Source organism: Anguilla anguilla, chromosome 1 (genome assembly GCF_013347855.1).
Source record: "Anguilla anguilla isolate fAngAng1 chromosome 1, fAngAng1.pri, whole genome shotgun sequence".
Lineage (NCBI taxonomy): Eukaryota > Metazoa > Chordata > Actinopteri > Anguilliformes > Anguillidae > Anguilla > Anguilla anguilla.
Genome location: NC_049201.1, coordinates 38,088,605 through 38,665,320, shown reverse-complemented (window position 1 = coordinate 38,665,320; position 576,716 = coordinate 38,088,605). Strand labels below are relative to the sequence as shown.

Below are 576,716 nucleotides of genomic sequence, written 5' to 3'. Positions count from 1 at the left end.
AATGGTGACCCGATGTCTATGGTGACCCGCATTGTCTAAATAAAAATTTTCTTATATTCTGTGCTTCAATGCAGTTAAACGCATATGACTGAATGAGTAATTGGACTCAATTAAGGCAGCATTAATTGGTTGGAATGAAAACCTGCATACACACGGCCCTCCATGGCAACGAGTTTGACACCACTGGTCTATAGGCTTCCAAGCCATGCCATGCTCTAGTTACTGGATGAGCTTGGAGATGATCTGGAGCCAACAACAAAATCAAGCCACACCATCCCTGCAGTGACAAAACTGCTTTCCATGCTGCATTTCCTGGCTCCTGGCTCATTTCAGTGCACAGGTGAAACATTTCGCTGGCCGTGTTTTGAAATGCGTTGTCACTGGTGCTGAAGGCCGCACTGTCAAATGCCCCTGTGGCAAACACGCCTGCCACAGGCCACCGAAGTGGCTTTCCTAGGGGCCCTCCAGCACAGAGACACAGGGAGAAGATGTTCAAATAGTCCACATTTATTTACGAGGGTTTGGCAAGATGGTACAGCCAAATGAGCAGATCTTAAACACTGTCATAACAGAGAAGCTTCCTTGTGTGGGTGGGGATGGCAGATTTAACCTGTGCGCAGTGATTACCCCCCCAACGCACAGGTGCAGCCACTCCTGTTCCTGGGTCCAATTAGCCTGGCCAATTATCTAATTCTTAACCAATTATCCAACTGGCCAGGTCTAATTAGCTTGACCCAGGGCAGGTGTAGCTGCTTAAACCAGCCATCCCCACACCACAGCCCCCTTACTTCACATTTCTGAACAAGACAAAGGCCCTTCTGGAAATGTTACTAGTATTTTACACCATCCCTAATTTCCCAAATGTGCTAGGTGAAATTGACTACACACATGTTCAGATGATATCCCCATCAACAAATGAGCATGTGTACAGAAACAGAAAGCACATGATTCTATCAATGTCCAAGTTGTGTGTGATTACCAAAATGTCATCACAAACGTGGTTGTAAAATTAATGTGCATTTGCAAGAAGCATCTTAAATACATCTTAAATTAACTTGCTGAGGCTGTGCTCATTCACATAACCATTCTTAGTAAATACCTTGCTAAATTTAAAACGTGCGGCAATGCAGAATTTTGCAGCACAGATGGTAATTTGCGGCACGCTTCGTAAATATTGCCCTTAGTATTGTAGCTAATGAGTTTCCTTAACTTTTCCTCTACAAATTAAATTATTATTATTTTTTTTAAACTTTTCACTACCATGGCAGTAATTCCACCATCTGAAGAAAAACATGTTTTCAAAGTACAAAAATGCCAAGTTACTCACATATACAAAGCACTGTAAGTCTTTAACACTTGAAAAATCTAGGTCTGCCATTAAAAGTACTGATATCAAAATTACACCAAGTTACAATAAACAATATTGACTATCGTATCTAACATAAATTAAACATGCTGTATTCCAAAGCAATGCTGCTACCCAATGTTTCCTAAATTATTTCAAGTAACTTGACCCTGTGTTTTTTCATTTTACCATGTGAAAAAGACAGAGATAGGAAAGGGCCTGTAACCATATACTTATGGGCTTGTAAGTGGGTGATGTAAGGACCAATACCAAAAAAGGTGGAGGGGGTTTATACACTGAGGAGAGAGAGAAACTCTGCACACAAGACTATAGAAAGGGTGGCACTCTTAAAACACACAAAAAAACGAGCACAAGTTAAAGTGCCTGACACTAATAGACTAATAATGTTAACACTTCAACCAGTAGTGCCACAGAAATCACTAGGGCGACATCAACGTTGCTATATCAAAGGATTCACTGCATTTCAGAATGGGATAACGGGCAGGGGCAGGGGCAGGGGGGTGGGCCTATGGACATAGGGTATATGCTGTCTTACTCTGGGGGAAGATGAGAAAAAGAAAGGGGAGCAAGGACTTGGTAGGAGAGGTCCACTTCCGCAAAACAGAAATAAACCAAAATAATAATTAAATTAATATAACTCAAGGAAGGTGAACCTGAAAGAAACAAACCAAATCCAAATCATAACAAATAATTCAATTAAAGGAAAAAACTAAACTAAACAAAGACAAGACCACCGCAGAGCGTAGCATATGCCCCCGACCATATGTTGTGCACCACATATTGCTGCCTAGTTAGCTCATTATAAAATAAAATACATACTATACACATACAATGTACAATACATACTCAACTATGGGCATATGTACAGTACTTGCACAAGGTAGGCATAAACTTGGCACATTCACTCTGATTGTACCTACCTAGCTAGTTATCGATAAGGTAAATCTCTATAACTCAATTGCATTGATGTCTGTGTTACTGGCACCAGATTTAGGGGAAATCTGGACCGACAGCAAGGGTTACACAGGCTAGGTAGCAGGCTAGGTTACACAGGCTAGGAAGCACTGTGTAGCCTCTATATAAGCAGTTTATAAAACTACTGTGTGAAACTGAAGTTCATGTAAAGAACTACTCAGCATGACGACGCTCGTTTGAACAATTAGCTACAAAACAAAGCTTGCTACACATAACACACATCTCAAATTCATGTTAAAACATTACAAAACAATTAATACTGCATTCACATTAGATCCTGAACCAAGCTAAAGGTAGAAAAATGAGTTTTGCAGTACCTGTGGATCGATAGAGAGAGGACTAAAGTTAGCGTCCTGCTCAAGCCAGAGCTTGTTTATTTTTGAGCTGCCCATGAGCTGAGCTTGTAGCTACGGTCTTCTAGTACAGTGGTGTCAAACTCGTTGCCATGGAGGGCCGTGTGTATGCAGGTTTTCATTCCAACCAATTAATGCTGCCTTAATTGAGTCCAATTACTCATTCAGCCATATGCGTTTAACTGCATTGAAGCACAGAATATAAGAAAATTTTTATTTAGACAATGCGGGTCACCATAGACGTCGGGTCACCATTGTGCACAAACCTGCATCCCTAATTCAGCAAATAATTTAACTAATTATATAATCAAGATCTGAGGCTGGAATGAAAACCTGCATACACACGGCCCTCCATGGCAACGAGTTTGAGACCACTGTTCTAGTGGATCCACAGCAGCACCAGACCACCATCTACTGACATGAAAGTGTATTACCTTGATGTAAAGACTGTGTACAGTGTTAGAATACGACTTTGTTCATATGCACGTTTTAATGCTTGATTAGGTTAAAATGTTTGAGTATAACATCAATGCATCTAATGTTGCAAGGTGAAATCATTCGTTAATGCGGTTGTTTATACGGTCATTTAAATATACAAGTAGGCTAGTTTCTTCATGGGCTATTTCAGTATATTATGGATTTGGTTTTATTATAATATCATACCACACAAATACACACATTTTTCTTCTATATTCTACATTTTTTGTGACAACTTGTAGGCTTTACTCACTTACGCAATCCGCCCATCGCTGCACTTAAATATAGCCTAAAACAATAGGACTAAAACACAATGGATGATTAAGCATAGTTATTTCGTGATTTTAGACATCCCCTTGTGAAACAAATGCGTTATTACAGTGATAGAATACATTTTTTAGCAATATCAATGCAAAATAGATGTGCAGGTAAATTCTACCCGTTGTTGGTTTTAGGTATACAACGAATCCTGGCGGTTCTAGTGTTAAGTAATATGTTTTTATTGTTAATATACTAAAATTTAACAGAAGAATCCGATGAGAGCAGACGAGAAAATATGTTTAACATTAATCACCGAGAAAAACTAGCCTTCGTGTGGTCAAGTCCAATTCAACATCAAATAATCTGCCTGATCAACAAAGGCGTTTTCTGTTAAATGAACAGACACCAAATTCAAGATGGCAGCAGTGGCGGCCATATTGAATGAGTGGTGGCATCACTGATCGAAACCAGCCTTTGTGTGGAAAAGTCCAGTTCACCACCAAAAAATCAGCCCGATCGACAAAGGCTAGAGCCGTATAAAACGAATCCAGGTAAGTGTCACGTTAAGGCTGCTCCATACTTTCCGTGTCCGCGGACAGCTGCGGACTTGTACCGGTCACACGGACGCGGACGCGCACCCGGTTCCATTCATATTACAATTGAGGGTCCGCGTCGGTCTGGTGTTCCACGCATGCACATTTCCCAATCTACACTCCATTCCAGTTCCATTACCACAGAGTGAATGCGTAAGTGAATGCGATGATAAAATTTTTTTCAGTTACGCTGACCTATAAAACGCTATTCCAAAAGCAAAATTAGACATGATATACATCGTATATCATTGATACATGTCAATCAAGCCAGACTGTACTGAAAAGGGTGACAATGGTGTAAACAACAGGTGTGGTATTACGCACAGCTATTATTGGAGGTAACCAGGCATCACAACTGTGCGTGTATTTCACAAACGGATTGTCCAAGACCACTCAGTCTAAAAAGGGACATCTTTTAATGGGAATGTTGTATATTTATTCAATATTTAGTCCCAGATATTGACTGTAGAATGACATTTTTTAAAACTTTGTCTCGTTTATTTCGTTATTCAGTCAGCAGCGTTTTCACTGCTGTATTGGCATATCTTAGGGCTATTGTCGGGTTTATCTTGTTGCTATGACGGAATACGATTTTTGAGCGGTGAAAGAATATTTTTATGAATTCCCAGCTAGACAATATAAATGTGGGTAATGGCGGATCTCCTCGCACAACTCTCTTCAAAACAAGCATCGGCGCGCTTGCTCTGCGTATAGTCCGCGCGGTCACAAGTTTTTGGCTGCGCGCGGATGTCCGCATAGGGGTCCGCGCGGACCCTCCGGACATGGGCAGATGACGACATTTCCGTCCTGAGGACCAAAGCGGACCCTCGCAGACACACGGACGTGGAAAGTATGAAGCAGCCTTTATTCTGCCATTAATGACTATAACTACAATTAATAGAACCGTATAAACTGAACCCACATAAGTGTCACGTTATTCTGTCATTAATTACAAGTAATAGAGCTGTATGGAAGGGATCCAAATAAATGTTGCATGATTCAGTCGTCAGTCACATTAACCCTTGGTACTATAGCCGCATAAAATCATGTTATTCTATCATCGATTAACCATAAATATATTCTAGTATTCTAGTGGCTAAACCTTGCGCTTCTTTTCGAAGCAACCTTCTGCCATAGTCCACGCACAAACCGGGCGCTTCAAGGTCCAACAATGCTGTGAGTAAAAGTATCTGTACAAGCATTGGTTTCTTTGGAACACAAGCATACGATAAAAAAAACACACCCCACCACCGCAGTAGATTAAATACCTTGTTCTTTTTTTTTTAGACAGTAGAGTCGGGTTAGTTACTTCTGGTGCGAGGGTGAATTTAAAATAATGGATGGTGTGTTATTTACGGTCTGTATGAGAGTGTCAGCAAAGGATTAAATCTTTAATATAGAATTCACTCAGTATCGCAGCGTACAATTACTTTCAGCGTCAGCATATCGTACTTCTGTTCTTCCAGCAACCTTACAATGGAGGTGAGACAAAGGAGCTGCTAAAACCAGGACTAGAAAGTATATAAGAAAAACAAGTGATGACAGCAAGTGATGCAGTGGATCAGCGACGGTGTCCCGTTGTGTATGAAATAAATATGTGCCAGTTGTTGTCGTCACTCCCCATTCTGTTTTGTTTTTGTTATGTTCTGTTTCGCTGGCTGACAATATGGACGAAGATACTGTGTATTTTGGTCTGTTTTTGGTTTTTCTTTTCAGCATATCCTCCACTGACCATGACACAGTTTGGGCATTTTTATTTATATTAGCTACTCTTCCGACCTAGCTTACGGAAGAGGATGTGAAGAGACCGGATGCGGAATCACAAAACTGACGTAATGTGAAACCAATCAGTGAATACCTACGTCATTAAGCCCGCCAACCCGAACGGTTCTGCTGCACTGAGCACGTTGTCTAACCATGCCGAGAAAATCGTGCAGGGCACCATTTGTAAGCGTTCCGCACCAAACCGTTTCCAGGTGGAAACACCATTGGAACCGTTCCTCTCTGTGCTCAGAACCGTTTGGCCCTACAGTGGAAAAGAGGCTAATGTAACCTGAAGCAAGAGTGCAAGAGGGAGCTATCAGTGATCTGCCAGGTCCTAGTGTTCTACCCGTTACACATATAAAACAATGGCTGTGACAAATGACATGGTGGCGCAATTCAAAGTATAACAGGCTGGCACCATTAGGAACGCAACACAAATCCCCCCAGTTTATGTACTCACTGATTTTATGGCCATCCAACGAGCCTTCATTGACAAAATTATCAGCAATCTCCTTCAATTTCAGCATTTTGTGTACACTTCTCTCCTGCTCCGTTTTCAGTTATTTCTTATGAGATCCACTTTTTGTGTTTATAAGGTTTATAAGGCATTTTGATACGCTTCGCTGTAGGTAGGACTCCTCTTTGCTCTCTTTTTTTTAGCTAGATCACTGACCTTACAGAAGCAGAACTAGATAACCATTCTGACAAATAGAACACTTGACATTGGACAATAGCATGCACAGACATATGTCCCAGCAATCTAAGCATATCAGAAAATAAGCAGTACCAAATCAGTAATACCACCGAAATGACCACAAATTATTTCATTTAATAGTTGAAGCAATATGTTTTCTGCAGAATGGGCATTTAGGTTAAGTTTGACATGATCAGACTATAATACAAAGAAAATATACTGACCATGACAAAGATGAGTTTCGTTATTGAATGGTATATAAAGCTGCGTTACCACCGCAGGAACTTTACCCCGGAACTAGGAACCTTTTGAGGAACTCAGTGCGTTTCGACCGCAGGAACTAGGGTCTAAATTTAGTTCTGGGGGCTTTATTTTACCCCCCTGCTCGGGGGGTAGTACTTTCCAAAAGTACCGGAACCTTTGGGGTGGGGCGCAAGCGCTGAAAATTTCTGATAGGTCGACTACTAGCAGTGTTTTATTTCTAACCGCCATGTTTACAAATCTGCAGCCGCAAACCTATTTATTTTCATAATAACTTCAAATCAAACTTGTATGTTATGCGGCGCAGTAGCCTAGTTTTGGTTATAGCCTGCCAACGTCTTGGAATTATAACCTGTGCTCTTCTGTTCTTTTCTTGCTTTAGTATTCCTTTTATAAAATGCTAAGCATTCGTGCTGGGACAGCATATTACGTACCAACACATTCAAATGGATTAATTCGGTTGCTGAATATTTTCTTCCGGATTTTCTTTGTTAGCCCGTTGTAATTGACTCAAAACGTTTGATACAGTTATGTGAGGTATGCGGTAGTTCTGCGTAATTCACATTGGTGATACAGTAAAAGCAAACTGGAAATCACCTTCCGCACTTTTTGTCAGGGTAAAATAAAAGGTAATTCTAGTAATCGTCCTTTTAGCTTTTTCAGACTGCCGTAATTTTACTCTGCCATTCTTCAATTCCACAAAAAGACCAGGAAGACGATGGACTAATTTATGGTGCATGGTTCGCATCTGGAGGGCACACTTCGCTGCTCGGCTAGCAGTAACTTCGAAGGAAGCAAACGGTGGCTGTACCACTGCTAATTTAAATTTTCACACAAGTCCAAGTTTTCGTTCTATTCTTGTCATTTTGCGATTAGCCTATATGGAATTGACGATGAGAAAGTAATCAAACAGCAAATTGTTTACAACGTGTGCATGTTTTCTGCTGTTGTTGCCAGTTATATTGGAAATGTGAATGCATTCTGTTGCCTCGGATGTCAAGACATGAAAGTGAATGTTCGCATAAAAACATAATGAATGTGTTTGAGAGGATATATAAAACAGTTACAATCTGACTATTGGCCTGTTATATCCTATTTGTTGCATAACAACGGTCCAAGTTCAACTACCAACAACAGTTTTGCTTGACAACGGTAAAATATGCCCAAACGGCTGCAGAAGAATATTTCAATTCCAGGTGATTAAATCGATAAAAATCAATAAATACAAAAGTAACCATATATAGTCATTGTTGGTAACCCGTGGTATATAAGTGGAATAAACCCCTCCGGGCTGTCCCGGTTATTAGAAAATAATGTAGGCTACTTCGGTGGTAGTATGGGGTTACAGAAGAAATCATAGGACAGATGGACCGACGACAACGTCCCTTTTTCATACGTCAGTGGGCTAATTTGCCTAATCTTCGCGGGACTTTAGACCGCGGTGGAAACGCAGACAACCATGGGCTGAAGGAACCTTTTAGTTTCTTGAAAAGTAGTTCCTGGGACTAAAAGTTCCGGGTACTTTTGGTGGAAACGCGGCTTAAGACAGACAATATTATCAAGTGATCATATATAGCCTACAATTGTTCAAGGAATGCATGAAATTGATGTGAAAAAGTGTTGTACAAATGTACTTCTTTCACGTAGACTACTAGTAGTTAAAATTATGAATGAGTCATGGTTTTAAATGGAATGTTTTAATGGGGAGTTGTACATACTACAGACATACTAATTGTTTGTATGTCAGTATAGAGAACAGGGTGTGGTAGCATTAATGTAGAAATGTGGAGTTTGCTGATAAGAACGTTTTCTTGTAGCCAGGTAAAAAAGTAGTTAGTAGAAACACCACAGTGGTCAGCTGTTGTAACCTTTTAAGAAAAGCAAGAAATTGGCCGTCATGAAATGCATATAGCTCCCCGTGCGTGACTTTTGCTAAACATATGCATTTAAGATTCTGATATTCTGACAGCTGCAAAAGCAATAGTTTAAAACAATAGACAATTATTAGTTAGCAAATAAGTGTGCATAACAAATTTAAGATTTGCCTGAGCCTTAGGTTGGATTTGATCCACTGACTTTGCAATTCCAAGGCAACAATGTTACCAGTGAGCCACCAACAAAGTAGCTATCCAAGGCATGAATTTTCTTGATGAAATATGTTAATTTTCCGTGTGAAATGTATGCTTTGAACATTCTGATATATTTGAATGCCAATATTGCGTAAGGGAATTAAGTTATAAACACCTATTTAGTTAAATGGGCATGAATGGCTTTGCAATAAGATGATGTTGTTTAATGCCGTCATGTGCTCATGGTTTTAAAGAAGGCAGACCAGGAAGCACAACTCAACTCTGGTCTTATTCCATACAGTCTGGCTATATTCTAGCCAGCTAGAAAACCTTCACACTGAAAGCAAATGTAACCGGTTAACTGAACGTGTAGATGATATGTCAAAATTCAGTCTATACGTTCATTGAAAGACCAGCTAGATTTGGTGCACAAGGATCCAGAAGTATTATATGGTTGCAAAAGCAATAGTTGAGAAATAATAGACAATTATTAGGGAGAATATAAGCCTGCATTAGAAATGAAAGATCTGCCCGAGCCTCAGGTGGGATTCAATCCTATGGCTCAGTGGTCCCAAGGCCACAATGTTACTAGCCACCAACTTACTAGCTGAACTGACTGGAAATCTTGGGGAAAATAAAATTTCCAATGGGGAGACATATTGTTTGTGGGCTTACAGCATTGTGATGATGTAATCTGGAGAAGAGGGAGAAAACGCAAAATTCCTTAAATTTGGGGCTTTATTGTGCGGACGTGTGAAGTTGTTTGTGAATTCTGTCTGTTGACATGAGGTCAGAAGGTACAGAAATTAATTATTTAAGGGCTCAGAGTCTGTGGTCATTGTGGTCATTTCTGTAGGAAACCCTTAAAAGTGCTCTTAGTGCTGTATAGTTATGGGGCACGCTGCCCTGCCAAGGTGTAACTTGGGGGCGGGGGGGGGGGGGGGGGGGTTGGCATACCTGCCATTCCAATATAAATCAGCTAAAATTGCAATTATACATGGATAAAATCAGTTTGCTAGCTATTTCTTTAGTCTGCAAACTAAACACAACAGCTTATTATGTTATACAGTTTGCTTACTGGATCACCAAATTCAGGTGGCATCATTAGCTAACAAGATAGTTTGATACAACTTATAATATACTGCAAAATGTCACATAACATCAAAGGCTTTCATTTTTAACTGAATAATCTCTCTTTCTGATAATCTGTATACCTTGCCTTCTACCATACGTAGTCTATTGTGCTCGTTCACTGGTAGTTGTCACATGTTGATGAATCTGTGCTGACCTACAGTATGGTGCCTGTGATATATTGCTATCCCAGCTTGAATATTAATATTGGATATATTGACTTTTTTCTAAAATCTTTGTATCTGAATTGCATGATTCTTCCGATTCTTCCTAAGTATTCAATCCGCAGGGGGACACAAAAAATAATTTAAAAATATAATTTGTTCAATTGCATATTAAGCTTATTATTTTCATGTTTCAAACCTTAAACCTTTTACCTTACCTTTTTACTTTGTTTAGCATCAATTTAACTACTAAAATCACAAAAAATTGCAATGCTTTTGCACCCATTAACTATCACAAGTAAAAAAATATGTATGATTCACAAAGCACCTACATTGGGTAGAAAGTGCAAGCAATTGCACAACCAGGGAAACAGCACCACAGAATGTTTTCTTAATCATGGATATTTAAAGTGTGTTGGCTACATAAATGTCAGCACCAAAATGAATAGTTTTATCAAAATGGAGTTCAATAAAGGGTGTATCCAGTTCCCAAAAATGATCACAAATTACTGCTCACATTGAACATGGATTTTTTAAGATGACCTGAAGCCTGGTGGTAATGCAGATACAAGGGTACTCTGGGCTAACACAGGCAGAAATTGTGTCAGTACAACCAGAGTAATGAAAATTTCTTGACAACAAAGTTGACACTGAACCTGCCCTCTGTCATTTTTATGCTATAAATAATGTAGTCTATTTCATTGTATGGAGACAAATATTTTGATAGAAGAACCATGTTACTTTCAGTCCTTAGACGTAAATGCTCCAATTCTATGAATAAAACAAGTTGTTTCAGGAAGTACCAAAGAGGTCCTCTGCTGGTCATTCAAACAATCTCATATGTGGCTCCTTTTTAGTCATCATTGTTTCTTTACCATTACTTGTCCACCAATTTAAAATTGAAAATGCTTGTAAATAGCAGGTAAGTGTCCAATTAATGCTACTGAATTAGTGCTTGCTCAACTTCTAAAACAGGTGAGAGCAAGATCAGCCTTTCACTTTGTGTGTTCATTAACAATATGTCAACAAGACTCTTTTTTGAATAAAAATAAGAAAAAGTGAAGTGCAGCCTCAAATATAAACTAATGCAGCAGAGAAGCTGAAACTTTGCACAACCCTTGCTCAAAATACAAACTTATGACAGAAGATCTGATGTACCAAAGTACAAATTCTAAATACAACTAGACTACATCCACAACACGCAATAAGAAGATAAACATAAAACTATGAAAATAACAAAACAACAAAACGAAACAAAAAAAAAAAATACTAAAACAAAATTAAAAAGCTGTGTGGAGGAAATGGTGAGGAAGGGTAAGTTTCTTTTTTTCAGATTTTTTGGAAGCTGTACAAAGAGAATCTGCATGTCAGACAAACTGCCACTTTATGAAGGTAGAAGGAGACCGGTACCGGTCCGTGGGTCATTTGGTACCGGGCCGCACACGAAATAATAAATAACTTACATTATTTCCGTTTTATTTATTATCTGAGTCTGAACGATGTTTCATTTTGAAAAATGACCGGATTCTCTCCGTTACATCTCGGTCACGTGATACGTTAACGCTAAAATTTAACCCACAAGCAAGCAAAATGAGTAAAAAACAGACGCAAATGACGGCGGCCTTAAAAGTATGTTCGAGACAACAACTCTGCTGGTGTTCTGGATTAAAGTCATGGCAGAATACCCTGAGATCACCACAACAGCACTGAAAACCCTGTTGCCATTTCCGACATCCTATCTGTGTGAAGCGGGGTTTTCTGCAGTGACAGCAACCAAAACAAAATTACAGAGTAGACTGGACATAAGCAACACGCTTCGGGTGTCATTGTCTCCCATTACCCCTAGATGGGACCGTCTCACTGCAGAGAAACAAGCTCAGGGCTCCCATTGATTTAGCGTTGTGGTGAGTTAAAATTTTCATGCACTTTATATTCGTTTTTGTGGTGTATCTGTATCTTATTTTTAAGGCATGTTTAAACATTACCATAGCGACCAGAGAGCGTTAGGGGGCAGAGAGGATGTTACTCATGTTATGTTGTTGGCGCGATGTTACGAGGACGCTGCTAATAAAGTTGCATACGAGTACACAGTGGATTACATTACATTACATTCATTTGGCAGATGCTTTTATCCAAAGCGACGTACAAAAAAGTGCATTTCATGATCGTAGACAACTGCTGAACACGGGTTCAGTAAGGTACAATTACTTATTTTGTACAGCTATTTCTAGCCGAGAACAATGAACACTATTCTGGTCTAACATCTGCAAAGCCAACTAGGCAGAAGAATAAGTACAGTATTAGGACAAATACAAATTACCACGGCTTTCGCAGCCGTGAGGGCAGATGTGAAAGTCGCCAGCACGGTATGGTATGCGGTCAGGTCATCAGAGGATCGGGATTCCTCCACTTCCTCTCTGCAGCCCGCAGTGATGTTCTGCTGGAGCGTAGTGACTCAGTCAGCCATGGGCAGGGGGGTGAGGAGTGTGCTGGTTTGGAGACAAGAGGACAAAGTGAGTCAAGGGACTGGGAGAGGCAGGAGTTGAGGGTAGAGGTGGCAAGATCAACTGGCAGGTTAGAGAAAGAGGCAGGAGGGGGAAGTGTAGACAGAGCAGTGGAGATGAGGGAGGATTGTGACAGAGTAGAGAGATTTCTCCTGAAAGTTACTGTGGGTGAGCTATTGGATGAATTGAGGGGGAGTAAATAGGAGAGGGAGAAAGAAAGAAAGAAGTGGTCCGAGACATGGAGGGGAGTCACTGTAAGTTGGGGAATGGAGCAGCTTCTGGTGAATACAAGGTCTAGTTGGTTACCAGCCTTGTGTGTGGGGGGGGAAGAGGACAGGGATAGGGCGAAAGACTGGAGGAGTGAGGCAACCCTGGACAATTGGGAGGTTTCTGGTGAGAGGTTGAAGTCTCCCAGTAGAATAGCAGGAGTGCCATCCTCAGGGAGGGAGCTCAGGAGAGTGTCCAGCTCGTCCAGAAATGAGCGGAGTGGACCTGGAGGGCGGTACAGAACAATAATGTGAAATTTTTAGGGATGAGTTACAGTAATCGCATGAAATTTAAAGGAGGAGGAAGTAGGGTTAGGACTGGGGAGGACACAGAACTTCCAGGACAAGGAAATTCACGTTTATTATATTTACAATATACCACAGTTTTTATGCCGGTCGTATCATTTTATTTTGTTGTATTTATCCGCCACCCCTTAAAGGCCGGTCCGTGAAAATATTGTCTGACATTAAACCGGTCCTTGGCTCTAAAAAGGTTGGGGACTGCTGATCTAGGGTTATCCCTAGGTTTCTTCTCTGAGTGAGCTCTTCTGTAGCATTTAGATTGAAGGAGACAGTGGAACTAAGTGAAACTAAGTGGAACTAAGTGCTTAAGACAGTGGTCTGCCATCCAGCATATGTTCTTCAGGCAGGCTGACCTGAGTGTTAGATGGAGGGAAAGAGGGGAAAAGCTGAGTGTTGACAAGATTTCTGATTACACTCCCATTCTGAATAAGAATATCTCCTAGAAATTCTGCTGTCTCAAATATAATGTCTCAAAGATTTTTAAAAATCAATAATAGTTTTGAGCTCTATCTTATAGATTTAGATATCGACATGTTTAGCTAGCTAGCAATATTCATTAGCTTGTCAGTACATACTATATATAGTATCACTTTTACAGACACATTCCACCTAAACAACTTTCTGTTTGTTTTCAAAAACCTTACCAATTAGCAGTTAACATTTCTTTACAAGCTGGCTACCTTGTGCAGTTGATTGTCAGGCAGGCTGGGCTTTGAACACTGGTCAATTAGCTGCATCTCTATCAAACTAGGCCATTAGGAAAATACATGTTGATTCATTTGAGTTGAGTTTTTATGCCCCTGGCCTCTGTAGGAGGCAGGAAGGGCATTATGTCGAGGCCCCGTCCGTCGTCCGTCAACAATTTGATTTCCACTCATTTAACAGAAAACGCCTTTGTCGATCGGGCTGATTTTTTGGTGGTGAATTGGACTTGTCCACACGAAGGCTGGTTTCGATCGGTGACGCCACCGCTCATTCAATATGGCCGCCACGGCAGCCATCTTGAATTTGGTTTCCGCTCATTCGATCAGGCAGATTTTTTGGTGATGAATTGGACTTGACCAAACAAAGGCTGGGTTCCATTTGGTGTCTGTTCATTTAAAAGAAAACGCCTTCGTCGATCAGGCAGATTTTTTGGTGGTGAATTGGACTTGACCACACAAAGGATAGGTTCCATCGGTGACGCCACCGCTCATCCAATATGGCTGCCTTCATGTGGTTGACCATGTACAGTCAGGGGCATATGCCATACTTTGCAGTTTCAAGTTCAGTTCTATGTTACAAGATGTAAGTAGTCCATTGCCTTGTGATTTATCAGTAAACAATGCACTATTTTTACAGCATATGTTTACTTTGTGATTTTGATGTGAAAATAAGATATTACACACTGTTGATGCGTCTCCAAGAGAGGAGACGATTCACCTCATATCAACTTGCGAGCCCCCTTTGCAATGTCAGTTTGAAGTTGGGCGTCACGTCCCTCATGGTCGAGAACAACAGAGACCATATGAAGATGATATTACTCCTCCAAGGTGTTGCCCATGTAAAATAGGGGGCTGGCATTAGAGGGCTTGTGATCTGATTAAAATGCACGCATCATGGTTTGAGCATGGTGTTAAAATGTTTTTGGCGATTTGTAGTGCAAAAATTCAGTTTGGAACCCAAAATACACATATTAACACTGAAAACTATTCTGAATGCTTAAAATAACTCTAGAAGACCCTACAGTTGGGGGCATATGCCATGCTCTGCGGTGGCCTTGTTATATATTTCTGCTATATTTTGTTGATTTTAATCAAGATCATGGAACAAATATATTCTGACGTATTGCAGATTTGTTTGCTTTATTTCTCTCGTTTCCCTCTGTTGCTTACTCCAGCTTCAATATGCAAAGGTTTCAGTTTTATTTCCATAATCAATCACTACACCAGGGGTCCCCAACTCTGGTCATATAGAGAGCCATGCGATTATTTAGAATTTGTACTTTAGTACAATAACATCAGATGTTATTGTTGCTTAGCCCATAAATGGATGGTTCATCCAGTTACAACAAACATTTAGAAATGTTCTTTTTATCTTTAAAGTTTCCTTTAGTCAAAGGAAACCCACAATTTTGTTTATTTTTGTCAGTAGAGCTCAACCTGGACATGTTAACCTAACAACTTGAGATTGAGTAAAACCCATTGTCTCCATTAGTAATTTAACATTTGGATAGCAAATTCATTTTCACAGGTAATCATAAGTGTATGAACAATGATTTCAAGGCTTATTTTCACTGGAACTTGGACCTTGTTTGGAAGAAAAATCTGCACTGTGACTCTAGTTAAATGCTTCTTCAGGGGCCATGTAGGATAGTAAGGGGGATGTGGGGGTGCACAGTGTGTGGTGCAATTTAATGTGATTAGATGCTCTCTCAGTAGCCATAATTCAGTTGTGATGTGCAAGGGTAGATATAAATTATAATCATATTAATAACAGTAATATGGAATACAGGAGAATGCTGTGCCCCTGACTGCTTGTGCCTATAAGTGGCTGTTTTTATTGCTTATGGCAACAGTTGGTTATGCCTCATTTGCTGTATTTTCTATATCGTTCAGTAAAATGCTTCTGTCGAACCATCTAGGCCTGAGGTGGTGGAGCAGAATGTAATTTTTTTTCACAGGGCCAGAAATACCTCCTGAGATAAAATCAGCTCAAATGTAATTCCAAAAGGATTAAGGAATGGTTCGAAAAAAAGATAACCGCAAACTACAAAGAGCAATGTAAATTTAATCACAATGATGAAATACTGATGAGAGATACTAATGCAGTATGAGGTACATATGATTTTTGAATTCCATGCCACGGAATCAACCAGAGCATTGCCAGCCTGAATAAGTGGCATAAATTCAATCAACAGTTGTCTTTAACTGTGATTCACAATGGAAATATTAATGTTTTTCTTCACAAACAGTTTGGCAAGTTCAACAATCAAAAACATGAAACTACCAAACTGTGTTTGCAAAAAAAATAATGTCAAAGAATACATTAATTAGTCAGTCTAACTCAAAGGACAAATGATAATTGAATGCAGTATCTTATGAACATATTTGTTTCTGTAATAAAAAATCAAAAGGAATTATGAGACTTCAGACTAGGCTCAACATTGGCTGCCAGGTAGAACAGAATACTGTATAGTATTATACCAGAAATAGGTTCTGTGAAGTTCTACAAGGGTTGGTGCTGGTACCTCTGCTCTCCCTTATTTACACAACTGTTTTTAACAGGGACATTAAAATTGTTAAAGACAAGAATATGTTATGGGCAAAGCTAAATTGGAGGCAAAATATTTGAAAAAGACTTTATTAGTGAAGCCTATCAGAATCTAGGCATTGTACTGCAGCACAACCGGATGCTGAAAATGTAAATCTGAAGAAAAACACGTTTTACGTACAAAAATGCCAAGTTACTCACATATACTAAGCACTGTCTATAAGTCATTAACACTCACAAAATCTAGGCCTGCTATTAAAAGTACTGGTATCAAAATTATGCCAAGTTACAATAAACAATATTGGCTATCTTAGCAAACCCAAATTAAACAAGCTATATTCCAAAGCAATGCTTCTACCCAATGCTTCCTAAATTATTTCAAATAACTTGGCCCTGTGTTTTTTCATCTTGCCATGTGAAGAGAATGTGGTCATTCAAAGCATATGTGTCATATTGAAGTGTGAAATGACAATAATTTATGGTGGGAATAATCTTGCTGAATAATTTCAGTTGTTTTACAGCAATGTATATATTTTTTAATGACTACACAATGTGTTTAAAGAACTGTGTACATATTGTGCTTTGGTTGCTTGGGAAGCAAATCGTGAAATGCATAAATGTGCATTTATGTTATTAAGATATGTTATTGTTTAACATTGCAGAAGAAATTATACTGTTGTACTTATTTAGCAAAACTTAATTTGAATATCAAGCCTATAGTACATCATTGGGGCAAACATATGTCTGGATAGGTTTGTCAGATTAAATATTTATTTATTAGGCCGAAATTTTTTAAATATTTATTTATATGTATTTTATATGTATAGCAGTAAATGTCTGAATTGAGCAATCTAGGCACGCCGGCGTGCCGACCACTAGGGGCATTGCGCGTGGTTAAAGGTTATCTCACCTAACTCTTTGAACCTTTGGGTATATGCCATCAGGGCCTACTGCCTTTGTCTTCAGTTTATGTAATTTATTTAGTAATTCTTTATCCCCTAACTCAATAACTGCTAAGGCATTCTGAGTGTTGAATATGCCATCTGGCCTATTAGTAACCTCTTCTCTGGTAAAACTCAACAAAGTTATTTAAGGCACTGGAAATATCCTAATTCTTATAAAGCAATGCTCCTTCTTTATTCTTTATGCACTTAACCTCCTTCCATTTACCTAAACCATTTTTGAAAGAAGTGTTTAGGATTCCTTTTTGCATCTTGGGCAATTTGTCTTTCAAAGATTCTATTAGCTATTAAGCTACCCTTACCAGGCATATTACAATATTTAGGATAAGACAAACGGGTGCCCGCCCTCAAAATAAAAAGATACATTAATATATCATAAATATTTTACGGAAATTGGAGACACGCATGTTTAGGCCTCAGCCGTCCTCACTGTCTTAATGCTCACGGCTAAACTTCTCATAAAATGTAAAAAATGTCTTAACATGCAGTTCTTAAGAATATAAGCTCTCCTAACTGAGATCCTGATATTGACTGGAGAGACAGCACCCCACTCTGAGCCTACACAAGAGACTTAAATCCCATAACTGCACTGCATTTTAAATCAATATGTCAATTTGTTTCCTGGACAGAAATAAGGTCTTTTTTTTTTTTTTTTTACATTGCTTGTTCAATTATTTAACTGCAGTGTACTTTAATTCCCATTATGAGCATTTAGATCAAATAAAAATAACAAATTTTCTAGCCTGTTAATCTCAGTAAGATTCAGTGTCTCTTTGGTGTGCTCCTGGTCAGATGTGTCCATTTTGTTAAGGTGTCCATATTGATGTCACTGTTCTCAGAAAGGTGAAAGGTTTACACACAAACTGGAGTTTTCAGCACGTTGAATCCAAGCATTTTGCATAATTTTGCCTTTACATTCAAACTTATGGACAGAACAGCCTCCTTTCAGAAGGTTGGGGCTATGGTATCACAAGGCCAGCTGTTGATATCCATTCAGCACAGCACCATCGGAGGGGTGGTGTAAAGTCTGGTTGACCTCTCACATCTGCTACACTGGCCACTCTCTCTCAAAATCTGTGGACCTCTTTGGATGGGAACAGATGTTGCTCTTATCTCTTATTAGCAATGCAGAGTGATGGACAGCTTGCTCCACTCAGACCAAGGCTGCTGTACCGCAACCTGGAAAATGAACATAATGAATAAATATGGCAAAGTGTTTCACTTTATTAGCCTCTCAGTTTCCTTGCTGGGAATGGCTGAGGGCCCCTTTTCAAAGAAGGGCAAACAAAGCCCAAATTCTCAAGTGCCAGACGGCCTCACGGGCCGCTGGGTAGGAAATGTCACACTGCGTGCAGAATGCTCATTATCAGAACAGTGGTTTTTTTCCCCCGTTCCCTGTCTTTTGTCCCCTCAGTACCATGCAGTCTGATATGGCATTGACAACTCAAGTCTTTTGTCTTTTGTCAGGGATAGAAAAAATAAAAAATGGTAAACTGCAAAGAGGCTGGCAGTTCTGTGGTTTTAACCTAATATAATTGTTTTCTTTATCAAGAATATCACTCAACTGCAATCCCCCTGCTTATTATTGGCATTGTTCCAATTTAAAAAGGTCTATACACCTCCCTAACAAACAATAATTAGACATTTCATTTGAGAAACTCCTTTTGGGCTGACCCAAACCTTCCTCATTTTCTGTGCATACTGGTCTACCTGGAACCACTGTCAGACACCAGGCATGGTGAGGTGCCTCCTGTTCACATCACAGAAGGCAGATGAATGCTTATGGTGTATAGCCAGTTGCTTTGGCCTCACATTATTTAACCTCTATTTGCATGGCTCAAGGGAGATGGACTACTTTTATACTACTTGTTACTGGTTCAGTATTTATGATAATTGTAACCACTCTAAGATTGTTCCTTTGAAATTGTTATTTTGTTAGATTTAATGATATACTTTGCTCTTAACATTAAATAAAAGAAAAAAATCTGGTCATCTGGTCATACTGGTCATAATTGCTAAGTTCAGTTTGGACTGATAGTTTGAAATCTGCCGAGTTTGACCACATAACACAGAATGAAACTATATATAGAAATATGGAATTAAACATGATCCTTTTTTATTTCTGACATTGCTGGTATTATTTAGATAATAAATCCAAATGATGATAATAAAACACAATCCATTTGTGTACACCATGTGCTTTATTTTTATTGATGCCTGTGGTTTAGGCATGCCAGTAAAAACTGACTGAAGTGAATTCATCATTTTAATAGGTTACACCATAATTGCCGCTGAGATATTATTTTTTAAATTAAGACATGTTTGGAGATTCTGAATAAAGAGATTCTGCATAGGCCTGAATGGCAATATAATGGCTCATGATTTATGCTGGATTACAACATGATAGTTGATTCATAGGAGAAAAGAGTGGAAAGGAAACAATATAAAGGGCCTGGTCCTGGTGCCTGCTGTGTTTAAATGCTCCTATTTTTGCATTGACGAGGTTATTCTTGTCTATATGGGTAGCATGTGAACAGTAGAGCAAGGCCAGAAAGAGACCAGACAGCACAGACTGGCTGGCGGGATACAAAAACCCCTCTGCCCCACCCGCACAAACCCCTTGTCAACCCAGGGCTAATACAATGTGACGCACCATGCTCCATCAGTGGCCTCTGCGTTGGCAGACCGTGAAGCAACATTTACAGTTGGCCCAACTGACAACTGATGCATGTAACAACACTAACACACAATCAGCACAGCGTACAGTAGCAGCCCAGGCCAGTCAACACTGACACAGCGGAAGATGAGGGGAGAGCCCATCTCCCCCCACAACCCCTCCCCCCTTTGCTGAGTATTTTCTGGATGGGAAGACTAAAAGGGGGGAGCAGACACAAGGAGGAAATATTGGGAATTAAATTTGTCTGTCAGACTATTTTTCATATACTGCATGTCAACGTGAATGCGTATCAGTAGCATAGCCTGTATGTTCCTTAGTTTAGATAGCACACAAATGACTTTTTATTTCAGCTTCACATCTCACTAATAAATAAACCCTTGCTTTACAGGACAATATTTACTTGAGTGCTACGTAGTCTTGCTCACTTGCTGTGGAAATGTGCAGTGTTTCTTTTACTGATCTTAGCCATCAATCAAACTATTCTTGGCAGAATATGGAACACACAAACAAGTACGCAGATGAATTAATACTCTGTGCTGACACATGTTGGGGAGGCTGTTAAGAGGTATAAATATCCCCCAAACTGTCAGATACTGATCCTGTCACTTTGTGCCCAGCAGTGACTAAAATAATGTTGTCCTGCATGAGAGGTGTCACAATTTCAATGTATCCTTTTTCTAAAAATCCCTCTGGGCTTAATGTGTTAAAAATGAGATCATGGCCGGCTGTTGGGCCTTATTAATAGTTATCCAAACAGGTGCAGTGATGCAGGCTCTCAGAGGCAAATATACTGTGTTCTGATCCAATCAGACACATGCACTCCATCAGGATGTGGAAGGCTAACCTGGCTGAGTGGTGTAGACATGGCATCCAGCTAACTGGCCAGTAACACACTATTTGTGGAAGAATTTAACAGACTGTCTTTTCTCTTGTGGAAAATTACAAAAATTACTTATTTAGAGTGAATCCCCATTATCATGGCCTGTAACCTAACCTGTTACCATACATTTCCTGTATTAAGTCAATTAGGAATTATATACTTCATTTCCATAAAAGGTAATTTCACATTAATAGCTAAGAGACAGATTTATTTCAGCTTTTATGTACTATATCTTATTTTCAGTGGGTCAAAAGTCTACATACACTTTAGCCCTATTCGAACGGGACTAGTATTACCTGGGGACCTCCTGATTTAGAAATTACCTCCCCACGTCTGTGTTTCGTGCGGCGCATTCACACGGGATAAGTGAAGTCTGTATTTTACTCGAATTTAGTTGAACCTTTTGGACCAAAGTTTGTTCAGTCCTGGGAGTTAATTTGTGCCACCTTCCTGAACGATGCAGTGCCTGTGTGGTCCCAAGATTTTTATATTTGCATGCAATTGTTTGTACAGATGCTCGTGGTACCTTCAGTTGTTTGGAAATAGCTCCTAAGGAGGAACCAGACTTGTGGAGGTCCACAAATTTTAGCTGCAACCGGCAGCTCTATAGCTCTGTCTGTCGGTCGGTTAGTTGGTCCACAAAAAGTGTCCCACCCCGTAGCGGCCACAGTTTTCGCCCCAGGAGGCTGTAATTTGGCATGGACGTTGGTCATGACCAGGAGGTACAGCTGAGTAACTTTCAGGCAGATTGACCAAGAGGGGGCATGGCGATGGGCGTGGCCTATCACAAAAAGGCACATAACTCCCGAATGGATTCACAGATTTGCACAAGATTTGTGGAAAGCTTGGTCATGAACCAAAGAAGGTGGTCACATGTTTGTGTGAGGGTGTGTGTGTGGATGCATGCACACATGGATGCATGTGCGTGTGCGATCGCAGCTATTGCGGATTCGCGCTTGTTTTATCTGAGGTCTTGGCTGAGTTACTTGGATTTTCCCATGGTATCAAGGGCAAAAAGGCAGTGGCTTTAAAGGTAGGCCCTTAAATACAACCACAGATGGAGCATCGCGTTAGTTCTGGCAGGCCACGAGAGTCAAGCCGCTCCGGCTGAATCAGCTGATGCTCAGATAATTGATGTTCGCCTATCACAGTACATTCACATAACAGGGCGGTCGACTTAAACAGCCCCCTTCCATTCATTCGGCTGCTCTTCCTGCGTGCAAATAGCTAGCTAAAACATTCATCAAATACTGCACAAATCTGCGATGAGAATACTGCTAGTAATCTCAATACTTTACATCCTTACCTAGCTTAAGTCCACAATGTCCATCTTCGACCAAAATGAACATCTCTCCACAGAAGACGACACCGCAGAAATGCAGCCGCAGCCCGACGGTATGAACAGACACGTCCAGGACGAAAACTCCACCTCCGTCCGTAGGAGCTCTCGCCTGGCAAGCCAAAGCCCTTCCAACCGATGCGTGCCTAACTGGCCGGTGGATAAAATCCTGGAAGTCCTATTCCGGCACGGATTGCATCCTCCCCTTGGTGCCAGCCACAAAGAACTTTTCAGTTTTCTAAACGAGAAGGTTCCCGATCTGGAAGCGGCCACAGCCACCGAAAGTCCCCCAGGAAAGCCCCAGCTAAAGCCCCCAGTTCCCTGCCGCAGCCGCCGCCCCCGCAAAAAGGGCTAGGACACGTTGATGACGTCAATTCGTCACGGCACCGCGGAGCACGCTGGCCGGGGTGCCCTTCATTCCTCCAGTGGCTGCCATATCTCCTCAGCTGCGAGCTTCCATTCTGGCAGGTAACAACATTAATTTAACTAAAATATTGCTGTGCGCAGAGCCTAGCGACAAACGTATAATAGACTGTAGTGACGTTTCTGTGCTCCTCAAGGATAGCGACCCAAGGCTTACCAAAAGCTTGACTATCGCTGAATTTAATACAGCCTTCGGAGTGTACAGGGACACGTTATGCGAAATCAATCCCGAATGCAGGAAGGAACTGGACACTTAACTAGCCATTATTTCAGATTTAGCTATGTCATATGGGGGGACTCTGTTTTACAAATATCATCTTTTCCGCTAAAGCAGCAATGTACATCCAGCGTTTTAACCAGAGACTTGATTGGTCCGTGGTCGATTTGTCCTTAACCCCCTCTCCTGCACGGTGTGCAGTTCATTCACCCACACTACCAGCTTCTGCCCCAAGGTGGTGTGCCCGCTCCAACCTGCTGGCCCTAACCATAAACACGAGCCTAGTGGGGAAACCAAGGTGACGACCGCCCTTCATACCCCACTGTGCTATAATTTCAATGAAAATTTCTGCGCATACCGTAACTGTAAATATATACATGCTTGCAGCTACTGTGGAGACGGGCATCCCAAGTCTGCGTACCCCAGGCTATTCGCCTTGTGACCAAGAAAAAACATTAAAGCCATCTACGCCTGTTAACATCCTAGAGCTGGGGAAAGCTCTGAAGCAGCATCCCAACCGTTGTTTTGTCCATTATTTGATAACCAGTTTAATTCACAGTTTTTTTGCTGGTTTGTCTTTTCTCCCCAAAGCGTCCTGTGTTTGCCCTAATCTTTGGTCTGCTCTAAACAAACTGGAAACAGTAGACGAACTGCTCTCACGAGAGTCTGAGAAAGGTTACATGATTGGCCCATTCGATAGTTCGCCATTTCCGCTTTTTCGTATTACTCCCATAGGCGTGGCCACACGCAAATACTCCGGAAAAAAACGCTTAATAATTGACTTGTCTGCCCCTCACAACAACGACGTCCCCTCTATTAATAGTCTCATTCTTTCACAGCAATTTTCACTATTTTATGCCACAGTAGATCACGCTATTGATTTTATTAAAAAAGCCGGTAAAGGCGCCTGGCTCGGTAAAGCCGACATAATGGATTTAAAATCATGCCTTTCCATCCTTCTCAGTGGCATTTATTCAGCATAATGTGGCGTCAAAAAATGTATTTCGCAGTTAGGCTCACCTTCGGTTGTCGCAGCAGCCCTAGAATATTTTGCTGGATACTCTTAAATAACTGTAAACTGCCTTTCGTTATACACCTACTAGACAATTTCCTAGTAGTAGATTTTCCCCATTCCCAGCCAGATCGCTGCATTACAGCATTAAAAAACACATTTGAGGAACTGGGCGTTCGTCTATCGGAGGAGAAAACTAAAGGCCCTTCAAAAGTCATTGAGTTCTTAGGTATTATCCTGGATAGCAACCTCATGCAGGCCTCCCTGCCATTGGAAAAACTGGTCCGCATTCGCGAAGCCATTAAATTTGCGGCATACACAGAATCTATTTCAAAAAAGGAGTTGCTCTCATTATTGGGGCATTTTAATTTTGCAATGCGAATAATCCCTCAGAGACGTTCCTTTATATCCAGACTCCTCGACCTCTCAAAAACCGCTAATAACTTGCACGATCATATCACTCTGGACACAGGTTGCAGATCCGACCTGCGATTTTGGTCAATGCTATGCGATAATTGGAACAGCATCTCGTTCTTCTATAACAATCAGGTAGAAACGTCTTTTTTACCGATGCAGCACCCTCCATTGGTTTTGGCGGTTTCTACAATAATCAATTGTTCACAGACGTATGGCCTAAAGAGCTGCAATCATTGACCTTAAATACCCACTCTACAGCACCGCTCTAATTATACCCCATCGTCGTGGCATGTATCCTTTGGGGAAGCCGCTGGCCAAAAAAACAAATTTTAGCTTATTACGATAATGAGGCAACGGTCAATATAATTAATAAAGGGCGTTCATTCGTTCCTTTTATCAATAGGCTAGTTAGACGCCTCACTTGGATCAGCATCGCAAATAATTTCACGCTCCGCGCCGTCCATATACCCGGCCTCGATAATAGAATCGCTGACTTTTTGTCCCGGTTTAAATTCCAGGAGTTCCGAATCCTGTGTCCAGATGCCGCACCGTCCAGCCTGCCTTGCCCAACCTTCAACCAAACGATGCTAGACTAAATGCTGTCTTGCAAACATACTTGTTGTCCGCTTCCCACTACATGAGATCGGGACTGGCTAAATCTACATTAAAAATGTATGACTCTGCATGGTATTACTTCTCCTCCTTCTGCGTTGCTTTTTCAGTAGCCGTCTCACCTATCAACACACCACTCATCTGCACCTTTGTAGTTCACTGTTTTGAATCGAGAAAAATGCAGCCTTCCTCCATTAAGACACTCGTCGCTGGAATCCAATTCCATTTAAGATGTATGGATCCCTCAGCCGGTAGCCTGCTTGGGGATCCATCCATTTGTCTGCTCTTCAATGGCCTGAAGAAGAGAAGTCCCGAAGGGAAAAATAAACGCCTCCCCCTCACTATATCTTTAGTTCACAAACTGGTGTTGCACTTAAAACAAGGGTGTTTTAATCCTTACGTCGATTCACATTTAGAGGCGGTATTTCTGACTGCCTTTTACGGCTTTCTTAGGTGTGGGGAATATACCACTCGCACTGAGGTTTTCGATCCGTCCCTCGATCTCACATCCTCAAATTTATCCATAAGTTCACGGTATTTTACTATTTACCTTAAACGCTCCAAAACCGATAAAAATGCTAAAGGAACTCCCATCATTATTGCGCAAACTGGCATGTTACATTCGACTGGACGTAGATGAAATAATTTCAATTCAAAAAGCCATGAGCTCAGCTGTGTAGGGCATGGCGTTCCGTCTTTGTCATACCTCTAATAAATGTCTGCAATTCTTGGCAACGAGTGAGGATTCATTTACACGAATGCAGTTAGTAGTATATTTCCCCCCGATTTATTTTAAATCTCGGCACTCGAGGGGAAATACCGACAAGCTCGTCGGTACACATAGCTTAACATTAGGCTATATCACACATAGTATGTTCCCCTGGTTTATTAATTAATAATTCATCTAATTATTGGCCTCAGGGGAAGGTCCACATGCTTGTTGGTACACATACCTACTGATCCACGTAATGCAAGACAGCCTCGAACTGACTGGATGAAGGGCTTCTTCCAGGTGGTCGTACACATAAGCCGTGCTTCCACCAAAAGTACCTGGAACTTTTAGTCCCAGGAACTACTTTTCAAGGAACTAAAAGGTTCCTTCAGCCCATTGTTGTCTGCGTTTCCACCGCGGTCTAAAGTCCCGCAAAGATTAGGCAAATTAGCCCACTGATGTATGAAAAAGCGACGTTGTCGTCGGTTCATCTGTCCTATGATTTCTTCTGTAACCCCATACTACCACCGAAGTAGCCTACATTATTTTCTAATAACCGGGACAGCCCGGAGGGGTTTATTCCACTTATATACAACGGGTTACGAACAATGACTATATATGGTTACTTTTGTATTTATTGATTTTTATCGATTTAATCACCTGAAATTGAAATATTCTTCTGCAGCCGTTTGGGCATATTTTACCGTTGTTAAGCAAAACTGTAGTTGAACTTGGACCATTGTTATGCAACAAATAGGATATAACAGGCTAATAGTCAGATTGTAACTGTTTTATATATCCTCTCAAACACATTCATTATGGTTTTATGTGAACATTCACTTTCATGTCTTGACATCCGAGGCGACAGAATGCATTCACATTCCACAAATAACTGGCAACAACAGCAGAAAACATGCACACGTTGTAAACAATTTGCTGTTGAATTGATTACTTTCTCATCGTCAATTCCATATAGGCTAATCGCAAAATGACAAGAATAGAACGAAAACTGGGACTTGAAAATTTAAATTAGCAGTGGTACAGCCACCGTTTGCTTTCCTTCAAAGTTATTGCTAGCCGAGCAGCGAAGTGTGCCCTCCAGATGTGAACCATGCACCATAAATTAGTCCATAGTCTTCCTGGTCTTTTTGTGGAATTGAAGAATGGCAGAGTAAAATTACTGCAGTCTGAAAAAGCAAAAGGGACGATTAATAGAATTAACCTGTTATTTTACCCTGACAAAAAGTGCGGAAGGTGATTTCCGGTTTGCTTTTACTGTATCACCAATGTAAATTACGCAGAACTACCGCATACCTCACATAACCGTATCAAACGTTTTGAGTCAATTACAACGGGCTAACAAAGAAAATCCGGAAGAAAATATTCAGCAACCAAATTAAACCATTTGAATGTTTTGGTACGTAATATGCTGTCCCAGCACGAATGCTTAGCATTTTATAAAACGAATACTAAAGCAAGAAAAGAACAGAAGAGCACAGGTTATAATTCCATTGGCAGGCTATAACCAAAAGTAGGCTAATGCGCCACATAACATACAAGTTTGCTTTCAAGTTATTATGAAAATAAATCGGTTTGTGGCTGCAGATTTTTAAAAATGGTGGTTGAAATAAAACACTGCAAGTAGTCGACCAATCAGAAATTTTCAGCGCTTGTGCCCCACCCCAAAGGTTCCTGTACTTTTGGAAAGTACTATCCCCCGAGCAGGGACTTTTTAGGGGGTAAAATAAAGTCCCCGGAACTTAATTTAGACCCTAGTCCTCAAAAGGTTCCTAGTTCGGCGTTAAAGTTCCTGCTGTGGAAACGCGACTATAGTCATCACAGCCGGAGACGCCCATTAATATCATGTCAGCATACGGTTGTTTGGGGTTTGGCTGCTGGCCTCCTGGCCATATCCACGTGGGCAGCGCGGTTGGCGGGAATTGCTCCCAGAACAGAGCCATACCACCAAAAATAACTTTATTGCCTTTATTGTTAATAAAGATCTTACTTTGATGACAGTGGTCCTGTGCCAATTAACTCCCAATTAAATCCTAATTATGACAATTGGCCAGTCAAAGAGACAGGCAATTTGATGTATTTAAACTTTTGACCCACTGGAATTCTGATATAGTGAAATAAAGCTGAAATAAATCTGTCTCTAATCGATTGTTTTAAAATTACTTATGATGTGAATAAATTAGATGCCCTAATTGACTTGCTAAAAGAAATGTATGGTAACGTGAAATGTGCAGAGTTGTGAAAAACTGAGTTTGAATATCTTTAGCCTACGTGTATGTAAACTTTTGGCCTCAACTGTATATCATGCAGTCAAAGAGCTGGGTTAAGTTGTAAGCCAATTGCTTTCAATTTTACACATGCAGGTGTTTGTTTGGGTGAGGGAGAGTGGTAGGGATCCAGCAACAGCGTAGCTAGCTCATTGCGGATCTGTTCCCTTTACGCGTTTGTTCTTCAACATTTTTCAGTTTAGGGACAGTTGCTTTTGATCACACAGCCAGAACGGGCTCAGAGAGCATGCCCCGCTCAAGCATACGCTGTCGTTGGATAATTGCTAGTACACTATTTAGGACTGAACTCGCCAAAATGACATAATTACACAAATAAATCTGAAATTCTATAAAATAAATGCATTGGTAAACAATTAAAGAAATACTTCATTTTATCTTGAAATAATTAAATAATTCACACCTCATGGCTGTTCTTTTCACAATAAAGTCATTTTATTTCATAATAACATATTTCCAAATGGCCTTTTTCATTTCATAATGGCACTTTTCCGAATGACTTATTTCCGAATGGAGTTTTTATTTCCAAACGCTCTTTTTCATGACACTTTTAAAAATGGTAAGACTTCCTGTCGATCAAAACCAGCGGGGCTAGACCAGCCCACTGATTGGGTAATCTTTTGTGATCGATTACTTGGTCTTGTTCTGAGCAGCGCCTGCAGGAATGGGTGGAATCTGTGGGCTGGTAGCTGTTTGCTACCTAGGCTCGTTTCAATGCTATAACTATAATATTCAGATAGGAGGGGCAAGGTAATGTATGATGTTGTATGATGTATATGTATGATATGTATGATGTTGTATGATACAGTTGTATGATGAAGATGTTTTCTATACACGACAAGCAATAACCACGCTTTCTAGTCACTAGGTAAAACTACCTTTCCAGCTTTGTCATTGTGCCAAAGAAATAACAATGAAGACCAAGTGATAACTGGGAACTACGAGTGGGGTGGCTAGCAACATTAGCTCCGCTAGCTTGGTAGCAAGAAATGGGTTCTTAATCAGCATTTTAAAAAAAAAACTTGCTAACATAAGATGAATAATGAATAAAAATTAGTTAAGGAAACATTAGAATACTGGATCTAAACAACGGCACTGGCATGTGCTAAGTAGCTAGTTAAAACTAGCTTTCTAGCTTCTGTCAGCATTCAAAGAGACAGTAATAAGGGACATCTTCTCATTTCAGTCTCCACTGACCAGGATTGAGCTGTGGCATGGCTGGGTAACAGAATGTCTCCACTGTCAATAGAACCACGTCTAGCAAACTATCTATCAAGTGTCACATCAGAAATAACAGTTTACATATTCTGGTCACATTCAGTGCCATCCCTAGCCTCTCACATGCTGAAAACCATTTTTTATTGTCTAAATGATGAACGTTACCTCACTTTCTCCCAGCCAAGTTCATGTTAGTCTTTTGTCTGACGTTTTCTAAATAATTCAGCTAGCTATATATTTAGCTAACGTTTTATTTTTCCAAAACTTTTCAAAACTGTTAACTAGCTAGCTATACTGTGCACGTTTTGATGCTCGCTTGCTGATACCCTTATCGGTCTAAATGATTGACGTTACCTAGCTTGTGCCCAGCCAAGTCAATGGGTCGACTTTTTTGCATCTATGGCACGCGGCGTGTATCGGTTGGGTTGAGTTTGCCATCAGTATCAAATCAATATAAAATAAGTCCCGGATGGCATGTATCAAATGCACATAATGTTACTCTATTGTCGTATGTAATAGCGATATCAAAAAAAGAGATAAAAGAGATATCAATCTCAATGCGACACACGGGTTAAATAAAGGGATAATATTATTTACCAAACCTATTTATGTAAAGCACTTTGAATTTGCTTGCCTGAAAAGTGCTATATAGCCAAGGCTCCAGAGTGCAACCATTTTGGTCGCACAAGGGACCAAAAGTCTGTCAAGCACAACTAAACATTTACATTGGTCGCACCGGTGCGCCTGACATTTAGCAGGTCTGTCTCTGTGTGTTACGACTGAGTGTCAGGGCCACATTGAGGGAAAAAAATTCTGATATTACGAGAATAAGGTTGTAATATTACGAGAATAAAGTCGTAATTTTAGGCTGTGTTATTTTAGAGGGGAAATATCAGAAGAGCAGCCTACCGCCAGCGTTAAAATGAGGAAGGTGGAGCATCTTGTGAAGTTATATTTTAGTACAGGTTACACAATCACAAATAACAAAATACTTAATCTTTTGGCACATCAGCACCACATTATCATAAGTATCAGGACATTGAAAAGATTGTGCAAGAAACTGTGTCTATTCTGAAGAAAGAACCACACAGACTTGGAGGAAATTGCAGGCTCAGGCTGCCATTAGACTGTCCTCTCACCCGTTTTGTTGGTTGCTGGTAATATATTTTCCTAAAAATTATGGGTTTTTTCTCGCAATTTTACAATTTTATTCTCGTAATATTATGATTTTTTTCTCGTAAAATTACGACTTTATTCTCGTAATATTATGACTTCTTTTTTCTCAATTACGACTTTATTCTCGTAATATTATGACCTTATTCTCGAAATCTCCGAATTTTTTCCCCCTCAATGTGGCCCTAATACTCCGTCGTAGTACAGTGTGTGTATGTGTGTAGCATTGTCATTTTTTCCCACCCGCATTCTACGAAGACCCGCCCCTACTCTGCCTCTGATTGACTCTGACCCTGATATTCTTCTTTGCTGAATGCGGGTGGGGGAAAAAAATAAGGCATGTGTGTGTGAAACCGCGGCCTGTATTCCTCCGGGAGCAGCGCACACTTTTGTTTATTGAGTTATTTGAGTTCGATTTATTTATTTGAGTTTGTCAAGCACTTTAAACATCAGCACGTTTTAAGTTTATTTTTTAAACAATTGAGGTTATTGTGATTTCTTGTTTGTGCTGTGATTTAAATAAAGAAAAAACATTTATCTGCATCTTTATTCCTGTTTACAATCATTTACATAATGTGTTAAGAAATTAGTAATTTCAAATTTGTGTATGGGAACTGACAAAAAAAGGTAACGCTTAAAATGTATTATTGCGGCGCCAAAAGGCGCGGTGAAAATTTTTGGGTGCACCTAAATTATGTGCTGGTGCAACTAAATGAAAAGGTTAGGTGCACCAGTGCAACCAATTTAAAAAGTTAGTCTGGAGCCCTGTATATTAAAAATAAAATAAAATAAATTTTGATTGATTGTAAAGGCAGAGTAATTACTTTTAGGATAGTTACAAGCATGGGATGTATGAAAAACAAAACCTTGCAGCATTGGAGGTATTTTAACACGGATCAATTTTCACAAATATTAAGTTCGCACATAGCGCACATTCATTACTGTGAAATGCAGTACATGCAAGTAAAAAGATGAGACAGGCTTTGGGGAGGGGGGCCGCGCTTTCGGCGTCTTGAGCAATATGCAAATTCTATCGTGCCGATGGGTGCGTCTAATCCAATCAGCAGTGCCAATAACAACAGCAGATTGCAGGCTGAAGTTCGTAATAAAAATCATGCTCTAAAAGATGAAGTGACAGAAAAATATGCTTTTATACTCCCTACGAAACTACGAAACACAACAGAAAAAGTGGGATTTCAAAACTGAATACAATACAATGTATCACGTGTAATTTGCTTGTAATTTGTTTATATCAAAACCACTAGCATACAGCACATTGTTAGGAAACTGAAACGATTTTGAAAAATATAACGTTAGCTAAATATATAGCTAGCAAGCTGATTATTATTTAGAATCGCCCCTCACCCCTCCCCCAGCCCCAGAATACAGAATTGTCTTTGTTCCTCTCCACGACACCAGTGAAGGCGATTGGCGACTTCATTTCAATAGGCCTTATTGGAATTTGCCACTGCGAACACAATACTTAGAAATTTCCATTCAATCTATGGGTAAGCTGTTATATGAAATCAATAAATTAAAAAATCCACATAAAACATTAGGAATAGAGCTGCTGGTAATGCGGTAACACCGTCAGCATTCAAGGCAGAACTTGGGTTGGGCAAGTCGCTTACATTTGTCACAAATGTTTCAAGTTTTGTTCCCTCCACATCTGGATACCTGGCAGTGTTTTCTTTTTAGTGACTGCTCTTGCTGCAGTGTGTTGGGGGCTTGTGGACTGCACAGTGGCCATAGGACATTACGCCGTGGAATTTGTAAGCCTAGAGCTGCCTTTGCCGTCATGTGACTTGCACACAACTCCTTGGCCAACTCAAGAATAAATCATCTTCGACTAATTGTTTTGTCCATGCACTACGTGTACAAAACATGGGCATTGATAGCAGCCAGATCCAAAAAACGGCAACTGGCCAACGATGACTGCCCCCCTTGTCCGAATACAACCGCGCCATCTGATCAAAAAAAAATCCACTCCCATTTTTGTGGCATTATAATAGGCGATTGTTTCTGGCAGTTTCTTTGGATTACTGTTTTGTGCATAGCGCTCAAGATGCACAGATTTTGCTTCGGCTTGCACTGATAAACCGTGAGTGTAGCATGCTCAGATCTCCAGATTGTGGTGGAAAATCGGGGGCACTTCCCTCCTCTTTTTGTTCATGGTACCAACCAATGTAGTTTTTTTGCATATTGATTGTTTGCCAGAGTTATCAAGGTGAAGAATTGTCTGAGGTTATATTTCTTCCTTTTCCGATGAAGGGTTCCACAAGGCGCGTTACCACATTGTCAGCTAATCATCCGCCGACAGGCCTCATCTAATCTTTCCCAAGGTATGGGACAGCGTTCAGCATATATTTGGTTTCAACATTGGCTGCTATCCAGAACTTTATTCCAAAATTGTCTGGTTTAGTAGCTATGTACTCCGTGAAGCAGTACCCCGCTTTAGTAGAGAACAACGGCTCATCAACAGCTATGTTTTCCCTTGGTGTGTAACTGTTACTTACAGATTGGTTCCAGATTTCGGAAATCATAGCAAATTTGTCTTTCTCAAGACGTGTTGCCCTTGTGTCCTTGTCAAATCTCAGATAGTCCATAATGTCCTGAAACCTTTGCCGCGACATACAGTGGCTTCAGAAAGTATTCAGACCCCTTCACTTTTTGCACACTTTATTGTGTTGTAGATTTAATTTTAAATTGTTAAAATTGTAATTTTTGCCCATAAATCTACACTTAATAACCCATAATGACAAAGTGAAAACATGTTTTTAGAATTTTTTGCAAATTTATTAAAAATCAAAAACTGAAATCTCTCATTTATATAAGTATTCAGACCCTTAATTCAGTACTTTGTAGAAGCCCCTTTGGCAGCAATCACAGCTTCTAGTCTTCTTGGGTAAGTCTCTACAAGCTTTGCACACCTGGATTTGGGCAGTTTATCCCATTCTTCCTGACAGATCCTCTCAAGCTCCGTCAAATTGGATGGGAAGCGTCTGTGAACTGCCATCTTCAGGTCTCTCCATAGATGTTCTATGGGGTTTAAGTCTGGGCTTTGGCTGGGCCACTCAAGGACAGTCAGAGACTTGTCCCAAAGCCACTCCAGCGTTGTCTTGGCTGTATGCTTCGGGTCATTGTCGTGCTGAAAGGTGAACCATCGCCCCAGTCTGAGGTCACGTGCACTCTGGAGCAGGTTTTCTTCAAGGACCTCTCTGTATTTGGCTGCATTCATCCTTCTCTCAATTCTGACCAGTCTCCCTGTCCCTGCCGCTGAGGAGCCACCCCCATAGCATGATGCTGCCACCACCATGCTTCACCGTAGGGATGGTATTAGCCAGGTGCTGAGCAGTGCCTGGTGTTTGCCAGACATAGTGCTTGGAGTTCTGCCCAAAGAGTTCAATTTTTGTCTCATCAGACCAGAGAATCTTTTTCCTTATGCTCTGAGTCCTTTAAATGCCGTTTAGCAAACTCCAAGTGGGCTATCATATGCCTTTTACTCAAGAGTGGCTTCCGTCTAGCCACTCTACCATAAAGGCTTGATTGATGGAGTGCTGTTCAGATGGTCGTCCTTCCGGCAGGTTCTCCCATCTTTGCAGAGGACTTCCAAACCTCTGTTAGAGTGACCGTTGGGTTCTTGGTCACCTCCCTGACCAAGGCTCTTCCTGCCCGGTTACTCAGTTTGGCTTGACGGCCAACTCTAGGAAGGGTCCTGGTGGTTCCAAACTTCTTCCATTTCACAATTATTGAGGCCAGTGTGCTCCTGGGAACACTCAAAGCTTTAGAAATGGTTTTATACCCTTGCCCTGCTCTATGATTCACCGCAATTTTATCGCGAAGGTCTACAGAGAGTTCCTTGGTTTGGTTTTTGTCCTGACATGCAGTGTGAATTGTGGGACCTTATATACACAGGTGTGTAACTTTCTAAACTATGTCCAATCAATTACATTTGCCACAGGTGGACTCCAATCCATTTCTAGACACATCTCAAGGATAATTAAAGCAAACAGGATGCACCTGACAACAATTTGGAGTGCCACAGCAAAGGGTCTGAATAATTATGTAAATGAGAGATTTCAGTTTTAGAAATTTGGAATGTCAACCAGACATAGCAGACTGCTCAGCAGACTTCCAATGTTCTCCTTGGTGCACCGTGTGGGCCCCACCTTTTCCTGTAAGACATTGCACGATGGTGCTCTGCCCAGAGCATTACCAGAAGTCTGTTCTACCCAAACTGCTCCATCGTTTGCCCTTTCCTCTCTCTGAGACAAGGTCCGTCTCAGCCTCAACTTCAGAACCTGAATCGTATTCAATATCAAGCTCCATCTCCTCATCGCCTGAATGCATTTCATTTGCATTCTGTATCAGGTCTAAAGCTTGTTTGGCAGTGCATCGCTGTGGTCGTTTGTACATCTTTGCAACCGATACCAAACCAAACTGGTCGCCAAAATAATCATGCTTCTCCTTTATAGCTCTGTTTTCGTAGCCCAATAGTAATTTGAAGAAAAATTATTACAACAGCACCGCCCATGCCATCATAGTTTCAGGTGTGAGGGGTGCAGTGTGATATGTGAAAAGCCAATTCCTTGATAGGGTGTAACATCCATAGCATGTTACATTGATAATCTTTTCGATTAGAACTTTGATAATGATTTAGCTTATATAGTCTCAAGTAGCCTAAATGTGAATACTCTGCATAAAAATAAAAATAACAAAGTCAATCAAGTTACAAAACATCTGCAACGTGTAGGATATTTTCTCCTTTGTGTGGTATTTTAACATGGATGCAGTTAATTTTAACCCTTATATAAATTTTTCTACTTTCATAATAACTATGTAAGACTATGATTTCAGAACATAAACAAAATGCATAGGCATAAACAAATGACGAAACGATCGCAATATTTCAAATATTTTTTGAAGGAATATAAATAATGATAGCATTTATTCCTGGTCCTTTGACATGGTTTTGCTTGGGCTGTCAATCCTATGATAGTGTAAGAAAACTGTTCATCACAATGGTGATGTGCCTAACAATACTAATGTGGTAATGACCTGTTTTTGTCCGATTGGTAACTGTACAAGTATTGCTGAAATTTGAATAGTAATTATGTGGGTAATTAGTTTTATAAATTCCATAAACTCTATCAATGGTTGCGCGGGCATGGTAAAGCACACAGACACCTATATTCCCACGAAACGCATTCCGATGGTTTATGCATGTGCTGTTGTGTCTACACAGACAGCGTGAACAGTCTTCTACCACAGTTCCTAATGTGCAAGGCTCTTATTTTTGAATGAGACCAGGTCCGGACCTATTATGACTAGAAATAACTTTTGTATCTTTGTTTTGGACATTTATTGTTTACTACTTAGCAAAAGGCCTACTTATGATAATAGCTTTAGCAAAACTATCAGCCATTCACGCATGATCGTGCAAGCTCATCCATTGAATCACCCCTCACCCAGCCCCAGAATACAGAATTCTTCAGCTGCCTTCAGCGAAACCAGAGCTGATTTTTTCTCTCTCTATGGCTCTGAGCCAAACTGTCAGCAGGTGTGAAGGTTGCACTTTGCAGAGGGGCATGACTTTGTTCCTCTCCACGACAACTGTGAAGGCGTTTGGAGACTTCACCTCAATAGGCCTAACTGACATTTTCAAAACCTACATTTTCAACTGTGAAAACAATATTTAGAAATATCCATTCAATCTATGGGTAAGCAGTTACATCAAATCAATGAATAAGAAAATCAATATAAAACATTAGTAAATGTTAATATTAGTAAACATTAGTCAATGTCAGTAAACATTAGTAAATGTTAATAGTAAATATAAAATATTAGTAAAAAACAAGTGCAAATCCGCAATAGCTGCGACTGCGTATGCACCCACGGGGGGACACTTTAGTGGACCGACCAACCAACTGACAGAGAGAGCTAGCCTAAAGAGCTGCTGGTCACTGCAATATCCTATGCAGAATTGTTGTTTTAGACTACGTGAATGTGTCGCATGCAGCCACTGTGCACAAGCATGGGAATGTAAAAAAACAAAAAACCTTGCAACATTGGAGGTATTTCAAGACGGTAAATAATAATATAATTTATTCTTCAAAAAAACAAACATTCCTAACAACAAAATGCAATAAATAAAATATATGTATAAATAAAAACGCAACAGAGCACATTGGCTCGATAGTTTGGTGGAGCTTCAAAAACAAGCCATCCGAAGATTGTGTGAATAATGAGGAAAATTGAAAAAACATGCAAACGACAAATCAGTGAGGCTGTGATAATAGCCATTTGTTTGCTTCTGTCGGAGGATATTCATCAGTGTCCTGGCCCAACTAGAACAACAGATGAAGCAAGCATCGCTGACAATTCCACCTGCAACTCTACCTCTACTCAGCTCCACGGAGGATCCAGCGGTTATCCAGCAGTGTCTTATCACGAACCTGACGCAGTCCAAGGAGGTCGATCCAGGTGGGCATCTACAACTGAACTTGCCGCGGGAAAACCGTCCTCACCACTGGAGTCCTCGCTCGGGGTCGTCGGCGCTGAACTCAACGTTACCTTCTCCCAGTACACTAATCCTGGCCATCCTCTACTCCCCCTGAGCACACCGGAGGACCCGTTAGCCGCCCAGGAACATCAACCAACTGACTTGGTGATTCTGACTGGCGGTCATCCACCGGTGGACTCACTGACGACAGAACCATCATCGCCGGGGAGTCTTGCTGCGACAACGAGAACATCTTCAACGGTTCCAACGAGCAACAACAGTGACTGTACGCTTGTGAGTCCACACAACATCCAACCAAGTGACAAAGACTGTAGGAAACACTGCACAAACACGTGTACAATAAAAACAAGCGTGGGGTAGTAAACACAGCAATCGGAAGTGGAAAGTCTTTCAAACGGTAAACAACTCGAGAATTATTTGGGATCTGAAAGCAAAGCCAAAGGGTATATTAGGTGGATACCTAAATATAAGAAGCTTGAAATCAAAAAGTGATCAGATAAATCATGTATTATTAGAGTCTAATTTAGATTTCCTTTGTTAATCGGAAACTTGGCTTCATGATAATTCTACATTCGCTGCTCTAAAAGTTCCGGGTTATGATAGTTACAGGAGGGACCGAACTGATGCGAAAGGGGGCGGTGTTATGATTTATGTGCGCGACACCATCCATTGCAATGAGATTCAATGGCAAAATCCAAATGATCTAGAATGTGTAGGCTTAAATATGATTCTATTGCCTCAGAGGTCCTCTACACTTATAGTCATTTATCGACCACCTTCTTCAAACATTAGATTTTATGATAAATTCAAGAAGGTATTATGTCAATGTGGTTTCAAGAAACAGGTCATTGTAATGGGTGACTTTAATTTAAACTGAGAAGACAAGTCTTCAAGGAAAAAGCTCAAGCAAATTACTGATGGTTTTAATTTGGCTCAAATGGTTAAAGGTCCAACACGAATAACAAACAGCACCAGTACCCAGATTGACCTAATATTTAGTAATAGACCCAAAAGGATTACAAAATCATACAATATGATAACTGGGCTGTCAGACCATAATATGGTGCTCATATCAAGAAAATGAACCTGCAGGCGGTTTACTACTCATGCTGGCAATAAGTAATTCTTTGAAATCCCGAAAAACAAGCAAGAGGACTTCAAAGCAGCCATAAAAAACATAAACTGGAACGATCTACTCCTTGAAAATGATTTAGAAATAACTAGTCAAAACTTTACAGAAAAATTACAATCTACAGTGAGCACCATAATTCATTGGACAGTGACACATTTTTTGTTATTTTGGTTCTGTACTCTAGCACTTTGAGTTTGAAAGGATACAATGACAATGAGGTTGAAGTGCAGACTGTCAGCTTTAATTTGTGGGTATTTTCATCCATATCGGTTGAACCGTTTAGAAATGACAGCACCTTTTGTACATGGTCCCCCCATTTTAAGGTACTGCAAGTATTTTTTGAAATGGCTTCACAGATGTATTTTTTTAGACAGGTGTATTCATTTGTGTCGTTAGTGAATGCCGAAGAGAGCTGTTGATGTCTAGTCTTCATTCTAGACTTTGCAATTGTCTTCGGAGATCGTTGTTGGGTGTGACAACAGGAGGAAGACGGCAGTGTTGATGCAAATTAAGCTGGCCATCATAAGGCTCAGAAATGAAAATCAATCAATCAGGAACATTGCAAAAACCCTGGGCATGCCCAAGTCAACAGTTTGGTTCATCATTAACAAGAAAAAAACAACTGGTGAACTCAATTATGTCAGAAGACCACTGTAGTGGATGACCAGAGAATACTCTCTATGGTGAAGAAAACCTCCCTGACAACAGCCCAACAGATCAAAAACAATCTCCTGGATGCAGGTGTAGATGTGTCAAAGTCTACCATACGTAGAAGACTACACCAGCAGGACTACAGAGGGTACACTACAAGATGCAAACCACTGATAAGCCTGAAGAACAGAAAGGCGAGATTACAGTTTGCTAAAAAGCACCTAAAAGAGCCCCAAGAGTTCTGGAACAAAGTCTTGTGGACAGATGAGACAAAGATTAACATGTACCAGAGTCATGGAAAGAGGAAAGTGTGGAGAAAAAAAGGAAATGCCCATGATCCAAAGCATACCACCTCATCCGTGAAACATGGTGGAGGGGGTGTTATGGCTTGAGCCTGTATGGCTGCCAGTGGAGCGGGCTCACTTGTCTTCATCGATGATGTGACTGCAGACAGAAGTAGAACAATGAATTCTGAAGTCTACAGAAATGTTTTATCTTCTCAGATAAAACCAAATGCCTCCAAACTCATTGGACGGCATTTCATCACGCAAAAAGACAATGACCCGAAACGCAACAAAGGGGTTTTTGATGGCCAAAAAGTGGAAAATCCTTGACTGGCCGAGTCAATCACCGGATCTGAATCCACTTGAACATGCATTTTTTACATTACATTACATTACATTATAGGCATTTAGCAGACGCTCTTATCCAGAGCGACGTACAACAAGTGCATAGGTTTCATGATGTAGAGGCGCAAAAGAAACACTAGAGTGAGCATTTTAGCATTTTAGCATTTTACATGCTGAAGAGGAGACTGAAGGCAAAAAGTCCCCGAAACTGTCATGGTTTGGGGTGTAGTGGCCATCTTTGCCTCTTTAATTAGTCAAATAAAGGTTAATTGACTTTCAGCCAGGGCTTCTGTGTAAACTCGCGTTTTCATAGAGCCGGTAAGGTATAGAAAAAACCTTCAAGAGAGTTTGTCTCAGTATTTAGACTTTGTTCAAAATATTCTACAACGGTCTCTTTATTAAGGTTTGTATTTTTAGGGCACCAAGTTGCCGGCAGACCACCTTAGGATTTCTGTTTGTGGTGGTGACTCTTTTCAGTCTTTTTGCCTTTTGGGATGTTTGTTTTTGAGAGTTCACCTCCCCGCTTTTGCACTGCTACATTATAGCCTTTTAGAGTACAGAACCAAAATAACAAAAAATGTGTCACTGTCCGAGCCCCAGTTGTGGCCTACCCCGATGCCCAACAGTCCTTCATCATGGACACCGATGCCAGCAACGTGGGGATCGGGGCTGTCCTCTACCAGCGAGGAGGACATGGGGAGCGTGCCGTGGTCTACTTCAGTCACGCTCTGAGTCAGGCGGAAAAGAACTACTGCATCGCCCGCTGCAAGCTGCTGGCAGTGGTCCTGCCATTACGGCACTTCCGGCCGTATTTGCACGGCAGCCACTTCCTCATCTGCACAGACCATGCCTCACTTAGCTGGCTCCTGAACTTTAAGCATCCTGAGGGCCAGGTGGCCCGATGGCTGAAGGCTTTTGAAATGACTTTGAAATCCAGTATCAGGCGGGGCGACACCATGGCAACGCCGACGCTCTCTCCCGGCGCCCCTGTGCGGCATTGGAGTGCCGCTACTGCCAGCGGCATGGGCCAGATGACGCCAATGGTGGCGGCCGTCCGGACCGCCAGCAATGAGGAGGGGTGGCTCCCGTTGACCACACAGCAACTGAGGCAGCAGCAGGAGCCAAACATGACCTTGGCGCTCGTGAGAGGCTGGCTGGAGCCGGGGCGGCACCCCGAATGGACAGGAGTGGACAGAGTTGTCAGCGCTGGGGCCCGAGGTAAAGGCCTACCACTCTCAATGGGGCAACTTCAAGCTCCATGACGGGTTGACGTACCAGAGGTGGCAGGCTCCCGGACGAGGGAACGACCTCCTGCAGCTGTTGGTGCCCCGTATGCTCCGTCCCCAGGTTCTCCAGATCGTCCATGGCTCGGTGGGGGCAGGGCACTACAGGAACGCCAAGACCCTCCACCACCTCAGGGGATTCTACTGGCCTGGCTGTCGACTAGACGTGGAGCTACACGTGCACTGCTGCGACTCCTGCACCGCCCAGAAGGGACCAACCCAGCACTCCCACGCACTACTGCAGCAGTACTTGGTGGGGGCCAGTGGTGTAGTCGGGGCCATACGCATGTATACGCCGTATACTTACCTTTTTTCCGGGGCTGTTTGCGTATACTGACTTCTAAGGATCAATATTTGCGTATACCCTTAGTATACCCCTGCTTAACAAGCCCGTAACCTACTGTCTTTTTAGCTTTCCATACCTCTCCCAGGTCACATAAAGGGTTAACCTTTGAGTAGAGCGTGGAACAGATGTAACTATGAGCGAATCGCAGCCTTTGAGTAGTATGGTTTCAGCCAATCAGTTGGTTGGACCCGCCTGCCGTTGAGATCTGTCTATAGCGCAGATCAGAGCGCCAGGCTCTGCATCGAGCAACTTCTCGTATCCGCGCTGTTCGTCGCTGCAGATACGAATGCTCGGATTGCCGTTTGGTGATTTTTCTAACCTTAAGTTAATATTAGCTAGCCACGATGTTAAATGATTGTGAGCAAGGCTAACATTGCTAGCCAACTCTAAAGTGGACTGTATGCTTAATTCCCTTAGTTTATGCAGTTTTTTGGCCGGTAAAAAATATTTTTGGCCGGTAATTTTTTTCAGTTTACCCGCCATTGGCAGATGAGCCAAAAAGTTAATTTTGGACCCTGGTTCTAGCTAATATTAAGCCAAAAAGCCAGCTAACTATACTCAGAATCTAGCCGGCTAGTTAAAGTTAGCTAGTTTGTTAGCTAGCTAGCTAATAACAGTAGCTAGTCCCATTGTAACTAGCTAGTTAGGTAGCTACTGTTATTCAACTGAAAGCTAACAAGCAAAGCAAGTAACAGATGTAGTTAACTTAATGTTACAGTTAGATGGATAGCCAGCTAAGTAATTGATATAATTTAACCAGCTAACATTAGCTGTTATCTTGACCGTGTCAGTTTACACATGGGTCTGCCCTTTTTTCTCATCTAGAAATGGCGAGAGGGGGAAGAGGGGAGAACAGGAAGAATATTGCTGACTATTTTGGAAGGTAAAAGGAAATTTCATAATATAAAATCGATGTGTGGAAAAAAGTTGGCAGTCTACCTGCTTTCATAGTCACTTGTTTTTAATCATCTAATTCTGATTTGAAATGAACTTTTCATGATGTAGTGTCCAGTCTAAGAGAAGCACCTTAAGCGTAGGCCAGTCCAGCACAGGGAAGAACAGCACCATTCAGAGTCAGACCAGCACAGGCCAGACCTCAGAGACCAGCACAGGGGAGAACAGCACCGTCCAGAGTCAGACCAGCACAGGCCAGACCTCAGAGACCAGCACAGGGGAGAAGAGCACCGTCCAGAGTCAGACCAGCACAGGCCAGACCTCAGAGACCAGCACAGGGGAGAACAGCACCGTCCAGAGTCAGACCAGCACAGGCCAGACCTCTATCTCAGGACAGTCCGAACTCATAACAGGTCAGCCAATCTGCTGCGACTTGTAGTGCCCAGAGACTTATGTGTTCATTTTTCATAATCATACAACTGTCTGATTGTTATTAAGCAAAAGCAAAAACATATAATTATAGTTAAGGTATAGCTCCAATAATTATCATGAGTCAAATTGACATGACTAATGCACCTTAGCACAGACTCAGAGAGAGGCAGCTACAAGGTGAAGTATTATATACACCAGCTGCCACAAGACCTCCCTGTAACTATTCAAGTGGTAGCTAAATCAAAATGAAATAGGTGTAAATACAGATATTAAATCTATAACTGATAAATGTAAATGTTGTCTATATTAGCCATGCACTTTAACAAATGGCAGAACAGGAGGAAATGAACCCCGCTCTCCTGCACTACTTTGGTAGCTTACTTCACACTATTCAAACATTTGTGTGTAACTAATACATCAAAGCGACATATTCATCTTTTTTTCTTTTTCTTTCATAAAATAATCAGAATTTACAGAAATGAAGACCTACACTTGTTCACGTTCATTTGGTTGTAACCACTAGTATTTGGAATTGTGCACATATAAAATCAGTCTCACAAAGTGGGCTTTACCTTGAGATTTGTGTACACTGAAATCATATTTTTATTTAGGCCCACCATGTACTGATGATTGGCCGGACGTTTGGAATAGAATCCAATGGGAAGCATTTAAATCAAAGAACCCTTGGTTAGGGTGCAAGAATAAGAAGCTTGGTATGTTTCTCTTCTATTTGACTTGCTTACGCATCATCTTTTATTGGGGGGTTTTCACCATTGGTAAAATGAAACCACTTGTACTGCTTGCAGCTTTCCATTAAAATTAATTCATTATTTTTTTCTGAAATTCATATTAACTATCGTTCAGTGAGACACAATATAGTACAATGTAGCTAAGTTCTATAGAAGTAAGATGTACATTTCTTTCCTTTATTTTTGTTGAAATTCAGGCTAACAGCGTGAAATGCTATAGATACAGCCTGACAAACCCTCTTGCTGTAAAGCTTGGTTTGTGGTATTCAGTGTGACTAATAATGAGCTAGGGACAATCTCAGAAATTAACATAGAACATGTAAAAAGGAGAACAGGAGGTGAAAGATAACAGTTTAAATTGTCACAGAAGAGTAATAAATAAAACAGCATTTTTTCTCCTTTACAGGATGCCTTGTCTGCTCCAATGCAGGATCAACAGGGGTGTTCAAAGAGTCCAAGTTTCCTTTGAGTGGTCCACATTTCAAATTGAAGGTACCAACAATGAGAACAGAGACAATGTTTTGTCTTCATTAAGGAACAAAATCAAGAGACATTTTTGCTCAAAAGCACATGCTCTTGCTGAAAAGATTGAGGGTATGAAAAAAACTGATGTGATGGGGAAAAATGTTGATGCAATGAATGTGTCCTTACAAAAAGAGACTAGCTCAGTGTTCAGAGCTGCATACTACCTGGCCAAAAAAAAGGCACTCGTAGAACTCCAGCAGCTGAATGGAGCCAAAATGGGACAAATTCTGCACTCCCGTTTCAGTGCTAACCAAATTGTCGAACACATTGCAAAGGAAATGCAATCATCAATTGTGAACAGCATTGTTAGCTCCTCAAGTAAACTTGCCTTGCTAATAGATGAGGCGTCCACCTTAAGTAGAAAAACCACCATGATAGTCAACATCAAAACCTCTGTGCTAGGTGAACCGCCAAAATTCATATTTCTCAATTTAGTGGAACTTCAGGACCAGACAGCTGAGGGAATAGTTGATGCTTTAATGAATTGCCTCACAAAAGCAGGATTCACAGAGGAGTGGCTAAAGGAAAACTGGGTGTCCTTTGTCTCAGATGGCGATAGTGTTATGGTAGGCAAGCACTCAGGTGTATCAACTAAGTTGAAAATGAGATTTCCAAAACTGATCAGTTGGCATTGCATGAATCATAGGCTTGAATTGGCCTTTTCTGATGCCATAGATAATGTCACTTCCATCAATCACTTCCGAACCTTTGTTGAAAAATTGCACAACATCTATAGCAAGTCAAACAAAAACCAGAGAGAGCTTTTTGAATCTGCGGCTGAGGTTGGATCTCAGGTTCTTAAAATTGGCCGAATCTTAGATGTTAGATGGGTTGCCAGCAGTTTTCGGACTGTTCGGGCTGTCTGGACATCTTTCACCTTTCATCTTTCATCTTTGCCCTTGTCAGACACTTTGAAAAAGCTTCCAATGATGAACATAGGACTAGCACAGAGAGACAGACATACAGAGGCTTGCGTGACCGACTGCAGAGTCCAGAATTTCTCTGTGACCTGGGTTTGATGTGTGATACTTTACATGAACTGTCCAGTCTCTCTGAGGAACTTCAAGCTCGAACCATGACTCTCCTCAGAGCAGAGCTTCTTGTCAAAAGAGCAATAAGGGTTTTAGCCTCATTCAAAACTCAACCAGGGGAGAAACGTGCAGATGCCTTGGAGGCTAAAGATCGTGTCACATTCAGAGATGTGCATTTGAAGTCAAACCCAAAGATTAAGTCCATTAACACTGAACAGTTCTTGCAAAGCCTAATCAAAAGTCTGGAGAAACGTCTTCCTTTTGAGGAAGAAATTCTTAAAGACTTGAGCATTCTAGACACAAGCAGGTGGCCATCTGAGCCCAGTATTCGTTATGGTGAAGCAGAGATTCGCAGGCTCTGTGTACGTTTCAATTTGTGCTCTGACCAGGCCATTAGGGGAATGCGAGACTTCGTTGAATCTCCCCATACTGAGTGCCAAGATTTGAAACCTCTCAAGAACTGTATGCAGACGTTTCCAGTTAGCACAGCGGAATGCAAGAGGGGCTTTAGTCTAATGAATAGCATTGTAACTGACAAGAGGTCTGCACTTTTAGTTCCAAACATTGCGAGTCTGATGGTGATCAGCATCAATGGCCCACCAATTTCACTATTCAACCCAGAGAAATATGTAATCTCATGGGCGAGACATCATCGTACTGAAAATGACCCACAATCACGGAAATGCAAATCTGTGTTGACTGTAGATAGGAAATTCATTTGGAACATACTGTAACTGAACAAAGCATAAGTGAACATTTTAGTATGTCTTCATATTTTAGCTGTTTGACTGAGCTGATATAGCATAAATGACTGTATAAATGACTGTATAAATGTAAACAAAAAATTGACTGAGCTCATTTAGCATGTGACTGTATAAATGACTTAATTGTATTATTATTTGTTTGGTTTTTTTTTGGAGAAAATGATACACTCAATGTTACTAGTAAACAAAACAAATTGACAATGAGCTGATGTAGTAAAAGTGACTATGTATAAATGACTTAATTCATTTAATTGTATCATTTGTTTTTTAGAGAAAATTATACACTGTCATGTAATGATTCTCATAACATTACTGGTAAACACAAAAAATCTACAATGAGCTGATGTAGTGACTAAATGACTTAATAAAATATAATTAAGTCATTTATACATAGTCACTTATGCTAAATCAGCTCATTGCTCATTTTTTTTGTTTGCTAATAATATTATGATAATCATCACATGAGTGTATCATTTTCTACAAAAATAGAAAATAAAATAAAATAATGAATTGTTTTTTGGAGACAATGATACACTGTCATGTAATGATTCTCATGTTTCTAGTAAACAAAAAAATGACAATGAGCTGATTTAGCATGTGACTATGTATAAATGACTTAATTAATTGTATTATTATTTGTTTTTTGGAGAAAATGATACTGTCATGTAATGATTATCATAATGTTACTCGTAAACAAAAAAATCAACAAAGCTAATGTAGTATAAGTGACTGTATAAATTACTTAATTAACTATTTTATTATTTGTTTTGTTTTTTTGGAGAAAATGATGCAGTCATGTAATGATTCTCATAACATTACTAGTAAACAAAACAAAAATTGACTTCTCTTGTGTCCATTTTTGGGCTAACAAAAATTGTCCTCGGCTACCAGGTTTGACCTGTTTATAAGTGTGATGTATTGTTATTATAAGTGATTATCGTTGCACTCAAAATATGTTAAATTGCATAGATTTATACTATAGTCTTCAAAAATTTCTCGGGGGGCATGCCCCCGAACTCCCCTAGTGGGGCTGGGACACATGACCCTGTAGTACACCACTTCTTTTTTTAGGACTACACCACTGGTGGGGGCCCCGATGGAGCGAGTAGGGGTGGACATCCTTTGGCCCTTCCCTGTCACCGACTGCTATGCAACTGCTATGTCCTCGTGGCTATGGACTACTTCACAAAGTGGCTCGAGGCATATGCGGTGCCGGATCAGAGCGCCACCACGGCAGTGAAGAGGCTGATGGAGGAGATGTTCGCCCGCTTTGGGGTCCCCGCCGAGCTCCACAGTGACCAGGAGCGGAACTTCGAGTCCCAGGTCTTCGGTGAGGTCTGCCGGCGGCTGGGGGTGAACAAGATGAGGACAACACCGCTCCATCCTCAAAGCGACGGGCTGGTTGAGCGGTTCAACTGCACCCTGGACACCCAGCTCGCCATCCTCACCAGCCAACACCAGTGGGACTGGGACCGCCACCTGCCCCCGGTCCTGTGGTCCTACTGGACTGCTGTCCAGGAGTCCAGCCAGTGCACGCCTGCTGCCCTCATGTTTGGGTGGGATATCGGGACACTGGTGGACTTGGTGTTCGGGGCCCCGCCTAAGCCTGAGATTGCTGGGAGAAAAGAAATGGACTACATTCATAGACTGAGGGATCGCCTACAGGTGGTCCATGACTACACCCGCCAGACCCAGACCAACTCCGGAGTGCGGTAGAAGAGGGCCTACGACACCCGCTGTCGGGGATGGGACTTTGCCCCAGGGGACCAGGTCTGGGTGTACACCCCGCGCCGCAAGAAAGGGAGTGTCGCCAAAGCTCACCAGCCACTGGGAGGGGCCGTGCCAGGTCCTGGACAAAGTGTCTGACGTGGTCTACCGGGTGCAGACAAAGGATTGTGGCCAGACCATAGTGCTGCATCGCGACCGGCTGGCCCCCTACCGGCCATTGGCGGAGACGGCGACCATGGGGGCTGAGGCACCCACTCCCTTGACCGATGGGCACCCCCTGACTCACCCCACGTGACCAGCTTTTCCGGACACCCAAGGCGGCGGCAGCGGTTGCCGCAGCACCTGGAGGACTGTGTCCTGCACTCAAGGCCTCTCGGGTGGGGGCAATGTAGCGTCTGGGGGATGTTCTGGCGGGATTGGCCAGCAGCTCCCAGCATGCACCATGCACGGGACACTTTATCGTACTGTTGCCTTGTAAATGTTGTAAATAGCGTAGTTATTGTCTTATAAATGTGTCTGTGTTGTATGACTTGTGTTTTGCTATCTTTGGTTGTGTTTGTTGTGTATCACCGTGGGTGAGACAGAGAGGAGTTTGAGGGGCTTCTCCCCTGTTCGCCATTGTAAAGCGAACTGAACAACTGTCTGATTTCCGTATTGCATGTTCCTTAATAAAGCTTGATTGAGTTTGAACTACTTTACGTGTCAGCTTTCATCATGGATCCTCGCCACGTTATGGCTTATGTCCCGGGTCTTACATGGCGCGTTGATGACGAAGTCTTCAATTTCTTCAATCGGCTTCATCCCCTCTTCTGGCAAAAAGCGATTAGCATAGCTAGCTAACATTAGCTCATTAGCTAGCTAGTTAGTAAGCTTAAGGTTAGCTTGTTAACTAGCTAATATTAGCACAATTCACATTGCCAACTTTTGATAGATAGGAATGCTAACTATGGATCTGGAGAAGAATTCACTAGGTTTTCCTATATCACATTAGCAACACGCTAGCTTAACTAACATTTAGCTAATGTTTGCTCATTAGCTAGCTAGTTAGTTAGCTATTGTTGCTTGTTAGCTAGCTAATATTAGCATAACTCACTTTGCCAACTTTTGATAGTGATTATATTAAGACAACACTTAACAGCTTGAAATGCAGGTCCAATGTATTAAGCATATAAAAATAACCTCAAAAATCGACTCAAAATTCATCAAAATCGGCCCACCGGGAGTTGAAATATGGCCACTTTTGGTTTAAATGGCCATTTTGAAAATGTCATAAATGGATTCAGCATCCTCAATAACCCCCAAAACCACTTCAATATTGTCCAAATCGGCCAAGCAGTTGCTGAAATTTTGTCCATATAGGTGATTATGCTAATTAATGCTAATTATGCTAATTGCCCAACATATGCAAGTTAGCATCCGGCAGTTTCTAAATGCTGGGGACCCATATTGTACATTTCTAACATAAAACTTTGGGGTACTCAACATTTCCGGGTTCACAATAGGGCTCTATAGGCTGGCAAATAGACTATATGGACTTACTGTAAGTCACTTCAGATAAAAGTGCCTGCCAAATAAATGTAATGTAATCTGTCCCAGATCAGCTGCGCTTCTGGTCAGTGAAACTATCACTATGCCCAGTGAGTAACCCGTATTAGGATGTTACCCCTAAACCGTATATGAGGCCAATACACTGACTGGTTCTCGTAAAGTAGGCTATATGCAAACTAGGCCTGGGCGATAAAACGTTAGCAATATGAACACACTTCATCAATAGTAATAAAAAAACTGTTTGACAGAATGTTCGATAGTTTCACTTAAATCCATTAAATGCAAACCGCCAGGAAAGCACATAACAGATATGCCAAGTTTGGTTGCATGAACAAACCCCAAGCGCGCTCCCTCCCTGGCTCATAAACAGCCTATCATATACCTTGATAATGGAGCGAGCTACGAGTGACACGCAAACAGCCAGTCATTTAACAGGTGTATTGTTCGGCTGCACCATTGACATGTGACACAACAACATAAACAGAGTGGAGTGAGAAAATGAGTGCAGATGGTGAGGAAATTGTTAATAAAAAAGGATAGGTCAGCTCGTCAGTATGGCAGTTTTTTGTTTTTTTTAAGTCTGACCGATATCAGAACACCGTTGTGTGTAAACTGTCCAGGAAAACCGTCCCAACCAAGAGTGGGAATACAACAAACTTATTTTATCACCTTAGCCGCTTCCACCCTTTGGAGTACGAACATGTTCTGTCACAACCTACATCTGCTACATCTCGAGAAACAACCCACAGGCAATCCACAATGGAGAGGTACAATACCGTATGACAAAACATCCAAATGGTACAAGGACATAACCCACGCAGTAGTGTACTACATTGCTAAGGATATGCTACCACTCAGCGTGGTTGAAAAGCCTGGCTTCAGAAAGCTTCTCAGCGTGGTTGACCCCCGCTATGTTGTCCCAGGCCGCAAGCACTTTTCAAAGACATCGCTTCCCCAGCTTTATTCGGAGTATAGGGAATCTGTAGAAAAAGAGCTGTTAGCAGTCTCCTACTTTGCCACAATCTCCGACATCTGGTTGAGTCGCACATGTGAGCCGTATATATTTAATATTAGCTTGACTGTTCATTTCATAGACGGCGAATGGGGGCTGAAGAGTAAATGCTTGGAAACAGCATATTTTCCAGAGGACCACATGGGGGAATTTATTGCACAAGACTTGACTGATGCACTGGTTTCATGGGGTCGGAATGAAAACGGGGCGACATAGCTCAGGAGGTAAGACCGATTGTCTGGCAGTCGGAGGGTTGCTGGTTCAAACCCCGCCCTGGGCATGTCGAAGTGTCCTTGAGCAAGACACCTAACCCCTAACCCCTAACTGCTCTGGCGAATGAGAGGCATCAATTGTAAAGCGCTTTGGATAAAAGCGCTATATAAATGCAGTCCATTTACCATTTACCAAAACAACCAGGTGTTCATCACCACTGACAGCGGGGCGAATATAGTGAAATCCACTTGACTTAACAACTGGACTCGGCTGCAGTGTTTTGGCCACCGCTTGCATTCAGCTATTGGTGAGGAGCGTTGGCATTTAGTAGTTTCATAGTCATCCACAGACAGTTTCTTGGGTTGTATTAGTAGCAATAATAATATGAATATTTTCAAAGTCAATTAGAAAAGCACAATTAAGACAAATAGACACACAACAAATTTGCAAAGTCCTTACACTCTTAATTTCAATAATAAAAATAACCTTTTAATCATAAAACTGAAATGCTAAAAGAATATTAATTTGTTTTTTTAGTGCAAGGTTTCACCCAAGTACATCATCTATTATTTTTATATAATATTAAATTATTTTGTTAAGCAGCTATTATTTCAGAATTACTTGTGTATTTTTATCACAATTATTTATAGTATTACCTTGCTGTATTTGTTTATAGTTGCTTATACTGCCAATTTTCTCTCTCTTTTTTCAGGTGCAGCAGGGAAGGACAAAAGAGTGGAAAGGGCCGTTGGAGTGTATAAGAAAGTGGTGGCAGAATTGTCATATTCGTGGAAAAAAGAGAGATCTGGCAGCAGCTCAGGAACAGTTCAATCTCCCCAAACACCAGCTTGTTACCCAGTCGCCAACCAGGTGGGGCTCATGCCAGAAGGTGGTGGCAAGAGTGCTGGAACAATAAAAGGCCATCGCTCAAGTCCTGGCTTCAGACAGAAATACCGGACACCTGGTGCCAACATGGCAGGACATTGATGTCCTAGAGTCCATGCATGAAGCATTAAGTCCTTAACTGGAGTTCACAGATTCCCTTTCTGGGGAGTCATACGTAACATATGTGAAGCCTGTGCTCCAGCTGTTCAGAACAAAATTACTGAATATTAGTGAATGGGACACTCCGCTCACAAAAGAGTTAAAGAGCAAAATCATGGCATACCTTGATGAAAAATACGCAGACCAGGTCACTGATGACCTGCTTGACATAGCTACCTTAGTCGATCCAAGATTCAAGGCTCAGTACATCAAGCCAGACAAGGTAGAAGCCATTAAAACAAGGGCATTGTCTGAAATGATGAATGATGACCAAGGCCAAACCCAGGCAGGGGCTTTAGTTGGAACAGAAGGAGCAGGTGCAGGAGGAGGAGCTGCTGCTGAACCACCTCTACCACTGTGTATGAAGCAACAAAAATCTTTGGGTAGTTTCTTCAAAAAGCAAAGCCCCAATGCAGATGGCTTGCCTCTCACTAAAAGGCAAAAAGTAGAGAGCGAGCTGGAGAGGTACCTGATGTCTCCTGATGCAGACAGTGAGTCTGAACCCCTGGAGTGGTGGAGGCTACATGAGCGCAACTTACCAAGAGTGAGCCAACTTGCAAAGAAATACTTGTGCATCCTGGCCACAAGCATCCCTTCTGAAATAATTTTTAGTACAGGGGGTAATGTCGTCACATGTACCAGGGCAGCATTAAAACCAGAGAGAGTGAATCAACTTGTCTTCCCTGCTCGCAATTTGAAATGAAGCCATGTATGATTTTGAGTAGTACTTGAGACTATGGATGAGCAAGTACACCATTATCTGTATCTGTATCTGTATCTGTTCAACCAACAAAATTATCTGTATCCGTATCCGTACTCGGAACGGGCAGGGCTTAAACTGGAAGTGGACGGGGCATAACCAGAAGTTCGTATTTTAACCTCTTAGCACAAAGCCCCTAGTGGCCGGCACGCCGGCCTGCCGAGATTACTGAACTCAGACATTCAGTGCAACAGCAACCAAAGTATGAGTTACAAACAGAAACGCTTTGTTTTAGTTCCATTAGTAGACGGTACATGACAACTATGCCGAATATGGAGTTTCGCCGCGCCATCATTGTCGCTCTTGTTGTTCATTTAACATGCACCCCCTCCCTGCAGTCTCATCTGCAGCTACACCCCCCACCCATGACATAATGGACAATATTGTCCATCTGGGCATTCATAAAAATATTCTTTCACGACTCAAAAATCGTATTCCGTCATAGCCACAAGAAAAACCTGACAATAGCCCAAAGATATGTCAATACAGCAGTGAAAACGCTGCTCACTGAATAACGAAATAAACGAGGCAAAGGCTTAAAAAATGATACCATGTCATTCTACAGTCAATATCTGGGACTAAATATTGAATAAATACACAACATTACCATTGGATTTACGCATAGAGATGTCCCTTTTGAGACTAAGTGGTCATATATTGTCTTGGACAATCCGTTTGTGAAATATACGCGCATTTGTGATGCTTGGGTACCTTCCAAAATAGCTGTGTGTAAGACCACATGTGTCGTTTACAGCGTTGTCGCCCTTTTTAGTACAGACTGGCTTGATTGACAATTCATTTATTCAGTAGGTGAGAGTATAAGCTTTCTAACGATGTATAACATGTCTAATTTTGCTTTTGGAATAACATTTTATAGGTCAGCGTAACCGAAAATTTTCTTATCGCATTCACTTACGCATTCACTCTGTGGTAGCAGTAAAAGACGCTGTTATCGTTACTCTGGTTTTATTATTTTTTAAATGAACTGATGGTGTGAAGACAGTAGTAGACAGAGCGCGCCAGGTTACAGTTGGCTAACCACAATGTACTGTATGTCTTGTGATTTCAGATGAGCGACGACCTCTAAATGTGCACAAAAGTGATATTGCATTAGTACAGTGGATGTATAAGAATGCTAGGATGTCAATGATGCTAGTAGAGTGTGTGTGTGAGATCGCTAAATGTTAGGAAATACAAGTACATGCTTATATCATATAGTTGCTAGCTAACTGGCTAGTTAGCCCTACTGTAGCAGCTATTTAACTGGCTAGTTAGCCCCACTGCAAGCTAGAAGCTAGAAATGTCCGTTTGTAATCAGTAATATGTGCTTACGTGTGAATGTCCAGTAAATGTGTGTTTAGCTATGGTGAGAATAATGTGTTGAGCCGAATCTGAGAATGACAACAGATAAGAGATCCCTGTTGGCAGAGTGGCTGTGACGATGGCAAGATTGTGTTGGGTGGCGCAGCAGCAGTGAACTTTGTAGAGGCTCTGTGTAGAGGAGGAGCTCTGTGTGTGGCTGGCCTATCACGGAACGATGTGGACACTGGACACAGCTACCCAATGAGGATTTTCCTTTATCACAAGTACGAATATTGACACATTTTACTAGGACAGTACTCGTGCTCGCAGGGGAATTTTTACATTAGGGGCATGTGGGGCACTGCCCCACCAAAGATGGCGCTGTGGTGCAAGATTATCGTAACATCTGAACGTTGTGGCATAATGTATTTTATATTTAATACAATATAGTGATTCAGTGGCGAAATTGGTGTGTATAAATATGATACACTTGACTCACAATCCTTATAGTGCTGTTTTGGAGTAATTTCCTTTGTGTGTATGTGTGTGATCGCGCTGCGGACTGCGCTCCCTGTCCTATCTCTCTGCTGTGGGGCAGCGGAGCACTCTGCCCCATCGTTGCTAGGAGAACAACGTGAGCGTGATCTGCATAAGCAGGGAAAACCTCTCGCAAATTATGTTGGGCGGAGGGGCAGAAATGTTTCTGCCCCTACGAATTCTGCCTAGCAACAGGTGGGCCACCTGAGGTGGCGAAAAAATAATAAACGTAACCGTTAATCGGTTGATGTGCGTCTATCGCTAATGCTAGAGTGAGAGCACCTATTAGCGACCACCTTAGTTCGACAGACAAGAAAACGTAAACAGATTTGCAACTATACATGAAATACGCGAAATATCGGTAACAACCTGTACCTAGTTATGTAGGAAAAAATGTCCTTGTTATTCTCCAGTGGTTATTTTTTCAGTATTTTCGCGATTTTTTTCTGTGCCGGCAAATAAGTCAGAGGTGGTCCAGCAGCACTAGCTTTTGGTTGCTAAGAGGACGTGTATCGACCACCCCATATAAATGAATGGAACTTGACATAAATTTGCTAGCATACTGTATAAGTGTCCTATCTTGCTTATTTGGGGTTAATATGAGAAAGGGTGGTCGCTATCAGCACGTCTAGGAATCCGTACATATTCACTGTTGTAATCCAAGTCACAGAACGCAAAATAGCCATTAGGAAAGCAGTTTGAAATTATGAAGCAACCTCTGCGCCATTGCATTATCGCGATGAGATAATTCCGAGCGTGTTGCTTATCAATACTTATTAATACAGCCTTATATTTGTAAATAAGGCTGTATTAATATTACTAAATGTATATGTATGAATTTTTTTTTAACAGTTTATTATTGTGGTGTGGGGATGGCTGGTTTAAGCAGCCACACCTGCCCTGGGTCAAGCTAATTAGACCTGGCTAGTTAGATAATTGGTTATGAATTAGATAATTGGCCAGGCTAATTGGGCCCAGGAACAGGGGTGGCTGCACCTGTGCGTAGTGAGGTAATCAGTGCGCACAGGTTAAATCTGCCATCCCCACCCACACAAGGGAGCCTCTCTGTCATGACAGTGTTTTTACATCTGCTCCTTGGCAGTAACATCTTGCCAAACCCTTGTAAATAAATGTGGACTATTTGAACATCTTTTCCCTGTGCTGGAGGGCCCCTAGGAAAGCCCCTTCGGTGGCCTGTGGCAGGCGTGTTTGCCACAATTATGTATATTTTTACAGGACTTACATTTTAATAGGGAACAATGTCCAGTTCTCTCTAATAAATACGAAGTAAATACTCTAGCGGTTAGGGTGGTTGATACACGTTCCCCCCCGGGTGGTCAATCATTCTAGCTAGCTAAAGTTTTCAATTTCAAGTCAAGTGTGATTTTAATTTAATTTTTGAAGTTTCTTAAGTTCAAGTTTGGACAAGTCTTTATTTTATTATTCAGTTTGGAAATCTTTCTGCTCCCTGACACTTACAGTGCAGCCCATATAATAGCATAGGCCTACCGTAGACTAATTGGCTACCTTTATTTTTGTGATGGTGACGTCATACAAAACTGCCCCACCAGAAATGCCATGCTAAAATCGCCACTGTGTGCTTGTAAAAAGTACATTATCCGTACCGGATACTCGTTTCATCCGAGTATTCGGCTCAACCCTACTTGAGAGTTATTTTTATAACATTTTTGTGTACTGGGTAGTTATTGTCTTTTAATATAGTTAGGTCGCATTGCCTCAAATTTGAATTTGATTTTGTAAGTTACATTACAGTTTACATTTTATCTCATTTTGTTTACTGAGTTTTAGAGGTTTTTATGTTTGTTACATCTTACAGATGTTAGGTTGACCTACCTCAAAGTTTACTTTGATTTTCTACATTTACAAAACACTTTTACAGTTTACCTCAAAGTTGATTTTACTTGCTTTCTTTATTTAATGTGTATCAAGGTGAGCTCATTCCTTTTTCCTTATTTATTTTCATTTATTTGTGTAAATTTATTTATTTGTGTGTGTTTTTCATTGTTGTGTTAACATTCAAATTATTACCTTAGGTGACAGTGACTATTCATTGCATCCATGGATCCTGACACCTGTCCAAAACCCGACTTCACCAGAGATGGAGTGGTACAACAATGTTCCTTTCCTGCCATACAAGACACATCTTAAGTACCAACAGTGCATTTAAATGAATTCGCTACGGCTGTGCTCATTTATATAACCAGTCTACATAGTCAGCATATACCTGGCTAAATTGAAACAAAGCGGAGGGGAATTCGTAAATATGGCCCAAAGTGAGCTGTTGTGATGAGGTCATCTGCTTTTGTATGAACAAATCTCCTGTGACAAAGTAGGAGTGGACTGATTCCTTCAGTACGATGCAGGGACTGAGAAAGTCCCTGTATTTCACCCTCCCACGGAGCTAGAATAGCGAGTTTCAGGAGAGGGACCACACCTCAAGCACTCCCCTTCCGCTTATTCCCTATAAGAAATGTTCTGGCCCATCACACCTATTCTTTTGTTTCCATTTATGTGCTGCTCGCTTTCACTCTAGTTTTATATGCGGTTCGTTTTCGCTCTTGTTTTATGTTCGTTCTTCACGTGCAAAACAGTAACACTGACGCTAACAGAATTTAGTTTGTCACCACAGCTTATTTGGCTACCTACAAAGTCACATCTATCAACAGATCTAATAAACTATTTTACTCACCTCAACTTTTCAAGATGGATAGCCAATCCCACAGTTTGTCAAATAACAATTTCTTCAATCCAGTCCATGTTGTCCGTGATCTTAACCTGATCGATTATACAGCCATCTCGGTCATACAAGAATTACCTTGCCACTAATTCCTGAAGTCAAACTTGTCGTTGCCTTAGACTCCTTTCAGTAATATCTATTCCCGTTATTTTATCGATCTGGTGGACTTATTTTATAAATCCACCAGATCTGCTCATCTCCCAGGATTTGTTGAAGACAAAGCGAGGGTCATTCTACATGTAGCTAGCTAGACAACTTGAAAGCTTTCTCAGAGTGCACCTCCACGGGTACACATCATTTCTCAGTTTTGTATTCTAGAGTTCTCAGAGTGTATTCTAGCGGGAATTGGATGTTAGGTGACCAAAAAAACACCATGTCCTTGTCTGTATGTACATGTAACAGCAGTTACAGTTATATCGCCTCTGAGTTACTGTAAAAACAATGTGTTTTTTTGCTGTTATATGTTTACAGAATGCCATCAAAATAGATAAACAGAGGGTTGGTACCTACAGAGGTTATGGAGAGGGCTTTAGATTTGGAGATTAAGAACACTAGATGATGTTGAAAACCATCATGTAGTGTCCTTTTGGGGAGACCTTAGGCATTTTAAATGGTGTTTAATATTTATTAAAGAAATTAATTTCACTCATCAACGTGTTTAACTTTTTAAGTTTGGTCAGTGTTTAATGTTAACTACTTCACGCAAACCTCCTAATGGCCAGCAATGCCATCGTGCGGAGATTGCTAAACTCAGACATTCAGTGCTCCTGCTATGGCGTCATTTTTGTGCCAAAAGTATTGTCCACTAGTGTTGTGTCATTCACAAACGATTCATTCAAAAGAACGAATCTTTTGGTTGAACGAAGTGTACTGAATCACTTTGTGAAACGATTAGTTCGCGAACGTGAACTGGTCGTTCACTGACTGACTATCGTTCGCAGTTCAGTGATTCGTTCACTGAACGTACTATGCCCGCCCTGAATCATTCACGAACGACAGTACACTTGCCCAAATCGTTCGCGAATGACACAACAGTATTTTTAACCCGAATCGTTCGCAAACGACAGTACAGTACACTTGCCCGAATCGTTCGCGAACGACACAAAAATAGTTTGTTCCTCTTGCTGTAGCAAATGGAGGAGTCTCTGGTGAGGAAAGTGGGTACGGTATGGTAATATGGATAATAAATGGATAATAATCGAACATCACTGTCAAGTGGGCTGTTTATTTTCAATGAAATTGCAGCAATAAATACAATTAAAGCCGCAAGCGGCGTTGGGAGGGGTCCAAGCATTGGCACCATCGCGCCCCCTATGGAGCAATTTTGAAATGGCTTTGTCCTCACGATCATATGCCTTCACCCAACATATCTACTGAATATCATGATGATCGTATAAAATATTGATGACTCATGGCCAATTTTGTGCAAAGAGATGCTGTCGGATGACTTAGTTGCCTCGCCATGGATGTGTCCTGGCCGCTTCCCGTCAAGGCCTTTACTATGTCGTAACGCTTAGATGGGATGTCGTAACACTTAGATGGTCCGGTGTGCATGCACAGCTGCAGTGTTTCTGCGCCGCAACTAAAAAAGGTGTCACACTAGTGTTGTCATGATACCGAAATTTTGACTTTGATACTGATACCAGGTTTAGTATTACAATACTCAATACTGAAATGATACTTGAAACTTAAACGGTGCTAATTCGATACTCGGTACCTAACGATACTGAAATTACCTTAATAGATCAGAAACGTAATGTCCACAAGGGTTGACCTCATTTTCGAATTCATGGTTTATTAACAACCTGGTTCATTAACAACCTGTAAGTTGAAGTCTCTTCAACATATTAATATGCATAGGCCTATAGTGTTACAACACTAAACAATAGAAAAATATGTTAAATATATTTAAAAAATTAAACAGTTGTAAAGTAAATACTCTTTAAAACAGGTCTTTCACCTTTAAATAGATTTAAAAACAGCATATTTTAATAACAATAAAGCATCTATCTATAATAAAATATTTCCAAATTGGAACACCTATTGCTACTGAAGTGAACTGAGTCAAAGCTTGCGCTGTATCAGGGAAGGGAATGCACAAGCGCAGGTCACCTCACTTGGCAACCTTAGTTGCTACTGCCATCTAGCGAAGATTCTGACAAACTACACTTTTCATCCTCTAAATCAGTAATGCGGGAGACACATTTCCCTGGCTTTTACATTTGACGCAGAACTACCGAACGTTGGAAAATTCAAATACAAAACCGTTTTTTTTTTTTTTTTTAAGTACCGAGAAAGTGCTTAAGTTTTGGTATACCGTGCAACACTACGCCAGACACATATTCCAATCCATTGCTCAGTTTAGCAGAGAATGCACATTTCAGAGCGCCTCAGAGACAGATAGAATGATAACACATAAATACACATTTCAAATAATAAATACGACATTGAGAAAAAACGAAACAAAAGACGAGTTATCAAGTCGGGACCTACGCGCAGAGCAGCCGACCGTTTTATTTATTTATTGGCAGATGAGAAGCAACAGGAATCACAAACGGATTGTCCAAGACAATATATGACCACTCAGTCGCAAAAGGGACATCTCTACGCGTAAAACCAATGGTAAGATTGTATATTTATTCAATGTTTAGTCCCAGATATTGACTGTGGAATGACATGGTATAATGTAAAAAACAAAATTGTCTCGTTTATTTCGTTATTCAGTGAGCAGCGTTTTCACTGCTGTACTGGCATATTTCAGGGGTAACGCCGGGTTTATCTTGTTGCTACGGAATATTACATTAGCCTACATTACAGGCATTTGGCAGACGCTCATATCCAGAGCGACGTACAACAAAGTGTATAACCATAACCAGGAATAAGTGTGCCGAAAACCCTAGAGAGAAATACCGCTCCAAGTGCAGGGAACAACCGCACAGTTCAACTTGGACCCAGTAGGTAAAACTGATTAACGCTAACACAAACAAGAACAGCAACAACGCAGTCTATGAAAACATTCAAGCAATAGTTAAGACGAGTTAAGACTAAGTCACCTACGGAACAACTACCTAGTTACAACCCTAAATTTACAGTCAATGTAGAGATTAAATTGAGATTACGATTTCTCTCAGCACAATGACGGATTTAAAGACTAAACGAACTCACCCGATATTGTCTTCAAATGGACCGTGTTATTTATTTAGACACTGGCAGACTACAGCATAAATTGCGTCTTTTGTTTACATTCAATATTAGTAATTGCAGCGAGAAACTGCAGCTGTAGGTCGTTATGTTATGGTAGCAACGGAACGAAGCGGACTATATGTATTGGACTACCATCATTGTTTCATTATACCAGCGTGTTTTCGCGCGTTTGCACAGAAACTCAGAACCTATCAATAAAATGGTTTAGCTACTTCTCAGCATAATGACTGATTTAAAAATTAAACGAACTCACCCGACACTGTCATCCAATGCTTCCCGACGGTCAGACGGTCCCCTCACTGATATAAACTAGACCCTACGGCAATAGTTAAGACGAGTTAAGTCACCTACGAAACAACTACCTAGTTACAACCCTAAGCTTACAGTCGATTTAGAGATTAAATTGAGGATACGATTTACAGCATAAATTGCGTCTTTTGTTTATATTCAATATTAGTAATTGCAGCGAGAAACTGCAGCTGTAGGTCGTTATGTTATGGTAGCAACGGAACGAAGCGGACTATATATGTATTAGGCTACCGTCATTGTTTCATTATACCAGCGTGTTTTCGCGCGTTTGCACAGAAACTCAGAACCTATCAATAAAATGGTTTAGCTATTTCTCAGCATTATGACAGATTTAAAGACTTAACGAACTCACCCGATACTGTCTTCAAATGGATCCATGCCAAAGAAAAGTAATTATTCATCCTCTCAGAAAGCTTTTACTAAGAAACTTTGGGTAACCTATCCTAGCATGCACGCTAGGTGGCAGTGTCAGACCGTCTCCTCACTGCTAAAAACTAGACCTACGGTGTCGGATTACTTGCGTCGCCATGGTTGTCGCTTGCCGTAAGGAAGTTTACTCGATGTCGTAACCGTTTAGATTTGGAGCTCCAGCTTTTCCGCACCCCACCTAATGAAAAAGTCCAAATGGTGTGCAAACCATATGACGGACATAGGTGCTCCCAAAAGGAAAGTTGTAGAGCACATTCAGATGCACCAGTCGATGAAGTATTGTGTTGATCTGACTTACGGTGTGGGAGTTATGACCTTTTAAAATATGATCCTTTGTTATAGCGCCACCATCTGGCCGACATAGGTGATTTTTAGTGCCTGAGTAGTGGGGGGCCATAGGAACCCACCTGCCAAATTTGGTTGGTCTACAACTTATGGTTGCTGAGCCTCAGACATTTTAGCGGAGAAAACTGCCACGCCCCAACTAAAAAGTCTAAATGGCGGGCAAACAATATGGTGGACATAGGTGGGGCCAATGGCAAAGTTGTAGAGCACGTTGAGATGCATAGGTCGATGAAGTTTTGTGTTGATCTAACTCATGGTGTGGGAGTTATGGGCTTTTACGCGTTACCCTTTGTTATAGCGCCACCATCTGGTTGACATACGTGATTTTTAGTGCCTGAGTAGTGGGGGGCCATAGGAACCCACCTGCCAAATTTTGTTGCTCCAGGACTTATGGTTGCTGAGCCTCAGACACTTTTAGCGGAAAAAAATAAGAATAATAATCCTAACAGATACAATAGGGTTCCACCAGCTTCGCTGCTTGGACCCCTAATGACAACTAAATATACATGTCAGCAGAATATATGCATGGCAACGAATATATGAATAGCAGAACACAATATGAATAGCAGAGCAAAAAATGGAAAAAACTGAAAAATAATACCAATCAAGTACAAAATAATTGTTCATAGTCCTCAGGCAGTGCAAAAAAAATTTTTTTTAAGCTTTTACTATATGGGCTGCTTGATCAAGTAGCCTACTGAACGAAATATTTTATATTAGGCAGCTTTGTTTTATTTCTGTACTGTACCTGAGAATTCATTGCAATGCAAATTGTATGGTTGGCTTACAATTAAATTGCACTTCTATATAACAACTTTTTGTTTTCTTGAGTGTTGTTTTCTTGAGTTTTGTTTTCTTCTGAAACTAGCTGTCACCTGGTCCTGGATAGGACTCAACCATTATTAGTGAGGTGTGACCACAGAGCACACACAAACACTTCCATTGACAGTTGTCCAAATCTGCAAACAGTCATCATAGTATGTCTCTCCAGTTGACCTAACTTTAACACAACCCCCCCCCCCTACTGATTCTACTGATTCAGTACACTGAAAAGAACTGTTTTTCTCATCACCATTGTCCGCGTAGGAAACAAAATCGCACACGTAGATGTGGAAATGTTTCTCGTGATCAAAACAAATAGGTATTTTCTTTTGAACTATAAACGGTCAGTAACAAAATCTAATTACGTGGCCTGCACAACATGTGCAACATGCTGCACAAATATAAATGATCTGCCCGTTTGCGAGTGCCGCACATAAAAAAGTGTGAAACAGCCTTAACAGCCTAGCTAATGTTAGCTAAGCTAGCTACCTACCTAATAATGAAGATAAAGGTATGATAGTCTAGAACTCCTTCGGTATTCACTTGACTAGACATTGTGAACAGCTGGATATATGACTGAGCTAAATATTTTAACTTTTAGTAAACTTAAAGTTAACTTATTTAAACTTTAGTAACTTAACCAGCAATCCATCACTTGGTACTTCATTATCCACAGTAACAAGTTTAATAGCTAGCTAAATACCTGAGAAGGATGTTGTTGCTCCGCCATGTTCCGGCGTAAATGATAATGTGCATGCCTTCAGTCAGGGGAGGTAAACACGGCGCATACCAATGACGCATTTGTTCGAGTGACCAATAAAGTCGCCTCCTTCTCTTCACCCCGCCTCCATGTCAAAATCATGCCAAAACCCCAAGCACAAGAAAAACAGAATCGTAATCTTAAAAAATGAAATCGTAATTTTATTTTTTTACATTTGTGAACATAACTTTTTATGTAACAATTCAGAAAAATGCGTTTGATTTTTTTTTGATCACGAGAAGCATTTCCACATCTATGCCTTTTTTTTTTTTTTTTACGCGACAATACTTTTGGCACAAAAATGACTCCATGTCCTGCAACCAAACTATGAGTAGAAACGACAAGCTGTGTTCTAGCTTTATTAGTAGACAATACATGAAGACTATGCCAAATACAGTTATTAAGTGCCATCACAGTTGCGTAGGTCATCCATTTAACAAGCACTCTCTTGTTGCAGTCTCATCTGCAATGACACACTGGATAATAGTGTCTGTCTGAGTTCATAAAATATTATTTCACCACCAAAAATTCAAGATAAAACAGAAAAAGATAAACCCAAAAATAGCCCGAAGGTATGCCATTAGTGTTGAACAATGCTGCTCACTGAATAGCGAAGTAAACAAGAGTTTTTGTGGATGTATACCATGTCATACTACTGTCATTGATACTATTATCAATATCTGTGACTAAATATGAAATCTTACCATTTACGAAGATGTCCCTTCCCAGATTCAGTGGTCATGTATTGTCTTGAACAATCCGTTTGAGAAATAAACACGCATGTAGAAAGCACTGGTAGGTATTTACAACGGCCATGTGCAAATCCACACTTGCTTTTATCCAAAGCGCTTTACAATTGATGCTTCCCATTCACCCATTCACACACACACTCATACACCAACGGTGAAACGCTGCCATGCAAGGTACCAATCAGCCCGTTGGGAGAAATTAGGGGTTAGGTGTCTTGCTCAGGGACACTTCGACACGCCCAGGGCAGGGGATTGAACCGGCAACCCTCCGACTACCAGACAAACTCTCTTACCTCCTGAGCTTGTATCCAGTAGACAACAGTAGAAGCTTTCCAACGGTGTATCGCAAGTATTATTTTAAATTCATTACGAGGACTGAGAATGGCGTGCAACAGCTTTAACTCTTGCTTCATCACAGCAGTGTACAGTAAACTGTAACATTACGCAGTAATATACAGTGATGTGAAAAGGAATCTGCCCCCTTCCTAATTTCCTCTATTATTGCATATTTATCACAATGAATGGTTTCAAATCTTTAGACAAAATCTCATTAGAAAAACACATTTTTTAAATTATTAGTTATTAAACACCCATATCACCCACGTTAAAAAGTAATTGCCCCCTTAAACTTAATAACTGGTTGCACCACCTTTAGAGGCAAGAACTGCAACCGAACACTTCCTATAATTTGATATCAGTCTTTCACATTGCTGTGGAGGGCTTTTAGTTTCTTCTTTGCAGAACTGATAATAAAGGAAAATTAATGAAAACAGGTTGAAATCGATTAGTTTAAAGGAAAGTTTTGCACCCCACCAATTTTCAGCTCTCCAGTAGTCGCTCTCTTGTCCGCAGTTACCGGCTCATGTTACAGAACTTTAAAGTCGGCGACTGGATGTTTCATGTCGAAGTGCACCATGGGAGTCGTAGTTAACCTAGAAATCTCCACACAGCACACACATTTGCAAATCGCCACATGCATTTGCAGATCTCTGCCACAGCAGAAAATGTAGCAAAAATCACGTGTAAAAATACAGCCAATTGAGTTGTAACTGATGATATAGGCATTTACAGATCTCTGTATGCATTTGCAGATCTGTGTACACATTTACAGATTTATGTACGCATTTACAGATCTGTGTACGCATTTAAAGATTTATGTATGCATTTACAGATCTGTGTACAAATCTGATTACACATTTGAAAATCTGATTATGCATTTGCAAATAATTCTGCTACAATAATAGCCCCATAGGTACCCAGGCATCACAAATGCGCACATATTTCACAAACAGATCGTCCAAAACAATATACAACCACTCAGTCTCAAAAGGGACATCTGTACACATAAAACCAATGGTAAGATTGTATATTTATTCAATATTTACTCCCAGATATTGACTGTAGGATGAGATGGTATCATTTTTTTAAAACTTCGTTATTCAGTGAGCAGTGTTTTCACTGCTATATTGGCATACCTTAGGGCTATTGTCAGGTTTATCTTGTTGCTATGACGGAATACGATTTTTGAGTGGTGAAAGAATATTTTTATGAATGCCCAGATAGACAATATTGTCCATTATGTCATGGGTGGGGGGTGTAGTTGTAGATGAGACTGCAGGGAGGGGGTGTGTGCTAAATGAACGACCAGAGTGACAATGGTGGTGCTGCGAAACTTCGTATTCAGCATAGTTGTCGTGTATCGTCTACTAATGAAACTAAAACAAAGCCTTTCTGTTTTAACTGTTTTATACTTTGGTTGCAGTAGCACTGAATGTCTGAGTTCAGTAATCTTGGCGTGTTGACCACTAGGGGTTTTGCGCTAAGAGGTTAATAATGTCCCGTACAGTTGATTTTGGTAAGCCTAAGTTTTGGCCTATGTCTCTGACTGTTTTTTAAACATTTTATTTCTCAGCCCCTTAATGGCCTCTTTGACTTTCATTGGCACAACTGTGGTCCTCATGTTGACAGATGGCAATAACAGTCTCCACAAGCAATTAAAAGGATGGACTCAAAGTTAGATACTGAAAGCTCTCTTATACGTGCACTAAGGGATCAACTGAACAAACCTGACAAATCAGAAACAGCACTGACACCATTTGTCGCAAACATTATGATGCTCTGAAATAGGGGGACTACTCATAAAAAGTACTATAATTTCTACACGGTGAAACCAAAATACATGAAATGCTCTTTAAAAAGCTGAGAATGTGTATTTTAACCACATGTGAATGGTTTGAAATCTAAAATTGTGGAGTACATAGCTAAATCAATGATAAAAAAAGTTTTTTTCCTAAACATTTTGGTACTCACTGTATACGGGAGGGAGAACCACCAGGAATCTTTTCTGCTGGAGCTTCTTTCTCTTAAGTGATCACACTTTATAAATAGAAAGGAAAGTTTTTTAAGAAAGAGGGTTAAGACACCATAATCCATCACAAGAATTCAAACACAGCTCCTCAGCTGTTGCTGAAGGCCAAGAACTCAATTATTAATGCTGGACAGAAGTCAAAAAGTCAAAGTTTGCATCTCTAGATCACTGAAGGTTTGGTGTCTGCTGCTATATGAACATCACCTCTGTCTTGTCCCATCCATGGCTGTATTATCTCATGTAAGAAGTGTGTTTATTGGACATTTCTATACTCGAATGGAGTTTGCATTATACCATGAAAACAAACTGCCACTGAAAGACCTGAGTTCTGCTGGCACACAAAGACCTCTTGCCGTGATGTGCTGATAAAAAAGAGGTTTGTTTCTAACACATGGCCAATATTGATTCAGATTAGGTGCATTAAAACAAAGGCTTATGCAACAAGTTTGTGGGCAGCAGTGTTGACTTTGACTTGTCATGATGCACTGGCTCTCGCCCACACTAATTAACGCAGTGTTTTTTAAACTGGGAACATTGAGAAGGCTTTATTGAGCGTACAGTGACCTCTGGAGACATAGTTGTCTGAGGATGAGGGGAGGGGTGGTGTTTGGTTCTTATTAGACATAACATGCTCATCCTCCCACACAGGCACATGTAGTTATCTCCCCGTTTGGCTGCAGTAAAACAACTGTACCTGTTTTTTTACATACTAAATCAAGAATGAAACTCCTGTAAGCAGGAGTTTCTCTCTTCATTTAGCAATGGATCCAAGCCATTCATCTTCTGAAGAGAATTATGTAAATATTAGGGCTAAGACCAATTTTGCTTTTACCTGTCCAGGGTGTATGCCAGCCTCTCACCAATGCATGCTGGGATAGGCTCCAGCACCCCTTGCGACCCTGAGCAGGATAAGTAGGTACCAATAATGCACGTTTCATTATGCAATTTGGAGAAATGTATCAATATACAGTAGCTATGCATCTGGTATCTCATGTTTATGTGTTCCCTTGATTCCCTACTCCACATTAATTCCATCACCTATTCCTGTCTACTGTCAAACCCCATGAAAATATCACAAAAATATCTATTTCTGGCTTACAATATACACAAAGAAGGACAATATGCAATATATATTGCAATGTGTATGCCATATATGCAATATAACACTTTTCTGTTTTATATATGTATGCAGAGTTAAAATTTCCACAGAAATATGTCATTTATGTATATTTATGTATGATGTATGTTATTAATGGCTGAACATCAAATTTTCATTGCAAATACAACAATCCATGAACTATTTTTATCACAGGGAAGAGGACATGTAATAATTCATATTGCGGAAGGCGTAAGGTGAATACAACTTTAAGACCTTCCAGTCAAACTATAGTTACTATGGTAACAAGACAGAAACTAAGAATACAGTGGGTCCTATTTTGATGGCAAACGTAGCACAAACAGCCTGAGCTGCGTTTCCCAGAGCCTCCTTAGCGCTATGTGCATAGTAAGGTCTACCTTAACCCCTTAGCGCACATGCCAAATCTGGCCAATCCTTGCCCATTTAGGGGGAACCCTATTTAAAGCTTTATAACTCCAGATGTGAACACCACAGAGACTTGAAAATGGCTTAAATGAAGCAAGACATTTTTACAATTTACAATACTACCGCAGATTTGTTTACATTCATTATTTAACTAAGCACTAAGGTACTAAGTGTACCCAGCATCTCCAAATCTATCCAAAATATCTAAATTATGCATTGCTGTAAATCACAACATATTCACGTATTTCACTACAAATCAACTGTTTTAACTCAAGAAACTCACTGTTGCATCATTTTCAAGTGGGAATTACAAGCATTCCGTCAGTACAGTGGTCTAAAATATCTAGGGGTCCAGAAACATATCCAAAATCTCCCCAAAAATGAATAAAATGCTTTTTGTCCATTATAAAGCAAAAATAATGCAAAAATATTGTCACACAATGCTGTACAGTACCTAAATGTGCAATAATGAACTCTTGTATGTATTTCTATACTCTGTACTCTCGTATTGTAAACACCTCACAGCTAGACCAATGAGGGTTTGTAGCTGGAGGGGAAGGCACCGCATGTTTTCCTTTGGCTGGTGTGAGTCAAAAAAACGGAGATGTTGGTTATTTTTCCTCTGTTCGTAAGAACAGGGCACAATTACACTTAAGAATGCACTGGTTCCGTCGCCGCGGGTCAGATATGAATGCACTGCTTCATATCCCGCTTAAGACTGGCCTGAAACGGACCAGTAGCATTCTGGTTACTCTCCGTTTGCAAACGGGGCTATGCTGTCATCAGAGATACATCTGATCTGTCGCCGGACTGTCAATATTCCAATGGGAGCATCAGAATATTCACAAATGAGCGGAAAAACACATAAAATATATCCGTGACCACAGCAAGTAAACGAACAGTTACTAGGGTTTACTCTCGTCCTGATCTGACTCCAAATGAAATTATAATTTAAAATTTGGTTTTAACTATACATGGAGCTTGGAGTGGTTACACTCGACTCTATCTTGTGCCATCATTCCTCAATATATGCTCCCGGGATTAGCACTATTGTTAAATCTCAGTTCGGTGAAGCCTACAGAGGCTGTCCACCATAATACATGCCTTCCTTTGTGCATAGATAGTTATGAGCCCAGGACAGTGTGCATCTATCGGGCTCCTTAAGGCGAATTTGACAAGAACTGGCGTATAACGCCCATGGGTCCTCTTAAGCCAAAACTCCAGAACCAATACAACACCAATCCCGTTAGCGGGCAGATTGTGGTCGCCTATCTAACTTGAGGACCTCACTAAAGACTTTCGCTGTACTAGACCCCTGATCAGTAGGTCCTAGTCATAATTGTCCCCCTGAGTATTTAATCGGAATTTCAGCTGAAAAGAATATAAAATGGATTAGAGTCATGAAGACCACGCAAGTTAAAAATAAGAAGAATTTATTAACAGGCAGGTAGGTCATTAGCTTCAAATTCACAGTCAATTTAAAATACGGAAGGTTTTAAAACATAAATATAGAGTAAAAAGTTCTTACCCAGCCTGTTTAGCTACACACAAAATCACAGAGTATGAGCAGTGTGTGAAGTCGATTGCGATCTTCCTTGTTCAGCTACGCACAGAACACAGTATGTGCCGTGTGGGAAGTCGATTATGATCTTCCTTGTCCAGCTACACCCAGAACGCAGTCTGTGCAGTGTGGGAAGTCGATTACGATCTTCCCTGTTCAGCTACGCACAGAACACAGACTATGTGCAGTGTGGGAAGTCGATTACGATCTTCCCAGATTGCTTTGTCTCCCTTCCTTTTAAGCCAAATCCCGCGTTTGATCTAGGCGGCATTGCCATAAATGAACCTGGACGAATTATAAAATCTGGAATTTAGGGCCCCACCGTTTGGGGCCTGTTGTCAAAACAATTAGTGGGGAAATTGGGAAAAGGAGATGATTACCAGAGAGGACATTCCATTGGGATAGTTTTTTCCTGAGTTTCTGAAACTATGTTTTATCAAATTCTATTTGGTATGAAACATATTTCATTCAATTTCTTGAATTTCCCTGAATACGTCCATGCCAAACATGTCAAGGGGATGTAATATTATGGTGCAGTAGTCATGAAAATACCCTTTTGTTGAACCATTTTACATGCAATCCATGTTATTACGACATAAGGCATAATGCAGCAATATAATGAAAACATGTGCATGGTTTGTAAGGTTTTACGGGGTTTGTGAATATGATAAACAGACGGTTTAGAGTCCAGATCCAGAAAAGAAATAAAAAGTGTAATGACAGAGGGGCCCACATAAGGGCACTGTGGTACTCTCAAGAATAGTTGCCCCACCATTTTGCCAGAGGCCTGATGATCTTTTCACCCTTAATGGCCCCAACACACACACCCACAACCATAGACAAAGAGACTAGTTCCCCTTATCTTAGTCTTGTCCAGATGGCAACATTCCAGAGAGCCAACGGCTTGCTCACACAACCATAAACAACCAGTCCAGTTCCCCACCTATTGTTTTATCACAAGGCTCTCGGGTCCTTTGAAGTACAGGATGAGTCCCAGCGTGCAGGCTCGTTCAAATGCTAGCCTTTTCTGGGACCCAGTTTGACTCCCCTCTTACAGAGCGAGTGGGGGTGGACGTCCTCGGCCCCTTCCCTGTCACTGAGGCCGGTAACCACTACATTCTTGTGGCTATGAACTACTTTACGAAATGGCCCGAGGCGTACGCGGTGCCGGACCAAAATGCTGCAACAACAGCGGGGAAGCTGGTCGAGGAGATGTTTGCCCGTTTCTGGGTCCCCGCCCAACTCCACAGTGACCAGGGGCGAAATTTTGAATCGCAGGTGCTGGCTGAGGTCTGCAGTCGGCTCGGAGTAACCAAGACCCGCACAACTCCACTCCACCCCCAGAGCGACGGACTGGTTGAACGTTTCAACAAGACCCTGACTGCACATCTCGCCATCCTCGCCAGCCAGCACCAACAAGACTGGGACCGCCACCTGCCCCTGGTCCTGTGGTCCTACGGAACTGCCGTAGAGGAGTCCAGCCTCTGCACGCCCGCTGCCCTGATGTTCGGGCGGGAGCTCCGGACACCTGTGGACTTGGTGTTCGGGGCCCCGCCCGAAAACAGGGAACCAGCCCGTACAGAGGCATGCTACTTCCGCCAGCTGCTGGAACGACTGCGAGTGGCACACAACTTCTCTCGCCAGGCCCAGGACACTGCGGGACTGCGACAGAAGCACGCCTATGACCAGCACTGCAAGGGGCAGGCCTTCAAGCCAGGTGATAAAGTGTGGGTCCACTGCCCAGTGCGCAAGAAGGGCCTGTCCCCTAAGCTGCAGTCGCATTGGCGCGGGCCTGGCGAGATCTTGGAGCGGCTGAGTGAGGTGACGTATCGCATGCGCATGCCAAATCGAGGGCGCCTGGTGGTGCTCCACCAAGACCGACTCGCACCTTACCAACCACTCGCCACCGAAGACGCAGCTGGCGGACAAGAAGGTAGCAGCCCTGTCCCCTCTACACCACCGGCAGCGGAGGAAACGGCACAGCCTACCACGGGCCGACCCACTCGGAAGCGACGGCTACCAAATTATTTAGTCGACTACGAGGTAAATCGCTTAGAAATTGTGGGTCGTCGGAGACTAGCGACCCTTTAGATGGGGGCTGTGTGGCGATCTTGCCTGTGTATAATGTAAATAATTGTGTTAACTTGTTAGCGGTTAACTTGTCCCGCGCCGCGATCGTGTAAAAAGTCGTTATGGCCGGTGTTATGTTAAATGTATTGTATTCCCTCCCCTGTTTTCCCTATTTTGTGTGTGTCTCGCGCTGCTGTATTCCCGCTGTTTGTTTCCCGCTGTATGCAAATTATCCGACCTTTGTGTGGTGTGACGTTAAGGCTGCGTGATTGGTTTGTCCTGCTGTGCCTTGGCAGCCAATCACGGCGAATGGGGTTTTTGACAAAATCAGGTTTCGCCCAGCTATCTTGGTCAGTCTACGAATTGCTGTTGAAGAGATGTCACAAATAAAGCGAAGCTCCCCGGGAGCGATTTGAAAGCAGCCAATCCTGTCTCCGTCTCTGCTTCCTCACGAAACCGCCACAATATATTTTAAAACATAACGGCAGCTAGCCTCAAGTTCGTTCTGCAATCGTTCGTTCGGGTTGATGGGCTTTTCCGCACCGGACTGTCAATCACATTGTAAATATTACAAGACCGCTTAACTCTATGGTTTTGGCTCCAAATCAACAACATGGCCGCGCCCGCCATTGAGCTTCAAAACGTGTTTTAGAGACCCACGGAGAGTCAATGGGTGACGTCACAGTAGCTTTGTCCATATTTTTTACAGTCTCTGTAGCTAACTAGCTAAATCATGCTAGCTAAATTTTAGAATCACAAATCACAATCACAGTCTTTTATATGTTTATACTGCGACGTAGCACCTTACCGTGCATGTCCACTGCAGCGTCAAACATTGCGTGTCGACGCGTCGCTTCACTTCGCCTGGCTGTTTGGGGGCGTGTCAAAAAAAAATGTGGTGGGTGCTGGTGGAGTCCTGCTGAAAATGTGTTCCCGTTCATGCAACATGTATAAATATAGGAGCATCACAATATACTTTGTCTAATTAGCTTGCAAAGGAGTGGAATAACCAGAATAAAATTAACATTACTCTCCAAGTATAACTGACTTAATTTTTTTAAATTAAGTTTTTGGGTTAGGGCTAGCGGAGTTGGTGCCAAGTTAACAAGCTAGCTATCTATGGTATATCAATCCCGATAATTCGCCGCCTATTTTAAATTCAGATAACATCCCAATATGTTACAAACCCGCCATGGACTGCAACAAGAAGCTAGTAATAGCTGCTCTCTACCTCGTATAACACCGGGAATGCAGCTACAGAAATTATAAGTTTTTCCTCCATCCTCAAAATGCGCGGAACATTTTTTTAACGAACAAGATTTTGACTAGCCCACTGAAGAAAAAGCAGCACAACCGTCACCTGATTGGCTGAATGGAACGCGCTCGACGGATTCATTTGCATAAAGTTGAGCTCTGCTCAATTTTCTTGTTGCGCTGCTAACCGTCGCTTCAGCAGAATACATTGCGGGTGTGATTGATGGTTGTCCCATAGGAAATGAATGGGAGGCGTCAAATCACGCTGCTTTCGATGCTGCAGTGGGCATGCACCGTTATACATAGCTAGTAAAATGTCTAATTTAAACAACCAGTAGATGGCACTGTATCCTTGTAGACCTTTGTACCATCTTGTATGCTAAGATCCTAACTATTCACCTAATCGATCTCGCTATTTTATCTAAATGTGAGAAAATGGCAATGCTGTAGTCACACAATTTCTCTGCGTGTCCTTAGGTCCTGCACTCAATGCGCTTCAGTGAAACCCCTCTGAAGCCATGGGTCATTGCCGGTACAGATGGGCACATTGAGAGCGCCCACTGCACCTGCATGGCAGGGTTGGCTGAGTCTTGTACTCACGTTGGTGCGCTGCTATTTAAGGCAGAAGCAGCTGTGCGGATACGGGGGACAAAAACTGTCACGGATGTTCCATCATACTGGATGATGCCCAGTAACCTACATAAGGTTTGTGTTTTTAGTTGTGAGTTTATTATTGTGTTTTGTGCAAGTGCATCCAGGCCTTTTGGGTTTATGAGATATAATTATTACTGTTTTCATAAAGCGCCAATACAGTTTTATCAAACTTAAAACACGCGCAACTGAAATACATTACTGGCCAAAAGTTTTAGAACACTTCCATGTTTCTGCTTTTTCTGATTTAGTATTTAATTTTCTCTGTTTGTAATCAAATAATTCACACGTGGTCAAAGCGCAGACTCAGAGCTTTTATTAAAGGTTATTCTTATGTGCGGCAGTGTAGCATAGTGGGTAAGGAACTGCGCTTGTAACCGAAAGGTCATAGGTTCGATTCCTGGGTAGGACACTGCCGTTGTACCCCTGAGCAAGGTACTTAACCTGAATTGCTTCAGTACACATCCAGCTGTATAAATGGATACAATGTAAAAATGCTATATAAAAGTGGTGTAAGTCGCTCTGGATAACAGCGTCTGCTAAATGCTTGTAATGTAATGCGCGCAGTGAAAAAGGTAGGCCTACAGAGATAATGACATAGTATATCTCGTGGGAACAAGGTATCATGATTTTATAAAGAGTGTATCATGTAGCCTATATAAAAACAAACTATCGTATATTAAACCAAACAAACAAACAGATTAGAGGAAGCAGGAGAAGTCCAGTTTTTCCTTTTTTGCAACTGAAATATAACAAACAACAAAACTATAAACACCTTTACTCCTTTCCTCTACAGGTTGGTGCAGAGGTGGGGTACAACATTGACTACACCACTGCTGCAGCTAAACAGAAGACACCAGATGGAGCCATCTATAGTGGTGATACAACCCCACTTCAGAAAAGAGTGTGGGCTACCACCAACTATACTCCACTGGCCTCCATGGGTGACATGGCACAGCTGCTCGAGGACATCCATCAGCACACAAAAGGTGTTTGTTTGACAGGGATGAAGGACTACTGGAGGCTTTACACGGACCCTGTGAAGCCCTGTGTAGTTCCGAAGTCCCTCCACCTGTGCCTTCGTGACCCCAAGATGGATGGCTCTGACCTGTCTGTGCTCCAGCAACACTGTTTGGGTCTGGAACACATTGCTGAGGTTACAGAGGAACAGGCAATCACAATAGCGGCACGCACAAAGCAACAACATAAGTCCCCTGCCTGGTTCGCATCACGGGCAGGCAGAGTAACAGCCTCCAACATCCATGCTGTATGTGCAACCAACATTGCCACACCAGCCCTGTCCATGGTCAATAGGGTGTGCTACCCAAACAAACTGCTGGTGACTCCAGATATCAGATGGGGACTCGCACACGAGGAGGAGGTCAGGAGAGTGTACATTGCCAGACAAGCGGAACATATCAACCTGACAGTGGAACAGTGCGGTTTTATCATCAACCCAAAATTTCCACAGGTTGGGGCTTCACCTGATGGCCTTGTCTCATGTGAATGCTGTTTGGAAATAAAGTGTCCGAGTAAATATAAAGACAGTGAGATCCATCAATCCTGTCACACATTTGACAGAGACTTTTGTCTCCACACTGTTGACGGCAACCTACAACTTAAAAAACACCACAGGTACTACAGTCAGGTCCAAGCACAGATTTTTGTGATCGGCACACAATTCTGTGACTTTGTTGTGTGGACAAAGAGGGACTGTGTTGTTGTACGTGTTTTGCCAGACCTGGAGTTCTGGACACCTTGTCTTGAGAAGGCCCAGGAGTTTTTCCAGAAGGTTTCCCTTCCTAAGCTTGTGGCACATCACTTCACCAAAGCAACCTCACCAGGGCCCGTGTCCATGGCACAGGCTGTGTCACAGCAACCTAAAGGCCAACCAGCTTACACAGGAAAAGTCTGAAGTGAAAGGCAGAACAAGGAACAAGAAGGGAGAGGAAAAAGAGGCATTGTTGTGCCTCTGTAATAGACCTGAGGAGCTGGAAGACATGGTGGCATGTGATAACCAGAACTGTGAAATCCAGTGGTTCCACTTAGGATGTGTAGGACTTAGACATCCCCCTGCTGAAGATGAGCAATGGTTTTATCCATCTTGCCTCCAATAGACTTTAAAAAAAAAAACATTTATGATTTTTCCCTTTTTCTTCCAATTTGGTGGCACCCTATTCTCTTTCAATTACCCCCCCCCCCCGGACTGTGAGTTTGCCACAGCATACTTGTTATTGTTGATAATTCTGTTATTTATTGCATTCACTGATAATCACTTATTGCCTGTTATTGTTGATACTTCTGTTATGTATTGCATTTACTGATAATCACTTATTGCCTGTTATTGTTGACAGTTCTGTTATTTCATTTACTGACTCACTTCTGTGGACAATACTAATTAAACAGTTGTGAAACAATGTATGTCTTGTGTAATGCATTACATAAAATACTAATTTAATTGATATACTGCCTGCCTGGAGAGACTTCTTTACTTGTTCTCACTTGATCTCTCTTGACTGCAACATGATTTAGAGAAGAAACAGACAGAAAAAAGGAAACTGTTTAAAAGTTAGACATTAACTATATTGTAACAACAGAAACCGTAAGCTGTTCTCAGTTACTACTATCTCAGTCAATAACAGAACTACATGGTGGCGGCATAACCACACTGGGGCACATGTTTGTGAAAGCACAGCACACTGTTACAATCTTGTCGAGTAATGTCACATCCTCGCCCTCACATGGAAATACCATACTAATTGGAACAGTGTCACTGAGTATTGTGTATTTATTTCGTATAGTGCCAACAACCCTCTCCACATGAATTCTCAAGTGTGCTATCTTGTGTGTTAGTTCAACATCCCGTGCATCTAACTGAGAACATCCTTTGGTGAAGGCAGGGATATGCACTTTCGCAAACATAAGCCCTGTCCCCAATGTCAAACCCACGATCAGCCAAAATTAAGTCGCCAGGAAGAAATTTGTTAAGAAGCCCGCTATTTTCTGTAATATTTTTGTCACTAGTACACCCTCCTCAACCCTTTGAAATGAAAGATATCGCGCCCTGTGGTGTAATGCCAATGAGATACTTTTTTGTGTGATGGTGTTTGTATTGTGAAAATGTCTGGGCTCTTGCTTTTAGATTAGATGGTCTTTCAATGAATATTTCAAAGCAATCTAAAATTACAGCCACATGATTCCCAAAGGCCTCCACAAACTGATGGGCCATAGTACCCTGCAAGTACTCTCTTTCTGGCCAGTACACTAAAGGGCTAAGACGGGAATACAAAACATTTACAGTTTCTGTGAATGTGGTGGAGACAGTTTTCCTGTCAACACGGAAGAGGTGAGCCAAATGTTGGACAGGAAGATTCAGCCTCAGACGCATGATGGTTAGCAACAGCATTTGAAAAGGTGACAATATTCTTTTTGTCTGAGAAAGGAATAGCAGGATATGGGTCAACACACTTATTAGGATTGCAAAACAGTCCTGTGTAGTATTTAACTTTTGTATTGTCATCTTGCAGGAACTGTTCATCCAGCTCCCTTTTTCCAAGCTCAGACCTCAGTTTCAAGTTGTCTTTCAACAGACGGTTGATTTCTGCTTGCCTAAGTTTGCAAAAGTCTCATTCAGCCTGCTGTCCATCCTGTGGATTGTCAGTCTCTGTGTGATGTGTGTCATACTCAAACAGCAGGGTCATGTCTGCAGTCGGTTGCTTTTTGCTTTCTCTGTGTGCCATTCTGTCCAAACGTCCAGTTGTTTATGGCTTGACTTCCATGTGCCCCAGCTGTACAGATGGAGCCCAGTCTGGATGGGTCTCTAGCTTTTCATACGATGGTTTACCTGTAAACACATTAGGAAGTCATACGATCTGTATAACTATGATTACATTACCTACAAAAGCAAACATTATCCCTTAAGTCCAGGATTGTCAACAAACTTTCGTTACTCACCGAAGACGGTTTTAGAATGATGAAAGACTGTTCTCCACGGCGGCTATGGTCTCCTTTCCCCAACTTTTTGTCTAAAAAGCACATTTTAGCACGAAATCTAACAGTCTTTCATCATTTGAAAACCGTCTTTACTTCGGTGAGTAACGAAAGATTGTTGACGTTACTGGGTGGCTAATGTTGACGTTGTCATAAAATTTTTCCCGACTGTGAAAACTGCCTGACTTGTTTACACTTTGGACAGATGTGGCTACTGAGTACTGTGGCAGCACTTTCGACACAAACAATATCGGAAGCGCTATCCTAAAATTTCTTCTTACCGTGAAGAGTGCCTGACCCTCAACCGTAGAGTTTTTTCCCAAAGATGGTATTTCTAGATATAATTGTGCCGCCGTGTTAACACATTACTACGGTTGCGGGTTGGCTATCAGAGGAGGGGGTGGGTGGCTAAAATCAGAGGAGGGGGCGAATCAAGGTTAGCATGCAGCATCAAGTTACTTAGCAAAATGATTAATAACTCACCAGAATGAAAATGAAGGGAGCAGACTCTGGTCCATGAGGGAATGTTTCTGAAAGTAACATTTGTTCGTCTCACAGCTGACACCCAAGCCATTCGACACCTCTTCATTATGTCCGCTACTTTGTCTCCCTCATTTAACTTCCATGTAGGAAACGCGTGAAATGTTAGTCCGTTGTCGAGTTTAAGTTTTGTTAGTTGGTCATGTGAATGACTGTTGCAGTCAATTACGCAGCAAGTTTTGCCAACCATGGTGTGAAGTTGAGAAACCGTTTTTTTTTTTCAACAAAAGACTAATGTTAGAAGGCTGGCTACGCACTGTATTCTCCAAAGATGGCGGACTTGCTGTTGATGACGTCACATTCCCATTCCCTATAGTTGGGTTTATCTTGTTGCTATGACGGAATACGATTTTTAAGTGATGAAAGAATATTTTTGAATGCCCAGATAGACAATATTGTCCATTATGCCATGGGTGGGGGGTGTAGTTGCAGATGAAACTGCAGGGAGGGGTGCTTGTTAAATGAACGACCAGAGCGACAGTGGTGGCGTTGCGAAACTCCGTATTCGGCATAGTTGTCGTGTATCGTCTACTAATGAAACTAAAACAAAGCGTTTCTGTTTTTAACTCATACTTTGGTTGCAGTAGCACTGAATGTCTGAGTTCAGTAATCTCGGCATGCCGGCGTGCCGACCACTAGGGGCTTTGCACTAAGAGGTTAAGGTCTTCCTTTAGTTGTTGAGCTGTTCCCCAGAGCCTCCTTAGCTAAGGTATACCTTCTGAAAGGTATACCTTTAGATGGGTGGTCTGAGGCACTCGTAGTTGTCCCTTAGCGATGCGCTCCGCTCATCCTGTCACAGTTTTAGCCTTATTAGGCCAACATTTTGCTTTTCAAATCGACAGTTGTACTACAGTGCGCATCTAGTAGCCTACATCTGCATGCACAGTTTAATAGTTTAATATTAACTTTATGAAAATGAATTATCCAAACAACGTTTCTGTTCATAGCACATCATGAGAATGTTGTCATTTCACCTGTCTATTCCCATCATTATGGTAATAAAGTATAGGGCCTATCCATAATACTAATCCAATTTGTGAAAAAAATAAGTTCATATTATTTTTACGTAGTGGAGCTAAATTAGTTTGTTTGTGTGTGAGTGAATGATCACACTGACTTGGAACAAACCGCCGGCTTATTAAGAATATAAAACCCATGTGAGCAAAGACATTGAGTGAGTCTACTTGCATGACCAAACTAGACACTAGAGCATGCTGATTGGTCTAGCCATAAACACACATACAGATACAGTGTCTCATAATGAACAAACAGGACAATCATTTAACCAAATGATCGACATCCCTTTCCTTTAGCTCACACCTCCTATATAAAACAAAATAGCACTGGGTAAATATCAAAAATCAAGGTGGATGAACATATCTCTTTAACAGGTAGGCCTATTCATAAGGCATACCCGGTATAGAATTCATCATTATCAATTTCCACAGACGCGCTTTTGCCTTTCATCTACGATGATTTTTGCACTGCAGAGAAAAGTCAGCAGGAATCAGTGGATATGCTGCTACAGTTGCCTATATATTGTGTGACAAAAACAAATTTACATTAGACCTTTGTTTCAATATGAACAAAATAATTCACCCATATGCAGCCTATATCCTTTTTCCTGGGCTTCCAAGAAGTCCAAGACTATGGCTTATATGTCCCGATTGATGCTCTTTATTTTATCTTTTGTAGCCTATATGTATTTATTGAAACTATCACAAGGTCTCGTCTTGACTCTTAAAGAGATTAGCAGATGATCTTTAGTAGGCATAGCTTCCTCCTGCAATATTAGATTGATGTAAAAAGATTATGACAACACTTGTTATATTAAAACGTCATTCATAAGCCTTTACAAGTGAGACAATCGATTTGTGTGGCATCGATTGATACACTTCTCAGCACCACAATGAAGGACAGCTCCAATTTATGACGTACCTTTGAAACTGTCCCTTAGGCAACTGCTAAGGTATAATCTGGGAAACACTTGCAGAGAAGCAAGCTCTTTTTGAAAGGTATACCTTAGAAACCTTCGTAGAATGTTAAGGTACATCGAAACTGGGAAACGCAGCCCTGGGTATTAGTGGAATTGCTAAATGGAATATTTGTCTCCTCCCCCAGATTTGTTACTGTTGTGGTCTGCAATAAGGGCATTTGCATGAACATGGGTTGGGTTGCAATAAATAGAGAGTGTGTCAGTATAAAAACATTTGGTGGCATTCAGATCTGGTGCCAGATTTGGTGCCATTGGGGCGACCTAGCTCAGGAGGTAAGGGCGGTTGTCTGGCAGTCGGAGGGTTGCTGGTTCGATCCCCCACCCTAGGCGTGTCGAAGTGTCCCTGAGCACGACACCTAACCCCTAATTGCTCCCAATGCGCTGATTGGTACCTTGCATGGTAGCCTTTCACCGTTGGGTTGTGAGTGTGAGTGTGTGTGAATGGGTGAATGAGAGGCATCAATTGTAAAGCACTATATAAATGCAGTCCATTTACCAGATAATTAGTTTGCATTTTCACTCATCCAGGTAACCTATTGACTCAAACATTGGTTCTCTGTGCTATTTTGGCAGCATTACCAATGCACAAAAATGAAAAAAATGAACATATACTGGACGCAAGCAATCACATGACAGTGATTTATTGTGAGATAATCCATATTTACACCTGTCAAATGACATAAATGTATATACACTGTAACTATGAAAAATGTACTGTACTTCTGTGGGTGAACAAATTACAATTGAACAAATCAGAATGTTTTTAAACACAGGATTTGCTGAAAATTCCAGGATTCTGGTGGATAACGTTCTGACCATAACCATCTTAATATTATTTAGACGCAGGTCTTCCTACAATACATGTAATAAAAGTTTGCCTACCTTCTGTTGCCAGCAGGCTCTGGTGGCAGCACACTGTCAGTACCAGCCTAGAAGTACAAGTTTATGACATTGCTGTTCGCCTTCTTGGTTTACCTGATATTTTAGGTACAAACATACCTAACCATCGGTGGAGAGGTGGGAGAGAGAATGTATAGCAAATGCGCTAGCTACCTAGATTGCCATATCACCAGTTATCCAAGTATACAGACTGTAAAGCTGGGTAGTAGGTAGAAATTTAGGTAACCTAGCAAACTAACTAATGTAAACAGATAACATTAACCAGCTAACGTGGCATTAGCATTCTCTAACAATGTTAGCTAGAGCAGTGGTACACAAACTTGGGTCGTGGCAAATATCTATTGGGTTGTGAAATCATTATGAGTTACCCCATATTTATACCAAACCTGGCATTATCATGGTGCCCTCGCCGAAAGTTATTTATTTCTAAGAGGGCAACTCACGTAAAACCTACTGCACTCTGCTATATAGTGTCAATTAACCAATCTGTTTATATAATAAATGTCCTTAATTATCTTGCTTGGCTAGTAAGTTCTTGTTTAGCCCAGCAGTGCGCATACTAAAAACCTACATCCCTTGGCTATTACACACCTGTAGGATATGTAGTGTTTAGATTTTGGCCCTAGAGAGGGAAACAGTGAATAAGAATGTGGCCTGGCCTCCCCGTCACAATCATCAAAGCAAATGTGATTGGGGCAATTTAAAATCCACTGATACCCTCATCTAGGCAGACAATCTATGGGTCTCACCTCCTCACCTCCTCAGAAGAGACAAACCAGATGACACAGGACACAAAATAAGGTGTCGGAGACCCTGCATGCCTATGTGCCTAACATTTCCCAATACTTTCCCAAGTTTGAATGCAATCTTTAGGTAGGCCAGTCCTTGTCATAAATTAGTCTGACCCCCCTTCCCTTCTTTCCTAAACCTTAACTCGGCATCACCCAATCAGGGCAAACATCCTCAAGCCATGCTGGGTAAGGTATTTAGGATTGCCACAGGAAAAAGTTGTGTGGTGTTGTGTTTGGTTTCGGAGCCTTGAAGAAGAGTTTTTCTCTTTTTATTTTGGTGGTGGTGCTTGTTTGGTTGTTTTTTTTAGCTGGTTTTCTTTTCATCCCGTGGCGCTTAAGCTGGGAATGAGTAACAATTTGGCAAGGTCTGGCTTAATAGTCTCTCTCTCTCTTTTCTGGTATTTCATAATCAATTGTTTAATGTTTTGTTGTATGTCTTCTGTTTTGTAATTTGGAAGTAGTGAGCCTGCATTCACTAAAGAATGTACTGTATGCTTTCAATTCATTAATCTAATTGATTGCTTTGTATTGAATTCAATTATTTAGTCTTGAAAACTTATATACAGTTTGTTTTGACTTGTTGGTTGATTCCACCTGTGCACTGTAGACTGATCTATCAATGAATTCAGCAATTTAATTGATAATTCTCATTTTCAATAATAATTATTAAATTAACCTACATAAAATATATTTTACATGTAGGTTTAGTGAGGGGTTCTAGCATGCAATATCGCTTGTGTTCAGTATTCAGAGTGCTGAACATTTTAACAAGGTCACTGACTGTTGGAACCGCTGGATTCAGAAAATTTACATTTTTAATTAATCCTTACTTGTCCCGCACACCACAATGAAATTTCTGGGACACACCATTCACTAGCACATTTAACTACAAAGTTGGGGTAAAAACTAAAACAGCGTGAGCTACACAGTCGTAATAGCTGTAAAAGTTAACACAAAGTAAGTCAATTCAATGCAATTCCATGTAATACGATACAAACATTATTTATTTATTTTTGTATTACATGTTTATATGTTTTTAATGGCCTACTGTCACGGATTCAGGGGGTTGAACCCAGGCACAGAGTGAAAAACTCAGGAGGCACAGAAGATTGAATACAAACAAAGACTTTACTTACAAAACAAACGGTGAACAAACAAAACGCCACGAGGAGCGATTCCAAAAAACTCACAAAAAATAACTGAAAAGGAAAAACAAGCAAACACGCAGAGGACTAGGAATAAGAAAACTCAGGAAAAACAAAACAAATCAATTGGTTAATTAACCTCTTAAGGCACAAGCCAAATTTTGCCAATCCTTGCCCATTTAGGGGGTACCCTATTTAAAGCTTTATAACTCCAGACGTGAACACCACAGAGACTTGAAAAATGGCTTAAATGAAGCAAGACATTTGTACAATTTACAATACTAACACAGATTAGTTTATATTCATAATTTTGGAAGAAATAAAGTGCCACAAATGCAATTGTTTTGACAAAAAATCCAAAATAAATGTGCACTTTTTAAGTTTGCAATGAAATACTGCGAGATTGCATATATGCAGGAGGTTAAACTATACATGTGCTAGGTCAAAAACTTCTTGACCACAAGTTCATAAAATATGTAGAACTACTATAGATGTATAAAGCAAAAACTAAGCAGTGTACCCAGCATCTCCAAATCTATCCAAAATGTCTAAATTATGCATTGCTGTAAATCATAACATATCTATGTATTTCACTACAAATCAACTGTTTTGACTCAAGAAAATCACTGTTGCATAATTTTCAAATGGGAATTACAAGCTTTCAGTCAGTACAGTGGTCTAAAATAGCTAGGTGTCCAGAAACATATCCAAAATCTCTCCAAAATTGAATAAAATTCTTTTTGTCCATTATAAAGCATATAGCCCCTTATGAGGGTTTAAGATGAAACATTGCTATCAGATTAAAAAAATAATGCAAAAATATTGTCACACAATGCGGTACAGTACCTAAATGTGTAATAATTAACTCGTGTGTATTTCTATACTCTGTACTCTCGTATGTTTTCTTGTATGGGGATGAGACAACATGAAAACAATTTTCACCCGTCCACCACGTTTTGGCAATGTTCCAGCTCTGACGTCATCACTGTTGCATGCTTCACAAAAACTATTACACTTCCATCTAACGCTTACATTACAGTGTGAAATATTTACATTATATAACACCACTAACCTATTTAAAGATACTCAATTTTAAAAAATAACGTATATAACCGAAATATTTTGAACGGTAATACTTACATAGCAATGATGAAATCTCCTCTATGTTCAGTAGATAGAGACAGAGACAGTATCAATGATATTGTTCTATTCGCTTCTGTTTTGCTCCAGAAAACGATGTCAGCTAGGTCTATCAGCAAACATATGGCTTAGCTATGTTCAGAAGTCCTCAATAATAATAGTATTTTCCAAGAAATTACGAAATATCCTTGAACACGTTTCGTTAGGTGCATCGTATTTGTCTGCTAACAGAGTGAATGCGTAAGTGAATGTGATGCTAAGAATATTTTCTGTTACGCTGACCTATAAAACGCTATTCCAAAAGTAAAATTAGACATATGGTACATTGTTAGAAAGCTTATACAGTCACCTACTGGATAAAGTATTTGTCAATCAAGTCAGGTTGCACTAAAAAGGGCGACAACACCGTAAACAATGTGTGGTCCAGACCTGGTCAGATACGTATTTGTTTTGGATTCAAATACTTTTCTACACTTTACTGATCTTGTCTGGTGTATTGGAACCAATGAAATACTCTCAAAAAGTGCAAACCCTGCCTTCTGGTCCTATTGGCAGGTTCAGTTACACCAGGCAAGATCAATAGAGCACAGAAAAGTATTTGAATCCAAAACAAATACATATTTGACCCAGGGCTGGTGTGGTATTATGCACAGCAATTTTGGAAGGTATCCAGGCATCACAAATCCCTCCTATTCTCCCTGTACACCCAATCTCTTGGTCCTGTAATCTCTGCCCATGGGTTGTCCTATCATTGTTATGCCGATGACACCCAACTCTTTCTCTCCTTCCCCCCCTCTGACACACAGGTCTCTGCTCGCATCTCTGCTTGCCTGAGGGACATCCAGAGCTGGATGGATAACCACCATCTTAGGCTGAACCCAGGTAAGACAGAGATGGTCTTCATCCCTGCTCCATCCTCTAACCTTCTTGACTTTTCCATTTCCCTAGGGGACACCGTGGTGTCATCATCACCCACCGCAAAAATCCTTGGAGTGGTGATAGACAACAGACTGTCCCTCTCCCAGAACATCACGGCGGTGAGTCGAACGTGCAGGTTCTTCCTGTACAACATCCGGAGAATCCGCCCCTTCCTCACCACCTACGCAACCCAGCTCCTGGTTCAAGCGATGGTCCTGTCCCGCCTGGACTACTGCAACTCACTACTGGCTGGTCTGCCAGCATCCGCCATCAGACCCCTGCAGCTCATCCAGAATGCTGCAGCACGTCTGGTCTACAACCTCCCCAGACATTCCCATGTCACCCCACTGCTCACTGACCTCCACTGGCTGCCTGTTATGGCTCGCATCAAATTTAAGACCTTGGTGCTTGCATACCAGGCAGCTAAGGGGTCAGCACCAGGGTACATCCAGAGGATCATCAGACCCTACACACCAGCCAGACCTCTCCGTTCTGCCACCTCTGGACGCTTGGCACCTCCCCCTCTTCGCGTCTGTACTTCCCGCTCCCGTCTGCTGTCTGTCCTGGCCCCTCGCTGGTGGAATGACCTCCCCATGGCGGTCAGAACAGCAGAGAATCTTACCACCTTCAAGCACAGACTGGAGACTCATCTCTTCAGGCTGCACCTCTCCCCACCCCTCCCTAGCCTATAGTTTAGCTCACTGTACCTAGTTAGGATAATATGATTACTTTAGTGTATTTGGCAGGATTGTTGTTTTTGTCTGATTAGGCAAATGTGATTCCAGTGCTAGTTTGTACTTGGTAGGATTCTTGTTTGCTGAACAGCTTACTCTACAGGGTTGGAGTCCTGATCGATGTGGTCACTTCTGGCACTACGATCCTTACTTCACTCTAGTGTTTCTTTTGCACCTCTACATCGTGAACCAATGCACTTGTTGTACGTCGCTCTGGATAAGAGCGTCTGCTAAATGCCTGTAATGTAATGTAATGTAATGTAAAAAGAATGTATATTTCACAAACGGATTGTTGAAGACAATAAATGACCACTGAACCTTGAAAAGAACATCTTTACATGTAAAACCAAAGGTAAGATTTTATATTTATTCCATTTTTAGTCACAGATATTGATAGTAGAATGCCATAATATAATTCTACTATAATTCCTCTTGTTTATTTTAATGTTCAGTAAGCAGCCTCAGAATCATCTACTAATAAACCTAGAACACAGAGTTTGTGTTTTGAACTTATAGTTTGGTTGCAGGAGCACTGAAAGTCTGAGTTGAACAATTTCTTGACACTACCATCATGGCCACTAGGGGATTGCACCAACAAGTTAAAGCAATCAACCATTATTTTCTGGTAAGTTAATGATTTATATGTTGTTATTTGATTATACTGTAGCATTTATGACATTATACACTAAAACTTTCAAAATATATTTTCTGTAAAATCGCCAAAACGGGTTTGACCCGTAGAGTTTTCTCCCTACTATAGGCTAAAACCTAGCTAGTGAGACAAAGTGAAAACGAAACTCACATATTGAATAAAGTTTATTCACATTGTAGGCTATTGTTCAAATCTGATAAATAGATTGAATAATTAGCATTTCAGTGAAATAAGTATTAATCATTACAAATTCCTAAATGCATTAGTTTATACCAACATAATTGAGCAGTCTAACATATCTTACTGGACATTTTAAAATCAGCTTGAAGCATGTATTGCCTTGTCCAGTATTTTTCTGCATAAAATAATAATTTTCGTGCAGGGTGTAATCTTGCCTCTTGCCCAATGCATGCTGGGATAGGCTCCAACACCCCCCACAACCCTGTCCAGGATAAGCAGGTATAGATAATGGATGGATGGTCCATCAAAAGATGGTCACAGAATTAATCATTAATGTCAAGAGAATATATTGGGGAGAACCAGCAGAATTGTAACGATTTTCATATTTTATTTAATTAGAAGTAATGAGCTGTGAAATTACACTACAAAGAGCACTTGTCTGCAACAATAAATCTCATGAAGTTTGAGGTTATCATGAATGGTTTGTTTACAATTTAAACGAATGTTAACAGAACAATGTTACAACTGCAAATAGGGGCAGTTATAACAGAATGAGCGAAAAGTAACTGCTTAACCACAGTTGGTTCTAAACGGAATACTGTGTCTGGATGTTTAAACCAGCAACCATTTATGAAGTGTTATTCTTCATTTATTGCCTAAAATGATACCTATGCAGGACTTAATCAGTTGTGGTTTAGGCATGTTTTAAATACACGTATCTTGTCTATGTAATCAGGAAGAATAAAGAAACCTTTTGCAAATGTATTAAAAATTGAAATATCACATTTACATAAGTATTCAGACCCTTTGTTCTAACACTCAAAATTGAGCTCAGGTACATCCTGTTTCCATTGATCATACTTGAGATGTTTCTACAACTTGACTGGAGTCCGCCTGTGGTAAATTCAATCTCATAAAAAACATGTTTTCAACGTACAAAAATGCCAAGTTACTCACACATACAAGACATACACCGTCTATAACTCATTCATTCAAACTACCAAAATCTAGGCCTGCCATTAAAAGTATTGGTATCAAAATGACGCCAAGTTACTGTACTACAAACAATATAGGCTATCTTGCCTCACCGAAATTAAATAAGCTGTATTCCAAACCAATGCTACCCAATGTTTCCTCAATTCTTTCAAGTCACTTGGCCCTGTTTTTTAATCTTACCATTTTAAATGGTAAACGGACTGCATTTATATAGCGCTTTTATCCAAAGCGCTTTACAATTGATGCCTCTCATTCACCAGAGCAATTAGGGGTTAAGTGTCTTGCTCAGGGACACTTCGACACGCCCAGGGCGGGGGATCAAACCGGCAACCCTCCGACTGCCAGACAACCACTCTTACCTCCTGAGCTATGTCGTGCCAAAATTTGTGTCAGATCAAAGTGTCAAATATTTCTAATTGCTTCATGGAACACATTTAAATTAATGTACAAAACTGCTGGTGAATAACTACAGGAAGCATATTCCTCCAGAAAACATATGTTTATACTTGCTTGTCAACTTCATTTTACTAAATGTACAAGTTCTTCTATTTTTGCTACTTACAATAAATACTGCATGTAAAATACATGTTGTACATGCATACATAGAAAACTTCTTTATCCCCATGGGGACATTTCCCTTGCAGCATGTTACAGTCACATTTACGAACAGACATTTATACCAAGAAACATACAATCATTCATGCAACAGAAAGCCTGGGCAGATAAATACATACATACCAATACAAATTAGACATATAGATACCTATTCAATCAATCTAGACTCTTACAAACCCATCCACACATATATTTGGCCTGTCCATGTACTGCATGCTTATACACACAGGGCCAAGTGACTTTAAACAATTGAGGAAACATTGGGTAGCACTGCTTTGGAATACAGCTTATTTAATTTCGATGAGGCAAGATAGCCTATATTGTTTGTAGTACAGTAACTTGGCGTCATTTTGATATCAATACTTTCAATAGCAGGCCTAGATTTTGGCAGTTTGAATGAATGAGTTATAGTGTATATCTTGTATGTGTGAGTAACTTGGCATTTTTGTACGTTGAAAATGTGTTTTTTATGAGATATCATTTCTTTTTACAAAGCGTTTTGTTATGAGCAAGTGAGAAATGCGAAGTGACCCTTTAAGAAACGGTTGTGGATTATGGCTATCCTTGTGTGAATTTGTACAGTCTGATGAGCGTGTACCGTTTACCACTTTCGCTTTGCTATAATTGTAAAACAGTGGCTGTGACAAAGGGTGTGGTGGCGTAAATGCATCAGAAACGCAGCTGAAATATGGCCAGTGTATGTACTCACGGATTTGACAGCCATCCAACGAGCCTTGATTGACAAAAGAATCAGCAAGCCCGTAGAATTAGAGCTCCCCAGGTCGCAACTTGTGTACTCTTCTGTCCTGCTCCGTTTTCTGTTATTTCGTGGAAATGCACTTTTAGTGTTTGTAATGTTTATAAGGCATTTTGATAGGCTTATCTGCAGGTAGGAGTCCTCTTCGCTGTTTTGCTAAACTAGGTCAGTCACCTTACGTGAGAATTGGAATTAGTAGAACTAGAAGACTTGATAGTGGAGAATAGTAGCAGACGCATATGTCTCAGCAAGCTTTGCATATGATAAAATAACAATAGTATGAGAGAAATGAGGAGAAATGATGAAACTGAGTAGTTGAAACAATATGTTTTTAGCAGAATGGGCATATAGGTGAAGGTTGACATCACTATTAGTGCAAAGTAAATGAAGTGACCCTGAGCAAGCTGAGTTTCCTTATGGAACGGTATATACAGTTAAGCCCAAAATTATTCATACCCATGCCAAATTTTGAGTTATAGTGAATTTTTCTTTGACGAATAGGTTTCTTCTGGCTGGAAATGACATAAGAAGGTGACAAAAGACGGTAAGACATTGTGTTAGAGATATTAATGAAAAATATTACCTATTTTAATGTTTTTTTTAAACATTTTGACAAAACATTCCATATCCAAAAATATTCATACCCTTTCTCAGTAATCAGTGGCAAAGCCTTTATTTGCCATCACAGCAGTCAAATGGTTTTTATAATTGCCAACAAGCTTTTTGCATGTCTCCACTGGGATTTTGGACCACTCCTCTTTTGCGAAGATCTCCAGGTCCTTGAGGTTGGAAGGCTTCCTCGCCATCACTCTGGTCTTTAGTTCCCTCCATAGATTCTCGATGGGATTCAGGTCTGGACTTTGGCTGGGCTACTCCAAAACGTTGATATTGTTTTCTGTTTCTACTTCTTGATCACTTTGGCTGTATGTTTCGGATCATTTTCTTGTTGGAAGGTCCAGTGCTGCCCAAGGCCAAGTTTTTTCTGCAGACTGCCTGATGTTTTCCTCCAGAATCTTAATGTAGTAATGTAGGTAATATAACCTCTTTTCTCATGATGCCGTTTACTTTGACAAGGTTGCCTGGCCCATTGGTTGAAACCCCCCCCCAAAGCATGACATTCCCACCACCATGCTTGACCGTGGGGATGGTTTTCTTGGAGTTGAATGCTTCTCCTTTCTTTCGCCAAACAAAAGCCACATCCCTGTGTCCAAACAACTCAATTTTCGTCTCGTCCGACCACAGAATTGATGACCAAAAGCTTTCTTCTTTGTCCAGGTGAGCTTTTGCGAAGGCTAGGTAAGCTTTTGTGTGCCTGTCTTGGAGAAGTGGAGTCCTCCTTGATCGGTGTCCATGGAGGCCAGCCTTGTGCAGTGTCCGCTGGAGTTTCTGCCTTGAGATGTTAGTACCAGAATTGCTCAGATTCTTCAGGATGGCCTTGGTGGTGATCCTGGGATTCTTCTTGGCCTCTCGCACTACCGTTACTGCCAGCACAGGGGTCACTTTTGGCTTCCTACCATGCCCTTTGAGATTTTTCATAGTGTGGAACTCCTTGTACTTTTTGATGATGCTTTGCACTGTAGCCACTGGCCCTTGAAAACACCTGGATATGGCTTTGTAGCCTTTCCCCTTCTTGTGATCAGCCACAATGTGCAACCGGAGGTCCTCACTAAGCTCTTTGGTTTTAGCCATGACTTGCAATTGACTAGAAACTGACTAGAAAACAACTGCATCAGCTGTTCTCAATTTATAGTTGATTAGAATGATCTAGAACATGGTAGAAAATTACCAGGACCATTTGGAATGGTATAGAAGCTTGCATTTCCTCAAAGATTTGCAACAATTTCAAGGGGTATGAATAATTTTGGACATGGCATTTTTTGTAAAAAAACAAAAAAAAGTAAAAAAACATAGAAATAGGTGACATTTTTTCATTCATATCTCTAACACAATGTCTTACCATCTTTTGTCACCTTATGATATTTCCAGCGAGAAGAAACCTATTCGTCAAAGAAAAATTCACTATAGCTCAAAATTTGGCATGGGTATGCGCATGGCAATGCGCATGGCAATGGGACAGTGGTCAACTGGTGTAACTTTTAAAGAAAATCAATACATTTGCCATCATGAAATGCATATGGGTGGCCGTGAGTGACTTTTGGTAAAGCAAATATAAGCGGAAGAAAACGATAGTGTAAAATGTGAAAATATCTACCTGAGGGCGAGGCGGGTTTCAATCCTTCAACCTCAGGCTTACCAGTCTGTGACTTTGTTAGTGCGCGACCAAGACATCGTTATGCAATGTGTGAAATTTCACTGGCAAACCTGTCCACGGTTTTAAAGAAGAACACAGGCAAGTGAGCACAGCTGAGCTCCGGTTGAATCCATATGGCCTTGCGATATTGTAGCAAGTTAAGTGAACGTGCAGATGGTATGTCATAATGCAGTGTATACGTTCGGTGAACGCCGGGTAGATGTGGTGCAAAGGCAAATTGTTGAGAAGTAATAGAGAATTATTAGTGAGCAAAAAAGCAGGTTAAAGAAAGCTGTTCCTGACTGGGCTTGAACCGGTGACTTCATGTTCCGTAGACAGTGAGAAGAACCAATAAGCCACAAACTAACAAGATGTTGAAACTAGGATATTTCTTGGGTGATAATAGAAGAGCTCCGGTTGAATCTATGTGGCTTTGCAATATTGTAGCCGGTTAACTGAATGTGTAGATGGTACGTCATAATGCAGTGTATATGTTCGGTGAACGGCGGGTAGATGTGGTGCAAAAGCAATAATTGAGAAGTAATAGACAATTATTAGTGAGGAAAAAAGCAGGTTAAAGAAACTTGTTCCTGGCTGGGTTTGAACCTCAAACTCTCTACCATCATTCCTGTGCCAAAGTCCTCAAAGATCACCTGCCTCAATGACTTCAGACCAGCTGCCCTAACATCTGTGGCCATGAAGCTTTTGAGCGCATCATTCTGTCATACTTGAAATCCTGCACCTCCCCACTGATGGACCCATATCAATTTGCCTACCAAGCCAACTGGTCTGTTGAGGATGCAGTCAGCACTCCACCATGCCCTGCAACACCTGGAATCACCAAACACCTGCACATGCATCCTGTTTATAGACTTTAGTTCCGCCTTTAACTCCATCAACCCACTCAAACTCATTACCATACTCTTGGACATGAATATTGACCCAGCCATATGCCACTGGATTTAGAGCTTCCTGTGGAACAGGCCACAGAGGGTGAAGGTTAATAACCTAACCTCACACCCTCTTTCCCTCAGTACAGGAGCTCCTTAGGGACTTGTTCTCTCCCCCTGGCTCTTCTCACTGTAGACCACCCACTTTATATCCAAGGACAGTTCTGTGAAAACAATCAAATACGCAGACGACACAACCATTGTAGTCCTCATCTCCAACAATGATGAAACCACATTGAGGTGGCACAAGCTGTCACTTGGTGCGCAAACAATGACCTCCTGCTTAATGCAGCCAAAATCCAGAAACTCATTATTGACTTCCAATGCATGCCGAATCCCAAAATACCCATACAAATAAATGGAGACCACATCACCACCACCGACTCTTTTAAATTCCTCGGAACATACATTACCAATATCCTGAAGTGGAAAACTAACACTGAGCACATCATTGCAAAAGCTCAACAACGACTTTACTTCCTTACACAGCTTAAAAAATACCGGATCAAGCATCAACTTCTCGTTCTGTTCTACTCAGCCATCATCGAGTCCATCATCACATCTTCTATTACAGTACAGTACGACAGTCAAACATGGAAAAAACTGCTGCGGATTGTCAACAAGGCATCCAAAATCATAGGCCACCCACTCCCCTCAGTTGAATCTCTACATACTCACCGAACTGTAAAGCGAGCAAAGAAGATCATCTCCGACCCCTCACATCCTGCTCACCACCTCTTCCAGCTCCTTCCCTCAGGGAGGCACTACAGGTCATTGTCCACTAGGACTAAACACTTCACAAACAGCTTTTTTCTCTTAGCTATCAGGACTCTGAACTCCTCCCTCTAGCCCCCTCCTCACATACTACTGACATGCATTACCATGCATATATGGTTGTTTGTACTATGTTTTTGTGATATGTTGACTGTACCCCTGTATTGTGTTGTGATAATACGTGGATCGTCTGCTGTTGTTCATTTATGTATTGTGCTGCAGAGTATAACATAACATACTGTACCGAAAACAAATTCCACCGACCTTGGTCGTGTGGCTAATAAACAATCTATCTATCTAGGACCCCATGTTCCATAGACTGTAACCTTGCCCACTAGGCCACAAACAGACTAGCTGTTTAGACTGGAAATGATTCAAACTAAAAGGGAATGGGTATTTTGTATGTGTATGCGAGATTTTGATTGACTCGTGTAGGTGAAGGATTAGCTGGTATCGGTAAAATGTCCATTACATTTACATTACATTTACATTACATTTATTTGGCAGACGCTTTTATCCAAAGCGACGTACAAAAATGCATTTCATGGTCATGGACAACTACAAAACACAATAAGATACAATACTTATTTTGTACAGCTATTTCTAGCCAAGAACACAGTGAACACTATTCTGACCTAACCTCTGCAAAGCCAACTAGGCAGAAGAACAAGCTACACTATTAGGACAAATACAAATTACAAAAAGGGCTGGGATGGGGGAACATGTAACAAGTGTCATGAAAAGGGGGGGGTGGATTTAGAATGAAATATACAGACTGGTGGTAGTTAGTCCAGGTATAGTCTGAAGAGATGAGTCTTCAGACCACGGCGGAAGATGGGCAGTGAGGGAGAGGTTCGAAGAGGGACAGGGAGTTCGTTCCACCACTGGGGAGCTAGGGTGGAGAAGCTCTGTGATCCCTTTGCTCGGGTGGGAGGGGGTACAAGGCACCCTGCTGCTGCTGCAGAGCGGAGTGGTCGGGCAGGCGTATAGGATCGAATCATCTCCTGCAAATAGATAGGGGCTGTCCTGTTGGCTGCAGTGTAGGCGAGGGTCAGGGCTTTGAATCGGTTCCTGGCAGCAACCGGTAGCCAGTGGAATGATCGCAGCAGAGGAGTGACTTTTGGGATTTGGGATGGTTGTAGATGAGTCGGGCAGCGGCATTTTGAATCATCTGTAGTGGCTGTATGGCACAAGCTGGCAGGCTTACAAGGACAGAGTTGCAGTAATCAAGGCGGGAGGTTACCGTAGCCTGGACGAGCAGCTGGGTAGAGTGTGTAGTCAGGTATGGTCGTATCCTTCTGATGTTGTACAGAAGGAATCTGCAGGACCGTGATGTTGCCTTGATGTGCTCCTTGAGGTCCAGTTGGTCATCCAGGACCACCCACAGGCTCTTAGCAGAGTGAGAGGCAGTCACTGTGGTGCCATCAACTGTGATTGAGAGCTCACGTAGTAAGTGGGTCTTGTATGGGAAAAAGAGCAGCTCACTTTTGTTGAGGTTGAGCTTCAGGTGGTGGCTGGCCATCCAGGTGGACATGTCAGCCAGGCAGGAAGATATCATCGACCTGTGTGGCCGAGGGGGGAAAGAAAAGAAGAGTTGCGCGTCATATGCACAACAATGATAGGAGAAGCCATGTGAATTAATAACTGAACCAAGAGATTTGGCGTATATGGAGAACAGCAGAGGACCCAGTACAGATCCCTGCGGCACTCCCGTAACAAGGGGATGAGAAGCAGAGGCAGACCCCATCCAGGTGACCTGGTAGGAACTATCTGCAAGATAGGAAGCGAACCAAGACAGGGCAGTCACAGAAATGCCCATCTCAGCCAAGGTGGAGAGGAGTATTTTGTGGTTGACCGTATCGAATGCTGCAGACAGGTCAAGAAGAATCAGGACAGAAGACAGGCGTGAGGCTCTTGCAGTGGCGAGTGCCTCCGTCACAGCCAGGAGCGCAGTCTCTGTTGAGTGCTCGGATCGGAAGCCAGACTGGTGAGGGTCTAGCAGGTTGTTCTGATGGAGAAAAGAGGTTAGTTGTTTAAGCACTGCTCGCTCAAGGGTTTTGGACAGAAAGGTAGAAGTGATACGGGTCGATAATTCATTACATCAGAGGGGTCTGAGGTGGGTTTCTTGAGGAGTGGGGTAACGTGAGCTATCTTAAAATCAGAGGGAACATGACTAGAGACAAGAGAGAAATTAACAATGGAGGACAGATAGGGAACCATCTCGCTGGAAATGGATTGGAGATGGGGAGACATTTTGTTTGTGGAATAGGCAGCAGGAAAAATAAGAATAAGGAGAAAACGCAAAATCCCCTTAGTTGTGGTTATTTCTGTGGGGAACCTTGAAAGTGCCAAACTCTTGGTGCTGTATAGGTATGGGACATGCCCCGCCAAGGCGTAACTTGGCGGGATGGCATACCTGCCATCCTAATTGATTGGACATGATTTGGAAAGACACACACCTGTCTATATAAGGTCCCACTGTCAGGATTTGGCTGTTTCTGTTTTTCCTTTTTGGGCCGCCAGATGGCAACACTTCAGTTTGCATTTCTGTTCGCTCCCTCTTTAGTTTCCCCAGTGTTAATTGGATCACTGTTTTCTATTATTCTATCATTGTTTTTCTCTGCGTCTCGTTATCCCTTCCCTGTCTGGTGTAATTGTGAATTGTGCTCACCTCTGTCTGATCAGTTTCCCTGTCTATTTAAGTTCTTTGCTTCCCTGACTTGGGTGCTGGTTCCTTGTGTTTCCGCTTGTGTTTTCTGCCTGTGTGTTTCTACCTATGTGTATTCTGCCTGACTATCTTTCTGCCCCACCAGAGTTCTGTTTCTGTGTGTTTTTGGGCTTTTGGATTTTTTGCCATTTTACCTTTTTGAGAAAGTTTTTGTTTTTTGTGAGTAGCCCACACAGGCCTTGCTTTGGTTTCCTGCTTTTTGTTACATTTCTGTGATTAAAGTCTTTGTTTGGATTTGCCTTTTGAAGTTTACACTCTGCGTTTGGGTCCTGCTCCCCATGCTTTGACACCCACAGTTGACAATGCATGCCAGAGACAAAAACCAAGCCATGAAGTCGAAGGAATTATCTGTAGACCTCCGAGACTGGATTATGTCGAGGTACAGATCTGGGGAAGGGTGCAAAAAAAAATTCTTTAGCATTGAAGGTCACGAAGAACACAGTGCCCTCCATCATTCTTAAACCGCAGAAGCTTGGAACCACCAGGACTCTTCCTAGAGCTTTCCAAAAGGCACCTAAAGGACTCTCAGACCATGAGAAACAAGATTCTCTGGTATGATGAAACCAAGATTGAACTCTTTGGCCTCAATGCCAAGTGTCACATTTGAAGGAAACCAGGCACTGCTCATCACCAGACCAATACCATCCCTACAGTGAAGCATGGTGGTGGCAGCATCATGCTGTGGGGATGTTTTTTAGTGGCAGGAACTGGGAAACTAGCCAGGATTGAGGGAAAGATGAACAGAGCAAAGTACAGAGAGATACTTAATGAAAACCTGCGGCAGAGTGTTCAGGACCTCAGACTAGGGCGAAGGTTTACCTTCCAACAGGACAACGACCTGAAGCACACAGCCAAGACAACGCAGGAGTGGCTTCGGGACAAGTCTGTGAATATCCTTGAGTGACGCAGCCAGAGCCCGGACTTGAAACCGATCAAACATCTCTGGAGAGACCTGAAAATACCTGTGCAGCAATGCTCCCCATCCAACCTGACAGTGCTTGAGAGGATCTGTGTTAAAGAATGGGGGAAATACTCCAAATACAGGTGTGCCAAGCTTGTGACATCATACCCAAGAAGACTCAAGGCTGTAATTGCTGTCAAAGGTTACTGAGTTAAGGGTCTGAATACTTATGTAAATGTGATATTTCAGTTTTTTATTTTTAACAAATTTGCTAAAATTTCCAAAAACCTGTTTTCACTTTGACATTATGGGGTATTGTGTGTAGATTTAAGAGAATAAAAAATAATTTAATCCATTTTATAATAAGGCTGTAATGTAACAAAATGTGGAAAAAGTGAAGGGGTCTGAATACAAAGGCACTGTAAATTGTTGCAATTAAGTATCAGAAACTGGATTTATGTTAAATCTGACTGCTTAGTGAAAAGGTACAATTCTCTGCTTTGATAAATGCTGTGAACCATATTTTCACCCTTTAAAGTTTTTGAGATATAGGGCTTGATTTTCCAGAATCAGTGTCACACAGCACATGGTGCACTGGGCATGGCCCGTGTTGGTATTTTTGGTGAGCAATGCAGAGTGGAAAGCACAGTGGCGCATCTACAGTGTGAGTATGTGCCATTTTTGGCAATTCGGTTTCCATGCTGGAAGGATATCTGTCATGGTCCTGTGTTCCTGTCTGTGTTTCCCTTGTTGGGCCGCCAGATGGCGGCACTTCTGTTTTGTGTCCTGCTCCCCCCCTGTTAATTGTATGATTGTTTCAATTGTCTCGTTATCCCATCATTGTTCCCACCTGTGTCTTGTTATCCCCTCCTTCTGGTTTGATTGTTTTTTGAGTTCACCTGTGTCTTGTTACCCCTTGTCTATTTAAGTTCTCTGTTCCCTTGACTCGGGTGCTGGTTCCTTGCGTTTGTTCTGCCTTGTGTTTGTTACCGATGTATGTTCAGTCCATTTATACCTGCCTGCGTTCTTTTACCTGTTTGTGTTTATTCCCTGACTTACATGTACCTGCCTGCTTGTGTTTGTTCCCTGACTTACATGTACCTGCCTGCTTGTGTTTGTTTCCTGACTAGTTTTGTTCCTGACTTGTTTTGTTCCTGACTTGTTTAGTTCCTGACTTGTTTAGTTCCTGACTTGTTTAGTTCCTGACTTGTTTAGTTCTTGACTTGTTTAGTTCCTGACTTGTTTAGTTCCTGACTTGTTTAGTTCCTGACTTGTTTAGTTCCTGACTTGTTTTGTTCCTGACTTGTTTAGTTCCTGACTTGTTTAGTTCCTGACTTGTTTAGTTCCTGACTTGTTTAGTTCCTGACTTGTTTAGTTCTTGACTTGTTTAGTTCTTGACTTGTTGATTTGCCCTTGTGTTCTGCCTGCCTGCGTTCTGCCCTGACTGTGTTCTGTCCTGCCCGTGTTTGAGTTCCTCTTGTTTTCTGTTTTATTTAGAGATTTTTTGAGTTCGTGTTTTTTTCCCTTTGTGGCCTTGTCTGTTCCCTGCTTGTTTGCCTGTCTATAGTAAAGTCTTTGTTCCCCTCCCATTTTGGATTTGTGTTTTCTTTTCCCTCTGCGTTTGGGTCCCCCCCTACCCGCGCCGTGACAGATATCAGTATGGTCCCGATCTTTAAGGAAACAGCACTTGGGTGATCTGTTTCAGGGTTTGGAATTTCTCCCGTTTAGCAGAGGATGTGTCATCATCCCTGTTTGATAGGTTAGTGTACCTAAAGCAGATCCATTCAGCGTCAAACCAAAAAATTATTACTTTGCATATTCATTAATATATTTAATCTAAATTCTTGTTGTCCTGACTGAAATATAGCAATGCCACAATTCCCACAAACAAACAATCTTGCCATGTTCTGGTTGTATCAAAAAAAGGTGTATGGAGCAATCCAGTTCAGTGGAATCCTGTGAGGTAAAGCCTGAACTTAAACAAGTACCTTGGTCTATGCACTCTCAAATTTCTCTCTCACAAGAAGCAAGAAACCCTTTAAGGTTGTGCGAATCAGTAGGCACGTCAGATGAATGAACATGCCGCATATATTTTTCACAATGTAATTGTTGCTCTGTGTAAAACTCTACAGCATACCCAAAACTGCAAGCGTATCCCTTTGGGAGATGTTCACTTCTGTGCTAAACCTACGCTATGGACAGATATGTTAGTCTCACCAATTGAACTAAGATGACATTAATCCCTCTGTGACAGAGTTATTTTTAGATGAATGCAATAGATTGTACTAGTGAGCTCTGATGTTTCTTTTTTCTTATTTTAATAGTTTCCTTCACATTATACTGTTAAAAATGGACATACAATATCAATACTTCCAAAATGAAGTGTCTGAAGGTGGGCTATACTTAAAGACCCTTTGCAGTCAAAATTATGATTTTAAAATGCTTATATTATGACCAAAGACTATAAGATTGCTTACACATTGATGTTAAAAGTATTTCATACATGTATGTAATGAATTTGATATTTTTTTCCTAAAAATTATACAATGCTCGACATTGCCGCCTGGTGGAGTATATGGTATTGGTGGTTTTGAGACCAAATTTGTGACATCACAAATGTTTCTGATTTGCATTGACCAATGTGCAGTGGCCAAAACACTCACCCAGTATGAATATTTATGTAGTGTGCACTCCCAAGTTCAAAGCCATGATCAAATTCTCAAATACATATTGCGTGGGTCTGCTGCTAACATTAACTATCCAGTTCAACAATGCCTTATTGTGTGATTAAAGATTGCAGAGATAGGAATGCATCTTTTCATGCCTTGCAAAAAGATCCAAGTCTCCGAAAGGTTTGGTGCAATTATATAGAAAAACAAGATGGTGCACAGTTAGAAATATCAAAGGTGACAAGATTGTGCAGTACACATTTTACCCCTGATTCATTCTACAATTATGAACAGAATAGGGTTTTGCCAAGACAACGTTTCTAGAGCCAGATGCTGTGCCAACTATCAATCAAGATCAAGATAAGGTCTGTTTGTCTTTTTACGGTAAATGGACTGCATTTATATAGCACTTTCATCCAAAGTGCTTTACAATTGATGCCTCTCATTCACCAGAGCAGTTAAGGGTTAGATGTCTTGCTTAGGGACACTTTGACATACCCAGGGCGGGGATTGAACCGGCAACCCTCAGACTGCCAAACAACCGCTCTTACCTCCTGAGCTATGTCGCTCCCCTGCATGCTACCTTATGTCGCTTATGCATGACCAGGCTGGTGACCAGCATGAGGAGGAGGTGCCAGGCTCTTGTGACTGTGTATGGTTCTTCCACCCGCTACTGAGGCTCCTGACTGTTTGTTCAATTAATAAAGCATAAAATTACCAATATGTCTTGTTTGTTCCTTGTTACTGATAGAGAGTTCAATCATCCAATCCCCTAAACAACTCAAAACAATAGAGTCAATACCAAGAGGAGAATACACTGTTTGACATTGACAGGGAAATTTGGTACATTTCACTTGGGACCCCACCCACATAATCAGCTGTGCTGCTCATCCCACAAATGCATGATCCTTACAAGTGGGACATCATTGTAAAGGGAAATGAACAGGCTTTCCAATGATATAACATACAATGCTAATAATACAGTAACAACAGAGATATGATCGACCAAACACAAATTTCCAAACTTTTTTTTGAGGAGTTTAGTGTTGTAGTCTGTATTAGTATCTGTTTGCTGTTAGTGTTTATTTTATGTTTCTGTAAGTTTATTATTTTTCACATCCTCCGTCCCAGTATTTTCATTCTCCCGGTCACTTGTCTCCCCAGTGCCGTCTCTGTGTCTGTGTTCCCTGAGCTACTTCACTCCCCTGTATTTGCGTGATTTCACTATTCGGGTGGTTCCGGGTTTTTGTGGTTTCCCCCCTTCTTTCCAGTCTCGTTTTACCTACTTCCTGCTTATATCTAGTTTTACTAATTTCTACTAATCCTTACTAATTTATAGATTGTAAAGTACTAACCTCATTAATATACTAACATGTTAATATTACTAATGGATTAACAAACACTAGTTTTGGGTTTTTGATAGTTTAAATCACTATACTAATACATTAACCATTCTCCCCTTTTTCATGCTGCGCTGTAGCTCCGCCCCTTTTCTTTCTAGTCTGCCCTAACGCTGAGTTCTGCAATTGCCTGCACCTGTCTCTTGCTCTAACTGCACCTCTCTCTCTCTGCAAGTGTTTTACCTGCTAAACCTAGGCCGTCTGTTATCATTGTTGTCTATGTGATTCCAGTCCGCGTTTTGTCAGTCCCCTGTCATTTAATTAGTTATCCTAATGTTCTTCACCTGGATGTTGTTTGTTACTCCGCCCTCACTCACGTAACCCCTCCCTGATTGTTACCTTCCCCAGTGTATAAATGTCAGTCTTTTCCACCAGCTCCCTGTCAGAACGTTGATCGTATTCCCTGTGCCGATGTTTTGTAAGCCTTTGTTTATCGAGATTCCTGAGATGCCTTTTCCGTACGACTTCGAGTTTGCCTGCCCCTTTTGTTTGATTGCTTTCTGGTTTGACCTTCGCTTTGTTTTGACTTCTCTTTTGCCTGTCCCTTTGTACCTTCGCCTATCTGATCTCCTGGTTTTTGATTTTTTGCCCGTTTACCACTATTCTTTTGGAAACTCGATTTTGTACCATCCTATCTCTGATTACCTGGCTTTGAACTTTGGACTGAATAAAGACGTTTTTTGGATTTCCCTGGTCTGCGTTTGGGTCCTTGCACAAAACACAACATTTAGATTATATTACAAATCATAATGTTAGCCGTCCTAACCTCACTTTACTTTGCCGTCGATAATGTTTAGCCTGAATGGACGCTTACCGGTTGAACGGACCGGATCCGGTAAGCATCCGTTTGGGCTAGATGATGTTCTGCTATTAATCGAATCAAGCCTATAAACTATGTTACGTTAACCTCATCTCCCCAATTTACTTGCTGTCTGGCTATCGATAATTTTGCTAATCTAGCAATGAGCTGTACTTATCTTGTGTAATATAGCTATATAACGTTAGCTGGCGAGTGTAACGTTATTTATTCTCCAGACTGTTATAACTTTACTGCAGCAAACAAACCAATCAATAATTTTATGTGCTAATGTAGGTTATCCTATAACGTTAGGGTCCTATATTGTAGGCTGTAAGCGATAGGCTCATACATATATAGCTCAATATTTCTAATGCTGTTATTGCTGTACTCGTTATCCATTATTACGGTCGTATGATAACTAGCTTTAACAACTGACGTTACGTGGAGTGAGCACTGATCCTGGTCAGTGGGAGTGAGCGGCCCGGGCTGTCGATCAAAAGTGAATGCATAAATAATTAGGACAGAACTGACATGCCCAGCCAGTCTTGAGTCTGCTATATTAAGAAATTCAGGTTTTACATCAAAGCAGGTTTTTTATCTTTTCCAAGTCTAATAAGTAGAGAAAATACACACACACACACACACATATATATATATATATATATATATATTGTAATTTAGTAACTAAAGGAACAATTTAAATGTAAGAAAAGGGAGGCTGCACAGAGACTTTAATGATTATATGACTAGAGTGGAATTATCTTTTTAGCCAGGTGAACTGAGATTTGTGACGAGCTCTGGTCAGATTGGGATGGCAGGTATGCCATCCCGCCAAGTTACGCCTTGGCGGGGGCATGCCCCATACCTGTACAGCACCGAGAGTTTGGCACTTTTCAGGGTTCCCCACAGAAATAACCACAACAGCCATAGACACTCAGCCCTTAAAAACATTAAATTCTGTACATTCTGACCCCATTTCAACAGACAGATTTCATAAACAACTTCACATGTCCACACAATAAAGCCCCAAACTAAGGGGATTTTGCGTTTCCTCCTCCTTCTTCTTTTCTTTCTTCTTCTTCTTCTTCTCATTCTTCGTCTCATTCTTATTTTTCCTGCCGCCTATCCCACTAATAACATGTCTCCCCATTGGACATTTTACCGACACCCGCCAAATCTTCACCTACACGACCCAATGAAAAACTCGCATACACACGCGAAATACCCATACCCTTTTACTCTGAAACATTTTCAGTACAAACAGCTAGTCTGCCTGTGGCCTAGTGGGTAAGGTTACAGTCTTGGGAACACAGGGTCCGAGGTTCAAGCCCAGCTAGGAACGCGTTTCTTTAACCTGCTTTTACCCTCACTAATAATTGTCTACTACTTCTCAATTATTGCTTTTGCACCATATCTACCCGCCGTTCACCGAACGTATACACTGAATTATGACGTACCGTCTGCACGTTCAGTTATTACCCGGCTACAATATTGCAAAGCCATACGGATTCAACGGTAGCTCTTCTGTGCTTACTGGCCTTCTTTAAAACCACGGACAGGTTTGCTAATGATAATTCACGCATTGCATAGCTATGTCATGGTGCTGCACTAACAAAGTCGCAGACTGGTAAACCTCCGGTTGAAGGATTGAATACCACCTCGCCCTCAGGCAGATAATTTACACTAACGTTTTCATACGCTTTTATATTTTCTTTACCAAAACTCACTCACGGCCACCCATATGCATTTCATGACAGCAAATGTATTCCTTTTATTAAAAAGTTACACCAGTTCACAGCTGTGCCATTTCTACTAACTACATTTCTTCACTTGGCTACTGTACAAAACCTTCTTATCAGCAAACGCCACGTTTCTACATTCATGTTACCTCGCCCTGTTCTCTATCTAGCCACATACAAACAATTACTATGTATGTACGTTCTGCAACTCCCCATTAAAACATTACATTTAAAAACATGATTCACTCATAATTATAATTACTAGTACTGAACATGAAAAAAACACAGCAGTGCAATAGATTTCACACGTTACTTAACCCTCCACTTTAACAGCTGGCGCTTTATAGCGACTGTTATATATACCGTTCGATAAGGAATATAAGCTCGCTCATGGTCACTCCATTTACTTCGCACTATACTCCCTGATCATGTCAACCTTCACCTACATGCCCATTCTGCTAAAAACATATTGTTTCAACTACGCAATTTCATAATTTCATCCTAATTTCTCTCACACTGTTGTTATTTTCTCATATGCAAAGCCTGCTGGGACATATGCGTCTGCTCCTATTCTCCACTATCATGTTTTCCGGTTCTAGTTTAGCAAAACAGCAAAGAGGATTCCTACCTGCAGATAAGCCTATCAAAATGCCTTACAAACCTTACAAACACTAAAAGTGCATCTCCACGAAATAACAGACAACGGAGCAGGACAGAAGGCTACACAAGTTGCGACCTAGGGAGTTATAATTCTACGGGCTTGCTGATTCTTTTGTCAGTCAAGGCTCATTGGATGGACGTCAAATCCGTGAGTACATACACTGGCCATATTTCATATGCGTTTCTGATACGTTTTTCACTTATACGCCACCGCACCCTTTGTCACAGCCACTGTTTTACATATATAGCAAACCGAAACTGCTAAACAGTACACGCTCATCAGACTGTACAAATTCACACAAGGATAGCCATAATCCACGACCGTTTCTTACAGGGTCACTTCGCATTTATCACTCTCATAATAAAACGCTTTGCAAAAATAAATGATATCTCATAAAAAACACGTTTTCAACGTACAAAAATGCCAAGTTACTCAAAAGTATTGATATCAAAATGACGCCAAGTTACGGTACTACAAACAATATAGGCTATCTTGCCTCACCGAAATGACATAAGATGTATTTCAAAGCAATGCTACCCAATATTTCCTCAATTCTTTCAAGTCACTTGGCCCTGTGTGTATAAGCATGCACTACATGGACAGGCCAAACATATGTGTGGATGGCTCTCTCACAGTCAAGATTGATTGAATAGGCGTGTATATGTCCAATTTGTATTGGTATGTATGTATTTCGCTGCCCAGCCTTTCTGTTGCGTGAATGATAGTATGTTTCTTGGTATAAAATGTGTTCGTAAATGTGAATGTAACATGCTGCGAGGGAAATGTCCCCATGGGGATAAAGAAGTTCTCTATGTATGTATGTACAATATGTATTTTACATGCAGTATTTATTGTACATAGCAAATATACAATAACTTGCACATGTACTCAAATTCAGTTCAGAAGCAAGTACAAACATGTTTTCTGGAGAAATATGCTTCCTGTAGTTACTCAGCAGCAGTTTTGTACATTAATTTCAATGTGTTTCATGAGGCAATTCGAAATATTTGACTCTTTGATCTGACCCAAAGTTTGCATGATATTGTTAAATGGTATGATTACAAAACACAGGGCCAAGTGACTTGAAAGAATTGAGGAAATATTGGGTAGCATTGCTTTGAAATACATCTTATGTCATTTCGGTGAGGCAAGATAGCCTATATTGTTTGTAGTACCGTAACTTGGCGTCATTTTGATATCAATACTTTTGAGTAACTTGGCATTTTCGTACGTTGAAAACGTGTTTTTTATGAGATCACATTTACACTGCTGTTCTTTGTTACCACTGATATCTCTATTTGCATGCCACTTAAAAAAGTTCAGTGATGCTCCAGTCTGTGTGACAACCTGGATTATCAAAGAAATCCTCATAAACAACCCTTCATAACATAGTACTGACTGGTCAAATTCATGACTGGTCAAATTGGGTTTTATGACAATGGGGTGCTAATGCATATGCAGAGTACAGAAACATAATCAGACACCTGGTTTTGGTTGAATGGGCTAAGCATCTCTGCCTTAGGTTTAGAGGCACCTGTATGCCAAATGCAAAATAATAAATAAGGATAACATTATTATTATTATTATTATTATGATAATAATAATAATAATAATAATAATCATAATTATTATTATTAGTAGTAGTAGTGGTGGTGGTGGTGGTGGTGGTGGTGGTATAGATACACACCCATTGTGGAGTGTCGTGGGTACACATTATCAGAATATGAATTTACTGTTTGTGTAGCCCTATTCAATATGGTTACAACCTTTAGTAAGGTAGGAAGCCAATTATTATTTTCTAGCCCCAGGAAGAAAAAGGCCTGAATGGGAAGCTGATAACATAGGGTATGCTGAATTAGGCTACTGTTATCACTTCACGACAGTAACAATGCTTCTGAGGTATCGATATTGAAAATAATAATAACAATAACAATAATAATAATTATAATAGTAATAATAATAATAAGCAAAGACCCCGGTAAGTGGCCTCCGCCGTGTTGTCTACTCCTTTAACTGATGCTGTCTTGATACGACTGCCCCGAAGATATAGGCTAGACAAATAAACTCGTGCCTGCCGCACCCCATGTCTGTCACACGACTTGCGCGTGTGATGTGGAAGGAGCTTTATCACTCTGTCACAACACTCTGTCCCGGACGGCAGAGCTTCGGTTCCATGCAGTGTGTAATGAAAATGCAGTGTTTACCCAGGAAATTCAACTTAACCTAGCCATATAATAGTAATATTTTTCGAAAAGTACACAACCTTTCCCCGTAAATTATTAAGCCACAGGCTTCAACGGAGAAGTTGTGTTTACGAATTCGAATGTAACATACACGCCTCTCTCCGATCCAGCAAGATCCCTATAACAAATTTCTAAATAAAATGATGTGACCGAGATTGGATTATTCTCTAAGTGTGTTTAAATGTGGTAGAGAGCGCCACTCAACGGTGGCATTACACGGGATATGCCATTAGAACACGCTTCTCTCCACTTATGTTTTTACACGTCATAAAATGGAATACAGTGAAATTTATTTAGCACTAGTTGTATTAATATATTTATTTATATGGTATTGTGTGTTAGAATTATAGTATCAAAAATTTGAAATCTACTGCCACGATTGGTATTCCCGACGTCTCTTTACAACGTTGCTCTTTTTTAAAACATGATGTCATGTTCTTTCCTGCTTACCTGCGGAATCTGATGTACGACTAACACTACTTTTGTAAGGATGTTTCTGTGCGAAAAGGGGTTACTTTTAGGAGAGTAGCCTATACTCCCTTTAGCCTACTGTCATACAAACAAGCACATTTGAGAAAACGTCTGTAGATGACGCTGTCGTACAAGTATTGAACAAAAGGACCTGACTGATACATGCTGTTCATCTCCAGGAGTTTGTATTTCGCAAACATGTTGCAATTTTTGTGAAAGAAAAAACCCACTTGCACATACATATTTTACTCAAAATTTTAATTCAATTTTTAAAAAATTAAATATGCATGCAATTGTTTTAGTAGGAGTATCGTGTGTTGAATGTATTAATCATATGGGCAAAATGTTATGACATATCTAACACGCAGATGCAATACCGATAGCAAATCCGTTAAAAGTGTTTGCATGAATCTGATTTTTTTGAAAACATGACACACGTTGCATATATCGAGGCATAGTTGTTGTTTGCTACATGAGTAAGTGTTGTGACCATGAAGTTCTACACTTCAGTCATGTTTTGAACATACGGAGGAAACTAGCCACTAACAACCGAATCTTACACTTGATTGGCTGACATTAATCACGTTAAACAGATGCTAAGACAACACGATGTGAAGATGACGACCGGAGTGGGGAACCACTACAGGCTTAGAAACGCACAAGGATAAAGGGAGGTAGATAGGAACCTCCTTAAGAATGCAGTTCCTAAATATTATATGTGAACAGGATTCATACAAATATCCATCACTGATTAGATACTCAATGCACATTAAATAATAGCTGTAGTACCACCAGAAATTCATGTTCATATTTAGTTTTAGTTTTATTAGTTTTTTAGTTTTATTATTTTTGCACAATTTAAAAAATACACAAACATGACAAAGATAACCAGTAATATACAGTGCAGGGAGAGGCAGAAAACCCAGAGGGCTTATTTGAAGCCTCCACCTAAATAATGTTAAAAATTCACAATGTTATAAAGAACATAAACTTCACATACAGAAAATAATATAACTACATAAAAGTGATGGCAAACTAATAGTAACAAAATATAAATAATAACAACAATAACAATATTAAAATAAAAGCAGAAAATGTGAATGTGTGCTGTGTATGAGTATGTATGTGTGTGTGTGTGTGCGTGTAAGTGCGTACGTATGTGTGCGCGTGTGTATTTTTGCGTGCGTGTAAGTACGTACGTATGTGTGCGCGTGAGTGTATTTTTGCATGCGTGTAAGTGTGTGTGTGGGCGCGCGCATGCGTATGTGAGCGCATGCCTGTGAGGGGTATATTGATTTATACACATGTATTGACTACTGAGCAATAGTAATGATACATGTCACTGTGAGTGAAACAAATAAAACATGGATACATATTTGGTAATTTAATGTGAAATTACCAAAAAGGCATTGGACTGAAGAGTTTCTTACACTTAGTATGTTCACTTCTGCTTTTTGTAGAATGGGGTGTGTGTGTGTGTGGTGGGGGGGTAAAATAAAGTGGTGTTCAAATCAACAATTGTACTTCGATCAGCACAAATGGTAATGGTCGTTCCTTACAATGCTGAACAGTATATAACATTCAAAAACATATAACCTAGCTGCAGAGGCATACGGCTTCACACACCCAGTGTAATTATATCAACACAAAATTAAACACACGAAAGGCTGAAATACTGGAGAGATAACATGGCATTTTTTGAATGTTCTTTATTGTGGCTCATCTACATAATGATGCTTTGACTGCTTTTTCTCTATACAACATCAGCAAAACCATTGTCATAGCAACACGGAAAGCTCTTCGGCTCTCTCTGTTGTAGGAGTGAGGTCGCTGCTTGGAGTGTCAGAGTGGATTCTATGTTTACAGGAAGTATGCTCATAAACATGCCTCCCCAGCGTTTGGTGTCTGTCCTTCTGCTGTCTCCCCTACCCCTCAGAGTATGTGCTTTACATGTATCTATCTATTTAGAAGTATCTATCTATTTATGCCTGTTTTGTCCTTATTATCTTATGACTGTTCAGGTCAGCCTGATCTGCATTACTGTGAAAGGCCTACCACAGCCCTGAAAATTGCTAGCAGTACTTATGATGTGAAGCACCCAAAAGAGGCGTCTGTCTATTTTTATAGAGATAGAACACGGTTCTGTTACACCCAAAAGATGTGGTTTCTATCCTCTGTGCCGCTGGGCTGATATGGGTGCATGGAGAAATCGATACAAATCAGATGACCAACGAGTGGTTTGCAGATTTAAGCACAGCAGAGGAATGGCTGCCTTCATTCCAGTGCTGGCAGTGGCGATAAGACTGGTCAATCCAAAAAGTACCCACTGCAGACTGGGAGTACAGTACACAATTAAACTGTGGCTGAGAGAAACACATCCCACGGGACATAGGCATGAACTGGAGGCCTTCCTTCCTCTTCCTCCTCTATAGCCGGAAACATCACCGTCCTGGTTCAACTTCAGACCCCAGACGATCTCATGATGGCCAGACCAAACCAGGGCCTCAAACCAGCCGCTTACCAGCTTCTCCGGTGCAGTGGCAGTAAAACCTGACTTCTCCTTCTGAGAATGACAAGGGAGTGAAGTTTGTAACCCTAAGGCTGCATACTCAGCTGTTTAATCCTATGCAAGGTGAAGTGTCTCCAGAGCCACTGGAGGAGATTCCCAGCTATGAACATAGTGCATATGAAGAACATGATGGCCATGTGTTAGCCTGCACATGAGTGGGCATCTGCTAAACAAATAAAAATGTTTCACTCAAAAGTGCCAGTCAACCAAAAACCACAGTCCACCGTCCAGTGCAAGTGTGAATTTTGGACACCCCCCCCATCTACCTAATTCTGTTCTTCTCCTCAACTAAATTTCAAATTCATTTTTTGTTGGTGTTTACTAGTCTGTTTTTAACAACTCATGCACCATCTGTTAACTCACCAGGGACTAGTGGGAAAAAGTTGTAAATTATTAAGTTTCCACATGTTACAGGTGAAGGTGGCACAATTTTTAATTACACCTGGACCATGCTAATTCCAAATACTTAATATAACAAATGGCGAATCTGCGCCTGCCTGTTCCCTAGATAATTGGGATGCTGTGCTCGCCTACAGTTTCTTAGCGTCTGCTACATTAATTAACGGCGCAATGAGCTCGACTACAATATGCACTTTATTTGTTCAAATTGATTCCCCAGACAGTTGTGGTGAAAGGTGGTGGGAAGCTGATGATGGTGAGTGCAAACTTGCACCTGGGAGCCGTTCATTAAACTCCTTCACAACACATCAGCGCTGATGCACTCTCCGCTCTACAGTCTGCGACAAGCATTGCACAACACCAGACATCACACCATTGGACGCGAGAGAGTGAAGGTCTTGCCTAACCACATTTTACCAAGCCTGTTGAATGGCTTGGTCCTGTTGGAATACTCCACCTGTGAAACGTCACAAAAAAAATGACAGGAGGTTCTGTCCTCTTCTGGCCTTATCCAACTGGTCCTGATATAAGTGAATTAGGAAAATGGGCAAAGTGTACTATAGCATTTCTATGATCGGCTGTGCCAGTATAGGTGTGAACAGTACCCTGAAGTGTTAGTTGCAATATGAGGTATGTTACTGAGTTATTATTGAGTGATTAGTGATTTTAATATTCACCTGCTGACAGATATGTTAACAGTAGGTAATGGCAGAGTCACCACTGTCCACAGTGGGGCACTATGGAGGGATACTGCAAATGATGAAAATACAATAATGGTGCAGCTCAAACAGCACAACCCTGTCTCTGTTTCCCTGGTGATGGAGAGAGTCTATATATCACTGCTAACACCTGCCTCTATTGTTCTGACCATGATGGACAGAGCGAATTCCAAGGACTTGTGCTGTATAACAACACAAATCTCAGCACCAATGCCATTTCCTTACAGAAACATCTGTGGAGAATATTATGTCCATCACAAGCCTTGTGAGAGACCAGACTAAAGTTGTCCTGCCATACACTGAAATCCCACTCTTAAGAGTAAGAGTGGTATATGTTTATAGCAAAGTTTGCTCATGAGATATATGTATTTTAATATAAGCCTGTCAATTTATCATGCCATCCGTGATACACATACACAATCACATCCACACAGAAACACCTGGAATAATTAACCTGGACTGTGGTAGAAAGTATAAGAGGTGTCCTTATCCCTGTCAATCATTGCCTAGCTAATGGCCCCTGCTTCCAGACTCAAGAGTCGGTGCCTTTTTTCTGTTTAATTTCAGCCCCTCTATTCTCTCCTGTTCCCTTTTAAAAGAGGATTTTCACAGAGAAGCCTGTTGTCCGCCCACACTAAATCTCTGCTTCCCTTTTATCCTTTACAATGGAAGATAATGACACTGAGGTAGGACTCTGAAATGAATGGCCTTGCATTCAGCAAACATTAAAATGAGCTGTGTCTCTTTGTTTATAGAAAGTGAGAGAGAGAGAGAAAAATGGGGGTGTATGTTTTTGTGTGTGCCTGTATATGTATATATGCATGTGTAAATGGCAGTATATGGGCATGTGTATATGTACAAGTTTGCATGTATGCGTGTTGTTTTGTGAGTGTGTGCATTCATGCGTGTATATGTACATGTGTGTTTGTGTCTGTGTGAGTGTGAGTACACATCCAGGCCTCCCTCTCTCCCAGATGAGAAGATGTGTAATGCTGGTTGCTGAGATGCTGGCTGATGCTGTGAGTCGCATGTTACCCACACGTTGTCAATGTTGCGCCATTTTATTGGTAAACAAGAAAACTGAGTTTGGTCAATAAATGATGAGTGGGCGTGCTGCTGTACTTAAGAAAGCTTGTGGAAGCTCTTCAGGAGTGCCCTGCTGTGGTTCCTTTTTTAAAAACAAATATTCTTTAATGAGCTGCCTCTCTGCACTGAGGCTTTTTTAGACATTAGCAGCCAAACGGCTTTTGTTATTTGCGGCAGCTATTTTGATGCGCGCCTGGCGCTGGAGTGGTAAAGAATCAGTAATTGCTGGATCGTTTGCAGGTTGTTTAGCTTGTGTGTACCGAGCCAGATGAGAGCAGTTAATGAGCACAGCTTCCAGCGGCAATTAGTGAAGCAGTCGTGTACATCACAGATGATTTGCAATTAGCCAACTACATGTATATTGGCTGGGCTGCCGGATGGGTGGGAGTGGAGGGGGTTGGGCGCAAAAAATCTGATGCTCAAACATCCAGCTGACAGGAGATCTAGGGGCTCTGTTTTTTCACTACAAATGTGCCAAGGAAAGGAGGGGGCACATGTGTGTTTTTGTGTTACAACTAAGTTTTTTGGCTCCTGACAGGATGTCACTGGCATTGGCCATCTCAACTTCCACTGTGGTCTAACCTTCCCTGATCACAGCAGGATACCTCACTCAGCTATGAGACAGAGATTGTTTGTCTTCAAGGTCATGACGCATCAATAGAGAAATGCAGCCTGGACCGCAAAGATAACATGACTAACTGACAATCGGCCATGTTAACACAACTAAAAGAACAGCCAAATGTGCTTGCCTCCCGCTCCTGAACTTTGAAATCTTTTTCGTTCAAGTAGTTATGTTTCAGCGCCAGGAGACTGTGCACATACTGCATATCTCAGGAAAGAAAGATGGCTTAGTAGTGCAGCATTAACCAACAGACCACACATAATGATACCTTTCAAATGTCATTATTCTTACAAAAATTTAAGAATAGCAACCTCTCTATGAATACCTCTTCCTGTCTCTGAAGAGACTGTAGATCAGTGGGTCAGCTGAATCCACCATGAATTCTGTGGGGAGAGGCTTTAGCAGCTCTAGCAGCAGCCTATATTGTCCCACTGTGTTCAGAAATCTCTGAATGATGACCACTTACTTATGTGTTCAGCCCAGCTCTTCAACTGCACCACTCCTTTGCTCTGTCCCTAGTCCCCCCAACCTTGCTCCCCTCCTGTCTCCCCAGCTCCACCCTGTGTCAGCACATATTTTTTTCTACTCCACCCCTTCCGCCTCTCTCCCACCTAATCCTATCCTCTCCTTCCTGGTTCACATCCTCCATATAGCCCTACCCCTTTCCTCTCTGTTTATAAACCTGCCTCTTCCCTCTACCCTCTTGCCTTTCACTGCAAACTTCCACCCCTTTCCAGTTTCCGTGTTAGAAATTTTATGTAATCCCTCTGTGGGTGGTTATGTATTGTGGATCAATGTCTTTTGGCTCCCTGTAGGGCTGTATGTCCATGGTTTTCACTAACAAGGGTAGCTGTGATTGGGGTGGTGAAATGCAACTTGTTATGGGGGTGTGAATGTGACAAAGAACAGGGTGTGAGATGCAGTTAGAGACTGCAAAGACTACTGCTACATCTAGCACAGTACAACCCCACTACACCTGATTTACACCTTAATTGTTCATTAGCAGACTGGAAGAAGGTGTAGTATTTGAGTGATCCTGAACATACTAGGATGCTGAGTATTGAATATGTCTCACATAAACATCAGCAAGTCCAGAAGGTCAGCAGTGCCTGGTGCTGCTGACAGCAGGCAACAATCCTGAAGAAGTAAATTTTCGCCTTCTCCAGTGGAGTCTTTCCGTTATAACTTGTTATTGTTTGTTTGTTTGCTGGATCAAGGCTGGTGGTGGGAAGTAAATATAGTTGCTTGTGTCCCTTGATAGCTCTGTGCGCGCCTTGTCTCTCTCAGCACACTGGCAAGCACTCAAAATCACTGGCAGAGATGTCTGGAACTGAGGCTCACATGAAATGTGTTTCAGGCTGTCGTTTCGGGTTTAATTGCCTGTTTAATTATATGCACCCAACAGGAGCAATGAAATAAAAACACTTCCACTGATTTCATAAGTTTTGAATATCTCGCCCAGGGGCTCATTGACTGCAGACAAGCGATTCCAATGTGGAGGCAATGGAAGAGGAGCAACAACAACAAAAATTCATGATAGGGTGGAACTGAACATATGCCGAGACTGGGGGCAAACCGACACTGTCGGGTGCCTCACATGTTTCTGCAACGCAGGAAGCGTACAGTGCATTTTCCTCCTGTGAACACTTCCTGGCACAACAGCAGAATACAGCATACACTGGGGTGATATAACAGTGTTCAAGTAAGATCTCCAGGGAATGCATCAGTTGCAACAAATATGACTGTAGAGTCATAGTTCCTCCCACAAAATCTCTATGACTGAACTGAACCTGCAAATAGAAAATGGCTGCTTTAACAAACAAATGCGTCAAATAAATGCAAACCTATATTACTGGATCTAAAAACCTGAAAACTTTGACATATTAAGCTATATAACTGTGAATGTGCCTATCATAGCATTGATTTGTATTACCTCTGTGTTTTACCATGCTAAAATAGTAATTTCAGGTGTTTAACCTGTTGCATAGCAAAATGATAAAAAACATTCCAGTGTTAATAACTATTTTTTCACAACTGTTAAAAATAAGACTTAATATGAAATCACAGTAGCTTAACATGATATATGTAGTTAAAAAGATGTGTAATACACAATGAGACCTTCAGGAGATAACAGCATGCATTACCGCTAGTTCTGGTGGCTTGCAAAGGATTACTGTGGAGACCTCCCGATGTCAATGTCTCCAATCAGGACTCTCACCCACAATCAGACGTGTTCACTAAAAAGGTAAGATAAGTAGCCCAGTTGTACAATTTTCCCAATGAGAGAATATTTGCATGCATTGATTTTATTTAACAAAATTGTCAAAACCTCTACAACACTAACACATTTGTTTTTGTAAATAATGTACTCCCTGGTTAATTCAGAGGAAATATTAAGTCTGACAAACACTTATTGGATTGAACATATTTTTGTACACTCTAAGGTAGGGACCAAAATCAAAGGCTTGAGGGGCTGATACTACTTCCACTTGCTTCATTGGGCTATATTCCTACCTGCCTTCCAGCTTTGCCGCTTAAGCCCTCAAGCACTTGGAAAGTGTTCTCCATTTGTGACATTGGAAAATATCACTAAGGAATCAAGCCAGGACCAAAAGGATAATGGCCATGAATTTACCTTAAGTGCATAATCAGCCAGACAGCGATACCCACAACTTTGCCAGAATAGGCAAAATTACAGCAAGTGACTCATAATATGTCTGGGAATTGCATTTTTGGAGATGTTAATTTAAGCAATAAATTAACAGATTTATGACTGTAACCCATTGACTTAATCATTATTTGGTAGCCAAGTAAAGATGATGTACATGTGTGGTCAGCAATGTATTAACACTTATGCATTGAAATGAGCCAGTTGGCAATAAGATTGTGTTGTTTGTTATTATTATGCATATCACTTTTCATCAATACTGCACTCATCAAAATTGAATTAAAAATAACCCAGACAACCCTTAATAATTCTTCAATGCACTCTCACTTACAATAATAATAATAATAATAATAATAAAATAATAAAATGTGTGTTATTGCTATGTTATAAGACTAGCATATAAAAATGGCCAAAGGATGGCACCACCGTGGAGGAGGGTAAACATAGCTTGGTGGTTTCTGGGATGTTTTCTTATTGCATTGTCTGGGATTTCAGTGACCATCATTTGACTTTATTTGACAGCTTAATCACCTGATCTTGATTGATTTGGTCTGGAACATCCGTTAACAGTACGGGTGTGCTATTTTTAACTCATTTCTACAGTTAGAGCTTTTGAGGTTAAGGGATCATCAAGGAATGGATTCATAGATTGAAAATATACTCATGATAATGAGAGTCTTACATCCAGGACTCATTTGGGATTACCCTAAGTGAACTGAATGAGGCCTTAGTAGTTACAACCATACTCATTTTTAAAAGAGTGTGTTGCAATTGTCTCATGGAGTGTCTTATTGTGAGTACCAGCCACAGTGAGTTGTTTGCTGGGTGGATAAAAAATTAAGCAAAAGCCTGTGAGACCGTTTCACCACAATAAATTAAAAATGCATTTCTATCAATCTCTTTATCTCTTTACATCTTCAGTTGAAACAGCAAAGCTCATTTTAGGATATTGTACTAAAAACAAAAACAAACACAACAAAAGTATAAATTAAGAGTGTCATTCACAGTGTAGATTTATTGAGCTAGTTTAATTTTGCTTCTGCATCAGGGCTTGCCTATGCTTTTCTCTGAAAGAAGCAGCAGGCTGTTATGCCATTAACTAATTTAATTCAACTCATTCAAAAGCCATTTATCTCAGATATTAAAATGTTAAAGCTACGTAAAGCTAATGCAATGTAAAGGCTTATTTCCACTGGGAACAACAACTAAGACCATGACAATATCAGCAGAATTATGACACAATCGACTATACTATGTGTTATTCTTGGAGAATATCCTTGCAAATAGAACATATTTAGTCTTTCACAAGGAGACCAAAAGTCCAGAAATGGCTCATTGTAATCTGAAAGCCTATTTTCAGCCTAAGTTCAGTACTGACACAAGTTAATCAAGTTGTTTACCAAGCAGGCAGATAATTTGAGCCTGGTAAAATGGTGATCAGTTGTGGTAAAAAAATAAATAAATAAACAGGAAAAGGTAAACAAAATCTATATCTGGGGGCTCAGTTGTCTGGGCTGAAACATTAGATTAACATTTCCGCTTGGGAGACCATTATCATGTCTGTTTGCCAATGCAACTTTGACCTGCGCCCACCGTGATGTGACCGCACCCTCCACCCAATTAAGCCATCACTAAGGACCGGCCTTTAAAACCTGCTGAGGCCTGCACTCCACTAACAAGAGGGGTGACAACTGGGTCATTAGCAGCAAGCAGCAGCGCAGTCACTGAACGGGCCCATTAGAGGACAGTATCATTCTTCCCTCTTTGCAAAATCCCCAGTGAACCCAGTCTCCATCCCTCTCGGCCTCCATAGCCCAATTAAAGTTGTTTGCGGGAGACACAAAATAATTAAAGGTTCACTTTGTTGTTTTTTATTTGGGGTGCGTGGAGCTGCCCCTGGCAGTGTTGCAATATGTTTTCTGATGTTTGCTATTCAATTTCCCAGGTTAAATATAAAAAGCAGGTGTTTGGTGCAGTAATGAAGAGCGCCTCATTATTTCTCAAACGAGGAAGGTGCAATCAGGTGTATTTACATTACACACACCACTGTGTTTTATCATGGCAAGTTTATACATGCACGTTTGAGGACAAATAAGTTCTATGTTTATAAATATCTGACTGACAATGGACTTTCCTTGTTTACATTTTCCTTCTGTAGACTGGAATATGAACTTATTGAGGGTTCAGTTGTACACCTACAATTACATAATAGGCAGGAATATTTACTATGGAAAAGTCTGTGTCACATAGACTTGGAAATGATGTTGGATACCATGGCCAAAAATAATGATATATTAATAATAATACCTTTTCTAGGATTTGTTTGTGAAACTTTACATACTGGTCCATGATGATGATATAGCAGCAGTGGAGCTTATGATCACACATGTAATTTGTTGATTTATAGTACCTCCCTTTTACAACAAAAATATATTAGCCATATATAGAGATCCAGTATACTGTTCAAATAATAGTTTCAGCATTTGCCTACCAATATAAATGAAATAAATGCAGAATACAGACTAATTGGTGTAATAAAAAAGATCAATTGAAATGTACAATTTATTATTTGTAAAGGGACATTTATTGGATGATAATACGTAAAAATGTATTTAAAGTATTTAAAATGTTGTCAGTTATCATTACATTGGCCTCAGTTGGATGTATCTGAATGTAACCAACAGAAAGTATTATTTAGCAAAAATGACAATTTATTGCTGTGTATTTTCGTGTATATATTCAAATAATCAATCGCTGTATTAAAGTATCTTTTAATACAAGGAAATACGTGTTACATACGAGCTAGTTATGTGTACCCGTTTATCAAATGAAAAATGATGTCCCATCAGTATAGTTTAGTATAGCTGTACAATGGAAGTTGTATGACATATTTTGTAATATATTTATTTAATGATTAACCATAGAACTTTCAACAAAAATCAGCCACTGATGTTATTATAAACATGTTAATATAGGCACATAATATCTGTTTTTCAGCTCCTTCATATTAACTGAAACATGCAACATATCACAGAATGGCCAAATTATTTCAGACAGTGCTGTTTTTCTACCAAGAGAAAAATATACATAGACAAAGCCTAGAGATGGTGTAAATATACATTTTTAAGTAATAGCTAAATCCAATAATTTCTGTTAAAATGTGAATATGCACAAAATCTTTGTTATTAATGTTCTGATTGTAATATTGCATACTTTTCTGGAGAAATGCTCTACTTGTAGACAAGACAATATTTTTTGTTATTGGTAATAATTATGTTTGTGGACAATCATATACAGTATACATTAATGACATATACCAGAGGATATGCTAAATAACCTGGGGATAATATCCTAATACAACTCTCACTGGCAGGCATGGTTATGGATTTGGTAGAGTCACCGCTCCAAACAAATTACACATGACAATGATCATCTTACACATTTTATGATGGGTGATATAGATTTATATAGAGAAAAAAAGTGCAAATCAAAATGTATTTATGTTATAGAATATAATTGCATCCCCACTTCTCATCAGACTGCATCCACACCACTCCACAAGGTATTTTGCAGAAAATAACATTCAAAATAGTATCTGACATGTAGGAAATGCATGTCTTCAGTTCACAAAACCACAGGATATCAAAAGCAAAGGTACTTTATTTGAATTACAGGACTCAGTGGAAGCAGATAATTGCGTCTGGATAAGAATATTTCAATGAGTAACGAAGTCTCTACAGGCAGAAGTGCCCAGCAGTGAGCCAAGTGCTGTAGACTGTGTATGCTTCTGCACCAAGCCTCAGTGACTAAATGGTGCAGTGAAAAACACTGAAGCGTCCTGTGTAGTCATAGTAACCCCTGCTAAAGATGGAACTGAACCAGGGCCAGTGGCTGTGCTGCCTTGGTTAGTAATTGCACATGCCAGAGACATCACATGATTGAAATTAACTGCTTGTAGCACACATGGCGCACACTGTATAAAATAAATGCAGACATTGTTTCTTGTTTGTTGATTTTAAAGAGCAAGTAGAAAGAACTAAATCAACCAGTGAAATACAAACCTGATACAGACCTGAAATTGGGTGAAGTCAGGTAATTCCCCCCCAAATATTGATTATATTGCTCCTTGGGAAAAGCTTGGTGCACCATGTTTAAAAGCACTATAAATTATTACTATTATTATTTTCAGATTATTTTCTGTGCTTCATGCTGTGGGGAGGTCAGAAGCAAAATTTCTTCCTCAGATAAGCACACCAGATAAGTTTTCTACTATTTACCTTCAATTACCCACTGTTGAAGCACAATATCAGAATGACACTCTACCATTCCTGTATAAGGGGCTGGCACAGAACATCTGGCCCTGCAGCACCCAGACCAGCCAAGCACTGCATTTACAGCTGCCATTATAACAATGATCTTTGGAGGGCTCCATGGTATTAAGTATGGAGCAGAAATTAATTGCAGGCTGGGTAAAGAGAAGGATTCCCAGTGCTGCAAATTAACTGCATGAGGAACCACACACAATAAGCAGTGCATGCTGAGAAACACCACTGGGTAATGAAGAGCTCTTATTCCAAACCACTGCAGAATTTATGCAGAGCTGCTTCAGCTGTGACTTTTTTACCCGTGTTTCCTTATTGTTGTGGCAACCCTGACCAAAGCAAAAAACACAGTCAGCCTGCATATGTTACTATGTTTGAAAATCCTAATATCTAGTTTCTTCTGTAGTGTGTATGGCTTGTTTTTGCTATGAAATATAAACTATAAAAACTTTAAAAATAAAAAATACAAACCGTTTACCTTAATCCTTTTCAAAAAGGTGCCTTTTTTGAAAAAACAAAACAAAACATGGTATTCTAAATAGAGCCTGATATGAGTGTCTAGATTTCTGGAGAAGATAAAAATAGACGTGCAATGCAATCTCCAAAGAAGCAAGTTATAAGAGTAAGTAATATATAACTGGATTTGATGATGTCATTTGCTGATGTCATCCCGCTTTAAAAGGGTCCACCATTCAATGGTCTCCAATATAGCTTATGGTAATTTGAGATTCACAGATATTTGTGGGAAAGCAACAGTGCCTTTTTAAGTAAGTATTAGTGGGGAGATCCCACCCAATGGTGGTAAGATTTAGCATCAGTGTGTTTTAACCTCATTTGATTCACCAATGCTGTAAGCGACACAGCTGTACTTCCTTGCCTGTGAAACCTATTTGCCATTTCTGGTTCAGATAAAACAGTTATGAATGCCACAGGGCTTCCATTCAGGGTCAAGCCTGATTACACTGTTTCTACAAAAATGTCACTGGGGATATAATGTCTTCCCCATGGCATAGGTCAGATAGTGCCAGCCGTTAACAATATCAGGAAACACAGCAACAGTCAAAAAATACTTCCTTTTTATTCAGGACAAATCAACAAGGGCCTGCACTGGAGATGTTTGATACATGCAAAAACGTATGAGTGTTCCCTGGTGACCCCATTTGCTTCCATCTGGGGAATGATTGGAACCCCATACTCCCAGTGAGGCTGAAGAAAATATGCTGCTCTGAGGTGTCTCCTGGTGGGATGTGAAAGAGGCAGAAAACAGTGGTTACCATGGTTACCATGGGCGCACCACTCGAAGGAGATCAGATTAAAATGGCAAGAATCAGCAGTCTGAATGTGGGCTGGAGGGGCTGTGCTGGAACACAGAGGAACTTCTGCTGATTCTTTGTCCTGCTCTTTACTGCTCAGGTAAAACCTGTTAGTTTGTGCTGGACTGGCTAATGACTAGACAATTGGCTAATGAATAAGTGAACATACTGTAGTTTAGAACGTACTGAAGGGAAGCTATGTTCAAAGCCATGTTCATAGGTATGGCTTTTAATAGGGTAATGGTGGATGCTCTCAAGCAAATGTACAAAGCCCACAAGTCCCTTTGTGCCAAACTGTAGTTCTCTTTTGTGTGAATTCACATGTAGTGAGAAGCTTGCTCAGTCATATTTATCTCTAAATGAACAGACAACAAAAGGCCACAGTTCATCTGAAATAAAGCAGGTCTCAGTTTACTTAAGCCAGCATATTATGATATGCTGGTCATCTCTCACCTCCACGGAAATTTGTTAAAACTGTGATCATGCAGATAAAGATGACGGCCTTCTCAAACACAGAGTGAGGCCCCAAACACTGTTCTGGAACCATCCGCTAAGCTCTTTATAGTTCCACACGGGTGATTAAAGCCATTAAGGAAGCCCGAGGCAACACCCACTTCCCCATTAACAACACAGACTTTCCTTGTCAGACTTGTCACTTCAGAAGATCATAAATGGAAGCTGAGTTAATTACTGGGTGAGAACTGGACTAACACAGCCCGAGCAAAAAAAGGAAGAGCTTAACTGAAGTCTGTCAGTTCTGACAAGCTATAATCTTTTCTTCTCCACATGGAATGTACCACCAGTTTCCAAAACTCTTTCCTGCTTATTACATAAATTGCAATTAGATAGAGTCATCATGACATGCAACAGGGGTCTCGACCTGCAAAATCATATATATAGAAAGGCCTTATTATTCTTCACAAGTGCTTTGACAAAATGTCAGTGATTGACTCACTTGCATTTCCCTTTCACATGACATGCACAGATAATCTTTTGACTTCCAGTCTACTGTAATTTGGACTGATTCAGAAAAGGTTATTTTACGGATTTATGACTGGAATAATTCTAGCTCCTTTTGTTGAGGGAGAAATTATATGTCATTACATGGACGCAATCGAACGTGCAGTGACACACTCGTTTCAGAGGTGACCCACCTGAAACAGAAGCAAGGTAGGTGGTGTTTACGCTACTGCAGCCATTTTTGTGCATGCTATTTCTACAACAAGTAAGCAAATATTTTAATCATATCTTCTCAAGAATAACATGAGGTGCTACCAGAAATGTAATTATAGTGTTGCTGAAGTAATCACAACAGGTATTCATGTCGGAATATAATATTTTTTATAAGCATGACACATCAACAGTGTCCGAGGAAACCCCTTGATCTCCCACACCTGTGACACACCTATAGCAGCTGTCTGTAATCATAACGTACTTACAGGGTGGGGAGGGGAGGGGGGTGACAATGGAAGCGTAACGGCTTTTTATAATAAAATAGTACACATACACAGCCCTACAAAGCAAGATAAGATATCTAAATACAGATTTTTATATTTTGGCTTTCGAACAAACAGTTAATGTTGATGTTCTAGTTAATGGTCTCTAATAGTGGCTACATTAAAGAGTGGTTTTAAGACAAATAAATGTCAAAAGAATGCTCATCAAATGATATGAAAAATAAAAAGATCACTCAACTTTTCTGGCATCGTTGCGTGAAAAAATCCATGAGGCTATTTCTGGTCAAATATTATCTAAAATGTTTGTTCATATCATCAACCTGGATTTGATGGTGGCAGTGCAGAACCTCTTGTAAAACGAAAGGCCATTGAAATTTGTTGTCCCTTTGGCAGGAGTGTTCTACATCAGGCACCTCTTTCCTGGGCCCAGTTCAGCAAATCATAGGAACATTTGACTGGGGCCACATCGACACCATGTGTCTTTCTTCCAGCAAATGCTTTGACTGCTGCAAATCACTTCAGCTCAACTGCATCCCCCTTGAGAGAGGTGAATCACATCTACTCGACTGCCTCCCTCCTCGGGAGAGGTGAATCACATCCAATTGACTGCATCCCCTCTCGGGAGAGGTGAATCACATCTACTCAACTGCATCCCCCCTCGGGAGAGGCGAATCACATCTACTCGACTGCATCCCCCCTTGGGAGAGGTGAATAATATCCAATTAACTGCATCTCCCATCTACTCAACTGCATCCCCCCTCGGGAGAGGTGAATCACATATACTTGACTACATCCCTCCTCGGGAGAGGTTAATCACATCTTGACTGCATCCCCCCTCGGGAGAGGTGAATCACATCTACACAACTGCCTCCCTCCTTGAGAGGTGAATCACATCTACTCAACTGCATCCCCCCTCGGGAGAGGCGAATCACATCTACTCGACTGCCTCCCTCCTCGGGAGAGGTGAATCACATCCAATTGACTGCATCCCCTCTCGGGAGAGGTGAATCACATCTACTCAACTGCATCCCCCCTCGGGAGAGGCGAATCACATCTACTCGACTGCATCCCCCCTTGGGAGAGGTGAATAATATCCAATTAACTGCATCTCCCATCTACTCAACTGCATCCCCCCTCGGGAGAGGTGAATCACATATACTTGACTACATCCCTCCTCGGGAGAGGTTAATCACATCTTGACTGCATCCCCCCTCGGGAGAGGTGAATCACATCTACACAACTGCCTCCCTCCTTGAGAGGTGAATCACATCTACTCAACTGCCTCCCTCCTCGGGGGACTCATTTATGGGGCAAGGACAGGCCTACTTAAAAACTGACAGTATACTTTTTGATTAATGTCACCTTATGTTGTTGAAAGCAGGGCTAAGCACCATGATATTATTATCAAAACATTCATGAATTTCCAGTCTCTATAATGAGACCAAACATAAATATGTTAGGAGGTAATGTAGCTCAGCTAAAACAAAAACATGGAGGTTTACTTCTGCTTATTAACAAACAAGATGCTATCTATAAACAACTATTTGTTAAATCCCACCAGTTTCAATCTTCACCACCAGTCAAAGTCTTTTCCATGTAACAAAACCAAATATCATTGCCTTGGTTTCCGCTTGAAACTAGAATTTCAGCTAGCAGGCCTCAACAACCATTTATCTATACAGACATTGAGATTTTCAATCAGCGATTTCAATTGAATGTCCAAGATTGCATTTGAACTCAAAAGGAATATAAATCTTTATGCAGCATGTAGCTATGCAGGGTCTGGGACCCCTAATATGGTGTCCTGTGTCTTCCAAAAGGTAATAAAGTCATAAAACCTTCAAAGGAGAGAAAGCACTCCAGGACACCCCAGGTCTGTTTAGAGATGATACCCGAGCCATAGCTTAATTGCCCAAGGATGTTTCCTGTCATCCTTTTGGAGCGCAGAGTAGGGAAAGGGGCAGAGAAAAATCAGATACTTTCCTTTGGTCTCAAAGAAAGGTGATAATCTAAAAACTAGATATCCGACACGTCATCATGGTCTGTACACATATAACCTTGATTATGAATGAATACCATAGTGAAACACATTTCACTTCCTTGGATTCAGTCAGCTGAAAACAGACCAAAGCCAAATATGGTTTTAAACCATGGTTTTATGAGTGTTGTGTAATGTGAGCAGTTTATTCCAACAAGTAGAAGTAGAGGTATATTTAGTCATTTCACACATTTATCAAGACCTACTTTTTATTTAACTTTTATTTAACCAGGTAGGTAAAGTTTTGTTTTGCAGTGATGTTCTTTGGAAAAAAGTAGAAAGGAAGTGCAAGGAACTGTGTAGCCAATCAGATGTAGTAGGTGATATGGTGATGAAATGTAAAGAGGCAGTGCCGGCTGGCATTAGATTTCTATTCAGTCCAGAGGGAAAAGTGCACACCAACACTTCTTCCAGCATCAACTTTTTTTCACATTCAAGTACTAACCCTGTCCACACCTACCTAGATTCCACATTTAGCCTCAAGGAATGTACAAGGTAGTATGGCTGTTGGCAAGTAAGCACAAATAACAAGGCTAGAAGAACAGAGTCATAGACAACTCAATAGAGGGTAGCATCCAAATTGCATTGTGCAAACAAGAATGGTCTTTTTCCCACGGTGCGCTGGAACTGGCGCCGTGGGCTATGTGTGGAAAATTGTGGTCACTCACTCAGTCAGTCAGTCACTCACGAACAACCTTTGCGGGAGGTTTGGTGGGACGCATGCGCAGGTGGTGCTTCATTTAGTAGGACGTATGCGTAGGTGGTACTGCACGACATTTTTAAGCACAGCTTTATAACCTAATGTTACTTTAGCTAACTCTAACATGTTTGTGTTTCGCCTACTTTGGCTAACCTAGTTAGCGTGTATGGATCACCTACTTTAGGTAACCTAGTTAGCGCGTACGGATGCTATCCTGCATGCGTGAGTAGGAGCTGAGGACACAGCTACAACCACCGGTGCAGATGTATGGACACGGAGGGCAACAAATAACATTACAGATGTGAGGACGTGCCATAGCTAGCTAGCTATATAGTATGGAGGGCAAAACGGAGCTTTAGAATGTTGCCAGCAGTACTATGCGCGTGAGCTCGACAACACATTTCTCATAGAAAAGGTAGTTTGTAGCCTTTTTTAAATTCATTACAGTGGTGGTACAAGTGACAAGAAGTAAGTGGTACTGTGCTGTTAGCCTTTATTGATCGCCGTACGAGGTCAATGTAAAGTAGCTAGCACAATCTGACAGCACTAACCCATAAAAATGTACTGTGAATGGTACTTGCTGAATTGAACGCTAAATGTGAAAAACATTAGATTACAGTCAGCGGCACCAAAATTTTCTGTCACACCCTCAATAAACGGCAAAACACCCAGTAGAAGATTGAATTAAATCTTTTAAAGTTATATATTTTCTGAAATGTTATCGATTCCGCTTGGCCACAGTGAGTGAAACTAGGCGATCTGAGCGTATAGTTTCTATTTAAATTACATCAAAAAAATTCAGCCTTGTTGTTTGCTACTTAAACTTCACAACACAGTCATTGCCGCTGTCATGATTGTAGCATGAAGTGTCTATTTTCAAAATCCATTTAAACCATTCACAATTGTTGGGACTTTGAAGTTATAAGGCGGTATCAAGTCTCCAGTGAAAATATTAATGTGGCTATATCAGTCAGAATTCTGATAGAACCAACTGCCATATATGAGCGTGTTAAATCAACCAAAAAATATAGTTTGCCAAATTGCGCCATGGGTCTGGACGGTATCGTGCTTGTAATGGTATGAGTTCCAATACAGCATTCAACGATGTCATGATGATGGTTTACTGATGGCTACATGGCATTCTCACCCCACACATTACACTTTACATTGAGCAAAATAAAGATTTGCGACTATACTTGATGACATCCTTTCTGGCAGGGACAGTCTGTGTGTGTGTGAAAGCATCGCCAGGGATGTGCTTGCACTGAATGAATAATAGACGACAACACCTGTATAAAAATGAAAATGTATGAATGCATCACAGCAATAGTCCTTTGTCACTAAATAAAATAAAATTACTAGATTTATTATTTATTTGGATTTAAAATACTTTCTCAAATAACAGAACCAAAACTAAACCAAAAACTAAACCAGAAATGCAGGAACAAAAACAGAACCAAAGTCAACGCTGTTTCTGAGAATAAACGTTAAATAAAAATTTAGGTAACTGCTAATAACATTTTTTTAAATTCCATGCAATTTAAGAAATGCATAGCGTAGATTTCCACTGGTCCGGCTGCCAAAATAAATTGTCTTTTATTTTTTTTTACAGACTGTCTGCATTCAAAGCTGTCAAAACACCGATCTACAGCACTGGTTAAAAAAGTAGTCCTTATTATCTCCGCCAGGTGAGAGCCTGGAGGGGATTATGCGTTTGGTTGTGTGTGTGTGTGTGTTTGTGCATATGTTTGTGTATCTGTCTGCAGCTAATCTCGCATACTACTGAGCCGATCAGCCTAATACTTGTTGTGCATGCTGGCAGCAGGCCAAGGACCTGAATTCTAGAAAATTTAATTTTTTTAGCTAATTGGTCAACAACAAGTATTTTATTTGAATTAATTTCCATCATTGTCCAATGAAATACATTGAGTTCTAACTCCTCACTCCACCTAACCAGCTGGTAGGGGCCGCAAGTGATCCACAACTGCTTCCATTTGGAATGAAAGACCAGCGATGTAAAATGTCAATTTCGACGTTAAAATGCCAACAAAATAATCCGCCAACTAACGGGATACGTTAATGTTTGAATCTGTGCCAATTATTTTGTTGCCATTTTCAAATTGATATTTTACATTGCTGGTCTTTTGTAATTGTTCACGTCCAGATTGTTCCTGTCCGGATTTGAAACAAAAGTGCCAGACGATAACGTCAAACCTCATTCACCAACCGTTCTTTAGAAGAATTTTTTTCTTAAAACCCACTTACGCAGTTTTCACGAAGATTCTGACATTCACCAATGTTTTCTTATTTGGGATTTGTTCTTAGGTAAGAACAGAATCTACACACACTCAAGAGCACACTTACGCACATTTGAGTGCTGACATGTTTGTGCAAAATAATTGGTTATTGCGTTTTCTTCAATTCTACAGTTGTATAATATTATAGGATTTAAATTACATTAATATTTTTTATCATTTATAATATTTTTTTATAATTATTTTTTATTATTTTACAAAGCATTAAGGTGTCAGGTTCCACCCCAGAGGGTGGTTGCCTCAGCGGGAGTTCTGTAAATAAATTATAAAAAAACAAACCATTGTAGTGACCTTTTATTTTTGGGGATTTCAGTTATGCAATGTTTGGTCTATACTGCAAAAGCAAATGTTTAAATTTTGAATACAAACTAAGCACTTAGGTAGCACTTTTTAAACACATGTTGAAGAAGAGAACACTTATTCAGAGACGTAACTAGGTGGTTGACACCAAAATGACTGGCAATACATTTTTTGTGCAATGTTTTGTGCAGCGACGGGTTTACTCCAATGCAGTTTACTGCCGGTTGATTTAATTAGCGGTACTAATGTGACGAGAAGTGCTTTGTCGTTTGAATGCATAACACGCAATTCCTTGCGGCCACTCCCACCAGCATTTTTTTTTTTTGCCTCAGATTTGACATCAAACCATTTTTTTTTTACTTCATCAGTTGTGCGCCCTTCTCCAGATACAGCATTCACTGAACGAGTAATAGCATCCCATGCATCTTTTTTGGTGTTATTTTATATCCACTACTGGTGCTACTAAATATGACAGGTCGTTTGCTGTTCACTTCCCGCAGCAATACCTCGACTTCAGAACTACTGAAGTTATTCTTACATTTGGAGTCCAGTGCTCCACCCTCTTTAGATTTTCGTTTGGGCATTATTGACTTTGTTCGCTCTCAACTTTTCTTTTCGATTTCTGTGTGCACACGGCCCTGCAGTCTCATGCCCTTTTATGGGGATTGGCGGGGCGTTTACCTATGATAATTAGAAACAACTGGCATGCGCTTTACATTTACGAGGACGATGGGATTCATCATTTTAAGAACACACGTGCGAACAATTCTGCGGTTTAAGAACACGTCGTGAATCTGACAGATTTTTCTTAGGACCTTTCTTAAGAACAAATTAAAGAAAAAACTTAGGAAGATATTGGTGAAGGATGCCCATTGTTAGCTGTGTCTAACACATCGTGGCTGATATGAATTAAATTAGCTAACATGTCACCACCTTTAGCGTTACTTCACTGAATCGGCCTTTTTGGGATTTTCTGTGGCACATGGTAAAATATTGTAATATTGTATTTGTCTGGTTGCATTGATTGTGTTGCCTCTATTGTTGCATTAGCAAAGCTAACACGCCTGGCGGAGATCTGCACTCTACTGAGTGCACTCTTCTAGTTAAATATAAAACACTGCTAATCGCTGCTGACAAATTATGGGCAAGCTTCATCTTTCTGAGCAATTTCAACAAATTGCAGATGTGAAATATTGATAATCATGAAATACTTTCTGTTGCCAGGGGATTTTGAATTTTCAGGTGACATGCTTGCAGTTTAACCGAGGATAAAACAATTATAGGAGTAAGAATATAGTCAGCTAATATATAGCCAAGTTAATTAATTCCCTTAGTCCGTTAGCTTGCCAGCAATAATACATGAATTGTAGATTAATTGGCTACCATTATCATTTTAAAGGTACTTTGTTACTATGTACTACTGTATAGGTGTTTTATCTACAAGTGGCTATGCCTACCTTATTGAGAAGTTAATCGGTAGGCTACGAATATTAATGAATAATCAAGCTGTAAGGCTGTTCGGTTTTGGTAACTTAAGCCAGCGTTGGAACAAAAATGAATGGATGATCAAGCTTTAACATTGGTTAATGATAAGCAAGCATTGATATGAAAATGTTGTACCGTTTTTTCCGAGATGGTAAAAACATTCTTTTCTGTTTGACCCGGATAAGACTTATTTAGGGTAGGCTAGTCTACATCAAGTTTCCCAGCGTAATGGTGCAAAATCTTGGGGGCAGCAGGCATTTTTAATTTCCCAAGTTAAACTTATAGTTTTCTAGACAGTTTTATTTCACAAGATGATTTCCTGGCTTGCTGGACACGATGGAGCAGTATCATTCAAGTTGGTCTGTAAAGCATAAATTGGCAGCAGTTCCGCAGAAAGTAACATAACCCTGCATCAGCTGTTTTAATTTTTAATTTAATTTTTGAGTTGCTACTGCTACATGCTAACACCAATACCAGCGATGCCACTTCTGCTGGCTTGCCAATTAGTAGGCCTACACAAACCACAATGGGACACCAATCGCCTTTAGGTTACTGATGGACGAGTCGGACCTTGTCAGGAAGCTGGAATTTGACGATCACGTGACCACTTTTGGTAGGTAGATTATGACCTTCGAGGGTAAGACACAATTTATTCATATAACAGTGGTGCTATTTTGAATGGTCTAATATATTATTGGTGATGCTTTGTCTATGTCTTTAGTTTTCTTACTGAAAATGAGTAGGCCAGTCAGTGCATGTTATTGCTGCCAGTATTTCAATTACCTCTGTGCTACCCTACACCTTGTAAATGCCTAGAGTTGATCATATTATTTGTTTGTCCTGCTGTGAGGGATTTGATAGTAATGTCTCTTCCAACGGGAATCCCCCCCATCTTTTCCCCCTATGAAAGCAATTCTAACATGGTTATTTTGTCATTAGCCATGCCAAGTTATTCAGTGCTAATGCTGTGTGATATTCTCTGCCCACTGTGTTTTTCATCATCATGGCTGCTTTTTCTAAACTCGGCGGGTGATGACTCCATGTTGGCAGTTGTGATTAATAGAGCAGTCAAAAGCCAAGTGCATCTCATAGAATGACTGCTGCACAACTGAAAAAATAACTCTTTACTTTACCTGTGTTTAATATTATTTTCAGAAACACGGTCACAGAGGTTTTGAGACAGACTACCTAGGTTGGCTTCAATGTTTGCAAGGTGGGAGATAAGATATTTAGTTCTCACTGGTTCAAGAACAAAAGAACAGAAATGTTAAAATTCCGATTCTGCTGAGAGTGAAAGGACTGAAAAGGTCCTGTTTCCAAGCCCTGTCCATATTCATTTTCTTTTTGTTTGCGATAGAAGCAGCATATGTTTTTTCTACATTTTTTGTAGTCATAAAATTGTGATTTAAAATACATTTTCCATTTCTAGTGTATATTCACACGTTTAACTCTCAGCAATAATTATTAAACTGAAAAATATCACATAAAATGTAACTGCATACAATAACCTAATCACCTACAAAAGACCCCTCATACCAGAAACTCATAATTCTAAGATCAAAACTATTCATGACACATTAACAAAGTCTTTGCATGTAGTGGAGGCATAGTGACAAATGTTAATTTGTTGTTAACCATGCTCGAGGTATGAAGCCCTCACATTGTGATAGCTTTAGACTGTGCCAGCTCGGCGACTAGATAATTGCTGAGTATCCCTATAGAGCACCACCTACGACTAGCGGGTACCCTCGGTATCTCGAGGCCGCTCTGTTCATGCCAACGAATGGAGAAAAGTCTAATCGTATTAAACATAATTAGCAAATACCATTCCAATATCCAACAGGGATTGCTAAATAATTATCAAACTAGATCAAAATTGAATAAATATGTACCAAAGTTATTGAACCCCCCCCCCCCCCCCCCAATGGGAAAGGCAGATGTGATATGAAGGTTAGCCCTCCAAACAGCCATTGACAGCTCAGACCGCTCTCTCACCCGGCCAGGTATTTTAAGTCAATGACCACAGAGTGTTCGCACCGCTTTGGAACCGTGTGTCTATGCCTTGAAGTACTGACAGGCTCGTGTTGGGAGTCCGGTGTCACCGATAAAACTGGCCTGTCCCAAGCTGCTTTTTCAGGCTTTGAACTTAGTGCGTGCTGCCTCAGCTGAGTCTCGGGTATCACTTTCTCCTCCCTCTTTCCTCTCTTCCTCTCCTCTCCACACTCTGACTCGTAAGTAACACCATAATTCGAAGTTTAACCTACCGATAGCCATTTAAGCGTGCATCCATACGAGGCCAGCAGTAGCAAGACAGCTGCCGGAGTGTAAACCTAATCGTATGGTCAAAGACCTTTCTGTTATAAGTAGAGTATAACTGATTGTTGTCTGTCTCATACTAATCATAGGCTACGTGCGTAGAATTGTATTAGTTCATAGTGAGTTTCTGTGTAGCGGTACCCAGCAACCTTGTTGAGATAGCGTATCACTTATGAACCATAATACTAATACAGTAACGTCTGACTCATCACTACATGCTACATTATATGTACAGAGTTATATTGTGCTATACTATGCCAGTATCCTATCCCATATTACAACCAAACTGCTTTTTCAGAATTATTTGTCATTAAAGCTTATATTTTTGTATGTGTGTGTTTGTGTTTCCTCTCTCATGCTGATGGAATGATCCACCAACAAAGTCAAATAGAGACATCTTAATTTAAGTGCCAAGGGTCAATTCCCTCTAAAGTGTTGAGGTTGATAAAGGGTGATCTTCAGTTATTCTGGGTTCAGTATTCAGAGTGAGGTGCCACTAACAGGGTAGCTGAGGGTGACCTCTTAAATGGTGATCCTTGAACACTGAACTGTAATTTAAAATAATCCAATGAATTCATTTAAATTGAATAACTCAACTCAATGTTTCAAAACATTAAACAATTTGAAAATACCAGAAAAGAGAGAGAGAGAGAGAGAGAGAGAGAGAGAAACCGATAGGCTAGACCTTGCGAAAATGTTCACCACTTCCAGTTTAAGTGCGACAGGATGAAAGGAAACAAGCTAAAAACACACAACCAAGGAATCACCACCAAAATAAAAAAAATAAAAACTCTTCTTCTCCAAGGCTCCTAAACCAACTGCAACACAACAACTTTTTCCTGTGGCCATCTTAACCCCTTCGCGCAATGCCGATAGTGGTCGGCATGCCGGCGTGCCTAGATTGTTCAACTCAGACATTCATTGCTCCTGCAACTAAAGTATGAGTTGAAAACAGAAATTCTTTGTTTTAGTTTCTTTAGTAGACAAAACACAACAACTATGCCGAATATGGAGTTTCGCAGCACCACTATTGTCGCTGTAGTCGTTCATTTAACAAGCACCCCCTCCCTGAAGTCTCATCTGCAACTACACCCCGCACCCATGACACACTGGACAATAGTGTCTACCTGGGCATTCATAAAAATATTCTTTCACCTCTGAAAATTTGCATTCTCTCATTGCAACACGATAAACCCAACAATAGCCCTAAGATATGTTAATACAGCAGTGAAAACGCTGCTCACTGAATAACAAAATAAATAAAAAATAAACAAAAATTATAGCATGTCATTCTACTGTCAATATCTGGGACTAAATATGGAATAAATATACAACCTTGCCATTGGTTTTATGCATAGAGATGTCCCTTTCGAGACTGAGTGGTCATATATTGTATTGGACATTCCGTTTGTGAAATATAAGCTCATTTGTGATGCCTGGGTACCTTCCAAAATAGCTGTACGTGATAGCACATGCAGTTTACAGTGTTGTCACCCTTTTTAGGACAATCTGGCTTGATTGACTATTAATTTATCCAGTGGCAGTATAATCTTTTTAATGATGCCTAATTTTACTTTTGGAATAGCATTTTATAGCTCAGCGTAACTGAAAGTTTGCTCTCATCATCACCTCCTTATGCATTCACTCTGTGGTAGCAGTAAAAGACACTGCACCTGGCAAAATTTTATTGATGAGTTTCATCATTTCTAGGAAAATATGATTATTCTTCAGAACCTCTGAGCATGGCTAAGGCATATGTTTGCTGATAGACCTAGCTGATAAACTGTTTTCTGGACTGTCAGATTTTCTGTGCCTGTCTCTATCTACTGAACACAGATAAGATTTGCTTGTCCATATGTAAGTGTTACTACTCCAAATATTTTGGTTATATATGTAATAGGTTAGTGGTATTTTATAATGAGGATATTTCACACTGTAAGTGTTCGTTGGTACCTAAGTCATTATCTGAATAGGGTTTCTGTTTCAAGCACCAGATGTGACCTGTGCTGGAGCATCGCCAAAACATGGTGGACAGCTGAATATTGTTTTAACGTCGTCCCATCCCCATACAAGAGAACATTGCATACTGTAGAGTACAGAAAAACACACAAGATAATGACATATTTAGGTACTGTACCACATTGTGTGACAATGTTTTTTCATTATTTTTTAATCTGATATCAATGTTTCATTAACATTCTTAAACATTCACAAGGGGCATATTTATATGCTTTATAATGGACAAAAAGCAAGTAGTAGAAGTGCATATTGCCAAAACAGAGCAAAGCAAGCCCTAAAAGTGATAGACAACTATGTTGAGCTCCGCTTATTTATACCGATACATTTTTGGCTGGACCGCAACAGCGGGGCCAGCCCTACAAACGCAAATGTCTGTGACTGAGTGAGTGATGAAGTTACACCATTGGTCGGCCGAGTTATGAAGTTACACCACTGGTCGGCCGGATCACGTGTGTTAGGTCCAGCCATATACTAGGTTTCCTAGTATTGTTATATGCTGTTTGCAATGGTGAAAATATAAGCCTAATAATAAACATTATGTCGGACAAGCAAGGATTATTTAAAAATATGTTTCTTTTCTGAATCCAGTGGTTCCAACAGTCAATGTCCTTGTTAAAATGTTCAGCACTCTGCATACTGAACCAAGTGATATTGCATGCTAGAACCCCTCACTTAACCTACATGTAAAATATATTTTATGTGATTTAATTTAATAATTATTTAAAATGAATTATCAATTAAATTGCCAAATTCATTGATAGATCAGTCTACAGTGCACTGGTGGAATCAATCAAACAAGCTCTATATCAGGTTTTCAAATTAAATAATTGAATTCAATAAGAAGCAGTCAATTATATTAATGAATTGAAGACATACATTCTTTATTGAAATCAGGCACACTACTTCTAAATTACACAATAGAAGACATACAGCAAAACGTTAAACAACTAATCTAGAAATACCAGAAAATAGAGAGAGAGAGACGGTTGAGAGAGAGAGAGAGAGAGAAACGGATCGGCCAGACCTTGCCAAAGTATCACCCACTTCCAGTATAAGCGCCACAAGGAAACCAGAAAAAGCACACAACCAAGGAACCACCACCAAAATAAAAAGAGGGAAACTTCTTCGTCAAGGCTCCGTCACCAACGCAACCCTTTTTCCGGTGGCAATCTTAAATACCTTACCCAGCATGGCTTGAGGATGTTTGCCTGATTAGGTGATGCTGGGTTAAGGTTTAGGAGAGAAGGGAAGGGGGGTCAGACTAATTTATGGAAAGGACTGCCCTACCTAAAGATTGCATTCCAACTAAAAGTAATGGGAAATGTTAGGCATGCAGGGTCTCCAATCCCCGATATGGTGTCCTGTGTCATCTGGTTTGTCTCTTCTGAGGAGGTGAGACCCATAGATTGTCAGCCTAGATTAGGGTATCAGTGGAATTTAAAATTGCCCCAGTCACATTTTCTTTGTGATGGGGAGGCCAGGCCACATTCTTATTCACTGTTTCCTTCTCTAAGGCCAAAATCTAAACACTACATATCCTACAATTATTTTGTTTCTTACGTCCTTGTGCCTTTTGTGCCTTGTGTTTTGTTGCTGCCGCATTTGTTTCCGTCTCCCCCACAGACGGAGATAATGACGTCACGGTCCCGTCGCAGAGATTTGAGTTCAAGGATGCGTCTGAGAGACGATGCACACCATCGCATGGAAATTGTGTTGCCCTTCTTTGAATGTTTTCCAGAGCCTCTGTCTTATTTGTAGTACGGTTCCCAGAACTGCACACAACCATTCCTCCTAAATAATTTTCAAATTTGAGCACATTCCAAGTTTGTTCCTCCCATAAATCCTGCCTTATGTTTTTATATCTCCCGCAAGTAGAACTTTAAATTTAGCAATATTTAATATAATTTTTCAGTTTTCGGCCCACTTCTGGGTTTTGTTGAAATCTTCTTGGACTACTTTAGTAGATTCTGTACTATTAGCTGTTTTGTTTCATCTGCAAATTTAACTAATGTACATTCGATGTCCCAGTCAAGGTCATTGATATAAATGAGGAAGCGCAGTGGTCCTAGCAATGATCCTTGTGGGACTCCTCTTCCCACAGTATCCTGCTCACATAAGATCCCTCCTTCTACTACTCTTTGTTCTACCCACTGAACTATACAAGTTCTAGAAAATAAAGTGCCTTCTCAAAACGGTGCTTTTTCCACTGCCCATTGTTTTTTCTCTGATTGGCCAATGTGACATGTCCCATGAATGTGGTCAGCTAGTCTCTTTTGCACAGTGTCATTGCTGCCAATGTAATTTGTAGCTAGCGACAGCTGCTAATTTGTAATAAATTATCTAGCTTGTTTAGCTAGCTCAGTCAGTTAACGCATAGCACAGTAGCATAGGGTAGAACATCAGTTAACACTGTGATGGTAGACTGGACTGCATTTATATAGCGCTTTTATCCAAAGCGCTTTACAATTGATGCCTCTCATTCGCCAGAGCAGTTTAGGGGTTAGGTGTCTTGCTCAAGGACACTTCGACACACCCAGGGCAGGGTTTGAACTGGCAACCCTCCGACTGCCAGACAATCGGTCTTACCTCCTGAGCTATGTCGCCCCCAGTCAGTCAATCACAGATGCACATAGATGTTTTTTGGCCCATAGAACTGCTGCTAGTAAGCTGTCCCTGTAGGTTTTTGCCAGAGTCAATTTAATGAGCCAACTCACCATCACCGTCTGTGTATAAGGCTAACCACAAACTTTAACGTTGTAGCTAACCTTTCACGGGTCACTTTAAACGTTTATAAATAAATAGTCCATTTGCAGACTACACATCCTTGTAGATTTTTCTTAGTTTTTCTCAGTTGCTTTGGTACATTTCTCAGATCACAATTGAAATTCTCAAAACTACTTGTTCAACCTCCACATCATCCAGTCACTTGTGCACATCATAAAAGCAATTTCTAATTCTTTTGAGCAAATTGCAAATGCTTTGGCACATTCATGCAAGTGCTTGTGCACAATTGTCTGCTGTTTCCTACATTATTAATTGCTTATGTCATGTTGATCAAAATGTATTTTACTGGTTCTCTGTTGAATAGTCTTACCCACCAAAACATCTAGGCATTAGTTCATTGCATATGTCAGTACATGCAAAATGGTTGAACCAGTTGTCATAATCTGTCAAGCATATTTAGGGGTCCAAGCAGCGAAGCTGGTGGAACCCTATTGTATCTGTTAGGATTATTATTAGGGGTCCAAGCAGTGAAGCTGGTGGAACCCTATTGTATCTGTTAGGATTATTATTAGGGGTCCAAGCAGTGAAGCTGGTGGAACCCTATTGTATCTGTTAGGATTATTATTATTATTATTATTAGGGGTCCAAGCAGTGAAGCTGGTGGAACCCTATTGTATCTGTTAGGATTATTATTATTATTATTATTATTATTAGGGGTCCAAGCAGTGAAGCTGGTGGAACCCTATTGTATCTGTTAGGATTATTATTATTATTATTATTATTATTAGGGGTCCAAGCAGCGAAGCTGGTGGAACCCTATTGTATCTGTTAGGATTATTATTATTATTATTATTAGGGGTCCAAGCAGCGAAGTTGGTGGAACCCTATTGTATCTGTTCGGATTATTATTAGGGGTCCAATCAGCGAAGCTGGTGGAACCCTATTGTATCTGTTAGGATTATTAGGGGTCCAAGCAGCGAAGCTGGTGGAACCCTATTGTATCTGTTCGGATTATTATTATTATTATTAGGGGTCCAAGCAGCGAAGCTGGTGGAACCCTATTGTATCTGTCCGGATTATTAGGGGTCCAAGCAGTGAAGCTGGTGGAACCCTATTGTATCTGTTAGGATTATTCTTTGGGGTCCAAGCAGCGAAGCTGGTGGAACCCTATTGTATCTGTTAGGATTATTAGGGGTCCAAGCAGCGAAGCTGGTAGAACCCTATTGTATCTGTTAGGATTATTATTATTATTATTAGGGGTCCAAGCAGCGAAGCTGGTGGAACCCTATTGTATCTGTCCGGATTATTAGGGGTCCAAGCAGTGAAGCTGGTGGAACCCTATTGTATCTGTTAGGATTATTCTTTGGGGTCCAAGCAGCGAAGCTGGTGGAACCCTATTGTATCTGTTAGGATTATTAGGGGTCCAAGCAGCGAAGCTGGTAGAACCCTATTGTATCTGTTAGGATTATTATTATTATTATTAGGGGTCCAAGCAGCGAACCAAATTTGGCAGGTGGGTTCCTATGGCCCCCCACTACTCAGGCACTAAAAATCACCTATGTCGGCCGGATGGTGGCGCTATAACAAAGGGTCATGCGTAAAAGGCCATAACTCCCACACCATAAGTTAGATCAACACTAAACTTCATCGACCTATCTGCATCTGAACGTGCTCTACAACTTTGCCATTGGCACCACCTATGTCCGCCATATTGTTTGCCCGCCATTTTGACTTTTTCATTGGGGCGTGGAAGTTTTCTCCGCTGAAATGTCTGAGGCTCAGCAACCATAAGTTGTAGACCAACCAAATTTGGTAGGTGGGTTCCTATGGTATTTGAGTTTCTGTGCACACACGCGAAAACACGCTGGTATAATAAAACAATGACGGTAATACATGTATAGTCCGCTTCATTCCGTTGCTACCATAGCATAACAGACTATCTTGTGTCTACAGCTGCAGTTTCTCGCTGCAATTTCTAATATTGAATATAAACAAAAGACGCAATTTATGCTGTACTCTGCTAATGTCTAAATAAATAATACGGTACTCTGAGCATAGGAAGAAGTTAGCATGGATGGCGAGTTGATATTTCGTTTTTTGCTACTAAAAGTTTGTTAGTAAAAGCTTTGAGAGGATGAATCGTTACTTTTCTTTGGCATGGATCGATTTGAAGACAATATCGGGTGAGTTAGTTTAGTCTTTAAATCCGTCATTATGCTGAGAGGAATCGTATTCTCAATTTAATCTCTAAATTGACTGTAAGCTTAGGGTTGTAACTAGGTAGCTGTTTCGTAGGTGACTTAGTTAATGCACTCGTCTTACCGATTGCTTGTATTTTTGGATAGACTGCGTTGTTGCTGTTCTTGCTTGTGTTAATCATTTTAACCTACAGGGTCCAAGTTGAACTATGCGGTTGTTCCCTGCACTTGGAACGGTACTTCTCTCTAGGGTTTTCGACACACTTGTTCCTGATTATGATTATACACTTTGTTGTATTTCGCTCTGGATAAGAGCGTCTGCCAAATGCCTGTAATGTAATGTAATGTAATATTCCATAGCAACAAGATAAACCCGACATTAGCCCTAAGATATGTCAATTCGGCAGTGAAAACGCTGCTCACTGAGTAACGAAATCAACGAGACAACGTTTTAAATAATGATACCATGTCATTCTACAGTCAATGTCTGGGACTAAACATTGAATAAATATACAATTTTACCACTGGTTTTACACGTAGAGATGTCCCTTTTGAGACTGAGTTGTCATATATTGTCTTGGACAATCTGTTCGTGAAATATACGCACATTTGTTATACCTGGGTAGGCTAACTTCAAAGATAGCTGTGCGTAATACCACACCTGTTGCTTACGGCGTTGTCGCCCTTTTTAGTGCAATTTGGCTTGATTGACAATTCATTTAGTCAGTAGGTGAGAGTATAAGCTTTCTAACGATGTATAACATGTCTGATTTTGCTTTTGAAATAGCGTTTTATCGGTCAGCGTAACAGAAAATTGTCTTATCATCGCATTCACTTGCGCATCTGGGGCAGTATTAAAAGACGCTGCACCTAACGAAACGTTGTCAACGATTTTCATAATTTCTTGGAGAGTACTATTATTATTGAGGACTTCGGGGCATAGCGAAGCCATATCTTTGCTTATAGACATATCTGACATCTTTTTCTGACGCAAAACAGAAGCGGATAGGACTTTGTCATTGATTTACTGTCTCTGTCTCTATACTACTGAACACAGATAAAATGTCATATTGCTATGTATGTTATTTTTGAAATAGAGTGTCTTTAAATAGGTTAGTGGTATTATATAATGTGGATATTGCACACTGCAGTGTTTTTGTGATGCAGCAGTGATGACGAGAGTGTTGGAACATTGCCAAAACATGGTTGACGGTTGAAAATAGTTTTCATATAGTCCCATCCCCATCCGCCATTATGTTGAGATACAGCTAAACCATTTTTATTGATAGTATTTGAGTTTCTCTACAAACGCGTAAAAACACGCTGGTATAATAAAACAATGACGGTCAATATAGCCTATATATATAGTCCGCTTCATTCCGTTGCTACCATAATATAACAAACTTTCTTGTGTAGCTGCAGTTTCTCGCTGGAACTCCTATTATTGAATATAAACAAAAGACGCAATTTATGCTGTAGTCTGCCAATGTCAAAATAAATGATAAGGCAGGCAACTCTGCGCGCAGCTCGCAGGGATGGCGAGTTGGTATTTCGTTTTTTTTTTCAATGTCGTATTTATTATTTGAAATATGTATTATTATTCTGTCTCTGAGGCGCTCTGAAGTGTGCATTCTCTGCTAAGCTGAGCAATGGATTGGAATATGTGTCTGACGTGCGTTGCACGGTATACCGAAACTTCAGCACTTTTTCGGTACTTAAAAAAAAAAGAAACTGTTCGGTATTAGAATTTTCCGACATTCGGTAGTTTTGTGTCAAATGTAAAAGCCAGGGAAATGTGTCTCATGCATTACTGATTGAGAGGATGAAAGGTGTAATTTGTCAGAATCTCCGCTAGATGGCAGTAGCAACTAAGGTTGTCAAGTGAGGTGACTTGCGCTTGTGCACTCAGCTTGTTGATACAGCGCAAGCTTCGACTCAGTTCACTTCAGTAGCAATAGGTGTTCCAACTAATAAAATATTTCCAAAAGATAGATGCTGTATTGTTATTAAAATATGCTGTTTTTAAATCTATTTAAAGGTGAAAGACCTGTTTTGCCATGGATGCAGCATGTGAAGACATTACAGCAAACGCCTGCAGAGGCTGGATACGACATTCCAAAAGATTCTTTCCGCACTGCATTGCCAGGGAAGATATCCGTTGTGATGTGGATGAGAATATGTGGCCCGCCAGACAGGAACGTCAGGAGGTATAGAAAGACTGCACTGTAATTCCCCATACAGCACTGCATGCACAGTTCTGCCTAAGTTTACATTTCTAATTTTCTATTTTTTCCTTTGTGTAATGCAGTGCTGTAAAACAGTCTTGTCTTTTTCTTCTCTGTATTGCAATGACATGGTCTGTCAACAAATTACAGTACAAACAGTAAAAGCGTAAATGTGAATCCTGTCCAATCTCCAACCACATACAGTAATGTGTAACTTTGTACTGTTGAAATTGATATATGCCATACAGAAGAAGTGCAGCCTTGCGTATTTTTAATCATTGTCATCAACACCTTAGCCATAGTTTACATCAGAAAATACTTAGAGGACACTGTTATATTAACAACATGGCTAAGCATTTTGACTATCTTGTTTGTAAACACTGACACAAGGACTTGTCATTCTGACGGCGCTGACATGTTCATTGACATAAATATTCGCTTTTGAGAGATAAACTAAGGATTTTGAGCAAGTTACGGGCTTTTGAAGGTAATCCATTGTGTGGTGCTGTTTGTACAAATTGTTTCAAGAAATGCACTTACTGTTTTGCAAATGTTAAGGATGAATCGAGAAATGTACCAAAGCGACTGAGAAAAACTAGTCCATCGGCTGTCTTTGGTAGTTCAGACAGGCTACCCCTAAGTCCCACCGCTGTCAGGCTACCCGTGGAGCAGGCTTTCATGGCTATCTAATAGGCCTAGCCTAAATAATGAGAAATCATGATGAAAATGCCCACGATAGAAAAAGAAGCCTATTTTTCAGCCTGGTGCTGTACTAGTATGGGGCATGCCACCCCGCCAGGGCGTAACTTTGTGGGATGGCATACCTGCCATCCTAATTATGTTACAGGTCAAGTTTAATTGCACGGTATAAATGTATTTGTCAAATGCCATGTGACACCCCTGGGATTGAACAGTTGGACACGTAGAGTTTGATACACAGGGATGTTGAAAGTGCATTCGTTAAATTTGCATATGATACAAAACTGGGAGGCCAAGCTAATAGTTTGGAAATGTAATGGGTGGGTGGGAACCTGGCAAATGAAATTAAATATAGCTAAATGCAATGTTCTATGTGTGGGAAATAAGAAGATAAGGCAGGATTACTTTAGATAGGTAGGTAGGTAGGTAGACAGATAGATAGATAGATAGATAGATCGATCCCTGGAGGGAAATTCAATTGTCATAGCAGCCAGATACATTAAATCACAAGACAACAGGTACATAAACACAAATATTCAACCACTCAAATATAACATAGAGGTTCAAAGAAGGGCAACCAAATTAATTCCTGATATGAAAGATAAAAGCTATGGGGAACATCTTAAAATGCTTCATCTCTTCAAGCTTAGTAAAAGAAGACTTAGAGGTGATTTGATTGAGAATTTTAACCAGCATTTTATTGTGTGAGAGAGAATGAGAGAGAGAGCATACTCAAACAAAAATCTTATCATTTCCCCCTCAGGTTTTAACTCAAACGCTGGAGCATTGTGCTATTTTGGTATGAATAGGCCACACATATGAATGCATGAACAGATGACACAGATGCACGAAATATTTTGTTTATTTAAATTTGACTATTTTAAATGCAAGAGTGTTCAGCTATGCGGTCCAATGCCTGTTATTTAGGCAGTGCGTCTGTATGGACTTAACAGTGTAAGCTACTTGAATGAAAGACACAAGTAATGTGGGAGACTGCCTCTACACCCATGAAATAGTTTAATATATGCATTAAAAAATGTGGTTACTTACTCCATACAATGAGCCCAGAACACACCAGCACCTTGCTTTTAATTGTGCATTTGGCAGGACTAGGTCAATCATTGGCATTAAAAATTCATTTCAGATGTTTGGACAAGTCAGGTGGTTAATTTACAATACAGCTCTCAGAAAGTTATGGCATTCTTTGTGATGTGCTGTGTTCTACATTGCATTGCAATATGCCTTGGATGTGACATAGACCTCACAGAGGACACATTACAGGACTTTCATACAGAGAGAGGCAGAGTTGTGCAGTATGTAATGACTGATGGAGATTACAGAGGCACAGCGTGTATGAGAGAGCAGGGACTGGTTAGCTGTCTAGCCGTTTCCCTAGTGGGTGTGCATTCATCTTATCAAGTGCATGTCTGAAATGAATGAAACTTGGTTTCAGTAGTGAAATATTTAGTTTATTTTGTAAGAGGGAAGTCAAACTGGGACCCAGAAAAGGCTGGCATTTGAATGAACCTGCAGGCTGAGACTCATCACTGGACTTCAAAGAACCCAGAGCTGTGTGCTAAAACAATAAGTTACTCGGACTTCCTCCGGATGAGCAGGCCATTGGGCCTCTGGAATGTTGCCATCTGGACACAACTAAAATAAGGGGAACTAGTCTCTTTGTCTAGGGTTGTGGGTGTGTGTGTGTTGGGACCTTTAAGGGTGAAAAGATCATCGGGCCTCTGGCCAAATGGTGGGGCAACTGCGTGGGACAGTACCACAGTGCCCTTATGTGGGCCCCTCTGTCATTACACTTTTTATTTCTTTTCTGGATCTGGACTCTAAACCGTCTGTTTATCATATTCACAAACCCCGTAAAACCTTACAAACCATGCACATGTTTTCATTATATTGCTGCATTATGCCTTATGTCGTAATAACATGGATTGCATGTAAAATGGTTCAACAAAAGGGTATTTTCATGACAGCTGCACCATAATATTACATCCCCTTGACATGTTTGGTATGGATGTATTCAAGATAATTCAAGCAATTGAATGAAATATGTTTCATACCAAATAGAATTTGAAAAAACATAGTTTTAGAAACTCAGGGAAAAACTACCACAATGGAATGTCCTCTCTGGTAATCATCTCCTTTTCCCAATTTCCCCACTAATTGTTTTAACAACCGCCTCCAAATGGTGGGGGCCGGAATTCCAGATTTGACTCGGCCAGGTTAATTTATGGCAATGCCGCCTAGACCAAACGCGGGATTTGGCTTAAAAGGAAGGGAGACAAAGCAATCGAGGAAGATCGTAAACGACTTCCCCACGTTGCACATACTCTGTGTTCTGTGTGTAGATAGACAAGGAAGATCGTAATCGACTTCCCACATTGCACATACTCTGTGCTCTGTGTGTAGCTAGACAAGGAAGATCGCAATCGACTTCCCACACTGCGCATACTCTGTGATTTTGTGTGTAGCTAAACAGGCTGGGTAAGAACTTTTTACTCTGTATTTATGTTTTTAAACCTTATAATTGATTTTGAATTTGAAGCTAATGACCTACCTGCCTGTTAAATAAATTCTTCTTATTTTTAACTTGCGTGATCTTCATGACTCTAATCCATTTTATCTTCTTTTCAGCCGAAATTCCGATTAAATACTCAGGGGAACAATTATGACTAGGACCTACTGATCAGGGGTCTAGTACAGCGAATGTCTTTAGTGAGGTCTTCAAGTTAGATAGGCGACCACGATCTGCCCGCTTACGGGATTGGTGGTATTGGTTCTGGTGTTTTGGCTTAAGAGGACCCATGGGCGTTATACGCCGGTTCTTGTCAAATTCGCCTGAAGGAGCCCGATAGATACACACCGTCCTGGGTTCATAACTATCTATGCACTATCCATGCAAGGAAGGCATGTATTATGGTGGTCAGCCTCCTACCCTCTGGATTCTTCACCGAACTGAGATTTAACAATAGTGCTAAACCCGGGAGCATATATTGAGGAATGATGGCACAAGATAGAGTCGAGTGTAACCACTCCCAAGTTCCATGTATAGTTAAACCCAAATTTTAAATTATCATTTAATATGGAGTCAGATTATCACGAGGGTAAAACCTAGTAACTGTTACGCTTTCCTGCTGTGGTCACGGATATATCTGTTGTGTTGTTCCGCGCATTTGTGAATATTCTGATGCTCTCATTGGAATATTGACAGTCCGGCGACAGATCAGATATATCTCTAATGACAGCATAGCCCCGTTTGCGAACGGAGGGTAACCAGAATGCTACTGGTCCGTTTCAGGCCAGTCTTAAGCGGGATATGAAGCAGCGCCTTCATATCTGACCCGCGGCGACGGAACCAGTGCATTCTTAAGTATAATTGTGCCCTGTTCTTATGAACAGAGGAAAAATAACTAACATCTCCGGTTTTGAATCACACCAGCCAAGGGAAAACACGCGGTGCCTTCCCCTCCAGCTACAAACCCTCATTGGTCTAGCTGTGAGGTGTTTACAATTTTAAGTAGTGATATTAAAAATTAACAGCGAAGAATGCAAAAGCTATAATATATTCAAACTAAACAAATTGTCTTTCCCCCCATTCTATGGTTTGGAAATGCTATGCCAAGTAGCAGTAGCAGCATGATTGAGGCCAACTGGAGGGGGCCTCTGCCAGCTGCCTCCTGCTCCTGCCCAGTCTGAGAATATTCACCCTGTGGAATTGTTCACAGGAACCATTTATTATAGCTTTTAGCACTGGCATATAAATGGAAAATATATTTTGTTTGAGGGGAGGAAATAAATATTAAAATGTCAATCTCACCTTTCTTTTCATATCATTAGTAATGGTTCATATAGACCAATGGCAACTGGTGACTCAAAGAATTGGAGAGGACAGGAAAATAAACACCCTACCGCGCCATGTTATTTTACACTAGTTGGCTACTTATTTCTACTTTCTCATGCTCAACAAAAAAGCAGGAACAAGATTACTTAAAAACTAAGAAACATATTTATTCAGTCCTGTTGTTCTTTCAAGATTTACCATGCAGGCCTATTGCAGAAGAATATTTATCAAAGTGCAAGATGTAACAAAAAGGTGTAATACAAATAAAGTTTATTTATTGATTGGTAAGGGAGGTCATCCTCCCTTGAAGCATTCATTTACATGCTTTGGCCAATCACAGATTATCAGTAAAAAAAATTAAACACATTAGATTGATATATGACACGCTGTTCATTGACGGCTGCGATTTTTCCTCCCTGCCCTCCCGACCACGGCACCACTTCACCTCCATTTCCCCTGAGGGTCTGCAGGTTTCACTGTTAAAGCTTTTAAATCAGAATTTCAATGGTGGATTTTTTTCCAAAGAGAGGAAAATTATATGACACTGAGATTTTGTAATGGTTTATCCATTTCAACAATTTACTTTTTCATATTTTAATCTCCATCTTGCCTCTCAGTAGAGGAGGAGCATCTTCCTCTGCTTCTATGGACCAGTATCCTCTGGTAGATACGCGTGTAACGGAATCTCTCGTAATGCACTTGCTCTTCAGTTATGACAAAATTAGCAGTTGGCTGTGGCGTTAATTCTTTTAAAGGGAAAGAATCTGATTGGGCAATCTGATTGGCAATAATGAAACCAAATCCCAACACATGATTTATTCTTACCAAACTAGCCTCTTTTACAAATGATCTGCAATTTTGCTTATGCCTGGAGTCACAAAGACCATAATTGAGTTGGACAGGCCAAATATAATTTGCCAGTGCCTTCAGTTACCCCTAGCATTTGGGAATTGTGATTTGCTTGTGAAAATAGGGCCCTCAGTGTCATTATACGGATGTCACCACATTAGGCTTCCGGCAAGCTAGGGCTGCAATTTTCACAATTATCTACAGTATATATATATATATATATATATATATATATATATATATATATACAGTTGAAGTCGAAAGTTTACATACACCTTAGCCAAATCCAATTAAACTCAGTTTTTCACAATTCCTGACATTTAATCCCAGTAAACAATCCCTGTCTTAGGTCAGTTAGGATCACAACTTTATTTTAAGAATGTCAGAATAGCTTTTATTTCTTTCATCACATTCCCAGTGGGTCAGAAGTTTACATACACTCTGTTAGTATTTGGTAGCATTGCCTTTAAATTTTTTAATGTGGGTCAAACGTTTCGGGTAGCCTTCCACAAGCTTCTCACAATAAGTTTCTGGAATTTTGGCCCATTCCTCCCGACAGAACTGGTGTAACTGAGTCAGGTTTGTAGGCCTCCTTGCTCGCACACGCTTTTTCAGTTCTGCCCACAAATTTTCGATTGGATTGAGGTCAGGACTTTGTGATGGCCACTCCAATACCTTGATTTTGTTGTCCTTAAGCCATTTTGCCGCAACTTTGGAAGTATGCTTTGGGTCATTGTCCATTTGGAAGAGCCATTTGCGACCAAGCTTTAACTTCCTGGCTGATGTCTTGAGATGTTGCTTCAATATATCCACATAATTTTCCTTCCTCATGATGCCATCTATTTTATGAAGTGCACCAGTCCCTCCTGCAGCAAAGCACCCCCACAACATGATGCTGCCACCCCCATGCTTCACGGTTGGGATGGTGTTCTTCGGCTTGCAAGCCTTACCCTTTTTCCTCCAAACATAATGATGGTCATTATGGCCAAACAGTTCAATTTTTGTTTCATCAAACCATTACATTACATTACAGGCATTTGGCAGACGCTCTTATCCAGAGCGACGTACAACAAAGTGTATAACCAAAACCAGGAACAAGTGTGTTGAAAACCCTAGAGGGAAGTACAGTTCCAAGTGCAGGGAATGACACGGAATGACGCGTAGTTTAACTTGGACCCTGTAGGTGAATCTGATTAACACAACAAAAACAGCAACAAAGCATTCTATGCAAATCAAACAAGCAATAGTTGAGTAGGTACAAGTGCAATAACTAAGTCAACTAAGATAAACAGCTTACCTAGCTTCAACCCTAAGATTACATAGTCAATTAGAGACTACAGGAAGGTAGGGAGGGATGGGGAGAGGTGCAACCTGAAGAGGTGAGTCTTCAGTTGTCGTTTGAAGGTGGTCAGGGTCTCAGCTGTTCTGACTTCCACGGGAAGGTCATTCCACCATCGTGGAGCCAAAACAGACAGGAGACGTGACCGGGAAGCGCAAGTGCGAAGAGGGGGAGGTGCCAGGCGACCAGAGGAGATTTCTCCAAAAAGTAAGATCTTTGTCCCCATGTGCAGTTGCACACTGTAGTCTGGCTTTTTTATGGCGGTTTTGGAGTAGGGGCTTCTTCCTTGCTGAGCAACCTTTCAGGTTATGTTGATATAGGACTCGTTTTACTGTGGATATAGATACTTTTGTACCTGTTCCCTCCAGCATCTTCACAAGGTCCTTTGCTGTTGTTTTGGGATTGATTTGCACTTTTCGCACCAAAGCACGTTCATCTCTAGGAGACAGAACGCGTCTCCTTCCTGAGCGGTATGACAGCTGCGTGGTCCCATGGTGTTTATACTTGCATACTATTGTTTGTACAGATGAACATGGTACCTTCAGGCATTAGGAAATTGCTCCCAATGATGAACCAGACTTGTGGAGGTCCACAGTTTTCTTTCTGAGGTCTTGGCTGATTTCTTTTGATTTTCCCATGATGTCAAGCAAACAGGCATTGAGTTTGAAGGTAGGCCTTAAATACATCCACAAGTACACCTCCAATTGACTCAAATAATGTCAATTAGCCTATAAGACGTTTTTAAAGCAGTGGCGGTTCATTAATGCGGGGCGCTGGGGCGCCGCCCCCCTAAATGCAAAATAATTACAAAATAAAAATTATTTACTCGTACAATGCACCTGGTAGTCTGTCAGCACCTGTCAGCATTCATTGGTTCCAAAATCAAACTGTATTTGGTTAATTTCTGTGTGAATACATATACTTCCTGGGTGAAGTGTGCCGGCCAAATGAGTGTTTGGCTGCGTCCAAATAGTCTTTTTTGTTTAGGAAGGTTCCTAACCGAGTGAAATGACCCGGAAGTACCTAAGTGGCAGCCATGATAAGAGCTGTTTGAATTCTCTAAATGCAAAAGAAAGGTGTTTCAGTGCTTCCTATCTTATTTCCTTTAGCATAGGGCACACTGGACTGTCCTTTACGAAATGAAAGGAGATAATGCCGTCCCACAATTCCTTACGGCAGCAACATTTAAAGCGAAGCACAATTCGGCCGTTCATGAAAACAAACGATCAACATGACTGCGTTGTGTGGTGGTTCTTAAGCTATTATATGCATAGGCTTATAATCAGATCATAATCAGCATATTAACCATAACACAGGAGTCTGTCATTCAAGAAAAAGGGATATCAGACATTTTTAGCCAGATTATGTTTTTAATTCAACATGTTTGAAACTTATGAATGATCTGTACAGTAGTACATGTGTAGGCCTAACATGTTATGCCTATCTTGCATTAAATTTAATGAATTATTTTCATACAATCATACTAATTGGGATTCATGTTGATAAATATGAGTGGACAGGAGGGTGAGCGTGAGCAACCATTCTCAATGTGACAACCATTTCGTTTCACTTTTGTGACTGGTAGCCTATATTCCTTTTTTATTTCAATTCCAACCTTGGTAATGAAGTAATATTTTTCACCGGGTTGTCCACGTTTATATAGCCTGCATGAAACAACACGGTAAGAACGCACGGGGCGAAGTATCTACGATGCGCTTTTAGTAGTCCATCTTCGGAACATTGTAGTTTTACCATGGCAGACCCATGTCTGATATGGCTGATATGGCGATATGGCTCAGGAGGTAAGAGCGATTATCTGGCAGTCGGAGGGTTGCCGGTTCAAACCCCGGCCTGGGCGTGTTGAAGTGTCCTTGAGCAAGACACCTAACCCCTAAACTGCTCTGGCGAATGAGAGGCATCAATTGTAAAGCGCTTTGGATAAAAGCGCTATATAAATGCAGTCCATTTACCATGTCAATAACATCCGCCGTTGCATAATCACGTAGCCTAGTGTAAGTGCAGTCGGATTCTCTTAGCACCCCGGTTGTCTTTTCGTAAGTCCTTTTGAATTCTCCTTCACATCTTTCCTTAACCTCATGATGCTTTCCATCAAGGTCAAGGAAAAGTGGTTAGGAAAAGACATAGGACGTAATTTTTTTGACTATTCGGACGAAGCCTTTATGTAAGTCCTTCAACTTTTGGCAAGCAGGTGACCTGAGGCTGCTCTCTAAATGGTTGCTTCAGATTTTCCATGCACTCCCACTTTTATTGGCAGCAAATTAGTATTGTTTTTAGGTTTTTTGATCTAATTTGATTGGACAATTCTCGATGCTATCTTTCATGTTCACACCCGCCATTAATATAACTACAGATGCGCGACTGTCACTCCTGCTCCTTAGCTAGCTGACCGGTACTTCCAGGAGATGGCAACTTCAAGTGGAACCGTGGAAATCAAAGAAAATTTGGTTGTTTCCTTACAAAAACACCCTTTCCCAATACGTTCACTGAAAGAAAAAAAGAGGATAAAGGAGCTTGGACCGGAGCGACCCGATTTACAAATTCAGTAGCAGGCAAGTGATCGAGGACGAGCCTACACCCAGGACTTCTCCCGCTCGTTATGACAAACGGAGTTGGCTATCTGGATGTGGTGTAAGTAATGCCTTTTATTGCTTTCCCAGTTTGCTATTTCAAAGTGTCGGGACCGAAGCGTTGTGGACAACGACGGGGGTACAAAACCTATAACATCTTTCTGAAAAATGCAAACGGCACGAAAGTAGCCACAGCCATCTAGACAATAGTATGAGACAAAATTTTTTTGGCAGGCTTAGCATTGCTGAACAGCTAGATGAAGGCTACAGGACTTGCATTAGAAGGCACAACAAAGAGGTGACAAAATCAACACATCCTGTCCAGAATAATACACTGTGTGAAATTTTGTGGAGCCTTTGAGTTGGCTTTGCGTGGCCATGATGAGAGTGAGAGCTCCGATAATCCCGGGATATTCCATGGGTTGGTGAATTTTGTTGCCTCGTTTAAACTTCTGCATTCACATATTCACATTTTGTCCAGCAGATGGCACAGAAGGCTCTATAAATGACCTTGGAGTTAGCTAATATTTTCCTACTCTTTTTATGACTTCATAGAATGAACAGTGGCAGTAAAAATGACTTTAGTAGTTCCATATTTAGAAATTGAGCTGTTGCCTGTTGGTAACTTTAGGTGATGTAGGTGAGATGGGCATTTTGTCATCTCTATATATTATTTTATATTATTAAGGAGGGCAAAATATGTTCAAGTAGTGCTACTGGCCAGTGTATAGGCAACATTACAGTGTGTTGTGTTGTTTTTAGATTTTTTTTTTTTTGCTGAGCTATGAAGTGTTGCTTCAGTTTGTCCCCCCGAAAACTGCACGGCCCCAAAAAATTTTTTATCACCAGATGCCACTGTTCTAAAGCCATAACATAATTTTCTGGAATTTTCCAAGCTGTTTAAAGGCACAGTCAACTTAGTGTATGTGAACTTCTGTCCCACTGGAATTGTGATATAGTGAATTAAAAGTGAAATAATCTGTCTACAAACAATTGTTGGAAAAATTACTTGTGTCATGCACGAAGGAGATGTCCTAACTGACTTGCCAACACTATAGTTTGCTAACATGAAATCTGTGGAGTGGTTAAAAATGAGTTTTAATGACTTCAACCTAAGTGTATGTAAACTTCCGACTTCAACTGTATATATACAGTATATATATATATATATATATCAGAAATTATGTATATATATCGGTTTTGATGTATAAATATCAAATATGATGTATATTTATCGTATTCAATTTATAAATATCAAAAACAATGTATATATATCGGTTTTGATGTGTATATATCAAGAAATGATGTATATATATCACAGTTCAATGTATATATATCAAGAAAAATGTATATATATCAGTTTCAATGTATATATCAAAAATTATGTATATATATCAGACTTCATTAAATATTTCCTGTTTGGCCCCTCATAAACTTCGATATATATATATATATATATATAACAAACTTATGTATATATAATGAACTTTGATGTATGTAACAAAATTAAATATATATTTATAACAAACTTTAATATATATAACAAACTTTGATATATTTATATAAAACTTACATAGATAAGAAAGTTTTTAATATATATTAAGTGTGTTATATAGATAGAAAAAAGGCCTACCTGTAAGATTGGCTGCTGTTTGCTTTATAAAAATCACATTCCACAGTTTGAGCACTGCTGGCAAAACTATTTAGTCTATACCTCCAAATATATATTGAATTTTGTTTCAATATATATTTGGACTGTTTATTTTTGTGTATAAATGTCATAAATGCTACAGTATAATCAAATATCAACATATAAATCACTAACTTGCCAGAAAATAACAACTGTTTGCTTTAATATGATGTTAAAAACGAGCAGCTTCCCTCTTTCGTGTATCTAGTCACTCTTGTTGGAGGGATACCTATGTATTATTGCACACTGGAAATAGGTTGGGAACTGGGAATCCAAAAGGCACATTTCTCCTTTTCACCATAATTGGGATGGCAGGTATGCCATCCCGCCAAGTTACGCCTTGGCAGGGGCATGCCCCATACCTATACAGCACCGAGAGTTTGGCACTTTTCAGGGTTCCCCACAGAAATAACCACAACAGCCACAGACACTCAGCCCTTAAAAACATTAAATTCTGTACATTCTGACCCCATTTCAACAGACAGATTTCATAAACAACTTCACATGTCCACACAATAAAGCCCCAAACTAAGGGGATTTTGCATTTTCTCTTTCTTCTTCTTCTCATTCTTATTTTTCCTGCCGCCTATCCCACTAGCAACATGTCTCCCCACTGGACATTTTACCAACACCAGCCAAATCTTCACCTACAACACCCAATCAAAAACGCGCATACACACGCAAAATACCCATACCTTTTTACTCTGAAACATTTCCAGTTTAAACAGCTAGTCTGCCTGTGGCCTAGTGGGCAAGGTTACAGTCTTGGGATCTAGGTTCAAGACCAGCTAGGAACACGTTTCTTCAACCTGCTTTTGCCCTCACTAATAATTGTCTACTACTTCTCAATTATTGCTTTTGCACCATATCTACCCGCCGTTCACCGAACGTATACACTGCATTATGACGTACCGTTCCAAAGCAATGCTACCCAATATTTCCTCAATTCTTTCAAGTCACTTGGCCCTGTGTTTTGTAATCTTACCATTTTACAACTTTGTGTCAGATCAAAGTGTCAAATATTTTGAATTGCCTCATGGAACACATTGAAATTCATGTGGAAAACTGCGGGTCAGTAACTACAGGAAGCACATTTCTCCAGAAAACATATGTTTATACTTGCTTCTGAACTGAATTTCAGTAAATGTACACGTGATTGTATATTTGCTATGTACAATAAATACTGCATGTAAAATACATATTGTACATACATACATAGACAACTTCTTTATCCCCATGGGGACATTTCCCTCGCAGCATGTTACATTCACATTTACGAACAGACATTTATACCAAGACACATACAATCATTCACGCAACAGAAAGGCTGGGCAGCGAAATACATACATACCAATACAAATTGGACATATAGACGCCTATTCAATCAATCTTGACTGTGAGAAACCCATCCACACATATGTTTGGCCTGTCCATGTACTGCATGCTTATACACACAGGGCCAATTGACTTGAAAGAATTGAGGAAATATTGGGTAGCATTGCTTTGGAATACATTTGATTTAATTTTGGCGAGGCAAGATAGCCTATATTGTTTGTAGTACCGTAACTTGGCATCATTTTGATATCAATACTTTTAATGGCAGGCTTGGATTTTGGCAGTCTGATTGAATGAGTTATAGACGGTGTATGTCTTGTATGTGTGAGTAACTTGGCATTTTTGTATGTTGAAAACATGTTTTTTATGAGATTTTAAACACCCATTTGTAAAACTAAAATGCTTTATAGCACACTGTAGGTTTTAAAATATATACGAAAGTATGAATAAATAATAACTGATTAACATTTAAAACATTTTGCAGATAGTTTTTCTTGTAATAAAATGCCTTTAACGCAATTGCATTTTTCATAATGACCCCATTGATTTTGGTGCAGCCTTAAGTTGAGCCACAAATGCTCGTAAACAGTCAAATTACAGTAATATTCTCTGACTTCAAAATTGAAAAAGTAACATCGTTGAACTGAAAGTGCACTTTTGAAACAATTTAGTAGTTTTGTCTACTATCATTTTATTTCATTGTTAAGTAGCCTGTTAAAGTGAGCCCAGATGACAATTTTGTTTTATGTTTGTGATTACATTATGGGCAAAATGTTCTTCTGCTAAATTGGGACTGAATTAAGCTAACCTTTTTTTAACCATTCATGGCAAAACATTGGTTAGCACCAATGTCTAGACATCTAGATTCAAACTATGTTGTGCTCACTGGGGAGAGAGATTGTGTAGCACGCCCCCTTGTCCAGTCAGCAGCTGACCTGACGCATCATGACAAAGTAGTAAACTTTTGAAATGGCAGAAGATCAAGTGTTGCACCTCTTTCTTGAACAAGGTGACTAATATTAATATATGCAATGATGCCAGTGGAGGTGTTTTACAAGAGTAGATTACCTATAACTTTGCTGGCAGTGGTCAAAACAAGAGTGCAAATTCAAGCAAAAACGGACATAGCGAGAGTGACAGTGACACCGATACTCCTGTCAGCAAGAAATTTCAAAAGCCACAGCTGTCTTAATTGGTGGTATGCTTTTGTTTGTGGGGCTATTGCTTTCAGTCTATTCTGTTCGATTTCTGCCCTACATCATTGAAATGATTTTTTTTTTTTTTGGAACACATATAGCCTCATCATAGGGCGGTACAGTGGTGCAGTGGGTAGCACTGTTGCCTCACAGAAAGAAGGCTTGAATCCTGGGCCTTTCTTCTGTGTGGAGTATGCATGTTCTCTCCAAAGCGCAAAAATGTGCATGACAAAACAAAATGGAAAAAACAAAATATTGCACAAATACAAAGTGCAATATTGTTTTTTAATACAGCAGTTCATAATCTAATATAGTGTTCCATTGTGTTTATTGATTATTGTGTAATGATTTTTGAATGTACTGGAGATCACAGTGTTCATTTTGCATATTGACATGGTTAAGTATTATTTTATATACTTATTATATTCTTATTCTTTTTTGGTCTTGTTTGTTATTTATCACTGTTGCCAATTCTAACAAGTTGTTGCCTTTGTTTTCAGCCATCGGATGTGTTGTACTTTAATTAAGCAGTTCATTATTTCACATACTGTGTCCACTGCAGCTGTGTTATATTTAAGTATATTTAAGTATATTTTATATTTATATATTTTTTTATATTAAAAAAGTTATGTCATTTACTTGTTGTTTTAGCACAATGTTGGCGATTTTTGTACATTTTAGAATTTAGCCTTCACAAGATGGGTTATTCTTTAAAACAATATTGAACGTACTATGCAGTTATAATATATATTATTACCATATTTTATGTAATATTGGTGATCAATCCTGCAACCAAAGTATGTGGTGATGTTTTCTTACTGAATAGAATTAGAATGGAATCTTTAAATGCTGTTTTCTCAGTTTTAAGTTTTGTTTGGCTGTTGTTCGCACAAAATACACATACAGTTGTATGCAAAAGTTTGGGCACCCCTTGACAAATAGCATATTTTGGTGATTTTTTAATTGAAAAGATGTAAACACGGTCTCTCTAAGATATGGGAAAAAAACAATATTTTCAGCAAACATTAATGCATAGTTACTTTTTATGTCATAAATTGAACAAAAATAAAAGCATCATTGTGGCATGTGCAAAATTTTGGGCACCCTACATAGTCAGTACTTAGTAACACCCCCTCTGGCAGATATCACAGCTTGCAAATGCTTTTTGTAGCCAGCTAAAAGTCTTTCAGTTCTTGTATTTGGGATTTTCTCCCATTCTTCCTTGCAAAAGGCTTCTAGTTCTGCAATATTCTTGGGCCGTCTTGCATGCACAGCTCTTTTAAGATCTACCCACAGATTTTCAATTATGTTTAAAGTAATAATTTCGAAGATTTTCATTAAAATAAATGTCTGTTAAGTCACTATCTATCGCCAAATTAGGTAAAACAATGGTGATTAAGTGTATTATTATATTAATTTATATCATTATCATTATAATAATTTATGATTAAAGAACTGGGTGTCTGTGGCGACATTCCCGGGAAAAAATCACAAGCGGCCCATAGTTAGTGACGTGCTTTCCATCACCCATCAGTGGTTGGTCCTCCAGAGAGGGTAGGCGGAGCTAACGCAACAGGCTCGCTTTTCAAGTCACTTGTGTGTGAGCGGCGTACTGTTTTTTCCAGTGTCTGCAGGGGGGGGGGGGGTTATGGAACCCTAAAAAGTTTTTGTGTAACATGAGAGGTCATATTATTTGTTCATGTAGATTTCGTATTACATTTGATGACGACGTAATGTTACTAAATTACATAGCTATTTGCACGGCTAACGCTAGCTACCGGACCATGTCAAGAAAGGCAACATTAGTTTAGACAACGTTGCGCACAGTATCCATCTCTCATATCAGGTAACGTTGCGTTAGCTAGATAGCTAATGTAAATAACACAATCTAATGTCAGCTAACAATTATAAAAAACGTTAGCTAACGCTACTGACCGATACCGACCTCGCAAATCGTCTCTCGAATGCAATGTTACCTTGTTGCAACGTTGCAGTGTACCTAACTAAAGCCCAGTTCAGATCAATTATTCGCAACGAGACTGGATGCAACTTGCAAAATTCCAAGACGTCTGATTGTAAACGTTCTAAAACTGCGCTTGGCGATTTGACAAGGTGGGTCTTTTGAGACCCCAGGCAACGGCTTCAGACACTCTGCAACTAACCAGTTCACACCGCTTGATTGATGTGAACTGGCCTTAACCTTACCGTTATTTACATTGCCATCAAGTTCATGATCGGAATAAAGCCGGGGTATAGGTGGAGCAGAGCCGGGTCTGATTTCTGTCTAAAGATGTCAAGCCAGAGAAAACTAAATAAAAGAATACGGCAATATGGATTAGCGTTGTTATTATTTTATTACGCTTCCTCATATGTTCATTCAGCCTTAATGCCCTTTTTTGATGAAATCTCCTTTGTTTTTGTTTTATTCTTCTTGTTCTGATTGCTAATTTAACACCCAGCTCAGCTTTATCCTCGAACAGTTTAGCTAGCAAAACCAGAAACACCAAGGGTAACATTTTGCAAGGCAGTTGTTTCAAAATATATCACGCAACAATCGTTCACGAAAAAGACTTTATTGTGCACAAGATACATAATTGCACGAGCCACAGCGAATCCCGCGAATTCTTCTCTGCAGTGTAAAGTCGTTCATACCGGGCAATAGGTGGATAAAGAACGTTTGTGGAAATTGATCATCACTAATTCTACCTCAGGTCTGCTACAGCATTTTAACCCGGCTCAGCAGTGTAAAGACAGCTTAAGTTAGCCTAATGTTAGACAATTAATGAGTATGTACATAACGTTACTTTTATAACAACCATTTTTTATTCAGTAAATAGTAAGTGTTATAGTTGGCATGGCCCAGGTGCCAACTGACTGACGTCACATAGGCGACACTGGTTGGATCCAGTTGGATCTATGGGAAGTGAGGTCCAAAAACACACCTGCAATTACCGCTTCTCGCCATTGGTACCGCCAAAGAGAACGAAACGGAAATCCTCAAGATTGTAACTAAGTCAGGGGAGTGTGACGGCCATTCCAAAACCTTCAGCTTGTGTCTTTTGAGGTAGTCCATGGTGGATTTCGAGGTATGTTTAGGATCATTATCCTGTTGTAGAAGCCATCCTCTTTTCAGCTTCAGCTTTTTTAGAGGGTGATGTTTGCTTCCAGAATTTGCTTGTATTTAGTGGAATCCATTCTTCCCTCCACCCGTGCAGTGTTTCCTGTGTCACTGGCTGCAACACAACCCCAAAGCATGGTAGATCCACCCCCATGCTTAACAGTTGGCAAGGTGTTCTTTTCATGAAATGCTGCTCCTTTTTTCTCTCCAAACATGCCTTTGCTGATTGTGGCCAAAGAGTTCTATTTTAACTTCATCAGTCCACAGTACTTGTTTCCAAAACGCATCAGGCTTCTGTAGATGTTCCGTTGCATACTTCTGACATTGGATTTTATGATGAGGATGCAGGTAAGGTGTTCTTTTACTGACTCTTCCATGAAGGTCTTGTTTGTGCAAGCATCGCTGCACAGTGGAACGGTGCACTACCACTACCACTCCTGAGTCTGCTAAATCTTCCTGCACATTTTTGCAGTCAAATGGGGGTTTCGATTGGCCTTTCTGACCAGCATATGAGCAGTTCTCTCCGAGAGTTTTCTTAGTCTTCCAGATCTCATCTTGACCTCCACAGTTCCCCTAAACTGCCATCTCTTAATTACATTTCACACTGTGGAAACTCCAAGCTGACAATGCTTTGCTATCTTCTTGTAGCCTTCCCCTGCATTGTGGGCATCAGTAATTTTCATTTTCCGAGACTTACATAGCTGCTTAGAGGAACCCATAGTTGCTGAGTGTTCGCACAACGTTTGAAGAGTCAGAGTATTTGTAAAGCTTTGAAATTGGCACCAGCTGACATTTCCTAATGACATTTATTGACATGCCTCAGGCCTAACGAGCTAATTGAGATCTGAGACCTTATAAAAAAGAATCTGAGGCTTCAGAACTCTTAGGGTGCCCAAACTTTTGCACATGCCACAATGATGTTTTTATTTTTGTTCAATTTATGACATAAAAAGTAACTATGCATTAATGTTTGCTGAAAATATTGTTTTTTTCCCCATATCCTAGAGAGACTGTGTTTACATCTTTTCAATTAAAAAATCACCAAAATATGTTATTTGTCAAGGGGTGCCCAAACTTTTGCATACAACTGTAAATGCAAGCGACAGGCGATGCACAAACGTGAACCAGCTATATTTATTTTTGGGGATCAGCTACATTTATTCGTGGACTCGGTTACATATATTTGTGAATCAGCTGCATTTATTTGTCGAACTGCTACACTTATTTGTGGATCAACTACATTTATTTGTTTACTTTTTGAGACAATAATACCCACATATTTTGGAGGCATTTGCTTGAACTTGAGCAGATATTATGTTTCTGTACACTTCAGAATTCATTCTGCTGCTGCTGTCATCAGATATATCATCAGGGAAGACAAGTGAGTCAGCACCTGTGGCAGCCAAATGTGAGCATTGAGCTTTTTGGCCTCCACACTTTGCTCTTGCCATCACTCTGATACAAGTGAATGTTGACCTTTTCCCAGAACTCTGCAGGCTCTTTTAGATGCTTCTTATTCAAACTGTAACCTGGCCATCCAGTTTTTGTGGCTAACTAGTGGTTTGCATCTTGCAGTGTACACTCTGTAGTTCTGTTCCTGAGGTCTTCTACAGAGAGTAGCCACTTACACATCCATGCCTGCCTCCTGAGGAGTGTTTCTGATCTGTCAGACAGGAGTTTGGGGAGTTCCAGTCATAAAATGTATAGGTAAACGTATTCTTGGCATGCTAAGCCCCTTGACTTTCATTGGCACAACTCTGGTCATCATGTTGACAAACATCAATAACAGCCCCCAAAGGCAACCAAAAGCCTAGAATCAAGACTAGATACTGAAACTCTCTTGTACCTGCACTAAAGAAGCAATTGTTGCTTCCACACACCTGATTTTTGTGATTGTCCCAAACATTATGAAGCATGCTGTATTTAAAAATATCAGCTAGAGTAATTTATGTAATCATTCCAATACATTATTCTAATTAAAATGGACACATTTTCACTTCAGAATTTATGAACATTTCAGAATTCTGAACAGGGGGGGTTTGTTTCACTGAGGTTCTACTGTATAAAGTATATAGTCATTTGTGTACATGAATGGTACTGGTATAATTACATCACATCTCAGGGAATTTGTCATGAATCAGGTGATTATATGCAGGGCCAAGTTAAGAGGTTCTGGAGCTAGAATATCATTCTTTTAATTCTGTTAAATGTGGTGAGATCACAGAGAGAGTTATTTGTGTGGAATTGCCCTGTAGCTCAGTAGTGCTGCCTGGTGATGTCTGCATTTATCCAACACCTCATCTGTAACCTTGGAAGACAAGCAGCATCTCACTCACACATACACACAAACACATTAAAATGCACACAGGCACACACAAACACAGTCACACAAGAACATGCATAAACACACACATACACATGAACACATACAGTGATGTACAAACACTTTCACAAGCACAAATGTTGGAGTGCATGTATGCACAAAAATATGTACACAAGGTATGAACATTTCTGATGCAGTTAATCGCAAACACAAACACAGTATGCACACACAAAGGCATGACCATGTAGACTTACACTCTTATAGAAAAAATGCACATGCACACAGAAGCGCATACATTCACAAACATGTACACATACTCTCATACAGAAGCACACATTTATTCACACTGAAAGCCTCTCTCTCTCTCTCCCACGCACGCACGCACGCACGCACACACACACACAGTAAGTTTATAGTCCTGCTATAGCATGGATGCCACGCACAATGATTGGAGCTATTTGCTACTGGTGCCTTTGGATTTCTCTAGATTTGCACAATGGTATCCTAGCAATCAATCTGTTTTCTTTCAGGCATTTCACCAAACTGTGCCGTCTCAGTCTCGCTAGGGCCTGAAAAGATGTGTGCACCATTCACTCCTTCTCTCTAATACTATTCTGTCTGAGAGCTCTCCCAAGTACAGAATGAACTTCCTTGACAAATCCTCCATTCGACAGCACTGCTTTTTGCTTTCTTTTCTCTCCGTGTATACCTCTTAGCTTTCTGTAAAAGCTGTATCTCCCTGTGACCAAATCTAAATCCTTACACGTTCAATACATTCAGCAAGTGACGTTTGTGATAGGCAATGAATTCTGCTCCATCTCTGAAAGAAGATCACTCACATTGAGAGAGGATGGGGACTGAAAAATGTGTTTGCAGGCTCTAAATGGATTTATTTACTTTTTATACATATTCCCATGAAAGGTGGGAAATGTGACCATGTCTGTCTTCCCCATGCATAATAGTTTCATTTTAAAACATGAAAGTAAAAAGATAAATAAAATTAATGAAAAAAATTATTGAACAGATAAATCAAATCCGATCATGCTCTTTGGAAATCCAGTGTTTTATGATCTAGATTTGTGTTTTCACAGTGCACTGCGTTCAGGAGATAAATGCAGACATTCCTGTCAGCAGATAATAGTCCCATCATTCCTTTTTCTCTTTTTACAACTTACTCTTGCCACTGTATGCAATTATGATGATATTTATTGATGATGATTATTGACACTGATTTTGTCATTTGATCATTAATGTACCATATTAATGTAACCCATTATTTTCACAGAGCTGATATATCACTGTGACTCCTTCCTTGGGTTATCTTGTCTGTGTATGGCTGCATAGGAAAATTCTTCTCAATCTATCTTAATGACCAACATTGCTTTTGTTGGAAATATTATAAGGTACTGAAGGTACTAAATCCAATTACTGTGATAAAATTAACAAGGCTGAAAAGACAAACACATTAAAATTATGTCACAAATAGCAATGTCAGCAATAATATTTTATGCTGTTTTTAATTAGCCATTTTAAATGTAGATCAAGAAATGTATACTTCCATCTATTAGAAGACTAATGTAAAAAGAAAGGGATAATGTAAATAATATATAAAGAATATATTCTCTTTAAACTCTTCAAATTCAAAATAATACAAAAGAGTGACCTTATACATATACAGTATAAACACATCCACCAGCAAACATCAACATAATACATGCTATATAAAAAAGAAAAAAATTACATAAATATGTATTGCAATATTTTGAGGGTTAGGCACAATCAAATTCAGCAGATGAGGCATGTCTTGGTCATAACAGATATCAGCACAGGAATGAAATTTGTTGCCTACATAATCCCATATGAGCTTCAAAATTGCTTAAATATTCAATTACTGGGGTTTTACATGTTTCCGTTACAAAAATATGATCGACTTGATACAAAGTCATTTCAACTTTGTGTTCCTGCCTATTTCCAGCTGGAGTTAATGATGACAACAAAGCATGGCATTAACACACCCCAGGGTTCAAACAGATAGATGTGCAGTTTAGAATAAAACAAGCAAACAAGCAACAATTAGTCAAACGGTACGGTGATAGCTGGCTCATGTACTGCATAACAGATTTGAACACTGCCATGAATATTGGCTTGTTATTGTGAGGAGCTTGGCTGTTTCTCAGCTCGGCAAATTCAGTACAGTGCCAGTGAGAAGAGCTGGGGACAAGGGCTAAATAGCCTTTCAAATGTATTTATTATGCTAATCTGCATAAAGGTTTTTGCTTGCCCTTTAAAGTTATTCCTGTTATCAAATGTATTCATGTATATAATCAACCTACATTTTGTATGATTTATTTCCCCACTTATTTTTTTATTTCCCCACATCTTCTTTATATTAAAGTAAGGGTCAATATTTGCATTTCCTGAAAAGCATTCATTCACAAGGGTGTGTTTGTTTCGAATCCACTTCAAATTCATTAAATATTGTTGCATGATTTAACCAAATTCATTTCTATAATTTTCCAAGAAGATGATCCGATTAATGAAGAAACATGCAGATTCATAAAGCTGTGCCATGGATGCCCAGGAAATACCATCTGCACCTTCCATAGTGTTCAACTTGGCACTGCTTTTTGTCTGTTCTTGGCAGCACAATAGGTGCAAAACTCACTGTTGCCTGACGCCATGCCGCCTGGCTGATCAGCAGCATACACGGTGCACTGAAACATGCCATTTTGAAATAATAGAATCAATTAATTTGACCTTTGTTTTCCAGCTAAGAGGCACAGTGATGGGCAAGAAGGAAATGCATTTGTTCATAGCACTGGAAACAAGAATGCTCTTAGCACAAGCATTGCTATTTTGGAGAGGCACAAACATAGAAAATCATGGTTGTGTTGAGGTTGCTATTTGCAGCTGTGTTTTTAGGGGATGTGGGGGCTGGATTAGTCCTTTAGCAGTGCTGTTTGGTACAGATGTTTTATGGTTTGAACGATTGCAAGCAGAAACCTGGTTTTAGAACAAACAAAGCATGCTGGCAATATCAGCATATTTGATATTGGGTGATTATGAGAAAAAAAAATTTAAAAAAAAATGTTTTAGACATAATGTAAAAAAAAATACGTAGGAACTGTCAGAGAAACATTCATAATCACGATACATGGGTTCTGGTACTCGTCATGTTGTACTATAATTGCAACAAAATTTAAAAAATATGAACATACGTTTTCAAATGAGAAATAGAATGATTATTAATCAAACGTCTGTTGTGTAATCAGCTCATTAATTTCCCACACCTCAGAGACTAATTATTACATTTTTTTTTTTCAAAATGGGCCAGGACATATGAAACAGACTAAATATAATGTAAATATACATTATTGTCAAGCCCTGTTTGTGCAGAGTCCTACCAGTGTTTTAAGGGCCAATTTTAGTGGCCCAATGTGCCAGTAAAAAATAAATAAATGAATAAATAAACAATATATATATATTGTTTTACCTGAAAAGAAATGAGTTTTGGGTTGGGTTGGCTTCTGCATCAGTCTGTTATTTATTTGACACGTGCTTCCAATGTCCTTGCACAGATTAGGGGGATAGGCTTGATGTGTAGTATTTTATCTGATTTAACCCCATTGCGCACATAGCCAATCTGGCCAATCCTTGCCCATTTAGGGGGCACCCTATTTAAAGCTTTATAACTCCAGATGTGTTACACATCACCAAGTCTTTACAAATGGCTTAAATGAAGCAAGACATTTGTACCATTTACAATACTAACTTAGATTAGTTTATATTCATAATTTAGGAAGAAATAAAGTGCCACAAATGTAATTGTTCAGGCAAAAAAGCAAAAATGAATTTGCTCTTTTTTAGTTTGCAATGAAATACTGAGAGATCTCATATACACAGCAGGTTAAACTATACATGTCATGGATCAAAAACTCCTTGACCACAAGTTCATAAAATCTAAGGGTGGATATGTAGAACTACTAAAGATATATGAAGCAAAAACTAAGCAGTGTACCCAGCATCTCCTTATCTATCCAAAATGTCAAAATGATGCAATGCTGTAAATCACAACATATTCACATATTTTAATACAAATCAACTGTTTTGACTCAAGAAACTCACTGTTGCCTTATTTTCAAGTGGGAATTACAAGCTTTGCGTCAGTACACTGGTCTAAAATATGGGTTCAGAAACATATCCAAAATCTCTAGAAAAAGGAATAAAATGATTTTTGTCCATTATAAGGCATATAAATGAGCCCCTTATGAAGGTTTAAGATGAAACAGTGATATCAGATTACAAAATAATTGTTAAAACATTGTTACACAATGCGGTACAGTACCTAAATATGTAATAATTAACTCTCGTATGTATTTCTGTACTCTACACCCAAGGCTGTACATCACTTAATACATGTGCTAGCCCATCACTAACGGTCAGATAGCCAATGAACTGACTATCTAGCAAGCTAGCTAAGAATAAATACCCATGGTTTCATGAAATCCCAAAAATTGTACAACAACAGTGAACTGAGAAGCAGTGATTAGTGGAGTTGGCAGCCACACATTGACATTTTTACTCACAAAAATAATTTAATGGCTTTTTTGGCCAATGTAATGATATGGAAAACATAGCTACTTAAATTGAATAAAGATACATGCTGTGCTCTCATGGAATCGGTAAAGCCTGCTGAATGGAGATTTTAGAAACAGATATAAATTTCCATGAAAATGGAAAATATAGCACAATTTAGTGTATGAGACTGGGGTAAATTGGGATGGCAGATATACGCCTTGGCGGAACATGCCCCATACCTATACAGCACTAAGAGTTTGGCACTTTTCTTATAGATAAATAAATATATAAATTCAAGAAAAGTGTAAAAAAAAAAAAAAAAAAGAATGTAGATAGAAATAAATACATAGATAAAAATCTGACATAAATGGGTATTTTGGAATTTCTTTATTTCCATGTTCATTTCATTTTTGTATATATTCATTTCCATATTTATTAATTTCTTGATTCATTTATTTATGTATATATTTATTTCTGTATTCATTTATTTCTGTGTATTTTTATTTCAGTATATATTCATTCATATATAATATTTCTGTATTTCTTTATCCATGTGATAATGAGGAGGCAGCCAGTCAAACTATGTCATGGTATCTCCAAGAAATAAATACAGTAAATATGGAGATAAATAATTGCAGATTTTATCTATTAATTCATTTCTGTTGACCCTCAGAAATCTTTTTTTATATTTGCATTTATTGTTTTATTTCTTCATTTATTTTTTCATTCAGTCATTTATTTTTTTTTGAATGTTGCATTTTTTCCAGGTATTTCCAGGGTTTTTTACAGAAATAACCACAATAAATACAGACTCTCAACCCTTAAGAACATTAATTTCTGTAACTTCTGACGTCATGTAAAGAGACAGAATTCAGATACAACTCCACACTTCCACACCATAAAGCCCTTTTTTCCTGCCGATTACATCATCACAAATGCTGCAGTACCACAGTTAGTAATTCTCCCCATTGGACATTTAGCTACATCTGCCAATAAGAACATCTCTTCATGAAAGTACCCAATTGCAGGACTCTTGATACACAGGCAAAAGAGCATTGTAACATCTTTGTGGTCGCCATCTTGGTTTTGTGTGAACACTAGCTTGCTGACTTATAATTGCCAATAAAATATATACATATATATATGCGTGTTACTTTTATAGTGGTATAATCTTTTTGGAAATTTGAAATTGAAATTCTTCTCTATCATTTCACATGCAAACCCCACATAATAGGGAGCGAAAGTATGACGTTAGTATTTTTCCCGCAAGTTCCACTCTTGAAATTCCACCATTCATTCTCCTATAGGGAATTTTATAATGTGCAATTATCAGGATTATGTTCCATTAACTATTTTTATATAGAACTAGTCCCCTTGTATCAGGATTGTACGGAAGAGGATTAGGGCCACGTGAAATTTTTTTTTGAGTTCTGAGATTAAAGTCAGAATTCTGACTTTATTCTCAGAATACTGACTTTAATCTCAGAATTCTGACTAAGGTAGTTTATGTTGTCCGTAGCTAAAAAACTACACTTACTGAGTGAGAACTCTCTGTTGTTGCCCAAGACTACGTCACGGGCCGTGCAGCAATTTCTTTCCACTAGTGTTTTGAATATACTTTAAGCCGGTCTTGTACAGATTCTTGTAAAGCTTACAGGATCTGTCAGGACCAACATGAGAGAGTGGGTCTAGTAAGTGTTGGTGAATGTAGGGAGAGAAGACAGCGATGTTCATCCATGTCACTTTACGGAATAGCTGGGTATCTAGCCAGAGAGCTAGTGATCAGAAATGAATTGACACAATATTGTGGCTGGTCTCTACACATCACACACTGGACCAACATTGCAGCTAATTCAATTAATTCAAGTTATTTTAATTTACATTTATCACACGTGTATCTAATTCATATCTTCAATAAACAATCAAAGAGGCTGAAGTGTGTCTATATATTTTTTCTCTTAGGAACACCTAGCTAGCTTGAGTGTAATGCAGGCTGACATGAAATGAATGATACATGTATATTGATAAAACATTATCAAATATAAGAATATATACTATTGTCTACCAATGTCTAGATTGTCAATCTAATAAATAAAGGATGAAGGTGGTAGCCTAATACATATAATGAACAAAAATATAAATGCAACACTTAACAATTTCGAAGATTTTTATTGAGTTCAAAGGTAATAAACGTAAATCAGTCAACTGAAATAGATTCATTAAGCACTTATCTATTGATTTCATGTGATTGGTGATACAGATATGCATTCGTTAGTCACAGATTCCCCCAAAAAAGAAGATACCATGAAATGAACAGAATACCAATCGGTATCTTGTGTGACCACCATTTGCCTCATGCAACGCAACACATCTCCTTCGTATTGAATTGATCAAATTGTTCATTGTAGCCTGTGGAATATTGTCCCACTCCTCTTCAATAGCTGTACAAAGTTGTTGGATATTGGTGGGAACTGGAACACGCTGTTGTATGCACTGGTCCAGAGCATCCCAAACATGCTCAATGGGCGACATGTCTGGTGAGTATGCAGGCCATAGAAGAACATGGAAGTGGCCATCGAAGGTGAGCTCTTGCCCACCCACGTCGATTGTGACGCCGAACTGCAGACAAATCAAGACCCCAGTGAGGACGTTGAGCACGCAGATGAGCTTCCCTGAGGCAATTTCTGACCGTTTGTGCAGAAATTCTATGGTTGTGTAAACCAACTGCTTCATCAGCTGTCCGTGTGGCTGGCCTCAGACGATCCCGCAGGTGAAGAAGTCGGATGTGGTGGTCCTGGGCTGGCGTTGTTACACATGGTCTGCAGTTGTGAGGCCTGTTGGACGAACTCCCAAAATCTCTGAAACAATGCTGGAGAGGCGGCTTATGGTGGAGAAATAAACACCCATTATTTATTTATTATTACAGGCATTTAGCAGACACTCTTATCCAGAGCGCGACTTACATTACTCTGGCAACAGCTCTACAGGACATTCCTGCAGTCAGCATGCCAATTTCATGATCACTTAACTCAGGAGGCATCTGTGAGATGGTGTTGAACAACAAAAAAACTCAACATTTTAGGGTGGCCTTTTATTGACCCCATCATAAGGAACACCTGTGTAGTGATCATGGCTTTTAATCAGCATCTTGATATGCCACACCTGTGCAGGAGATGGATTATCTTGACAAAGGAGAAATGCTAGCTAACAGTCATATAAACAAATTTGTGGGCAAAATTTTAAAGAAATAAGATCTTTGTGCGCATAGAACAAATCTTTGTGCGCATAGAACAAATCAGAATGAAGATAAACCTGCCGGTCACAGATTGCGTGTTATAGAGTGAAAACTGGCCGGTGCCGATCCACGGCCGATTGATAGGTGCGCCCCTAGTAAATACAGTTAAAAGCATGCATTTTATGACCATGATGCTTGTGCATTAGTGCGATATGTGAGGGAAAACAGAACAGCAAATCTTTCTCAGGTGACTGAGAATGTAAATGCAGGACGTGATCAGTGTCGGCAAGAACAGTGTGTCAATAAACACACAGAGAGGGCTATTATAGTAGGGTTGCAATGCACAAACCTCTCATCACAAAGGCAAATTCACATTTGAGAGTTCAAAAACCATAAGCACTGGTCTACAGAGATGTGGTCAAAAGTGATATAGTCAGATGAGTTATCCTTCACAATTTTCGACCGGCGGGCAAGTGCATGTGTGGCATACACCAAGAGAACGATACAGGCCTGAATGCTTGACCCCTACAGTGAGGGGGTCCAGTGGCTCTGTTATACTGTGGGGGGAATTTTCCTGGCATGGTTTGAGTGCTCTTGTCCCCTTAGAGGGAAGGATCACTGTAAATCAATACAAACTTATTTTGAGTGATCACCTTCATCCTATGATGAAACATTTCTAGTCTGATGGGAGTGATATTTTCCAGGATGACAATGCCCCCATCCACAGGGCACGAGGGGCCACTGAATGGATTCTTTTGGAAGAATGTTGTTCCATCCCTCCAGTGTTGTTCCAGAGACTTGCAGAATCTATGCCAATGTGCATTGAAGCGTGGTGGCTCGTGGTGGCCCAACACCTTACAAAGACACTTTATGTTGTTTTTTACTTAAATTTGTCATATATATATATATATATATATATATATTCCTTTTAGCCTTGCTGATTAAAAAATATAGGGCTGCTTTGTTGACAATCACATAACGATTTCCCACTTGAATATACATACATGTATCACCACTTTAAAAGGCACCCTGTAGTTAGTACACTCAGGAAGAAAACTGTTTAAAAATACACGCACATCACACACATACAAAAACCTATACATGTACAGAAAAAACACTTTTTTCTTCATTGGTCAGCATTTGTTACATTGGCATTCAGAACACCTCCTGCAAGTGTTCCTGGAGCAACTACAAATGTAGTCATGCAGCAGCTCTTTGGCCTCCACAATATCACCCAAATGGATGTCAAGTGTAAATGGAAAAAGCCTGGACCCTCCACGGGAACAAAGTCTGTGCAGGAGCTGTGTCTGCCACCAAAACAGTATGATCCGCTATCCAGTGAAATCACAGAGGGTAACTGCAAGTGGCTATCTGACAATCCTAAGGGACTTGGACAGTTTACAGGGCTGGGGTGGCTTCTCTCGCCAGAACCAGAAAAGCACTGTCTATCCATCCTGACTATCTCTGAAATAATAAGAAAACATAGCAGCCAAGGGCTCTCCAGCATACTCTCTGCAATGAAGCTAAGAGAGGAACAGCAGCAGGCTGTCTAGTCTGCCACTGTCAAATAGCAGGACAGTCTCTTTTGACATGAGCTCTGGAAAGGCAGACTAACAGCCAGTAATTTTGGCTCTGTCTTCACTTCCAAACGGGTTTCTCAACTTAGGTAAAGCAAGTGCTTGGCCAGTACTGTGTAGAGGGTGTTCAGGCCATCAACCGGGTCATTAAAAGGAGGGGGTCATTTCATCAGGGGGTGATGACTCAGCTGTAGGTAGAGAAGTCAGTGTTCTGGCTCACAAAGTCAGGTATCCTTGGAAAACCCCCATATGGGCTTGTGGGCACATCTGCTCTGGTGGAAGTGAAATGTCCTTTTAAACAAAAGGACATTGCTATGTGCATAAACAACTGTAAGCCTGGGGCAATAAAAGTATGTTATTAAAAAACCTTATATTATGATGTGATTTGTGATGCATTGTGGTCAAATTTTTACATGACACATTAATAAAATATTAAAGGCATACTATGCAGGATTTTTACCTTGAAAATATTATAAAATAACCATGCTAAGACGTATCTATGATGCACTGGAAATCCGTGACTTATGCACTTTAATCTGCATTTGTGCATGTTACCCTGTGTTTATTATTCTTGTTTATGTATTTGGGATATCTGTCAGACTGTCAGATATGTAGTCTTTAGATTATGTCTTCAAAGAGGGAAACAGTGAATTGTATATAATATTATATTGTTTCTAAGAATGTGGCTTGCCTTCCTCTCCAGAGGCATGAAAGCAAATATGAAGTCCGCTGATACCCTAATCTAGGCAGACGATATATGGGTCTCACCTCCAGCAGAGTTTGTCCAAGAATAGACAACTCAGAAGACACAGGATACCATATTGGGGGTCAGAGACCCTGAATGGCTACATGCCTATCATTTCCTTTTAAGTTTAAATGCAATCTTTAAGTTGGCCAGTCCTCATCATAAATTAGTCTGACCCCCCTTCCCTTCCTTCCTACACCTTAACTCGGCATCACCCAATCAGGGCAAATATCCTCAAGCCATACTGGATAAGGTATTTAACCCCTTTTGCGCACATTCTAAATCTGGCCAATCATTGCCCATTTAGGGGGTACCCTATTTAAAGCTTTATAACTCCAGATGAGAACATCACAGACTTGAAAAATGGCTTAAATGAAGCAAGACATTTGTACCATTTACAATACTGACTTAGATTGGTTTATATTCATAAATTTAGGAAGAAATAAAAATGCCACAAATGCAATTTTCTAGGCAAGAAATATAAAATGAATTTTATCGTTTTTAGTTTGCAATGAAATACTGAGAGATTGCATATATACAGCAGGTTGAAGTATGCATGTCCTGGATCATGTCCTCTTGACCACAAGTTCATAATATCTAAGGGTGGATATGTAGAACTACTAAAGATCTATGAAGCAAAAACTAAGCAGTGTTCCCAGCGTCTCCAAAATGTCTAAATTATGCATTGCTGTAAATCACAACAAATTCATGTATTTCACTGTTGCATCATTTTCAAGTGGTAATTACAAGCTTTCTGTCAGTACAGTGGTCTAAAATAGCTAGGGGTCCAGAACATATCCAAAATCTTTACAAAAAGGAATATAATGCTTTTGTCCATTGTAAAGCATATAAATGAGCCCCTTATGAAGGTTTAAGATGAAACATCGATATCAGATTTAAAAATAATGCAAAAATATTGTCACACAATGCTGTAGAGTACCTCTGTACTCTCATATGTTTTCTTGTATAGGGTTGGGACGATATGAAAACAATTTTCAACCGTCCACCACATTTTGGCAATGTTCCAACACTCTCGTCATCACTGTTGCATGCATCACATGTGAAATATCCACATTATATAATACCACTAACCTATTTAAAGACACTCAATTTCAAAAATCATGTATATAACCAAAATATTTTGAGCAGTAAAACCTACATAGAAATGATGAAATTTGATGTGTTCAGTAGATGGAGACAGAGACAGTATATAGTTCAATCCGCTTCTGTTTTGCCCCAGAAAAACGATGTCAGATAGGTCTATCAGCAAACATATGGCTTAACTATGCCCAGACGTCCTCAAAAATAATAGTATTTTCCAAGAAATAACGAAAAATTATTGACAATGTTTTGTTAGGTACAGCGTCTTTTACTGCTACCACAGAGTGAACTGGTAAGTGAATGCGATAAGAAAATTTTTGGTTACGCTGACCTATAAAACACTATTCCAAAAGCAAAACTAGATATGTTATAGCCTACATCGTTAGAAAGCTAAGCTTATACTCTCACCTAGTGAATAAATGAATTGTCAATCAAGCCAGACTGTACCAAAAAGGGCGACGCCATAAACGACATGTGTGGTATTACGCACAGCTATTTTTGAAGGTACCCAGGCATCACAAATGCACGTATATTTCAAAAACGGATTGTCCAAGACAATATATGACAACTCAGTCTCAAACGGGACATCTCTACATGTAAAACCAATGGTAAGGTTGTGTATTTAATCAATATTTTAGTCCCAGATATTGACTGTAGAATGACATGGTATCATTTTTTAAAACTTTGTCTCATTTATTTCGTTATTCAGTTAGCAGCGTTTTTACTGCTGTATTGGCATAACTTAGGGCTATTGTCGGGTTTATCTTGTTGCTATGACGGAATACGATTTTTGAGTGGTGAAAGAATATTTTTATGAATGCCCAGATAGACAATATTGTCCATTATGTCATGGGAGGGGGGTGTAGTTGCAGATGAGATTGCAGGGAGGGGGTGCGTGTTAAATGAACGACCAGAGCCACAATGGTGGCATTGCGAAACTCTGTATTTGGCATAGTTGTCGTGTATCGTCTACTAATGAAACGAAAACAAAGCATTTCTGTTTTTAACTCATACTTTGGTTGCAGTAGCACTGAATGTCTAAGTTTAGTATCTCGGCACACCGGCGTGCCGACCACTAGGGGCTTTGTGCTAAGAGGTTAATCATTAAATTTAATTTAATAATTAAAATTTCAATTTTACATGCATTTTTGTACATATGCATGCTGGTAATTGGGGCTTGTTGGCCTGTTGTGGCCCTTTGTCTGGCAACTTTACATAGAACTGGCCCACATGGAAAATATAAGTTGTGCACCCCTGGTCTACAGATATCATCCTGTTGTAGAAGCAGAGATACACTTCCATGCTTTTTATAGGTATTGAAGAGCTGAACTGAATTACCTCCTTACATGAATGAATGAATAAATTATCTTTATTGTCATTATACTCAGGTACAACAAAATTTTGCATGGCTTCTCTCTATATAATAAAAGCAATACCAGAAAACCAGCAGTAAATAAAAGCAGTACAAATAAATAAATAAAAGCAGTACAAATAAACATAAGCAGTACAATAAATAAAAGCAGTGCTAAGTTTTGTGTTTATAAATTGTGTCTGTGGTATCAGACTTTGAGGATGGAGGTGGGTGTGTGTGTGTGTGTTTGTGTGTCACAGTCCTTGATGTGTGTGTGTGTGCTCACAGTTCCTGTTATTTATTTCGTGGTTGGGCAGGGAGGGGTGTGATGTAGGTTACAGTTCTGGGAAAGAAGCTGTTCCTCAGCCTGTTGGTGCGGGATCTTATTGTCCTGAACCGTTTGCCAGACGACAGCGGTTCAAACAGGGAGTGGCCAGGGTGTGTGGTGTCCCTGATAATGCTGCTAGCCTTTTTCCTTAGTCGACTGGCATAGATAGTGTCGAGGTTTGGGAGCTCCATCCCGACAATGCGTTGCGCTGCCTTCACTGCCTAATGTAGGTCCTTTCGCTCAGCGGCTGTGCAGCCGGCATAACACACAGTGGCGCAGTTAGTCAGGATGCTCTCAATGGTGCTCCTGTAGAAGTTTAGCAGCAGTTTCTGTGGGAGCTGGGCCTGTTTCTGCTTCCTGAGAAAGAAGATTTTTTTATTGGGCCTTTTTAACCAAGCGTGAGGTGTTGGAGGTTCATGTCAGCTGTTTTGACATATTGACTCCAAGGAACCTCAGGTTCTCCACGCTTTCCACTGCTTCTCCATGTATGTGGAGGGGGAGGTGGACTCCTGACACCCTCCTGAAGTCAATAACCATCTCCTTTGTCTTAGAGGTGTTAAGGACCAAGTTGTTGTCCCTGCACCACTCAGCTAGATGTTCCACCTCAAGCCTGTAGGCCGTCTCCTCATTGTCTAAAATCAGCCCAACTATAGTGGTGTCATCTGCAAATTTGATTATGGAGTTGGAGGTGTGGATGGGGGTGCAGTCGTGGGTGAAGACTGTGAAGAGCATAAGGCTCAGCACACAGCCCAGTGGGGTTCCTGTGTTTAGGATGAGGGTGGAGGAGGTGTGGTTGCCAATCCTGACTTGCTGTGGTTAGTCTGTGAGGAAGTCCATGACCCATGAACACAGCGAGGAACCAAGGCCCAGGTTGTCCAGTTTACTGACCAGTTTGTGGGGGATGACAGTGTTAAATCTCAAGCTAAATTCCACAAGTAGCATCCTCACATAACTGTATGGTTCCTCTAATTGTGTCAGATCGGTGGCATCCGCTATGGAGCGGTTTGCCCGGTAGGAAAACTGGTGCTTATCCAGATCAGGTGGAATGATGGTTCTGATGTGTGAAAGCACGAGTTTCTCGAAACGCTTCATGACTATGGGTGTTAACGCCACTGGGCAATAGTCATTCAGACACTTCACAGATGATTTTTTGGGCACTGGAATGATGGTGGAGGATTTAAGGCATGTTGGAACAGCATCTTGTTGTAATGAGAGGTTGAATATTTTAGTAAACACCTCTGTAAGCTGATTGGCACATACTGTCAGTACCCGGCTTGGCACTCCATCTGGGCCTGCCGCCTTGCATGCATTAACTTTCTTCAGGGTGATCCTCACCTGGTGGTGCTGTAGAACCAGTATTGACTCACCGGCAGGTGGGCTGATGAGTGGAGCAGGCTCCCCTCTCTGAGTGTCGAAGTGGGCAAAGAACTGGTTCAGGACATCAGGCAGTTTGTCGTCATCACTGGACAGCAGATTGGTAGTTTTGTAGTCAGTCAGTGCCTTGATACCGTTTCACATGCTGCGGGGGTTGTTATTGTCAAATTGATTCTCAATACGCTGTTTGTATTTGCACTTTGTATCCCTGATGCCTCTCTTGAGTTTCCCCCGTGCTTCACTGTAGGCTTGTTTGTCACCTGACTTGAAAGCTGCATCCCGCTCCTTGAGTAATGTCCTCACATTGCTGTTTATCCACGGCTTTTTGGTCGGAAACACCTTTATTGTCCTTGGTGTTAACACATTTTCTGTGCAAAAGTTTATGTATCCTAGGACTGATTCAGCATTTTCCTCAAGGTCTGTTCCTTCTGCAAACAAATCCCTGTCTGTGTTATCAAAGCAGTCTTGCAGAATTGAGGTGGCTTCCTCAGACCACACTTGTACTGTCCTGATAGCTGGTTTTGTTCTACAGATCCGTGGTCTGTAAGCTGGGGTCAGTTACATGGTCTGATTGTCCTAGATGTGAAGATGGGGTTGCTTTAAATGCTCCTGGAATGTTCGTGTAGACTTGATCCAGGACGTTGTTCTCTCTTGTTGGGAAATTCACATTTTAATGAAATTTGGGCATGACCAGTTTGAGATCCACGCGATTGAAGTCCCCTGCTACAATGATCACCTCATCCGAGTGCGTCATAAGCTGTTTGTTAATGCCGTCGTGTACCTTTTCCAGATCAAGTAGAGGAAAAAATTATGGAATCATCGACAAAAAAAAATCACAATTAGTACTTTGTTGCTCCTCCTCGGGCTTTTACGACGGCCTGAATTCTTTGAGTCATGGACTTCACTAATGAAAAACAATATTCTCCATCAAGCTGGTTCCAACTTTCTCGAATAGCGGTTGACAGATCAGCTTTGCAGGACGGAGCCTTGTCATGGACTAATTTTTTTAATTTCCACCATAAATTTTCAATCAAATTGAGATCTGGACTGTTTGCTGACCATGTCATTGAGTTGATATGCCTTTCCTGAAGAAAATCTTTAACACTCTTTGCTCTGTGGCAAGATGCATTATCATCCTGAAAAATGACTTAATCATCAACAAACCTATTTTCTATCGATAGAATGAGAAAAGTGTCCAGAATTTCAATGTACACCTGTGCATTGACTGTTGAGGTAATGATTGCCATTTCCCCTGGTCGTTTACCTGACATTCAACCGCATATCATAAATGAGTGGGGAAATTTGATTGTTTTCTTCAGGCAGTCATCTTTATATGTTTCATTAGAACAGCACCAGACAAGAGTTCCAGCATCATCTCCTTGGCCAATGCAGATTCGTGATTCATCACAGAATATCACTTTCATCCAATCAGCCACACTCCATGATTGCTTCTCTTTAGCCCACTGTAACCTTGTTTTCTTCTGTTTAGGTGTTAGTGCTGGTTTTCGTTTGGCTTTTCTATATGTAAATCCCATTTCATTCAGCCAATTTCTTACAGTTCTGTCACAAAAATTGACTCCTGTTTCCGCCCATTTGTTTTGTTGTGCATTTTCTATTCTCAAGGCATATTGCTTTGAGTTTTCTATCCTGACGCTTTGATGTCTTCCTTAGTCTACCCATATTTTTTTCTTTCATAACCTTCCCATTTTGTTTAAACTTGCATCAAATTTTAGACACAGCTGACTGGGAACAACCAATATCTTCTGCCCCACTCCGTGTTGGATTTCCTTCTTAAAGGAGTTTTATAATCCTTTCCATTGTTTCAATTAACAACTCTCTTGTTGGGGCCATGTTTCCTTTCAGTTAGCCAAGTCCAACAGCTTATTGAGGTCTGTAAGCACTCTCTTTTAACTGCAGAGTAATTAGCATTTTTAAACTGGTGCAGTTTTGTTTTAGAAATGCAAATTACAAGGTGATTCCATAATTTTTTCCTCAAAATTGAGTGATTCCATAATTTTTTTCTTTACTTGATCTGGAAAAAAATGTGCCATTAATTAAAATAATTGAATTTAATTTGTTTGAGGTATGTTTCACGAAGCCAGAATGTTCAGCTATTAAACAAACATTGTTTTGTGTCATATCTGTGATTTGTTTATTTGCTACGAAGTCAAAGATTAAAGAAAAAAAAAATCTTCTGACTGAAAAATAAATTTTCAGGCCAAGTCATACTCCCCATCTACAATTTGTAAAACAAGTTACAGAGGATTTTGTCCTCTAAAGTTAAAATCATATTTTTAAAGAGGATTTATGATTTAATCATTCAAAATTTTCATTTTAAATGGGTTTTTTTTTTTTGTCAACAAAAAGGTTGACAAAATAATAAAAATGACAATAATATCAGTCGCTGTGCTGAACCGATGTCTGACCGTTGTCGCCCGGTCTAGCCACCGCTTTTTCCATATATATATAAAAATAAAACCGGACAGTGTGTACACGCCCTTAGCCTGCATGAATATTTGCATTTGGGTCATTAACTGTCTGTTTACCTTTCAAATGGCCTACATTCTACACCTCACGGTTTCATACAGCCGCCGGGCTCACGGTGTCCCGGACACCAATAGCCTATTTAACACTAGAACCACGGCGAAGTTAATCGGTGGATTACCATGGGAGTGCATCAAAGTGACGCTTTTATTTTTAAATGAAAAAAAAAGTCATGCATGTATATTTCATTTTGAAAATCGGTACGAGGTTAATTTAAGACAGGTCTTTAGAATCATAGGGATACTTGAACTTTGTGTTTTTGTTAGTATAATAATGCGTTTTCGTTAGTATAATAATGCGTTTTCAGCTTATTTTGCATGACATTGCCACGAATAGAGCCTTGCTTCAGAAAAGATTAATCACCGTCAGTAAATCCAAGGTGTGTCTTCACTGAAAAGACATGATACTAAGCTTTATCGACATTTAATCTGTGCTGACCTGACAGTGATTTATCTTGTCTGAAGCATTAAAATATTGTTGTCCGGGACATCGTCAGCCCGGCGGCTGTATAGCCTACGGGACACCGTGAGTTTGCACTACTGTCAGACACGCACCCATTCTCTCTCGCTCACACACACACATACAAAGCAGTAGCCTAACCTCACAAAATGTAGCCTACATACAACGACGTGACAAAACCCTTCAAAACCCTTATGTCCCACTATAATGGCCACCCATTAAAAGTCTATCTGCATGTTATTTTCTTTTAATAATAACATGTTATTCTCGTTCCATTACTCTTGAATTATGCTATGCATTGTGTGTGCTATCAGTTGATTAAATTGTATAATGAAGACGGATAGGACGTCCTCACAGGCCAAGTGCTAGGGATGAGGGGAAATTAGTGTGCGCATGCAGGTGAACATGGCGTTCAGGCTCATCTAATTGCAAACTGTCACGATTCTTAGCTGCTGGAATAAACTTTCCTTTTGGATTATTCTTGGTCGGAAGATGTGGGTGGTTGCAAAAGGATTGCTTTCTTCTCTTCTGTTTGTCGGAGCGGTGAGATTGCAGGTTGCTCCTTTTTTAACCACGGCTTCTCGCTCCTTCTTCGTCACGAACTTTGACTTTGTGTCGTGGTTCTGTGTTTCTGTCTCTGTTTTTCCTTTTTGGGCCGCCAGTTGGCGGCACTTCTCAGTTTTTGTATTTCTGTTCATTCCCTCATTGGTTTCCCGTGTTAATTGTATTATTGTTTTCTATTATTTGTCTTGTTATTTAATCATCGTCCCCACCTGCCTCTCGTTATCCCTTCCCTCTCATTTGATTATGTATTGAGTGCACCTGTGTCTTGTCTATTTAGGTTCTTTGTCCCCTTGACTCGGGTGCTGGTTCCTTGTGTTTGTTTCTGACTAAATGTACCTGCCTGCTTTTGTCCTGCTTCCATTTTGTGTGTGTGTTTCTGACTGTGTTCCTGCCTGTGTTTCTGAATGCATTTCATTTGTGTTTCACGTGTGTTTCTGCCCGCTTGTGTTTTGTTCTGTGTTTTTTTTTTTGTTCTTAAGAATTTTTGAGTTGTTGTTTTGCCCATTGTGGCCTTTTCTGTTCCCTGTTTGTGTTTGCCTTTTTTGTAGTAAAGTCTTTATTTTCCTTTACCTCTTGAGTTTCGTGTGTTTCACTTTGCGCCTGGGTCCAACCCCCTCGAAACCCTGACGGAAGGAACCAGCCAGTTCTGGACCCAGCTGAGTTTTTTTGTTTTTGTTTTTTTTTTGCGTGTAACATGCCACCGATGTGGGGTGACCCGGAGGACTCACCGCCTAGTGATTGGGATCTTGAGCCGGTGTTCAACCCCCTCGAAACCCTGACACTTTGATTGCAATCTTGATTAACTTTATTCGTATTTGAACTATTCCTATTGCTTGCTGGACATTAAGACTCTCGTAATTTGCGGGTTTTAGGGTATTTTGTCACGTTTATAAATGTATATTTTGGTGTTAAGCTAACGTCGGCTTGTGTGTAGACAAAAGTTGAATGTGCGCGCGTCCGCCGAGACGTGATTAATTGATTAGCCTGCTTCAATACACTGTGGGGCTATATTATCGTCTCTGATTGTTTTGTTATTATACATATTATAGTTATATTGTCAAGAAAGGAAGTGTATGATTTTCAGTTTGTGGCTTTAATTAGTAGTCTAAGAGAAGGCCCAGTCTTCAAGCAGCATCAGTAGGCGAGCCTATAGGGCTATTACCCGATCCGTCTCCATTACAACATAAGGAACTGATAGTAGACAATCGTATGGAAAAATTCATAAGTAGGCTAATTTAAATAAAATAACATTATTAAAAGAACATTATAACATTATAGCCTACAGTCATAGCCTATCTGAAATGGACATGGGGAGCCAAGCCTACGTTATTACCGACATCCGAGTAGATTGTATGCCTATACAAATCAGCTACCTATCACCTGGTAGCGCGATTCCGAACCCCCCTCCCCTCGCTTTTTTCCCCCTTCGGATCTACACTGATCTCATACATGGCCTCTCTGGAATCCAATTGATGGAAATCCGTCGTAGCGACGGAGAACTTTAATCCCTGCAAAGTAAAAAAGCTGGGTGAACATCCTCTAAGTGTGGTGATTCCATAATTTTTGCCAGGGGTTGTAGCTCGATAGCAGCGTCTGGCACGTTGTCATTCAGCCAGGTCTCTGTGATGATAGTCACACAGTAAGGTGCAGTTCTCACTCTGATCTCATCCATCTTGTTGGTGAGAGACCTGGAGTTGGCGAAGAACAGAGTCGGAAGTGCTGGTCTGTATGGGCTAGCCTTTTGCCTAGCACGTAGCCCGGCCCGCTTACCCCGCTTCTGTTTCCTCTCCCTCTGCCGCCTATGCACTCCTCTCCGTCAGTGAGTCACTCCATGCCGCACGAGCAGCCTCCCTCTCCTCTGTCCTGATTCTTCTAGACCTCTCTGCTGCATTCGACACTGTGGAGCACTCCATCCTCCTGTCCTCCCTGGCAGCAACAGGGATCTGCGGCACAGTCCTTGACTGGATTGAGTCTTATCTCTCCGACTATTCCTTCCAGGTTGCCTGGGCGGGTAAGGTATCGCCGCCTCGTTCCCTCGCCACCGGAGTTCCCCAGGGCTCAGTCCTCGGTTCCCTTCTCTTCTCCTTATACACCAGATCCCTTGGCCCTGTAATCTCTGCCCATGGCTTGTCCTATCACTGCTATGCTAATGACACACAACTCTTTCTCTCCTTCTCCCCATCGGACACACAGGTCCCTGCCCGCATCTCCGCTTGCCTGAGGGACATCCAGAGCTGGATGGACAATCACCACCTGAAGCTCAACCCGGGAAAGACGGAGCTAATCTTTATTCCTGCTCTAACCTCTCCCCTCCTCGATTTTTCCATTTCCCTAGGGGACACCTTAGTGACATCATCCTGTGCCAAGAATCTCGGAGTGGTGATGGACAACAGGTTGTCCCTCTCCAAGAACATCGCAGCAGTAAGCCGGGCGTGCAGGTTTTTCCTGTATAACATCCGGAGAATCCGCCCCTTTCTCACCACCTACTCAACCCAGCTCCTGGTCCAAGAAATGGTACTATCCCGCCTGGACTACTGCAACTCTCTTCTGGCTGGACTACCGGCATCTGCCATCAGACCCCTGCAACTCATTCAGAATGCTGCAGCTCGTCTGGTCTTCAACCTCCCCAGACACTCCCACGTCACTCCCCTGCTCACTACCCTCCACTGGCTGCCTGTTATAGCTCGCATCAAATTTAAAACATTGGTCCTAGCATACCAGGCAGTCAAGGGATCAGCCCCAGCATACCTCCACAAGATCTTCAAACCCTACATGCCAGCCAGACCCCTCAGTTCCGCTACCTCAGGACTCCTGGCACCTCCCTCTCTTCGCACTTGCGCTTCCCGATCACGTCTCTTGTCTGTTCTGGCCCCACGATGGTGGAATGACCTCCCCGTGGAGGTCAGAACAGCTGAGACACTGACCCATTTCAAGCGACGACTGAAGACTCACCTCTTCAGGCTGCACATCTCCCCATCCCTCCCTACCTCCCTGTAATCTCTTAAATGACTGTAAGCTTAGGGTTGTAACTAGGTAGCTGTTTCGTAGGTGACTTACTTAATGCACCAGTCTTAACTATTGCTTGTATTGTTGCATAGACCGCGTTGTTGCTGTTCTCGTTTGTGTTAGTGTTAATCAGTTTAACCTTCAGGGTCCAAGTTGAACTATGCGGTTGTTCCCTGTGCTTGGACCGGTACTTCTCTCTAGGGTTTTCGACATACTTGTTCCTGGTTATGGCTATACACTTTGTTGTACGTCGCTCTGGATAAGAGAGTCTGCCAAATGCCTGTAATGTAATGTAATGTCTATGCTGTATCGCCGGTGGGATGACAATTCCGATGGGCTCCGGGGGGATGTCATTTACGTCAAATCTGAAAGCTGTGCGGAGATCTCTGATGAAAAATAACTGGGATCGATCGTATGTGTTAAAGGCTACTGCTTTACTGATTCACTTTACATGTTCATGTTTGATCTTCTTAGAAAGCGAGTTAATTCAGGATTATTTTGATAATAAGAGCGTAGTGCTTAGCCCTGCTTCCAACAACATAAATTTACATTGACTAATAAGTACACAGTCTGCTTTTAGGTAGGCCAATCCTTGTCATAAATGAGTCTGACCCTCTTCTCTTCCCTCCTAGTGGTTCCTTGGTTGTGTGTTTTTAGCTGGTTTCCTATCATCCTGTGGTGCTTAAACTGGAAGTGGGTAACATTTTCACAAGGTCTGGCTCTCTTTCTTTTTCTGGTATTTCTAAATTTATGGTTTAATGTTTTGTATAATGTCTGCTGTAATTTAGAATTAGTGTGCCTGCATTCAATAAAGAATGTATGATTTCAATTAAATGAATTGACTGCTTCATATTAAATTCAATTATTTAATCTTAAAACCTTGTTTAGAGCTTGTTTTGACTTGTTGGTTGATTCCACCAGTTTACTGTAGACTGACCTATCAATGAATTTGCCAATTTAATGGATAATTCTCATTTTCAACAATAATTATTAAATCACATTCAATATATTTTATATGTAGGTTAAGTGAGGGGTTCTAGCATGCAATATTGCTTGTGTCCAGTATTCAAGGTTCTGGACATTTTAACAAGGACACTGACTTTTGGAACCGCTGGATTCAGAAAATAAACATTTTAAATGAATCCTTGCTTGTCCCACAGGATAAAGATATTTGTGGATAGTGAAACACATTTGTGTCTCTTATTCATGGATCATGATACACACATTTGTCAATAATATCGAGACTAATCTGTCCATACTTTTTGTGCCATTTTCTTCACAAAAATCCCCCTTCGGACAATAGGCAGCAGGTTTTTAAAACCCTTTTTCTCAAATATAGCCTATTGGATTGTGTGGATTTATCCCCACAGTAGTATAATAGCCGGCAGCCTACAATGTGAAAATAGTTTATTTTGCTAAAAATGTTTGATGCTCAGAGAATAATAAGAATCAGAGAACATTCGGTTGCTAACTAGTAGGCCAGAGGAGAGATGGACACATTCGCACTTCAACATCTGACTATTGTCTGCCAGTAGGGTGTCGAAAAAATGGCGCAAACGGCCTGTATTTATTTACTGAGCCTTTATTTTTTGGCAAGTTAGTGATGTGTCATTATTTGATTATAGTGTAGCATTTATAACATTACACATGAAAAATAAACTGTTTTGTTTTCAGAAAAATCGCCAAAATGGGTTTGACTTCCCTATAGGGTCTGTGACGGTGCCGGTTCTCCCGGTTGCCGTTTGCCGGATTCCGCTCCTGGTTTTCTTTTTTCATCTCCTTCCCAGGAGTGGGTAGGTGGGCGGAGCTGTGGAGAGTTGGCACCAATTCCCTGATTGAACACACCTGGAGGCTCTGCTGGAGGCCTATTTCAGAAGAGCCTGCACTCCTTTGTTTTCCTCTCTCTTCCCTCCCAAAAAGACGCTCTGTTTGATTTTGAATTTTACTTTTGCTCATACACACATACACGCACCACACACAGTTCACACCCATGCACATACACCTGCTGTGACACATTGCCTAACATACCCCATACCATGTTTTCATTTGTTGTATTAGGTTTGTTTGTTAAACTTAAAATTAATTATTTTGTTATTACTTCAAACTGGTTGTGGTTTCCCCTTTTATGTCGTGGTCATACAAGCTGACCATGACAGGTCTTGCACAAGTTTTACATTGCAGACATTAAAATATGATGAGACTTCCATGGCTACACTGTCCACTATCCTAAAGTATGCCAGTTGATTCCAGCCCAGTATTAGCTGGGACTTTATTTTTTTCCCAAAAATAAATATTACAGTATCTCCAAAGTACAGAGCTAAGCAATCCTCTAAAGATGGCGAGTCATCCCGAAATTCAACATGGCATGACATCAGTGAGGCGACATAACTCAGGTGGTAATAGCGGTTGTCTGGCAGTCGGAAGGTTGTCAGTTCGATCACCCATCCTGGGCGTGTCAGTGTCCCTGAGCAAGACACCTAACCCCTAATTGCTCCCAACGAGCTGATTGGTACCTTGCATGGCAGCCTTTCACCGTTGGCGTGTGAGTGTGTGTGTGAATGAGTGAATGAGAGGCACCAATTGTAAAGCGCTTTGGATAAAAGCTCTATAAATGCAGTCCATTTACCATTTACATCAACTACTATTTCTCAAAGCTGAATTATGGAAGCAATCCTTATGAGGAAAAATTACACACTGCTACCCCCTACTGTTGGAACCTAACAAGTATTTCCCTCTGGCCAGCAGAACCTCTGCTGCAGGATCAAATGAAACCCTAAACCACTTTGTGATTGCTAGCGTGCTACAAGTGGTTACTAGGGTTTTACAAGGTGTTTGCTAGGGTGTAGTATGATTGCTAGGGTGTTATTGGGTGGTTGCTAGAGTGCTACTAGGTGGTTGTTAGGGTGTTACTAGGTGTTTGCTAGGGGGTGTTGTATGATTGCTAAGGTGTTACTGGGTGGTTGCTAGGCTGTGATTAGGTGGTGGCTAGGTTTTTACTAAGTGGTTGCTAAGGTGTTATTCGGTGGTTGCTAGGGCATTATTACATGGTTGCTAGGCATTCATAACAGCCAATCAGAGAGGTGAGTTGAGGTGCTATTTTCATAATTCAAGGCAATTGGTGCACTGAAAGTATATGAATCTGCAATGAGTGTTTTTGAATACAAAGAACGTCAAATCCGGACTTGCGTCTTGTGAGGTACGTTCGTGGGAGATCGAATTCCAAAAACAAAAGGACAGAGAACGCTGTTATACACATTTGAGATACGATGCATGCTTGTGACATGCGATTACACTACCACTACAAATGTCAGCAATGTTCGAAGCCTTTTCTGACAGTCCTCCAGCCAAGTGTAGTCTTGTTTCCTTTAAAGGCTGCTTTACAATGGTTTAGGGTATAGTTTAGTTTCAATTGTAGACTAACTGTAGACTACTTAAAATATGAAAGTGAACAAAATGTCTCTTTCATCTGCTGTTCTATAGCTAGCTAATACATTTAGCTAGTTAATACATTAAAAAATTGCTCTGTTCCATTTAAGATCTAGCCAGCGTTCGCTACAGCACATGACTCTTGCTTCAGTTGATACCTCAGAGGCTAGTACTGGCTACAAATTAGTCAAGCTGATTAACTTTTAAAGTTATACACAGTAGCTATTTTTTAAATTAGCAAAAATTCAGCTGTTTTAACACATATTTCTCACCTCATTTTTGCTCTTAGAACATTTTAGTAACATTTATTGGTGAAATGAGAAAAAAATTTATTACGACTCTGCTTGGCTTACACGTAATACTAGCCTCGGGCTACGAGTTAGTCTCTAAGGTAACCGGCTCAATCGGGTAACTCTGCAAGTAAGCCAAGCTAATCATTTTTGTTATACGCTGTATGGTTAAAAGGAGCTGAATTTCAGCAATTATAACACATTACTTGCCTCATTTTAATTCTTTGAAACACTTTCGTAACATTTATTGGTGAAATGAGGGAACTAAAAAATGTTGTTGTGAGCATGGTCCATCTCATCTGCCATTGTGCAATGAATGGTGGGATATTACGTCTGTTCTTGTAAGGCAAGGATGCATCATCGATATTTGAGGGGAATCAAGACCACCCGGGATGTTTAACCGTTCTTGCTTCTTCGTGTTCTTCGTTTAGCAACAGGACATGGGTCATACAAGTTCACAGGACCGCTAGAATGCACATATACAGACAATGAGAAACACCCAGAGTGTGTTGGGACATCAGCTGCAGGGGCTTGAACACCGCTGCTAGCGGGCTAGAGGGCATTGTGACATCACATAGGTAAAAATTCCCCCATACAAATTCAATGGGATTTTCTCCCCCCAAAAAACTGGAATATCTTAAAAAGTATAAATAGTATGAATATCGAAAGTCATAGGAACATAAACCTCAAAAAGCCATACATTTTGATATGTGATATTTATAAGTAGTATGAAAAATATAGGAGGCATACAGTAAGTGTTCAAGGTAATAATAATAATATGTCCGAGGGATAACAATAGTGTGCTTTTGCATGAATGCAAGCATACTACTACTACTACTAATAATAATAATTAGTATTTTTGCAGATATGACTTTGAGTGTACATCCAATGGGAGACTGACACAAAGACATACCCTGCAAAGTTTCAACTTGAGTGGTCAAGCAATTGAGGAGGCATTTTTATGTATTTTCTCCTTACAGAGCCACCTCTTGGCAAAGGTGTCACAATTTAACAGGACCTTACGACCATGGGAGAGGAAGGCACAGTCAAAAAATAAAAAGGAAAAAAAAAAACAGATGGATTTATTTAAAGCCATGCATAATTCATGCAAGATGATATTTACATTCGATTTGGAAACAACAAAATAAAGGAGAAAATAACTTTTTTGGGGGAAAAAACTATATGCAAAGATAAACCAAGAAAAATAAACTGCCACAATAATCAGGGCTTCTGACTTGCACTCACACAACTGAGCCTCTCAATCTCCTCCTCTGGTTGATTTTTCAGAAAAAAACCATGAGCCTTCTGCTACCTGATTTATAAAGGTAATGCTCCTCCCCTGAACCTAAATGGGAGAGAACCATACCCGCTCACACTTGGGTAGGCAAAAAAAAAAGACATTCCTTATCTGACAATAGTAAGAGCATTTCATACTGAAAAGTAAAAAAATAAAACAGCAATATTACTTATCGCGAGTGTGCTCATATTAGCACAAGACAAACGTTCCCCTGCACTAATAGCAGTTATTGCATGAAACCCGTACATCATGCACGAGAGTCTTTCACAATAGAAATGAATGTGCACTTTTCCATTTATAAAAGTGAAAGATGGGAAAAGAAAAAACAGCCTGAAAAAAAGGCAAAATATTTGATACAAACATAAGGTGACTATTACAACAATGATATGAAATGAATTTACCTAAAATGACTCCCGTTTAATTGTAGCCGAAAACAAGACAAACAAAAGTATGCACGGTTCAGAATGTTATATGCTAAATTCGGTAAAAGTAGTTACGTGCAACGTGGTAATGTTACCACATTGTGACAAAAAGTTAACACAATTAGTTCTGACGGAGACTCCCCTTGGTTCGAGAGCTCCGTGCTTCCCCAGCTAACATATGGCACAATTACATTGCATATGTTAGCTGGGGAAGCACGGAGCTCTCGAACCAAGGGGAGTCTCCGTCAGAACTGCCGTCGGACCACGGGGAGGTGCAACTGACACTTGAATTTGGTACGCTCAGTGTGGCCCTGATAAAATGAAACAAACTGGGATTAAGTCATTTATCTAGGCCTAGCTCCTGGTAGATCCCTCCAACACAGTGGTGAATGCCTAAGCATCTACTCACTGTTGCTAGCCCTCTGCAACTGGACACCAGAAGACGATGTGGTTTGACAGCAGGGTTAAGTACGCCCTAAGCAGCTCCCGGCAGACATGCACACATGATCTTTATCATAATTTAAAACGGAAAGATCTCCTGCAGGTCACTAGGCCTACTTAATGAGTCAATAGTCATATGCTCCAACAACTAAAGTCATGACATGATTATATATTTACAAATCATTAGCTAATTCGTAATTATGTGAGCTTATATTACAAATTAATATACATCGACTTAAAAACAAGTTAATAGTCATGCACCTCAACAAGAAAGTCATGACATGATTCTAAACTTACAAATCAATAGCTAATCTGTGGTTGGTTGGAAGAATAGTTGCTCATTAATTAAGCTTAAAATAGTATTAAGATTGAATTTCAGCATAGTATAGCCAACATCTCAGCATAACACTACTTGCTAATGAGTTAACAGCAGTACATCCAACCAAATCATGACACGAAAAAATTCACAAATAATTTAAGTGATTGATTTGCATTATTTCATAAGATTTTTAAAAGTAATTTATTGAAAAAAAGTTGCCCTACCATAACAAGTTGCCCACATTGCCATAATACCAAACACTCCTATGAAAATTATAGTTCAGTAGAGTCTGTGTTTACAGTACAGTATACATTTGCTGGAAAACAAAGAAACAAAAAGGTCAAAGTCTAACCCATGCTCTTAAAAAATAATAAAAAAGACAAAACCGGAATGAGCTAATATCAAAATTTACAGCCTCTGGGAAAAATATTTATGATGAGCAGCTCACATGCCATGAACCAAATTAACTATTGTGGTGTGGAAAATGGACAAATTTCAAATGTCCTTCAATTTCAGCAATGTCAAGCAGGTCATTGGCTTCTTTCATGGCACTAATTAGGCCAGTGTTTGGCTCCAAAATACACTGTGGGATACATTTGCAAATTTCTTCATACTACCTTTTTGAAAATGAGCCCTGAGAGACTTGTACATCTCTGGTTGTCAGTTGCCATCTCTGCAATTAGTCCTTGAATGACGGTAGTGTTTCTGTCGGTGTTTATGCTGTTGTATGCATCTGCCTATGTAAAACCACTTTTACCAAGCTTTGGTGTATGGCATGATAGACTCTTCAGGGGTTCTTACTGAAAACATAGAACAGGCAAAGAAGAGATATCTTTCAGAACCACACACACACATCAAACAAATTAGCTCATTTCAATATAGCCAATATTTCAATAATGTTACAAATTTTTTGATGTCAAAACCACAAAAACAGGATCATGATGATTAGCTAAAGCCGTTAACTATCTTACATCGTATGGCCAATAAACAAGTTACAAAGGTAGGATCGGTGCACCAGCCAACATTGATAATATAAAATGCAAATCCACTGTCAAATGCAATCAATGAATATGCGCTTTAACTATTTTAAAATATGCATTTTATTTTTTCTATTTCACATTTATTGGTACAAACACACAATAACATTAATGAATACAAACACTTTTTTCATACATACCTAATTAACATAACATAATGACGAGAACTGGCCATTCAGCCCAACAATGCTCGCCTAAACAAAATTAGTGCTCTGATTACCTACAGACTAGATAGTATCTAACACTTTATCAAGTTTCTTCCTCTACTACGTGACCTGGCAGGCTATTCCACACATTGACAACTCTCTGCGTGAAAAAACTCTTCCTAATGTCTGAATGGAATTTACCTTTTGCTAATTTCCATTTTTGTCCCCTCGTTCTATTAACAGAACTCAACCTGAAGAATCTCTGTTAGTTCACTATGTTCGTCACCTTAATGGATTTAAAAGCCTCATTCAAATCACCCTGAGTCTCCTTTTACTAAGCTTGAAGAGGTTAAGCATCTTAGGTATTTCCTCATAGCTTTTTTTTTTCTTCTTTGAACTTTTTCCAGAGCCTCTATATCTTTCTTGTAGCCCGGTCCCCAGGACTACACGCAATACTCTAAGTGTGGTCTAACAAATGTATTGTGTAAGATAAGTATAACTTCCTTGGATTTATACTCAATATTTTTGTATATTTTATATTTTAATTATATCTCAGAACAAAATATAGCCAAAATTTAGCTGGAATAAATGTATAATAAACTACAGCTGATGTTAGTACGTAAAAATGCCGAAATGGAGACCCCAAGCCCACAACTTAAAAATGTGTGGATGGCTCTGGACAACCAGCAGCAGAAACTGGAGAGGGAAAAAATAGTTAAAAGTGCCTTATTTATTGTATTTAACGCTAAGCATTGAATAAATAACACGAAAAAGAACTACCTGGATGGAATCCCTCTGGTTATAATCAACTAACTTAGCTAGCTTTTTACTAAATAGCAATGACTGAAGGAATCACTGTACTAGGAAATATTTTGTTAATCTCAGAATAGAGTACAACCAAAATTTAGATTTTGGTTGTAGGGATTCAGATTCCAGAGGAATTCGGATTCCAGAGGGTTGCACATGTCTCCTTTTCACCCTAATAAAAAAAAAATCCATTTGTCATACTAAAATCCTTTATATCATACTGTAGACACGATCTTGGAGAAAAAATGGAGCATCACGTAGTTCTGGCAGGCCACGAGAGTCAAGCGCTCCGGCTGAATCAGCTGATGGCTCAGCTGAGTGATGTTCGCCTATCACAGTACATTCACTAACAGGGTGGTCTACTTAAACAGCCTCCCTCTACTCATTCGGCTGCTCCTCCTGCATGCAAGCGCTGCACGTTGCTTCGTAAATCGGCGCTTCTTCCTGCAATCCAGCTACGGCATGCTGCCAGTGTAAACCATGTCTGCTTGCTACATGTTAGCTGCTAGTCTAAGCTCACAGCCTAGGCACTATGAGGAAGTCTTGCTATTTATTTACATTGCTCCTAACCTCTAAGCTCTATAGCTGCAGCAGGCAGGCGATCCATTTGGGGCCAGCCACGCAAAGCGTTGTTTAAGCGGCATATTCCAGATATTGAGGATACCGGTGCACTGTCTTCACTGCTAACTGGCCAGGGAGCTTCATTCAAGGAGTGCAGCTTTGCGGCGGCGCCGCCCCTCCACGGAGGATGCCATGTTCAAGACTGGAAGCTGCTGCCACGTCCATATCTGCTAGCTGCAGATTCTTGCCGGGCAATGTCATCAACCTTATTTAAATTCTGCTGAGCTCTGAGTCTAGCGATAAACGCATAATATACACAGTGTTGCCAACTATTTTTCTATGGAAAGTAGCTATGGCCTCCTCTAAAAGTCGCTAAATTGACAACACCGAATATCATTCGATTGCGGGGACGTTTCACAGAGGGGCTGGTTTCACGAATATCGCAAGTCTTTCGCTAAAAGCGGAAACGTTCCAACATATGCGGGCACAAGTTAATGGGATGCTTATTGTCGAGTTTCTCACCACCAGAGTCAACGCTAGATGCTAAAGAATCCCTGGTGTGAATGCTTTCGGCTACCTTCCGGAACGCAGTAGAATTGGGTCGTACGCTACATCCCCTACTTGATCAGAGCGGGGTCTTCCAATCAATCGTTTTACGCGAATTTGGGATTCGTGCACGTAAATCTAAGCGGAAATGTCTGAATTGGGAAAACGCCAAAGTTCTCATGCTTGGCTGAGATGGAAAAGTAGGCGTATCGATAAAGAATCTTTGTTCATTGTGAACGGCTAATGGATTAAGGGCAGTCGCTACCACGCAGCTACTAGATAGCCTCCATGTCTCACACGGGCTATAGTTTGTGTATTTGTGGGCTAATGGCCTACTTCCTGGTGTAAACAGTTATTCCGGAAGGATTGGGCTGCGAGATGGCAGTTAAACTCTGGCTGTTATAGGTTTGGCAGATTGAACATGGGCGGCAGGGCGTGTTGCAAAGAGCAGAGATGCAGAGTCGTCTAAATTGTTCAAAGCTGCATTCTACCCTTCGCTGAATCGCTACACTACAAGGAGTGTTAGACTGTTACCGGCAAGTAGGCTACAGCCAATGTTGTAAAAATGCAAACCAGCTTCGGCTTTCAACTTCAGAAACAGAAGTTTTCTCCACTGATTCACGATTTGCGCTTAAAAAGCCAGTTCCCTATCGGGACCCAATCATCGCGACAGAAAAATGAAAACATTAAATTCATATTGGTGTTAAATATGCGAGGATACAATTTGGTTGGCTATCCAATTTAGCTGTCAGATCACGATGCTGAATGTTTAGGGATTGCTAATGTCCATTGTAATGAGACAAATTAGGCTTAACGTTGTCTCGTCCAACTGGTTCTCTCAATATCGTGCTGTTGCAAGACGCGAATGCGCACGTTCCGCATTCATAAGTGTATCGTTGTATTCCATGACACTTAAACGGGCGTTTAGGCTTTTCACAGCGGAGAAGGGATTTCATGTACCCTTCTCCACGTCACTGCTCTGACCTCCTCACCGTGCATGTGATCAGGCATGTGACCACACGACTGAGCACATATGTTGAGGAAAAATTATACCTCCTGCTATGGACATGCTCCACATAGCCTAGGTATTGGCCTCGCCGTCTCTACAATTGCATGCTCACGCGAATGGCGTCGCGCGTCATCCATTGCATGAGCTCCCGGTTATGGCTGGTTCCAGGCAGATTTGTAGCATGTGCTTTCGCAACTTTGTCATAGTTTCTTTGTCATTTTCGTCTAAATAGAGTGCAATACGATGACTTAAAAAAAAAAAAAAACTGGTTCCAATTCCTCTCCTAATATACTCATTCGGTAAGCATATCAGTACTGCAATGTGGCGCTTTAAAGCAGCCCACTGTGCCCAACTGTTAAATAAAATATTTAAATAGTGACGTATTGAGAAATAATTCTTCGAACCTTATTGCTTCGATGCCCGACCTCTCCCGGAGTGGCCCTTATGTCAGCGAATTAAGCGAAACTCAAAAACACGATCGCCAATCGTCTCGGCTTTCGGGACCAGGCTATGCATCTTTTCCAGCGTATCCATTTGGCAGGAGTCGCTCCCGATAGCGCAACGCAAGATTAGCCTCGTTGTGACGCCTGATGGGCAGAAGCAGTAATATGTTCATCCAATCTCTGCAGAATGTATTTCCCCCCACTTTTTAAAAGATGCATAGACTATTCAGCCTCATAACTCCGTTCACAACTGGTCTTTCTTTTAAGGCAAGAGTTTCAACCCCGAAGTACCCACTGTTGGAAACTGCATTTCCTTATGCTTCGTGGTTCTTTGTGATCTCACCATGGCAAATATGCTTAAATTAGCTATATTTTGTATACACCTCATGTCACGGTACGGGTAGGGGGGACCCAAACGCAGAAGGAAAAAAAACAAACTCAAAAGGGAAAATTAACAAAGACTTTACTAACACGACAGGCAAACACAAACAGGGAACAGGCAAGGCCACGAAGGGCAAAAACACAAACTCAAAAAAAATCTAAATACAACAGAAAACAAGAGGAACTCACAAACATGGGCAGGGCAGAACACAGGCAGGTAGAGGACAAGGGCAGGTCAAACAGAGCACAATGGCAGGTCAAACAAAACACAGGCAGGCACAAAATACAAGCAGGTACATACGGTCTTGAAACATAGAAAACAAACACAAGCAGGGCAGAACACGGGAAGGCAGAGCACAAGGGAAGGTCAAACAAAACAGTCAGGCACAAAATACAAGCAGGTACATACGGTCTTGAAACATCGGAAACAAACACAAGCAGGGCAGAACACGGGAAGGCAGAGCACAAGGGAAGGTCAAACAAAACAGTCAGGCACAAAATACAAGCAGGTACCATGGGTCTGAGGAAACGCAAGTTGGGAACAAACACAAGGAACCAGCACCCGAGTCAAGGGAACAGAGAACTTAAATAGACAGGGGTAACAAGACACAGGTGAACTCAAAAAACAATCAAACCAGAAGGAGGGGATAAGACAGGTGGGAACAATGATGGGATAACGAGACAATGAAACAATCATACAATTAACAGGGGGGGAGCAGGACACAAAACAGAAGTGCCGCCATCTGGCGGCCCAACAGGGGAAACACAGACAGGAAAACAGGACCATGACACCTCAAGCTTTTAATCTGAGAAAATGAAGGAACTTGTGTCATTATTGCTTACTAGCACTGTTTTCCATCCTCTCCTCCATGACCCGGTACCTGTGGTGGCGCCCCCATGCGAGCCCTGAGGAGCCTTCATTGGGAAATGCCATGACGAAATCTGGTTGCCGTCCGCCTCCGTCTCATTGGCAATGTGGTCCCCATTCCGGAGTTCTACACCACCACTCCTGCTCCAGTGCGGCAACGACAGCAGTGATGGTTCCTGGCATCCTCAATGAAGCTACGGGGCTTTGGACATGTACTTCTTCATCCATTGGCATTGACATAATTTCCGTTCAAAATCTATGAGCTTTGCAGTATAGGAGCACGGCTGCTACTGTCTACTGGCAAGTACCGGTGTCGCAGCTGCCAATGTTTCCTTTATAATCAGTTCCTGCTGCTGCTAGTGCTGCTGCTACTGCTACTGCTGCTGCAGCTAGTGCTGCTGCTACTTCTGCTGCTGGGTGCTGCTGCTGGTACTGTTTCTGCTGCTGCTGCTGTTACTGCTGCTGGGTGCTACTGCTGCTGCTGCATTACTGCTGCCACTACTGCTGATGATACTGCTAGTGTGTTGCTGCTGCTGATGCTACTGCTCCTACTGCTCCTGCTGTTTATTGCTGCTGCTGCTGCTGCTACTACTAAAGAAGGAGGATTCATTACACTAATATGAGTAGTATATTTCCCTCTAATTGGTTTAAATCTCTGTGCTGGGGGGAAATACCAACAAGCCGTTGGTACACATAGCCTAATAATATTTGGTGATTAGTTTGAATGGCCTTGAGCTTACGAGGTAGCTAAGCCACTGACTGACATGCTTGTCACAATCAACAACCTGAGCTGACCAGAGGAGGATGGGTTTCCCCCTTGAGCCTGGTTCCTTCCGAGGTTTCTTCCTATCTGCCACAGGGAGTTTTCCTTGCCACTGTCGCCTTAGGCTTGCTCCTGTGGGGGTTCAGGCCAGGGTTGTCCGTAAAGCACATTGTGACAACTGCCGTAAAATACACTATACAAATAAATTTGATTGATAGAAGCCAAGGCCATACACGTAGGCATAGCCTTCAACATTACAAATAGTATTTTCCCCTGGTTTAATTTTACTCTTGCTTCAGGGGAAAGGCCAAAAAAAAAAAAAAAAAAAGCTTGGTACACATAGCCACTGACCCACAATGTTAGAACGGCCTCGAGCTGACCGGATGAAGGGCCCTTCCAGTAGCCGAATGGCGTTTCATATAGTACTTAGTCTCCGGCTAAAGTGATGACTAACAACATGTCGGCGTATGGTTGTTTTGGGGGGTTTTTGCTGCTGCCCCCTCCCGTTCTTGTCCATGCATGCTTGTATGGATGGCAATGAGTGAGGATTCATTTACACTGATGCAGGTAGTAGTATATTTCCCCTGGTTTAGTTTAAATCTTGGGGCTCGAGGGGAAATACTGACAAGCTGTCGGTACACATAGCCTAATATTACATCTCACATAGTATGTTCCCCTGGTTTATTAATTAATAATTAATCTAACTATTGGCCTCAGGGGAACGTCCAACATGCTGTTGGTACACATAACCACTGATCCACGTAAAAAAATAGACGGCCTCAAGCCGAAGGGCTTGACTGGACGAAGGGCTTCCTCCAGGTGGTCGTACACATAGTCATCACATCATCGACGAACATGTGCTTCGCTGCTCATACTGCTGCTGCTAAGGCTCCTACGCTGCTGCGTTACTGCCACCGCGCTCCTGCTGCTGCTACTACCGGCTCCTCCGGTAGGCCTATGCAACAAGTGAGGATTCATTTACACTGACGTAGTCGATAGTATATTTCCCCCGGTTAGTTCAAATCTCGGCGCTCGAGGGGAAATACCGACAAGCTGTCGGTACACAGCCTAATATCATACCACACATAGTATGTTCCTCTGGTTTATTAATTAATAATACATCTAAGTATTGGCCTCAGGGGAACGTCCAACATGCTGTTGGTACACATAACCACTGATCCACGTAAAAAATAGACGGCCTCAAGCCGAAAGGCTCGACTGGACGAAGGGCTTCCTCCAGGTGGTCGTACACATAGTCATCACATCAGCCGGAGACACTTATTAATCGGCATATGGTTGTTTTGAGGTTTGGCTGCTGGCCTCCCGGCCTTATCCACGCGAGCTGCGTGGTTGGCGGGAGAGCTCCAGAACAGAGCCATACCGCCAAACATAACTGTATTGCCTTTATTGTCAATAAAGTTCTACTTTGATGACAGTGGTCCTGACAGAAATATATGTAAAAATATTGTTGTTCAAACTAGTTTTATACCACACTGTAGATAAGACCTTGACGAAGATATACATGTAAGGATCGTGTTGTTCAAACAAGTTTTCCTGGTGACTGAACTACCAGAAAACACGTACACTGGCAGCAGGTTATAGCTGGCTATGGAATACTATTCTATCTGCTCGGGATTTGGATTCCAGAGGGTTGCACTTGTTTCATTTTCACCATAATTACAAAAAACACCCATTGGTAAAACTCAAATGCTTTATACCACAATGTAGAGAAGACCTTGACAAAGAAATACGTATTAAAACATCATTGTCCAATCAAGATTTAGCTGTCTAGACATGCCAGAAAACATTTTATAGGGCCTCTTTTGTCGGCATAATTTGGATGAATCGGAATTGAACAGGCAGGATGATGTGAAGACAGGGATTGGCTACAATTTGAATAACATTTCATTTCAGCAAAACAAAATCCCTTCTGGGGTTATTTTGAATAAGATAGCGACCGCCGCTTTTTTTTTTTTTTTTTGGCATCACATCGCTTCTGAAATGACTGTAGAATTCCCTCAGGACGCTGGCAGCTGTAATGTTTTTAGGACACCTAAATATACGAACGTATCAATAACTAATAACCAATTAATATTTTAAACATTTGACAGTGAGTTTTTCTTGTGGTGAAATGAGTAATAATGCCTACAATGTGGTTAGATTTTTTATAATGACCCCATTCATTTTGGTGAAGCGTTAAGTGCAGGCACAAATGTTCGTAAACAGAGTCAAGTTTGCATAAACATTCCTGATTTCTAAAGTTAAAAAATAACATCACTGAACTATCAGTGCACTCTTGAAACAATTCAATTGCTCTATCTATTCCGATTTTGTATATGGGTGGTTGACATATAAGCCTGAAAAAAAGTTTTTTGTTTTTTTTTTAACTTTAAATATTAGGCATGAAAATTATTGATTTGTGTTTTTTTCCAAAAATATGTGGTCTTTTAAATTTTGTATTGGAATCTGAATTTATTCACCAATTTGTTGTATTAGTCCCTAAAATTGTCATATGGTGTGACATGAAAGTTATGAAAGTTAAGTTGTATATAAAATGAGAATAGGGTATACTTTTCTTAAGTAACTCACTTTATCATAATTCTTTATCATTGCTATCTTGAGATCCAGCATTTTCTTGTGAAAATTCATTACATTTTGCATTATTTTTCTTAATCATCGCGAAGTAAGACATCTGTCCTCAGTCTTTCAATATATTTTTGATTAATTCTGACAAACCCTGTTAAAAATCTAACAAAATGCCTGTGACTCTTGCTGATACTATTTTCCATGTGTTCCATTGAGATTTTCAGGATTCATCACTAACAGTCTTTTTATTGTCACAATTTTGAATGTCACACCAAATGTAGGGCCCTATGGAATCCGCGCTCGCGGAATCACGGAGGATTTCACGGAATTGAGACATTAACACGGAATTCTAAATTATCGCGGAATGGCGCGGAATTTGGCTTCAAAAATGTTTTAATTATACATAAATCGGTTTTCATATAAAACAATCTTCACTACGACTTTAAAAACACAGGCAGCCATTACATAGGCCTACACAGAGCTCTTTCAACGGCTCTGGGCCTACACACATCTTGCCATAACGTTAGCACGTTTGTGACGCTGCAACGAACGTTTAACTGCGGTAGCACGCCAGCTCCAGTACAGTCACGTGAAATCATAAACAGTGAAATCAGTGAGACGTTACCGTATAGCTAGCTGAGGAGAAAATGTCCAAAACACCGCCGTTACGAAAAGCTACAAGAAAGCTTCGAAACAGCAATATGAGTGCAAAATTCAGGGCAGAGCAGTATCCGGGAGATTACTATGAATCAGGTGAAATTTTATTTTGCAAATACTGCCAGCATTCGGTAGACTGGACCAGAAAAGATACGTGCAGCGACCACATCAAATCCTTGGCTCACAAAAGGAACAAAGACAAAATAAGCCAAACTTCAGTGCAGACAACACTCACCAGTAGCCTGAAATCATCTGATGTAAGGAGAGAATTTGTTGAGGATTTGGTCGCCATGTGTGCATAGGCCAACATCCCATTAGAGAAACTGGAGAAATCCAGCCGTTTATGGTGAAGTACTGTCGGCAGGGGGGAGCGTTGCCCCAAAATGAATCCTCACTACGGCAGATTCATTTACCCAGGGTGTTCGAGCAACACATGGAGCAGTTGCTGCTCAAAATTAGAGGCAAACGAATGTCCGTCGTTGTTGATGAAACCACAGACAACAGAGACTGCAGTGTTCTGAACATCGTCATCGATAAGTTTACTATTCAAACTACTTTAACGTAATTTGCGTTTCACAATTATTGTGTTGCACTCAAGATTTAAATAATGTTGGTCGAAATAAATGTAGACAATGTACGTATTTTAAAAATACATTAGACTAGGCTACATTATAATGTAATGTATAGTATCACATGATCCAGAAATACTTATTATTAGTGGTGGTAGTAATATTATTATTATTATTTATTATTATTATTATTATTATTATTATTATTATTATTGCAATGTATAGTATCACACATGTAGGTTATAGTATCACGCGATTAATAATACTAATTATTATTAGTATTATTATTAGTAGTATTATTATTATTATTATTATTATTATTATTAATAATAATAATATTATTAGTCTACTACTGTTTCAGTACAATTCATAATAAAGTTGTTTGATCTGTCTGCCAGAATAATGACACAATTGTACATGTCTTTCAGGTGTTGAAGATCAATACTTCCTTACAGATGTCATCTTCATGGATGCCTGCAATTACTCAACTTTCTCTCAAGCAGTCTTGGAGTCCATGCATAGGAACAAGCTGGACCTGAATGATGTCTGGGCAGTAGTGACAGACAATGCATCCTACTGCTTGAAGGCCTACAGAGAAGTACTGAAAGGTGTGATGCCTAACAGTGTGCAGGTGGGCTGTCTGTGTCATGTGATCAACTTGGTGGGGGAGACCTGGCAGCACTTCAAATACTTTGGTGAAGTAGCATCATTGGTGACGTGGGTCAGATCGGCATTCGTCAAAAAACCTGCCAGGAAAAGAAGATGGATCGCCTTCTTGAAAATGAAGGAGTGTGTACACACAAAGGTGCCCCCAGAAGCAGGAAACACAAGATGGAACAGCTGGTTTCAAACTGTGCAATACCATGCAGACCACATTGATCTCTACCATGAGTTCTTTCAAGCTGAAAAGTCATATGCTATGGCTGTGACCAACATCCTTGACCTGCTCTCTATTGAGGAGAAGAAGGACATGATCAAGGTGAAGTTGACCTTCATTTCTGAAGCATGCTCCAAGCTCATCACAGCACTGACCATCCTCGAAGGCACACACCGCCCCATAGCAGTTTCAGCTTTCAACATCATGGAGGACCTAGAGTCCTACCTGGGTAATGGAACAGCAAAGGTATGCAGGTTCGGCATCAACACTGACAGCATCCTTGACCAGCTTGGCATGAGGGTGAAGAGGGAGATTCTGGACAATCTCCATGAAGCTTTCCATCTAGCCTTCAACAAGTTCTCCAAACACTGGGATGGCCATCCAGCCAAGGAGGTGTACAGGCTACTCAGGGTGTTTGACCCCAGACAAGCCCCTGCCATGGAGAAGCAAATCGAGCACTATGCAAAGCTGCAACCTCTTGCTCATCCTTCAGCTGAGCTTAGTGAGCAGTGGCTGGTGTACCAGCAGTGTGTGAGAAATGAGAAGCCCCCAGCAGATCTTGACCTTCGTGGCTTCTGGGAGGGTGTCCAGGGAAGATTTCCTAAAGTTGCAGAGGTTGCTGTGCCATACCTCTTCTTCCCTGTTGGCTCTGTTGATACAGAGAGAAGCTTCAGCAAGTACAAAACGCTGCTGACCGACAAAAGAGAATCCCTCACTGAGGAAAACACAAAGTGCCTAAACATCATGTATCACAATGGTGATGTCAGCCAGAGATGGGGAGAAGCATGAATTTTTAAAGGACATCCCTTTGAAAGAAATTACATTTTACAATTTTTCTGATTTATTTTAAACAAATTATTATTTTTTATTATTTAATTACTGAATTATTTTGTTATTGCACTGCACTGGACTGCACTGAACTGCATTGCACTGAACGGAGTGTAGCACAGTGGGTAAGGAACTGGGCTTGTAACCGAAAGGTCGTAGGTTCGATTCCCGGGTAAGGACACTGCCGTTGTACCCTTGAGCAAGGTACTTTACCTGCATTGCTTCAGTATATATCCAGCTGTATAAATGGATACAATGTAAAATGCTATGTAAAAAGTTGTGTAAGTCGCTCTGGATAAGAGCGTCTGCTAAATGCCTCTAATGTAATGTAATGAACTGGCACTGTTTGCAGATGGACTGTTATTAAAGTTTGTTAAAAACATCATTTTGTGTTGTTTTTTTGTTAAATCTGAAGGAAAAAATATTAAATCCAAGAAATCCGAAAACAGGAAAATTCAAATCTGAAAAATCCGAAAACAGGAAAATTCAAATCCGAAAACAGGAAAAGATAAAACGGATTTCATAGGGCCCTACAAATGATATAGTGTCACACCATAGGATGAACCACACCACACCACACCACAATTTATCAATGCAAAAACATGTATTATATGCATTTAAGAAAAATCATACAGAAGTGTGGAACATTGTGCCACTAAACATTGTATAGCACAGGACTAGTAAAGAACCATATTTCTAGTGAGGAACACACTAATAAAGAATAGTATCACTTGTATAGTATTGTCTGGTAAGTATTGTTTACAGTTAAGTCTGCTGAATATTAACTACTGGTAAGTATCGATCACTCATATGTCAGGTAAGTATTGATTACTCATAACTACTGGTAAGTAAATCAGTCATATCAACAAGGTTGCTGAAGAGTGAGGTTATTTCTGCTTTCATAAACATTCATTTAAAACTACAGGGCATAAGTTCATTCTAGTAAATGAGTTAAACAACAACTTAATATCACAAGTTAATGATATCTTTCTTGCTATGTCAGCTGAAGTTTTTGTGTCTGTGTGTGTTCACACGTCATTATACTGTAGGGCAGTTGTAAGTTGTTTCTCTGCAGTCCTCTCACTGAGGGCTCAAATGCTTTATTTCTGCATAAGTTCCCAAATGAGCCTGTTAACCACGCTCGCGGTGTGAACCCCCTGCGGTGTGATATCTCTGGACTGCGCCAACTCGGCGCCTAGATAACTGCTGCGTATCCCTATAGAGCACCACTGGCGACTAGCGGGCACCGTCAGTATTTCAAGGCCGCTCCATTCACACCAGCGAATGGAGGAAAGTCTACTTGAATAATTAGCAAATACAATTACAATATCCAACAGGTCTAAACTCAGTGAGTGCAAGCTATTAGAATATTACAGTATCACGTATCTGAGTTCCCTAGCCTGCACAACTTAGAAATAATTCTAATAATTCAAATTTTCTCGTAACCTGAACCTAAAGAAATCATGTTTGGTATGGGTATATTTTAATACTCAAAACGAAGGTCGGGGTACAAAGTATATCCACCTTTCTTGCATTGCTAAATAATTATGCAACTAGATCAAAATTGAATAAATATTTACCAACATTATTGAAACCCGCCCCACAATGGGAAAGGCAGACGTGATATGAAGGTGTGCCCTCCAAACAGCCAAGGACAGCTCAGACCGCTCTCTCCCGGTTCGGTTTTTAAGTCAATGACCACTGAGGCTAGTTTCTTCCTTTTTTTCTTTTTTCAATTTTTACCTTTTCCTCCGTACCTGAGCCATGGCTCACGTTGATTTTTAGGAAGCTACCATCTAGCCTCGGTGTCCCCGCCGAATAACCCTGGATCGCTGTACTGTTGGACTTCAGAGTGTTCGCACTGCTTCGGAACCGTGTGTGTACGCCTTAAAGTACTGATGGGCTCGTATTGGGAGACCAGTGTCGCCGATCAAGCTGGCCCGTCTCAAGCAGCATCTTCCAGCTTTGAACTTCAGGGGCTGCCTCAGGGGGTCTCGGGGATCACTTTCTCCTCCCTCTTTCCTCTCTTCCTCTCCTCTCCACACACCGACTCGTAATGCCGTAATTCGAAGTTTAACCTACCGTTAGTTATTTATGTGTACATCCATAGAGCCAGCAGTAGCAAGACAGTGGCTAGACCATACACCTAATTGTATGGTTAAAGAACTTTGTGCTATGAGTCGAGTGTATCTGATTGTTGTCTGTCTCATACTAATCATAGGCTACGTGCGTAAAATGGTATTAGTTCATGCATAGTGAGTTTCTGTGTAGCGATACCCAGCAACCTTGTTGAGAGAACGTATCGCTTATGAAACCTAATACTAATACTATAACATCTGACTAGTCACTACATTCTACATTATGTACTGAATTGTATCGTGCTAGACTGTGCCAGTATCCTATCCCATATTACAACCAAACTGCTTAACTTATAATAACAATTATTGGTCATTAAAGCATATATTTTTGTATATGTGTGTTTGTGTTTCCTCTCTCATGCTGATGGAATGATCCACCAACGAAGTCAAATAGAGACATTTGAATTAATAAATGCCAAGGGTCAATTCCCTCTAAATAATTTTAATCGTTGAGGTTGATAAAGGGTGATCTCTAGTTATTCTGGGTTCAGTATAAGATAAGAGATATACTTTATTGAACCACGTGGGGTAATTTGTTTTCTGCATTTTGACCCATCCTAGCTACTTAGGAGCAGTGGGCAGCCACAGTGCAGTGCCCGGAGACCAACTCCAGTTCTGAGGCCAGTGCCTTGGTCAAGGGCAACTGCAGGAGTGCACCTAACATGCATGTCTTTGAGTGTGGGAGGATACCGGAGTACCCGGAGTAAACCCACGCGAACACGGGGAGAACATGCAAACTCCGCACAGAAAGGCCCCAAGCCGAGATTCGAACCCACAACCTTCTTGCTGTGAGGCGACAGTGCTAACCGCCCAAAGTATTCAGAGTGCTGCGCCATTAACAGGGTAGCTGAGGGTGACCCCCTAATTAAATTTGAACTAATAAAATAATATACATTAATTTAAATTTAATAACTCAACCAAGTTCTATCAACCTTATGACAATACATAAGCTAGTCGTATTTCAAGAGCGTGGCAAACTGACTGCATGGCTTGGGTTCTAATATTCCACAGACAATTTGATTGTGATGATAGAAAATGCAGTCTGATTTGTTTGGCCAGACAAAATAATTTTTCTTTCCAAGTTGTTGCATACAGTTCACCTGCAGCTCCTCCTCACCATATATCCCCATGATCTGTCCCATAGATGGTTTGTCATCATATTTAACAATAACAAACTGTCCCTCCATGTATTTTTCCTGTTCATCTGAACTTGTCTCGAGGTCGGGTTCATGTGATGTGGCATCTTCTGACTGGGCTTGGGGCTCTCCAGTGGGAAAGCTACAGTAGCTTGATTGGGCACATGGCACCTCAGCAGAAGAGCCACAGTCACTTGACTGGGCACATGGCACCTCAGCAGGAGAGACACGGTCAAACTCAAGTTTGCTCAGCTTGTGGCAAGTGCAGATCTCTGGGTACTTGCAGAAACAGCTTAGAGCTCTGTAAACTATTTTCCCTGGGGCAAAAGACAGAACTTGGTGTGTACTACTGATTCCAGTCACTGGACGCACTGAAGGAGGGAGCATTTCATCCATGGCAGAGATCTCTTCTTCTTCAATCCACTTGATTGTGACGTTTTCAGAGCTCTTCTGCAAATAGTCATACAGATCCCTTGGGGTTTGAAGGTCACTGCCTCCAAGGACATGCATGTCTGCCTTACGCTTCAACACTCCTCTAACACCATCAGGTGCACCCTTTCCATGAGAACGCTCCGAGAAGTTCCAGGTGACCCGCTTGAATCCCCATGTATAGGGAATACTGCTCATGAGGAAGCAGTTTGGGATACTGAGTTACTGGCCAATCACTCAGGACCTGCAGGGTGTCGATTGCATGGTCATTTCTTTTCTGGAAATCATCTATAACTGGCTTTGTGTGCCCACGCTGCAGGTTCATCATGTCGTAAGGACTTTGAAATTGTGGCATAGCACTGGGAGCCATTGACTGAGTAGGTAACTCCAGTGTGTATTGTTGCCTGTCGTCTATTGCCACTGAAGTGAAAGGCCTGAATCTCAGTGTTTAGTTTACAGGCATAATTTTCTGAGAAGTCAATGTGCAAGACCATCTCATTGTTTTTAAGGTTCTCTTTGACATGCCTGAATTGCTACATCTGGTGAAGCCAGTTAAACTGGTGACTCGCAATCTCCTCCAGCCCCTTCTGGAACACATTGTTCAGCTCTCCTAGTGTCCCCCTTTTAGTTTTTTTAACCCAATTTTTGTAGGTTTTCTCTCCAACCAGAACATCCTCCTTTTGCCACTGTTCCCATGTTGCAGTGTCAGTTGGACTGTGGTCACTAAGTTACAGTAACCATGCATCTGTCATCTTCTGTATTGCACGTTATACTCAGGGGTTAAATTGGGGGTGGATGCGGGTGGACAGCGTCCACCCACCATTGGTAAATAAATAAATAATTTTGACCGGCAAAATTTGTTTTACAAATAACTATGACATGACATTCCAGTCCATTTTTCATATGCTCCAGTCCATGTGTTCCCTCTAGCCAGTTACTCACTCAACCAATCAAAAATCCGAAGGAGAGGAGAGAGAGAGGAACAGTCGTTTATATAGACAGGCACAGAAAGAAAAAATGTTGTTGATTGTCTTGATTGTTTGGATGTGGACGTGGTAGGTAATTTCATTAACATGTAATTTCATTTATGCAACATTTTAAAGAGAGATGAATAAACAGCCCCCACAAATGCCGGCTATTATTAACGGCAACTTTGATTGCTTGAGCAAAATCAGCAGGTTGCTGGTCAGCAGCTAGGATTGAATATTTCCCACATACATAACGTTTTATTCAGCGGCGACTGATGAGCTGAAAATTGGCGGGGCGCAAAATCATTGATCTAAACCTGTTTTCATTAGTAATTTTCCTTTATAATCAAGCGTGCCAATGATCGAATTAATCAAATGGCAAGTAGCCTAACACAGCGTCTTCATACCGTGTTAGGGGGATTAAATCACAAATTCAATTTATCCGTTAAAAATATGTTTTAATCACCAAGTAGTCTACACTTAACAAACAAGATACACCAGTCTGTTATCTACCATGTTAGCTCTCAGAATAACCAGCAAAAACAAAACCTGCACTTCAATTTTGTTTACAATTTACGCATTGTAGATATTTGGCATGAATTCAAGTGCGGCGAAAGAAGTGCATGTATCCACAAAGAATACTGATTAAAAATGTGCACAATTTCGTACTGCAAATGAAAATAAATGTAGGCTATAAGGCCTAGGCCACTCGCTAAAACTGCCTATTTGGGGAGAGCTGGCTATATATGATAGTATTGCTATTAAGTATCCTATTTTGTGGATTAATTGCATTGATACTCAAGGAAAATCGGGAAGATTCCGCCACTGCTTAGTGATTAAAACTGATTTTTCTAAATCACATTTGTCATTTAATTTCCCTAACACAATGCGAAGAAGCTGTGTGTCACTTTCCAGTTGCTTAGTCAGATCGTTTGCATGCTTGTTAATCACTGAAAATTAATTAAAACCGTTTGAGATCAATGATTAGTTTAAAGGAAAGTTTTGCGCATCACCAATTTTCAGCTCACCAGTCGCCGCTGGTTTTATTTTGTTTCAATTCAACAGTTTAAGAAAGATGGATAAAGGAGGAAGAAAGGGAGGATAAAAGAGGAGGATGACCGATTATTTTCATGGGTAAAAAAATTCTCAGCATTAATGACACTCAATAAACTTGAAATATTTTATGTAAAAGCTTGCATCAATAGTATACATTCTTTTTAAAACATTGTTTTCCTTAATTACAATTATGTGCACAATACATTAAAGATACAACTATTTTGAGCTGAGACATTCATTGGTTTTGTACTTTTTTTCACCCACCTCCCACCGGATCTCAGGGTCCACCCACCTCCCAAATCCCAATTTAACCCCTGGTTATAATTGAAAGGAGTGCAGTAAGGCTTTTTGTGGGGAAAGTACATGTGTTCGTCTAGACTAGCATGTTGGTAACACGCACGTGTTGCGGTCACTTTGCTTTGCCTCTGTTATATAAAAAAGTCTGTACCTTGTAAACTGCCTGTAGGACATGCAGTGTTCTCTCTTGCATTTCTGCATGTAGGCCTTATGGAGATCTTTTACAGAGCTGGTAAGTATTTTCTCTTTCCTGCCTACTGTGTCCTTCTTCCCTGGGAGAAGAATGCTGTTTTCGTCCAACAGCAGAAAGGACTCCACTTGAAATTTCTTCGCCTTCCCAGACTTTTTGCATGGTGGAAAGTGGTGTTTCTCACTGACTGTTAGCTTTATTATTTTTTGCCGTTGACTCTGTTTTCTATATTCCGTAGCCTTCTGTTTTTCTTCGTAGATTTTTCTCATTAGCACCTTATTTCTGTTTTTCTGCCTTCTTTCATCATTGCCTCCACCCTGCCCACATCTGTCGCCACCTGCTGCTCCCCACCACCACCCGGCCCCACCCATCATCTGAGCCACATCATAAACTCTATAAAACTGACTGACATGTTGGTCACCAGTCGGCACCCTGGGCCGACCAGAGGAGGATGGGTTTCCTCCTTGAGACTGGTTACTTCCAAGGTTTCTTCCCATCTGCCACAGGGAGTTTTTCCTTGTCACTGTTGCCTTAGGCTTGCTCCAGTGGGAGTTTAGGCCAGGGTTGTCTGTAAAGCGTATTGTGACAACTGCTGTAAAATACGCTATACAAATAAAATTGGCCACACTGGCTCCCACTACACAGTTGTAGTGGGCTTGCCACCCACACTCATTCTGCAAATATAGGGTTGCCAGATGTCTGGGTTTTGACCAGAATGTCCTGTATTAAAATGATCCGATTTTTTGCCCCGACTGGACAACGTAATGTCCAGTTTGAGTAACTGATGAAAGAAATGTACTTGTAGTTGCACAGAATTCACGTGTCAGTTCCCCTAATAGCACCCTAGCTCTAAGTGGGCCTCCCTCCCCCCAGTACAATGACAGTTCCAAAGGAGACTCCCCCCAGTTCAACAGCTCTCGTGACCTTCTTTGCGATTATGCTTCCAGCTGTGCATGTTGTCCGGTTTTGACAAATTTTAAATCTGGCAACCCTACCTAAATATGGTAATTAATGAATTAATTAACACCATGAGTTAACAGGGAGTCATCACATTATAACAAATGTTATTAATAGTTACTCATATATGATTCATTTGGTTGTTCGAGTAGGCACTTCATTAATTCTTGATATGGTAACATTAGTCTATCCTTTAATTCATCATGATTTGTGCATTAAAGTATTAGTAAATGCTTATTTGTGTTGCAGTATTGTAAAGTGTCAACTTGTGTTTTAGTACATTTTTTAGTACATTCTTCCAACATTTTTGATAAATATTCAATTACAGACTCCACAGATTCTTTCAAGCCTAATTTGGTGACAGGAAGCCGAACAGCCTAGGACTAGTTTGCAAAAGCAGGTTTTGTCAAAAATTCCAAATGGTGGAAAATAAATCTGCATATTAACTCTAGCATGCCTCCTGGCAAACTGATCTCAAATTTTACATAGTAGTACCAAGTGAAAACATCAATATATTCACCAAGTTTCATGATAATCAGTCATTGCTAAGCTTATGGCTAATGTTATATGGCTAATGATATCTGATTGGCTAATGGTGGCTATCTTTTTAAAAAAAAAACATAGGCCCATACATAGCTTGTTATAGCCCCACCTATTGGCTGAGAGGTGGCAAAACATGTGGGTATCCTCAGAATCAAATACCGTACTATAATCATACTAATAATAATAAGCCCGAAGAATAAAAATTGTGTGCATTTGCATGAATGCAGGCACACTAATAATAATAAGCCCTTCTATTTATCTTTTCAGCATGGAAACAAAATTTGTTGTAGTTTCTACATTTTTTAACTTTATCGACACTGTTCAAATTTTGTTTGGTTCAGACTGTGCCCTACATTTAAATAAAAGTTGCAGTCCTATAAACCAAGTCTAGAATTAATTAAATAAATTTGCATTATCCATCCATCTGTTATCTATACCCGCTTATCCTGGACAGGGTCGCGGAGGGTGCTGGAGCCTATCCCAGCATGCATTTGGTGAGAAGCAGGAATACACCCTACACAATCTATCACCGGGCACACACTCCGTTCAGTCACACATTCATATTTATGGGCAATTTAGAGTCTCCAATTAATCTACCTGCATGTCTTTGAAACCGGAGCACCCAGAGTAAACCCACGCGGACATGGGGAGAACATGCAAACTCCACACAGAAAGACCCAGGCCGGATTCAAACCCAGGACCTATCCTATCCTACTGCACCACCATTATTTTGTGCATAAAATAAAATAAAAAATTTAACACTGAGCCGGAATTGTTTACATGGAAACTTTCTTTATATAACATTTAAAGAGATGCGTTTATATTCATAATTTAGGAAGAACTAAAGTACCACAAATGCAATTGTTTAGGCAAAAAAGCAAAAATGAATTTAATCTTTTTTAGTTTGCAATGAAATACTGAGAGATCCCGTATAAAAGACAGGTTAAACCATACATGTCCAGGATCAAAAACTCCTTGACCATAAGTGGGTAAATTCTAAGGGTAGATATGTAGGACTACTAAAGATCTATGAAGCAAAAAGTAAGCAGTGTACCCAGCATCTCCAAATCTATCCAAAATGTCTAAATTATGCATTGCTGTTAATCATATAACATCATCATATATTTCAGTACAAATCAACTGTTTTGACTGAAGAAATCCACTTTTGCATTATTTTCAAGTGGTAATTACAAGTTTTTCGTCAGTACAGTGGCCAAAAAAACCCAAAACGTATCCAAAAATTCATAAAATGCTTTTTGTCCATTATAAAACATATAAATGTGCCTCTTATGAAGGTTTAAAATGAAAAATTGATAATCAGATGTACAAATAATGCAAAAATATTATCACACAATGGTATAATACCTAAATGTGTAATCATTACTTCTTGTATGTTTTTCTGTACTTACAGTACGTGATGTTTTCTTGTATATGGATGGGACGACATTAAAACAATATTCAACTGTCCACCACGTTTTGGCAATATTCCAGCGCACATCACATCTGGTGCATAAACATAAACCCTGCTGAAGCTACTATGAACGCCTACGTTACAGCGTGAAATATCCTCATTATAAAATTCCACTAACCTATTGGAAAACACTGAATTTATAAAATAACGTAAATATTTTGAGCAGTAACATTTAAATATCGACAAAGAAATCTCATCAAAAAGTAAAATTAAACATGTTATACATGTAGAAAGATAATACTGTCACCTATTAGATAGATTCATTATCAATCAAGCCAGATTGCACTACAAAGGGCGACAACACCGTAAACCGCATGCATGGTATTATGCACAGCTATTTTGGAAGGTACCCAGGTGTCACAAATGAGTGTGTATTTCACAAACAGATTGTCCAAGGGACATCTCTATAATAATCAGGACAAAAACATTTGTGGCAATCCAAGATTGTGACAACAAATAAAGTAAAGATATATGTTCCAGATGACGAAGTTGATCTGTACAGCTAATTTTTAATCGTAAAAGACAACAGTCACAATTTTTTTGTGAATTTCTAAATTTAAAAAAAAAATTGTGCTCTATAGTGCCACCAGCTGTTTCAATTTGGCCTTGTGCTCTTGATGGGAGTGCCAATGTAGCTACCATGTTTCATCACTTTATGTTAATCCACTTGGGAGCTAATTAGCATTTTTGTGATAATTTACGCCCAGATTGATTTTTATTGGTTTACTGTGTCTATGGTTTTAGGATTATCAACTTTGCTTGCATTACTTTTTAGAGGACCTTCCAATGAACAAAATGGTGAATGTTTGATATTGACAGGTCTAGGAGATGTTTTTTAAAAGTTAAAAAAAAATGGTGGAGAACTCAAAATAGTGGACATTATGACTCCTAAGGGTTTGAGTTTTAGATGAATAGGGAAATTTTGGAATGCAAAGTCTGGACCTCAAAAGGCCCAGGGGTTATGATTGTCTGAATACTGGAAATTCAATTGACAGTTATATCGCCACCAAGTGGCCAAACAGTGTCAGAATCAGTAAGTCGCCATAGGCAGGTACCTTCTACCAATGTGTCAAATTTCATAGGTCTTAAGAATGTGGTTAGGCCAAAATTGAGGACAGAAGAAAACAGATAATAAAAATGGCCAATTAAAGATTTTACAACAAATTCAAAATGGCAGAAAACTGAAATTGTTGGACATAATGTAGCCTATGGATTTTAATTGTCCACGAGGAGAGACATCTTGAGGCAAGATTCAAGTCTCTACCTCAAATGCAGCCAGAGTTATGTTTGTTTGAATATTTGCAATTCAAATGACAGTTATAGTGCCATAAAGTGGCTAATCAGTACCAAAATCACTAAATTGCCATTGGGCGGTACCTTCTACGAATGTGCTATATGTGCCACATTTTCATAGGTCTCAGCCATGTGTTTAGGCTAAAACTGGGAACCAAGGAAAATGGCTAACAGCATTTCCAAAATGGCAGCAATCCAAGATGGCAGCAACAAATAAGGTAAAGATATAGGTTCCAGATGAAGAAGTTGATCACTACAGCAAATTTTTAATCCATAAAAGACAACAATAATTTTTTGAGAATTTCTGGGGAAAAACGTTGTGCTTTATAGCAACATCATGTGCTTCAATTACTATAAGTTTATATTCTTGACGGGAGTGCCAATATAGGCACTAAGTTCCATGAATTTATGTCAAAACATTTGGGCGTAATTAGCATTTTTTTGATAAGCCACACCCATACTGATATGTATTGGCTTACTGTGGCCATGTTTTTAGATTATCAACTTTCTTTGCATAACATTTTTACAGGACCTTCCAGTTAACAAATTGATGCAAGTTCCATGCTGATATGTCGAAAAGTCCGGGAGGAAATCAGACAAAATCAGACAATCCAACATGCTGTATATTATGGGTTCTGTGGAATTATTTTTAATTCAAGAGAAGATGCATCAATGGCATCTTATGTCTCTATTACAAATTAGGCAGGATTAATAATTTTTTTGAAAATGTAACATTTAATTGTTCACTATAGCACCACCATGTGGTCATTTGGGTCAAAATTCAATGCATGACTAATATCTCCAAGAATTTACCAAAATTAAGTTAACTGTTCATAAGTGTGATGGCGACAGGGAAGATACTGTTCCTGTGTCTGGTGGTTTTGGTGTACAGTGTTCTGTAGCGCCTACCAGAGGGGAGAAGTTGGAATAGGTTATGTCCAGGGTGTGAGGGGTCTGCAGTGATTTTCCCTGCCCGTTTCCTGACTCTGGAGGTGTACAGATCCTGGATGGTGGGCAGGTCGGCACCGATAATCTTTTCTGCAGACCTGATTGTCCGTTGTAGTCTGTTCCTGTCCTGTTTAGTGGCCGATCCAAACCAGACAGTGATGGATGTGCAGAGAACAGACTCAATGACTGCAGTGTAAAACTGGATCAACAGCTCCTGAGGCAGGTTGTATTTCCTCAGCTGGTGCAGGAAGTACATCCTTTCTGGGCCTTTTTGATGATTGTGTTGATGTTGGACTCCCACTTCAGGTCCTTGGAGATTGTAGATCCCAGAAACCTGAAGGATTCCACAGCCGACACAGTGCTGTTGAGTATGGTGAAGGGGGGCAGCAATGGGAGGCTCCTCCTGAAGTCCACTGACATCTCCACAGTTTTGAGCGTGTTCAGCTCCAGGTTGTTGCGACTGCAGCACAGGGCCAGCTGTTCGACCTCCCGTCTGTATGCTGACTCTTCTCCATCTCGCATGAGGCCGATGACTGTTGTGTCATCTGCAAATTTCAGGACAGTTGAACAGACGGGTCTCCTGAGGTGCAGTCGTTAGTGTAGAGGGAGAAGAGCAGCGGGGAGAGCACACATCCCTGAGGGGCACCAGTGCTGATTGTTCGGGTGCTGGATGTGATTTTTCCAAGCCTCACCTGCTGCTTCCTGTCTGTCAGGAAGTTTGTGATCCACTGGCAGGTGGAGGCAGGCACAGTGAGCTGGGTGAGTTTGGTGAGGAGGAGTTCTGGGATGATGGTGTTGAATGCCGAGCTGAAGTCCACGAACAGGATCCCTGGGGAGTCGAGGTGTTGCAGGAGGTGGTGCAGTCCCATGTTGACTGCATCGTCTACTGACCTGTTTACCCGATAGGCAAACTGCAGGGGGTCCAGCAGGGGACCTGTGATGTCCTTCAGGTGGGTCAACACTAGTCTCTCGAAGGACTTCTTGACCACAGACGTCAGGGCGACAAACCTGTAGTCATTCAGTCCAGTGATGGAGGATTTCCTGGGGACTGGGATGATAGTGGAGTGTTTGAAGCAGAAGGGGACTTCACACCGCTCCAGTGATCTGTTGAAGATCCGTGTGAAGATGGGGGCCAGCTGGTCAGGGCAGACTTTCAGACAGGAGGGTGACACGCCGTCTGGGCCTGGTGCCCTCGTGATCTGTCTCTGAAATGGTGCTTCTCAGCACGGCACGGTACAGGACGGCAAGCATTCCTATCCTACCCGTGCTGTGTTGCCTGTTGCGCTTCTCCATTTCACAACAGACCCGTGTAGGTAGGAGGAGTCATGGGAGGAGTAAAGCGGAGTAAAGTGTCATATGTGCAATAATTAACTCTTGTATGTATTTGTATACTCTGTACTCGCGTATGTTTTTTTGTATGGGGATGGGACAATATGAAAACAATTTTCCCCATCCACCACATTTTGGCAATGTTCCAACACTCTTGTCAGCACTGTTGCATGCATCACAAAAACTATTGCACTACTAACTAATGCTAACATTACATTGTGAAATATCCACATTATATAATACCACTAACCTATTTAAAGACACTCAATTTCAAAAATAACGTATATAACCAAAATATTTGAGCAGTAATACTTACATTACATTTTACGTCTTTTACTGTGAATGAGTGAATGCGATGTTAAGAAAATTTTCGGTTATGCTGACCTATAAAATGCTATTCTAAAAGCAAAATTAGATATGTTATACGCGTTAGAAAGCTTATACTCTCACATACTGAATAAATGAATTGTCAGTCAAGCCAGACTGTACTAAAAAGGGCGACAACACCGTTAACAATGTGTGGAATTACGCAGTTATTTTGGAAGGTACCCAGGCATCACAAATGCGCGTATATTTCACAAACGGATTGTCCAAGACAATATATGACCACTCAGTCTCAAAAGGGACATCTCTACGCATAAAACCAATGGTAAGGTTGTATATTTATTTGATATTTAATCCCAGATATTGACTGTAGAATTTGCTAGTTAACGTTACTCTCTCTTGCTGTTGTGGTATTTAAAAATGGCGGTTGCTGCCGGTGAACAAACTGAACATGGGATGACGTATTTGTGATGATTTGTATCGAATTGCAGCATGGATAGTAGCTTTGGTACCTACCCCAGAGCAGTAGCTAAAATCGGCACGGGTACTTGAGGCCCGGCACAGGTCAGGTGGCAGTGGAGAAAGCAAAACAAAGCGGGAGCACGGATTCCGGCACGGCACGATGGTGGAGAAGTGCCAAAAGAGCTGATACAGACAGTCAGTGCCGGTGGGGAGTCAGGGGAGGAGGGTGGCAGGTGGTAGCAGTGGGTGCAGTTGATTGTATGATGTCTGAGTTGGGGCAGGTGAGGGGTGTGAAAGTGGGCTGATCAAACCTGCAGTAATACACATTCAGGTCGTCAGCCAGTTGATGGTTCTCTGCGGTGTGGGGGGAAGGTTTCCTGTAGTTGGTGATGTCCTGCAGACCTCTCCACACAGATGCAGGATCGTTAGCTGAAAACCTGTTTTTCAGCTTTTCAGTGTATCTCCGCTTTGCTACTCTGATCTCTTTTGTCTGTGTGTTTCTGGCCTGGTTGTACAGGATCCTGTCCCCACTCTTGTAGGCCTCCTCCTTGGCCTGGCGGAGCTGCCTGAGTTTTGCTGTGAACCAGGGCTTGTTGTTATTGTAGGTGCAGAAAGTTTTTGTGGGCACACGTCTTCACAAAAGCTGATGTAAGATGTCACAGTGTCAATAAGTTCGTCCAGGTCTGTAGAAGCAGCCTCAGAAATACTCCAATCAGTCAAAGCAGGCCTGTAGCTCCAGTTTTGACTCATTAGTCCATCTCCTTACAGTTTTAACCACAGGCTTTGCAGATTTTAGTTTCTGCCTGTAGGCTGGGAGAAGATGAACCAGACAGTGGTCAGAGAGTCCCAAAGCTGCACAGGGGGCAGAGCGATATGCGTCCTTTAATATTGTGTAGCAGTGGTCCAGAGTGTTTTTATCCCTAGTGGGACACTTAATATGCTGTCTGTATTTTGGCAGTTCGCAGGAACTTTCCCCAGGAACTAGGAACCTTTTGAGGAACTCGGTGCGTTTCCACCGCAGGAACCAGGGTCTTTATAGCCTGGTTCCGGGGACTTTATAGCCGCATTTCCACCAAAAGTACCTACTTTTCAAGGAACTAAAAGGTTCCTTCAGCCCATTGTTGTCTGCGTTTCCACTGCGGTCTAAAGTCCCGTGAAGATTAGGCAAATTAGCCCACTGACGTATGAAAAAGCAACGTTGTAATGGGTCCATCTGTCCTATGATTTCTTCTGTAACCTCATACTACCACCGAAGTAGCCTACATTATTTTCTAATAACCGGGACAGCCCGGAGGGGTTTATTCCAAAAACCCAAAAAATCCTAGTTCCGGGGTAAAGTTCCTGCGGTGGAAACGCGGCTTATTTTACCCCCAAAAAAGTCCCTGCTCGGGGGGTAGTACTTTCGAAAAGTACAGGAACTTTTGGGGTGGGGCGCAAGCACTGAACATTTCTGATTGGTCGAGTACTCGCAGCATTTTATTTCAACCACCATTTTTAAAAATCTGCAGCCGCAAACCGATTTATTTTCATAATAACTTGAAATCAAACTTGTATGTTATGCGGCACAGTAGCCTACTTTTGGTTATAGCCTGCCAACGTCTTGGAATTATAACGTGTGCTCTTCTGTTCTTTTCTTGCTTTAGTATTCGTTTTATAAAATGTTAAGCATTCGTGCTGGGACAGCATATTACGTACCAAAACATTCAAATGGTTTAATTCGGTTGCTGAATATTTTCATCCGGATTTTCTTTGTTAGCCCGTTATAATTGACAAAACGCTTGACACATTTATGTGAGGTATGTGGTAGTTATGCGTAATTTACGTTGGGGATACAGTAAAAGCCAACTGGAAAAAATCATATAACAAAGGGTAAAATAACAGGTTAATTCTAGTAATCGTCCCTTTTGTTTTTTCAAACTGCCACAATTTTACCCTGCGATTCTTCAATTCCACAAAAAGACCAGAAAGACTAGACATACGGAGTCTAAATTTATGGTGCATGGTTCACATCTGGAGGGCACGCTTCAAGTATTTAGCTGCTCCACTAGCAGTAACTTTAAAAGATGATAGCAAACGGTGGTTGTACCATTGCAATATTAATTAAAGTTTTCTCGCAGGTCCGAGTTTTCATTCTATTTATTCTTGTCATTTTGCGATTATATGGAAATGACGATGACAGTCGAATTAATCAATTCAACAGCCAATTACGACGTGTGGATGTTTTCTGCTATGTTGTTACCAGTTATTTTTGGAATGTGAATGCATTCTGTCGCCTGGGATGTGAAGACATGAAAGTGAATGTTCGCATAAAAACATAATGAATGTGTTTGAGAGGATATATAAAACAGTTACAATCTGTATATTGGGCTGTTATATTCTGTTTGTTGCATAACAACGGTCCAAGTCGAACTAGTACCAACGAGAGTTTTGCTTGACAATGGTAAAATAATATGCACAAACTGAAAAATATTTCAATTTCAGGTGCTGAAGTCCATGAAAATCAATAAATAGCCTAAAGTAACCATATATAGTCATTATTGGTAACCCGTTGTATAAGTGGGATAAACCCCTCCGGGCTGTTCCGTTATTGGAAATTAACGTACTTCGGTGGCAGTATGGAGTTACAGAAGAAATCATAGGACATGGACCGACGACGATGTCGCTTTTTCATACGTCAGCGGACTAATTTGCCTAATCGTCGCGGGACTTTAGACCGCTGTGGAAACGCAGACAACAGTGGGCTGAAGGAACCTTTTAGTTCCTTGAAAAGTAGTTCCTTGGGTACCTTGGGTGGAAACGGGACTTTAGGCAGGCCTGAGGTGGGATGTAAACACCAACCAGAATAAAGGAGGAAAACTCCCGTGGTGAATAAAACGATTTGCAGTTGATGAAAATAGTCTCTAGGTGAGGACTGCGTATTTTCCTTAACACGGTGACATCTATACACCAACCTTCGTTTATGTAGAAGCAGACTCCGCCTCCTCTCGTTTTCCCCATTAATTCTGTCACGCGGTCCGCTCGGTGGAGATGGAAGCCCGGCAGCTGTAAAATGCTGTCAGGGATAGACTCACCAAGCCAGGATTAATTGAAACACAGGACAGCAGAGCCTGAAAAATCCCTGTTCGTTCTGTTTATGAACAGCAGATCATCAATTTTGTTGGACAGAGAGTGGACATTCACCAGATGTAATGACGGGAGCGGTGTTCGGAATCCTCGCTGTTGCAGCTTAACCAGCGCTCCAGCGGGCTTACCTCGCCTGCTTCTCCTCCAAGCTCCACAGAGAGCTGCTGCTGCTCCGACCAAAATCTCGGAAAAAGTTCCTGGGTGTGTAAAGACCGGTGAAAATGTTTGTGGAGTGAACTGTCGAATGTTCAACAGTACTTCCCTGGTGAATGTGATATGCAAGGAATTACTGAAGACCGCACAAATAAACAGAAAAAGAAAAAGTACTAGAGGGAGCAACACCGAGGCAGCCATCCGCGGTGCCATCTTAGCTTAGCTTATATTGAACTTGTATCATTATCTTGATGTTGTAGCTTGTTGTTGTGCCTCCTACTTTGAGTTTAACATTACTCTCTGATGTAGCATACGCTTACTGTGTGAACTGGACTTAATGTGTTCAAGGCGCTGAATAACCATTACATAATGAGTATTGTACCTTATCAGACCTGTGTTTTGTAGTTGTTCCAATGACCATCGGGATAAAAAGCGTCTTCCAAATAAATGTAATGTAATGTTTTGTAATGTAATGGTACATTTTAAGGCTGATCTCTGTGGCCTTGAATGATTATTAGTATGTGACTATTACTGTATAATATATAATGTGTAATTTGATTGCTCTGTTGTGATGACCTTCCAGACACTTTTTACCTGCTGTGCTCTAGTTGCACTAACATATGACAAGGAAATGCCTATATTGCGCTACAAATAGAGGCAGGTGTCAGGTTTAAGCTTAGATACCAGCCTGATTGGAATCAAGTTTATGCTTAGATACCAGCCTGATTGGAATCAGGTTTATGCTTAGATACCAGCCTGATTGGAATCAGGTTTATGCTTAGTCAGCAGCCTGTCTGGTATCACGTTTACACTCCAGTTTGGGTGAAAGATGCCTTCTGGACCATGCCTCCTAAACTAATGTGCTGCCAGTGTACAGATTAGACCTTTGTCCTAATTGATTAACTTAACTGGATTTAAGTGTGAACAGTCTGCATTGTCATAGAAAATTTTGAAGCACTCTACGAGTTCCAGATCATTTTTGAAAAGAAATCACGAGATGTTCTTAAACTCCCACATGGAGTTGTGCTGGTTATTTAGGGGACAAAGCTGTGGTCCTCCCCACTGCCTGCAGAGAGGTGATGGTGAAGGTGAAGTCCTGCTTGGAACCCCCGAATGACACAAAGTGCTTAGATATACAGTTGAGGCCAAAAGTTTACATACACCTAGGCTAAAGATATTCAAACTCAGTTTTTCACAACTCCACACATTTCATGTTAATATACATTTATTTTGGCAAGTCAATTAAGGCATCTACTTTGTTCACATCAGAGGTAATTTTAAAACAATCGGTTAGAGACATATTTATTTCAGCTTTAATTCACTATATCAGTATTGCAGTGGATCAAAAGTTTACATACACCAAGTTGACTGTCTCTTTAAACTGTCTGGAAGATTCCAGAAATTGATGTAATGAATTTTTAGAAGCTTCAGATTGGGCAATTGTCATAATTACAAGTTAATTGGGAGTTAATTGGCACCCGTGGCTGTATTTAAGCGCCTACCGCCATTGCCTTTTTGCCCTTGTTATCGTGGGAAAATCCAAGCAACTCAGCCAAGACCTCAGAAAAAAATTGTGGACCCCCACAAGTCTGTGTCCTCCTTAGGAGACAATTTCCAAACAACTGAAGATACAATGAACATCTGTACAAACGATTGTATGCAAATAAAAAATCTTGGGACCACACAGACACTGTTCAGGAAGGATGCACAAATGAACTCCGAGGGCTGAACGAACTTTGGTCCAAAAGGTTCAACTGAACCTCAAGACAACAACAAAGGAACTGGTGAAGGAGTTGGAGGCACCAGGTACCAACGTATCTACATACACCATTATGAGAATCCTACATTGCCATGGCCTGAAAGGCTGTCATGCAAGGAAGAAGCTTCTACTCCAAGGCGGGCATAAAAAAGCCAAAATGAAGTTTGCAGGTGACCACCAGGACAAAGACTTAGCCTTTTGGAAGAGTTTCTGGTCAGATGAAACAAAAAATTTAACTGTTTGGCCATAAGGATCAGCGCTATGTATGGAGGAAAAAGGGTGAGGCTTTTAATCCGAAGAACACCATCCCAACTGTGAAGCATGCGGGTGGCAGCATCATGTTGTGGGGGTGTTTTGCTGAAAAAGGGACTGGTGCACTTCAGAAAATATCATCATGAGGAAGGAGGATTATCCAGAAATACTGAAGCAACACCTCAGGACATCAGCTAGCAAGTTAAAACGTGGTCGCAACTGGGTCTTCCAGCAGGATAATGGTCCTAAGCATACCTCCAAAGTTGAAACAAAATGGCTTAAAGACAACAAAGTGAAAGTACTGGAGTGGCCATCACAAAGCCCTGACCTGAATCCCATAGAAAATTTGTGGACTGAACTGAAAAAGCGTGTCTGAGCAAGGAGGCCTACAAACTTGACTGAGTTACACCAGTTCTGTCAGGAGGAATGGGCAAAAAGTCTGGCAAAGTATTGTGAGAAGCTTGTGGAAACATTTCATTCAAGTTAAATAATTAAAAGGCAATGCCACCAAATACTAACAAAGTGTATGTAAACTTTTGATCCACTGAAAATCTGATATAGTACATCAAAGCTGAAATAAATCTGTCTCTTAGCTATTATTTTGAAATGACCTTTTATGAAAATGAAGTAGATACCCTAATTGACAGGAAATGTATGGTAACATGAAATGTGTGCAGTTGTGAAAAATTGAGTTTGAATGTCTTTAGACTAGGTGTATGTAAAATTTTGGCCTCAACTGTATTCCTCAAATAAAATCCTCCTTTGTTAATGTTGTAAATTGAAATGCAGCAAGTGGTTTCATGTATTGCCTTTAAAATTCTTAATTATTCTCTTTAAATAAAGAGAATGCATTTAATCACTTTTGAACTCATATAAGTTCTGAGTTAATTATTAATTTAATTAAAACAAAATGTTTTATTGTGTAATAATGAAAAAGCTTTTATGGATATAAATGACTTGTGACAGGATAGACACATGTGAAAGACAGTTTGAACAGCACATCACTGGTGGGATTCAATACCTTTCAGAAATATCAATTCTCTCTGACTCTCTGACATCTTCCCAGAGGATCTTTATATTGCTAGGTGGTTTTAGACTGCAAACTATGTGGCAAATCAGTACAAAATTAAGTAGAGTTTGGTGCAAGCAATTGCCTAATTGTTAATAATAATAATAATCAATAAAATAAAAAAGCAGATAAAAACGAACAAAAAAAAAAACACACCATTTTCCCTGCAGCGTAAATCCAACTAGGACTTTAATCATGACTCAGAATGTTGAAGTAATCTGAACCCACTTTGAAACCGAAGTGGTAGAGGCAATAGCTATGCAACAGGGTAGTCCATGCTTTGCCCGGCTGTTTGTGGTCCACTGACAACACGCATCACCCACCAGCCACGACTTTCCTCTGACCGACAGCAGCGAGGAGGCGGGCCGTGTTTAGATCCTAACATTTGAACATATCTGACGTCTTTGGCTCCATCATCGCCTCTCTCTCTGTTCAAACAACTCATTGCTTTCCACTGTCTCTCGGCGCGTCCCCAGACGCATTATTCGGGAACGCTTTTTAAATTTATTTTACTCGAGGGCACGCGATTTAAAGTTTGTCACTTCCATCCGTGCTCACTACTGTATTAATAATATTACGTTTAAGATAAAAAGCGAACTTCTCGCTAAATCTGCTTCGTCGTTCTCCAGTTCCGCTTGTTTTGACATCTGGGATATTCACATGAGTGCGCCTCCGGTGATCCGCCCGCCTAGCCCCCTCGCGGGGTCGCAAGGCATCTCTTTCCAAATTCAGATTGGTTTGAGCCGAGAACCAGTCTTGCTGGATTCCAGCGACCTTAGCCTGGCCCATGTCCGGGAGATGGCATGCTCCATCGTCGACCAGAAGGTAACTGCAACTTAATTTCAGTCCTCCAAAAGCCGGCTTTGCGTTAACGTAGCACCTGTTTGTAAAATGGTGTTGGGCTTATTTCAGCTTTATTTAATTTTAGACACACCGCAGAGCAAACTTCTGTGTAACTTTCCCCCGTTTTTTCTTATGAGTGTAGAGTAAATCAATTACTGCCCTGTTCAATATCGTACATTTTCTGAGTGCTTAAAATAAACGACAGATGGCATTTGTGGCACATTCCGAGCTGTCATTTGGTACTTGAGTCATTCTGTTTAGATATAATAAGTAGATGGCCGATGTTTTACGTCAGTGCAGCGTTTTTTAAATTAGCAGGCCAGGGAGATGCTGCAATGTTAGTCATTTGTTAGTCATTTTGAAATGACAGTAGTTGGAGATGTAGTCAGCTATTTGACAGAAAGAAGCGGTATCACAAGTGCAGTCTTTCACTTTGCTGTAACAGTTCTAAACAAAACCTTGTCATATTCAGCAGGAATTAACATAAGATCTCGTACTATTGTTAAAATCTGCATAAGGGCTTATGTGCATGTTTTATAAATTACAGTCTGCATAGATTGTAGCAGATTTGCTTATTTACTCTTTACTGACTGCGTGATCATAACTAGTACAGAATACTTGCTGGAATAAACCGTCGTACAACCTACGTTGACTAAGAAAAGTTGTGAAAACGCTACAATTTGACTTGGTCACGATGGACATTTGTTTCAAAGTTGCTTCATTTTGATGACAGAGGGCACTGCAGAGATCGTCACTTTTAGTTTCCACCAGTTTCCATGTTTACAATACATGTGAAAATCTCATATTTTAAATAGTTGACATTTGGAATCACCGCAAAAGTGAAACTTGAGAATGAAATTATTTCATGTGTGCAAATGAACATAAATCAAATCGTTTTACTGATGTTGCAATGGGTTTGGTGTAATTCCCACTGCTTTGTTTTTATTATTATTATTATTATTTTAAAAACATTTTTTGTAGTGATTTTGCATACATAATAAGACCAGACAGACAAGACATACTTAAACCAGGTGGAAGGTACAATACCTAAAAAAATAAATAAATAAATAATAGCAATAACAGTGAAGCCCATCCCTACCCCCCTCCCCACTCCCATGAAGAAAGAGAAAGAAAAAATATATATACAGTATATATTGATAATAACAATAAGACAAAAAAGAAAAGACATTAGGGCAACACTCTCAGTAATATTTTACCGTTTTCACTGCTCATCTACAAAAGGGTACAAGGGCGCGTTATATGAAGAGAGGAGAGTTCTATTGGTTCTTGATGTGCTGTAACATCGGGTTCCATATTCTGAAAAACTTTTGAGGATTGCCAGACAGTTCATATCTCAGTCTTTCTACATGTAAAATACCCACCAATTCACTTAACCAGGTCTCAAACTGGGGGGTTGAGTCAGATTTCCACAGTTTCAAAATGCATCTCTTGGTAATTGTCATGCCATACACCAAGGCTGTGCGGGCACTGTGGTCTAAATTTTTCACGGTTGTGGAGTACCTGAGTAGAGCAGTTTCAGGGTCAGGGGTGAAATTGAGATTAAAAACAGCGGAGTACCACTGAAATAGGAGACACCAGAAATGATGGAGTTTTGGACAAGTCCAGAAATGGTGGGCAAGAGTACCCTCGACACCTTTGCACCTATTGCATAGAGGCGAGAGATGAGGAAAGATTCGGTGCAGTTTAGCCTTAGAGTAATGTAGTCTATATATTACTTTGAATTGGATCAGTAGGAGCCTGGCTTTAACAGAGCAGGATTTTATTCTTTTTAGCGCTTTGTCCCAGATATCATCGTCAGTTTCAATGTTTAGTTCTTCTTCCCAGGCTTGTTTTATTTTGGTAGTGGATTTGTCTAGTTTGTTTGAGAAGATGCACACAAAGTCTGAAACTAGATTTCTTGCTTCTGGGGAGCCCAGCAGAGGCTTGAACAACGATTTATCTTCGGGCAGTGACTCAAAAGACAGAATATTTTGCCGGACGTAGTTTCTTAACTGTAGATACCTGAAGAATTGTGTTTTAGACAGTGAGAACTTGGATTGTAATTGTTCAAATGAGGCAAAGTGTTTGTTTATGGTAGAGATCTTTTATAGTGACTATACCTTTCTGGCTCCACTCTCTAAAGGCAGTGTTTGCAAAAGATGGTAAGAAGGTGTGGTTGTGCCAAATTAGGGTGTGTATCAATGTGTTTGGGAGCTCGCAAGATTTTCTAATTTGGTTCCAGATTCTCTGAGCGTCGGACAGGATGAAATGATCCTTCTTAAAAGCAGTAGGAGGCCTAGGTGATGAAAAGAGGAGAACATGGAGAGAAGTCTTAGAGGTTAGGCTTTTTTCAATGGCCAGCCAGGGGGGCAAGTCGGACCTGTCTCCATTTTCATATGCATACTGCCAGTATACCATGACTCTAACATTAGCTGCCCAATAATAATGTAAAAAGCATGGTAACCTCGGGCCTCCTTGTTCCCTTGGCTTCTGAAGGTGGCTTTTTGAGATTCTGTGTGCTTTATATCCCCAGATGAAAGGCATAATGATAGAATCAATTAACTTAAAGAAAGATGTAGGGATGGAAATGGGGAAATCTTGGCAAGGAAACCATTTTGGCAGCGTTCACATGGCCAATCAATGACAGTGGTAATGTTCTCCATTTCTCTATGTTTTCCTTAAGTTTGTTCAGCTTTTCAGTAAAGTTAATTGTAATGAGGGCCCTTGATTTTTTGGATATTTTAATTCCCAGATATTTTATACTGTCAGAGGTTATTTTGAACTGTGTGGTGGTCAGGAATATTGTATCCAAATCAGCAGGTCACTTTTCTGCCAGTTAATAGTATAACCTGAGACCTCTCCAAAGGAGTTAAACTGGATTAGGTGTGGGATTGATTGCTCGGGGTCAGATACAAAGAGGGCAATGTCATCTGCATATAGGGAGATCTTATGATCAACCCCACCTAGTATTATCGGTTTAATGAGGTAATGCTCTCTTATGTTGATTGCCAGGGGTTCAATGGCTAATGCGAAGAGGAGTGGCGAGAGAGGGCAGCCCTGCCGTGTTCCCCTCTGAAGGGAGAAGGGGGGTGATCTAGCTTTATTTGTGAGGATGGAGGCCGTGGATTGGGCATATAGTAAACGCACCCAGGAGATAAAAGAGGTACCAAGACCAAACTTTTCCAGGACCCTTAAGAGATACTTCCATTCAACTTGATCAAATGCTTTTTCTGCATCGAGGCATAAAATAGCCTGCTTAGTGGACTTATCAAATTTATGATACATAATGTCCATAACTGTCCTAACATTGAAAAAGGAAAATGATTGGATTGGAATGAAAGCCGGTCTGGTCTGTATGGATGATAGATTCTGTACATTTATTTAGCCTATTTGCTAATATTTTAGTGAAGCTCTTGAAGTCTAGGTTAAGCATGGAGATTAGCCGGTATGAGGAGGGATCAGTTTCATCTCTGTCCTGTTTCAGCAAGAGAGAAATATTTGTATTATACAGTGTTGGTGGGAGCTTCTCGGATTCAATTGAGTGAGAGAGCATCCTATGTAGGATCTGAGTTATCTGACCTACAAATTTCTTGTAAAACGCAATACCAAAACCATCTGGACCAGGGCTCTTGCCACTTTGCATTGATCTAATAGAGTCCATGATTTCTGCAGGGGACAGTTGAGGCGCACTGTCTAGTTTTGGTATGTTCAGATCTTTTAACCATGCATTAACATCTCCCTTAGCTTTAGATCTGTATAGCTCTTCATAATACTCTTTAAAGCGGATATTTATCGACTTTGGATCAGCTGAAACTACCCCCGCGCAAGATTTTATTTTGTGGATAGCCCTGCTGGCTTGTTGCCCTCTGAGCTGATGAGCTAACAGTGTGTGGGGTTTGTCCCCGAGTTCAAAATATCGTTTGAGTCGCAGGAACTGATCGCTGACTTGTCCCGACTTGTGTTATACTCATATTTTAGGATAAGAATGTTTTGCAATGTTTGGGAGTTGCCTGTGCTTCTATACAACGTCTCCAATTGTGAAAGCTCCGAGTCAATTTCCTGTTTCTCTCGTGATTTCTTTAAAAATGCTTCATATGCAATAATATGGCCCCTCATGACAACTTTTGGACGTTTCCCACGAGGAGGAGTCTGAGACATCTGAAGTGTCATTGGTCTCTAAGTATTCTGTGATTTTTCCAGATATGTGCTTACAGAAAGTTTCATCAGTAAGCAAGGATGGGCGTAGACGCCATGAAAAGCACTGCTTAGGTTTTTTAAAATCAAAAGTAATTGCAGTTGGAGCATGATCCGAAATCAAAATATTGTGATATTTGGTATTTATTATATTAGGTATGTGCCTTGCGTCTAGTAAAAAAATAATCAATGCGGGAGTATGATTTATGCATTTTGGAGAAAAATGAATATTCTCTGTCTGTAAGGGTGTTGAATCCTCCATATATCAACTAAATCGGTGGGGGTAATAAGGTTATTTAAAACCGCGGGTGCATTGGAAGGGCTACAAGTTTTGTTTGATGATCTATCAAGGTGTAAATCAAGGATTATGTTGTGGTCTCCCGCAGCAACCTCATTTGTGTTCGAAAGATCAGGTAACATGTAAAAAGTCTTGCGGAAGAAGGCTGCGTCATCAATGTTCGGACCATAAATGTTTAGCAATGTTACGTGAACGGAGTAGAGATACCCCGTTACTATGATAAACCGGCCGTTTGGATTGCTTACTGTGGAGATGTGTTTGAAAGGTATGTTTGTCTTAATAATAATCGCAACTCCGCAAGCTTTGCTATAAAATGTGGATTGGAATATTTGATCTGCCCAGCTGCAGTGCAACCGATTTCACTCCGATGGTCTAATATGAGTCTCTTGAAGTAACAAAACGTCAGCAGACAGAGATTTAGGATGTGAAAACACTTTAGCTCTCCGAGGCCGCGGACATTCCAGCTCACCAAAGTGACACCGCCGCACGGAGCATCATCCCCGAGTACCATAAAGAAGTGTAGATTGTATTACACAAGCGGTGACATAGTAATTTGTCCCAAACGAAAAAACATGAAAACCACCAGAACAAGAACATGCATGGAACTCATACTTACCCACCCCCCACCCCCACTTTCCCAAACAAAGTGAGAGGAAATACCCAGTCATACTGTCAACAGGACATACTTCAACAACTTAGCTAGGCTAGCCAAAAGGCTAGCTGATTGCTAAGCAGTGATACCGCTAGCTGGCTAACTACAATACAAACATAGCTAGCATCCCCGCCAAACACAAAGATTGACATGGTCGGCAACATTACGATTCAGCTTTGGAAAGTTAGCAGAAACCCAACCTACAAAGGCAACTTATGAATGGAAAGAGTTTAAGGTACATGAATTAAAGTTTACAGCATTGAGACCAAAGTTTACCCGACAAGTGTGTGTCCATGTCCACAGCTCAGAGTTAGATATCGTAGCTGGCCAGTTGTTCTGCCAGCTGGCGCTAGCCTGCTAGCCATCCTCATCGGGCCGGTAGATTGTCCACGAATTACTTGGTCTACTCCGGAGTGTTGAATATTGACGTGTCGGTCCCCTGGGTGACTCGAAGGCGTGCAGGGTAGAGAAATCCGGTTCGCAGTCTGGTCTCCTTGAGTTTCTTCCTCCCATCCTCGAAGAGTTGGCACCATTTCATTATCTTTGTCGGGAGGTCAGGGAAAATGTGAATCTGTTTCCCCTTGTAGCTCAGCGGGTTTTGTTGCTGTGACAGCCGCATTATCAGTTCTTTCAGTCGAAAGCTGTGGATCTTGGCTATCATGACTTGGGGGCGGGCGGGGTCCGCGGGCGGCTGTCCTCCCAGTCTGTGCGCACAATCAGTGTCTATTGGAGTAGGGAAATTTTCTGCACCCAGTAAATCATGAATAATGTTGGCGAGGAATTCCGTGGGACGGCCACCTTCGGCTTTTTTTGGCAAACCCACCACTTTTATGTTCCGGCGCCTGGAGCGCACCTCAAGGTCCATGACTTTGTCCTGGAGCAATCTGTTAGCTGCTTCTAGCCGTAGCCACTGCTGCTCTAGTTGAGTTAGCCGAGTATCGTGGTCACTGCTAGCCTCTTCCACACTGGAGATCCGTGCGCCGTATTCGACCAGGTAAGCTTAGGTGGCTTGAAGGGACACTTCCAGCATGTTGAATCAGTCTTCCATATTTTTGCTCATGTTGTTAATGGCTGCGAGAATGACGGATGTTTCAGGGTTTGTGTCCGCCGTTAGCATGGTTAGCTCCGGTGCCCCACTGCTGGGCCGCTCCTCGCATGGCGAATATGCTGGGTCTTCATTAGTGGTTTTCTTGATAGTGGATTGCTTTCTAGACGACTTGTTTGTAGTCATTTTGTGCCTACACGGTTACCACAAAAAACTTTAAAGTGAGAGCCATACTGTAAATAATGTTATATTTCTTTAAACTTATTTGCATATTTCATGGCACCTCTTCATTATTTTATATATAGATCCCAGCCAGACCAGAGAGAATAAATATGTGGTGATGCTTCTTTGACTTATTCAAATTGCAGTTTCAATATGACGCTTGTAATTTTTGAACAAGTAACTTGGAACTTTTAATAAAAAACCTGTGACCTGTCAATGCCATGTTCATTGTGGGTACCCGTTCACTGTAATAATCCTGCAAACTTTATGAGTTCTTAATCAATTTTTAAATAATTTCAGTGGCCCGTTGTTAAATTCAGTTTTGTGTATTGTTTTTGCCTGGAAGAAACCATGCTCTATGCATGAAGTTCCTAATTACATAGCTCAGGAGGTAAGAGCGGTTGTCTGGCAGTTGGATGGTTGCCGGTTCGATCCCACGCCCAGGCGTGTCAAAGTGTCCCTGAGCAAGACACCTAACCCCTAATTGCTCCCAACGAGCTGATTGGTACCTTGCATGGCAGCCTTTCACCATGGTGTGTGTGTGTGTGTGTGTGAATGGGAGAATGAGAGGCAACAATTAAGTAAAGCGCTTTGGATCAAAGTGCTATATAAATGCAATCCATTTACCATTTAATTAAATGGTGATATGAACATGATCATGTTAAATCCAGGTTCCAGGATTAATCTATTTCACAGACAATCCAATGTGGACATGATGGTAAATGTGTATTTGGTGTCAGGCTCTGCATATTGATCGGTAATATTTAACATTTTGTTTGTTTGGAGGTCCGTTCTGTTCCAACAATGTTTTCCCAATAGCCAGTTTGTAAGATGTTTACTGAAACATTTCACATTGATGTTTCAGGCCTGCCCAAATCAGAAATGCCATTTATTTTTGAAATCTCCTTTGGGCTTTATATTAGCAAGTGACATCTAGAAGTATAAAAATGATAAGAAACATTTCCTCACAAAACATTACATTTATTTAGCACATGCTCCAGATGAGCTTGCAAAGAAAAATAACATAAGTCTATCCACCAATATGATAAAATCTTTATCCTGTGAGCAATGCAGCAATATATACCCAACTTAAAGAATGGAAAGCATGCATTCCTCTGTCCTGGTATTCATAGGCGGTTTTACCATAGGTCATAGGTAGGCAATTGCCTGGGGCCTTGTCCACCGAAGGTGCCTCGTGAATTTGTGTTTCCTTTTTTTTTAAATTTATAAAACATTTTTTTTCTTGTCACTCCAAACAAATGATAATCTGTAAAAGATAAAAAAATAAATCTGTCTACATGTAAACGTGGGCGATATCTATATTTGTCAATATTTATTATCACCCACATTTCACATTTAATGGATTATTCCACCTTGACCTTCCTGCATTTGTGCCTAATCAATGACGTAGAAATTCAAGTTGCCATCAGAGACAGAGAGTCACGATCTTTGTTACCACAAAGCGTTTTCATAGTGGATTTGAGAAGAGAAAGAGGAAGAGGGAAGATGCCCAGTTTAAGGAAAGTTTGCCTAAACTGATGAAATTCTTTACTAAAACAGCCAGAGACTCCACAGTGGAGCAACAAGTAGAGTGAGAGCGCCTGTTATCGACCACCCTAACCGCTGGTGTATTTACTTCGTATTTATTAGAATGAAATGGACATTGTTTCCTATTTAAATGTAAGTCCTGTGAAAATACACATAATAAATTGTCTAAATGTAAAAAACCAACTTCATACATATACATTTAGTTAGATTTTGATATAGTAATACAGCCTTATTTACTATCAACTTTAAGACAAGCAACACGCTCGGAATTATCTCATCGCGACGCATTAAATCCAATGGCACAGACGTTGCTTCATAATTTCAAACTGCTTTCCTAACGGTTATTTTGCATCCTGCAACTTGGGTTATAAAAGTGAATATGTACGGATTCCTAGACATGCTGATAGCGACCACCCTTTCTCATATTAACCCTAAATACGCAGCACATAAAGAAAATTGCGGGAAAAAAAAACTACTGGAGGATAACAAGGACATTTTTCTTACATAACTAGGCACAGGTTTTCACCGATATTTCGCCTATTTTTTCATATATAATTGCAAATCAGTTTACGTTTTCCTTTCCGAAGTTGGTTGATAATAGGTGCTCTCACTCTAGCTGACGTTATAACAGGTGCAACGTTAGTTGAAGAAGCTGAGCTAGCTAACGTTTGCAGCCTTACTGCTGCCTCAGCCTGTTGTGCACCCACCGCACCTACTAAAACTTCTAGCGTTACGGTCTCTGCTGGTTGCGGTGAACCAGCTACAGTGTGGGAGGAAAGTGTCAGAGGCGACACCAGCATCAGCCCACCACAAACCAGACACCCGCTCGGACCGGGACTTTTACCGCTAGAGAATAGTGGATGTTCAAATGCTTTATCAAAAAGCATGTACCATACTTTTGTCTTGAAAGAATTAAAGATTATATACTTACAATCTTTTTCTTGCCATATTGTCTTCTTCTAACTGCCTGAAGGTCATTTGAAGTTCTTCAGTTAGAATTCTCATTTGGGTCTGTCCTTTAGTTCTGTGGCTTTGTTAACTGAAAAGAGCTGCCTCCAAATAGTTTTTGTTCACTAGCTATGATTGCGTTAAGCAAAATGGAGAAGGGCCTCACATTGGTCTTTCCCTGGGGCCTCCAAATCACTAAAACCGCCCCTGCTGCTGTTGCTCAACATGACCCTAGATACTTTTTCTAGAGCTTCTGGAAAATAAGTTTTAGTTTCTCAGATTGGTCTCCTGCAGTCTGGTAAATTCAGCCAGCCAAGTTTTAGCCAGTATTATATCATAGGTCAGTTGCCAAGCTGGCTTCAGAACTCCATCTCCAATTTCATTCTCAGCTACACAATATTGTTACTCATCAGACTTACCATTGCATCATAGCAAAACATATCCCCAGAAAATTGCGTTACTTGGTCGGACTGTCTAGCAATGCTATGCTGTTGCTCCAGTCTGATGTTGGTGATTTTATATATATATATATATATATATATATATACACACACATACATATATACTGTATATATATATATATATATATATTAGGGCTGTCAAAAAAATATCAAAGTTCGAAAACTATTCGAAAAATCTTTCTTTTTTAAAGTTCGAACCGAAATTTGAGCATTCGAATATTAGTTTTGGATCCCGCGTATTGTAATTAACATGCAGGCTTTAATTTCATGCGGCGAATCATGTTCATGCACGCAAAGTTCATTTCCTGTGCTAACGTTACTTCCTCTGTCAACAAAAAACGTTCTGCCCTGGACCCAGGGCAAGTGGATCGTCTGGTTTTCCTTGCCAATAACCTCCTGTGATACTTTCAGCTCTATTGACACCTAATGTTACTGGTCAGCTAGCCTCGTGAGCCAGTCACTTTTTTCACGTCGTTCGACAGATCTGGTCAGCTAACAATTTAGGCTAAATAATGTTCCCATGGCAGGCTATGTTGGATGATAAAATTGGATGATGAAAGAAGTTAAACAAACTAAACAAAGTAATTTATGTTGTTTTAGGCTACAGGTATTAGCCGTTTGAATAGTTTTTGTGTTAAGAAATAAACAGGGATTTCCTATAAACAATCATTTCCCGATGATTAATAAATGCCGATGTGTGGCAAATTACATCCACGTGAAAGTGCTTTATTCATTTGCGCATTAGGCTATAGAAACTTGCATAAGTCAAGTGAAGACCTGACGTAGAGCGACGACCATTTCCACGGTCAAATCGAGTCATGTTGAAATTTTAAAATCACTACTTTGACGTGATTTTCTACGCATGCGCCACACGGTTGATCTAAAATATGTTTTGTAAATGAGGCCCCAGATGTAGTAATGAAAGTTCACCGATGTCCTCTATTCTACTGCCCGCTTGTGGAAAATAACGTGCAAGCCAGTTTAGAGAGAGCGTCACGTGCATATTGCGCCCGACAATAAGCGGCTTATTTTTGTGAATTATACGCAAATGATATTCGAATATATTCTAACTCTAACTAATTACAAAAGCTAATATTCAAACTCAATTTCATGGCACTTTTGACAGCCTTAATATATATATATATATATATATATATATATATATATATATATATATATATACACACAGTGAGCACCATAATTCATTGGACAGTGACACATTTTTTGTTATTTTGGTTCTGTACTCTAGTACTTTGAGTTTGAAAGGATACAATGAGGATGAGGTTGAAGTGCAGACTGTCAGGTTTAAATTGAGGGTATTTTCATACATATCGGATGAAACATTTAGAAATTATAGAACCTTTTGTACATAGTCCCCCCCATTTTCAAGCATCAAAAAATATTGGACATTTTAAAATTATGTAGAATAAAGTAATCATTTTTAATATCTGGTCGCATATCCTTTGCATGCAATGACTGCTTGAAATCTGCGACGCATAGACATCACCAGACGCTGGGTATCTTCCCTGGTGATGCTCTGCCAGGCCTGTACTGCAGCCATCTTCAGTTCCTGCTTGTTTTGGGGACTTTTTGGCTTCAGTCTCCTCTTCAGCATGTAAAATGCATGTTCAATTGGACTCAGATCCGGTGATTGACTCGGCCAGTCAAGGATTTTCCACTTTTTGGCCGTCAAAAACCCAGTTCGTTGCTCTAGCAGTATGTTTTGGGTCATTGTCTTGTTGCATGATGAAGTGCCATCCAATGAGTTTGAAGGCATTTGGTTTTATCTGAGCAGATAAAATATTTCTGTAGACTTGTTCTACTTCTGTCTGCAGTCACATCATCGATGAAGACAGGTGAGCCCTTTCCACTGGCAGCCATACAGGCACAAGCCATAACACCCCCTCCACCATGTTTCACGGATGAGGCGGTATGCTTTGGATCATGGACATTTCCTTTTTTTCTCCACACTTTTCTCTTTGTCTCATCTGTCCACAAGACTTTGTTCCAGAACTCTTGGGGCTCTTTTAGGTGCTTTTTAGCAAACTGTAATCTCGCCTTTCTGTTCTTCAGGCTTATCAGTGGGTTGCGTCTTGTAGTGTACCCTCTGTAGTCCTGCTGGTGTAGTCTTCTACATATGGTAGACTTTGACACATCTACACCTGCATCCAGGAGAGTGTTTTTGATCTGTTGGGCTGTGTCAGGGGGGTTTCCTTCACCATAGAGAGTATTCTCCGGTCATCCACTACAGTGGTCTTCCTCGGTCTACCGGGTCTTTTGACATAATTGACTTCACCAGTTGTTTTTTTCTTGTTAATGATGAACCAAACTGTTGACTTGGGCATGCCCAGGGTTTTTGCAATGTTCCTGATTGATTGATTTTCATTTTTGAGCCTTATGACGACCAGCTTAATTGGCATCGACACTGCTGTCTTCCTCATGTCGTCACACCCCAACAACAATCTCCAAAGGCAATTGCAAAGTCTAGAATCAAGACTAGACATCAACAGCTCTCTTCTGCATTCACTAACGACAAAAATGAATACACCTGCCTAACGAAACACATCTGTGAAGCCAATTCAACAAATACTTGTAGTACCTTAAAATGGGGGGATCATGTTCAAAAGGTGCTGTCATTTCTGAACGGTTCATCTGATATGGATGAAAATACCCTCAAATTAAAGCTGACCGTCTGTTCTTCAACCTCATTGTCATTGTATCCTTTCAAACGCAAAGTGCTAGAGTACAGAACCAAAATAACAAAAAATGTGTCACTGTCCAATGAATTATGGTGCTCACTGTATATATATATATATATATATATACACACCGATCAGCCACAACATTAAAACCACCTGCCTAATATGTAGGTCCCCCTTGTGCCGCCAAAACAGCTCCTACCCGTCGAGAGTTTTAAAAATTATGTGGAAATAATTCACCCTCTAACAAGATCTTAGCTTTTCATAGCTCTGTAGCAACTAATAATGTAATGAACTACCAATAGTGTAATAACTCCCAATAGTGTAATCCATTTAAAATTTTTTATGTAATAAAAACCAATAATGTAATAAGTAGTAGTAGTAGGAGTGTACTTTATTGATCCTCTGGGGGAATTTGCACTGTTGCAGCATCAAAGACAACAAAGTAACAGGATCAGATACAAGTTTACAGTAGATACCAAATATCAGATACAAATATACAGTAGATACAAATAAATACAGAAATCCAAATATACCAGAGGAAATCTTTAGAGGTGGAGTCCATGCCGTGACGGGTCAGAGCTGTTTTGGCGGCATGAGTGGGACCTACACAATATTAGGTATGTGGTTTTAATGTTGTGGCTGATCGGTGTATACTGATGGTAAAAGCCATCTTTAAATACCAAGCTGTTTGTAAGCTGAAAAATGTGATTTAGGCATGTGTGTTTTTACGTGAATATGTTAACTTAAAGAAGGTAATTCTGTAATTTTGGTGTAGTTTATGTAAGAAACATAGCCCCATGCTTATTGTAACTTGGCTTCAGTTTGATCAGTAATTCAATAGACAGTTTCACTTATTTTAGAAAGTGTATTTACAGGTTAATTTGGAATATACAACATTTATTGTGCTTTGTGTCACCGAATGGGCTTAGCCGTTGATCATTATTGTTTCTGTAGGAACCCCTAAGGATAATTTAACTCAGTCCTCTATAGGAAGAATGCAATCAATAACTTTGGTTGCTGGTGTACCTGCTATCTCAATGTGTTCTTAAACAACTTAAGTTGTACCATTTTCTATTTCTGGAACAACTTAATATATGGGTGAGCAGATAAAGCCACAAGAAATCATTTGGATTAATGCTTATGAGGAACACAAGAACATGAACTTGAGTGATGGTGGATTTTTCTAATTTAAATGGTTGAAATTACATTTTTAAACTTAAAGCAAAATAAATTCAGATATCCAGAAGTACAGGGACAAAAAAAATAAATGACATGGTTTGGGGGCAGAAAGTTTCTAGGTTTAGTGAAGATAGCCAACTGAAGTACCAGCTCAAGATAGAGACTGCTTGAAGTGCAGAAGTAGTTCAGGTTGTTTTTGTAAATGTGTGCACATAGTTCCAAATTCTACAATATAAACAACCCTGGCCATTAAAACAATTAGTTTTGATGAGAATAATGGACCTGTCGAAGGCTTAACTGTGGAAATGCTTAAAATGGTGATTTATTACTGCTGCCAATTAAGGGCTCAATTTGGAAGAAAAACCAGCATTCAATGCTGGTAATCAGAACCACTGTTGGAGGGACACAAGTGAGCCATCAAAAGGCCTGCAGTGTGTGCTGGCTGTCAGATTCAGAAACATGAGCAGCATTGTGTTCAGGAGCTCACCTCGGTTATGCCTCTTAGGTCTTCAAATGAACTAAGAGCTATTTGTCTTATTGTTAATATTATTATTATTATGTCCAAGAATAGATACAATGATAGAGCGACTCACAATAAGAGTTCGGAACTGAGAGGGTGACTGATCCTGGTGATTGATTCAGATACCCATGTTTAAGTTATTCTATTCAGAGATCTTCTTAATAATTTATTTGCATAAGTTGAGGCTGAACATTTCAAACATTTTGCCAGACTGGACTCTTCAATAAAACGTTGACAGTATTCATTTATTTTTTTCTTGAAGACCTATAGCTTAAAACCCATATTACTTAGTCCAATAGACCGCCAGTAACTACAATAAGAAAATGTTTTCTCTGCTGTAAAACATCAACCATTGGGGTTGGTTATTTTATGAGAACAGTTTCTGGATGGTTTGATCAAGCACCTATATTATTCATTTTAAGACTTAAATAAGAGCACTTATGGAGAAGGTGAACTGGTGTAACTGTAATTATGTGTCACAATAATTTTTCGGGAGGTGATGTTACTTTAAAACAAACAGCATTAAAGATTAACCCAAATATGATCCAGAAAATCTTAAGTTCAAAGAACATTGGAGATATGCCATAGGACATATATGGTTTCTAAAAATCATAATAGCCTGTGCTAGTACTGTCTAGGGATGGTTGTTTTTACTGACATTTTTTACAACTAACTTCATTTTTTTGGCCAGTACTATTTCTGGAATTTTTAAGAGTTCAATTTATTCGGCCGTACTTTTGCAGGAAGAAAAATAAATGCAGTCACATCTTCGTTTTGAAATAGGTTGTTTAATGTAGTAAAGGGACTGGTGGGTCTGTTACCCAAGAACAGATAACCAAAAAAAAACCAACAAATGACGGAGACTGTCAATATTTGTACCCTGTCACTTAGAGGAAACGAAGGGCCGAGGGGGGGTTTGGTGGTGGATTAGGTGGTAGACAAGCTTTCATATGCAAAGGTATATACAAAGCAAAGAACAGAAGCAAAATAAAAAATAAAAACAAAACAACAGGAATTATTCAGCGGTTATTTCTGAGTCATCCCACAGTTTCATTTCTATCAATGACTTTCTACAACTGTTTTTTCTGTTTATGCCAGGAATAACACTGTGTTAGATTCCTGAGGACAATAATTACTATTATGCCTACAATTGCCAGGAATATCCAGACCCAAAAATGTGTTTTTATCAGAGCATACTTGTCGCTTCAGGACTGTGGCCTCTGCCTGGGCCAAGCTCACCTCCATTTTTGCTTTGAGTAGTGTTGAATCACTCTCCATTTGGGCTTTCTTCACCTGAGCATGGACACCTGCAAACACATTTGACTCAGGAGCCAGGTAGGCATCATCCCACGTGACCAAGTTGTTGGACTCACTGGCATCAGGAGTCGGTAAACAAATGTTCCTCATCTGAACAGTATATGCTGGTGTAAACCAGAAACCAGGGGGTGATTTACACCTTGTATTACCATATGGAAATCCTGTGAGGTGACTCAGAATACGCCAGTGATACTGGTCCACCAGTAGTCCATCTTCTCTAAAGGGTGAACTTTCATCTCTGTAGGAAGTTCATTACAGTTGCAGGTAATAGATAAATTGCATAACATTTACAGATGTTTGTTTCATTGCAGCATGTGTTGTGTATAATCTGTTTCAACCATTCCCTTACCAGTTCACACCTTCCACATTACTGATCAAACACAACAATGACATTAGCCAAATAATAATAGAATTTGTGAATACCATATTCACATTATTCAAAACCCTTTTTTTCTTCTGGTCCGAAAATGATGCCTTCTCTAGGAATAGGGTGCAGTGGAGGACATTTGCTTCATTTTTCTATTTCATATATACTTTCAATAAATGTATATGTACCATTGTTAGCCCAGAGGGTAGTACTACTCATAGTCCAACTGCAGCAGTGTAGAATAGTGGGTAAGGAACAGGACTTGTAACCGTAAGGTCATAGGTTTGATTCCTGGGTGGGACACTGGTGTTGTAACCTTGAGCAAGGTACTTAACCTGCATTGTTTCAGTATATATCCAGGGCCCATATTCACAAAACATCTTAAGGCTAAAAGTAGCTCCCAACTTGCTGATTTAGGAGAAACTCTTAAAAATAATGGGCGTGTCAGTCCTAATTTTCGGACTCCTAAATTTTTGGTCTAAGAGTATTTCACAAAGCATTTTAGCGCTAAAACCAGCTCCTAAATCTGTGAAAAGTTAGGGGTAGTCAAGAGGACTCCTAAATCACTAAGACCAAATCACAAACAATCTGAAAATGGCTGCAATCCGCCTCGTAATCCCGTCAACATTTTAGAAGCATTTAATGATACTGAGCTTTTAAAAAGGTATCGCCTTAATCATGAGGGTATGATAATAGTAGAGCTAGTCAGGGATGCAGTCACTTCACAAACAAACAGAAACAACCCCATAACACCGGAGATCACGGTTCTGACAACTCTACGCTACTTGGCCACAGGGAAAATGCAGCTATGCAGCGCAGACGAATTAGGTATATCTCAGTCATCTGTCAGTAGAATATTACGTCAAACAATAAATGCCCTCTCCAGACCCCACATCATCCAACAATTCATACGGTTTCCTCTTGATGTCCGCCAACTACAAAGAAACAAAGCCCACTTCATGGCCTAAGCTGGACTACCCGGTGTGGTTGGTGCTATAAATGGGATACATGTCCAAATTATTGCACCATCACAAGATGAACACGCATTTGTCAACAGAAAAAAAAACATAGCATCAACACACAGGTGGTTTTTGATGCCAACTGCAATATTCTTAACATTTGCGCCAAGTGGCCAGGCGCAACACATGACGCCCGGATCCTACAGGAGAGTGGCCTGAGGCTGCTGTTTGAGAGGCATCATGTCCCAGCTGGATGTCACTTGGTGGGGGACAGTGGCTATCCCTGCAGGACGTGGCTCCTCACGCCTTACATCCACCCACAACCGGGACCTCAATTCAATTACAACAGGTAAGCTCACAAAATGTTTGCTTTCCTTTTTAAATTATATTGGTCACACAAACACCTTAATTGTGAATAACCACGTAGGATAAAAAAGTCTTTAAAAAAATGTTACATATAGAAAAAATTGCCTGCATTGAACCTTTCAATATGTATTCACAGTTTCACTCAAAGCATTATATGTTTTAGAGCCCACAAGAAAACTTGCAGTGTTGTGGAAAGGGGCATTTGGCAGATGAAACGTCATTTTCATGCGCTACATGGGGAAATCTGGCTAACTCCAGAGAAAGCAAGCAGGATCACCACTGTCTGTGCCATTCTGCACAACCTGTGCCAGCAACGCAATATCCCACAGCCAAAGGAGTATGATGATGATGAAGGCGGAGTGGCTGTTCACGTACTACGAAGTGGATTGGCATACATGACCACTTCACCAATACACACTTTGGGTAAACCATCACAACAACAATATCCTGCTGATAAGAGCAGAGAGTAATGTCACTTTTCAGTTTGAATAGTGCGATAGTGCAGTTTGGATACATGGACCTTGGCTTACCAAGCCATAATTAAGTATTTCTATTACAATTATTGTAGCTTTACCTTGCATCTACACAAATCAGTCAAAACACAAGTTGTTGTAATGTAATGTATTTATTCAAGAGATTCTCTGTCTTTAAGCATCTTCAGTTTCTGAGTATAGTACTCCTCCTGTAGGTGGAGGAGCCTCTCCTGTGCGTCAAGGAGCCTATGCTTTTTCTTTAATAAATTAATTTCGAGCTCCAATCTCTGTTCCAACAGAGATGCTGATGGAGCAGGACCACCGTCAGCTGCTGCAGGACTGGCAGGAGCAGGGCCTGGAGAGAGGGGGGCAGGAGCCAGGGGGGCAAGAAGAAAGGGGGCAGGAGGGAGGGGGGCAGGAGCATTGCCATGACTGGCAACAGAACTGCTGGCCCTAAAAGAGAGAGAGAGTTTTAGTATCCTATTTTGTCTAGCCTGTGTATCTTTGTGAGGCATTTACAAAATTATTATTATTATTATTATTTTGAAAGTCATTGTAATTATATAATTCGGTGACTTTGATTAAACATAAGAATCATTAATGATTGTGTTTGTGTCCCAGCTGTGAATAATTATATGAGGCAAATCTTCAATTAGGAAAACTTACCCATCAAGTTCATTCAGCAATTGCATTGCAGGGTCAAGGCAATAGGTGATAGAGCCTTGGGTGCTGAGCCTCCTCCTAATAAATGCAATTAATATTTCGAATTAAAGATTACATGTTACAATATAATCTGCGATGACATGTATAGCAAGGTTCCTTTATGTATAAATACATTTATGTTCATTTTTGTATAGGCTAAATACATTGAATGATAGAGAATAAAACATTGTGGTGTAATGTAGTTGAAACTAATTGGCCTACTGTCCTATTACCTGTGGCAGTTGTTCGTTGCTTGAATTCTGCAATCACTGCCCTTGCCTGAGACTGCAAAGAATACCAGCGCTTTTCACAGTCATTAGTGGTTATGGACAGAAGTGGGAAAGCCGCATTTATTTGCAAACATATATTTTCCCATGCTTCTTTTTTGGTTGGGCAAGAAGGAAAAGCTGTTCTTGCGTCCAGTTTGGTTTTCGTTTGCAGTGCAATGTAGCGTCACACATCTTCTTATTATCAGCCATGGTAATTCTAGATAATTAATAGGCTGCTTATATGCATATCTGCTAATTGTTTACGAGATGCAGACATGTAAGAGGCTGCTGACAATTAGCTGAATATATACTTGACTAGTCAGTATATTATTCTTGGTTTCATGTTTAATCAGTGACACTTAGCCTACATTTTTATTTTAAAATCTTTATTTGAATATGTCAACATGATACCTCTTTCTACAGTATTTCTATGATGAAATTATAGAAATTGTGCAGATGTCTTTTCACTATGATGAAATCACTGACAGAGACCCATCAGCCAATCACTGTGGGCATAGTAAGTAAGCTTGTTCATGAAACATGACATCATCCATAGCAATGAGGTCAACCCCGCCCTTTCTCTTAGCTTAAGATTTCTCCCCATTCCTTAGTAAAAGTTGGTCTCAGCATCTTTGTGAATAGGGTTTAAGAGGAAACTCTTAGCTAGAAACTTTTACAGCTATTTTGGAGACCTCTTAGTGGTAAGATAAAATGTTTTGTGAATACGGGCCCAGATGCAATGTGTAAATCTCTCTGGATAAGAGCATCTGCTAAATGCCTGTAATGCAATGCTTAATTCTACCCATTCATTTAGAGGTTGACATTGTCTATTCTCAAATGTAGCTTCATACATGTGTGTATCTATCTATCTATCTATGTATCTATCTATCTATATATATATATATATATATATATATATATATATATGTAAATGCTTCATCGTCTTTCCTCCTGTCTGATGTCCATTTGGTGAATCCAACTGCAACCGCATGTATTGTCCTTGACACATTGTGTGTTGTTCATGAACATGACAGGAAAATCCCACTTAGTACTGACCCCCAACCTGTTCCTGAATACCAGGGGCCTAGCCCTCATACCGATTAGTTCTGTAGGGGAGAGAAAGACCAAGTGTGAGTGTATATTCTTTTGCTGTTTTAATCATTTTTCACATTGCCATTTGTATCAAGTTCAGCTTTGTTGTATAATTTGCATTGGTCCCCATGATACCAGAAATATTTGTATTGCCAATTTCTAATTTGTTTCACCAAGTTTGTCCATAACTTCATATGGATCTTCCCAGTTTGTTTCCCAGCCTCGCACTTAAAAATTTTTTTTTACATTTATTTTAAGCATCCCCAATTTGAAAAGTCATTTTGTATGTGGGGGCATAGGCCTTTGCTGTGTATTGATGGGTTGCTCCCATCTTGTTAGCAAAATGATATATCAAGATTTATCACCAATGTCTGTGGAGTTCAAAGTTGAGCTGGTAACACACTGCCTCCCACTCCCATCAACTGGACCGTTTTACCACTCTGAGGGAAATCAGTATGGTGAGTTAATATGCAAGCTGCTACTTTGTCAATAAAAATTTTGTTGTCTTGATAGCCTCCAACCAACACCCTAACACAGGAGTGGTGTTGCTGATCAATTTGCAAATTACTCACCGCTGAAACAGAGAACTGACACTGTCATTGCGAGGTTGGACTGTGTAAGGGATTCCCAAAACATTTCTGGCTGCTCTGCTCAGCAGAAACTATAGACAATAGGTCTGCATATGTAGGAGTGCCTTTGGTCTGTGCCATTCTGTCTGAGGCTGCTGTGCACACAGCTGTTTTGGCCCTTTCCTTCCATCCCTCCTCATTTTGACCAGCACTGTCGCTTCAAATGGCCAACGCGCTTGCAATTGGAACACACACGGGGGATCCTACACTTATTCTAAATGCGGCCTGGCTTCCCACAGTTAAAACAATGAAATTTGATTTGGCTCTTTTAGATTAGATGCTAGCAGTGATTCTTTTCCTAGAGCTCTGTTTGGGGCACAACGAACTGAGTTGCGACTCATTCCACACATTTAAACAGTCATGGATATCCATGCCTATGTGCTGTCTGACTGGCTGTGCACCCAGTTCCATGTTGAATAGTAACAATATATGTTGGCAGTTCGGAGAGATGAGATCTTTGTATTTATTAATTACCAAACTCCAGAACATTGGATCGTCACCTGTCAGTAGTGCTCTGTTCCCTCTACCTCTGTTTCGATTGTACACAATTACAAATGCTCGAAGAAAATCAGTGGGATGCTGCCCTTTCTTTGATACTGACTCAATCATTTTATTCATGTCAGCTATAATGTGATAACCCACAGCCTCGCTCATTAGCCTTAACCTTGCATCATGATTGGGGAAAACAACAGGGTTTCCCTGACCCTGTATGAATTCTAATGGAATAGAAACCGATGTAGGAAGCACAGATTGCAATAATAACAAACCTTGTCAGTTAGTGAGTGTATTCGCTGCACCGTTTGCACCTTTTCGACAACTGCGGTCGGGTCACTAACTCCGTCCCATGTGGGAAGTTGTAGTTGCAGTGTAGTCAAACTTTCATTAGCACTTCCTTCATCATCCACATCTAACAAAGGAGCTGTTTGGCTGTTTGTCTGTCTGACTTCCCATTCATCATCATCAGAACTATATTCTGATTCACTCTGCTCCTCTAATGTCCTTAAAATCACTGCCACTCGCCGTTTCATTACGGTATTTTTTTTCTTTGCAATTTTTTCCTTCAGAAACCTGAACTTTTGTACAATGGCCCTATCCTTATTTTCTCCAGACACCTTTGATAAGTCTTTATATGCTATCTGCATGTCCAATAGCTGTTCCTGCATTTTAGCCAATGCTACAGCAGTAGTAGGCCTACTCAGTATCTCCCTTGTCTGACAAGTGTGCTGTGGCCTGTGCCATGCGTTCTGCAACAGATGCCTCCAACGCCCTTGAATTCATCTCCAGTTTGTTCTTCAAACTTTCAATTTCACATCGCAAATTAGGAATTTAGGAATATGTACAACTTTATCTTTCAGTAACTTAATTGTTTGGACCATAGCCAACACGCAGTTATTGTGCATTCAGACGGTCCTCGTCAACTCGTAAAGTTGGAAATTTATCATGTGACCAAGTTGTATTTACGAGGTGTCTGCGTTCGCGAGGCCATGGCAACTGGTAAATTTATCACATGAACAATATGTATGTCCGCTGGGGATGTAAAGGAGGTGGACCAATGAGATCACCCACTGTTGGTAACATCAATCAATCAATCAAATTTTATTTGTATAGCGTATTTTACAGCAGTTGTCACAATACGCTTTACAGACAACCCTTGCCTAAACCCCCACAGGAGCAAGCCTAAGGCAACAGTGGCAAGGAAAATCTCCCTGTGGCAGATGGGAAGAAACCTTGGAAGGAACCAGGCTCAAGGGGGAAACCCATCCTCCTCTGGTCGGCTCAGGGTGCCGACTGGTGACCAACATGTCAGTCAGTTTTATAGAGTTTATGATGTGGCTCAGATGATGGGTGGGGCCGGGTGGTGATGGGGAGCAGTAGGTGGCGACAGATGTGGGCAGGGTGGAGGCAATGATGAAAGAGGGGCTGGACCGCAAAGGTGGGGGAGACAAGACGACTCTCGAAGCACTCTCGAGGGTTAGGGCAAGAGCCCCGCCGGCAGCGTAGGGAATTTGCAATATAGCAGACAGTGAGTAAAGTGGCAGTAGTATGTATTGGGGGGACCCTGCCAGGAGTAGTATATGGCTGCATATCTACTAGGCCAGGGATGGAGAGCCCATGCAGTCATGAGGGGTAGACAACCATACCCGCCTATCAAGAGCCAGCCCATGTAAAGTCGGGTCACAGCTGATTGACAAGTGACAGTAAGGAAAGGATTGCCACCTACAAAGCTCTATGACTACAGGCTTCTCGCACCCTGTCTCCAGACTACAACTGATTGTAAGCCTGAGCATAGAGGTGCGTTTTTAATCTAGATTTAAATATTGAGACTGTGTCTGACTCCTTTATAAATTTTGGAAGCTGGTTCCACAGTAGTGGGGCCCTGTAGGAGAAAGCCCTACCTTTTTTTTTTTTACCTACCTTTTAAGTTTTTGGAAATTCTTGGGACTACCAAGTAGCCTGCGTCTTGGGATCGGCGTGACCTTGTGGGCTTATAAGGTAGGAGCAGGTTAGATATGTACACAGGTGCACGTCCATGCAGAGCTTTAAAAGTCAGGAGCAAAACCTTGAAATCTATCCTATGCTTAATGGGTAGTCAGTGAAGCGACGCTAGTACCGGTGTAATGTGCTCATACTTCTTAGTTCTGGTCAAGATAAGAACAGCTGCATTCTGCACAAGCTGGAGACTCTTTAACGAGTTATTAGGGCAGCCAGAAAGCAGGGCGTTACAGTTATCTAACCTAGACGTAACAAACGCATGGATCAATTTATTAGCATCCCCAACTGACAGGAAATGTCTAATTTTAGCTATGTTGCGCAGCTGAAAGAAGGCAATTCTGGATATGTTTTTTATATGGGTGTCAAAAGATAGATCGGGATCAATGGTGACACCAAGGTCTTTAACGACCATATTAGGTTCAGCCAAACAACCATCACAGTTTAAGGTGAGAGTAGACAATTTCTCCCTTAATATTTTGGGACCTAAAACCAACATTTCAGTCTTATCTGAATTTAGGAGCAGAAAATTTGAAAGCATCCAAACTTGATATCTACAATACAGGCCTCTAACCGTGAAAACGGCCAGGTTTCATTGAAATATAAATCTGGGTATCGTCCGCATAACAGTGGAACTCTACGCCATGTGCCCGGATAATATTGCCAAGTGGTAGCATATATAGCGAGAAGAGTACTGGTCCTAGTACTGATCCTTGTGGAATACCATATTTCATTATTGAGGAGCTGGACTCTTTTTCTTTTAATTTGACAGACTGTTTCCTGTCACATAGATATGATCCAAACCATGCGAGTGCCTGTCCATGAAGTCCAACACAGGCTTGGAGTCTGTCCAGTAGAATTCTGTGATCAATTGTGTCAAAAGCTGCACCCAGGTCGAGGAGCACAAGAACCGACACAGAGTTACGGTCGGCTGACAGTAGTAAATCATTTGTAACCTTGATAAGTGCGGTTTCTGTGCTGTGGTGGGGTCTAAACCCAGATTGGAATACTTCAAGGATACCGTTAGAGCTAAGGTATGCACTTAGTTGCTTAGCAACAGTTTTCTCCAATAATTATGATAGAAATGAAAGGTTTGAAATAGGTCTATATATTTTCCAATTTATCAGGTTCTAGGTTTGGTTTCTTCAATAATGGCTTAATAACTGCCACTTTTAGTGACTCAGGTACGTATCCTGTGACTAGGGATGTGTTAATGATTTTTAGTATATGCTGGCCTAGTACTGGAAATAGTTCTTTAATCCAATTTGAAGGAATAGAATCGAGTAGACAGGTCGTCGGTTTTGAAGACATAACTAATTCGGATAACTCGACCATGCTAATGGGCGTAAAACAGTTTAGTACCGCTGTCTGTAAATCTTCTTGTTTTAACCAGGTGCGGGCTGTTTATTAACATGAACAGAAATAGTGGATGATGGAGACAGTTTGGAAATCTGGTCTCTAATAGCCTCAATTTTCTGATCGAGAAAGTTCATGAAGTCAACACTGCTAAGTTTGGAGGGATAAGTTGAAAACTCTGATGATTGTTTTTTAGTTAATTTATCCACAGTACTAAATAGAAATTTTGGGTTATGTCTGTTTTGTTCAATTAGTTTTGAGAAAAAGGCAGATCTAGCAGAAGCAAGAGCTTGCTTATACTGAAGAAAGCTGTGTTTTTCCATGCAAGATGAAATACTTCTAGCTTTGTTGCCCGCCATTTTCGCTCTAATTTTCTAGTAGACTGCTTCAGGGCCCGGGTGGTATCGTTGTACCATGGAGTGTGCTTTTCCGACTAGGGTTTCTTCTTTTGAGGGGGGCAACAACATCAAGAGTGTTCCTGAGGGCAAGGATTAGCTGGTTAGTCAATTGGTCCAGTGCAGCTTCATCAGCATTTTCATCAGCCTTTTCTTCTGTGGAGAGGAATGACTCTAGAAGCATATTTAAAAACTTTGGAATAACCTCAGGGTTTACCGATCGGCTGTAGTAATGTCTAGGCTCTGATACAGCAGGATTAGATGCCTTAATATTAAACGTAATGAGGAAATGATCTGATAGTATAGGGTTATGAGGTGCGACGGTAAGATTTACCACACTAATACAATGGGACAGAACTAAGTCTAAGGTATGGCCACGGTAGTGAGTAGGCTCACAAACATTCTGTACAAAACCAATGGAATCAATAATAGAGGCAAAAGCTGTTCCTAGGGGGTCACCATTTTTATCCACATGTATGTTGAAATCACCAACAATTATGACCTTATCTGCTGAAATTGCAAGGTGTGATAAAAACTCAGCAAATTCCCTTAAGAAATCAGAATAAGGCCCAGGTGGCCTGTAAACAGACACAAGAAAAAAGGACTGCCCGCTAGTACTTTTATTAGCTAGATCGGGCTGTACACAGTTAGTAATAAGAACTTCAAAAGAGGAGAACATATATCCATGCTTAGGCGCTAGACTCAATAAGGACTGATAAATAGCTGCAAAGCCTCCCCCTCTGCCTGATGGACGTGACACCTGAGTACCTATGAAACCCACAGGAGACGCTTCATTAATCGCAACATATTCATCAGGTCTTAGCCAAGTTTAAGTCAGACATAATACATTGAGATTATGGTCAATTCGTTGAGATAATCTGCTTTTGGAGTGAGTGATCTAACATTTAATAGTTCAATTTTTAAGGATGGTTCACTATGATTAGTAGCAACGTGCCGTGTTTTTATGACAATTATGTTATCCACATCAATTCCACGGTTAGCTTTACGTTTGGCATAGATGCGTGGAACAGACACAGTCTCAATATAACAAATATTAGATTCTAGTTGAAAAGTATTAGTTAAAGGGGCTTTTGAAATACTATTTCTGTTAGCTAGCTCTGAAATGCACCTTGCGTAGGGCCATATGTCTGGGACACAGGTATAAAGAAACGAGCAGGCAAACGTGTAAGGTTAGAAGCCTGCGGCCTGGCCAGCGCCCTGATGGAGTGTCAGGATCTGGCCTTACTAAGACTAGCAGCTATGTTGTTCGATAGAACACGAGAACCTCTCCAGCTCGGGTGGAGTCCGTCTCTCTTCAGTTGGCCAGGCCTTCCCCAGAAATCAGGCCAATTATTAATAAAGCCTATGTCACTAGATGAGCACCACTCCGACAGCCAGAGATTTAGCGAAGATAGCCTACTGTAGACCTCATCGCTCCTACGAGCTGGAAGCGGGCCAGAGCAAATTACTTCCCAACACATCTTTTTAGCCACTGCACACACCGATATAAAATTATTTTTGGTGACCTCCGATTGCCTCAATCGGATGTCGTTTGTGCCGACGTGGATAACAATCCTAGAGTATTTACGTTTACTTTTAGCCAGCACTTTTAAATTTGCCTCAATGTCGGTGGCTCTGGCACCAGGAATACACTGTACTGTGGTCCCTGGTGTCTCTAATCTCACGTTTCTCAAAATACTATCCCCTATGATCAGGGCTTTCTCAGTAGGTGTGTTACTGAGTGGGGAATATCGGTTGGAAATGCGAGTTGGGTGGTGCTCGGCGGCCCTGGGCCGGCAACTATGTTTCTTTGGTACCGTGATAAAATCGTCGATAAAAACTAGCATCCGGCTCGGGTAAAAGGGAGTCTAAGAAAGTCTCACTCTCCTGAATCTGATATAAAGTCCGGATGCGCGTCTCTAACTCAGCTATTTTCTGTGCCAATTCTAAATTAAGCTGACACTTAGAACAAGTACCATTACTCGTTAAATTGGCAGCAGAGCTAAGACTAACCATGCAACAAACTATGCAAGGAATGGAAGCCATGATGCTCTCTTACCGTATTTTCTTTAGTTGTTCGCGTCGTTCGATTTACAATTTACTTTGGCGAGTAATCCGGAGAAAGTAGTATATGATGCTTACTTAGGTTTTGTTTAAACACAAAAGCCCAAGTGTCCATACACACTTGAAAGCACGATATTAGCCTGTAACAAAGTTTTTCGAACTCCTCGCTCTTTCAACCACAAACAGGAAGCTAACCACAAACAGGAAACGTTCGCCAATGGAGGAGCAAGTCAATTGGGGTGACATTGTTTCTGTGTTTGCCAGTTGTCCACCATGTGTTGAAAGCAAGGTGAGCTCAGTGAAACGTCACAACTCGTAAACTCGGGTATCATGGAACTTGCCCGAGTTTACCACTGGTAAACTTGGAAATTTCCGACTTTACGAGTTGACGAGGACCGACCGAATGCACCATTAGCCTGCCTCCTTTTCTTATTTTTCTCATTTTCATTGCGCTCTTCACACATAGTCTGAAGATATTCAACAACATCCACTTTCTGTGGTATGTTATAAGAATCTTCCTTACAATGTTTGGCCAACCACCTAGTGGCCCACAATTTCCAACCAATCACTGCCATTCCTAAACTTCTGTACAATGGACAAACAAACTTTTGGTACTTGAAATTGTCCACGGTCTGTGTAACTTTATACAAGCCCTTAATTAGAAGACTGTACACATGTGCAATCAATTCTAGCCACTTGTATTTTAAAACATTACACAATTTTCCTCTACAATATTACATATATAAATATTTCATACTCACAAATGTACATGGTCCGTTCCATGCCTTCAAGTCCATTTTTCCTTATTTAGCGTTGGCAAGTGGCTTCCAAGACAGTCTTCCTCTGACTGTGTTCCTTTCTTGAATTCGGCGTTGACGTATAAAAGAACGTTTTCTCTGCAGGCTAGTGTCACACGCCAGTGTCAGCCTCCCCAATTTGTTTTTTCTTTTTTTAGAAAACACAACAAGAACGATGGATTCGGGCTGGCTCGCCAATAATGTGGCATTTTTAAGAGTTAAATTTAATGTTAAGTAGAAAAATAAATGCAGGCACGTCTTCATTTTAAAACAGGTTGTTTAATGTAGTAAAGGAACTAGTGGGTCTGTTACCCAAGTACAGATAAACAAAAAAAACCCAACAAATGACGGAGACTGTCAATACTTAAGGCTGCTTCATACTTTTCACGTTCTGCGTCCACGGACAGCTGTGGACTTCTACCGGTCGCGCGAATGCACACCCAGTTCCATTCATACTACAATTGAGGGTCCGCGTGGGTCTGGCGTTTCACGCATGCGCATTTCCCGATCTACACTTCGTTCCAGTTCCATTACCGCAGAGTGAATGCGTAAGTGAATGCGATGATAAGAAAATTTTCAGTTACGCTGACCTATAAAACGCTATTCCAAAAGCAAAATTAGACATGCTATACATCATTAGAAAGCTTATACTCTCACCTACTGAATAAATGAATTGTCAATCAAGCCAGACTGTACTAAAAAGGGCAACAACACCGTAAACAACAGGTGTGGTATTACGCAAAGCTATTTTGGAAAGTACCCAGGCATCACAAATTTGCATGTATTTCACAAACGGCTTGTCCAAGAGAATATATGACCACTCAGTCTAAAAAGGGACATCTGTACACGTAAAACCAATGGGAAGGTTGTATATTTATTTAATATTTAGTCCCAGATATTGACTGTAGGATGACATGGTATCATTTTTTAAAAACTTTCTCTCGTTTATTTCGTTATTCAGTCAGCAGCGTTTTCACTGCTGTATAGGCATATCTTAGGGCTATTGTCAGGTTTATCTTGTTGCTATGACGGAATACGATTTTTGAGCGGTGAAAGAATATTTTTATGAATGCCCAGATAGACAATATAAATGTGGGTAATGGCGGATCTCAACTCTCTTTAAAACAAGCATCCATCAAATTTTTTATGTGGAGCATGTGCAGTCAGCGCGCTTGCTATGCGTACAGTCCGCGTGATCACAAATTTTGGGCTGCGCACGGACATCTGCATAGGGGTCCACGCGGACCCTCCGGACATGGGCGGATGATGCCATTTACGTTACAAGGACCAAAGCGGACCCTTGCGGACAGGCGCACGTGGAAAGTATGAAGCAGCCTTTATACCCTGTCCCTTAAAGGAAACAAAGGGCCAAATGGTTATTGCCTTACATGAATACACATCACAGGAAGGGGGGAGTAATCAGACATTGGGGGGAAGAAACAAGGTGTGGGGGAATTGGACTGAAGTTGGGGGTAGAGAATACCACACAAGGGTACTGCATATCAAAGGGAGTGAATTTAACTGGATTAGGTGGTAGACAAGCAAGGTTATCTGTTATCGAATTGATGTCTCTCCACTTTTATAAGTAGGAATGACTTTTGCTGTTTTCATTTTGCTGGGAAATATACCTGTTTGGAAGGATTGATTGCAGATATGTGTCAATGGTTTCACTATACATTATGCATTCTATAATATCTTTTACTAACGACAAATCAATTTCAGTCCAATCAATGGACTTTTTATTCTTAAATTTTTTAACAATGTCAAGTATTTCCTTTTCATCAGCAACTCTAATAAAGATGGAGTAGGAGCTTTTATGAACAATGTCTTCATCTACACCATCCCTATTTCTCGGCTCCGCAATCTCGTTTGCTAAATTGTGTCCAACATTTACAAAATAATTGTTAAATTCATTGGCAATTTCTTTTGTTTTATTTATAATTGTATTATTATCTTTTACAAAGTAATTTGGTTTGTCTGCTTTTCCAGTACCCTTTTTAATTAGGCTGTTAAGCACTCTCCATGTTCCTTGAGTGTTACTCCTATACTGCTACAATAGTTTGTGATAATGCTCTTTCTTATTAGATCTTAGTAATACTTACTAATTTATTTTTATAAATCTTATATTTGTTTTCTGCTCCTATTGTTCTAAGTTTCAAAAATCTCCTATATAATACATTTTTCTTTTTACATGCGTTCTCTATCCCCTTGGTAATCCATGGCTTGTCCACATATTTGTGCTTCCTTGTGAGTTTTCTTAAAGGACAGTTTTTTTCATACAGCACAATTAATGTGGACAAAAATGCCTCATAGGCTTTGTTAGGATCATCATTAGCATAAACCTTGTTCCAGTTTTGTTTCTTTAGGTCCACCTCGAGGGCAGCGATGGCTTCTGGTGTTCTGTGTCGGATCAATTTACAAGTGTTAGACCTATTTTCATTTTTTATCTTTAAAAAATTCTGAAAAATTGCAAAAACAGGAAGGTGGTCACTTATGTCATTTATGAGTAGTCCACCTACTATTTTGCTTTCAATTGTATTTGTGAATATGTTGTCTATCAATGTAGCAGTGTCTGTTGTTATTCTACTTGGCTTTATAATAACAGGAAATAGGCTGTTGCTGTACATTGTATTAATGAAGTCTGTTGTCCTTTTGTGTCCATTTGGGTTTAACAAATCAATATTAAAATCACCGCATACAATTTTCACCTTTTTGTCATTCAATTTTTTTAAACATACCAGCTAATTTATCCTTGAATGTATCAAGGCAGGTTCCTGGTGTTCTATATACACAGCTAATGATTATATTTTTTGCTTTTTCAACATCAATTGCAATTGTTAAACATTCCAATATATTTTCTGTAGTGCTTGACATACATTTAACCATGCTGCATCTTAGAGCTGTATCGACATACAGGGCAACTCCTCCTTTTTTATTGATCCTATTTAGTGCAAACATCTCATATCCTTCCAGTTCCACATCATTATCAAGCCAAGTTTCAGATACAGCGATTACATTAAACTTATTGAATTGACACAAATAATCCTTGATTTTAGAGAAGTTTCTATAGAGGCTTCTACTGTTGAAATGTATTATTGATAAAGCGCCTTCCATTTTCACATTACTGTTGAATTGCTCATCTGTGTAGTACTCACAATTGTTATTTATGTTATTGTAAAAGTGGTTTTCCGGGTCAATATCATTTTCAATCTCATACAATTTGTGCTCTGTGTAGTCAAAAGTTTTAAAGTTCAAATTTTCATACTTACTATATAGTCTGTGGAAATGATCACCCACACAATCCTTGCCAATGCCTACAAACTCCTCCTCATCAATAGCTCTGAACGGGAATGAATATTCCTCATCAAGATCTGTCATTTATTTTTATAGTTCAAATATTCACGCTTACCATTTTTAGCTGCAAAAGAATCCTCATTCCCCACACAGCCACGTATAATCCTCACCAAGCTCCCCTCATCCGCTTCAAGGCCCAATTCCTCACAGTTCTCATTCAGTCTGTGCAGATGCTCCCCCACATAATCCGAACCAACGGCCACAAAATCCACAGCCATCAACGTCTCCAAACGGAAATATTCCATAGTATCAGCACAAGCAGGCAAGAGTTTATAATTCCTCATCTGAATTGGTCTAATTCTTTTAGTTCCCTTATCATAAATACTTTGGCTTCTTTGGGTGTTCCATTTAGACGTATCATCACTTTGCAGTTTCTTGTCCATGTTGCTTGTATCTTGTTTTGTTTCCTTAGGATGTGTGCATGTCTGGCAATGTCGGCGTTCTTTTTTGTAAGATGCTCATTTAAGTACACCCCTGTCCCCTTCAGCTTCCTTGCCTGCCTTAGTAGCTCAGTCTTGTGCTTTCGATTCACAAACCGAACTATTATGGCAGGCTTTGCTTTGCTATCCTTTCGGGGAAGGGTATGGCAAGCCGCAACGTTATTACTCTGAATGCTCATTTTCTTACTTTCAAAGAACTTCATAACTTGCCGTTCCAGCGTGTGTAGTTCCTCTGTCGGAACGTCCTCCCCGTCTTTATCTCCGGCTGTAGTCCTGGCATAAGTTCGGTGTGTGATGTCCAGTCCGCTTATGATTATATCCTCCATTCTTGTGTATTGTTCCAGGTCATCAATTCTTTGCTCGAGTCCATCAATTTTCTTATCCTTCTCTTTAACAAGGTTCTTCAGTTGTTTGACTTCATCCATCAGGTCAAGTAGCATAGCTTGTTGTTTAGCTACTTTACTCAGCTCATCCGACATGAAGTTGAGATTTTCTGATCTCCTCCAACTCTTCCTCAACTGCATTACTGACTCTTTGGTGGCATTTTCGTTTTGTTATCGTCTTTGTTTCGTTGAGTTTAGTTTAGTTTCGCTTTGTTTCTGTTAGAGTAGCTACAGTAGCTGCACTCCACACTCCACAGGGCGCCGCCATTGACCATCAGACGTTACACTCCGCCATTTAATCCTATGGTGAACAAGAAATGCTACTCTCTGACTTCTAAAAAAAAAAATCCATGTGTGTAAATTGTCAGCAGTTAATTAAATACCATCCAACTGAGCCCACAAATACTATTGAACTATGGGGGGGAAATGAACTGTGAAAATTATGCTGGGCTCACACTACACAAATTTTGCGCCAATTTTCCTGTCCCATGCAAACAACTGCAACAAGAACCACAGGTTGGAGCCAGATTGTTGCTCACACCTGTCACCGACACTTGTTAGATATGAGGGGTTCAGAGACGCTTCTGACCACGATTTTGAGCTTTCCCAGATGCCCTGATATTGACTGAAGCACTGCAACTGCAGGTAGTTAGCTAAAGCAAGTGATCTGTAGAAAGGCCTCTGTGGTAGGCCTAGCGCAAATATAAAACTGGCAGTGTGGCAGTGGCCCGGGGGTTATAACGGACGTTTCATCAAAAACCACTATTACTGTGACAACAGACATTATCAAATACTCCCGTAGCTATCAAGCTAGTTAGCAAGGAAGAATGCATTTAGCTACAAAGTGCGACATTTCCGTGATATGAATCGAACTGAATTTAACGTGGCTTTATCATCTGGCAAGGTGGTAGCAAGCTAGCTGGTAACTTGCCAGATGATAAAGCCAGCCTGAGAACCTTGTTAGCTACCTTCATGGCTAAGAAAGCTACATACGAGGCTATTAAGTTAACTAACGTACCAGAAACGTGTATGTACTGTTTATTAAATTGTATTGTAACTATTAGGAGGTTATTAAATTATGCTGCCCAGACAGAGTCCACATTTTGTGTTTGGGCACTTTTCAAGTCAAGTTGTACCAGTGACGGATAGAATGAACAGAATGGAAATGGAACCCAAGCTAAAACAATGTTTGAAGTAATGGTCTCAGTTACAGACAAACCTTTATGCTATCAGAATGACTTGGAGGGTTTTATTTGTCTCTGTTTCTTTTCTTTGTCTCTATTTCTCTGTCCATGGGGCTCCCACCCCTACCCCTTTGAACTCTTTGAGTTCAAAGACCGCTCCAGCCTGTCCTTGGCTCCGTGGTCATGGACCACTTCAGCTCTGTTCCTCCCCTACCCATGCCTTGTCCCTGCCTGGAGCAACAGATCTATCACCCGGTCCCTCTAAACTGCACTATACTGAAATATCCAATTTGGTCTTCAAATTATTCCTGTTAGCTATCAAGCATTCAAGCATATTGAGCTCCCAGGTGCTTAAACATGTGTTGCTCTCCACAGTTCGGGGACGAGACTGTGAGCACACACACTAAGAGAGCGTTTATTTTGGAGTTTTTGTTTAAGCACACAAAATGAAAGTAAACTGCTGCTAAAAAGTCGGAGAAGATGGTCTGGTCAGCTATGAGCAGGGAACTGAAAAGTTAGAACTCAATTTTGCTTTCTTTTGTCTTTGTTATTTTAGTTTGTTGTTTTAGTTGTTTTTGCCTGTGAGGGGGAAGATTGAAGATGTTTCTTTCATTTTTTGTTTGTGTGGGTGTGCTCTCTCTCTCTTTCCATGCATCAACCAACGGTGCACTCCTGGAATTGCTAGCTTTGCATCCCAGGGGTGCGGGTTCTTCATCCTCCTTTGCTATCCTTCTTGTTTTAAAGAATAATTTTTCAATACTCATCTGTCAGAAGTGAAAAGGTAACATTTTAATTTGCTACAGTGCCTTCGGAAAGTATTCAGACCTCTTCACTTTTTCTACGTATTATTACAGCCTTATTCTAAAATGGATTAAATTCATTTTATTCTCATCAATCTACACACAATACCCCATAATGACAAAGTTTCTGTGAAAACTGAATTTTTAGAAATTTTTGCAAATTCATTAAAAATAAAAAACAAATATCACATTTACATTACATTAGTATTCAGACTGTCAGGGTTTCGAGGGGGTTGGACCCAGGCGTAGAGTGAAACACACAAAACTCAAGAGGTAAAGGAAAATAGACTTTACTACAAAAAAGGCAAACACAAACAGGGAACAGAAAAGGCCACGATGGGCAAAAACACAAACTCCAAAATATCTAAGAACAGAAAACAAGAGGAACTCAAAACACGGGCAGAGCAGAACACAGGCAGGCAGAGTACACGGGTAGAACCACACACATGAAACGGAAGCAGGACAAAAGCGGGCAGGTACATAGTCAGAAACAAACACAAGTCGGAAACAAACACAAGGAACCAGCACCCGAGTTAAGGGGACAAAGAACTTAAATAGACAGGGGTAACAAGACACAGGTGAACTCAAAGAACAATCAAACCAGAAAAGGAGGGGATAACAAGACACAGGTGGGAACAATGATAGAATAGCGAGACAATAATGGAAAACAATAATACAATTAACACGGGAAACTAATGAGGGAATGAACATAAATACAAAAACTGAGAAGTTCCGCCAACTGGCGGCCCAAAAAGGAAAAATAGAAACAAAAAGACAGAACCATGACACAGACCCTTTGCTATGACGCTCAAAATTGAGCTCCAGTGCATCCTGTTTCCATTGATTACACTTGAGATGTTTCTACAACTTGATTGGAGTCCACCTGTGGTAAATTAAATTGATTGGACATGATTTGGAAAGGCACACACGGTCCCACAGTTGACAGTGCATGTCAGAGCCAAGCCAAGTCGAAGGAAATGTCCGTAGACCTCCGAGACAGGATTGTGTTGAAGTACAAAATTTCTGCAACATTGAAGGTCCCGAAGAACACAGTGGCCTCCATCATTCTTAGATGGAAGAAGTTTGGAACCACCAGGACTCTTCTTAGAGCTGGCCACCCGGCCAAGAACCCGATGGCCACTCTGACAGAGCTCCAGTGTTCCTTTGTGGAGATGAGAAAACCTTCCAGAAGGACAACTATCTCTGCAGCACTCCAGCAATCAGGCCTTTATGGTAGAGTGGCCAGACGGAAGGCACTTCTCAGTAAAAGGCACATGACAGCCTGCTTGGAGTTTGCCGAAAGGACTCTCAGACCATGAGAAACGAGATTCTCAACGATGATGAAACCAAGATTGAACTTTTTGGCCACAATGTCAAGTGTCATGTCTGGAGGAAACAAGGCACCGCTCATCACCTGGCCAATACCATACGGTGAAGCATGGTGGTGGCAGCATCATGCTGTGGGGATGTTTTTCAGCGGCACAAGCTGTGAGACTAGTCAGGTCCAAGGGAAAGATGAACGGAGCAAAGTACAGAGAGATCCTTGATGAACACCCGCACCAGAGTGCTCAGGACCTCAGACTGGGGCGAAGGTTCATCTTCCAATAGGACAACAACCCTAAGCACAGAGCCAAGACAACGCAACACAGGCTTCGGGACAAGTCTGTGAATGTTGTTGTGTGGCCCAGCCAGAGCCCAAACTTGAACCCGATCAAACATCTCTGGAGAGACCTGAAAATAGCTGTGCAGCAGCGCTCCCCATCTAACCTGACAGAGCTTCAGAAGGTCTGCAGAGACGAATTGGAGAAATACCCCAAATACAAGTGTGCCAAGCTTGTAACGTCATACCCAAGAAGACTTGAGGCTCCAATCGCTGCCAAAGGTGCCTCAACAAAATACTGAGTAAAGGGTCTGAATACTTATGTAAATGTGATATTTCAGTCTTTTATTTTTAATAAATTTGCAAAAAAAGTTCTAAACCTGTTTTCGCTTTGTCATTATGGGGTATTGCGTATAGATTGATGAGAATAAAAATGAATTTAATCCATTTTATAATAAGATTGTAACGTAACAAAATGTGGAAAAAGTGAAGGGGTCTGAATAATTTCCGAAGGCACTGTAATATAGGAATTTTTGTGAATTGGCATAGTGCAATTGTGGTATATGCATCTTACTGAATAGGCACCACGTAATCATAGTCATTCTAGCAAAACAGGTACAGTGCAATCTGAATATGATATAAGCATCATAGTGAATGGGCTAAGTGCAATTTTTACATCATAGATATTTTGGTGAAAGGGGGCAGTGCAATCTTAACATAGGTATTGTATTGAATTGTGCAGTCTTAGCATATCAGAGGTATTTTAGTGAGTGTCCTTTGTGCCACGTGCAATATCCCTCAGGGAGCGCCAAGTTATTAGATATTTTACTGCGTGCAAACAAAAAGATCGCCCAAATGATTGTTTTGTAGTGAATCACTTTGCCTCTTCTGTGGTGGACTTTCGCCCTTAATATAACCTTTTTGGTGTGTGGTCATTCCTAATGTGTGCAGTGGAGGATATTTTTGTAATTTTGAGATTTCCCTTTGGTGTGCTTACCTTATGGAACCCTCTGTTGAGTGATTGCATGGGGTAACTGGGAGATTTACTGTTGTGCTGTTCTATGAGAAAATAAATATCGCTAGGTATGTGCCTTATGTCTTAATTAAGTATGTCTAGTTCTGTTTATATTAACCTGTCCTCAGGTGTGTTGTTTTATTGACGCATACTACAATGAGAAGAAAAAATACAGAAACAATAAAATAGAGATTTCATATTTGTTTGTGTAATACCAGCTTTCATCCTGTCTCCTTCACTACATCTGGGCGGCCATTAGTGTATTTATAATTTTTATCAGGGTCCCCCACCCTTATAATTGGGAGTGGCATAATCACAATATTTCCTGTTGCTAAATTAGCCCCTCCTGGAGGTCATACTAAGGAGAAAATCTTTGTTGCCGTTAGGGGACAGTGGAGCTTTTCCAGTTTTTTCCTCCATTAAGCACTCGGCTAGCGAACTAGCTGGTTAGATAATTTGGTCTCCTTCTTGCTGACCGGTGGTTTTTTGTGTGGTTTTTTATCACCTGTTGTTTATCTTTCTCAACACTTCACAGGTTCTATATTTGCTGAAAACACTGCTTTTTGCTGCTCAGTCTGCATAATCCCTTTGGTGCTGTCTGGCCCCAACACTTTTCTGTGTGTTGTTTCTTCATTAATATCCCTGCCTGTCACCAACACTCCCTTTTCTTTATATTTTCTGTCATTCATTCTGAACTTGAAAACATTGCTGGCACCTCATTTATTTAGTGACATTCCTGTCAGATTATATGCTGTATGAGCTGCTTCATAAATGTGAACCAGGCTGAAAAAAATGTATAATAAAAAGGTGAACTGAAGGGAATTGAAATTGCGTTGTCGATTTCTTCTTTGTGAGCCTGTTTTATCTGTGACACTGGACAAAGAATATAGCCTTGGCTACCAGGCACTATACATCACAACAAATGAGATTGCATAGATGACATAAATAAAAATTTGTAGACAAAGTGTACCGAGATCTTATCTTGTACATGATCCCAGTCAGAACCAAGCATGAACAAACCATGTTGAACAGCCTGGACAATTTACTGAAGTTTCTGCACTGGTCGTTCGTAACGCCACCATATGCTGGGCTATGCAGTCAGCAATTGTTAGAGGAAGTAGCTGTTTCTATGTGCTTTGGGGAAGAAACTAGTCTAACACAACTAAAACACAAGGGCTCTGTGCTACATACGGCAGCTTCTAAAGGGAGGGGGGAGGGCCAGATCACGCAGCGTGTCACTTATACATTGATTGACATTTAAAAGACAAAATAATAACTACAAAAGTATAGTGTGTTGCTTATAGAATTAAGCAACTAAATACTGAAAAATCTTTTTGGGTGGGGGGAAATGTATTTGGGCAGGCCACCCAAATAAATTAATTGTATGGGAAACACTGAATTATTCCTCTATTTTACAAACATACTGTATGCAAACACATACTGAAAGAAAGAGGACATAGGTCCTGTGCTGTTTGTTGCAGAGCTGCAAGGGACAAACGTAACTTCGCTTTTGACAAAAAGAAAAACATATTTAAAAATAACTGGGAATTGTACACTATAAATACCAGAATCTTTATTTTTCACCATTGTCATTGTCATCATTTAACATCTGGTGGAAATTCTGCCCCTTTCCGTGATCACAAAAAGTTTACTAGCAACTTTTCACTGCATTATTTTCTATTCTGCTGTGTGGTGATGTTGGCTTGTTATTTCAGTAATCGGGCTCTATCAGGTTTGGGCTTAAAGTATGGCTTGAGCTTGGCGGGCTGGTTTGGATCGACCATAAAGATGTCAGGCTCAGGTGCATGGACCTCATGTCTAGCCCAGTGTAGACCTCTACTGAGAATCCTCTGAAATTTTCATTTAGGGTGAATAGTGGTATGGTTACAGATAAATAATAATAAAGCAAAGGAAACAGTAGTCAGCTCTGCACTTAATTAGAATATGTGTCTATATTGCCATCTGTAATTGGAGCCTGAAGGGATTGGTTAACAGTTGAAGGGAAGAGGGGTCATGACTTGCTCTGCTAGAACTTCAGTAATGGTGTGTTAACGTGTAATATCATAATAATAATGATAAAAAACCTGCTGGAAATTGAAACAACAACACTAAGAAAGCCCTTGGGCCACCATCTCAGTGTTTATTGCAAACTGGGAATATGCGCTTAATTAAAATAGGAACAGGAGAGGCAAAAACAACCCTTTCAGCACCTTGTAAAACCTTTTTTATGAAAAAGAAGAGTTCTCTTGTGAATAGCTGCTCTGAGCAGTTAACACTTTAAAAAGTAAAAAGTGAGAACAAGACTGAATGTGTGAGATGCCAGAACTGCATCCAAAGGACCATGAAGAGAACTGAGGCATGCTGGGTGAGGGTGGGGTGCGAGAGAGAACTACAGTCTTCTTTTATCGTATCCTGCATGAAACTGCAACATACTGTAATTTCCAGTACTTAATGGCAAGTTTGGGGGGAACGGGAAGGTGGGGGGCACTGACTGACACAGGTGTGTCGAGTTGTGTTTCAGGCTTAAAATCGGTAATTTTGCTTCTGGGTTTTTGCAGAGTCTTGGAGTTCATTTCTCCAGCAGCCATCTATAGATTGGATGCCGATCTCCAGGCTGTTCAACATGGTTTGTTCATGCTTGGTTCTGACTGACAGCCATTAGTTTGAGAATAGTCCAAAAATAGCAATAATAAAAGCAGCATAACTTTGTGAGTGTTCAAGTAAAAAATACAAGAGAAGGAATAAACTGAAAAAATAAATTAGGAGATGGCAGACAAGAGAAGTAAAAGCCTGTGGAAATTCCTGACCATGTGACTTGAGAGGCACATGACTGGTGTTCCAATGCTTTATCCTCAAGACTTCATTCTGTTCTCAGAAAATATTAGGTAAACACACAGGTGCACAAACAATTATACCATCAAAGATTAATTACAAAAAGCTTGTCAGGCCAAGTCAATATTATGATGCTGTCAAGGCATGGGAAACATAGAAGCACCAAAAACATTACTTAGAGAGACAGAGTGCAACCATATCCACCTGGTTCAGTGCACACCAAGGTATTACATTTGTTTTTTTATTACACCACTGTAAATCTCCAAAACAGCAAAGGAAAAAGCTGTAGGTTGTAGGTTTGGGGCTACCCCCTGCCAAAAAAGGGAAATGGCCATTTAGGCATAGGGCTATTTCTGACACATGATAATGTTTCCTTGGCATAATAAATAACAAATCATGCTTTTGAAACTGTAATCTGTTGTACTGATTAATCATTATCTTCAAGTGCATTGGTGTTTATAATTTTAAAACTAAATTTCACAATGAAAAATAATTTTCTCCTAGTTAGGATATATATATTTTTAAATCAAAACCAGAAAATATATTTGGGCCTGTAAAAATTCATCTGATGGTAAATGTCTACAGAACCGTTAATATTACAATTTTGTTTCCATGGTACAGAGCTCAGCCCATTAACTACCATAACTCAAAACTGAGAAAATGCATGCACATGAATTTAACCATGTTCCTCAATAGCAATTTTCAACTTAACCTTGGCAGAATGTGAACACAATTGAACACAGTCCCTCAAAAGTAACAAGCCCTGTTATGGGCATGATGAAATTGTGTCATTAAACTCATTCACATTCATTGAATGTGAATGTGTTCTGAATTGATTAACTGACATTTTATTGCATATTTAAAAAAATATTAAAATACTGATCTAATAAAACTAATAGCAGAATAAACCACCTTTATGTTAAAATAGAAAATATCGGACTCACCTCATTGTATTAAATAAATTACCTTGTCATGTTCCTTGTTAAATTGCATGCTAATACTCTAAACGGATTTTATTATTTTTGTGCTATTTTAATGGGCAGGTATAGTTATCCTCAAATATCAAATTCAGTATTTTCCTTGGTTTTTCTTCATGGAATTGTCTATATATAAACCATTTATATGGCTTATTATACAGTATATAAACCACTGGCAAATATTTTTAGCCAGTCCTTAGAAACTGGAGAAATACCTGAGGACTGAAAGCAAGGTAATATAATGCCAATACATAAGAAAGGGGACCATGCTGATACAGGAAACTACAGGCCTGTCCGTTTAACTTGCAGTTGTCATTTTGTGTCAGGTATGTTGGGTTTTTGGGTAAAATCATACCTGTTATGTAGGCTACTGTATTGACTACTCATCAATTAAAGTTTTTGTCAGCATTTATTAAAAAACAGCCTTGTGTTCTACAAACAAAGGGGGGATGGTTAGATAGTATTAGCTAGCCAAGCATATACATTATTAAGGTATGATTTTACTCAAAAATCGAACATACCTGACACAAAATAACAACCGCAAATCCACGTTTCGGTGCCTGGATTCGAGTTGTTTCTGCGAATTGCAGCGATGCATCGCTTCTCTTTTCTTTAGCTTTCAGCAGTCTGTAAAAAGATGGCTCCGATTTCTTGTTGAATGTCCATGGACCACTGGTTCTTTGGTAGTTGTAAGGATCACTGTCGAGTCCAACTGCCTTTAATTTAAGCAGATAATCCGTTTTACTCTCGGTTTTGCAGTTTCCTATACTAAAGGCTGCCATGTGGCAGCATGTTTTACCACTCAGTCCCGACTGAGGGGGCGTATTCCAGTGGGAAAGTGACGTCAATGCATATCCTCTATACTCAAACCAGCTCGTCTGGCACCAACAACCATGCAATGTCCAAAGTCACTTAAATCACTCTTTCTTCTCCATTCTAATGCTTGGTTTGAACTTCAGCAGATCGTCTTGACCATGTCTACATGCCTAAATGCATTGAGATGCTGCCACGTGATTTGCTGATGAGATATTTGCGTTAACGGGGGCATTTTGCAGTTGAACGGGTGTACCTAAAGAAGTGGCTGGTGAGTGTATATTATAATATATGCACGGGTCCGCAGTTTTAGCGTCATGCATAAATCGCGGCCCCTCAGCTGCAGTACCGGGCGCTGCTATTTTGTCTTGATCGACACAGTTGCCGACTTGTTAAGGATGCACGCTGCTGTACTGACATCCGTAGATAACAGATAACAAAACTGTGAATTTCCTACTGTGTACTCTTTTGCACTGTCATAAAACAAAATCACAGTTGAAACAATAACAGTTATGATGCTCAAAACAGAAAAAAACGGTTTATATCGTATTTGTCAACTTTAGTCTAGGTTAAGTTATCCTATATGACTACTAGCCCACAAGCAAGCTAGTCTAGCTAATTATGGTTAACGATAATAAATTACAATAGCCCCTTTGTCAAGCAAGACAACTTACAAATAGGCAATGTTTGAAGCGTGTCGCTAAGATTAGTGATGTTGTGTCTCCTTTTCTTTAGTAATGCCATGGACAGTAGTCTGTTTGTTTAGCAGGTTATGGCAGTGGTGGCACACTGCTAATTTAAAAAATGCAAAAAAAATAAAAAAGTAGCCTGCTTTTGCATGTTATTGATCACTCAGAACGTAAAAAGGGAAATAGGACTTGGCGTCACCGGTATTATGGGCAAATACTCCTAAATGAAAGGCAAAATACACTGGGAAATTGGAGATTTATGGCAGATAAATCTCCAGTTTCCCACACATGTAACAAATTAGTCTGTTTAGAGTGTGTGTGTGTGTGTGCTTGCGCGCATGTGTGTGTGAGTGAATACATGCCATACGAGCATGTTTGTGGTCATGCTGTGTGGTTTATCCTCTCTTGTGATGCACAAAACGTGTTACTAAATCATGCAGCTGTAACTGTACTGCTTTTCGCAAATATACTCAGAATAACAAAATGACCTAAGACATGAAAACAGATGGAAGTTATGCCATCCTAAAATCAGGCATTTCAGAGTGGCACAGCTTATCTAATCTTATTTAAAGTTATACTTGTAGTTTTTTGCCGTAAAATATTATAAAATTAATTTTGACTGCACAAAGTAATGGCTAAATGATATTGAATCACGTTCTCATAATGTCTGTAGGTGGCTTGCAATGCAATGTCTCCGTCACCATTCAATTTTAGCCTAATCTTTTTGTGCTCCGTGTCAGAACAGTGCACTTTCATTAACTTGCTTTCATTTTGAAAAACCAGAAGTTTATGAAATGTAAACAAAGACAAAAAACAACATTGGTCTAATTTTTAATATAAGTTGTATTCATAGTGAGCCAAACAGGTAAAACTGCTTCCAGGTCACTATGCATGGCAGTAAATTTTATACTATGCCGCTGTTTTGGTCCAGTTAATGGTGAACATGCAAGTAATTCATTTTGCTCATCTAATGGTTGCAATGCAATGCCAAGAAAAGAGAGATTAAGGAAAAATAAAGAGAGGGAGCTACAGCAGGCAGCCCTGGGCAGCAGCTCCCTCCATTTATGGATAAGGCCAGCTAGCAGTAGAGAGGGTGACAGTACCAGAAAAGATGCTTCTGATTTATCATCACCTGATAAAGAGCCAACTACAGGTGATGTAGAAATTTCAGAAGCCACAGCAGCAGAATCTCCAGGTGCAGCCATAGAAATGAGCTATTCTGAGGATGTAATGGAGACAGGAGGAGCCACTGTCGTGCAGGAGGAGGCCACAGAAGGGTACCAGCAAGAACAACTTGCTGTCATTGAAGGAGCGGAGGCCATTGCAAAGCTAGCTGCTCTGGAGTATCCAACAGATCTTGCCCTTGTTGAGAAGTTTGCCATCAAGTGCATTGAGAGCTATATTGCTATGTGCTGCAATGTGGGCCACTGCCAACCCAATATGGTATACCTGAAAAATACAGAGGTCCTTGTGGCAGTCCTTCCAGAAGATGTGGTACTCTGAAAATCCATGGTTGGAGTACTCACCTATAAATGATGGCATGCATTGTTTTGGCTGTCGACTTTTCCTCAGTGAGGAAAAGTATAAGAGTAGAACAGCATCGAAGATGGTGGGCATAAATAAATGGAAACATGCCATCAAAAAGATCAAGGAACACTCTAGCACCGAGACCCACATGACTAGATGGTAAGATGGACCAACTACCAAAAGAAGACACTGCAGGCTGCTTTTGACATGTCTGACATAAAAGGGATGAAAGCAAGAGAGTGTGAAAAATGAAGGAATAGGGAAATCCTGACCCATTTAATCGATATAACGATGTATCTTGCACGGCAGGGACAAGCATTTAGGGGTGATGATGAGACCTCGTCAAATGACAACCAAGGCAACTTCCTAGAACTCTTGAAGATGTTTGCCCAGTACGATAGCATCATGAATCTGCATTTGGATGCTGTTTCAAAAGTGACTACATCTAAGAAAAGGCCTCAAGTGTCACTGCTGTCACAGAAGTTAGAATGACATTATCACTGCTTTGGGCACCTACTTCAGGAGGGAAATACAAAAAGAAATCAAAGATGCGTAAATCTATTCCATCTTGATAGATGAAACTACCAATGTCTCTCATCAAGAACAAGTCTCATTTGTCGTTTGATTCGTACAAGACATGGAGATAAAGGAGAGATTCATTCAGGTCTGCAATGCAGATAGAACCATATGCCAGGAGTTGGAGAATGCAGTGCTCTCTCTTCTCCAAGAGAATGGCCTAGAGATAAAGAACATCTGTGGCCAAGGCTATGACTGGGCAGCCAATATGAGTGGCACGTACAAGGGTCTTCAGGCCAGAATCCGCACACACAATGAGAAGGCCCTGTATGTCCACTGCAAAGCACACTGTCTGACCTGGTCCTGGTTGAAAGTGCGAAGTCCAGTGTTCACTTTGTGAGATTCTTCAACCTGTTTGAGAAGCTTTACATGTTCTGTACAGGCTCCAAAGAGACATGCTGCATTTTTTAAATGCCAGGAGTCTGTATATCCAGGACAGCATGTTGTGGAGCTACAGAAGCTGTCTGACACTCGCTGGGCCTGCAGAGAAAGAGCACTGAAGGCCCTTCAGAAGGTTTTGAAAGCTGTTGTGAAGCTCCTCACTGACATCAGCAATCGACCTGCAGCCACTGTGGATGCACAGATGTACCTGAATGCCATGAACGTTGAGTTCATTCTTTGCCTGGAAGTCACTACCCCAGTCTTTCAGATAACTGCACTGGCCTCAGATGCTCTGCAGCAGAAAAATGTGGACCACTCCACTGCCTAAGTCATTGATGGAGTGTTGGACACATTGAAAGCAATGAGGTCTGAAGAGGAATTCAAGACCATTTTTTCAGAGTGCATCTGAGAAGTCAGAGAGCCTCAAAATTTCCATACCCACAGAAGTGCCTGGTCAAGAAAGGAAGCGGAAAGTCCCAGTGCGTTTCCAATACAGCACAACGGCTTCTCAAGTCAGTCACTAGTTCAAATCTGTGGATGAATACTACAGGATCAATGTGTAGTACACATTTTTGGACACAATGGCTGAGGAACTCCATAGACAATTCAAAGGGGATGACAGTGGTACTCCCACTGATAGAATTATTCAGTCATTCCATCCTCTCACAGTCCATGCTAATTGGGTAAGCAGTCTAAATCTGGAAACTCACCAAGCCATTCAGACTCTCTGTGACTTCTATGGTGCTGAGGAAGAGGACAAGCTGAAGTCTGAGTTAAAGGTGTTCCACTCCACCTTTCCATCAGACAGCAACACCAGGGAGATACTTGCCACAATGAAAGAAAACAGGGTGAAGATGATCAACATGTATGCTACACTGCCTGTCTCAACCTGCCACAGTGGAGAGGTCATTTTCCAAATTGAAAATAATAAAGAACAAACTGAGAAGCCTCTGCAGAGAAGAGAGACTCTCTGACCTTCTTCTGCTAGCTATCGAGCGAGACATTGAAGTGAATCACAGTGAGTTAATCAAGATATGCAAAGATATGGCACCAAGAAGGATGCTCCTGTGATCACTGAGTGAACACGAGAAGAAACACTGAAAAAAAGATTGATTAACATTTAATTGTTTTCCTTAGTAATGTTTACTTAATTGCTGTTAAAACCAAACATATTTCAAAGGTGTTTCCGCTATATTGCTGGGTTTACTTCAGAGAAAATATGTTTATCTTTTCAGTTTACCATGAGGTCTGATATTTATTTATGAATGTTTACGAACCAATCTCTGATGGGTTTTTGTTTTTTTTCAGCCTAATAATGGCTTGCTTCACCGACAGTGACAGCTCTTTGGACTTCATATTGAGAGTTAACAGCAACAGATTCCAAATGCAAATGCTACACTTGAAATCAATTCAAGACCTTTTATCTGCTTACTTGTAAATGAAATAATGAGGGAATAACACACACCTGGCCATGGAACAGCTGAGCAGCCAATTGTCCAATTACCTTTGGTCCCTTAAAAAGGGAGGGACCACATATAAAAAGTGCTGTAATTCCTACACTGTTCACCCATTCAGTCAGGACCACTGTCATTGAAGTAAGATCTTTATTGACAATAAAGGCAATACAGTTAAGTTTGGCGGTATGGCTCTGTTGTGGAGCTCTCCCGCCAACCACACAGCCCGCATGGATAAGGCCGGGAGGCCAGCAGCCAAACCCCCCAAGAGGGGTACGCACAGAACATATCCAGCAGCAATGCAAATTCTTAGCACATAGGGATGGAGCTGGGGTGGTAGAAGGGATATACGAAGCAACGTGCAGCAAGCTTGCATGCAGGAGGAGCAGCCGAATGAGTAGAGGGGGGCTGTTTAAGTAGACCGCCCTGTTATGTGAATGTACTGTGATAGGTGAACATCACTCAGCTGAGCCATCAGCTGATTTAGCCGGAGTGCTTGACTCTCGTGGCCTGCCAGAACTACACAATGCTCCATATTTGGATGTAAATACCTTGAAATTAAAGCTGAAGGTCTGCACTTTGAGCTCATATCATATTTAATTTCAACTCCAATATGCTGTGGTAGATAGTGGTGGACAAAGTACACAACCCCATTACTTGAGTCAAAGTACAGATACCCCTGGTCAAATATTACTCCAATACAAGTGAAAGTTGTTTAGTCAAATTTTTACTTGAGTTAAAGTACTGGAGTACTTGCTTTTAAAAATACTTAAGTATTCAAATGTACATTTTCATTTTAATGCCAACGCACTGTTGTATTGTTTCTATGATGCATTTACAGAAGCTCATTTACAGATGCATTTTTACTGTTATTAGATAGCAACACATGATAGATAGCATTGCCTGAAATGTGAAACAGTTGGATGACCCTTCGCTCAAATTCCATAAAATTTCATCTGACCAAAGCTCAGACAACTTCATAATTAGCAAACGGGCTACCGTTAGCTAACATTTACATTCCTCGACATCAGGGGTTAAATTGGGATTTGGGAGGTGGGTGGACCCTGAGATCCGTGGGGGGGGGGGGGGGGTGGGTGAAAAAAGGCACAAACCAATGAATGTCTCAGCTCAAAATAGTTTAGTAATAGTACATCTTTAATGTATTGTGCACATAATTGTAATTAAGGAAAACAATGTTTTAAAAAGAATGTATACTATTGATGCAAGCTTTTACATAAAATATTTCAAGTTTACTGAGTGTCATTAATGCTGAGAATTTTTTTACCCACGAAAATAATCGGTCATCCTCCTCTTTTGTTCTCCCTTTCTTCCTCCTTTATCCATCTTTCTTAAACTGTCGAATTGAAACAAAATAAAACCAGCGGCGACTGGTGAGCTGAAAATTGGTGATGCGCAAAACTTTCCTTTAAACTAATCATTGATCTCAAACTGTTTTAATTAATTTTCAGTGATTAACAAGCATGCAAACGATCTGAAGCAATTGGAAAGGGACACACAGCTTCTTCGCATTGTGTTAATGATAAATGCGATTTAGAAAAATCCGTTTTAATCACTAAGCAGTTGCGGAATCTTCCCCTGATTTTCCTTGAGTGTCAATGCAATTAATGCACAAAATAGGTTACTCAATAGCAATACTATCATACAGCCAGCTCTCCCCAAATATGCAGTTTTAGCGAGTAGCCTAGGCCTTATAGCCTACACTTATTTTCATTTGCAGTACGAAATTGTGCACATTTTTAATCAACATTATTTGTGGATACATGCACTTCTTTCTCTGCATTTGAATTCATGGCAAATATCTCCAATGCGTAGATTGTAAACAAAATTGAAGTGTAGGTTTTGTTTTTGCTGGTTAATCTGAAAGCTAACACGGTAGATAACAGACTGGTGTATCTTGTTTGTTAAGTGTAGACTAGCTACTTGGTGATTAAAATGGATTTTAAACGGATTAATTGAATTTATGATTTAATCCCCCTAACATGGTATGAAGACGCTGTGTGTTAGGCTACTTGCCATTTGATTAGTCCGATCGTTGGCACGCTTGATAATAAAGGAAAAATTACTAATGATTAGTTTAAAGGAAAGTTTTGCGCCCCACCAATTTTCAGCTCACCTGTTGCCGCTGTAAACGTTATGTAACTGTGTGGGAAATATTCAATCCTAGCTTAGCTGCTGACCAGCAACCTGCTGATTTTGCTCAAGCAGTCTAAGTTGCCCTTAGCCGGTGTTCGTGGGGGCTGTTTATTCATCTCTCTTTAAAATGTTGCATAGATGAAATTACATGTTAATGAAATTACCTAGCGCGTCTGCTTCCAAACAATCAAGACAATCAACGATATTTTGCTTTCTGTGCCTGTCTATATATAAACGACTGTTCCTCCTGAGTTTTTTTTTCTTCAGATTTTTGATTGGTTGAGCGAGTAACTGGCTAGAGGGAACACATGGACTGTAGCATACGAAAAATGGACTGGATTGTCATTTGTAAAACTGCCGGTCAAAATTATTTATTTATTTACCAAAGGTGGGTGGACGCCGTCCACCCGCGTCCACCCCCAATTTAACCCCTGCTCGACATGCTTTTTCAGGTTGGACGGCAAATTTTTGAATGCAGCGTTGTAGTTCGTGCCCGGTAAGCAGAGCAGAGATTTAAAACAATATGAATCTTTTTGAATTTCACAAATCTCAAACATGGACTTGAGATATGGCCATGGTGGCGAAGAATCGTCCTTATCTTCTGCCGTTGCCATCATTACCACTGCCAAGTTCAATTGAACTGTTCAATCACCGTTACAACAAGCAAGCACTTTGAACTTGACCGAAAGCATAGTTGGAGTAGGCTACTGTGATTGGTTTTTCTCCTGTGAGGAACACAGCGTGTGGCCAATCGCATTTTAGAAAAGAAAAAAATTATTCAACTGCTGATTTCAAAGCTATGCTTCAAAGTAGCGAGTAACGACAACCTTCATAGAAATGTAGTGGAGTCAAAAGTACAATATTTATCTTTCAAATGTAGTGGAGTAAAAGTCATAAGTTTCCAAAAATACTCAAGTAAAGTACAGATACTGTAAAAATGTACTTAAGTGCAGTACTCAAGTAAATGTACTTCGTTACTGTCCACCCCTGGTGGTAGACAGCTAAAATAACAATAACTTTGTCAATGTCCAAATATTTATGGACCTGACTGTATACTTATACAACACATTTGTTAGACACTTAAGAGTATTGTGTGCAGTTCAAGAAAGATATAAAGGCTCTCGAAAAAGAAGAGCAAACAAATTTATTTCTGATATGAAAGATAAAGTCAGGGAAACAAAGAACTTAAATAAACCAGACAATAACCAGACACAGGTGAACTCAATACATAATCAGACAAGAGAGGGAAGGGATAACGAGACAACCAAAAAACAATAATTGAATAATTGAAAACAATAATAGAATTAAACACAGGGAAAAGCAATGAGGGAAAAACAAACAGAACTACAAAACTGAAGTGCCACCATCTGGCAGCCAAAAAAAGGAAAAGCAGAAACATAAATACAGAACCATGACATCTGTATTGTATATAATTTTGGAGATAATGTGGTTATTTTAAGACAGGGGGGATTCTTACAAAAAGCCCTGGATTTTAAGTGGGGTTTAAGGCGTTAATTCAAAAAAGTTTTTTAAAATCATGTAATACTAGTGTGCAATAAACAAAATGTGCCATTTCAGTATCTAATTTTTTTATATTTAAACAAGACCAGGTCAAAACCTAGTATATGGCTGGACCAGCCGACCAATGGTGTAACTTCATAACTCGGCCGACCAATGGTGTAACTTCATCACAGACATTCGCGTTTGTAGGGCTGGCCCCGCTGTTGCGGTCCAGGCAAAAAAAAGTTCAGTGCAAATACTTTTCCAATATAATAAGTAGTCTACATAAAGAAATAGATCAGCCGTCCAACCTACGCAGCAGATTGTGGAATTCTTTTCTACTTCATTTGTAAACTTGTCTATTGTAGACTAACTTTGGGTTAAAGTGCACAATCATGACTAATACAAAGCAAACAGTGATGCTTGTAACTATTAGGTTAATGTCTGCTAAATTAAACTGGGCTAATCTCAACAGTAAATTAGACCTCTTACCCTCTTAATGATAGCGTCAGACAACTAACTACACCACCTAGCCAACTAGTTAGACTAACTCTTTAGAAAACACAAAATTCGAGTTCTAAATATTTTGCAATAATTAAACATTACTTTGGGACCTATAGACTAACGTGAACTTTATGTAGCCCTGGCTTTACACCCATCACTGATCAGTAGCAGTCGAAGCAGAGTTTGCTAGCAAGCCACGAAAATGAATCAGTCACAACGGGAAAACAGATAAATAAACGTTAGCGTTAGTGTGTAAATTACCCACTCTACTTTTACCTGAAATCTAACGATGTGTGATCTCCATAAACGCTAACGTTAGCGATAACATGTTTGTTGTTAAATGCGGTTAGCTGGCTAACATGCTGTTTATTTCTCACAAAAGAAAAGAAAAGAAAAGCTGTTTATGGGGGTAGTACCAAACAACTTACGTTGAGCTTCTTTCATACGTTTCTCAATTCAATTTAAACTACTAGTTTATTCCTCTTTATTTAGATATCTTCCCGTCATAGTCAGTTTAAATGGTAGATTTAGTAGAATTAAACCAGGTTAAAACCTGGAACCGGCCGACGTCACAGACATGCGCGATATAACTCTATCACTCAGTCAGTCAGTCAGTCAGTCAGTCAGTCACAGACATTCGCGTTTGTGGGGCTGGCCCCACTGTTGCGGTCCAGCAAAAAGGACAAAATCCGTTTACTGTTTTTTTTTTTTTACTTTGCTGCAAAATTATGTATATCAGGGAACGCTTTAAAAACCTACCGTACCCCCTTTTCACATGGGGGTGTATTTTCACAACGGGTTCCCTTGAGTGCAGACTTGATTTTAAGGAAAAGAAAAAAGTTGCATGGTGCTATATCAGGTGAATAGGGAGGGTGGTCAAGTACTTTTCCCTAAAATCAAGTCTGCACTCAAGGGAACCCGTTTCGAATCTGTTCCAGAAGTGAAGAAGAAAACAACGGAGCCTCTGAGACAACTAACGAAAGAAGGCCTACTGCACTGCTTTGATCAGTGGAAGGCCAGAATGCAGCGGTGTGTAGCTGCAGAAGGGGAATATATTGAAGGGGAAAGGAACTGAAATGTAAGAATGTAAATGTAAGCTGGGCTTAAGAAGTGTTGTTTCGACTCATTAAAGGAATACAGGCATAACAGATGCTGATACCCAGGTGTGAATGGGTTGCTCTGTTCTCCGACATGCTATTCAGCAACTGAACACCGCTTTTATACGAATTGCTGGGTCAAGCGTTATTGAAACTAATTTCACACATATAATCAAACAAAATTAACACATATAATCACACAAACTTTTATGACTGATTTCAGTGTGGGGATCAGTAATTGTGGATACTATAGTCATAGAAATGATGTGTTTTTAACTCCATGGAGATAATGCCTTTGACATACTTTAAGTTTTTCACTGAAACGGTGACTTCGGATAAACTCTGAATAGATTACAGGATGGCAAAATCATGCATGCGAATGGCACCAGAGGACGCACTGTAATTACTGATGAATGACTTAATCATGGACCTGGCTTGCGAGCTGTGTGAAAATTACATGAAGTTGAAGACAGAAGCACCAGTCGCCGAAGCAGCCACGTTCAGTTGATACAGTTGTGTCCTTTATTTCAAGAAAATTTCAGTTTAAGTTTTGAAACATAATGTTTCATAATCATTATAAAATTAGGTCTCTGTGGGTGCTGAAATCGATGCTGTGATGCTGGATGAGCTTAACGCCATGGCTTGGCGGTTTAAGGTAGTAAAAAACGTGGCCTTTCTGGTGTTCAATCCTCAAGGTCCTCGATTCGAATCCCAGCCTGGGCCTTTCTGTGTGGAGTTTGTATGTTCTCCCCATGTCAGCGTGGGTTTCCTCCGGGTGCTCCGGTTTTCTATGGGTTTCCTCCCACAGTCCAAAGACATGTACATAGGCTAACTGGAGACTCTAAATTGTCCACAGGAGTGAATGGTGTGTGTGCCCTGCTAGAATGGCAGCCTGTCCTGGGTGTCTGCCTGCCTCTCACCAAATGCACGCAGGGGTAGGCTCCAGCACTCCCTGTAACCCTGAACAAGAGACAGGTATTGATAATGAATGGATGGATGGTAAAGGTTTTGCGCTGCTTTATATCAGACTTCTGAGGCCCATTGTGTCTCCCCAAGTCCACAAACAATTCAGGAAAAATGTTTAATTTTGAGGTCTCATCAAATTATAGTCTATAGTCATGAAAGTATAAAAAGCATGCATGTCTGAAAATAGAGTGAGGGGTCAATTGTATCAGAATCAAGTGGGTTTAAATTAGGCGTAACAAAGTTATACCAAAATCGGTGTTTGGTGAGCCCATGGCCATTGTAGTCCACCTGCGAAATGGCATTGAGATTGGTTTTGAAACAGTGGAGATACCGATTTTCAAAAATCACTTCTTTACATGGGAGAGCAGGCCAACGCAAACATACACTGACTCCTGCCCCGTTCAGTGTAATATAGCTAGTATAATGTAATATAATCGACTAGATAATGCAAAAGTTGTACTAGACCTACAAGATTAAAAATATGTCTTTTCAATATCCTTTGGCACTGGGAAAGCTAGTGGTTGTCAGATTTTTTGAGTGAAACTTCTACTTGCAGAAAAACTGGTGGTTAGCCAGCTTTTTGGAGCTGGCCTTCGTATTACCTCTGTGGAGGCTTAACTGGTTACAAGCTGGTGATTATGCAGTGTGAACGAAGCTGGGTAATTGCCAGCCTCCTGTGGAAAATATAGAACATCATTTTGGTTCCATTTACACATTAGTGAGCATTTTTATCATGTATTCCATGCATTCCAAAGATGTGCGGTACAGCATAAACACCAGTTGTCCTGACTGATTTAACGGGCTCAAATAGATTTGCTGTATTTACTTGGTGAACAATGCCTGTTTGGCAAAAAGTGAACTTTGAGGTGGCCTTTGCTCGCTTTTAGTCCATGTTCTACTTAACCAAACTGCAAGATATAAATGCTTTGCCTCCTGTCATATAAACTGTTTTGGCAGCAGGTGAAATGTGATGACTGCTTGCATTGACTGGAAGTGAATTTTCACTGCCGATATCATTCTCCTCTACAAAGGTGATAAAGAACACCATATACAGTGATAAAGAACACCGTATACAATATTGCAGCGATAAAGAACACCGTGTGCAAAATTATTAGCCCTGCCCTAAGTGGTAAAATGTTTTTTTTAAAGAAATTGTGTTTTATCTCTTTTTAGATCAAAACAATGCCCCAAAGGGAAATGTTATGTTGTGTGGTCAATTGATTATGCAAGATAAAATGCTTTCTCAATCTGTTTATATTGTTTAGAACAATTAAGAGAATTTTGAAGGGACTGCTATGTTGGCTTGTGTTAGCTGTAGACATGACGGAGACTCTGCAAACTGAAACTGCACTCTACATATCATAGAGTATGCATATATTTAATCAGTGACACAGTTTTAGGCTTTGATGACTGCAATCCCAATAGAAATCCTAGTTATTCAGCAAGTTATAAATAAAATTAAAATTTACACTAAAATACAAATAAAACTTAATTGAATTCAAGTGACTTATAATTAGAGAAGGTTTTTTTTCATGTAAGATGGGACCTTGCATATAGTATCTAAAAGTATGGACAGAGTTTTTAGTGAACAGGGATTTCCAGTGTTAAGGGGTTTGTAAAAGTATTTCAGCTTTTGGATTGGATCATTTTTCTGATTATTATTGTGACATTTCCTGGCACTGATTTTACTTTAAATAAATAAAGTTTAAATAATAATAGCACATACTCATGTTAGTTTAAGAATTGGCTAAAGCTGTCTTCCTTTCTGTGAATAAAAATAGTCTGTGGATTATATTATAGACTATATATGGATTTTCTTGAGTTCAAATACTTAACTTTCCAGAGCTCCTTAATTTATATTGACATTACCATATTGCTTGTCAAGAGCCCCGAAGTATATCTCAGCATCTTGCTACTCTGTGAAGCATCTCATTCTCCATTAACTGCCATAGCATGTATTGCTTGTCTTTGAACACCAAAGAATGGTTCTGAGCACGCTTTCTGTTTTATGTCATTGAGTGCGAGTGGCAGCGCTTCCTAGCAACTGCCATTTTGAATAGACTACGGAGTAGGGAGGCGGCAGGGGGGAATAAATATGTGTTTGAAGAGAGCCAAAAGGAAGGGGGTTGGGAAATTCTTTGCTCATGTGGAAAAAATGTGCTTGTATCTTTTTTAGTTTGTGAAATAAAGGCACATTTCAAAGCTCCAAGAGCTAAACAGCATACTCTGTCCTACCATGTTGTAATGTATTGCAGCGCCCCATCCTCCTCTCTTACATAAGCTACAAATGCAGAGAACATTTCAGATGTGATATGGCTGACTGGGGTAATTTCAATGAATACTGGCAGCATCACAACCATTAGAATGTGTATAAACCAGGGGAGGCTGGTCCATAGAGGCAGAGGAGGTTGCTCCTCCTCTATTTTTGAGAGGCAAGAGGGAGATCAAAATATAAAAAAGAGTAATTGGTTGAAATAAACCATTACCAAATCTCAGTATCATTTATAAAATATTTTTTATCTCTTCTTTGGAAAAAATCCATTATTGAAATTCTGATTAAAATGTTTCAACAGCGACACCTGCAGGGCAGGCAAGAGGGGAAAGGGCAGTCTGTGTGAAGTGGTGGTGGGGGGCAGAGGAGGACGGGCTCCTGCTGTCCTCCTTAGGGCGGGATCTCTTATATCAATTTAATGTACTTCATTTTTTTTCATGCTAATCTGTTATTGGCCAAAACACGTAAAATGATGCTCCAAGGGAGGACGTCCTCCCTAACCAATCAACAACCAGAATAAAAATGATCCAATGATAATTTCCAAATTTCATCTTCAATTCTCAAGGATCAAGAATGCTGGACGATCAGCTCCACAGATAACGATGATCAAAAATGCTAATTCTAGGGACACATTATGCACACACGAGGTTCATTCCCATCCAGAGCCCGCAGTGATTAGATGTGTCATTCCCTCTCGTTCACCTGGCCCCTTTTTATATTCATCCTTTATGTCGTAATATGATATGTAAGGAATAAACCACGAAGGGCTGTCCCATTATTGGAAAATAATGTAGGGTCGCTTAACCAGCCCCGAAGTAGGCTACATTATTTTTTTAATAACGGGACAGCCCGGAGGAGTTTATTCCACTTATACAACGGTGTGGCAAGATGAGTGCCACCGCTCCTACCTTCCAACACACACTCACGGGAGACAGACAGTTTGTTTCAGCACTCTGTACTCGTTTATTTCAGCCGACCGGCTTTTATGACAATTTAAACATACGTCTTTTCTTTCCGTAGTCAGTCTTTTCAAGACTCTCGGTCTTGGTCTTTTAAACCCCAGGCTCACTGTTGAAAACAATTAGAGGCAATCAGCGCAATCAAACAATTAACAATTATCGTCTCTGATTACCTCCGCCGTACAGTTGTGATGATGGATCCAAGAGCCGCTCCTGTCACTCTCTCTACAGCCGACGCCAAACCACGCCCACCCTACCACAAACGGGTTACCAACAATGACTATTTATGGTTAGTTACTTATGGTTAGAGAGAGGAAGTCGACCACCACCATCCGTGCACCCAGTCTATGGACCACCTTGAAGTTAAAGTGCTTTTACCGTGCTGTACTTTGCCTCCCGTTGCGACAGTTTTTGGCTAATGTACAGCACGGGGCGGTCCCTCCACCTGCTGGGTCAAAACGGCCCCCAGCCCTCTGTCCGACGCATGGGTCTGCAAAACAAAAGGGAGAGAGAAGTTAGGTGTGAACAAGAGCGGCTCCCCACAGAGAGCTTCTTTTACCCTCTCAAACACCCGCTGGCACGGTTCCGTCCACTGGACCGGATCTGAGGCACCTTTTCGGGTTAAGTCAGTTAGGGGACTAGTCAGCTCCGAAAATGTTGGGATGAACCGTCTGTAATAGCCGGCCAGCCCCAAGAACCTCCTTACCTCTTTTTTTTACTTGGGTCGGGGACAGGTTGCAATCGCGGCGGTTTTGTCCACAAGAGGCCGCATCTGTCCACTTCTCAAGTGGTACCCCAAATACCTTATCTCCACTCGGCCAATAGCACACTTCTTTGGGTTAGCCGTGAGCCCCGCCTGCCTTAAAGATTCGAGCACCGCCCCCACATGCTGCAAATCCTGCTCCCAACTGCTGCTATGGATGATCACGTCATCCAGATAGGCAGCAGCATATTCGGCATGCAGGCACAATACCCGATCCATTAGGCGCTGGAATGTGGCAGGGGCTCCGAACAACCCAAATGGAAGTGTTCTAAATTGGTACAAACCGTCCGAAGCGGAGAAAGTCGTTTTTTCCTTAGATTTGGCAGATAAGGGAATCTGCCAGTAACCCTTTGTTAAATCCAGTGTCGAAAAAAATGAGCCGTGCCAAGCTGATCCAAGAGCTTGTCGACCCGAGGCATTGGATAAGCATCAAACTGTGACACTTCATTTACTTTTCTATAATCCACACAGAAGCGAATAGACCCATCTGGCTTACCTACCAGCACAATGGGGCTACTCCAGGGACTGTGGGATTCCTCTATTACTCCCAGCTTTAGCATTGCCTTTATCTCTGCCTGAACCAATTTCTTTTTGTGTTCCGGCAACTTATAGGGGCGGGTCTGCACCGTCATCCCCGGGGAAGTTTCAATGTGGTGGTGTATGAGGTGTGTGCGCCCTGGTAGGGGAGGAAACACATCAGCAAAACGCTTTTGCAATAATGCAAGGTCTGCTCTCTGATTCAGTGAGAGATGTTTAACTGCAAGGGGTGAGATTTGATTGGATGAATTTGGTACCTCCGGCCCCAGCTCATCTCTCTCCTTATCCACCGTAACCAGAGAGACAGCCAGCACCTCCTTCCACGCTTTCAGGAGATTGAGGTGATAAATCTGTTTTGCCCCCTCTCTATCAGTATGCTCTACCTCATAGTCAACCTCCCCAACTCGTTGTGTGACCACAAAGGGCCCTTGCCACTTGGAGAGTAATTTATAACTAGAGGTAGGGAGTAACACAAGAACTTTATCTCCCAGTGAAAATTGTCGTAGTTTAGTTGCTCTGTCATAGTGCTGCTGCTGATGTGCCTGTGCCTCGAGCAAATTCTCCTGTGACAACCTACCCAGTGTATGGAGTTTTGCTCGCAGGTCCATCACGTACTGTAATTCATTTTTACTGGGACTCGGACCCTCCTCCCAGTTTTCTTTAACTAGGTCCAGTATCCCCCGGGGTTTCCTACCGAACAGTAGTTCAAAGGGAGAAAATCCTGTGGAGGCCTGGGGAACCTCTCGCACTACAAACAATAGAGGAGATAACTACTTTTCCCAATTACGGCTATCTTCGTGAACAAACTTCCGGATCATTGACTTCAAAGTTCTATTAAAACGCTCAACGATCCGATCCGTTTGTGGATGGTATACGCTGGTTCTAATAGATTGAATGCCCAATAACTCGTACAGCTCGCGTAGTGTGCGTGACATAAACTGCGTGCCCTGGTCAGTCAGAATCTCTTTCGGGATTCCAACTCGGGAGATTATTTGAAACAATGCCTGCGCCACACTTTTTGCCGAAATGCTGCGCAAAGGAACTGCTTCAGGGTACCGCGTTGCATAATCCACTAGAACTAACACGAAGCGGTATTCCTGTGTGCACCGATCAAATGGCCTAATGAGGTCCATGCCCACTCTATCAAAAGGGACCTCCATTAACGGAAGGGGGCTCAATGGCGCTTTTGGGATGGCGGGGGAATTTACTAGTTGGCATTCAGGGCAGGACGCACACCACCTACGCACGTCGACCCAAATGCCCGGCCAATAGAAACGAGCCATTATGCAGTTCAGTGTTTTCTCATATCCTAAATGACCAGTCATGGGGTTAAATGAGCCGTCTGGAAAACAATTTCCCGAGAGCTTTTAGGCACCAGCAATTGGGTGATTTCCTCATCAGTCTGAGTGTCATGACACACTCTGTATAACCTGTCCCTAATTATTACAAAATAGGGGTGAGTGAGCGTTGCATCAGGGTGCACCCGCTGATTATCAATACACGTCACGCGGTCAAAGGCAAAGCGTAGGGTGTCATCACGAGACTGCTCGAGTGGGAAATCCTCCATGAGGCGAAACACCGGTACTTGCGGAGTCTCCACTGGAGGCTCCACTGGGGCCGACTCCCCCTCTGCGGCGTTGGACGACCCTGCGTCACCACTGACAGCAGCACACACATCACACCACCCTACCCGTCGTGAATGCACCCCCCCTATTTTACCAGCTGCCTGGCGAAACCCCACCCAATCAGTGCCTAAAATCAGAGGGTGCGAAAGACGGGAGCTAACCGCAGCCTTTATTTTATGCTTTTTCCCTTGACAATGAATTTCCACTGAGACTATAGGGTACTCGTGTAAATCCCCATTCACACACCTTATAGACACCGACGGTGCTTCTAACAAAGCCTCAGGTCGAACCAGGCTCTGTTGAATCAGGTTCTGCATAGCCCCTGAATCCAACAGCACCTGGTGTTCACTCCCTTGAAACCACCTGCCCAACCTCCATGAGCGGGCACTCGCGGCGCAGGTGACCCGGTTGTCCGCACCGCCAGCACCCCGGTCTGGGCGTTTGAGGAGCCCTCAGTGGGTCGGACCACCCCGCCACTGAGCCTGGGGCTGGCGAAACAGAAAAAAAGGGTTGTTGCGGGAAAACGAGGGGGTTTGGGCACGAGGAAGGGGGGAAGGAAGCGGGGAAGGAATGGAACGAGGAGGGGCTCTTCTGCGCAGAGAAGTTTCTGCCCGCCCCAGCTGGTGCTGCTGCTGTGGCTGGCTACGGGGGTAGAGCGCCAGGTGGTCCTCTGCCAGGGTGACGGCGGCCGCCAATCCGGTCGGTCGATGGCACCTCACCCAGTTTACGGTCTCCACTGGGAGGCCGTCTATGAACCTCTCTAGGGCCACCACCTCCACCACACCGTCTGCTGACCGGAGTTCCGGACGTAGCCACCGCCACGCCATGTCCACGCTCCTGGCTGTGTTCCATTTTTTTTTTTTTCGTCTCCTCAGTGGGAATGTGACTGGAGGTTTGTTCTCTTTCCTAGCTCCCCCCGCACGGGCCACCACTGTGGCAAGATGAGTGCCACCCCTCCTACCTTCCAACACACACTCACGGAAAACAGACAGTTTGTTTCAGCACTCTGTGCTCGTTTATTTCAGCTGAGAGTTTGAACATACGTCTTTTCTTTCTGTTGGTCTTTTCAAGACTCCCGGTCTCGGCCTTTTAAACCCCAGGCTCAATGTTGAAAACAATTAGAGGCAATCAGCGCAATCAAATAATTTACAATTATCGGCGCTGATTACCTCCGCCATACAGTTGTGACGATGGATCCGAGAGCCACTCCTGTCACTCTCTCTACAGCCGACGCCAAACCACGCCTACCCTACCACAACGGGTTACCAACAATGACTATTTATGGTTAGTTACTTTTTTATTTATTGATTTTTATCAATTTAATCAGCTGAAAGTGAAATATTCTTCCGCGGGCGTTTGGGCATATTATTTTTCCGTTTCCAAGCAAAACTCTGGTTGGTAGTTCCATTTGCACTGTTGTTAAGCAAAAACCTCTGGTCTGGTCGTTAATTCTATGAAAACAATGACTCTATCAAGAAGAAATAGTTCTTGTTTAATACCATACAGTTAGCACCAATTTTGGTCATTTTTGTCATTACATTATTTAATAAAACTGCATGAAACCATAAGTCAATCAAATCCATCTCTCTAGCACTGTCTTACTTTTTAAATGTTGTGGTTACGCAATGTAGACATAACATTTTTCTAAGACCCTCTAAAACGGGTTTTGAATGCCAGCTAGGTTTATGATAGATTCGCCGTCACTTGTCACCTAGCCAATATTAAAATTATTGGTTTTAGGTCAGAATGGTCTCACGGCATGCTTGTTATCCCGGCTAGCTAGCTAGCTAACTATTGAATTGTATTCAAAACAGCGGTTACTAAACGCAATCGTTCACAAACATACGGATGAAAATGCGTCCCGTAGCCAAAAAAGTTAAATGCGGAACGTCTATTCTATTGTCCAAATAAGGGATTCCGATTTGCGCGATGGCTCACGACCGTAAATAAAGCTAGCAGCAGTAACTAGAAATGTGATTCAACGTTTCCATCAATTGTGAAATTGGACATTGAAAAGGGGAGGGGATGTAACAACAATTCAAAAGCGAAAGAATAATGTTGCTGTTTAAACTGCTTTAGAATGCTGGATTTTGTAGCGCTTTGACTTTAGATTATTGCTACATTTGAACATAACTTAACATAACTTGAACATAAGAAAGTAGAGATAAGTAGCCAACTAGTGTAAAATAACATGACGCCGTGGGTTGGTTTTCTTCCTGTCCTCCCCAATTTTTTGAGTCACCAGCCGCCACTGGTATAAACATGTTTCCAAACTCGATAACCTCTTCCACACTCTTATTTCACTGTTTATTTCCTTTTTGCAAAGTTCATATTGCAATTTTCTGTAATAGCCCTGGGGTGGGGTGAGGGTAGAGTGGGCTGACAGGGAAATTTTGGGGGCCAGGATGGGCAATGTCAACCGAATCACAAGCCTGACCCACCTACAAGAAGAAAATTGTGTTCTTATGACAGAAAGATTTTTCCGTATTTTGTGCCAATATCCAAACTGTATATGCAAATAGCAGAGAACGCCAAATTCACAGACATAGATATTAAAAAGACATAAAAACACACCCTCAGACAACCTATCCCCTTTGCACTGTATTTCATTGCATTCCAGGTAGATAACATTACTGGTGTGACAGATAATGGGAGAGAGATAGCTAAAAATGCATTTGTGTGTGGCATACAACTGCGGAAATCAATCTAACTCAACACTTGGAAAGGTCTATAAGAAAATAAAAAGAAAATGTTCAGAAATGATTGCAAAGTGGCAACTGGAAGGCTATCTAGCTTACCTTGCTGCACTCAGCTGGCAAGTTGTGTAATATGGTGCTATAATATAGTTTGCCAGCTTAGCTAAGTATAGTCCTGTACTATTATTAATTATACAGCTAGCTAGTACTGTAAGCTTCAACGTGGTTTGAACAGGAAATGCTGTGTGATTTACAGCTCCTGATTCGAAAGGAGCTGTAAATCCGTTGCGTTATGTGATTGTATGCTTTAATGGTCTTTCTTGCACATATGCAAAGGCTATGATGTGCTTTGAAAAGTAAACTTTCCTATGTGGGAATGGTTCACTACCTGAACAAGGTAGGGTGATGCCTGTCTGTGTATACAGGTGGGTGACAAATTAAAGGACAAACCTGAAGGAGCGGAGAGACATAATGAATGCAGATGTTTCCATACAGGTGTACTGCATGATGTAATTAAGCTATTGACATCCTATCATGCTTTGTGGCATTTATAAAAATGCTAAGCAGACCCAGTTCACCTCGATTTTGGATGAAGATGGCAAGAGAAAAAGATCTTAGTGACTTTGAAAGAGGCTTCAGTATTGGAGTGTGGGTGGCAGGCACCTCAATCACAAAAACTGCTGAACTGGCTACTGTTTCAATAGGAACAGTGATAAAAGTGACATCTGCATTTAGATATATTCTCCAAGTGGGAGAGTGTATGTGTGGTGTACACCAAGAAAACAGTACAGGCCTGAATGTTTGACCCCTACAGTGAGTGGGTCCGGTGGCTCTGTTATGCAGTGGGTGGCATTTTCATGGCATGGTTTAGGTCCACTTATCCCCATAGAGAGAAGGGTCACTGCAAATCACAGAGACCCTTCACTGTGAGCAATCATCTTTATCCCACGATGAAACATTTCTATCCTGATGGCAGTGGTCTTTTCCAGGATGACAATGCCCACATCCACAGAGCACAAGAGGTCACTGAAAGGTTTGATGAGTATGGAAATGATGTGAATCATATGCAATGGCCTTCACAGTGACCAGGTCGCAACCCAATTGAACACCTATAGGAGATGTTGGACCGACGTGTTAGACAGCGCTCTCCACCACCATCATCAAAACACCAAATGAGGGAATTTCTTTTGGAAGAATGGTGTTCTGTCCCTCCAGTAGAGTTCCAGAGACTTGTATAATCTATGCCAAGACGCATTGAAGCTCTTTTGGTGTCTTTTTTTGGGTTTTTCCATTAATTTACCCATTAATTAATGGGTATTTCCATTAATTTGTTAACTCATCTGTACTATAAATATATACACTACATTTCCAAAAGTATGTGCACACCTGAACATCACACCCATATGTATTTTGGAACGTGGCTGTGGGTATTCGCTTCCATTCAGCCACAAGAGCATTAGTGAGGTTGGGCATTGATGTTGGGTGTAAGGCCTGGCTCGCAGTCGGTAATCCAATTCATCCCAAAGGTGTTTGATTCCAGATGTTGGCTAATGCTGGACCCTCGCAACACGACTTTCAAAATCCCGAAAGCCCCTGTCTATATCTGCACCTCAGGTGGAAACATTCAGCTACGCAATTTAAAGAATGCCAGGAGCTTCAAAACAGCATTAAATAAATGCACACTGACACTACGTACAATTTGGTGTCACAGGCACCAAAGGAAAGCAAACTTGCTAAAGTATGTACTGTAATAGCCAACATTTTTACCTGAGATGACATGCACTATTATATGCTTTATGGTGCAATTAGCTTTTCATTGCAGTTCTTGTTCATTTTCAGTCCTGAAAGTATGAAAAAGCAGAACTCACAGCAGTAAAATGTCCCAGGCTAACAATGCATAAATGTTTGCAAGATGCAGTTTGAGCTTATGGGCTGTAGTGCACAGTGACATTGCTGGAGAAAGATGTGTATTTCTCAATTAGACTGCGTCAATTTTAAATTTGTGTGTTTTTAGAGCAGTCCTTGATCAAATGGAGGTGTAACTTGAGCAGTTTGGGATCCATTTTCTGTAGTCCAGGGCTGTGCCGATGCTGATGATGAGGGGTCGCCGATTAGAGGTCGTTCTGCTTATGTGTTCCCTGTCAGTAAAGAAACCAGTGCACATTGATCAATCAGACCATGACTGGAGTCGAACAGTGGTGGATAATCCACCCTAGACAAACATCTGCTGTTACTGCATATCACCCTTGCCAATGACTTCACTGTTATTTTGGGCACACAACATCAGAAAACAAAAAGCATATTGAATTTGCATGCTCTGATAATATGTGTTTGGAAGCTATATGCTTTGTCTCCTTGCTGATTTAGTGACGCATTAGAGCTTATTTGTCTTTTATTTTATTGACAGATACTAATGTATGTACTACTTTGTAAGGCACTATGTATCATCACTCCTGTTCATAATATTTTAGATTTATTTAATATCAAACCACACATTATGATGACACTGTACACCTTCAGCATTTATTCCATATGAGCATGGAATGGAGACTACTATATTTCTCAGATGCATATTTCTGCTGGATCTATAGATATTTACAATAACACTCATCCACATGTATTTATAAGTTAAGAAATCTATTTGAAGAAAGTAGAAATAACATTCTGTTTTGTTAACCATTTTAACCCCTTCGCACAATGCCCCTAGTGGTTGGCACGCCGGCGTGCCTAGATTGCTTAATTCAGACATTCTGTGCTCCTGCAAACAAATTATGAGTTGAAAACACAAACTCTGTGTTCTAGCTTTATTAGTAGACGATTCAGGACAACTATGCTGAAGATGGAGTTTCTTAGTGTCACTATTGTCACGCTGGTCCTCCATTTACCAAGCACCCCCTCCCTGCAGTCTCATCTGTAACTGCACCCCCCATGCATGACACACTGGACAAGAGTGTCTATCTGGGCATACATGAAAACATTCTTTTACCACAATAAATTTGTATTTCTTTGTAGCAACAAGATAAAGCCAACAATAGCCGAAGGTCTGCCAGTACCGCTGTGAAAAACGCTGCTCACTGAACACTGAAATAAACATCAGGAATTTTTAAAGAATTATACCATGTCATTCGACTGTCAATATTTGTGAATAAATATGGAAAAAATATACAACCTTACCATTGGTTTTACGCGTAGAGATGTCCCTTTTGAGACTGAGTGGTCAGATATGGTCTTGGACAAACCGTTTGTGAAATATACTGTCATTTATGATGCCTGGGTACCTTCCAAAATAGCAGCGTGTAATACCACACATGCTGTTTACAGTGTTGTCGCCCTTTGTAGTACAATGTGGCTTGATCAACAAATAATCAATCCAATAGTGGACAGAATAAGCTTTCTAACGATGTATAATATGTATAATTTTACTTTTGGAATAGCCTTTTATAGATCAGCGTAATAGAAAGTTTTGTCTCATTATCACAGCATTACACATTTAATCTGTGGTAGCAGTGAAACACACTGAACCTGGTGAAATTTCATCGATGACTAATGACATAATTTCTTGGAAAATATTAGTATTCTTGCGAAATTCTGAGCATGGCTAAGGCATATGTTTGCTGATAGACCTAGCTGATATACTGTTTCTGGACTAAGTCAGAACTGGGGAACGACAACATTGATTCTGTCTCTGTTTATATTCACTGAACACAGAAAAAATTTAATTGTCCAAATTTGTTACTGCTGAAAATATTTTGGTTATATACGTCCTTTTTTAAATTGAGTTTCTTTAAATAGGTTAAAGCAAGACACGTGTACCATTTACAATACAAACTTAGATTTGTTTATATTCATAATTTTGGAAGAAATAAAGTACTACAAATGCAATTGTCAAGGCAAAAAACAAAAATGAATTTGCTCTTTTTTAGTTTGCAATGAAATGCTGAGAGATTGCCTAAATACAGCAGGTTAAACTATACATGTCCTGGATCAAAAACTCCTTGACGACAAGTTCATAAAATCTAAGTGTGGATATGTAGAACTACTAAAGATCTATGAAGCAAAAAGTAAGCAGTGTACCCAGTGTCTCTAAATCTATCCAAAATGTCTAAATGATGCATTGCTGTAAATCACAACATAATTAGGTATTTCATTACAAATCAACTTTTTTGACTCAATAAACTCACTGTTGCATAATTTTCAAGTGGGAATTACAAGCTTTCCGTCAGTACAGTGGTCTAATATTTCTAGGGGACCAGAAACATATCCAAAATCTCTCCAAAAATGGACAAAATGCTTTTTGTCCATTATAAAGCATATAAATGAGCCCCTTATGATGGTTTAAGATGGAACATTGATATCAGATAAAAAAAATAATGCAGAAACATTGTCACACAAAGCGGTACAGTACCTAAATGTGTAATACTCTACAGTATGTAATGTTTTCTTGTATGGGGATGAGACAACATGAAAACAATATTCAACCGTCCACCACGTTTTGGCAATGTTCCAACCTTCATGTCATATCTGGTGCATGAAACACTAAAACTACTAAGCTACTAATGAACAATTACATTACAGTGTGAAATATCCTCATTATAAAATACAACTAACCTATTTAAAGACACTTAGTTTATAAAATAACGTATATAACGGAAATATTTTGAGCAGGGGGTGCTTGTTAAATGAATGACCAGTGCAACAATGGTGGTGCTGCAAAACTTCGTATACAGCATAGTCATAGTGTATCATCTACTAATGAAACTAAAACAAAGCGTTTCTGTTTTCAACTCATACTTTGGTTGCAGGAGCAGTGAATGTCCGAGTTGAACAATCTAGGCATGCCAGCGTGCCAACCACTAGGGGAATTACGCTATGAGGTTAAGTATTATTTACCATTTCAATCAAATTGAATCAGGTTAGCTGGGGATCATTTGATGTGACAGTATAATTGCATTGTACAAAGTGCAAAGTGTATGCATTCATCCCATGCATAAATAGAAATAAATTATTTCAAGATAAATAATGGTTAATAAACCAAAATAATGCTACCTGATAATATACACATGCTGTGTGTTGTATTTGTTCCCATTGGTATGCAAATTTCCTGATGTTATGCAAAATTTAAGAATTTGTTACTCACATTTCTAGATTTTACAAACCTGGTGAGATGAAGTGAGACTTCCAAATGCAACAGCTACCTGCCTTAGCTGGTGAAGCAATCTTCGCTCAACTCCTTAATTGTGTACATTAAGATGTAATGAACATGGCTTTTTATTTAGGCATTGAAGCATTCTCCTTGTGCTCTGCGAGCCTCAGATTTTTTACCACACCTGGAGCTCAGGGACTTTTTAGGTCTCAGAGGCCTTAGGAATGGCGTTCGTGCCATGCAGTGTAGATGTTGTACACATATTCCCACAACATCCTCCCACTTGTCTAGGCTGGAGGATGGGGGGGGGGGGTGTGGAAGTGCGGGCCATTTAAAGTGTTATGCCACACTCAGATGAGCATGCCAGGCCTGCAAGATGCTCAGCCCAGTCGAGTAGAAGAACCTCTGTGTTATGAAAGGGCAGCACTTAAAGAAAAGGCCCAGCTGACACGCCCCCCCCCCCCCCCCCCCGCCCCCCCCCACCACAACCCTGTAGCTTTCTAGACACTCACTCAGCATGTTGAGAGCTTCCTGTGGTGGGGAGGGGGGCAGGGGGAGCGTTTCTAGCAGCCTCTAGCTGTAATGCAGTATTGTGGGGAGAGGTCATGTGTCAGTGGGATCCTCTGACTCTGAGCTGCACAGGAGCAGCAGTTAGCTTTAGCCTGTGATCTTCCTTCAGCCTGCCTGCTGTGACTTAAGGATCTGGATTCATTCTGGCCTTTTGTTCTGCCACTTCCTGACTGAAAGTGCTCGGGAGCACTATTCATAATAACTGCATTTCTGCACTTGTTCAGAGCCAGCTTCCTCTGCCCCTGTCACAGCAGGGACATGGTGGAAGTGAGAATCAGACACTGCAAACAGACAGTGGTTCTGTAGGGTGGTATTCAGTCTGGTGTGACTGGGGGAGAGCTGGAGGCCTGTATGCTCCATGCTGCACCCTCCGCTCCCCTGCACAGGTAGCCAATGGAAGCCTTGACACTCATCATTGGGTGGTCTAATAGACTGCAAAACCGGCTACCTCCTCTGAAATCATTAGAGCAGTACATTATCGGGATTAATTAGAGTGATGGCGCCTTTGTTTGAAGTTATCACCTTTTTACATTATCACTCTTTCAACTGTCCCTATTAATCAGTGGGTGGCACCTTCATCAAGGTAAGTGCTAACTTCCTCGCTTGGGCCCAGGGAAGAGTCGCAACTCCATGTTCAGCATTTCTTCACCAAGTGCCGCCCTTCTACAGGTGTGTGAAACACCTGTGGATGAGCTGACCATTCTTTTGGAATATGGTGGAGAATAAAGAATCAGCACAGAGATGGTGGGGGTGTAAATTCCCATCACTTGCGAAAGCTTTGTGTTGCCCCTACATTGAGACACAAATGCAGCTGATGTCATCTTGGATGTCCAGTGAATGACATCATCACTGGATGGTCATTGCTCAGCTAGAGATCACAAAATGCAATGGATGTGTATAAGTTAACCCTTCTAACTTATACCACCAACATATGAAATTCCCTTTTTTTATGAATTAAAGAATTTGAAATGTCTTTCAGGAAATCATAAACTCAAGTTATATATCCTTGTGAAAAAAATAATCAAATCATACTACTATACTACTATATATCTTGGTTTGGCACATTTTCCCTGAAACCAGTCTATCAGACATTAAGGTTTGACAGAACATGGTTATGACTTCTCATGGGCTCTCCAGAGTTGGTTTCCTACATGAGCTGGAGAACAGATCCCATAGTTGCTTGGCAACTGATTATGATTGCTTATGAAGTACCTGTTTGAGTGCCATTATCCCAAAGAGAGCCACATGCTGCGGGGGCACATGCTGCCATGCACCCAATACAGACAGGACATGACAGATGCACAGAACACCATGAAACAGCTCTTTTAAAAAACACTGAATTAATATATGTATGACCATGAAGAGGAGTGTGTGGCCCCTTGTCTTTGCCCCACCCTTGTCACAGTAATTTTTTAATTTGCAGAGCATTCTTTTGATATGGGTGAGTATTAACATGCTGTAATGCACCCTTCTTTGTATATAATGAAGTGGCATACAAGAGGGGATTTAAAATAACTTTTTCTACCTGTTAATTACTTGAAGTTATTAAGAAAATGCTGAATGTTTCAGTGATTGAAATGACTATAAGTGTGAGTTTGTTCTCTACATCATTGCAGTTTTCTGTGTTTTGCTGTCTTGTGATGAAAAAACCAGAGATGAGGCAGCCATCTCCACAGGGACATACCCCACAGGTATGCAGCGGTCCCTGCATCAAAAAAAAAAAAAGATTACTTTCTGTCATGATTCAACTGGTAATGGATTTTCTCGTCTTGACCCAAGACACCCTACCAAGTTTATCCAGAATTATATATTAGGTCAGTGGAGGAGCTGGCTTGAATTTCAACATCCAAATGGAGCACCATATAAAATTTAATTAATTTTTTTTTTTTATATAGTACCTTTAACAGAGACTGTACGGTTTACAATTCAGACATTCAGCAGATGCTTTTAGCCGAACACGTTACTACAGTGCATTTAACAGAGTAAGAAAATACCACTAGTGCTAGAGCTATGCACAGTTGCAATCAAATAAGATTCATTGTTTAGGTACATGACTCAGGACCTGCAAAATAAAAGTGTAGAAGTGTTCTTTTTAAATAAACACATTAATTGAGGTGTAACATGCTGTAACATACCAAACTAAGAGTGTAAACAACAAAGAATTATGTTCTAGCATTATTAGTACATGAATCCCAACAACAATGCTAAATATGGAGTTTCTAAGTGCCACTACTGTGGTGTAGGTTTTCCATTTAACAAGTATCCCCTCCCTGTAGTCTCATCTACAAACCACCCAAGCATGACACGCTGGACAATAGCTTCTGTCTGGGAGTTCATAAAAATATACTTTTACCATCAAAGATTTGTATTCCATCATAGCAACAAGGTATGCTAATACAGTGGTGAAACACGCTGCTCACTGAATAGCAAAATAAGTTAAATGCTTGTGTAATTCTTGTGCAATTATATCAGGTCATTCTATTGTAGGTACCATGACCTACAAAAGACACTAAACTACAAAGCCCATATGTCCACCTCAGAGTGACTCATTTAACCACGCCTCCTACCACAGCTTTCCTGTTACAGTATTGGCCTACCGTAAAATTTTAAATCCGGAACCTTCAATAAGGTTGCCATTGTTCCGCGCTCTCTGTTCCATTTTCCTGTCCCTGGACTCACCACCCTCCACCTGTCTCCCCCTCGCGTGAGTCCACACGCCAGGAAGAGTTTGCAAGGCCTGCAAGGGAGCAAGGTGCGTATACCTTTGGCTACCAGCTGCGGGAGGAACGAGGTGTTCCGAAGCGCTGCTACATGATTAGCGGTGGTCAAAGAACCAGGAGAGCCATGCATGACTGACACATCCTGCAGAGAAAGGCCCATGAAGCAAGCGGCCTGCGACAAGGATCAAGCTGCGTGTTTTGGAACCAGAAACAGGTAAACGGCTTCCCCTTTCTTCACAACAACTCCCACAGACTTCGGACAAGAAACCAGGAAGCATTGTGACAAACAACCCAAAGCGAAGGACTCAAGTTTGGCTGTAACTCTGGGCATAGTATAATCAGCAATGGATTGAATGTAGTAATATTTATGACTAAATATACATGACGATGCTAACGGTTATTGTGTTTAATGATTAATGTAAACGTCCTGTATGTTCGGTTGGCTCTAAGCCATCCACCGCGCTGCATTAGTTTTCATATAGCACGCACAGAACAGATCCTGCATGTGATATATTTTAATTACTAACTGGTGATAACACGGCATGATCTCGAAATACGCACACCGATAGCTATTCAGTTATCTGTTTGATATGCTTCATGCGCCATTGTATTTTCATTAGCTTTGTCTAGTTTCAAAAACCCCTCAATTCACACACTCCATTTTGTTCTTTTGTTCTCCGTGAACACGTGTCCGCAGTACTCCACACGTAGGAGAACATCCAACACTCCTCACACACATACTCACACGCACACACACCCACAACACCTACACACATGTGCACTCACAGTTTATTATACATCATTGTTGAGAATTGTGCATTGCCGTTTTCGGTACTTTGTATTTAATAAACTTTATTATATTTACAAGGTTGTCTGCATTGATATTACTGTTGTGTTGAATTGAGTCAGCCGCTGCTAATCAAAAGAACTTAGAATGCCTTCATGTCTTAGCTAAATCATTTATATTAATTCAGTATTAGTTTGATGTATGATATGAATTGGTTAAGATTGACTATTAATGTGTAATTTTAATAATAATGAATTTAATTATTAATTTATATTTAATTTATTTTATTAATTTATAGTTTGTATAATTAATTTATGAGACTGATTAATATATGCTGGCGCCACATGTGAGGATATTGATGTATATCTTCTACATGTTGGTGCCCCACTATGAGAAGTAGCAGCATGTCCCCTACACTATCAATATCAGCTACTATAAGGAACTGGTGTGCACCTCACATTTAGGAAGGGGAGAGAATCCAGAACAGGTAGGGAGAGATAGTTAGGTGACAGTAGTTCACAAGCACAGAAAAGGTCGTGCACACCACACAGGGGCGGCATCTCCAGAGGCTTTCGTGTCCAGCTGATTCCAGCCCTTGCAGGAATTAGACCTGGCCCTTGACCCTGAGAGTGGGAGGACTGATGAGCCACTGGGCACCCAAATGGGCACCCACTGGGCACCCAAATGGCCTAGTGGCCATGACTCTGGCATCATGAGATTGTTAAACTCAGATTTTCAGTACTCCTGCAATGAAACTATGAGTTTAGAACACAAACTCTGTGTACTAGCTTTATTACTAGATGATTCAGGACAACTATGCTCAAGACGGAGTTTCTAATCGCCACTTGTCGCGCCTGTCCTCCATTTACCAAGCACCCCCTCCCTGCAGTCTCATCTGCAGCTACACCCCCCACTCATGACACACTGGACAATAGTGTTTATCTGGGCATTCATAAAAACATTCTTTCACCACTAAAAATTTGTTTTCTGTCATAGCAACAAGAAAAAGCCAACAATAGCCGAAGGTATGCCAGTACAGCCGTGAAAAACATTGCTCACTGAATACTGAAATAAACAAGAGGAATTATAGTAGAATTATATTATGGCATTCTAATATCAATATCTGTGACTAAATGTGGAATAAATATAAAATCTTACCTTTGGTTTTACACGTAAAGATGTTCCTTTCATGGTTCAGTGGTCATTTATTGTCTTCAACAATCCGTTGGTGAAATATACGGTGGTGCAGCAGTGGGTAGTTTTGCATGTTCTCCCCGTGTCCGCGTGGGTTTCCTCCGGGTACTCCGGTTTCCTCCCACAGTACAAAAACATGCAGATAGGCCAATTGGAGACTCTAAATTGCCCATAGGTATGTGTGTGTGTGAATGGTGTGTGTGCCCTGCGATAAATTGGCGGCCTGTTCAGGGTGTATTCCTGCATCTCGCCCAATGCGCGCTGGGATAGGCTGGCATAGATGTTGTTCCATTTTATTGATAATCAATTCTTTTTCAACTATTTGTTTCTCAAGTTCTGATTGTTTATGTGCTGAATATGATATAACCACACCTCTTATGTATGCTTTAAATGTATCCCATAAAATATCAGGTAGGGGTTTATCAATGTCATTTATATCTACATTAGTTGCTATGAATGTTTGTATGCGATTAGTCAGATATGTATTAAATTCAGGATATTTCATATATGCTCTATTTATTCGCCATATTCTAATTTTATCTACATTTTCCTTGGGTGTAATTGTTGAACTGACAGCTGCATGGTCCAATATTACATTATCATGTATTTTTGCAGTTAAAAGTCTGTCTATTGAATTTTTTGACACAAATGCATAATCTATCCTTGAATAACTTTTTTGATGGTGTGACTAAAATGAAAAATCATTCATTGTTGGATATAACATTCTCCACACTGTAACAAAAGAAATAGTTGGAACAACTCAAAATTTTAAGGCAACAAACTTTTAGCAAAATTTTAAGTTAGGCAATTAAACATAAACGTTTAAGTTGCAGTAATTTATAATTTCTCACTGTAAGAACTTTAAATCCTTACTTCTGTTAACTCAACTCCCAAGTTGCAGGAACTTATAATTTCACATTGTAACGACTTTGAAACCTTACTTATATTAACTCAACTCCAAGTTGCAGTAATTCATAATTTCACATTGTAACAACTTTAAATTCTCATCTGTCTACTTTAATCCAAGTTAGAGTAATTTAAATCTGTACATAGTACCCACTTAATTTCAGTTGAGTTGAATTAGTGGAACAAGTTAGAGTAACTGAAAATTGCACACTGCAACAGATAAGATGTAACACATTTATCAATTAGGGCCAATAACTTCCCATCAAATGTATAAATAATTACAGATGCAACATCTACATTCAAAACTTTGTTTCAATGTATCAAAACACATCACTTCCTTTGCAACAAGGCCAAGTAAATGGTAACTGCTGAGACCCATAACTGTCCCAGTCTTAGCACTTAACTTGTGTTGTAACATTGTATGCATCACATCTTGAACACCAAAATACAATGAGGTAGCATTTAGAGAGATCTCAGAAATGTTTTGTGGGAGTTGTGAGCATTGCAAGATGAAGTCAGAACTTTGACAGTGAGACTACAAGAAAATGGTGGGTCGAGTAAACTACACCAAGATAAAATACGGAACAATTGGGACCAACTCAGATTCAGAGTTACCACAAGAGGTAGCTCATGGGTTGAAATAAAATTGCGTATAGAACTAGTGTGATCCAGAACTGTAATCTAACAAAACTGTAATGCAAAACAAATGTGTGTGTGTGTGAGATGAGCCCCGCCCACGGTCAAACACTGTGGGTGTGTTCGTAAATATGCTCTGAGCACCCGAGGTGTTCTCTGGTCGTTCAGAAATTCAGAGCGCTCAGAGCGTCCCTGTTCTAAAATTAAGAGCAGATTTTCAGAGTGAATTTAAGAACGCACCCAGAAGGAGAGGAGAGAGGGAAGAGGCGACCAGAAATTACACCAAAACGCGGTTGAGAACTCTCAGCATTGTTTTTCCCTGTTCATTCAGTTGAGGCACTGTGAGAAAAATTTGAGGCGCTGAATGCCGTTTTGATGAATGGTGCATGCTATGTGACAAGTTTACACCAACAGAAGTACATGACGTTAATAATATTGAAGCTACAACGATGAATCATCTACGTTTAAGTAATATAATACACAAATACAATAATTATTTTATAGTCCTGTCTCAACTGTCTCAACAGTCAGTCAGACCAGCAGACTATCTCTGCTGGATACTGTCAAACCAACCTGCTGACTTGCTTCTGTCCTGAATCAGAAGACGGGGACATGCAGGTGAAGAATATGCCTGGGTGTTGGAGCATCACAATGATGCAACGCAGTCAATTCTTCTGACAAAAAGCGTTAGCGTTAGTTCAAACAATACTCCCCAAAGCTGTCTTAAATGACGACAATTTCCCCTGTTAGCGATTCATAGTTTAACAGATAGTGTTAGAGTGTTTCGGTTTTAGTCATTGAAATGACGACCCAGCTACTGTAATACTGTAACAACAACTTAGCGTACAAGAATTAAGACCATTCAGACTAACCAGTCGGAAAAAACATGCCTGCCCTGTTTGAAGGGTACTTGCCCTGACAAGCGGTGCCAGCATCCACTAGTCACTAATTTGTGTTTAACTGTTGATGATAATGCCTACCTTATCCATTAATTTATCACACCATATAACTGTATAAAAATTCTGACACCATTTTAACTTAAATAAACGAAAAGTAGGTTAAAACTTACCTGTGTGGACTCCAGCTCCGATGCGAGACAGCCAGACTGAGATTGGGGGTGGGGGCGGAGGACTTAATTGACAAACGTCAACTCCGAAAGTTGGCTTTCCCGCATTTCACAACAAAGACACAAGAGTTATCAGAACTTTCGCCCCTTGTATTGAATCACAACTGAAAGATATAAGTATTAATAACTCACTCAATGGTTTTGAAACAAACAACTAGCTTGGTTTGCTGGACTGACTTAAGTTATTGACTCAATGTTAATCATTTATATTAACAACTTAAAAAAAATTTTATGCCAAAAAATAAAAGTAGGCGTTTTTACAGTGCAGGTGTCAATCAGGTTATTTGTTTTTATAAAAATTTGTATTTGTTTTGGTGGTTCTTTAAATTTTTTATTACTTTTGCTATTTCTGTCTCTCTTTTTCAGCTCTGTGTAGATCTCCAGCAACAATAACGGTTCCTGTTTCTATTGAATCTAAAATTTTTTGAATATCATTCATGAAATTTAAACCTCTGTATGGTGGTATGTATAAAGAGATCAGTGTATATTTTTCTCCATAAATATGGGCTTGAATTATCAAATACCTTCCATCTTGATCATTGTGCTGTGATGTCAAGGAGAATAGTATTTTTTTTATTAACCAGGATACCTAACCGCCGACTATTGGTACAATAGGTAGCTGCATATGCGTCTTCTACCCAATCACATTTAAGAAATTCTATTTCTCCTCTTTTAAAATGTAGTTCCTGAAGGAAAACTATGTCACCTAAGAGTTTTTTAAAGATAGTCCAATATTTTTCTTTTCTTTGTGCCATCATGTAGTCCATTTACATTCAATGTAACAAGATTAATTTTGTGTTAATATTGTATCTATTCCTTCATTTTCCACCATCTTACATTCTTGTTTGTAGTTCTTATTTTTTTGGGACTGTGTGTGTTTACTTTACTAGATCCAAAAATGATCTCCTGCTCATTTATATTTCCTTTTAGGAAATTATTTTTATTTTGCTCCATTACATATAACAAATAACAAACAATAAGCATATGAACATCTACCCATCTCTCCCCTACCCTACACTTACCATATCCATTGATTACTAGTTGGTGCCATGCCATTGAGGGCCTCTGTTCTCCTTTCTTCCGCTTCTAACACTGAACCTAGTGGGTTTTAGAGTCTTAAGAGTTAATCATACCTCTAACCATATCTTATATACTTCTAGTATTCGAATAGCCACAAAATATGTGTTCAGGTTTTGTGTTAATAATTAATCTTTTTCATTATGGCCTCAGAAATTAACGATGAGTTGATTGCCACGTTTTCAGACCATATTGGCCCTATGTGATGAGTCAGAACGGCATGTCAGTAGTTATTCTATTAATTTATTTTTTACTTATAACAGATTAAGCATGTTCATTCTATAAGCTAGTTCAAGGAATTCTCTACAATTACAATCCATGTGTTTATGCTTGTATTATTTGGTAGAGATTCCATTTGTAATACATCAAGATCACCCCCCTCTCATTTGTCCATGACCAGATTTATTATTGCAGCCTGCTTCTCAGAAAAATCTTTTTTTTCTTATTTTTTCCCCCCTCTCTACTGTTTTATGTTTCCCAATCACATTTGTGTTGGGGTCATAATAGGGATTATTCCCGGTCTCTTTTAGAAGTGTGTGAACTGCCCTGCCTTACAGGTAGGTCATCCAGTCATCTTCATGGGGGAATGAAGCATGATGAAGGATCTTACCTGTCATTGGGCAAGCCTAATCGCCACTCCACATGCTGCGTGCGTTCTTTTCAATGAAAGCGGTGGATACTCGCCCACCAATGCCTTTTCAGTCCCGCTCGTAAGAATGGGATCAGCGTCAATCATGAGCCTTTTTGCTTCAAAGTATTGACGCACACAAGGCCTCGCATTGCGCCCACTATTTAGCAACATGATTTGAGGCCCATTTTACCAAACCCAGCTTTGGATAATGTCACACAGCATCACCTTCGCTTTCTTGTATTATTGTTAGCAGGACCGATATTCTCGTTTTTCAGTCTGGTCACTCGCATTTGGGGAAAGGGTAATTCTTCACTATCACATAAGAATCCACCAATAATAATAATAATAATAATAATAATAATAATAATAATAATAATAAATCGCAACAATAATAACAACAATAAATAATTGAATCTATCAGGCTAATAGTATAGTTTCAACAGTTAAGTAGCTATAAATTTTACTGAGTTTTTATCAAGCAATTTATGTTGATTCAGTTGTTGCGTTGTTGCAACTAGTTCTGTTTTGTCCTGACCAAGCCGTTCATTTCATCGGATGTTTTAATCAGAGGCAATTCCCCCATCCCACTTCTGTGAGTATAAACACTGTTTATTTTTGCTCTAAAGAATTGGGCTGGGACTAGCACAATCCTATATAGCTTATAATTTTGTTTTTCTATCATCATATTTCCTGTTGGATACAGGTGTAAGCCTATGTGTAAGTCATAACTTAACAATAACTTAAAGAGAAAACTTGATTTAACATGCAGGGTTGACTTTTTTTGGAAGTAGTAATGTGTACTTAGCCCTGCTTTATCTATTTGAATAAGGCTATTTAATTCAAAATGTGAACCTTTCTGGTGCATGTGGTCTGAAACATGCATCGGAAAAACATTACCGGAGGCAAACTTTTCCACAGACCCGCATCAGTTCGCCACTATTTCGGGAAAATGGTTAACGTCAGAGCACCGACCACACCATCAAAGTTTATCACCGAGATATGCAGAGTCTGCGGTTCAAGGTTCGATAATAAAAGAAACAAACACAATTTATTTATCGGTGATAAATTTATTTATTTAATTCCTTTTTGGTTCAACAATTCCACTTGCTCCTCCATTATTGAATGTAACGGGCAAACAATCAAAACCATTGCTTCTTCTGGCCATTTTTCTGGGTATTTATTTGATAGCAGACTGCATACCGTAGGCCACGTTTGAAAAATTAAACTTCTGCCAAATCCTGTAGGCAAGCAAATGAGTAGCCTACATCTCTGTTCGATAACAGTGTATCCAAACACACGCTGAAGGTCCTTCAATGAAGTCACGCCATGTATTTGACAAGTCTGTGATGTAACAGAATTAAAATCTTCTTCAAATTTTTCCATAATTCTGTTTTTAGCAGATAATTTGGGTTAGCTCGATAGCTTTGTCCGTTTCGCTTTTGTGTTTCAGTTGGGACTTAGATTGCAGGACACACGGAACAGAGGGAGTGTCGGGGTGGGGTGGGGGGGGGGCTGAGGGAGAACCGGCACACTGAGACAGACAGTTCGATTAACCAATAGGGAAGCCGCCTCTGGCTCCCAGCGGCAGGCGACTCCTCCCTTTTGCCCCGGAAAGTAGGCCTACATGCGTTCGTCCAGACTACATCCGTCCAGACTGAAGATTTTTTGCATATTCTATTGAGCCAAAACATCAATGAAAATACAAATGTTTAACTGGTAAGAAATTTGGCACCACATTTTTTTTTACATACCTTATTTTTAAAATAAATAAAGAATTATTGCATAATCACAATTCATTCAGATGTGAAAGAGATACTTTATGAACCTGGAGACCCAACAATGCCAGACATGCACACTCCTCATTAAAAACCTTGTTCAGCTTTGATTAGGCCTACTAATTCTGATTAAAATGTGTTAAATAAAGGGTTGTTCTTTATTTCCATGTTATTTGTTCCCGTACCTTCGCGGAATGTCGCCTATTATTGTTACAAACTAGTCGTTTAGTTGATGTTTAATTGACATACTGTAACAATAGGGTGGAACGTAATTATTAGAGCCCGACCGATGCCAGATTTTTGGGTCCGATGCCGATCCCGATTTTGGAGAGTCCTAGCCCACCGATTACTGATGTTTTAACCGATATTTTGATATATTATTCACACTTGTATTAGAGCTCCCTCTACTGGATACTTCTAGTAAATAGCAATTACAACGTTCGAACAGACAAGTACAGATAAATAATCATTGTTTTTTTTGTTTATTATACTTATTAAAATATCGGGACACATCGGCGGCATAACTGCCGATCCTGATGTCGTCAAAAAAGTCAAATAATGGCCGATATATCGGCCATACCAATATATCGGTCGGGCTCTAGTAATTATGTCGTTAAAATACATGAGTAGTACCAGCGACAAAGGTATCTCGACTGAACACAATGCAAATTACTGCTTCAAACACAGAGCAATCCCTCACATGGTGTAAATTCACTCATAACTCAACATTGATTTAAACAGAAGTTATTGCATAACACACCTTACCACAACAGCACATGAACATTCTTGACAATTGAATTACTATCACATTTGAACATTTCTTGTGATCACTGTCTGAATCTGGTTGCTCCGCTTAGGATTCTAGGGATGGTCAGCGGAGCTAATTCTTTGAACAATGGCAGGTGCTACACTATTTTTGATTTACGTCACATTTTTAGTAGCACATCCCCGACGTAAATCTGCGAGTATTCATTTATGAGACTGAAAGCGTGCGCTGGTCAGGTTAATTTTTCATTAGTATTGCCAAGCAATGTGCATTGGAACTGCAATGTAACGATACTCTCTGGCTCTAATGCATTAGTTTGTGGAACCTTACTGATAAGTGCTACCATGGTGTAGTATCTTCTTCCTTTACATTTTTTAGACTTGTAACCGAAAGGTCGCAGGTTCGATTCCCGGGTAGGACACTGCCGTTGTACCCTTGAGCAAGGTACTTAACCTGCATTGCTTCAGTATATATCCAGCTGTATAAATGGATACAATGTAAAATGCTATGTAAAAAAAAAAAGTTGTGTAAGTCGCTCTGGATAAGAGCGTCTGCTAAATGCCTGTAATGTAATGTAATGTAATGTACATCTGTGGCAGTGCTCAGTATGTGGGATGATAGGGGTGATTAGAGGAGCATGCATACTGGTTAAGTGGGCATACACACTTGGATAACATTACTAAACAGTCCAAGGTTTAAAAGTGTGGCTTCTTTTCCCAGTAGGTGTCCGAGACCAGGGATTCACCGACGAGAGAGAGAGAAAATGACAGCAGCAGCAGAAAGTGCTTTGGCGACAGAAACAGCAGGAAAGGGTTGTGCAATTTTATTCTGGTTATTTTAGTTTGTTAGTTGGGAAATTGGTAGTTTTCCTCTATCAGAAATACCAATTTCCCAACTTCAGTGACTGACTTATGATTATGTAAATTTTGAGATTACACATTCAGTCAACGACAAATTCCATTTTATTAGCTGTTAAGCAGGCACAAGAGGAAAAAAGAACATTCATCTGCCTGCAGTTTGGAGAAAACATTTATTGACAGTAAAGATATACGAGAGAACAAAGAATAATAATTACTCAACCATGCACTTAATACACGAGACAAGAAGTTGTGAACATAACACTTTTGAATGTGATCGTTTCCTTTATTTAAAGGAATGCATATAAGAATGAACCATGTCTATATTAACAATTAATATAATATGTTAATATAGACAAAACTTATCTATATTAACAATTGCCAAGCATGTGTTGTATTATGCTGTTTATAGGCCTAATTAACTGTGGGAATTGAACAAAGTTCTTCTGAAAATATTTCGGTTCCATCCTTAGTTCAGTGAACACCATCATTGGCTAACCTAAATATCTAAGAAATGTGCTTCAATTGCGGGACTAGAGCCTGTGAGGCTTTTCCGGCACTACCTGCCCGGTGCAATCAAACGAGAGGAATGAGGAATTCACACTCTACAATGTTTCATTTTAAGCACTAGACAATCACAAGATGATGTTGCCAGATGTAGCTGAATAACTACAACCATGTAGTTGACCACTGAAAACACCTAGCCAATTATCCACAGTTGCTGTTCTGGTTTGATTGAATAAATGCAATTAATGTCCAGATCGCACAAACACGGTAACGTTACGTTACAGTAGCTATAATGTAAATTATTAGAAAACTTTTCCTGCATAGCCTACATTTCTTCTAAATTATGAACCATTTTACATGGTTAAAATAATAGGAAATTATAAGAATTGTCTAATTAATTTAACATATGTCATCACACGGAAGCATCTTGTTCGGATTTTTCATGGCGCTGTCTCTAGCTCCCATCAGCCTTGACTAAAATATCTGGCAGGAAAACCAGACCTCGACCAGAGTCGCCACAAAATATCTGGCAGGAGCCGCCACAGCCAGTAAAACTTAGCTGCCACTCGATCACCCGCCACTACACCCGCCAAGGATTAGCTACCAGCACTCCAACCATCACAAAATCCTCCCAGGGCACCCGCCAGACTCACTGTCTGGAGAAGACAACTGGCAGGAGCACCCGCCAACCACTGCAGTGGCCACTGGCGACCTCTCAAAATGATTCAACCCCCTCTCATGGTTTGATTCTGTTGTTATCCAGGGAGATAGAGATGAAAGGGCTTTAGTCATCATTTTCACAACAACAACAGTTATTACATTTTGGGTAATTTTACAACATACCTTCTGTAAAAAAATGCAGCAAGATTGAAAAACACGATTTTCATTGTACTGAATCTTTAAATAAATAATGGAATGCCAGGGACGTGCAAGGAATGCATTCACTTTCTGTCAAAAATGCTTGCGGTGAGCCATCAGTGTTTTACCAATCATACATTCCTTCTACATTGCTAGGTTGTATCTGGGCAGTTTTTCTCGGGCGTGGAAAAACTTAACGTTCTCGTTACTTTTCATTACATTTTACCTTGTAGCGTCAACTTTCAGGACCGTGAAATATTATATTATACCGCCCACACTATCAAATGAGCCCTATGTGAAGAGATCAGCTAAATTTAGACCAAGTTACAAGAATAGTAGTACCACTCTATTCTCTGCTTTTCTCTGGTCTGGGCTATTATCTAGTTTTATCCTGAGGCAGTCTGTAAGCATTACGGTTAGTTAACTCTCGATTATCTGACTCCAATTATAATGTATCCTTGATTGGAAATGGATTTCTGTTCCTTGCAACATCTATACCGGGAAAGGCCGGCCTACTGCGGATCACACCGGCCAACGTGCGTCCGACATACGACAATCTAGATGTCTGGCGAGGCCCAGAGGTGGGCGAATATCTTAAACTCTGTTGGGTATAATGATTACGTTCGGGGACCGCAGAGGACCATATCAAAAACCCGTTATCCACATGGACACCAAGTGGCGAGGCATCATTGACTCAAAACTTATTGATCAGATAAGCCAAACAGACGCAATTCCCTAGCCGTCGTGGAGGCTCAACAGAAGGGATTTACAAGACAAGTTAAACAATTTCCAGAAACCACACCAATCAAGGGTTAACAATTTATTAGTCAGGTAGGTAGGTAAGTCTCTTAAAAACAGTCCAATACAGTTACAAAATTTTAGAGTATATTAACCCAGAATAGAGAGTATCGAAATTATGCATACCTGACCAAGACTACACACAAAGCCACAAGGATGTGCGGGAAAGCCTGGAGACAGTCTTCCCCAAGACTACACACAGAGCCAAGAGGATGTGCAGGAAGTCTGAATACAGAGCTTCCCCAAGACTACACACAGAGCCAAGAGGATGTGCAGGAAGTCTGAATACAGAGCTTCCCCAAGACTACACACAGAGCCCAGAGGATGTGCAGGAAGTCTGAATACAGAGCTTCCCCAAGACTATACACAGCCTAGAGGATGTGCAGGAAGTCTGAATACAGAGCTTCCCCAAGACTATACACAGCCTAGAGGATGTGCAGGAAGTCTGAATACAGAGCTTCCCCAAGACTATACACAGCCTAGAGGATGTGCAGGAAGTCTGAATACAGAGCTTCCCAGATTGCTCTGTCCCTTCTACTTAAATGTCCAAACAGAGGTCATAAATCTCAAAACTTGCCTAGTCAGCGGTCAAATTGGAATTTTGATTATCTTTTCCAGATGTCCTTCTGAGAGAATATTTTACCAATGCGGGTTTTTCTCCTATGTTATTGTATAGATATGAAATCTATGTCCGCTGGTTATGAAATTAATATTACTGTACTCCCCACTCCGATGCGCTTCAAACAAGACCAGACATGACACAGTCTGACTTGATCCTGTCACTTTTTGTCATGAAACCTCCCTTTTCACAGTTCTACTAATGAAATGAATAGTTAAAACCCAAACAGATCCCTGAATTCTGATTGGAGCAATACCCACAATATACACCTTTAACCTAAGTTAGGTAAAAGTAAGATATTACATTTATTCTGTATATTGTGATTGTGTTACTCTAATACAATATGTTTCATCAGACAAACAATATCTTAATGATAACATAATGCAGAGTAGTTGAAGAAAATGTCCAGTTTCCTTTATACAGTGCTCTGGAAAGAAAAATATTACATTTATTCTGTATATTGTGATTGTGTTACTCTAATACAATATATTTCATCAGACAAACAATATCTTAATGATAACATAATGCAGAGTAGTTGAAGAAAATGTCCAGTTTCCTTTATACAGTGCTCTGGAAAGAAAAATGTATTTTTCCAGCTCAGTGTATGGTTTCTGTATGACATCCCTTGTTTGAAGTAAAGGAAAAAGGAAGGAGGTGTCCCGACTCACTTTTTCCTCATGAGGGTAATGTTTCGCTGTCTACAAGTAATGTCCAGTTGTGGCCGGGCAGTGACCTCTGCAAACAGATGGTTCTTGTCCTGAGAAAAGGGTGCCCTGGAAATCAGGGGGTCGAAGTTCATCTTACAGGATACAGGAGCCTTGGCCTAATGGTTTTACGACCCGCCATAAAGGAAGTTCTTCCCGTACTGGCGCGGTTTCTCAGACCCAGTTCCCATGCCTTCATGTTAAAGATTTTCCCAGGTGTGCAGTCTTTCAGTCTGCCTTACATCAGTAACGTTATGCATCTATGACGTTTTCCATTGCTCTTTCTAGAAATGTCTAACGTTAGCTAAGATTATTAAACTGAAGCCGTGGTATAAATGAGAAATAACAGTGTAAACTTTAACTTAACGTAACACTAACCCAATCAGCTAACGTTAACGCCAAGCTGCCAAGAGTCATGTGAACCACATGTTAAGTGCAGCTAGCTATCGCTAGCACTTTTTCTGTTTTATTTAGCAGTCATAGCTGTTATTAGTTGTAAATTCTGGCATTGCTTGTACTGCACTAAGACATTCTACCACCACACACCGTTAATACATAAGTTAACTTACTTGTGAATTATGTCTTTGCTCTTCCATCTCAGCATCTGCTCCGCTCAGTGTCTGGCAGGAAAAGACATGCGCATTTTGAGTTGATAACCATAGTTGACTCAACTGCTGATTGGCTAAAAATAGTTGTATTCAATCTGTGCTCGGTTGCTTTTACTGAAGTCCCTGGATGTCTGTCACACAGAACTGAATCTGAATTTGTGAGAACAGAATTTGAATTGTGAGAACTGAATTTGAAAGCATGTTTTGAATTTTTCAGAGTTGAAATACAAGTTGACAGTCATTCAATTTCATGACAATAAAATTCAATTTCAAACCAGTACATTCAAATTCAAATGATGCAATTCAAATTTTGAATGCAATTATTCAAATTATGCAATTCAAATTCAAATTATACAATTCAAATTCAAATTTTGAATTCAATTATTCAAATTGTGCAATACAAATTCATGTTAATGCAATTCAAATTCAATTTCTGGTGGCACTAATCTCAGCCCATACCGTTCACTTGTTATTTTCTCAATGCTTCTTTCGATTGAATCTACTCTTTTCGTTAGTGTTTATATCAATTTGTTTGTTTTACCTAACATTTCTAAGATTTCGTCCAGCTTCTCCGAGTCGATCCATTGTGTTTGCCGTGTGTCGCGTGGCATCTTAAAATGCTCAAAGTTTCTAGACGCAAGGTCTCTTTCTTCACCTTTTTTTTCATTTTTTAATTTTTATTACTGAGGTAACGTATATATTAAAAATGTACTTCTATCGGCTCATATTCCTTTAAATAAATCTTTAAATTAATTAATAACCCATTCTTTCAGCGTGCTTCTCAGAGCTTAACGCTGACCCATCCGACCTTGTCGTGCATGGGCCCAGAAATTAAAATATATTTTTTTAAAATATTGTACTTTGTATTTCTTTAACTCCTTTTTCCATTTTGTGTTTTGCACACACTTTTCTCAGTGTGCTTGCAAATACACCTTGGCACATTTTATACACCTAAAACAAAACTTTCAACATTTTTATTTCCAAATTATAGCCTGTCCTTCAATGCAGAGTGCAAAATGATGCAAAACATCATAACTTAGCTGCATTTCCAGTAACAGCTGCCAGCCAATTGTGCACAGTGCAGATATATCAAGAAATTAATTCATACAATAATGAATGTAATTTGTCACGAAAGAACCTGTTCCATAGCCTTTAGGCTACAATTGAATAAGACCACAACCTCTGACAAGAGAGAGAGGTTCTACACACGGGAGTATAGCCTAAGATCCTCTGCTGCTATTGTGGCCAATGCAGTTTTTAATTTAAGTACATGTTGGAAAACATAAAATTCCAATAAAGCAGCTATGCTTGTAAAATATTTTTAGATTTAACCTGCTGTCAGCTCCTTTTGTAGCTGCTGTCAAATGCACTGAAAAATAATATAATTATTCAGAAAGCAAGTAAATGAGTCTTCTTCCGTAAGCTTACGTCTATCTACAGACGCAGTATGTAAGTTTAGAGAAAATCGTAAATCATGTTCATGAAACGGAGTAAGCCTGGATATAATTAATGAGATAATTTGATAAGATACACATCAAGTTGTCATGGAGTGTTTGAGCAACATACGTGAAACAGGGCCCTGTTTCATGAAGCAGGATTACTGAGTTAGCTGGATAACTTAACTGAGTGAAATCCTCCCAGATCTGGAACAAGTAAAAAGAGCTGTTCTGGGTTTAACTCAATACAGTTATCCAGCAAACTCAGTAATACTACTTCGTGAAAATACCCCCTGCTGTTTCTATTATTATTATTATTATTATTATTATTATTATTATTATTATAACAACAACAACCTCAAAGAATATCAGTAACATCAACAAATGGAAGCCTACATTTAGAGCTGATTATTTTATTTTTATTGGGAGGAGGGGGGCAGCATGGGTCCACATTTTTTTCAACAACTGTATGATTGACAGTATCAAATGCCTTGCTCAGATCTAGAAACACAACTCCTACACATCCCCTTTATCAAGCTTTAATTTAATTTGCTCAATAAAATAGCAAATTGCAGTTTCAGCTGAATATTTTTCTCTAAATCCAAATTGCATTGGATGAAGTGAGGTATGTCCAGAATTTTAAAAAATCTACAAGTTGTTCAGTGACTACCTTTTCTAGAATCTTAGATGTTATTGGCAAAATTCTAATGGGTCTATAGTTAGCTACGTATGTTGGTTCCCCGGACTTAAATATAGGTGTAAAACAGCAGATTTCCAGATATTTGGGAACAATGACTGTCTTATTAAAAGGTTAACCAGGGGGGTAATTGGAGTGCTTAAAATTAGTTTATTAGTGTTTCAAAAAAGTTGTATCCCACCCATATATAGCTTTGGCCTTTGATTGTTTAAAGGTGGCAAGAATCTGCATATTTTCTGTTCAGACTTCTTCAATATTAAAAGTAAGATGAACTGGATTTGCCAGGGATATTAATTTGATTCTAGGACCAAAGCATGTGCCAGACATTATATTATATACTCAACCATCTTGGTAACATACCATCTTTTATAATCGAGAGACACCAAAAACTGTTTGAATGGGCATGATACCTCTATGCCTGGGTACCAGCCCTTTCGTTTTCTCTTTAGATGGCATTCTGTTAACACAACAACCAAAAGGATTGCTACAGAATTCGCATTGGATATTAAGTTGACTGTTACATTTATCAATCATTACATTTATGGCGACTTTCCTGTAAATTCCTCTCCCTGTAAAAAAATTGTAATGAAATTAAAACTCTTAATTGGATTGTGTTTGTAATATCTATATTATCATATTCTGTAACTGTTTTATAAAACCGATAACTCACTCCAGGCTGTGGTATATCGTGATTATATCACAGCTAAGGGGGTTGCGGCCTGACGTGCACAACACCCCTTAGCTGTGATATAATCACAATATACGACTGTCTGTCCTGAGTTTTTTCTTAATTATACCATATATATATATATATATATATATATATGGTATAATTTTGGCTAATTTAAACAACCAGCCTGTTAATTTAAACAATAAGCCTGTTAATTTGAGCAATCAGCCTGTTAACAATGTTAAACTGAGCTGACATATGTGACAGGAGCCTCTGAACCCAGGCTTAAGTCGCACAAGGTGATTCTCCAGAAATGGCGTTTTAGTTGAAAACACTTTTTTTCACCAAAATTCTGTTTTTTGCAGAAATGACTTCTTAAACATATATACTTTCTAATAGCTTAATATCAAACTCGTATTTGATCGGTAAACATGCGAAAATGTTAAATAATTAAACTCTCTTTCTCTCTCTCTGTCTGCTTTTTGCGAGGGGGCAGGACAATGGGCGGGACATCCATATTAATGACCATTCCGCATAACATTCCTGCATAAGTAGTCAGGAAATACCTTGAGTTGTTTACAATCTAGTCTACTTTTTTACGAGTGTCCCGGGAGATTTTATCATGTGTGACAACGCTGGTATGTGGCTATATGCTCTCCGCCAAATTACTGAGCTGAATTCAGATAGTGCCAGTGACAAGAACGAATGGATTGACATGGTAAAAGTAAATGAAGTAAAGGGATACCTCGGCCTTTACAGTTCTAAAATCAATACGCTACAAAATCCAGCATTCTAACGCAGTTAAAACAGCAACATTATTCTTTGGATTTTAAATTGTTGTTACGTCCCCTTCTTTTTTCAGTGTCCAATTTCGCAATTAATGGCAACGTTGAATCACGGTTCTAGTTACTGGCTTCATTTAGGGTTGCCAACCATCGCGCAAAATACTGAATTGTCTCTTATTTGGACGGTAGAATTAGGCGTTCCGTATTTAACTCATGGCTACGGGACGCATCATGTATCTTTGTTAACGACTGCGTTTATAGTAACCGCTGTTTTTAATATAATTAAGTAGTTAGTTAGCTAGCTAACCGGGATAAAAAGCATGTTGTGAGACCATTTTGAGCTAAAAACCCAGCTAAATTTTAATATTGGCTAGGTAACAAGTGACGGCGAACCTATCATAAAACTAGCTGGCATTCAAACCCGGTTTCAGAGGGTCTTGGAAAAACGCTGTACAGTGCGTGACTGCACCATTTTAAAAAGCAAGACAGAGCTAGGGAGATGAATTTGATTCATCTCCCTAGCTTCACTACCCCCGTCGTACATTATTTTCCAATAACGGGACAGCCCGTCGTGGTTTATTCCTTACGTAGGCTATTCCATGCATTCAACATCAAATACGTAGAATATACCACCACAATGCATTATGTGTAATTTGGTATCTATTTAAGCTCTAGTAGCTACATTTCCCAGTAGTTTTTGGTAGCTTAATTACTTTCAGAATGATGTAAAGTACAGTTCTTTTCACTGGTGAGTAGTAGAACAGCAGCTATTGATAGCTTGTCAAAGGCATCATTGTTATTCAAGGGAGGGTGTGACTAAAGCCGCGTTTCCACCGCAGGAACTTTACCCCGGAACTAGGAACCTTTTGAGGAACTCAGTGCGTTTCCACCGCAGGAACTAGGGTCTAAATTTTGTTCCTGGGGCTTTATTTTACCCCCAAAAAGTTCCTGCTCGGGGGGTAGTACTTTCCGAAAGTACAGGAACCTTTTGGGTGGAGCTTGCAGCGCTGAACATTTCTGATTGGTCGAGTACTCGCAGCATTTTTTTGTATTTATTTTCCGCCATTAACCACCATGTTTGAAAATATGCAGCCGCAAACCAATTTATTTTCATAATAACTTCAAATCAAACTTGTATGTTATGCGGCGCAGTAGCCTAGTTTTGGTTATAGCCTGCCAACATCTTGGAATTATAACGTGTGCTCTTCTGTTCTTTTCTTGCTTTAGTATTCGTTTTATAAAATGCTAAGCATTCGTGCTGGGACAGCATATTACGTAGGCTACCAAAACATTCAAACGGATTAATTTGGTTGCTGAATATTTTCTTCCGGATTTTCTTTGTTAGCCCGTTGTAATTGACTCAAAACGTTTGATACAGTTATGTGAGGTATGCGGTAGTTCTGCGTAATTAACATTGGTGATACAGTAAAAGCAAACTGGAAATCACCTTCCGCACTTTTTGTCAGGGTAAAATAGCAGGTTAATTCTAGTAATCGTCCCTTTAGCTTTTTCAGACTGCCGTAATTTTACTCCATTTTACTGCCATTCTTCAATTCCACGAAAAGACCAGGAAGACTAATTTATGGTGCATGGTTCGCATCTGGAGGGCACACTTCGCTTCTCGGCTAGCAGTAACTTCGAAGGAAAGCAAACGGTGGCTGTACCACTACTAATTTAAATGTTCACGCAAGTCCGAGTTTTCGTTCTATTCTTGTCATTTTGCGATTAGCCTAGGCTATATGGAATTGACGATGAGAAAGTAATCAAACAGCAAATTGTTTACAACGTGTGCATGTTTTCTGCTGTTGTTGCCAGTTATATTGGAAATATGAATGCATTCTGTCGCTTTGGATGTCAAGACATGAAAGCGAATGTTCGCATAAAAACATAATGAATGTGTTTGAGAGGATATATAAAACAGTTACAATCTGACTATTGGCCTGTTATATACTATTTGTTGCATAACAAAGGTCCAAGTTCAACTACCAACAACATTTTTGCTTGACAACGGTAAAATATGCCCAAACGGCTGCAGAAGAATATTTCAATTCCAGGTGATTAAATCGATAAAAATCAATAAATACAAAAGTAACCATATACAGTCATTGTTGATAGCCCGTTGTATATAAAGCCGCGTTTCCACCAAAATTACCCGGAACTTTCAGTCCCAGGAACGACTTTACCAGGAACTAAAAGGTTCCTTCAGCCAATGGTTGTCTGCGTTTCCACAGGGGTCTAAAGTCCCACGAAGATTAGGCAAATTAGCCCACTGACGTATGAAAAAGCGACGTTGTCGTCGGTCCATCTGTCATATGATTTCTTCTGTAACCCCATACTACCACCGAAGTAGCCTACATTATTTTCTAATAACCGGGACAGCCCGGAGGGGTTTATTCCACTTATATACAACGGGTTACCAACAATGACTATATATGGTTACTTTCGTATTTATTGATTTTTATCGATTTAATCACATGGAATTGAAATATTCTTCTGCAGCCGTTTGGGCATATTTTACCGTTGTCAAGCAAAACTGTCGTTGGTAGTTGAACTTGGACCGTTATGCAACAAATAGGAAATAACAGACCAATAGTCAGATTGTAACTGTTTTATATATCCTCTCAAACACATTCATTATGTTTTTTATGCGAACATTCGCTTTCATGTCTTGACATCCAAAGCGACAAAATGCATTCACATTTCCAATATAACTGGCAACAACAGCAGAAAACATGCACACGTTGTAAACAATTTGCTGTTTGATTACTTTCTCATCGTCAATTCTATATAGGCTAATCGCAAAATGACAAGAATAGAACGAAAACTCGGACTTGCGTGAAAATTTAAATTAGTAGTGGTACAGCCACCATTTGTTTTCCTTCGAAGTTACTGCTAGCCGAGCAGCGAAGTGTGCCCTCCAGATGCGAACCATGCACCATAAATTAGTCTATAGTCTTCCTGGTCTTTTTGTGGAATTGAAGAATGGCAGAGTAAAATTACGGCAGTCTGAAAAAGCTAAAGGGAAGATTACTAGAATGAACCTGTTATTTTACCCGGACAAAAAGTGCGGAAGGTGATTTCCAGTTTGCTTGTACTGTATCACCGATGTTAATTACGCAGAACTACCGCATACCTCACATCTGTATCAAACGTTTTGAGTCAATTACAACGGGCTAACAAAGAAAATCCGGAAGAAAATATTCAGCAACCGAATTAATCCGTTTGAATGTTTTAGTACGTAATATGCTGTCCCAGCACGAATGCTTAGCATTTTATAAAAAGAATACTAAAGCAAGAAAAGAACAGAAGAGCACACATAATAATTCCAAGACGTTGGCAGGCTATAACCAAAAGTAGGCTACTGTGCCGCATAACATACAAGTTTGATTTGAAGTCATTATGAAAATAAATTGGTTTTTTGGCCCTCATATTTTTAAACATGGCGCCTGAAAATAGACACAAAAAACTGCTGCGAGTACTCGACCAATCAGAAATGTTCAGCGCTGCAAGCTCCACCCAAAAGGTTCCTGTACTTTCGGAAAGTACTACCCCCCGAGCAGGAACCTTTTGGGGGGTAAAACAAAGCCCTCGGAACTAAATTTAGACCCTAGTTCCTGCGGTGGAAACGCAGTTACAGAAGAAATCATAGGACAGATGGACGGACGACAACGTCGCTTTTTCATATGTCAGTGGGCTAATTTGCCTAATCTTCGCGGGACTTTAGACCGCGGTGGAAACGCAGACAACCATGGGCTGAAGGAACCTTTTAGTTCCTGGTAAAGTAGTTCCTGGGACTGAAAGTTCCAGGTAATTTTGGTGGAAACGTGGCTTATAAGGCTGCATAAATTAATTCAAAGTCTGAGTGGGTGTGAACAAGAGGCAGTCAGGATCCCAACTTCTGCTTTCAACCTACATTAAAGTTGATTTCTAAGCAGTTTAAATATTTGTATTCCATGCATTTAACATGAAATAGGTAGAATATACCACCACAATGCATTATGTGTAATTTGGTGTAACTGGTATCTATTTAAACACATGGTTGCTAAGGAAATATGTCATAAAAGTGTGGGAATCCCTTGTCAATCTTTGCAGTGAAAATCTCTGGTTTTCTGGCAGCCCATTCAGCATAAATCTTAACGTAGTCTTAACGACTACTTGTATTTTTATTTATTTTGATTTTTCCATAGATTGCGTTGTTGCCGTTCTCGTTGTTAGTGTTAATCAGTTTAACCACCAGGGTCCAGGTTGAACTATGCGGTTGTTCCCTGTACTTGGACCGGTACTTCTCTCTAGGGGTTTCGTCATACTTGTTCCTGGTTATGGTTATACACTTTGTTGTACGTCGCTCTGGATAAGAGCGTCTGCCAAATGCCTGTAATGTAATGTAATAAATGTCTAACTTCAAAACGGCACAACTTCTTCAGTAATTGTCCGATCTCCATGTATGATACATCTATTTGAAGCTCTGTTTCCCGGCTTGCATATGCTATAAACAACTCAAAATCAACTTTCCTGCACTTAAGCCTGGTTTTCCGGCTCCTGTCACATATGATTCTGCGGGGCCCAAAAGATGTGGCTCACAAAAAAAAAATTGAAAATTCCCATCACTACTTACAAGATTGTAGCCATTTGTTACCTATAGTGTGAGCGTGAGGGGAGCTCTCCTCTGATTCGCTATTTTAAGCAGCTATGCACAAGTGAAAAAGTGGGGGGTCATTCCTATGTTCCCAGGGTCCTATGTTCCCCAGATTTACATGGCACATAATGGGAACATGACAAAAGGTTGTATGTTCCCAGGGTCCTATGTTCCCCAGCTCTACATGAAAACGAATCTGTGTTCAGTAGATAGAGACAGAGACAGTAAATCAATGATTTTCTGTCTTACTCCAGAAAACGATGTCAGCTAGGTCTATCAGCAAACAAATGGCTTAGCTATGCTCAGAAGTCTCAATAATAGTAATATTTAACAAGAAATTATCAACATTTGCTCACAGCATTTCGTCAGGTGCAGTAGAACTTAGGACCCTGGGAACATAGATACGCTCCCAAAAGTGGAGTCATTCTGAAGCAGGAGGTAACGTTTTGAAACAGGCAAAGTTAGATTTTCAGCACATTCATGATTAAATATTCAAACATTAATTTGAACAAATCGAACGCTTACTTTTTCCAATTAAAAATATATTTGAATATCAAATCTAGATTGGACAGCCCTATTGTGTTTGAATGTATCGACACCTGTACTCCATATAGGATGAACCGCCCTTCTACACAGTAATGATGGTGTCTCTTTGCCTCCTCTCTGCATGCGATATTACTTCACTCCATCCTGTACTGTAATCAAATAGAGGAATAATCACTGGGTTGATTTAATGAGATTACAGTGTGCTTTATGGATTACATCAATTGAGAGCTTCAGTCTACAGAGCAACAAGAAAGCTAGCAGACAGATGGACCAAAAGCAACATTTTTGTTTTACAAAGAAACAAATATTCTTTCTGTGCTTTGATTCACATTGTAGGTACACTCGGCCAGTCTGTGCCGATCAATGGAAATGACTTTCTTTAACAGCATGCAGCGCATCTGATGACATCATCAGTGCCCGCCGCATTCTAGATACTGGTCACACTCCACCAGTGTGAAGGTCCCCCCTCCCCCCACCAGGTATAAAAGTTAGGGACAGTAATCACTCTCTCTTTTTTGCCCTCTCTCTTCCTGCGCCTTCACCCATTGTCCCTTGAGTGCCCACATACTGTGGAACTCCTATGGCCTAACTCGAGTTCTCACAACTCTGTAGAACTCCAATTCAAAGGGCTTGCAGAATGCCTAAGATCGCGGCAGTCACCGATTTATCTAAATGCACAGATAAAGTCACTGTACGCAACAACCAGGCTCTGCCGATTTAGCTCGCCTGCGGCGACTAAGCCTGATCCATCCCGTGTGGAAACCAGCACACGCCCAACTCTGCGCCGACTAACCACGACGAGCTCCAGGAAGAATAACCTGACGACCGACCGGAGGGACAACCACATCACCGTTGCTACTGAACAAGGATTTGGTTTGCGCCGCACGCCCCACATCTGGAAAACTCCGGAATTTCACACAACGCCAAGACTGTTCTCTCCAGGACCCCACAGTGACCAACGGAGGCCACTACCTGCATGAAGGGATGGACAGTAAGACTGAGCAAATTTTCCAGGCTGTTTAGCTTAGTTTGCATTGAGTTTAATGTGACATTGTGTGTTTCCAGTTTGTTTATAGTAATTTGCGCTGGCGATGTAATCTTAGGAAAACAATCCTATGCATGGTCTTTCTCTCTCTTTCTCCAACCCTAACGACATCACACTTATTGTATAGTTGGTAGTGGGCGATTAACTAGCTTGGTTGCATGTATTGCTTAACAGCTGAAGTTACGCTTCACTCTCCGGCACTACTTCCTAGCTGAGCTTATTCAGCCATGCCGATTACACTGTACCCCACACATACGCGACCACCCGCCATTTACCCTTCCCCCTTTCGTCCGCAGACAAAGGGACACGTGCCCACACGCAGCCGCACACGCAACCACACACGCATACGCACCCCTACCTTCCCGTATTTAGAAGTTTCCCCATTTAGATTAGTTTGTTTATGTTCTGTTTGTACATATGTTTAATAAATCATTGTATTAAACCCGTGTCTGTTTTGATGTTGCTGGACCGTGAGAATCTGAGTCAAATTAATTATTAATTATTTAGTTAATTGATAGTTAATTATTTGATCCTTAATATTTGTATTTTGATTATTAATTGAAGTTCCAAATTTATGGTCGAATAGTCTGGATAACTGTAATTTTATGAGACTGATGTTTAATTGTGCGGTTATACCGCTTCGCCTACAGTGGTGCCCAATGTGAGAATATAGAAATATAATCCAGACATAAGTGGTGCCCCATGTAAGGCTATATTGTCATTTCCCCGACAGCATTATTTATCTCCCAAAGTCTCATACTTAAGACTTTTTCTTTTTCTAAGTATCCTACCTGTGCACTAAAAGCAAAAATAAAAAAATATACCTGTCCTGTAGTGCTAGTTTCCTGTACCTGCTCTGGAGTGGATATACTTGTCCTGTAGTGCAGATGTACCTGTCCTGTAGTTCAGATATACTTGCCCTGTAGTGTAGATGTAGGAGTGCAGACAAACCTGTCTTGGAGTGCAGATATACCTGTCCTGGAGTACAGATATACCTGCCCTGGAATGTAGATATACCTGTTCTGTAGTGCAGATATACCTGGCCTGGAATGTAGATATACCTGTTCTGTAGTGCAGATATACATGTCGCTAACTGGAAAGATACCTGTTCTCGAGTGCAGATATATTGTACTTGTCCTAGAATGCAGATATACCTGTCCTGTAGTGGAGATATGGCTGTCCTGGTGTGCAGTGAAACTTGACCTTCAGTGCAGATATACTGTACCAGTTATGCAGTGCAGATATACAATACCTGTCCTGTAATGCAGATATACCTGTACTGGAATGCAGATATACCTCTACTGTAGTGCAGATATACCTGTCCCTGACTGGGGAGATGCCTGTCCTGTAGTGCAGATAAACCAGTCCTGCACTGCAGATATACAGTACCTGTCCTGTAGTCCAGATATACCTATCCGTGACTGCAGCAGTACCAGTCCTTCAGTGCAGATAGCTGTCCTGTAGTTCAGGTAAGCCTGTCTGCTAGTATGAGGATATATGTGATTATTTTGTGCTTCAGGGACATAGTCATCATATACAATCTGCTTCAAACAACATTTATATTATACATATTCATATTATTCATTAAATACGCTGCACATGTTTCTCCCAATGAAGAGTCATGTCGTAGAAGAGTAACTGTTCTTCATCACCATTTCACATTTTGTCATTACTATGGCAGCTGTGAGAGTAGTTTTAATTTGTTTTTGCTAACAGGAAATGAAAGAGTCAGCCTTGAGAGGACAGCTCTCTTTGTCATCTCAGTTATAACCAACCCTCCTTAAATTAGCCAGGAAATGAAAAAAGCTCACACATATGCCCTGCTGTATAATATTATTTGTTTACTCTGATACATGAAGCTTGATGAACCCCAGTATAATGTAATGTAATGTATAGGTAGGGCTATTACATTATAATCACTTAGCAGACGCTCTTTTTCAGAAAAGCATGCAGAACTGGACAATTTCAGTGTAACTCACTGGAATAAAAAAATGCAGTACCTTAGTAATCAGTAAATGTAATGTTAAAATGAGGAACAACCATTTGTATTGTAAGTAAAAAAAGTGCCACTAGACAGATGAAACATATTTACACAACCTATAATTAATCACAAAAAATTATATTTTAGCCAAATGTTTGCATTTGCCAAATGCCTCAAAAGATAGGGAATTCAATTGATCCTCCCTAAACGCTAACATCAGCTACAGCCCTTTATTTGTCTACTGTACTCACTAGTGGGCAGATTGCTTAAAACTTTTTCTCACAAAGAACCAACTTCATTCTTTAAGAGTAGGTGCTCTGTACAGTATATTGGCAATAAACTTTGCACTTTTAATGACGCATGCTTCATTTTCAACATGTCCATGTGTCCTATTTAGTACCATGTGTCTTGTATTACTCTTTCACCGGAGGTTGTCCACAGACTGTATTTGTATAGCGCAATTAATTGTTAGATCCTGCATTAGAGTGTATATTATTGTGCTTAGAGTATTGCTGCAGTCTCCTGAGGATATGAATCAAATTTTCAGTGCATAATTCCAGATGCTGTGACAAGCCAAACCAAAAATCAACACTGACAAAACCACCCAAAAATTAACATTGATCCAATGTGTTTTCAATCGTATCTAACAATGACAAACCCAACCAAAAAATCAACATTGCTGAAATGTTGCATTGTCAACCATATCAAACACTGAACCCCTGTAAAAATCATTATGGACACAAAATTGAATATTTATTAATGATTGATATGTATATATATATATATATATATGTATATGTATATATATATATATATATATATATATATATACATATTAAATATACATATTAAAAAAAAAAAAAAAAAAAAAAAAAAAAAAAACCCTTTTTTCCTTGTCACTTGTTACATGTTGCCCCATCCCTGCACTTCTTGGTAAATTGTATTTGTCCTAATACTCTAGCTTAATCTTCTGCCTAGTTTGGCTTTGCAGATGTTAGACCAGGATAGTGTTCATTGTTCTCAGCTAGAAATAGCTGTACAAAATAAGTAATTGTACCTTACTGAACCCGTGTTCAGCAGTTGTCTACGATCATGAAAATGCACTTCTTGTACGTCGCTTTGGATAAAAGCGTCTGCCAAATGAATGTAATGTAATGTAATTGATATATAACAGTGTGACCTGAATATGACCTGGGTTAGCTGGCTAGACATGAGTGTTAGCCAAGGAGATCCTACTAAAAAGATAACTTTAGTCACCCCATCTTTAATTATTTAGCTAACAGCTAGCAAAGACTATGGTAGCTAATGTTAACAGAAATGGTTAGTTAAGTGGTTTCACCCTTTTCTCGATCCAACGAGTTATCACTAATTGAGTGCTTGCTGCTTTGGACAGAGTCTGTATGACTGGCTGCTATTGTCAGTGTGTCTATCTGCTGCCTGTGCACGCCAATGCTGGACAGAACAGTCTCCCATTGTTCACATGTTTGTTCAGAACGATGGAACTACTCAAACTTTGAAAAGATAGTTTGATTTATAAGTTTCACACACTGTGTGACACCCCTGGGAAGGAGATGCGGAAGTTCCAGGTTTGCATCGTTGTTTGCCACATGGAGAGAGAACAAGCCCACGCCAACACAAAACATAAAGAAACACCTTCATCATTCCCCCTCACAGGTTCTGGGCAAAAACAATAAACTAAAACAGCAAAGAGGAAAGAACGCAAAACCCCGTGATGGCTTTTCAACTTTTTGCTGCTGGTCTCAGCTGGCTGACTTTAAATGGTTAAATGGTAACAACAAACATAATTCAACAACCACTTTTAAAACATCTCGTCCACATCATAATTGAACAGTGACCTGCTGGCTAACAAATACGTTGACCAGATACCAACCACCAAAACTCCACCGCAACAGACATTAACTGGCTCAAGTTAAGCACCCAAACAATCTAGACTTGAGTAAAGAAAAGTACACATTTTATGTTGTTTTAAGGGGGGTGGGGGGATTGCTGAGAGAAAGAGGGGTGACATGGCTGATTGGCTGAGGTGTGATAGCAGGGTCTGTCTTATCTAAAAGCTGACAAATTCTCATATTAAAGTTGCCTTATGTGCTTCTGAGCAGGGCTAAACACTATGAAATTATTTTTTAGAAGTTTTTAAGCCTATCAATAAGACACCAAACATGAATATGTTACAATGTAATCATTACATTAGAGGCATTTAGCAGACACTCTTATCCAGAGCAACTTACACAACTTTTACATGGAATTTACACTGTATCCATTTATACAGCGGGATATATACTGAAGAAATGTAGCTCAAGGGTACAACAGCAGTGTCTTACCCTGGAATCGAACCTGTGACATTTAGATTACAAGACCAGTTCCTTACCCATTGCACTACACTGCCGCTTTAGACCTGTTTCTAATGAAGGGGTGAAATCTGTAGAGAAATAATTGTTAAAGACAGCCAGTTGTACTCTTCATCTGCAGATAAAGTATTTTCCATGTAACAAAAACAATCGTACTGTGTTATTTTCCAAAAATGTAGATTCCAATGATCAGGCCTCACAACCCTTTTTGATACAGACATTAAGGTCTTCACACTCAGTGATTTCAATTAAAATTACAGATTGTATTCAAACTTAAAAGGAATATGGATTTTTATGCAGCACATAGCCACATAAGGTCTCTGACACCAATTAGGCAATAAAGTAATAAAACGTTTAAGGGAGAAAATTACTAGACAATGTATACTTGAGGCCCTAATTGTATACCTCTGGTGAGGCCCTAATTGCCCCAAAGGCATTCCTTTGATGTTTTTAACAGGATGGGGGAGAGATAGACAGCGAGAAAACATTACTGTAGGCACACAGAGACCGTTTGCCTGATCAATTTACAATCACCTGTTTCGTAAAAACCACATTATCTAAAAACTAGATATACAGCAACAGCCATGAAAGTATAAAAAAAACATGTATTTATCAAAATATCCAACAGAATGAGGGGTGTCAGGATCTGTTGGATATAGATTTTGGGCAAGTGAGCATCTCTTTAAAGGATCTGTTTGCCTGTCTCATTTAAAGTCCTCAATGTTTTACATGCTACAGTAACATATTGTATAACAATATCTAAATGAACCTGCCTGAATTGTGCAACTTGTTCTGATGAAGACACATGTCCCCTATACCTTGGAAACATTAAGTCACATGGTTGAATAAAAATATCAATTTGTATTTGGAGCATAAGTGAGCATGCAAGAAAAATGAATGTAAACATATTTAATGACAAATCGCATACACGCAATATAACATGAACAACTAAATGCAGTTTCTTATTTTAAACAGCATGTTTTGAAAAGAGATTTATTTTTTGCCTCCTCAATGCACAGTTTCTGGGACAGAGATAACTTCACATGCAGCTTGTGAGCACAATGCAAGCAGCTATCGCAGAAAAATAAAGTGACTGAAATTGGAATGCATTAGCATTGCTAGCTGTACATAATTATATAATTTTTTTTACATCAACCAGGAGAAACATGATTAATCAGAGAAGGGACAGATGGACAAAAAGAGTGAGAACAATTTATTGCGAGCAGCAGCAGAATACATTTTCTTCAAATGCTAATGCTGTGTGTTATCTTCTCAGGCCATTCTAAGAGATGGGTAGAGGCTTTGGCCATTAGTGAGCAGTTTACTAATGAAATAAGGACCAGGGTTTATGCTTTTGTAAAACGTTATCAGTTGATTTCACTGACATTTGAATTACCATCACACCTATTAAATTGCATGTGCATCAATAAAGTAGTAAGCAACACAACAATAGCTGATATATGAAGTGCATGTGCCAAATCACTTTCAGAGTACAACCATCATCTATACCCGCTTATTCCTCGTCAGGGTCATGGGAGGTATGGAGCCTATCCCAGCATACATTGGGTGAGAGGCAGAAATACACTCTGCAATACACTATTGTCTCACAGAAAGAAGGTCCTGGGTTATAATCCCGGCTGGGGCCTTGAGGAGTTTGCAAGTTAGGCTAACTGGAGACTCTAAATTGTCTGTAGATATGACCCCTCACAAAAAGACAGTAAAGTAATGAACAATTCCTGGAGTGACATATCCCAAACTCTTGGGAAAGTGTGCCGAAAAGCATGGATAAAACCTGACACCATTACGTGAAGGTAAATAAAAATGTAAAAGGGGTCAAACAGCTGAGCTGGCTGTCTTCATACATTAAACACAAAGATACAAATTGAAAAATTCCTTCAGATCAGGTACTTATAGGAATTAAGTGCTAGAGTTTTGTTTGAGTTTAGAGTTTGCTGCAAAGACCCAACAACAAATTGCATAAATGCCCCAGATGCGCGTTTCTTGTGGTTTAACATCATCGGAAAACCTGTGTGTCCATCCAAATGGAAAGCATAACCCAGGTGTTATTCATCTAGGGAGCTACCTTTTGATTTGACTTAGATTTGTCCTCATAGACAAAATCCAAGTGCTCATAAGTGCTTTTGAATGATTCCTTTGCAGTTGACAAGTCTGGTTTGAAGTTTGGTTTGAAACCCGTTGTTCATATTGTGAAGTGTGCCATAAGGTTATGACACTTTACATAAAATTAGAGAAACATGTTGGAAATAATTTCATGTTCATATTTTGGTTTTTCTTGGCCCCTGAACTTTCAGAGATTGCAATAATTGTTATTGTTGTTAAGCTATTACTTATTACTATCTTATTTTTTTCTGTTACTAACATACATTCTCTCAGGTGTTATCATTTTTTAGTTTTTTCTTGTACAGGGCACCTTATGACAATGCATATTGTGGTGGTGCAGTGGGTAGCACTGTCGCCTCTCAGCAAGAATGTCTTGGATTCGAATCTTGGCTTGGGGCCTTTCTGTGTGGAGTTTGCATGTTCTCCCTGTGTGCTCTTGGGTTTCCTCCAGGCACCCTGGTGTCCTCCTGCAGTCTAAAGACCTGCAGGTAAATGGTGTGTGTGCCCTGCGATAGACTGGCGGCCTGTCCAGGGTGTATTCTTCAGCTGATGCAGGTCCCCCAGTCAGGCAGAGTAATCAGGCAGAGTAATCAGCTGATGCACGTCCCCCCAGTGAGGCTGTGATCAGCTGATGCAGGTCCCCCCCAGTGAGGCTGTGATCAGCTGATGCAGGTCGCCCCCAGTGAGGCTGTGATCAGCTGATGCAGGTCCCCCAGTCAGGCAGAGTGATCAGCTGATGCAGGTTCCCCAGTAAGGGAGAGTGATCAGCTGATGCAGGTCCCCCAGTAAGGGAGAGTGATCAGCTGATGCAGGTCCCCCAGAAAGGGAGAGTGATCAGCTGATGCAGGTTCCCCAGCATGGGGGAGTGATCAGCTGATGCAGGTCCCCCAGAAAGGGAGAGTGATCAGCTGATGCAGGTCCCCCAGTAAGGGGGAGTGATCAGCTGATGCAGGTCCCCCAGTAAGGGGGAGTGATCAGCTGATGCAGGTTCCCCAGTCAGGCAGAGTGATCAGCTGATGCAGGTCCCCCAGTAAGGGGGAGTGATCAGCTGATGCAGGTCCCCCAGTAAGGGAGAGTGATCAGCTGATGAAGGTTCCCCAGTAAGGGAGAGTGATCAGCTGATGCAGGTTCCCCAGCATGGGGGAGTGATCAGCTGATGCAGGTTCTTTAGTCAGGCAGGGGGGACGATTGAGCCCAGCATGTCCCCCAGTCAAGTCAGCATGGCTGGGCTCACCTCCCTCCCTTCCAGCCCGTCCATTAGAGATGCCTGTGGGCGTGGAGCATGGAACAAGTGCCTGGCTCTCCGGTGGTATCGACCAGCGGCTGTCACACCACAGGCTGTGCACACAGGCCACCCCAGCCCAGCGTGACCCAAATGATTTTTTGCCAGTAGCTGGTCGATGGTGTCTGTGAAAGCCGTCACTCATGGAAGGCCTCACAGAAACCACTGTCACTTGTGACACACAATGTGTTGTTTGGCGCGGCACTGACCAGCCGGCTACAGCACAAACAAAACAGGCAGGGAACCTACCTAAAATTTCATAACTGCACTGAACCTGGCGATTAAGGATGATCACTCTGTCTTGGCAGCTAATTCCATTTTTATTTCATTTCATCTGACGTAATTTGGTTTACCTATTGTGATCTTCATGTGAAATAACTTTAATTATATATATAAAAAAACTGGTTTGAAGTTCAAACCCTACCCTATGGGTTGTTCTTACTTAAATCTGCAAACTTGTTTAAGAAAAACAATCAGAACTGACTGGGAACAACATTCATGAGAAAGGTTGGACTCTTGGACCTCATGGACTTTGAATGGTTGATTTCTAATGGAAAATAAGAAAATAAACAGTACATTTTTAATTTCCTTAGCTTTGACCATTTACAAACATATTAGAATGTGTTAAGTAGGATTAATGACTGTGTAAACATCTATAAACATGTATTAGTATTTATTGAAAGGAGAATATTTTAAATTGATGCAGCCAAATGGTTTTCTGAACATTATATTTATTATAACATTCCTAGTACTGTTTTTGAAAGGTTGGTTAGACGTCCTCATGGTCTTTTCTTCCTCGTGGTCTTTTCTTGACAGCCTTTTCTTGCTTTTGGAAGGTGTTTCTGGTCCTGACCGCAACCAACGACCAGGTGTGCTACAGGGGACAGGTATTATGTGGATTTCCAGAAATGCTCCTACTAACCAAGAACTAGGCAGGGAAAATAAGAGCTGAAAAGTGTCTAGAGGAGAGGAAGCGATTGTAACTGTTTATGTTTCACATGATGAGTGCTGTGCTGCAGCAGTTTGGGTGCCCACTTTAGACATGTGACAGGTTGTTGATGTTGTTGTGCTTGTGGTGTGTGAGGGCGATATAGCTCAGGAGGTAAGACCGATTGTCTGGCAGTCGGAGGGTTGCCGGTTCAAACCCCGCCCTGGGCATGTCGAAGTGTCCTTGAGCAAGACACCTAACCCCTAACCTCTAACTGCTCTGGCGAATGAGAGGCATCAATTGTAAAGCGCTTTGGATAAAAGCGCTATATAAATGCAGTCCATTTACCATTTACCATTTGGTGTGAAGCAGAGCAGTTTGGAAGTGCAGGTCTCCAGTGGTGAGCCACATGAGTCATGCTTTTCCTGCCTACCATGGCCATTTAGCCTCACAGTGCTAATGAAGCATCATTTGGGGGTTCCTCTGATAGACAGGTATGGGGCAGTGGCGTCGCTAGGGGTGGGCTTCCGGGGCTGAAGCCCCGGATGTTTTTCGTCCAGCCCCGGACCTTTTGAAACCAAAATAATTTTTTTTTTTTTTTGACATCAAATATCATTCTATTTAATGGAGCCCTAACGTAAACAAAATCACCCCCTTCAAATCGAGCAGTAAGTAACCTAACCGACTAGTAGGCGCTGTAGGTTGCAATCAGACAATCTTTTACAGTCTCTGGCACTGGTACAGTAAAGTTCAGTCACTGAGTTCTGAGTGACAGTCTGACAGTTCCGCTTGTCTGATAAACGTACGCAGACGAGTCCAAATATTTCTTGTTCAGTAACATAGTGTCAGTGAACTGTCTGAAACGATGGACATACGCGGATTTAAAAAAAATATCCCTATACTAGCCAGATTAGTATAGCACTGTCACTATTATTTTTTGTAGTCTACAGTAATGTTTGTACGTGTAATAATATAATAAATGGGCCCCAAAAACATTTGCACGTGCGCGCAATGCACACACCAATCAAAAACTCCCCTTGGGGCTAAGCCCCTGATGTCTTTGAATCCTAGAAACGCCCCTGGTGTGGGGTGCTGGTGTGCTGCTCTAGTCACGATTGTTCGGGAAATGTGGTCTCTGGCAGACTCTGAACAACCCTCTGACCACATTCTGGCCAAGATCAAGCTTGGCCAGAATGTGATACAAATAAGCCTTTTTCCTTCTTCATTAGTGCAGGATTGCCATCTTCTTTAACAGAGTGCAAATCAATAAGAGTTGTGTCTAATCACCCCAACTGCAGAGACAGGGATCTCTGTGAGAGGCAGGCTTTCAGGTTTAAACTCTGACCCTTGTGAGTTTTCAGTTAAACAAGGTGGCACAAGCCTGCAATCAAAGCATGGAGAGACTGTCAGAGATCTTAAATGCAGCACTGAACCATACACTGCTCGAGACTGTGGCACAAAATTCAAAACACCTCAAATAAACTGTGTCTTTTTGTTATAAACCATAATGAGGAGAAAACAAAAACTTCACATTTATCACTACTTTGGTTATGAAAAAACACAAATTAATTACATAAATTTCACAGCACACAGTGGTGCTGTGAAATTTAATTTAGTTGTGCTTGGACTGTAAACTTGGAAAACTTGGCTATCATAACGTAAAGAAACTAAAATGAATCATGCATGTTATGTATTTATGCTAGCTTGAGTAATAATAATAATAATAATCATAATAAACTTTATTTGTATAGAATCTTTCATACAAGAAATGCAGCTCAAAGTGCTTGACAATAAAGAAATTACATGCACCGGGTGCTTCACATGAAAAGAGACATAGAATGAACATAAAAACAGGGATAAAATGCCATAATTAATATGACATAGAATGCACATAGAAAAACAGGGAAGATAGAATACATAAAATAAAACCCACTGAATAATAATAATGATAATAATAATAATAATAAAAAATAAAAATAACATTAAAAAAATAGAATACATAGAATGCGTAAAAATCAAGTAAAATACAACATTTTTAAAAGAAGTGCAACAGTGCATAAGTGCGTAGCAAAGTGCAAAAAAAGTATCAGGAAAGTCATCGCTAGTTAAAGGCTAAAGTGAAGAGATAAGTTTTTAGCTTTCTTTTAAAAATATTTAGCGAGCTAGCTTTCCTGATATCTATATGTAGTGTGTTCCATAGCTTTGGGGCGTAATTGGCAAAGGCTGCATCCCCGATTTTCTTTCAGCTGTTGCTGGGAACCTTCAGTAAACCAGCAGCAGATGATCACAGTGTTCTTGAAGGCAAATAGTTAACAAGGGAGTTAGCAATGTAGCTTGGTCCTAGCCCAGTGAGGGCTTTGTATATAAGGAGGTGGACCTTAAAATCAGTTCTAAATGTTACAGGAAGCCAGTGCAGAGCAGCTAAAACTGGACCAGAGGCATCACTAGGGGGGTGCGGGGGGTGCGGACCGCACCGGGTAACACCATCAGAGGGGGGTGACACCGAAATGACTGCCAATAATTTTTTTGTGCAGTGTTTTGTGTAGCAACGAGTTGAATTTCTCCAAAGCAGTTTGCTGCCAGTTGATTTAATTAGCGGTATTAATGTGACGAGAAGCGGTTTGTCATTTGAATGCATAGCACGCAATTCCTTGAGCCCACACCCGACAGCTACATCCCCCCCCACCCCCGTCGACGAACTTCCAACAGAACCCCCCCCCCCCCCCCCACCAGGCCCCCCGTCGCCAACATTGGGTGACACCAACGTTCGACCGCACCAGGTGTTACCAACCCTAGTGACGCCACTGAACTGGACTAATGCTAGTGGTGTGATTAGCTTCCCTGGGTTCAACGTAGTTAGTATTATCACACATTTCGTTCAGAGTTAGTGGATCGTACCGGTTTTGCAATGAGAGGTCAGGTGGTGGAGTGAGCGTTGGTGCTCTTTTATTTGATTTCTTGCTGGATTTGCCTCTGCGGTGGACGACATCAACCCAAGTCCTGGCTGTGGACCAAGTCTAGCGCCGGTGCTGTGCCAGTAAGAAGCGTCATTAGGGAAGGCTGGTTTGGGAGCCTCCGCAGCTAATCCAGTGGCGTTAGGACATATCCAGGGGAGCGTGTCAGCCAAGTCCATGACAGGATGCTCTACATTTGATGTAATCCCGCGTATAAAAATCTGTGTCTGTCCGTTAGCATTTGGTGGCTCGGCACCTTGTACAGTAGCTGCTACAGAGTCAATGAATTGCTCACTCTCACGTATTTGATGCAGCGTTTCAATCTTCATTTCAAGCTGCGTTATTCTCTCAATCATTCGCTCACATGCCGTGCAGCTCATCGATTTTGCTGGGTTTGGGGACATAGCTTTTACGTTCTATATGACTATGGCTGTTTAAAGGACAGCTTGTTGCGCTGGCTGCCAAGACCGAGAAGCTGAAGGAATGCGCCATGGATCCCTGGGAAACACGATCAGTCCTCCCTTGTCACCCCGCGACGAACAGTCTGGCTTTCAAATTGTGAAGTTGTTCTTGGCGTTCGCCAAACTCCTTCAGTTTGAGGTCCACTGTAACCTCAGCTGCGATTCACTTGTCCGTTCAACACAGTTCAGATTCAAAATGAATGGTAGTTAGTTGCAATAAATAAAATAATAATAATAATAATAATAATAAAGTAAAAAAAATAAAAAATAATAATGAATAAAACTGACAAAGGGTGCGAAAGAGGCTGCGAAAGAAAGTAGAAAATAGATATAAAATAGATAAAGCTGCGGGAGCTCTCAGAGACACGTCTGCTCTCTCTGGAGTCCAAGGTTAAAAGTCCTCTACATAAGCTTAGTCGATATAAGCTTTTTTTCTGACTTTGGATCTGGGCATGACCTGTTATTGAAAGGGGTTGACAGTCAAATAATGTCAATGTTGAATAAAACAGGCTTGGAATCAGGATGACATGAAGAAGAAATAGACTAAGGTAAGCTTTACTGGGTTCTTAAGTTAGCATTCATTACATCGTTTTTGGACATAAAGAAAATAATGGAAGCAGTGGCCAATGGTGGCACGTTGACCATGTGGCTTTTCTTCAATCCTAGCTTAAACTATGTTTGGTATAGACTATGCCCAATATCTTTGCATTTTTTATTTTAGAATAGCTGCCTGTATCAGATAAGCCATATGCAAGTTGCAACAAAAATGCCTGTGCGTTTGCTTCGCATTGAACAATTTGTACATATATGCAGACAATACATGTATATATATATATATATATATATATATATATACATACAGTGAGCACCATAATTCATTGGACAGTGACACATTTTTTTGTTATTTTGGTTCTGTACTTCTGTACTAGCACTTTGAGTTTGAAAGGATACAATAAGGTTGAAGTTCAGACTATCAGCTTTAATTTGAGGGTGTTTTCATACATATCGGATGCACCGTTTAGAAATTATAGAACCTTTTGTACATAGTCCCCCCCATTTTCTGGCATCAAAAAATATTGGACAGTTTAACATAATATAGAATAAAGTAATCATTTTTAATATTTGTTCGCATATCCTTTGCATGCAATGACTGCTTGAAGTCTGCCACACATAGACATCACCAGACACTGGGTATCTTCCCTGGTGATGCCCTGCCAGGCCTGTACTGCAGCCATGTTCAGTTCCTGCTTGTTTCAGGGAATTTTTTCCTTCAGTCTCCTCTTCAGCATGTAAAATGCACGTTCAGTTTGATTCAGATCTGGTGATTGACACGGCCAGTCAAGGATTTTTCACTTTTCGGCCGTCAAAAACCCCTTCGTTGCTCTGTTTTGGGTCATTGTCTTGTTGCATGATGAAGTGCCGTCCAATGAGTTTGGAGGCATTTGGTATTATCTGAGCAGATAAAATATTTCTGTAGACTTCAGAATTCATTGTTCTACTTCTGTCTGCAGTCACATCATCGATGAAGACAAGTGAGCCCGTTCCACTGGCAGCCATACAGGCCCAAGCCATAACACCCCCTCCACCATTTTTCACGGATGAGGTGGTATGCTTTGGATCATGGGCATTTCATTTTTTTCACTCTGGTACATGTTGGGCTGTTGTCAGGGGGGTTTTCTTCACCATAGAGAGTATTCTCCAGTCATCCACTACAGTGGTCTTCCTCGGTCTACCAGGTCTTTTGACATAATTGAGTTCACCATTTGTTTTTTTCTTGTTAATGATGAAACAAACTGTTGACTTGAGCATGCCCAGGGTTTTTGCAATGTTCCTGATTGATTGATTTACATTTCTGAGCCTTATGACGGCCAGCTTAATTTGTGTTGACACTGCTGTCTTCCTCATGTTGTCACCCCAACAACAATCTCCAAAGGCAATTGCAAAGTCTAGAATCAAGACCAGACATCAACAGCTCTCTTCTGCATTCACTAACGACACAAATGAATACACCTGCCTAATGAGACACATATGTGAAGCCAATTCAACCAATACTTGTAGTACCTTAAAATGGGGGGACCATGTATAAAAGGTGCTGTCATTTCTAAACGGTTCATCCGATATGGATGAAAATACCCTCAAATTAAAGCTGACAGTCTGCACTTCAATTTCATTGTATCCTTTCAAACTCAAAGTGCTAGAGTACAGAACCAAAATGTGTCACTGTCCAATGAATTATGGTGCTCATTGTATATAGTTGCATTTGTACTAAACTAAGAGTGAGGGGGTGGTCACACGTGCGAATGCAGGCGAATGATCATCGCCTGCCGAGGCGAAATTTGTACTGTCGTGTTGAATGTGGGCAATGCAGGATGTGACGCACACTGAAATCAGTTTGCTGGTTTGTAGTCCGTTTGAGTGATTGCTGTTGTTGGTCACACATGAGCGGTTGTGATATCACATGAGCGGTTGTTGGTTTTGTGACGGGAAAATGTATACTGAAGACCGTGCAATACCGGCTGGTTAGACACAGCAACAATCAAAGTCTCCTCTATCCTGGCTCACTAAGAAAACTGCAGCCAATTACAGCCTAGTGGGGTCAACCACACACACTTCTTTGCTATTGGTTGAGGCTGCGAATTCGCCGGTCAAAGTTCACCAAAGTTGAACTCCACGCGAAGCGAAGATGCGAATTAGCTTCGCCACTAGAAGTGAATGTTTTTTTATTCACCTCTTCGCTCGCATAGAATGGAAGTGAACGGGAGGCGAATATTCGCCAATGTTAATTTTCCGCGTGTCTGACTGCGCACTGAAGGACGATATATAGAAAATAGGGTCAGTTACCTTTTATGGCCAATATGTAGGCACATTAGTACGACTAATTAGTAATTACTAATTGGGTTAGTATGCAACCCAAAACCACTTCATTTGTAATATGTAGTTTCAGGTGGATAAATATTAGCTTGGAAACATCTTTCATACTTGTTAAGAGTATGAAACACAGAACTACACATGCACATTCAGCGTTATTATTTAAAAACCTGTAGAATTTGTGATTTGTCCTTGCTTGAGTGCTGCAAATAATTATTTAAAAAAAAAATAAACCTTGTTTACTTCTTCTAGTATCGTGTTTAATTATTTCAGTGTCACAGAGAGCTGGAAGGGTAAGTATGCCAGCTCATTAGTTATATTGTCTTCATCACCCCTGCTCCACATTTTAAACCACACTGGACTGTAGAAGATTGTTCATTAATGCTGCCTGCACGCAATGTTACTGATTGCATTTTGTTGGGTGTTTCTGCACCTGTAAATGAGCTGCAGCTTGATAGGAACAGCAAGTCAACTAACAACATTTAGAAAATCATTCACAGTTGAACTGGGGGAAAAGTTTTCTACACAATATATAGTCTTTTAGAAGTGTGAATAATTTCAAGGATATTCTCCAGTCATAGCATGCTCTGCCCTCAGCTTTGAATAATGAATTCAAGCATTTAATTAATTTGTAGCTTTCTGTTTGCAACTTGTGCCATTTTTTTCTTGACTGTAAACTGTTACCATGAACACAATAAGTTTCAGCTTATGTATGAGCGATAGCTACAAAAACAGCATCGACATACCCGATGAGATCGCCTGCAATCGCTCTCACCTCCCACAATCACACGCTTGTGGGCATAATAAAAGGGGAATGGGACATTGTTGAACTCAATGCTTGGCATTCATAAAAATGTTCTTTTCACCACAAAAAGATTGTATTCCATCACAGCAACAAGATAAACCAAACTATAGCCCTAAAATTTGTCAATACAGCAGTGAAAACGCTGCTTACTGAATACTAAAATAAAAAAGACAATTTTTTCAGAAATTATAACATCAGTACTGTCAATATCTGCGACTAAATATGGAATAAATATACAACCTTAACATTGTAGACGTTACGGTTGGACAATCTGTTTGTGAAATATACGCCCATTTGTGACGCCGGGGTAACTTCCTGAATAGCTGCGCATAATACCACATATGTTGTTTACAGTGCGGTCGCCCTTTGGTAGTACAATCTGGCTTGATTGACAATTAATATATCCAATAGGTGACAGTATTAGCTTTCTAACAATGTGTAACATGTCTAATTTTACTTTTGGAATAGTGTTTTATAAACCTGCGTAACCGAAAGTTGTGAATCATCATTGCCGTCTTACGCATTCACTGTGGTAGCAGTAAAAGATGCTGCACCCGGTAAAACGTTATTGATCAATTTTGTCTTATTTTGTGAAAACATTATTATCATTGAGGACTTCTGAGCATAGCTAAGCCATATGTTTGCTGTTGGACCTAACTGACAGTTTTTTGGAGTAAGTCAGAAGAGGAGAACGACAGTATTGATTCTCTGTCTCGGTCTCTATCTACTGAACACAGATATCATTTCATCATCACTATGTAAGTGTTACTGCTCAAAATACTTTGGTTATATACGTTATTTTTTAAACTGAGTGTCTTTAAATAGGTTTGGTATAGTGGTATTTTATAATGAAGATATTTAACACTGTAACATAAGCATTTGCTGGTAGCACAGTTGTGTTTGTGTTTTCATGCACTGGATATGATGTGAAAACTGGAACATCACCAAAACGTGGTGTGAGGTTGAATATTGTTTTAATGTCGTCCCATCCTCATACAAGAAAACATTACATACTGTAGAATACAGAAAAACATACTAGAGTTCTGCAGTCCAGAGTTAATTATTAAACATTTAGATGGTGTACCGAATTGTGGGACAATGTTTTTGCATTATTAATCAATGTTTTGTCTTAAACCTTCATAAGGGGCACATTTATATGCTTTATAATTGACAAAAAGCATTTTATTCATTTTTGATACTCTTTTGATACTCTTTTGATCTTTTTTTTTGGATGATGTTTTGAATTTGAAATTATGGTGGTAATCATTGCCATTGAAGGTTACATGCATAATAATTGCAAGTATTAATTAAACCTCCCGGTAAAAAAACGAAGGAAATTAATCACAAAAAACATTTTAAGTGACATGTTTGCATTTTCCAAAAACCTCAAAACACAGGAAATTTAATTGATCAACCTGCTCTCCATCAAGGGATATCAGCACAGATCTTTGACAACTGATACAGCTTTGTATATGTGTACTGTAATTCAAACAACATGTTCTCACCATTGTGCAGATTTCTTAAGATTACCACATAATGTTAGCATGGCCAACATTTGATCCAGGATCACGGCTTGTGTTCTATATCTGTGCTGGAAGGATATCTCTATGGTCTTCTGATTTTTCTGAAAACAACAGGTGCTCTGCTGTACACATAGTTTGCTGTCACATAATATTTGCATGGCCAACCTCTGATCCAGGATCACAATTTGTGGGTCTGTCTCTGTGCTGCAGGGATATAGGAATGATCTTCCTGATCATACAGGAAACAGCAGGTGCTCTGCTGTACATATAGTTTACTATCACTATCGCATAATGTTAGCATGTCCAATTTCTGATCCAGGATCAGTTTGTGGTTCTGTCTCTGCGCTTGGGAGATATCGGAATGGTCTTCCTGATCATACAGGAAACAGCAGGTGCTCTGCTGTACACAGAATTTTATGGTTTGGCAATTGGATGATCTGCTGTTTTGAGGGTTTCTGGTATTCCTCCTGTTTAGTAGAGGAGATGTGTCATGCTCCTTGCTTGATAGGGTAGTACACGCTGGTACGTGCACTGTAGTACCTGAAGCAAATCCATTCAGCACCAATCCAAAACAATTTACTTACATATTTATTTAAATATTTAATCTAAATACGTGAGTTGTCTTGACATACATCTTGAAATATATTTGCTTGATGTGTTAGCTGTATTTCTGCATTCATTTTGAGTTTGTGTTAATAACAGGTCTCCCAATAAGCAATATGGTCAAGCTAAGGACACGTGGGTATATCAATTGTTATGTTTTGTGTGTCACACCAGTATGGAATTTTTGCTCAGTAAGAACTATGCATATAATGGCATGTGTCAATTACATTGATAAAAAAAATTGATTTGGGAGAATGTTCTTGAATGCAGAGTTTTGTAAGCTTTGCAAAAAGAAATGGCTTTGAGTTTTATTTTACAATTTTATGAACTAAATAACAATTACTTCTGAGTAGGAATGTGGCAGATGTAACAAAAACGGAAGTACATCATGTTTGCGTCAAATCTTGCCCCAACAGGCTTCAGTTTCCATAGTGTAAGTTGATAATGCATAAGGTGTTTGAGCACCTGGCCCCAAGTTGTAACAGCAAAATGTCAGGCACATAGAACTGGCCAGCAAACAGTGAGAGACCGTCTTCTCGCCAGCTCTTTTTCTTCACCATTGGCTGTTTTACTTGGCTCCCTTGGTAGAATGGTAAAATGTCTTGTCAGTACAAATGTTATGGAGGAATCTGACCTACTGACATTTTGCTGCACCAGTTTTAATTCCCGCACCAAAGACATTTCACCTCTTCATGTGACAGCAGCTGGGATAGTTCAGAGGGTGGTAATGAGGAGAGGTGAGCGGGGCCCTCCGGACATAGGGACACACACACCTATCACACCCCTGGGGATGGTGGGGTGATTGTTGAGGCAGCTCAGATGATTGTCAAGGAAGACAAACTCAGTGTCTGAGTGGACCCTGGTGTTTTGTTGCAGAATGCGTCATATGAACTGAACTAGATAATCACCACATTGTGTCGGGGTAAGAGAGGTGCTGTAGGGGGAGGGTGGGATGGGGGCCACTCAAGCCAGCCAATTCCCTGCACTAGGTAATTTGAAAAAATTGTCTGGTTGTGTCATATTAGGTGGTGAAGGGAAAGGTACAGTGAAAGAGCAAAGGCTGCTTCATACTTTCCGAGATCCGCCTCCGTGGACAGCTGCGGACTTGTACCGGTCACGCGGACGCGCATGCGGTTCCATTCATACTACACTTGAGGGTCCGTGTCGGTCTGGCGTTCCACGTATGCGCATTTCCTGATCTACACTCCATTCCAGTTCCATTACCACAGAGTGAATGCGTTAGTGAATGCGATGATAAGAACATTTTCGGTTACGCTGACCTATAAAACGCTATTTCAAAAGCAAAATTAGACATTCTATACATCGTTAGAAAGCTTATACTCTCACCCACTGAATAAATTAATTGTCAATCAAGCCAGACTGTACTAAAAAGAGCGACAATGCCATAAACAACAGGTGTGGTATTACGCACAGCTATTTTGGAAGGTACCCAGGCATCACAAATGCGCGTGTATTTCACAACGATTCTCCAAGACAATATATGACCACTCAGTCTGAAAAGGGACATCTCTATGTGTAAAACCAATGGGAAGGTTGTGGGGCGACATAGCTCAGGAGGTAAGACCGATTGTCTGGCAGTCGGAGGGTTGCCGGTTCAAACCCCGCCCTGGGCATGTCGAAGTGTCCTTGAGCAAGACACCTAACCCCTAACTGCTCTGGCGAAGGGGAGGCATCAATTGTAAAGCGCTTTGGATAAAAGCGCTATATAAATGCAGTCCATTTCCCAAGGTTGTATATTTATTCAATATTTAGTCACAGATATTGACTGTAGAATGACATGGTATCATTTTTTAAAACTTTGTCTTGTTCATTTCGTTATTCAGTCAGCAGCGTTTTCACTGCTGTATTGGCATATCTTAGGGCTGCTGTCGAGTTTATCTTGTTGCTATGACGGAATATGATTTTTGAGTGGTGAAAGAATATTTTTATGAATGCCCAGATAGAAAATATAAATGTGGGTAATGGCGGTAATAATCGCACAACTTCAAAACTAGCATCCATAAAATTTTGTTATCTGGAGCATGCGCAGTCGGCGCGCTTGCTATGCATACAGTCTGCGCGGTCACAAATTTTGGGCTGCACACGGACATCCGACATTTACGTCACAAGGACCAAAGCGGACCCTTGCGGACACGCGGACGCGAAAAATATGAAGCAACCTTAAGCCACATGTGTTTTCAGGAGGGTTGACTCTGCACATCCTGTGGACTTGCACATACGTACACACGCACACACCACACACACACACATACAAACACACCATATACACATACAAATAAATACACATAGGCACAAAAACAAAATTTAATTAAAACAAATCAATATGTACAGGTACATGTAAGTACAAATTAATGAACATACACAAAAATAAAAATGAATATGTATACCCACACAAACAAATACACACAATGACACACAGAAATACTAATGAATGTGCACACAAATGTTTGCGCAGACCATACTTGCACACATCTTTTAGGGTCTAAGGTGAGGGTTGTGATAACACTTGCACACACACACGAGAGCATGCACACAGAAACTTGGATTGGGTGTGGATGTCTTTAATTAGAGGGCTCAGTTTATTAGCAGCAATCCTCAACCAAGTGGCCTACCAGCAATGATCTTAATGTGAAGCACCAAGGGTTTGAGGTGGGGGTGAAAAATGGTTGTCAGTGTTTCTTATATGGCTTAAGGAACTTTATGCTGTTTGACTACTGTTAAGAATAACGCCAAAAGGGATGTGAATAAAAGAATGCCTCATTGCATTGTATTTCTAACTGCGGCTTGCATCTCTCAAAGGGTTAATAACCAGGTTCTGCTTTCCCTGTTTCCCTTTGATGGCCTAGAAGTGCAGCAGATATAAGGGCAATGAATAGTGTTCAATCAGGAAAGAGCCTTGGGTTCTGCTGCCATGACAACCCTACTGTTCCAGTAGGTCTGCTGTCATGGTGACCTCAGAACCACGCTTGCTTCTCTGGTTCTTTTTGTGTAGGCCTCATTAGACACAGATGGAAAAATACCATGCTATTAACCAGAGACAAAAAATAGACATAGAATATAAGAAATGTCCCTTTTCTTTTTTCTGGAGCTGAAACAGATGATAAATACTCGAGTGCAATTTATGAAACTCACAGGCCATTCAAATTTTAGGCGCATATTTGAGGGCAGGCTTTTTATGTCTTGTTTCATTGTACTGTAACGTGATATATTTATCATTTACAACATGTCTTTCATAAGTATTTGGGAAATTATAGTACAGGCTGTTGAGTCAAAAGAATTAAAATAAGATTTGCCATTAATATCATAGGTGCAAAACATCCAGTTCCCCCCCAATCTGTCTCAGTTTTGATGTTAATTTCTCTTTGGACTGAGAGTGCCCAGTTCAGGCAGACGTGAAGAGACCACTAATCCACACTAATCTGAAGCTGTGGACTACAGTCGAGAACAGGAATGCCTTGGTTCATTCAGAGAAGGAGACAATGTTCCTTCCCATAAACCCGAGAGGAGATCATTCTACATTTTTAAACATTTCCAAGTTCATTTGTAAGATTGCCTAGAGACCTGTCAAAAGTAATTTGCAAGCTTTTAAATTTAAATGTCATTTTGACAATAGATGTAAGGCACTTCATAATATATATATTTTTAATCTTGCATTTACCTGTTGAGATTCCACTGAAATTGTATAAAAGGGCCATGCGCCTTAGATTTCATTGTCTGTTCCCAGTGCTGACCATCCCCCCTCATTCAAACTCACACTGTGGTATCCATAAAAACTTTATTCTGGTTTACTTCCCCAGCTACATTCCCTAGGCTACTTACAATTTTTTGGGATAAATCACCAAGACCTCACCCATATAATCAGACTACAAGTCATGATTTGCCCTCTGACATGTCCATCACTGCTACCTTAATCTCAGGCCAATGAGGTTAAGGACACAGGTACAGTATAACGTAACTGTTCCTCTCCCAAATTAGCAGTTCCCCACCCAGACCAGAAGAAATAAGTTCCTGAACTGCATGGACAATTCCAAATGGGTTTTTAGTATATGCGGTGTGCGTCAATACCGATCAACCACACACCCGGAAAACACACCCTCAAATATAAAAACAACCCCGGATGCTCATGTTGTGTTGTGTATGTCATTAAAATATAAACTGGATGCTGGACTCTGTGTATTCTTACACAAAAGAACTTGAACCTGTGCATTGTTTTTATAGAAGGTTATTACAACCCTCTAACCCTCTTCTGCTCTTTCAGTCTCCCATATTACTGCATATTCTTTATGGCTTTCCTCTTTGTAAGTGGGAGTTGAATCCTGGGGAGGAAATTTTGACTGAAGTGATTGATCTGTTTTGTGTAGAGGTTTGAAGTTAGATCTGAATTGTGATCATCCAGGCATACTGGGAATTGATGGGCTGAATGAATGCTCAGAGAGTTTTGCATGTGCACGCACACACACACTCACACACACACAGCCAAGCAAAGGGGGACTTTTTACACTTTCTAATTCCTATCTTTTGTCATTCCTTTCTTTCTTTTCCCCCTATATCTGGACTGTCTGATCACGTCAGTCTCTGTCTGTCCCTCACTCCCTTTCTCTTACTTTTTGTTTGTCCCTCCATGTGTCCCTCTTCCCCTCTCCCTGTCTCTTTTCTTACACTCCCTGCCACTCATTCCTCTTTGTCTTTCTTCTTTCCTCCCTGTCTCTCTTGGTATCTCAGAAGAAAGGCTGGGCTCACCTTTGTGTCCTTCCTGTTTGCTATTGTAATTTTGCAAATCTGCCAGAGCCCACCCCCTCATTTGTAGCAGTCGTCTGATTGCAGAAGGACAGCATGCGATTATAGAGTGCCAAGCAAAGCGCTGTGTGACTGAGTGACAGTGCACCATGGAGGAGGTGACAGCCTGTGAGCAGGGAGTGCATGAGCAGAGAGGGGAATTGTGGGATTGTCACAATTCTGTTACCAAACACAACAGGGATCAATAGTTAGTGCAGTGCAACAGCATCTGTACCCAGGTCAATCGATGTGCTATTCACTTCTTTGACATTGGACTGATTATGAAACTGCTTTTAAGATACAGCTGATCCACAAACACAAGAGAAATGCACTAAATTTCTGTGGTCTGATAATTATGAGCACATCCAGAAACTTTAAAATTCTTTGCATAAGAATGTACAAAACACATTTGCGTTTGCCCCAAGATTCTCCCTTGTCAGAACATGAACAACAGGATTTGGGTGTTGATGTTATCAGTTGAACATGAATTATTATATATGTATGAATGATGAGAGAAGATGTGTTGATGTTATGGATGTTATGGGTAATGTACTTGGGGTAATGTACAGTGGGTTCAATAAAAAGGCCATTGCGGTGACATCAGGACCATCTCCATTGGCACATCACAAGGCTTAGTGGTCTTTCCTGTGTTGTTTAGACTCTACACAGATGACCGTTGTAGCAAATGCCCTGAGACCTTTCTTAGGTATTTGGATGATATAGTGGACACCTCCGTCTCTGAGGAAATGCTCCAAACTACTATCAGCCATTTCCAACAATGGTGTGATGCAAATTTTTTAGACTTGAATGTGGAAAATACAAAAAGAAAATGGTCAAGGACTTTGTTTGTCCTGAGGCACTTTCACATCAGAGTGAAAACAATAGAAAGAGCTGCGGAGTTTAAGTATCTGAGACATCACTATAGACAACAAACTGACCTTTGGAGCCAATTGTCATTGACTGCTCACCAAATGTCAATCAAGACTGTTCTTCCTGTGCAAACTCAGGAAATTGAATGTCAGTCAGACATAACTACAAGCATTTTACACCAGCTTCATTGAATCAGCACTGACCTTCAGGCTAACAGCTTGGCATGGCTCTCTAAATAACATCAGACAAACTAAGCTGGAGAAGGTGACATTACTGAGTTAATGAGACAGAAATCAAAGTGGGACAACCGCGAGGAACCATGAAACAACTTTATAAGGAGTGGATAGTCAAGAAAGGACGAAGTCCTTCCCTCACACCCCCTGAATCATCTAAACTCCTCAAAACAAGTTTGAAAATCATTGTAAAGGGAAATGAACAGGCTTTCCAATGATATAAGATACAATGCTAATAATACAGTAACAACAGAGATATGATCGACCAAACACAAATTTCGTTTGAGGAGTTCATGTCAACAGGAAGCAGACTGAGGTCCCTTTCCTTTAGAACAAGGAGAGCACTCAACAGCGTTGCGCCAACATCTGTTTGCCTCATCAGTGACAAATCGCACCTTAATTTTAATGTTTAATTAAATTTTTTGATTTAGCCTAGTCCAAAAATGTATTTTAGTGTTTTCGTTCTATGTAATTAATGTATGGAAGTTCTTACTATAATTTCCTTAATAGTGTAAGGCCCACGGGAACAGACATAGAGTGGAATTTCCTCTCTGACTGTCGTAAAGCAATTCGCCAGGTGCAGAGTCTGATATTGTCGGGACAGAGTGACCCGTAAGACCTTGGCATCTGGTTTTGCGACAGTTAACAGGTGACACCTCTTTTCTATGGGAAAGCAATTCTAAAATTATCCCAACGTCCTGGAGGTTTCAGATGGCAAGTAATAAAATCACATGATGGAAATGGGGCAAATTGCTCAGGACAGTTGAGGGACAGTCACAGTGCCCTCACCTGGTGTCACTGGGTAACTTGTCTCCCAACCTTCATAAGGAGAGAAATTTACTCACGCACACTTTTTGTTAGGAAATAAATCCCGATTTGGGTCGAATACATTGATACACTACACTATGCAATCTTGATACACTGTGGAAAGACATTGAGAGTTGACAGTTGGTTCATGTAAAAGATTGTACAGTTATTTCATGTTTTTCAGAGTTTTCATGACAATCACGAGAACAAATATTCATATTTGGTATGGTTTTTATGGTCTCTGTGCGAGTGATGCTCTGGTTTAGGTTTTAAAACCAGCAAACCTACAGAAAATCTATTTTAATAAATTTGGAAGTCAACTGTATTTTTTGGACACTCCTCCTGGTAAATCCATCTGTCTGATCCTGTCTGAACCAAATTCCAATCTTCCCCCCTCCAAGTAAATTTATGGTTTTATGAGCCTTTTGTGGCGACATCCACCTGCCTTCCGCTGGGTTCTTATAGGAGAGGAACAGGGCCCTCTGGGGGTCTGCAATCAGACTTCCCACACAAGACTCTTTCTGTGTGTAGACTGCTGTCAGGTATGCTCATCTTTATCTTTGATTGTTAGACTTTTTTCTAAATTCTGTAACTACAAATTGACTATTTTAAGTGTATAACCTACCTGACATTAAAACTGTTAATGACTTGATTTGTGTGGTCTTGGTCAATGTTTCGTTCTTGTAACAGCCCTCTAAGTCGGTTTCCCCCAATTATGACTAGGGAACTGCCCGTTGGACTTGTTTGATCACCAAGTTTTCAGTTAAGGCGGGACCGTCAGCAGAACCAAGTTGATCCTGGGATGACCAATATTGGCCCTTTCGGAGTCCCTGAACCCTAATTAGGTTATACTCCCCATGAGGGAAATCTCACAACCGCTGTGTCGTCTGCAAACAGCTAGTTAAATTGTCGTTACGGGCGTATCCGCGGTGCTTACCGGGTGAAACTGCGTTGACCCTCGGTGTAGAACTTCAGACGAACTGAGTTCCATTCTAAATCAAGCCTAAATTCTAATTTGGAACATAACTTATTAATTAATATGGAGTCAGATTATCACGAGGGTAAAACCTATTAACTGTTACGCTTTCTTGCTGTGGTCATGGATATATTCGATGTGTTGTTCCGCATATTTGTGAATATTCTGATGCTCCCATCGGGATATTGACAGTCCGGCGACAGATCGGATATATCTCTGATGACAGCATAGCCCCGTTTGCGAACGGAGAGTAACTTGAATGCTACTGATCCGTTTCGGGCCAGTTTTAAGCGGGATATGAAGCAGCGCCTTCATATCTAACCCGTGGCAACGGAACCAGTGCATTCTTAATTATAATTGTGCCCTGTTCTTACGAACAGAGGAAAACTAACTAACATCTCCGGTTTTGAATCACACCAACCAAGGGATAACACGCGGTGCCTTCCCCTCCAGCTACAAACCCTCATTGGTCTAGCTGTGAGGTGTTTACAATAGAATTCATCATTTCTAATTTGTAACAATAGAAATGTAATTTAGAAATCTCTAAATGCAATGTCTGTAATTTGCTCTCTTAATGTAATTTATGTTAATTGTTTATTTAATTTCTTGCATGCTGGCTACTTCACTTGAAGTTCTCCCTGGGAAAGTTATTCTATTCCATTGCATTGTGCATCTAGCTTATTTCACTGAAATATCAGCTTTTCCAATTCCTTTAATGTCTTACCACTGGATCACAAAGGCCATATTTGACTGCTGCCTATAATGTGAATGTAGTGGCACACTTTGAAAATACAGTGGCACGATGATGAAGTCAGTCACAGCATTTCAAAACCACTTTCAGCTAAAAAAGGTCTTCGTTGAACTAAATTATAAGTTCATTTTTGAATGTGCTGCTAGGCTACACACAAACCTGCACCCATACTTGTCTTACTCGTAACAAACTTGAGGACCCCTGTTATAGTTCATACCAACCTGCAAGGGCAACTTGCAGGTTGGCATGACCATGATTTAATATGTGGGGAAATAATGTAGCAATGGGATTTTAAAGTTAAAAATAAAAAAATACGCTTAGAATTACATCTGTGCTTACTTTTGTAACGTGATCAGCCACACCCACCTGAAATCCAGGGAAATCGAATGTGACCAAGGGACCGGGAACAGGCAAGGATGACAAAAACAACAGGGAATGCCAATAGATGAAGTCATGATGTGAGGAGAACCTGTAATTTATTTAAATAAACATGCTTTATTTTGCATTATTGTATTAGTGCTCCAGTACAATCAATTAGCTGGGATGTTGCTAGCTAAACATAGGCTTTCAGACGCAACCTCAACCTGAAAACGTTTGTTTGATATGCATTAACTTAGCAAACAATGGTAAGCAGTAGAAACTTTGTCATAGTACAGTAGCTCTCACAAGTCACTCACAAGACATTTGTCCAGTTCACGACCAAGTTCTAACCTTCTAGCTAGATGTCTTGAGGTGTTGCTACAGTATTTCTCCATAATCGTCCTTCCTCATGATGCCATATATTTTCTGATGTGCATCAGTCCCTTTTCCAGTAAAACACCCCCACAACATGATGCTGCCACCCCCATGCTTCTTCCAGCAGGACAATGATCCTAAGCATACCTCCAAAGTTGTAACAAAATGGCTTAAAGACAACAAAGTGAAAGTATTGGAGTGGCCATCACAAAGCCCTGACCGGAATCCCAGAGAAAATTTGTGGACTGAACTGAAAAAACACGTCCGAGCAAAGAGGCCCACAAACCTGATTGAGTTACACCAGTTCCCATGCCCTGATTGACTTAACACGGGAAATGTGTGGTAACATGAAATGTGTGGAGTTGTGAAAAATTGAGTTTGACTGTCTTTAGCCTAGATGTTTGTAAACTTTTGGCCTCAACTGTACTGTGGAAAGAAGCTCACTTTTTGGCTCTGATGATTATTATTGCAGCGAAGCTGTGTACCTACTTAACCAGTAGCCCCAGATTGTCCTGATTCCCTGTCCCAAACCAAGCGGTGCCACACTGGTTGTGAAGAAAAACACAAATGTGAATTTAGTCAGATTTATGAACAAATTTTGATCAAGTCCATTTGTTTATAGAATTTTATATGAACAATTGAGAGTAGCTGTAACACGCTAAGCCGACTGTCATTGTAGTACTGTGTTGAAAGGAAAGAAACTGTCCAATGTGTCTCCAATACTGCCCCATTGCCTGACTTGGTCTAATTTGGTATGGAAACATAAGGCAACAGTTGTGGCTGTGCTTAAGCAATTGTCATAGGTTTGTTTCGGTTATTTTGTGAGCTTAATTATCATTGAGTGCTAAAATGAATTGTTCTTTGAGCTGGATTTGATTGCTTCTGGGTAATTTTCCTTTCTTTTCCTGTTCCTTTGTCAGATGTGTTCTTCGATGTGTGTGTCGAATTAGACAGTAAATGGCAGCTTTCCCAACATATTGTGTTATTATTTACTATGTTAAATACTAAGCTTGTATTGTATCAATAAATTCAAAAGCTACTTAAATTCTTTATGAGATATACTGCTAGTTTATTTTGTGCACAAGATGATGTCAGACCTGAACATATTTTCCTACTTTCAAAATATGTAGTTTTGTATAAACAGCAAAATAAGGTCAACTGCATGAATTGGTACTTAAAACTATCCTGTTTGTGTTTTGACATTTTATTTTGCAGGGCTATGTTTCCAGTTTGGTCTTATACAAGATATCCTTTTATTCCACTGTGAGAAGCCATGTCATGCTATTAAGTATAACTTGTGGGTTTACAGTTTAAATTCTGCCTTCACCTAAGTTTGCCTGGCTGCATCTATAGATTTGTTGGCAGCTGTATTATACTGTTTTTTGGATTGTTTATTACACTTGTATCTGAATCAGCTTCTGGCAGTATTAATCATAAAGGGGACTGAAAAAGTGCCTGCATCACTGACTGATGAATTGTGTTTGATTATGGAAATCCAATGTGAGGATCCCAATTATATTGCCATTAGGAGACATCCACGCCCTGACAAAAACAGAGTTTTCCAAAAGATGTCGCTCACTCCAGGCAGTGGGCATATTATACGAATGTTATGTAATACAAATGTTTAAACTCTTAGTCTATAATACACGTAACAATAATCAGGATTAAAATGTATTTCTCTTTCTCTTCTCCTCAGTTCCCAGAGTGCGGCTTCTACGGGATATACGATAAAATCTTGCTTTTCCGGCATGATCCTGGCTCCAGCAACATTCTGCAGCTGGTTAAATGTGCCACAGACATCCTCGAGGGGGATCTGGTGGAAGTGGTTTTGTCCGGTGAGAAACTGTAATGTGTCCTAAATGAAATTCCTTTCCAGCAGAGATCTTGCCACATTCCTGTTTTTCAGAAATAGCTGTCATATCAAGCTATTTCAGCTGAATTGTTTATATAGCATAGTCAACACATTAGCGACATGGAGAACAGAAAGGATTCCTGTGAGGTTACATTTGCAGTTAATATATATATACTGCATTGATTGACTTTATTTGATAGTAAAAAATAAACATTTGATAGTGATAAAAATAGACTCACACATAATCCCTGAAGACAAGACCGTACTGAAATAGGATAACTCAATAAAGTCACAACAGTGTTGCCACTGTTCCTCCTTGTAGCAAACATGCTTAAGACCATAAAACCTATTATAATGAACTAAACAATTATAAAATAAATCTTAAAAACAGAATTAAAATGTGCAATAGAATGGCCTTTAAAATGAACATATCCTAATATAAAGTGCCCTCTGGGGTATTGGCACCCTCAATTATTATGAGCAAAAAATACTGAATAACATCCACTTTATTGTTTATCAAATGTTTTCTGTGCTCAGTGATATGAAAAAAAATTATATAGTTTTACTGTAATACCATTGTGCATAGTAAAAAAATATTTAAGACAAAATCATTTTTATTCTATGTGTCACATTTATTGACACCCCTGAATTGAGCCCTGTGCAGGGGTGATAACAGCAGAGTTTGCTTATAGTGCTCAATGAGGTTAATACCTAATGGGATCTAAGACTATTCAGTCTCTCCAGATCCTTGGTCTTTGCTTGTGGATTTTTTCTTCAGCTGACCCCACAAGTTTTCTATGGGGTTTAGCTCAAGGGACTGGGATGGGCATTGCAAAAGTCCAAATGCAGTCCAAAAGCTTGATTCTGTGGTCAGAGAACCATTTGTTTTTGTTTTTTTTATCATTGTCCCACTGGATGATTCAACCATGACATGATCCTGGGAGAGGAATCCAGATTTTCATATGAAATCTTGTATTTGATGGAGTCCATGACACCATGTATCCTAACACGGTTCCCAGGCCTTTGGAAGTAAAACTGCTCCACTTCACATTGAGGATTAGGTTCTTTTTTGCATGACCATGCCTCTTTTGACCCCAAACCCACCTCTGGTGTTCATTGTCAAAACCTCTATTGTTGTCTCATCTGGCCACAGAAGTTCTAGTCACATTTAAGAAACTCCTGGTGCTTATGTTGGTTTGATGATAGCAGATTTTTTCTGGAAAGACTTCTAAATAGCTTGTTGGCATGGAAGTGGTGTCTAATTTTAGTTTTGGACACTTTTTAATGCCAACATTCTCCAACTGTGATCCGTAGGGAGACTTTCGTCTCTCAAACCATCCCCCTCACAGTAAACGGGGGCAAATACACTTGTGTCCTCTTCCAGGCAAGTTCATCATAGGTCTGGTTGTTTGAAACTTCTTAATAACTGCCCTAATAGGGGAGATGGGTATTTTCAGACCTTTTCCTATATTTATAGCCATTGCCTTATTTATGAAGGTCAACAACCTTTTGCCTCATGTTGATAAATGACCTACAGCTGTTTGGCCTGCATGTCACCTCGTAGTCATAGCCCAATGAAGCAGGAATTCATAAATGACCTAAAGGCTCAGTTGTGCAAAAAAAGTAAACTTTGAATGGGCATATATGTCAATTAGATTTTGTACATAAGAATTTCTAGGGGTGTCTGTTTTTGAGAAAAATAAAAGTTTTTTTCTTTGAAGAATTTTACCTCAATTAGATTTCACTCATATTTTAACTTTAAGATCAAGGTGATAGACAACAGACATTTTTCCATAAACTTTTTTGCTCATCTTTACCAAGGTTGCCAATAATTGTGAAAAAGTCTTTTTTGTGAAAAAAATAAATAATTATTTGACAAATTGGCTTCTTGTCCACATCAATGTTTTAAAAGTGGCTTTGCTTCAGCTATGTTTCTTTAACAAAGAATATTAACATTGGCAACACTAGATCTGGTGGGAAGACTGACATCACAACCACACCAATATATTTCTCCTGTAAAATGCCTTTGGAAATGTGTGTACATGTATACTAACATATCGAAATTCATATAAATGACTGAGGGGCGACATAGCTCAGGAGGTAAGACCGATTGTCTGGCAGTCAGAGGGTTGCTGGTTCAAACCCCGCCCTGGGCATGTCGAAGTGTCCTTGAGCAAGGCACCTAACCCCTAACTGCTCTGGCGAATGAGAGGCATCAATTGTAAAGTGCTTTGGATAAAAGCGCTATATAAATGCAGTCCATTTACCATTTACCATTACCATTAAATATATTTTCGTTTTTTTATAACTCAATTATTAAAATAATATTCAGTTTTTCTCAGTTATTATGCATGTTATGTCACCAATGAGATAAGGTTTGAACTAATAATTTTCAAGAAAAGTATGATGTATCTATGTTGACTTGGATTGAATAGCCATGTGTAAAGAGTGACACTATTTACACAATTCTGCATTTATATGAATCAGCCAACTGATTAATCCATTAACAGGGCATGCCAAATTATTTATGATATGCTATGGAATATCTCCATAGTAGACAGAATTAAAATGTTTTTAAAAAAGTACTCAATTCTCGTATGTAAGTTCATCATACCAAAGATTTCTCTCCAAGATGTCCCATTTGGATAAAATCACAGTATGGTTTTATCAGCAGACATGGCTGCCTGACATCACTTAATTCAGCAATAGAAATTAGAAAAGGAAAGGACATTTTCCTGATTGTAGCAGTTCAGATTCATAGTGCCAGATGGCCCCTTTTCTTAGGCTTTCCATCAAAAAGTAACCCACAGCATAGACCCCCCCCCTCCCCACCAAAAAAAAACAGTTAAAATTATTACATCAATTAAAACAAAATTGAATGTTTAACCGGTTCTAGACATTGCAGGATATGTTATAATTAACTCACCCATCATAAAGCATGGTCTCAGTCTTTGGTTTTTGCTGTTCCCCCTCCCTCTACATTTTGAGTTCTGGAAACTTGTCACAGCTCCAAATTTGGCTGCTACACCTCATGAGAAGCTTGGATGCCTCCACTGGGTTGGAGGAAGTGATCGGAGTATCATGTTTGATGCTGCTAAAGTGTTTTTACAAACACTCTGCAGGTTTTTTTGCCTCTAGGTGTGGCAGGTAATTGAGTAGTATCTGCACTGTGGAGGCTGAAGAGACTGACGCCCCCTCCCCTCTCCTGATGCACTACATGCTCTCAAGGGGCCCAGGTGATTAACACGCCCTGACATGCGTTTTGTCCTAGATGTGCTTCTGGGAACTCGTCATAACACTTTTTAATGACACACTTGAAGGCTGAACACACAGTAGAATAACCCAGGAAAATTGTCAGAAAGTAAATACATGGATTATTGCTTGTGAATCGCTAAAGCACTGCAGCAAAGTGCCACCGAATGACACCCAAATATTATTCATTCTATTAAAGATTTAAAGACACCCCTATGCAGATCAACTGTTTTAGAGTTTGCATTGCATTTTCTCAATAAAGATAGAACCAATTTACATGCATAACATGTTCTGCAAAATGCAGGTAACAATGTTGAGTGTAATACAGGTACAGTGGTTATAATATAGGAAACCAATACAGTGATGGTCACAGTGTCATGGTCAAAGTATTGTGGTCATTCTGCCATTTTGGCAAAAGGTGAGATTGCTAACATTAGAATTTAGAGTCTATTTCTGTCTCATCATTGTGTGTTTCCACATGCTGAAATTCCCTGCTTGTCTGAATCCTTTTGAAATGATGTGTTGTGGGAACAGTTCCACATGAACATTAACAATACCATTACATTATTATTATTATTATTATTCTGGAAACAAATGTCAATTCCCAATATATGTCCTGCAATGCCCTTGGTATGAAAAGGAAGTGACTGGCAGGGAGCCTAAGACAATCTCTGCCCTGATATTTTTGATATTTTTTGATATTTTTGTCTGTCTTGCTTCTACGTAGTTGCTGCCTGCCATGTCATAAGAATTTCTTTGCTCAGAATGACCTTGTGTTATACTGTGCACTTGACAAATAAAAACACTTTGACTTTGACTTTTCTCTGTCTGGAGTAAGCTATGCAATCCACTTTCAAAAAACTGGAGCTTGAATGTAACATGAGTCAGACGTCAAAATAGTACCAGATATTCTCAGAGCCCCACACATTCTGGGTGTTAGAATACAAAGGGGAAATTCAATCTCTGAAAAGTAGTGTGGTCATTGTTGTTTTTGACTCGATTAGATTGATTTCTTGATGTGAATCTGAAAGCGTATTCTGAGTTGCCCAAGTCAATTCTCACTGGGACACAGAATGGCAATATGTTGAAGTTGTTAGTGAGCTAGCCCTGTCCTGTAAACATAGGGTTGCACAATTGAATTCCAGATGGTCATTGCAACCAAGTGTATTTGCACCCTCGCTTCAGTTACTGTAAAAGCATCAATGAAGAAATTATCAAATCATTATATCAGATCATCAGAGGCTAGGTTTTTTATATTACATTACATTAAATTACATTACAGGCATTTAGCAGACGCTCTTATCCAGAGCGACGTACAACAAGTGCATCAGTTCAAAGTGCAGAGGTGCAGAAAAACACACTAGAGTGAAGTAAAAATCGTAGTGCCAGAAGTGACCACATAGATCAGAACTCCAACCCTGTAGGGTATGCTGTTGAGAAAATAAACAAAACAATCTTGCCAAGTACAAAACTAGTACTGAAATCACATTTGCCTAATCAGAATCAAACAAAACAATCCTGCCAAATACAAAACTAACGAGATCGCATTAGCCTAACTAGGTACATTGAGGTAAATAGAGTAGAGCTAAACTAGAGGCTAGGGAGGGGCGGGGAGAGGTGCAGCCTGAAGAGATGAGTCTTTAGTCTGCGCTTGAAGGTTGTCAGATTCTCTGCTGTTCTGACCATCACGGGAAGGTCATTCCACCAGCGAGGGGCCAGGACAGACAGCAGATGTGAACGGGAAGTACAGACACGAAGAGGGGGAGGTGCCAAGCGTCCAGAGGTGGCAGAATGGAGAGGTCTGGCTGGTGTGTAGGGTCTGATATTCCTCTGGATGTATCCTGGTGCTGACCCCTTAGCCGCCTGGTATGCAAGCACCAAAGTCTTAAATTTGATGCGAGCCATAACAGGTAGCCAGTGGAGGTCAGTGAGCAGGGGGCTGACATGGGAATGTCTGGGGAGGTTGTAGACCAGACGAGCTGCAGCATTCTGGATGAGCTGCAGGGGTCTAATGGCGGATGCTGGCAGACCAGCCAGCAGCGAGTTGCAGTAGTCCAGGCGGGACAGGACCATCGCTTGAACCAGGAGCTGGGTTGCGTAGGTGGTGAGGAAGGGACGGATTCTCCGGATGTTGTACAGGAAGAACTTGCACGTTAGACACACCGCCGCAATGTTCTGGGAGAGGGACAGTCTGTTGTCCATCACCACTCCAAGGTTTTTGGCAGTGGGTGATGATGACACCAAGGTGTCCCCTAGGGAAATAGAAAAGTCAAGGAGGTTAGAGGATGGAGCAGGAATGAAGATCATCTCTGTCTTACCTGGGTTCAGCTTAAGATGGTGGTTATCCATCCAGCTCTGGATGTCCCTCAGGCAAGCAGAGATGTGAGCGGAGACCTGTGTGTCAGAGGGGGGGAAGGAGAGAAAGAGTTGGGTGTCATCGGCATAACAGTGATAAGACAAACCATGGGCAGAGATTACAGGACCAAGAGATTGGGTGTACAGAGAGAACAGGAGGGGACCAAGGACTGAGCCCTGGGGAACTCCTGTGGCAAGGGGGCGAGGTGCCGATACTGCACCGGCCCAGGCGACTTGGAAGGAGCGACCGGAGAGGTAGAACTCGATCCAGTCTAGTGCTGTGCCACAGATCCCCATAACTGCCAGGGAGGACAGGAGGATGGGGTGGTCGACTGTGTCGAAGGCAGCAGAAAGGTCTAGGAGGATCAGGACGGACGAACGGGAGGCTGCTTGTGCAGCGAGAAGCGACTCACTGACCGAGAGGAGTGCGGTCTCTGTCGAGTGGCCAGGTCTGAAGCCGGACTGGTGGGGGTCTAGGAGGTTGTTCTGCAAGAGAAAAGAGGAGAGTTGGTTAGAAGCAGCTCGTTCAATTGTTTTGGATAAAAAAGGGAGAAGAGAAACAGGACGGTTGTTCTGGATGATGGAGGGATCCAGAGTGGGCTTCTTCAGCAGTGGGGTGACATGGGCCAGCTTGAAGGAAGAGGGGAAACATCCAGAAGACAAGGAGGAGTTCACAAGGGAGGTGACAAACGGGAGGATGTCAGGTGTGATAGTCTGGAGGAGAGAGGAAGGGATAGGGTCAAGAGCACAGGTGGTAGGGCGGCGGGAGAGTAGGAGCTGGGAAACATCAGAGTCAGTGAGGGGAGAGAAAGTGGATAAACAAGGGGAGGGGGGAGTGGGGAAGGGTGGCGGTGGATGTGAAGGAGCTGCGGGTGTCTGCAATCTTCTCATCAAAAAAAACCGCGAAGTCATCTGCAGCGAGGGAGGACTGAGGTGGGGGAGGAGGAGTGCTGAGGAGAGAAGAGAAAATAGAGAACAGTTGATGAGGGTTAGAGGCAGATTTATGAATTTTTGTTTGATAATTAATTTTAGCAGAGGTTACAGCAGTAGAAAATGCAGCTAGCAGAGACTGGTAGGCAGACAGGTCAGATGGAGCCATGGATTTCCTCCACTTCCTCTCCGCTGCACGTAGGCTGGCCCGGTTGGTTCGGAGGGGGTCAGACATCCACGGACTGGGAGGGGACGAGCGTGCCGGCCTGGAGACTAGAGGACAGAGAGAGTTAAGTGCTGAGGAGAGTGAGGAAGACAGAGCGGAAGATGCAGAGTCAGTGGGAAGGTTGGAGAAGGATTCAAGAGGGGGGAGTGAAGCAGTGACACTAGAAGCGAGAGAGGAGGGAGAGAGGGAGCGGAGGTTACGGCGGACCATGACAGTAGGAGTGGATGGAGGGCAGGGAGGGAGGGGAGCAAGAGGGAGGGAGAAGGAAATGAAGTGGTGGTCAGACTGGTGCAGAGGGGTCACTGTGGGATCGGAGGAGGAGCAATTCCTCAGGATGACCAGGTCTAGGAGGTTGCCAGCCTTGTGTGTTGGTGGGGAGTGCACAGGGAGAGGTCAAATGAGTGGAGTAGGAGCAGGAAGGCTGCGGACTGGGAGGCATCTAGGTGGATGTTGAAGTCTCCCAGGAGGATCAGTGGGGTGCCATCCTCTGGGAAGGAGCTGAGCAGGGTGTCGAGCTCATCGAGGAAGCTTCCCAGGGGCCCTGAAGGACGATAGATAACAACAATATACAAGTTAACAGGATAGGTGATTGAGACAGAGTGGTATTCAAAGGTAGAGATGTAGAGGTGAGAGAAGGGGAGGACAGAGAATTTCAAGAAGGGAGAGATCAGCAAACCTGTGCCCCCACCACGGCCAGACAGGCGGGGGGTGTGAGAGAAGGAGAAGGAGGAGGAGAGGGCTGCAGGGGTTGCAGTGTTGCCTGGTGTGATCCAGGTCTCGGTGAGGGCAAGGAAATGTAGAGAGGAGGGAAGCGTAGGCCGAAATGAAGTCAGCCTTCCGCGTAGCAGACTGGCAGTTCCATAGCCCTCCTGCGACCGTGAAGTTGTCACAGGGGGTCAGTGAGGGATAGCGAAGGTTGGAGAGGTTCCGTTGCCGTGGGGGGCCTCGCCTGCGGAAGCGCGTTCTGTAGGGGAGAGAACAGGTTGGGATGGGGTTGAGACACATAGCAGAGCAGTGAGGACAGGGAGGAAGGGTGAGAGGAAGGGTGATGGCAGAAGGATACAGATGCACTAACACTAACTGGGACAGCCTACAGCAGGCTGGCCTTGCTTCCTCCAAGTTTTACATCTTATTTTGGCCCACTTGCTAACATAGCTTACGATGGAATTCCTTGTTTTGAGTCTTAGGGCAAAATTTTCTGGAACCATGGTGCATGGGTGCAGCCAGTGGCATAGCACATAGGCAGACTGGGCATAGCTACTGAATGTTGGTATTTTCATGACCAGACGCAAGGAGCGCACAGTGCAAAGCATGCAGCCCAGGTGGAAAATGGGCTGGATTAGGTTTAATATATCAGTGGGTGTGTTGCAGCTGGATTCAGTCATAGCCAATCAAATTAACTCTTTTTATTCCCCTTAAGAGCCGTGTGCTTTGTGTCTGCCAATTTCTGTGGTCTAAAACTGTAATGGAAGACTAGGATAACCTAGAATATAATATTAGAAGGAGCTAAATGTATATTTATTGTGGCCCCGGTTTAATTCCTTAATTAAATAGCTTAAACATGCTATGCTATAACTAAGAAATAATAAGAACAGTAATGGTTCAAAGCTTGAAACAGAGAGCACATTTGTACCAAAATGACCAAATCTCCAAAGTATCACTCACATACAGGACATACTTATTCTGTAAAACAACAAATAAATAGAAAAATTGTATTTTCTTTATTCTGTAGTGATTATATGTACTTCTGATACTGGGTGGAACCAGATTTCTTTGATCAATCGTACCCCAGATTGCGTACAACAACAGGGTTAAATTTTGGTGTGGATTAAACAAAGAAGTAAAATTTGACATGTGTTTTCCCAAAGGTGGGCCCAAGTGTTGACAAAACCTCTCTAAATGGCACCAAACCTCTCCACATTGGAATATTGTGTATATCTTTTTCCCAGCCATATTCCACTTCCAGAAGCTAATTCCATTGAGGGTGGTACCCTCTGGTATCCCACAAAGCAAATATTTACTCATTCTCTCTTTTTGACTAAGCCCTGTATTTTGGTCAACTGTTGTCGTTTTGAAGCGCTGTACAAAATGTGTTCATAATGGTTAGCTACAGGGGTTAAATTGGGGGTGGACGCGGGTGGACGGCGTCCACCCACCTTTGGTAAATAAATAAATGATTTTGACCGGCAGTTTTACAAATAACTATGACAATCCAGTCAATTTAGGCTCCAGTCCATGTGTTCCCTCTAGCCAGTTACTCGCTCAACCAATCAAAAATCCGAAGAAAAAAAAAACTCAGGAGGAACAGTCGTTTATATAGACAGCACAGAAAGAAAAATATCGTTGATTGTCTTGATTGATTGGAAGCGGATGCGGTAGGTAGTTTCATTAACATGTAATTTCATCTATGCAACATTTTGAAGAGAGGTGAATAAACAGCCCCCAAGAACGCCGGCTATTATTAACAGCAACTTTGATTGCTTAAGCAAAATCAGCAGGTTGCTGGTCAGCAGCTATGCTAGGATTGAATATTTCCCACATAACGTTTTATTCAGCGGCGACTTATGACCTGAAAATTGGTGGGGCGCAAAACTTAACTTTAAACTAATCATTGATCTAAACCTGTTTTCATTAGTAATTTTCCTTTATAATCAAGCGTGCCGACGATCGGATTAATCAAATGGCAAGTAGCCTAACAAGTAGCGTCTTCATACTGTGTTAGGGGGATTAAATCACAAATTCAATTTATCCGTTAAAAATCTGTTTTAATCACCAAGTAGTCTACACTTAACAAACAAGATACACCAGTCTGTTATCTACCATGTTAGCTCTCAGAATAACCAGCAAAAACAAAACCTGCACTTCAATTGTGTTTACAATCTAGCCTACGCATTGCGGATATTTGCCATGAATACGAGAGCGGAGAAAGAAGTGCCTGTATCAGTAAATAATGTTGATTAAAAATGTGCACAATTTCATACTGCAAATGAAAATAAATGTAGGCTATACGGCCTAGGCTACTCGCTAAAACTGCCTATTTGGGGAGAGCTGGCTATATATGGTAGTATTGAGTAGCCTATTTTGTGGATTAATTGTATTGATACTCAAGGAAAATCAGGGGAAGATTCTGTCACTTCTTAGCGATTAAAACTGATTTTTCTAAATCGCATTTATCATCTCCCTAACACAATGCGAAGAAGCTGTGTCCCTTTCCATTTGATTTGTCAGATGTTTGCATGCTTGTTAATCACTGATTAACTACAACAGTTACAACAGTTTGAGATCAATGATTAGTTTAAAGGAAAGTTTTGCGCCTCACCAGTTTAAGAAAGATGGATAAAGGAGGAACAAAGTGAGGACAAGAGGAGGATGACCGATTATTTTCCTGGGTAAAAAAAATTCTCAGCATTAATGACACTCAATAAACTTGAAATATATTATGTAAAAGCTTGCATCAATAGTATACATTCTTTTTAAAACACTGTTTTCCTTAATTACAATTATGTACACAATACATTAAAGATACAACTATTTTGAGTTGTGACATTCATTGGTTTGTACCTTTTTTCACCCACCTCCCACCGGATCCACCCGGATCTCAGGGTCCACCCACCTCCCAAATCCCAATTTAACCCCTGGTTAGTTATCACACAAACTAAATTTACTTAGAAACAATAATTTGGTTTTACCTAGCAGAGCACCTTGTGCTCTGACTTGCAATCAGCTGCCAGACTTCTGTAAATCAGGCTTGTAAGCAGTACAAGGAAAATAACAAAAATATTTAATGGAATCATAAAAGATTTACAATAATATAGTGTCCTTTATCACTATTGCAGTGTCTTTTTGCAGATAAACAAACAAAGCTCCAATAAACAATTGATAAATCATTGTTAAGCATCCATTCATGCGCTGTGCGAATAGCCATGTGAAAGTAACTTAGTTACAGAGTAGAATAGTGAAGCCGTAGTTCCAGCTAACAGACAGCCGTAAGCCACTTTCAAATGCTAAATAAATTAGCTAATAGAACTTTATGGTTACTGTAATGTGTACGGCGTTTCCGAAGAAGGGGCAGACTCACAATGGGTAGATCTTATAGAGAGTCCATTTTTTTTTGATAGTTGCTTGCTTTTAGGTAATTTACTTGGCACTGGAACGTCTAATTCAGAGAGGTTTTTCACTGTTTATAAGGTAAGAAGTAGCGTTTTTATAAAAATGCTACTTTTTGTGTTTGAAATTCTATTTACATACATAGAAATGTTTGTGTTCAAATGCTCCTGAAAATGCTTTCAGCTCAATGGAAATAATGCAGAATAAATAGTGACATTTTCTTGCTGCATGCAAAGAGCATATTGATTGCTTAGGGCTCAGAGGGGGATTTCTAGCAATATCAATACCATCACTGTAGCAGTAGCAGTTTTTTGACAGTTATTGGATTGTAAAATGCCATAATCATCAACCTGGGGTGTCAATTTCAGCCCTACTTAGCGGAAGGGGACTGCCTTGTTATTTCTTTTCTTATTTCTAGTGGTTTTACTGATTGAGACAGGGTTTTTCAGAATGCGAAGAGTCTAAGCTTTACAGTGGTATAGTGACCAATAAAAGCAATAATTTAAGAGAATAATGTTTTTTCTCACCTGCGGAAATTCAGGAAATCATTAGGTTAAGAAACGAAAATAGGACCAGTCAGTTTGAGAGTCTAACTGTCTAGCTTTGGCCCAAGCAATAATCCTCTGATGAAATATATCTGAGTGATCAGAGGAAAACCAAGGGTTATCTCTCCCTTTTACCTTGTACCTCTTAAGAGGAGCCTGTTTATCTGTTCTTGAAAATGTGATTTTAAATAATCCCAAGCAGTATGAACATCTGAGATAAAATCAGTTAAATAAAACTCACATGCTTGTATATCATGAAGTTCCTAAAATTTATTTCAAAAATAAAGCGGGACTGTAGCCAATTTAGTATTATTGACATGCTATGGCACAATGGTCATTGATGTCAACACAGAAACTGCCCGGTATTTGTGAGGAGGGTTGGTAAGAATTAAATCAGTAAAAGTAGATTTATCGGGTAAATTTGTATTGGGGTATGTAGGAAAACTGACAAGATGGGTGACATTGAGAGAGTTGCAAACACCTGTGAAGGGATCCGAAATAGGTGTTAAGCAATCCCAATTTAAATCGTCCATTAAAACAAACTCATTGGGCTCTATTTTAACGATGCACGGTCTAAAGTGCATGGCGCAAGTGCATTTAGGGCATGTCCAAATCCACTTTTGCTAGTTTAACAGCGGATAATCTGAGCGCAAAGTAAGGCGCATGGTTCAAAGGGGTTGTACTTAGTCTCTTAACTAATCATAGGTATGTTTTGGGCGTAACATGAAGTAAACCAATCAGAGTGTCATCCCCCATTCCCTTTAAAAGCCAGTTGCACTTGCACCTTGGCGGATTGCTATTATAATGGTGAATTTGCCAAGTAGTAGGAAAAAACGTTTCTCTGCAGAGGAAATGGATCTGCTCCTGTGCGAATTGAAAGCGCGCGAGCAGACCATCTACGGCAACAGCAGGATTCCACCAAATATTATATTATGAATATTATGTTAATATATATAATTATAAACATGAATATTATATTACCAATATTATGACTAACCATTATGACATTTAAAAAAAAAAAAAATCTTGCGTTGTGCACCTGCCTATGTAGGCGCATATTACTATCTTAATAATGCGCCCTTAAAATAACAGAAAAATATTGCACCATTGACTTAAGACCAGGTTTTTGTTGGTCAATCGCGCATTCGCTTTCAGCTGCCTCAAGATAGCAATGCACCAACAATGTGCCTGACCACACCTCATTTTAAGACCAACATGCCCATGGGCACTCAGATGGGCGCAAGTACATTTGCTATTTAAACAACGTGGGCGCTGGGCGGGAAAATGACAACTGCGTCGGTCTGAAACTAGCAAAGACACTTGCGTTACGCTTGCCACCACTTTGCGCCGGTTTGAAAATAGAGACCATTGTCATTAAACTCAACCAATAAATCACGCAAGGATGAAATCGCATCCCTTGATGCCGAAGGAGTCATATAACAGCTTACAGTGGTCACTGTTTTCAGATGACGCTTCTGCCGCGAGAGATCTTCCTGGCAGCGGCAAATTTGCATATATTTTCTTTGTATTTCTACAGGAACTACTTTTGTTCACAAAACCACCATCAGGTGGCAAATGTGAGCACTCAAAACCACATCTGGCAGTTAACACTTCAACTGTGGCACTCACGAGCAAAGTAGAACAGTGTTATCGCTGCTCTTATTTTAACGGGAAAGGAGAGGAAAGGAAAATACATTTTAAAGATAAACTGAAAATAGGGGCATGCTTGTTACCCATAACATTTTTGTGTGTATTTGAGTGATATTTACGTCTATAAATGGTTATTCAACGAACTTCATGGTCAGACTGTGAAACTTAATAATAATCAGATAATTTTGAGCACTGTCTAAAGTCATCCATGTTAGTTTCACTTAGGATATAGGGTAGAGTTTGTATAAATGTAACGCATCATAAATGTAACATGGTAAATAACTTTTTGTTCACCGCTGCTAGTTGCCATTTGAGAATTGTATGCACAATTCAGTCCTGTACCAAATGATTAATGGAAAAGAAACAACATTTATCACACACATTTATTATAAGCACAGACCAGATTGGTCTGCTTTGGCTATTTGGTTTTGTGTGAATTGTTTTTAATTAGAATGTATTCAAGGCAAATTTCCCGTAGTCATTTCTCTCCTGCCAGCGTCTCGTTCCTCGTTTACCGAATAGGGGAATGGACAATTATGGAAATTATTGAATCATTTAAATAGACCATCATTGTTTAACATTTGAGTATTTGCTCATGGTTAAAGGGAAAATGAAGGAAGCGAGCGTAGATAATGTTGGTTCATTACCGCTGTCTCTACCTCGGCATTTCCGTGATTTGTTTTGTCTGAGGTTTTTTTTGTTTTTTTTGTTGAGGCACTTTTGAGATAGACCGGCAAAGATGTGCACAGACCATCTTGCGTACATAAGAACTGGAGATGGTAGGAGGGGCCAGGCGGTGAAGCCTAGGAAGTAACGGGGAGACCATCTCTACTGCGCATACTTCAGGGCAAAATCGCTTGCTGCTCATTGAAGTTAATGTAGAAATCCAAGGCAATTTAACAACCAAAGAAAACCTCATCTGTCCATTTTTTTGTGATTATAAATTTCATTATGTGCAGCAGTTTCTGAAACAATAGTTGTTGTGTTCCAAGAGTCTTGGGAAAATGTATCGTCAATGTATCCTCAGTAGCACTGTATCCTACAGTAGCTTACAGTGTGAATATAATTTATTCCACTGATAATGTTTGATGTTGGATCGTTCAGACACATTCGCACATCCGCATTCCATATCAACACACAGAGCTCTGCAACAGATACATTGATCATCTGAACAAAGTGTTGCGCCGAGTTGTGGAATTGCGAGGTGGACCAACTGGAATGTAGCCATTGTAATTTAATTGGAGAAAATTTTATCCCACTATCTGTGGTCTGGTGTTGCTGTTTCAATATCATTAAAATCCTTTTTCCTCAAATATATTGGCTTGTGCAAATTTATCGTCAATTTATCCTCGGTAGCACCTACAGTAGCCTACAGTGTGAATATAGTTTATTCCACTGATAATGTTTGATGTTTGATCGTTCAGTTGCTAAATAGCCTGCCAGAGGAGAGACAGTAGCCTACATTCGCACATCCACATTCCGCATCAACACCTGGCTATTGTCAGGCAGTGGGGACTCTCGTGGCCTGCCAGACTCTCTTGACTCTCGTGGCCTGCCAGAACTACGCAATGCTCCATTTCACGCGTGTAGTGATTTTAAAAGGGTAATACCTCCCTTATCGCCTATATAACAAAAACACTATATTTCAGAAATACAACTATTGGAATTGATCCAGCTGTGTACTTTATTTCAAGAAAATAGTTTTGCAACATAGACTATTGTTTTATAATATGCATGTTATTGTGGGAAGTAACAAAAACACAGCCTTTTAGATGTTTAACGACCACATATTTGTGTAAAAACCTATAGAAACATTTTTTATGTTCTATTTGCTCGAAGATTTGTAAGAAAGCAAGTGAAATCTCTGTTCACCTGGCAGGTTCCTTCTGCAATGAGTAATTAGAGGCGTAAATCGGACAGTCCGTCATCAAAGATGAAGAGTGTTACATTAGGCCATCTATTGGTCATGGTCATTACGTAGGCTTAAGATCATGTCTGCAGTGTGGTATAAAGCATTTTAGTTTTACAAATGGGTGTTTTTTATTTTTATTATTTAATTACGGTGAAAAGGGGACGTGTCTTTTCGATTCCCAGTTCCCAACTTGTTGCCAGTGTGAGATGATGCATACCCCTGAGGTCAAACCGATTTTTCAGTTTGACAGTTTAACAGTTTATTTATAATCCATAATAGTTTAAATGCTACAGTATAATCAAATAATAATATATAAATCACTGACTTTCTAGAACTTAAGAAAATAGTTGTTTCCTTTAATACGATGTTAAAAAATTTGCTGCTTCCCTCGGCAAGTATTAGCTATCATTGGGGATCTGTGTGGTTTTTGGCCAATCGTTTTCCGTTTCAGGAACAGAAATTAAAAAGCAAGAAATCAATGGGTGTTCGATATTCATTTTGAAACATAAAATCGAAAAACGAGAATCAATTGGTTATTCGTGTTGCTGACCGATATTGAACATACAATTACATAAACTGAACTAGCTCTCGATTTTGATATTATGTTCGGTTTACATTATAACAAAAAGGTTTGTTTTTTTAAAATAATTACCCAATGTACTTTGGTTCGTATTGAATCGTATTAAAGAAAACAACTGTTATTTTCTGATAAATTAGGTATTTATATGTTGCCATTTGGGTAGCATTTATGAAATTGTGAAAAATAAACTGTTTGCTGAAAAATCGCCAAAACGGGTTTGACGTCCCTGTTAGGGTCTCACGAGTTTTATGTTGCAAACTGTTGTAATAATTTTTAAAAAAGAGTTACCAGATCCATAAAAATATTTGAATGGCTTCTATGCTGATACCAGCCCAATATCAGCTGGTATTAGGGCGTTATTTTTCCCAAGTACTAATGTTATCTTAAAATCACAGAGCTAAACTCATTTTAAGATTGCGAATCACCCCAAAATGCAACGCGGCGTGACGTGAAGTACAATGCAGGATAGTGGAAGGTGTCCTTATGAGGAAATATTACACTCTGCTGCCCTCTACTGTCAGAACCCCGCATCCATTTCCTTCTGGCCGGCAGAACTGCCACGGCGGGGGCAAACGTGTCATTTGAAACCAGTGACCACTGTAACACTGTGAACTGAGAATCATTAGTTAAATACATATTAACAGCAAGAAACCTCTTCAGTAGTCAAGATGATTTTATCACCATAGCATTAAATTTCGATTTTACCTATACAGCAACCCCCCTCCCTTTTTGGGTCTGTGAAAAATGCTGCTCACTGAACACTGAAATAAAAAACAAAAATTCATCTTGTTTATTTCAGTGTTCAGTGAGCAGCGTTTTTCACTGCTGTACTGGCATACCTTTGGCTATTGTTGGCTTTATCCCTTTGCTACGACAGAATACACATTTTTTGTGGTAAAAGAATGTTTTCATGTATGCCCCAGATCGACACTATTGTCCTATTGTGTGTCATGCGTGGGGGGTGTAATTGGGAGGGGGTGCTTTGTAAATGCACGACCAGCGCGACAATGGTGGCGCTGTGAAACTCCGTATTCGGCATAGTTGTCCTGAATAGTCTACTAATAAAGCTAGAACACCGAGTTTGTGTTTTCAATTCATAATTTGGTTACAGGAGCACATAATATCTGAATTGAGCAATCTAGGCATGTCGGCATGCCAACCAATAGGGGCTTTATGCTGAGAGGTTAACCTGTTGTATATTTGCAATCTCTCAGTATTTCACTGCAAACTAAAAAAGAGCTAATACATTTTTGATTTTTGCCTAGACAATTGAATTTGTGGCACTTTAGTTTAAATTCATAATTTAGGAGGAAATGATCTGTTAGTATTGTAAATGGTACAAATGTCTTGCTTAATTTAAGCCATTTTTCAAGTGCTCACATCTGGAGTTATAAAGCCCTTAAATGGGCAAGGATTGGCTAGATTTGGCATGTGCGCTAAGGGGTTAAGCACCAGGGCTGATTAGTTAACACAACCCAGCTGTGTGTGCTCTCTCCACCAGCCAGCACAGCCGAGACCAATCCGCTTCTCAAATGCTACATCATGTCTTATCTTAAAATCAGCAGGTGTTGACAAACTCAGTGACAGGCCTGGGATTCAGCTTAATATTTCCAGAAAGTAAAAGTAAACAAAAAAATTTAAATCTAACCCTTGCACCAGGTGTCTCATTATTACAGACATCAGGATCGGGAATGGACTCAGCTGGTACAATGAAAGCTTTTAAAACCATAAAATTTTGGAGATACAACAAAAAGGGAAAACAATGGATAATGTTAGATGGATACTGATATCTAACACTAGATGGAAGTAAGAAACGAATGGAATACAGTACCCTGGGACCACGGTGCAGTATAAGAACACCCATGAACAATTAACAGCATTAATCAGTACACAGAATAAAATGTAGTCTCTGGTCAAAAATTAGGATATGCACTCCTACAGAAACCCCATTCAGCTACTATACAATCCTCAGCCACCAATGTATGGCCTGTAGTGGCAAAGCCAACCACTACTGAGAACTCTCCAACTGGAGCCCCAACCCTATTTAAATTGATGTTTAAGCCCTACAGTGGCTAACTCTGAGCATGCACTCATGAGACAAGACTAAACTACCTGCCATAACATGGGTTAGGTTGCTAAGCATATCTCAGGCCCTGCTGGCTTGAGGGGCACCATTGCTTGGATCCTCCGGCTGGCTTAGCTGTCTGGACATCTGCATCCAACTTCCTAAACTCCATGATTCAGCATAGACATTTATATGTGCACATACTACGATGTGCCAATCCCTGTGTCAAATACTAGAGTGCAGCATCCTGAGACTAATACATAATATACTATACCACTAGTACCGACCTTTATAAACATAATATACTATGCCAACTAGCACCACCATATATACATTTAGATCACTGCAGCGACCTTGAGTGTGTGAGAGCAGGCATGTCACTGGGATCATCAGATGGTCACCCAGTCTAAAACTGGTGTTTCATTGAATTAGACCAATGACACTGAGAAGGATCAACAGTGTGTTCCTGACTCCCAGAACCAACTCCCTCGACACCTGCTCTCCCAGACTCAAAGTGCAGAAACCCATTAAGCAAAAACTACACAAAGCTTAACTAATTCAAGCAGACGACTAAAGTGACCAACAAATAGGCAAAAAAGAAAAAAGAGAAAGAAACTTTCCAAGCAAATACAAAGCTATATATTAACAATGTACTAAAACTAACTGGCTAGCCAAGCAGCCTTTTTGTGCACTAGGCTGTGGTCATAATTAAGCCCTTATAGGTGGGAGTTGCAGCATTCCCTGAAGTTTCTCCCCACGTAGCATCCAATTGGATGCCTGAACTCCTTCAACCTGGATGACGTCAGTTGGCAATAAAACCAGATTTACTTTTGAAAACCATGACTACATTTAGCTAAATTCCGGCCGTTTTGTTACCAACAGTACTAGATGCTGAAAACACACATGAAGCACAGAGCACGCAGCACTGTAGTTCTAATACTCCAGAAACATGTCTCAGAAATGAACATAATCAGTAGAACTGTCACTTCATGCCATACTTCATTCTTATGATGAAGATGATGGTTCAGGAGGTGAAAGAGAAAGAGTGCACTTTCTGGGGATGGGAATGTTTATTTCCATGAAGGACAATGTGCTATTGAGTGGGAAGTGAAACTGAGACCAATGAATTTACGCTATTCAAATAGGTTACCTGTTGTTTTTATGGTTTGTGTAATGAAATACAAACATTACTATTTATACATTCCAGTACGGTATTGAACTATAAGAATATAAACATTATTTGCAGGCATTTCAAGTTATTGTGAAACTGTGTTTGATATATTTGGATTCTGTAGGCTTTGTCACCTGCTTCAGTAGCTTGTAGACTGATCATTCAGTTCATGGCAAAAATTAGAGAGAATGGGGTAAAATGGCAAGCCATGTCATGAGAAAACTGCACCTGTTAGTTAGTTAGTACAATTAGGGATGGGTATGGTTAGGATTTTATCAATACCAATACCACTATCAATACTGTTTATCGATACCAATACTTATCAATAATCGATACCAATACTTATCGATACTTCCTAATTTTGAGTGCAAAACACAAAATAATTATCAGTACTACTTTTATATTAGTTTGGGCAAAAAATGTTTGACAAAATACTTCTGTTGATAAAATGAAAGATTGTTTTCTCAGACAAAACATGATGATGGGACCAATTGGTATAGATACTGTAAATGTCTGGTAGTTGTTGATACTTGAGAAATTTCTGTTTCTGTTGGTCTTCACAAACTTAATGGGAATATGACTGTAATATAGTGTGAGTCCACAAATCACTAGTTATTGCTACCTTTGTGAGCTGCAGGTATGTTTTTCTTTTCAACCTCCTTCCTAAAAATATAGGCTGCTCTGGTTACATTAGGTTACACTACTGACATTTTAAAATCACTTATTACATTAAAACAGACATATATGATAGCATATGATATTCGTATGCTGTTTCATCTCTAAGCATTTTGTCATTTTTCCTTTAATTAGGCCTTCCATTGACAGTTTTCAACATAGAGGATAGTGAGTGACGTTAAAATAGAGTTGAAATGACTGATATTATGGTGTGGCGGGTGACTAGCATGTCTGGATGATCATGGCAGTTTTTAAATTTTTATATAAGACCCTTTGAATGCCGAAATAGATTATTATATCCGCAACAGTTTCCCACTTTTTATTTTTTATGCGGCACACGTGAGTACCTATTGTATAGGCAATTGTTCAAATTGCGCGAAAATGAAACATAGTATTCTATTTGATGATTACTATTTTCTGCTGTGGATTTTGTAGACTAATACATCCATTAATTTAGAACACTGACATTTTAATCCCCATCAAGGAAAAATACCATCTTGTTTGCCTGATATGATTTGTCACACAGTTGATTAGAGAGAGGGAGAGACCATTCTGCTGTGGTTGAGTTACATTGACTTTGAACTAGTGAGGGACCGTGAATAGAATGATGAAGCTCTGTCTTGAAAAGCTGTCAGTTCATAAGCCGTCTTGTCTGAATCAGAAACGGTCTGGTAATATAATGCTCAAGAGAAAATCAACGCAGGTATGGGAGAATCCTTTCAACATGTTTTCAGCTTGCATTGTTTTCTAGGTCCTGCTAGACACTGTCTTTTAAGCCTAGGTTGCGTGCACTGCACTAAAAGTCACCCAATCATGTTTCAAAACAGTAACTGTTCATGCTCAATATTTAGAAGAATGCAAATAGGCTATTCAGCTTAATAAAAACTATCAAGTCCTTTTGAGTCATCTGCCTCAAGTCTCAAGTCATGAATACCAAGTCAAAGTCAAGTCGAGTCTTTTATCAACGTTAGTCCTCAAGTTGCAAATCCTCAAATTTGCGACTCGACTCTGACTCAAGTCAAGTCATGCGACTCGAGTCCCCCACCTCTGATTATTATTATTAGTAGTAGTAGTTGCTATTGTAGTATTGTTGTTTCTAAGAAAACTGTGTTTACAAATAAGCTGTTTTATTATTGTATTTTGTTGAAATTATACTATTGTACTTCATTGGCTAAACTTTATTTTACCCACAAGCATACAGTATATTAATGGGGCAAACATATGTCTGGATAGCCCATCTTGTTATATGCTGCCAGGAAAATGTCCCCATGGGGATAATGAAGTATTTTAGGTATGTATTTACATGTGTATGCGTATGTACATTAGCTATTTTAAATTTATTACTGGGTGTTAATTTTAAGTTGCAAATAAACTGTCAGAGATGTAATTCACCAGTTGGCCGTTCTCACCATAGGAAGCTTCAAAGTGCTCGGCCAGCATACCCTGGAGATAAGACAGTAACCCCCCCCAGTTCCTGCTCTATCTGAGGTGTGTGTGTGTATATATGTGTGTGTGTCAGTGGGGATGTCCATGCCCCTGCCCCCTCCTCCTTTTTGCCAGATAAAATATGCAGCTTTCTTTTAGTTTTTTAGTAAGGTTTGGGCAACTTGGAAGGAAGTAGTTTTGTAACAGTTGGAAGTGGGCATCTGAGTCCTGCATCTAGGTCTGCCATTCTACATTTCATCTATGGTCTTCATGAATATCCTGCTGTCTTTTCTTTTCTGCATTTTGGATTACTTTGGGACAAAAGCAGACCTGCCAACCTGCATGCATTTTGTGTACCAACCACGCAATTCTTGGTCAAAATACGCAGGTACGAAATGACAGCTGAAACTACGCAAAAAAAAATGTATTATTGTAATTTAATTACAGAAAACAATCAATTAAACAAAACAATACCGTACATTTATTCGGTATTTAAACTACATCCCTCAGATTGGATCAGATGCAACCTTGTGCTTGTGGTTCTGTAACCCCTCCCCGACCCACTCAACATCCACTGATACGCAGCGGTACTTTATTATCCACCGAGGCGCAATGCTGCATAGCTGAGGTAAAATGGGAAGTAATAATCAAGCACAAAAATGTGACCGTAATGTTAACATATAAAACGTTAAAACATGTTCGGTAACATTACGAAATGATGCATTTCAAGGGGTTTATCCTAATGAGATAAATTTGTGTATATAGTTAGCCGTAGTAGTAGCTCGCATACGATTTAGCCTCGTTACGAGACGTGTGAATAACTGATGGAGTAATTTAGCTGCAGTAACTCAAACGCTACGGAGACTCCCTGTTCAAACTTTGAATTGCGCACGCTCTGTTGGAGCAAAGTGACCATTGCAAAGGTGTTTGACTATAGACTGCTAACGTAGCAAATAATTCCTATTATTGCAGCCAGTCACCCGACCAGCCTTGCAGTTAGAAAATAATCATGACGTCAGATGACAAGGATACTAACAAGGAGAGAGAGAGAGCAGCAGACCTACTAAAAAGAAGCGAGTCCATGCCCCCCAGAAGTTCCTCGCAAAATATCAGTAGCAATGGCCGTGCCTCCGCCCCCAAAACTTCCGCACCATGCATTTTGCACATTGTGCAATTATGATTTCGACATTAGCCACCAAGGAGCTTCAGGTAATAATTTAGCTAAACCTCAAAATCCTACATTCCTAGATAATTTTTCAATTGAATACTTTTTTTTTTTCATTAGGCCTTTATGATGTGTGCCTATATAAGTTGATTCAATTATTTAATTATTAAATAAAAATGGAAATCATGAACAGAAACTTGATTTTATTAATAATTGACAGTGTTTTACATTGCAACATAAGTTTTTTTAAAAAATACATTTCTTAATTTTCATCTGGTTGTGAGTTGTACATTTTGATAAAGGTTGATCCAAACAGTTTGCTCTGCCTATCAACAAATTTGGCAATTTGATTAATAATTCATATTTTTAATAACAATTACCAAATTACCCCCTTAGCGCACATGCCAAATCAGGCCAATCCTTGCCCATTTAGAGGTTACCCTATTTAAAGCCTTATAACTCCAGATGTGAACACCACAGAGACTTGAAAAATGGCTTAAATGAAGCAAGACATTTGTACAATTTACAATACTGACATAGATTAGTTTATATTCATAATTTTGGAAGAAAGAAAGTGCCACAAATGCAATTGTCTAGACAAAAAATCAAAAATGAATTTGCACTTTTTTTGTTTGCAATGAAATACTGAGAGATCGCACATACGTATACAACAGGTTAAACTATACATGTCCTGGATCAAAAACTTCTTGACCACAAGCTCATAAAATCTAAGGGTGGATATGTAGAACTATTATAGATTTATGAAGCAAAAACTAAGCAGTGTACCCAGCGTCTCCAAATCTACCCAAAATGTCTAAATTATGCATTGCATATGCATTATGCATATTCACATATTTCACTACAAATTAACTGTTTTGACTCAAGAAACTCACTGTTGCATCATTTTTAAGTGGGAATGACAAGCTTTCTGTCAGTACAGTGGTCTAAAATATCTAGGGGTCCAGAAACATATCCAAAATCTCTCCAAAAAGGAATATAATGCTTTCTGACCATTGTAAAGCATATAAATGAGCCCCTCATTAAGTTTTAAGATGAAACATTGCTATCATAAGAATTAGGGAATAGCAACAAATTGCAGGTATGAAACGGTTATTTAACTACTTAGTAATGCAAACTTTGTGTTGTTATGTGATGTGTCAGCTAACATTAGTCATTGAACATAAAATGAAATAGGCTATCCTAGTTGTTGTGCTAGCTAGTTACCTCAATCATCCCAAATGCAAGCCAGCTGGCCAACAAACATAATGCAAGCTAATTGTAGCTGACATTATTTAGCTATATAGCATTGTCACAGCTAGATAGCAAGTTAAAGTCTGAATACCCCCCTCTTTTGGGGACATCTCTTGCACCCTCGGATTACAATAGCCACGTTTCCATTAAATTGTCAAGCGAATTTTAAGCGAACTTTTGAAATATCGCAAAAAAGAAAAAAAAACGAAAATGCGAATTAAGAGTGTTTCCATAGGCTACATTATGCATGGCTGTAAGCAAAATCAGCAGGTTCAAACACAGGCAGAGTTGATAGGAAAAAATGACGGCGAAAATAACTCGCTTTATAATGATATTTAAATGATGTTTATCTTCATTCACGCTTTGGCTTTTCCTTGTGCTCTCCCTGTCCTCATGGGTGTAATTTCTCCCCCTGAAATGAAATTTGTACAAAGGAGGTTGCATTGAAATTGAAGTTACATTACACCCTTGCAGCACTATACCCATCAGGAAATGCTTAACCTCATTGTAAGAGCAGGCATCAATTCTGTGTCCATTTCACCGTATATCTGGACATCAGATGCTTGTTTCGGTAACACCAAGTTACCCCTTCGGAAGGATGCTTTTAAAGTGATCTGGTGCAGTTTTGTGAGATAATAAAACCCAATCCAACACAAGATACTTTTCTGGAACTTCTTTCAGTAAAATACCTATTCTTTTGTTTAATATATTTTCCACGCTTCATTGAGCTCTTCTGTTTGTATATTATTGTATATTATTACTGTTTCTGTTGACTAACCCTATTGAACTGTTTCGATTGACTGTCATGTGTGCATCCCCCATTTCTTTCTGGGCTGACACATTCTCTAATTCTTTTGTCCAGTACAAATGTTAGTGGATGATGAGGTCATTTCATTGGAACCGTTATTCTTTTTATAAGCCCGACGGAATACATCCCAACAAACTGGGCAGCAGGATGCTAGCTGCTAATTTTCAGCATGCTGTGCAAACTGCCACATGGGACTGACGGTTGTTTACACCACACACCCCCCTCCCGGCCTCTTCTTCCCCGCCCTCAGTGGTAGCTGAAAATCCCATCTCACTCACCACTGCCCCTGTTGGGCTCCAGCGGTCATTGATTTCTCGACTACACCGCACAAGACAGCCCAACTACAGGCTATGTCCTCGTTGCCGCGGAGTGAATCACCGCAACCTGCGGCCTCTGGGGCGGGCTCCTCGGTCAGCTGATGCCGCGGACCTGCCGATCCCCACCAGGATTGGCCTGGTGAATGCCAGATCGCTAGTGAACAAGACCTTCATCCTGAAGGATTCCTTCACGAGGATTGGATTTTCTCTGTGTGACTGAGACGTGGCTGGGTGTTGGTGAGTCCAGCGCTTTCACTGAACTTTTACCTGATGATTGCTGCTATTTTAACTCCCCAGGGTCCTCTGGCCGGGGAGGAGGAATAGCCACGGTCTATAAAAGTCGCTATAAATGCAAGCAGCTATCACCTCCATCTTCATTCAGCAGCTTTGAACTGTGTTTATTTGAGCTGGGTCGCCCTCACACCGTATTGTGCGCTGTGATCTACCGGCCTCCTAAATACAATAAGGACTTTTTAAATGACTTTTCGGAGTTCCTGGGTGAAATCATGCCCAAATACGACCGTGTCCTTATTGTTGGTGATTTTAATGTTCATGTGTGTTGTCCTGATAAGCCAATGGCAAAGGCCTTTTTAAACCTCATTGACTCTTTTAATCTTGTGCAGTCTGTGTCTGGACCCACACAAGAGCGTGGACACACACTTGATCTTGTTTTATCATATGGTCTGCCTGTTTTTAACCTAGAACTTTGTTCAGCAGTATTCTCTGATCATATGCCTGTATTGTTTGAGGTTGCTCTTGCCTGTAATACAGTTAAACCTGCCGCTGTTACTCGGCGCTGTCGCATCATTAACCCCTCCACTGCTGCTCAGTTTTCCGCCGTTTTCAGTCATAACACCGTCATTCCTGAGTCTGTGTGCAGTACAGAGGAGCTTAGCTCATGGCTTCACTCCATCTGCCAGACCGTTTTAGATAATGTGGCTCCATTAAAAACCAGGCAGCCTAAAAGTAGATCTGAGCCCTGGTTAAATGATACTACTCGTGCTGTCCGACTTGAGTGCCGTAAAGCTGAGCGCAAGTGGAAAAAGGACAAACTACAGGTGTCCTTTCAAATGTTAAGGGACTGCTGGCGTCATTATCAGACAACTGTGAAAAATGCCAAAAGGGAACATTTGTCTAGTATCATCATGTCTAACTGTCACAAACCACGTGTTTTGTTTAAAACCATTGACTCAGCTCTTAATGCTCGGCAGACTGTCAGTACAGAGGCCTCCCCTGCTGCTTGTGAAAAATTTCTTCACTTTTTTACTGATAAGGTCTCTTCTGCGAGAGCTCTCATCACACCTGCTGATTATGACCCTTCAATCTCTGTCACCTGCTCTGCTGTTTTGGACCAGTTTGAGCCTGTGACTCTGTTTTTCTTACAGGAGATTGTTGGTCAGTTGAGACCCTCAGGTTCTCCAAATGATGCTGTACCTCCTCGACTATTTAAAGAGGTTTTCCCCACTGTTAGAACCTCTGTTCTTACTGTTATTAATAGCAGTTTATCCTCGGGTGTGGTCCCTTTATATTTTAAACATGCAGTTGTTCAACCCCTGATTAAAAAACCTGGGCTAGATCCTGCTGCTCTTAACAATTTCAGGCCGATCTCCAAACTGCCTTTTATTTCAAAAATCCTCGAGAAGATTGTTTACAGTCAGTTAATGGCCTTTTTGAAAGACAACAATATTCTCGAGGTTTTCCAATCCGGTTTTAAGTCTCTGTACAGCACCGAATCAGCTCTTTTAAGAGTTTTTAATGATATCTTTTTAGCCACAGACTCTGGTGATTGTGTTATTCTTGTGCTTTTAGACTTAACTGCTGCATTCGACACAGTGGACCATGAAGTCCTGATCTCTCGCTTGGAGCAGTGGGTGGGCATCAGGGGCGTGGCACTGGAGTGGTTCAGGTCGTATCTGGCAGACCGAACCTTCTGTGTCAGCCTTGGCGACTCTGTGTCCTCCTCTGCTCCTCTCTCGTGTGGGGTCCCGCAGGGTTTGGTCCTGGGCCCTCTTTTGTTTTCTTTGTATTTGCTCCCACTCGGCTCCATACTTAGAAAGCATGGGATTTCCTTCCACTTTTATGCGGATGACAGTCAAATCTATGTCCCTCTTAACCCTCTGGGGTCGAGAGCTCCGCCGGCAGAGCTCGACAAGATGAAATTAACTTTCGTTTCTATTTGGATGATTAACTTCACGTGCTGTTATCATACAGACGCAAAAAAAACATTGACAGAAACCTTAGAATCGCGACTTTCCAATGCGCCCATTGGCAAATAATATAAATTGTTTTAAATGTTCCAAATTTGATTAATTAGATCATGTATGCTTCGCTAAACTTTACTCATTACTATGTGAATTTCGCTCAGCAGGAAGTCCGCCCAAATCGCATTCACATGTTAACAACATTTTAATTACTCTCCATAGAAGGAGACTAAAGGAGGGGCGATGCGAGATCCATGTGAGAAATGCCAAGTCAAAGCGGGATAGAATGTCACAGAGTGTCGCCTAATTCACTTCTTTTGAGGTGAACATTTCGTTTAATTTTGGAAAATGGTCCGTCCGGAAGCCGACACTGATGAAGAGTGGTGTCATTTCGAACAGCGAACTGATCCAGCTGAGGATCAACTTCATGCGTAAGTATATTTCTTATGATCATATTGGTAAATATGTGTACTGTGTTGCAACGTATCTGTGTGTTTGTAGGAATATCCAGCAATGTGCGCGTTTGTAAATTCCCACACTACGAACGATTCGAACTATTGCATCTCAAAATTATAGGCTAGGCTCTCTGCGTCTGGTTGTGTTAGAAGTATCAGGTAGACTGTGTGTTTTTCGATCATATTCGTAATAAATAGCTCATGCCTGGCGTGTAGTGGCGTGGCTAGGATTCCAAAACTGATGTCCTCGCACAATCGATATTAGCATTCTCTAAGTTCGGGAAATAGCAATAAAATAACCACTTAGATAAACAGACCTAGCCTAGTTCAGATTGAGGCATTGTTATTGATGAGTTGCGTGTAGTTTAGTTGGAATATTAGTGTTTATTTAGTTAAGCTAATGTTTTTTCGTTGATAGCTTGCATTATTTGTAAATGTGCTGTATTACATTATCTGTGTGTTTGTAGAAATATTCATTAATATGCGCGTTTGTAAGTTCCCACACTACGAATGATTCTAACCATTGCTTCTCAAAATTATAGGCTACCTCTCTGCGTCTGGTTGTGTTTGTTTGGTTCTTTGTTTGTATATGATGTCACATTTCATAAATTTTGTTTTCATTAGTTAGTGGTTTGTCCCTTTTTTGTAAAGCACATTTAATTTTCACCTGTTGAAGGAAATGTGCTATATAAATAAAGTTTGATTTGATTTCACATTTCCTAACTATTTTGTTTTTATTATATTTGCAGAGATGTTGATCAGGAAACACGGCCTCGTTCACCACTAGCTAAGAGGCCAGGCAGACGTTGCAAGAGTACACCAGTCTCATCTCATCTTCCATGCAGTTTACTTCAATAAATGTTCTAAAATCAAAAGTTGTCTTTGTTTCTGTCTTCTAAATGGCTCACTGAGTCTTTGTCTTAGTGGTGGGGAGGCATGCGGCCAGGTGTGAATAGCCTACTTAGCTGGCAGGTATTCCTACCCAATGCATATTCATTACAGAAAGGCCATTTGCCCTCCCATTCTCACCTGGTGTTGAAAAATAGTAGTCACAACACTAACTTTTAGCAATATATTTTATATTTCTCTTTGGATTTGCTAAAATATTTTGTCATCTTTTGATACCCAAGACCTTGAAGAACACATTTCAGTGACCAAAAGTCTTATTCACAATTGTTTAGTGTGTTTTATTACAACATTCGTGTGCATGTTCAAAACTACTGTTTACAGTTTGTGTGTTTTTAGAGCAGTTTACAATCCACACATTATTATGACCTACTTACTGCTGCCATATTGTTGTAGCTGAGTTTGTGCTGAAAACAAAGATATGAAACACTTTGGAATCACTGTATATAAAGTTGATGAAATTTACACAAATGTCAGAGCATCGCACAATCACCAGTGTGCCTCATTTTACCCTTAGACGCCAGAGTGTTAAAAAGAAAGACGCTTACTCAATCACTGCCTTAGTTAAGTGTCTTGACGACAAAGGCCTGGATGTCTCTGAACTTTTTAAATTTTAATGAGAAGAAGACTGAAGTGTTGGTTTTTGGTGGCACCGCTGGGACAGCCCTTCCAGATCTGGGCTCTTTGGCCCAGTATGTCAATCCAACCATCACAAACCTCGGGGTAAAAGTGGATGCTGACCTCAAGCTTGACAGCCAAGTCAGGGCGGTTGTTAAATCAAGTTTTTATCATTTGAGGCAGCTGGCCAAAATAAAGCCAATTCTTTCAAGGCAACAGTTCGAGATTGTAATCCATGCCTTTATCACCACTCGGCTGGATTATTGCAATGCCCTCTATGTGGGGGTTAGTGCTTCCTCCATCTCCCGTCTCCAGATGGTTCAGAATGCTGCGGCACGTCTTTTAACCAGCACACGCAAGCATGAGCACATTTCCCCCATTTTAGCCTCACTCCACTGGCTGCCCATACACTTCAGGATTCATTTTAAAATTCTTTTATTTGCTTTTAAATCCCTGAGTGGTCTTGCCCCGCCGTACCTCTCTGAGCTTCTTCACCCCTACACACCTACTCGCTCTCTCCGGTCAGCTGATCAGCTGCTCCTGAGAGTGCCTAAAACTAAGCTGAAGCTCAGAGGGGACCGCGCCTTCGCTGTTGCAGCTCCAACACTATGGAACGACCTGCCTCAGCACATCAGACAGGCCTCCTCTCTGTCTGTTTTTAAATCCCTCGTCAAAACCCACCTCTTCTCCTTGGCTTTTGACTCCTAGTAAGACAGTGACTTTATTTTATTTTATTATTTTATTTTATTTCATCCTTTATTTTATTCCTCATTTTATCCTATTTATTTTATTTTATTTTTTCCTATTTATTTCTCCGATTGTATGACTGTTACCTATATGACTATAGCTATGATGTGTTTCAGAAAGCTATGATGTGTTTATTTTGCAATGTATTTATTTTTCTGTACAGCACTTTGGTCAGCCATGGCTGTTTTAAAGTGCTTAACAAATAAAATTGGATTGGATTGAAGAGGATAACAACAAAGAATTCTTTTTAGCCCTCAAATAACTCTGGAACTTGAGCTTCCAGTAAGAATGTAAGCTTGTCTGATTTAGAATTCTAGGACTGGAAGCAATTACTCCTTTCCAGAAATAATTTCCTACCATGCTTCCCACCCATCACCTCATTCTATGCTGTTGAATGAGGGCCATTGCTCCCATATCACATGGAAATTCAGACCAATTTTGAATAGAATCTCAGAAGCCCAGAGTTCCCTGAATAAAAGAAACTCTGGAATTGGCCACTCGTAGATGACTTAGGATGCCTATAGTGCTAGCTCATCCTGATAATATTTTTGTTACTGTTTTTCTAAAAATGTGTACTTTGTGTGCTACAGTTTATTCAGCAGTAGAAGTCCATTAACTTGTATAGCAGCCAAATAAACAACTAAGAGAGAAATACCATATCTGTGCTCTAATTTGAGGCTGAAATAGTGATATATTTTGATCTGAGGATTAGAAAACAATGCTTGTAGCTGCTTAAGGAGCTGTATGTTCAAAGACATGTCATGACCCTGAGAAATCGCTGCATCATAAATTCTTTTCATTTGTTGATCTAGACAACGACTAAATGAAGAGATGTGTTTGTAATATGTTGTCTAGACTGTGTTTTTGGACAGATGAGAGACAGTAAGTAAGAAAGTGTGAAGGAGAGTGAACATGAGAGTGTGCAGAAAATAATGCAGGAGAGTGTACAGGTAATTGTGCAGGTAAGTGTGAAGGAGCGAATACTTTTTATGTCTCTGTTCTCCACAGCAGCACGAGGTCTTTTGTCCTGTTAATGGATGCTTCTCTCTTCCTTTAAAGGACGTGAGACAAAAAGACAAAACTACAAAGTGGGAGAGCCAGCACAACCACTGGAAAAACCTTTTGTAGGAAAGCAGCAATAATGTCTTTCATCTTGCTCATGTACAGCTTAATATGAACTGGGGCTAATTGATTTCATTTGCTTTAATTATAAATAGGAACAGAATGACTCACAGTGCCACCAGGGAACACAGCGAAACCTGCATTTGCATGTCCAGTGGCTAGCAAGAGCTCCTAGTTTGTTTATGAAAGCAAATGGTCATTGGAGTGGTGTGGTACTGTATTAGCTGCAGGGTGAAGGCCATTTTGCAGTAGATGATCATGTGTTTTGTCTCATTGAAAAACAGAATGAGGTAACACAAACAGAAATGTGAAAATAGAAACCACAGCATAGTCAGGTTTTCAACAGTTTGTTGCTGGGGGCTTACAGACTGTAAATGCATTTTTTTCTCCACTGTTTTCTCAGACATTCTTTAATTCTTTATTACAATTTTGTTGGCCCAGTTCCAAAACAAATAGTGTAAATTGGGATGACAGGTATGTCATCCCGCTAAGTTACGCCTTGGCAGGGCGGCATGCCCCATACCTATATACATATTATACCTATACAGCACTGAGAGTTTGCCACTTTTCATGGTTTCCTACAGAAATAGCCACAATGACCACAGACTCTCAACCCCTTAAAAACATTAATATCTGTATCTTATGACCCCATTTCAACTGACAGAATTCACAAACAACTTCACATGTCCGCACAATAAAGCCCCAAACTTAGGGGATTTTGCGTTTTCTCCTTCTTTTTCCTGCCAGATTACATCATCGTAATGCTGCAAACCCACAAACAATACGTCTCCCCATTGGACATTTACCTACACCAGCCAATCATTCACATACACAGGTTGCAGACTTGGGACCACTGAGCCTCAGGATCAAATCCCACTTGAGACTCCCCCAAATTTCTCTTTTCTTATGCTTGTCAATTACTTTTCAACTATTGCTTTTGCAACTGTATAATTCTTCTGGATCCTTCGGCACCAAATCGTGCCAGTCTTTCACCGAACGTATACTCAGTATGATTTTGTCAATCTGCTACATTTGCTTTCAATGTGAAAGTTTTCTAGCTGGCTACAATATAGCCAGGCCACATGGAATACAACCAGAGCTCAGTCTGCTTTCTTTAAAAGCACGAGCACATTTCACCACAAAATTTCACACATTGGACAACTGCTTCCTCGGTGGCTCACTGCTAAGGTTGTTGCCTTAAAGTCACTAGGTCAGTGGATCCTGCCTTGGCCTCATGCAAATATTAACTTTCTTATGTACACTTATTTGCTAGCTATTAATAGTCTTAAACTCTTGCTTTTGCAGTTCTCAGAATAACTGAATCTTCAATACATATGTTTAGCAAAAGTCACGCATGGCCACCCATATGCATTTCATGACGGCCCATTTATGATTTTCTTAAACAGTTACAACAGCTGACCACTGTGGCATTTCTATTCTAACTGCTTTACTTGAATACTGTATAAAACATTCTTATCAGCAAACGGCATGTTTGGCTTATAGTGCTTTGTATGTGTGAGTAACTTGGTATTTTTGTACATTGAAAACATGTTTTTCTTCAGATACAGAAATACTAATGCAGAGACAAAGACAGATTTAGGAATATAAAACAAGACAATCTAACAGAACACAGTCCAAAAATTTGCTTAGCTAACTTATAATGTAAATAAGGTAAGGTAAACAGCAATGCATTAACCAAAATCGATATGATCGGAAAGCATAGTGTAACATTTCACAATATATATGTAAATATACATAATGTAATCTTTTGCCTTTTTCAAAGAAATATACATTGCTGTGAAATATATCAAAATATTTCTATAGATAGAAAAATACATAGAAAAGTTTCCCCCAAAAAAGGCCATATATTTACGACAAATTAAAATATATTCAGCTTCATATCAGGGTGTAAATGTGCCCAGATGGAAAACCTTTTTTTCATAATGCAGCCTACAAATGTCCAATAGTAAAGTATATCAAATCCTGGTCTTGACCTGACCTACAAACAGAGGCTTGCATCCCAGACAGGATTATGCCCAGAATAAGAAAAACATTCTCACCCACCCATGCACCTAAGAATATGTTAAACCCAGTAAAAAAAATATAATTTAAAAATGATGCAGCATCTGAGAGAACAAGATTGCAGTCCCAGAATTGGGATTCCTACCCAACACCAAAACCTTTTTCCTGTGGCAATCTTAAATACCTTACCCAGCATGGCTTGAGGATGTTTCGCCCTGATTGGGTGATGCCGAGTTAAGTTTTAGGGGAGAAGGGAAGGGGGGTCAGACTGGCCTACCTAAAGATTGCATTCAAATTTAAGTAATGGGAACTGTTAGGCATGTAGGCATGCAGGGTCTCCAACCCCCGATATGGTGTTCTGTGTCATCTGGTTTGTCTTTTCTGAGGGGGTGAGCCCCATAGATTGTCTGCCTAGATTAGGGTATCAGTGGATTTTCAATTGCCACAATCACATTTGCTTTCATGCTTGTGACGGGGAGGCCAGGCCACATTCTTATTCAGTTTCCCTCTCTAATGCCAAAATATACACACTACATATCCTACAAGATCAAAACAATAGCATTGCATCTGGTCCTCAAATAAACATCCGATGAGGCTCCATTTTTAAATAGCCGCTATCCTGAGACTTAAGATGACAAGCACATTTTTAAAAGTGCTCCATTACTGAGCAGCAATGCTACTTCATTACTACTAAGTTTTAAGTTATCCAGTTATCTTACATTAACTAAAGCCGCGTTTCCACCGCAGGAACTTTACCCCGGAACTAGGAACCTTTTGAGGAACTCAGTGCTTTTCCACCGCAGGAACTAGGGTCTAAATTTAGTTCCGGGGGCTTTATTTTACCCCCAAAAAGGTTCCTGCTCGGGGGGTAGTACTTTCCAAAAGTACAGGAACCTTTGGGGTGGGGCGCAAGCACTGAAAATTTCTGATTGGTCGACTACTTGCAGTGTTATTTTTTTTACTTTCAGCCGCCATGTTTAAAAATCTCCAGCCGCAAACCGATTTATTTTCATAATAACTTGAAATCAAACTTGTATGTTATGCGGCGCAGTAGCCTAGTTTTGGTTATAGCCTGCCAACGTCTTGGAATTATAACGTGTGCTCTTCTGTTCTTTTCTTGCTTTAGTATTCGTTTTATAAAATGCTAAGCATTCGTGCTGGGACAGCATATTACGTACCAAAACATTCAAACGGATTAATTCGGTTGCTGAATATTTTCTTCCGGATTTTCTTTGTTAGCGTTGTAATTGACTCAAAACGTTTGATACAGTTATGTGAGGTATGCGGTAGTTCTGCGTAATTCACATTGGTGATACAGTAAAAGCAAACTGGAAATCACCTTCTGCACTTTTTGTCAGGGTAAAATAACAGGTTAATTCTAGGAATCGTCCCTAATTTATGGTGCATGGTTCGCATCTGGAGGGCACACTTCGCTGCTCGGCTAGCAGTAACTTCGAATGAAAGCAAACGGTGGCTGTACTACTGCTAATTTAAATTTTCACGCAAGTCCGAGTTTTCGTTCTATTCTTGTCATTTTGCGATTAGCCTATATGGAATTGACGATGAGAAAGTAATCAAACAGCAAATTGTTTACAACGTGTGCATGTTTTCTGCTGTTGTTGCCAATTATATTGGAAATGTGAATGCATTCTGTCGCTTTGGATGTCAAGACATGAAAGTGAATGTTCGCATAAAAACATAATGAATGTGTTTGAGAGGATATATAAAACAGTTATAATCTGACTATTGGCCTGTTATATCCTATTTGTTGCATAACAACGGTCCAAGTTCAACTACCAATGACAGTTTTGCTTGACAACGGTAAAATATGCCCAAACGGCTGCAGAAGAATATTTCAATTCCATGTGATTAAATCGATAAAAATCAATAAATACAAAAGTAACCATATACAGTCATTGTTGGTAGCCCGTTGTATATAAGTGGAATAAACCCCTCCGGACTGTCCCGGTTATTAGAAAATAATGTAGGCTACTTCGGTGGTAGTATGGGGTTACAGAAGAAATCATAGGACAGATGGACCGACGACAACGTCGCTTTTTCATACGTCAGTGGGCTAATTTGCCTAATCTTCGTGGGACTTTAGACCGCGGTGGAAACGCAGACAACCATGGGCTGAAGGAACCTTTTAGTTCGTTGAAAAGTAGTTCCTGGGACTAAAAGGTACTTTTGGTGGAAACGCGGCTTAACTAGATCTAGCTAGGTATATAAATAAATAGGACAGGATATCTACAGTAGCTGTGTGTATGTTCTTAAAACAACATTAGACCATCTAGTTGATGTTGTTTAAAAAAAACACTCACAGCTGTAGCCTCATGTACTATTTGTTTATATAGCTAGCTAGTTGGTTAACATGGTTTAACTAAATAATTAAAATCTTATAATTAATCTTATCAGCGCTACACACCCTGGAATCTACCATTGGTTATTCATCCGCTGCAGCAATCCATGCAGTGTGCTTCGATCGCTAGGCTTGTTGTGGTGTTTGATTTCACCGGTGGTGTCATAAGGAGCACTAGTCCACAACCAGTGTAGTTGTCTCCAAGTTGTGAATACCAATATTTTTAAATTGCAATGTAAAAAATAAGTACATTTGCAGAGCTTCAATGTTCATTTTATTAAATTAATATAAGCACATTATATTACATTCTCAATGCCATGAGAACCCAATTTTCAATTATAGTTGAGGCAAAAAGTCTACATACAGCCAGTGTTGGGGAAGCTACTTTGAAAGCATAGGTTTACAAGCTACCAATTACTTCACACTGGAAAAGCTACCCTAGGGAGAAATCTAATTTGGTTAACTAAAGCTACTTAGAAAAAGTAGTTCAAACTACTTCGTAAAAAAATGATCAAATTGACAATGTACGTGTGATACGAAATTATAACAAAATATAATACAAAAAAGTCACATGCCAGCAAAAAATGCCACTCAACTGAGTTTATTGCAAAAAGTGCCCACTTGTTCACAGGTAATACATAAACCAAAAAAATAAAATACCCCACTATTCATGGGAGAGCACAAGGAATGTCAGCTTTGTTTTTGTATATAATGTCCATCAGTCAGACACCTGCCTTCCAGAAACTAGAGTCCAGGTGGGGGTATTGCACCAAGCAGGATTACTCAATTAGCCAGGTAACTTCTAATATAGAATAGCATGGCATTTAAATTGGTCCATAGAATTACCCTCTATATCACCAGATCAACTTTAAATAAAATTGTATGCTGTTACAATATTAACCTTAGGTAGCAAAATAACAGCAATCCAACCTCAGCCTAGCCAGACCTTCATTTGAATGATTCTGGCTAAGCTATTCATAGTATTGGATTGATTGCAGACACCTTGGTCAGCAAACACAGGTGATTGTAATCAAATAGTAGGTGATTATGATGAAATTGCATTGCGCCATATTGTATGGGCGACAAAACACATCATGAGAATAGTATGACTAGGTCAGCTAACGTTAGCTAATGTTTGCTTTATGTCAGCGAACCTGACATTAGCTGGTTAGCGACATGTTCGTTTCTGATAGAACATAATTGTTGTCAGACGAATTAACGCTACAGACTTTATTTAATTAGACTAACATTAACGTTCACTGAATTAAATCACTTGCCTGTATGTAACATTACAATGTGGTTAACTTATCTAAACTTTGCTAAATTGGCTAGCAAAGTCAATGTTAATACACTCACCTTTATATGTGTTCTTAGATTTCTGTTTGACGTCTTTGCAGTAGAGAGTGTATTTACTCTCGGCTTGCATAGCTCACAAGTAAAAATGTAGGTTTTGTCCGTGGAGCTAGTCAGTGTCATGTATTTGCTTAAGTATGGCTATGGTGATTCTTCCTCAGGCTGAGATTTGGGAGGTTTATCCATAATGACGCTGTCGCTGTGTGAGCACTGAGCAACACCCGCCCTTTTGCACATGCACTACACAAAGGTCAAGTGTGTGGTGGTGGCTGCCTGACGAATGCATTGCCTGGGCATACCTTCACAGCGGTCAGGATGAAAGAAAAAGGGGGCGGGCTGGTCAAAGGGGGTTCAATTACAGTAGAAAAGCAATGGTAAAATAAAAAATCATTCCTTTCCTTTTATGACCCAAAATTGTTTGTAGATTCAGTAGTCAACTACACAAAAAATGGCAAAAAAGTAATTTATCACTATGCACATATGAATGTAGTTGAACTACCAAGCAAGCTACTGCAAAATGTTGTTAAACTACTAGTTTAATTACATGTAGTTCACTACTCCCCAACACTGTATGATACAGCTTGGCTAAAGACACTCAAACTCAATTTTTCACAACTCCACACATTTCATGTTACCATACATTTCCTGTGTTAAGTCAATTAGGGTATCTACTTCATTTCCATAAGAGGTAATTTCAAAATAATGGCTAAGAGACAGATTTATTCCAGATTTTATGTGCTATATCAGATTTTCAGTGGGTCAAAAGTTTACATACACTTTGTTAGTATTTGGTGGCATTGCCTTTTAATTGCTTAACTTGAATCAAACGCTTGGGGTAGCATTCCACAAGCTTCTCACGTTACGTTGCTGGAATTTTTGCCCCATTCCTCCTGACAGAACTGGTGTAACTCGGTCAGGTTTATGGGCCTCTTTGCTCGGACACGCTTTTTCAGTTCAGCCCACAAATTTCTATGGGATTCAGGTCAGAGCTTTGTGATGGCCACTCCAATACTTTCACGTTGTTGTCTTTAAGCCATTTTGTTACAACTTTGGAGGTATACTTATGATCATTGTCCTGCTAGGAGTCCCAGTTGCAACCAAGTTTTAACCTTCTAGCTGATGTCTTGAGGTGTTGCTTCAGTATTTCTCCTTCCTCGTGATACCATCTGTTTTCTGAAGTGCACCAATCCCTTTTCCAGCAAAACACCCCCACAACATTAGGCTGCCACCCCCATGCTTCACAGTTGGGATGGTGTTCTTCAGATTAAAAGCCTCACCCTTTTTCCTCCATACATAGCGCTGATCATTATGGCTAAACAGTTCAATTTTTGTTTCATCTGGTCAGAGAACACTCCTCCAAAAGGCTAGGTCTTCGCCCTGGTGATCACCTGAAAACTTCATTCTGCCCTTTTTATGCTGATCTTTGAGTAGGGGCTTCTTCCTTGCATGACAGCCTTTCAGGCCATTGCGATGCAGGATTCTCTTAATGATGGATGTAGACACTTTTGTACCTGATGCCTTCACTAGATCCATTGTTGTTACCTTTGGGTTCAGCTGGACCATTTGGACCTAAGTTCGTTCAGCCCTTGGAGTTAATTTGTGCCTCCTTCTTGAATGATGCAGTGTCTGTGTGGTCCCAAGATTTTTATATTTGCATATAATTGTTTGTACAGATGCTCATGGTACCTTCAGTTGTTTGGAAATTGCTCCTAAGGAGGAACTGGCCTTGTGGAGGTCCACAATTTTTTTTCTGAGATCTTGGCTTAGTTGCTTGGATTCTCCCATGGTCTCAAGGACAAAAAGGCAGTGGCTCTAAAGGTTGGCCCTTAAATACAGCCACAGGTGCCAATTAACTCCCAGTTAACTCCTACTTATGGCAGTTGGCCAATCAGTAGCTTCTAAAAAGTCATTACATAAACATTTTTTGGAATCTTTGAGACTGTTTAAAGAGACAGAAAACTTGGTGTATGTAAACTTTTGACCCCCTGGAATTCTTATATAGTGAATTAAAGCTGAAATAAATCTTTTTCGGTTGTTTTAAAATTACCTCTGATGTGAACAAAGTAGATGCCCTAATTAACTTGCCACAGGAAATGTATGGTCACATGAAATGTGTGGAGTTGTGAAAAACTGAGTTTGAATATATTTAGCCTAGGTGTATGTAAAACTTGGCCTCAACTTTAGGTGATTAGGTCAGAAATACAATTACTTTATTTGCATCTCAAAATTGTTCACATTTTCTTTTCACTTTTAAACTCAGGATTTATTAGATAGCCTTTATTGTACGTTGTGCTGAAACCGATTTCTCTAAATTTTTTGTTAAGTATACACAGTGATTAAAACTAATTTTTCTCAATTGAATTCATGTTTAATTTCCGTAATATGATGTGAAGAAAGAAGCTTGTGTTTACTTGCCAATTGAGTATTCAGATTGTCTGCACATTTGCTAATCGAGGAAAATTAATAAAAATAGGCTGAGACCAATATTCGGTTTAAACGAAAACTAACTGTTTAAATAAAGGTGATTAAAACTCATTAGTTCGCTACAGGTAATACCACTATCAGTGGTATTTTAGAAGGAAGTAGCTAACACCGATGTGTTATAGTAGCAGCGTGACAAGGGGAAACAAATTCACTTTTTTCCAATAGTAAGTTTGTTCCAGGTCCCAGGGAGCAATCTGCAACTAACCCATTACTGGCCAGATTTTTCACAGATATTTCATACATATAATCATTTGCAAACCCAATTTTTTGTTGTATTTTTGAAGTAATGATGGCTTGAATGTATGGCCACTTTAGTGGCCGGTGGGCAGATACCTTGTAAGAATCCCTATGCAATGTTACAGTGTATTTTGTACAAGATTGAGAATGAAAATAACAATCTTAGACACGTTGTCTTCTTTTATCAATGAAAACTTTATTATAGTAACATATATGATATGAAATCGTATTTAACAAGCCAACTTTAACTTTTCTCAAGAAAACATTGAAAATAACATGAATAAACTGAATACCAGTTTATGGAACCCAACTCATATCACAGGGGTAATCCTGTTAAAAAATTAAAGACCAATGTTTTTAAACATTAGATTATTTAAAATATAAAACACCCATGAACTCACCTTTTAAAAAATAAAATATCAAACATTACCATTTCAATCAAACTGATAATATTAATATGTTTCATGTTTTTTTCATGCATTGCTTGCAATCATGTGGTGTGCTAAGAAAAACTTGTGAAAACTTATAAAACTATTATAAAAGGTAAACAACTGGGTCGTTAGACCATCCATTTGAACATTATACAATACAGCAGTATTGTGCAGTTTCACTTCTTAAGTCATCCTTGTAATGAATATTCGGTCTAATTTCTTAGATCCTCCTTGCAACAATTATTCTAAGTACAATCTGTCTTTAGACTTTCTCAGATTTTAAGATTGGAGGGTGGAAATCCTTGAAACATTCAGCCTGCAATGGACCATCACATTTCTCGCATGCAATAGCAGTTCGCCCCCCACACCTTCGGCACCTCTGGTACTTTCTCTGGTACTGTCTTTAGCCCCTTTCACACAGCTAATACCGCATCTGAGCCGCCTCTGATGCGGTAACAGGTTCCCTTTCCCACAGAATTTGTAATGCGGTATTCAAGCCGTCTTTACCTTTCACACACAGTAGAACTCAACTATCGTGAATGAATTGTTTACTTTCCGTTACCATAGTAACACACTTGATGTAGGACCAAAGCTATAACGTTACTTGTTATTTATTTTCGTTGCAATCTTCTTGTAATTTCCGGCAAAACAATCAAACAAACATGTTACATTTTGAAGTGCAAGTGGTCGCATTTTGTTATGTTATTAGTTTTCGCGTTCTCAATGCATTTACAATGTAACTATCTGCTACGTCTTGTGACAGACAGCTGGGAGAGGTGCGGGGATTGGTACTGGAGGGAAGATACGTTGGCTCCACCCCCGAACCATAGAAGGACTTCCTGCAATGATTGGACGCACATGCAGGTCATTATGCACTCAAGACTCTGGGATAAAAGGGAGAGTCGAAACATGCGCAAGTTGCAAAGTTCCGTGAGGGAAACACGTTTTGTGAGAGAGTAAGAGTGGTGAAAAGAATCGTGTGAATTGCTGTTGTGACCTGGACTGCCTGACTACCCCGCTTGTGTATTGACCCATTTTCTGTCTGAGAACCTGGCTTTGGATTGAATTTTGGAATACGGACACGGATTACAGAATAGGATTGTGGAACTGGACTGGTTGCCTGATTTCCCCCTTTTTCCCCCTTTGTGAGTTTTCCCCAAGAAACATTCCTTGTTTAATTGTACTTCGTTTGTGTGTTTTGGTTATTCAACTTGGTGAACTGATGTGGAAACCCCACACCCCTGGTTCTGCTACAGTCTGTGTGCGCCACAAAGCGCATATGAGTCGGAGCATAGGCGAAGAGACTACGAAATCAAAAAAAGAAGATTCAATGTCTTCAAAAGAAATCAAAGGAGAGGAATGAAATACATGTGTCAACTGGTATTTGGGCGCAGCAGTACACGATCTGTGTGGGTCAAAGACCGCACTCGTGGTAACATGTTCTGGTCGTGCGTACAGAACACCTACACCGATGCCGACTGGATAGCTAATTTTAGAATAAGCGGGGGTACCTTTGAATAGGTAGCTGCACAATTACGCAGTCAGTTAGTCCCCATATGCTCTCACAGAGCTCGTAGTGGGCCATTGTTTTGCGCGATCTACCGCTTCTATTGTTATGGTCACTGACCTTATGAAAACAGCCCTTAATTTGTTTTATTTTTGATATTATTTGCTTTTTAGTTCGAGTATAGCCCCTCTCACGCACCAGCTCCGCTTGCCGCTCATATACCACCGAGTCTCTCACTGTACCTTCCAGTTGAGAGACAATTTCTTCCTCGCTTCTCAACTGTAATAATATTTGTGGGTCCAGGTATTTCCTCTGTATGCCATTTTTTCAGTTGAGAGATAGATCTGCGTTCACGCGCACCTGTAACGTAATTCGAACGCCGCCCAGAAAGCAGTCGTCGATGCTGCTTTCCGTTCCCACAGGAGAAATGCAGCGCCTCGAAAACACCGGGAGAGGCGTTTTCGATGCGGTATTTTAAAAGCCGTCGCAACGTGTTCACACAGACATAAGTGCGGTATTGAACCCGTCAGGAAAACTCCTTTTCTTCTGTGTGAAAAGGGGTATTTGTTGGCCAGTGTTTGCTGTTGTCGAATCTTGCAGCATCAATGATCTGCAGTGCAAAATTTGAACTCCTTCCATGCCCACGTGGCTTTTCCCCATGGTGTCTCTGAAACTAGTCTCTGAAAAGTGCAGCAGATCATCTTCTCCCTTCAAGACTGACAGATAATAGTACTAGCTGTTGACGATTGCACTGTTCAGTGCCCAGCTGAACATTGGCCACCACCACTTTTTTTGATCTGATACTGATCCTATAACGTGCCACACCTTGGTAATGTGAATCAATGCCTCCCGTGTGTGTTATAGTGGCTAATGCATGTTGGCTGGCATAGGACTTGTATGATATGTTTCTTTTTGTTCCATCTTTTAACGTTGACCATTGACTCTGACACTTTTTCCATGTTTGGAAAGAAATTTTCCTTTTTCAACAAGGAATTCACATTCGCCTCTCTCCTTTGTCTTGAATCTCCGAGTGTCAGCGGAACACCAAAGAGACGGTTTTCACGGGGTGTGCCACAGCTTCCTTGGCCCCAGTTGCACATCTCATCAATTAATGACAAACCTGTAAAGCAATTGCGTGGTAAAATTTTTCAGCCAAGCCAAGAACAACACTCGGTCCTTGACCCAGTCCAGTTTCAGCCAGCCATGTGTAGGTCACTGCATATGGCTCCATCTGATAGAAATAGCCAGATGATGGTGCAAGGCTCCATAACTTTCCCTTGATAAACTGCTTACATCCATTTCTGCCGAAGTACTCATCATCTCATCCACAGACAGATGTCCCACAATTGGCGTTTCCTTGTTGACTTTGTTGATCTCCTCAAAAATGGGATGTACCTTAAAGAAAGGGTCATCTTATCATCTCATCTAATTTTGGTGTTGTCGACCACATGTATAGAAGACATGACGTCATTAAACCTGTTTCTGTGCATGGCTGCTTTTATTCTGGCTTTGGAGAGATCTTCATCTTGTGAACAGAGAAGATGTCGACCTGTAACGGTTGTAACCAGAGGTCATAGGGTTTGTTATAGAATGTGAGCAGTTCATTTTCCTCCAGATTGAGTGAACCCTTTCTGTGTGGCATACATGTTTGACATTTCAAGCGTAATATCACACAGAGATTTAGGGTAAAATGTGAGAAAAATCTCATTTGAATCCTACACATGAAGAACCATACAAGTCCATTGTTTCAATTTCTGGATAATCAAACCTTTCTTATTTTAGGCCTGTGTACATCACATTATTAATGTTTTGTATTGAAGATATAGAACACACACTTCTTCTTTCTTACTGTTAGATTTGTTTTTGTTTTGCTAAATGAAAAAAAGGAAGTTATTAGTACAGTGTAAGTCCCATGCATAATAGCAGCTTGAACCATTTGAATTAAGACCCTATTATGTTTAACACATGCCTATCGCCTTCATGTTTGTCAGGAAATTTAGGGTAAATGCAATACAATACTGACTTCTAGATTAACATCGCCTCTCATATGAGACAGCATAAAACTCAGTGAAGAGCTGCAGTTTCATTTCCTCTGTTAGTTTGGAGCATTCCCTTGCACATGTATTAGCACACACCTTCCCCTTGACAGCAAACAGAAAAAAATGTAACGTTAGCTACACAAGATACTGATAGCTAGCAACATTGACATATTGTAGATATAATTACAGGTTTATTAAGGTTGCTAGCTAGCTAACTATATAATTTGATACAGCGTAACAGCTAACATGATCACTGAATTTCATCAGACAACAGCTGTTGTTAGCGAGTTAGCTAGCTAGTTACAATGTTTCATATACGGTTCTTCCACATACCTCTTTGGGTGGAGTTTTTCCCTCTTTCGGCTCTCCTTTTCTGTTTACATATGGTTTCCCCGCATCCCTCAAGGTCTTGCGTGTTTGGTCCATCCATTCATTCACTTTTGTTTTTCTTTTCTTTCCTAAATTTCGCCTATTAAGGTCCGTGGCAGACATGCATACGGTTTGTACTTCCAATTTGGCTTCTGGACATAAACGGTTTTTCCGCATGAGACTATTTTAAAGTTTAAAATATAGAGTATCAATCGTGTGAAAACATCCATATAACAGCCCCAATATACAAAGTGGGCATCACACAATCATGTGACAGGGCTCTCTCAATTTTTTATTTTTTGGACTTATACGGTTGTTCGTCGCAAGGACTCATTTGAGGTTACTATTGGGGTCGTTGTTTTAGGTTTAAAGGGAGGAATGTGACAACCTCTAAATGTCCTCTTTGGTACTGTGAATTTCCTATCTTTGTTTTTGGTCGCTTGAAATGTGCACTTCTTTTTGGTTGGTGGAAGGTCATGCCTGACAAACCTACTGGTATTTTTTGAAGAAGCTACCAAGTGTTTTGATTATAACAAGGCTTATGATATTGTATACTTAGATTTCCAAAAGACATTTGATAAGGTACCACACTCTCGTGAGACTTGTTAGCAAAATGAAGATAGTAGAGGACGCATTTCAGAATGGATTCGGAACTGGTTACAGGGTAGAACACAAAGAGTATTAGGCGGGATATTATCTGAATGGGGAACTGTTGCAAGTGGAATCCCACAAGGATCAGTGCTGGGACCACTGCTCTTCCTCGTATATATCAATGACCATGACAGGGACATAGAAAGTACATTAGTCAAATTTGCAGGTTCTAGGCACAGTGCTGTAGCAGGAGAAAAGGCTAATAGGATGCAGGGATATATAACCAAAAGTATTGACTATAAATCCAAGTATTTTATTGTAATCTTACTGTACATAATGTGGTGTATTTGTATCTCCATGGGCAATACTTATAGGGCATGGAAAATACTCATTCATACAATTTACTGTGTGCTCATATGTGCTAGCTGAACGTACAATAAATTAAAAAAAAAAAAAATCTAAAATAGTAACACTTGTAAAATGTCTTCCCATCCCCATGCAACAAAAGATTACATACTGTAGAATACAGAAAAACATGCAAGAGTGAATGATTGCATATTTATGTATGTGTACCATGGTATGTCAGAATGTTTTTGAATTAATTTTCAATGTGATATCAATGGGCCTCATTCACCAATATCTTCCTAAGTTTTTTCTTAAATTTGTTCTTGAGAAAGGTCCTAAGAAAAGTCTACGTCAGATTCATGGCGTGTTAAACCGTAGAATTGTTTGCACCCGTGTTCTTATAATGATGAATCCCATTGTCTTTGTAAGTTGAAAGCACGTGTCAGTTGTTCCTAATTAGCATAGGTAAATGCCCCGCCAATCCCCATAAAAGGGCATGAGACTGCAGGGCCGTGTTCACACAGAAATTCAAAAGAAAAGTTGAGAGAGACGTCAAGAATGCCAAAATGAAAATCTAAAGAGGGTGGAGCACCGGACTCCAAACGTAAGAAAAACTTCAGTAGTTCTGAAGTGGAGGTACTGCTGCAGGAAGTGAACAGCAAACGACCTGTTGTATTTAGTAGCGTCGGCAGTGGATATAAAATAATACACAAAAAAAAGAAGATGCATGGGATGCTATTACTCGTTCAGTGAATGCTGTATCCGGAGAAGGTCGCACAACTGAGGGAGTAAAAAAAAATGGTGTGATGTCAAATCTGAGGCAAAAAAAAAATGCTGGTGGGAGTGGGCACAAGGAATTGCGTGTTATGCATCCAAATGACAAAGCGCTTCTCGTCACATTAATACCGCTAATTAAATCAACCGGCAGTTAACTGCATCAGAGAAACTAGCTGTTTCAACCCGTCCCTGCACAAAACACAGCACAAAAAATGTATTGCCAGTCATTTTGGTGTCACCCCCCTCTGATGGTGTCACCCGGTGCGGTCCACACCCCACTAGTGACTCCTCTGAATAAGTGTTCTCTTCTTCAACATGTCCATGTGTTTAAAAAGTGTTACCTAAGTGCTTAGTTTGTATTCAAAATTTTAACATTTGCTTTTGCAGTATAGACCAAACATTGCATAATTGAAACCCCCCAAAATAAAAGGTCACTACAATGGTTTGATTTTTATCATTTATTTATATATGAACTCCCGCTGAGGCAACCACCATCTGAGGCGGAACCTGGCACCGTAATGCTTTGTAAAATAATGAAAATAATTATTAAAAAATATTATAAATGATAAAAATATTATTGTAATTTAAATCCTATAATATTATACAACTGTAGAATTGAAGAAAACGCAATAACCAATTATTTTGCACAAACATTTCAGCACTCAAATGTGTGTAAGTGTGCTCTTCAGTATGCGTAGATTCTGTTCTTACCTAAGAACAAATCCCAAATAAGAAAACATCGGTGAATGTGAGAATCTTCCTGAAAAATGCGTAAGTGGGTTTTAAGAAGAAAATTCTTCTTAAGAACAGTTAGTGAATGAGGCCCAGTGTTTGATATTATCTTTCATCTATTTTATCCATCATAAAGAGGAAATTTATGATCAGGAAATTGATCAAGTATTGGTCAATGAGGTAGAGCTTCAATACCCTGTATTACAGCATAGGAATTCTACTCAGAGGGAAAGGAGAAAAATTTGGAGTAGCATCACATACAAAATTTATTCAGTAGGTATAACAATAAGAACAGCTGAGGAAGTAAAGAACATGACATTTGGCAGTGTACAAAAGACAAACTTGCCTAAAATATAATGTAGGCAAAAGACACAGGTGGTGGTCTATTTAACTGCTTTCCGGCCACATGGACAATATCAGAAGAGAACTTAATGGATTAACTTGGTCATTGAATGTGACACTTGCCAGTTGTATTTAGGCAACAACAAAACAAATGTGCATAATTCTTTTATTATTCAGTCATTTAAATGTATTTTAAAACTTATTTTTCTAAGCCTAAATTTCCCACTATAAAGGTTCGCCCAAACTGTCTGGGCGTGGTAAAGAGAACTGTCAGTTAGCTATGATTTACAGACCGTGCCCCGTTACCATAGCTACCTCCATGATACACACTCATCTTGGGAGACTGAATTTTCACAAGCTAGCTAACTTAGTATATCAAGTATCGATAGCTAAGGTAAGGACGTTGACTTATATCCAATAATAATTTTTGCTAGCTAGCTAGCCAAGTTAAGATAAAAGCACAACTATAACATCCTTAGGAAAGAAAACTAGCTAGCTAACGTTATCGATAACATTACCTTATGAAAGCAAACGACCTAGCTAGCTAACGTTAGCTAGCTAGGTAGCTAAATGAATATAACCAGAAATAGTCTAATAGTCCTTAAAAGACACTCTAATTTAAGTGAACCTAACGTTAGTCAAATATTTGCATTGTCTTGCCTGTAAGCCAGCGGCGCAAACTATGGGTCACGAGTTTTCCATGGGTCCCCAAATATGATTTAGAATTTGCTATCACAGCAATCTGACTGACAGAATTACTCACCTCAAATTTGCGAACACACCATTGTTTTCATAAGAGGGTCTTCAAGGTGTAAATCGACAGTAAACATCATTAGATTAGCGTTGTTATTATTATCAAGTATTAAAGAATTACCACTTACTACTTTGAATAGCACTGTATATGCTCCAGTATGCTCACACAGGATAAACGAAAACAACAGGGTTGTATTGACTCGGAGGTAGCTGCAAATCGCTGGTTGATTTTAAAAGTTAATTAGATTGAATGTAACATTATATAGAGCAGAACCTGGAAGGTAACAGACATGGAGATAACAGACCTGCTTCAACTAATCAAGAGATAGCTGAATGGTGTAGTCATTGAATCAAGTGTTAGTTCTGGATTGGAACAAAAACATTCTATTAGGGGGTATTCTAGGACTGGAGCTGAATACCACTCCAGTAATTGATTTAAATGTTTTTATTACATCATAGTAAATTAATTAAACAACTTTCCCATGTCTGAATATTGTCTGAACTTGTCATTATTTGGTGTTGGAAAAAAAACCCCAATAAATGTTACAATACACACTGGCTTGTTTGATAACTTTAATAAATAATATTTATTTATAATGTGTAATAATGAAGTTCAAATTTAATTTAAATTACACGTCAAGTCAAAGCACAGTAGAAAGAGAATAGCCCTTAAATGAACATTTACATTTTATCCATTTAGGAGATGCTTTTAATCCAAAGCGGCTTCCAAGTAGGTGCATCGAAACAAGCCAAGTGATAATATCAAGTCTAGTCAACAATCTTAGACATTATTTACACAGAGTGCTATGGTCAATTAGGTAACTTGAGAGCATAGCTAAGTGCAGAAACTTGTTGGGAGAAAGGGGGTTAGTATTTTATTTTTTATAGATTTATAGAAGATGCTGTTTGAATAGTTGAGTTTTTAGTCTGCGACGGAAGATTGAGCGGTTTCAGCAGTCCTGACACCGGTGGGAAGTTCATTCCACCACTGCAGGGTCAGTACAGAGAATAGCCTGCAGCGGGCTGAGCTTCCCCCAGGTGCCCGGAGTGGAGTGGCTCTCAGGCAGAGACTGTAAAAAATATGGACAAAGCTACTGTGACGTCACCCATTGACTCTCCGTGGGTCTCCGAAAATACGTTTTGAAGCTCAATGGCGGGCGCGGCCATTTTGGAGTTGGAGCCAAAACCACAGAGTTTAAAATCCGCTCTGTGATTTTTACAATTTGATTGACAGTCCGGTGCGGAAAAGCCCATCAACCTGAACGAGGCTAGCTGACTGTCTGCCGTTATGTTTTAAAATATATTATCAGATGTTTACGGAGTTTAATTTCCATCCGTGACTGTACTGTCATGTAATCACGTTATATGTATGACATTAAAAATACAATTAGGCTATGTTCAGTTATCTTCAATTCATGTTTCTCAGCAAAACGAATATGCTTAACTAGCATATCAGCTTGCCAGTGAGCTAGGTAGGCTATCCGTGGTTAGCTCACGCATTAGCAATATGAACCACAGGGGAAGAACATTGACTACACTGATGGTCAATCAATCGGAGATGTGTAGGCTACTGGTGATTTGACTAGGCTAATTTTCGTATAACTGTCTGGTAGATCTGCTGTTAACCGAGCAAGTTATCGTCGTAGGTTTTCGCCAGTCAGTTAATGAGCCAGTAACTGCTACTACTAGCTACTCCATCGCCGTTTGTGGTGTTCACTTGCTGGGTGACGCTAGCTGACCGATCGTTCGCAAATCACTTTCTACCGAATAAAAATTAACACTGTCAGCGGTTATTAACAAATCTACCAAGTATTTTAATAACTGATCTGCAGGCGTGTAAATATGACAACGCACTTTGTACAGCAAGTTTTCCACCTGGTGCATGAAGACAAAAATAATGTAGCCTACGTTGAATTTCTAATTATTATTAGGCTATCGTTTTTTTCTTGTAAATCATCAAAACCAATGGAGAAAAGCCAATATACGCAAGGAGCCCCCAGAACCGATTCTGAGAACCACTGTCTTAAATGCCTAGCTTGTCGGTCTCTTAAATGCTAAAAACATATTCCTTTCTAAATGCCAAGATGGTTAATTTCGTTAAATTCTGTGTGTGTGATTTCAGCAAATGAACCTTGAGACTCTTAATTCGCTTCGTGAAACTGAAAAAGTGTTTATCCCAAAATCGGGATTATAGTAGCTTTGTCACATGCTTGAAGCATGGCCCAGGTAGACATTTACGGAATGTACACGACTGACAAGCCGCCAAACACGTCTGACAGATTGAATGTTTGCCGGTTAAGGTTAGCTAGCTAGTCAAATGGCTTGGTAGCCGAAGTTGCGAACTGTTTTAGCATAGGCTACTACTGGACTACCAAATATAGCAAGCTGATTACGCTTTCTGCCAACTAATTATTTGGTTAAGTAGGCTAAAAGAAATAGTAAAAATGACTCGGCTACCGAAAAACTTAAGAGGAGGATTATTTTATGGTCGTCTAGTGCAGCTGTAAATAGCACACGCCATAATGAAATCACCACGAAATGGGATGCCTGCATTTTCAGACTTAGCACAGGCGGACCGTAGCCGGAGCCGCAATGGCAAGGCCAAGAAGCGCCACCGCCCACCCCAGTGACCATAGACTGTGGCCCCTACTGTAGCATAGTCCTCCGAAGTAATCCGGAAGTGACGCAAGCTGTACCTCATTGGTCCAGAACAAATATTGGCCCTGTGCCCAAATGATGCAATAAATCATAAAATAGACCCATGGACAGTCATAAGACGAATAAAATACACCTATTATGACTATTTGTTCTTGTGAGAAAAAATTAGTGGCTTTGTATTTTTATTGCATTTGTACCGTAGACTTACATGGAAACCGGATATGAAAACACCTATACTGGAGCCATCCGTAGTGGCGCTAGTGAGCAACCAGGAACTACAACACCAGGAAATGAGCTTCAAAAACGAAGTCTGGTTTTGGCCGCTTGCTCTCAGGCGCCCGGAGGAGGCAGAGCGTAGTGGCCGTGAAGTAGTATAGTTGGAGACCATAGTCTGGAGGTAGGATGGCACCGTTCCCCTTGCTGCACGGGACGCCAGGTCCCAGAGAATTAAAGAAGATCAGAGCAGCAATGGGGAGCCAGCGCAGCTCAATGAGCAGTGGGGTCACGTGGGCCGACTTCGGTAGAGACATGACAGTGCTACAATACAAAGTGTTACAGTGACAAGTGCTACTAATCAATCAGGAACAGTGTAGATAATTTTTTTTTTTTAAAAACAAGCAACAACAGTCTAGCACAGTTTTGTTGTTAGAGTTTAGAACTGTAGCTGTGTCACATTGAGATTGCACTGCACAGTGGGCCCAGCACTGGCAGATAACTGTAGCTGTGTCACATTGAGATTGCACTGCACAGTGGGCCCAGCACTGGCAGACAACGGCAACTGTGTCACATTAAGATTGTACTGCACAGTGGGCCCAGCACTGGCAGATAACTGTAGCTGTGTCACATTGAGATTGTACTGCACAGTGGGCTCAGACAAAAAATTCACACAAGAGGGTACAACATTTACTTACATGGATTGTTATTTTATGCATTTTCTCAATGCCTTAGATTTTTCCCCAACCACTGTTACAGTGGACCTCACTGATTGAATCGTTACACATAGCTAGCTATAGCGTCAGCCTTCACTGGTCTTTCATACTGTGCATTCACGTTCTCTGGAACTGGCGTCTGGCTCATCTTGGCTGTGTACGGCTCAGGATTTTGGAATACCTCAATGAAGAGAAGTGTCATCAGTGCGTCCCAATATTCTGAAAGGCACAATAACATGAAAGGACAAACAAAAAAGTTTGTTGGTTTAACTGTTTAACTATTGCTACGAACATGTTCAGAGTGTGATGTGTGTATGTTCGTTCTACAAGTAAAGTTTAATGTAGACAATACATACAGCGAAATAAATGAATGAGAATTTATTACTCGCTGTATGTTGGCTTGGTCTTGAGGGCTTGAATGGAGTATTATCCCTTCTTTGACTTTGGGTAGTTTATCATGTAGGCCAGTTGTCCTGTGGAGCTTACTGCCTGGCTCCGGTTGGCGTTCTCATTGAAATGCATCCCGGCCAAGTAATGCCTGAAACCATAAGGACATATAATAAGGTCTCAAAATAATAATAAGAAAAACCTTTCTTAAACCTCTGTTAAGTTGGCTTCAAAAGTATATCAGTTCAGCATCATCCTAAACATCCACAAAAATAAATTAATTAATAGCTATTACAAAATACCCTACTACCTCGTTACAATTCTTGCTATCCGTTAATGCATTTCATACTCTAGCGACAGTGGCATTCCCACTGAAAACAAATGGCCTGCAAGACTGCTAAACGGTTTCAGTGTGTAGGGGAGATTTGGGAACAAACTAAATGTGTTAGCTTGTTCCCCGCTCTCCCCTACAGCTCCGTGAAATTATGGCACAAGCAAGAGATGTAGGGCTGGTACATCCGTACCAATTTGAACCAACAGACTCTGATTTTGAGGATAAAGTCCCACCGCCGCCATCACCCCCAGAAAATAGGCGGTCGACCCAAGTGTTAACGGAACGGTGAGTTAAAAATGATGGTATTTACCGCTAGCCATGTGGTCAAATACGATTATTGTGGTTGCAGTAAATTCTTGTGAGTTGCTGTCATTCCTTTACCTGGGATCATTTTAAACTCTCATAGCTATATTTATCTAAAAACAGGTGCTCATGTGGAGAGTGCCAGACAATGCCCTTTGAGGCAGAAAACAACTGCTGCAGAGAAATTACGTGTGTATTATTCATATTAACAAGGCCACCGCAAAGCGTGGCATATGACCCTTTCCTCCTTATGGAGGTCGGGGGCATAACGATAAGTGCATATCTGCTCTACTAGTACTGGTATGTTCCTTTACAATGTAAAATTGTTTAAATAGGTAATGACGAGGTGTGGAGAGCTACCGCAAATGACATTGCATCCTGGCCTGGAACTGCTCTGCTTCAACCCCTACTCCCTTCAGAATGCCCTGAATGTGTTTAAGTCCAGATCATGGGCCCCTAAAGGAGGTTCTATCACCAATTTACGATTTAAGGATGCGGATCAATAATTACGTTACGCCATGTATATGTTTCAGGTTCACCAAAAGCGATAGTTTGATCCGTATGGTCAAGTGACTTCGAACAGCTGCTGCTAGAAAGCGGAGCTCTAGCTCTGAAACTTTTCCGTCTCAGTTAGCGTAGGTGAGCAGTTTCTCCGCAGACACCATCTCTTACACACTACTCTCGTCTCCTCTGGCCCCCGATCTTCATCGTTTTAATTTATTTAATGAGGCTGTCCTCGGTGCTTTCCTGCTGAGTAGTGTCCCACTCTGGCTCAAATCGAAAAGGCTGAACAGAAGACATTTTCAATGCCGCTCAATGAACAACAGCCATGGACAGGAGACCCGGGCAATCATTTGACGTCACTACCCAGAGTGCACTGTGACAGTAATAACAATGGCGACCTACGAGTCGATTTTTATTTTATATTAAATAACTAAAATCTTTTATATGGTTTTCATGACATGTTCATATAATTGAAGGCATTTAGACCATTTTAAGGCCTAAGTGTCTTAACAGGCGGGGTTCCCTTTAAAGGATTTTTCACACGGCACACCTGACGGCACACCAGAGTGCAGCGGCACCAAGTTTTCATTGGTCAGTTAGTCGCAGGTAAAAAAAAAAGTTTTTTTTTTTTTAAAACCCTCAAACTCTATTCGGGAGCTGTGCCTTGTCGTTAAAAAGTGATTAGACTATGTCGGGCAGGAAATCGTCCAACATGTGGGATCATATCGAGCGTGGACCCCAAGAAGGTGGCATGCAAACTCTGCATGCAAAGATGTGTTTGCAATGTAGGTGTTTTTTACTCTCTGTCACATAGCTTTAGTTCGGTCCTTGGAGTCCGGTTTACAGGCGGACGTCCATTCGCCATACAAAGCATGCATGCGCTTAATGTGGTAGTAGAACAAATTGAAAACGCTGTAATCTTCTGCACGGCCGTCTATTCCACAAATGACACGAAAGTTAGGGCTACGGCCCTGTACTCTATTTATCTGACTCGACAGCCATTTCAAAGTCAGGGGCATAAACATGAAACGAATCATACACTGCAACATTGCTGCCGTTAAATGTGTTAATGTTACATTTTTGTTTGCATTCTGACCTCAGAAAAAATTGAAAGTTTTCATTCCATGTTGAGGCTACTTCTCCGTAGGTCTGTTTATTATTATTATTATTATTATTATTATTATTATTATTATTTTAAAAAGAAACGAAAATATTTTTTCAATTTAGTTTTTTAACAAGTTTTTTATAAGTTAATGTGTTGGTGTTACAAGTTCGTAAGTTGTGTGATGTTATACTGTGTTGAAATAAATTAACAAAATGTTCAGTCTCCTTGCTGGTTGTTCCGACACATTCTGAACCATTACCACTTTTGCCGTTAGCATTGTCGTTAACAGGCGGCTCACTTTCGTGCGTGCGTTTGTAAAATGTATATTTTAAAGGCTCATTATTACGGTTTTGTATTTCTCTGTAATGTAGCACAGTGTTAACAATGTTACTTATAACATTCTTTCTCAGCCCTGGAACTCAAACCATTTTCTGATGCCCCAAAAAATATATATTTCAATAATTAAATTAATATCATAAACGTGCGACGACTAGTTGACTAATGGCTTGAACTAACGAGTACTAGTCGACTAGGAAAATTTTTGGTCGGGGGCAGCCCTACAATTAATACCAAGGTTGAATGTACAGTGTTAACAATTTTGAAATGTGACAGGGGCCTGACTAAACTTCCCAAATGGCCACATAGTATTTTATTTTTGCATAGACTGCGTTGTTGCTGTTCTCGTTTGTGTTAGTGTTAATCAGTTTAACCTTCAGGGTCCAAGTTGCAGACCTGCCAACCATAGGAAAATATTTTGAGTACCACAATAGTCAGTGTAACGCTTAGTTCACATGCTTTCGCACCACTTCGCTTTGCACGCACACACGCACACACAAGCCTTTCTTCATAATTCCAGTATTGACTGTTGAAGTGATCAGGCAAAATTGTATAATTTGACCTAATTCTAAAATATCACTTGCACTGGGCTATATTATGATATGCTTGAAAGTCAAAAGTTTGAGTACACCTGCTTAAAACAATTTTTTCATGATTGATATTTCATTATATGATATGTGTGCTTATACAAACTGATAACCATAAGTGAATTACATTCAATTATTTAATAAAAATGGAAATAATTTATTTTGTATATTGTAACATATGTTTTCATTTTCAAGTATTTACAGAAACTTATGTTGTAATGTTAAAAAAAAAAACTTATGTTGCGATGTAAAACACTGTCAATTATTAATAAAACCAAGTTTCTGTTTCATGATTTCCATTTTTATTTAATAATTAAATAATTGAATCAACTTATATAGGCACACATCATAAAGGCCTCATGAAAAAAAAAAGTTCAATTGAAAAATTATCTACGAATGTAGGTTTTGTAACTAGAGGATTAGCTAAATTATTACCTGAAGCTCCTTGGTGGCTAATGTCGAAATCATAATTGCACAATGTGCAAAATGCATGGTGCGGAAGTTTTGAGGGGTGGAGGCACGGCCATTGCTACTGATATTTTGCGAGGAACTTCTGGGGGGCATGGACTCGCTTCTTTTTAGTAGGTCTGCTGCTCTCTCTCTCTCCTTGTTAGTATCCTCGTCATGATTATTTTCTAACTGCAAGGCTGGTCGGGTGACTGGCTGCAATAATAGGAATTATTTGCTACGTTAGCAGTCTATAGTCAAACACCTTAGCAATGGTCACTTTGCTCCAACAGAGTGTGCGCAATTCAAAGTTTGAACAGGGAGTCTCCGTAGCGTTTGAGTTACTGCAGCTAAATTACTCCATCAGTTATTCACACGTCTCGTAATGAGACTAAATCGTATGCAAGCTACTACTACGGCTAACTATATACACAAATTTATCTCATTAGGATATACCCCTTGAAATGCATCATTTCGTAATTTTACAGAACATGTTTTAACGTTTTATATGTTAACATTACGGTCACATTTTTGTGCTTGATTATTACTCCCCACTTCCCATTTTACCTCAGCTATGCAGAGTCACGCCTCGGTGGATAATAAAGTACCGCTGCGTATCAGTGGATGTTGAGTGGGTCAGGGAGGGGTTACAGAACCACAAGCACAAGGTCGCATCTGGTCCAATCCGAGGGATGTAGTTTAAATACCGAATAAATGTACGGTATTGTTTTGTATTAATTGATTGTTTTCTGTAATTAAATTACAAAAAAATTTTTTTGCATAGTTTCAGCTGGCATTTTGTACCTGTGTATTTTGACCAAGAATTGCGTAGTTGGTACACAAAATGCGTGCAGGTTGGCAGGTCTGAAGTTGAACTATGCGGTTGTTCCCTGCTCTTGGAACGGTACTTCTCTCTAGGGTTTTCGACATACTTGTTCCTGGTTATGGTTATATACTTTGTTGTACGTCTCTCTGCATAAGAGCGTCTGCCAAATGCCTGTAATGTAATGTATCTGGCCTTAGTTTGCCCACCCCTGCTCTAGACTCTAGGTATAAATATTTCAACTCAAGTTGCTGGGGTCTTAACTGACTCGAGGGAAGTGGACTTTTACATCCTAACTCACACATGCAACCTCTACGCACTTTAACATACCTGCACAGCATCCCAACAAGGGAAATGCACATTCTTGGGTGCAAACCTCAGAATGACAGAATGGAACGCCTCCAGTGCTGACGTCTGGTGCTGTGGACTTAGTTTCTCCACATCTTTCAGGATCCTCTTGTTCAACAGGGCCTTTTCAGCTTTGTAGACAGTTGTATTACTTAAATAGAATTGGAAAATGTAAGATCCATACGGTATAATATGCCTATGAGTAACATATCCCTATTACAAAGTGCAATTCATGCAAGTGCAGTGCTTACCAGGCTGGAACCACTTGTTTCTTGTTTTTGTTTCTGTAAGATCAGGCTGAACACACTTTGGGAACAAGGGATCTTCGTGGGTGTGGAATTACCATGTAGTAATTATAGCATTTTTTTATACGTAGTCCCCCATTTCAGTGTTTTAGACAAATTAACATAATGTCAAATAAAAGAGTCATGTATTGTATTTGGTTGCATATCCTTTGCATGCCATGACTTCCTGATGTCTGTGACCTGTCAACATCATCAGAGTCTAGATATCTTATTGTCAGGTTGTCCTACAAGCAATACAAAAACTCTTTGCATTTGAATGGATCTCTGTGGGAATTGGGGGGTGGGACTAGATTCATCTGTAAATTATGCTGATACAGTACAGAACACATTTGTTGGCTCCAGCAAGATAAGCAACCCCACTACTTTTCTAATGGTAAGAATAATTGATTACTGTCTCACCAATGATTACGTATAACAACCCATTTACACCGATCAGCCACAGCATTAAAACCACCTGCATTTTTCTGATTTAATATTTTATTTTCTCTGTGTGTAATCAAACAATTCACATGTGGTTAAAGTACAGGGCCCAAGGTATCGAATGAGCCTCAAACCACCGTGCTGCTGCCAGATATGCAGTAGATACTACAAGCATTGTTTCTCCTGATTAATTTTCCTGTTGGAACGAAATGGAAAAATATTCAGGAGAAACGATGCTTGTAGTATCTACTGCATATCTGGCAGCAGCACAGTGGTTTGAGGCTCATTTGATACCTTGGACCCTGCAATTTGACCACATGTGAATTGTTTGATTACACACAGAAAATAAAATATTAACTCAGAAAAATGCAGGTGGTTTTAATGTTGTGCCTACTTCTCCAAAACTAAAGAACGGACATATTTGATACTGCATTCATTGTGTTTCTTCAATGCCTCTTGTGCAAATAGCACATAAAACCTAGAAAGTGTGACCAACCACCATGTTAATCCTTTAAGCAACTTCAATCAAAATCTCAGAATTCCAGGAAGGAACAAATCTGGTGCTCAGCAGGGGCAGCAGAGGCTTGTGATCCATCTCTAGTGTAGACTTCACCCCAGGGTAAGAGGACACACATAAGCGGAGCTTAGGAGGGGGTGCAAGGGATCAGGCGGCACTGGGGCCCCACCCTTGGGGCACAGTAAGGGGGCCCCTAAATCCCGAGCTTGCTCTGCCACATCACTTTTAATAGTAATGACATAAGTAACCTATGTACTTAACAGATTTGCCAGCTATGTACCAGAATATTTGCCATAATCTAGCCTATATTGTGATCAGCGTATGGTGCTTTAGCAATCTTGGAAGATATTGTTATTGCGGAATCAATGGTAGCGGTACTCCCTCAAGGGGCCCCTCTCGCTGGAACGTTGATAATAGAATGTAGTGAGTTGATTTTATAACAGCCAGCAGGATATGCCTGTGTGATTTCAAAAATTAGCTATTCTTTCGTAGGCTACTTAGTCTACTTCCAGATTTCAATAAATATTGGGCTATTTACAGGCTTTTTAGTGATGGATACTCAAGTAAGGGAAGCACGAGATTCAAAAGAACAACACAGAGACTTGACTAACAAACTGCTGACTGAAAACATTAAGTTCATACTTACTTTGCAGTAGCCTAAAATAAGTGTGAACTGATGTAGCATAATTGACCCTAACATGGTAGACAGCAGACTACTAACACGTGTAAGTGAATTATTTTTTACCGGAATTGTTTTTCGGCTGCTGTATTGTGTGTCTGTGTGTCAAGGAATCCAAATTTATGTAATTGTAAAGTCTTTTAGTGACCAACAGATTGCATAATTTTGAAATAGAATGCAAGCTTGCTGGGATTGCTAGCCAGGCAAACACGTCCCCTGCAGGGTTAAATTGAACGTCATTGTTAGTCTGTTGTCAGTAGACTATTAGCGAATCAATTGATTGAATTTGTTGAACTCTGACCGGACCTTTGATTTAACGCAACTGACTTTAGGCTATGTGGTGGCATGTGACATTGACTGATACAGCTGTTTGAATCAAACACACATTGGATGGGAACCAGAGAATAATGTACAGTCTTGTGATGGATTTTCATCGATTTAGGTAGGTCACAAAAAATATAAATGTAATAAAAAATTAATGAAAGACTGTTTGCATCATACAGCATGGAATCATATTTATTTGCTTTACTTTGGATTAACTTTTAAAGCTATTAAGACTGTTAGGTGTACCCCATGCCATGTTAGTTTTTACAGCAACCTCGGGGTTTAATGTAACATTTTACTCTCTGTACTTTTGGACGGATTGCTAGTGAATGGTATGTCCCAGAAATCTTATGGTGTGTAATTATAGCCAAGGGATATATTTGTAGTTTGGTCAGGTTTATTCAGAACAATGGACTTCAACAATAAATCATAATTCATCTGTAGAGCCCAACTTTGTGAAATAATTTTTATAATAATATTTATACAAGGTCTGGAAGTAAAGTATATACATTTATTGGTTATGATAATGAATATGTGAATAGGCTAATTGAAAACAATGATTTGCATAATATGAGGAATAATATGTGATTCTAATAAGAGGAAATGATCATTCTGCAACAGCTAAACACAGAGGTTAGCAGTACTACCATTTAACGAAGGTTAATTTGTGCTATAGAGTAGCATATCACTAACCCATGTTACGTGGTTAGTTTGTCTGATCAGTCTCATAAAATAAAAGTTTTAACAATGTAAAACTACAAGGTCAGGGAATTTGTTATTCCAGACCAGCATACGTACAACAAACAAAACACAACAACAAACAGCACTAAAATAACCTAATCAGGTATTTCAAGTTTTACGCGATTGATGGGTTATGATTAAAAAATTGACTTACAGAAAATGTTATATAAGCAATTATATAAAATGTCATATATCTTATGGTAACTTGATAAACGTACTTCTGAGAGTGTACTATATATCTAAGTGTACTGTTTCACCGCATGCCATGTTCCTGTTGGATTCTAAATTAGAGGAGATAGAATCTAGCTGTAGTATATATCAAGTGATTTAGGTGTTTAGAGGACCTCTAGGCCTGCATGGTCAGCCTTGGTATGGACTCCCTGATCCTAACTTATGATTGGCTAGTAATGGAATCTTTGCATATGGTGATTATATGAATCTCATAGGCTGGGACAACAGTTCTTTGTCTCTGAAAACTATATAACCCCATATATTGGACTTTATATTTTCGAAGACTGTACTTGTACCTCTTCCCGACCGGTCGTATTATTAAATTAAATAAAGGAGCTCCTGACTCTGTCGTTTGTTATCTTTATCTTTAACACCATCACTTTTGTTAAGAAATTCCTACACTATCCTATAGTTTGACATCAGTGTTAAATAAAATGTGTTTCAATACTTAATGGCATTAATAAGGAAGGCCAGTCCTTAATTCCATTAGGTGATGCGTCAGGTCATCAGCTGGTCCCATGAGTTTGTGGCAGGTGTGCAGGGACTTGGAAAACTTCTTTAAAGACGGGGTCACGACAGGTTCCAGTCAAGATGACTTGGGATGTGCACAAATCTTCCACTTGGATCTGGCCACAAGGGAGATACAGAGGAAAGGTGTGAAGATACTTGTTCCTCAAAACAGCTGTCATTAGGAAATAAGCCAGATTGCTTTATTTTGTGGACGGTGGCAGGTTAACTCAGGCAGGTCTCCAGCAAGGTACGAGTTGGGAAACGCAGCAAAGTCCGGCGATGTCCTTAAGGAGAAAAGATAATAGTTGTTTAAGCACTGCTCGTTAAAGGGTTATGGACAGAAAGGGTAGAAGCGATACCGGTCGGTAATTCTTGACATCAGAGGGGTCTATGGTGGGTTTCATGAAATGGCTTCCCCTTAAAAGTAAGCCAGAAACTCATCTGTAGAAGGGGAGGAGGGAGAAGGGGGTGGAGGGGGAATGAGGAGGGAAGAGTAGGTGGAGAACAGTTTGAGTGGGTTAGAGACACATGCGCTGAATTTAGACTGAAAAAAGTCTTAGCCAATGAGATGGCAGATGTGAAGGCTGCCTGCAAGGTGTGGAATGAGGCCAGGTTATCAGAGGATCTGGATTTCTTCCACTTCCTCTTTGCAGCCCATAGCGATGGTTCTGCTGGTGCATAGAGATTCAGTCAGCCATGGGCAGGGGGGTGATGATTGTGCTGGTTTAGAGACAAAGTGAGTCAAGAGACTGGGAGAGGTATGAGGTGAAGGTGGAGGAAGCAAGGTCAGGTTAGAGAAAGGAGGAGGAAGTAAAGAGAGGGTAGTGGAGGTGACAGAAGTGTGAGTGAGTAGAGAAATTTATCCTGAAAGTTGCAGTGGACGAGCTATAGGAGTTGTGGGAGAGTAGGTAGGAGAGTGAGAAGGAGACAAAGAAGTGATCTGAGACATGGAGGGGCTTCACCGTGAGTTGGGATGTGGAGCAGCTCCTGGTGAATACAAGGTCTACTTGGTAACCAGCCTTGTGTATGGGGGGAAATGTAGACTGGGCGAGGCCGAAGGACTGGAGACATGAGTCAACATTGGATAGCTGGGAGCTCTCTGGTGGGAGACTGAATTCCCCCAGTAGAATAGCAGGAGTGCCATCCTCAGGGAGGGAGCTCAGGAGAGTGTCCAGCTCATCCAAGAAGCAGCCAAGTGGACCTGGTGGATGATACAGAACAACAATATGGAGTTTAGTAGGATGAGTTGCAGTCAACTCAAAGAAGGAATTTCCAGGGCACGAAAATAAGCCATAGCCTTACCAAATTACTGTAGACAACACAATTTCTGACGAAAATTGATGTGTATCAAAACACCTAAATAACAATCTACAAGAAAATGGGTCAGACTAACAAACTAGGCTAACACATACAAGCATGCTAGGCTACCAGACAATAACATTATGTTACCAGGCTAAATGCTGGGTGACAACCTACACTGTAGAGCACAAAAGACTGAATGAGCTACCCTACACCCAGTGTAACACAGAGAGACAGAAATAAATGGAAAATCCTTCCCCCTAACTAACTACCTAGATCATAAACTAGCTAGCTCACTCAGCCCTAGTCTTCATGTAGTCTTTGCGGCAGGTAATTTAAACACTGATCCCAGCGGCCCGGTTAAGCCCCCAGCAAGCTGATAGCGCACTTGGACAGCCATGGAAGTGTCCCCAAGACAAATGCTCTAAGATCCAGGTCTCTGTGAGAGTCAGGAAGTTAAGAGAATTTGTCTTGGCATAGGTAGTAATGAAGTCAGTTTTCTGGACAGCTGACTGGCAGTTCCATTGTCCACTGCCTCTGTGAGTTTCTTAGATGACAACAAGATTAGTCTGCTTGTTCCTGTGGTGGATGGGGTGTCTGGGATGAAGCAAAGAGAACCGAGAAATCTGGGTTAAACACATGCTAGGTGTCTTTCAAATTGCAACAGGACAAATTGATGGAGAGGCTGCCTATGCCTATGGCAACCTCAGCTGCAGTTATAAATACCGGATGCTGATTACTTAATTGGAGTGAGCTCATTAGGGCGAAGTGCGTTCAGGTGAAACTACTCAAAATTAGCAAAACAATAAAACGCACCTTAAATCAGTTACCAAGTGACTACACACAACTATGTTCTCTAACTAATAAACAGCTATTTGTTTGCTATGTAAAGCAAAATGTTTTTTTTCTCCCCTGGGATTATGACATGACCTGTATTCATAAAGTACACCACATTTCCAAAAGTATGTGTATACCCCTACTATTTAGTGGTTTTGGCTATTTAAACCGCACTTTTACATTGCAAACAGGTGCATGAAATCAAGCATACTGCCATGTAATCTTTATTGACAATCATTGGCAATAGAATGAAGAATTCTGTAATTCTATGATTTGTACTGAAGAGTTCAGTTTCAACATGGCATTGTCATAGGATGCTACCTTTCCAACAAGTTAGTTCATCAAATCGAAGCGTGTAGCATGTAAAAATCATCTGATCTCAGTTGCAACACTCACTACAGAGTTCCAAACTACCTCTGGAAACAATGTCAACACAAGAACAGTTCATAAAGAGCTTCATGAAATGGGTTTCCATGGCCGAGCGGCCGTACACAGGCCTAAAATCAACATGTGCAATTCCAAGCATCGGCTGAAGTGGGGTAAAGCACACCACCATTGGACTCTCGAGTAGTAGAAATGTGTTCTCTGGAGTGATCAATCATGCTTAACTGTCTGGCAGTCTGACAGACGAATGTGGGTTTGCCAGAATGCATAGTGCCAGTGGTACTGGCCGTGTGGTAGATGATGTGCGTGCGTGATAACTGGTGGTACCCTAACTGGCCTAATTTGTCAGTCAGAAGAAATGCAGCTGACTCCAGACTTCCTTTCAAATGTTTAATAATTGTGATATGGTGTGGTATAATAAACAGATAAAGGCAATATAATAAAAATTACAATTGCATTGATGTAATACAAATAGAATATTACATTTGCATTAGAACAATGGTACCATTTTATATATATTTATATATATATTAGGGCTGTCAATCGATTCAAATATTTAATTCTGATTAATCGCATGATTGTCCATAGTTAATCGCGATTAATCGCAAATTAATCGCACATATTTTATCTGTTCAAAATGTACCTTAAAGGGATATTTGGTTAATATCAACATGGGAGTGGACAAATATGTTTGCTTTATGCAAATGTATGTTTATTTATTATTGGAAATCAATTAACAACCCAAAACAATGACAAATATTGTCCAGAAACCCTCAAAGGCACTGCATTTAGCATAACAAAATATGCTTAAATCAGAACATGGCAAACTCAAGCCCAACAGGCAACAACAGATGGGCATATTCACCTGCTAAATTTAACATTAATTAGTAATAGGAGTACTCACACAATGTAGCGTGTCCAACTTTACGCTTATAAAGGTTCACTAAAACATCCCGTTTTTTTAAGCATTAACACAAAACGATGGACCTCAGTGCATCGCAACAACAGACACATTGTTCAACAGGTACATTGGTCAGCTAAATTTTCCATTACTCAAAGATCATTCCCTGTATCCCTCGCACTTCTAAAGCAAATCACACAACATAATTGTGCCCAACCTCACATGGGGAAAATAAAAGCTCAAAAAAACATCCCCTTCTGCTATGTGGGATCAAGGATGATACAAAATAAAACAAAAAATAAATAGAGTGAGCAGGAAACAGTGGAAAGGGAGTGTAAAAAAAAAAACTGCGTTCACACTGTTTTACTCGGGAAAACATGGATTCCCACATAAAACTCTTTAGAAAAAGCTTTAGGCCTATTTTATTGTTAAGGAGTATATTTCAAATGAGAAAATAGAGTGAAACCGCAAAACTAGTTACATTTCAGTACTACTGCAACCTAAATATGGTATCACTGTCAGGTGTTTCGTTATATCATTTGCAGTATTTATTTCTGAGCAAAATAACTTTTTCTAGCTAAGCTGGCTAGCGAAAAAAGTTGCTGATGGATATCGTAACTTTTAAATTTCACATATTGCTATAATGAATGGGAAACATAAACGATACTAACACATATCACATAATCACACACCCAAATGAAAATGCATGAAAAGCCTAAATACACCATTTTTCTTTCTTACCACGAACTACAAATGCCGCCATTTATCTTAATGTGACGTCACCAAGTCGGAGCTCAGAAATTATGCTTGAATTTCCAACCTAATTTTCCTAATTCTACGACCGTTCAGTTGCTTTTTTCACAAGTCGGACCTCATTTTTTACTAGTTCCGAGTTGTCTTGAACGCAGCATAAGGGTCGGGCAAACGTTCATCATAACAGAACGTGCATTAAAAAAAATTGTGGCATTAAAACAAATTTGCATTAACGCGTTATTATTGCGTTAACTTTGATAGCTCTATATATATATATATATATATATATATATATACGTATGTATATAAGCTAATGGTTACGGTGGAAAGTTGCAACATTACGTCACAAGATGGCAGGCACGTAAAGGAAACGTGGCAATTGAGCATTAGGGTTAATACAACATTGCCTGCAAATGAGCATTAGGGTTAATACAAACATAGGACCGTAAAATAAATATACGGGAAGATAGATGCACACATCGCTATCAGTAAACAAGTATCTCCGCTTATGATGAGGAATGTAACCTACCACAGAACGTAAATATAATACACCAGAACGCAAATATCTATGCTTATAACACGAGACACACCCGGAAGGGAATAGAATCACGCATCCGAAACGTGGCTACTAAATTGGGAGTTAATTGGCACCTGTGGCTGTATTTAAGGGCCTACCTTTAGAGCCACTGCCTTTTTCCACTTGAAACCATGGGAGAATCCAATCAACTCAGCCATGACCTCAGAAAAAAAATTGTGAACCTCCACAAGTCCAGTTCCTCCTTAAGAGCAATTTCCAAGCAACTGAAGATTCCACGAGCATCTGTACAAACAATTGTATGCAAATATAAAAATCTTGGGACCACACAGACACTGCACCGTTCAAGAAGGATGCACAAATTAACTCCAAGGGCTGAACGAACTTAGGTTCAAATGGTTCAACTGAACCCAAAGATAACAACAATGGAACTGGTGACGGAGTTGGAGGCATCAGGTACAAAAGTGTCTACATCAACCATTAAGAGAATCCTACATCGCAATGGCCTGAAAGGCTATCGCACAAGGAAGAAGCCCCTACTCAAAGACTGGTATAAAAAGGCCAGAATGAAGTTTTCAGGTGATCACCAGGGCAAGGCCTAGCCTTTTGGAGGAGTGTTTTCTGGTCAGATAAACAAAAATGGAACTGTTTGGCCATAATGATCAGTGCTATGAAAGGAGGAAAAAGGGTGAGGCTTTTAATCCGAAGAACACCATCCCAACTGTGAAGCATGGGGGTGGCAGCCTAATGTTGTGGGGGTGTTTTTCTGGAAAAGGGACTGGTGCACTTCAGAAAATAGATGGCATCATGAGGAAGAAGGATTATCTAGAAATACTGAAAAACACCTCAAGAAATCAGCTAGAAAGTTAAAACTTGGTCACAACTGGGTCTTCCAGCAGGACAATGATCCTAAGTATACCTCCAAAGTTGTAACAAAATGGTTTAACCTCTTAGCGCAAAGCCCCTAGTGGTTGGCACGCGGGCGTGCCTAGATTGCTCAATTCAGACATTCTGTGCTCCTGCAACCAAATTATGAGTTGAAAACACAAACGTGTTCTAGCTTTATTAATAGATGATTCAGGACAATTATGCCGAATACGGAGTTTCACAGCGCCACCATTGTCGCGGTGATCGTGCATTTACCAAGCAGCCCCTTCCTGCTATCTCAACTGTAACTACACCCCCCACTCATGATACCCTGGACAATAGTGTCGATCTGGGCATACATGAAAACATTCTTTCACCACTAAAAATTTGTATTTCGTCGTAGCAACAACATAAAGCCAACAGTAGCTGAAGGTATGCCAGTACAGCTGTGAAAAATGCTGCTCACTGAACACTGAAATAAAAAAAGAGGAATTTTTCAAAGTTTTACCATGTCATTCTACTGTCAATATCTGCGACTAAATAAGGAATAAATATACAAGCTTATCATTGGTTTTACGTGTAGAGATATCCCTTTCCAGAGTGGTCACATATTGTCTTGGACAATCCGTGAAATATACGCTCATTTGTGATGCCTGGGTACCTTCCAAAATAGCTGTGCGTAATACCACACATGTTGTTTTCGGTGTTGTCGTCCATTGTAGTACAATCTGGCTTGATCGACAGTTAATCGATCCAATAGGTGACAAAATAACCTTCTAACGATGTATAATTTGTCTAATTTTACTTTTGGAATAAAGTTTTATAGCTAAGTGTAAAGTTTTGTCTCATTACAGCTGAATTACGCATTCAGTCTGTGGTAGCAGTAAAAGACACTGCACCTGGCAAAATTTTTGTTATTTCTTGGAAAATACTATTATTCTTGAGAAATTCTGAGCATGGCTAAGCCATATGTTTGCTGATAGACCTAGTTGATATTCAGTTTTCTGGGCTGTTAGAGGTGGGTCTCTGTCTCTATCTACTGAACACAGATAAGATTTCATCATCCAAATGTAAGTGTGTTACTGCTGAAAATATTTCGGTTATATACGTTATTTTTGAAATTGAGTGTCTTTAAATAGGGTAGTGGTATTTTAGAATGAGGATATTTCACATTTGTAACAAGTGGTCGTTGGTTTGCTTGTAGTTTGTGTTTAACCCCTTAGCGCACATGCCAAATCTTGCCAATCCTTGCCCATTTAGGGGGTACCCTATTTAAAGCCTTATAACTCCAGATGTGAACACCACAAACTTGAAAAATAGCTTAAATGAAGCAGGACATTTGTACAATTTACAATACAAATGCAGATTAGTTTATATTCATAATTCTGAAGAAATAAAGTGCCACAAATGCAATTGTCTTGACAACAAAAATAAAAAATGAATTAGCACTTTTTTAGTTTGCAATGAAATACCAAGAGAATGCATATACACAGCAGGTTAAACTATACATGTATATGTGCTGGATCAAAAACTTCTTGACCACAAGTTCATAAAATCTAAGGGTGGATCTGTAGAACTACTATAGATTTATGATTTATGAAGCAAAAACTAAGCAGTGTATCCAGGGTCTCCAAATCTATCCAAAATGTCTAAAATATGCATTGCTGTAAATCACAACATACTCACGTATTTCACTGCAAATCAACTGTTTTGTCTCAAGAAACTCACTGTTGCATCATTTTTAAGTGGGAACTACGAGCTTTCCATCAGTACAATGGTCTAAAATATCTAGGGATCCAGAAACATATCCAAAATCTCTCCAAAACTGAATAAAATGCTTTTTTTCCACTATAAAGCATATACATGAGCCCCTTATGAAGTTTTATGATGGGACATTGCTATCAGGTTAAAAAATAATATATTAAAAAATATATATACACTCACCGGCCACTTCATTAGGTGACAGGAGTGGCACCCAGTGTGGTCTTCTGCTGCTGTAGCCCATCTGCTTCAAAGTTTGACGTGGTGTGCATTCAGAGATGCTCTTCTGCATACCTCAGTTGTAATGAGTGGTTATTTGAGTTACTGTTGCCTTTCTATCAGCTCAAACCAGTCTGGCCATTCTCCTCTGATCTCTGCCATCAACAAGGCATTTTCACCCAGAGAACTGCCGCTCACTGGATATTTTCTCTTTTTCTGACCATTCTCTGTAAACCCTAGAGGTGGTTGTGCGTGAAAATCCCAGTAGATCAGCCGTTTCTGAGATACACAAACCAACCCGTCTGGCACCAACAACCATGCCACGTTCAAAGTCACTTAAATCACCTTTCTTCCCCATTCTGATGCTTGTTTTGAACTTCAGCAGATCGTCCTGACCATGTCTACATGCCTAAATGCATTAAGTTGCTGCCACGTGATTGGCTGATTAGATATTTGTGTTAACGGGTGCAGTTTGCAGTTTGAACAGGTGTACCTAATGTAGTGGTCGGTGAGTGTATATTGTCACACAATTCTGTACAGTACGTAAATGTGTAATAATTAACTCTTGTATGTATTTCTATACTCTGTACTCTCATATGTTTTCTTGTATGGGGATGGGACGACATGAAAACAATTTTCAACCGTTCACCACGTTTTGGCAATGCTCCAACTCTCACGTCAATACTGTTGCATGCTTCACAAAAACTATTACACTACTAACTAACGCTTACATTAGAGTGTGAAATATCCACATTATATAATACCACTAACCTATTTAAAGACACTCAATTTCAAAAATAACGTATATAACTGAAGTATTTTGAGCAGTAATACTTGCATAGCTATGATGAAATCTATGTTTTCAGTAGATAGACACATCGACAGGAAATCAATGATATAGTTCTATCCGCACCTGTCTTACACCAGAAAACGATGTCAGCTAGGTCTATCAGCAAACATACAGCTTACCCATTCTCAGAAGTCCTCAATAATAATAGTTCTTTCCAAGAAATTCCGAAAAATAGTTGACAAAGTTTTGTTAGCAGCGTCTTTGTTTTACTGCTACCACAGAGTGAATGCGTAATTGAATGCGATAATAAGAAAATTTCCAGTTACGCCGACCTATAAAACGCTATTCCAAAAGCAAAATTAGACATGTTATGCATCGTTAGAAAGCTTATACTCTCACCTACTAAATAAATGTTAATCAAGCCAGGCTGTACTAAAAAGGGCGACAACGCCGTAAACAACACGTGTGGTATTACACACAGCTATTTTGGAAGATACCCAGGCATCACAAATGCGCGTATATTTCACAAACGGATTGTCCAAGACAATGTATGACCATTCAGTCTCAAAAGGGACATCTCTATGCGTAAAACCAACAGTAAAGTTGTATATTTATTCAATATTTAGTCCCAGATATTGACTGTAGAATGACATGGTATCATTTTTAAAAACATTTTCTCGTTTATTTCGTTATTCAGTGAGCAGCATTTTCACTGCTGTATTGGCATATCTTAGGGCTATTGTCGGGTTCATCTTGTTGCTATGACGGAATACGATTATATATATATATATATATATATATATACATACACACACACATATATCCCAGCCACCAGAACGAAGGAACAGGATGACAGAATCCAGCAATGTGCGGCAGAGCCAATTACCCACAATTGCATCTCATTGGGGTTAATTGGCGAATGATTTAAAAGGAGAGCCCTCTTTAAATAGGGGAGATCTCGGCTGCACAGTAAATGTGTTCTTTTGCTGTATTGCAGACTCCTGTTGCCTGGGCAATCCCCAGACATATAGAAGGATTCCCATCCGGGCTTGTGAGCATCTGACAAGTTTTAAAAGCCGGTCTTTTTTTTTGTTCTCTTACTGAAAAACCTGTTACTCAGGCTGTTATTTACCAGCCAATAAGGTGCGTGTTTGAGCTGAAAAAACAACCTTGTTGGGTTTTTGTGCACCTTTTTCTCCTGTGTCCGTATCTCTGTGCCATCCCACCTGGCTATGACTGGTGCCACAGTGTTGGAGAATGCGGGCATAGGCACGGTGAAGAATTACAGCAGCAACACTACCAAGCTTGAGCTAATTTCCCTCATTCTCACAGTGATTAATTTTGAGATTTGAAAAAAACATTTTTTTTCCTTTCTCTTTTGTTGTGTTCTTGCTGCAACATGGAGGACTTGATGATAGCACTCATGGAGTCCAACCTGCAACAGGAAGGTGCTGCCCAGGTTGTAGCTAAACAGGTTGCCTGTCTCTCAGGTGTCGGGACCCATGGCGTATCAGCCACCCCACTCCTGCCCTTACCCGACCAAGACACTGGATGCCCTCATTAAAATGAGGGAGAGCATTGACACTGAGGCTTACCTACATATCTTTGAGTGGGTGGCTGAAAGTTTGAGATGTGGGACCCTGGAGAGTGAATGGATATCCTTGCCCCCTTCCTCACTGGCAGCACCCAAAATGTGGATTATGACCTGGGTGCAGCAGAGGCCAGGTGTTATAGACAACTGAGACAGGAGGTACTGGCTAGAGTAGTGTGGTCCCCTACCTTAGCCAGATAGCGCTCAGCCATCTGGACAACTGGGTGAAAACCCCTGCAGCAAGATGGCCTTCGGTGCATTGCTGGCTGCAGCTGGACAGAGTGACTGATGATCAGAATGCTGACCGCCTCACTATGGACCGCTTCCTGAGAGCACTGCCATTCAAGCCGAAGAAACTGGCCAGGCAACACTCTCCCCAGAGCCCCGAAGAGATAGTTCACCTTATGGAGACCACCTGACATCCCTATCAGGTCCAAAGAGGTCAGAGAGCTTTTGGACCAGAATTCTGATGTGTCCTCTACCCTTCCAGGATGCACTAACATAGTAGAACATCACATCACGACTGACTGGGCAGTGGTGAACATGCAGCATGCAAGGCGAGTGGCAGTGGCGGAGGAGATTGAGAGGATGAATGTGATGGGAGTCATTGAGGATGCCTGCAGCCCCTGGTCAAGTCAAATCGTCCTCTTTCCCCAACACGATGGCTCTTTTTGATTCTCCAATTACAGATACCTGAATGTGATATCAGACGTTGATGCATGCCCAATGCCCCAAGTGGACACCCTCCTCAGCCGACTGGGTGAGTCCTGTTTCATAAGCACACTATCTAATCAAGGCCTACTGCTTGGTCCCCCTTGTCCACTCAGACAAAGAGAAGACAGCCATCACCAACCCAGTAGGGCAGTACCAGTACTGGGTCCTTCCATTCAAACTCCATGGGGCACCTGCACCTCACACATGTCCAGGTAATGCTGGGGGCTTTCCAACAGGCGGGCCTGACAGCAAACCAAACCAAATGCTACATAGCACAGAACAAGGCACATTACTTGGGATATGCCATCAGCTGGGGACTGCTGAAGCCCCAAAGCAAGGAGGTGGAAGCGGTGAACTTAGCCACACACTAAGACCCAGGTACGTGCCTTTCTGGGGCTGGCCGGATATTACAAGCACTTCATTCTTAATTTCTCCTCCGGAAACGCTGCCATGGGGAGTCAAACAGGAGGAAGCCTTTCGACCACTGAAATCCATTCTGTGCTTCAACTGCCCATTCCTGGTGCAGACCAATGCATCGGAAACAGTGCTGGGCGCAGTGCTGTCACAGGTAGTTGCCGATGAAGAACACCACATTCTCTTCTTGAGCTGAAAGCTACATCCAAGCGAGTCATGGTATGCTGCTGTTGAGCAAGACATTGTGGCCATAAAATGGGCCTTGACCTCACTCCAGTATAACTTGCATGGCCACAGATTTACCCGAGTGACAGATCACGTGTCCCTGCAGTGGATGGCCCGGAGAAGAACAGCAACACATGGGTGACTCGGTGGTTCCTGTCCCTCCCAGCCTTTACCTTTGATGTGGTACATTGTCCAGGGGCATTCCACAGTAATGCCAATGCTCTTTCCAGACCGCATGCTCTCTGGATGGCCACTGCCAATCCCGGTGGCGGGCTGCTAATGGGGTCTTCTGTCTCACTGCAGGGCCAGGGATAGCAGCGGGGTTGAGTCTAGCAATGTGCAGCAGATTGCCTCACATGCACCAGAACCAGTTACCCCCACCTGCATTTCATCAGGGGTAATTGGTGAATGATTTAAAATGAGAGCCCTCTTTAAATGGGGGAGATCTTGTCTCCACACTAACTGTGTTCATTTGCTGCAGACTCCAAGTGATGTGGGCAGTACAACAAAACCTGGGCAATCCTCGCACGTATGGAGGGATTCCCCAGTATTTTTATGTTTTGTTTCTGTTCTCTTAGAGAAAAACGTGTTGCTCAGGCTGTTATTTATCAACTGATAAAGTGCATGTTTGAACTGAATAAACAACCCAGTTGGGTTTTTGTGCACCTTGTTCTCCTGTGCCTGTATCTCTGTGCCATTCCACCTGGCCGTGACTTCCTGAATGGTGCCACTATATATAGACATACATACATAGTATATACTGTATGTATACATGTGTGTCTGTTGTTGATCTGTAATTCAGCATTTATTGTTCTCTATAAATGGTCTCTGGGCCTTCCCTTCAAACTTGTTCCCTCCATAGTCCATGATCTCCATAGCTTTCACAGCCATATCATTATCCATATGCACTTGTGTTTCAAGTGTTTCAAGAGTGCAAGTTCATATCTGCCCCATCTGTTTCCCCAAAGCCATGTAAGAATGTAAGGCCCACAGAGCTAACTCCAGTATACAGCATTTGGTGGCGCCTTCACGGTAATTTACAGATCCGTCTATTCAGTTTAGCTCTTGGTGTGCACTAATGGACCTGCTCCTGTCAGGACTGAAGCCATCTGGGCTGCAAAGCTGTTCAAGCATAAAGTGCAGGGGAGAGACGGAATCGCTATACACTGACAGACTAGCATTCAGTCAACACTCATCCGTAACTTTGACTCACTAATAAGTACAATAATTTTTTAAAATCCATAACCACTGACGAGTTGATTTTGGTGACTGTGGATCTTGCAATACTACTTGTGAAGATGAAAACACTGTCAGTTGTGAATAAAATGACAAACATTTATTGAATCCAGTACAGTGTGAGTTTCCTCTGTTCCATGGTACTGTTAGAGAAGCTAGATTATGATCTTCGTCTGACCTCTTTCAAGAAGAGCGGCAGTGTAGCACAGTGGGTAAGGAACTGGGCTTGTAACCGAAAGTTCATAGGTTCAATTCCCGGGTAGGACACTGCCATTTTACCCTTGAGCAAGGTACTTACTTGCTTCAGTATGCATCCGGGGGAGGGGTTGTGGTAGCTTTCATTATGGAAACCCTTTGTTGACCGGAGGGTGGGGAGATGGCTATCGGAACATCGCAACAGATCACAAATTGGGGGTTGGTGACACAAATTCACTACACATTACAGTAGATTTTTTCAATCCGTTATTCAGACTGGACATTTCATTGTCCAGTCCGGACCCCAAACCAGACCTGTACAAATTATTTGAAAACCACACATTTCTGTCCAAAACCAGTCTACTGGCAGTCCTACTTTGTAGACAGTAGGTTTATTCTTCCACTGGGTTTTATTCTTGCAGTTTAATTCAGATTGCTTTTTGTAGGTCTGTCTTCTTGAGTTGTTTCTTGATAAGGAGACATTAACAAGAGCTCAAACTAATGCTCAGATCATCTAGGTTGCTGCTCAGGAATATAAAGACATTAAAGTCTGCTTTTGTTTTGTTAAGCCATGAGGAACAGCCTGTGAAATAATAGGCAGTGATTTCACATTTCAGAAGAAAAATTGCGTTTAACTGCAGTGTTATGAATTTGTTTTACAGCCTCTGCCACAGTGGAGGACTTTCAGATCCGTCCCCATGCACTGTTTGTGCATTCATACCGTGCCCCAGCCTTCTGTGACCACTGTGGGGAGATGCTGTGGGGCCTGGTGAGGCAAGGTCTTAAATGTGAAGGTAGTGTGATTTTAACACCAGTCACAGAACTTTACTTTGGACAACATTCTACATCACTACAAACAGTACTCCTGTCCCTCCATTAATTTCAGTTTACCACTCCAAACCATTGGTACCACTCCATATTTGACACTCTTCTTAATACTATTATGGTAAATAGCAATATTATTATAATCACTCTTCTGGAGTCACCATTCCACCAACAACATCACTCTTCTCATGTCATTTCAGACAGCTATTACTAACACCACTCTGTTACTAACCAGACTTTGCAAATATGCAGACAAATGCAACACTGATACCTCACTACAGTGGACATCACACAGATACTACACCACTTTAAACACCATGAGGCTACAGCAATGGCTACACCACTTACTGTATATCTAAAATTGTGTATAACTCAGGAATGTATTGACTTACTACTTTTAATGCACTGTAAAAATACTTGCATCGAATAACTTGGTACGATCGTATTAATTTAATCTGAAAAATGACTGCTGTAATTTTAACTGTGAATAAGCAATGCTGTGGCATCTGAACTGGATATGTCTGTGGGTCAGTGATTTGAAATGAGCAAATCCTAGAACACCTGCAGCAGTTCAAGGGGAGGTCTCCTGATGGATGCGTCAACAGACTGACTAGTTAGTCTGTGTTTGTAGACCCTTATTGATTCTGATTCTGGATTCTGTTCCAATGTCTTGTGTAAGCATCATGTTCAACTCAATTAACACATTCGCTGAGATATTAATCATCTGTGTTTTCCATTTGAAGGCTGTGGCCTAAACTACCACAAGCGCTGTGCCTTCAAAATACCAAACAACTGCAGTGGCATCCGCAAGAGAAGGCTGTCCAACGTCTCCATGACTGGACTGACCACCACGCGCTCTGTGTCCACCGAGCCTTCACCTAGCACCTCAGATGAAACCTTACTGGTAAGTGCACTGCTGTCACTGCAGCGAACTCTAAACCAGTAAATACCAATAACCAGCTCAGTATATCCACTCCACCCCAAGCTCACTGTAAACACTCAACACCAATAACCACCTCAATCTAAATATACTCAGTTCCAGTAACCAGCTCACTCTAAATCCACTCAACCCCAGCAACCAGCTCACAATAAATGCACTCAACACCAGTGAACACCTCACTCAAAATCCACTCACACTTGTAACCAACTCACTGTAAATCGCTGGCTCTCAACCTTAATCCTGGAGGACCACTGTGTATGCTCACTTTGTTCTAACCAAAATTGCAGAATTTTAACAAGCTGTTAATTCTTCTTAATTAGAAGTGCTTCATGCTACACTCGGAGCGACGCTTTATTAGTCCTGCTAACTCGCAGTTTAGGTAGTAAGTGTATAATTCGTCCAGGTGCGTAGAACTGCCGAAATCCGTCCTGCTAGAGTGGATAAGTATCTGCGTTCATTTACTAATTACGTTAGATTTTAAACTTTTCCCTGTGTGGAAACTGGTCTTTGTTTTTAGGTTGTGTTAGGTTTCTTTGTTTTTAGGTTGTTGGGCTTCACTTTGATTCTTAGAATTGATAGATTGCGATTATTGCACTATTACAGACTGTGAACCTCTGTAATCAGCGTGTTATTCGACTCAGCTTTTCAGTTGCTAATTAGGTACACTCGGAGCGACGCTTGCGTCGCTCCCTCCTAGTTTATGAGCCAGTTCCCCATTCCAGTCTGTGCTCTCCCCCTCAGAAGGCGCTTCCAGCGACGTGGCCCCCCTCGACAACGGAACCCCTCTAACCTCTGCTACCCCCCGCTGACCCCCTGTGAGAACTTCACGGTCACAGGGGGGCTATGGAACTGCCAGTCTGCTACGCGCAAGGCAGACTTCATCTCCGCCTATGCCTCCCTCCTATCCCTGCAGTTCCTTGCCCTCACAGAGACCTGGATCACACCAGACAACTCTGCCACTCCTGCTGCCCTCTCATCCTCCTACTCCTTCTCCCACACCCCCCGGCGATCTGGCCGTGGTGGTGGTACTGGTCTACTGATCTCCCCCACCTGGAAATTCTCTGTTCTCCCCCTTCCTGACCTGTCTATATCCACTTTTGAATTCCATCCTGTCTCTATCACCTACCCTGCTAACCTTTATATTATTGTTATTTATCGTCCCCCGGGGCTCCTGGGAAGCTTCCTGGATGAGCTAGACACCCTGCTCAGCTCCTTCCCTGAGGACGGCACCCCGCTGATCCTCCTTGGAGATTTTAACATCCACTTAGAAGCCTCCCAGTCTGCTGCCTTCCTACCACTACTTCACTCCTTTGACCTCTCCCTACAACACTCTCCTCCAACCCACAAGGCAGGCAACCTCCTAGACCTGATCTTCCTGAGGACCTGCTCCAGCTCCAATCTTACGGTTACCCCCCTGCATACGTCTGACCATCATTTCATCTCCTTCTCCCTCCCCCTCTCTCCACACCGTCCCTCTCCCCCTCCCATCCCCACTGTCACTGTCCGCCGTAACCTCCGCTCCCTATCACCCTCTTCTCTTGCTCCCAGAGTGACTGCTTCCCTCCCCCCTCTTCAATCATTTTCCAAGCTCCCCACTAACTCTGCATCCTCCACCCTAACGCCATCTCTCTCCTCAGCACTCGACTCCCTATGCCCCTTCGTCCCTAGGCCAGCACGTTCATCCCCTCCCAGTCCATGGATGTCTGACATCCTACGCACCTCCAGGGCCACCCTCCGCGCTGCTGAGAGGAAGTGGGCCAAATCCAGGGACCCATCTGACCTCTCAGCCTATCAGTCTCTCCTGACAGAGTTCTCTTCTGCTGTCACTGCCGCTAAGGCAAAATTCTACCAAACCAAAATTCATAACTCCATTTCTAACCATCGTCAACTTTTCTCTATTTTCTCTTCTCTCCTCAGCGTGCCACCTCCTCCACCCCAGTCTTCCTTCACTGCAGATGACTTTGCAGCATTCTTTGACGAAAAGATTGCAGACATCCGCAGCTCCTTTGCCCCCTCTGCGTCCTCCGCCCCCTGTTTCTCCACATTTTCTCTCCTCTCAGACACTGAAGTCTCCCAGCTTCTGCTCACTCACCGCCCTACCACCTGCGCCCTCGACCCTATCCCCTCATCTCTCCTTCAAGCAATCACACCAGACATCCTCCCTTTTGTCGCCTCCCTCGTGAACTCCTCCCTATCTTCTGGATGTTTCCCCTCATCCTTCAAGAAGGCCCACATCACCCCGCTGCCGAAGAAACCCACACTAGATCCTTCAGTCATTCATAACTACCGCCCGGTATCTCTCCTCCCTTTCCTATCCAAAACACTTGAACGTGCTGCATCTAACCAGCTCTCTGCTTTCTTCTATGAGAACAACCTGCTTGATCCCCACCAGTCTGGCTTCAGGCCTGGCCACTCGACCGAGACTGCACTCCTCTCGGTCAGTGAGTCACTCCATGCCGCACGAGCAGCCTCCCTCTCCTCTGTCCTTATTCTTCTAGACCTCTCCGCTGCATTTGACACTGTGGACCACTCTACCCTCCTGTCCTCCCTGGCAGCAACAGGGATCCGCGGCACAGTCCTTGACTGGATTGAGTCTTACCTCTCTGACCGTTCCTTCCAGGTTGCCTGGGCGGGTAAGGTATCACCACCCCGTCCCCTCACCACCGGAGTTCCCCAGGGCTCAGTCCTTGGTCCCCTTCTCTTCTCCATGTACACCAGATCCCTTAGCCCTGTAATATCTGCCCATGGCTTGTCCTATCACTCCTATGCCGACGACACGCAACTCTTTCTCTCCTTCTCCCCATCGGACACACAGGTCCCTGCCCGCATCTCCGCTTGCCTGAGGGACATTCAGAGCTGGATGGACCATCACCACCTGAAGCTCAACCCGGGAAAGACGGAGCTAATCTTTATTCCTGCTCTATCCTCTCCCCTCCTCGACTTTTCCATTTCCTTAGGGGACACCGTAGTGACATCATCACCCTGCGCCAAGAATCTCGGAGTGATGATGGACAACAGGCTGTTCCTCTTGAACAACATTGCAGCAGTAACCCGGGCATGCAGATTTTTCCTATACAACATCCGCAGAATCCGCCCCTTTCTCACCACCTACTCAACCCAGCTCCTGGTCCAAGCAATGGTTCTATCCCACCTGGACTACTGCAACTCTCTTCTGGCTGGACTACCGGCATCTGCCACCAGACCCCTGCAGCTCATTCAGAATGCTGCAGCTCGTCTGGTCTTCAACCTCCCCAGACACTCCCACGTAACTCCCCTGCTCACTACCCTCCACTGGCTGCCTGTTATAGCTCGCATCAAATTTAAAACATTGGTCCTAGCATACCAGGCAGTCAAGGGATCAGCCCCAGCATACCTCCACAAGATATTCAAACCCTACATGCCAGCCAGATCCCTCCGTTCTGCTACCTCAGGACCCCTAGCACCTCCCCCTCTTCGCACTTGCACTTCCAGAACACGTCTCCTGTCTGTTCTGGCCCCACGATGGTGGAATGACCTCCCTGTGGAGGTCAGAACAGCTGAGACTGTGACCCATTTCAAACGACGACTGAAGACCCACCTCTTCAGGCTGCACCTCTCCCCATCCCTCCCTTCCCCCCTGTAAATGACTAAACTTAGGGTTGTAACTAGGCAGCTGTTTCATAGGTGACTTAGGCGCATCAACTGTCTTAACGATTACTTGTATTTTTATTTATTTTATTTTTATTTTTCCATAGATTGCGTTGTTGCCGTTCTCGTTGTTAGTGTTAATCAGTTTAACCATCAGGGTCCAAGTTGAACTATGCGGTTGTTCCCTGTACTTGGACCGGTACTTCTCTCTAGGGGTTTCGTCATACTTGTTCCTGGTTATGGTTATACACTTTGTTGTACGTCGCTCTGGATAAGAGTGTCTGCCAAATGCCTGTAATGTAATGTAATGTAGAGGGCTTATTTACCCTCTTAAGCCACCTTATGTTAGAAGTAGCTATGCAAGCTACAAAAAATGTAAGTTTGCAATAAAACTACGTACTTTAATGCCATCATTTGCTCATGCTTTTAAAGATGGTAGCCCAGTAATCTCAAGCTCGAATATAGATCAAATGTAGAATGTCAAAAGGGGTGGAAATCTAGGTCGACATTTTTTGGCATAAAGGACTAAGTTAGCTCAATTCAACCCTAATTCAGCACACATTTTACTTCCATATAGCCTGGCTATATCCAAGCCGACTACAAAACTTTCAATTTGTAACCAAATGTAGCTGGTTAACTGAATGTCTAGATGGTATAACATAATACAGTGTATACGTTTGGTGTAAGGCTGGCTAGATTTGGTAGAAATTTTGGTATGCTAGGACATATGCAGGCTGTATCAGGGTAAAACATGAGCGAATTAGTGGTAAATAGAGCTAAACTGGTCTGTTTATGTGAAAACATCTGTTAACCTAGATTTCCATCCACTACATCCCTTCAGACATTTAGATAACATCTGTGTTCTTGTGCTCACTGGGAGACAAACTCATCCGTAGTCATGAAACGGTAATATGTGGAGCATGTGAAATGACAGAGAATGACCTTCAGGAATAGAGAGTTCAGAGTTCAAATTGCAGAGTTCCCACAAGGATTATACAGTTGCAAAAGCAATAGTTTTTAAGTAATAGGCAATTATTAGTTCACAAATAAACTTGCGGGTCTGTGTACATTTGGGATAATTAGATTTTTGTTTTTATTCCAGAAACAAAAAACAAACGCACGTTCCTCATTTCGTTTCTAATACAAAACAAAATAATTAATATATGGTGCGTTTATTCAATTTCTAAAGTTTCCCACCAGGAGCTGATTCAGATTTCAAACAGTAATGCTTTACACGGTCATTCGGCATTGAGCTGATGTTTATACAAACAAATGTTTATACGCACGGATATGATCCTAAAGTCAATATACTTGATCTTATGTGGGAATCTATGCACAAATTGAGATTTATAAAAGCTTGAAACTGCCGTGTAAATATTATTATGCATAGCCTATGTAATGCCACTGCACTGCAGGCTCAATATTCATATTTTTTCATACGTGAGATTATGGAGATGTATAGGCTATTAGGCTTGACTGTGCACATGTCAGATTTACCTTTGTAAAAAGTACTATGAGATGCATTATTGTGGGCCATTAAACTGGCTATTGCAGCCATAAACGTACATTTGGGGGGAGACAGAGTGTCACCCCCAGTATATTCATATACTGTATACTGGCCCCCAGACTCGCTATTATACTTGTCAGACTTGACGTTGGACTACACGAGAATAGTTATTTTGTTGAGAGTTTTACTAAGAGGTTACTAAGAGACTGGAAGAAATAATCAGTACTCAGAAAGTCTTATCAGATATTGAAATAGAGGATAATGAAGTATTGCATGAATTACTTGAACTAAAGATAAACAAGACAGCAGGCCCTGATGGCATAAACCCAAGAGTACTCACATAATTAGCTGAGATAATTTTTAAACCACTGGCAGGAATTTTTTGACAGTCCTTAGAAACTGGAGAAATACCTGAGGACTGAAAGTGAGGTAATATAATACCAATATATAAGAAAGGGGACCGTACTGATCCAGGAAACTACAGGCCTGTCAGGTTAAGTTGCATCATCATCATGTAAAATACTGGAATCTATAATTAGAGACAAGTTGTAAGTATTTCATGAAAATAGCAACACCCTAAGGGATAGCCAGCATGGTTTTCATAAGGGAAGGTCATGTCTGACAACCCTTCTGGTATTCTTTGAAGAAACTACCAAGTGTTTTTATTTTAGCAAAGTGTATGAAATTATATACTTAGATTTCCAATGGGCACTTGATAAGGTACCACATGAGAGACTTGTTAGTAAAATGAAACAGTAGGAATTAGAGTATGTATTTCAGAGTGGATTTGGAACTGACTACAGGGTAGAACACAAAGAGTAGTAGTAGGAGGGATATTATCTGAACAGAAAGCTGTTGGAAATGGAGTCCCACTAGGATCGGTGCTGGGACCACTGCTCTTCCTCATTTATATCAATGACCTCAACAGGGACATAGAAAGTACATTAGTCAAATTTGCACATGATACAACACTGGGAGGCTCAGCTAATAGTTTGGAAGCTACGAAAGTAATCCAAGAGGATTTAAATAAAATCCAGAAGTGGGCGGAAACCTGCCAAATGAAATATAGCCAAATGTAAAGTTCTGCATATGGGAAATAAAAACATTAGGCAGGATTACTTTATGGGAGGCACAAAATTGGAATGTGCTCAGTTTTAAAAGACTTGGGAGTAATGGTTGATCAAAGCCTTTCTGGGTCTAGGCACTGTGCTGTAGCAGTAAAAAAGGTCAACAGGATGCTGGGATATATAGCCAAAAGTATTGAGCATAAATCCAAGGAAGTTTTACTTATCTTATGCAATACATTTGTTAGACCACATTTATAATTATTGTGTGCAGTTCTGGGGACTATACTACAAGAAAGATATAGAGGCTCTGAAAAAGTTCAAAGAAGAGCAACAAAATTGATTCCTGGTATGAAAGAGAAAAGCTATGATGAAAGACTTAAGATGCTTAACCTCTTTAAGCTTAGTAAAAGGAGGCTCAGGGGTGATTTGATTGAGGCTTTTAAATTCATAAAGGGGGTCAACAAACTGAACTACAAGAGATTCTTCAGGTTGAGTTCTGTTAGTAGAATGAGGGGGACATAAATGGAAATTAACAAAAGGGAAAATTCCATTAAGAAGAATTTTTTCATGCAGAGAGTAGTCAATGTGTAGAATAGCCTGCCAGGTCATGTAGTAGAGGTAGAAACTCTGGGGATTTTCAAGACTAGGCTTGATACAGTATTAGATACTATTTAGTCTGTAGGTAATCAGAGCACTAATTTAGTTAGGAAAATGGTGAGCATTGTTGGGCTGAACGGCCTGTTCTCATCATTATATTATATTACATTATGTTGTTGTTATATTATGTTATGACTGCGTAGCCTACAATTTCATGGTACATGTAGGCCACAACTTTCAAAGGTTTTTCAAAGCGGTTTAGCTGCGTGTGATATCTGTAGGCTAATTCTAGGCTAAGACATTTTTATGTGAAGATTTATTTGCTAAAAACGGCATTGCAGGTGTAAGAGGGAAGTCTAACTGGGACCCAGAAAAGGCTGGCATTTGAATGAACCTGCAGGCTGAGTCTCATCCTGGACTTCAAAGAACCCAGAGCCGTGTGCTAAAACAATAAGTTACTCGGACTTCCTCGGGATGAGCAGGCCATTGGGCCTCTGGAATGTTGCCATCTGGACACAACTAAGATAAGGGGAACTGGTCTCTTTGTCTATGGTTGTGGGGGGTCATTAAGATCATCAGGCCTCTGGCAAAATGGTGGGGCAACTGCGCCTGACAGAACCACAGTGCCCTTATGTGGTCCCCTCTGTCATTACACTTTTTATTTTCTTTTCTGGAGCTGGACTTTAAACCATCTGTTTATCCTATTTACAAACCCCGGAAAACCGTACAAACCATGCACATGTTTTCATTGTATTATTGTATTATGCCTTATGTAATAATAACATGGATTGCATGTAAAATGGTTAAACAAAAGGGTATTTTCATGACAACTGCACCATAATATTACATCCACTTGACATGTTTGGTATGGACGTATTCAGGAAAAATCAAGCAATTGAATGAAATATGTTTCATACCAAATAGAATTTGAAAAAACAGTTTTAGAAACTCAGGGAAAAACTACCACAATGGAATGTCCTCTCTGGTAATCATCTCCTTTTCCCAATTTCCCCACTAATTGTTTTAACAACCGCCTCCAAATGGTGGGGGCCGAAATTCCAGATTTTATTATTCGGCCAGGTTAATTTATGGCAATGCCGCCTAGACCAAACGCGGGATTTGGCTTAAAAGGAAGGGAGACAAAACAATCGAGGAAGATCGCAAACGACTTTCCACATTGCACATACTCTGTGCTCTGTGTGTAGATGGACAGGAAGATCGTAATCGACTTCCCACGTTGCACATACTCTGTGCTCTGTGTGTAGATAGACAAGGAAGATCGTAATCGACTTCCCACACTGCGCAGACTCTGTGATTTCGTGTGTAGCTAAACAGGCTGGGTAAGAACTTTTTACTCTGTATTTATGTTTTTAAACCTTATAATTGATTGTGAATTTGAAGCTAATTATCTACCTGCCTGTTAAATAAATTCTTCTTATTTTTAACTTGCGTGGTCTTCATGACTCTAATCCATTTTATCTTCTTTTCAGCCGAAATTCTGATTAAATACTCAGGGGGACAATTACGACTAGGACCTACTGATCAGGGGTCTAGTACAGCGAACGTCTTTAGGTCTTCAAGTTAGATAGGCGACCACGATCTGCCCGCTAACGGGATTGGTGGTATTGGTTCTGGTGTTTTGGCTTAAGAGGACCCATGGGCGTTATACGCCGGTTCTTGTCAAATTCGCCTTAAGGAGCCCGATAGATACACACTGTCCTGGGCTCATAACTATCTATGCACAAAGGAAGGCATGTATTATGGTGGTCAGCCTCCTACCCTCTGGATTCTTCACCGAACTGAGATTTAACAATAGTGCTAAACCCGGGAGCATATATTGAGGAATGATGGCACAAGATAGAGTCGAGTGTAACCACTCCCAAGTTCCACGTATAGTTAAACCCAAATTTTAAATTATAATTTAATATGGAGTCAGATTATCACGAGGGTAAAACCTAGTAACTGTTACGCTTACTTGCTGTGGTCATGGATATATTTGATGTGTTGTTCCGCGCATTTGTGAATATTCTGATGCTCCCATTGGAATATTGACAGTCCGACGACCGATCAGATATATCTCTGATGACAGCACAGCCTCGTTTGCGAACAGAGAGTAACCAGAATGCTACTGGTCCGTTTCAGGCCATTCTTAAGCGGGATATGAAGCAGCGCCTTCATATCTGACCCGCGGCGACGGAACCAGTGCATTCTTAAGTATAATTGAGGAAAAATAACTAACATCTCCGGTTTTGAATCACACCAGCCAAGGGAAAACACGCGGTGCCTTCCCCTCCAGCTACAAACCCTCATTGGTCTAGCTGTGAGGTGTTTACACAGGATATGCTATTTGTTTCTGAGAATAATAGGACCGTATAATAACAGGATAGAATGTATATATTTCTATCATTATCAGGGTTCGTCTTTGCCAAGTGAATCAGTGAAGCAATAGGTATGGTTTAAATCAAGTGTATTGACAAGCCTACTCCACATTAATCCTTTGCGGCTTCTGTGTCTGCCATGGATGGCATTCTGGCAAATGCCAATAACAGCCTGTTTTGATTAATCTGCCAAGAACAAAATCCAAGTTTGGCTTTGAGCTTATTTCATTTAAAAACAGCAATTTGAAGACTAAATAGATTTTTTCCAATGCACCTTGCCTAAGCCCTGACTATGGTAGCTGTCTGCTATGATGGATTTTGCTAACTGCCCCACCATCACAGCACCATGACATATATTAAAAGGTTAAAGAAACATTTTATTTATGCCAGTCTTTTGGTAAGATTTTGGTCTAACCATCAATGGCCATTGTGTCATGCATCCCATACAATTCTTACTCTCACACTAATTAGATCTCATCTAAGCCAATGGTAATTAAGTGTTATTTTGCAAATGAAGCCAATTTGGGCTGTTTTTGTGAATTTCTGCTATCATGCCAGATACAATTTACATCAAAAGTACAAGCAGTCCTATGTTACACTCATATAACCTAGTCGGTATAATTGTAACAGTAACTGAAAAGCCCTGTAATGCGTGCATGGGTATTTTTTATACTCATGTTAATCAAGGAAACACATTTAACGTGAGACCAGCCACACCCTCAGATTATGAAGCATAGGGCTTTATTTATGAAAAAAAGACAAACATTGACGCCGAAGAAGCTTCGTAACTTACAAAGTGAGTTGTGGTAATGTCCAAATCAATTAGGAAAGTTGATTTTGTTTGTTTCTTAACACCCAGGTAGGCTTTTTCAAAGCATATGGTCTACTATATGGGCCTAGACAGTATCTAACACTGTATCAAGCCTAGTCTGGAAAATCCCCAGAGTTTCTTCCTCTACAACATGACCTGGCAGGCTGTTCCACACATTGACTACACTGTGTAAAAAAATTCTTCCTAATGTCTGTATGGAATCTACCTTTTGTTAATTTCCATTTATGTCCCCTTGTTCTACTAACAGAACTCAATCTGAAGAATCTCTCGTAGTTCATTTTGTTGACCCACTTTCATACCTGCCAACCTTAGGAAAATATTTTGAGTACCACAATAGTCAGTGCAACGCTTAGTTCACATGCTTTCGCACCACTTCACTTTGCACGCACACACAAGCCTTTCTTCATAATTCTAGTTTTGACTGTCGAAGTGATCAGGCAAAATTGTATAATTTGACCTGATTCTAAAATATCACTTGCACTGCACTGGGCTATATTATGATACACTTGCAAGTCAAAAGTTTGAGTACGCCTGCTTAAAACAATTTTTTCATGATTAATATTTCATTATATGATGTGTGCTTATACAAACTGATAACCATCAGTTAAGTGAATTGCATTCAATTATTTAATAAAAATTGAAAAAATGTATTTTGTATATTGTAACATATGTTTTCATTTTCAAGTATTTACAGAAACTTATGTTGTAATGTAAAAAAAAAACTTATGTTGCGATGTAAAACACTGTCAATTATTAATAAAACCAAGTTTCTGTTCATGATTTCCATTTTTATTTAATAATTTAATAATTGAATCAGCTTATATAGGCACACATCATATAGACCTAATGAAAAAAAAGTATTCAATTGAAAAATTATCTAGGAATGTAGGTCTTTGTAACTAGAGGTTTAGCTAAATTATTACCTGAAGCTCCTTGGTGGCTAATGTCAAAATCATAATTGCACAATGTGTAAAACGGACGTTTTGAGGGGCGGAGGCATGGCCATTGCTCCTGATATTTTGCGAGGAACTTCTGGGGGTCATGGACTCGCTTCTTTTTAGTAGGTCTGCTGCTCTCTCTCTCTCCTTGTTAGTATCCTCGTCATCTGACGTCATGATTATTTTCTAACTGCAAGGCTAGTTGGGTGACTGGCTGCAATAATAAGAATTATTTGCTACGTTAGCAGTCTATAGTCAAACACCTTTGCAATGGTCACTGTGCTCCAACAGAGCGTGCGCGATTCAAAGTTTGAACACGATATACCCCTTGAAATGCATCATCTCGTAAAGTTACCGAACATGTTTTAACGTTTTATATGTTAACATTACGGTCACATTTTTGTTCTTGTTGATTATTACTCCCCACTTCCCATTTTACCTCAGCAATGCAGCGTTACGCCTCGGTGGATAATAAAGTACCGCTGCGTATCAGTGGATGTTGAGTGGGTCGGGGAGGGGTTACAGAACCACAAGCACAAGGTCGTAGCATCTGGTTCAATCCGAGGGATGTAATTTAAATATTGAATAAATGTACGGTATTGTTTTGTATTATTTGATTGTTTTCCGTAATTAAATTACAATAATATATATATATATATATATTTTTTTTTTTTTGCACTTTATCAATTTAAAAGCCTCAATCAAATCACCCCTGAGTCTCCTTTTACTAAGCTTAAAGAGGTTAAGCATCTTAAGTCTTTCCTCATAGCTTATACCTCCAAAAATACAGAACGGACATATTTAATACTTTACTCATTGTGTTTCTTCAATGCCTCTTGTGCAAATAGCACATAAAACCGAGAAAGTGTGAAAATCACCATGGTACTCCTCTAAAGGCCTGTAGTTTCCTGGATCAGTACGGTCCCCTTTCTTATATATTTTTATTATTTTACCATGCTTCCAGTCTTCAGGTATTTCTCCAGTTTTTAAACCACCTGCCAGCGGTTTAAAAATGATCTCAGCTAACTCTTTGAGTACTCTTGAGTACATGCCATCAGGACCTGCTGCCTTGTTTGTCTTTAGTTCAAGTAATTCATGCAGTACTTCCTTATCCTCTATTTCAATATCTGATAAGACTTTCTGAGTACTGAATATGCCTTCCAGTCTATTAGTAACCTTTTCTCTAGTAAAACTCTCAACAAAATAACTATTTAAGGCATCAGCAATATCTTTATTCTTAGAAGGCAATGCTCCTTCTTCATTTCCGATCCACCTGATATCCTCTTTAGCCGCGTTTCCACCGCAGGAACTTTACCCCAGAACTAGGAACCTTTTGAGGAACTCAGTGCGTTTCCACCGCAGGGACCAGGGTCTAAATTATTTTACCCCAAAAAAAGTCCCTGCTCGGGGGGTAGTACTTTCCAAAAGTACCGAAACTTTTGGGGTTGGGCGCAAGCGCTGAATATTTCTGATTGGTTGACTACTTGCAGTATTTTATTTCAACCACCATTTTTAAAAGTCTGCAGCCGCAAACCGATTTATTTTCATAATAATAACTTGAATTCAAACTTGTATGTTATGCGGCGCAGTAGCCTACTTTTGGTTATAGCTAGCCAACGTCTTGGAACAGATGACAAATTAAAAGATTGAGGATTATAACATGTGTGCTCTTCTGTTCTTTTCTTGCTTTAGTATTCGTTTTATAAAATGTTAAGCATTCGTGCTGGGACAGCATATTACATACCAAAACATTCAAACGGTTTAATTCGGTTGCTGAATATTTTCTTCTGGATTTTCTTTAATACAGTTACGTGAGGTATGCGGTAGTTCTGCGTAATTTACATTGGTGATACAGTAAAAGCAAATTGGAAATTACCTTCCGCACTTTTTGTCAGGGTGAAATAACAGGTTAATTCTAGTAATCGTCCCTTTTGCTTTTTCAGACTGCCATAATTTTACTCTGCGATTCTTCAATTCCACAAAAAGACCAGGAAGACTATGGACTAATTTATGGTGCATGGTTCACATCTGGTGGGCACACTTCGCTGGTCCGTTAGCAGTAACTTTGAAGGAAAGCAAACGGTGGCTATACCACTGCAATATTAATTTAAATTGTCACGCAAGTCCGTGTTTTCATTCTATTTATTCTTGTCATTTTGCAATTAGCCTATATGGAATTGACGATGAGAGTCAAAGTAATAAATTCAACAGCAAATTGTTTACAACTGATATATAAAACAGTTACAGTCTGACTATTGGCCTGTTATATCCTATTTGTTGCATAACAACGGTCCAAGTCGAACTACCAACGAGAGTTTTGCTTGACAAAGGTAAAATATGCCCAAACGGCCACGGAAGAATATTTCAATTTCAGGTGATTAAGTCGATAAAAATCAATAAATAAATAAACTTTTTACATCTTGTAGTACATTATGTTTTCGGGTTGTCTGTCTGTTCATCCATCCCGATTCTCGTTAACGCGATATCTCAGGAACGCCTAGAGGGAATTTCTTCAAATTTGGCACAAACGTACATTTGGACTCAAGGATGAACTGATTAGCTTTTGGTGGTCAAATGTCAAGGTCACTGCGACTGCACAAAACACATTTTTGCCTTGAGGGAATACAAAAAACGTTTTTGCCTTGAGGGAATTTCTTCACATTTGGCATACACGTCCACTTGGACTCAAGGATGAACTGATTAGATTTTGGTGGTCAAAGGTCAAGGTCACTGTGAGCTCACAAAACATGTTTTTGGCCATAACTCAAGAATGCACACGCTAATTATGACAAAGTTTCACACAAATGTCTAATAGGATAAAATGATGAAGTGATGACATTTTATGTCTAAACTGGCTACTGGTTGGCGGAGACATACAACTGCAAGGCGGTATTTCTAGTTTAACCTTACAGTAGCATGCATATTACAATATTCAGCCCTATTACTCTGTGCTGTTATTTTTATATATCTTATCCAGTTTTTTTTCTCAAACTCTCCCATATGGCTTTGTTCATCCACTGGGGGGAGCGCTTCTTCAACGTACTTTTCCTTACCATTGGAATAAATTTACTTTGCACCTCAAGGATAGCCCTTTTGAACCTACCCCACTTTTCATTCACAGTCTTGCAGTTAAGGAGTTTCACCCAGTCAATATTACTTAAATTTTCTTGCATCTTCTTGCAATTAGCTCATCTAAAATTCTGGCCATAGAGGAGGCCTTGTTAATTTTCCATAATACATCAAATCTAACTGCAGAATGATCGCTAGTCCCAAGTGGCTCAATTACCTCTATGCTACAAATTCTGTCCGGATCATTACATAGCACCAGATCCAGAATTGATTTCCCTCGGCTGACTGACATACTGTGAAAATGTGAAAAATTCTTCCTCACTTTTTCCTTGTCCTGTCATCATTTCCCAATTAATAGCAGGGCAATTGAAGTCACCCATAATAATAGTCTCACAATCCTGACAAGCTTGTTTTATTTTTCCAAAGAGCATTGAGTTCACACTACGGTCTGAAGCTGGCGGTCTGTAACACACTCCTACCATAAGGCCCTTTTCATGTTCCCCTATGAGCTTTATCCAAATATCCTCACTAGACACAAGCTGGTAAATCTATGGAATTTTCTGCACATTAAAATGTTCTTTTACATAGAGAGCTACACCCCCACCTCTCTTACTGGATCTATCCTTCCTAATGAGTTTGTACCCTTCTATATTATATTCATCCCCATCCTCATCACCAAGCCATGTCTCTGTAATCCCAAGTCTAATCCCAATGTCATAACATTTTTAGCAGCCTCAAATTCCAAAAATTATTTTTTATACTTCTAGCATTTAAGCACAGGCATTTCAGATTATTACTTCTACACAAACTCTCCTGTTCCCTCACCCCCCGCCATCCCAAGCCACACTCACTACAACTTTGCTTTAACAAGACTTCATTAGTGTTCACACTATTATAGGAAGCCCTGACAGCTTCCATCCTGGCAGTCTGCAGTTCCCTACCCTCTTCACTTTATGACCTCCCTGCCCCCCAAGTCCCTAGTTGAAATAATCCTGTGCAACCTTAAGCATACGCTGGCCCAGTGTAGCAGTACCCCTCCGGCTCAGGTGTAGCCCGTTGCGCTTGTACAGGTCACCCCTGTCCCAGAAGAATAAACCTGTGCCCAATAAACATGTACCCCTCTTTCCTACACTAGGTTTGTAGCCACATGTTAAACCTCCAAATAAAATGTTGCTTTTCTCTACTTGCACGTGGTATTCCAGAAAAAAACTACCGTGGAGGTTCTGCTCCTAATCTTTTCTGCTAACTCCACAAATTTGTCCAGCAGAACCTCAAACCTACCCTTGCCTATGTCATTGGTTCCTATGTGAACTATGACCACTGGATCCCTCCCCACTCTGGCCAAGAGCTTGTCCACATGCTCCAGGAGATCTCCTACCTGGGCACCAGGCAGGCAACATACCGCACGAGACTCCTTTTCATGCAAACAGACTATGCTGTCTACCCCAGTGGCGTCGCTAGGGGTGGGCTTCCGGGGCTGAAGCCCCGGATGTTTTTCGTCGAGCCCTGGACCTTTTGACACCAAAAAAAAAATTTTAATAAAATTTTGATACCCCAAAAAAAGAGATACAGCACCAAATATCATTCCATTTAATGGAGCCCTAAAGTAAACAAATCACCCCCTTCAAATTGAGCAGTAAGTAACCTAACCGTCTAGTAGGCGCAGTAGGTTGCAATCAGCAATTTGATGGCTAGTACTGGTACAGTAAAGTTCAGTCACAGAGTTCTGAGTGACAGATTGACAGTTCCGCTTGTATGACAAACGTAAGCAGAGTACGCACTACGCAGTTTTGCAGACGAGTCCGAATATTTCTTGTTCAGTAACGTTAGTATCAGCGAACTGTCTGAAACAATGGATATCCGTGGGTTTTTAAAGAAAATATTGAGGCAGTTTGTTGAGGAGGAGATTCAGGAGAATAATGATGAGATTGGGAATGTAACTAACGTTACAGCGGCTGTTGACAGCCAGTCAGCAGCATAGCCAGAGAGTGCAGAGCAGCTAGCTTCAGGTTTGTGTAGGACAGCACAGGGTTGATGATACTATACATGCAGCTAATTGTGATTAACTAAAATTTGGCTATTAGCGAGCTAAAATCAGATTTAGAAGTGTAACGCCAGCAAAATAATGATTTGTGATGCCAGCTCAGTAACGTTAGTACGGCTATGTATTCTTTTGAGCTTGCCTGCCCAGTGCCTTGCCAGTTTACATGCTAGTATGAAAGATTTTTTTAAAATCCATTACATATCATCACTCACAGCTGCATAGGATAAGCAGCTAGGTAGTTAGCTAGCTATTTATGGTTAGTATTTTGTTGAGGCTAAGCCCCTGATGTCTTTGAATCCTAGAAACGCCCCTGGTCTACCCCCCTAATAATTTAATCCCCCACTATCACTAATTCCCTTTTCTGAATGGATGTGACCAGCTGGGTGCCCAGTGGCTACTCAGTCCTCCCACTCTCAGGGTCAAGAGCCAGATCCATTTCCTGCAAGGGATGGACACCACAAACTCTGGAGATGTCGCCCCTGTGTGGTGTGCACTTTTCTGCGGCTGCGCCCCACTGTCACCCATCTATCTCTTCCTGCCTGCTCTGGCTTCTCCCCCCTTCCCAGCTGTGGTGTGCACACCAAATCCTTATGGGACATACTACTCAGTTCCTGCAACTCTGATAATTGCGAACTGTGGAGTCCAGCAAGCTGGTCCTCAAGATCAAGAATCTTGCTCTCAAGATGCTCAACCAGTTGGCAACAGTGGCAAACAAACTCACCCTGGAAATCGCTTTCCAGAAGCGCGATCATCCTGTAACCCTCACACAGCTTTGGCTACATTTTTAGCCCCTAACTATCACCCTATCTCTCGGAACTTATAGAGTAAGTTACTTCCGAAATGGAAGCACTAAGACCACACTTTGAAAAACATGCAGGTGGCTCTGGACAACAAGCAGCAGAAACCGGAGAGGAAAAATAAAAAATAAAAAAAATAAATCAGGCGCTTTTATCTAAAGTTAAGTGCTGACTAAGTAACAAGAAAATGAACTACCCAGAGTGGAATCACTCCAGTTAATAAACTAACTTAGCTAGCTTTATACTAGGTAGCAATGACTGAAGGAACATTTGTATTAGGCAGTATTTTAATTATATCTCAGAAAAAAATTCAGCCAAAGATTTAGCTGGAATAAATTTATAATAAACTACAGCTAATGTTAGTACGTAAAAATGCCAAGACAGAGACACCAAGCCCTCAACTTAAAAGTGCGCAGGTGGCTCCGGACAACTAGCAGCAGAAATCAAAGAATAAAAAAGTGGAAAAGCCCCCCCTGTCCCCTAACAGCAACAAACATTTTCACATTAGGAGTAAAACCGTCTTACCTTACTTGTACTATGGGGGGTTTGTTTCAACAAAAAGCCCAAAATAATATCAAATACACACCCGAAAGCACAAAACAATCCCGTAACAAACTTTTTCCAACACTCCTCACTCTTTCTACCACAAACAGGAAGTGCATGTCAGACACAAGCAATCGAGCAGTAGAGCAGCAATGTCCTGAGGATGGCAGTATTATTTGATTGCATCAAACGATGCACAGGGGGTAATTTTCTTTCATGAGATTTAATGTAAATTAGAGGGGTTGCATTCCAATCTGATGTATTATGTCCTCTATGGATAACGAGCCATTTAATAATAATAGCTACAAGTTGATTTGTAGCCTGCCAACAGCATTTAAACTTAATTAGGCTATGCTTATCGGGAAATCTAATTTGCATGCAAAAAATAATGTTGTGTCCATAGAGATAAACTTTTTTGGCCGACTTTTACAACAATTTTTTTTCTTCAGGGCTTCTGTAATCGACAGAGTTCAACATGGTAAATTTTCCACTTTAGCAGGGGAGACACACTGCTGGGCCACCTAGTCTCACGTAGTCAAACGTCAAGTCTGGCAGGTATACTAGCTACATTACATTTACATTACATTACATTACATTACAGGCATTTGGCAGACGCTCTTATCCAGAGCGACGTACAACAAAGTGTATAACCATAACCAGGAACAAGTATGACGAAACCCCTAGAGAGAAGTACCGGTCCAAGTGCAGGGAACAACCGCATAGTTCAACTTGGACCCTGAAGGTTAAACTGATTAACACTAACACAACGAGAACGGCAACAACGCAATCTATGGAAAAAATACAAGCAGTAGTTAAGACAGTTAATGCACCTAAGTCACCATTAGTCCAGCTAGTCTTGGGGCCAGTGAAAATACTGGGGGTGGTGCTCTGTCTCCCCCAAACTTGCATTTATGGCTGCAATAGCCTGTATAAAGGCCCACAATATTGCATATCACAGTGCTTACAGTATCACAAAAGTAAATCTGACACATGTATGGTCAAGCCGTATTCTCATGTCTGAAAAGAATATGTTGAGCCTGCAGTGCAGCAGAATTGCATAGGCCAGCGTTTCCCAACCGGTGTGCCGCAGCACTCTGGTGTGCCGTCAGGCGAGGTCAGGTGTGTCGTGTGAAAAATCCTTTAAAAAAAAAAAAAAGAACATTTAAGCCTACTGTGGCACGTCACATCAACGTCAATACGTTGCTTGTGGCTATTTTCTGTTGAGAGTGGTGTGCCATGAGATTCTGTAAATTTGGAAAGTGTGCCGCGGAAGGGAAAAGGTTTGGAAACGCTGGCATAGGCCATGCATAAGAACGTTTACACATCAGTTTCAAGTTTTTATTAATCTCCATTTGTGCATAGATTCTCACGTAAGATCATGTCTATTGAATTTAGGATCATATCCGTGCATACATTTTAGAAATTAGGCCACAGTTGTTGTTCAGGCGCTTTATGAATTTTTCTTGTGTTCTCTGATTTGTTCATTTGTCTTGCCCTTCAGGACCGCTGTAGTTATGTCAAAGATGGTTCAGTGGGCCTATGCAAGATAGCTGAGTCCATTGGTTTGTGTCCGTGAGAACTTCACAGTTATGCTACAGGAAGCAATTTAGTATTCTGGGATTTGAATGAGAATCAATGGGATTCTCTCCAACCTTGTCATAAATGTACTATTTTGCTCACAATCTAGTCATAATTTTCAGAAATACTATGTTTTTCCACCAATCACTGAGTAGCCTATCATGAACCGTGCTGATTACTGCTTTCTGGTCAGGCAAAAACTAATTTCACACTTGAAAACTGCTCCAGGTCCATCAAAATGGACATGGAGCATCTGTGATGATGTAATTGGCAGGAAAAAGCAGTGCAAAAAATGCAAAATTCCCTATGTTTGGAGTTTTATTGTGCGGATATGTTGTTTGTCAATTCTGTGTGCTGACATGAGGTCAGTAGGTGCAGAAATTCATGTTTTTAAAGGCTGAGAGTCTGTGGTCATTATAATTGTTTTTGTCGGAAACCCTGAAAAGTGCCACTCTTGGTGCTGTATGTGTATGGGGCATGGCACCAGGCCAAAGCATAACTTGGCAGAATGGCATACCTGCCATCCCAATATTTCTAAGTCTTTAACAGCTTTTTATAATTCTGGGCTTGCAGTTGTGGTTTAAACGAAAGCCAGCATACACAGTGGTTTCCCTGGACCGAGGTTGAGAACCACTGCTCGAAATCCCAATAACCGACGAATTTAGAGAAGACTCTAAATTCACTCAACATCAGTAACTTGTTCATGCTGAATCCACGCAACACCAGTAATCAGCTCACTGCTCACTAAATCTGCTCAACTCCAGGAAGCAGCTCAATCTAAATCCACGCAACCCCAATAACCAGCTCACTGTAGAACCAGTCAACCCAATAACAAGCTCTGAAAACTGGCTCTCGTTTTAGTTAATAACACTAAAAGTAACTTATACCACCGTTGGAAAAAGGCTATATGCTATAACTGCATTTAGATCAAACCTACTATGCATTAAAAAAGAACTTTCGTCAATCTCTTCACGGTAAGAAGAAAGTTTAGGATAGCGCTTCAGATATTGCTTGTGTCGAAAATGCTGCGACGGAAATAGTGATAGATTTGCCCGCTAGCCACATCTGTCCAAAATGTTAAACAAGTCAGGCAGTTTTCACGGTCGGGAAAAATTTTATGACAACGTTACAAGGAATATAAATTTGAATCCCATAGCCGATGACTTCATCAAGCGCACAGCTTTGAGGAGAAACACATTCCGCCTAAAAAACTGATGTCAACCTTGGTGAGCAGGCTCAGCTTCTAATTTATTATATTACTTAGTGTCCTCTTTTGTGCGCTGTGTGTTCATTCTGAATGCAGATTCATGCAGAAACGACAATTGTAATAACGATATGTATTGTTTACGTTTGGGTAGGTATTAATTTTTTGAGGGCACCCTCTGGAAAAAACTATATCCGGCGCCTATGAGCTGTACTGATCTGAAAGGAGCTAGCCTAGCTGCATTGATCTATAAGTTTGTATTTTACAATACCCTTTATGATTAGCCACACTAAATGGAATACTCTGAATTCTTGGAATATCATGCAAGATGTCCCATAACTAAGCAGTTATATAACTATTGAGATGACATTAGCTGTTTTGTGCTCAAATTTTATGTGAATGAGAAAGGTAATTCACTGTAAGAGTATGCTTGGGATGATGGGCCCTCTGAGCATGGTATAGATAGCATGGTAGAAATTTTGAGGTTTAATGTTACAGATAGCCATTCCAGTAATCTTTGTGCCAAAATGACATTTTTTCACAAGCTTCATAAATCATTAATGTATTTGTTTAAATACAAATACACATCCACTGCAACTTGAGCCACCTTTATTGATATTAGAGGTGATTCCATGCTGATCTCTGTGAAAAGGAAGATTTTGGCACAGAATGTATTTATACATATTTTAATGTGCCCGTAAAAAGAGAGAGCTGAAGTGGGGTTTTTTTTAATGATAATCTTGCAGTTTGCAGTTTTCATGTTTAAGCTACAGTATGATCCCTGATAAGAAGTGTCAACATATCTGTGTGTTTATCAACCGTGTGTGGTGTGTTAAATACCTCTTTCACAGAGTTCACAGAGCTGTACTGTGTCTCCCATGAAAGCTGCCATGAAACATTCTTTTGTGAAAGAGTTGAGTCTGGTCTTCAGGCTTTTCAGCATAGATCCCGAAAGAGCTGCTGTATTTTTAAATTACTATTTAATAAATAAATATACTAGGAAAATGCAAGAAATGTACAAATATGAGAGAATAAAAAACTTATATTTAGGGAAGATAAAATGCATAAAAATATACAGGAACAGTTGCTTTTTCTTTGGAAAAGAGGATTTGAAAACAATCTAAATGTAAATAAAATGATAATTTCATTATATATTTAATTACAATATACATGTATTGCATAATGTCAATGTACTGTATATCACATGTAAATTCAAAATATTTTAAAAATATATTTATGCCAAATTAAAAAAAAAAAAAACTATTATATGAATGTCTTTTCTTGTATGTAAATGTACCTGTTAATATATTGGTAATGTAATCATTTTGATGTGGGTGATTAATACGGCTGTGCGTTTTCTTGTTCTCTCTGCTTTCCCAGTGTCCAGTCAGCCCCAGCATGGAGGTAGGTACCATCTCAACACCATGTCCACAGCATCTCAGAGGCTCCACCCCTTTCTTGGCAATCCTCTCAGCAACCTATGGTGGCTGTGGCTGGTGCTTATAAAATGTTATGAGGAGAGGGAGAAAGAGGGACTTTTTCACAAGGAAATTTAAAAGAAGCAGCTTAATGGACATTCTGTGAAGTATCCTTTTATAATAGTTAAATAATACTGTAACAACACAGTGCACTGTAATCATGTGGAATTATTGTTTTCATGCATTAGCCTAAAGTGAAAGAGTATATCAAAAGCCACAAATGAATATTGAACTGACCGCTAACATGTTTACCATTACCCAAGTATGACATGAGCCCATGAATCAAGCTCAAGGTCTGTATAAATATCCAATTCATTGCACTCGCAATTGCAGGCCTTTCAGTTCCTATTTTGCTTGTGAACGAAAGTTCTTCAAGTACCAGCTAGGCTGTAATGACATGTGCTTTCACTAGAGTTTCTGTTTCATAGATGATTTCATAATAACTTTTATATATATTTTGTACTATATTAATTATTTTAAAATCGTTTCATAGAGTATTTATGGTGTGTTCATTTTCAAATAACATTTTCAGTTCCTAATACTATAGAAAATACAAATTATGGAAATATTTTAGGAGGCACTGCCTCCCATAAAGAAATGCCATAGAACACTACCTATGTCCAAAACAAAACCAAATCTGGGAAAAAAGGAAAATATGAATGAAATATGCAAATATGCTGCAAGTGATAATTACTGGTACTTTACATCATTGAGGAATTCTGTATGACCGGTTTTATTTTTATACAGCATGTGTAATATGTTATAAATTATTTTTTCAGTTGTAATGGTTTGCTGATAAAGAAGCTACAAGTAATACATACTGTGAGATATCTTAAGAACTTGCAAATAATATGCAGTGTGACCCAAGGGTGTAGGTTTAATTTTAACATTTAGTATGGGGGGTTGGGGGTTGCACAACCACTGACCACCCAATTCCTTTGAACCACAAATACCAATAATAAATTACACATTTTTGACTACTACATGAAATGAACATCAAGTGTCATCTTTTTACTTTTGCTCACATTCATTCATTGTGCAATCAAATGGCAAAACTATGTAGTTTGAATTGAACCAGTAAAAACATTAAAAAAGACAACTTAGACAACTCTTTTGAAAAAAGAAAATGACCACTCCAATATGGCAAAATCATGTTGATATAATTTTGAAAAATAGAAAGGCTCAACTGCAAAAGAAAGGCAACTTAGCTGATGCTCCATTTTGGAAATATATTTGTACCATGACAAAATCTAAAATAAAAATAGCATCAAACAATTACAGAAAGATTTGAGGGAACTTGGCTAATGTTCCATTTGGTATCATTGAGGACCATAACAGAAATATAGTTTCAGTATGACATACTAAAAACAGATACTTGTACCAAAAGGAAATTAGTAAAAATTATTTTATTTTTTTTGTGATAGTTTCACATTTTGGTTTCACAATTTAGAAGTTACAGAATTTTTACACATAACCCCCCAATTTCACCATAATGTTTGGGTAATATTATACAAATGAAAATAGTCATGTTGCATGTCCTTTGTTTGCAATGACTGCTTGAAGTGGCCCATAGCCATCACCAGGTGCTGAATACCTTCTCTGGTAATGCTCTACCAGGCTCCTGCTTGTTTTGGGGGCTAGTTGTGTCATGGTTTTGGGTGGATGTATCACCCAGCTCGATTCCTTTCTCCTCCTGCTTCACTAATTTGACTGTGCCATGTCAATTTAGCTAAATGGGTCTTACGCGTGCAGATTTCACTCTGCCTGCAAGTCCTCTTGTGCTCATTGGTTAGAGGTCTGCAGGCGTGTTTAGTGCGTTTGCGGTTGCACCTGTCAAACCTTACTTAAGGTCTGTGTTCACAGAGAAACAATGCTTTAGTGTCGCCTATACACGAGAGCCGGTACCGGTACTGAACGAACTCCGAATATCCGGGTTGGTCTCAGGAGGTATTCATTGAGAGAAAGAGAGAGAATTGCAGGTGTAGTATCGTCCTAGCTTATGTTAGCTGTCTCTAGGTCTCTTAGTTCCAGCTCCTGTGGGTGGAACTGTCGCTTAGTTCACCTTCGGGTGCATTTGTTTTATTTGTTTGTTTTCTATAGGCTTTCCTTTACTCCTTCTCCTCAGTTCGGCATTTTCCGGTTAGCGGATTGCCTTATTTATTTGGGATAGTCTCCTGTGGAGTGAAGCCTTTTTCTTTTCTATTTTTAACCCATATTCCTGTGTCCATATTCCTGTGACTTGGTGGTTATTCTCTTAGTGGGGAATAGTTTTTTTTGAAACCCTGTTCTGTTGCGTCTGGTCTTCCTAATTCCCCACTCCCTCACAAGTTGCCCTTGCAAATATTTAAAATATTATTGTTATTATGTTATTTAATATAATGTTACTTAAAATAACCATGTTCAGTCATATCTATGATGCACTGGCAGTCTTTGTCTATGCCCACATTTGCAGAATCCGTCCTACTTGCCTGTATTTGTTATTCTGTGTGCAAATGTGTTTGGGATGTTTCTGGGGTTGATGCTCTTTTCTGTGTGGGGAGGAGATGGTGTGGCTACAGAGCCTGTGTGGTAGGATCAGGTTTGAGCAGCGTGTTTGTTGCTAGCTAGCTACTTAAATGATGAAGGTTGCACAAGTATGCAAAGGGGATGAAAAGTGACATTGGGATGAAAATTTGGTGTGTTTTTTTGTTGGACCTGTAAGTAACATTACCTAGCTATCTAGCTAGCAATGTCAGGTAGATGGCTTAAGTTGGGCACTCAGAGTGACTGGGCCCGGTTGAGAACAGAGGAGACTTCTTTGTTTGTAAACACAGGACCACATCCATCCCTCCATTATCTATACTCTGTTATCTGTAATCCTGGTCAGTGTTGCAGGAAGTCCTGGAGCCTATCCCAGCATGCAGGAATACACCCTGGACAGTTTTCTAGTCCATCGCTAACCAGGACGAGGAAACAGGAGTGCCCAGAGGAAACCCAAACCCGGACTTGGGGAAAACTACTATGTGGAGTTAGGCCCCAGCTTTGAACCAAGGACCTTCTTGTTGTGAGGCAACAGTGCAACCCACTGCACCACTGTGCTGCCTCCACAGGACTACAGCAAGGCTAAAAAAATCCTGCATAGTAGGCATTGTATGTGTTCTCATTAGCATGAGAAATTGGATTCAGATTGGGTGAATGACTTGGCAAGAATTTTGCTGTTATTAGCTTTAAAAAACTCATTTGTTGCTTTAAAAGGATGTTTTGGATCATCCTGTAGGATGGAGCACCATCTAATGAGTTTGGAGACATTTGTTTGAACCTGAGCAGATAAGATGTTTCTGTACACTTCAGAATTAATTCTGATGCTGTTATCAGCAGTTACACCATCATGGAAGTCAGCCAGTATCTTTGGCAGCCATACATGCCAAAACCATGACATCCCTACCCCACCATGTTTCACAGATGAGGGGGGTACTTTCGATCTTGGGCAGTTCCTTTTGGCCTCCACACTGTGCTCTTGCCATCACTCTGATACAAGTGAATCTTGGTCTCACCTGTTCACATGAACTTTCTCCAGAATGCATTTTTGGGTACATCTCAGCAAACTGTAACCTAATCATCGTGTTTTAGCAAATACATGACTAGTGGTTTGCATCTTGCAGTGTAGCCACTGTAGTTCTGTTTCTGTGGATAGTCACTCACACATCCATGCCTGCCTCCTGAAGAGTGTTTCTAATCTGTCAGAATGGTGTTTGAGGTTTTTTCTTCATTATGGTATGAAGTTTTCAGTCATAAACTGTAAGGTTTTCCTTTGCCTATCAGGCCCTTTGTTATTATTGAGCTGACCCGTGCTCACCCCTCTTCAGCTTAATGGTGTTGCAAACAATTGATTTTGGTAATCCTAAGGTTTGGCCTATGTCTCTAACTGTTTTTTTTTTTTGTTTTTTTCTCGTTCTCATAATGGCTTCTTTCACTGGCACAAATGTGGCCCTCACATTGACAAACACCAATAGCAGACTTCAAAGGAAATGAAAAACATGGAATCAAGTCGAGATATTGACAGCTCTCTTAACTGCACTAAGGAAGCAATTGAACAGGCCTGACTAATCAGAAACACATGTGAAGTCATTTGTCCAATTCTTTATGGTGCATTGTTTTGTTATTTAAATATCTTGGTATGTATTGGTGTTCATGATCACATCTATCTTAACAGGTGCTGCAGGACCTGTAGAATTTTTCATATTTAAAAAAAATAAAGACCACCCGCCATATTTCAAAATGCATGGGGTATATTTCTACATAATTTTCACCACATGCAGTACCATATATTTCCAATATAGGGTAGAAGGGTGAAACTATGATATATATATATATAAGTATAGATATCATATAATGAAATATTAAGTGTTTATAGACAAGTTTATACAGTTTAAAGCATTTTTAATCATGAAAAAACTGGTTTAAGCAGGTGTGTCCAAATTTTTGACTGGTACTGTATATATATGGTAACTATGACTAACACATGGGTGTGATATTGATATCGTTTTTAAATTTTTTTAAAGAAAATGTGTTAGATAACATTGATGAGATGATTATGAATGCCACCCGTTAGATGTCAGATAGACTGTCTGCAGGTTGCAGCCCTCTCAACCAGCTTACAGGCTAATATCACATTTATGAAAATGTTTTAATGTTCAGAATGAAACAAAATAATATCATGATATTTTGTTTCTATACTTTATACTTTCAATTTAAAGTATTTGGCATTTTCACATTTTATTTTTCTTCCTTCTCACAAGATTCTTGTGTTTTAAAAAAATGAAATGAGAAGTATTTTCTATAACAAGTAAATAAAAACAACTTTGGCATTCATATTTTATTAAAATGTCTTAGATGCATGTGCTGATTGTTAAAAAGGTGCCTTTATTATTCGTGATTGATTTATTATTCGATCAATCAATTGACTGACATAAATTTCACAAATGTACATGGTTCTGATTTTTGCATATTCCCATTGTTCCTCTGACAGTGGTCCATTGGCAAAGGCATGGTTTAATAAATTTTGCTTTGCTTTTGCAAGATGCAATCTTGCAGGAGTTGTCGCTTCATTTGCTTCTCAAATCAAACCTACGAACATCCAATTGCATTTCCCCAGGAGTAAAAACAAAAATAATATTGTCTGTCCATATTCAATACAAGACTATTGTTATTTTTATTGAATACATAATTTTTGTTAATGATAATTGCCTGAGACAGATGCAGGGTGGGGGCAGAAAGTGATCCTCATCCTAAGATTCAGAATTTACCCCATCCCTTCCCCACAGCAGAAGGCCCAATCCGACACCTTCCCAGGGCGAGAGAAACGGTCAAACTCCCAGTCCTACATTGGGCGCCCCATCGAGCTAGACAAGATTCTACTGTCCAAAGTGAAGGTTCCTCACACCTTCGTCATCCACTCCTACACCCGTCCCACTGTTTGCCAGTATTGCAAGAAACTGCTGAAGGGCCTGTTCCGCCAGGGTTTGCAGTGCAAAGGTATGCCCCCTTCATTTTCCCTCGCATCTTCTTTACTTTACTGGCATTTAGCAGATGTTAGTATCTAGAGAAATATTGCAAACACAAGTGCTAATCTCAGGGAAGCACAGTAACTTCCCAGAGGGGGGACAGCATAGTCCCAAGGGAGGCCTGCCTCTGCCACCTTGCCTCTTCAATCAGTCAATCAGTCAGTCAATTAATCAATAAATCTAGGAGTAAATTATAATTTACGTATTGTGCAAAACGGTTACACAATACATAACAAAAGGTTTACAAAAAGGTAGTCAAATATTGCTTCAAAATGGAGGATTCAGAGGGAATCATAGGATCAGAAAAACCCCCACTGAGCCAGACATTATTCCTGAACTCCTTTAAAGTGATCAATCCTGGCAAATGATACCCGTAAAATAAATGCATAAGAGGCAGTACTCCAAGACATTTGGAAAAACAAAAAGCTCATTTTGATTCTGTATTATTGAAGTTCATTTAAGTGTTAAGAACCAGCTATGTTATGTGTGTGCCTGGGACTAGTTAGCATGATCGTAAAGCTAACTAGCTAACTTTATGAGATTCCCTCTAACATGCCCAGATTTGGTTAGTCTTTATATGAGCCTATCCATAAGGTATAGGGATGGCACTTTCAGCGTACTTGGTTCCTTCATGGCAGATACAGCTGAATATTATTGTCTACAGAAAACATAAAAGGGTACAATTCACTGCAAGGCCTGGACCGTTGCTGTGGTTACTGGCTTTCATTTCACACAGGTGTCAACCAACCAAGGTGAATTGGAAAGTGCTGAGATCACTGAAAATAAGAAATTAAATATGGCAGAACTCTCAGCAGTGCTGTGTTATGGGGCTACAAACAGGTCTGTTGTGATTTCTACTATAGTATATTTAGTGCAAATTTCTTACATTAAATGCTGTACTCCTTTTTTCATAGTAAGGGTCTGTTGTTATTACATTACATTACATTGTACATTACAACATGTTGTTATGTTGTTACACTAAACTTCTGTTGCATTGTGGAAGTATGTGCATGAAACAGACAAGAGAATGTGAAAGCATAACGTGGGAGCATAAGAAAAAGTACAGATGAGAATGGCCTATTCATCTGGAGTAAATCCATCAATTTGTCCATGTTGATCATTTATGGCCTGAATCTGTGATTCTATTGCAAATCCCAACTACAGATGTACTATTCTGTGCATTTATGACTCTGTGAAGACTCTGAAGTAACATCAACAGGGCTCTTTCTACCTTTACACCTGGTTCATGATCAGTTACAACTCTCTTGCACATGCTGTTTCAGCCTGGCTCTACCTACTACACTATTTAGAAAAAGTGTCCTGGGGTGGGTAGAGAAGGTGTGTCCATTTATTTGCATAAAGTATTCTATATGCAAATGAATTTGTACAGCGTAGTTGCGCCTAGCTCGTAAAACTTGGATAAAACTGTCAAACTAGGCAGATCATACATGAATTAAGATTCTGCAATTACATGGTTTATTTCTTGCCTCAAATGTTTTCAGAAACATATTTTAGTGGACTGTTTAGATGTAAGAAGAGAAAGTTTATGAACAGGCCATCATGCTTCTCCAGTTTGAAAAACGCTGGGCCGAAACCAATCTAGACAATCAGACGCCTGCAGTGTTCCATTGTATTAAAAAGTAAACTTTTACAATTTTCAGGGTGGATATCTTGATTGATATCTACATGACGCTGTTGTTTCTCCAAAAAAGTACTCTAATATCATGCTTGGGGTGGGCCCAGAGTGGAATGCAGAAAGCATTGTTCAAACGTTGGAGGGCAGCACCAAGATGTTTTCAACCAGTTTTTTCTTCCAAATGATATTATTTCAAAAATGTTGAAATAATGGCATGGGTTAAAATGTTTAATTATAAAGTAGGTATACAAGCACATTTACAGCTAAAATAAGTGATTTAGGATGCAATTACCTTTTAAACATGAGGATGGATCTTATATGGTGTATGCAAGTTTGGGATGCGCTGAATGCAGGAATGTGGGTCCCAAGTGTTTTGTTTGTCCTCACTATCAGGAGAGGACACAAGGGTTTCCTGTAGACAGCGCACTGCTCCCTGAGGCTGAAGCTCCACAAGAAGAGGCACAAGGCTGCCAGGTTGGAGATAATGGTTCTTACACTGCAAATTCGGAGTCACAGTTGGAGAATGTACAAGCAATTCCCAGTGCGGAGATGCAGACAATGGGGTTGATAACCCCCGCGGTTGCAAGTGATGTGTATTGTGGTGGCACGGAAGTGGCTGGAGACTGGAGCAGATAAATGTTTTTTTTGGTAAATTAAACTTTTGGTTAATCTATCACATATACAGAGTATTTCCCTGACACGGATACATTTATCAGGTAATGTGTTGCCCTGCAGAGGCAGGTGAGTTTCGGATTTGCTTGCTGAGAAGAGTTTCAGACTAATAAAACATGTTACTTAAGAAATACTCCAGAAATATTAGTCAAGGATTGAATTATGACAGTTATTGACGCCAGGGCTCTGTCCCCTTAGCATGTACCCCTGACTCAGCAACTTCCCTGGACAAGTAATTTACCGAAAGACCCCAGGTTATTTAATCTACTGTTTCTAGGCCTCTTCACACCTTCAGAAGCGTATACAGATCAAGTGGTGTTAGACATAAGAGTCTCATTTCAATTATTCTACACCCAAATCCTAGACCAGTTAGTTCAGTTAACCTGTCCCCCTCCTTGCATATACCCTCAGACTTCAAAAACAAGAAGTTGCTTGGGCTGATGCCTACGGTGGCCCTGAGGGTCAAAACACAACGACATTTCAGAAAACACAACAACATTTCAGAAAACACAATGACATTTCAGAAAACACAATGACATTTCAGAAAACACAACAACATTTCACAAAACACAACGACATTTCACAAAACACAATGGCATTTCACAAAACACAACTGGTCGCGTGTGTGCGTGTGTGTTTGTGTATCTGTCCGCAGCTAATCTCGCATAGCCTACTACTGGGCCGATCGGCCTAATACTTGTTGTGCGTGCTGACAGCAGGCCAAGGACCTGAATTCTCAAACATTTTGCAAATCGGTCAACGACAAGTATTTTATTTGAATTAATTTCCATCATTGTCCTTTGACATACATTGTGCTAACTCCGCACTACTCCTAACCGGCCGTTAGGGGCCGCAAGTGATCAACAACTGCTTCTGTTTGGAATGAAAGACCATGCGATGTAAAATGTTAATTTCAACGTTAAAATGGCAACAAAATAATCTGCCATCTAACGGGGTACGCTAATGTTTGAATCTGTGTTATCTGCAGTTATTTTGTTGACATTTTCATGTTGAAATTGATATTTTACATCGCTGGTCTTTTGGAATTGTTCCTGTCCAGATTGTTCCTGTCCAGATTTGAAACGAAAGTGCCAGACTATAACATCAACGTTAGCTCTGTCTAACACATCGTGGCTGATATGAATCAAATTAGCTAACATGTCACCACCTTTAGCGTTACTTCACTGAATCTGCGTTTTCGGGATTTTCAGTGGCACATGGTAAAAACTTGTAATTGTATTTGTCTGGTTGCATTGATTGTGTAGCCTCTGTTGTTGCATTAGCAAAGCTAACACGCCTGGCAGAGATCTGCACTCTACTGAGTGCACTCTTCTAGTTCTCGATATGCTTTCACCATATCATGACATTAAAATGTTCCGTGGAACCCTGAAAGCACGCTTGAAGATTTAGGACTGAGGAGACAGGGCGGCTACTCTTCAACAAGTGACATCAGAAGGGCCATCTTATCAGAGCTGCGCGGACCTGGACAGATGTTTTGATACAGAGCTACCATGTGGTTGACTTTAAAGCAGAAACATGGCCTCTGTGTTAAAAGAGAGGTGGTAATGCGAATGCTTCGTGAACGGAACCTTGTCGCGGACACGTCGTAGGTTTATTAGACACATACTATTCTATGGGTCCAAATTATTTGTGGCATGTAGACGGGTATAACAAATTAAACCGTTTGGCATTGCGATATCTGGCTGTATAGACGGGTTCTCCCGCAAAATCATGTGGCTCAAATGTGGACCAACAAACAACCCCTATCCTCTGAGGTGATTATTTTAGGAGATCTTAACCTTAATTGGTTGTCCCCATCCTCTGATTGTTTGAAGTCAACCTGTATTGATCTGGGTTTAACCGCTTAGTGCAAAAATACTATTGGTCGGCATGCCGGCGTGCCAAGATTACTGAATTCAGACATTAAGTGCTACTGCAACCAAACTATGAGTTAAAAACAGAAACACTTTGTTTTAGTTTCATTAGTAGACGATACGTGACAACTATGCCGAATACGGAGTTTCGCAGTGCCACCATTGTCGCTCTGGTCGTTCATTTAACAAGCACCCCCTCCCTGCAGTCTCATCTGCATGACATAATGGACAATTGTCTATCTGGGCATTCATAAAAATTGTATTCCGTCACAGCAACAAGATGAACCCTAAGATAGCCCTAAGATATGCCAATACAGCAGTGAAAACGCTGTTCACTGACTAACAAAATAAACAAGACAAAGTTTCAAAAAATGATACCATGTCCTTCTACAGTCAATGAGCCTCATTTATCAATAATTTCGTATTTATGCACATAAGTTTCCCTGTAAAATTATACGAATGGTAAATAGACTGCATTTATATAGCGCTTTTATCCAAAGCGCTTTTACAATTGATGCCTCTCATTCGCCAGAGCAGTTAGGTGTCTTGCTCAAGGACACTTCAACATGCCCAGGGCGGGGTTTGAACCGGCAACCCTTCGACTGCCAGACAATCGGTCTTACCTCCTGAGCTATGTCGCCTGAGCTGTGAACTACCAGCTGCCGCCGCATTTATCAAATGTTCGGACACACTTAGTTTCAATCGTATCCCCGTGCGTATGTTGATAAATCCCAATCAGTCGTAAATTGGAAGCGCGTTCACGGTCCCTTATTTAACATAATGGAACCGCCTCAGAAATACTATATATGGTAAAGCAGGAAACCCCCAAAGATGATCCTCAGGTGAGAAATGGCATCAAAGAGGCAGAAGAAGAAGAATTTCTCAGACGCAGAGGTCGAGGTAATACTGGATACTGTTCAACAGAACAATAATGTATTATTCTGTAGCAGAAGCAGTGGGGTTTCTGCTCCACAAAAAGTCCAAATTTGGCAAGAAATCACAAGACAAGTTAATAGCGTTTCATCTGTTGAATGTGAAGTGTACAAGAAGTCAAATGAAAATGGTTTGATATGAAACTAGAAACGAAAAAACGAACAGCCGCATGCACGCAAAAAATAAAAGCCACTGGAGGAGGCCAAGGAACACCAGATAAGCTCTCCCAAATGGAGGAGCGCATCGGTGCCATCATTTGTGAAGTGTCGCTGTCCGGTATTATTCCAGAAGGGGACAGCGACGTCCTAACCCTGAACCCAGCCACTGAAACAACTGACCTGCCGTCATACAAAGAACAGTCATCTTCCGATTTGGTGTTGGAAGGTAGACAAATTAAAACATGGCAAGTATAAATCGCTCAGCATTTATATGCCCAACTGAATCACAGTTAACACATCTTTATTATTTATTGCAGCAGAAAGCCCCTAAATCACCTGTCGAAACGCGCCTTTCTCCAAAGGTCCTCACGGACATAGTTCTGAAGAGGCAGGAGGCTATCCAGGAGGCGGTGGAGGAGATGGCCTGCACGCTTAAGCAAATTAACAATCATTTGGCTGACATAAGTACATCATTAAAAATAATTGCTGATAAGAAATAAAAAAATGTATTTTCACTGAAACTTTAATTTGGCTAGTGATGTAGCCTACACCACAAATGACGCCTTTAGAAACGCGTGATAAGTTTCTTTATAATTTATCTTTCTTCATGACAAAATACGTAGACAAAGAAGCCTATTGAATTTAATTTCATCAATAAAAGTTAAAGATTCGAGTTAAAAGACGAACTGTGGAGTTTACACACACTATGCGTGTGGTCTCAGGTTTTCGTAAATTTCCTTCTCACATTCGAACATGTTGGACTCCCGAAAACTTTGATAAATCCCAGTTTTCATGTGTAAATGTTGGTACAAAGTACAGTTCCATTTGTATGTTGCTTGATAAATGAGGCACAATATCTGGGACTGAATATTGAATGAATATACAATCTTACCATTGGTTTTATGTGTAGAGATGTCACTTTTGAGTGGTCATATATTGTCTTGGACAATCCGTTTGTGAAATATACGCGCATTTGTGACGCCTGGGTACTTTCTAAAATAGCTGTGCGTAATACCACACGCTGTTTACGGCGTTGTTGCCCTTTTTAGTACGGTCTGGCTTGATTGATAATTCATTTATTCAGTAGGTGAGAGTAGAATCTTTCTAATAATGTATATCATGTCTAATTTTGCTTTTGGAATAGCGTTTTATAGGTCAGCGTAACCAAAAGTTTCTCATTATCGCATCGAGTTATGCATTTTAGTGATGGGCAAAGCAGTTCTTTTCAGTGTACTGAATCAATAGAATCAATTCACTAAAAAGATTTGTTCACCGAATCAGTGGCATCACAAGGGTTGGTGGATAAAGATTAGGGGTGTGAAAAATCCAGTTTACCAAAAACAGCTGATGTTTAGTACCGAAAATGAAAACAAAAGAACCGCGGTTCATATATTAGCACATTATTTTATTTTAATTGAATTTAGTTTTCCAGTTCAAAAAGTGTAGACAGAGCATTTTCCCACAGAATATTTAATAGCCAAAGAACCAAACACTTTCTTTCCCTATTTTTAATATATTTTTTCATTTTGATTTTATTCTAAACAATTCAGTTTGAAAGAATGTTTGATATGGCCATTTTATTTTACTAAATTTCCCAAAATGGGTTGTTTTAGCCCTAGATATGTTGATTTCTTTACCGTGACTTGTTCTAACAGCTGCTTGAAAGAGAAAGTGCTGATATACGTCAGCTAAGTAGATAGATTGTTTTCTCATAAAATGTAGTCGATAAAATAGTAGCCTTAGTTAGCCTACTTTGAGACATGTTAAAAAAGTCTTGTTATGTCATTGAAAATAAACAGCACACTTGACAGTGATGTTTGATTATTATCCATTTATTATCCATTATTCCATACCGTACCCACTCTTCTCCCCCTTGCATTCGTGACAGCAAGAGGAATAAAGCCGGGTACACAAACCGTACGTTAGTGTTGTGTTGTTCGCGAACGATTCGGGTGTATGTCAGTTCAGTGTACTGTCACATTCTAGTACGTTCAGTGAACGAATCACTGAACTGATTCGTTCATTGAATCTGCGAACGATAGTCAGTCAGTGAATGACCAGTTCACGGTCCCCTAGTGACGCCTCTGCACCGAATCACAGTTCAGCTCGCTAACTAGTGAACTGACTGAGAACGGTCGTTCGTGAAAGATAAGCCAGTAAGCTGAGAATTTAATTGGATAAATATACCGTTTGCAAACTGAAAGCTGCTGTAACAAAGTCCTACCCTATTATTTACAGCACGTATATTTTCGTGACATCTAATTATTAAATAAAATATTCGGTACTACTTCCTAGTTCGAGATAGTGTTGTGTCGTTCGTGAACGATGCAGGCGTACATCATTTCAGTGTACCGTCACATCCCTAGTACGTTCAGTGAACGATAGTCAGTCAGTGACCAGTTCAGGTTCGCTCGCAACTGACTGAGAGCTCAACAGAACTGAACAAATCATTTCAGGAAGTGATTCAGTTCAGTTCGTTCACTCAAAAGATTTGTTCTTTTGAACAAATCGTTCGCAAATGACACAACACTAACCCATTCACTGTGTGGTAGCACAGACGCTGCAACGATTTTTCAAAATTTATTGGAAAATACTATTATAATTGAGGACTTCTGGGGATAGCTAAGCCATATGTTTATTGATAGACCTAGCTGATATCATTTTCTGGAGGAAGACAGAAGCGGATAGAACTGTATCATTGATTTACTGTCTCTGTCTCTATTTACTGAAAACAGATAAGATTTCATCATTGCTATGTAAGAATTACTGCTCAAAATATTTAGGTTATACACATTATTTTTTTAATTGAGTGCCTTTAGATAGGTTAGTGGTATTTTACAATGAGGATATTTCACACTGTAATATAAACGTTTGTTGTTGTCTAGTAGTTTTTGTGATGCATGCAACAGTGAGAGTAGGAACTTTGCCAAAACGTGGTAGACAGTTGAAAATTGTTTTCATGTCGTCCCATCCCCATACAAGAAAACATACGAGAGTAGAGAGTACAGAAATACATACAAGAGTCAATTATTACACATTTAGGAACTGTACAGCACTGTGTGACAATATTGTTGCATTATTTTTAAATCTGATACCAATGTTTCATCTTAAACCTTCCTAAGGCGCTCATTTATATGCTTTACAATGGTGAAAAGGTATTATAACCCTTTTGGGAGAGATTTTGGATATTTTTCTGGACCCTTAGCAATTTTATACCACTGTACTGATGGAAGACTTGTAATTCCCACTTGAAAATGATGCAACACTGAGTTTCTTGAGTAAAAACAGTTGATTTGTAGTGAAATATGTGAATATGTTGTGATTTACAGCAATGCATTATTTTGACATTTTGGGTAGATTTGGAGACGCTGGGTACACTGCTTAGTTTTTGCTTCATAGGTATATAGATCTATAGTTCATATCCACCCTTAGATTTTATGAACTTGTGGTCAAGAAGTTTTTGATCCAGGACATGTATACTTTAACCTGCTGTATATATGCAATCTCTCAGTATTTCATTGTGAACTAAAAAAGGACAAATTCATTTTAGATGTTTTGCCTAGACAATTGCATTTGTGGCACTTTAGTTTATATTCATAAATATGGAAGAAATAATCTAAGTTAATATTGTAAATGGTACAAATGTCTTGCTTCATTTAAGCCATTTTCCAAGTATCTGTGGTGTTCACATGTGGAGTTATAAAGCTTTAAATAGGGTACCCCCTAAATGGGCAAGGATTGGCCAGATTTGCCAAATCTGGCCATTAATTGGTTAAGGGGTTAAGCCAATTAATGACCATATTATATAGACGCTTTTATCGGACGCACAGGAGTTGCCAAGGTTATGCGCTCAGCCCAAGGGGCAACAACTCGCCTCTATGAGTGAAGCCTTTTACCCCAGTGGCTACTGCGTGAACTGCAATGCCTTGCAAAAAGAACTTGAAACCCCGCCCACCCAATGTTAAGTCAATGGGGAAAGACTGAAAAGAGGCCAATTTTCTCTGAGGAAAAATAAAGTCAATAAATTTTTTTCACAAGAAATGATGGTTTAACTAGCTAATCCCATCCCTTGTAATGTCTCCCCTGGGTCAGATTTCTTAAAATAATTCCCCCAAAATTCCCAAATCTGGGTTAATTTCAGTGTGTGCAATGTGGCTTGTCCTACTACCGTATGACCATATAAGGATTTCCCCATCCTGGCAGCCAGGCAGAGTGCTTCAGCGGCAGATGTGATGCCCTGTCGTTTTATTCCGATTAGCTAGCTACATACTGATCTCACCATTTAAATGTCCAAGGTCCAAAAATGTTGTGTGCTGCGTTCAGCTGTACTAACCGCTATTCTAAGGATTCTTCTCTCCAGTTCTTTTGGTTAATACATTTGAGACATTTTCAGATAAACAAGGTTCTATGTCAAAACACGATTTCTGACCATTTCGGGGTTTCAGTTGATTAAGTCTCATCTTTTATAATTTGTATATGTTGTTGGTGAAATTAGATTTGTAAGCAGTTTTGAAGCTTCTTGAAGAAGACAAGCTAGCAGGATTTACTTAGCTGGGGGAGCAAGCTTACTTGCTATCAATCTATCTTGCTAACTTGCTAGCTAGTTATCTTGTGATATATCTGTCTAGCTATCTAGAGTTCTGTTATCTATCTGTCTATATAACTAGCATTTAGCTAGTGATCTATTTTATCTATTTTTTATGTAAATATATTAACACTAAACGTATCTTGCACAATTAACTTTTTTGAAATGTTATGACAGTACGGTTCTGTGCTTGCAAGACCACGCTTGTTGTCCAGATGTGGGCATGTCAAATTACCATGTAAGGTAGTCAGGGTGGATTTTCCTGTAGTCGTGGACTCCAGTCTTTCACTCCACTGTGCTTGCCTGGGTTGCAACCGGCAATGTGGCTGCGCCCTAGTTTGGGCTTCATGCGCCAGTGAGCACTAACTATAGCAAATCAGTGGGTGACGTCATGAAGCACTTCGTCCATATTTTTACACGGTCTATGGCTTGGCCATAACTTCGTTAACTTCTGTTCTGTGTTTGTTTATTATTGGATTTGTGTTTACTGGCTAATATGGCACCGATTACAAACGGAGTGAAAGTTAAACTGATGAGCAGACTGACGTTGGGCTCAAGTTGTTGTGCTGTGGGGTGCAACCTGGAACAAATGCCATTTCGAAAATTTGTAAAAATACATAATTTAACTGTGTAACCCCACTAGGGAATTGTGAAACGAATTGCTTGAATCCCTGCGATTATTATAGCTGGTGCTTGCCCGTTGTTACTTCGTATTTTTGAGAAATAACTGGACATCGTTACCTATTAAAATGTAAGTCCTGTAAAAATACACATAATAAACTGTATAAATAAATAAAAAATGAACTTCATACATACATATTTCAAATACTAATACAGCCTTATTTACTATATCAACTTTAAGACAAGCAACACGCTCGTAATTATCTCATCGCGACCCATTAAAGCCAATGGCGCAGACGTTGCTTCATATTTTCAAACTGCTTTCCCAACGGCTATTTTGCGTCCTGCGACTTAGGTTACAACTGTGAATATGTACGGATTCCTAGACGTGCTGATAGCGACCACCCTTTCTCATATTAACCTCAAATATGCGAGACAGGAAGGACACTTATACAGTATGCTAGCAAATTTATGTCAAGTTCCATTAATTTATATAGGGTGGTCGATACACGTCCCCTTAGCAACTAAAAGCTAGGGCTGGACCACCTCTGACTTATTTGCCGGCACAAAAAAAAAATTGTGAAAGTGTTGAAATAATAACCACGGGAGGATAACAAGGACATTTTTTTCTACATAACTAGGTACAGGTTGTTACCGATATTTCGCCTATTCATATATAGTTGCAAATCAGTTTACGTTTTCCTGTCTGTCGAACGGAGGTGGTCGAATAAGTACTCTCACTCTAGCACTTCAATATGAACAATTAGCTAAGTAAAGATTCTAGCTAGCTAGCTAGCTAAACGTAGCGACCATTGTATAAATTATACACAGTAACGTTAGATCAGTGCTAGTAGTTGATACGTTATAGCTACATTTTGAACTAACGTTATGATACCTGTTTCCAATGACTTGACAATGTTACATTGCTTGATCATTTTTTGTTGTGGTAACCTAGCAAGATGACCCAAACTATTAAGAGCCACAGTGTTTTTCCATCAATGCATGCTATACAAATAAATACCTACAGTAACTGCATTGGCTACACATGCTGCCCAGCACTAGCCCCCGTTTGTGTCTCATGTAATCATCGTTTTTAAGCAATGTCATAGAAAGAGTGCACTTTTTACACAGGAACGTGCATGTAACCAGAATAGTTATGGATTATGCAAGGAATGTATGATGCTCAGAAAGGTGCAATACTGTCAGCAGTATCTGTTTCTGTCACGTTTTTCTGGTAGTGTAACATTATCGCATTTGAGTTTGGCCAAGTAACAGTTCTTCAGGGTTTCCCCCCAGAAAAGTTGTTAGGCCCGGTGGCAAGTATCTTTTGACACGGCCCAGCGGCCCGGTGCGGCCCGGCGGCCAAGTGTCTTTTTTGATGGGGTCCCGGCGCGGGCCAGCAACAGACTGATGGCAGCATTAAGGTAGGGCCGTATAGTTTCTGTGATAACAGAATCATGGACGGAATCGTGGAATTGAGAATTTAAAAAAGCTATAACACAGATTCCACAGGGCCCTACATTAAGTCAGTGCTAAAAGCCAACTGGAGATTTGAAAATATGACTATGTAATGTGAATGTTGTTATAAATAAGTCATTTATTCAACACACATTTAAAAAAATCAACAACTATTTACAACATAGCAGAGTCTTACAAAGAATCTGACAACAATGTACAGTCTTGGAATGCTGTGGTTTCAACAACAACAAAAGTAATTAAATTTAATTTAAATAAATAATATCAAAGTTTTTGCACTCTACAAAAAACTTATATTCAAGGCCTGATTGGCTACTGAATCTTACAACAAGCCTTGGAATGCTGGGCACATTTCAACAACAACAAAATAAATTTAATTTAATTTAAATAAATAATATCAAGGTTTTTGCACTCTACAAAAAACTTATATTCAAGGCCTGATTGGCTACTGAATCTTACAACAAGCCTTGGAATGCTGGGCACATTTAAACATTTAAAAAACTGTCTAAGGTTTTTTGGCTTTTACAGTACGCTACCTTTCCTCCTTGACATTATCCCTAAATGGCACAAAGTAAGTATCTGTGTTACTGGCTGTTTGGCTAGCTAGCCAAGTTAGCTCCATGACCACGTTGTCATAAAATTTTTCCCAACCGTGAAAACTGCCTGACTTGTTTAAATTTTGAACAGATGTGGCTCCTCAGTAAATCTATGGTTGTTTCCGTCGCAGCACTTTAGACACAAGCAATATCGAAAAAATCGTGAAATTTCTTCTTATCGTGAAGAGTGCCTGACCCTTAACCGTAGAGTTTTTTCCCCAAAGATGGTATTTCTAGATATAGCCTAATTTTGCCGCTATGTTAACACATTTCTACGGTTGCCGGTCAGGCACTCTTCACCATAAGAAGAATTTTTTCCGATATTACTTGTGTCGAAAGTGCTGCGACGGAAACAACCATAGATTTACTCTGTAGCCACATCTGGCCAAAATGTAAACAATTCAGGCAGTTTTCACGGTCGGGAAAAATTTTATGACAACATTGTCGTGCACATCAATGTCATCAAGCTAACGTTATTAATAAACAAGTGAAGTTGTTATTTCGATGGCGATCAATGAGTCATGTAATGTTACAATATATCGAACGTTAAGCCGGGCACCCACCGCACGCGTATCGACCGCAAGCGCACTACGCGCGTAACTGAAGCGTAGTTGAAGTACTGTTATTACAACGGCAGCGGGCGACGTCGTCTCTACCAGATGCGAACGCGTCGCGAACCGGCTGCGAAGCTCGCGCGACACAAGCGAACTGAAGCGTAGTTTTTCGCTTCTGTTCTATTTTTTCGGCTTGTCGCGCGTCACGATGGCCTGTTTATACACAGAAATATGCTCTAAAATGCTAGGTATACATGCTCTGATTTATATTTCATCCTTATATTACTGGGGGTGTGTCCCTAGTCCCTAGTTCCCTCTTGCAGTAGTGGAGAACAAGATAAAACCAGATAAACACCAGATATTTTATAAGCAGCTAAAAAATACAAGCCTTTTCGTTTTTCTATTGTCCTGGCAGGAAAAAAAATTAAAACTGGAACCTGGGAAAAAGGCAAACTTAGTTTCGCTATCTTATTTTGCGGAGGGGGCGGGGTAAATTTGAAAATACACCACAGAAAGACGTAGCCTATTGAATGATGTAGAAGTGAATGCACTGAGCAGCGGTTTGTTAGCTCGAGTGTTGGAAGGTAGTTTTTAACCAACCATTGCTCAGCCTATTTGACTTTTCCGATGTCTTCGTTCACCATGCTTTCAAAAAGGGCTTGTTAATAAAATCAGATAATCCACAGTGCTTTAAAAAATCAGATTTAGTGGTCTTGCCGATGAAAATGCACCTATTTTATAAATGAAGTTGTAAGCAAGCCTTTATTGCACTTGTACTTCAAAGCTTCTGGTGTTCATGACGTTGTGGTGTTCATATCCCTTCAAGTTTAAACTGTTACGCTATCTTTTTGACGATTAACTGATTTTACTAAATATGATCATATAAATGTTTTGACGTGAATAACAAGACGACACGGGAATTCCCAATGGTTGATTATGGATTATTTATTATTATTATTATTATTATTATGATCATTACATCATTACATTCTTCATAAAGTTGGCACGCTTGTTAACCAAGCAAATAAATTAATGCAGTTTGAGATTGATTATTATGTAGGCTACATTGCGATTTAAGCTTATGGTAATTCTTTAAAGTTTACTTTATCACGTATTTACATGTGTTCAAAAATATTACCATATTAACAGACTGAAAAAGGTCTCTCACCAAGTATTCACATACCCATAATCAACAGTCGTGAACAAACATGAAATACACAATGTAATCCCACTGCAGACTGCGAGAGGTACTAGGAATATAGAGCTTTAAGCAAGCCTTTGCGCGACACAAACGGAACCAGTGGAGACACGCTACGCGCCGCGCCATGCTGCTTCGCCGTGCCGCTTACGCTACGCGTCCGGTGGGTGCCCGGCGTTACATTCATGGTACTATTTTAACGTTACTTACACACTGCTTAAGTTAATATAAAAAGAATGTACTTACCGACGAGATGAAGTGATAATTTCTAAATAAGAAATGGTGGCTTGCTAGGTAACGTTAGCTTGTGATAGTTGGAAGCGTCAAGTGTTGAACATCACTCTATGCACAATGAGGGTAAAGAACACGGATCTCAGACCTCATTTTCTACAGTGCGTTCATGTTTTAACCAACAGATGTCGCTGGTGAGCTTTTGAACCAAGCTGCCCCACTGTAACTGTAGTTTAAAAAACATCTTAAAAATACATTCATTTATTTTATTTTTTTTTAATTCCCCGATGCTTAGGCCCGGCGGGGGGTCAAGTGCAATACACTGGCGGAAACCCTGGTTCTTTTCTTCGACTGGTAACCCCAAATAATACTGGCTAGACGTAGTTTTAACTAGCTAGCTAACATAATTTACTTGTTATTTAATTTGCTTGTTATCAGAAATAGTCTAGAGGGACTCTGTTGTCATTGATTGTTTGTGGAAGTCTGCCGGTAGTTAAGTTAGGGCCAGAACAACGCACATGCGCAGTAACGTTTGTTTATGTTGTTACCGTTGAAAGCATCTATACGTATACGTTTGAAAGATCCTTCTAAATCTTCCCTTATTGATGTAATGTTAACTAATGCTCCACATAAATACATGTCCAGTGAAATTTTTCCATTAGATTTGAGTGATCACTGTCCAATAGTGTGCATCAGAGACACTAGACTGCTTAAATCAAACCCCCATTCTATCACAAAGAGGAACTTCTGAAACTTTGAGGATCAAGGGTTCTTTCATTATGTGTACCATGCCAATTTGTCATGTATCTCTAGTATCCCTGATTCTGAGATTGCGCTTTTTTATTTTATATTTATTTAACCTTTAACCAGGAAATCCCTTGAGATTAAAATCTCTTTTTCGAGGGAGACCTAGCCAAGATAGCGCACCATTACAAAGTTACAAAAAATATAAAATGGAGCATGTTAAAAACAGACAAAAGACAAGCGATACAAAATACAAAATCCAGCTTATGAATAACAATTGCAGTTACACAGTTTTTACCAGAACTCTCCCAGAGAGACAAAATCATTAAGCTGTAGTGTGTTCTGTAGGTTATTCCATGACCAGGGCGCAGAATAGGAGAAAGCTGTTCTACCAAGTTCCGAGTAAATCCTGGATACCTGGTAGAGCAGCCATCTAGTGGAGCGAAAATTATAACGGCTGGTAGTGAGTGATAGGAGGTTACACAGGTATAAAGGGAGTTTACCCAGTATGGCTTTGTAAATAAAAATATACCACTGCTGCAGTCTCCTTAGGCTTAATGAAGACCAGGAAACCAAATCATAAAGTACACAGTGATGTGTACGGGACAATGAGTTGGATATAAAACGTAGAGAAGAGTCTAGACAGCGAAGTGTAGAGGAGGCAGCATGCATGTAAATAATGTCTCCATAGTCTAGAACACTTAAGAACATAGCCTGTACAAGTGTTTTCCTAACTGCTAAATTAAAGCAGGCCCTATTTCGATAATAAAAACCCAGCCTAACCTTCAGTTTCTTCTCTAGGTTCTCAATATGCACTCTAAAAGAAAGTCATCCACCCAAATACCCAAGTACCTCTTTCAATTGAATCCCCTCCTAGGGTATGAATTCCAACATTATCTGAGATCTGGGAGCGAGCTCTGGAAAAGATCATGAATTTGGTCTTCTTACCATTAAGAATCAGCTTTAGACTCTACAATGAGGCCTGCAGCTGTTGAAAGGCAGTCTGGAGCTCAATAACAGCCTGACTCCGAGAAGAGGCAACTGACTAGAGTCATGTAGACTATTGTATCATCTGCATAAAGATGCACTTTAGCTGTAAGCATGTCCTTCCCAATGTTATTTACAAAAATAGAAAATAAGACAGGGGCTAAAACTGAACCTTGGGGGACTCCCTTAGTGATCTCCATCAAGCTTGATTTGTGACCATCTGTATATACACATTGGGTTTTATCTGCAAAGTAGTTCCTGAACCACTCTGTAGCCTTGTCACTCATACCGACATCACTGAGTCTGCCTAACAGCAGCTCATGGTCGACAGAATCAAATGCTAGATAGATTCCTCCGTGAACTAAAGGTTGTCCCTCCCAGAAATCCTGAATTTCTTTATAGGGGCATGCTTATTGCAAATCGACATGAAGGAGTTCTGAAAAAATTCCCATGCACACTGAACATCATGGATTAAACCGACTCTGCCAATGTCACTTTCGTACAGATCATGCAGAAATGCTTGCTCTTCAAATCGTTTAAAATACCTTTTAAAAACATAACGGGGTTTGAACTTGGGTAATTTTGAGACTCTTACACAGGCAATAGCACAATGATCACTGACGTCATTACAGAATACTGCAGTCGAGATATACTTTTGGGGTGCGTTTGTGAGAAAGAGATCTGATAATGTAGATTTGGGTTGGGCCTAGTAGGAGCATTAATAAATTGCGTGAGATTTAATGAATCACACAATTTTTTGATGCAATCGGAGGCAGAGGAAAGCCAATCCCAATTTAGATCGCCCATGAGAATAAATTCGGAATCACTGAAACTGTGTAAGGCATCAGAAAGAGAAGAAATGGCTTCTTTTGTGGCCGATGGCAGTCTGTAACAGCCAACAACAATAACGTGAGTATCCTTGGATATATTCACTTCAACAGCAAGCAGTTCAAACTGTCTGGCTTTGGTTATAGACTGTGACATGGGAGCTACAATGTTTGGATTTAACATAAATTGCAACTCCACCACCTTTACCAGCCCTATCAGATCTATAAATATTGTAACCGTAAATTGCAATCAAATTGTCAGGTATCGATTTTTTTTAACCAAGTTTCTGATAAAACCATAATGTCCATATCTGTTGTGACAACCCAGAGCTTTATCATGTCCATTTTGGGGAGAAGACTTCTAACATTTAAATGCACAAGGCCAAGATCTGATCTACTTTTGAAGTCTGCCGGAGTGGGTATATTTTTCATAGGGCCAGGGTTTGGTTACACATTCTCAGATAACAACAACAGCTCAAAATAACAGATTTTAGTTTCCCAGTACGTGCGTTGGTGCGTTGCATTTCTGGCAATAAAGTGCGAGGAGGCCTTTCGTACATTGAGAATGTCATTCAGAGGTTTCAGAGATTGTAGGTACAGCAGAATACTCACTTGTGTTTGGGAGTTATAAAGCTTTTGCTGTTGCAGTATAAGAACAGCCATAAACAATTAAAAATATAAATAAATACAGGTATTAAAATTATATTAAAAAAAAAAAAAAAAAGCCAATGAACAATAATTGCTTTTTTTCTACTTCTGGGATTCATTTCAAAGTAAAATTGGACAGCATATGATTCACAAAAACTGTTGATTGCCTTTTGAATGGACTATGAAACATGTGCACATTGCATGGTAAAGCCCCGAAATTACCAATCTACCAGATGATGGCCTGCACCATGCGCCATAGACGTGGTCTGGGCAAGTGGGTGGGGAATGGCGCAAATGACTGCCAAAATTGTACTGCCATGCAATATTTACTGACATACCCCTGACATATTGTAATTGCCATGCAATATTTACTGACATACCCCTAGCAGCGACTCCCCTCATGGTGAGTCCCTCCCCTCACCACGCACGGTGAGTCACGAAATGTCTGCGCCTCAAAAAATAACATTTTGCAGGTGTGATGGCTCAGAACATGCTATGAGCCAGCCTGGAAACAGTAAGCAGCAACAAAAACAGTTTCAATAAGCTATGTTACCAAATAGAAATAATTAGAAGAAAAACATGCATAGGAGAAAAGTACAAAAGTGGAAGAAAAAAAATACTAAATTACTAAAGTTATTAATGGCACAGGTCCAATTGTATATGGTGCTGATTTGACCATTGTTAACTTTAGCAGTGGTCTGCTGAAGTTCCAATATGTCAATAATAACTGTAGTCCAATTTTTTATGTAGTGGAAGGTTTGCCTCAAGCTAGCTTTGTATTATTTTTTTCTTAGCGGCCATTGAGGCTGCCAGTAATATTCTATTTTCTTGATAAGTAAAAGTGAAATTGGGATTGAAGCCAAACAATTAGAAAAGTAAAATTTTTGATAGAAAACAGTTCAGCCACAAATTTCCATAGATGTTTAACTGTATAACAGAACCAAAACATATGAGATATATTTCCTACAGCACAACACAATCACATACAGCACTTCAGATGAGTTTAGTTGTAGTCAATGGTCAGATGTGAAATATGTTCTATGATTAAGTTTGAAATAAATGGCTTGGAGTGAAAGATTCTTGGACCATACCCCTGGGGGCAACATAGCTCAGGAGGTAAGACCGATTGTCTGGTAGTCGGAGGGTTGCCGGTTCAAACCCCGCCCTGGGCATGTCGAAGTGTCCTTTGGCAAGACACCTAACCCGTAACTGCTCTGGCGAATGAGAGGCATCAATTGTAAAGCGCTTTGGATAAAAGCGCTATATAAATGCAGTCCATTTACCAACATGAAAATATATTATTCCAGAATTTACTCATTCACCCACATCCCTCTGAAAGACACATTCCCAATTATTCACTATAGTATGGGACTTGAAATTGTGAGAGGACAGTGTGTTATAAACTTGAGACACCAGCCTATTTAATGTGGTTTGGAGGAGCGTATGGGCCAGTGGATGAGAGCAAAGTTGAGAGGCTCAAGGACCTCCATATGTTTTTAATGCTGTACGTTTGAAGGTAAAGGAACTGAGCAGAGCCTGGAAGAGAGTATGTATCTTAAAATGAATGGAGACCATTAAGGTCATAGATATCACTGAGGGCATTTACACCCTGATTAAACCATGATAGAAAATCAAAAGGCTTGTTCCCAGTTAATAAGAAATTGTTATTCCAGAGAGGGGGCAAATCATGAAGATTACATGTAATTGACAAATATTTTAATTTGTGTTGGATATGCTAGAGCATTTTCTAAAGTTCTAAATTTTCTAAAGTTCTCCAAGGTACTTGAGTTGGGATTAAGCCAAATTAGAAGCCAGTTAGAAGAAGACAATATGGCAAGAAAAAGATTATAAGTATATAATGTTTAATTATTTCGAGACAAAAGTATAGTACATGCTTTTTGATAAAGCATTTGAACATCCACTATTCTCTAGGGGTAAAAGTCCCGGTCCGAGCGGGTGTCTGGTTTGTGGTAGGCTGCTGCTGTCTGTGTCGCCTCTGACACTTTCCTCCCACACTGTAGCTGGTTCACCGCAACCAGCAGAGGCAGTAACGCTAGAAGTTGTAGTAGGTGTGGTGGGTGCACAACAGGCTGAGGCACCAGTAAGGCTACTAATGTTAGCTAGCTCAGCTTCTTCAACTAACGTCAGCTAGAGTGAGAGCACCTATTATCAACCAACTTCGTTCGACAGACAGGAAAACGTAAACTGATTTGCAACTATATATGAAAAAATAGGCAAAATATCGGTAACAACCTGTACTTAGTTATGTAGGAAAATGTCCTCGTTATCCTACTGTAGTTATTTTTATAAAGTACTTTCGCAATTTTCTTTAGGTGCCGGCAAATAACTCAGAGGTGGTCGAGCGCTAGATTTTGGTTGCTAACGGGACGTATATCGACCACCCCATATAAATGAATGGAACTTGACATAAATTTGCTAGCATACTGTATAAGTGTCTTGTCTCACGTATTTGAGGTTAATATGAGAAAGGGTGGTCGCTATCAGTACATATTCACTAGTGTAACCCAAGTCGCAGGATACAAAATAACCGTTCGGAAAGCAGTTTGAAATTATGCAGCAACGTCTGCGCCATTTGATTTAATGGGTCGTGATGAGATAATTCCGAGCGTGTTGCTTGTCTTAAAGTTGATATAGTAAATAAGGCTGTATTACTATATCAAAATCTAACTAAATGTATATGTATGAAGTTGGTTTTTTACATTTAGACAATTTATTATATGTATTTTTACAGGACTTACATTTAAATAGGTAACAATGTCCAGTTCTCTCTAATAAATACAAAGTAAATACACTAGCGGTTAGGGTGGCCGATAATAGGTGCTCTCATTCTACTTGTTGCTCCTTCGTTGTGGTGTCTCTGGCTGTTTTATTAAAGAATTTTGTCAGTTTAGGCAAACTTTCTTTAAACTGGGCATCTTCCTTCTTCCTCTTTCTCTTCTTAAATCCACTTTGAAAATGCTTTATGGTAACAAAAATCGTGACTCTGTCTCTGATGGCAACTCGAATTTCTATGTCATTGATTAGGTGGAAATGCAGGAAGGTCAAGGTGGAATAGTCCATTAAATGTAACATGTGGGTGATAATAAATATTGGCAAATATAGATATTTAATTGGATAGGCCCACATTTACATGTAGACAGATTTATTTTTATCTATTACAGATTATCATTCATTCAGAGTGACAAGAAAAGAAAAATGTTTTATAAATAAAAAATAAAAAAAAGAAACACAAATTCATGAGGCCCCTTCGGCGGACGAGGCCCCAAGCAATTGCCTACCTATGACCTGTGCTAAAACTGCCTGTGTATATAATAGACGTAGACTAACACTCCTCAAAATGCATTGGATATTTAATTCTTAATTTTGCTGTGAAAGTCAAGAAGTAAAAGTTTCAATGTAGGGGCCTGACATTGCGGCTTTCTCAGATATTGGGGGGGGGGGGGGGGGGGGGGGGGGGGGGGGGGGGGGGGGGGGGGGCATGTATCGGATCGCCACATGCACACTTTAAGTTTCTACCTTTTCTTATCGTGTCGCCCCCACACTGCCTTCTGCCTGTACGTCTAATTCCACGTAGTGGAAGTTACAGTCAACTTCACCGCTGCCACATTGTTCTTTGAGGAGGCAGCAGTGTAACTAAAAAAGAAATAAGGGTCTGTGAAAGCAGTTTAAACATTTATAATGTGAAATAAAATAAGTTGGTTCTAAGTGATTGATCCACACCAACGTAACAACTTGCAAGCCGACCAGTCAAAGAGGCTTATGCATGGTTTTGCATATAAATACAAATCCCAATCAGTGTCTGCCTCTAAACATTCCTCTCAGGCACTTCTGAAGACTACACTTTCTGAGGGCCTAGTTTACCCAATGAGTCAGAGATGGATGGGGTTAATTAGCATATATTTCGCAGATTTGTTAAATCCTGCCAAATGTAAAGTCCAACATTTAGCATTCAAATTATATATTTATTTCTCAAACTGAGATTTAAGATATAAGAGAAATATTTAATAGAGTGTTAAATATTTGTGTCATAAATTCAGAAATGGCATTTCATTTAAATATATAATGGTTTACACAATATCTATTTAATTTTCAAGTATTTGATAACTTTTCTCCAATTTAGATATAAGTTATATATTTAGTAGGTCATTATATATATTTATTTAGAATCAGAGATTTAACATATAAGTTATATATTTAAAAACATAATTTATTTCAATAGATGTTTAAATTAAATGTGATAAAAATAGTTATCCATTTATTTATGTCAAGGATAAATATATCTTAAAATAAACAACTCATTTATCAGATTTCATTTTAAAATCAGAGGCAGCAAGTGTTGCTTTTAATTATTTAGTTTAAATATTAAATCTGTGATCATAAATAAATATATAACAACTTACTAAAAATATGACATATCTAAATGTAAGACACATAAATGAATATTTGAAGAAAACATATATGTCGTGTATATCATGTCTGTTCTGCTAAATAAATATTTAGTGACAAATTATAAATTTGAGTTAAATGTTGTGTCTGTATTAATGAAACAAATATTTAGCTTGCAGTTAAATATTTAACTTATACAATAAATCTTGGTCCAGACATAAATATTGAACTTATATTTAAATCTTAGATGTGTACTTTGTTGATTTATTTAATTAGAGAGAGAGAGAGAGACAGACGGTCTGAAACTGTGGCAGCAGCAACGACCGATTGTAGCTTGCAACTGCAAATGTGTTGTTCACATTCCGAACATGTTAATATCTCAAAAATATATCAGCGCCATTTACACAAAAAGCACAAGCAACTATGTGAAGCTACTAGCCAAACCTGGTAGGTCTTTCTGGAAAGCTGTAGGAGAAGTAGTGTACAGAATGCCGACGTGGAATAAGAAATAAGGTGAACACTAAACTTGCCTTTTCAGTTAACTTAAATGCCCTCCAGTGGGACTTTAAGTTTGTCTAGCACCCCCTGTTTGATCAAATGTCCACTTTTAAAGCTCTTCAAATACTTCTATCACAGCAAAAAACATTTATCTCCAGTCTGCCACAATTGGGATGGCAGGTATGCCATCCAACCAAGTTACGCCTTACAAACAAAGTTTGGCACTTTAAGGGTTCCCAGCAGAAATAACCGCAACAGCCACAGACACTCAGCCCTTAAAAACATTCATTTCTGTACATTCTGACATTTCAACAGACAGAATTCATAAACAAATTCACATGTCCACACAACAAAGCCCCAAACTAAGGGGATTTTGCATTTTCTCCTTCGTCGTCTTATTTTTCCTGCCAGAAATGCTCCTAGCCCACAAAGAATATGTCTCCCCATTGAACATGTATACCTACACCAGCCAATCAAAATCTCACATACACACACACAACAGACTTATATCTTTTTCCCCAAGACAATTTCCAGTGTTGGCAGCTAGTCAATTCGTGGCTCAGTTGTAATGTCGAGGTCTATGAATCGTTGAGACACAAGGTCACCTAAAGAAAATTTCTGAAATATGTTTTTTTTGCTCACTAATAATTGTCTACTACTTCTCAACAATTGCTTTTGCACCACATCTACCCGGCGTTCACCGAATGTATAGACTGCATTATGACATACCATCTACACGCCCAGTTACCAGGCTACAATATCACCAGGCCATATGGATTCAGCCGTAGCTCTGCTTACTGGCCTGTCTTCTTCTTTAAAACCACAGACACATTTAACCAAGACAATTCACACCCTTGAACAGTTACTTGATAGTGGCGCACTGGCAATGTCATAGACCGATAAGCACAAAGTCAGACGATCAAATCCCGCCTTGCCCTCAGGCGGATCTTTTCATATTTTACACTAACATTTTCTTACACTTATATTTGCTAACTAATAATTGTCTATAGCTTTTGAACTATTTCTTTTGCACTTATCAGAATATCAGAATTTTTCAATGCATATGTTTGCCAAAAGTCACTCATGGCCAGCCATATGCATTTCATGATGGCAAATGTATTGATTTTCTTAAAACGTTAGACCAGCTGACCATTGTGCCAAATATAGTTGTGCCAACTATATTTCTTCACTTGGCTACTGTAGAAAACGTTCTTATCAGCAAACCTCACGTTTCTACATTTATGTTACCTTGCTCTGTTCTGTATCTACCCACATACAAACAATTACTATATGTATGTACTGTCTGCAACACCCCATTAAAACATTACATTTAAAAACATTACTCATTCATAACTATAAATAGTAGTGAACGTGAGAAAAGTACATTTGTATAACAGTTTTCCTACGCAGTTTTACTTAAACAACTATTTTTAGAAGTTACTATTAATATTGTCTGTTTTATATACAGTACCATTCAATAAGGAAAATCATCTCGCTCCTGGTCACTTTATTTTCTTTGCACTATAGTCTGTGATCATGTCAAACTTCACCTACATGCCCATTCTGCAAAAAACATATTGTTTCAACTACTCAATTTCATATATTCTCCTCATTTCTCTTGTACTACTGTTATTTTCTGATATGCAAAGATTGCTGGGACATATGTCTGTGCTGCTATTCTCCACTATTCTGTTCTACTTTTCAAATTCTCACGCAAGGTGATCTAGCAGTGATCTAGCTAAGCAAAACAGCAAAGAGGAGTCATACCTACAGCTAAGCATATCAAAATGCCTTATAAACCTTAGAAAAACTAAAAGTGCATCTCAACAGAATAACAGAAAATGGAGCAGGACAGAAGGGTACACAATTTGCGACCTAGGGAGCTCAAATTCTACAAGCTTGCTGATAATGTTTTCAACGAAGACTCGGTGGATTGCCGTCAAATAAGCGAGTACATACACTGGGGACATTTTTGGACATTTCTATGCTTTTCTGATGGTGCAAGCCTCTTTTACACTTACGTCACTGCACCCTTTGTCACAGCCATTATTTTAAATATATAGCAAAGCGAAAGTGCCAAATGGTACACGTTGATCAAACTGTACAAATTCACACAAGGATAGCCATAATCCACAACCATTTCTTAAAGAGTTACTTTGCATTTTTATACCCGGGTCCGCTCCGCTGCTCATTACGGATCATCGCCTCATTGGATAGCATTGCTTTGGAATGCATCTTTATTTTCTGTGAGGCAAGGTAGCCTATATTGATTGTAGTATAACTTGGCGTCATTTTGATATCAATACTTTTAATGGCAGGCTTAGATTTAGTCATTTTGAAAACGTGTTTTTTTATGAGATTATAAATACATTGTATAGCACAATGGAAAGTTGTTAGGGGACCTAGCTTTCTTCTGGCTGCACGCACTCACTGCTCCTCAGCATGATCTTCATGACACACAGCCTCCACTGGCAGATACGGAGCTACCCTGATAGCAAAGGAATGTTGAATCAATGTTGAATTTAGATTGTATTGGTCTTCAACGCTTGTCGATTAATATTCACCTTTGAGTCAACTTTATTTTTTGGGTGGATATTTCAATATTGTTCTTTGTTGAAAGCATAGCTTTGATTCAATGTTGATTTTATGTTGGGTTTGTCAACATTAAATCAACATTGATATTAGGTTGAGAGTTTTTTGGCATTTCGGACGGGAACTACATCATTGATGAAATCGTGAAGTGGCATTTTTCAGTTTGAATGTCATCTAAATCTCTAAACCAGAAGAACTCACATGATGGGAACAAGTGGGCTGCAGCACAGAGAATAGGTACTGTTGATCTGTCTTTATTTTATATTGGCCTATATCTATTTCATATAGCTAGTTTATCTTACAAAAATACTTTAGTTTTCCTACCGGATCAGATTCCTATAATACAAATTCTATAGTCATGTATAGTATGTTATGATCTCTATAGTATGTCTATGGTAGGCTTTTTCTTAAGTATTCCAATAAGGTCCTATAATAGCCTGAAGTATTGTTCAGTCTTGAAGTATTGGGACAATTAGGAGAACAAGCACGAAACCGTCCAGACCCAGGCGCACCTGTACATAGTGTCATGAGTAAAACTTGGCTAACTATATAGCTAGCTAGCTATGGCATGTCCTCATCTCTGTAACATTATTTGTTGTCCTCTGTGTGTCCATACATCTGTATCGGTGGTACGCACTAACTAGGTTAATTAAAGTAGGCGAAAAGCTAACATGTTAGGCTTAGCTAAAGCAATATTAGGCGATTAAGCTGTGCTTAAAAATCCCGTGCCGTACGAAGTGGTGATTTTGGGAGATGCACCTGCGCATGCGTCCACCAAACGTCCCTCTTAGGTTGTCCGTGAGTGAATGAGCGAGTGACCACAATTTGCGATGCATAGCCCACAGCGGCAGTTCCTGTACGCTGTGGGGAAAAAGTGAAAGCGACAAGAATCTGAAAATTGTGTGTTTAATGATAATTTCCACATTTTACTGAATAAAAATCACATTGTTCAAATTTAAAAATGAACAAAAAACAGCCTCTTTCCATTTTTGATATCTGTATAATAAATGCGTGCACTCATTTAAAACAGTTTATACTGACATTTGTACTGAACTGAAGAGTACCCAGACCAGGTCTATGGCATAAAGCATAGCCCATCGTAGGGCGGATTGGAATTTTGGGAATTTCCCATGCAATGCATGCAGGATTACAGTCTATTAAAAAGCTAATAAACAGTTTTGATGGATCATATGCTGTCCAATTTGACTTGTCTAAATAGCGAAATCTCTGTAGCAGGACAAGTGCATACTTTGCATTTATTGTTCATTGTCTTTTTATAAATTTTAATTACTGTATTTTTATTTTTAATTGTCTGAGGCATTTCTTATACTGCATTGTGGTCCCTGGGGTACTGTATTGCATTGTTTTTCTTACACCCATCTGTAAGGAGAAGAATGATAATAAACACAACTTAAACGATCTTAATTTTAATATAATGTAAAATGATAGCTACAGTACTGCCATGAATTATGGATAGACTGCATTTATATACAGTACTTGAGTTTGATGACTAATGAAATATTTTGCATTCTCTCTTTTTCACATAATAAATGTAATATGTAACAACGTAAAACAGAAATGTAGAAATAATTGTTAGTTAAACAAGAATAAGCATTACAAGCATTAGTTCATATCAACATAACTGAGCAGGCTAACATACACTAGATGACCAAAAGTATGTGGACATCCCTTCTAATTAGTGGATTTGACAATTCATTGCTAACAGGTTCATAAAATCAAGCGTACAGCCATAAAATCTCCATAAACAAACATTGCTCAGTGACGTTCAACATATCACTGTTATAGGAATCCACCTTTCCAACAATTCAGGGGCCTCATTTATAAAAATGTTCTTAGATTTATACTTGAACTTAGTCTTAAGATAATTTCCGACAGTGTGCTTACGTTCAATTCATAAAAGATACTGAGCATAAAAAACCTTGCTTAAGCAGGTTCTAAGAAGCCCGTTTGTAACTTACGCACCTGTGATCTATAAATCTCAAATGAACTTAAAATTGATGGCACCTGAACGTGCCTTACAATCAGCGATTTCCCCTTATATAATGCTAGCACATATGAAGGTTTAGTCAGGAATAACCATGGACTATGAGAGAAAAGCAAACTTTTTGGAAGATCATCATGCGCAAAAAAAGTCATTCCAGTCTACAGTTTTCAATGTCTTCCAATAACCGAAGAACAGCCATGGTTACTTTTTTCTAATTTGACACACTATTTATAGAACATCGCCCCCTGTTTTTCATTCAAAACACCTTGCCTCTGGCAATTAAGTCCTCACACCTTTAATTGATAATTCCTATCAAATTGTTCATAAAGCTAAAGCAAAGTTCACCACAGGCTTGGACGCATATGCATCCAAAACTGCAATACCCCTACATAACCAGCAGGAAAATCACTTGTATCAAGTCTAGACTTTGTGTAGCGATAAGATCATTTCCACGTCAAAGTAAGGTTTTATAAGTACTATATACTAATACTTATACGTGGTTTTCTGCGTAAGTCATACTTAAAGGGGACACTTCTGCTTCTCATGACTGATATTTTCCTTCTAATTAATGTGTCACCCTTCATTTTTTGATTAGTTATTTCATTATGTTAATAATTTACGCTGTTTTGTTGTTTTCCTTTACAAATGCAGGAAGTAGACCCAGGCAGTTTGGTGTCGAACTCGAGGATGCATATCATTGTGCGACTTCTGATGTGGGCGTACATGCAGACAATAACATTAGGTTGGTTGTAGAAATCATAGGCATATATACATATATATATGTCCATGGTAGAAATAGTGTTGTATGACTACTAGCTAGCGAAACCGAAAATGTCTGAGGATGAAGGAGATTTTGTTTTTGATCATGGGATTGCTTGTGCCCTATCGATTCGAGCCGGAATACACAGAAGAAGAGCTGGCTAATTTTCAGGCTGATCGTGCGAGAGCGAGTCAGGAGCGGGCCGAGATTGAGGAACCACAGGCTATTCCCAGGACAAACGGCAACTGATGGTAGACATTCTATGTATCACAGACAGACACGATAGTGTTAGCCAGCCCGCATAGTACCTACCTCGAGCGGTTCAACCAACGATGGGAAAACGGTGGGTACAGCTCCAGGCTTCAGGCGGTCGCCCTGGTAGTCGGTGACTTCAAAGTAGTCACTGCATACCCTCAGTCCTCGTTTGCGAACTTCTTCAGCTGTTATGTTGGGGTGTCTGATTACATCCAGCCATGTCTGGCACGAAGTTGCATCACGTGGAAAACTATGAAAGGCAAGTTTAACGGGGGCATTATAACAACAGGGTACAATGCACCTCATCATTATTACACCGATATTGCATCAAACAAAAGCTAGCAGACGTTAATTTGTTTGATTTCAACGCTAAGTTAACGGAATGTTTTGCTTTGCTTCTTCTCGATTTTGCCACGAAATGAAATCAAAGAAGAAGAAAAAACCGGAAACCGTACTACTATGTGGACTTGCGCTAAAAAAAGGTCTTTGTTAGTAACGTTAGACATTTAAAGTGAAATAACTAATCGAAAAATGAAAGGCGACATTCATCGAAGGACAATATCAGTCATGAGAAGCAGAAGTGTTATAAAGTATATTTCCCATTTAAGATCAAAATTGATCGTAAGTCCGTTCTATAAATGAGGCCCCCTGTCATCAAATTTCTGCCCTGCTAAAGCTGCCCTGGTTAAGCGTCCTGTTATTGTGTAGTGGAAACATATAGGAGCAACAACACCTCAAGCTGCAAAGCAGTGGGCCACACAAGTTCACAAAATCGGACCACTGAGTGCTGAAGCAAGTAGCATGTAAAAATTGTAAGTCCTCGGTTGCAACACTCACTACCGAGTTTCAAACTGTCCCTGGAAGCAACATCAGCACAAGAACTGTTCATCTGGAGCTTCGTGAAATGGGTTTCCATGGTCGAGCAGCCACACACAAGCCTAAGATCACCATGTGAAATACCAAGCATCGGAGTGAGCACTGGAGTCAGCTTGAGCGTCATAAAGCACACCGCCATTGGACTCAGGAGAGGTGGAATCATATTCCCTGGAGTGATTAATCACGCTTCACTATCTTGCAGTCTGTCGGACAAATCTGGGTTTGGTAAATGCCATGGGAAGGCTACCTGCCCCAATGCATAGTGCCAACAATAAAGTTTGGTGGAGGAGGAAAATGGTCTGGGGCTGTTTTTCATCGTTTGGGTTAGGCCCCTTAGTTCCAGTGACGGGAAATCCTAATGCTGCAGCATACAATGACACTAAAGAAAATTGTGTGCTTCCAGTTTTGTGGCAACAAACAGTTGGGGAAGGCCCTTTCCTATTTCAGCATGACAATGGCCCGTGCACAAAGTTAGGTCCATAAGAAATGGTTTGCCAAGTTCAGTTTTGGAAGAAATTGACTGGTCTGCACAGAGTTCTGACCTCAACCCAATCTAACACATTTGGGATGGATTAGAACGTTGACTGCAAACCAGGCCTTGTCACTCAACATCAGTGCCTGACCTCACTGATGCTCTTGTGGCTGAATGGAGCAAATCCCCACAGTTCCCATGTTCCAAAATCTAGCGGAAAGCCTTCCCAGAAGAGTGGATGCTGTTACGGCACCAAAGGGGGGACCAACTCTATATAAATGCCCATGGTTTTGGAATGAGATGTTCAACAAGCACATGGATGCGATTTTCAGGTGTACATATACTTTTGGCCATGTAGTGTGTCTTACTGGTGGAAATAAAATCAGCTTGAACAAATTAAAGGAAAAACTTTAATAAATGAGTGGAGAAACACCGAATGCAGATGCTTCCATGTGTACTGCATGATACATCCTATCATGCTCTGTGGCATGTATAAAAATGCTGAACAGGTCCAGTTGACCTTGACTTTGGATCAAGATGGCAAGAGGAAAACGGGTGGCAGGAGCTTCAGTCACAAAAACTGCTGAATTAACTAAAGTGAATTGACTAAAGTGGCATCTGCATTTAGATCTATGGGAAAGACATCAGTTAATATGGTAGTTGAGGGCACACTGGCCATGATGCTTGTGCATTAGTGCCATATGTAAGGAAATACAGAAGAGCATCTGAGAATGTCAATGCAGGCCGTGATCAGACTGTATCAGTAAGAACAGTTTGTCAACAACTACATAGAGAGGGCTATTATAGTATGATTTCAGTGCATAAACCCATCATTACAAAGATGATGGTACATTTGAGAGTTCAGTGGTGCAAAGACCATAGGCACTAGCATACAAAGATGTGGAAAAATTCATATGGTCAGATAAGTCATCACCATATTCTTGAGAAACAGGCGAGTGCATGTGTAACGTACACTAAGAGAACGATACAGGCCTGAATGCTCGACCCCTACAGTGAGGGGGACTGGTGGCTCAGTTATGCTATTGTCCAGTATTTTTTTTTACATAAAATAATAATATTTGTGATAAATTAAAATAATATGTTGGAATGTATACATTATTTCTAATTACTGATGGTCACAGAATGTCATTGCCACTCATGGTCAAGAAGATATTTTGAATAGGGTAGAACCTGTCATGGTTCTGTGTTTCTGTCTCTGTCTTTCCTTGTTGGGCCGCCAGATGGCAGAACTTCAGTTTTGTGTTTCAGTTCGTTCTCCCTCCCTGTGTTAATTGTATTATTGGTTTTAATTATTCTATCATTGTTCTCACCTGTCTTGTTATTTAATCATCGTCCCCACCTGCCTCTCGTTTTCCCTTCCCTCTCGTTTGATTATGTATTGAGTTCACCTGTGTCTTGTCTATTTAAGTTCTTTGTCCCCCTTGACTCGGGTGCTGGTTCCTTGTGTTTGTTCTAACTTGAATGTATCTGCTTGCCTGTGTTTGTGTGTTTCCGCCTGTGTATTTCTGCCTGTTCGTTCCTGCCTGGTTTCTGTCTGTGTTCTGCTCTGTGTGTGTTTTGAATTTTAAGTTTTCTGTTTTTGTGTTTTTTTGTGGGTCTTTATTACTTTGGTGTTTTGGACAAATAAAAGGTGGTAAGCCAAACTTTCTGTTTTGTCCTGTCGGTCCACCACATGAGCAGTGGTCACCCCCAGCCCTGCCTCACACCATCTATATGAATGTTCTACTTAAATTCTACATATGTTACAACCATGCCGCAAGGGGATAGACTTGCTGTTTTGTAGCTTAGCAATGTATATAGGTAAGTAATACAAGTGAAACCTATGCTGATTTGGAACTGGGAGATAAATGATCTAAATAAGTGTGTTTAAAACATGACAACCACAACTCATCCTATCCTGCTCAGTTCAGTTGTCATGCCATTAATTAATGATGGATTTATGCATTATAATTTTTCGTTCTTTAATGTGAGTAACATTGAGTCATTGTACTGCTGTGTATGGAATTTGATGTCATTTTGTGATCTACTCTTGTTTTATTTAGTTTAATAATACTTCAAGCAACTGTTGTCATTATTCCTCAGTTATAGCATAGCACATTTAAGAGATTTAGCTACATGTTTATTGGGAAATTAAAACTGGTCCATAATAAGCATTTTGGCAATGTTTTAATCTTACAGAACAAATTCAAACAAATTTTGCTTGTTCATGAGATTTTCTTTGAACTCTAACTCTGCACCTCTTGCAAAAGAACATCTTGTGAGAAACATCTGATTAGTATATATTATCCTCATCTTCCATTGCACCTGTAGACTACTGAAATTGGCAGCATCTGTCATGGTTCTGTGGTTTGTCTGCGTTTCCCAGATGGCGGCACTTCCGTTTTTAGTTCTGTTCATTTACCCTGTTTAATTGTATTATTGTTTTCAATTATTCAATTATTGTTTTTTGGTTGTCTTGTTTTCCCTTCCCTCTCTGTAGCCTGATTGTGCCCTGCTGTGGCTCGTCAGTGTCTTATCTAAGTGCTTGTCTTCCCTGACTCGGGTGCTGGATCCTTTGTGTGTGCTTCTGGTTATGTTTCTGCCCTGCGTGTTTCCTCCTGAGAGTAGCTCCCTGTGTTTCTGCCCATGTTCCGTTTTTACGTGCTTTTGGATTCTTGGAGTTTCTTTCTTTCCTGTGTTTTGAAGTGTTTCTTTGTTTTGAGAGTTGCCCTGCGAGGCCTTTTGTTCCCTGCTTTAGTTCCTGTTTTGTAAGTAAAGTCCTTGTTTCCATTTACCGTTTGGAGTTTTGTGTTTTCCCCCTCACTCTGCGTTTGGGTCCTAACCCCCCACCACCGTGACAGTATCATCCTTTTAAAGGGACTTAAAATAGGTAATTTGATTAGCTATTAATAAAACCAGCTTCCTACACCCACTGATATGTTAATATATAGTATAACCCAGATCAGTTTCCCTGAAAATACTAACATTCACTACCCATGTCCATCTGGCCACGCACTGCGCTATTCACTGTGTCCATGCTCCATGCGACATTGGTTCCGAAAATACAGCTCAAAGTGTCATATCTGTACCTATCCTTCAAAGCAAACCACGTAGTTATTATAAATATGTTATGCATATATGTATTTAGAATTTGTACTTGGTTCTTGGTTACTATAGTTTACTTGCATTTGTGCTTTACTCATAGCTTCTTTACATGCTGATCTGGAAATGTTGTAAGCTTGGCCTGGAACTGTGTCAGGTAATTGTTCTGCGATTTCAAACGTGCCATTCGTCAATTGTAGATGCTGCTGTTTCACATTTTTGTAATGATGCCATGGCATTTTAGCTAACTAAGCTTCAAAGTAGCCTATTCGTTTTCCATTAAAACGTTAACTTAAAACTGGGGAAACTGAATTCAAATTAAGGTAGTGACACTTGATTGCATTCTTAATATTTCTTTAAATTTCTTAATGAAATTATTGCCATTTCATTAAAAAAAGTGACATGATTTTACAAACACCATGCGGCAAGTGGCAAAAGGGCAGTGGCACAGGCAGTGCAGGTGCACTGGGGCCCGTGGTCTGGGAGGGTGAGTAGCTAGATAACGTGCTTTTCAAGTGGACTGGTTTTGGAATTATGATGGTGCCACTCTGTTTGAACTGGGCTGCTGCCGTGTGTCTCAACAATTGTATTTGATTTGAAAAGTGGCAGAGCTAATCAGTAAACCTTGATCATAAAATTTCGGATGAGGGTAACTGTAGGCTAATCGACATGTTTTCGAAACTGTAAGTAGGATGGGTGTGGGTGGTGGTAAACTGCTTAGAATGGATAGTTATGAAATATATATTTTTTAAATATATATTTTTACTTTATTTAACCGGCAAAACACCACAGATCAAAATCTCTTTTGCAAGGGGGACCTCACCTAAAACACGAAGTTACAAAGTTATACATGGCAGTAAACTAATGAGTTACAAACATCAAATGGGGAATGAGACAGCAGTGTAACAGTAATTAAAAAACAGAGCAGAGGTTAAAAGGAGCATATTTCAATCACAGAGTCATGAATTACATGTTTGAAGTCAGCAATTGAAAGTAATTTGTCAAGTTTTTTTTTTGAAGATTGTTCCAACTGTAAGGTGTAAAATATCTGAAACCCAACTTTCCAAATTCAGAGGTTGTACAATGATTTTTTTAAAAATGATTCCCATATAGCAATCTTGGGGATTATGCCTTTTTCGTCTATCTTAGTGTCCAGTGGTTGCATTAACGCAGGAGGGTTTTTTTAAAATATGACCCAGACTTGAACCATAACAAAATAATTACTTCTGTTCTGGAGTAATTTAGGTTGCTCAACATGAGTAAATTAAACAGAAATCACTTGTAAGGTTTTTTAATATTACTAGCTTGTGTGGAAAACAAAATGTTTTGATCAGAATGCTAAAACATTTTTATAGCTTATTCCATCCTGCTCCCACTATTTCATCCAACTTCTGTTACAAGTGTCATAATAAAATTATGAACGACATACATTCATTGCGTTAATATTGTGAGCTGGCATGTTACGGCTACAGTAGTTATGTTTCTCAGAATGCGAGTGAATTAGTGTAAACACAGATTTTGAAATGTCCTGTGTTCCAAAGGTGCAGCATTCCATAGGCTAGCGCAAGCACTGGTGTCATACATTGGAGGATATTCATCATGCATTGCCCCCTGTAGCTCTTGAGATTTTGAGGAGATAAAGAGTCAAGGCACTAACAGGTGGATTTTATTGTAATGTTTTTTGTAGCTAGCTAGAGTGGTTAAACCTTATGTGGGTTATGGTTGTCGGAATACTTGCTTCCTAGCTAGCTGGCACGTGAAGTCCTTGCCCAGTGATGAGTGTACAAAACTCTAAATTTATCACATGCATTGTAGGCCTATAAATAGTGTGAGCCGCTGTGCCCAACCATGCCTCTTTTTCCCACGGCGTGCAGGAACTGCCGCCGTGGGCTATGCATGGCAAATTGTGGTCACTCACTCACTCACTTACTTACGGATGACCTTTGAGGGACGTTTGGTGGGACGCATGCGCAGGTGCTATGGCACAACATTTTTAAGCACAGCTTTATCGCCTAAACGTTACTTTAGCTAACCCTATCATGTTTGCGTTTCGCCTACTTTAGCTAACCTAGTTAGCGCATACGGATCACCTACTTTAGTTAACCTAGTTAGCGCCTACGGATGCTATCCTGCCCCTATGAGTAGGAGTTGAGGACACACAGCTACAACCACCGATACAGATGTATGGACACACGGAGGACAAATAACGTTACAGAGGTGAGGATGTGCCATAGCTAGCTAGCTATAGCTAGCTATATAGTTCGCCAAGTTGCGCCATGGCTCTGGTCGGTTTCGTGCTTGTTCTTTTTTTGGTTTGATGTGTTGTCGTGTAGGCCTAAGCAAGTGATTGGCCTTGCTAGTTGTGATGTTTGTTTCAGTGACTGTTTGTTAATATTCCCACCAGCCTGCAGCCAAACACTGTCCTACATGAACACTGTTCATGGTTCTGATGTCTACCTTGACCTATCTTCCCAACAGTCTAACTCGTACAACCAAACACATTGTCTACTGTGAAATAGCTAGGCCTAGTGGTGCATCTGAGGGTGAGATGGGGCCCATAAAAAAATCTTGCACAAGGGCCTGTCATAAGTAGCTTCCTTCACTGCTATTACATGAACTATCATTTAGAAAGAATTGTTCTTAGGTTCTATCAGACCCCAGCTAACCCCATCCATTGAAAACCTGGCATTTTGCCTAGGAGGAAAGCAAGCCAACCTCAGCACAAGGCTTTCAAATTCTGTGACCAAGAATCATTTAAAAATATTATTGGCCCATATATGAATACAAAAATGTGTTAGCAACACATTAGCAAAGAATTCACAAATTTCAGTTAGGCATCTAACTGAAAAGGGGGGGAGTAAGCACCAAGGGTGTGTAAGACCCCTGATGTTTTTGCTAGGATTATGATTCTTCTTATTATTTTTCTTCCAACGCTCACTACATTTTCACCCCCTTTCCATGCACAAAAACTTTGAAATTTGACAGGCATGTTCAGTATGTTCAGCACCACTTCAAAATTGCAATATTGAAATCATCATTTCAAAAGAGCACATATATCCATTAAACAGAAAATTTGGTATGGATGATATTTGTATAAGGTTTGCAGTCCATGCCAAAGTATAAGTTGCTATGATAAATCTTGGCCGAACAACAGTGATTTTTCTCATAGAATTTAGTTCAAATACACAGACTGCATTTTATCTTTCAGTCCCCCTCCCCTCCCCCACATTCACACTCTGACAGGAGCTGCAAGCAGGTCGTACTTGCACAAAGACTGTAATCAAGTGCACGTAGGATTCTACAATAGTGACTGTCACTGTTCACACATTAAGTGGTGCGTGTTGCTTAAAGTTGGACTGAAATTTGAAATACTGTGTCATTATTTATATTCTAAACCCTTGCAAAATTGTTTTTAAATGGATTTAAAATGTTTTTTTTTTTTTAATGTTAAAAATTTATACTTTTGGACATGTCACAAAAATGTTACTATGGAGGTCAGATACTGCGTGGGCGGGGTCGAGGGCATACTCCTTGCGTTTTGAGTGACAGCTAGTGGGCGGACCGTCTGAAAATGTTGACTGTGACAGCCATCAAAATAAAATAATAAGGTGACAGGCTACATTTCAGTAGATAGGTAAAGCTAAATGAGTTGTCATATTGCACAAAGTCAACAAATCTCCGTAGCTAGCTAGATAAATAATATTTGGCTTTCCTGAATTGCTGCTTTATATTTCGTGTGATAATTATTTTGATGCTAAGATTGCTTTTCATCTATGCCAGCTAACACTAGCGAATGTAGCTGTTACCTATCCTCCTTGTAAGCCAGGTCGAAGGTAATTATACATCCAAAATATAATAATATAAGACTTACTTTGTGGTTATCCTCCGTACTGCTCCATACTGTGCTTGATCGAATTGTGGGGACTGCTCAACGTATTTTTAAGTTGCATTCTGTCGTGAATTTTTTTATTATAGCTATTTGCTTAAAGTTACAATCTCGAAGATTTCCGTTTCATTCTCTATGGCGGTACCAATGGCGAGAAGCGGTTATTGCAGGTGTGTTTTTGGACATCACTTCCCATAGTTCCAACCAGATCCAACCAGTGTCGCCTGTGTGACGTCAGTCAGTTGGCACCTCGGCCACGCCAACTATAACACTTATTATTTACTTGAATAAAAAATGGTTGTTATAAAAGTAATGTTATGTACATACTCATTCATTGTCTAACATTAGGCTAACTTAAACTGTCTTTACACTGCCGAGCCAGGTTAAAATGCTGTAGCAGACCTAGGGTAGAATTAGTGATGATCGATTTCCACAAACGTTCTTTATCCACCTTTTTGCCCGGTATGAATGTCTTTACACTACAGAGAAGAATTTGCGGGATTCTCTGTGGCTCGTGCAATTATGTATCTCATGCACAATAAACAGTCTTTTCGTGAATGACTGTTGTGTAATATTTTTGAAACAACTGCCTTGCAAAATGTTACCCCTGGTGTTTCTGGTTTTGCTAGCTAAACTGTTCGAGAATAAAGCTGAGCTGGGTGTTAAATTAGCAATCAGAACAAAAAGAATAAATCAAAGGAGTGTCAGGACTCGTGGGGGGTACGGACCCAAAAGCGGAAGGACAAAACTCACAAATGCAAAATGGGAGGGGAACAAAAGACTTTACTGACAAAAAAGGCATACAAACAGGGAACAGAAAAGGCCACGATGGGAAAAAACACAAACTCAAAAAATATCTAAATAAAACAGAAAACAAGAGGAACTCACAAACACGGACAGGGCAGAACACAGGCAGGGCAGAACACAGGCAGGCAGAGCACAAGGCAGGTACAAATGGTCTGAGCAAACATACGTAGGAACAAACACAAGGAACCAGCACCCGAGTCAAGGGGACAAAGAACTTAAATAGACAGGGGGTAACAAGACACAGATGAACTCAAAAAACAATCAACCCAGAAAAGGAGGGGATAACAAGACACAGGTGGGAACAATGATAGAATAACGAGACAATTGGAAACAATCATACAATTAACAGGGGGGAGCAGGACACAAAACAGAAGTTCCGCCATCTGGCGACCCAACAAGGGAAACACAGACAGGAAAACACAGAACCATGACAGTACCCCCCCCCCCAAGGGACGGCTCCTGACGTCCCAGGAGGCCGACCCGGGGAGGGAGTGAACAGAGGGTGGGAGCTGGAGACAGGACTCAGGACAGAAACAGGACTGGACACAGGACTCAGGGCAGAAACAGGACTGGACACAGGACTCAAGAACGGAACAGGACTCGGGACTGGACTCGGACGGGGGAACAGGACTCGGGACTGGACTCGGACGGGGGAACAGGACTCGGACGGGGGAACAGGACTCGGGACTGGACTCGGACGGGGGAACAGGACTCGGGACTGGACTCGGACGGGGGAACAGGACTCGGGACTGGACTCGGACGGGGAACAGGACTCGGGGCTGGACTCGGACGGGGGAACAGGACTCGGGGCTGGACTCGGACGGGGGAACAGGACTCGGGGCTGGACTCGGACGGGGGAACAGGACTCGGGACTGGACTCGGACGGGGGAACAGGACTCGGGACTGGACTCGGACGGGGGAACAGGACTCGGGACTGGACTCGGACGGGGACAGAACTCGGGACTGGACTCGGACGGGGACAGGACTCAGACAGGAACACCGAGAGACCTACAAGGACAGACAAAGGGACAAGCAGGCGGGCTGACGGCCTGGGGGGCAGACAAATAGACAAGGGGGCAGGTGAACAGGCAGGCACACGGTGGGGAACATGGATAGGGCGAGGTCTCGGGGCACTGGGTAGGGGCAGCGATAGCTTGGACACACTAGGGGGCGTGAAAATGCTAGGGGTAGCACGAACGCTAGTGGGAGCACGAACGCTAGGGGGAGCACGAACACTAGGGGGAGCACGAACACTAGGGGGAGCACAAATACTAGGGGGCAAGGCAGGTGGCTTCGCCAGCGGAACAGCGGCCAGAGCAGGCCGCAGCGGCCCCTGCGGGACAACAGACGAAGCAGGCGGCCTCTCCGGGGCTCTGGACGGCTCCGGAGGCCCCTCCGGGGCTCTGGATGCTCCGGAGGCCCCTCCGGGGCTCGAGGCGGCTCCGGAGGCCCCCCCGGGGCTCGAGGCGCAAGCGAAGCACGAAATTTGGGTTTAGCAGGCGGCAGTGGCCCCTGCGGAACGAGGGTCAGAGCAGGCGGCCCCTCCGGGACTCGGGGCAGAGCAGACGGACCCTCCAGGACTCGGGGCAGAGCAGGCAGTCCCTCCGGGGCTCGGGGCGACTCTGGAGGCCTCTCCTGGGCTCGAGGCGGCTCTGGAGGCCTCTCCTGGGCTCGAGGTGGCTCTGGAGGCCTCTCCGGGGCTCGAGGCGGCTCAGGAGGCCTCTCCTGGGCGTGGAGCGAAGCAGGAGGCCTCTCCTGGGGAGCGGCGGGCAGAGCCGGTGACGGAGGCCCCTCCGGGACTTGGGGCGGCGCAGGCCGTGAAGGCCCCTCCTGGACCTGGGGCAGAGCAGGCCGAGGCCCCTGCCGTCTGGGCTGGGCAGGGGACAGGAACACAGACCCCAGCTGTAGGGAACCCGGCTGGGCAGGAGACAGGAACGCGGACCCCAGCCGTAGGGAACTCGGCTGGGCAGCCGGACGGGACCGGCGGGACCCCCGCGGGCCGAGCCCTGGAAAGATCGCCAGTCGAGACCCTTCGAATGACGCAGGGCCGGGAACCGCTGGCTGGGCAGCTGGAGGTCTGGCCGACCGGGAGGCAGCCCGACCACGGCGCCTCCGTGACCTCCCGCCCCGGGCGCTGGGAAGCTCAAGGGCGAGGGACTCCCAGTCGCTGGGTGGCGAGTCCTCCGGGTCACTCCACCACCCCGGTGGCATGATAAACAAAAAAAACAAAAAAAACCTCTGCTGGGTCCAGCACTGGCTGGTTCGTTCTGTCAGGACTCGTGGGGGGTACGGACCCAAAAGCGGAAGGACAAAACTCACAAATGCAAAATGGGAGGGGAACAAAAGACTTTACTGACAAAAAAGGCATACAAACAGGGAACAGAAAAGGCCACGATGGGCAAAAACACAAACTCAAAAAATATCTAAATAAAACAGAAAACAAGAGGAACTCACAAACACGGGCAGGGCAGAACACGGGCAGGGCAGAACACAGGCAGGCAGAGCACAAGGCAGGTACAAATGGTCTGAGCAAACATATGTAGGGACAAACACAAGGAACCAGCACCCGAGTCAAGGGAACAAAGAACTTAAATAGACGGGGTAACAAGACACAGGTGAACTCAAAAAACAATCAACCCAGAAAAGGAGGGGATAACAAGACACAGGTGGGAACAATGATATAATAACGAGACAATTGGAAACAATCATACAATTAACAGGGGGGAGCAGGACACAAAATAGAAGTTCCGCCATCTGGCGGCCCAACAAGGGAAACACAGACAGGAAAACACAGAACCATGACAAGGAGATTTCATCAAAAAAGGGCATCAAGGCTGAAGGAACATACGAGGAAGCGTAGTCAAATAATAACAACTCTGCTCCACCTATACCCCGGCTTTATTCTGATAAATATATTGATGAACTTGATAGCAATGTAAATAACGGTAACGTGGTCAGTTCAGATCAATGATTCGCAACGAGACAAAACGGTTTTAGAATGTTGCACAGAAAATTGCAGCGGTATGAACTGGTTCGTTGCAGAGCGTCTGAAACCGTTGCCTGGGGTCTCAAAAGACCCACCTTGACAAATCGCCAAGTGCAGTTTTAGAACGTTTACAATCAGACGTCTTGGAATTTTGCAAGTTTCATCCAGTCTTGTTGCGAATCATTGATCTGAACTGACTTTTTAGTTAGCTACATTGCAACAAGGTAGCATTGCATTCGAGAGACGGTTTGTGAGGTTGGTACCAGTCGGTAGCGTTAGCTAACGTTTTTTATAATTGTTAGCTGACATTAGATTGTGTTAATTACATTAGCTAGCTAGCTAGCTAGCGCAACGTTACCTGATATGAGAGACGGATACTGTACGCAACGTTGTCTAAACTAACGTTGCCTTTCTTGACATGGTCCAGTAGCTAGCGTTAGCTGTGCAAATAGCTGTGTAATTTAGTAACGTTACATTGTCATCAAATGTAATCTATGAAATGAAATGTACATCAACAAATAATATGACCTCATGTTACACAAAAACTTATTAGGGTTCCATAACCCCCCCCCCCCCCCCCCCCTTCTCTGTTATTGTAAGGCTAGCAGACACCGAAAAAAACAGTGCGCCGCTCACACACAAGTGAGTTGAAGAGCAAGCCTGTTGCGTTAGCTCTGCCTACCCTCTCTGGCGGACCAACCACTGATGGGTGATGGAAAACGCGTCACTAACTATGCGCCGCTTCTGATTTTTTCCTGAGAATGTCGCCACAGACACCCAGTTCTTTAATCATAAATTATAATAATAATAATATATATTAATATAATAATAGGCTCAATCACCATTGTGTTACCTAATTCAGCGATAGATAGTGACTTAACAGACATTTATTTTAATGAAAATCTTTGAGATTATTACTTTAAGTTGCTATATGGTGCTAGTCAACTACAGCCTTGGCCGAAGTGATAATACCATGCCATTCTCAGAATAATATACATTTTCTTAGATTTTGTACTGCATAGGAAAAGTACATGTGTTTCACATACATACATACATTAAAAGATGTTTTGGATATTTTAACAGGCGCAGTTGGGAGCAAGCCTGTTACCAACAATATCCGGTTATCGTGCCATTGAGAGCGAAGTTGCGAGTGAACCTGCTTCCAACAATCTTTTTATCGCTCTGTACAGCAATAAATGCAGATCCCATGCAGCAGTTGTCATGTCATCTTTACTAGAAAACACAACGTAGAGACAACCCCGCTACAACTGGACAGTGGGGACTGCTCCAGGGTTCAGTAGCAGTTCTTTGCAAAATCCACTCTGTTTTTGCCCCAATTTCAAAAAGTCGTGTGGTTTAAAATGCAGACTGCAGACTCTTGTGTTGTCTGACACTAATGAACCTGATAAAAATTCTACCCACTTTTTAAATTTGTGTCCTTCGGGATTGCGTGTAGTGAGTCAGTATTTGTGCATCCTTCAACACAACAATGCCGCTTGCAAGGTGCCATGTTTGCCAGACTTGACAGTGGCAAATGCAGCCTAGCCCTCAATGTCAATCATAAGCAAATATATGCTGTGATAGGCTGCATGCAAATGAGACCGCTTCCTGACGTCAAGAAGCAGCAATTTTAAAAATGTGGCAAAAAACACAGTAGGTGGCGCAGTGATTTTTAAAACACTCATTTCTATCATTCAAAACCAAAAATTATAAATTGTAAATGATTTGATAATACAGCTGACACTGTCTATTTTACCACCAAGGGTAGTACAAAATATAAGCGAAGCAATTTCAGTCTGACTTTAACCAGCTTTGCTGGAACCCAGTGAACATAACAGTTCATCCATAGCCTACATTTCTCATATTTGGGTAGCATGCTTTACTTGCATTTCACATTGCATGATCAATTGTGGGGGAGAACAGGACAGACAGAAAGGCAAGGATGTACAGCAGTCAATGGGGGAAAAGTCAACAGCTCCAAGGGGTACTTCTGCTCCAGAGAGACAACTGATCTGGTGCTCCACCAACATGGGGACCATATGTGTGCATGCACTGGACTGGGGAGAAGAAAGGACTGAACCTTTCACACTGTTTGTCACCCTCTCCCATTGAAGCATGCAGTGCACCCCAGCAACTCAACTGTGATATGCAGGCAACTAAATTGTTGCAAAAGTTTGTTTATATTTTTGCAGACATTTCAGAAAGATAGAAATTGTATTCAATGCTCTGCGGTTCACCCTCGGTGCTTGGCCCCCAACATTGCTGCTTGCAGCTACATTTATATATTTTTTAAAAGATTTTTTCTTTTTCATCTTTCGGCTTAAAGGCTTATAGCATTTGTTTGGACCAGGGGCGTTTCTAGGATTCAAAGACATCAGGGGCTTAGCCCCAAGGGGAGTTTTAGTTTAGCGTGCGTGCAAAAGTTTTTGGAGCCCACAAATTTTTTGGGGGCCCATTTATTATATTATTATAAACATACAAACATTACTGTAGATTACAAAAAACAATAGTGACAGTGCTATACTAATCTGACTAGTATAGGGATAATGTTGAATGAATGTAATGTGTATGTATGTGGCTATATTGCAAAGCTGAATGAAGACAGCTAGATGTAGTTACATAATGTAACTGGTTATATTACAGTAGAGAAACAGACTAACAGAGTAAATAGCTACATGATTCAATATAACTGGCTATACAAACACACTTAGTTACCAGAATATGTATAAGATATACTGTAACTAAATTAATAAACAAAATACTAGCCATAAATAGTTAGCTAACTACCTAGCTGCTTATCCTATGCAGCTGTGAGTGATGATATGTAATGGCTTTTTTTTATTTTTAATCTTTCATACTAGCATGTAAACTGGCAAGGCACTGGGCAGGCAAGCTAAAAAGAATACATAGCTAACAACGTTAGCTAGCTAGCTAATGTTGTTAGCTAACGTTAGCCGTACTAATGTTACTGAGCTGGCATCACAAATAATTATTTTGCTGACGTTACACTTCTAAGTCTGATTTTAGCTCGCTAATAGCCTAATTTTAGTTAATCACAATTAGCTGCATCATGTATAGCCAGTATCATCAACCCTGTGCTGCCCTGCACAAACCTGAACCTAGCTGCTCTGCACTCTCCGGCTGAGCTGCTGACTGGCTCTCAACATCCGCTGTAACGTTAGTTACATTCTCAATCTCATCATTATTCTCCTGAATCTCCTCCTTCACAACCTGCCTCGATATTTTCTTTAAAAATCCGTGGATATCCATCGTTTCAGACAGTTCACTGACACTAACGTTACTGAACCAGAAATATTCGGACTTGTCTGCAGAACTCTGCGTAGTGCATAGTCTGCGTACGTTTATCAGACAAGCGGAACTGTCAGTCTGCCACTCAGAACTCTGTGACTGAACTTTACTGTACCAGTGCTAACTAGTCAGTTAGGTTACTTACCTAACTAACTTACTTAGGGGGTGATTTGTTTATGTTTTTTTTTGGTGTAAAAAGGTCCCGGGCTGGACGAAAAACATCCGGGGCTTCAGCCCCGGAAGCCCACCCCTAGCGACGCCACTGGTTTGGACTGGTGAAAAATGATTAGGCAGAGGTTTCCTTAAAGTATAGGCTGAGCTTCATTGAAATTACACTTATTAGCCAGGTCGTGGTGCTAAAGCGATCAATTAAATATTCAATATTTAAAAAGTGATACATTTTGAAACAATTGTCATACAGAGACAAGACTAGTGTCCTTAGATTCCTCTCCTTACGTCAGACAAAGAAGTCCCTTGGACCATTCAAGTGCATCAGGTTAAATGTTGCTAAATGTTTGCTATTTTACATTTTCTGAAAAATGTTGGGCTCCTAGCTTCCAGTTCTCTTTCAGCAAATTTCTCTTTTTCACCATGTGAATTTTCACAATTTTGAATTCAATGAAAAACAACATCTACTAAATCGGCTATTTACATGAGATTTGCACGAACTAGTGAGTGGACTCAACTCTAAATGTGCTATGAACTCGCCAGATGCCTTTCCTGACGCAACCCTCCCATTTATCGGGGCTTGGGACCAGCACTGCGAATGCACTGGCTTGCGCATCCTCAGTAGCTGGGTTGGAGCATTAGCCGGGAAATGAACCCAGGCCTCCAGCGTGGCAGGCAAGAGCACTACCAGTGAGCCACCAAGCTGCCTTTTATCTCCAAAATTCTGGAGAAAATGGTTGCTAAACAACTCACGAATGTTGTGGAAACCCACAATATTTTTGACAAATTCCAGTCGGGTTTTCGGCATAAGTATTGCACTGAATCGGCTCTTCTCCGAGTGTCTAATGACATCCTGATCCGTGCAGATGCTGGTGAATGCTCAATTTTGATACTGTTGGACATCAGTGCAGCGTTCGGTACAATCGATCACAATATCCTTATTGAGAGGCTTAGGCAGTAGGTGGGTATAGCTGGGACAGCCCTGGATTGGTTTTCTTCTTCTGACGGAACATTTTCTGTCTCGATTGGTGATTTTGTGTCGTCTTCTGCGCCACTGTCTTACGGAGTGCCCCAAGGCTCAATCCTGGCTCCTATTTTATTCTCTTTATATATGCTTCCCCTAGGGAAAATCATTAGTTGTTTTCAATCAATCTCCTACCACTGTTATGCAGATGATTTACAGCTGTACCTTTCCTTTAAACCTGATCAAATGGATAAGCTGGCTGTCATACAGGACCGTCTAGCTGCTATCAAGGACAATGTAAAACAACTTCCTTCAGTTGAACTCAGATAAAACTGAGGTTCTTGTTATTGCCCCCGACAGCGTAGCGTCCAAAGTGCAGCTGTGTATCGGTCCGTGGTCATCAAATATTAAGACCAATTAAAAAAATCTGGGTGTTATTTTTAACAAGCACATTAATTTTGAACAACGCATCAAGATGCTGACCAGGTCATGTTTTTTTCCGGCTGAGAAACATTGCAAAATTAAGATATGTGGTGTCTACTTCTCAGCTGGAAACAGTTATCCATTCTTTCATTTCATCCTGCCTAGGCTACTGCAATGCCCTTTTTACTTGCCTTAGCAAGTCAGCACTGGATTGACTCCAGTTGGTCCAGAATGCCACTGCTAGGCTGCTGACTAGATCCCGCCGAAGGGATCATATTACCCCAGTTGGCCATGCTTCACTGGCTACCAATTAAATTCAGGATCAATTTTAAAATCATGGTGACGACTTACAAGGCATTGCATGGTCAGGCTCCTGCATACATTAGTGAACTGTAATATTCCACCGGTAGGTCTGTTAGGTCTTCGGACCAAGGACTGCTGGCTATCCCTCGGTCTAGACGGAAGACAAAGGGTGATCGTGCTTTTGCCACTGTGGCGCCTAGGTTATGGAACAGCCTTCCCATTGATATTAGATATGCGAACACTGTGGACACTTTTAAGCGGTGTCTAAAGACCCATTTGTTCAGACAGGCTTTTAATTGATGCTCAAATTGTTTTATGTTGTTGTTTTACGGATGTGTGTGTATGTGTGTGTATACATGTGCTGCTTTTATTTGCATTTTTTTAAGGAAAATCAGTTTTAATCATTAAATACTCACTCTGTTTACCACAGCGGTTGTTTTTGGCACAACCTTCAATAAAGGCTACACCTGTGCTTCAAGATTTTAAATGAAAAATCTGAATATTGCAGATTTTTGTCATCGATATTCTCTGAGTGTGGCAGCAGAGAACAAAGAGTAGCCCACGCGTTCTGCACTATTCGTAGACAGATGGCTCCCTCTCGAGGCAGGGGGTCCAGAGATTGGGTTGTAGACTGGGGACATCCATTGCGCGTTGCCCCTGTAACGTTTGAGATTTCAAGGAGAAAAAATGTGCAAAGTGGTAACTGGTGGATTCTATTGCCATGATGTACAAATTGGATCCAGAGACTGCGCAGTAGGGATACAAAGTCCAGTGGACCACTAAGCGCAAGATACAGCGACTCGGCAGTGAGGCAAACTGTATCAGATTTGTCCACAAAATATTAGTCTTGTCCAAATAACAGAATGACAACAAATCAGCACATTAGAAACATTAGACAAATAAAAACACCTATTGCGACTACACTTTCTTGTGGAAAAAAATGATTGACTTTGTATTTTCACCGTATTGTTACCATTGACTTATTGACTGAAATTCCTATACTGGTGTCAACTGCACTGGTGCTAGTGAGCAACATTTCTCAACAAGACTGAAAGTGAGCATGAAAAATACAGCCCGGTTTTGGCTGCTTGGTCATTACTAGCTTCTGCCACTGCTACTAGCCTTCTTTTTTGGCAGTGACTGTTCCTTTTTTTGATCTTCCAGAGTTTTAATTGGCCACAGTGCAAAGATGACTGGCACACATGGAAAACAAATGCATTATCTTAAAAGCTTACTAGAGGGCGTGACATGTCGTTTTACACTTTTCATCATTCAAATTAAGCGCTTCCTCTTTGAACCTTACAATGCTACCAATGGCTGTGTAAATATTATGATCAATACAAAACACAAATGTCAGACCAAGATAGAACGCAGTGTATTTTTTCTCTACATTATGGTTCTTCTTTTCGCTGTAAAAATGCAGAATCTTGCATTAATGTGACCTCTGAGAATGCCTGTAAACTGTATGGCACACAATTTGCCTTGAATAAAAAGTTGCCCGCGCGAAATCTCGGTCTGCTCCACCAATCACAGCAGTCTAGATGCAGAACTGCTTCCTCTTGTGGTTAACTTTATTATATTTTTTTAATGTATTCTGCATGATCATTGTGTAGTTAGTTCCATTGTTTCTAAGGTTACAAAACAACACTTGATGATAAACAGAATATTACATAGTTTCATTGTTGTTAAGACGCTAGGGGGCAGAGACCTCATTATCTGTATCTGTATCTGTATCTGTTCAACCAACAAAATTATCTGTATCTGTATTCGGATAGAAGGCCGGAAGTGGGCGTGGTTTATACAGGAAGTCACGCTAAATCAGGCAAATGTTGTATTTTCTAACCTAATATTCATTTGCAATGCAATGCCATATAATTAATAATGAAATATATTTCCACATCCTCATACTGTACTTTTCATCTGTCTCACTTTTTTTTTTTTTTTTTAACTAAACTAAGTTTTATGAACTGAACTCAGCTCTCAGCCTGCTGCCTGCTATGTGCTGACTCGGTGGGGACGACTACAGAATATAGCGATCACTTTTCAATAATGTGTAGTAAATGAAACAACTATTTAGTGAAATCAGAGTCCTATGTTGCAAACAGAATGGGCATTTTTATCTAGTGGCCATCCACAATGATATGAATCGATTTGAAGAAACATAATGGCTGACACATAGAATTTATTTATTAAACGTTTTGCAGCGCAGTGGCTCAAAGTTTGTTGGTGTGTAACTGGTGTGTAACAAATACAAATTACAAAAAGTGCTGGAATGGGGGTACATGTAACATGAGCGTCATGAAAGGGGGGGTTTAAAGTGAAATGATTCCCAGGGTTGTGGGAGTTAGTCCAGGTATAGTCTGAAGAGATGCGTCTTCAGACCACGACGGAAGATGGGTAGTGAGGGAGAGGTTCGAAGAGGGACAGGGAGTTCGTTCCACCACTGGGGAGCTAGAGTGGAGAAGCTCCGTGATCCCTCTACTTTGGTAAAATAATTTGTGAAATCAGGTGCTGTAGTGCCTGGTTGGAGCAGATACTACAGAACCTGTGGACTGCAGGACCTGGAGTTGAGTACAAAAAATTGAGACGTTGACATCCCACCACTAGGGGTGGATACACAGTGTTAATTACTGTTATTATGCGGTCTGATGTTTTGCTCATTTTTGCTATTTTGGTCTTTTAAAATCTGATGATAATTGCCACTGTCATAGAGGGTTACATAGAATATTACATGGAGTTACATGGAGGGTTTCATGGAGCAGGAGTACATTTGGTGCCAATTGGTCACTTGGTGAGGCTATAGCAGTGAACTGAATTTTTGAACAGCCATATTGTCATACAGACATGAGTCAATTGCCATTACATTCCACTCAAAAAGAATAAGCCTTTATTTTGGAACTTTGCACTGTGCTTATGATCATTTTCACTATTTTGAATAAATGAAAAACACTTAAATGACATTTCCAAGAGTGATTGATTGATTTGCATGAAAATGTCCACAAATCTGTCCAATGCATTGTTCTCTTTTGAAGTTTTATAAAGGTATTGTCTATGTGAAAAATCATGGCAGCAGTGTTAAATTGCATTTTGACTTGGTTTATTGGCTGGATACTAACTGCACAGATTAGTAGCGCACATGGGTCGTAGCAAAACAATATTTGGTGTTGATCAAGGGTGGGTAAGTAGGGCATTATCTGTTTCTGGATTTAATGCCAACTTCTGCTCTTAACTGTTTCATTAGCCCAGTCATTTATTTAGCAAATCATATTTTAGCTGCATTTCTTGTTCACAAAGGATCAGTTGAAGGCTGTTTCTGTGCCCCAAATTAGTAATCTTATTGTGGTCTGATCCTCAGTTAATCCAGTATTTAATGCATTCCGGTATATAGCTAACGTGACAAATTGGTAGAATTGGTGACAACAAAAACCTCCATACACACCAGCCTTGCAGGAATGGATTTGACCGTCCCTGGTGTTGATTCTCTGCTTGGACCCCATGTATCACTATATTTAGGGGCCAAGCACCATATGTGCATAGGCACCAATTGTATTTGTTAGTTTTTAGTGTTCTAAGCAGCAAAGCTGCTGGGTCCCTATTGTTTTTGTTCTGAATTTAATCATTATTATTTATTAATATTATAGTTTTTGTTACATTTTTTATTAGGGGTCCAAGCAGCGAAGCTGCTGGAACCACATTGTTTTTGTTCTGTTATTTTTATTATTATTATTATTATTCCTTAAAACACAATCGGCAACTCTAAATATGAAACTTGTATGTTCCTATACCCCCCCAATTACCCAGGTCATCGCAATGACACCTATTTCCCTGATGGTGGACACAAACACAACATTTAGGTTTTCTCCCATAACTCCTGAACTGTCTGGTCTAGAATCAAAAAAAAAATTTTTCTCAGACTCCTTGGCTTATGTCGAACAAAACCTATATTCCCAATTTAATGTTTGCCTAAATTTTCTGCCATTTGAAATTCTTTCAAAAACACATTTTTTTGCTTCTTCTACAAAGTTGGTGCAATCTTCACCAAATTTGACACAGAGCATACCTGGAGTAATCCAGAAAAAAGTTATCACTTTTTTTTAATGCTGCAAACCGTTTATCCATGATGTGTCAATCAATTCTCATGGGCATGGCCATTTTTACTAAAACCTATCTAACACATGAACTCATGTCCAATCTTCACCAAGTCCTAGACCAGCTAGACCAACTGGGCACCCCCGCCTCCTGCCACTGTTGATTCAGCTGTACCACCAAGCCTGTCCCCCTGTCTGACCCTGCCACCCATTGGTGTTCCTGCTCATCTCTCTACGTGACCGGAGTCACCTTTTGCTTGGACTTAATTAATACTGGATTGGCTGTTTATGTATTATAATTTATCTGTTTTCATGTAAGCCATTTCCATAACAAACCGGTGCCTGCCCGTGGCAGATGGGTTCCCCCTCTGAGTCCGGTTCTGCTCAAGGTTTCTTCCTGTTATCAGTCAGGGAGTTTTTCCTTGCCACTGTTGCCTTAGGCTTACTCTTTGGGGGCCGGTTTTCTGTAAAGCTGCTTTGTGACAAAGCTCCTTTGTTAAAAGCGCTATACAAATAAAAAATTGATTGATTGATTGATTGATTGAAATTTGGTATGTAAGTGCAGTACTTGATTCTGAGAATGCGCACCTTAGGCCTAGGCCTAGCTACTATGAGAAACATTACTATAGGCCTGCCATTTTATGAATCAATTTATCTCAGCTATGAACTGTATTATGAAAGGAATTCTGTAACAAAACCAGCTTCACACACTCTGCAGGATTTAGCTATCCTACCAGAAAAAGTGTATCCCTCAGTTTGAGTCTGAACAATAGGTAACTACAGTTGTAAGCAGCACAAACTGGCATTTTGACTAAATGGCTTACATACCATAAATGTACTAACATTGAACAATGTAAATGGATCTTTAGTAGGCTACAATAGAATATAATGCACAGGGTCAGACAGCAGTGCCTGTATGATGAACTAGGATAGTTCTGCCTAGGATAGAACGATGTCTAGGCCCAATGTGATTAGCAGATGCAATTTTTTTTCATATTTATATATTTTTTTTACTATTTTTTTTTTTTGTGTGTGTGTAAAGGACTGTATTGATAGCTAGCTAGGGTAAACATCAATAAAGGTAAAAGAAGACAAAGGTGAGTGAACTAGAATGGAGACAGTATAAAGAAATGTTCTGTTTGCCTACTGAGTGCAATTAAATCACACAGGCTACTTGCTGAATGCTGCATTTAGCTCTAAGATGGTGTTAAGTAAATGATCGGATCACCACATATAACATATGATGACAATGGGGGAGCTAGAACAGTAAAAATATAGCTCAATGCAGTAATTTCTATGGGAAGCTAGGATGCCAGTATCTGAGTTTGACCCAGTACCTGTCTCTGAGCGACGCTGGTATTCCTGCCATGCAGACATCGCTCTAACTTGAGGAACACTAGAGGCATGTTTAAGGAAACCACCATCTCATTCAAGTGCTCTCTTCCAATTAGTGTATCCACGTTTCGTGAATATGTCCTCTCGTTCGGAATTGGAAACACCAAATTTGCGACAGGCAAAGCAAAATCAGGTATCACGCGAGACATTGACTGTATGGACTGTAAGCTTAGGGTTGTAACTAGGTAGCTGTCACTTAGTTAATGCACTTGTGTCTTACCTACTGCTTGTATTTTTTTTTTTTTTGTTGCATAGACTGTGTTGTTGCTGTTCTTGTTTGTGTTAGTGTTAATCAGATTAACCTACAGGGTCCAAGTTAAACTAGGCGGTTGTTCCCTGCACTTGGAATGGTACTTCTCTCTAGGGTTTTCAACACACTTGTTCCTGGTTATGGTTATACACTTTGTTGTACGTTGCTCTGGATAAGAGCATCTGCCAAATGCCTGTAATGTAATGTAATGAGACAGAATATTCTAGCCATGGTCGAGACTGGTACCAGCCTGCACTAAAGCTTCTCACAGTTTGTCCAAATGGGCGCTTGGGGTAACTACTTAAAATTGGCTGGGATGGGCTATCCATATTTAAGTCAGAAGCGGACACGGCAGAGCTGGAGGATGGTGTGTCTGGATTTTGTGGAGGACGGAAGTTGGCTGCCCCCGACACTGAGGCAGTAACGCTTTGCTCGGTGTTGGTAGATGTGCTGGGCTTGACAGTGGAGGCAGCATGCACTGGGGTTGAGGGTACCTGTTTTTTAATGAGGCACTTATCCATGCTGAAAGATTTACCTAGCTAGCTAAATAAAACGAATCGTCGAATCGTGTTAGCCTTCTGTAAAATTAGTTTATACCCAACAAGCCAAATCCAGTGACTAGCAACAAATCAGCTATAGCTAGCCTGGAGCTGGCTAGCTAGCTGGCTAATCACTAAACCAATGGCCACCAAGTGAGCTGGTAACTTAAAAGAAACACGCAGCTTCCAAAACGTGCAAACTCAACTGTGAAACTATACATGACTACTAATAAGACCCAGAGAAAACAATGAACAAGAATCAAAGGTATTAACAGTTTTAATTGGATTGCTGAGAGCAGCTAGCTACAAACAGGTTTTGCAGTTCACTTAACCATGTCTGTACCGCATGTGTGAAGACTAAGCACACCCACACCTTCAAAATGGCCAATAGGAAAGCAGTGCATTTTTTGATGACCAATGACAAAATTACAGAAAACTATGAACGCTCAAAAAATGTGATTTTTTCTGAGTTTTCATTGGATGGGCTGATGATTCCTCTGGGTGAGCAACGCCCACCCGTAGATACGCCCCCAATATGAAGGGAGAAAACGTATTTCACCCATAGCCTCTAAAGAATTAATTAATTAATTTGTTCATTCATTCTTCTTAGGCGGCTTCTGGCAGCACCGTAATTATGACAGAAAACAGCATAAGAAAGACGGTTTGGCTTTCTGCCTAATTTTAATCCTCATTATCAAGTATGACCAAAATTTAAATATATTTTTGGACATAGAATTAAGAATTAGAATTAGCCTTCAATGTGATGCAACTGATTTAAAACTGAGAATAATTCAATTTATATAATTCAAACTAAAACATGGATATAAATAAATGGTCTTTAATTGTGCAATTATTATAAATAAATAAATGATGCAATTATGACCAAATGTTGTTTAATTAAAATATATTTCTATATTTTTCATCTCAATGGAATATTAGCTATGCACGTTCTCAACTTTCTGTCATAAACGCATTACATCATACAGATTTCCAACTAGGACATGCAAATATGATGTAGGCTAAAATAATAATTTTTAAAAACAATGGCTGTGTCCCAAACCGCATACTTCCATGCTCCACACTACCATGCTCCGGAATATGCACTCCAGGCAATGCTTGGACTACGCACTCCGAACCATGGAATTGCGGTAGCACAGAGAAACAGTTAAATGAGTGGGATGCACTTCGTGACGACATCTGGCCATAACCTGTAACCTTTGCCGAAACTATCGGTGAAATTCCGGTAGTAAACCTGAGGGGAATAATGTGAGAGCATTTATTTCATACCGTATTTATGTCGTATTTATTCAAGCGGACTTGACGTCGTTACCTATTTAAATGCAAGTCCTGTAAAAAATTACACATAACTGTCTAAATGGAAAAAAAACAACTTGATACATATACATTTTAGTTATATTGATACGACCTCTTTTACGATATCAACTTTTAGACTAGGAACACGCTTGGAATTCCTTAATCGCGACCATTATTAAGTACATGCCGCTTCACAGTTTCCAACTGTGCTCCTAATGGCTATTTTGCTTCCTGCGACTTGGGTGACAACTGTGAATATGTAACGGATCGCTAGAAATGCTAGTAGGGACGAGCCTTTTTCAATTAACCTGAAATACACAAGATGGGACACTTAATCTTAGCTGTAACTATCAGAGAAATTTAGATGGTAAACCTGAGGGGAATAATGTTAATTTGTTAGTTCACTAGCTGAATTGGTACTGTGTAAGTAGGCTGTGTTACTGAAATACTCTGATATAACCAGTTATCAGCAACATGTAATCGGCATAGCTAATCGGTTAAATTGAATTCTCCATTTTTGCTAGCGTTCGTATGTCAGAACAGAACCTGATGGCGAGGTTTTTCAGTGAACAATCTACCCCATGATAAAATTGCAATTGCACTGTAAACAATCATGTGTTGTGTTTTCATTATTTTCGCGCTGTTTACCAGCGCGTGAACAACTGGGTATGCAGTAAGTTAGGCGACAGAAATGGAGCCCATTATGTTCGTGATGGTCATGCTACTTTTCATGGGGTGGTACATTTCACATGAAACGGGGAAAAGATTGGCTGTGGTGAGGAGACAGCGACTGATCGTCGAAAACGGGAACCGACGAAGGCAGGCTATCCGGAGAGCGGCAGCAAGGAGATGAGCATTACTGAAAAGGATTGCGCTTGCCAGCACCGGTAGTCAATATAGCCAGCTAGCTAGCTACACTGGTTCACATTACATATACTTAAACTTACAAAAAACGAACATTTACCTCACATATTGCGTTACTCATTCACTCTATCACTTTACTTATATACAAACTCTTCATCATGTACCGTTTCAAGAATTACATAATTTAAATTTCCAATCTGCACCACTGTCAGTACTAAACAAAAAGAAGACAGACCCCCTGAAGTAACGTAAAGTATTTATTTACGTTTTCTCTAAGGAGAAAGTCTTGCAAGGTATGGCAGGATTAATGTCAGTGTCCCGATCCTCACAAAATTTTTTGATGAACACCAGGATCTCCGGCCAGACTTTCGTTTGTCCAGACGGGCAATCCAGAGTCTCTTGAGAATGCTCCCCAACATGAGGGACCATGGCTGGGACTACACACTAGATGTCCTCACCTTTGTGTACTGGCTGGCCTATGGGACATCCTACCGTGTGGTGTCAGAGGTGTTTGCTGTCCCACGCAGCACAGTACACAGGATGGTCCATGCCATCGCAGATTACCTGATTTCAATCCTGCCGAGAGTCATACACCTCCCTGAAACAGGAGATCTGGAAGCCATTGGAGAGGGGTTCTGTCGGCTGGCAGGACATTCAGCGTTCAGGAAGGCTGTGGGAGCCATTGATGGGTGCCACATACGATTGAAGCCACCTGGAGGAGTCACTAGACAGTGCTATATCAACAGGAAATAGTTTCCATCAATTATCCTGCAGGCTGTCTGTGACTCCTCCGGGAAATTCCTGGATGTCTTTGTGGGTTACCCGGGGTCTGTTCATGACTCACGGGTCCTGCGGAACAGCCCCATATATGTACAGCAGCTGTATCCTCCCCGTGGATACATGCTGCTTGGTGATGGAGGGTATCCCTGCTTGGAGGATCCAATCCACCTCATAACTCCCTACAGGGAGCCTGTCCAGGGGCCGGTGGAGGCCCGCTTTAACCGGCATCATTCCAAGGCTCGCTCCATAATTGAGCGAGCTTTTGGACTGATGAAGTCCAGATGGAGGAGCATCTTCCTTTCAACCCTGGAGGTGCACCGAAGGTTATTGCAGCCTGCGCTATCCTTCACAATGTCTGCCTGGCTGCTGACGATGTCCTGGAGGAAGACAGAAGACCACTGTCAGAAAATGACCCTGACCCAGTACCCATCCTTAGGGGGGAGATGCCGGGACAGCACCTGAGGGCAAGACTGGCGGAGGAGGTGTCAGCCCCAGATGTGTGTCCTGCTGGTCTGCAAGACCACATTTATTGGCGCTCTGATATAGTATAAAATGTGTTTTTTTCAATTTGCTTATTTTTTCTAAATTTTTTATAGTACCTTCCCTGTAGAGCATTATTTGCTACATACTTTTTTTTTTGCCATATAGCTTATTGTTTGTAAATGTTGTTCCATCTCTCCATCCATGTCCTTGTCCCTCTTTCTCTTCAAAATAATTAAATTGTTTTTAACAGTTCACTCAATTGTGAACAATTACGTATGGTAATCTGTTCATTTAAATACTTGTTGCTTATCAGAAGTTACACATATTTTAATTAGCAAATAAAATTTTTTTAGAATTTACCTTTTTTTTGGTTGCCACTCGACACGCAAACCACTGATATTTGATTTTTAAAAAAAGCTGTACTTGTGTAACATGAGAAACAGATTAAATTACTTCTATGAGGACAGAGGTTTACAGCAAGTATAGTATGTAAGTTAGCCTTGTAATAATGACAAAACTAACACAGCTGCTTAAAATAATTATTTATTAGCATATTTCTCAAACATGGCCAGAAAGTGGCCCAGAAACTCCCTCCTCTCCTCTCTCTCACGGGCTTCTCTCCTCTCCTCCCTCTGCAAGGCTTCCACTTCCCACTGCCTCTCCCTCTCTAATGCCTCCCTCTCTCTCTCCTCCTCCACCTCAGCCTACCTCTGGAGGAACTCCAACAGGTCGGAGTTCCTCCGTTTCCTGCTGCCGCCTGCCCTCTCCTGCCTTCTGCTTTGAGGGGAGACCACCACTGTATCCCCTTCACCACTGGCTGAGGCAATCAGGACAGGAGGCGTAATGGACGGCCTCCCCTCGATTGCCTCATCCATCATGGCAAACCACCACCAGGATGCAGCAGTGGTCTCACCCCCTTCTGTGCTGACCCCTGTGGGGGGTTCTTTAGCACCTAAAGAGACAAGCAATGGTATACTGACCACAAATGTCTTTCAAATTTTATTAACTACATAAAGTAAACAAGCAAACGTGCATTATGACAAAATATAATCGATCATCATTATATCCACAAAATTGATTGAAACAGATTCTGTTTTTGAAATACTGACCAGGTCAAACTTCATATGTACACATTACAGATACATACCTCGTACTTTTTTTCAGGTTTTCCCATTTTTTCTTTGCTTGGGCACCTGATACCCTCCCTTGCAGGCCTGTGTTACTGATAAACTGCCTTCAACAGAAACAATTCCGGATATAAGAAAAAACAAACAAAGTATCTAATCAGATTGTAATTATATATTTATTTCATTAGTACTTACTCCCATCCTCCCTTGGCGGCATTTCTTTTGCCCGTGAAGAGGGCCTCATTGTCCCGCCGCCAAAGCACAAGGGATCTTGTGTCATCATCTGTCCCTAGTGTCACATATGGAAAACCAGGTGATGATACGATATGATATAGTTTATTGTCCCCTTAGGGAAATTTATTTTGGGCTCAGTATTGCGGCATTTAACAAATGTCATTCTACATTTTACATTATCCATATGTACATACATTCAAGTGCTGTTAATGAAATAAAAATAATAAATAAATAAATTCATTAATTAAAAATAATGTTAATCGCAATATATATCGCATGTGCTGTCCTACTTCCATGCACTTTAAATGATTTCTCAATAATAACATCTTTGCCTGTACAATCAGTTTACTAAACCCAAGAACAAGGGTGAGGCTCACTTCAGTTTTCTTGTTTACTAACTACTGAATTCTCCCTTGAATTATATGATGGAGTGGTGCTGGGATGTCTTGCGTGGTATCATATGACAGGCGTACCACTTTAACCGGTTTTAGGCTGAAACTTTGACATGGTAGAACCAAAAAAAAACACAGTAATATAGAATACTTTCTTAAAGTGTAATTCTAGCTAAGTGGGTCGATATCCAGCCAGGTAGCAAGTAAGAGCACATGGGAATAAATTTGTAATAAATATTATGAATATTAGTTCAATAATATTCACGTCCATCTAGCTAAATCGCTACTATTATTGCCTTTGTATGGATAGCAAGATAGCTAGTTAACGAACTGGAGATTGGTAGCTCCGGTTAGCCACATTATTCAGCTGGCTATATTACCATTGTGCTGTACCACATGTTTTCAAACTTTTAAGAATTTTAGCATACAACTGTTGATAAATTACTTACATTTGTAGAAGGCCTCAGGAGGAACAACCTCATGTCCGTCATCCGCCATTGTCGTTGTTCTTCTAACAGTTTTTCTCGAAATGAATTATGGGATTTTTCCCAGTCGGAGCATGCACGGATGCACACTTCAAATTTTGATCAATCAAAAGTGCGCATCCAGGTACCTTATCCGTGCTCCGCACTACCGAACTTCGGTTTGAACTCGCACTCCAAGATGGAGGCATGCTCGCTATGTGCACTCGGAGCATGGAAGTATGCAGTTTGGGACACAGCCCATGTGTGATAGGAAAAAAATATTTTACCTCGGAAAACAATGAGTGATTTTTTCCCCCTAATATTATTATCTCAGTGGAAGTATTTTATTTTTGCTGACAAAAATAAATGAAGCCCAATGGGGAAACTGGCTTTTTGGGCAAAAATAGGTATCAGCAGGGGGCAACATTACATCCGGTGCTGAGGTTGAGAACCAAAAGCTGACCCCGTGGTCCTACATCTCGGCACCGGATGTAATGTTGCCCCCTGCTGTTACCTGTTTTTGCCCAAAAAGCCAGTTGCCAGTCAGCTGCTGTTCCATGGATTCCTATGGGAGCTGCTCAATGGCGCATGTAGCAGATTCATGGACGCACTTATGTTTGACTATGGGCTTTTGGCACCAGAGCGTGCACACTGGGTACCTAAACGTGAAGGATCATGGTGAACACAGAGAAATGACATTAACCCACAAGGGTGCGCTCCGAAACAGCTCTCAAATCGTCAGACGAACTGTGCCTTTGCTGGCTAGCTACAGGACTGTTTGTGACAAAGCCATCCCTAATGTGATTTCTAACATTCCTGCAGTTTAAATTAATAAATAAGGAAGTTGGTATTTTTATAGAAGCATTTGGCAAGACTGTACATTACATTAGCTAGTTAGCTAGATACATACTTATGAAAATTTATGCGAGCTAGCAAGACTCAGAGCTTGCACTTCCAGGCTCAGAAACAGCTTTTTCACCCAAGCTGTTGCCCTTCTGAACCTGGCTACCCGCTGAACTCTACTCACCCACTTACACGCACACACACAGCCCCCCCCCCCCCCCCCCCCCCCCCAAGCCCCCCCCCGAACCCTACACCACACACACATGCACACTCCCCTCCATGTTCTCTCACCTACCAACATTCACACCCTGACCTCTCCCCTCTGCTCCATCCTCCCCCTGTCGCTACACTTTAATGACTCTCTTTTTGAACTACTGCCATGTTTAAAATGCAATTTTAAAATGCCTGCACATTGTGTTAATGACAATAAAATTGAATTGAATTGAATTGACTGAAATGCAGTGAGAAGTTTTTGGTTACCTTGCTAACTAAATAACTATTAGGTTTCACAAGCTAGCTATCGAGCTGTCTTACTAACTAGCTGGGGCTAGTTAGTTAGACAGTAGGACAGTTGTAGATGGATAACTTCTGCGAATGATACAAACATTTGGTGGCACCCCCCGAAACCCTACCCAAGACAATCGGGCATAGATAATGGATGTATGGATGGATGATGATAATGATGATGATAATGATTATTATTATTATTAGGGGACTGAGCTGCTGGAGCCCTATTTTTTTGTTCTGATTATTATTATTATTATTATTATTATTATTAGGGGTCCGAGCAGCAAAGCTGGAACCCAATTGTTTTTGTTTAGATTTTTAGGGGTCCAACCCTATTGTTTTTGCATTCTATTTTATTTTAGTTTATTTCATTTATTTATTTTTCTCCCGGGTTTCGGCTTAAAAACTTGTAACTTCTGTTTGGACTGGTAAAAATTGATAGGAATGTTGCGGCTGAGGTCCCCTACGATCGGTATTAAAATTACATTACCCGAGTTGGTGGTGCTATAGTGATCAAATTAATGTTCAATTTTCAAACGGTCATAACTTTTGAACTGATTGTCATAGAAAGATTTTAGGAAGAGTCCTGGTGGTTCCGAACTTCTTCCATTTAAGAATTATGGAGGCCACTGTGTTCTTCAGGACCTTCAATGCTTCTTTTTTGTACCCTTCCCCAGATCTGTACCCTGACAAAATCCTGTCTCAGAGGTCTACGGACAATTCTGTCGACTTCATGGCTTGGTTTTTGCTCTGGCATTCACTGTCAACTGTGGGACCTTATATAGATGGGTGTATGTCTTTCCAAATCATGTCCAATCATTTGAATTTACCACAGGTGGACTCCAATCAAGTTGTAAAAACATCTCAAGTATGAACATTGGAAAAGGAGCATCTGAGCTCAATTTTGAACGTCATAGCAAAGGGTCTGAATACTTATGTAAATGTGATATTTCAGTTTTTTAAATTTGCAAAAATTTCTAAAAACCTGTTTTCACTTTGTCATTATGGGGTATTGTTTGTAGATTGATGGGAATGAAAATGAATTTAATCATTAAACTTAATAAGGATGTAACGTAACAAATGTGGAAAAAGTGAAGGGGTCTGAATACTTTCTGAAGGCACTGTAACTACCTTATCAAACCTGTGTATTGTAGTTTTTCCAGCGACCTTGTTCCAGTTTTGGATAAAAGCATCTGCTAAATAAATGTAATGTAATGTAATGTAGTGCTGGAATACTTTTGGTGCTGATTTGCCACAGGGTGGCGCTATAGCAATTAATTTAATTTTCAGTATTTAAACAGTCATAACTCTTGACCACATTACCATACAGATATGGTTCTGGGGGCTGTAGATTCCACTTTTCATTCAAAACACGTCTTTTGCATCTTTACAGTCAATGAATTTTCATAATTATAAATTGAATGAACTTTCCTCCTGCTATGGCGATTAGGCTATTTAAATTAAACTTACACAAATATGTTCAGTGGACTCTTATCTGAAAAATTATGGCTGCAGTGTTAAATTACATTTTTCTTTTCATGCATAAATTATGAAAATTTAGTTTATTAATTCTCAACTTGGTTAATTGACTTGCTGCCTTTACTGATTTGTAGGGCACATCAGTCTGAATAAAACAAAAATGTATTGGTGTTGATCAGCTGAAAAATGCAGAGACTACAGCTTATCTTGTGTCCAACCTGGAATTTTTCATGTTGGCACAAATTTTATTTTTTCTGACTTTTCCCAATATTACTACACAATGTAGCGTTATTGAATGATCATTTCCATATCATAAGAAAGAAGAGGGTTGCATGCACAATTTTATTATGCTTTGAATATTCACATCTAACTTCCTAATGATTTCATTAAGCATTAATTACACATTAGACATTTGTGACAGCATGCCCCATAATGGGGCTTGTGTGGGGCAAGTTGTCACAATATAATTAATTGACACATTATAGGTAACACAAAGTGAAATTTCAAATCCAACATTTTGTTTATTTCCAAAACACTGTTAAACTTATCAAAAAATATAAACTATATATACATATATATATATATATATACAGATAATACTAAATGTATATACAAATAAATCTTGTAAATGTGGATAACAAAAAGCAACACTTGAATCTTAATTAAAATAGTAATTCATACGTATGTATGATAATAGATAATAATAACAGATAATAATACTAAATATTGAGCATTCAGTTGAGATACATTTAGAGCATCTCTATTAATTACAATTTTTAGGATATGAAATGGAATATGGTGATTCTTTCCAATGAGTTATTGCCATATTTAGTATTATTATTATCTGTATACATACGTATGAATTAATATTTTAATTAAATCAAGTGTTGCTTTTTGTTATGCTATGGAAAGGATCATTCAATAATGCTATTGGGAAATGATATTGGGAAAAGTCAGAAAAAATTAAATGTGTGACATAATGCCCCGGTCTCACCTATATATATATATATATATATATATCAGAAAGCTCATATGGGGCTAGTTGTAACCCCATTATCCTGTGACAACTTGCCCCAAGCACACTCTGATGCTAACTTCAGCTATCTCACTAGTATCACTTAGCATGGGCTTAAGGATTATTTATATATTAAGAGTGGACATACTCCTCTATCTAAAATATAAACCAGTCTTACAATTCCTCAAATCAGTATTTTTTTACAATATAAAAACCAACATGTCATTTTTTTTTTTTATGGTCAAAATTACAAAATATGCCATTACCTCAGTATGCTGTGTGTCTGTCAAAAAATTACCTGTGGGTCACACAAAAAGGGGCATTATTTGTTATATCAGCATTTTTGATCAGCGACCCCTAGTGGCAAAGTTAATTGCTGCGAGGCAACTTGCCCGTGTGTCTCCCCTACTATTATTCTGCATTCTGATGTTCATTTTTGGGACTTTGGTCTTTTCAAGTTTGATGATACTTGGCACTGTCGTAGCAAGTTACATGCAGTAGTGCCGGCATGCGTTTGGTGCCAATTGGCCACTTGATGGCCCTTGAGCATTGAATTGAATTTTCATTATTTAAACAGCCATAACTGTTGAACACATCGCCGTACATACATGAGACAGATGCCATTACATTCCTCTCATCACAACAAACAAGGCTATTGTGAAATAATGACCACCATGGAGGCGAAGAATCCCCTAAAGTGAAGTGATTGCTGACCACCTTGGAGGGAATTATCCCACTTATTACATGGCTAATTACTTCATACAAGGGTTATCAACAATGATTATATAGTACTTACTTTTTCCGTTTATTGATTTCTATTTTGCTGAAATTGAAATATTCTTCCATGGCGCTGTCAAGTAAGACTCTGGTTGATAGTCCTATTTGGACCGTTGTTAAGCTGAAACCTCTGATTGTTGATTCCATGAAAACAATGATTCTATCAGGAAAAAATAGTTTCATTTTATACCATACAATTAGCACCAATCTTTGTTATTTGTCATTACATTGTTTCAGAAAATTGCCATGAATCAATCATAGTTATCTCCCTCTGTCTTGCTTTTTAAAATGGTTTGGTCACAGTGTAGACACATAATCTTTCTTGCCCCTCCCACCCAGGTTAGAATGCAAACTAACGTTAGCTTTATTCTAGGTTTGCCGTTACTCACATTACTGAGTTAATTTTGATCTCTCTCTCCCTCTCTCTCCAGATTGCAAGTTTAACTGCCACAAACGCTGTGCCCCCAAAGTTCCTAACAACTGCCTGGGAGAAGTAGCTATCAATGGAGGCAAGTACCCCAACTCTGGGCATAGATGCGTCTGCTCTGCACACATCACTCTGGTCTGACCTAGAAAGAGAGAGAGTATTCCTGAAGGAATTGTGTGGGCTTGCTTCAAATTCCAACTGGCACTGTCCTCAAGCCTCAATGCATTTCAAGGAGGGCGCATAGCTCAGAAGAAGCACGAAACTGTCCAAACCCACTGCTTCGCAGCGTTACATATAGGGTACAGCCGGGGATCAGCAAGTAGCGATTATGTTCCAGGGATTAGTCATATCCTAAAAGTGTCATGAGTAAAACTGTGCTAACTATATAGCTAGCTTGCTATGGCATGTCCTCACCTCTGTAACATTATTTGTGTGTCCATACATCTGTATCGGTGGTTGTAGCGTCCGTGTGTCCATACATCTGTATCGGTGCTTGTAGCTGTGTCTCATTAGCTCCTACTCATGCGTGCAGTACGCGGGGTGTAGCTGTGTGTCGGTAGCTCCTACTCATGCGTGTAGGATAGCATCCGTACGCGCTAACTAGGTTAACTAAAGTAGGCGCAACGCTAACATGTTAAGATGTTATCTTCTGTACAGATGGGATTTCTGTGAGTTCCCGCATGTTTGATGAATGGTGCTACTCGTTTCAGCAAGTCATCAAAACGCCTAGCACACAATTGGAAATAAGAGAAGTGGACCCTCATTTAAACTCCGCATTTGCCGAATGTACAGACAAAACTCTCCATTCTCCGTCCTACTCTGATTTACAGCGTGAACGTACCATCTCCTTCGCCTTTTTTTCTTCTTTTGCATAGCTAGATAACCTAAAGGCACTTTAAACACTTTCACACCCCAGCGGAACAGTGCGGTGTTCTAATTGAGTATACCAACAACGGTGTTCGTGGACATGTTCACCAGTGGTTCTCAATCCTGAAGTTCTTTCTTCTTACTGAGTATACTGCCAGCTAAAGGTTAGCTAAAGTAACGTGAGGCGATAAAGCTGTGCTTAAAATCTCATGCCGTGAGTGGCCACCTGCGCATGCGTCCTACTACAGCGTACAATGTCCCGAGTGACTTATGTGAATATTTCAAAAATCCGAATACAAGGAACAATGTCTGGAACTAGCCAGTCATTTTGGTGTAAGCAGTTTGAATGTAGTGGAAAAACTGTAGGACTAGTTAGAGCTAGAAAAATCGGGCAGAAAGTACAGATAATAAAAAAAAAAATTTTTAAATGCAAAATAGCAAGAGTGGGCTTGCCGGAAGCAAGCCCACTAATAATTCACACTATCGCTGTCCGTCAATCAGTTCTTTTTTGGGTTTGAGCTCAGAGTTTAGTTCTGAGTTCTACCCCCTAGCGGACCGGTTGTGTAACTGTCTGTGAGCCTCCATTCCAGAGAGTGGCACAGCACAGAGCAATGCTTGCTGGAATGCCTGGCCACTGCAGGCTGTATTGCAGAATGGATCCCTGAAATCACAGCTGTTGCATCTGCTCAGATCTGCTGAGCCCGGGTGCCGAGTCCGATGTGGTGATAGAGGAGGGGAGTGACGACAATGACTGTGAGAAGAACAACGCTCTCATTGATGACATGGATGAGTCCATGGCTCCTGAATCTGCCCTCGCACTGGGGATGGGACAAGGCGACATTGGGTATCTTCAGGACCCTGACACAGAGGACTCCAGCAGGACGATCAGGTAGAAAGAAGTGCCCCTGATCAACACATGGTCATCAAACTGGTCTGTATTCACTGGTCCATGCCTTGTGCATCTAACAATGTTAGATACAGAGTCTCTAACAACAGCTAGAGTCTTTCAATAGCCAGGAACAAAAACATTTTTTTTTAAAACATAAAAATTTATAAATAAAAGCTGGTCTTCAATAATAAATGATAAAAATACAGCTGCATGGTAATCTATCTAGACTATCATATCTAGTTTACAGGCAGGTATGGAAGCAATGAGATTGTCTGGTATTAAAGTCAGATTAGATTGTAATAGCAAGTGTGTGAATGGAAAGGGAAATTGCACAGCCTGAATGAGTAAAATGGGAGAGATATATGAGTTCTGATAATTACAGCCTCACAATGATGCTACCAGTATGTGTAGACTGATCAGCTACCCATTGATTTAATTGTTTTTTTAAATGTACACTTTCAGTTTCATTGCGGTGCTCAAATGAAAATATCTTGTATGACTATGAAAACTGGTGAAATGGTATTGATAGCTTAAATACTATGAGCCTAGATTTAGAATTAAGAAACACTATAAATGCCAGTATTCAACAACAACTTGTCTGTAACAACCACAGGGCTTACTTGAGTTGTAAGCCATTAAACACCCAGACTACTAACTGGAGTTTTGCAGTAATGTACAGTTACCTCCCCAAACATCTCCATCAAATTTATTTCAGTCTTTCTCTGCGATTTTTATTTTGGTCGGTCTCTCCAGTAACCCTTCATTTATAAGTGATTGGGTGCAAAGGAATCACAAAGAGTTAACCAATTATGTTGATCGGTCCATGTTACATTTTGTGTGAAGAGCTAAGAGTCAGAGATAGATTTGTTTTGTGTCATGGCTGCATGCTTGGCAATTATAAAGGCTACTGTCTTTTCCTCCAAAAGCCCGTCGACCAGCAACAACATTCCCCTGATGCGAGTAGTACAGTCTGTGAAATACATCAAGAGGAAAAGCAGTAATGTTATGAAGGAGGGCTGGCTGGTGCACTTTACCAGTAAGGACACACTGGTAAGAATCCTGGGGTACATGGGTATACGTTGCATGAACGACTGGTGTCATGACCTCCCAATGTGTGTTAGAAACTTCCCAGTTCCCCAAAATACTCCAATTCCTATTTATTTACAAACTTTGTGTTATTGCATTTTGTTATCTCAGTTGAAAAGAAGTTGAATTGTTGATGGTCATTACTGTTAGCAAGGCTTGACATATTGGGCATTTGAGGCTCAATACTTCAAATAACATCAAAATGTTGTATTCCTACAATGGAATGTACAGTATTACTACTATGATGGTCCTTAAAAGAATACTAATATGATGGGAGCATAGTATTCTGTCTTACAATACTTTTACTGTGTAATTTATGTACTGGACACAATTTGCAATAACGAATTGCTGATATAAATCTTTAGCCGGAAGAAGAGAAGATCCCCATGGGCAGTTTTTTTGCCAGGATAGGGAGAATACAATGGATTAGACAGTGCCAAGACATGTTGAGGTACATGTGACGTGCCACATGTTTAAGCACGTCTCTCATGTCACAGGATAGCACCAGCGATGGTGCTGCAGGGCTAAATCACCATCACCAAGCTTAGTGTTGGGGTCACCTCAGGTCTCCCGAGACGCACCAGGAAGCAACTAGTCTTGTATTACCCCCCTCAGCCTGCCCTGCTCTGCTCTTGTGGAGTCACAGCCGATCATAGTAAAAGCAATTCAGTCTTAATTCACACTTTAATTAACACTGGGCCATTTCCTGTGAAGGCACCCCTAGAAAGTCAGTCTTGTGTGGCACCAAATCTAACAGTGCCATGGCTGCTGCTGCAGTGGAGCGATGTGTGTGTGTGTGTGTGTGTGTGTGTGTTGAGAGGTTGATGGTTGGCTGGGGAAGATTTCACAGGATTTGTAACTCTTCGCCTTCGACTGCAGCAAAGCACATTTCTGTGATCGAGCTGCCGATTTTGACGGGTAGAAATGGCGAAGTGGCTTCACACCGTGTCTCGCACCTCTCAGATTCAGATAAACTGGAGTGCAGGAGCAAATACAAACTCTGCTAGTTTAAAGTGTCATGGGAAGGATGATCCGAAGATACAAGTAGGAGCTCATCAATGAATAGTAATAAGACACATTGCATTCCATGGTATACAAACATTCAAAAGTACAACTGGTGTGGTACTACATTGTGCTGTGACTATTTGTGCATTTCTTAAGCTTGGTGTGCACAATTCTCAGCTATTTTAAAATATTTTACCAGTCAGTTAAAGATTAAAATGATTAATGGAGCAATAAAGAAAGGTGAGCATGCAGCTGAGGCTGTGTTTGTATTACTGAACTTTGAAAACCAGTATTAACTGCTACGACCCACATCTTATGGTCACTTGTGCTAAGCTAACTGTGAGGGTTACTCTGTCAATAAAGAGGATACACAGATTTTGGTTAATGAATGAATGAGTCGATAAAGAAATTAACGGAGCCCCAGTAGAAGGTCTAATCCCTAGTCTATGTGTCCTGGTTCTGGTGTCTCACAGCAGGAGGAGGTACACCTGTCTGGTAGGAGATGGGGTCAAGTTTGCTAATCTGTTCCAAGATCACTGCTTAGAGGATCTTAAGGGTGAGGTGTGCTCAGAAAATAATCTGCCACTGCAGCCCCTAATAGGATTTGCCCTTGCTTTTTGTTTCTCAAAATAGCGGAAGAGGCACTATTGGAGGCTGGACAGCAAAGCCATCACTCTGTACCAAAATGATACAGGAAGCAAATACTACAAGGTAACAGAGCTGTGTTTTTCCCGACTTATGATCTGGAGGGGTACTGAACAATGCTGTTAACTGGATGATACTGTCTGTGAATGTTAGATGGAATGAGGATACCAAGGCAAAAAAACGGTCAGATTAGCTCCATCCTTCTGCTCATCTCATATTTGAAATAGACCATTTTGAAATTGTTACCATTTTCTTCTGGAATTATCCAGCTGTAATGACAATGCAAATACTGTCAAAACTTTTTTATGTTATCTATTAGATCAATGCTGTACATGATGTTGTCATTACACAAGATAAATGGTCTCATTCAAAACCACAGTCATGCTGGGGATTTCTTTGTTTGTTTGCAATAGTTTGTGGTTGGACCCTTCTATACAATTAATATATCGATGAAAGGTTTTTTTTTTCCTATTGCAATTTTGAATAAGTTCAGAAAAAGCACAAGCACATAATGGGCCCTATTTTCACTGGCTAGGCCCAACTGTCAAACTCCAGCATAATTCATGGTGGTGGTGAATTGAGGTGTGTCCAACAGACATTTCGTTACTTGATACTGTAGCACTCCAGTGGTAAAGTTGAAAAGAGGTTGGTTTAAGAGGAGCAAATTTTGCTTTCTTTTGCATTAGTATTGCTTCAAGGCCGTAGCAAATTGGTAGTTTTGTCATCTGTCATCTCATGCATCTGTCCAAGAGATGCAGAGTGGTCATGTGCAGTTATGGCACCTCAAAAAAGCCAAGAGTAAATGATGTTTGCAAACTACAGGCATATATATATAAATATATATATATATATATATATATATATATATATATATATATATATATATATATATATATATATATATTACTATATTACTTTTTGAGTTTACCAGACTATTTAAAGAATAGGTTTTGTATTTTTGAACCCAGACTCTATTATAGGATAATCCTGGATTATTTTGCTGATTGCTTAAAAATTGAGTTTTATATCTTTTTATTGCGTCCTCATAAATTTTCCCCCAATATATTTCTATGTCTGATGATGCAACAAAAAGGTATAAAACTCTTAACTTGTTGGCGTAAGCACCTAGCGCCCATGACGCCGGCGTCCTGAGGTTGCTCAACTTAGACATTCTGTGCTCCTGAAACCAAATTATGAAACGAAAACACAAACTCTGTGTTCTAGCTTTATTAGTAGACAATTCAGGACAACTATGCCAAATACAATGTTTTACTGCGCCCCCATTGTCACACTGGTCGTCCATTTACCAAGGACCCCCTCCTTGCAGTCTCATCTGTAACTACACCCCCCACTCATGGCACACTGGGCAATAGTGTCCATCTTGGAATACATGAAAACATTCTTTTACCACTAAAAAATCGCATTCCGTTGTAGCAACAGGATAATGCCAACAATAGCTGAAGGTATGCCAGTACAGCTGTGAAAAACACTGCTCACTGCACACTGAGATAAACAAGAATTTTTCAAAAATTATACCATGTCATTCTACTGTCAATATCTGCGACTAAATATGGAATAAATATACAATCTTCCCATTGGTTTTACATGTAGAGATGTCCCTTTCGATACAGAATGAATAAACTATTTGTTAAATATACCTCATTTGTGACACCTAGGTACTTTCCAAAATAGCTGTGCGTAATACCACACATGTTGTGTACGGCGTTGTTGCCCTTTGTAGTACAATTTGGCTTGATGGACAATTAATCTATCCAATAGGTGACAGAATAAGCTTTCTAACGATGTATAATATGTCTAACTTTAGTTTTTAATAGCGTTATATAGCTCAGTATACCCGTAAGTTTTGTCTCATTATGCCTGCGTTACACATTCAGTCAGTGGTATCAGTGAAAGACAATGCACCTGGTGAAACTTTATCGTTGACTTTTGTCATTTCTTGGAAAATATTATTATTCTTGAGAACTTCTTAGCATGGCTAAGGCATATGTTTGCTGAGAGCCCTAGCTAACATAGTTTTCTGGAGTAAGAGAGAAGAGGAGAGAACGACTGAATTGATTTACTGTCTCTGTCTATCTACTGAACACAGATAACATTTCATCATCCCTATGTAAGTACTACTGCTCAAAATATTTCTGTTATATACGTTCTTTTAGGTTAGTGGTATATTATAATGAGGATATTTCATGTAGGATATGTAATGTAAGCGTTCGGTGGTAGCTTAGTAGTTTTTGTGTTTCATGCACCAGATATGACCATCGCCAAAATGTGGTGGATGGTTGAATATTGTTTTCATATCGTCCCATCCCCATACAACGAAACGTTACAAACTGTAGACTAGAGAAATACATACGAGAGTTCATTATTACACATTTAGGTACTGTAACGCATTGTGTGACAATGTTTTTGCATTATTTTTAAATCCGATACCAATGTTTAATCTTAAACCTTCGTAAGGGGACCATTTAAATGCTTTATATTGGACAAAAAGCATTTTATCTATTTTTGGAGAGATTTTGGATGTTTCTGGACACCTAAATGTTTTACACCACTGTACTGAGGGAAATCTTGTCATTCCCACTTGAAAATGATGCAACAGTGAGTTTCTTGAGTCAAACAGTTGATTTGTAATGAAATATGTGATTATGTTGTGATTTACAGCAATGCATAATTTAGACATGTTGGATAGATTTGGAGACACTGGATACACTGCTTACTTTTTGCTTCATAGATCTTTAGTAGTTCTACATATCCACCCTTAGATTTTATGAACTGGGATCTCTAAGAATTTCACTGCAACTAAAAAAGAGCTAATTCTTTTTTTATTTTTTGCCTAGCAATTGCATTTGTGGCACTTTAGCTTCTTCCAAAATTATGCATATAGACTAATCTTATCTCAACATAAGTATTGTAAATGGTACAAATGTCCTGCTTCATTTAAGTTATTTTTCAAGTCTCTGGAGTTATAAAGCTTTAAATAATGTACCCCCTAAATGGGCAAAGATTGGGCAGATTTGGCATTTGCGCAAAGGGGTTAAGCAAACATTTTTAGCAATCAGCGAAATTTTGGGCTTCTCTACTCACAGTTATCCAAGATCATCTAATAGGGTCTGAGTTCAAAAATACCAAACCTATCCTTCATGTAAGATAACATAATATCCATTTCAATTCATTGATGTACCTGTGACACTCTGGTCCATTGCAGTCAGCCAACACCTGATATAACAAATACAAAGTAGCCTATGTAGTTAAGCCTTTACAATCAAAATTGGACAAAGGAGTATATATACAGTAAACGCTATTGCTAGAAAATACAATTCGGGAAAATAAAGTGTGCAAGTGAAATAGTTGCAGTGTAGTGGCCTACAGAATGCATTCAAGAAAGCCATAGCTATATTGAAATTTATATTTATATATATTTACACCATAAGTGTACGCAATAGAAACAACTCAAATAAATAATTAGCCAGGCACTTAGAGACACATAAAACTGAGTAAAGAAAATGTGTTTTCACCATTGGAGGTCTGCAACTGGAATATGCTGCAATAGTGAAAACATATTACCCCTTCTTTGGTTTATGTGTTTATAATCATCTGGGTATTATTTATTTGTGTTTTTTCTGTTGTGCACCGGTCCTTAGGTCTCTTACTACTCATTGCACTTCATGTAATGGCATATGGAATGTGTTGCAGACATACCTGTTAGATACCAGCCTAGAAAAAGACCTAACCTGTATGGTAACTTAGGCTTGCCCCTTTATAGGAAATCCCACTATCTGAGGTGCTGTCCCTGGAGCCAGCTAATACCGTGGACCTCATGCCAGAGGGGGCCAACCCACACTGCTTCGAGATCAGCACAGCTGGTGTGGTGTACTACGTCGGAGAGAACTTGCTGAATGTGGTTGGTGGCATGCCAACGAACAGCAGTGTGCTGGTCAGCGGCGTGGGTCTGGATGTGGCCCGTATGTGGGAGATGGCTATCCAGCACGCCCTCATGCCGGTCATCTCCAAGGGCCTCTCACACGGGGCCCATCACAGCCATCACAGTATGTAAAACAAACGTATGCTGGCACTAGAGGTCTCCCAACAAAGGACAAAACAAGCAAAGGACATTACAGATAAACAACACATCACAGCACAGTACACATGTACATATTCATACAGGGAAGCCCTTCCTGAGTAGGGTTTCGCTAGGCCTTGTTAGGGGTCCAAGCAGCGAAGCTCCTGGAACCCTATTGTATCTGTTAGGATTATTATTATTATTCTTATTATTATTTTTCTCCGCTAATTGTTTGCCCACCATTTTGACTTTTTAGCTGCGGCGCGGAAGCTTTCTTCGCTAAAAGTGTCTGAGGCTCAGCAACCATAAGTCCTAGACCAACCAAATTTGCTAGGTGGGTTCCTATGGCCCCCCACTACTCAGGCACTACGAATCACCTATGTCGGCCAGATGGTGGCACTATAACAAAGGGTCATGCTTAAAAGGCCATAACTCCTACACCATAAGTCAGATCGACACAAAACTTACTCTACAACTTTGCTATTGGGACCACCTATGTCCGTCATATTGTTTGCCCGCCATTTCGAATTTTTTGAAAAACAGGTTTTCCTACAGGGCTTTTTCAATTTTGGCCCAATCAGCACCAAATTGGATACAGAGCCTCAGGGGAACAACCTACATAAACGCAATCTAAATGGGCCCAATCAGATAAAAGGTATGGCTGCTGTCAACCGACGAACTTCTCGAACTTTGACGAAGTGCGTCTCTTAGCACAAAATTGGCCGTAAGTCATCTATATTTTATGCGATCATCTTGATATTCAGTAGATATTTTGGGTGAAGGTATATGATCATGAGGACAAAACCATTTTAAAATCGTTCTATAGGGGGCGCAATAGTGCCAAAAAATGTGTATGCCCAATGCTTGGACCCCTCCCAATGCCGCTTGCGGCTTTAATTTAGCTTATTCCATTTCATTACTGTGGGCACAAAAGACCTTTTAAGCCCATCAGCTCACATTGTTTTTGTTAGAAGTTATTATATTTTGTCGTATTATACATTATGTTTAGTATAGTGTAGTGTTTTTGTTTGTCACATACATTCTTCAATATAAGGATCATGAACATTTAATGTATATTCTTAAATGAAATATAAATTTATTATTTTAAGAAATATAAGTTAATTTACTGGAAATCTTCCTGCCTCTCACCCAATGCATGCTGGGATAGGCTCCAGCACCCCCATGACCTGACCAGGATAAGAGGCTATAGATAATGGAAAACTAATGCAAAACTATTGACTACACTTATGTTCTTTCTGTGGTGTGAGAAAAGAGGCAATTAGGGTAGTTACTGTTGCTTTCTACAAAATTATGATGTTGAACACTTTAACATGCCATTTTTGCCTAAATACTTCACAATTGTTTCTTTATCCAATAGAAGATGTTTCTGTCAGCATTTCCGTGTCCAACTGCCAAATTCAGGAGAATGTGGTGAGTATGAAATCAATGACAGAATGTAGTGGGGGAAATGTATGGTGCTCAAAGGGTGAATAGTGATCTTCAAGGGACTTCTAAGTAGCATCAAGTTAGCATTTATTGATTTTAGGAGGTTGAAAAACTATCAAATGTCTGAAACACTCTTCTGAAACATGAAATGACAAAAACAAAAAAAAGTGCTGTGAGACTGTACATTGCCAGAACACCTGACCTCTATGAGAAATGCAAGCAACAAAAGATCCTGAACATATGGTGTCTCTATGATCATTCTCTGGCAATATCATAAAATAAGCACCCAACGGTGCAATTTCTTGGTAGAATTATGGTCTAGGAAATATGTGCTATGTATACAAATGGGTGACAAATTAAAGAAAAAAACATAAAGTGACTTAGTAAGGTGCTTCAATGCAAGTCTCTGGAACTCTTTCAGAATGACAATGCCCCCATCCACGGGGAACGAGAGGTTACTGAATATTTTGATGAGTATGAAAATGATGTGAATCATATGGTATGGCCTTCACAGTCAACAGATCTCAACATCATCAAATCACCAAATGAGGGAATATCTTTTGAAAGATTGGTGTTCCATCCCTCCAGTACAGTTGCAGAGACTTGCAGAATCTATGGCAAGGCTGTGCTATGCACTGAAGCTGTTTTGGTGGCTCGTCATGGCCCAACACCTTACTAAGTCACTTTATGTTGGTTTTTCCTTTAATTTGTCACCCGTTTGTATATATCCACTGCATGGCTAATATTTTTGGAAACCCCTACTACCTAGCAGAATGGGTCTTACTGAAGAGCTCAGTGACTTTCAATGTGGTACATTGCAACGTGGCAAGGTGTCATAAGATGCCACCTGTCAAGTAAGGCTGGGCAATATGGCCTAAAAATAAATTCTCCAATTTTTTCACACCACACCCGATTTACGATTTTAATCAAATTTTTTTTCTTAAAAACAAACTACAAAAGACAAAGGAATTATTAAAATAAGTTGTGTTTTTATTTTAACAATAAAAATGATTAACAAAAGCAAACAAATAAAGATGAATTTCCCCATTGGGATTAATAAAGTGCAAACCTAACTTTCACCAAACCTCACTTTAAAAAAAAAAATCATACATGAGGTGCTTGTAATGTCTTTCAAAGTATTTTTACAAGTTTTTTGCAAGGAACACAATCCTGTCTACTGCCTCTGGCTTGAGGCATGCCCTGTGGCATGTTACAGTGCCCCCCCGCCCCCACACTAAAGACCCTCTCTGTTGGGGCACTTGTAGCAGGGATAGAGAGGTATTTCTTGGCCAGATTACTGAGCCTTGGGAAGTTTGCTTAATGGCGCTTCCACCACTGAAGTGGATCAGTGTCTGGGTCTGTGTCAGGGGACAACAAGTAGGTTGCCAGCTTAGTTTCAATTTTGTCTGCCTCTGACTGGGTGGAAGATGGGACTTTCTTCTTGAAGAGCTTCTTCTTGGTGCACTTGCACAGCTGGGCCAGGCTGTGGTGTGTTTTTGTCAGCGGGCAGAGACATCAGCTCTGTGATAGCTCTTTTCTTAATTTGTTCCACCTTGTCATGGTCAATGTAAGTTGTCCAGCACCTGGGGTCCATCAGTGAGGCCATGTCCAAGAGTTTATCTGGGACAGGGTCACTGTATTTGTCATTAAGGTATCCCAATATGTTTTTTATTTTTTTGTGAGCTCAGTGTCTTCCTCCTCTGGCTTCTGAACATATGGAGCGCCGGTTTGATGTAGGAGATGCTGACATAAGCCTCCCCAGACAGGACGTCAGTGAAATCTTGGAGTGGTTCCATGGCTTTATTCACTGACTCTAATACATCTATGTCTTGCCATGTGGGCACGAGGTGCCTGCTTTTCTTCTCTGACCCCAGGACATGGGCTATGGCTTTCTCCTGTTCCAGGAATCACTCTATCATTTTTTGCCTTGAACTCCATCTGGTTGGGGACTCTGTGATAAGCTGATGAGTGGGTAGACTGAGCTCAGCCTGTACTACAACTGAAGGAAAAAGCACTGACAACCTTTTAACAAACCCCAATGGCACGTTCAATCTGTGAGTCCTTACATTACATTACATTACAGGCATTTAGCAGACGCTCTTGTCCAGAGCGACATACAACAAGTGCATTAGTTCAAGATGCAGAGGTGCAAAAGAAACACCATTCTCTGTTTAAAAAGAAAGAAAGAAGAAACAAACAATCAATACTGTGTGACATGGACTACATTCACACATATATAGGCTAATATGTCCAAATAAGTCTTTTTCTGTTATAAAAATTGTTTCACCTTTCAGACTTTTATTGATGCATACAAAGGACTCTGACACAAACACACAGACACATAAACACGCATGTGCACATACACAGTGTATGTGTAATATATATGATATGAATATATATGATATATATGATGTATGCATGTGTGCATTTTGTGAAAATATGTATGCATTCGATTAAAATTAAATTTAAAAAAATGTTATAAAAGTCTTCAAATCACCTTTTATGCTAGTAAATTAACTACGTTTAAGTAATTAACCTCTTAGCGCAAAGCCCCTTGTGGTTGGAACAACGGCGTGCCGAGATTACTGAACTCAGATATTCAGTGCAACTGCAACCAAAGTATGAGTTAGTAGACGATACACGACAACTATGCCGAATACAGAGTTTAGCAGCGCCACCATTGACGCTCTGGTCGTTCATTTAACACGCACCCCCTCCCTGCAGTCTCATCTACAACTACACCCCCCACCCATGACATAATGGACAATATTGTCTGTCTTGGCATTCATAAAAATATTCTTTCACCACTAAAAAATCGTATTCCGTCATAGCATATTTCTTACAAAATTATGAATATAAACTAATCTGCGTTAGTATTGTAAATTGTACAAATGTCTTGCTTTTTTTAATGCCATTTTTCAAGTCCCTGTGGTGTTCACATCTGGAGTTATAAAGCTTTAAATAGGGTACCCCCTAAATGGGAAAGGATTGGCAAGATTTGGCATGTGCGCTAAGGGGTTAAGAATGTTGATTATGGCTTCGTTAATCTATCAATAAATAAACTTTTTATTTTTAAAGCACTATTCAGACAAATAAATGCAATTATGCATTGCCATTTAGACACTTACCGATGGCGTTGTGCAGTTTGTGTCCAAAGCACTAGAGGTTGGTCCACTCATTCAGTCTCAGAGCTTTGATCATGTTACTACTGCTGTCTATAGTCATGCAGACGTGTCGGTCTTCCCCGAGGTTCCAGGAGCCCAATGCATCTTTCAGCCCCTGGGAGATTATTTCGCCGGTGTGGTCACTAGGGAAGTAAGCTGTTTGGAGGCAGACACTTTGCAGAGTCCAATCGTTAGTAATAAAATGCGCCATCAAACTCATGTAGTGCTCCATGGTTCGACTGGACCATAGGTCTGTCGTAGTGGAGTAAAACAACACATCCTCCAGCTGCTTTGTGATTTTTTCACGTGTACAGTTGTATAGGTGGGGCTGGGCAACATCAGCAAAATACTTTCGGCTTGGTAGTTCGTATCTGGGGTTGATTGTATTCAGCATTTGGATGAACCCAGACTTTTCAACTGTATATATGGGCACCATATCTTTGGCGATGTGAAACGCCACCGCATCTGTAATGTCTTTCCACTGGGGCCCTTTCTTATCATACGGGATACTATGGGAAAATGATTCCGCTAATGTTACCTGCTTTTCAGCGGTTGTTTTAGGGCTGCCACTGTCTTGTGGAACTCGCAGTGCCACACACTTCTCCCACTCGGCTGCGTGCCTCTGTTTGAGGTGCTGGAATAAATGAGTCGCGCTGCTGCCTTTAGTTGCCACAGACTTTAGACAAACTTTACAGCGGACAGTGGTTTGCTGTAAAATTGGTGGATGAGGAATAATGGCCTGGGGCTGTTTTTCATGGTTTGAGCTGGTTCTCCTGGTCCCAGTGAGGGACATCTTAATGCTACAGCATAAAAAGACATTCTAAAAAATTGTGTGCTACCAGCTTTGTGGCAAGATTTTGGTCTCTTTCCTTTTACAGTATGACAGTGCACAAAGTTTATAAAGGTCTTTAAAGAAATGGTTTGCCGAGTGTGGTGTGGAAGAACTTGACTGGCCTGCACAGAGCACTGACCTCAACCCCATCAAACACCTTTCGGATGCATTTTGAATACCGACTATCATCAGTGCCCAACCTCACTAATGCTCTTGTGGCTGAATGGAAGCAACCATGTTCCAAAATCTAGTGGAAAGCCTTCTCAGAAGAGTGGAGGCTGTTACCACAGCATAGGTATGAGTGTGTCAGTGAATGGTGAGTGAATGGTGTGTGTGCCCTGCGATAGATTGGCGGCCTGTCCAGGGTGTATTCCTGCCTCTTGCCCAATGCACGCTGGGATAGGCTTCAGCACCCCTCGTGACCCTGCTCAGGATAAGTGGGTATAGGTAATGGATGGATGTCCATTGCATTGTGTGTGTGTGTGCGCATGCGTGTGTGTTTCAAATGTAACCACATGCAAACATTTAGTGGTGTAATACTACCTCTAACATGATTTTGTTTTCTCCCTCTGAAGGACATCAGCTCAGTTTATCAGATATTCCCAGATGAAGTTCTTGGTTCTGGTCAATTTGGAATAGTTTATGGAGGTAACGATTGTTTACACACTCATACCACAGACACAAAATTTAAACTGCTACCTAATGTGTGAATGTTGGCTCAAAAGTGTCTTTTATTCCATTTCCTTAACAATGGGTTAATTTAGGAAAATGAAAACGGAATTAGACTCTGCAGACAATCACACATCCTCCTTTGCCTCGTCTGCTTAAATTCAATCCAAAAAATGTTTTTTCAGTTCTCAGTCTATAAGTTTCATATTAAAATAAAATAGTAAATTAGCTAATACCTTTGATTGCTTGTTATCTTGCAGAACCTGTCTACTAGGTCACATGTAGCAACTTTGCTAAATTAGCTCATAAGCTCACATCATGAGTAAGCCACATCGTCAGTGATCTTGAGGAGAATCCCATCAATAATCAAACCAAACTAGATTATTTCATGTCGGCTGGACATCGATGATACCTATCTTACAATATTGCCTTCTTTTTTTACTACTTTCAATTGATTGGCAAGTGAACAACTCCATCAGTGAACAGGGTGAAACTGGCACTGTTGGTCAGTACCTGTTTAAACTCTTGCAATGGCTTTTGCATTGTTAGCAATAGAACATTGCTATCAAAGGTAAACTCTTAATAAAACCATCAAGAAGGAGGATAAGACTTTGAATGGGGCTTGAAAAAGGCTCAGCTGTAACATATTTTCCTATAGAACTGTTTTAATAGGCTGATCCCATTTTCTAACTATCAATCGTAATATGAATTGATAACATTATCAAACTACCAGCAGTAATCAGGAACAGAAGAACATAATGTTTCTGCGATGGCTTTCCAAGTAATGCATCTCCATTTCACGAACCATCTATGGCCTCTTCTGTGTATGATTTTGTTCTACTTCTTAATCTCTAGCTCTGCTGACTCTCCCAAAATGTATCCTTTAAAATTAATGCTTAGATATGCCCCTTTGCTTGAATAGCATTTTGAGTTTTTCATCAATTGGAAGTATTGGTCCTTTGTGTTCAGTTGACTGATCTGTCCATAAAGGTTCATATTTCTAACTGTTCTCCTGTTCAATTCACCTGTAACTGCTCCAGGAATTGAAATTAATGAGTTTGATGAGTCAAATCTATGAAGGTGGCTGAATGAATACTGACACAAATTGATGTGCACATCTAGTTTCCAGACCTATACAAATTACGTGTGCTCCTTTTCATACCATGTTTTTCCTGTTACAGGAAAGCACAGAAAAACAGGGCGTGATGTAGCTATCAAGATCATAGACAAACTACGATTCCCTACCAAGCAGGAGAGCCAGCTGCGCAATGAAGTGGCCATCCTACAGGTAAACACATCGTACACATGCTTCAACAAATAAAAAAACTTCACAGTTTGTTCACACAGAAAATCTTTGGATTGTGTATTTGTACAGCATTTTTCATTTACCATATTAACAGGTAATACTAACAACAGGGCATATCCAGTCAGTTTTAAGCAACTGAGTTTTCATGAAAGTTTTATGAGTTTTAAAGTCCAGGTATGCAAACTTGGTCCTGGGGACGCTTTGTGTTTGCTGATTTTTGTTCCTACCCCAATTTCAATCCCAGAATTTTAACAAGCTTTTAATTTTTCTTAATTAGGTGCTTTTCATTTTTATAGAGATTATTTACTCTCTTAAACCACCTTATGTCAGAAATAGAGTCCCAGGACCGAATTTGAAAACCTAGGGACTAAGGTAAATATGTAAACAAAATTTTTCATCAGTTTACAAAATTTAAGAAATTGTGCCCATGGATTTTGTCAGCTAGTGTGTCCTTAATATGTTTTCTTCAGCACATATCTAGAAAGCTTTAAAAAGTTGTCACACACGCATACTACAAAGCTTAACTCAGTGACATAGTATGTGGCTATTTCTAAAGGGTCAATAATATGGCTCTGTTGTCAATAACAGTGGCAAATCCCAATAACAACAGGGTTTCTATGTGTCATCTTCACCTACTACTGATATTTATCTTCTACTATGCATTCTCACATGTTAATTTAAAAAGTGCAACTTACGCAGTGTCTAATTTATTTCTAAACCTCTGCTATATCTGGTAAAAGTCTATCAAGTGTTAGGCATGAGGGTGAGAGCATTGTGATGCTATCATTGTACCTGTCTCCATCCCAATCCGACTACTATTCACAGAACCTCCACCACCCTGGGGTTGTAAACCTTGAGTGCATGTTTGAGACGCCTGAGCGAGTCTTTGTTGTAATGGAAAAACTCCATGGGGACATGCTGGAGATGATCCTGTCAAGTGAGAAAGGAAGACTGCCAGAACGAATCACAAAGTTCCTTGTCACCCAGGTAAGTCTGGAAAACACATACAAACCCGTACACACATGCATGTGCACACGCACACACACACACACACACACACACACACAAAGTACAGACTGTTGGCCTGCACACATGCATTCCCTAGCATGCTCCTGACAGACTCTCCACATGGGGGTTAATCACTCTTTGAATTGTTACCTGAAGTGCCAAGGGATACTTGAGGTAAACAACTACTGCAAATTTTTACACTTATTTCTTTTGTAAGAGGTCTCCATTTTTCCAAGTACCCTAACAATGATTAGAACTATCATAACCCTTCAGCTGAATTAATGGGAATGGGAGTGAGACCCAATCAAAACATTTACTCACCTGATAATTATTACAAGACCAGTTCTGTTGGGGTTTTCAGTATATGGTAGAAGAACCACACCATGCAAATGCATTTTGTACCTTGGAAAAGATCTAAATATCAGTACAGAATCTGAGAGACTAGCAGTAATCGTAAAATTTACATTTACTTTAACTGAATTTTACAAACCACATTTTGTGCAGTTATCTGATACATAGTTGCCTTTAAGACACTAAATATAAAATAAACAAATACGCTAGTATATATTTCCATGAAAAAGTAATTTCCCGATTCCCTCTATTATTGCATATTTGTCACATTGAATGGTTTCAGATCTTTAGACAAAATGTATTAGACAAAGGAAACCTAAAACTAAAACACATTTTTAAAATTATTATTTCATTTCATGAAAAAAGTTATCAACCACCTATATCACCCTTGTGAAAAACGTAATTGCCCCTTAAGCCTAATAACTTGTTGTACCACCTCTAGCAGAAATAACTGCAACTAAATGCTTCCTATAATTTAGTATCCGTCTTTATTTAGATTCTCTAAATAAAAATCCAAGTTGATGTAAAGGACTGTGAAAGAGAAAAATCTATCAATCACTTACAATTCTCTAACATAAACACATCTACATCCCCCATGCACCCTTCCCCCACCACCTAAGACTCACTCATTCACTCACAAACAGACATTGATCTCTTCACAAACACTCAAAGCAACACAGCTTAAGACAACAGATTTAAAAAGGGGGGTTCATTTATTGATCAAACTCCTGGGTGATTCTTCAACAATGTATAGGCTACAATGCTTCATACATTTCCCCCCATATCTCATTGAATTGTTTCTTTTTATCATCTGACATTGTCAAATAGTATTTCATAATTGTTTTCCTATTCTCACATGCAGGTGCTTCAGTATTTTTCCAATTTTGCAGTATTCATTTCTTAAAAACTAAAGACGCGAAAAGGATCTGCCACCCTAGTTGGATATCTTACATTTTCCACATTTTTAAAAACACATATCAGGGGTGTAAATGCAGTTACACACCCCTAATATCCATCGTTTTATGTCTTCCCAACTCTTCCTAATTTTCTCACAATACTAGCTTATGTTGAATTAAACATACATTTTCATTAGCAGTAATTTTGTGTGTAAGTTGCAAATATAGTTTCCATTTAATTTTAGCATTTACAATACTGAGATCCTAATTCAATTTATTGTATTTTTTTCTAATAAGTCATTGTTCACTTCTGATATAAGTAAAATATCATATATGTGTTACCTATCAAGTTTCTCTTTTCATCAATATTAAATAGGATTTTTTCAGTTGAAGTTTAGCAGTATCCCATTTTGTAATTGTATTTAAATATTTATGTATCTTTTAGCTTATATTTGTCTTTAAGCTCATTTTTATCTGTACTCATTTTATAAAATCTGATACATTCTGAATTCCACATTTATATAGGATTGCCAGCATATTTGGATATTTTTAATAATTATTGATGGGTTATTCCAGTTACGAATATATTTGAGTGTTTAAAAATGTGTTTAGAATTTTTATATTTACATTTGTTTATAACTGTATATAATTAAATTTGCAGGTTTCATTTTATGCTTGGCTAGGGCTAGAAATATATTATAAGGCTGTAATTGGTAATCTTCAATATCTATCCATGGTTCCCAATTCTGATTATTAATAATATATAATCAATAATATGATCAATAAAAAATATTTGTGCGGCATAATAATAAAGCTCAATTTAAATATAAAGCCTCCCTCTTCTTTTGGATAATGAAACTTTCCTACTTATACAGTGTGTTTTTTATCCAGATGTAAGCGGTAAGAAGTGAATTTACCTATTCAAAAAAAGATTTAGGTGGGGGTAATAGCAGAGTTGTTTTTGCCACCAGTTTTTGATTTAGTCATGGTCTTAGACTTTTGACTAAAATGCATTGTAGTTTTAGTCATATTTAGTCATATTCATGCATTCTTCATTACTTTTAGTTTAGACAAAAATGACTAAAATCATATTTATTTTAGTAGACAAAAAGAACAAAATATTTTAGTCCTAACATAATTTTTGCTGCATTTAATGCCCTGCCTACAGTAAATACCATGATTATAAAATACTTTGTAACTTACTCAGGGGGTTTGTGACTTCACTCTGCTTCACATGTGCATACAGCAATGCCCAGCTGCAGTGTGAACACTTCTTTTCTGAAGACAATTAAGATATTAAAGATTAATATAAAACATAAAATTGTTTTATTTAAAAAAATTAAAAAAAACTCATGATTAATCATTGCTGATTAAATATAGGTAATTGGACAATATAACAGGATTCATTTGTTTGGGTATAACATGTTATTTGAGCAGAGACCATTAGTTATTCAACCTGTGTAATCTACATTTGTTTGATCTTTGCAAAAAGTATATTCTCCAAGTGTGAGTGTGGAGCACATGTATCCACAGTTTTAAATAATGTTGATAAAACATGCACAATTGTGCAATGCAAATGAAAATGATTTTATTACTCGCCTACAGGCTCCTGAGGAGAAATACTATAAAGAAAGACTATAGCACTTATGACATTGAGAATTATGTGAATATAATGTTCTTATATTAATTTAATAACGTCATCGTTGGAGCTCTGCTGATGCACTTTTATTAATTGCTTTACTTTTAATATATTTTTAAATTGCAATGAAAAATACCAGTATTACTACACCTGTGAAGGCTTATGCACCAAATAAGCCTATTTCTTATCTTTGCTCAGCGGTAAATAAATTAAAGTGACTTTTAAATGACAGACGCCCATCTGTCCAAGATACAGAACTAATTCTGTGGTCAGAGTTCATGCTCCTTTACAGAACCATTGTTGTTTTGTTTGTTTGGTGCTGCAATCATTGTCACTTTCGTGTTTTCCAATCTGCTCTCCACTGGCATGGAGTGTCACTAAACAAATACTTTGAAGCCGCAACAAGTATAGGTATGCACACTTTGCTGCCAAACTCTACCCACATTTGGCAGGTGCCGGTTGTAAACGTCAAGTCATGGTTGTAATATATTTATATGTACAACAAAGCAACTGCAACACAATCGTCTGTGTCTATTTTCATTTCGTCCTATTTTCCTCATTCAAAATGCAAAATGAATTAGTCATCGTTCCAAAAAGGCATTTCCGTCACATTATTGTCTTCATTATCGTCATCAAAAAGCTGGGCATTGACAAAAAATTTTGTCATAATTTTAGTTGATATAAACAACACCAGGTAGTAGGTATTGTTTGGAATGTATTTACAAATTTTGGTAACCACATCATCTTAAAAAGATTTATTCTACTCATTATATACATTTTTCAAATCAGACCGATCAAGATTTGATTTAAGGTTTTTAAAGAAAGAAAATTATCTTCATGTAGCTGTGGTTTGTCCGCACTAATATGGCACCCAAGATATTTAATATTCTTCATTTGCCACTTAAGAACTGGTATAACTTAGGTTTTTGCTATATTTATTTCATAGACTGATATCTTTGAAAATTCTGTAATCATTTTTATTAAAGGCATACTATGCAGTATCTTTTATTTAAAAATTTTATAAAATAAATGTACTAAGGCATATCTATGCATGGGCAATCTCAGTCTTCACACACTTTAGCTGAATTTGTGCACCTTTCACCTGTATTTGTTATTCTAAAACATGTTCGGGAGGTTTCTGGGCGTGGCACTCTTCTGTGTGAGGAGGGGTGGGCATGGCTGCACAGCCTGTGGTTTTGGATCAGATTCCAATTAAGTGTTTGTTGCTAGTCAGTTGCTGCAATAGAAGATTCTAAGAAGCCTAGATACAGTGAAACAAAAAGACAAGCCTACAGGGCTCGCTCAAAAACTAGAGTCAGCATTGGAAGCTGAAGTTTGCCAAGGGGATGAAAAGCGAGGGGAGTTGGTCTGTTTTCTGTTAGACCTGTAAGTAAGTTACTTTTAGCTAGTTAGTCTACCTTACACAGCAAAATGCCCGAGGTTGGGTAGCTTTTGCTTCAAATTCTGTTCTTCCATTAAGACGTCTCTTCCATGGGAACTACTGTTACTGTCTATAGTTAGTAGTAACTTAACTAGCTTGGCAATTCACCTGCATTTAATTCAGTCAGGGGAAATTAATTCAATATAGCATGCATGCTATCTAGCTAACGTTACGTGTAGCTAACTTCACTAACAAAGCTAACAAAGTTGCAAACAACTTTGAAAAGGCAATGGATAACTTCAAGAAAAAGTCTTTCACTTTACAAGTATCTTAGCTACAGTTGAGGCCAAAACTTTACATACGCCTAAGCTAAAGATATTCACAACTCCACACATTTCATGTTACCAGACATTTCTTTTGGCAAGTCAATTAGGGCATCTACTTTGTTCACATCAGAGGTAACTTCAAAACAATCAGAGACAGATTTATTTCAGCTTTAATTCCCTATATCAGAATTTCAGTGGGTCAAAAGTTTACATCCACTAAGTTGCCACCGCGACCCTGACTTGGACTAAGTGGTTAGAGAATGGATGGATGGATGAAGTTGACTGTCTCTTTAACCTCTTAGCGCATTGCCCCTAGTGGTGGGCACGCCCGCGTGCCTAAATTACTAAACTCAAACATTCGGTGCTACTGCAACCAAAGTGTGAGATGAAAACAGAAACGCGTTGTTTCCGTTTCACTAGTAGACGATACATGACAACTATGCCGAAAACGGAGTTTCGCAGCCCCACCATTGTCGCTCCCGTCGTTCATTTAACACACACCCCCTCCCTGCAGTCTCATCTAAAAAACACCCCCCACCCTTGACATAATGGACAATATTGTCTATCTTGGCATTCATAAAAATATTCTTTCACCACTAAAAAATCGTATTCCGTCATAGCAACAAGATAAACCCGACAATAGCCCTAAGATATGCCTATACAGCAGTTAAAACGCTGCTCACTGAATAACGAAATAAACGAGAAAAAGTTTTTAAAAATGATACCATGTCATTCTACAGTCAATATCTGGGACTAAATATTGAATAAACATAAAACCTTACTGTTGGTTTTACGTGTAGAGATGTCCCTTTTGAGACTGCGTGGTCATATATTGTCTTGGACAATCCGTTATAGGCGCATCTGTGACGCCTGGGTATCTTCCAAAATAGCTGTGCGTAACACCACACCTGTTGTTTACGGCGTCGTCGCCCTTTTTAGTACAGTCTGACTAGATTTACAATTCATTTATTCGGTAGGCGAGAGTATAAGCTTTCTAACGATGTATAACATGTCTAATTCTGCTTTCGGAATAGCGTTTTATAGGTCAGCGTAACAGAAAATATTCTTAGCATAGCATTCACTTACGCAATCACACTCTGTTAGCAGACAATACGATGCACCTAACGAAACATGTTCAAGGATATTTCGTAATTTCTTGGAAAATACTATTATTATTGAGGACTTCTGAACATAGCTAAGCCATATGTTTGCTGATAGACCTAGCTGACATCGTTTTCTGGAGCAAAACAGAAGCGAATAGAACAATATAATTGATACTGTCTCTCGTCTCTATCTACTGAACATAGAGGAGATTTCACCATTGCTATGTAAGTATTATCGTTCAAAATATTTCGGTTATATACGTTCTTTTTGAAATTGAGTATTTTAAAATAGGTTAGTAGTGTTATATAATGTAAATATTTCACACTGTAATGTAAACGTTAGACGGAAGTGTAATAGTTTTTGTGAAGCATGCAACAGTGATGACGTCAGAGCTGGAACATTGCCAAAACGTGGTGGACGGGTGAAAATTGTTTTCATGTTGTCTCATCCCCATACAATAAAACATAGTATAGAAATACACACGAGTTAATTATTACACATTTAGGTACTGTACCGCATTGTGTGACAATGTTTTTGCATTATTTTTTTAATCTGATAGCAATGTTTCATCTTAAACCCTCATAAGGGGCTCATTTATATGCTTTATAATGGACAAAAAACATTTTATTCAATTTTGGAGAGATTTTGGATATGTTTCTGGACACCTAGCTATTTTAGACCACTGTACTGACTGAAAGCTTGTAATTCCCATTTGAAAATTATGCAACAGTGATTTTCTTGAGTCAAAACAGTTGATTTGTAGTGAAATACATGGATATGTTATGATTTACAGCAATGCATAATTTAGACATTTTGGATAGATTTGGAGATGCTGGGTACACTGCTTAGTTTTTGCTGCATACATCTAATAGTAGTTCTACATATCCACCCTTAGATTTTATGAACTTGTGGTCAAGAAGTTTTTGACCTAGCACATGTATAGTTTAACCTCCTGCATATTATTCAATCTCGCAGTATTTCATTGCGAACTTAAAAAGTGCAAATTTATTTTGGATTTTTTGTCAAAACAATTGCATTTGTGGCACTTTATTTCTTCCAAAATTATGAATATAAACTAATCTGTGTTAGTATTGTAAATTGTACAAATGTCTTGCTTCATTTAAGCCATTTTTCAAGTCTCTGTGGTGTTCACGTCTGGAGTTATAAAGCTTTAAATAGGGTACCCCCTAAATGGGCAAGGATTGGCAAAATTTGGCTTGTGCCTTAAGAGGTGAACCCTCTGGGGTCTAAGGGTAAAATGAGGCACACTGGTGATTGTGCGATGCTCTGACATTTGTGTAAATTTCATCAACTTTATATACAGTGATTCCAAAGTGTTTCATATCTTTGTTTTCAGCACAGACTCAGCTACAATAATATGGCAGCAGTAAGTAGGTCATAATCATGTGTGGATTGTAAACTGCTCTAAAAACACACAAACTGTAAACAGTAGTTTTGAACATGCACAGGAATGTTGTAATAAAGCACACTGAACAATTGTGACTAAGACTTTTGGTCACTGAAATGTGTTCATCAAGGTCTTGGGTATCAAAAGATGACAAAATATTTTAGCAAATCCAATGAGAAATATAAAAAACATTGCTAAAAGTTAGTGTTGTGACTACTATTTTTCAACACCAGGTGAGAATGGGAGGGCAAATGGCCTTTCTGTAATGAATATGCATTGGGTAGGACGACCTGCCAGCTAAGTAGGCTATTCACACCTGGCCGCATGCCTCCCCACCACTAAGACAAAGACTCAGTGAGCCATTTAGAAGACAGAAACAAAGACATCTTTTGATTTTCAGAACATTTATTGAAGCAAACTATACGCATGGAAGATGAGATGAGACTGGTGTACTCTTGCAACGCTTGCGTGGCCTCTTAGCTAGTGGTGAACTAGGCCGTGTTTCCTGATCAGCATCTCTGTAAATATGATAAAAACAAAATTGTTAGGAAATGTGTCATCAAATCAAATTATTTATATAGCACATTTCCTTCAACAGGTGAAAATTAAATGTGCTTTACAAAAAAGGGGCAAACCACTAACTAATGAAAACAAAACTTAGGAAATGTGACATGGTTACATCATATACAAACAAAGAACCAAACAAACACAACCAGACGCAGAGAGGTAGCCTATAATTTTGAGAAGCAATGGTTAGAATCATTTGTAGTGTGGGAATTTACAAGCGCGCATATTAGTGAATATTCCTACAAACACACAGAGAATGTAATACAGCACACATTTACAAATAATGCAAGCTATCAACGAAACAACATTAGCTAAACTAAATAAACACTGATATTCCAAATCAAGTACACGCAACTCATCAATAACAATGCCTCAATCTGAAGTAGGCTAGGTCTGTTTAGCTAAGTGGTTATTTTATTGCTATTTCCCGAACTTACTTAGAGTATGCTAATATCGATTGTGCAAGGACATCAGTTTTAGAATCCTAGCCATGCCACTACACGCCAGGCATGAGCTATTTATTACGAATATGATCGAAAAACATACAGTCTACCTGATACTTCTAACACAACCAGATGCAGAGAGCCTAGCCTATGATTTTGAGATGAAATAGTTCGAATCGTTCGTAGTGTGGGAATTTACAAACGCGCATATATTCCTACAAACACACAGATACGTTGCAATACAGTACACATATTTACCAATATGACCATAAGAAATATACTTACGCATGAAGTTGATCCTCAGCTGGATCAGTTCGCTGTTCGGAATGACACCGCTCTTCATCAGTGTCGGCTTCCGGACGGACCATTTTCCAAAATTAAACAAAATGTTCACCTCAAAAGAAGTGAATTAGGCTACACTTTGACATTCTATCCCGCTTTCGCAGACTTGGCATTTCTCACATGGATCTCGCATCGCCCCTCCTTTAGCCTCCTTCTATGGAGAGTAATTATAATGTCGTTAACATGTGAATGTGATTTGGGCGGACGTCCTGCTGAGCGAAATTCACATAGTAATGAGTAAAGTTTAACGAAGCATACATGGTCTAATTAATCAAATTTAAAACTTTTAAAACAATTAATATTATTTGCCAATGGGCGCATTGGAAAGTCACGATTCTAAGGTTTCTGTCAATGTTTTTGTTGCGTCTGTATGATAACAGCTCGTGAAGTTAATCATCCAAATAGAAACGAAAGTTAATTTCATCTTGTCGAGCTCCGCCGGCGGAGCTCTCGACCCCAGAGGGTTAACAATGGCCCGTTTTACTTGGCGGTGTTGCTTGGCTTGGCTGATCCCAGTGCAGATGGTGTCTGCTATCACCTTCAGGACCTGATCATGATGGCAGCGATAGCGCCCCTCTCCCAGGGCCTTCGGGCAACAGCTGATGATGTGTTCGAATGATCCTCTTCTCTGGCACAGTGGGCATGCTGGTGTCTCATCCATACCTCAGCAGTAGAGGTTAGCTGGGCTGGGGAGAACGTCATAGACCGACTGGATCAGGAACTTAGTCTGGAGTGGCTCAGCCTATTAAAGCTCCGTCCAAGAGATCTTCCGTTTTGTTTTTTGCTCCCATCTGGTCCATGCGCCCTGCTGCCGCATCCCCACCATCCTACTGGAGCAAACTTCCTCCACCCCTGCTCACACCTCCTCCTGGACCAGGTGACACCTCTCTTTGCCTTGGACCTTGTCGTAGCAAGGTCTTGGGACGCTACCAAACCCTGCATGCCCAGAGGTCACTGATCCCACCAGGATGCTGTGCCGCAGCCATGACTCAGCCTGTTTGACTGCCTCCTGCGCCCTCCACTTCCTCCCAGTCCTCACTTCCGTGCCGGCTGTGGAGACTCTAGTGTCAGTGGAGTCTCTGTATTGCAGCACCTCTCTTACACGGGTGACCATGAACTCCTCAGTCAGGCTGCTGAATGGGAGGCGTAGCTTGTTCTTCTGCTCATACAAGGCGATGCTGCTCAGGATTTGTGGCAGGCCCAGCCATCTACGGAGGAATCGGCTGTCTTTTGTTTCAAAGCCCTTGCTAGTCTATGAGGTCCCATTGACTACTATCAAGGGCCACAGGAGACGGGGGAGGCAAGGTCTAGCCACAGAATGGCCAGGTCTCCTCTACCTTCTCATGCCTCCCTGATGATCTGGGTGACAACCCCTGTGTGCTCAATGCATCCTGGCACCTTTGGGACTCCCCCCTTCTGCACTGAGGTGTCGATGAAGGAGTTCTTCAGGAGGTACTCTGTCAGGCGTCGGGCAACAATACTAACGAACTGCTCGATTTTACTTGAGTTCTCCTCTGGAATCCGGACACCCTCTGCAAATCTCCATGGCTGGGCTACCTTCCCCTTCCTCCAGATCATCCTGAGGATCCTCCATAGGCAGTGTAAGAGGTTGGGACACCTCTTGTAGACCTTGTATGGCATTCCACTTGGGCCAGGTTCAGTGTTTCATTGCAAACTGAAAAAGAGAAAATTCATTTTTGATTTTTTGCCTAGACAATTGCATTTGTGGTACTTTATTTCTTCCTAAATTATGAATATAAACTAACCTAAGTTAGTAATGTAAATGGTATAAATGTCTTGCTTCATTTAAGCCATTTGATCACCCTAGCTATCGTGTTCATACTCAAAACAGACAGGGTGATTCATTTCTAAAGTAATTGTATTGCTGCTTTTGCGCTTTTAGCTGAATTTTTATATGCTATGCCTAGGTTTGGGAAGAACAGGTGCACAATTGTAAAGCATCACATGCCCAACATTTTAAGCTGGAGTGTGAAAAGTTTTCATATCTGCGCTGTCCTCTAATTCATTTGCCAGTTTGGGGTCTCTCCCCATTAATCACTGCTTTTAAATAATAAAAAAAATGTTTTTTCACCCACTTAAGTACATTCAAGAATAGGTAGTGTTGTTTGTTCTTTGATGTTTGTACTCAATGTTACATTTAACCCCAAGGTTGGGATAAAAAGTAATTTTGCTTGGGGTACACCTAACTGTCTTATTAGTTGTAAAAGTTAACACAATGTAAAGCAATTCAATTGCAAATAAGATTTTATGTTGTATGATACAAACAGACTTTAATTTATTTTTTGATTACATTTGTATATTTATATGTTGTTCGTGGTCTACCTAAATTAATGAAAATTTATCACAAGACTGTACATTATTCTCCAGCTCTCATCTAATGTGTGTTCGATTCAAACGGCTGTATCAGTCGATGTCACGTCACCACGTAGCCTAAAGTTAAAGTTGAGTTAAATGGAAGATCCGGTTGTGAGTTGAACAAATCCAATCAATTGGTTAATTAATAGCCTACTGACAACAGGCTAACAATTCCATTCGGTTTAACCCCACACGGGAGGTGTCTGCAGTTTTTCCTGGCTAACAATCCCAGCAAGCTTGCATTCTATATCAAAACTATGACATCTGTTAGTCACTAAAAGATTGTTTACGATTACATACATTTGGATTCCTTGACGCACACACACAATACAGCCCAACATTTATTGGAGTCTGGAGGTAGGCTATGTAGCCTACGAAAGAATAGTTCATTTTTGAAATCATATAGGCATATCATGCTGGCTGTTATACAACAACTTGCTATATTCTATCATTAACATTTCAGTGACAGGCCTGTTGAGAGAGTACTGCTACCATTGATTCCGCAATGACTGTGCAGAATCACAATATCTTTCAAGATTGTTAGAGCACCATAATTGATCACAAAATAGGCTAGATTACGGCAAACATTTTGGTACATAGCTGGCAAATCTGTTAAGTAGGCACTTAATGTTATTACTATTAAAATCTATTATGGCAGTGCAAGCTCGGGATTTAGGGGCCACCTTACTGGGCCCCAGAGGTGGGGCCCTAGTGCCGCCACACCCTCTGCATCCTCCCGCTCCGGTTAAGCTCTGGTTATGGCGTAATCTATACTGTTAGGAGTTTTTTTGGTGGGGTAATTTTCCTATTTTTATTTGAGCCATCATATGTGCTAAAAATTTTGCTCCGCATAATATAATGACTAATCAATTCTGCTTTGTATTTTACTTAAAAATGACATATCAGATATGGGAGGACAGTATACATTTTAAGGGTATATAGCTCACCATATAATTTTAATTTAACTACTAAAATATATTGTATAGGTCTGCATTTTGTGGGGGAGGCTTCTCTTATGGATTAGTATATCACCACCTGTACTCTACTAGATGTAAATGAAGCCTCCCCTACCCACTGCCTCATAAGGTATTCTATTTGCCCTGCTTTAACATGTTCCTGTAAGAAGACTATGTCAGAGGACAGTCTTTTCAAATAGTTTAGGACTTTATGTTCTTTGTACCTTCCTATAATTCATTGACAGTCCATGTTGTTACTTGAAAGGTGATAAGGAAGGATTTGCACAACATTTCTGTTAGCCATGTTCTATTTTCTACGATAACAGCATATTCGAATTGAAGCTGTAGAAGTTGCACCAGCTAAGAGTAAGGGAACCTAAAATAAACTCATAACAACACACATTTACAAACCTAAAATATGCATAACAAGAAGACATGACAACATATACTACAAACACCAAACACAACAAATCTATACTTACTGTACCTCCCTATGTCCCTATATCTTTTAGGACCACACTTCGATTGAGCTGCCTTACTCCAACTTTATGACGAGTTGGGCAAAGGTCAAAATTACTTAGAAATTCCATGAAATTTAATTTGCTTATGTAGTTTATATAATGTCAAGGTTACAACACATGCTTCTAATATAATACCAATAAGAGTTTTCTATGCATTAACCTGCTAACCTTTTAAAACACTATACAGAAATGATATTGCATAAACATTAACACTCAAATATATGTGCATATATGCATACGTAGGCACATATACATATATAGAATATATGCATACATACATATCTTTATATTAGCCATGGCAGGTATGCCATCCCTCCAAGTTATGCCTTGGCGAGGCGACATGCCCCATTAGGATGGCAGGTATGCCATTCCGCCAAGTTACGCCTTGGCGGGGCGGCATGCCCCATACCTATACAGCACCGAGAGTTTGGCACTTGTCACAGTTCCCCACAGATATAACTACAACAGCCACAGACACTCAGCCCTCAAAAACATTAAATTCTGTACATTCTCACCCCATTTCAACAGACAGAATTCATAAACAACTTCACATGTCCACACAATAAAGCCCCAAACTAAGGGGATTTTGCATCCTGCCGCCTATCCCACAAACAAAATGTCTCCCCATTGGACATTTTACCGACACCAGCCAATCCTTCACCTACACGAGCCAATGAAAATCTCACATACACACACAAAATAGGCTCTGAGACATTTCCAGTCTTAACAACTAGTCCGTTTGTGGCTGAGTGGTCAATGTCACAGTCTATGGATCATAGGCTCCCAGGTTCAAGCCCTGCCTTGAACAAGTTTCTTTAACCGGCTTTTTTCCTCACTAATAATTGTCTATTACTTCTCAATTATTGCTTTTGCACCACATCTACCCGGCGTTCACCGAACGTATACACTGAATTATGACATACCATCTGCACGTTAACTTAACCGGCTACAATATCGCCAGGCCATATGGATTCAACCGGAGCTCAGCTGTGGTTACTGGCCTGTGTGCTTCTTTATAACCACATGAAATGTAATGCATTGAATAGCTATGTCGTGGTGGCGCACTGCCAAAGTTATGCACTAGAAAGCCGGAGGTTGAAGGATTGAATCCTGCCTCGCCCTCAGGTGGATATTTTCATATTTTACACTAACGTTTTCTTGCACTTACATTTGCTTTCCAAAAAGTAACTTACGGCCACCCATATGCATTTCATGATGGCAAATGTATTGATTTTCTTAAAAAGTTACACCAGCTGACCACTGTGCCATTTCTACTAACTATATTTCTTCACTTGGCTACTGTAGAAAACATTCTTATCAACAATCGGCATGTTTCTACATTTATGTTACCTCGCCCTGTTCTCTATCTACCCACATACAAACAATTACTACATTTGTACTGTCTGCAGCTCCCCAATAAAACATTACATTTAAAATCATGACTCAATCATAATTATAACTACTAGTACTGAACATGAGAAAAGTACATCAGTGCAATAGATTTCCTACACATTATCACACGTTACTTCACCCACCACTTTAACGAGTGATTCCTTATACCGTCTGTTATATATACCGTTCGATAAGGAAACTCATCTTGTTCATGGTCACTTCATTTACTTTGCACTATAGTCTGTGATCATGTCAAACTTCACCTACATGCCCATTCTGCTAAAAACATATTGTTTCAACTACTCAATTTCACCATTTCTCCTCATGTCTCTCATACTATTGTTATTTTATCATATGCAAAGATTGCTGGGACATATGCGTCTGCTCCTATTCTCCACTATCAAGTGTTCCAGTTCTACTACTTCCAATTCTCACGTAAGGTCACTGATCTAGCTTAGCAAAACAGCGAAGAGGACACCTACCTGCCTATCAAAATGCCTTATAAACACTAAAAGTGCATCTCGACGAAATAATGAAAAAACGGAGCTGGACAGAAGAGTACACAGCCACTGTTTCGCATATATAGCAAAGCGAATATGCTCAACGGTACACGCTCATCAGACTCTACAAATTCACACAAGGATAGCCATAATCCACAACCGTTTCTTAAAGGGTTACTTTGCATTTCCCACTTTCTCATAACAAACACTGCAAAAAGAAATGTTTTCAACATACAAAAATGCCAAGTTACTCACACATACAAAGCACTAACTCATTCATTTAAACTGGAAACATCTAGGCATGCCATTAAAAGTATTGATATCAAAATGACGCCAAGTTACTGTTACTACAAACAATATAGGCTATCTTGCCTCACTGAAATTAAATAAGCTGTATTCCAAAGCAATGCTACCCAATGTTTCCTCAGTTGCTTCAAGTCACTTGGCTCTGTGTTTTTTAATCTTACCATTTTACAATGTCATTCAACTTTGTGTCACATCAAAGTGTCATATTTCTAATTGCCTCATGCAACACATTTAAATTCATGTACAAAACTGCTGGTGAATACCTACAGTAAGCATATTCCTTCAGAAAACATACTTGCTTGTCAGCTTCATTTTACTAAATGTACAAGTTCTTGTATATTTGCTACTTACAATAAATACTGCTTGTGAAATACATATTGTATATACATACATAGAATACTTCTTTATCCCCATGGGCACATTTCCCTCGTAGCATGTTACATTCACGTTTACGAACAAACATTTATACCAAGAAACATACAATCATTCACGCAATAGAAAGGCTGGGCAGCTAAATACATACATACCAATACAAATTGAACATATTGATGCCTATTCAATCACTCTTCACTCTTACAAACCCATCCACACATATGTTTGGCCTGTCCATGTAGTGTATGCTTATACACACAGGGCCAAGTGACTTGAAACAATTGAGGAAACATTGGGTAGCATTGCTTTGGAATACAGCTTGTTTAATTGCTTTGTATGTGTGAGTGACTTGGCCTTTTTGTACACTGAAAACGTGTTTTTTATGAGATTGAGTTTACCACAGGTGGACTCCAATCAAGTTGGAGAAACATCTCAAGTATGATCAATGGAAACAGGATGCTCTTGAGCTCAATTTTGAGTGTCATAGCAAAGGGTCTGAATACGTATGTAAATGTTCAGCTTTTTATTTTTAGTAAATAAAACCTGTATTTGCTTTGACATTATGTGACATTGTTTGTAGATCGATGAGAATAAAAATGAATTTAATCAATTTTATAATAAGGCTGCAACATCACAAAATGTGGAAAAAGTGAAGGGGTCTGATTCCAAAGGTACTGTATGTACACACCTACTTGTATGCAAAAAAGAGCCTATTTTGCACATACTTTTGCACATACCAAGCCGTATCATAATTGTAAGCATCACATTTGAGTTTTACCATGTTCATATTTATTCTTCCAGTACCTGGTGAACTTAATCCCCAGTCTCCATTGTATTACATGTACACTAAGGTTAGGACCATTCTGTGTGGTCCAGCCAGTGCCTGGATAAACTCGGGAATGAGAATACCTAAAGGGAACCTCGCCTGTTAAGACTTGTATGGCTTAATATGTTGCAAATGCCCTCAGCGATGGAAATATGTTGTAAAAACCACACAACAGATTTCAGTTTTTTTTCTTAAAACCAACTTTTAATATAAATTATGACCAATGGAACATATTTTTTATATGTAACATGGATCAATAACATTTTCAATGCCACTCAATGGACAAGAGCACTGGACCGAGACGCATGCAACCATTTGACGTCACTACCCAGAGTGCATTTCTATGGTGATAACAATGGCGACCCACAAGTTGAAGGATTTAAAAACATTTTTAAATAACTAAAATCTTTCATGTGGTTTTAATATCATGTTTATATAACTGAAGGTATTTACACCATACTAAGGCTGAAAGGTCTTAACAGGCTGGGTTGCATTTAATGTACATAAAATGGAGAAAGACTTAGTTTCTTCTCAGCCATTCAGATGTGGACTTTCTTTTATATTTTGGATCATTGTTTTGCTGCATAAGCTAATTAAGCTTCTGTTTCAGCTGACTGACCGATGACTGGACACGCTTCTTAAGAATTTCCTGGTACAGAGCAGAATTCATGGCTCCTTCAGTAATGGCACACCACTATGCTGCCATCACCCTATTTAACTGTTGGTATGATGTTTTCTGTGTGAAATGCTGTATTTGCTTTACACCAGACATAATGGGACCCATGTCATTCCACTTTTCTCATCTGTCCATAGACCATGTTTTGGGGATCATCCAGGAACCTTTTTTGAAATCTGATGTTTCTCTTGGTTAGCAAAGGTTTCCGCCTTGCAACTCTCCCATGAACCCCATTTTATCCCAGTCTCTTTCTTATTGTGGAGTCATGAAGAGCAACCTTAACTGAGGCTCGATAGGCCTGCAGTTCTTCGGATGTTCTTCTGGGATCTTTTGTGACTTCCTGGATGAGTTGTCGCTGCACCCTTGGAGACATTTTGGCAGGCTGGCCACTTCTGAGAAGAGTCACCACTGTTCCAAGTGTTCTCCATTTGGAAAAAAGGCTTTGTAACCCTTTCCAGGCTGATATATTTTAACAACAATTTTTCTTCCTCTTTTCTTTGATCGTTGTATAGTGTGGTGATTACTGCATTCTGATGGTAAGGCTCAATAGTGAGGTTTAGATTCAACAGGGCTGGCTACAATTAAAACTGAAGTTCCCTTTGTCTACTATGACTGTCACATGCCAAGCATCTGTTGCATGGAGAGAGAGAGAGCAAACCCACGAACATGAAATAAAATAAATGGACATCTTCACCCTTCCTCCTCACGAGTTCCAGGCAAAAACAATAAACTAAAACAACAAGCTAAAATAACAAATACAAAAGAAAGCAAAACAGAGCAGCAACTTTTCAGTTCCCTGCTCTGTAGCTGACCCGCCTTCCCGGCCAGGTCCAGCTCCTCCAGCATCCCAGCTGAGGATTCCTTTCTCTTGACTTTTGTGCTCAAACAAAAACAAAATTAAAATCATAATTGCTCTCTCGGTGTTAGCCCCCGGTCTCGGCCCTGAAATGTGGAGAGCAGCACAGCTTTAAGCACCTGGGCTGATTAGCTAACGCATCCCAGGTGCGTGCGCTCTCTCCACCAGCCGGCACAGCCGAGACCAATCCGCCTCTCCGGCAGACTGACTGCTACACACCTCCACCATGACAATTCAGCCAAAGGCTAATTTGGCTTATGCTGAGACTGCTCCTTCCTGGGTTTCGGCACCAACTGTCACACGCCAAGCGTGACGCCCCTGGGAGGAGAGATGCGGCAGTTCCGGGAAACACCGTTTCTGTCACATGGAGAGAGAGAGCGCACACCCACAAACATTAAATAAAATAAATGGACCACTTCACCCTTCCCCCTCACGGGTTCCGGGCAAAAACAATAAACTAAAACGACAAAAATCATAATTACTCTCTCGGTGTTTGCTGCTGGTCTCGGCACCGAACTGTGGAGAGCAGATTTAAGCACCTGGGCTGATTAGCTAACGCAGCCCAGGTGCGTGTGCTCTCTCCACCAGCCAGCACAGTTGAGACCAATCCGCCTTCCCGGCGGATCGACTGCTACAATTTCATTTTGTCTAAAGAGCTGAAACCATATGCTGTAATAGAGGAAATCAGGAAGACTGGGATAAGTAACGCACAGTCTTCAATACATCAGTCATCCTACACAGTAAAATGTCTGGTGTTAATTCAACTCTAAAAGAGTACATATGAGTCCAATAGGGACCATATGTACTTCGTAAGAGTTGATTCAACACTGAACATGTTACTGTATAAAGACAGCAGTCAAGGCCTCTACCAACTACACAGTCTTCCAGGTCTCTATCTGGAAAAAGCACTGGGATGATGACCAGTGTGAAATGACTCTGCAAGCTGCAGGTTTAGTGTGACATCTTTACTGTATATAAAAAATAAAACAAATCTAATTTTTATTTATTTTTCAGATTCTTGTGGCACTCCGCCACCTCCACTTCAAGAACATTGTACACTGTGACCTCAAACCTGAGAATGTCTTATTGGCATCAGCTGATCCTTTTCCACAAGTAAGAATTATACCAAAATGCATAAAATACTAAATGCCTAAAATGTAAATGTCTCTTTCTCTCTCTATTGTATTCGTATTGCCAAAGCGTGGCAAGGAACATGTGAAACATACAGATAGGTGAGAAATTAAAGGAAAAACCAACATAAGTAAGGTGTTGGGCAACCACGAGCTGACAGAACAGCTTCAATGTGCCTTGGCATATATTCTACAAATCTCTGGAACTCTACTGGAGTGATGGAACACCATTCTTCCAAAAGATATTCCCTAATTTGGTGTTTTGATCATTGTGGTGGAGAGCGTTGTAGGCCCAAAATCTCTAATTGGTGTGAAATTGGCTTGAGATCCGGTGACTGCGAAGGCCATAGGCCATACATAGGCCATTTTCATGAAGTGACCCCTCTTGCCCTATGTGTGGATGGGGGCATTGTCATTCTGGAAGCAACCACTTCCATCAGGATAGAAATGTTTCATCATAGGATAAAGGTGGTCACTCAGCATAACTTTGCATTGATTTGCAGTGATCTTTCCCTCTAAGGGGACAAGTGGACCCAAACCATGCCAGGAAAATACCCCCCACAGCATAACAGAACCACCGGACCCCCTCACTGTAGGGGTGAAGCATCCTGTACCGTTCTCTTGGTGTATGTCACACATGCACTCGCCCACTTGTTGAGAATATGGTGAAAGATATCATCTAACAATATCACTTTTTTCCACATCTCTGTAGACCAGTGGCTATGGTTTTTGCAACAGTGAACTCTCAGTTGTCTTTGTAACAAGGGGTTTATGCACTGCAACCCTACTATAATATCCCTCTCTATGTACTTGTTGACGGATTGTTTTGCTGACAGTCTGATCACATCCTGCATTGACATTCACAGTTATATGAGGAAGAGCTGCTGTTCTGTTTTCCCATACATATTGCGCTAATGCACAAGTATCACAGTCATCAAATGTGCACTTTCAACCACAATTTCTGACCGTATTTACTGATATCTTTCCTATAGACCTACATGCAGATGTTACTTTAGTCACTGTTCCTATTGAAACACAAGCCAGTTGTGCAATCTTTGTGACTGAAGCTCCTGTCATCTGTGCCCCAATAAAGAACCCTTTTTCAAACTCACATATCTTTTCTTCTTGCCATTTTGATCCAAAATTGAGGTCAGCTGGGTATTTTTATACATGCCACAAAGCATGATAGGATATTAATTGCTTCATTTTATCATGCAGTACACATGTATAGTAGCATCTGCATTATATTATTATTTATATTAGGGATGGTGCCGAATACAAATATCATAGTCGCTAAAACCTGAATAATGCGTTCTCTCCGAATGTTTTCTCCTTTCATTCAGATTTTTTTCCTTCCTCTTTGATGCAATATATGTATGTATTTATTTAACTACTTTTTCCATTTTGTGTTTCGTCATGCTTATTTTAGTGCTTTTTTCTGTGTTCTTTAATATGCCTCGATACATTTTGTCTTAGTCTATATAACAAAACCACTATCATTTAGAAACACAAAAATTGAAATTGATTCAGCTGTGTCCTTTATTTCAAGAAAATAGTTTTGCAATATATGGTTTCATAAACTTTATGAAATTAGGTCGCTGCTGGTGCAGAATGTGTTGTTGTAATGCTGGATATGTTGGACACCACTGGACATTAAGGTAGTAGGTAGTAAAAAACGTGGCCTTTCTTGAGTTAAAACATGGAAAGAAACAAGTAGGTCAATGACACACCCAACACTGGCTGAATGCGGCTCTAAAATATCTGACCTGCCCCCAAACGAGTGTTTCGTCCAAGCAACTTTTCAGTACAGTTTTGTCTCGCCATTGCCATAGATTACTCTCAGCTCATGTGTAGGAGCTTGGCTTCACAAAATACAACTTGGGTTAGGTTTGAGTAAGAGCATAGCTGATGTATTCCACCCAGGGAGGCTTTTCAGTTTTTTCTTTCATGTATCCATGCTTTTGCATATCAAACTTACAGGTAAAGTGGGGCATCAACAAAGAGCGGAGAAAAAGTATTAGCAAACAGAAAAACCACAAAACATGTTAGCCTTAAAGTCTGGAATGTTTTTATTTCATTAGAAGTTCATAGCATAAGATAGTTCATAATGATGATGAGGAACTATTTTTTAAACTATATAATAATTCATTTAATTTATAATTGACTTCATTGTCCCTCAGTTAGGGGTGGTGGTGGGGGTTATGCAGTTCCTACTATGCAGTTCAGAGTAAGGATGGGTGACTATGTTTTGATTTATAAATTTTACCTATGTTTGAAACTTGGTTTGACTGTTTGTTTACATCAGTGTTATGCAAGGCTGTTATGGCAATTTATAAAACGGGCAGCTCAAATCAAATGCCGTTTGGTTTGCTCAAGCAGAGGCTCAGTTCGCTATACAGAGGATTTCCGAGGACGATACAAAATTTTAGTACGTGGTCTCCACCCTCGGCAACGCTACCGCGGCCAGAGTAGGCCATCTTCTTGAGAATCCTCCGGAGAATGACAAATATGCTACATTGAAAGCGTATCTTCTAGAGACTTTTTGACTGACAGAGGCTGAGCGCGCCCGCTAGCTCCTCTCTCTACCCGGCCTGGGGGATGCTAAACCATCGGAGCTAATGGATCGTATGTTGGCTCTACTGGGCAATCATCACAAGCCGTGTTTCATTTTCAAGGAACTGTTTCTGCAGCAGCTACCAGGGCAAGTATGGTCAGCTGTAGCTAACTCTCCCAATTCGGATTACCGTGCATTAGCCAAGGAGGCTGATCATTTGTTTTCTGCTACACAGCAATATTATACAGCTAATTTGGAATACTCTGTTGACCCTGTCGAGTCAGCGCCACCCACTGTTGCTGCTACCACCACTAAAGCCACCACCGCTGCCCAGCGACAAAGGTCCACAGGTATGTGCTTTTACCATGCACAGTTTGGCTCTAAGGCTAGGAGGTGCTGACCCCCATGTAATTACAATGTGTCGGGAAATGAGAAGGCCGGCGCCCACTAGCTGCCATGGGCGTCAGCCGGGTGGGCAGTTCGTTATTCATTACAGACACACTTTCTGGACGGCGTTTTCTTTGCGACACGGGTGCCCAGATGAGCGTCCTACCTGCATCAGCCTTGGATATATAGGCGGGGGGGTGCGGGCCCGTCCTGGAAGCGGCCAACGGCAGTACTATACGGACCTTTGGTAAATGGAATGTGACATTGTGTTTTGGTAGGCAGCGTTTCTCATGGGCGTTTGTTACAGCTAAGGTGTCTAATCCTCTATTGGGCGCTGATTTTCTCTGCGCTAATGGACTCTTAATGGACATAAAAAACCGGCGACTTGTCAGCGCAAAGACTTTCAGTTCACTTCCATGCTCACTCAGTGGTTCCAGCTCATCAAAACTGTCCAGTGCACTCACCGCCTCCAACGGGTTTTCATGCCTACTGGGTGAGTTTCCATGCATGGAACATTACATACTGACTACGGGCCCGCCGGTCCACCCCCGCGCACGGCCTCTCAATACAGGGAAACTGGCTATCGCTAAGGCTGAGTTTGAGGCGATGGAGCGCCTCGGCATCGTTCGACGGTCCAATCGCCTATGGGCCTCGCCTCTCCACATGGTGCCGAAGGCTGTCGGCGGTTGGCGCCCGTGTGGTGACTATGGGCGTCTTAATGATGCCACGACCCCTGACTGCTATCCTATCCCGCACATTCAGGACTTTTCAACCCGCCTGGCAGGGAAAGTGATTTTTTCTAAAGTCGACCTCGTTCGAGGTTACCACCAGGTTCCTGTGCGGCTGCAGGACGTCCTCAAGACTGCGGTAATCACCCCTTTTGGGCTCTTTGAATTCCTCCGCATGCCTTTTGGACTTAAGAACGCTGCCCAGGCATTCCAGCGCCTGATGAATAGTGTGTTACGGGATCTGTCATTCCTGTTTATTTACTTGACGATATTCTCATCGCCAGCTCCTCCAGGGCTGAGCACATGGCCCACCTCCAAACTCTCTTTAAGCATCTTAGCCAGCATGGCTTGATTGTCAATTCAGCTAAGTGCCAGTTTGGACTCACGTCGGTTGATTTCCTGGGACATCGCATCACAAAAGACGGGGCAGTGCCACTGCCATCGAAAGTAGAGGCTGTGAGCAGTTTCCCGCAGCCCCTCACTGTCTGGGCCCTGCAGGAGTTTTTTGGGGATGGTGAACTTTTATCACCGGTTTGTTCCTGGGGCAGCCCAGCTCATGCAGCCCCTTTACGAGGCACTCAAGGGCAAGTCTGCTAAGCTCACTATTACCTGGACCGAGGAGATGGACAAAGCTTTTAAGGACACTAAACAGGCCCTAGCTAAGGCAACCATGCTGGTACACCCATTACCTGATGCGCCGATTGCTCTCACAACTGACGCTTCGGATTATGCTGTCGGTGCAGTGTATGAGCAGTTAGTTGATGGCGACTGGCAGCCCCTCGCTTTTTTTAGTCGGCAGCTCAGAGCCAATGAACGGAAATACAGCATGTTTGACCGTGAGCTCCTCAACCTCTACCTCGCTGTACAACATTTCCGTTTCCTGTTGGAGGGCCACTGGCTTTTGCTATGCCAAGGTTTTGGAGCCATGGTCCGCCCGCCAGCAATGCCAGTTGTTTTTCATCTCTGAGTTTACAACGGACATCCAACATGTTGCTGGGAAGAACAACTCCGTCGCGGACTGTCTCTCTCGGGCTCTCACCAGTACTGTCCATCTCGGGATCGACTACTCACGCATAGCAGTTGATCAGGTTTCCGACCAGGACGTCTGAGCATGTAGGACCACGGACACGGGCCTTCAGTTAGTGGATGTCTCCTTTGACGAGGCTGGTTCCGCACTCCTGTGTGATGTTTCATTGTCCCTGCTACTTGGAGAAGACAAGTTTTTTATGCCCTCCATGGCCTTTCTCACCCAGGCAGGAGACCATCACAGTGGTTGATGGCGGCCAGGTTCGTCTGGCACGGACTGAAAAAGGACGTTCGAGACTGGGTTAATGCCTGTGTAGAGTGCCAGCGCGCCAAGGTGCACCGCCACACCAAGGCCCGATTGACTCCCCTCACTGTGCCTGAAAGGCAATTTGATCATGTGCATGTGGACCTGGTTGGGCCCCTACCACCCTCCCGTGGTTGCACCTACCTCCTTACTATGATTGACAGAACGACCCGGTGGCCAGAAGCGGTTCCGCTGTCTTCAACAACATCTGCCGACATGGTGCGTGCATTCATTGGCACGTGGGTTGCCCGTTTTGGTGCCCCATCGGACATATCCTCTGACCAGGGGACCCAGTTCACATCAGAGCTTTGGGGTGCTGTTGGCTAGGGTCTCGGGGTGAAGCTGCACTGCACCACCTTATCATACTCAAGCTAACGGGCTATGTGACAGGTTTCATCGCTTTATGAAGGTCGCATTCAGGGCCAGTCTCCGGGACAATGGATGGGTTGACAGACTTCCGTGGGTCATGCTGGGCCTCAGAACAGCCCCCAAGGAGGACCTCCAGTCCTCCTCAGCTGAACTCGTCTATGGGCAGCCGCTGCGAGTTCCCGGGGATTTTATCCCCAATACCATGACACCCTGGTCTGCAGCCCAGCAACGGTCTGTTTTCCTGGACAATGCCAAGGTTTTCACGCCCGTACCCACGTCACAGCACGGTTTGTCCTGGGCCCACATTCCACCTGATCTTCATACGGCAGAGTATGTCTTTGTCCGCCATGATGCCCATAGAGCACTGCTGCAGCCGCCTTATGATGGGCCCTTCCGTGTTTTGAAGACAGGGGACAAGTCGTTTGTGGTCGACATAGGAGGGAGGCCGGACCACATTTCAGTGGATCGTCTGAAGCCAGCTCACATGGACCTGGATCAGCCCGTTCCTTTGGCTCAACCACCGCGGCGAGGCCGCCCTCCGGCTGTCAAGTCATTAGCCCGCCCTCAGGCGGCCGCGAGTCCCGCCACAACACAGACTCTGGACACCCACAGCTGTGTTAGGGACAGGGTCATCCGGGGTTCTCAAAGACTCATGTTTCCAGTTGTTGTGAATTCTGGAGGGGAACATGTGGGGGATATCACATAAGGACACATAATTCACTCATATTTTCTCCGTGCTAGTCACAGGGTTGGGCTGACACTTGGGACTGGGCTCCTTTAAGAGAGGGGCGGAGATGTTGAGGGGGCGCTGGAGAGTGACGTGTTTGTCTGTATTTATCAGGAAGTAAATAGTAAAGAGACACCCTGGTGTATTGCATCTAACAAACCATCTTGCAGTCCTTTTGTTCCACGCTCTTCTACAAGGTCATTGTTTGTTAAATACAGCTTTAAAAAGCAAGTTACCTGTTGTTAAACTGGATTATTACTGATGCCATTGTAAAACCAAGACTTTCATGCTTTAAAGGAGTACCATGGTGATTTTCACACTTTCTTGATTTTATGTGCTATTTGCACAAGAGGCATTGAAGAAACACAATGAGCAAAGTATTAAATATGTCCGTTCTGTATTTTTGGAGAAATATGCGTTTTAAATTCATCGTCCTATTTTCAACCGGTTGAGAAAGTTGTCGTTTTGCTACGTCACTAATACAGTAACTACTCCCATTTCCACGCCCCGTAAAGAAATCTGACAGGACACACCGTCCTGCTGTTCAGACAATGCAAATATTTGACTAACGTTAGGTTCACTTAAATTAGAGTGCCTTTAGATTATTTCTGGTTATATTCATTTAGCTAGCTAGCTAACGTTAGCTAGCTAAGAGGTTTGCTTTCATAAGACAATGTTATCGATAACGTTAGCTTGCTAGTTTGCTTTTATGAGGACGTTATAGTTGTGCTTTTATCTTAACTTGGCTAGCTAGATATCAAAAATTATAATTGGATATAAGTCAACGTCCTTACCTTAGCTATCTACCGATACTTGATATACTAGCCCTACTAAGCTAGCTAGCTTGTGAAAATTCAGTCTCCCAAAGAGAGCGTATCATGGGGGTAGCTATGGAAACGGGGCATGGTCTGTCAATCATAGCTAACTGACAGTTCTCATTACCACGCCCAGACGGTTCGGGTGAATTTTTATCGTGGGAAATTTAGGCTTAGAAAAATACGTTTTAAAGTACATTGAAATGGATGAATAATAAAAAATTATGCACATTTGTTTCGTTGTTGCCTGAAGACAACTGGGAAGTGTCACGTTCAACCACCATGGTACTCCTTTAATATCTCAAAAATAGCAGTGCTAGTGATTATAATGGTAAAAATCTGGGATTTTTGGCATTTTATACAGCTTCTGTGTTAAACTCCACCCACTTTCGGTTTTAATCCAAATGCAAATACAAATAATTATTTTGTTGTATATATATATATATATATATATATGTATACAGTATATATTAAAAAGTAGTAGACGTAGTAATAATAATAATAATAATAATAATAATAATAATAATAAAGGGCAGCACAGTGATGTAGTAGGTAGCATTGTTGCCTCACAGCAAGAAGGTCCTGGGTTTGAATCCGGCCTGGGCCTTTCTGTGTGGAGTTTGCATGTTTGCATGTGTGCGTAATGGCTAATTGGAGACTCTAAATTGCCTATAGGTATGAGTGTGTGAGTGCATGTTGTCCATTAGCTGCTACAATAAAGCTCCTTTCTCTTTTATTCTCTGTGCCTTGCTCAACTTGTCGACAGCTCAAATTGTGCCACAGATACAGCTATCCAATTTGTGTGTGCCAATGACCAATGTAGCCTATTTTGTGGGTTCGGTAGCAACTCACCTGTAGTAAACAAATTAAACCTAAGGTTAAGGTGAGCATAGGTATGATAGTAGGTACTGTACTTCTAGCCAATTGACTACTGACTATTACTTGCTTATAGTAACCTAACATTTGAGTTATACCTGATGCACAAGATTAAGTTACATTTGCTAGTATAAATGAGTTATCGATCTGTTCTATCGTAAATGCACACTGACCGATTAAGACAACCAGCCAGTAAAATTATTTAGCAATTAGCTACAAAAGATACCTTGGAAAAGTGAAGATAGCGAAAGTTGCCTTTTCAGTCATTGGTAAATAAAATAGATGAATACTTACATATAGACTCCCGCTGGCTGCTGTGGTCCTGGGATATAAATTAGGAACGGCATCCAGTTTCAAAATCAATTTCTTTGCGAAACACATTGACTTTTGCACGAGGTTTTGGAAGCAGACATCTGTTAAATATGTGTGTTAAGACCTGATCTTGGGTAAGACCATATCAGGGTGAATGATAAGGGAAATGAGTGGGAAATGGGAAATGGAAACGTACTGCAAACCAACCAGTAACTCCGGTCCCTATCTGCCTGTTCAAATCTAACTAAAACTGTCTAGTCTTCAAAGGGTACTGGGCACAAGGCGGCTTTGAACGCTGAAATTTTGACAGTTAGTCAATAGTCTGAAACCACAAGTCCGAATAGCATACCCCAAAAGGAGTGATAAATCTCAACAGGAAAAATAACCAAACAAAATAACAAACTTGTATCCCGATCGAAGGATTTGTAGTCCAGCTGGGAAAACTAACGAAATACACGAAATACAATCAGCGAACAAAGCAGAGGGGCTAGGCAGAGGGGCTTCTCATCAAAGATGAGAGCGAATAGTTAGAAACACAAAAACATGGGGAAAACAAACTAGAAGGGCTAAGGAAAGAATCAGAGTCAAAGGGAACAAGCCAGTGGCCATACACAAGATCTAATCCACAAATAAACTAGAAGGGCTAGGTGAGTATCGGAATTGAACTAACTAGGGTCATATACAGAAGGTCGGAAACGCAATCAGATGACAAACCGGAAACACGAAACATACACGCAGAGACAAATTGAGATGGCAGGTATGCCATCCAGCCAAGTTACGCCTTGGCGGGGCGGCAGGCCCCATACCTATACAGCACTGAGAGTTTGGCACTTTTCAGTGTTCCCCACAGAAATAACCACAACAGCCACAGACACTCAGCCCTCAAAAACATTAAATTCTGTACATTCTCACCCCATTTCAACAGACAGAATTCATAAACAACTTCACATGTCCACACAATAAAGCCCCAAACTAAGGGGATTTCGCGTTTTTTCCTTCTTCTTCTTCTTCTTCTTCTTCTTCTTCTTCTTCTTCCTGCCGCCTATCCCCATTGGACATTTTACTGACATCAGCCAATCCTTCATCTACACGAGCCAATCAAAATCTCGCATACACACGCAAAATAGCCATATCTTTTTAGTCTGAAACATTTCCGGTCTTAACAGCTAGTCTGTTCATGGCCCAGTGGTGAATGTTACAGTCTATGAACCATGGGGTCCCAGGTTCAAGCTATGCCTAGAGCAAATTTCTTTAACCTGTTTTTTTCCTCACTAATAAGTGCATCTCCACGAAATAACAAAAAAAAAAGAGCAGGACTGAAGGGTACACAAGTTGCAACCTAGGGAGCTCTAATTCTACGGGCTTGCTGATAATTTTGTCAATCAAGGCTCATTGGATGGCCGTCAGAGTACATACACTGGGCATATTTCAGCTGTGTTTCTCATGTGTTTATACTTACGCCACCACACCCTTTGTCACATCCACTGTTTTTCATATATAGCAAAGCGAAAGTGGTAAACGGTACACGCTCATCAGACTGTACAAATTCACACAAGGATAGCCATAATCCACAACCGTTTCTTAAAGGGTCACTTCGCATATTTCACTTTAAATTCATGTACAAAACCTCTGGTAAATAACTACAGGAAGCATATTCCTCCAGAAAACATATGTTTATACTTGCTTGTCAACTTCATTTTACTAAATGTACAAGTTCTTGTATATTTGCTACTTACAATAAATACTGCATGTACAATACGTATTGTACATACATACATTGAAAAGTCCTTTATCCCCATGGAGATATTTCCCTCGCAGCATGTTATATTCACATTTACGAACAGACATTTATACCAAGAATCATACAATCATTCACGCAACAGAAAGGCTGGACAGCTAAATACATACACACCAATACAAATTGGACATATAGACGCCTATTCAATCAATCTCGACTCTCACAAACCCATCTACACATATTTTTGGCCTGTCCATGTACTGTATGCTTATACATACAGGGTCAAGTGACTTGAAACAATTGAGGAACCATTGGGTAGCATTGCTTTGGAATACAGTTTATTTAATGTTGGTGAGGAAAGATAGCCTATATTGTTTGTAGTACAGTAACTTGGCGTCATTCTGATATCAATTCTTTTAATGGCAGGCCTAGATTTTGCCAGTTTGAATGAATGAGTTATAGACAGTGTATGTCTTGTATGTGTGAGTCACTTGGCATTTTTGTACATTGAAAACATGTTTTTTATAAGATGTAAACACAAACTTACAGCAGTGGCTGTAACAGTGCACAACAAACCCAGATTCCCTCTGTGCTAGCAGGTATATCCACACGATTTTTATAAATAAATTATACCCATTTTTGTTTTAGAATGAGATCCTTGGGTAACAAAATCCCTACCTCGGGACTGCATCCTAAAACTGTGCAATCTGCCATGTTCAACAGACAAATGGTCAGAACATGTCAGGTTTCTGTAAGGTTTCAGTTTACCTCATCAATCTACTGTAATTTGCATATCTTTGCATGGTGGACCATGATAGGTTTTAAATATTTGTGATGTCACAAACTGTGTTGGTTTCCAACTCAGATTTCAGGTAAGTATGCAGAACCTCTCTATCTACAGTGGAAGAATGAAAAAGGTGCTCTGATCAGCCCCAGCATACCTCCACAAAATATTCAAACCCTACATGCCAGCCAGATCCCTCCGTTCTGCTACCTCAGGACGCCTAGCACCTCCCCCTCTTCGCACCTGCACTTCCAGAACACGTCTCCTGTCTGTTCTGGCCCCACGATGGTGGAATGATCTCCCTGTGGAGGTCAGAACAGCTGAGACACTGACCCATTTCAAACGACGACTGAAGACTCACCTCTTCAGGCTGCACCTCTCCCCATCCCTAGTCAGGATCGAGGAAGAGATGAACAAAGCAATGAACAGAGAGATCCTTGATGAAAACCTGCGCCAGAGCGCTCAGGACCTCGGACTGGGGCGAAGGTTCACCTTCCAACAGGACAGCGACCCTAAGCACACGGCCAAGACAATGCAGGAGTGGCTTTGAGACAAGTCTGTGAATGGCCTTGAGTGGTCCGGCCAGAGCCCGGGCTTGAACCCGATTGAACATTTCTGGAGAGACCTGAAAATAGCCGTGCAGCAATGCTCCCCATCCAACCTGACCGAGCTTGAGAGGGTCTGCAGAGTAGAATGGGAGAAATACTCCAAATACAGGTGTGCCATGCTTGTAGCATCATACCCAAGAAGACTCGAGGCTGTAATCGCTGCCAAAGGTGCCTCAAAGTACTGAGTAAAGAGTATGAATACTTATATAAATGTGATATTTCAGTTTTTTTATTTTTAATAAATTTGCAAAAATTTCTAAAGGCCTGTTTTCACTTTGTCATTATGGGGTACTGTGTGTAGATTGATGAGAATAAAAATGTATTTAATCCATTTTATAATAAGGCTGTAACGTAACAGAATGTGGAAAAAGTGAAGCGGTCTGAATACTTTCCGAAGGCACTGTATTTGCGAATATCAGTAGTGAGGTTCTCAGGGTTGTAGCCAAGCCTATTCTTGGTATGGACTCGTCTGTTAGGAGCCGGGCTCGGCCTGGACCCAAATGCAGGACTCAGAGACAGCAGTAGATGGAATTCAAGAAAAGGGGTTTATTTGAATACAGGCAGAGGGCGGTAGGAACCAGGGCAGACTTGGGACAGGGACCGTGAGGGTAGGTGAGGAGGTCCGGGATCCGGCTTGGCGCTGAACAGGATGTGGTAGAAAACCAGGCAGGCTTGGAGCAGGGGCTGTGAGGGTTTGCGAGGAGGTCCGGGATTCGGCTTGGCGTGGCGCTGAACGGAATTCCTCCGGTGTTGGCGGCGGAGCTGGGCTGGAGACTGGGAGGCCGGCGAAGGACGGGCTGGACTGGGAGGTTGGAGCTGGGGAGGTAACTGGGGAGAACAGGGGAACACGGAACAAGACGCAATGAAGACAACACGTAGGTTCAACAGACAGGGGAACACTGAACAAGGTGCATGAACAAACAGTCAGTGGCCAAAAGAACAGTGCAAGGTAAGGAAACCGAAGAAGGTGCAGAGAAACAGGGTACAGAAAAATAGTGCTAGGCTGGGTTTAAGCGCAATTCCAAGGTGTGAAGCTGGGCAACAAATCAACGATCTGGCAAAGGCAGAAACAAAAAGTGTGGCTTTATAGTCTGGTACTAATTGGAATTAATCAGGGAGGGTGTGAGGAATGCGACCTGAACGAGTGAGAAAATGGCTGAGGGCTGGAAGTCATTAGGGAGTGCATGGGGAAAGATCACGCCCACCCTGTGGGGAAAAGCAAAGACATGGTGAGGAACAAAGCACAAGGAACAGAAATAACAGGAACACAAGGAAAACCATATGACAACCGAAACACGGGGGCATGACATCGTCTGCTTTATATCTCAGATATTCAGCTAATTTGTATTCTAGTTTTATGGCTAGGTAGCAATTAAGCTTGCTTTGTGTTTTGGTTTGGGTGTTCCAATGTTACAGATAACAAGTTTTGTTTAACAGTTTGGTTTATTATCTCCGCCAGGCGTGAGCCTGGAGGGGATCATGCATTTGGTCGCGTGTGTGTGTGTATCTGTCCGCAGCTAATCTCGGATACTACTGGGCCGAGCAGCCTTATATTTGTTGTGCATGCTGACAGCAGGCCAAGGACCTAATTTGCAAATTAGTCAACGACAAGTATTTTATTTGAATTCATTTCCATCATTCTCCATTGTAAATAAGAATTTGTTCTTAATGACTTACCTGGTGAAATAAAGGTGAAATAAAATAAAATAGATTGAGTGCTAACTCCTCACTCCTCCTAACCGGCAGCTAGGGGCCGCAAGTGATCAACAACTGCTCCCAAATCGACAGACACGCCTGGCAGAGATCTGCACTCTACTGAGTGCACTCTTCTAGTTCTGATTTGTGTTTGGGAAGCACTGCTGGTCTGAGATATGTTTTTTTAAGGCATGAGATGATTAGTTAGTCTTAGTACCAGTCGATTAGTGGACTCTTTACAGGGTTCAGCTCTTGGGTTTGAAGTGCATGAGTTGTTTTAGTACTTGAATTGAGATGCATCCAGAATTTGAGTGCCTATCTTTGAATGTTAATTGCCCATAGAAACCGTCCTAATTCAGCCTTGTATGTATTGTTTGGTGTTTTTCTTGGCATTTTTTGGGTTAACTGTCAGGGCCCAGTTATGGTAGTACTGCTGTAGCAGATCCAGATGCTGCTGTAGCTCCTGTTCAGTGGGTGACAGCAGCACCAGGTCATCAGCATAGAGTTGGAATTTAATTTCCATCTTGTTTAGTGTTATGCCAGGGGCTATAGATTGTTCCAGTAACACCACTAACCAATTTATTTAGAAATTGCATAGAGTAGGGGACAAGTTACATCCCTGCCTAACACCTTGTCCTTGAGTGAAAAATTAACTTTTATTGCTAATTTCTACTCTGAATTTATTGTTTGCATATATTGATTTAATTATGTTGTAGACTTTACCCCCTACACCACTTTGGGGAATCTTAATTGTGTCTTATAATCGCATAATGGCTGTGTCATCTCGGTACAATGTTTCTAGCAGAACTATGACATTGTGACCAGAGATGTTTGTGAGGAAATCTAGGTTTGTGCTTTTGAGACCAAATGTTGTGGAGTACAAACCCTGAATATTCCAAGGGATAATCAATAATCATCTCATTCTCATAACAATTTCATTGATTGTAATTTTTTACAATAAAAACAATACAGATTAATTGGAAGGTAACAACAAACCAGTGACGATTTGTATTTTTTGCCAATAATGTCACAGGTAAGTTGTAATATTCGCACCTCTCATCTTTCCGAAGTCTGGATGATCTTGTTGTTTTTTTTACCAGGCAATACTTGAACATAGGTGGGCTGTGTGTCAAGGAATAGCATAACCTGCACTATGCTGTACTGTGATCCTCTCTTGTGGTCTGTGCCAGACTCCTTGTCTTGAGGCCTGGCTATGCTGGGCGGGGCTCTCTTGGGTGGAGCTCTGCTGGGCAGGGCCCTCATCTGTAATGGGTTGGCTGTGCTGGGCAGGGCCTTCCTCTGCCAGGGGTTGGCTATGCTGGGTGGGGCTCTGTTGGGTGGGCCCTTCCTCTGCAATGGGTGGTCTGTACTTTGCGGGCTCTGTTAGGTGGTACCTTCCACTGTGATGGGTGGGCTGTGCGTCGTGTTCTCTGGTGGTCATGCACTGATCCTCTGATGGGGTGAAGGGTAGAAGATTTCAAGCTGGGTATTACTCCCCTCAGGTCCTCTAAAATATCCAGACACTGCTCTGGACCAGGTGTGGGTTTTTTTTTGTTGATCATTTCACAAGGGATGTTCTTCTGTGGCAGAGGAGAAGTGATATTGGCCTTGGGGTTCTCTCCCTGCGTGCTTTTGGAGCCACCTCTCTGTCTCTCTCTCTGTCTCTGAGAGGTCGTATGTGCAGAGGGCTCTCACTTTTTTTTGGCTGTGTGCTAAGTGTTTTAAGTGTTTTGTACTTTGGGATGAGGCACAGGAAGTTGTTAGGTTATTCCGGCTTGGCATGTGGACACTCCAGCGGAGGAAGGTGGTGGAGGGGAGGAGCAGATGACACTTCGTAATGGAGTTAGGTGTTTCCCAGACTCAGATACCTTCGTGGAAGATGTGTTGCTTGTTGTCAGCCAACAGGTAGAGGGTAAGAATCTTGGTTATGCCTCGAGGATGAACCAGGCAGTGGTTGTTTTCTTTAAAAAAAAGGACATTTTAGTCAACGGGCTATTGGTAGCAGTGTTATGGTGAAAGGGAAACTACAGACTGTGTCTCTGTTGGCAGCACCCGCTATGAGGGTGACTGTGTCTAATGTTCCCCCGTTCACTAAGGATGAGACGCTGATGAGGGAATTATCACAGTTTGGAAAGTTTGCGAGCGGTTTTAAATTTATTTTGTTGGGGTATAAGAATCAGTATTTGAAACATGTTCTATCGCTAAGGAGACATGTGTTAATATATATATAAACCTGGAGCAGACTTTGAATTTATGTTTTTATTAAAAGCATGGAGAATGCTCTTATGCTGTTTATACTACTTCAGACAGCTTGTGCTGTTTTGAGTGTGGTGAGATTGGGCATAAGTAGTTTGCCTGAACGCAGAGAAAAAAATATGTTGCGGCCTCTGGAAGTGGTAATGCACCTGATCACGCTTCTGAAGGAGGCTAGGAGAATGATGCATCCATAATGGAGGAGAGAGATGTTTCAGATGAGGGAATGGGGGAAGGGGATATGAGTTTAGGGGGTAGTAGGGCTGGGGTAGATGAAAGAGGTAGTCTGGGCCTGATGACTAGTTTGGTAAGTGATGTGGTAGGTGCAGGATGTGGAGAGCAGTGGGAAAACAGTAGAGTGCAGCAGTCTGTAGTGGCAGGGGTGTGGTAAGGTGGATCTGACAGAAATAGATGAAAGATCTGGACGGATTGAGGTGGAGGAAAGAAAGCGGAGGAAGAGCTGGGGTACAGGGGAACCTGGGGTTACACAGACTCAAGGGAAGAGACTTGCAGGAGTTCAGAGGGAGTTGTCTGGGGGACAAGTGGGCTCTACACAGACTGGGGAATCAGAAAGCGAGTGGGATGAGAAATAAATGGGAGAATTTGGAGATGCTGAACTATCAGCAAGCCAGGGAAGTGAGAGTGAGGTATATTCTTGGGAGGACATTGATAATTTTCTGGCAAAAACAAAAAATATGATGAATGTTGAGCTGTCTGAATATTTTCTGGATGCAAAAACATTCCTTAGGTCAGTGAGGCATGTGTTGGGTGGACAGAGGCTTTCCTTCGACACAGGGGTGACTCCAAATAGGAAGTTTAGGCAGGAGAAAATTGGCTGCAGCAGTGAGAAGGGATATCAGCTCACTAGAATGATCATGGTTTGGTTTGGCATGTCATATGGTCCACTGGGGCTTGCACTGTCTTTTCTTTTTTGTTTCTCTTCCTCCCTTTCCTTGTGGAGGATTTAAAGATTGCTTTTCTTAATATAAATGGTGCCAGAGACCAGGGAACAAGGGGTTTGTTATTGGAATTTGTAAAACAGAAAAATGTTAATTGTGCTATTTTTACAGGAAACACATAGTGATGCTGCTAATGAGGTGGATTGAAGGGTTTGCTGGAATGGAGCCCAGGTTTTTAGTCAAGGCACTAACATAAGTGCAGGAGTGGCAGTATTATTTTCACCAAATCTTGCAGTTAATAAAATCTCTCAGAAGGATATTTGTAAAGGCAGACTACTGCAGGTTAAAGCCAAAATTAAGAGCCAAGAATTTATATACACTCACCGGCCACTTCATTAGGTGACAGGAGTGGCACCCGGTGTGGTCTTCTGCTGCTGTAGCCCATCTGCTTTAAGGTTTAACATGGTGTGCCTTCAGAGATACTCTTCTGCATACCTCGGTTGTAACGAGTGGTTATTTGAGTTACTGTTGCCTTTCTATAAGCTCTAACCAGTCTGGCCATTCTCCTCTGACCTCTGCCATCAACAAGGAATTTTCGCCCAGAGAACTGCCACTCACGGGATATTTTCTCTTTTTCGGACCATTCTCTGTAAACCCTAGAGATGGTTGTGCGTGAAAATCCCAGTAGATCAGCAGTTTCTGAAATACTCAAACCAGCCCATCTGGCACCAACAACCATGCCACGTTCAAAGTCACTTAAATCACCTTTCTTCCCCATTCTGATGCTTGGTTTGAAGTTCAGCAGATCGTGTTGACCATGTCTACATGCCTAAATTCATTGAGTTGCTGCCACGTGATTGGCTGATTAGATATTTGCGTTAACGGGTCCAGTTTACAGTTGAACAGGTGTACCTAATGAACTGGCCGGTGAGTGTATATTTAATTGTACTATCAATCCGCATATGGATAGGATGGGGGAGGAGCCACTGCTTACTTAACCCTCTGGGGACTGAGGGTAAATTGAGGAACACTAGTGATTGTGCCATGCTCTGACATTTGTGTACATTTCATCAACTTTATATACAGTGATTCCAAAGTGTTTCATATCTTTGTTTTCAGCACAAACTCAGCTACAATAATATGGTAGCAGTAAATAGGTCATAATCATATGTGGATTGTAAATTGCTCTAAAAACACACAAACTGTAAACAGTAGTTTTGAGCATGCACATGAATGCTGTAATAACACACACTAAACAATAGTAACAAAGTTTTTGGATCACTGAAATTTGTTCATCAAGGTCTTGGGTATCAAAAGTTGACAAAATATTTTAGCAAATCCAATGAGAAATATATAATAAATTGCTAAAAGTTAGTGTTGTGACTTCTATTTTTCAACATCAGGTGACAATGGGAGGGCTAATGGCCTTTCTGTAATGAATATCTATGCGGTAAGAGGACCTGCTAGCTAAGTAGACTATTCACACCTGGCCTCATGCCTCCCCACCTCTAAGACAAAGGCCTCTAAGCCTCTTAGCTGGTGGTCAACTAGGCTGTGTTTCCTGAGCAGCATCTCAGTAAATATAATAAAAACAAAATTGTAAGGAAATGTGACATCAAATCAAACTTTATTTATATACCACATTTCGTTCAATAGGTGCAAATTAAATTTGCTTTACAAAAATAACAATGACAAGAGCAACAACAATATAAAATAAAAGAATGGTCTATCCAGTCACATATTTACAAATAACGCAAGCCACCAATGATACTGAAACCACTGTTTAGCTAAGTCTGTTTGTCTGTCTGTTCAGCTAAGTGTTGGTAAAATAAAAATAAAATGGTTAGGAAATGTGACATAGTTACAGCATATACGAACAAAGAGCTCTGCCTACTACTTCTAACATAACCAGACGCAGAGGTAACCTATTTTGAGATGCAATGGGTAGAACCGTTCATAAATTCAGAACAGAGTGCGGGAATTTACACATGTGCATTGCTGAATATTTCTACAAATACACAGAGAAGTTGCAATTCAGCACACATATTTACAAATATGATCGTAAGAATAGTTGATTCTCAGTTCGCTGTTCAAAATGACAACACTCTTCATCGGTATCGGGACCTGAACAACTCGTTTGCGTCTTCATCGTCGCTCTCCCACAAGGCATGAAGCGTGTCAAGTCCAGTAATCCGTGGCATTTTCCAAAATTAAACGAAATGTTTACCTCAAAAGAAGTGAATTAGGCTACGCTTTGAAATTTCATCCTGCTTTCGCAGGCTTGGCATTTCTCACATGGAACTCGCATCGCCCCTCTCTTAGTCCCCTTCTATGGAGAATAATTATAATGCCGTTAACATGCGATTCGGGCGGACTTCCTGCTGAGCGAAATTCACATAGTAATGAGTAAGGATTAACGAAGCATACATGGTCTAATTAATCAAATTAACAACAAACATTTCATATAACAAATTCATATTATTTGCCAATGGGCGCATTGGAAAGTCGCAATTCTAAGGTTTCTGTGAATGTTTTTTTTTTTGCGTCTGTATGATAACAGCACGTGAAGTTAATCATCCAAATAGAAACGAAAGTTAATTTCATCTTGTCGAGCTCTGCCGGCGGAGGTCCCGACCCAAGAGGGTTAACTGCAGAGGCTAGCAGAGTGATGAAAAGGCTGGAGAGCAGCATAGAAGAGGCTGAGAAGCAGCTTATTGAATGCAATACAGCTGTTAATCAGTGGGAAATAGAGGGTTTAAAGAGAAATTTGGGTCTGTCTCTCCAGGAATGAGCAAAAGGGGCTATTGTAAGAGCTAGATTCTCTATATTAAATTAAATGGATGCACCGACCTCATTTTTCTTTGGCCTGGAGAGAAGGCGGGGGGAAGACAGACATAAGAATTGCTTGCAGCTGATTGGCTGATTGGAAGGTTATATCAATGGTCAGTGAAATGCAGGAAGGGGGCTGTAAATTTTTATGAGGAATTATATGCTGCTGATCGATGTGCCCCGGTTTGTACTGATGTTTGTACAGAAAAATTTGTATAAGACTTCACCGGCTCAATGGGCTGAAATGGACTCCCCCATCACTTTTCATGAACTGAGTGAAGCTGCGGCTCAGGTGGCCTTGGGTCGAGCCCCAGGGGTCAATATTGTCCATTATGTCATGGGTGGGGGGTGTAATTGTAGATGAGACTGCAGGGAGGGAGGCGTGTTAAATGAACGACCAGAGCGACAATGGTGGCGCTGCGAAACTCCGTATTCAGCATAGTTGTCGTGTGTCGTCTACTAATGAAACTAAAACAACACGTTTCTGTTTTTAATTCATACTTTGGTTGCAGTAGCACTGAATGTCTGAGTTCTGTAATCTCGGCACGCTGGCGTGCCGACCACTAGGGGCTTTGCGCTAAGAGGTTAAGAGGGCGAAGGGAAATGCCTTGTATGCTGCAGTTGTTAAAATCAGGAACATTAGGGCCCTACGAGATGTTAAGGAGCATCAGTGGCAGGGTTACCTGAGGGGACAGAGCATGGCAGGGTTTAGATCAGGGGTGGGGAACTTTTGACTAGCAGGCCGTATACGGCCTTCCAGTCAATATCACATGGCCCGCTGGATGTCTCCTATATTTGATATGGCCACTGTATTTTTCCTATTTTGAAAAAAATAATTAAATAGTTGGTTATAACATAACAGCAACTGGCAAAACAAAATGAAACTTTGCCTTTGAAGATGATGAAATATGAAAGACAGTAAAACAGCAACAGTTTCATCATCCAAATAAAATCTAGCAATGTGACTCGTGCAAGCCATCAAGTAGTCATATCTCAAGTGTACAGTTTAATTGGGAAAATGGCAAAGCGAAAAAAAAGATGATGCTGAGGGTTGTGTTTTTCAAGAGAAATGGATGGAGGATTACATTTTTGTGGAAATGAAAAGCAAGCCCTTTGCTTAATTTGTGGAGAAGCTCTTGCCATTCTCAAAAAGAGCAATTTTGAGAGACATTACACCTGCAGATATGCAAGTAATGCTACTCTTAAAGGAATGGTGCGAGCTGAGAAAATCAAGGCGTTGAGGAATAATCTCGCTGCACAACAAGCGTCTTTCCTGCGGCCTAAAAAGGAGCTGGACTGCGTCACAGAAGTTATGTGGTGTGTGAACTGATTGGTAAAAGACTGAGGCCGTATTCCTAAGGCAAATTTGTAAAGGAGTGCATTGTTGCTACTGCGCAAATACTTGCTCCAGAAAAACAAACTGAAATTGTCACTCTATTTAAAGTCAGTGCTGCTGATGTGCTGGAGTGCATGCAGCTAGAGATCATTGAACTGCAGAACAACTGTCAGCTAAAGGCCAGACACAGCAACATAGATCTGCTCGATTTCTACAAGCAAAACATAAGCATTTACAAATTTCCGAATTTGATATACCGCTGTGAACAGTTCTTCTCCAAGCTCTCATTTGCAAAGGATAGACTACGTTCCAGACTGACAGACATCAGCTTGGAGAGCCAGCTTCATGTGGCAACAACATAAGTGCCACAAAACACACACAAAGTGTAGTCAACCATCACATAGAAATTAAGGTATGTTTCAGTTTTAGATCAAGTTTACATATGAACATTCAGTCAGCATAACATGAAAAAAATGTCTGTAATTAACATGAGAGTTCATAGCAGTCTATGGCCCACTGTTGTATATGCAAATGTTAATCTGGCCCCAGACAGGAAAAACGTTCCCCACCCCTGGTTTAGATGGAGGGTGCTGTTCAAACCCCCCTCTGCCCAAGTGGTCAGGGGAGTTCAATGGAGGATAATACATGCGGCTCTGGTGACTAACACCTTTCTGTCCTTGGCTGGACTCAAATATGCAGGAGGGGTGCCCATTTTGTAGTGTGTCTGTAACAGTTGTGCATGTTTGGACTGTAACCGTTTATCTATTGTCTTTGCTTTGCTTAATGTGCTCTGTGGGAGGATGGGAGTGGTTTTTACAGTGGGGCTGTACATACTGGAGGCAATGTAGTCGGAAAGGACAAAAGCAAAAAGTGTGTTGTTTAATTTCCTTTTTGGTCAAGCAAAGTTGGCTACATGGCACTCAAGAAGAAATTAGTTATGGGCCTGAGGATCCGGTTTTAATGTTCAGGGCCCAGGAGTTCAAAACTTTTTTATCTAAACCAGGTCCGATCAGATTTTGAAATCCCGTATTTTCTGATCCAGGATCAGACAACTCAGCCAGATTTTGTCCCGGTATTTCAAAGCAATTCAGGATAGGATCATCCTGATCCAGATTCAGACTTTTCAAGATTACCAGATCCTGATTATCAGTGCTTTAAAGCACTGGAACATTACTGAGAAAGATTACGATTTTCTAACCTTCAAATTATATATAATATTCGGGGGGCTTTAAAGGTGCAATATGTAACTTTTTGAGTGTCAATTTTTATGGCCATACAAATGTAAACATATATATATATATTTTTTTACATATAAAACTATCTTTTAGCTCTGACAGCTCTTGATGCAAGGAATAGCAGTTTGCAAGTGCTAACATTTTTGTATTTGATCTAAAGCCATAAAAGGTTTGTTTCTAAATATTAAAGCAAAACAGGCCTGTATTTTGATAAACTTATTATTTGGTTAAATGCGCTGTTCTGAGAGGTAGGCTAGAGGCCACTGTAAATGTGACAGAAAAAAGTAAATAAAACTTTTGCAGCCATTGAGCCTACAAACAATGTATTATTTTAATTTACAAACTCTACCATCTTTTTATATTGAAATGTATTTTGAAATGAATTGAATACTATATTTTGTTTTGGTAATCCACTCTAAATCCACCCTTCTACTGGGATCAAGGTAATCCTGATTTTTTGGATCAAAATGATCACAATCATTTTTGAACTACGCATTTTGAAGATTTGATCCAGATTAAAGCTAGGATTCGATTACTTGATCTGATCGGATTCCAAAGTGATCCCAATCCTGTTTTTTGGTTTTGAACTACCCATTTGCAGGATTTAATCCAATCCGATAGTCAAAATCTGATCAGATCACTTTTGAACTCCTGGGCCCAGGGGATTGGTCTCTGTGTGCCTTAGGACAGAGTATGAGTTTTATAGTTTTGTTAATGATCTTGATTTCAGAATGTTTTGTGTGTAGATGGGGCTGCTTACATGGTCGGGGATGGGGAACTGTTCATATGTATTTAAGTAGAGTAGCCAGGGTTACTTTGGGGATAGAAATGAAAGGTTGTCAACAGTGTCAAGTATTTTCTAGTAGAGACTGTTCATCATGTGTAATGATGTATGGTTTTTCCATGCTACCTATGGGTTATCTAAAGGGCTGTTGGTGTGCTGTGTGGTTGGGTGTTTACAAGGTGCAGGTGTGTGTTGGTTATAAGTGTGGGGGTGGGAAGGGGGATTCATTTATATTTGCTTCTTTGTAGGTCTCTCTCTCTATGCCTGTGCTGGGTGTTTGGGTTTGTTTTCTGTTGTGGGGTCTTTTTTTTTTGAACAATGTCTCAATAAAAGCGGTTTTAAAAATCTCTCTCTCTCTCTCTCTCTCTCTCTCTATTCAATTCAATTCAAATAAGCTTTATTGGCATGAAGTACATATTTATACATATTGCCAAAGCGTAGCTACAACAAACAATAAACATGTGAACAGAGTACAAAGATGTGTGTTTGCATGGTATTTTTGTATGTTAGCAGGTGTAATGTCAAGTGTAAATTTGGTGAAACAGTGAATATATAATTTAACAATAATTAAGAAAACTATACAAAAATTAATTTAAAAAAAAAATATTATTATTATTATTTTGTAATTGCTCATGTGTTATAATTACTTACTGTCCCTCATTTTGTGGCAAGTGGCAGTGTATTGCGCAGCCAAAGCCACACATTCTCTCCTCTCCTCTCCCCCAAGAAGAATGGCATCTTCTCTACCTCTGGTAGTGTCTCAAATTGAGGGCAGATTTCTTTTATTTTGAAGAAGTATTGTCTTCTTGCCTCACTGTATTTTTCACATTGTGTCAGGAAATGCAGCTCTGTCTCCACTGCCCCCTGATTAAGAAAACTATACAAAAATTAATTTTAAAAAAATTATTATTATTATTATTATTATTTTGTAATTGCTTATGTGTTATAATTACTTACTGTCCCTCAGTTTGTGGCAAGTGGCAGTGTATTGCGCAGCCAAAGCCACACATTCTCTCCTCTCCTCTCCCCCAAGAAGAATGGCATCTTCTCTACCTCTGGTAGTGTCTCAAATTGAGGGCAGATTTATTTTATTTTGAAGAAGTATTGTCTTCTTGCCTCACTGTATTTTTCACATTGTGTCAGGAAATGCAGCTCTGTCTCCACTGCCCCCTGATCGCAGTGGGAGCACAGCCTGTCCTCTCTGGGCAGCCAGGTCTGCCGGTCGGTGTCTACTGGTCTCATTGGCCAGGTTGTGATCACTGAGTCTATATTTTTTGTTTCTTTCACCGTGGTCAGGTAATCTGCCACAGTGTACTCTCTTTTTAGTGCCCGATAGCATTCTAATTTGCTTTGTGTTTTTGTTTGTGTGTCCCAATAGGTGATGTAATTTTCTTTATGTTTTGCTATAATTTGGTTGACTCTAATTAATTGTATAGAGCTGTCTTGAGGCAGCTTTGTGTTAGGGGTGGTTAGTGAACTAAGCCTCAAGACTAGCTGGCTGAGGTGGCTCTTCTCTGGGCTCATCTCTTGGTATTTCAGGGCCTTGTAATGATACGAGTGGGGGTCGCTGTTTTTGATGTGATTCCAAATTTAACTGCCCTTTTTGGATGTTAATCAATAGTGGATATTGGCCTAATTCTGCCCTGCATGCATTGTTTGGTACTTTTCTCTGGGCATGGAGGATGTTTTTACAAAGTTCTGCATGCAGGGTTTCTATGGGGTGTTTGTCCCATTTTGCAAAGTCTTGTTCTGTGAGCGGACCCCACACTTCACTGCCATATAATGCAATTGTTTGAATCACTGATTGGAATATTTTAATCCAAATTTTGATTGGCAGTATAATTTGGGTATTTCTCTTTATGGCATAGAATGCCCTGCGTGCTTTCTCCTTCAGTTCATTTACCGCCAAGTTAAAGCTTCCTGTTGAGCTTATTTTCAGGCCTAAATAAGTGAACTGTTAGTGTTTTCTATTGTTTTATTTGCTAATGTGAATCTGTATTTGTTTCCCTGAGGTCTGGATCTTCTTTGAAATATCATAATTTTGGTTTTAGTCATAATCACTGTCAGGGCCCAGGCTTGACAGTGTTTCTGTACCAGGTGCAGGCTCTGCTGCAGTCCATGCTCAGTGGGTGAGGTCCAGGTCATCTGCATAGAGAAGGAATTTGATTTCTTTATCATCAAGGGTGAGTCTAGGTGCTGCAGATTGTTCCAACACCGTCGCCAATTCATTGAAATAAATGTTGAACAGAGTTGGACTCAAGCTGCAGCCCTGCCTCACTCCTCGCCCCTGGGAGAAGAATTACGTTCTTTTGTGTCCAATTTTGACTCTGCATTTATTTCCGGTGTACATTGATTTGATTATTTCATAGACTTTACCCCCTACACCACTTTGGATAAGTGTGTAGAACAAACCATTGTGCCAAATATAATTAAAGGCCTTCTTGAAATCTATAAGACAGGCAAAAACTTTGTTTTTATTTTTGTTAACGTGTTTTTCTACTTGTGTGTGTCGGGTGTAAATATGATCAGTTGTACGGTGTTTAGGTAGAAATCCAATTTGACTTTTACTCAAGACATTGTGCTATGAAGACATTCTAGAAGCCGTGTGTATATTATGCTACATAGAACCTTCCCCAGATTACTATTCACACAAATGCCTCGGTAGTTATTGGGGTCTAATTTGTCTCCACTTTTAAATATAGGGGTAATTAATCCTTGATTCCAGATGTCAGGGAAAAGACCCATGCTCAGAACCAAATTGAATAGCTTTAAAATTGCCCTTTGTTGTTTTTGGTTGCTGTATTTTAGCATTTCATTCAAGATGCCATCTAGCCCGCTAGCTTTTCCAGATTGGAGCACGTGAAGTTTTTCAATCAATTCCTGCTCAGTGATTGGGGTGTCCAACGGATTATGATTGTTTTCAATGCTTAATTCGAGTTTGTTTAATTTTTTGATTTTAATGTGATATACTTTTATATAGATTTTCAAAATTATCTTTCCATATGTTACCATTTTGGATGGCCAATTCCTCTTGTTTTGTTTTGTTTAATTTTTTCCAGTTTTCCCAAAATCTGTTAGAAATGATGGACTCCTCAATTACTGTCAGTTGTGCCCATTTGTGTTGCTCTTTTTTGGTTCTGAGGGTGTGCTTATAGTGTTTCAATGTCTCAGAGTAAGTAAGGTGTAAATCTGGGTTTGATCTCTGTTTCTGATTAGATATTTGTCTAATTTATTTGCAATCTTTGTCAAACCATGTTTCAGCTTTGATATGTTTAGGGGAATTGCATTTTTTCTTTAAATTTGATATCAAAGCTGCCTTTTCAAATATGTTATTTACATTGTTGACTGCCAGATTTAGTCCTTCTTTATTCTGAGGGTATGTAGTAACCAGAAAGGTATCCAATAGTGTTTGAATTTCTTGATCATTGATTGCTTTCTGACATTCTTCTGTGCTGTTTGGCTCCCATCTGTATGATTGGTTGATGTTGTACAGCTTACTGGGAGGGATATGGGTGCTGGTGTTAGGTTCTGTCCTTTTGAGACTGTGATTTGACTGTGGTCGGACAGAGGGGTTAGTGGCTTGACGGTAAATGCTATGAGAGAGAATGGATCTAGGTCTGTGACCGCATAATCTACTGTGCTGTTACCAAGAGATGAGCTGCAGGTGCAGGTGCATGGTAGGATAAGAGTCACCTCGTATCCTACCATTGACAATATATAGACCCAGGTCATGACAGAGCTGCAGTAGATGTCTGCCATTTTTATTTATATGGTGGTCAGAGTTATTTCTGGGTAAGTTTGTGACATTGATAAGTACATTTTGTCCAAATATGTGCTTGTTCCCATCCTCATTGATAAAGTCAGGCTCTCTCTCTCTCTCTCTCTCTCTCTGTTTGTTCTGTCTAATGGCCATTCATTTTTTCCTCAGATAATTCCAACTGAACCTATTGAGTATTTATCCTAAGGAGCCTTATATCTAATATCTCATTGTTCAGTTGTTCAATTCAGTTGCATTCGGTGAACTTTCTTTGGAGTGATGTAAGTATTTTCCTTTGAGTTTTGAAACACATAGAGTTGCAGCTACGTGATACAGTTAAGTGGAGAACCACTTACAGCATCTGTTATTTGAAGTGACAGATCAGGCAGCATTGATGCATTTTCTTTCTGTTGCAGCTAAGGCAGAAACACACAGCTTGTTTTACTGTGAATACTGAGTGATCCCAATTGCTGTTTTTCTGTTAGGTGAAGCTGTGTGATTTTGGCTTTGCTCGCATCATTGGTGAGAAGTCTTTTCGACGGTCAGTAGTTGGAACCCCAGCCTACCTGGCCCCAGAGGTCCTGCGGAATAAGGGCTATAACCGCTCACTGGACATGTGGTCCGTGGGCGTCATAGTCTATGTTAGCCTGAGCGGGACTTTTCCCTTCAATGAAGATGAAGACATCCATGACCAGATCCATAATGCTGCCTTCATGTACCCACCCAATCCCTGGAAGAAGGTCTCCCAGGAAGGTCAGTGTAATTCCATATTTCTGTATGACTTTCCCCTTATTCGATTGCATATTGATTTTATTTCTGATTGATTGTGTACAAGCCAGAGACTGCAGATTATGGCCTTTTTATGGTTTTTACATCTGTTGAACTAATTTTATCTAATTTTCACAACCAGGAAATCCTTCATTACCTTGATAATTTAAAGATGTCATCTGAAATGTAAGTGGTTTGTCATTTTTAGAATGCTGTATGAACTACCAGACAGTAATGCAATACCCACCCTGTATGACTAATAATGGTAATAACTGTACATTCATGATTGAGGATTTGTTTGGAAAGACCTTAAATTTAGACTCTGCATGAAGGAGGACAATTGTCTGTGGCAGTATGCAATTCCCTGTTATTAAATGCCAATGTTTTTACAGGGTCAGAGTTCAGGAGTTCACCTCATTTCCCAGCCTTGGTTTTTTGGTACTCGAAATCAGGTCCACTTCATGTGCTTCTTCTCCTAAACAGTTGAAGCCTTTTTTCCACCTGTGGATCATATTTGTTTTTATAAAGCCAGTCTTACATTGAAGCCATGTCATTAATTTCACCCTGAACCCTTGTTTAAACACTCCATACTTAAACACACTTAAACATCAACCTATTAAAAAAAAAAAACATTTGGATGTGTCCTAGGCAAATAGTCAACAGTAAAATCCGCAGAGCATATATATTAAAGCAATTGAGTATTAATCTGGATTACTTTTACCTGTGCACAGCTGCTGAGTTCTGGGTCAAGCTTCACGCCCTACATGTGAATCCCCAAGACTGTGACTCAATAAGACTGGCCCACAAACAGCCTGCAAGGCTGTTCTGCAGCACTCCAGCAAACCTAAATCATTTTGCTAAAGATCCTTCCATTATTGTTTTAGCCTACTGGTGTGAGTAATGCCAAAAAATGGTTTTACTATAGAGGAGACTATAGGTCAGGAATCCCAAGAGAAAATGAGTAGTGTGTCACCCTGGTGCTACTCCTGACATGCTGTTTGCTTTGCTCATTACCTCTCTGCTGGATTTTGGCTGACCCTTCTCAGAGAGTCCTCTGGCTGTTTGTTTTGTTGTTCTAGCAATTGACCTCATTAACAACTTGCTTCAAGTCAAGATGAGGAAACGGTACAGTGTGGACAAGTCCCTCAGCCATCCCTGGCTACAGGTGAACATATCATATTTACTTTCTGGATGTGATGTGGAAACTTCATGTGGCAATGTGATGTGGCAACTCTTGGGTCAGGGCAATCAAGACTTTTAGAAGAAGTAGTATATTGTTCTGGGTATAGATATAAAATATGAATACGTTAGATTAGGCTCAGGTAAGAAAAAAGCCTTTGCTGTTTTTGTAAAACAAAAAATGTAAATATGTCTCATATGTAAGTCCATATAAAAGCAGTCATCTGAGGAAACAGCCATATGAAGCCCTAGGAGACAGTTATTCACATTGTTTCTCTTTTGCTGCCTCTTTGTGAATTGTTGTCTCTTGCTGTCAAACAGCACCAGAATGGTCCAGCTCTTTCACACTGTGTCTGTTTCTTAAACAAGTCTGACATGCTGATATACAAGCTTCAATATCCTAGTGACTGTGTGACACAGGAACTCATCTGAACAGTGGGCTATAAAAGACCTATGAACTGAATCACGTCCTGTAATGTGTGCTAGGCTGTGCTAGAGAACAGGACCTAGGTCCTCCTGAAATTTATATTACCTGTCATCATCATGCAAATGTGATGTAGCCCAGACCACATGTCTGCTGGGGAATCAATCAGGCTGTGACTCATTGCCTATATCAGGATTGGTACCAGGCAACTTGTGTTATTCTTGTTTGCAGATAACACTCTCCAAACGCAAAATGTTTCATCTTAATCAGATTCTACACTATTTCAGCTCATTTAATTTTCAGCTCATTTGGTTATCCACAGCTCTATGCACACCCTTGAGCTTCATAAGCCCATGTGCTTAACTGCACAGGCAATATTCCCACAGATTGCACTTGCTAGTTTCCGGGGCTATATTTTATATATAAACCTGACACAGACAGTTTTGTGAGCCGAGATTCCCTGTGTACTGCTCCTGTCTCCAGGACTACCAGATGTGGCTGGACCTGCGAGGTCTGGAGTGTAAAATGAGTGAGCGTTACATCACGCACGAGAGCGACGACACACGCTGGGAACACTTCGCCGAGCAACATGATCTGCAGTACCCCGCCCACCTGGTCAACCCCCATGCTGATGTCAGTGAGGGGGTGGAGCCCAAGGAAGCAGAGATGAGGATGCTCAGCGACAGAATCCATATCCTGTAAAAGTGATACCACCCCTTTTGGACTGTCTGACTCTGCCTTCTGGAACTGTTACCCCACCTCCTTAGGTCAGTTTGTTTCTACCCACCAAGTAAGGGCGGTGGTCCAAAACTACCATCTGCAAATGGATGACTTGCTGTAGGATTGTCTGTCCCTGCCTTCTGAGTCAGAGAGGACAAACCCCACCCTCGATCTGCCCTACTGAGGATGGGCTTACACATCACAAGAAGGCTAGCTCTGCAGTGACCTTCTAAGCACCCAGTAAAAGTTTGTTTCTGGACACTGCATATCCTGATGGCACAAGTTTTCTCAATGCTCAACTGTGTAAAATGCAGGAGAGATGGCTTTCCCTGAGGCTCTAAGCCTGTGACTTATGTGTCAGACAAATGCACCAGCACAAATGGTAACTGGGTGGTATTAGGCCCAATGCCTGGTGCTCATAGGTCTCAATTTCACTTCTACTGTGCTACCCACCCCCATCTCTCTCTTTGTGTCTCTCTCTCTGAGAGATTGGACATCTGGGCCTTTGGTATTTGGCCTTGTCAGAAATAGCAGAATGTGTGTGCTGTTCAGAGGGCTGCCTGTGCTCCCTCTACTGCTGCCATTGCTGTCTTGTTCTCTCATGCTTTCTTCATGGAATGTAAACAATGGAAATAAAATAATGTATCTTTAAGTGTGATATAATTAAGAATCACTTGTAACGTATGGCTTGTCGTTACCTAATATTTCTGATGATTATTAACCTGCACTCAAGAATAATTAAATTACCGGTGCTGCAATATCCCAAAATGACATAAAATAAAGAGAAACGGGAGTGCGCACTCACATTTAACGAAAGTGATCAAAAAATGTATCCCTTGGCAACTTAAGACTTCTTCATACTTATTTAGATTTTATTTGCGAACATGAAAATAGACAGACATGTTTCGGCCTAAGCCGTCTTCAGTGTCTAAATTGTTAGATTAGACACTCTATATTGTACCTAATATTGCCCCATTCCCCAAATCAGAAGTTTAAACTTTGCTCTTTTTCATTGCTGATGCACTTGTATAAACTATTTGTCTCAACCCTTTTTTAAACTAGCCATAAACACAATTTAACATATTGTTACCTCTTGAGTTCATAGTAAAGTTGTGGTGTGATATCTGGTGAAGAGGGACTCCCACTCAGATGTGGCAGTATACACTCATTCTGTGTGTCCATCATAAATATTTCACAGCTGTAAAATCTAGACTTAACTGTTCCAACCATGATCTTTCAGTTAGTAAATCAGTTAGTGCTGGATAAGGAGAGCTATGAGAATGGGGTGTGGAACTGTGCAACATTGCAGCACTAAAAGATCAAGGGAAATGTAAGAAACAGTAAAACCAGTCAATCATAGAGCTGTGACCAAGTCACTCAACCATAAACACAGTCACACTGCCCTAAACAGTCAGACAGTCACACAGTTATGAACATAGCTGTTGGGAGATACACAGCTGTTGGCACAGCCACACAGCTGTAAACACAGTCAGCCAATCATACACACACAGACATAAACAGTTGTGTGAATGTCAGCACAGCCACACACCTGTGAACACAGTCAGCCAACCATAAACACACTGACATAAACAGTTGTGTGAATGTCAGCACAGCCACACAGCTGTGAACAGTCAGCCAACCATAAACACACAGACATAAACAGTCACACCACTGTTAACAGTGTCAAACAGCTGTAAACACAATCAGCCGACTATAACACAGATGTAAACGTAATAGGCAACCATAAGCACAGTCACAAAGCCCTAAACAGTCACAGAACTGAAAGCATACAGTCACAACTAGATTCCATTGCACCGCCATAAACATACTGATGTATGCTAGGAACACACAAGCATAGCTGTAGACAATAATAGTAATAATAATAATAATAATTGTAACAGCAAAAAAAAAAGTAATAATACAGCAAATAGTCACAAATGCACCCGCAGTCATAAACAGCTATAACCAGTCACAGATATATAAACAGTCATAAATGCAGCAAAACAACTAGAAACTCCATTATTAAAAATTCCACAGCAGCTTTTAATAATGGAGGGTATAGTCAGTCTTTCGAATCAAATTCAATCATGTAAAAATTCAACCTTATAATGAGTTCTGCAATCACAATGCTTAAGTTAAAAAGTTCTATAAATGCACTTAAATGTCTCCCTTTAAACAAAGGACAAAGAATGTTGTGGTTAATGTTGTGAGAGCCTTTAAGTTTCTTTCTTTCCATTCTTTTCTTTTATGTTTTTTTTTTTATATATCTGACTCACGTACTGTTCAAGCAAACTTGCTTTGTCATATTTTACTTTATTTCTTAGCTGACACCTCATTGTTCTGAAGCAAATTTTCAATGAGTAAAAATTCAGGTGGAGCACCTTCAAGAAAATCACAATAGCATCCCTCACAGGATTCAACTCCACATTCCCGGTTGTGTAATCACTCACCCATGACTGCTCCAGTCAGGGCATTTGTCAGGAACCACTGATGTCTGTGACAGTGTTTGGGAAATGGGCTTGACTTGCAAGCATGCTGACCAAAGACATTCAAGTGAAACACTGCTAGATACTAAGGTCTGACTATCTCCACTCACAGACAGCAGCAGTTATGTCTTTGTGAAACCAGCTGAAAGCACTGGTTCCTGGATTGTCTGCATACAGTCAAAGATGCTCTGTGGGGTAAGCACAGATGACATCAGAAGGGCTGCAGCTGTCTACTTGTCTCCCTTTATGTAGTAGATGGGAGACGATGCTTGTTAATGCAAATTAACCTGCTTCTCCAAAATAGTGAATCATGTGGTCGAAACACAATCTATAAAGCATGCAAAAATGGCATAGAGCAGTGAGCTGTGAGCAAAAAATTGTTTAGTATTGAATTGTATTTCTTTAAAATACCACCTTTCGTCCATTTAAAGGATCTCAGTGGTCTTTAACAGTGAGGTGGGTATTACACCTCAACCATTGCCAATGTACCTATCCCACCTAGGAGTAGCATATTAGCCATTTTGTCCTGATACATTGTGGAGACAAGAATTACATAGAAATATACTGATTATTTGGGCAGTTTGAGAGAGCCAGATTGGGAATCAGGGCAGGACACTGTGGTAACACCTCTACTCTTTTGATAATTATTACTGGATCATAAATTACAGTGTGTCAGGACCTCAGCTTCTACTTTTCAATACATTTTGTACTACCCATGCAAGTCATTTTTTCAGTGAATTTGCTGTCTACATTAGCCAACATGCAGCAAAGCCCTGATTCCAATCTGGTTCAATGTTAGCACTGAAACAAAATGTATGAAACAAATTGAATCTATATACTGAATCTATATCCCATTTTGTAGCATGCTCGAAATTGCACACCAAAATTATGTCCCAGTAATTTCTAACGAAGTCATTTGAATATGCATATAATGTTTAATAGAAACGTATTCATGCATTTTATGAAAGATGTGATTCTCATAGACCCAAAGCACTGTATGCAGGCAATTGTTCAAACATATTGTGTACTCATAAAAAAAATAATAATAAATTGGTATAAAACAGCTGAAATTATGCAGCAAGATTATTCCCACTATAAATGATTGCCATTTGACCAGATTTGTCTTCAGATGGTAAGAAGAAAAAACACAGGGCCAAGTTACTTGAAATAATTTAGGAAACATTGGGTAGCAGCATTGCTTTAGAATACAGTATGTTTCATTTGTGTTAGCTAAGATAGGCAAAATTGTTTATTTGTAACTTGGCTTAATTTTGATATCAGTACTTTTAATGCCAGGCTTATAGTGCTATGTATGTGTGAGTAACTTGGCATTTTTGTATGTGTTTTTCTTCAGGTATGATTTCTTTTTGTTTGTTTTGAGACACTGGTAACAGTAATACATATATACACTACCGGTCAAAAGTTTTAGAACACCTCCATTTTTCCAGTTTTTATTGAAATTCACGGAGTTGTCTCAATTAACTCTGAAATTAAAGCATAGAACAAATAAACAATTGGAGATTTAAAAAAGAAATCATGGAATTGTTCTGTTTAACACAATTTATTCAAATTATTAGCCACCTTTTGCAGATATAACAGCTGAACACACTTGTGGCATTCATTCTGCAATGGAAATCAAATATTGTTTGGAAAGATCTTCCCAACATTGTTGCAGAAGTTCTCACAAAAGTGTTGCACTTGTAGGTTGCTTTGCTTTCACCCTTCTGTCCAGTTCAACCCAAACCAGCTCGATGGGGTTTATGTCTGGAGACTGTGCTGGCTATTCCATGATTTCAAGCCGACCGTCTTGTTCTTTTCTTCTAAGATAGTTCTGACATAGCCTGGAGTTATGTTCTGGGTCATTAGCTTGCTGTAGGAAGAACCTCTGACCAACTAGGCGTTGATCAGAGGTTATTTCATGGTGCTGCAAAATGCTGTGGTAGTCCTTTTGGCTCAGGATGCCAGTCACTCTGTGCAAGTCGCTAACTCTGGATCCAGCAAAAGAGCCCCAGACCATCACGCCTCCTCCTCCATGTTTGACAGTTGGTGTCACACTCTGAGGAACCATCCTTTCACCTACTTGATGGTGTACAAAAACCCTGCGTGATGAAACAAAGATTTCAAATTTTGATTCATCGGTTCATAAGACCTTCTTACAGTCTTCAGTAGTCCACTGCCGGTGCTTCAAGGCCCAGACAAGCCTCTTTTTCTTATTTAGCCATTTTAGCAATGGCTTTTGTACTGCCACTTAAACTGTTAAACCTGCAGCTCGAAGTCTTCTCTTGTTGAAACTGAGACTTGCTTACTTCGACCACTGTTAAGCAGTGCTTGAAGCTGTTGTCCTGTGAGCCGCCTATCATGCAAGATCTCAGAAATTTCTCTTATGATTCTGTTGTGGCTTTGGGTCTGGTGGACCTCTTCCTGTCAGAGTTTCCTCCAGTTTCCGAGTGCCTTTCGATGGTGCAGGAAACTGTACTCACTAACACCTTGGCTTTCTTTGCAATTTCTCTAAAGGAAAGACCTACACTTTTAAGGGTTATAATGGTCTGTCTGTCTTCCTTCAATTGTCTTTTTCTCGCCATTATGATAGCAATTCACTACTTCCTGCAGTGCAATATTGTCCAAATAATGCTTCAGATGGTGTAGTAATACAGTCTGTTTCAACACTGATGTTATACAGACATCTGGTTGGGACACCTGTAGGAATTGTTTGCATCAACTTTCAAGGCTTAATTTACTTCCATTGCTGCAGAAAGTTGTTAACCCATTACTTGTTCCCTAAAAAATACCTTTTTTATAACTCTGAAATTTACATTATTTTTCTGTTTTTGGTAACCTAAAATTTTTTTTTTTAACCACTGGCAGTTTACCACTTAATTTTGTACCTTTTCGGGTCATTCACTGGACTTGAACTGCTTAAATTTCAATAAAACTGGAAAAATGGGGGTGTTCTAAAACTTTTGACTGGTAGTGTATGTAGACTATTGAATCTTTGTGGGAAGTTCTAGAGTGCAGAGTGTGAAGTTGCTTTCCACCATCTCCATCCCTGAAAGAACTGGATGCTTTCCTCTTCAAATAATGCTCCAATATGCCACTATACACAGATAAGAACTTACATGATAGCATTCCAAGAAGTGAAGCTGTTCTGAAGGCAGAGGGCCCTAAACCTTATTAGTTACTTGATATTCAAGTATTGTTGGGTATTTCAATTATTTTGCCAAACCCCTCTAATAATAAATATTTAAAGAGCAGAAGGACAATGCAAGGTTTTTTGTTCCACATACTTTACTGTAAACAAATACACTTTCAAAGAGGTTTGCATTAAAACACCACAGGAATGTGAATTATATCAACTGATGTTCTGAAAATAGATTTAAACCTCTTCAAAATCCAGAATTCACATAAAGTTGCCATTTTTCTGTTTGCCTGCCAGTGTGCCTGCATGCATGCAAGTTAGTGATATCTGTATCAGTCTGGCAATGTGTTCATGCTCATGACAAATTACTTAATTGTACATTATCTCCAAAAAGCCATAATAGGCAATTACAACCTCTTGTGTACTTTGTCCTGATTTGAATCCAGCACAATGACAAGGAAATGATCACACCATGACAGGATTTAAACTGCTTTCTTTGGGGGATAGCGGGTTTGGACATACAGGTCTTTCACCTCTGTGGCATTTCTGCATTTGATCACAGCAGAGGGTCAGGATACCCTCTTGGTGGTTATATACATGTCTGCCCCAAAGGTACTGTGACCTTGGCATTGGAGAATTAAACACAAATGTAGTACAAAGTCTGCATTACCAGTTGCTAGGATATGGAAATGTAAAAAATTCTGAAAAAAAGAAAGAAATACATCTCCAAATGGGTTATAATGTGAAAAACGATTCCCAGACAGATGCTTTTAAAGATATAAATATGAACATAAAAATTAATTATGCATTATTGGGAAAAGTTTCAGCTTGGTGGGGTGGCTTGCCCCCATACTTATATAGCACAGACAGTTCGTACACAAATAACGATGATGACCAAAGACTCTGCCCTTAAAAACATTAATTTCTGTACTCGTGTATGCAGACAGAATTCACAAACAACTTAGTACGTCCAGCTTAACACAATAAAGCCCCAAACCGAGGGGATTTAGCATTTTTTCCTTCTTCTTTTTCCTGCCGTTTACATCATCATAAATGCACCATTACATTACATTACAGGCATTTGGCAGACGCTCTTATCCAGAGCGACTTACATAGCATTTTTTTTTTTTTTTTTACATAGCATTTTACATTGTATCCATTTATACAGCTGGATATATACTGAAGCAATTTCGGTTAAGTACCTTGCTCAAGGGTACAACGGCAGTGTCCTACCCGGGAATCGAACCTGCGACCTTTTGGTTACAAGCCCAGTTCTTTACCCACTGTGCTACACAGTCCCATAATAAATCATTCTCCCCACTGGACATTTAGCTACATCAGCGAATAACGTCTTGTCAAAATAATACGATAAAAGTAGCCAATTGTGGGACAATGGGACACAGGCAAAAGGATGTTGCAAAAATGTTATGGTTGCTATTTTGGTTTTGTGTGGATGCAAGCTTTCTAACTAATAATTGCCAAAAAAAAATTATGTTGCTTTTACAGCTGTGTAATCTTTGTGGGAAGCTTATTTATATTTCATTTAAATGCATTCTCTATCATTTCACATGCAAATGCCACAATCTTGTTTAATGACTCAGACAGCTACAGTGGTGGCACCCAAACATTTGTCCTAAAATAAGTTACACTTGAGAAAAGTTTGGTTCTTTGTTGGCTTCATTTCTGACTGTACAGAAAGGAAAAAACCATGAAACCTAAATTTAGCATTTATCGTGCCTTTTCTTAGCACAGTGCTGAAATTGCACTTTATAACACTTCTGCTTCTCATGACTGATATTGTCCTTCTAATGAATGTGTCACCCTTCATTTTTCGATTAGTCATTTCATTTTAAATGTCTAACGTTAGAAAGAAAGACCAATTTTTTTAGCGCAAGTCCACATAGTAGTACGGTTTCCGTTTTTTTCTTCTTCTTCAATTTCGTTTCATTCCGTAACTTAGCGTTGAAATCGAACAAACTAAAATTCTTTTGTTTGATGCAATATCGGTGTAATAATGAGGTGCATTGTTCCCGGTTGTTATAATGCCCCCGTTAAACTTGCCTTGAAATGACATTTTCATAATTTCCCACGCGATGCAACTTTGTGCCAGACAGGCTGGAATGTAATCAGACACTCCCAACATAACAGCCGAAGAAGTTCGCAAACGAGGACTAATGCAGCAACCACTTGAAGCCACCGACTACCAAGGCGACCGTCTGAAGCCTGGAGCTGTACCCACCATTTTCCCATCATTGGTCGAACCGCTCGAGGTAGGTACTAAGCGGGCTGGCTAACGCTATCGCGTCTGAACACGTCTCTCTGTGATACATAGAATGTCTACCGTAACAGTTAGACAGCTTGCTGGCTGTTGCCACCATCCATTTATTTCGTTCTCAGACATTTTCGGTTTCGCTAGCTAGTAGTAATACAAAACTATTTCTACGAGCAACCTAATGTTATTGTCTGCAGGTTTGCCCACATCAGAAGTTGCGCAATCATATGAATTCTCGAGTTCGACACTAAATTGCCTGGGTCTACTTCCTGCATTTGTAAAGAAAAACAACAAAACAGCATAAAATATTAACATACTGAAATAACTAATCGAAAAATGAATGGCGACACATTCATTAGAAGGACAATATCAGTCATGAGAAGCAGAAGTGTTATAAAGTGCAATTCCCCTTTAACATTCCAGTATCAACAGTCTGTAATGTTATCAAGAAGTATGCAACCCATTGGACTGTGAACACCCTGCCAGGACGTGGTCAAAAGAGAGAAATTGACCAAAGAGTCTGTCAATAGTTGGTTTGGATTATTGAAAAAGCCCCAAGAACAACTTCCAAAGAGTTTGAAGTTGACCTGGAGAGGGCTGGAACAGTGGTTTCACTGCACACCATCCACTGAGCACTAAATCAAGAAGGCTTATATGGTCAAAAGCCCAGGAACACTCCACTGCTAACATAAGAAAGCCCAATTGAACTTCGCAAAAACCTACCTACACAACCATAAATCCTTCTGGGGAAATGTCCTGTGGACTGATGAGAAAAAAATATCAGCCCCTTGTAAATTAAGCTCAGTGCTATGATTGCTGAAGACTAAATTAATAATTAATAAGGGAAAAGTACACCATCTCAACTGTTAAATATGGTGGAGTTATCCTTGCCAAAGGCTATACAACCAAATATTAGCTCTTGGGTGCCAATAATTCTGTCCAGACCATGTTTTATTTTTAAAAGAAAACACACAAAATTTAGATTTCAAAATATTTATTTTCATTCTGTACAGTTTGATATCAAGGCTCTAAAGATTTGAAAACTAAAACTTTTACTGAAATGTAGGTACTGACGGGTGACAAATTAAAGGAAAAACCAATACAAAGAGTCTTAGTAAGGTGTTGGGCCACCACGAGCCACCAGAACAGCTTCAATATGCTTTGGCAAAAGTTTGGCATGCAAGTCTCTGGAATTCCACTGGAGGGATGGAACATCATTCTTCCAAAAGATATTCCCTTATTGGGTGTATTGATGATGGTGGTGGAGAGTACTGTTCAACACGTTGGTCCAAAATCTCACCATCAATGTCCAATTAGGTTGAGATCTGGTGACTGCAAAGGTCATAGCATATGATTCACATCATTTTCATACTCAAACCATTCAGTGACCCTTGTAACCTGTGAATGGGGGCATTGTCATCCTGGAAAAGACCACTCCAACCAGGATAGAAATGTTTCATCATAGGATAAAGATGATCACTCAGAATGACTTTGTATTGATTTGCAGTGACCCTTCCCTCTAAGCAGACAAGAGGACCCAAACCATGCCAAGAAAATGCCCCCTCCCCTCCCCCACAGCATAACAGAGCCACTGGACCCCTTTACTGTAGGGGTCAAGCATTCACTGTGCCTATGGTTTTTGCACCACTGAACTCTCAAATGTGCATTTGACTTTGTAATGAGGTGTATGCACTGCAACCCAACTATAATATCCCTCTCTATGTAATTGCGGACAGACTGTTCTTGCTGACAGTCTGATCACATTCTGCATTAACATTCACAGTCATCTGAGGAAGAGCTGCTCTTCTAATTTTCCTTACATATCGCAGTAATGCACGAGCAACACAATCATTGAATGTGGGCTTTCGAGCACAATTTCCAACCCTATTTACTGATGTCTTTCCCATATATCTAAATGCAGATGTCACTTTAGTCATGGTTCCTATTGAAACACTAGCTACTTGGTTAATGTTATTTTTTGGATGTTTCATTACAACAGCACACTAGTCAGCAACCTTCTGTGATATTAACTTATAATTAAAACACAAAATACTGAACAATAACTAGCTAGCCAGTGACAT

General features: G+C 40.4%; 1 protein-coding gene across 5 annotated transcripts; it reads left to right on the top strand.

Moving 5' to 3' along the window:
• The first annotated feature begins 217,010 nt into the window (after positions 1-217,010).
• prkd1 (protein kinase D1) lies at positions 217,011-567,425 on the top strand. 5 transcript variants are annotated; one of them, XM_035429561.1, is made up of 20 exons: positions 322,405-322,468; positions 338,585-338,723; positions 341,863-341,976; positions 411,436-411,567; positions 412,342-412,502; positions 434,100-434,123; positions 439,501-439,711; positions 502,276-502,353; positions 503,829-504,027; positions 504,954-505,077; positions 506,752-506,829; positions 510,545-510,827; positions 512,220-512,272; positions 516,859-516,931; positions 518,134-518,240; positions 519,084-519,245; positions 537,519-537,617; positions 564,136-564,403; positions 565,498-565,583; positions 566,505-567,425. In XM_035429561.1, exons 3-20 carry the CDS (start codon positions 341,949-341,951, stop codon positions 566,721-566,723), a joined length of 2,385 nt encoding a protein of 794 aa, XP_035285452.1. In that variant the 5' UTR covers positions 322,405-322,468; positions 338,585-338,723; positions 341,863-341,948; the 3' UTR covers positions 566,724-567,425. The 5 variants fall into 5 exon arrangements, with proteins under 5 accessions (XP_035285434.1, XP_035285470.1, XP_035285461.1 ...); XM_035429543.1 differs by lacking the exons at positions 322,405-322,468; positions 341,863-341,976 and adding an exon at positions 217,011-217,566; XM_035429579.1 differs by lacking the exons at positions 322,405-322,468; positions 341,863-341,976; positions 565,498-565,583; positions 566,505-567,425 and adding exons at positions 217,011-217,566; positions 564,561-565,471.
• Positions 567,426-576,716: the final 9,291 nt, after the last annotated feature.

Bases quoted from the DNA above. Each gene is read 5' to 3' on its own strand.
- prkd1 (XM_035429543.1), top strand. From the start codon at position 217,402: ATGAGTGCGCCTCCGGTGATCCGCCCGCCTAGCCCCCTCGCGGGGTCG. The intron at 434,124-439,500 runs GTAGGTACCATC...CCTTCCCCACAG, and splicing joins CAGTCAGCCCCAGCATGGAG to CAGAAGGCCCAATCCGACAC. The intron at 510,828-512,219 runs GTATGTAAAACA...TTTATCCAATAG, and splicing joins GGCCCATCACAGCCATCACA to AAGATGTTTCTGTCAGCATT.